Raw genomic sequence first — 443,278 nt, 5'->3', positions numbered from 1 at the left:
AAATTTTAGAAATAATTTTTATTTTATTTATGAATCATTTTTAATTAACTAAAATAATATATTAATTAACCTGGAAAAAAACGTTGGACACTTAATACATACCTTAAATCTTTCAACCATTATTAATATCATATTATATCCATATATACATATATACCGAAGCTTACATTTTAAAATAAATTAATTACTTGATTAAAATTATTTTGATATGTTATAACTATACACGGTATATATTATATTAAATTTTTAATCTTATTAATTTAAATTTTCTAAAAACATAGAAATAAAGCTGTTGTTTTAAGCTTATTTAGTTAAATATATATAGTATGCCATTAAAATATATTACTTTTCGCATTTTGTAAATTAAATAGGCATTTCAATCTTGTAAAATCCAGAAATATAAAACTCTATTTTAGATTTATAAAATGATTCTTAAAATATTAAAGTTCTTCATTAACTATTACTTAATAGAATAAAAATACTTACTTATTGATGATAAATAAAAATCTATCTTAAATCATGAAAGCTTTGAATATTCAATTGATTCAAAACTAGTACCCTGGTGATATATTTAATATTATTCTCTTAGATAATAACAATAGCAGTTGCTTACCTTTTGACCATACTTTTCTGATTTATAAGTTAATGATATTTATATATAAGTATATAATTAAATAAATAAATAATAATAACTATTTTGTAAATTAATGTAATTAAAAAGACATATTTAAAGAAAAAAATTTCTTAAATTTATCAAATTAATTTTTTATTTATTTATTTTTAGCACACATTTAATTATTTTTTATTTGCTATTTTTTGATAATAGTGAATAGTATTTTTAAATTAATCATCCAAATAATTTTTTTTTTAATAAAAAATATCTTCCACAAGTTTATTTTATTTTATCTATTTACCTTTTTTCTCATTAAATTATTTTATATTCCATAACATTGAATTTATTTGAAAACATAAAAAATTCATAGATGATTGATTACAAAATTTATTATTTTAATGATTTAAGGCAATTAAAAAAAATTTATTTAATTAAAAATATTTCAATAATAAAATTACTAGTTTTATAAAATATATTTCTTATTTTTAACATTTATTTAAATATTTTAAAATTTAGAATTTCTTTTATTTAAAAACATTTGTGTAATTAATTAATTTATTGGTTTAATACTACTTAAAAAATGCGTAAATTTGATAAAGATAATATTACATAAACTTAGGATAATTTAATTTTATTTAATGTAGGTTTTATTTAAAAACTATGTAAAATACATATTCTAACAGGACATTTTTGCTTAGAATTACCATAATCCTTCATTCTGATTTAGAAATAGAGCACTTCTTTGATTAAATAATTAAAGATATTCAAAGAAATAAAAATGAATGTTTCAAAAGTAAATTTTTAGACTCTTCTGGGTCTTATTTTGAAAATTATACTCGATAAACATAATAAAAGTTGACTGAGTTAACTCTTTAAAAGAAATCTAGGTTTCTATAGTTATAATTATTTTATAAATTGTGGATTTTATAACAATAAGAGAACTGTCAATTATATATGATATAGTTTAGGTCACTGCCAAAATATGAAAATGCGATTGCTACTAAATTTTATCTAAAATAATTATTTTCCCTATATTCATTATTATTATAGGTATAATGAAAGCCCATCAATAAAAAATTTTAATTTCACTTCTTTTTGGTGAATATTAACTTAAATATATAATTTATAATGAATGAGGGAGGATTAGCAAATATGTAATTAATATCCCTTGCAAATTAAATGTTAAAATATAAAAATAATATTAATACAAAACAGAGACTACTTAAAATTTTATCACAATATTGCTCTATGAGAAATGAATATGGATTTATAATAAATTTTTTACATTTATTTCTAAAAAATGTATTTAACTAATTAATGAAAAACATTTGCAAATGAATTTGTAAAAAAGAAAAGTGAAGTGATTAAGTGAATGAATTAGTAATTGAGTGAGTGCTACTATCTATCTTAATATCTTAAGTAAAATACATAAGAAAAATTTATTCATTCAAATAAATAATTGTTAATTGTTTAGAATTTTAAATTACTTTCTATCATATCTTTTGTTAAATGCTTACTAATTTCAATAAATGACTAATTTTTAGTAAAAGGTTTACTAAATTAAATTATAAAACAAATTAATAACTCATTTTCTCAAATTTTTATAATTTTCTACATTTTTGTTTTACAAATATTTTAAAAGTAATTATTTATAATCTTAAAGTAATTTATTAATTTATCCATTTCATCATCCTACTCTTCTTTTTTCTTTTGTGCTTAATTATACTTTATAAATAATTGATTGTTTTAATTGCAACTAATAAATCATAACTTTATGAGATACTTATTAGAAACAGTATAAAAATATTGTTTTCTTTTGGTTTTGTTTCGAATTGTATTTTTGATCTAATATTTATTTCACATAGATTTTTGAATGGCTTTAGATTAATAAAAATTTAAATTGAATTTATATCAATAATGAATTTGCTTACAAAAGTAGAAAACAGATATTGAAATATTTATTTCTGTGATTTTTTTTTTTCATAATAAAAAAATGAAATTTATTCATAAAACAGTAAAAGGTATTTTTTTCCATAAAAAAATTCATCTTAATAATTTAATATGTTAATATTATTGTTTAGATTAGAAATTATGAAAAGAAATACTAAAACAAACAATTTATTTGTATTTAAATAATAAGAATATATATTAATTTTAGAGGTAATTCATCACAACTACAAGGGGTAAACTAAAGGAAGTTTCTATTTAATTTTATGGTTATAAGATTACTAAATTAAAATTTGGTAAAGATTTATTAAATGGGGAATATTAATTAAGATTTTAGAAAATTTACTTTAAATGCAATTGATATAGAAACCAGGTAACATTTTAAGGTAAAATAAGAGAGAAAAAACTTAATCTAATTTTGAAGTCAAACAAATTTGAATGATGAAAAAAAACTTATCAGATTTCAAATAATTGGTTAATGAATGATTTTTATTTAAATTACAAATTAAGGTCTTAGCTAAAATTAAAGTTTTTTTATAGAATATAATCTAAAATATAGTAAAATTTCTAATCATAGCATTAGTTTTATTTTATTTTTGAGTTTTAACTATCCAAAAATTGATGCAAAAATAACTTATATTTTACTATTTTATTAAATATTTTATTATAATAGTTAATACAATTATAACTTTTAATACTGTGTAAGATGAATAGAAATTAGATGAAATTTTTTATTTATTAATTTTATTATTTGTTATTGCGATTACTTCCAAAATTATTTTGATAATTTAAAAATATCTAAGCTCTATTATGAATTTTTCTCAAAATAAAATTATTTTTAAAAGTTTTAGAAACTAATATTATTATTTTTAAACATTATTTAATGAGTTAGTCTTGTAATTTTAAAGATTTTCATTTTATGATTTATTGTGGAATAATTATTTATCTTACTATTAATTCTTCAATGCTTGAATTATAATTAAAATTTTTTTCACGATTAAAAACGTTTGATGCTCATCTATTTTAATATATAAATAGATGAGCTCTTTTCTTTTAAAAAAACTTCTTAAGTAGGTAATTTATGTTAAAAATTGTGAATTATCTTAATTACTCAGCTGAAATAAAGTAACCTTATTTAGTTTGTTTGTTTTATTAATGAATTTGAATAACATCATATATTTTACAATATCTCTTTTTAGTTACAAAATTTTTAAAAATTATGTCTTTGATTATTTTAAATTCGTTAATTTTTTTGGTAAAAATCAAAAAAAGTAAATTAAAATTTCTGAAATAACTCATAAGGAATTGTATATTTTGTATTTTTATTTATCCACATCAATATATGAACCAATAAAATAAAATAATTCAATATTATTAATTTTGTTTTGAGTTCATATTACCCTATCTTATTTAAATCAATTTAAATGGCATTTCTTTATAAATTTCTATATTTTAAATAGCAAATAATAGAAATTAATATAAAACTTTAGAAGAAATATTGGTAAATAATAAATAAATCCCTATATTTCATTAAAAGCAATAGAAAATATAAAATATTATTTCAAACATTTGGCAATATCCATTAACTTTATTAATAAATATATATTATATTTAAGTTAATTCAGTTTTATTTTAATTATTTTTATTACTCTTTCTAAAGTAAACAAAAAAATTTGAGGTAATTAATTAAATTGTTAACAATCTAAAATATATTCACATAATTTTAGATAATTTAGGTGAAAAAATGATAATTTAGTTTCACCTATTTTATAAAGCAGATTTTTTAAAAATTATCCGTCGTTTCCTCGTTTGAAGTAATCACCTTTAAAATATGCAAGCGCTGACAATCTATAATTATTTTTTTATAATTAAATTACAAACATAAAATTACTAAAAAGCCAAAATTTGAAAAAAGCTAAAAGTGTAAATGGTGTTAAATAAATCATTAGCCTTTGTTTTTGCTATTATTTGCTGTAAAAATTATTTCTATTTTAATATTTTTAGAGTAAATATTATTTTAAATAGCATTTATTTCTCAAGTATTATCATTTGATGAAGGAATTAAATGTGAAGATAAACCAACTATCACAAATTTAAATTTCTAACCAAATACAAGTATGATTTGAATTTTTTTAAATTTAAAGTTGATTTTAATTTTATTAAAAATTAAAAAGGAAACTACACTTGTGTTGCAAACTTTTAGAATATTGTTAATGGAGATGTAGTACCAGGTCTCTCTGTTCCAGATTGTAATTAGTATTTTAACTATGCTGCTTCAGGACCTCTTCCAGTAATATTATAATATCTTGGTGGACCTAATTGTAACACAAAAACTACATTTACGATTAATTATGAGTACTTAATTTATAAATTTAAAATTTTTTTATAACTCTTTCAATCATTTGCTGTTTTATTTTAATACCAATTTAGGAATTAATTTTATTCAATTTAAAATAAGTTAAACTTCTAAAAACTATACTGATTAATACATCTAAAAGATCTATATATGGTATAATATCATTATACCTAATCACTCTACTCCTGTTTAACTATAGAATTCTGTAACCACAAACGGCAATTAAGCAGTCGCTAGTACACAATTTCCTTTATTTTTTGGTGGAAATCTGATGGGATAGTTAAAATTAACTATTAATGATATAAAATCAAAATCATTAAATCTTAAGTATCAAGTATACGATTAAAACTAAGTCATTTATCCTATTGGATATTAAGCATCCTGTGTAGTAATCTAATTTGTAAATTTATTTTTATTATTTAAATGATTAATTCAATTTTTTTCCCATAAAATATTTATTTATAAATACATTATTAAAGTGTCCTCTTTATTGCATCCAATGTGACGATAATAAATGTCTTGTTTGCTAAGATGGTTACTTTTTAGATGCAAGTAACACATGTGTTAAATGTAATCCTTCTTGCTAAGCTTGTGATTAATCAGGCTGTTTAACTTGCTAGTAGCCTTCGTACTATATTTCAGTTATTGCAAACAACTATTGCGTTTCTGATTGTGATACAAGTTTAGGCTTGTATGTAGAAACTTCATCTGTAACTAATTCTAAATACTGTAAAAAATGTAATACATTATGCTAAAGCTGTACTGATTCGACACTTAACTGTGTTTGTAAGCTTTATAGTTCTCAAGATTAATGTGTTAATACATGTTAAGCATCAGAAGTTTAGTTGCCTAATAATTCTGGATAATTAAAATGCTATCCATGTGATCTATCATGCTCAACATGTAATGGAATAGGAAAGACATAATGTACTAAATGCAATACAAACTATTTAAACTAAATATCAACATCTTTATGTGTTAAAACATGTGATTCAAGCGAATATCCAGATTATAATTTAAATTAATGTTTACCTTGTGATAAAACTTGCTTAACTTGCAATGGGCCTTCAAATAAACAATGTTTAAAATGCAAAGATGGTAACTTCTTCTTCAATGGAACATGTGTTTAGATTTGTCCGAATGGATATTAAAAGAATTTTTCTTCATTTAACTGTGATCTCTGTACTGATTACTAAAATCCTAGCTGCTATTCCTGCGATAATACCTGCTTTGATTGCATTTATCTATTTAAGTTTATTCATAGAATTTAACAGATTCTAATTATTATTAAATAGCAAATAAACTTATTTAGCAATACTAAAACATCTAAACAAGCAAACAAATAGCTAATTTATGTATCATTGGTGAAGATGTCAGTAAAAATAGTTAATACGATAACTCCCAAATAATTAGCAATTTAAAAACAAATTTAGTTGCAAATTTATAATAATAATCTCAAACCTTACCATAATCCTCTCTTATATCTACGTATTCAAATAAAGTAATTGCATAATTATAGCAATCAATCATTACTTAATCTGAATAGTAAAAAAATTCTATTTACAATCAAGTTTAGTCTATAATTATCAATACATAAAACAATAATGTAAACCAATTCTAGAAGAACAACGATTTACAAATATAGAATTTAGTCGATTCGTTTAAAATTTTGAATTCAACAGTAACTTAAAATACAAATAATTAATAGAGTGATTTCACGCAATATAATAATTTGACTAATTAGATAGGAAGTATCCAAGCAAATAGTTTACTTCCAAACCAGGGAGAGCTTATTTTGTAAGGAAATTTATCTACTCTTTTATCAGATTAAATTACTCAAAAAAACCTAAAACAATATGCTCTTCCATTCGATAGTGATAATTAATTAGCACCAAGCTCAGCAAACACCTTCGTGATTACAAGAAATACATATTAAGAAAATATTTATTAAAACACTTCTAGTTTTTAGGCTTATGTTTAAAAGCTAAATAACTTAAGTTCTAATTTTAACTACTCAAATAATTAAGTTATTACAACATCTATAAATAGTACTCAAACCAAAAATCCTATTACCAACGCTACCATAATGTACTAATTTAATAACGCTAAAGCAAGTAGTAAATACAATATGACTTGTTTGCAGTCAGCAGATTAAATTTGGACAAAATAAAATTGTAGTATAGTAAAATAAAATAGTAACAATTATGCCTGCTTTTGCTAAACATAAGCACCGACAACTGTAATTGAGGATTTAGATGATTTGTTTGTAAACAATAAAAATCTATAAACAGTTTTTAGTGATTAAGGCATTAAAAATTTGGAAAACTTTTCACAATTTTATTTATACATATCATTTTGGATGCTATCTATTTTCACCATAAACTAGATTATTTTATTTTTTGTTGGAAGATACTTAGATTTGAAGTCTTCAACTAGAATAAACTACAAAAATATAGAGGAAGAGCAAAAAAGTTTAGTAGATAAATATCAATAGCAAATTCAAAATTTAGAATAAAAAATGAAGGGTGAATAAAGCAAAGACTGTGAAAATGAAAACAAAAGTATTTAGTCTACATAAAAAGTATTTATTAACCAAAAGTAGGATTCTGGATAAAATTAAATGCAAACTTCGCCATTTTAAGCTCCTACTAACCCTCTAATTTAAGTTAGCAATAATTAAGAAGATGATTTCAACATGTAGAGATAAGACATGTAAGAATTAGTAGTTTAAGAAAGCGAATCAATAATGAGATCAAATAGAAAAAGTTAACTTTAAATTAAAAATTTTGGACAAAATAATAATTTACTTTAGATTAATTATTTTAAAAATGATTAAAATTAATAAGAGAAGGAACTATCAATAAAATTGGAAGAAGGTTATAAAGAATAAAATACCTAACAAGAAACTGCTTGTCAAATTAATTAAGTTCAAACTTAAGAATCTTGTTTAAAAGAAAAAGATTAAAGAAATTATTTACAAATATCTACAATAAAAAAGATAATAATTTTTCATTAATTTTTAGGAATCTTCTATATATTTGACAATATTATATCTAGATCAACAAGATTCACTCTTTTCTATATAAAGACCATTCACTAGTTAGCTATATCAATAATATTCGGTCAATATAAAGAAATTTCTTAATAAATTGCAGTAGCAATAGTCAATTCAATAATAATTGAATTCTTTTCTTTTTTAATTCAGTTAACGTATAAGAAGGGAAAATTAGGAAAAAGATTGTCAGTAATTTTTTCAGTATTAATAGTTTTATCTTATTACTATGCAATCCTATCAATATCTAGTGGCTAATCTCCAAGTGAATCTAACTAGTTCTTCCTAATGTTTATTTTAACCTTAATCTTGAATATAGTATTTGTTTAACTCTCATTGTCTTTTGTCATGATGTATGTTTCCATAAAATATATTAAAAATTAGCAAACTAAGGTGGTATCTAAGCTATTTAATCTTTTTTCGCTCAAATAAGTAATAGAAAACATTGATTTGTGAATTAATAACATATAAATTAATATAATATTAAATTAATTTGGAAAATAGTATTTAAATGTTTTTATATAATTAGTATTTAATTTTTTATAATTAAAATATATTTTTAATTTTTACTTTTTATTAAAATTTTAATTAATAATAAAATTAAAATAAAAAAAGCAAGCAAAGTATTGGAAATAAATATTTTTTAAACTATATTAATAATTTAAAAAAAGATTAAAGACGAATAAAATGAATATATTAATCAAAATAAATTAAAATATGAAAGATTATTTGAATAAAAATTGTGATTATTAATAAATTAAAAATGTTAATTTTAAAGATTATAAATAAGCAATTTCTGAAGCATAATAATAAGAAATAGAGAAAGAAAATATTGGGAGTAATTTTAAACTGATTATAGTACTATTTAATAATTTGAATAAGTTGATGTTTAAAATAAGGTGATTTTTTAAATAAGTTGATAAAATTTAATAGTAATTATTTTTCATATCACCTTGGTTAAAGATTTGAAATTAGAAATTCTTTGTACTATTTATTTCTATCTAAAGTAAATATAAATTAAATATATTGATTAATAAGGAAATAATTAAAGTTTTTATAGATAATGGAGGAAGAAATTGAACTGAAGATAAAGACTTTTTAGAATTTAAGTAAAATTATGATTCATATTAAAAGTATATCTTAAGGTAAGTACTTATATTAGTTTTACAATTTAAACAATGAAAGTCTTTTTAGAATAAGTAGAAGTAAGATGATGATAGATACGAAATAGAATAAATATAGTTGTTTGCAGCAAATTTCAGATTAAATTAGAAATTTTATTTTATATATGAAGGCAACGAATGAAAATCTCCATATCAATTTTTACAGGAAATGATAAGCCATCTAAGAATTCATATCAACTGTTTACCAAATCATTCTAACTGATATTAATTTTGAAAATAAAAATAAAAAAATTCAATTAAAAATAATAAAAAATAAGCAAATAAACAAGGGTACAAATTTTGTGGGAGTCTAATGTCAAAAAGCCAACCAGAATCGCTAAAATGGCAAAGATATCTTTAACCACAAGCTATAAACTAGTTGGGAAGCTCAAAATTGCTTATCTTTACAGAGAAAATAAGGTTCAGGAGGTCATGATAAGATATCGCTAGAGAAAAAAAAGAAGATTATTTCAAAAGCAAAAGACTCAAAAAAACATTAAACTATTCAATTTGTCTTAAAAATAAGATGTTTCTATGGCTTCTGTTAAGAGAAATCTGAATTAAAATGGGATCAGTAAAAAGCTGTAAAAAGATAAAAACTTAAATAACATATAAAAATAAAATAGGGTTAACTTTTGCTAATAATAATTGATGATTATGATGTTGATCAACTTATTTTTGCAGATTAAACCTCCTTTTGGCTGAATAAGTCCAGACCCTAGTATGGGTGAACTGGGAAAACTATTGATAATGAATATGATCTTAGATTATCTCAATCAAACCTCTATTCTTGTAAACTACACGTATGGTGGCTATATCTTTACATAGTACCATATCAATAGAAAATTGGACAGAAAATATGATAAAAGAAATTTATAAAAATATACTGAAGAAAAGGAGAAAAGAAATGCAGAATTTCTATCCTTATGGCTATGTTCTTATTTTGGATAATGATCTGAAGCACAATGCAAATACAATTCTAGATTATATTTAAGTATATTTTTTCCTACAAATTTTTACTTCATTACTCTCATGATATTAATCCAATAGAATTAATATGGAGTTTGCTGAAATAAAAAGTGAACTTTGAATCTCCAACTACAATAGAAAATCTTAAAAAATTAATTTGAAAATACTGGAGATAAATTCATATTAAGATGTTGAGTTCTTATATAAAATCCATAAAGAATATGTGCTATGAATAATTGAAAATAATGATTTTATATGTTTATGTGTGAGTAAAGAAACCATTTATTCTTTCAAATTAATATATATAATATTTATTTCTCAAATTTGCTGCAAACAGCAATATAATTAATAGAATAGAAAACGAAAGAACTGATTTTAAAAAAGGAAAGATTGATAAGATGAATAAAATTAGGTAACTTAGTAAATTTCAGAAACTGAAAACATGAAAAGTGTTCTCAAGCAAAATGCAGATGTAAAAAAATAATGGCTAAACGAAGATATAGAAAGGAAGAAGTATTATATCTCAAGTGCTGGATGAATTCTTGATAGGATCAACTTAATAAATAATGATTGACTTTAAAAATAAATAATAAGATAAATTAATATCTAGGAATTATGACATTGATCATATAATTAAATTTGTTTAATTAGGTATCACAAGATATTTACAAGGTAAAAATATTATCGATTTTTCAAAAGAAAATCATGCTTGTGTTAAAACCTTTAACAATAAAAAAAAAATCATATTCTTTAGGATTTTGCATCTCATTATCAAGTATAAAGCTGAAATCTACAAATATTTGACCAGCATTAAGAGTTAAAAAATAATTTGATAAAATACCCAAAAATATTAAAATCTTTTTTGGAGGAGAAGGTTCTTATAGTTGATGATTTTGGGAATTTTAGAGATGAATTGTTGGTGGTGTGATTGGTGGGATAGAGATAATTGGGTTGTGTTGCGATTGGATTGGAGATTATTTGGAAATTTTTTGATGACGAGTGATGGGGCTGAAAAGATGGTGAAATATTTATATTGGGATATAGTTCACATATTGTTATATATTACTTTAACTCCATTTCTTTCTAGTGAATAATATAACTGAAATATAAAATATTTTTTGAAAGTGGATAAATAAATATTTAATTCATATGCTTTCAATATTAAATGTTAAAATATAGCAGCAATATTATTCATACAATGAATACTTAAAATTTAATAATAATATTTCAAGAATCTAAGAGAAATTAATATGGATTTTTTATAAATTTTTTTACATTAATTTTTTAAAAATGTATATGACTATTTGATGAAAAACATTTGCATTGCAAATGAATTTTTTAAAAGGAAAAGTGAATTGACTTAGTGAGTGAAAAAGTGCTACTATCCTCTTAATATCATAAGTATTATACAAAAAAATTTTGTTCTTTTAAAAAGTTGTTAATTGTTTAGAATTTTAAATCACTTTTTATCATATGTTTTCCTTTATTATATGATAAATAATTTCAATAAATGACTAATGAATTTTTTTAAAAAAGGTTAACTAGCTAAATTATAAAACAACCTAAAAACCTTTTTTCTTAATTTTTTGTTATTTTCAATCATTTTTGTTTTAAAAATAATTTAACTGTAATTGTTTTTAATCTTAAAGTAAGTTATTAATCCATTTCATCATTCTAATATTCATTTTTCTTGTATACTTAATTATACTTTATAAACAAAAGATTCATTATTTTAGTTGCAACTAAAAAATCAGATACTTAATAGAAATAGAGTCTTTATAAAACAAGTTGTTTTGTTTCAATTTGTATTTTGATCTAATATTTATTCTATATACATTTTGGAATAGCATTTTTAGATTAAAAGAAAATTTAAATTGAATTTTATTCTATCATTACTTTGCTAATATAAATAGAAAGCAGAAATTGAAATATTTTTTTCTGTCATTAATTTTTTCATAATAAAAAAATGAATATTATTTATCAAACAGTAATAGGTATTTTTTTGTTAAAATAGCCATCTTAATATTTTAATATGGTAATATTGTTAATAATATAAAAGCAAACAATTTACTTGTATTTAAATAATAATAATATTAATTTTGAGTAATTGATCACAACTGGAAGAGGTAAACAAAAGGAAGTTTCTATTTAATTATATGATCGTAAGATTGTTTATATAAAATATAACTAAAGATTATTAAACAGCTAACGGATGGATGAATTAAGATTTTAGAAAATTTACTTTTAAAAATAGAAGCAAAGTAACATTTAAGATAAAGAGAGAAAAAAAAAGTTAATTTTGAAATCAAACAAATTTGATAAATTACAAATCAATTATTAGATTTTAAATAATTGATTAATGAAGGATTTTATTTAAATAATAAATTGAGGTCTTACCTAAAACTAGATTTTTTTATAGAATACAATTTAAAAACTAGTGAAATTTCTAGTCATTGTATTAGTTTTATTTTATATTAGAGCTTGAGCTTTACAATAATTGATGGATTGATAAGACATATTTCTAATTTTGTATTAAAATTCCGCTGATTTTTTACATCATTTCAGTAGAATTTCAATAAATTTTAATTAAAAATTGAATGCTAAGTAGTCCTCTGATAACTTCCAAAATTATTTTGATAATGAATGAATTATCTAAACCCAGTTATACATTTTCCTCAAAATAAAATTACATTTAAAAGTTTTAAAAACTAATATTATTATCTTCAAGCATTATTTAATGAGTTAATCTTGTAATTTTAATGATTGTCATATTATCCTTTATTCTAAAATAACTATTTATCTTTCTATCAATTTTTCAATGCTTTTATCGTAACTAAAATTTTTTTTGTGACAAAAAGTGATTGGTGATGATCAATTTTTAAAAATAGATGAAATTTTTAATTTTTAAAAAACTTGTTAAGAATTTAATTTGTGATAAATTTTTTTTTTTTTTTTCGAATAATCTTAATTATCTAAGCTAAAATAAAGTGGCTGCATTTATTTTGTTGCTTTATAATTGAATTTGAATAATATAGTATATTTTTTTAATCACTTTTATTTAAATATAAGAAGAAAGTTAAAAAGTTTTAAAAAATTACTTTTTTTTATCATATATTAGTAAAGTTTTATGGTAAAAATCATAAAGAGTAAATTATAATTTCTTAAATAATTCATAGGGAATAGTGTAATTGTATTTTTATTTTATCCATATCAATTCATGAATCAGAGAAAATAATAATTGAGTGTAATAACATGTTTTGAGTTAATATTAAGCAAACCTATTTAAATCAATTTAAATGGCATTTCTTGATACCTTTCTAAATTTTAAATAACAAATAATAGAAAATTAAAGAGTTAAATAAAAACTGATTGATATAAAACTTTCGCTAAAATATTCATAAACAATAAATAAAGCCCTACATTTCATAAAAAACAATAGAAACTGTAATACACTATTTCAAACAATTAACAATACTGGCTAACTTTATTAATGAATGTGTAGTTAATTCAAATTTATTTTAATTATTTGTATTACTCCTTCTAAAGTAAACAAAAAAATTAGAGGCAATTAAATGATTAATTAATAATTAAAAAAATTATAATCCATAATTTTACATAGTTTTTGAGAAAAAAGATAATTTGATTTCTTGTATTTTATATGGCAAATTTAAAAAAATTATCCTCCATTCGAACTAAATATTCTTTAAAAGATAAGCAAGTGCTGTCAATCAATAGTTATTTTATTATAATTAAATTACAAAAACAAAATAACTAGAAAGCGAAATTTTTAAAAAAAACAAAAATCTTAAATGGTTTTAATAAAATCTTCAACTTTTATTTTTGCTCTCATTTGCAGTAAAATTTCTAAATCTTTAATATATTTAAATTAAAATTATTTTAAATAGCGTTTGTTTCTCGTGTGAAATCATATACTTTAGCAATGGATTGTGGAAATTAATAAATTTTAGCAAGCTTTCATTTCTAACCATATACTAGTAAGATTTAAATGTTTCTAAAATTTTTAAGTTGTCTTTAATGTTTTAAAAATAAAAAAGGATAATACACTTGTGTGGCAAATTTTATGAATATTGCTTAAGGAGATGTTTTACCAGATGTTTCTACTCCAGATTGCTACTAGTATTTTACAAAATAGACTACAGGGATGTTTAAATCAACTTGGCAATATCTTACTGGACCTAATTGCCATTCAGGAACTACATTAACATTTTTTTATAAGTACCTTATTTATAAATATTAAAATACATTCTATAATATTCAATCATTAGTTATTTTATTTTAATACCAATTTATGTTTTAATTTAAAAAAAGTTAAACTACTGCAGGCTATACTAACTTGTACATATAAAAGATTTATATATGGTTAACTATATATTTATTTGATTAATCTAGTACTATTATTTAATAAAATACTATAACTATAAACGGAAATTAAACAGAAGATACTATATAATTTGATACAGGTAAAAGTCTTAACGATCTGAGAGCAATATATACAAAAACTATTTATGACATAAAATCAAAGTAATTAAATCTTTAGTTTAAAATATACGATAAAAACTAAGCCATTTATCCTTTTGGATTTGCAGGATCTAATGTTTTACTCTAATTTGTAAATTTATTTTTATTATTTAAATGATTAATTCAATTTTTTCCCAAAAAATATTTATTTATAAATTTATAAAAAAAGTGTCCTCTTTATTGTCTCCAATGTGACGATAATAGTTGTCTGGTTTGCTCAGATGGTTACATATTAAATGCAAGTAATACATGTGTTAGATGCACTCCTTCATGCTAAACTTGTGATTAATCTGGCTGTTTAACTTGCTAATAGCCTTCATACTATATTTCAGTTCTTGCGAACAACTTATGCGTTTCTGATTGTGATACAAGTTTAGGCTTGTATATAGAAACCTCACCTACAACTAATTCTAAATATTGCAAAAAATGTAATGCGTTATGCTAGAGCTGTACTGACTCTACACTTAACTGTGTTTGTAAACTCTATAGTTCTCAGGATTAATGTGTTAATACATGTTAAGCATCAGAAGTGTAATTACCTAATAACTCTGGACAGTCAAAATGTTACCCATGTGATTCATCATGCTCAACATGTAATGGAACAGACAAGACACAATGTACTGCTTGCAATACAAACTATTTAAAATAAATATCAACTTCTTTATGTGTTAAATAATGCGATCCAAGCGAATATCCTGATTATAATTTAAATTAATGCTTACCTTGCGATAAAACGTGCTTAACCTGCAATGGGCCTTCAAATAAGCAATGCTTAAAATGTAAAGATAGCAGCTTTTTCTTCAATGGAGCATGTGTTTAGATTTGTCCGAATGGATATTAAAAGAATTTTTCTTCTTTAAATTGTGATCTATGTACTGATTACTAAAATCCTAGCTGCTATTCCTGCGACAATTCCTGCTTTGAATGTACTCCTTCTTTAGCTACTTCAAATTAATGTACAAGTTGCTATAGTCAAACTAGAAAGTTTGATTCTAATTTATGTAAATGCTTGAATCAAAAAGATCAAAGAAATATATTTTATCACTGTAGCTACTAAGATATAGCTGTCCTGGATATGTTTCTTAGTGGGAATATTCCTTAGCTAATTATTGACTTTGGGTCTCCAATAAAGAGCTTAGGTACTAATATTAGCTCTCCTCAAGATTTATGCAAGTATGTTTTTGATTAAAATACTATGAAAAAAATTGGGAACAATTCTAGCTGTTCTCTTCAGGGAAACCAAATTTAAGTTGATTTAGGTAAACATTTGTTGAATTTATTTTACTTTCTGTCAAAATTGATTTTTAAAAATATTTTAATGGATAAGATAATATCCATTTATAAAAAATACTTAAATCATTCATCGAAAAAAATACCTACCATGATTATTTAAATTTAGGTATTGAATTTTATATAGAGTGATTATTTTTAAAAATATTATTTTCAAAGTTAAAATGAAATTTAAAATAATATTAAAGAATTTTAAATTGAAAAATTTACATATAATATAAAATATGATTTATAATCTCTTTATTAAAAAATTATATTTAGATTAATCATCAACAATTATGGAGAATGATCAAATTAATTTTTAATAGGGTACATTATAATTTACTGATTATAATATGCCAATTACATAGTTCTTCAGAAATAAAGTTAAATAATATCCTTATGGAAAACCTTAAGTCTTGTTTTTCTATGACTCAACATAAAATACTTGTAATCCTTTCAATATCACCTTGAATAAAATTGTGAGTGATGCTGGAAGAGGGCTTTTAAATTTTAGTTGGAGCTTAGTAGAAGTAACAGGTAATTTAAACAGTAGCTAACTTTAAGCAATCAACTAAGCTATATTACAAAATAACTAACTTAATAATACTTCTTTGGTATTAAGTCCAGGAATATTTCCTTCAAATCAAAATATAACAATAAAATTCAGTTATACATTAAAGGTTAATTATACAAGCTCTCAAGTAATTTAAATCTTCTATAAGAAAGAAAAAATAATTAGAATAAGCTATTTATAGTCAATTTACCCTCCAATATATAGGTAAATGATCATTTAATTTAAATTTTCTCTCTAAATTATTTTTATTGTTATAGGTATATGGCTTTAAGCTTCTATTTTTCATTTGTTACAGAAATCTGTGATTAAGGATAAGTTTTTTAATTTTATGATCCTGTAGATTTGTAAATTACTTCTTCTGATCTTACATCGATATAATAAAGTATTTAGAACTATAGTCAATCAACATTTGACTTAAACATCTCTCCTTACTCTTTACCCTCTAATTAGACTTTTAATTTTATGGTAAATTCTACTTAGAATAATTTCTAAATAATATTATGCATTTTTTAAAAATTTTACTAATATTTTATTTTCAAAAAAATAAATAATAATTTAATTTATAATTTACATTTTGGCTTTTCTTAAGCTTAACTTTTATAAATGTATTGAAAATTAAAAATGAATTATTAATACTTAAGATTTTTATTTAAATTATTAGTTTTAACTAAGCTTAACATCAGATAACAGTATAAAAACAATATAAAATGTATCGGTTGATATTTTGATCACCAAATTATTTGTAATGCTTTAAGGTGGAAGTGATTAAATTGCTAGCTATTAAAGACCTTTTAATTTAAACTCAACATCAAGAGATTATGAAGTCTAAAGTCCAACAGCAGATTAATCTATCACTTTTAATTGGATTTGCTAAAGTCTCGGAAGCTCTGATTAAAATTGCTATGATTATAACAAATAAAAAATAATCCTTTAATAAGGCTAGAGTAGTATTAGTATTCCAGCCAGTACATTTCCTCCATACACAGTTGTCTAACTCTCTGTTTAAGTTTCAAAAGACACCAGAAAATCTAGCGATATTGCATTTTGCTATTTTTCAGAGCTAGATTTACCACCTTTGCTAGTGTTAACTCCAATTTAATAGACAGATCAAAAATTTAATCTGAATGAAGATCTAGAATTCTCACTTATATACAGTTCTTAAGTTTCTTCTGATATTTTATCTTATGCAGGAGCTCTCTTATATAAAAATAATGTTGTTGGAGCTATCAAATTTGATTACTACAAAGTCAGATTTAGAATATGGAATTATTTTAAGTAAATTGACCCTACATAAAGTACTATTTAGGTACGTTTTTCAGTTTACAATCCATCATATGTCATGCCTAGTGTTTCAACTATAACAATTTAAATAAATATTCCTCCTTAAAATTGCATTTTAAAAGTAAATCCTTAACAAGGTATAGCTCTTGAAACTAATTTTTCCATTGAATTTTCGAATTGTTCAGATGAAGATACTCCATTAAAATACTAGTTCTTTTATTATAACACTATTGATGATTTAAACTCAGAAATTGATTAGCCTTGGAATATAGTTAGAAGATAATTGAATGACTAAAGCATGAGTAATATTCTTTAAACAATTTTACCATAAGGTAATTTAATCATAATGAGCTAAGTAATTGATTCTAGACTTGGTGTTACTAATAGCACTTTGTCTATTTAAGTTTATTCATAGAATTTAACAGATTCTAATTATTATTAAATGGCAAATAAACTTATATAACAAAACTAAAATAGCTAAACAAGCAATCAAATAGCTAATTTATGTATCATTGGTGAAGATGTCAGTAAAAATAGTTAATACGATAACTCCCAAATAATTAGCAATTTAAAAACAAATTTAGTTGCAAATTTATAATAATAATCTCAAACCTTACCATAATCTTCTCTTATATCTACGTATTCAAATAAAGTAATTGCATAATTATAACAATCAATCATTACTTAATCTGACTAGTAAAAAAATTCTATTTACAATCAAGTTTAGTCTATAATTAGCAATACATAAAACAATAATGTAAACCAATTCTAGAAGAACAACGATTTACAAATATAGAATTTAGTCGATTCGTTTAAAATTTTGAATTCAACAGTAACTTAAAATACAAATAATTAATAGAGTGATTTCACGCAATATAATAATTTGACTAATTAAATAGGAAGTATTCTATCAAATAGTATCCTCCCAAACCAGGGAGAGCTTATTTTGTAAGGAAATTTATCTACTCTTTTATCAGATTAAATTACTCAAAAAAACCTAAAACAATATGCTCTTCCATTCGATAGTGATAATTAATTAGCACCAAGCTCAGCAAACACCTTCGTGATTACAAGAAATACATATTAAGAAAATATTTATTAAAATACTTCTAGTTTTTAGGCTTATGTTTAAAAATTAAATAACTTAAGTTCTAATTTTAACTACTCAAATAATTAAGTTATTACAACATCTATAAATAGTACTCAAACCAAAAATCCTATTACCAACTCTACTATAATGTACTAATTTAATAACGCCAAAGCAAGCAGTAAATACAATATGACATGTTTACAGTCAGCAGATTAAATTTGGACAAAATAAAATTGTAGTATATTAAAATAAAATAGTAATAATTATGCCTGCTTTTGCTAAAAATAAGCACCGACAACTGTAATTGAGGATTTAGATGATTTATTTGTAAAAAATAAAAATCTATAAACAGTTTTTAGTGATTAAGGCATTAAAAATTTGGAAAACTTTTCACAATTTTATTTATATATATCATTTTGGATGCTATCTATTTTCACCATCAATTAGATTGTATTGTTTTTTGTTGGAAGATACTTAGATTAGAAGACTATTACTAGAATAAATAACAAAAATAACGAAGAAGAGCAAAAAAGTTTGGTAGATAAATATCAATAGTAAATTAAAAATTTAGAGTAAAAAATAAGGGGTGAGTAAAGCAAAGACTGCGAAAGCGAAAACAAAAGTATTTAATCTACATAAAAAGTATTTATTAACCAAAAATCGAATTCTGGATAAAATTAAATTCTAACATCACCATTTTAAGCTCCTACTAACCCTCTAATTTAAGTTAGCAATAATTAAGAAGATGATTTCAACATGTAAAAATAAAACATATAAGAATTAGTGATTTAAGATAGTGAATCAATAATGAGATCAATTAGAAAAAGTTAACTTTAAATTAAAAATTAAGGACAAAATAATAATTTACTTTAGATTAATTATTTAAAAAATGATTAAAATTAATAAGAGAAAGAACTCTCTATAAAATTAGAAGAATGTTAAGAATAAAAAACCTAACAAGAAACTGCTTGTCAAATCAATGAGGTTCAAACTAAAGAATCTTGTTTAAAAGAAAAAGATTAAAGAAATTATTTACAAATATCGACAATAAAAAAGATAATCATTTTCCATTAATTTTTAGGAATCTTCTATATATTTGACAATATTATATCTAGATCAACAAGATTCACTCTTTTCTATATAAAGATCATTCACTAGATAGCTATATCAATCATATTCGGTTAATATAAAGAAATTTCTTAATAAATTGTAGTAGCAATAGTAAATTCAATAATAATTGAATTATTTTCTCTTTTAATCCAGTTAACCTACAAAAAGGGCAAACTAGGAAAAAGATTGTCAGTAATATTTTCAGTATTAATAGTTTTATCATATTACTATGTAATCCTATCAATATCTAGTGGCTAATCTCCAGGCGAGTCTAACTAGTTCTTCTTAATGTTTATTTTGACTTTAATCTTGAATTTAGTATTTGTTTAACTCTTATTGTCTTTTGTTATGATGCAAGTCTCACTAAAATATATTAAAAATTAGAGAACTAAGCTGGTATCTAAGCTATTTAATATTTTTTCGCTCAAATAAGTAATAGAAAATATAGATTAATGAATTAATAACGTCTAATGCATATTATATAAAGAATAACCCAATTATTATACATAGTTGAGAATATATTATAATCTGAATTAATTTATTTTTTTTTTGCTTAAATTAAATTTATTTTTGTATTAAATTTAATCAAAATTTATCAGATGCTTATGATCAAAATTTAAAAAGATTAAAATTAATTTATCAAATAAGTCTGGCAATATATAGTGTTTATATCATTTATTTATGGTGAGACAGTTTTTGCTCATATTAACTTTGAAGTAATTATAAACAAAATAAATTAAAATAACAATAGTCACTTTCATTTTTTATCTGTTTGAATAACTTTTAAAACAAAATAAAAATATCTACTAAAAAAATAAATTATTTATTGAAGACTGAGATGATTTTTTTGAGGGAATATAATAATCTTAAATATTTTATTTTTATTTTATAGAAATTAGGTAATTTGAAAATAATAAAAAAAAGGATACATTTGATAATAAATATAATTAAATAAACTATTATTTCTTTTTACAGTTTAGATTTATTTTATATGACATATTTCATTCAAATATTTTATCTTAATAAAATTTAATACAGATTATTTTATAAATTTTACATGCTAAATCCATTATTAGGTTAATAAACTCTATAATTTTATTTAAAATAATAAATTTTTTATGATCAAGAATTTCTTTACTCTGAATTTATTAATCCGAGATAAACTATTGATGCAAGATAGATTAATTTTTTATTGGTATTGTATCAATTTGGAAATCCTACTTCATAGTTAAGCCCTTCACTTCTGCATTTCATCTTATATAATAAGCTTGTTTTATTATTATCAGAATCTTAAACATTATAAACAACTTAGCTGCAAGATTAGCAGAATGGACTATTAAATTGGATCTAATTAATGTATGAACTATGGACTTTAATTGATTGCATACATCCTTTTTATATTTAGCCAATTACTTGCATATTTTCATTATTCTTGATTTATATTTCGCAAGTTCCAAAAGAGCAACATGAGTAATTTTCATTGAGTACTAAGAAAGGTTCTACTTTTTAATGATTTTCTGTTTTAGCTCTGATTTCAATCTTTAATCTACTATCAGTGCTTTTACAAGCGCATTTTTAATATTTCAAAACTGCTTGAAAGATAGGGGGTGTAAAGTTATCTAACCTTTTTCCTTATGCATCAGCTTCATAGATATCAAAAACAGTATTTACTGTCCAAGAGAAGGATTTGCATGGTAAGAAACTTTCTTGAACATTTATCCCTTTAATATTATCTAACCTAGCCACTATTTTATTAAAATCAGAAAGAGATTCGATTTGTTCACTGTAAGTATGAATCTTCAAATCTTTAGGCTTTTGGTTTTCTGATTTTTGAGAAGAAGACTCTTTTTCGTTTTATTTAATAGATTAGTTTTAGGTATTCATCTTTTATTAAAAAGAGTAATTTATTTTTAAATAATTTATTTAATTAAGTTGAAAAATTAATTTTTGCCTTCACTTTTTAATTTCAAGATAAAAATAGAAAAAAATTAAAGCTTGAAAATGTTATTGATTGTTATTTGAAATTACTATCTATCCTAATTTTTAAACCACTTTTTAAAAAAATACTAAAAACATATTGATTTAAAATTGTGTCCAATATTTCATCATTTATTTGAAATAAAATGAAGCAGCTGAATAAAAATTCTATAGAAATCATAATTAAAAAATTACAAAAAAAACATTATTTAAAAAAAAAATATCATTTTAAATATCAAAATATCAAAAAAAATAATTTTAATTTTTAATTTGATAATTATTTAATATAATTTTAAGAAAAGATATTTTGAAAATGACGAAATAGATGATAAATTTTAGATGATAATAGAAATAAGAAATAAAAAGAATTGAGGTTAAAAGCAGTAGATAGCAATCTATTTCAAGAATATTATAATTTATTAACAGTGTTTTGAATTTATTTAAAATCATCCACACACATATCTTTTATTTATTAACTAAAATATAATTATAAAAAGAAAAATACAATTACTGTCTTTCTATTTTAATTCACTGTTTTTTCTTTGTCAATTAAATCCAATTTTAAACATCAAAATATCAAAAAAATTATTTATTTTTTTATTTGATAATTATTAAATATAATTTTACTATAAAATATTTTGAAAATAATGGAATAAATGATGATTTTTGGATAGACAATAAAAATAAGAAAAAAAAGTTATTGAGGTTAAAAGCAGTAGATAAATAGATAGATAGTAATCTATTTCAAGAATATCATAATTTCTAACTGTATTTTGAATTTTATTAAAATCAACCACACACATATCTTTAATTAAAATATGATTATATAAAAGAAAAATACAATTACTGTCTTTCTATTTTATTTCACTGTTTTTTTTGTTGTTAATTAAGTCAAGTCATTCATTATTAAATTAGAATAGAAAAATTAAAATTACTAAATTTTACAATAAAGTTTATCCAAAAATTTAAATCAATTTTAAAGGGATTTCAATTATCTAAACATTTAGCGTTTGAAAATATTTTATAAAAAAAAATATTGTTTTTTTTAGATTATTGAGAATTTAAATGTTATTTTTATATGTGGAGTTTTATTTAAATTGGTTGAAATTCTTAAATTGTTCAACAAATATATACTTACTGGTAACGTTATATATTAAAGAGAGATATAAATTTAATGAAGTTATTATTTTTTATATAATAGCAATTATTTTCAGAGATAATCTTTTTTGATATTTAAAGATTATTTTTTAGAAGAAATAGAGTCAAAACTCTTCAAATAAAACCTTCCTCGTCATCATAGCAATATTCTTGTTCAAGTTGGTCATTCTCTTTTTCTTGAGCATGAAGTGATGAGTAATCAAGAGAGTATTTGAGATAAGCACCAACTCCTTAAAAGCTTTTAGAAAACTAAACGCCTTACTAAGTCTTATCACTTACAAAAACAATTTCTAAATCTTAACTAAATGAAGAAATATTTTCAACAATCCATTCGTTGATGTTTTATTGTGAGTATACTTGTAATTAGTTTTTCTTATTGTTGGCTTCTTAGTCACTAGTCTTTGAAATAGAGTCTTAGAGTGCTTTCACTTGTGATGGCATTAAGTATTAGATAGTTTCTTCTTGAGTTTTAGAGTTATAAACTGTAACTCTTTGAAGTTCTGAATCCTAGCAGAGAATTAGCTTTTTAACATTTCCTTCTTCTAAAGCTCGAACAGTTAGCTCTCCTCCATAAACAACTTTGCTTGTTTCAAGACTGAAATTAGCGAAAAAGTCACTGAGGAGATTCATCTCTTAAAAGAGTTAGTCTAACTTTAACATCTCGGTACTCATTTAAAGAGCCTACTTTAGTCCTGCTTAACCACTATAACTTACATCATAGCTAGCAACTATTTTGTTCTCTATGCAAGGACATAACTGCTAAAGCTCTTTTTGCACTTTATCTTTGATATCACTCATTCCACAAAGCACTATTCCACTAAGATTAGTTTATGTTCCATTCTCATTAGCATAGCATCTTCTCATAGCGTCAGCTATATTCTTAACTAATCTTTCTCTCGCAGCATCGCAAAGCCTAGAAAATCTTAAAGACGACTAACCACCTTTGTTATGTTTATTAGGAAGATCCTCTTATTTACTTTAGAGGATTTAAATATCAAAGCCGCAGACTGTAGCTATCAGATATCCATGTCCGTCTGCGACAACAAAACCATATGTTGGTTAGTCCTTAAGCATATATTCAAGGTCATCTAGATAAAATATGGTATTGCAAGAATAGCGGAAAGACTGAACTGCCTTTGGAGGATCTAGAATTTCGATCAAAAGACGCTTAGAATCTAGAGAATCAGCACAAAAGAAAATCATACCTTTAGGATACTTTTTGTGAAGGTTGAAATTCTTCAAACGTTCACGGAGCATTGATAAAGCACTCTGCACAGATTTACGATTTTGGGTATTTTTAATAGAGGCTGCACCACTTTCTTCTTACTGTAAATAATTGACAACTTCATATAATTTCTTTCTCTCAGGAATATATAATGAAACACAGCTTGTTTACTCTCCTCGCATGTTTCGGAGCATTTACAATTGTTTTCTTAATTAGTATTAAGAAATTTACAATCGCTTCTACTCCTCAGCTTATTTGCTCATGCAGGAGCCGCTGCTTTAATCCATTTTAGTCCCTCGATCTTACAGTTTCTAAAGCGGATTTTAAAACGGTGGCTTCTACTCCATTTCCTTGCTGAAAATTCTAAGAGAATATTCAAATATTATTTGTTGATCCTTAAGATTTCGACCTTTCGGTATTTTGAATTTTGTATTTTTAGGTAAAAGTTTCCTTCTACTTAGTTTTTATTTAATGATTTATTTATTTATTTAATTTATCATAATTCTTTGACTAGTACTTAATACAGATTATAATAATTCTTCTCACTCAATTAAATTTCTGATATGATTTAAAAAGTGTTTATTCATTTCCATTCTAATTTGATCAAAAAATTTTTAAACATGTAATCTATTTTACTATTAAAAATAAATTAATTCAAAATATTTATTGAAATAGGAGATAATTTTTTTAAAAAAAGCAACAAATATTTTAAATTAAATTTTTCTACATCTATTCCAAGTGTTTATAATCCATCTACTAAGATATTTATCTATTTTAAAATGTATTTAAGTATTTTCATTTTTTAATATAAAGTTAAATTATATAGAATATCAGTTAACATTTCTTTAATTATCTTAGTAATAAAACCATTTTCTTAAAATAAAAAAAAATAAAATGTTAACTTTTTAGTTCATTCATTTATTTAAATAAGGACTGAAAGCAAAAAATATTTAAAATAAAATTATATTCTTGATTAGTAAATCTAAGTTTAATTTTTAAATAAAAATAAAATAAAATTATTTGTTCATAAAAAATTAAAATTTATTTTAAAGTATTTGAAAGTCATCAAAATTTGTATTATTTTTTTTAATTTTTTGTTAATATTAAATAATATTTTTTTATTTTGAGATTAATTTTAATTAATTTTATGTGGTAAATATTGAAACAAAAGCATAATATATAAATTTAAGTAGAAGATAAAAATTTAGAATTAATAATCATAATAACTCTTTTCATTTGCTATTTAATTGGTAAATTTAATTAATTTAAATATTTTTTGTTAAAAATCTCTTTTTATTTTAATAAGAGAGAATAGGAAAATGATGTAAAAATATTACTTAAAAACAAATAATCTTTCCAAATTATGAATAATAATTAGATAGGTAATAAAATAGTTAATTTCAAAATCTAAGGTTTCTAAAAGTAACTCAATTTACATAATTGATATAAAGTTTAATCTTCCTATTAAATATAATAAAAAAGTTTGAGTCATAGTAAAATATTATTTGAATAAAGAATGATTAGTCTCGGTAATTAAAATAAGGAGTTAGAATTAAATAAAGTAGTTAATAAAAATGCATCATTTTTTGATGAGAATCATTTGAAGCAAGATCAGAGAGAAGAAGGTAATTAATAAATTTTTTAATAAATACTTATTCGGCGCAAACTAATAAGATAAATGATAAATAAAATATGAAATGATTAAGACATAATTGCTATTTATATTATTTAGCATTTAATTGAAACACTTAAATGTAAAATTAAAATATTTTTTTTTAGATGAGGTGATGAAAATAGAAGAAAATACTTAGGTTATAAGAAATTTCTAAGACATTAATAATAGAAAAAACAATAGACAGGTTTAAACAGAATTAAAAGATAGGATATATTCTCTTTTCTTAATTAAGATCATGGATCTACATATCTTTGATTAAGTGTTATCTTTCTTGGACATAGATAAGCTTAATTAATTTGCTAATATGAGCAATCAAATTAGAATTAGAGTTAAGAAATATTTTTTGTGCAATACCTTTTAAAAGCAAATAAAATGTTTTGAAAAACAAAAAAAAACTGCACTTTATGAAACCATGCTATTTCATATGAAAAATAAGATGAAATTTTATTATCAAAGTGAAAAATTTTAAGAGAAAGAGCTTTTATAACTAAATGTATAGGATCATTTACTTCAATTAACAATTCTTTTTAATGATCTGATTGATCAAGGAGCTTAAATTAAGGATATAAGTGAAGTAATTCCTTATGTAAAATAAAGAGGAGTTAGAGAAAGCTTTTCGGATGTGTTTAATTTAGAAGAATGTTCATATTCTTCGTAAGTCAACCAGAAAAACACATTAGTAGAGCTTACTTAAAGCAAAAACTTAAGTTAAAAATTAAATTTGTTTCTATCAATTTTGTAGGAACAAAGAGCAATTAGAACTGTCTTCAAATTTGATGAAGATGAAATTGGTGAAAGAGAAATGAAAAGCTAAATTATTAGATATATAAACTGGAAAGGATTTGAAAGAGTAAGACCAATAGTTGTCAAACGAATTTAAGGTGAGAAATTCAGGAAAGAAAATAACATTTATGCGTTTTTAAATAAGAATAATTTAAATCGTATTCTCCCATTTTTATCTGTAAAAGAAATTATTAGATTTGCTTAAACATCTAAAAAAATTAATTGGATTATTTCTTTAAATATCGAAAATTAATTACACCAATTAATATAAAAAAAATAAGAAAAGATTTAAGAGTTAAACATAGATGAATCTTTAATTTAATAAGCAGAGCAGTTTTCTAGCTATCTTATTTTAAACAATAGAATTTAAGAATGCCTTTAGTTTGAAGTTGTCTTAATCTCTAATCTATAAGCAATTGTATAAATATTGAATTATCTTACTGATCAAAATCAAAGCATGATCGATCTTGGTCAAGCATACGCTTGGGAGTACATTTTAGAATAAAGAGAAGCAGTTTATAGTTAATTTATATAATAATTTATCCCTTAAACAAATACAAATGGATAAGTAAATTCTACAAGTTAAACTCAAGATTAAAGCTAAATTTAAGAAGAACCTGTTTCATTCTATTATGAAAGTTAAGAAGAATTTTCTATTATTACATAAACACTAAAGAGTATAAGAAATCAACTAAGAGATAATTTAGAAATAGATCCATCATTTTAAACTTATTTACATGAATATTTTACATTTTTCTATCAAATTAATAAGTAAATAATTCTACTAACAAAATTATATAATAAAAATACAATCATCCCTCCTATCTATGCAAACTCTATTTTCGATAATTTAATTCTATCGTTTTGTTATGAGTATACTTAAAATTAACAAGAGGAGTAAAATGAAGGCGCTAATGACTACCAAAATCAAGTATAAGAAGAAGAACAATAAGAATAAGATGAAGAAGAGTAAGAATAAGATTATGAAGAATAAGAAGATAATTAGTCATAAATAGAAGAAGAAGATGATGATGATTAATCATAGCAAGTAAATCAAGATTAATAGTTAGTAGAGGAAGAAGGAGACTAATAACAAGAAGATGAGGAAGGAAATTAACAATTAGAAGAAGAAAAAAATTAACAATTAGAAGAAGAAATATAATAGGAACTAGACTAGAAGTTAGATGTAGAAAAACAAGATGAAACATTTTAAGGGTAATAAAAAATTTTTTTTATTAAATGAAGAGATATTTATAATAAATCATATAAATAAATTAACAATAAACTTGAGGATCAATAAGAAAACCGATATTAATAAAAAAAAATTCAAATGTTTTACTTTCTTTCAAAAATTTTTTTAAGATTTAAAAATTGATTTTATTTATGATAAAGTTAAAAAATAAACCAAATTATACAGTTAAAATTTAAAAAGATATTTTGTTTATGAAATCTATTTGGTTTATATTTTAGTTAAAAATTATTCTAAAAAGTTGGATAAAAACACAAATTCATAAATAGCTTCTTAAATTGAAATAAAATTAATAAACATACTTTGTAATTTTCTTTGATGATTTTCTACAATTTCATATATACTTTTTAGATTATTCAAAAAATATGTTTTTAAATTATAAAATATAATATAAAAATGCCATTTTAATTTTTAAGATTCTTCAAATAAAATTTTTTTTTGAAAGAAATTTTTAGAAATAATTTTGAATTACTTTTTAATAAATAAAAATGCAAATTAAATCAAAAAACAATAAAATAAAATAAAAATAAAGAATATTAATAATTTAATATAATTTAAAATTAATAAGAAAATAATTTTTTGATAAAAAAATAAGAATTTAATATGAATTATTTATGAAGAATTGATAAATAATGCTTTAATATTTAAATCTTAATACTAATTTATTATAGTAAGTAATTATTGTAAATCAATTATTTTATAAATTTAATCAAGTATTGATACCAATTATAGATATTTTTATTATCAGATAATACTTATTAGATTCAATAAAAACCTTAATAAAAGAAATTTAGATCAAGATATTCCTTTTTTTATAATTTTTTATCAAAGTAATTATTAACTTCAATTAATTTGTTATTTAAAATATACTTTTTAGTTTCATGAGAAATCAGTCTCAATAAAATAGCTAAAGCGCTAATTAATAGCACATCTTAAAACCAGTAGGGAAGTATTGGTTAATATTTGGAATAATTTTAGCAATAGATTTAGTAGCTATAGTGTTACCTTTAGTTTCTCATTTTAAAATAGCTGCTATTAATAGTAAAAATGATCATATAATGAGTTTATATGATAAACCGCAAATTAAGGACATAATTGTCATAAAAGAAAGCGAAAATCAACACGATGATTGCCCCTAAGATTATCATGATATCTTTAATTATGAATTTTAAGGTTATAAGCCATTTTATTTATGTAGACAAAATGTGTTGCCTTATAAATAAGGTGAAACTTATGTCGATGAGAGAGAGCAATGTCAATTCTTTGAAGATTAAAAACCCAAGAAATTAAGTATCCTAAAGTTAGGTAATAATGATCTAAACTTATTCATAACTTTATTAGTTTTTAATATAAAATCAAATAAGGAAATGAAAATATAAGAATTTGTGGAAAGTATATGAATATAAACATATAATAGAAATAATAATGTGATCAAAATGAAGTAGTTTGTTCATTCATATCAGAATTTAACTCATTCATTTGCGCTAATTCAGAGAAAGATTGTCCAATTAATAATATTTAAATGGATGAAATATAATCCGCTAATGGATCATATTAATAATAACTGTCACCTTAAAGGTAAGCTCCAAATTAATTACCTCTTTTAGGCTTCGAGATTGTAGAAGGAGAAACAAAATGTATTAACAAAGATGGTAAATTTATAATTAACCTTTATTTTTATTATTAAATCTTATTGATTTTATGTTAGAAATGTATAAAACAAAAGTATTTTTATAAAAATAAATTAGCGAGCATGTTTTAAGATCGTAAATATCACGAAATTTTCAAAAGGATGAAATATTCTAATTAATGCGATAGAGATTATCTATACAATACTGTATTTGATATGAGTGAACATGATTTTTATGAGGCAAACGATATGAACTTTTTAAATTAAATCAATGATTTCAATCCTACAAATTAATATAAATACACTTCTATGATTATACATTAAGTACCTTGGGATCTTAAACATAGAGATTAATATGAAAGCTACATTTAATGGTGGAATGAAGATATTATTTATCAAGATAATATCTAAGTATTCTTTTTGTTTTTGAATTTAATAACTGCAATTCTTGTAGCTTTGCTAAGTTGGATATCCACTGATAGAATTGAAAATTTCAAACTTGGGTTTAAGCTATTCTAAATAATTGCTTTATGGTTCTTTTTCATCAAGAGTATTTTGAAATACAGGTATCTATTCTAAGACATAACTTCTAATGCTAAAATCAGTAGCCCTTAAATAATTTCTGACGTCCTTAAAACTAAATAAATCTACTATGAATCTATAGATCTTTTAGATACAATCATGATCTCTTTTGTCACTACTTCTATCATGCTTTGTATTATGCAAAAGTGGTATTTCAGAAAACAAACAATACTAAATTCTAAAGTATCTATACAGCAGTTATAAACTTTCTAGCCATTTTTCGATGATGATTAAATATGAATAAAGGAAATTACTTTAGTAATACTTCAAATCTAATAATTATATGCCAAAAGATAAATACAAATTTGAGAATATTAATTATATGTCAATATGGTCAAGTATTATATTTATTTGACTTCAAAGTTTAATTTTTCTTTGGAAAAACTAAGTATTAATTTTTAATATGCGTAATTAATTTCTTTTTTATCAAATAAAACATTTAACATTTTTTTGGATTAAAATATATTTATTTATTTTTTATAAGATTAAAATCTTTTCTAAAATCAAATAAATTTTACTAAATAATCAAGCTTAAAATATCTTTGACATAAAAAATTCTGAATAAAATTTACATTTCTTATCAAAATTGTTATAAAATTCTCATAAAATTTACTTTTCTTATTAAAATCGTTTAAAAATTTTATGTCAAAATAGATTTTAAGTAAAGAATTAACAAATAAATATTGAAATTTATTTATTTTTACAATCTTTTTTAGTTAGTAGAAAATATATTTTGTGTTTGTTAAAATAAAAAAATATGTAAATAAATTTATTGAAAATTATATTTTTAATCTTAATTTTATCAAAATAGTTTAAAAAATTACATCGATTGAAACTAAAAAATATTTGTTTGTTGTGAAGTTTTTAAATACACAAAAATTCTATTTTGAATATGCTTAAAGAAAAAATTTGAGGATTAATTTTGAAAATGCTTGTGATTGTTTGGTTTTATAGCTATATATAATATATTAAATAAAAAGCTTACTGAAAAATAATTTACTAATTTTCTCTATGTTTGGTTGGAATGATCGATAAAATAAATTTTTAGAAACTTAAAAATCTATCTTTAATGAATATTTTTATATATAGAATGTTATTTTTTTTTGATAAATTAACAATAGCTTCTAAATTTAAAAATAAAATTCAATAAATCCCTCTAATTAATAGCAAAAAATAACTTTATAACTAAAGCAATTTTCAATTAAAGATTATTTTTTATAAAAAATATTTTCAAAACAAATTAAAATTCTTAAAAAAAGATCAAAAAATCTATCAAAAATTATAATTTCTGATTAATACACATAGAAAACCAATATGATTTCAAACAAAGATATGAAAGCTGACTTGAAAAAAATCTAGCAATCGCTTGAAGAAATTGAAAGAAAAATGGACTTACTTAAAGATAAGAAAAGAGTACTTCTAAAAACTAAATAAAAAATTGTAGATATTTATCGCTAAGAATTTAAATCTGGCTAAGCTAAATAAGAAAAAGTTATCTAAAAACCATCTCACAAGGATGATCAAGGGTAATCAGCTGATGATAATCCTGATAAATATATTTTTAAATCTGGCAGAAGACTTTACACAGATGCATACAAAAATTATATCGTGAAACTTTGCGAAATTTATAATCTGAAATCTATTGAAAAATATGCTAACGTTCTTTATACTAACATTATTAGATGGAGGATAGAAATGCAAAGAGTAAAAATTTTTCTTTTTCATATTTTAGATAATTAATTTTTACTATTTTTTAGTTTAATTTTAATTAAATTTACTCAATTTGGCTAATTATTAGTTACAATTATAACATCAATTTTTATGAGCAAAAATTCACTAAGATTATTAAAGCAATAAAATTGTATTTAACAAATTTTTTAATTTCCAAGCATTGCCAAAGTTAACAAATTAATAAAATATTTTCAAAATTTTAATGAGTTAATATCAATTTAACTTTATTTATCATTCATAATTTAAATTATTATTGAAATAAAATAACTCTTACTTAAATAAATCAAATTTAGTCAATTTCAAAGTTATATTTAAAATCAAATTAAACATTTCTAATAAATCTATTTTAATAAATAATAAAGGGCCAAATTCCAATTGATGATAGCTATAAACCTAATGAAGCAGAAATTCAATAGCTAAAATAAATGGAAAAGTATGCTGACAAACATGATTATGACTATGAAATGAAAAAATAAATGAAATAATATGAGTAATAGAAGATGGATTAGGAATTAGATGATAACAAAATGTCTTCTACTAACTCAAATGATATGCAAGAAGAATATTAAGTTAAAAACTAGCAGAATATATATAATAAAATGTATAGTGAAGACACTTTTAACTAAAAACTAAGAAATAGTGTAAAATAATATTAAGAAGATACCTTCGCCTCTTCAAACGAGTGCTCACCAGATGGAAACAAGCAAAACAATCAAGAATAACCTTATTTACCTAATGGTTTTAACCTTGATAAAGTACTTGAAGTAAATCCAAATTTCAACTCGCCTTGGTACACTAAGTTTGAATCACAGCTAGTAAAATCTATATTTAATTCTCAAGAGCCTGTTAATCAAAGATCAATAATGGCTGCTGCCAAGCACCTCAGAAAGAGCCTAGATATTCCAGAATAGGATCTGAAATTCACTAAAGAATGGTATTATGATCTGCTTGCTCGTAGAAATATTCAAAGTTCTTAATGAATAAACACATAAATTAAATTAAATAATAAGTATTAAAGTGCATTTTTATATTTTAATATTCTTATTAAATAAATAATATTATACATCTTAAATAAAACAATATTTAATTTAACTAATTTATTAAATAAATAAATAAATAAATAAATAAATATTTACTTAAACAAAAATAAATTCAATCGTTTTTAGATAAATTAGAATTTTATTTTGAAATTATTTTTTAATTAATTGAATCTCCTTGCTTTGATAGAGCTTCTTAAATTATGTTAGTTGTATGCTATGTAACATTGTTATCATTAATTGCGTGATGATGAAAATCTCTGTAATCAGTTATTAAGCTTATTTGATTAATTGAGATTTCTCGGTCATTGAACTTTAAATGTGAATCATTATGATCATATGCATATTTATCATAAGATTAATTAATATCTTTATGATATCTGACAAGATGATTTAGTTAACTTTTATTAAATCTGCTTTCATCCTCAATTATTTAAGGAGAATTTACAAATTGTATAGATTTAGCAGCCATTTTATGACCTATTGGGGAATTCTACGAGTTTGATATGATAAATGAATTTTGGAAGTTACTTTTAGGAACTAAAACAGAATTTATTTAATTAGGAGTCAAATTTTCATTAGGAACTTAACAGGCGGCGTCTGATTAAATGCTGCATCTAGCAAAATTTATTTATTTATTTACTATTATGGTTTCATTTACTTTTTGATTATGATGAGGAGATTCTGCGTCATTATTTTCTGTTGTTAAAAAGATTTTGCTTTAAGACTCATAATTTCTTGAACTAAGCTTAAATCCATAGTCATTGATATCAGAAATAAGGTTTTAGTTTTATTATTTTTAAACTTATTTGGCTTATTCCATTTACATTTACAGAGAATTTATATTCACTAAAAATGAGCATTTATTTTAAGACTTTTTATTACTTGTACGAATCTTTTAACCTTCAGGCCCTAGCTTTTGTACAATTTGCTCTGTAACAAAAAGAGATATTTTTTGCATATTAAACGAATGAAGATCGCTTGATATTTTAAGTGAGTCTGAAACTCTTTGAGTTAAATTGACTTATCCAGAGTCTTTTATAGAAATTTTAATGCAGTCTTAATTTTTTTCAACAGACTTAGAAAAATTAACCAAGATATATTCTTACATTTATTAGTCTTAACTAAACTATTATAATTTACTTTATACTTTTATATTTTCTTAGCTGCCATTCTAATTATCTTAAGTAGATGTTTATTATTTTTTATGGATGCTTCTAATAGAGAAATTTATCAAATTTATCATGCATTGTATTAATCTCCTCTTATCTGAAGTTACAATAAAATTAACATTTTTGTTTATAGAATTATCACATTCTACGTCAAACTATATTTTGGAATCTTATAAAATTTATTTAAATACACTTTAAATATCTGAAATTAGGCTTTAAAGAGAAAATTAAGTCGTTTTTATATCCAAAACACCTTATTGATAATTTAAGTAATCATGTGCATTGTAAAAATAGTTTAACCCAGTAACTGCTCTATGAAGTATCTTTTTGGCCTTAGCCTAAGAATCTGATTGTACTTATTAAATTAAGGAATTTGTGCAGATTATTAAATGTCCCAAGTTTTTCACAATCTTTTTTAAAATTATAATTTATTATAATATGAATTTTACTAAATTAAAATTTATGTCAAAAAAAAAACGGTAAATAAAAACTGGTAAAATTTATTATTTTAAATAATTTATTTTATTTTTAATTTAATTTTTGATTATAATATTTATTCCTTTAAAAATAATTATTTAAATATAAACAGATTTAGATTTATTTAATTTGACTTATATTATCCATAAAATGAAAAATTCATCAAAAAATTATTATTGATAATATTTTTTTTTTTTTTGAGTTATATTTTAATCTTACAATTTATTCCAATATAAATAGTTATTTTAGTTTTAAATTGATTTAATTTAAAGAATTTAACTTCTATAGTTAATAAAGCTATCAAGAATTAATAAAAATATTTCTAAACTATTAAAAATAATAATTTTTTTGTTATATTTTAATTTTGAAAATTATTCAAACAAAAATAATTATTCTAAGTTTGTATAGATTTATTATAAAAGAATTTTATTTCTATTGTTGAATTAAAAATATTAAAATTTTTCATATTAAAAATTTTTTTTTAATAGAAAAAATGTTTTATTTGATAGAAAATTGAAATTGTTTTCTTCATATTTAGGTTAAAAAACTTTGAAAAGTTAGTAATGAATTTTCTTTTTGAAATATTATTGTAGATTAATAATTTTATAAATTAATTTAAATCTATTTTTATGAACTAATTTTAGCTAAATTTAATTTTTTAAGATGATTTTGTATTTATTTTATGCAATAATAAAATATTTGATCAAAAATATTATTAATGATTTTATGACTTTTTAATTATAATGTTAATATAAAAATTAATTTACCTTCTAATATAAAATTTCAGTTGTCTTTTGATAGGCTTTTGTGATATTCACTTTTTCTTATATTTAAGATGAAGGCAAGGTAGAGTTTATTTCTTCAAAGAATAAAATAATATGGATTTGATCACTTTAGTTTACTTTTTGTTTATAAAAGAAATAATTAAAAATTTTGCTTTTTTAATAAATATCAATCACAAATTTTAAAGTATTTTTAATAATTTTTATTGAGTGAATTGGTAATCACAATTTTGTGATTTTTTTAATTCAATAATCCAATTTAGTTTATTCAAAATACTTATTTAATTATTAAATGCTAATTTTTTTATGTATTTTTTACTTCCGATTTTTAATTTATACTTTTTTCTTTCCTTGGATGGAGAATTAGCCATACAATCAGCACTCTATTTAATACCTAAAAACTCCATGATGCTATTCTTAAGGATTTAATCACAGTCGATGACTCCAAATTATGAATTAAGCAAATAAAGAAGCATATTTTTTTTATTTTTGGTACTCTATTCTTTCTCTTATAAAGCTTAGCAGTATTTTTATAAATAAGAATTTAAGGAAATAAATTAGTTTTAAGTATTCCAAGAGTATTAGCTTCCAGATTGATTTTCATCTTTTTGATTTAATTTTTACAACTACCTGATCTAATAACCAAATATGATAAATTGATTAGAATTATAAAAATACCAAAATATAAATTTAGTTACATAAAATGTATTCATGAACTCGGTTAATGAAAGATTGTCTCTAACTTCTTAGAATTAGCTTTTAAAATGTTCGTTCTAAGTAAAAAGCTCAAATACATTTTATTTCTTTTTGAGAGTAATCACAAGCATTGGGTTAGTAACTGTATCTCTAAAAGATTACCCTAATTTCTATTTAAAAATTAAGAAAATAAATTAAATCAAATATAATATACTAAAAATCAAATGAATAACGTATAATTAATAATAAGTATGATAGATGAATGAATACCTTTTCCTTCTCCTTGAAATAAAATAGAAGTCTTTTACTTTTTTCAATTTAATATTTGACTTAGCACAGCATCACAAAGCATAGTAGTAGAATAGCACAATTACTAAAACTGATTTCTATATTTAGTACTAAGAAAAAGCCAAATGTAATCAAAAGCTATCCTAAAATATCTATAAAATAGTTGGTGCCTACCATCATGAGAGTGGCTGAATATGTTTACAAGGCGAATCCATAAATCGATGATTCAAATTACTCTAAATATTGTTCAAAAAAAGGATGAATCTAAATAATCAGAAAAAAAATAGAAGGTTTAAAACAATAATAAATAATTTTCTTTTATTTTAGTAAGAAAAAACGAAGTAGACTTTTACTTAAATCTCCTTAGTGAGAGAATTAAAAAAGGATGCAAAGAGCAATTAAAAGGTTCACAAACTATGAGTAGTCTAGCCATATTTTAATTCTATTTATAATAACTATATTAGCCCAATGGAAAACTATCCACAGGAAGAGAGATATACTTATCAAGTATTACTCTCTAATTAAACTTATAATAATAGTTGGAGTAAATAGAATTGTTATCAATAAAGAGACAGATTAAAGTATCCTAACTCTGCTTTTCACTTCAAATTTAAAATATTTCTTCCTGTAATAAGAATCATTAAAATTAAGAGTGTATGCCTACATTCTCGCTCGTTTTTATTAGCTAGATAATATTAAAGTGTTTATTTCTATTCTTTCTCTTTTCAGATAATAGAGTTTTTATGCTCCTTTTTTAATCAATTGTAACAAAGAATAATTCTTATTTAAAGAATATTAGTTTTAATACAATTTTTTTTAACGCCTTTTTAATTTCTAATTTTTTAAATATTAATTAGATTGATAGATAGATAATATTCTTATGGACAACTATTATCATGCTTTATTCACATAATATATTTCCATATTGATAATAATACCCTTAAAAGAATAGAAGAAAAGTGTTATAAGCAATCAATATCTGTGGTTATCAATAAGTCTAAGATTCTAAATATTTAATAAAAAGATGATTTATTATTAAAAAATAATGAATGTCTTTACAATATTTTTCTTTATTTACATTACTTTAAATTTTAATAAATTAATTCATTCATGCTACTTCCATTTTTATATCAAATATTTTTGATATTCAAATTATTTATATACTTAAAAACATAATTTATTTAAATGCAAATATATATTTTTACAAAGTAGTATAGAAATTTATTAATTTTCAAAGCATATAATTAAAAAATTTTTTTATTTGAAGTAACTAATTAAAAAATAATAATACACATATAAATATTAAATATATTTTATTAAGTAAAATACTAACTAATATCAAAATATTTATCAAAGCTAATTTTTAATAATAATTTAATTAATTCAATAGAAAATTAAAATACAGAAATGAAAATATTTTTTTTTATATTTATTATTTAAAATTTTGTTTAATAAATAATAAATACTTCAATATTTAATTAATTATTGAATATTAAACACTTCTTTAAATATTTGAATTTAAATTTTTTTACATGTTTTTATTGAATTTTTAATTAATATTAGCTTAATAATTAAATAATTTTTTAAATATTTACTGCAATTTTTTTTTAATAAAAAGAATTAGATTTTAATTATAAAAATTTGAATATGAAGATTTTTAAGTTTTATTAATCATTTTTTTAGTTAATAATCACTGTAAAATATCCTGTTATGATTTTATATATATAATGTGAGATGATTTAATTTAAAATTTAAATAAATTATATCTTTAATATTAAAGATTTTTCATTTTATAAAATATATTTTCTATCAAGATTGTTAGATCAATTTAATTCTCTCATATTATATTTATTGAAGGAAAAAAGTTATTTTAAAAAAAATACATCAAAAGTTTGATTCGATTAAATTTATCTTTTTTTAGATTTAATAAATTAAAATGTTTAATTAATAAAAAACTTTTAAATGAATTAAATGAAAATTTTAGGTGTCAAACAGAATATAAATCATATAAAACTTAAGCAGGATTAATATTTATGTAAACTGTCAAGTTTTGAATGAATGCTCTTATCTAAATTGATTATTAAAAAGCAGCTAAGTAAATTTGATCTCTTTCAACACTTATATTTAGTTTTGGGATATCATTAAATTTGAGGAATAAGCATCTTTCAAGCTATATTTTTTAAATATCAAAATTCATGTAGCTTTAAGGTGGTAAAAAAACAACAGGAATCTCTTCTACTTCGCATAGGAGCTACATTAAAACGCTTCTTTAAATAATGCTATGAACTATAAATTATTCACCTTATATCAAAATATTATATTATTAAATTGATATTAATTCTTTATCTTTTTTGCTATATAAGTATTATAATAAATCATATTACTCTTTTTCAGTTAAAGAAGAGTCGTCTTACTCTTCTAATTCTGAAAATATATTTTATTATTTGGTTAAATCTTTACTGTTTTTTTTTTAAATTATCAGGGCTTACTAATTAGGGTAATTTTTCAAGAATGGTAGAATTTCTTATTAAGACTTAAAAGTTTTATTTACTTTTAGCACTCCTTTAAATTAATAAGCTAAAGATATGCTAATTACAGTCAAAGGCAAGTTAAATAATGAGATTAAGATGCAGACAAAGTTTTTTTCAAAAATAAATGAAAGGTAAAGAAAAATTAAACTCTGAATAATAAGTGAAACAGCTAAATAAATAGAAATTATTTTTGTAATGTTCATAGATTGGCATATTTTAGAGACTTCATAATGTTTAAAATTGAAAGTAGGAGTTTCAAATAAAGACCAACAAAATAAATAAGGTAATGATTCATTAATCTCACTTTTAACTAGAATAACAGCAATTATTTTGAAAAAAGAAGAGATTAAAAAATAGATGATAAACTGAATCCAAATTGTACCAAAGTATATGAATTCTGATATTATTATTAAATTTGTTATAATCTTATATATCTTAATGAAAAAGTTTATGTCAAGGTATTTTAATTGCTATCCACATTAACTCATTACTTTTATTACCATTACTAATTGCAGCAATATCAAAATCTTAATTAAGTATTTTTAAAATATATTGTTTTCTAAGTAACCACTCAACAAAATCTCAATAAGATTAATAAATCTGGGGTAATAAATGCCTAGTATTTTATAGTATTCAAAAAGGTATCCTAAATATAAATCATTTTTATATGTCTTCCTGCATTTTAATGCTTTCAAAGAATAAATTAATTCCATCTTCCATGTTGCTTTGAAACCTAATTTAAAAGTTAAAAAAACTTTATCCCATAAAGAAACAATAAGCAATTTAAGTCCATATTAAAGTGGAATAGTAGCATCAAAAAGCAACATTACTGCTAAGATTATGCTTATTACTTCTACAATAAAAAAATTAGCATTTAATATACTTGCATCAATCATTTGTAATTATTTATACTCTTTTTTGATATTAATATTATTAATTTTTTTAATTAAACACCAAATAATTTTGTTTATATATGGAAAGATAAAATCTTACTCATCAGAATTAATAGATTTTGAAAAATCAATCTATTTTATCAAATGATAATGTTAATTATGAATTTAAAATCTTTACTTCTATATTTTTTTTAATTGATAAATTACTATTGTTTTTTAATCAATTTCAGCATATTAATAAATATTCTATATAAAATATTTAAAAATTAAATTAATTTAAATGAAGATTTTTATGTTTCAAAAAAGAAAACAATAAACAAATATCCAGTTAGTTTCCTGTTGAAGCAGAAAACACAATTTTAGTTAATAATTTAAACAATTTTAATTTCAAATATTTAATTAGTTTTTTTACTTACTCATAGAGGAATAAATCAAGTTATTTTATTCATTATCAAAAATGGTATTAAAAAAATGAGTTATTATCCAAAAATGAAGATTGAAATAAGCTAAAGAAATTTTATGTCATTTATTCTTTTTATTTATAAGTAAAACAACAATTTACTTTCGATTTTTCACAAAATTTTTAAAAAACACTAAATATATAAAAAAACAAAGATATACTTTGGAGGTAAAAGGTATTTATTTATTTATTGTTGTAATTTTAAGGTGCTTTGATAATAAATAATTTATATAAAATTTATTAATCATTAAAAAAAAATTCTAAAAAATAATGATTAACAATATTTTTGTTTTACACATTCTTTTAATGTGTGCACTTGTTTCAGTATCTGGAATATTAAAAGTGAACACTGAAACGCATCAAATTATAGATTAAAATGGAAGAGAACGTATTTTCCATGGTGTTAATGCTGTATAGAAATCATTTCCATACATCCCTAATACTGATGTCTTTGATCCCTGCTCATCTTTATCTGAGTAAGACTTCAAAAATATGAAAGAATGGGGTTTAAATGCAATCAGACTAGGAACTATGTGGCCAGGAGTAGAGCCTTAGAAAGGTTTTTATAATGAAACATACTTAAATTAGCTAAAGTACATTGTTGACACTGCTGGTAAGTATGGTATTTACACTTTACTAGATATGCACTAAGACCTTTTTAGTGAAAAATTTTGTGGAGATGGGATTCCTTTGTGGTTAATTCCTGAAGCTGAATATAAATACTTCCCCCTTCCAATTCCTAAGAAAATAGAATTCAACAATTAATCAGGGCTTCCTATGGACTGTAATATCACTACTGGTTGGGGAACATATTATTTTTCTTATGACGTTGCTGAAGGCTTTGAAAAGCTTTATACAAATTACGAGGGTAGACTCAATCTTATGGCCTAATTCTGGGGTAAGATTGCTCAAACTTTCAAAGGAAATCCATTTGTTTTGGGTAATATAATTAATTATTTGGAACTTAATTTTTTAATGGGAGTAAAATAAAAATCATTTAGATGAAGCTGATTTTTAAATTTAAGGATTTTAAAAGAAATTGCTTAAATTTTCTGTAATTTAGTGGTTTTTAATTACATTTTTACAAAAATTTACTTGGCTATAATTTTTTAAAATTTTTTATTAATTTTACAAGATTTAATTAAATACTTAATAAAACTCCCAATTTTCTTTTTAGCTCATTAAATATTTTATTTTAATTCTAAACATTCATTTTCTATATTTTTTATAGGTTATGAGCTCATTAATGAGCCATTTGCAGGAAATATCTTTAAAAATCCTCTATTGTTAATCCCTGGCTTTGCTGATAGACTTCGTCTTTAGGATGCTTATGAAATAATTGCTTAAGAAATTAGAAAATATGATGAAGATCATATCATCTTTTTTGAGCCTGTTACTTGGGATAACATGATTAAAGTTGGCTTTACCTAACCACCTGGCGGTAATAAATATTCTGATAGATCTGTACTTGCCTATCATTACTATAATCCTCCTGATTTTGCCATGGGACTCTTCTTTAATGAAAGAAACAAAGATATTCAAAGACTTAATGTTGGAGGTTTCTTAACTGAATTTTTTGTCTCAGGTGGTTCATTTGCTGAAAATTAAAAAGTTATGGACATGTGTGATAAATATAACTAAGGTTGGCTTGGTTGGATTTATAAACCTTACGCAGATCCTTATAGAGATGAAGGACGTTGTACTTATAATAATGGTACAAATGGTGGTTTCTATTATAATAATGGTACTGCTGTATACGAAATAGTTCACACCATAGTTAGAACATATGCTAGTGCAATAGCTGGTAAAGTTATAAATTTAATAAAATTTATTGTTTATATTTTGATTTAAAAAAAGGAAAATCAATCAATCAATACTTTAACAATACTTCTGGCGAATATTAGCTGGAATATAGACTATGTATAGAATGTGGATAAACAGAAATTAACTATAATGCTGAGCACTATTATCCTTAAGGCTTTAATATTTAGATCTCAGGAAATGCTTCTTACATCTTAACGAGCGATTAAGTATTTGTTATTCCTAACTCTAACTCTAAAAATAATGAAGTTATTTCTGTGAAAATAACAACTGTCATTGAAAAATAAATAATAGAATGAAATTATGAAATTAAGTATATATAAATTAAGTGATATAATATAAGTATATATTAATGTAACAGATTATAAATAAAGAAGTTATTTCAGCTAAAATTAATATATGTCTATGAAAAATAAACAAAAGAATGAAAATGAATAAAAATTTAAATAAAGTAAATAATAAAAATAAATATAAATTATATATTGAGGTAGCAGAAAGTTGTTTCTGGTAAAAAAAACTACCTAAGAAAAATAAATAAGTGAAAATAAAAACTGTCTATTAACAATAAATAAAACAATAACATTATAAGATAAATTCAAGATTAGGTAAACGATAAGAATATAATATGTAACAGATTAAAGAAAATGAAGTTCTTTCTGTAAAAATAAAAGTTTTATTTGGAAAAATAAATAAGAGAATGAAAATGAGTAATATTTTATTTGAAATAATTAATAAAAACATAAATTATTTTATATTTATGAAGTAGAAAATAAATATAGTTGTTTGTTTTTGTGAAAAATAAAAGTTATATTTAGAATAAATAATAAACATAAGAATGAAAATGTCTAAAAGTTTATATTAAATAAACAATAAAAATATAAACTATAGATGTATGTTACAGATTTAAAATTATAAATTTTTCAAAAAATATTTTTATATTAGAAATATTTAAAAACTTAAAGAATTTTTTTTATTTTATAAAGAACACAAATTTATAGCTGAAAACACGATTATAAACTCAATAAAAAGAATTTAAGATACTTTAAAGCTAAAGAGCTCATTAAAATATTTTTTCACTGATAAATAAATGTTAATTGTATCACTTTGGATTCTTAATACATTTTAGTATTTTCAAATTAAAATATTCTTTATATTGTAAAAAGTTCATCTTTTGAATTATTTTAGATTACATTTTATTTAATTTTTTAATGGCTAATAAGCTAAATTCGTAGCATACTTTAATTTGTTGGATTATTTCAAAAATATAGGTTATAATAAAATCAACTGGTTTCCACAAAACAATTTTTTTTTACTATTTTATTGTAAAAGAAATTTTGTGTTTTTATTTAAAGAATAGATATTTTGTATTTACTTATTTATTGATTGAATTGTCTAACTATAATAATTATTAAAATCAAAAAGCAAATATGACGTATAAAATTTAATTTAGTTGGTTTATTTCATCATGTGTGATAATTGATGTAATCTTAAAAAGTAGAGGTTATTTTTCTCATTTTAAATATAAAATTTACTTAAAAATCTTGCGAGCCATTTGTTTATTCAATTTTGATGATTATAAAAGAGCAAAATATTAATTAATTAATTAACTAACTAACAAACAAACTAACCTTTGTTTATTGATTTAGAAAAGAAATATCTAAATAGGAATTAATAGGATAACAAATTAGAGGTGAATAAATACTTAAAAAGGAATATAAGTATAATTAATAATTTAGTAAAAAAGATTAATAATATTGCAAGTATTTTTAAGTAAAATAATGAAGAATATCACTATTTTATCTTCGCTTTTGGTACTTTCAATCGTATCTGCTGCTGGAGTCTTTAGAGTTAACACTACTACTAATCAAATAGTAGATGAGCAAGGAAGAGAACGTATTTTCCACGGTCTTAATGCTGTAGGTAAAGTCAAACCATACATTCCATACATAGAAGCTTTTGAACCATGTATGTCACTTTCTGAAGAAGATTTTAAATTCATGAAGGAGTGGGGTTTAAATGCTATAAGACTTGGAACTATGTGGCCAGGTGTTGAGCCTTCAAAAGGTAACTTCAATGAAACTTACTTGACTCAATTAAAATGGATAGTAGATACTGCTGGTAAATATGGAATTTACTCTTTGTTAGATATGCACTAAGATAATTTCAGCGAAAAGTTTTGTGGGGACGGTATTCCTTTATGGCTTATTCCTGAAAAAGAGTATAATTATTTCCCATTGCCAATTCCTAAAAAGATTGAATTCGACAATGAAACTGGCATACCCATAGACTGCAGTATAGCTACTGGTTGGGGTACTTATTACTTCTCCTGGGACGTCGCAGAAGGATTCGAAAAGCTCTACACAAATTACGAAGGCAGACTTGATTTGTTCGCTAGATTTTGGGGAAAAATAGCTCAAACCTTTAAAGGAAATCCCTACGTTTTAGGTATTCTATTGAACCATAAATTAAAATTGTGAATAAGAAAAAAAAATCTACGATTAATTTATTATAATTAATTAATTACCTTCTTCAATAAAATTTAAAGAGATTTATCAAAGCTCAATTTAAAATTATTTTTACCAATTTTTCTTTCTTATTTAATTTTATTGACGACTTTTAATTTAACTCAATTATCTTCAAATTATGCTCATAACTATTTAAAAATTTATTTCGATACTCTTAAGAAATAAAAAAATATTTAAGTTAGAATTCTATCAAAAACAATAAAAAGAATATTCTAAACATTTAAGTTGTTAAGCTAGTTGAAATTTTAATATTAAATAAAAATTAAATCTGCTTAAAAATATAATCATTTAATACTTTTTATGATGAATAAATAGGTTATGAAATAATTAATGAACCTTTTGCAGGTAATATTTTTAAGAATCCTCTATTACTAGTTCCTGGATATGCTGATAAAAATCGTCTTTAAGCAGCTTATGAGAGAGTAGCTTAAGAAATTCGTAAATACGATGAAGATCATTTGATTTTCTTTGAACCTGTCACTTGGGATAATATGATATCTGTAGGCTTCACTCAATCTCCTGGTGGAGAAAAGTACTCTGAAAAATCAGTTCTTGCATATCACTACTACAATCCTCCCGATTTTGCTATGGATCTCTTCTTTAATTAAAGAATAAAAGATATCTAAAGACTGAACGTTGGAGGTTTCCTTTCTGAATTCTATGCAAATTATGGTCCTTAATCAGATGTTTTAAAAACTATGGATATGTGTGATAAACACAACTAAAGTTGGTTAGGATGGCTTTATAAAGGTTTCTACGGCTTTTGTGGTGGTTCTCCTTCTGACTAAAATGGTGGTTTCTTTTACAATAATGGTACAGCTGTGTACGAGTATGTACATAACGTTGCCAGAACATATGCTACTGCAATAGCTGGTAAATTTTAAATATAATCAAAAATATGTAAATAATTTGTAAATTTATAAAAGGTAAAACAATAAGTTCTTATTTCAACTCTACATCAGGTGATTACACTTTAAAATACAATTTGTGCGTAGAATGCGGTTAAACAGAAATTAACTTCAACTCTGAACACTATTATCCAAATGGTTTTACAGTTTCAATTTCAGGAAATGCTAAGTACGTTTCTAAAGAAGGGCAACTCATTGTTACTCCTAATTCTAACTCTAAAAATAATGAATTAATAACAGTAAAAATGGTAGCTAACCAATAAAACAGTTCACAAAGTGCTCTTTAAATTTGATAATAAAAATATATTTTAAAAAATATTGTTATATTCCTTATATATATGCAATAATAATAATATCAAAAAACTATTAAGTTTTATAAAAAAAAATATCTTTTTTAATTAAATATCATTTTATCACAAATAAAAATATTCATTTATTTATTTATTAAATTTTTAATTTTATCTATTTTAAAATAATTGTTTAAAATAAAATAAATTAATTTCCTTTTTACAAAACATTTTATTTATTGAAGAAAAAAAATGATAATTTTAATGTAAAAATAATTAAATGACTTTGATAGCTTTAAGAAATATTCTAAGCAAATTTTAGACTTTGAATTTGGATTATGCTAATCTAGTGTATTATATGTAAGCTACTAATTTTCAATTAAAAATAATTCATATCCTGTAACTTTAATAAGAAAATGTGTAATTACATCAAAATTCGTTAGACTTGAAAAAGTTAATCACAAATTTATAAAAAGTCTTTTAATAAAAGAATAATGTAGAGCCCTTTCAAAGATATTACTTATTAAATAATTTATCATACTTGCTTTTCAAATAATTCATGGATATTTCATTTCCACAAACATATTTTAACCATTTGGAGTATTTAAAAGGGTTATCAAACCATATTGCTTAGTTTTTAACAGACACATAAATTTTACACTTTTTTATTGGTGTTATTTTTTTAAAAATTTTATTGTAATTAGAGATATGGATATATCTAGTAGCGTCATTTGTCTAGATTGGTTTAGATAAAAAAGATCTATTTATTGTTCATTGAATTTTAAAATTAGGAAGCTAAGATAACATTATTTATAAACGACAAATCTTTAATTTAATAAAATAATAATTCAAATAAATAACAAATAATTAAGAATTACTTAAAATAAAGTAAAACAGTTCATGAGAAAGTTGACTATTCTTTCAGCTCTTTTGGTTGTTTCTTTTGTAGCTGCAGCTGGAGTATTTAAAGTTAACACCACAACTCATTAAATTGTTGATGAGTAAGGAAGAGAGCGCATTTTCCATGGTGTGAACACTGTGGTTAAGGTCAAGCCTTATATTCCTTATATCGATGCATTCGAACCTTGCATGTCTGTTTCTGAGTAGGACTTTAAGAACATGAAGGAGTGGGGATTAAATGCCATAAGATTAGGTACTATGTGGCCTGGTGTCGAACCTACTAAAGGTAACTACAATGAAACTTATTTGACTTAGTTGAAATGGATTGTTGATACTGCTGGTAAATATGGAATTTACACATTGCTTGATATGCACTAAGATTTATTTAGCCAAAAGTTTTGTGGTGATGGAATTCCTATGTGGTTAATCCCTGAAGAGGAATACAAGTATTTCCCCTTACCTATTCCAAAGAAAATCGAATTTGATAATGAAACAGGTTTACCTATAGATTGCAGCTTCATCACTGGTTGGGGTACTTATTACTTCTCTTGGGATGTTGCAGAGGGTTTCGAAAAGCTTTACACAAACTACGAAGGTAGACTTGACTTAATGGCACAATTCTGGGGTAAAATTGCTTAAACCTTCAAAGGAAATCCTTACGTTTTAGGTAATTAAGCATAAAATAAGAAACACAGTTTTTTATTTAAAATTAACATTTTTAAGATATCAAAAAAATATAAATGAGAAGTTTTAAAAGATAACGAAAAGTTTTAAAAGAGATTGTTTAAAATTTCTAACATTTCTTACACTTCTTACAATTTAAATTATGTAAGTAAGCTAAAGTTTTCACTTCAAAGATAGAAACCTTTTAAATAGAAAAATTAGAATTAAGAAAAATGTAAATTAATTGTGAAGGATTAGAACTTAAAGAAGAAATTAATTTCAAGGATTAAAGATTAAGCAAACAAATAAACAAAGTATAATAATAATAATATTAAGAAAACTTTTGATCCTTTAATCGCTTGTTTCAATTATTTACAATTATATCAAAATCAGATTGAAATTCTTTTACTCTTGAAATTCTGATGAAATATAAAGGAGATTATACTTTCTAATTAATAAAAAAAAAAGCAAAAAATTTAAACATTAAAAATTTAATTATTCATAAGGAGTATCCTAATTACTAAGCTTAGTAAGTATTTTCAAATAGGGGCTAATTAAATACATCAATTTTAGCATTAATTGTTAATTTTATTTCCATTCAATATTACCCTATCTCTAAATCCACAATTTTATTAAATCAGATATTTCTTACAATATTAATAAGCATTTTTTAATCAGATTACATTTGGCTTAACTACATATTGAGTTTTCTTTTCTTACTTTTCTTACTCGCTTTTAATTATTTTAATTTTAATAATTATAGGTTATGAATTAATCAATGAACCTTTTGCAGGTAACGTTTTCAAGAACCCTCTTTTACTTGTTCCAGGTGTTGCAGATAAGAAATTCTTGTAAGGTGTTTATGAAAGAGTTGCATCAGAAATTCGTAAATATGATGAAGACCATATTATCTTCTTCGAGCCTGTCCCTTGGATTAATCCTTTCTCTGTTGGCTTTATTCAACCCCCTGGTGGTGAAAAGTACTCTGAAAAATCCGTTCTTGCCTATCACTACTACTCTCCTCCTGATTTTGGAATGGAACCTTTCTTCAAATAAAGAGTGAAAGATATATAAAAACTTAATGTTGGTGGTTTCCTCACTGAATTTTATGTTACAGATGGACCCTTATCAGATATCCCCAAAACCATGGATATGTGCGATAAGTATCACTAAAGCTGGCTTGGTTGGACATATAAGCCATTCTGGAATACCTGCGACACATCTTCTCCTGATTCTAATGGAGGATTCTATTACAACAATGGAACTGTAGTTTATGAAGCAGTTCACAATGTAGCTAGAACATATGCCACAGCAATTGCAGGTAAAACTAACTAATTTAAAATTTAATTTTAAATTTATTTTAAAAAATAAAAGGTCAAACTATCCTCTCCTATTTCAACACAACATCTGGCGATTATACTTTATAATACTCATTGTGCATAGAATGTGGATAAACTGAAATTAATTATAATTCTCAACACTACTACCCCAATGGATTTAAGATTGAAATATCTGGAAATGCTAAATATACATCTTAAGAAGGAAAAGTAGTTGTTTCCCCTAATTCAAACTCCAAAAGCAATGAAATAATTACTGTTAAAATTACAGCAAACTAATAATAATGAAATAAGAAATATTAAATTTGATAAATTGAAATAAAACTAATTTATTAAATTTATCTTAAACATAAAATTAAAAAATAATAAAAAATATATATTCTTATATTTACACTTAATTCTTAAATTTTGTTTTAGAAAATCTTACCAATTTATAAATTAAAAAAATACTTATTAAATTAATTGATATATTAAAAATTGACAAAAAAACTATCTACTTAATACATAAATATAAAATCTTTAATCTTAATAAGATTATTTATTTGTATAGATTATTGAGTTAAAGAAAATAATCAAATTATAAAAATAAAAATTCTATCCCCTCAAAGTAAAAATCAAAATTTTTAATACATATATATATAAAAGACTATTTATAGATAGATAGTTAAATGTAAAGAATATTCTATTTTGTATTATTTTCTTAAATATTATTAAATTATTTCTTTTATTAATAATTTAAAAATAATTTTTAATCTTAATAAATAATTTGATATTTATTTTTACATTTTGCTAATAATTTTATTAATAAGCTAAAAATTTTTTACTTAAATTTGTATTAATTTACATTAAATATTTAATACTATAATTGATAAACAAAATTTAAGATTTTTTATAAGAAATTGCTAATTTATTTTTTTTTAAATATTCGAAATAAATAAATTAAATTATTTTTTGTTTTAATTTAATCATTTTATTTACTTAAATTAGTGAATGTTTTTAAAATAAATAGCTAAATTTTATAAAGTTAAATTAGTTTACCCTATTTTAGTTTTATTTTTCTAGATGACTCTCAAAATATTTCTCTATAATAAATAATTTATAAATATAGAGTAGATACTCTATCTTTGCTTATCACTTTAATTGTTTTTCTACTGAAAATTTACATTTTGATAAAAATTTTATTCATAAATTAATACTTGCTTATAAAATTTATTTACATTAAATAATTATTTCAATTTTTGATCTTCAATATTCTAAATTTTTATTAGAATTTAGATAATTTATTTTTAAAATAATATTCCAAATTAAATACTTTTATTTACTAAGTTTTACTTTAATAACTATTTACTTAAATAAGTGAATACTTTTAGAATCAATAAAATTCATTTTCATTATATTTAATAACATTATTATTTTAATTTTCTTAACTTTATTGGTGATTATTACAATTAAGTACAAATAATAGATACTTTTTTAATAAATAAAAAACCTAAATCTTTTTACTAAAATTTTAAGCTTTGGTTATAATTTTAATAAGATATTTAAACATGTTTACAAAAACTCATGTAGATTTACATTAAAGAAATATTTAATGCTTGATAATTGAAATTCTAAATTTTGATTAGAAATTGACTTATTTTTTTATACGGAATATCATATATTAATTAATTACTTTAATTGATATCTAGTTTTACTTTAAAAATTATTCTATTGATTTAAATTAATCTACTTTTTTAAAATGAATAAAGTTCATTTTTATTCCGATTAACTAACGTTATCCATTTGTTGTTCTTAATTTTTCTAAGTATTTTTACTCTGATCATTAGGTGCAAAAAATAGACTCTTTAATTATTTAAGAGCAGGGTGATTTTGATTAATAACACTCGGAAGATTATTTATAATATCTCTTGTTGTCTTTTGAGTTTAAAATATTTGAGAAAGTGGTTTATGTAAATCGAAATTGTTAACATTCCAGTGATATACTATATGGTAGAATCCATCTTCAGTCAAAACAAAAGTAAAGAAATGCACTATATCTTGCTCAGGATCCATTTCAAATTTCATATTGTTTGGGGAGAAGCATAGAGATGGTCCTTTCATATGAACACTTAAATATTCGCTTCTTATGGAATTGAAAGAAATGCTTCTTTAATCCTTATCCCAGTATCTAACTCCACAAATTTGTTCTTCCTTTTCCTCTTCACCTGCAGGTATCATGCATACTGGGATGTTTGTAAACATTCGTTTTGTTGTCTCAAAAATTATAGTTTGGTAGATAAATGGATGAAATACTATATTCATGAAGTTAGGTCTTGCTTTTGTGAATATTCTTTTATTTTAAAAGCTTACGCTCCACATAAAATTTATTTGTAGGGCAGGAGGAAATTCAAAAGGATGAAACTCTGGAATATTGTTAGATTTTTTCTTTTTTTCTTCATGCTTTTTATCGCTATCTTTATTATCATCGTCATCTGTGATTGGCTTATTATGCTTGATCACTTCGGGTATTGTGAAAATGATGTTTTTAACTTTTTAAGGTAAATTTATTTCTTCTTAAGAGGAGGAAGTAACTATCTTATTTGACAGTGAATCGCAGAAGCATTCATGAGCTATCAAAAGAGGTACCTCATTCATTTCATAACCATTTTTTCCATACTTTCCAATAATTGGTATTGATGGCAAACCTACAAAGTCATTGCAAAAATATGAACCCTCATTTCTGTCTCCAGAGGCAGCTATGAAATCGTAATTACCTAATTTCTAATTAGAGATATCTAAAATAGAATTATTTTAAATTTGCTCCATATCGTCTATAACTTTCTATGTCTATTTTTGTATCTTAAATAGTATTTCTACTGATATAAAAAATAATATTACTAAATAAATTAATAAACTTAATTTGATTTTTGTTGATTATAAAGAAATTAGCTCTATTTTAAATTAATTTCTCTTTTATTTTATCATGATTTGTTAATCTTATTGTTTCTACCAATACAATATTTTGCTCAAAACATAATAATTTGAAGTAGGATATTCTTCCCAAGAAGAGTCATCAGATTTCATAATACTGTTTTAATTACTGTCTATAAGTTATAAGATATGTTTTATTCTAATTATAAAAAACTTAATGAATCAATAATAATAGTTCATTAATTTTTATAGTAAACTTAGTTTAATTCGAATAATTAAAGTGTTTTATTTTAAAAACTTAACTCACAGATCATAATTTTATAATTAATAATTTAAAAAATCTTTAAAATCAAAAATATAAATATTTATTCAATAATATAATCTATCTATAAAAAATGAGAGTTAAAGCACAATATTTTGGCTTAGACATATCTATTGACGAATAAGTCCTTAAACTGATCAAAAATGGAATAATCAACACATGTTCTATTGTTGTTAATAAGTAAAATCTTTAAATTTATCATTCAAAAAAAAATTTTTTTTTTAATTAAACAAAAGCTTAAACCTTGAAAAAAATGTAGCAGACCTAATGAAGAACTGTAAGTAAAAAGGATTGATGATAAACCTAACTCAAGGATGCTCGTTGTAGAGCAATTCAGAGTCTTTGATATCTTCTGAGTAGCTTAAAAAGCAAATTTAAGAAAATAAAGTTAACTTAAATTTGATTAAATCAGAAATAAGAGCTTAAATTTATAAATACATAAAAATATTTGAAGAACTACCTTTACATATTGATGGGTTTGAAGAAATCCATTAAATTCCTGAGATATCAAATATAATTGCATAAATCATGGAATAAGAATTAGGTATTTATGAAATTCACTTTTAGATGAGAAACATATTATTATCTGAGAGAGAAATAAATCAGTAAATTTAGCTTATAAACAAATTAATAAAAGTGTACTGCTCTCATAATATTAAACCAGTAATATACATGGAACAAGAAGACCTTTTCTTGTATAAAGAGTCTTTAAATAAGATAAATAGTAAGATTGAATATGATTATTCCATAAATTTAAGATATGGCATTACCTTAACAAAGCTTGCTATTTCAGATATCAATTCTTAGTAAATTCCTAAAATTATGCCTTAAAAGCGCCTCAGCCAGTCTTCTCAAAAAATCAGCTAAATCATCAAAAAAATTTGTTCTGATTAAAATTAGCTAAATAAAACGAATATTCTTATTTATTCAAAGATCAATCCTGCAACTGGGAACTAAACATTTGCTCTCCGTTTAAAAAAGATTCTTGATAATAAATATATGAATTAAAGAAAGGTTTTCCTTAGAGGAATAGATTAATTCAATTAAAATGATAATCAATCTTTTTAGAATGAAGTAAAAAACCTTTCTTAATTTATTTAAGAAAACAAAATCGGTATGTGCTTAGGTATAAATGTTTATAGAACCAGTATAATTTTATCAAAAGTAAAAAAAAATGTCAACTTTGATTTAATATCGATTATAGCAGGGACTGATGCCTATGAATTTTTAGAAAACGATGTCACAGCTTAATAGATGAAAGAAGCTTGTGAGTAATCTTCATTAGTAATTTCAATAAATGAAGAAATGAAACAAAACTTTATGAGAAAATTTGGCATACCAGACCATTAAATACCTGTGATTAACTAGTCAATCGATCTGTCTTTGGCTAAAAAATTCGATATTCGTTAAGAACTTGGTTTAAGTGGTAAAAATTTTTTAAAATTAAAAATTTTTAAATTAAATTAAATTTAAAAAATACATTTTATTGAAATTTATTTAATAAAATTTAGAAAGAGACAAATTAATTTTGTTTCCAGCAGGTGTGAGAAAAGTAAAAAACTGTAAATTCTTGATAGAGCCAATGAAAAAATTACTCCTAAAATATCCAAATCACTTCATGGTACATGTCGGATCAATTTTAGAGCAAAGTTATCACAATGAATATCTGAACGAAATTGAAAAAATTAAATAAGAATTCCCATCTCTTAGTAATAGGTTTATTTTTTACGGAAGTTTAGATTATCCTTCCTATCTTGGCGCGCTCCAGTAATCTGATTTAGTATTAAATTGTTCATTCAGTGAAGGATAATGTAATGCTATTTTAGAAGCAATGGGAAGTAAAATAATAACCTTAATAAGCAGAATAGAAGGAAATAAAAGTATATGCGAAGACCAAGAAACATCCATCATGTTTGAAGGAGAGGAAGAATTTACTGATATGTATGAAAAAATTTTTAACAGTAAAATTGATACTACTTAATTAATCGAAAACGCTTTTAAAAAATTCTAAGAGTGCTATGATTTCAGTATTGAGGAAAAAGGTTTCTCTGATTTATTTTCCTAAGTTGACTCAAATGCATGCTTACTCTGAATAAGAATAATAAATCATTAAAAATTTACTTATACTAATAACCATACTTTACATTATAAAAAAATTTACTCTAGTATTTTACATCCATTTATATTTTGAAATAAAATAAATTAATATCATAATTAAACAAAATTTTAATAAGCTTTATATTTTTTAATACACGCATACTTTTATAAATTAAATGGTGAATATCAATTTTTTTTCAAAAATATATTTAAAATCTATTTAAAATCAGTGAAATAAGTATTATTTAATTAGTAAAAACTTCATTAAAAAAAAATTAATTAAAATTTTTCATTTTTCTTTATTCAATTAGATAGATAGATACAAATAGGAATTAATCTCCTAAAATTTATAAAAATTTTTTTGTTTCAAATATTTTTTTATTTTTAAAAATTAAATCAAAATTTCAATTCTGAAAACATAAATATATATTTTTAATATGTAAGTGAAGGTGTTTATACATTAATGTAATTTTAAAATTTATCTAATTTATTTAACATAATAAATGATTTGATAATACTATATGCTTAAAAAAATGAAAGAATACAAATTTTTTTAGTGTTTTTAAAAATAACAATAATTAACTTGTTAATTTAGAGATAATACAAAAAATACATATAAATATATTAACAAATAATCAGATCATTTTCTGATAAATAGAATATAAGTAAATTTAATTTTTCATAATCTGTTTGACTGATTATTAAATTTTTAAAATATATCAGAAAATAAGATTTATATACATATATTTAGTAATTCAACTTAGATATATTTTTTTACTTACTTATTATCTTTTTTAATTTTTAAATATTTTTTATTTGAGTTGAATTTAATCTTAATAAACCAAAAATTAGAATAAAATACAACTTTTAAGTGGAGAGAAGGCACCAATCAATATAAAGCAAAATAATTATTTGTTTTAAATTTTTTAATAATAATGTTGAATAAAATATGAGAATTATGTTTAGTTTTGTATAGTCAATTAATTTAAGAAAATTTAGTTAAATTTTTCCTTTTTCTTGGAAAATAGCTTCAGTAAAAGTAGTAGATTTTGGATTTTTTAATATTGTATCATTTTTTTATTGCTAGAATTTTATTATCAACAGCAATTATAATATTCATTTTCAAATATGTTAAAAGTGTTCTAGTATCTTTACTAAGCTTCTCTGAGAGTGGGCACTTGCCAATCTCTATATTTGTTTAAATATTATATTTATTATTTAATTTTAATTATTATTTAATAATTTTTACCTTAACTAATTATCATGAAAAAATATCAATTTAATATTTTAAAAAACTCCTTAATTAAAGGGGTAAAAGCCTTTTGGCATCTTAGCAATATATGATATCTTATTTTTTTTGACATGCTCCCAAGTAGTTTAGTTAGTTAAAATAAGAAATGTATGATAAGCACATAACACACCCTATTCATAATTTAAAAGAATTTAAAAATCTATAATTTAATCTTTGTAATTTTAAAAATAATTAGAAAAATTTTAATTCTAAAATTAGTAATTTTATTTTCATAAATATTTTATTGCTAAAATTAAAATAAATTCAATACTGTGAAAAGGAATAGTATAAAAAGGACAAAGCTTAAAACTGCAAATGCACCATATTCTTGGCTATAAGATTCTTCACCTTGATTATTTACTGAAATATATCTATCCAAAGCATTTAATGACTATTTTTAAATAAATATTTTTATTATATTTTTTATTAAAAATATTTAGTAATCAAATAAACAAATAATTTACATTCATAAAAGTCCAAAAAATAACAATGCTTTGCAAGAGCAAAAAGAACCAAAACTTTCTATGATTAAGCTCACCTACACACCCTCCTATCCAAAAACTATTTCAAATACAATGAGAACATTAATAAAAAATAAATAAAAAATATTTTTAAAGTGATAATTTTAAATATAAAATTTTAATTTTAGAATGCCTTTTCATTATTTTTTGATATTTTAAATTCTTTATTTTGAATTTATCTTCTTTCTTTCTTTCATTCTTTCTTTTTAAGAATTGATATAGACTTTTTTAGGTCATCTAATAATAAATCAGATATTTATTTTATTTAAAAATGTAAACAAACTTTAAGAAAGATATTTGTAAATTATACCAGTGATGATCAAATTTGCAAATACATCTCCCACAGTCATCACAGTGTTTTGATCTGAATGGTTAATGTCTTTTGCATATATGGCAATAGAAGAGTTAAGCAGCTGCATCTAGCTATTCGTTATTTTCACTCTCTTCATTTGTATTGCTTGACATTCTCTAAGAGTTACTTCCACTTGTGTTAAATGAATTAGTTTCCTATTACAACTCGTTACGATATTCCTAAGATAATTCACTAGCAGAATGATTTCTGGGACCGCTAGAATTTTTAGTATTGTGCTAAATTGAATCATCTTCTTAATTAACAATAGGATGATAATTTTAGTTATCACTATTATTGATGTGATTTTTCTAAGAATACTAATTGCTGCTATACACAATATCACTATGTCTCTTTCCTATTTTTGTACACACTCTATTAAAATTTTGATCTTATTTATTTTATTTTTCATCAATTTCATCATAATCATCTTGCTAAAATTATTTTGAGCTCGATTTTCTTCCATCGCTGTTTTATTATTCTATACTAGCTGCTAATGCGAGAGAATTCTGAGGGATTAAATTCTAATTATTTGATGAGCGCTAACTTTTGTTGCTTTACAAATCGTAATTGTCATGCCTGTCTTAACTATTTTAAATTTCCTAATAATTCTAATTATCACTACTGCTTTACTCGCGTAGCTAAGTATTCTACAATTCTATGTCATCAGCTTCGAAAGGAGCATATCCTGGATTCTTTCCGCAAGTCCAAAAATAATAGGCACTTAATAAAACCAAAAAAAGATAAATAAAAGGGTCCAATTCCCCTTCAAGAACTTCATCTCTCAAATCATTTCCGTAAATAAGCTGCATACAAAGTGACAAAACAGTCATTGAAACATAAAACACTCTTGATCCGCATAAGGCATCCTTAACACTCTGTTTCATCTAATGCAAAGATGGTCTGGCCAATATATTATTTGCTTAATTGTTAATACTACTACCAACTTGTTAATTGATTTGAGAGTCTTAGTTGTTTATCGGCTAATTAATGTTTGCCATTATCTAACTATGGTATTAGTGCTAAAGAAGGGCTTGCTATGGAAAGCTCTAGATATCTTCCTCGTCTTCTGATTCTATTATTTACTTTCCTCTTGTAGTGCTCACTTTGGCTTCCTTCAAGACTATTGCTTTTATTCAAAAGAATCAATATTAATATTGATTTTTACTTTATCTCGTTTCTTCTTTAAACACAACAACTCTTCTAATTTTAAATTCTTAAATCATAAATATCATTATTAATAATTTATTATCATTAATCACACCTCCTCATTTCTTCCTAAATTCTTCCTTTTCTATCATTGTTCTTGTATTTAATTTTTACCTATCTGTCTAACCTACTTTTCTAGTTTATTGGTTAATTAATTAATTTATTTATTTTTCGAGTAAAATTTTTTTTCATTTTTAATTGCTCTAATTTTGAATATTGAATTCAGATTATCTCACAAATATCTCAAATAAGCTGATTAATGCCAAATTATCTATTATCATATCAATTAACTACTGTCTTTTTCTATTTTAACTATTTCTTATAAATATGCAAGTTTGCTTTTTTGAAATCAGTTTATTTTAAAAGTACTTGAAATATTTTAAAAATTCCCTCACATTCTATTTTAATTCAAAAAAATCAATATAATATATGATTTTTATTCTATTCATTTTTAATATTGAGATTAAAAATACTTGCTAATCCTTAAACGATTTTAAATGTATTTACAAAAAAATAAAATAATAAATCATAAAAAAATAGATTAAAAATTTAATAATATGCTATTTATTTTTTGTCATAAATTTTTTCTGATAATTATATGCTATAAACTCTTAGTTATTAAAGTTAGGATTTATTAATTACTATTGATTATTTTAAATATCAAAAAATTTTAAAAAAATAAAATTGGTTTTCAACATGTTTAATTTATTATTTACAATTTATGGTTTATAATATTTATTCATATACTTATTATCGTGGTTTTTAAAATAAAGTTTAAATAATATTCAATATTAGTTTTAGATAACTAAATTCTACAAATTTAAATATAAATATTTTAAATTTTGATTTTTTTATTCAATATGATTATATTCGTTTTATGTAGAGTATTTAAACAGAAGAATATTTACTTTAAAAATGTTTAATTATAAATATTTCCTTGCTTGAATTATAATTGATTAAACATAATTTTGATCAGGAACGCTTTAAAAATAAAAAGATTAGGCATATTTAGCATTAGTTAAATAAGTTATATAGATAGATATATTTGATAAATCAGCTATTTTTGTTTTTTGTAAATAATCATAAAAAATAAATTTGTAGAAGATACTTCTATTTGTAAAATAATCTAATAATTAATAAATCAGTATATTTAGTACCAAATATATTAGACATGGTAAACATTAAATAAAGATTTTATGTTTCTTGCTGTCCCATAGGTTGCAAGGCAAAGCACACAGAGGATTAGATAGCATTATTAATTAATGAAAATTTAGAAGACGAAGATGAAAATTTGCAATAATAGTAGCAAAGTGATACAGATACATAAACTAATGATGAAAATAGTTTTGTTGAATACAATATTTCTCTGATTAGTTCAATATGTAAGAATAAACTAAAATTGCTATAAAAAAGAATTAATGGACATTAAGAGTCTATTTTTTTGGTGATTAATGACATTGACTCTAAAAATATTTAGGAGACTTACGAATTTGTTAAAGGGGATAAAATAAAAGCAATTAAAATAAAGTTCATACAACTTTTTCATAGATTTAAATAGGCTGATTTGCATAAATTTTTCAACATGGTTCAAGGCTTGACTAATTTAGAGATTTTGCAAATATCTAATTAAGATGATATATTTCAAAGTAATCCAACACGTATGAAAATCCCATTATTTTAACCAACTAGAAATGGAAGTCTTTCTAAACTTAAACATTTTAGCCTGAATTCTACATTGATGCAACTAAACTACCAAACTTTGTAAAATTTTGAAAAAGCTCTTACAAGCTAGCAAGAGGTATAAGGTTGCTTAGAGAGCTTTAACTTATTCACTGTTGAATGCGAATTAGACAAAAAGTGTTTTCGCTTTATAAACAATATTTTGTACTTTAATAGAAACACTCTTAAAAACATAGATATTAAAGTAGCTGAATGTGATTTTGATTAAGATAATCCTATTAACGAAATAGGCAAATCTATTTAAGAAATGAAAGAACTCCAATCAATCACTCTTTAACTTAACTTAATCTAATCAGAATTCGAATTAGTTAACACTAATCTATTGAAGTTTTTTGAAGGTATATCTAAATGTAAAAGCTAGCATTTAAACTAAATTTCTATTATCCTACTAAATGTTTATATTTTGTCTTGTTCTAAAGTTGGCCAATCAATTTCAAGAATTCCATCTATATCATATTTTGGCCCTATTAGTGTTACACAAGCTGTAGAAATGGGAATAGCTTTAGGAAAATCTCAACAATTGACAAATCTTAAAATTTATTCAAAGAGTGATGAAATGGCTTTAATGCTTTCTTACTTATTGCATTTTTCAAAAACTCTTTAAAAAGTTCATATTGATTATCAGGGAAAAAAATTACTTTCTTTCAAAGAAATATATACAGGATTAAAATCAAATTAGTCTCTCGATGATATCACAATTACAACTAGTGATTCTATCGCCACCAACATTAAAGGTTTATCTTATATTGGAAAGGGTATATCGCTAAATTAGACGTTAAAAAAAATAGGAATTATGTATTACTCTAAAGGTGATTTTGATTATTTTTATAAGTTTTTTGATTATATATCATCTAGTTAAAGCATTGAGTAAATAAGTTTTGATTTTTAGTCTGATAATAAATTGGATAAATTTGATCCAAAAGCACTATCTAGTAGCCTTTCTTAAGTCAAAAATTTATAAGAGTTTCATTTTGGGTTTAATCCTTTCTAATAAAAGAAAGTAAAATATTATTTATCATTAACTAAATTTTATTAACTTTATATTTTTAAATCTAGAAAAAAGACAAATTAGATTATATTAAGCTACTAAAAGGACTACTTGACCATAAGTACACATTTAATATATAATTAAGCGACTCTTATCAAGATATTTAAGAAATTACTGATAGTCTTTATATTGAATGTGAAAATTTAATTCTTACTTAAATTGCATTTAATAAAATAATAAGTCCCTTCCTTCATTACAATCCTATTAGGCACATTGAAGATTTGTACTTCTCATGAAAAATAAAATATTTGTAATGTTTAATAAATATGTATTTTTGTTATCTTACTTCTCATTAATTCAAAATAAATTTTATTTTCACCAAATATTTTTTGAAAAAATTATTTTTTGAAATCATTACAATAAATTAGAATTAAGAAATTACATTTATTTTAAATTTATTTCAGAAAAGAAATTTTAATATTTCAAATAAATATTAAGCAAATCAAAATATTTTCATAAAAAACTAAAATTTTAGATTCGATTAATTCCAATATTTAAATTTCATTAAATATTCTTCCAAATTTCAATTCAAATTTTCTATTTTAAAACATAAAATCTTTAAATATTTTTAAAATAAATTTGCTATGTTTTTGTTTTAACCTTCGCCAAATAAAATTTTATAAATTAAAAATCCCTATTAAAAAATTAATGGGTTTATTTTTAATGAATTTAAATAAATTCCATTATTGAGATTTTTATTAGTAAATATTTGTACAACAATTTTTTCAAGACTTTATACATTTTTCGGCTGATTATTTAATTATTTTTAATAAAATAAACTAAAAAAAAATGTTTTATATTTTTTTTCTTTCATTTTGCATTTCTTAGCCTGATAATTTTTCAAAAATTCAAATTGATAAATTTATTTTAATTAAGTATATATATATAAAATAGATTAATAGTTTTTATTTTACAAGAGTAAGATAAATAATATTTTGATCAAATTCTAAAGCTAAACAAATCGGTTATAAAAAAGTTAATTCTTATTGGGTTAATAATTTAGTCGTTTAAATTTTTAATTATTGATTAAATTTATATTTTTTTGAGAACATTAAATTTATAAATTTATATGACTTTTATAAAATTGTTTAAAATTAAAGTATAAATTTACAAAACATATTTAAACCAAATTAATTAGTTTGTTATCATTTTCTTTTAATTAAAACTAATTTTTAATCCAAAGGAGCATTAGTAACCTTTTAAATAATACTTAGTTTGTAATTGGGAACAGGTTCAATTTCAAAATTCATTAGTATATGGATAAGTATATACTTTGCTTCTAAAATAGCCATGTGCTAACCTATGCAATTTCTAGACCCAGAAGAAAACGGAATCATTTCATAAGGATTATTTATTTTACCATTTAAGAATCTTTCAGGAATAAATAAATCGCTGTCTTTAAAAACTTAAGATTAATCTTCTGAATATTAGGCAATTTTATACATTACTAATAGATCTTTTCTAATAAACAAATTTTCTCTCTTATAATCTTAATTTGTGACTCTTGGGAATATAAAAGGAGCTGCAACATAGAGACGAGTACTTTCTTTTATTACCAAATCAAGGTAATTAAGTTACAACAAGTTATTATGTTGAAATTCGTCATATTGTTTAATATTTTCTTTAATTTCTTTCATTAATTTTTCATATACTTATTTATTGTTGGCCAAGGCATATAGTGTCATTGATATAAGATGAGCAGTTGTTTCAGTTCCAGCAAAATAAAAAGTGAGATATTACTGAACGATCTCCTTTTTTGTTATAATATCAGCTTAAGGAATGCTTTTTAAATTTTTCTACTAAATCAAATACTCTTTAATGTAAATTTCAATAAAATTTCTTGGCTAATATTCAAAGATATCTATTCCTGTACTTATTACTTCTTAAATAGATTAATCAACATCTTACTCTATGATTTTTAAAATTTGGTCCATTCTTTATAAGTATTCTTTTTCAGTTGGGCTGTTCAAAATAAAAGAAGCACCTGTATTGCCTAAAAATGAGGATTTTAATATAAAGTAAGGTGAAGATAATCTGTAATTATAGGCCTCTTATGTAATATCTCCAATTTCTTATGTTAATGATTTTCCGTTGCTTATAAATTTGTTTTTGAACTCTCTATTAAAGAATGTGCGTGTTATTATTTCAGAAGTTATTTTTTGGGTTTCGTCAAACATATCTACTTTCACAAATCCTTGCTCTGGCTTTAAGAAGTTGCAAAAGTTCTTAGCTTCATCTTTAATTATTGGAACTCTTGCCTTCAACGAATCATAATGAAAGCTGCTGTTCAATAGCGCTCTTTATCTCTTCCACATTTTGCTCCATGTAAAGAGAAGAGAATCTCCATACATCTTACTAAAAGCGAATATCCCATCATTTTTGTAAAACCTATCTTAATCTTGAGAGAGAAATTTAATCCATTCATTGTCTATAGCTATAAAATAATTAAAGAGTCCAGATAAGATTATAATTGCCTTCACATGAGGTTTTTCTCTGCATACTTTTTTGATGAAGTGAGCTCCGTCATCATTCTCTTTTAGAGATTTTTACATAAAATAGATCAAGCCAAGTAAAGGGAAGAACATAAACTCAATTTAATTTCCATATTTCTTTTTGTAGATAAGATAAATTCTGAGGGTCTTCCATACTTAAATAGCAATTAGGATACTGAAAACAGTCAAAAATAAGTAAAAAGAAATTTTAATCAAATTTATCATGTTTCTTATTTTTTTTAATAAAATTAACTATTAATTTATTTTTCTGATGAAAAGTAAGTTTTTATAGAAATATCTAGCTAAAAAGTATGAAATTCAAATTATAAAAATGATAAATAAAATTGAAATACTGAGTAAATTAATAATTTTCACCACATAATAAAAGTATTCATTAAAATTTACTTTGGGGGTTCTTCCTAAGTGTATTTTAGAATTTTCTCTCTCAGCTTTATCTAAAAAATATTTATGTAACCTAAAATAAATAAAGATATCACTAATCATGTTTACTAGGAAGTGTTACATTTAACAGATTTAAATAGCTTAATAATTTGTTATTTTTACTTAAATATTTATAATTTATCAATTTTTGATTAAAATATTTTTGTGAAGTATAAATCATTAGTTTATATATACTTAAAATTAATTGTATTTAGTTATATTTCTAATAAATAAATGGAAATATTAAAAATTTGTTTATGAGCAGTATTATATAGAAATTTATAATATTAACATATATTTTTAATTAATTTTAAAGAAAATACAAACTGAAAATAATTTTATTTAGAAGGGATTATCTTTTTTCATCTTATGTTTATAAAAAAATTAATTTAGTCATTTATTGCTTTTAAAAAGATTTAAATATAAATAATTTAATTTTTTAAACTAATTTTTATCTTTATTAATAAATTAAATATTTACAATTTGCAATATATTAAAAATTAAGATTAAAACTAAAGTATAGAAACTATGTATGATTATTATTATTATCAAAAAATATTAGGTAAATTTGCACTACATGATCTCTAAATATCCGTATGCCATAATTTCCGCCTCCACTAAACACTATATATTTGGCTTTAGAATAATGAGTCTTTAATAGGTATGGAAATTCAAAATTATTAAAACCATATTTATGTTTTATATAAATTGGAAATTACCTTAAAACTTCAATTTATATTGCATTATGAACTTAGACTTCTCCTAAAATCGAAATTTTTATGCAGATTAATTTCTAAAATAAATATTTCAAAAGTGCTCCTTAAATTAGAACCAATGTGGTATTTATTTTAATTTATTTTGAATAAATTTCTTTTAAGATTTAACAAACTAACTTTGAGATTATTATATGTACATAAAATAAATAAAGAAATAGATAAATATAATAATCAATCATAAATTTATATTCAAAAACAATTTTAAAAATTTGAATTTCCAATTTTAAAACAAATAAATAACAATTTTATTCACAAAAGAATAGAATTAATTATTTATTTATTCATTCATTTATTATATAATATAAATTTTATTACTAATACCTTTCATAATATTTAAAAATTATTATTTTAAACTTAGATTTTCACTAAATTAATTAAATTTTTTTGCTAAAAATAAATTTTTTATTATTTGAATGATTAAATTGTAAAAAAATAAACATTTAAATTTTACCATAAATAAAATATCTAAATTTACATCTAATTATTTATTTTACCACAAATTTCATTAAAAAGTAAATATTAACATAAATTAAGTAGTGATTAGATCAGATCCTTTTGATTTATATAATTTCTAAATCGACTGGTTAATTGATCATGAATTAGCTCATTCTTAGTTTGTAGTTAGGAACTTCGGCAATTTCAAAATGGGTTAAAATATACAAGATCAAAAATTTAGCTTCCATTATTGCCATATTTTACCCAATGCATATTCTTTCACCAGAAGAAAAAGGAATCATATCATATGGACTAAGCTATTGGACATTCTTTTGATTTAAGAATCTCTCAGGAATGAACTTCTCACTTTCATTAAAAAATTCTTTTTCATCTGCATATTATATAAGTCTATTGGTTGCAAGCAAGTCTTTATCAATGTACAAATCTCCTCTTTAGTAGTTAGTATCAGTTCTTCTTGGAAATAAAAATGCTACAACACTATATAAGCGATTACATTCTCTAATGATAGCATCTAAGTAAGGAAGTTTTTACAAGTCTGAAGATTCAAGCTATTCATAATTCTTTCCACATTGTTTTAGCTCAGAGAATATTTTTTCTTTGATTGATGGATTTTTAGAAATCTCATAAAGACACATAGAAGTAAGCTGAGCAGTAGTATCTGTACCAGCAAAAAAGAATGTCAAGTACTATTAGACCAGCTCAACTTTAGAAATTATGTCTTCTTTTTTGTAGTTTTGAATATTTTTTTATTACAAAAGATATTCTTTTACGTACAACTCGCTGAAGTTTGTAGGTTAATATTATATTAGATCTTTCATTTTACTCATTTCTGATATTTTTTCATCAACTACTCCTTCTACAATAGAATACAAATCTCTAATCCTATTCATAATTTTTTTTTCTGCTTAACTCTGAAGAATGTGAGAAGCTTTGGCACATCCAAAAATAGCAGCTTTAATGATGAAGTATAAAGAAGAAATTCTTAATGTGTAACCATCTGAGCAGATGTCACAGATTTCGAGGGAAATATTTTTACCATTTTTACACTTGACATCCTTAAATGGACGGCCGAAGAAGGTCCTTGTAAAAAATTCTGATGTAATCAATTTGAGTTAATTATAGCAATTGATCTTAACAAATCCATCACTGGGTTTGAGGAATGAGCAAAAATTATTAATTTCATCTTTTAGAATAGGAACTCTCTATTTTAAGGAATCAAAATGGAAGCTACTATTGAGAAATAGTCTTTGCTTTTTCCATCTGTTGTAGTCACAAAAAGGCATTCCCTCTCCATGTAAAGAGTCGTAGCCAAAGAAAGCATCATCTTTGTAGAATTACTTTTGATCTTAAGATAAATATTTGATCCATTCATTATCATTAGCAATAAAGATATCCATAAAACCAGAAAGAATAATGATGGCCTTTACTTTAGGATTTTCTTTAACAATCTATTTCAAAAATTGATACCCATCATCATGCAATTTTAAAGAATTTTGCATAAAGTAGGCTAATCCTAATATAGGATAAAATAAGATTTTAACTTGGTTGCCATATTTGTTCTTATAAATTAAATATAATCTTGCTGTTTTATAGGTTATCCTGAGAAGTATCAATAAGATAATTAAACCAAAGCCTATCAGTAAATTAAATATCATATCTTTTTTAACTTTTTGATTTTATTTTTATTTTATAATAAATATTTATAGTAAGATATAATTTTTGATCGCTAAATTTTAAACCTAATTATTTCATGCAAATTATATTCTTTCTTTTAATGTTTTCCAATAATTATTAATTTTCTCTATTTATCAAATTTTAATTGTAAATACCATTAAATTATATTCGTTTTACTTCTATTTACACTAAACACAATAAATTCTGTTAATGATAGGAAAAATATTAATTGAAAACTTATTTAAAGGATGAGTAAATCAATTAATTATTAGCATGCAAATTTTTATATATTTATTTATTATTTTGCAGATTTAAATGGGTAAAAAATACATTTTTAGATTGTTTTTTATATTTTATATGAATAAAAAAAGCATAAATACACTAATTTTAGTAAATAAGAAATTAATAATAAAAATGATTTTTAAAAGTAATAAATAACACAAAAAGTTCTGTAAACATTTTTCCAAATAATTTTTATTTTTAAAAATCATATTAAGATTTTTTACATGAGCAAAAATAATTTACTGAAAATATAAAATAAAAAATATTTTTAATTCAATTATAACAAATCTCAAAATAATAAAATTTAATAGAACTTATGATAGTGTTTTTAAAAATAATTTTATCAATTTTCTATTTCATCAAAATAAATTAAACAATTAAGGTTTGTATTCTATTTTTTAATAAAATAAATAGCTAAAGAATAGATTCCATCTTAATTGAAATAAATTTATTTTTTGAGTTCATTAATAGATTAACGATTAGGATACTATGTGATATATTTGACTAATTATGAATGTATCAAAAATATTTTTTTGAGAATATTTTGATAAATAATTTTAAAGATTAAATTAATTAAAAATCAAACAGCCAGCAGATATTTTTTATCACTTTTATATTTCTTCAAAATAAATTAAATCAATTCTAGTTTAATAGTAATCCTTACTGAAAAAATAAATAGATAAAAAATAATCTTCATCTTAATTTAAAGAAAATTATTCATTTAGTTCATTAACTGATGAATAATTAGGATAATCTAAAAACTATAGCTATTAGTTTTCTATATCTATTCTCATTTCTAAAATTTAATCTTTCTCTATTGAGTTAAAATAACTTCCTTAGGTCACTCTTCCACAAAAAAGGTTGTTATTTACACAAAAGGCCTTTCCTAAATTAGTTTTATTAAGAGTAGTTTACAAATTATTTTAATTTATGAGGCCAATTATAAAGTAGCTTCCTGCTTGATCGTTAAACTTAAACCTTATTGTATAATATTTATTTTTAGTTAAATTATAGTTAAAATACATTTAACCTTCTTTTTCTAGGAAATCTAGACTTTTATTTATAGATATTTTATTTTCAATAAAATCATTTTTAATTTCTATTATAAGAGATTAGTCTTTTATTTCACAAATTTTAGAATTTCCTAATAGTTAATACAGCTATGCTTACTATGATATTTATAAAGATTTTTCTGATTGAATTAATTACTTTAGCTGTATGGTGAAATCATCTATTTTTTCTTAAATAGAATATCTTAGAGTTTCAAAATCATCTAATCTACAAATATTTTAATTCTTATATTTTTGTAGTTGCTCCTTTAAAATAGCTGTGTTTTATTCTTTTTATTAAAAATATTATGATATAAATTAATTTAAATCGATTATATTATGCTATATTGTTTATTTATTAAAATTAATTAACTATTTAAACTAATCTCTTCCTGAAATCTCATTATAAAATGTAAGTATCTCTTGTTTTCTTTCTCTTAAACTTATTATTTTTGATATCATTTTTTTCTTTTCTTATTCTAAATAAGTATTTAGGTCTCGAATTATTTTATTAAATTAAAATTCTAATTGCTCTATCAATTCAATATCAGGCTTTGTAATTGCCTTAATATCTTAGAGTAATAAATAATCATTTAAAGGTGGCCAATTTGTAAATATATGATCCTCATTACACATTTTAATAGATTCAATAGAAATGTAATCATTCAATTTGCCTTCTTCAAACATACATTCTTGGCACCTCAGTTCTGCTGAATTTTCTTAAGAAAGCTTAATGAAATTCACTTTAAAATTGGGATGACTATCACAAAAGATTGCAGTTGAGTCTTCAAAGTAGTCCATAATTACTATTAATTAAAATAAATATGTTTTTCTCTACTATTTTAATCAAGGGATTAATTAATAAATTAATATACTTAGTTATATTTTCCTGTAGAACTAAATTTTGTATTAAAGGTATTGAACTTTAATATTCTAATATCAAAAAACATATTTTATTTTTACCCAAAAATGCAATATTTAATTCTAATAATTATTAAAAAGAGACTAATTTCATAATAAATGAAAAAAATATCATTTTGAAATTTTGTTAGTGTAGAATTTATTTAATTAATTTTATACTCCATTGTAATATTTTTAAAAAATATAATAATTATAGTAAACAATTTATTATTTTTTTTTATTCTGAAGTTATTCTTGCAATTATTTTTAGAAAGAAACCGTTTTAAAATAAATTTAATCTCAAATTTAATAATTCAAAAATAAATAATTACCTGCTTGATAAACAGAAATAAATAAATAAATAAAAAATAATAATATGATTAATACGTTTTCAATTATTTTAACTATACTCTATATTCTACTTTTCCAAATATCTGTTTAAGTTACCTTCTAATTAAATAAATGATCTGTTTTTTAAATATCTAATTTAGTAAATTTTAGTAAACAATAGTGTAACTATCTAAAAAACTATAATTGTGCTAGGATATGAATTAATTAAACATTATAAACAATGTTTTAACAATAATTGTCATTTTGAAAGAGTATCCTAAATATTTAATTACTGAATTCTCATTGTTTAAGCAGCTTATTCATTCAATAGTTAGGTTAATAACAATAAGAGAACTAATCAATTAAATTATTTAAATAATAACAAAAATAACTAAAGAAATATTGTTAGAAGATAAAAATTCAATAAAGTAAATAAGACCTACAACATCACTGTTGTAGGTAGGATTTAGATATTTAGCATGATTGTTGTTGCTTTCATGAATGATTATATAATCCATTTCTAACTATTTATTACATATATTGCTATAGTTACGATAATAAAAGAAGTTGCATAAATTATATGCTTAATCAATTCTTACAAGTCTTCTGAAACTCCAAATAAATTAGCTATAACTTAAAATCCAAAATTTTTATAACAAAATGGAAAGGAAAAAGCAAAAGTAATAACTATTAAAAAAACATAATTTTCATTACTGTAATATCTTATTATATGTTTTAAAGAAATTCCTGCTCCTTAAAAAGCATGATAAATTTTATAAATCCTAGACTATTCTATTTTACAATAATTATATATAATTATCAGCACTCCACCTAATAATATAACGATTTGTATGATATGAATATAAATTTTCCCAGTTAAGAATCTTACTTCAAAAGATAAAAAAAGCTTTACACGATCAATTAAAGAGCATTTCTATTGCGTCTCATTCTAAGATTTTAGTAAATGTCAAAAATTAATAGTATATAGAGCATAAAATGACCCAATCAATAGAAATTCTTTATATACTATATATAAATATCTTCACTTAGTATTGACTATAATTAGAGTTTATTATCTTTAAAATTATTGATAGCAAATATATTTATTCATTATTTAAATGGGTAAAAAAAATATTTTTAGATAGATTATTATATTCTATATAAATAAATATAAATATACTCATTTCATTAAATAAAAAATAAATTATATAAATGGTTTTTAAAAGTAATAACACAAAAAGTCCTGTAAACATTTTTCCAAATAACTTTTATTTTTAAAATAAAAAATAAATGAGAGAGGGCTAGTATTGTTTATATAGAGTCGCAAACTTTCCATTACATATATTATTTTAAAAAATATTTTTATCAATTTTCTATTCTATCAAAATATATTAAATCAATTCAATTTTATATTTTTTCATCTTATTAAAATAAATAGCTAAATTCTTGATTCCATTTTAATTTAAATATAATTATCTATTGAGTTTATCAATAGATTAAAAATTAAAATATGTATAAGATATACTACAAATTTAGTATGTATCAAAAATAATTTTATTGAGTATATTTTAATAAAAAATTAAAAATAATTTTTATAAGTCTATAAATTAAAACAGTATTAAAAAAATCACTTTTATATTTCTTCAAAATAAATTAAATCAATAATTGTTTGATATTTTTCGTTATTAATAAATTAAATAGCTAAAAAATAATCTGCATCTTATTTTAAATAATATTCTTCATTGAGTTCATTAACTGATAAATAATTAGGATAATCTAAAAACTATAGCTATGAGTTTTCTATATCTAATCTCATTTCTAAAATTTTATCTTTCTATACTGAGTCAAAATAACTTCCTTTTGTTACTCGTCCACAATAAGTAGTGTTATTTTCACAAAAGACCTTTCCTAAATGATTTTTCTAAAGACAAGACAAATCTTTTTAATTTATAACACCGATTATAAAACAGTTCCCTGCTTGATTATTAAACTTAAATCTTATTGTATAATATTTATTTTTAGTTAAATTATATTTAAAATACATTAAATCATCAGTATCAAGACTTTTAATTATCGATATTTTATTTTAATATAAATCATCTCTTTTTATAATAGGAAATTAGTCTCCTCCTTTTTTACAAAAGATTGAGTTTCCGAGTAGTAAATTCAGCTATGCTTACTATGATGTTTACAAATATATTTCTGATTGAATTAATTACTGTAACTTTATGATGAAAACATCTATTTCATCTTCAATAGAATTTCTTATTGTTTCAGTATCATCAAATCTACAAATATTTTAATTCTTATATTTTTGTAATTGTTACTTTAAGATAGTTGTGTTTTATACTTTTTATTAAAATTTTTCTGATATAAATTATTTTATATCAATAATATTTTGCTTTATTATTTATTAATTAAAATTAATTAATTATTTAAACTGATCTCTTCCTGAAATCTCATTATAAAGCGTAAGAATCTCTTGTTTCTTTTCTCTTAAACTTATTATTTTTTATATCATTTTTTTCTTTTCTTATTCCAAATTAGTGATTATGTTTCTAATTATTTTATCAATTTACAATTCTAATTGCTCTATCGAATTAGCATCAGGTTTTGTAATTGCCTTAATATCTTAGAGCAAGGAATAATCAGTTAATGGTGGCCAATTCTTAAATATATAATCATCATTACACATTTTAATAGATTGAATAGAAATGTAATCACCCAATTAGCCTTCTTCAAACATACATTCTTGACACTTCAGTTCTGAATTTTCTTAAGAAAATTTAATATAATTCACTTTAAGATTTGGGTGACTACTACAAAATATTGCAGTTGAGTCCTCAAAACAGTCCATAATACCTATTTTTATTAACTTAAAATATGTTTTGCTCTATTATCTTAATCAAGGGATTAATTAATTAATGAATATATTAATATATATTTTCCTTCAAAAATAAATTTTGAAATAAAGGTATTGAATTTTAATATTCTAATATCAAAAAATATATTTTTACTAAAAAATGGAATATTTTCTACTAAGAATTATTAAACAAACATCTTACATAATAAATTAAAAAAGTATTTTTTGTAATTTTATTTATGAAGAGTTTATTAAATTATTTTCATACTTGATAGGAATATTTTTTTTTAATATAATAATTATACAATTTATTATTATTTTATTTTAAAGTTAATCTTGAAATTATTTAGAAAGAAATAAACAGTTTTAAAATAAATTTAAACTCAAATTTGCTAATTCAAAAAATAAATAGCTATTTGTTTGATAAACAGAAATAAGTAAATATATATAATAATAATAATAATAATATGATGATGAAAATGGTTTTCAATTATTTTAACTATACTCAAGATTCTACTTTTCCAAATATCTGTTTAAGTTATCTTCTAATTAAATAAATGATCTGTTCTTTAAATATCTGATTTAGTATATTTTAGTTAACAAAAGCGTAACTATCTAAAAAACTATAATTGTGCTAGGATATGAATTAATTAAACATTATAAACAATGTGTTAACAAAATAATTGTCATTTTGAAAGAGTATCCTAAGCATTTAATTACTGAATTCTCATTGTTTAAGCAGCTTATGCATTCAATAGTTAGGCTAAAAACAATAAGAGAACTAATCAATTAAATTATTTAAATAGTAACAAAAATAACTAAAGAAAAATTATTAGAAGATAAAAATTGAATAAAGTATTATAAGCCCTACAATATCAATGTTGTTAGGATTTAGATATTTAGCATGATTGTTGTTACTTTCATGAATGATTATATAATCCATTTCTAGTTGTTTATTACATATATTACTATAGTTGCGATAATAATAGATGTAGCATAAATTATATGCTTAATCAATTCTTACAAGTCTTCAGAAACTCCAAATAAATTAGCTATAACTTAAAATCCAAAATTTTTGTAACAGTATGGAAAGGAAAAAGCAAAAGTAATAACTATTAAAAAAACATAATTATCATTACTGTAATATCTTATAATATGATTTAAAGATATTCCTGTTCCTTAATAAGCAAGATAAGTTTTATAAATCCTAGACTATTATCTAATTTTTTCAATTTTACCATAATTATATATAATTACCAGCACTCCACATAATAACATAATGATTTATAAGATATGAATATAAATTTTTCCAATTAGGAATCTTATTAGATGATACTTCAAAAGATAAAAAAAGCTTTACACGACCAATTAAAGTGCATTTCTATTGCATCTTATTCTAAGATTTTAGTAAATGTCAAAAATTAATAATATTGAGCATAAAATTAACCAATCAATAGAAATTCTTTATATAATGTATATAAATATCTTCATTTAGTATTGATTATATTTAGAGTTTACAATCTTCAAAATTATTGATAGCAAATATATTCCATTAGAAAAAAGAAACGAAGCATTAAATGAAAGCAAATCAACCATGTAGGCGAAAATCAATTAAGCAATTATTTACAAAAAGAATACTACCACAACAATCTCATTATGGTTAGACATAGGAGAAAATGATTCATAATCAATAATTTAAGAGAAAACAATAATCACAATACCTAAAAATATCTAATTAGATTTCTCTTTTTTTATCTTCCAAATTTATTACTGGATTTCTTTTTCTAAATTAGGGATTATTAATAAATTGTATGATTATCCATTTTCATTATCAATTTAGTTAGGGATAGCTTCTTTTACATTTATTTTATTAACTAAAATTTAATTCATTTTCTTCTTATTCTTATTTAGTATTTTAGCCTTACTAATATTTTAATCAATTATTTTTTATCTTTACTAAATAAAAATGATTCAAAAATAATCTACAAAATTAATTTCCTTTTAAAGTTAGAAAGATTAATTAATTATTATAGTCTTAAAGTTTTTCAAATTTTTTCAATTAATCAAACTTTTATATGAGTGAATTATAATTTCAAAAATATTTCAATTTGATTGTTAATTAAAATTAGTGGTCATCATTTATTAGTAGGTAAGTTAGTAATAGAGAGTAATATTTTCTAATTTATCCAAAAAAATTTAGTAATTAGTACTCATAATTAATTGACTGCAATAAATTTATTTGTTTCTAGTTAGATTTTTATTTTAATATAAATTAACCCTATTTCATTAAAAATATTAAAAAATATTTAATAATAATTTTAAATATTTAAATAAATAATATTTATTAATATATGTGTATATAGGTAGATAAAATAAAGTTTAAATTAATAAATTATATATATATAAATTATTTCAGAAAATTTTGTACACTTTATAAAAAATTCACCTTAATTTAGAGTGCACCTTGACTTAGAGAATAGACGGTAATATATATATATATATATTATCAATATATTAATATTTGATTTAAAGATATTTTTAAATTTCAATTTGAGTTACAAATTTATTTAATTAAATTTTTGAATGTAATTTAGAATAAGTTTATTACAAACATATATAGGTATAGATACTAGCTAAATTTTGATAGATTTTTTACATTTTCTTTTAAGTTTGTAAAAAAATTTTTCATTACAAATTGATTTTTGTACAGCATTCATTCAATAACTCTTCAAACTATTATTCAATTTGGCCATAACATTATTTAGATTTAATAATTTTTAATCTTTCTTATGATTTATTTTTAATATCTATCAACAAGGACTTGTTTTCTTCAAAAGAGTTTTCAAATTTTATCTTCAATAGATTAAGCTTATAAAGATATATTAATGTATTTTAGTGTATTGCTGATTTTATTCCATAGTATTTTTCTGATATTTTATCACATTCTCTCATTTTTTCTATTGCAATCTAGAATTCATTAATTGATTCATAGTAAATTGCTTAGGTGTTCAGGTTTGTAATTTTATTGTAGTTCCTATTACTTTTACCATTTTAAGTTTCTAAATATTTCTATAAATATTAAAATGAAAGCATTTCATTTTTTAGTTTACTGTAAGTAATTGCTTTCACATAATATTATAGAGAGTCTCTGCATTTTTAGATTTGTGACATCTTTCCCTTTTTGCTAAAAATAAAAGTAAAATAAAATTAAAAATTTATTAAAATAAAGCAAATACGGCTATTAATCTATAAGATTGATGTATTTTAATGAGTTTTATAGGTCTTGTCTTTCTTCATAATGTAATGCTAGTGCAGAAAAATAGAAGATTTTATGTTATTCATACAAGTTTGGGTTTTCTTGAATTAGTTTTAATGAGGATTGCAATGATTCCAAAGCTTTATCATATTAATAAATAGCACTTTGTTATTTAGATTTGAATAATAATGATTTAGCTTTTAATGATTTAATTATTTAACTAGCACCTTTATCATCTGAATATTCTTGTGAAAGACTAGTTAATATTTAATCTGTGCAATCCATATATTTTTAAACTGTTTCCCATTCTCTGGCAACAGTTGCACAGTCTGCCAAGGACTAGTATACTCTAGCAATTGTTAGAAGGCAAGAAAATAATCTCCTTGAAATCAATTCTTATTCATCTTTTAGGTCATCTTCGTCTAGTCCACTTTCATTTTTTTCATTTAAGCTTTCTCCTTCTGATCTTAGCATTTAAAAGGTCCTTTCCAAATCTCCTGCATATTCTTCAAGTAGTTCAATCGAATTTTAAAAATCCCCTTCTTCTTAAGAAATTTAGCTCATAGTATTAATTATCTCAAACCTGTTTTCAGTATATGTTTCTATAAATAAATTATAATTATTTTTTTATCATAATTAGAATAATTTTTATTTTATCTAAAAAAATTTTTAATTTATGATAAAATTAAAAAAAATAATTTTTTAAATGGTAAAATTTATTTTTAAATAAATAAATTTATCGTGTTTAACTAAATAATCTACTTAATAAATAAAAGAAAATAGAAACAAACATTAATACCTAAACTCTCAGCTAAATCTTTCATATTTTTAGCAAATTCTTTTATTTCAGGGAAATCTTGAGCATCCCACCATATTGAAAAAAGGTGCATATAGCACTGGATGCCAGTTTTAATGTTTTTCTTTTTTAAACATATTTCTAATGAATTAATTGCTTGCTAAATGGATTATTAAATAGCATTTTCTTCTGAACTCTCCAAGGTGAATTACGATAATAATAGCAAATCATCTTCATAGCCTTCATAACTCTTTCCAAAGTTTCTTTCTTTTTCTTAAATATACTTTTTAGTCATTTCTATTCCTTTTTCATACTGGCTTTTGTACATGCATTCCATCAGATCTTAAAATTTAACACTAAGTGTTTTTATATTTTAATTGTGAGCACTCTACAAATTAATATTTTTATTAGCTGCTTAATTGCTATTTTACTACTTATTGTTGTTATTTTTGTTCTATGAAAATTTATAAACTAGTGGTTAGCAAAAAAAGCTCATCCTTTTTTGCGTTTTTGTAATTTATAAAATATTTTGCTTTAAAGAATAAATGAATTAGGAGTTTCTCATTTTCATCTTATATGAAAAATTGATAAAAAAGCTGACAAGCAAGAATCTTCTATTAAAAAATTATTTACTGAAAAAGAAAGAGGAAATTAACAAGAGTTTTTGATAAATAATTCAATAATTTTAGTTTTGCAAAATAGGATTTAAACAGAAATTAATAGAAAAGTCAAGTTAATTAACATTTTTATATTCTATTTCTGATATAATTAATGCCAAACAAACAAAAGAGCCTTCGGTATTAATTATACTTCATTTTTAATCAGCAATTTACTGATAATTGAGTAGATTATATCAGAAATCTATGAGACTTTTGTTTATAATTTATCAAAATTTATCAATTTTTAGCAACACAAAAACAAATTTGAATATTAAATTGGTTAATATGTTTAGTTTTGTAAGTAAGTAGAACTTTTAAAATTAAATAATAAACGATAATTAAAAACTAATGAAAGAAGATATTTTTAGATGAATCAACGAATCAATTTTTTATAAATTAAACATAAAAAAAACAATAGAAAACCATTTAACAAGATTTAATGAAGTAAATAAAAAATAATAGGAGGAATGGATAAAAATATAAGAAACTGGATTAAGATATAACATATATAGATAGATAGAAAAATAAATAGACAGATGAACCATAAATAAATACTAAAGCTATTATTGTTCATTCTATATTAGTAATTTAAATTCATATCTGTTTTTTTAGGTATTAATTTTGAACAAAATTAGTAAAACACATTTATTTAAACAATTGATAAATAAAATAGGTAGTATAGCAGAAATTAATTAACAATTATCAACCATTAATAGTTATTTAGTTTGATAGATATTTAGTTGGTTACTTTATTTATATTGTATCTTATTTTATTTGTTGAAAACATATATAGCTAAGTTTTTCAATTTCAATTCTTTTTTTATTGTTGTTGTTATTAATTGAGGAAGTTTTAATTTTAAAAGTATTAAAGCTAATTGAATCCAACTGGATGTGAATTAAAAGAACTGTTACCTTATCCTATAAATCCATTAGAAAAAGCTATATTAGATGTGTTGAAAACTCCAGACTATCCTAAATTAGTAGACACGTTTCCTGCTTAGGCATTAGGATTATTAGCTTCGAAATTTCCACTTGATTGAAGTCCGAAATTTTAGCTATTTAGTGATTGTCCAGGTAAATTTGGAGTTGAGGGTCCTTAACCCATATGCTAAATCTGAATACCTTGTGCTCCTGATTTTGCTTAATTGAAGCTTACATTTTTATTTGCTCCATCGAATTAGGCTTGGCTAGATTAAATTCCTAAGAATGAGGGATAGTTTTACATTCCTAAATTTAGACTATAATTATTGTTAAAGTTATAACTGTTGTTAGATGGATTCATGGCATTCATATTTAAGAAATCAAAGTTTTCGTTAATATTCCCATTGCTATTAAATTAGAGGAAATTGAGATCCTTCTTTTATAATTGAGAAGCATCAGATGATAAAATGCCTGTGGCACTTGGATTAATAAAATCGCTTTGGAATTCGCCTAATTCACGATTCTACTAGTTTTATGATGGCTGAACTGAATTATTGCCTGCAAATTTCTAGCCTTATTGATTTAAAAAGTTATTTTGAGAAAATCCTGTTTAATTATATCCACCTAGACTATCCAATCCACTGCCTGCTATCGGCTTATTTACTATGTTTTTACTAATCTAAGGTTGTATTGGCTAATTAGCTTATCCTTGCTATTGCTATTAAGATTATTGCTAGAGCTATTGCTATGATTACTGCTATTTACGCTACTCTTCTTATTGCTTTTATTCTACTATCTTCTAGAGATAATCCTTTTAAGTTGATTAAAAATTCATAGAGGCTTTTGTAAGATTAGATCCTTAATTTGATTCTTATAGATTCATCGAAGAACCATTATTTTTTCCTGAACCTTTGCTTTGTTTTCCAGATTCTTACGGAGCTTATGCTGCTGAACCTTCTCCTCCTTTCTCATTATTATATGGAGGTGATATTTAAATGATTGCATCAACTAGAGCGTTATAATCTTCATGCAACTTTTTGTTTTACTCATTAGGACGTCTGCTAAGATTACGGTAAACTCTGTTAAGAGACTTAGGGATAATTTTAAGAGCTGTTGTTCCATATATCTTTGACCAATACTAAAAGAGTTATGAGAAGTCTTTAACAATTGTATGCATGTGCTAGTTGAATACACGCATTTCCTACTCATCGTTAAGATAAAACTTCACTGCATATGCCATCAATATCAAATAGAGAAGAACAGATTTATAATCTAAGACATCCTTAACTTCAGTGATGTTGAGGAAGTCATTCATAAAATAGGCCTATTTACGCACTTCGATATCATCTACTTTCCACTTGCTTTCTTCCAGCACATAGCCAAAAAAGATCAACTCCAACTCATTAAATAAAAACTTTTTAATTATAGCACGTATCATTTTATAAAGAGGGAATTTGCAAGCTATTTCTTAAGCATGCTTTTCCGAAGCTATTCTTTTACAGAATCTGTTTATTTAATGGCTATACCTATAATTTAAAAATGAAACATAAATAAAAAGATATTATTATTATCTCTAGTATTTTCTAATACAATCTGAAGTTATTCAACTGTATTTATATTTATTTAAAAATAAACTCAATGCTCTAACTGATAAAATAATATTATATCTTATATATCATAATGCCAATTATATTTTATTTTTTATGTGTGTTGAATTAGGAACCTTTTTAGGTTGATCATTCTGATATTCTGATGAGCGAGTATGTTTTTATAAAATATAGAGAGAGAGTTAAGACTAAATCTAATTTTAAACTTTTTTTTGATAGTTAGAAACTTGTTTGTTTTAATTGCTTAATAAGATTAGTTTTATAGGTATAAAATAAAATAATTTATTTATTTATTTACTCTTCATTTGAATAGCGAAATTGCATGGCATCAAATTCTTTCAGAAGATTCTGTGTATTCTTTTTTTCATTTTCCTTTTAAGTAGTTAAGTTATTGAAATTATTGTCGTTCTTTCTATCCTAAAAGTTTTGGTTTTGCAAACCTCCCATCTAGTTTCCTCCCTATAACCCTAAATTATTATTATTGCTCGGTCCCATATTTCCATCGTTTAACTTTTGTCTTTTATCGGGGCCTCTTTCAAAGCTGCTAATATCATTGTTAGTGCTTTGATTAATTGAGCTTTGAATAAAGCCATTTGTAAGATTTTATGTGATAACTTCGCTGCACTACATACTGTCATTTTAATTATTACTGACATTTATTAGAGGGCGTATCATTTGATTTTATCCAGCTGCTGTGTTTAGAGGATATCCTCCTAGCATCTAGTTTTGATTCATTTTAAAATTATTGCTAGCCATATTATTTTCTTTTTAATCTGTTTTGAAATTATTTTGTAAATGGACAAGTCTTTACGGCGGTCTCCTTTCCTTAGACTTTTTATTGTTGTATTTAAATAAATGGTGAGTTAACATGCAAATTGTGTGAAAGCTAAAACATGAGAATTGAGTATATTTTATGAAGTTTAAATACCTTTTTAACTTGGCGGTTTTTATTAAGTTTGGACCAGGTTTGATTAGGTTCTTTATTAACTTTCCTTTTTTGTTTATCAAGTATTAAATCAATCTCCTTTCTTTCTCTTATGTTTTTTGATTATTATTTCTAGGAATATAATTATATTTCGTCTATATACTTTCTTATGAATGACGATTCTCTATATTCCGCTTCTTTGTTTTACTTAAAATCAAATTCCTTTATTCATCCTGCTTTCATTTCTCACTAAAATTTTTTTATTTTTCCTAAAATGTGCCTAAAATTGCATTAAAAAACTTACCCTGCTAAAATGACTTTCTAGATATTTAAAGATAGATAACTTTTTTAAAATAAAAATAATTTGAATGATAACAAATACACCAGTCTGCTTCTTGATAATTATAATAGCTTCTTCATACCTCTAAATAATTAATTTATTTATTGATGGCTTTTTAAATTATTTTTTCTTTTGTACAGATGAAGCTTTGAAATCCTATTTTTTTAAAATATACTCTCTATGTTTATCACAAAATACTTTCGACATTTTTGATAAAAGAAAATTTGTTAAGTTTCTCTTACCTTTTTTTCATTGTTTATTAAAAATATTTATTAGATTTTAAACAAAAATGAAGAATGAGAAAAAAAAAGAGTTAAATTTGCAGAGTAAGTTTTAATTAATGAAATAAATTGATTCTGATTTTTTAATTTCACTAAAAGAAATCAGATTTGAAGAGATATAAATGGCAAATAGATACGAATAGACAGTATATTAAATTGAAAGAAGATTTCATAATAACTGTATAAAACTGATAAGATTAAAAGAGGTTCTTCTTCAGAATGCGTCAAAATATAAATTCTTGCAAATTTGCTTTATGATTTGATTAATCTAACACAAATGAATATAATCTCTTGAGAATATATTAAAATTAATAGAAAATAAGTAAATATTCTTATTTAATATTGATTGATCAATGATTGTTATAATCAATTAAAATTTGATTGATTTTGCCATCTAATAATTTGAGAAATTGTTAGAAATTTGATTTTGTTATATTAATGATAGATGAGGTAGTCAATAATCAATTTTTTAATATAAAAGTTAATAATAAAATTTATCACATGAATCCACTACCTCTCATGATAATTATAAATTTTTGAGAAAGACCATTTATTAGGAATTAATGCTACTTATTTGCTTATTTATTTTATAATTTTGCGCGAATTAATTAATAAATATTAATACTAAAGTTTTAGATTTTGATTCTTACTTATTGTCAAAAATAATTAAAAAACATAAAACAAATTAAGACTATCTTTAGTCATTTTTTCAAGAAACTATTTTTGTTTAACTAAAAGAAAAGCTAAATTTAAACTAGATTAGTTATTTTTTATCAGTGAAATGTTTGCAGGTACTGATTGCAGTGATTATACTTCTTAGTTAGATCATTTAAGTTATCATAGTGATTAAGGACCTTTGAATAACTCTTCTGTCCAATCTGCAAATGCAACCATTAAAACTAAAAATATTCTGAGCTGTATGCAGCTAATTCAGCAGTAGTTAAAAGAGGAAGATATTGAACACATAAATCAAATGGAAAATGACAATACCATTAATTTTTTTAATTAATACGATACATTCAATAACAACTAAAAATAGAAATATCTCAACGCAGTTTCCTTACAAAATAATTGCGATGAAAGTAACATTATAAGCACTGGTTAATTCAATAAAAACGTGGAAAGCAATAACTAGTCGCTGACTTAAGATAAGATAGATACTGTCAGGTAAATCAAAAATTATCTAAAATCTAATTTGGATTTCAATGAAGCAGATTCAAATGATGAAAACTCCTCGACTGATCTATAAAATTAGTAGAATAATCAGTCTGGTAATTCAGATCAATTAGTTGATGAAGAAGATATCATGAGAAGAATTCATTAAATGGTTGAGCATTACAAATCTATGAGCTAAATGGAAAAAGAGGGGGACGAAGAAGAGCAAGAAGGTGAGATAGAAGATGATAACAACTAAAGCATAAAAGAATAAAACTCAATAGCAGCTGAAGAAGTTTTCTAAAGCTTTTTAGAAAGAAACTAATATTATACGATGCAAAAATAAGTAAATCTTTAAAAGAAGCGTATGATAAAATAGCAAGAAGAAAACAGCTTACAAAAAAAAAATATAATGTCTAAGAAGTCAAAACAAATATGCAAAGATATTTCTGATCAATTTAAAATAAGCATTGGAAATAGATCATAGACGATATTAGAAAAAAAAGAATATGACAAGATTTTACATTAAGCTACAGTTCGCTATTTAGAAACTTAAGATTGTTCATTTAAGCCGCTTTTGAACCCTAATTCTATGAAAATATTAAAATAAAACTAGTAACGTACGTATGACTAATTTTATGAAGATATGTGTTCGTGGCAAAGATAAACTGAGCAAAATAAAGCTCAAATTTTAATTAACATGAATCTTGAAAAGGAGAGGAAAGAGTAAGAGGAAAAAAAGAAACTTTAAGTTGGCCCTTAGATAGACCCAAACTCAATTAAAATCTTTGAAAAAAAAAATTAAAATGGGGATTTCTTAACTAGACTTGAAGTTGATATTGACAAGCGATAGTTAAAGAAAAAATAGTTAGAATTAAACAACCAACCATCATTTTAACCATTAATTTATGAAAATATAAGATCACCAGCAATCATTAATTAAATGAGAAGTGAACAAACAAATTACAGAATGCAGAAAGTTAAGGATGAATAAAATACTTGGAATTAATTTACTTCTCCTGTTTCTATAAAATCAAAAAAAGCAAATACTAGTTTTACAGTTTCTGACAACAAATATGGTATAAATAATTAATATTACTATGATTCCAATGTAAATTTCACAGAAAATGCTGCTGCAACTCCTTTGAAGGAAAAAAATAATAAGACATTTACCCAAGTTGTAACCAGCTCCAATAAATAGCAAAATAAATTTAATGCTAATTTAAATTCTTCTCAAAATATTAGTGCTAAAAAAGTAAGCACTAGTAACTTTAATGCAAACATCTAAGTTTCAAATGATTTCTCTAATCTAAGTGAATCCAAAAAGAATTAATATAATTCAAGTAACAAATATAATTCTAATAGCACTAAGTTTACATCAATAAGATCAAACCAAAAAGAAACACCCTAAAATAATAATAAAAAGCATTCTATTTAATTAAGTTCTAACCAAGATTTTAGCTATAGTCCATTTGAGTCTAATCCATATATAAATGAGGATTCGATGACAATGAGTTAAAAAAACTAAATGGATTAGTAATTATAAAATGATAAAATAGAAAAAGAGTAGTTTGATTCCTTTATAAAATAAAATTTAAACAAACTAAAAAGCACCTTAAACAAACAAAATTTATGAGAATTTGGTTTAAATAAATTTTTAAATAACATTAATATGTAAAAATTATAAATAAATTCAAAAATATTTTGATTTTTTTTAAATATATGTTAATATATTTATTTACTCTTATATAAATATTTATTGTGGTTCTTAATTAAAAATTCAAATCAATAAACTTTAAATTAAAAAAATTGCAAATATTGAATCAGATCAATTAAAAATATATCAATAAGTATAGTTAAGACTATATAAAAAAATATTTTACTAATCATTTTTCTTAAATTATTTACATAAACTGTTAGATAGATATTAAAGAATAAACTAATAAATTGAAATTGATATCTCAATCAAAAATAGTTATTAATTTTTCAAGTATTAATTAATTAATATTTGTTGCTAAACCAAACCAATACATAAAATATTTTTTTAAATATTTTGATAATATATTATAAATTCCTTTAATATAAGGATAATATATTTTAAACTTTTTAGTAATTTTATATAAAAAAATTTCTAATATTTTTTAAATTACAAAGCTTTAAAGTTTAATTTTTAATTACTCTTAAAAAATGAATGAAAAATTTTAAAAAGTTTTAAATCGATTTTAATGTATAGTGAATTAAATTCATTTAATATTAAAATTATTTCAAAAAGTTTGCTATTCCCTTAAGTATTATATAAACTACTCAAAAAATAAATCTTTCAATAATGTTAACCTAATGAGTGAAGTTAGAATGAGAATTGATTTTTGACTTGCTCATTATTCATAAAAATCACCTAACTCACACAGTCATACAATACTGAAATACTTTTTTATCATTAAATTAATTAATTTATGTGTTTGAAAAAATGATGTTATTGGAAATTTATTTTGCATTTGAAATACAAAAATTATTTGGAAAAAACGAATTTTATACATGAAAATAATAATTTTGTTATAATTCTAATAAAATAACATTTATTAAATTCAATTTGAAATAAATTATCTTTATCTATTTTTTTGTTTTATAAATCAAATACCCAGTTTTTAACAACTCTTACATTTCAAATTAATATCTATCTATCTTTATTAATTTTGAATTTGATTACAAAAGTTCATAAAAACCACTCAATAAATAAGGAGAAAAAGGATACTTGTTATTCTTCAACGCCAATCTTAGGTTTTTCTAATATTTAAATAATTTAATATGTAAAATTCTGAGTCAAACAGGTCTCTCTAGCAGAGGGATAACTCAGCCTCATCAGCAGCAAAATCATCGACTAATACTTCCCGCCCAAACATCACTAAAAAGGTAGATTCAGTTAAAAGAAGATCAAAAACAATAACATCAAAAAATTTATAGTAGAATATAAACAATTAAACACTGCCTAAATAAATTTCCAATGAAAACAACAAAAATAAAAATGAATTAGCTAATTCTGAAAAAGAGAATATCCAGCCTAATTTTCAAAAATAGGCATCCTTAAAAGAATTAAATGCTCTTAGCGCTTTGAAAAGATTATCAGATTTTAATGACTATGATGATTTTTCATAAAATATGTTAGGTAATTGAATTGTTTTACAATATAATTCTTTAATATCAATTATAATATTGAACTCTTAATAAATATTCTTTATTAAAAAGATGAGACCTTCAGAGGAATCCATGGATGGAACACTAATGAAGATATTAACTCCAACCCTGCAAGCTAAAGAGTTTTGAAAGAAAAGGCCGTGGTTATAAATAAAAGAGCAAATTTAATCAAAAAAGAGAAAGCATAAATCTAAAATGTTTCACATAACAACAATCCATTTAAAAATGTTCTACAAAACTTGTGCAACAATATTAATAATTATGAAAAAAAAGCAACTTAGCTTTAGAACATGAAAGAATCTCTCATTGAAACAGACAAAGAAAATATCTTTGAAAAAGAAAAGGTATTCTTGTAAAATGGTGCGAATAAAGGATTCTCAAATATTGTTTAAGATTTAAAAAAGCTATAAGAAGATTTATAATCTCCTGAAAAGGCTCGCAACAATTCTGAAAGCTTAAATAATAATGCTACAGGTTATGTAAAACCACTAAATTCAAATTTACTCAAGCAGCAAATTGAAAAGAAAGGGTTAGTATTAAAACAAAAAATTGATAGTCTAAATATTTAGAGTCAAAGTAGATATTTAGGAAACATTAATATTTAAACTCCTAAGGAATAATTCAATCCAGATTATAAAAATGTTTAGCAATTATTAAAAGTTACAAGCAATGAAAAATCATTGAAAATGAAATTTAATGAGGACTACTCTATAAATATTTGTAGTAACAACAACAATACTCATACTGTTGCAGTACCAGAAAAAAGTTAAGAAGAGAGAGTCACAGTTTGCAGTTAATAAACGAATAACACTACATATTTAAATACATCATCATCTACTTAAGAAATTGAATGTGTTCAAAATTAGTTGAATTAACCTTACCTTCGTAGTAGAATTGAAAGTTATTCACAAGTAGTTGATGAAATATCAAAAAAGAAGAAAAATTAGGTAATAAGAGTAGCTGATACAGAAAAATATGATAAGAGTTTTGTATCAAACCCTTAATAGAATAAAAATAGCTGTAATACAAATCCTGATGTAATTAATAACACATCTATTACAGAAGCAGCACCTTCATAAAATGTAAATAAAAATATTTATAATATCATCCCTCTTTTTTTCAAAAAAAAATATTTAATAAAATTTAATTTTTTTTAAAAAAGAGGGAAATATAATTTAAATTTTACTTAAAGCTCATTCCTTATAATAAAATTATTTTAATATTATTTTTATGTACATGATAAAATTTTTACAAAAATAAGTAAAATAGTGTTTTAAATTTTTTTTAAATATTATTTAGTCTAATCATGCAGAAAAGATCTCAAGCCCAGTTATTAATAGCTACTAAATAAAGAAGAAAGTTGATTTTATGCATCCAGAAAGTGAAAATAGAAGATCAAAAAGCATAAATGGTGCTACTAGTTAATAACATCATTTCTTAAGTTACTAAAATACTCTCTCAAGCTAAAACAATATAAATATGTTATTAAATTAAGGAAGTTGTAATAGCACTAATAACTAGACTATGTACAATGGATAATAGCTATCAAGGCATTAGCCTTCACTAAAATAAATATCAAAAAGTATACAAATAAATAAAAATAACAGCACAGTCGAAAAGGATAAAGAAATAATATCCAATTAGTAATCTAAAACAAATGTTAACAATACACCTAATTCAATGTAATTAAATTCCTACAATAAATAAAAGGATTTAGATATAAATTCTAGAGTTTTCCCCCATTTAAGTGATATTTAACATGAAAAAAAGAGTTTTTAATCTAGATTAAGTGGATTAGATAATGACTTGAATCCCTATAACATTCAAGGAAATGGCAATAATATCTTCTATCAACCTAATCACATTCCACTAACTCCAATTTAATTTAGTCAATCTCTATCTAGAAACAATTATAATTAGAAATTTTTGGTTAACTAAAATCTTTCTGATAAAACAAATAAAAATGATTTAAGTTGTACCAAATCTCTGAGCTAGAATTCATAATAATTATTATCTTAAAATTCAAGCTCTCTAGACAAAAGGAATATCCCTGTCTAAACTCAAGGTGGATTATCAACTTTAGTTATCTACACTAACTAAAATAACTTAAATGTGAGTAATATTCCATCAGCAGTTTAGAATTATTCTCAGTAACCTGTCACTTCTCAAAACTATTTTAATGCAATTTAAAAAAGGATTATTTAAGGAAATAGCTAAATTAGCTAAATGAATAACCCTTAATGCCTTTTAATTGGTAATAATCCTTAAATTTGTGTTTAAGGAAGTGGTCCTAGCAGAAATAATAGCTCAAGCAAGTTAGTATTACCTCCAAAACCACAAAGCAGTAATATTAATAGTTCAGCTAATTAGATTTAACAACTCTCAAATAAGAGTAAATTACCAAAGCTATTTAAAAATAGTAATAGAACCTTCATGAAAAAAGTGAACAGTAGAAACGAAGAACTAAAAGGACTGCAAATATAAGCCTAAAAAGCAATTAACAACTCTTTTACATGAAATCTTTAAAACAAACTACCTCTTAATTAATATTTATAATTATAATTAAATAATTTTAATACAAACTAATTTTTAGTTGATATTAAATAAATATAGCTAGCTTATTTGTATATAGATAAATTTATTATTTTGTTTATATAAAATAATTGTAATAAAAATTCTAAATATTTTTATTCAAACAATAAATTTAAATTAAATTCTTTACTAATTATAATTTTTAATTTAATATATGGATAGTTTAGATTTTTATCCATTTAGTCTTAGAAGTTTGATTGCAATTCTTATGTAAAAATTTTCATTTATTTCATTTCAATTTTAAATATTTAATTTTTATTCATTATTAACAAATACTTCAATTTATTGTGAACAGCATTTTCGAATCTATAAAAATAATTTTAGTTTAGTTTTTAAAAAAGAATTCAAATAAAAATAAATTTTCGTTTTAATTAAAGAAGTTCTTGCTTCAAATAATTAAAAGCTAATTATATTCATTTTTGAAAAATTTTACTGTTTTTGAAATAAAATTCAACTAATTTATTATTCTCTTTGAATATTTTTACAACTTTTGTTAATGTTTTAATTTTTTTATTAAATTTCAATTACTTAGAAATGCTCATCACAATTTAAGCAATCTTACAAGTTCATAATTATCTATTCATTATGTTATCCAAAAAAGGAATATTTTTTATACTTTATAATTATTTTTTTAATAAAAGTATTAATTTGATTTAGAATTATTTATCTTTTTTAAAAATAGCTAGCAATATCAGTTTTATAAAGTTTTTATGGTTGCTATTCTTTGAATTTCTTCAGTGAAAAATACATTATAAAATTCAAAGCAATTCTTTTAATTATTTTTTAATCTAAAAAGAATTAATTTGTATTTGAGTATTTAAATTCAGTTGAATATTTTAAATCAAGCAAGTTTTTTAGTTGAAATCAATAATAAAGAGCAAAATTAACCAAAAAAAAAATGTAAAAATTGAGCCCACTAGATCAGTTGGATCCTAACAATGTTGGTGGAAGAGAATAAATGATAAACAGGATGTATAGTCATCAAACAGCACTTTTAAAAATTAAGCCAACATTAGATACAAAAAAGCCACCAAAACCGCATGTTGATGCAAATAAAAAGGATAAACCTCCTTTGAAATATAAAAAATTATTAGAATATGGAAATGTTTATAAAACATTCAGTGCAGTTGTGGGAGCTTCAAAACCGTTAATTGACTCAAAAGAACCAGAAACAACTAAATTCAAATCATTTTGGGGAAAGAAAAATAAAGCATAAAAATTTTAAGAAAAAGAACATGAGCTTAACCTAAGAGCATAATAAAAAAGAATATAAGGAATAGGTTCTATGTAAGAACGCAAAAAGAATCCTAACGACCCACTTGCTCATCCTACATACCTATTAAGCTCTGATCCCTAGCCAAAAACTAATAATTATTTATTAAAGTAAATACTTAAGCCTTAAAAGACAGGTAAATAAATTATGCAAATTAGTTGATAGGATTTTTTATAAAATATTGAAAAACTTATTTAGATTAAATTCAATTTAATTTTTATAACATAGCAAATTAAATCGATCTCAGCAGACTTTACCCGAAAAAGGAAAAAAAAGAAAAGCTATAACCTGAAGGAGGTTAGGATTAGGTTTATTAAGAATTTAGCTTTCGTCCTCAATCAGCAAAGCCTGTTGAAAGATCCAGTAGCTATATGAAAAAAACTGATGGAAAAAAAGAGCCCCCCAAACCTGTAATTGATAAGAGCAAGAGACCTCAAACGGCTAAGACTATTACTAAAGAATAATACGAATAATATAAAAAAGAAATATAAATGAAACAAAGTGGTATTATCGAAGTAGATTTTGTAGATGAGATCCCTAAAGCCAAGGGAGTAAAAGAAAGTGATTATGAATATATAAAACAAGCCCTCATATAGTTATTAATTAAATACAGAATATACTAAGAGAGAGACATGAAAATTCTGTTTGGTCGTACAGTTGTTCATAATTAACACATGAAAATGGATAAATTAGATTAAATATTTGAGGAAATAAAATCAGAACTTGATAAATGAATTAAAATAAAAAACTTCTTAATTAGTTGAAATAATTAATTTAATACTTAAAAAAATATTAGAAAGTTAAATATTTTAATTATTAGATTATTAATAACAAAAAATATATTGTATTTTATTATATTTATTTCATTTAATATTTTAACCCTTCTTAATATAATTATATGCTCAATAAATTTACAGTAAAACACTCATGATTAAATTTATAATAAATAAGTTAAAATTTTGAAAAGATTATAATTTGAAACATAAAAATTCTAGTTAAAGATCTGAGTAAAAAATTGTTTAAATTTAAGAATAATTTAATATTAATCACTTTTTTATTTTTTATTAAAGCAAAATATTATAATATAGAACTGATTTTATTAAACGTAATAAAATTAAAAAAGATTATTTTATTGCAGTTAAATATTCAAATTAATTTTCAATTTAATAGCAAATATATTTTGTGCAACAACAAATTGATTGTCAATCTAGCTTTTTAGACACAGTTTTCTATAAAATAAATAAATTTATTTAGCAATTAATAATTTACTAAATTCATATAAATAATGATTTAAGGAAAAAATATTTTAATTTTTTCAATTTATTAATTTCTTTCGAGTTAAGGTTTTAAAAACAATAAAAAATATTAGTTAGTTATTTACTGTATTTCATAATAAATTAACATTCGTTATCTTGGTAATTTTTTATTAATTAGGACTAATAGGTCTGATTAATTGATTATAATTTTATATAAAAAAATTACAAGAAATTAAATATACCTTGATATTTAAAATTAAATAAATTTCAAATATTTTTAAATTAATTTTTCTACTAATAAAGAATTATTTTAAAAAGACTGCTTTATTCTTTGAAAGTTGAATTTAAAATGTAAAGATTTTAATTGATTAAATACCAATCAAGTAGAGATTAAAAGAGAGGGAATTTCTTAGTTATTCAATTTAGGCGCTAAAATTTCAAAAGATTCTTGTAAATTCCTAAAAGAAATATATAAATTTAAAAAATAAATAATTTGTATCAAATTTTTCAGCGAATAATAAACTAATTAACTAACTAACAAACATAATATTTGCGAAATAAATACAGACAGACTTAATTAATAATAAATAGTATATTGATAACACTTTTATATTGTGCAAAAATTAGCAAGAATCCAATTAAAAATCAAATACAAAGATAAATACTAACTTAAAGATATTCATATTTATAATAATATCAAAGCAAATAAACTTTTTGATATATTTTCAGAAAGAAATAAAGAAACAAACAACTTGCGTTCTTATCAAGTTTTATAAGGCTCTACAAAGTAATACATTTTTCCTTGTCTATTTTAAGATAACATTAGCGAGCCGACTACAGATAGAGCAATAAAATAGCGCTCTCTTTATTGATGTCTATCAAGACAGACTTAAAAATCTCATTTCTTACTTAATTTATATAATAATTAATAAATTTAAAAAAAGGTTAAATTGAAAAAGTAAATCTTTCAGAAAAATGAGCAAAGTTAAAGCTGATATCTTTTATCAACACCATAAGCAGCTATTGAGTGTTTGGAATAAGGTAATTAGATATACTTTGTTAGCATTTTTTTATATTTTTAATTGCTGGTTTCCATTCACTAACTTTTCATTTTATATTCTAGCAACCTCAATACGCCAATATCGATGCTTTTATTATTAAAAATGGTAAAGATCAAGGTGGAAATAAAATCAAAACTTCTGCCATTTCTATGTGGTATTTTGGTTTCGACTTCATTGACACTATCCTTTTGATCACTAAAAAGACTTTTGCCATTATTGGTGGTAACAAGAAAAGTAATTTTGCATTTCTAGAATAATTTCATGCATTAAATTTGTGCTTGATAATGCCAACAATTAGCTAAATTATTTCAATTATAAAAAAGTAAACATGTTAAAATCTGTCTAGGAACACGCAGAAGCAAAAGAATACAATTTAGTTTTCATCGAAAAAGACTAAGCAAACAATTCCAATCAACTTTAATAATTATTTGAAATTCTTGACAAAGATTTGAACAAATCTAGCTTCAATGTAAATTCAAATATTATATTTAAATTGAATTTAGACTCATTTTGTGTCTCAACTGTAATTATGCAGACACAGGCAGGGATGAATCTGAAAGAATTTTAAGCAATTAAAATAAATTTTATCAAATTTTAACAATTTATTAAAGATTGGAACTCTAGCTAAAGAATAGCAAGTTGGCCCTTTTATGACTGAGTATGACTCATTTATTAAAGACAAAAATTAATATAAATTTGCTGATTGCAGTGTATTTGTATAAGATTGTCTCTCTGTAAAAGATCAAAATGAAATAGTAATTTATTTGATATTTAAATTTAGAATACAATTTTTTAAGATAATTATCTGAAAGAGTTTTAGAAGCTTTTCTTTTGACATAATTTGTTTATTTTGATTTCATTATTTTATTAAACTTTCTATCCATAACTAAAACAGTCTTACATTGGAAAAGCTGCTAAAGTTAGTGTCTATTTAGAGTCTAAATTGATAAAAGAAATTGAAACAATCATTGAAGATGAAGGTAAAAAGACTCACAGTCAAATTGCTACTATGATTGAAGGATTGATTGAAAATGAAAAAGAACTTAAAAAGATCTCAGAAGTAAAAAATATTTAACATTATTTAAGTAAAAGCAATATAAAGCAAAGTTCATTCAAAAAAGCATTGATTATCAAAATTTTCATTTAAGTGCATGATAATTTAAATAAAATAAAACGAAGTTTCATTAGGAACTTATAGCAAACAGCAGCAATATAATCATTTGAAATTATGAATAGCATTAAGTTATTAAATTTAAAATTTAAATTTATAGGAAATTGGAGGTGAGAGTGACAATCTTGATTTGGCTTATGTCCCAATTGTCTAATCTGGCGGCAAATATGATTTAAAGTAAATAACTACTTATCCATTTAAAAAATTAAATAAAATACTCATTAAAATATCAATAGACCAAATGCTTAATCTAATGAAGATATTCTTTCTTATGACACAATTATTGTTTCAGTAGGTACTAAATATATGGAATATCATGCTAATATTGTTCGTACCCTTTTCATTGACCCAACAAACGACTAAAAGAAGATTTATTAGAGAGTTTATGAGCTCTAAAACTAGATCGCTGTCTAACTTAAGCCTGGTATTAAGCTCAAAACTGTTTATGAAAATGCAGTTAATTTCATTAATGAGAAAGTACCTCAATTGAAGGATAAGATCCCAGCTAATTTTGGATTTGGTGTAATAATTTATTTACAATTTGAGTGCTTTAGCAAGTAATTTAAATTTTTATATTGTATGATAATAGATTGGTTTAGAATTTAGAGAATCTAACTTGTACATTAATGCTAAAAACGAAAAAGAAGTTGAAGAAGGTATGGTCTTCAATGTTGTTGTTGGTTTTGACAACTTGCAAAGTGAAAAGGAGAAAGCTTATGCCATACAAATTTCTGACACTGTTGCAATTAGAAAGTAAAACACACCCAATGCTGTCATGACATTCAAAGTTTCTAAGAAATATGAAGACATTTCTTACAGCATTTAAGATGAGGGTCAAGATGAAGAATAAGAAGAGGAAGAAGATGATTTAGAAAAGGAAAACATTATTTAAGATGGACGCAGAACAAGAAATGCCTATCACAAAAATACAACTATTGTTTCAGAAAAAGAAAGACAAAAACACTAACTTGAATTGAGAGAAGTCAAATTAAAAGAATTACAAGAAAGATATAATAACAATGGATTCTTATCAAATAAGATCAATTCCAGAGCTCTTGAGTTAGATAAGGTCTAGTGTTATGGTGGACCTCAAGATATTCCCAAAGAATATAAGAAAAATTAAATTCATATTGATGCTGCTCATAATGCAATCTTACTTCCTGTAAATGGTGAACTAGTTCCCTTCCACATTTCCTTAATTAAAAACTACTCTAAAAACGACGAAGGAAAGACTCACACATTACGTCTTAACTTCCACAATGTAAATAAATATATTAATTTTTACTCATTTTCAAATAATTTATTAATATTATTTACTTTTAAAAAATAATTAGCCTGGTAGTGGCAGCAATTTAGCCAATATTACTTTCCCTAAGATTGATGGCTAAATTGTCTTTATTAAAGAACTCACTTTCCGTTCAAAGAACGCTAAAAATATGTTGGAAACAATTAAGAAAATCAAAGACTTGCAAGCTAAAGTTAAACAAACTGATCAAGAAGCTAAAAATAAAGACGAATTAGTAGAGCAAGACAAATTACAATTACGTAACACAAAGAGACCTGCTTTAAGAAATTTAAAAGTACGTCCTGCTATTTCTAAATAAAAAGTAAATGGTATGTTGGAATTGCACTTAAATGGTTTCAGATATATGACAACTAAAAATGAAAAAGTTGATGTCATCTTTAAAAATATAAAACATGCCATCTTCTAACCTTGCGATAACGAAATGATTGTTGCCATACATTTCAATCTCAAGAATCCTATTATGATAGGCAAAAAGAAAGTTTGGGATGTACAATTTTATACAGAAGCTGGTCTTCCCCCAGAGGATTTAAGTAAGAGAATTTAACATTTTTTTAATGTTTATTAATAAAATTTAAATTAAATTAATAAAGATAACAGAAGAAGAGGTCATGACTACGATGAAATAGAAGAAGAATAAATGGAAAAAGCTCGTAGAAAGAAATTAAATAAGGACTTCGAAGCCTTCTACAAAGAAGTTGAAAACTAGCTTGGAGATAAAATTAAGTTTGAAGTTCCATATGCCAATCTCGGTTTCTACGGTTCACCAAGTAGATCTACTTGCCTCCTTTAACCTACATAAAATACCCTTATGAACATCATTGAATTCCCCTTCTTTATCATGTCCTTAGAAGAAGTAGAATTAGCATGCTTCGAAAGAATGATCGTAAATAAATTAAAAAAAATTCTATTTAATCAATCAAAAAATTTATATAAACTGAATATTTATTTATTTACTTACTTACTTACTTACTTACTAACACATTTTTATTTAACTAATTTAGGGAAGACTTAAAAACTTTGATCTTGTCTTTATTTTCAAGGATTATGAAAAACAAGTTACAAGAATTGCCTCTATTCCTATTGATAAGGCAGAAATAGTTAAAAATTGGTTAAACAGCTAAAATATATTGTATTTTGAATCTACAAAGAGTTTCTCTTGGGCTAATATCTTAAAGACCATTCGCTAAGATATTGGTGGCTTCATTGAAGATGGAGGTTGGAATATTATTTTGGGTGAAGATGAAGGAGAAGATGAAGATCCTGATGAGGGTGATGAAGATTTCTCAGTAGAACAAGACGAAGAGGAAGAAGAAAGTGAAGAGATTTCTGAAAGTGATGAGGATTTCGATGATGAAGAAAGTGCGAGTGATTTTGAAGGAGATGAAGATCTCAGTGAAGAAGGCTAAAGCTGGAGCGATCTTGAAGAAAACGCTAGAAGTAATTAATTAATTAATTTTTATCAATAATTGATAAATTTAAGAATAATCTAATTTATTTTTAATAATACAGAGGAAGAAGAGAGAAGAAAGTAACAACAAGTAAAACCAACAAAGCCTGTTCCTTAAAAAAGAAGATGAAAAATAATATATATAATTATTAAACTCTAGATTTACCAACTAACCTCAATTAATTTTATTCACTTAAGTAAATCTATTGTTTAATAAATTAAAACTTTGTAAATAAATAAATAAATTTTAGGATATAAAAAAGTAATTAATATATGTAACTAAATTCTTCGCATTCTCTTCATCTATCTTAAAAATTCAAAGATTAATTTATTTTTCTAAATATTTTTTATGTTTTGCTAAAAATCTATTAATAAATCCTAAGTTGATTTTTTTAAAAAATTTCTAATTATTTTAGATTAAATGTATCTCAAAACTAAATAAAGTGTTTTATGCTTTTAAAGCATAAAAAATTCTAAAATAATATTATAAAAAAATATTTGTTTTTTTAAAGAGTACAATTAAACCTGAAAAACTGGACTTCCTAAAAAAATAAACACTATTTAATATTTGGCATAAGCTTTTATCCTAAATTTAACTTTTTCATAATAAATTTCACAAATAAACTGGACAAGTTTATATTTTTGGCAAAAGATTTAGTCTTCAAGATGCATTGTTGAGACTGATAAAAAAAATATTACTTAAACAGATAGTATATATTGAAGCAAATATGATACCATCGTTTAAAAATTTTATTAAATGATATAGATCATTTAGGAATACTAAATATTTCTTAAGGCTAGATTATTGGCCAAGTAAGTTTAGCCACTTTAAAAGTGTTAATTAATATTAATTCTATACAAACTCTTATTATAATTGATTCAAAGCTCATAATTTTATGATCTTATTCAATATTATATTTCATAGGGATATTTTTTTTTAAGTTACATTCAAGAAATTTCATCATTTTATAAAAAACATATAAGTTTGATATAAAATTAAATCAAATAGCAAATACTTTGATAAGTTTACAATTTTATATTGCCAAAGATTATTTTATGCTTAGATTTTTTATTACTTAGTATTTATATGAAAATGTGATCTCAAACAAAATAAATATTTTTATGTGGCTTTAATCTATTTATTTTTTAAAACTTTAATTTATTTTAAAATTATTGAAAAAAATTAAAATACTTGTTGTCTATATAATTTTTGTTAATGCAAAAATTAAAATTAAAATGATTTTAAATGAAATAATATATTAAGTAAAAAGTTTAATTTTGATTTTTATTTACTATTTTACTGAGGAGAATATTTAATTGAATTTTTTTTTAATCAATATCTGCGAAAAATACTAATTCAATCTCTTAAGTTAAATTCCACCAATTCAAAGTTGGCTTATGAATCAAAAATTGATTAATAAATATTTAGAAAATAAATTTTGTAAGATTATTATATATTTTAAAAATTGTGGTATTTTATCAATTTTTGCAAAAGATTTAAACACAATCAAGCAAATTTAATCACTTTCATTTATTTATAGTAAGCGCTATAAAGTAAAATTATACATTTTAAATAATTTTGAACTATTTGGTAGGTTACATTTGAATTAGCTTAACATGTAATCAACTAATTTTACATAAATTAAATCAAATACAAATAATTATTTAGTTTGAAAACCACACATATAATTATTTATTTATATATTACAAAGCTATTAAATTTCATGGCTATCAAAATTATTATAGAGTCCTTGCAATTTAAAAAATATTTATACTCCAGTATTCGAGGTATTTTGGTTTATAATGATAATTGTTAACAAGAGAGCCTTTTCAAAAATACATAAAAAGTATTGGTGGATAAAAAGTAAATTAATTAAAGCAAATAATACTACTGCAATTTTCAAGATACTAATTAATATAAGTAATAACGCAATATAAAAAACAATAACTAAGGTTATTTATTTTAAATAAGTATACATAGGAGACATCAAAAAAGAAGCAATAAATTGTTTTACATAATAGCTTTGCATTTAAATTTAAGAGCTAAATGTCGTAAGAGCAAACAGTTTTAGAGTCCAATGCAATTTAATCTTTGTAAGAGTTATATTCAGACGATGGCGAAGAAAGTTATGTTGATGATAATTTAAAGGTCAAGAGTCCAGCCTTTTCAGGATGGGACTCTCCCCACAAGAATCATTTATAATTTTATAGTGAGTAAGCTGAAAGGAGTAAAAGCAACAAGAGAGCTTTTGAGTCTCCTGTTAAAGCAAAAAGTACACTTTCTCACTTAAGTGAAAACCTATAAAGATATCATTTTTAGGCCTTTCACTTAAAAAAAGAGAGTGTTACAGATGAAAAATAGGAAGCAAGTTTGAACAAAAACTAAGAATAAATTCTTTCATATCAAAATAGAAAAATATAGTTCTAAAGAAATAAATTTAACAGATACACTGTAACTGAAGGCATGAAATAAGAAGAGGAAGAAAAGTATGAAGAAATAATTTAATAGAACGGTTTAGAACCTTTTGATTACTATACAGACAGTGTTAGTTAAAATACTTTCAAAAAGTAAGCAAAATTTTAGGATAGCTAATATCAAGATTAGCATTTGTCCAAGACAAGCAAATCATTTAGCATATATACCGAATAAAATCTTACATGCGATTCAGTTTAGACAGAATAAAGTTCAAGATATAACTATCGCAGAAATTCAAGATAGAATTTTTGTAGCAGTAAATTGTAGGAGCATAGATAATAAGCAAATTTATCAGTAAATAATATTAATCTCTACTAAATTGAAGAAACAGCACATCCTAACAAAGATTATAAGTCTTCCTTTAGGACCATATGGAAAAGGCAAGAAAAACTAAGTAAATCATAGAGCAGGAAAGGCTCCTTGGAGTAAATTTCTGAAAAGAATCTACCTTGCTCATATTAATCTCGCTTAGAAACAGAATCTTGCCAATAAATTAATCAAAGTATAGAACACATTGACCCATCTCAATTGAAAGAGAATTTGGCAGAAGAAGAGAAAGAATTTCAAATACAAAAGTGCTTATTAAAGCCTGAGACAATAAGATTGAAAAATATTTGCTAAAAATCAAACAGTTCTATTTAAAAGGTATAAAAAAGCAAATTGAAATAAATAAATTTATTTATTTATTTAACATTGATTCAGTAAATCAAGTGTGAGTATATTACTAAACTTTTTACTCTATCAAATACTTTTACAATTTAATTTATAAATTGATTACATTTTAATTAATTAAATTATTATCTTAAAGGAAAAACATTCAGATTTCTAACTTTTTGACAACTCAAAGATATAGACTATTTTCAATAGCAACTCAGAGAGCGAAAACTCAACTCAAGAGTCTACCAGAAAAAGTAGTGCTAAATCAGTTTTATTAAACAGCAATATTGACAAAAATTTCACTTACTCAAAGAAAGATTTACATGCAATTCAATCTAACATTGATTTATGTTAAAAAAACTCTAAGAATGATCAATAAAAGCATATTATAAACCAAAATGAAGAATCAAATATATTAGTTAGTGATTTAATAGTTCCAATTCATAATAGAGTAAAGACAGAGCAATAACCACGCAAAAAATAAAATATAAATAGACCTATAAGCAATCATTGCAGTAATCTTTAGCAACAAAATGGAGCAGCTTATTGCGATAATTAAATGAGACTCTTTCATAAAGTCTCCATAGATGAATCAATTTAATTAGACCAATAATAAACTACTTAGAATTTTTATAAATCATAGGTAAATACTAACCAAGAAATAAACCACAAATCATTTAAACAGTATAACATACCAGTGACTTTAAGATCTCGTTCTCTATAGAAGAGATAGTTCAATTCAAGGAAGACTTCTAATGCTTCTACAAATTCTAGAAATAACAGCACTACAATAAATGATACTTTGTTATTTAATATTTACAAACCTCATCAAGTACCAGAAATATAATAAAAAATAAATGCTTATATACAAAGTTAAGAAGAATAGCTAAAGATATAATATTCCTAGAATTAAAATTATCAAATAAATGATCAATAAAACAAATATATCATCTAATCCCCATTAAAAAGTAAGAACTACCGAAAATATAAGCCCTAATTTAAATTAGAAACATAATCACTTAATTCAAAATCTAATACTTTGAATGATAGCCAGCTAGGTAGTGTGCTAATTCATTCTAATTTCTGAATTAAAATATCATCATATATATATTCATCTTTCCTCTTTTCAATCTTAATTCTCTTCCTATTTAACTAACTAACTAACTTACATAATTTTAGTATAAAGAAAATTTTCAATTTAAATATAGTATTTTATGTTAAAAAATAAAATTAATGAAAAATAAATAAATAAATTTTATTATTCATTGATTAAATTTCTTACTTTTTATGCTTTTTAATTAAAATAATTATATGGTCTATTCTGAAATAATTCATCATTTTTATTATGAATATTATTAAGATAACAAAAATTAATTTAAAATTTTTAAATAGCTTTAAGTGTTAGTTTTGATACATCAAACAGAGCAATTTAATAAATTAAGTCCTATATGACTACCTTAAAATCAAATTTATTTACCACTTTTATTAATGTTTTATGAATATTATAGTTGCTTAAATAATTTAAAAAATAAAAAATTAGATCTTTGCAAAACATCTAATTAATTTTGAAGAAACAGAATATAAAAACCCAAAAAATCCAACCAAATTTTTATCTATTTTTATTTTGAAATAAAAAATATTCTTTATACCTTATATCCTCTTCTAAAAGAATGAATAATTTTTAAATAAATAAATTTTTATTCATAAGTACTAAATTTTCAAAAAAATATAAATTATTTATTAAAATAGATTTTAAAAAAGCATAATTACAAATAATGATATATTCATGATGATTAACTAAATATGCTTAATTTCCAATTATAGAAACATAATAATTTTTATTTTAAAGAGTAAATTGTTAAAACTCTCTAATCTGAATTAACTAATAAATAAATATATTAATTAAAATGCATAATATATCAAATCGAGCAAGCATGTATAAAGTTAAAAATAATTTTTAATGTTAGAATTTACATTTTTTTCTATTATTTATTTTTAAATTTGTTAATATCTGATAAATCCTTAACTATTCTTTGTCGAAATTTATATTTATCTATTCTTTCTTTCTTCAACTTTTTTATTTCTCAATCTTCTGTTTCTGATATATCTTAGTTTAAGAAAAAAATTATATATTTTTTATTAAACATTATCTTTTATCAATTTCCAAAATCTTATTTAAAGCAATCAAAATAAAAACAAAGTAGAAACAAGATAAAGAAAGCTTTTTCAGTTATCGAAGGATTTAACCATATAGAAAAAATGAGTTAAAGAACACCTTTGATTTTAATTTTGCTAAAAATTCCTGTTAGCGTATTTCTATTCATCTCCTAATTTAGTGGTACTTTATTGTACACACCTACATATTTGTATTTTCTTGCAATTAAGGTACTTTATTTTTGTTCTTTGTTTATATTTATAAAATGATAATTCAAAAATAAGTCCTTCGTTTTCAACTAAAAATTTGAGAGCAGTTCCAGCTTTTATGCCATGTTCTTCGTTCCTAGGTATTTAATTAATATTTCTTAAAATAAATCTAAATTTTATATTTTCTTTTAGGGCGTTGTTAGTAGCCTTGGGTTTTATATTTGCTATTGCGTAAATGCTGTTCGTTTACAATTTTATGATGGACATAACTCATTAAGAGGGTAGTTTAATGCAATATGTAACTCTGTTTTCAACAATATTTTGTCTTTCTTTCCTATTTAGGAGAGGATACAAGTAGCTGTTTGAGAAATGGAAGTTTCCTCAATTAAAAAGTGTAATAGAACACCTCGAAATCCTACTTTTATTTTTGAAAGATATGCTCAGCTTGGTTTTAACTTTGGTATTAACTTAGAATTTATTTTAGAGGGATGCGTTTTTTAATAAAAATTGAATTTATATAGGTTGTAATATTGCTCATAGTAAGAATAAGAAATTTAATAAATTACAAGTAAAAGAGCAATTAATAAAATCAATACTTATTATTTGTTTGGAAGATGGCCTACTACAGCTTATTTGAAGATATTGGATTACTAGGATATCTGTTTCTCCACATTTTTAGGTGGAGATTACAGTTGACAAAGGATTAAATGAAATAAACGAAGTATAAAATTTAAGAATTGTATATTGTCTACGAATAAGTATTCCATACTTTAATAGAAATTGTTTTAAGTCCTCTGCTTTTAATTATGATAATATTGAGTAAGTTTTCTAGAAGGTCTGTAATATTAATGATAAAAGTTTTTCCTATTGAAATGTAATTCCTAAATTAGTAATATTTTTAATAGTTATTAAATAATCTTCAAATAAATAGGGTAAAGAGAATAGTTTTTGATCATTTCATAGAGTTCTTATAGGAAACAATTAGATTCTTTCTATTTTGTGTTGGATGCTTAATCCTTCCATATAAAATTAAGCTTATTCCTCACATTTTTAGTTTATACGATGAAATCTTTAAATAAATAAAAGACTAACTCAATGGAAAAGAATATTAAAATCACAGTCTGGAGAATTACCTCAAGCTGTAATAGGAAGCCAAAGATAATCTAAAACAGCCTGCTATTAAAATGCAGAATTATTTTATTTTAACTCACTTATTTGACATAATAGCTATAATTTGCTTATTGTTACAAGCTGTGACAATTTTTTATTTAAAAAGGCTGAATTTAGTACTAAAGAAAGAATAATTATCTTACAACTATTTTCAGAAATTTACAAAAGAATATGATGATCAAATAAATTCAATTAGAAAAGAAAGGAAATTGAGCTACTCAAATTTAAATTTACGTGTCTAAGGAATTATTATAGGTAATTATTAAATTTTTGTTATTTTTTTAATATAAAAATATGATAAATTTATAAAGTTGGGTTCTTGAAAATGCTATTTGACATTCCTTTTTATATCATTGGACTATTATCCATTATTGTTGCACCATGGAGAGCTATTGATTTTAGGTCAAGTGAATATAAAAAAATGAAGTATATGGATAGAAGAGTTTTTGCAGTAAAATCCTTAGTGAATTCTGTTATTGACTGGTTTGTAATCATACTATTTGCTGTTGCATTTATTTTTACTTCATTATTTAGATGGTCTTATATAAAAAAGACAATCTCAGCAATTCTAAAGAATGATAAAGCTAATGCTATAATTCCTGATTCAAATTTTGAGAATTATAATAACGACTTTATATTTAATAACCTTTAGTTATTCATGATTGATTATTTTATCTCAGCTTTATTTGACATTTTTTACTCACCTTTGTTCTTAATTAGTTTTTCTCCTATCTATACAATTAAAATATACACATAGATTTATAGTAGTAATGATATAAAGTAGCATGAACTCACTAAAAGTAGAAGAGTCATTTTTACTGTGCTAAAATATTTATTAATAGACTTATCGTTTATTCTTTTATTCGCTATTATCAATATTACATATTACAAAAGAAGTTATTACTACAGCCAATTATAAAAAGTAGAAGAATCTGCTTTAAACTAATACTTAAAATAATAACGTATTGAAAATTAAAATAATAAAAAGAATAAATCTAATTAGGACTAATAGCTTAAGAATAAAAAAGATAAATAAGATAAGGAAAGCAGTGAATAGCAAGATTCAGATAAAAATGAATCATAATCTTAAATTAAAGACATGAAAGTCAAAAATAAACTTTAACAACAAGTTAAAGAAAAAGATCCAGTCAAATAAAATAATGATGAAGTTCAAGCAATAGGATAATCTTAAATTTCTGAGATTCAAAAAAAATACTTCATAAGAACATTAAAGCTAGGTTTTCTAATTCTAATATTTTACTTTATCATTCTAGATATAATTTCATTAATCTCTCGTAGCTTTATTCTCTTAACTTATGTAAAAGAGAAAAAATATCGCTTAGTTTTATCTCAAAAACTTGAAGAATTGCAAAAGAAAGAAAAATGTGATTTTGTAGATATTATCATCGATTATGAACATTTTAAGTTCAAGCTTAAATTTAAAATTTCGATCAAACTTGCTATTTAAATTATAGTAGCCTTTTTATGCATTTGCTTTTCTGTAGTTTCTACTTGGAGAATACCTTTCTTGATTATGATTATTAGAAGTAAGTTCTTCATAAAATAACTTATTGGGAAAGAAAAACTAAAAACACCTATTCACTTTTCTATCGTTTATGGAATTACTTTTGTTGCTTATATTTTAGATTTGATATATTTTCCATTGATACTGGTATCTTCTTTAATGAATCCACTAGTTGTAGTTAATTACATAAAAAACATTACCTACAGATACAGAGAGAAGATAAATGAAAGTCTTATGAGCTAAGTTTACACTCACAAAAGAATTATATTCCATTATGTCTTTGTATCAGCACTTAGAGACATTACTATGATGTTTAAATTGATATGTGTTTTATTAACTGGTATTCGTGTTCCATTTTTAATCTTAATGTCTAGAAAGAATTTGTTAAACATCAGTTCTATTTATACAGAATTTTATTCAATGGTTAAACCCTAGAGTAATAAAATTTCTTCTCAAGAATCAGAAGCCAAAAAGTCAAAGATAGGACAAGCTATTAATAAACTATCTAACAAAATTAATGAAGAAAAAGATGAAAATAAATAAAATTAATAGTAAGTTGATTCGCTTACTGAGTTCATTAAAGAGAGGTAATATATGTCAAAGAAGCTTACTTTTAGGAAATGCGTGAATGTTTCATTTGTAGAAATGCTATAAGACATTCCTCTAGTTATATTTTCTATTTTGATTGTAATAGTATTTCCATGGAGACTTTTTTCAATTATTCGCCTCTGGAAACAAACATTATTAAAAATACCCTAAATAGAAGACTAATATGGTCGAGTAAAATTATAATCAGTGAGAACTGACTTAATAAGGCTATTTGGTAATGTCTTCTCTTACGACTTGCCATGCATAATTTTGAACTGTATACTTATTTTGAGCATATACAAAATTCCTAAGGTAATCCACTTGTTAACATTCTAATTGAGAAAAACATTTAGAAAGAAGAATACATATGCCTATGATATTTTGGAAAATTTTGATTATAGGAAAGAGCTGAAGAAACAGGTGAAGTAAGTTTGGTAGGATGTTTAAACATGGTCATAATATTTAATAATTCACTTGCTTTTTATTAGAATTAAAAACTTAAGACGTAGATTAAACAGGTTTGATAACAAGAAATAAACATTAGAAAAGCTAAGGCTGTATTCTCTGCTTAATCCTATACCAGTTGAAGACCGTCCTACAAGAGCTTGTATGTAAACTCTCTCTTTTAATGTGTATAGTAGAATAGCCGATTTTTTGGATGTTAAAGATTTAGGTTCTATGCTTTTAACAAATAGAAAATTGCATATTTTTACTAAATAAGAAATAATTTGGCAACATTTATTTGAAAATAAGTTTAGCTAATTCAACATTCACTTTTACTAAGATACATTCAAATTAAAATGCATTGAGGGTTATATTTATGAACAAAAGTAGTAAATAGGTAAGCCTATTTCCGAAGAAATAAGAGATGATATCATAGGTAGAAATCATATTATCTTCGATGAATACTTATTATCACTATTCGAGTTTCCAAGTTTTTTGGCAGAAGGATTTTCACAAAAAGTATCTAAACTTTTATTAGCTCTTCCTTAGAATTAAGCTTCTTACAACCAACTAAAATAAAATTATAATAAATCTTACTATATAAGCTTTCTTAGTAAAAATGTTGATAGCATTGTTACTGAAATGGTTTAATTCGAAGTTAATGAGTAGGGACTTTTGTAAAAGTAATAAATTTATTTATTTAAATTAAATTAAAAATTTTTTTTTAAGTTTTTTTTATTTAACACTTCAATTAATTGAATGCTTATTGAATTAATAAATTAATTTTCATCTTCTAAAAATATTATTTTTTAAAAGTTTATTAACAATTTTTTTTGAAAAATAAAAGAGAAAAAAGTGTTGTTTTTATTCAGAGATTTATTTATACATTTTTGAATTTCTTTGAAAACTATGTTTATTACTTATCGTTATTCCCTTAGAAAATTCTAAAAATTTTAAATGCTGGAGATCCTAAAATCTACCATCTAGATCATATTCCTAGATAAAATTTAATTATGCCATAAGAAGCTTAGCCTTACCCTACTTTTAAGTCATTAGTTTACTGCTTCTTTTAGACTTTTGGCTAGATAGCTATTCTTACTTTCTTCTAGACTTTGTTTTTAGGTTGTTTTGAATACAAATACTTTTACTTAGGAGGTTCATTTTTAGAATCTATATTCTGGCCAAATCCACTATTTTTGCTAATACAACTTGTAGCAAGCATATATTTAATTATCCACTAAAGAGTGTTTTTGCTGAGAGTGTATTTATATTTTAGGCCAATAGCTTTCTATATATACTTGTTTAAGAAGATAGCCAAATTTGTAAAATACGTTCTAACAAAATTAAAAAATATGTTAAAAGCAGCTACAAGTAAATTGTTTAAAGGTGATATTCTTACAAAATTAATATTTTTAAAAAATAGAACCACTCTATGACGCAGTTGTTGAACTAATAAGGATATTTATTAAATTTACTTCTGTTTTTAAATTTTTTACAAAATTAATAAAATTTATCTTTAAAAAGTTGGTACACATTACAAATACAGTAAATTATTTTTTAAAGAATGCTTAAATTTAATTTAGTTTTTTTTATTAGCTGAGACAGATGATAAGATTTAGCAAAAATGGATATTATTAACTCCTAACAAATGTTTTTTACTTCTTTAGCAAATTTAATCTATTAGGAGATCTTATATTTACTATTTTTGTCTTTGTTTGGATGTTTTGGCCACTTGCAATCGCCTACCACTTTAAGCTAACATCGTTATGGATATCTGCAGTATTGATTAGTCTTGTGTTAATGGTGAAAGGGTAATTTGTTTATTTAATTCAATATGAAACTAAAAAAATTTAATTTAATTATTAAAAAGGTATTTATTGATTAAAAAAATTTCAGCTAAGTGAGATATATAATTTTTTTTATATAATTCAATCAACTAAATTCAATGAATATTTATTTAAATAGCTTTAAATCAATATTTTTTAATTATTTAACTTTCTGTTTGACTTTTATCTGAATACGATTTATAAATATAAACAAGCAATTTTTAACAAAATTTATTAATTATTTATATTTTATCTAAAACATTTAAATTATATTAAAAATCATACAAATCTAAGCTTCATTATGCTGAAGTTAATCTCACTTTAATATTTATGTGTTTATTATTAGTTAAATTTTTACTTTAAAATTATATTTATCAATTTCAAAGAGAAATAAAATTCAATAAAGTGAAACTATGATTTTAATGAATCCTATACCTCTATATCGAAATGCAAAAATAGTTACAATATTTATATTTATAAAATTCAATTTTTAAATCATAATTAAATTTTATAAATTAAAAATACTTTCTTTTTAAAATATTCAAAAAATAATAAAAAGTTTAGAAGATATTATTAAAAATTAATGTAATTGAATTTAAAAAATTTATGATTAAAAAAAAATATCAATTTATTTATTTAAATGCTTTAATTTATTTAATTAAATAAATAATTGAATTTGTGATTTTATTAAATTTATAAAATTATTATTTCATGATTTATAAATTTTTTTGTTGTTTAAAAACAAACTAGTATTTGAAAATAATCTCTTAAAATAAAAATATTGCTGTCCATAAAAATAATTAATTAGCTTATATAAAGTGAGAAGAAAAAAAAATAATTAATGAAAAAGAAATGGTAAAATTTAAAGAATCTTTAATATAAGGAGTAATGAATGGCTATTTTGATTATTATATTTTCCAATAAATTTTAACTCCCATAATTTGACTCAAATATTACAAAAAAAAATTGTTAATAAAAAAGCAAATAAGTTGTTAATTAATTATTTATCAAATTTCAACCAAATTTTTTAAGTCTTACTTATTATTCATAGAAATAAAAAATATCTTTGATAATAATTTCGCAATTTCATCAAGTGCAATTAGCCCTGTAGAGTAAAGCGCAAAATGATATTTAATAGCAAGACGCTCATAAACCCTTTTAATTAGCGTCCTGCACCTTAGAGTCATAGATAGAGCTCTGGAAGCCCAAAAAGAAGGTTTTAATTTATAACTTTAGCTTAATAATGGATATTATAAATACTTTTAAATTTTTATAAATAGTAGTAGCAATAAAAGAGACGCAATAAATAAAAGTAATTATAGAGTCTCCAATTCAATGAATTTATAAAGCGGAGAAGATTTTTATGATGATTAGCAATACTACACACCAAAAGTAGAGAAGACATAAAAAAAGAAAATATCTTCCGTATCAGGATCTCCTGCTTCTAAAACCACATCAAAAAAAGGAAAGAAAAAATCTAAAGACAAAAATGATACAGCTAGATATCTCCCTTCAATAGAAAGTTAATAAGTATAGAAGTTAGCAGAAAATTTAATGGATCAGGAATAGCAAACTATTTTTTCTTCTCCTTAAAAAGAAAATTTGTATCTCTAAAGAATTAAGCTTTAAGAAGAGTATAATGTATTGCAAGAAGATAATATAAAAGCAAAAACAAGGGTATAAGCGTTGGAAGTAAAAAATTTAAAGTATAAATAAATAATTTTACTAATAAATTATAATTAAATAGACTAATATGTAGCTTATGGCAAAGAGACTATCTGAGCTTAAAGAATAACAAAAGGCAGAAATGCAATCTTCTACATATTCTAATAAATAAAAGCAATAAAGTATCTCTGGAAGAAGTGATTCTAAAGATAAGCCAAAATAAGAAGAACATGTAATAGTTTTACGACTAGTAAATGAGAAATTAATTTATTTTTAAGATATAATCTATGAAAGAAATGAAGAGTAGCTTAAAAGTTACGTAAGAAGAAGGAATGTATAAAGAAGATTAAATTGAGAATATAAAAAATGTACTAAAGCATACTGAAATTGGTGTTTTAGAGGATCAAAGGATGGCTTTTTTTGAAAGTGTTATCTCTTTAAGATAAAATTTAGATAAAACTTTACTGCATAATAAGCTAGCTTAGTTAATGTATTTATATAGTTAATAAATTATACTTAGCTTAATTTTTAAATAAATTTAGAAAGGACAAAAATTTAGATGGAGTTGAAAAAGTATTTAGTGAGAGAACTCATATTTTATAGTAAGATAAATAAAACCTTGCAGAATAGTATTAAAAGTTGTGGAACTACAACTAGTAATGGATAGTAAAAAATTAATGTAAAATTATTTGTATTAATTGGTATTTTAGTAAAAAATAGAATCTAAGTAGTTAGAAAGACATGAGTTAAAGGTAAAAGTTAAGAAGGTAAATGATGATTTAGACAAAGCTAAAAAAGATTACCAAAAGCTATTATATAATCGTAAGGAAGGAATTTAATCAGCTCCAAAAGCTTTAGCTAAATTAGTTTAGAAACATTAAGAAGATAATAGAATAAAGTAATTTACATATTTATTTTCGTTTTTAATTAAGCTTGTTTTATCATTCAAATAATTTAGAGATTTGTAAGCAGAGCATGAAGCACTCTTACATATTGTTTAGGACAAACAACAGCAATTATCAATGAAAGAAGACGAACAGCTAAGGTATGAAAGAAAGTCAAAAGAAGAACTTGGAGAGGTCAAAGTTGTCAATAGTGATTTAAGAGAGAAAATCTTAGAGCTTAGAAGATAGAATGATGTAAATAATTACATTAAACTAATTAAATTAATTTGGAATTTTGAAAAATTAAATTGAATATTTATTTATCATTTATAATGATTTTATTCTAATAAAAAGGAATTATTTAAGGAAATCAGAGTTAAAACATAAAAAATTATTGAAGCTCCTGAATTCGAAATAACTAAAAAGAGAAGGAGCATGATGATTGGAGTAAACCAAGAAGATACTATTCTTAATTCAACGAGATAAATTAGAAGACTATCAGATTTACTTAAGCATGACGATAACTTAGAGGGATTTGAGTTTTCCTCTATGAACAAAGCTGAATAAATTGCTCGTTTGAATATATACAAGTTAGAAATAAATAAGCAACATGAAAAAATATAAGGTATTATTAGAGGAGACAAAGATGGGCTTAAAGAAAATTCTCTTTCTGAGAATCCTCCTATTGATAAACTAAGTAAAACACCTGCTTAGCCTTTAACGCAAAATGAAATATAAAACAAAACAGTTCTTAATGACAATTTGGAAGACCTTCCACTAAACAACAGAAAAAGAAATTCTCAAAAGGTGCTAGAGAATTTAGCAATAAAAAGTCCCCAAGCTGATAGATTGCATAGTGAATTAATTAAGAAGGAATAAGAAAATTAATATAATAAAAAGCAAGCTGATTTGCTCAATTCGAAAAAAGAAGAAGACCTTCTAAAACTTAAAGAGTTAGAGTTGCTTGAATAATAAAAAAACCTATTATTGCAAAAGTAAATAGAAATAGACAAGTTAGAAGAATTAAAGAAATAACATCATGAAAAGGAGATGAGGGAAAAGCTAGCTTAATAATAAGCAATATTATAAAAATAAAAAACAGACGAAGAAAGAAAATTAGAGAAACTTATTAAAAATGATAAGAATGCTGAGCACAAAAATATGGTAAATTCTGAAATGGCTTAAAATGACAATTAGTAATATAAGCCAATTGATCCTAACTCAAATAAAGAAAATAAAGCTCTTCAAACAAAAAGACTTTCTGTATTAAGCTAAGATTAATGGAAATAAATATAGAAGCATATTGAATAACAAGTAGAAATGGGAGATAAAAATTAGGCAGAGAAAATAATCTCTTAAACTGTTTAATCAATTACTGAACCTAATGTAACAGATGGTGATTAGTTTGAAGTTGAATATGTAAATAATCCTAAGCATTATGTAGATTCCATAATTACTAAATTTGATTATGAAGAAGAGAAGAAAAAGTATCTCCAACTCATTTAAGATAAAAATTACAAAGAATTTCCAAATGCAGCTTTAAAAAATAGACACCTTGATTAAAATGTCACATAGAATTAAATTGATTTTTTAGAAAATGCACTCAATTTTGACTTTGTCTAATTTAGTGGAGATATCAAACAAAAAAGAGCTGAGAAGTCTCTTAATAATTAAAAGTATTTAATGTCAGGCCAGCCATTTTCAGATTAAATAATCCTATAAAGTATTTAACTTTTTCTTCATTTTTTACATTTTTAATTCATTATTTTAGTTCGAAAAATATTTTTATTCATTTTATACCGTAAAAACTCTGCCACCCCAACTAAAAGCCTAAGCTTGAGATGAATAAATTGTAAAAATATTGAAAAAAATGGAAAAAAATAATAAATGGTTTCCTCGGCTAAAATATGTCCAAAGAGTTGCGGTATTCTGGTTAAACCATTTTCAAAAATAAATAATTCTATTTGAAAATAAAATTTTATTTCTTATTAATAAAATATTTCACAGTTTTTATTTAACATAAAATTTATAGGTTAGGAATTTGATTTTAGTCACTTTATGAATAGTGAGGATTTAACAAGAAATTGTGAAGAGCATTACTCAAAAAAGAATATTTTAGGAAATATAAACTTTTTACTTTAAAACGAAGCATTTATTAAATTATTTACCAAGAACTTTTTGGTTATGTAAGTGCTGAATAAAGATTAATTTAAAATAGGAGAAAAAATTTCCTCATATTCTTAAGAATCTAAGGCTTTCAAGGGTTTGATCAACTAGAGTTAACAATAGGTGAGCATTTTAAAAATAGAAGTAAATAAAAAAGAGGACTTGGTGATGTACTCTTAAGATATATCAACCATAACATAAATGAAAAATCCTTTTATATTACATCCTATAGCTTCATTTATAGAAAGTAATAACTCAACAGACTCTGCAACATACTACAGAGTATATCCACCTTTTAAATAATCACTTAAAGACTACTTTACAAAAAGTTTATCTAAATTAAATTATGAAAATAAGCTGATGATTTCTCTATAAATTTGCATGGGAGTCTTTGCTATTCACTGTAAAAATGTAGTGATTGGTGGTTAAATAGATTTGGAAAATATAATCATACAAGAAGGAGAAAAGAATGTTTAATTAATTAAATTCATTTAAATTTTTTCTCCTGTTTAAGTAACAGAAAATGAAAATTAAAATTAAAACTAAAACTAAAACTATTTTAGATCTCCTGAAGCAGTCTATAACAGAATGCTTGAATTTAGGAGTGACGTATATTCATTAGGTCTCCTACTTTATAAAATATTCACAAACACAGATTCTACTGATAAAAATAAAATTTTAAGTGACCCAAAAGTACCTGCTTCAATATCTAAAGTTTTACCTTTATGTTTGTAAGAAAATTACAGAGACAGAATTAGTTCAGCCGGTTTATCTATTTATTTATAATATTTGCTTTTCTAAGAAAATCCTGAAGTAGTAAATAAAGTTATTTTCAATCCTCTAAATAATTTTGATACAAATGATGGACTTTTTGCTGATTCATTTAAAATACTTCCTTATGAAAATTCGAAAGCTGTACCTTTATAAGATAGAGGGTTTGTCTATCTAGAAAATGGTTGCTATTATGGAACCCTTAACAAAAATAAACAATTTAATTGCGAAAAATCTTACATTTTCTAATACGACCCAATAAATAAAGTTGTCTGTGCTTTCATTTCGAACTTCCAAAATAATCTCTATCAGTTTTCATTTTCTTTCAACACAAAGTAATTTTTAAAATTTGATTCAAATTAAACAATTTTAAATATGTATTTTAAAAAATATTTAGATTAGAAACTCTGAACATATATCAAAGAGAAAAAGATAAAATATGGTTCGCTGATTCAAATTCTTAAGAGTTGCTTGAAACGAAAAGTTATAAAGGATTCACACTGATTCCAGATGAGTTATAAATAAATTTCATTGATTTTGTGATTTAAAAAAAATTCAAGCTTCTTGATGATGCAGGAAGCCTTATAATTGGTGAATATGGATAAAATGGATTAAATGGAATAGGATGTAAACTAAATTAAAGATCTAAGCATATTTAAATTGGAATATATGAGCATAATCATTTTAATAGTGATGGTATTCATTATCATTAGAGTAGAATATATAACTACATGCCTTAAAAAGATTATAAGTTAAAAGACAGAGGTATGTGTGAATATTCGAACGCCTTACAAATAGGCCCATTAAAATAACCAAAGTATGCTCCTTCAATTTTCTTGAAATATACAGATAATAAAGAAGTATAAGCTAAAGTAATTAGAAATACAGTTGCTTTTAGGTAAATTTTTGTAAAAATAATCAGATAAATATTATAAATTAAAAAAAAGGATTGAATACATTCTAATGAACGAATTAGTAGTAATATGCATGTAAAACTAAAAAGTAGATGACCCATCTTCAGAAAGAATATTAGTAGTAACAAATAAAGATTTACAATTGCATTCATTCTTGCCTGCTTCTAACACCGCACAAATTTCAGATATGCATTTACAGCTTGGTTATCTAGGAATAGCTGTTAGTATAGATAGAGATGAAGTTTATATTGGGCATTTTGCATAAAATAGTAAAGAAATGGATAAAAACAACCTTTTCATCAACTAAGGATACTTCTTAACTGTAGATGAAATAAAAAAAGTATCATGTGTAGAAATTAAAAAGATAATAAACAATATAACAATAATGTGACATTTTATATTATTTGTATGTACTCTCACTTTAAATTATTAAGCTATTTTGCTAAAAATAAATAATCTCTTTTAAAAATATTTCAAGCTAATTTTAATTTAATAAACTATATCATATACAAAGTGACAATTAAATTTTATTAATTTGTTTGACTCATTAAAGATGAAAAAATATGATTGAAAATTAAAAAATGGCTTAAAAAGGAAAATATATTAAAGATTATTTTCATTTATGCATGTGAGTCAATTGAATATAAGCTTTTTATTTTCTGAAAGCTTCTTATATATAAAATAAATTATCATTCTTTATCATTATTATGTTCTTTATTCACTAAAATAAAAAGTAATAATTATAATAAAGTAATTTATTTTTACTTGAAAAATAATTGCTTCTGTTTCCATAAATTGCTTTGATAGTAAATTCTAACTTCTAAAAAAATAAACAATTTTTGCACACATTAATAAACAACTTTTTGAAGTTGTAAAACTTAAAAGAAATCGAATAAGCTATTTTCTTTTAAAAATAAAATGGCTGTTGAGTCAAAGTATATATTGATGTAAATAATTAATTTAAAAATTAAATAAGTATGGATTAAAATAATAAATAGATAAGTTAGTGAAATGTAAATACAAATTGATTTTTATTGGTAAGAATGTAGTTGGCTTTTGAATTTAAAGATATTTTGTTATTGTTAGTTAAATTGTTTTTATTCAGATTCAAATTCAAAAAATAACATCACAAACAAATAAAGTGAAGTTGTAATAAAATAATAAATTAACAATAATAATCTGTATTATATTTTGCTTAATTAATATTACGAAGGCTAACATTCAATATACTTACAACATTATGTAAAATAACTAGCCAAATTAGTAGTAGTAACCTTAACAAGCTACTGTAAATGCATCGCTTGTTGCCAAAGAGAAGGCTGAAGCAGCTAGAGCTTACATAGAAAGTAAGTTCTTGCCTTAATAATTTATTTTTGTGGATCAAAAATGAAGAATTTTAATCATATGTTTTTAAAGAAAAGTACTCTAAAATGAAAATAGTGGAGTAATAGCGAAAATAAAATTGGGAAGCAATCAAAGGTAAACTAAAGGAAATGAATTTGGATGATAACTAATCACAGCTAATTACTGATGAAATCAGATAGAAAGAAGCTGAATTTTTAAGAAAATAGTAAAAAATTGATTGAAATAACACAACATATAACTCTTTAAAAATTATGTTTAAACTAATAGTTTTATTTTTAAAATTATTTTAGGAGGTAAAAAATAACTACAAATGACTTCGAACCTCTTACCATCATAGGTATTTAACTTGAAAAACTTACTTAATTTACCATAAAGCTGATTCATTATTTAAATTACTAGGTAAAGGAGCGTTTGGTGAGGTGAGAATCTGTAGATGCAAATTAACAGGAGAGATAGTTGCAGTAAAAAAAATGAAAAAAAGCGAAATGGTTTTTAAAAATCAAGTTGGACACGTAAGAGCTGAAAGAGATGTTTTGGCCTCTGCTAACATTCCTTGGATTGTCGAATTAAAATATAGCTTCCAAGTAAATTAATTTTTTAGATTGATTAAATTAAATATATCATTTGAAATATAGGACAAAAAGTATCTTTATTTAGTTATGGAATTTATAGAAGGAGGAGATTTAATGACTCTTTTGATGGAAAAAGACATCCTTTCAGAAACTGAAGCTAAATTTTATATTGCAGAAACAGTAAATTTTACTTATTGCGAAATTTATTTCATAATCCAAACTTAAAATATTTTTTTTTAGATACTTGCAGTTGAAGCAGTGCATAAGATGAACTATATTCATAGAGATTTAAAACCAGATAACATCCTAATGACTGCTGATGGTCATATAAAACTTAGCGATTTTGGCTTATGCAAAGAAGCAGTAATTTAATTTTTTAAAATTTATCCTAGAATATTTTTCTAATTTAAAATGTTAATTATTTATTTTATAAAAACAATTTAATTCACTTTTTTAATTCAAATTTGATAATAAAGGACATATCTCCAAAAATAGATTTTGGTAGAAGAGATTTACGGGAAGAAAATGGAAGCAGCTCAGAGGCTGTTTTAACAAATTTACACTAAATAAATAAAGAAAGATTTAACAGAAATAGATAGAAGCTTTATTCTACAGTAGGAACTCCTGATTACATAGCTCCTGAAGTTTTTACCAATCAAGGATATAATGAAACTGTTGATTGGTGGTCTGTTGGTGTTATACTCTATGAAATGTTAGTTGGATACCCACCTTTTTATTCAGACGATCCTAAAACCACATGCATGAAAATTCTTAAATGGAGAAAATATTTAGACATTCCTAAGGAGGTTAATTTATCTGTGCCTGCTCAAGATTTGATTCGCAGATTGCTAACTGATGCAAATGAAAGACTAGGAGTTAATGGTGTATAGGAAATTAAAATTCATCCATTTTTCTAAGGGATAGATTGGAAGAATATCAGAAACTAAAAGTCTCCTTACATCCCAGAAGTAATTCTTTTAAAAATTTTTTGAGTTTATATTAATTATTTATTTTTTATTTAGATTAAAGGACCCTTAGGCTCTCGTTTTGATAAATACGAAGAAGAGGAACCTTGGAATTATGAATTCAACTCTGGATAGCAATTATAGAAGAATAGACAGGTAAATGATGAATTTAAAAAAAATAAATTAAAATAAAATTTTTAATATTAATAAATAGCAAGATATTAACTTCATTGGATACACTTTTAAGAAAGATGAAGAGAAATCTTTGCTCATATAAGCTTTGTAAAAATTAGATTCTGTACAAACTGAAATAGATGAAATAGTCAAACACAAAAAAATGTAGCAATAATAGCAATAACAGCAGATTTAATAATAAGTATAGTCCTAATAAAATCTATAGATAAATTAATAATAAATAAATTAATAGTAATTACAATCATAATAGCATTTAGCTTATTTGTAATAATAATAATAAAAGCAAATACCACAATAAGAATAGATCTAATAATAGCAAACAATTTAACAATAAATTTCAAAGTATTCTTAAAATTTATCTTCATAATAGAATTCTATTTAGTAAAAATATTACTTACCTTCAAAGCTTCCTTCTGCTAGTTAAAATAACAACAACAACAATACTAATAACACTTCTAGAAATTATAATAATAACAGTAACAATTTAAGCAGTACATAAAATATAAACCAAAAGTCATCTAATAATTTAAATTCCAGTGGTATTTCTCAAAATTAGTAAGATACTAACAATAACAGCTATCAATTGTAAACTTCATCAACAAACACAATTAAACAACCTTTGTCAGCTATTAATAGCAGCAACTATGTGAATATAAAAAATAATATCCAAAGCAACATGTCATCAAATAATTTAAGCTCTAATAATGTAAATGGGAAATTTTCATAGGTTATAAAATCTAAAATACCTACTGAAAGAAATACAAGTGCTAATAGCAGTAATAATTAATCAAATACTATTAAGAAATAAATTATGGGAGAAAAAGATGAAAAAACAGAGAGACAAATAACAACTTAAAGAAATAATTATTTAGGTAATCAAAATCTAGGATTATCCTAAGTAATCAATAACCAAAAGAAGACTTCAAATAATGTATTAAATAATTAAAATATGATGCAAACATCATCTTCAAATAATATAAGCTCTTAGTAAAATAATTACAGCTATAATAATCTCTCTTCCAATAACAAGTTACCTACTTCTTCTGGTACTTCAAACATTCCATCTTATTCATATATCAATTTGAGTTCAAGAAACTATGATATTTCATTAGAAAGGACTTAAAATATGAATTATATCAACTCTGCTCTTAGTTAAAATAGAATTAATACTGAATATGATTATTCTAAAGAAAGAGTATCAAAAGTTGCATAAATTACTCCTAGAGTAACTGGAAATAGTCCTATGCAAAAGTCTAATAATTATTAAGCTAACAATACACCATCATTACTTTAGTAAAATAGCAATAATAATTTAAATGGATATTCAGGTAGTAGTAATTTGGGAATTAACAATTACAATTTTTCCTAAGCAAATACATATCAGCTTAACTTAAATGCAAATTAACAGTTTGGAGGAATATCAGGTGTTCTACCTACTCCTACTCACCTCTAGCAATAATAATATTAAAATTTGCTAGAAAATTAAAAAAATAGTTATAAATTTTGATTTCATTTATATTTTACTTTTGTATAAAAAGGTTATTTCTCGTGTATAAAAAATTAAATTTATTTTATGTTTCAAATTTTTATATTAAAGCTAAATATAATTAATTATTTTATGTTAATAGAGAAAATTATTTTACATGTGAAAGAAGTAAAATTAAAATTTTGAAATATTGAGAGAAAAAAAGATGAATTTAACATTGATTTAATTTAATAACTTGCTTTTAAATTAATTCACTAAACTGAAAGATTTAATTTTAAAATAATTTTTTCATTTAAAAATATAATGAATTTATATTTACCTTATTCTATTCAACCTGTTGAAATATATATAAAAGTTTTATAATCATTAAAACTACAATAATTTGCAATAAAAAGAAATAAGAATAATTTAATTTTTACTTGCATATTATCCTTTTTTAAATATTCTTTTTTAAATATTGAAATGAATGAAAATATTAGTAACTAGATAAAACAAGGTATTTACTTTAATTTAATTATGAGGATTTATTTATAAAACAAGTTTGTAAATTTAATACAAATATTATAAATTTATATAATTATCAATTAAAAAATTAATATATAAACAAGTTATTATCATCAATTCAAATATTGATTTTAGGTTTTTTGAAGAAAATGTTTTAAAATTAATTTAATTTTAGTGAAAATTATTTTTTATTATTTATTGGTACAAAAAAATGAAATTTGATTTTTCTTAGTAACTATTTTGTATATTTTCTTCATCAATATTAAACAATCTATTTGCATTATATTTAGAAATAAATTTTTCATTTATATTTTGAACTTTTATAGAAATTTTAGCCTCAAAAAAAAAAAACAGGTATTTAAGAATTTTATTCTGTCCATCCATCCAAAGAAAATAACAAAAAAACTGATTATAGAATTATTGAATATTTTATATATCTATCTATCTTATTACGTAGGAGTAAATAAAATTTATAATTTATCTCAATTATTAATTAAATATACTTACTATTTTAGAAAGAATACTCTCGATTAATTTAAATGATCTAACATAATGACTATATTGACTAAAATTATTAGATTGCTGAAATGAAAGAAGAAACTAATGAGACAGATATTTCGATGGACAGATCTGTAGGATCTACATTAGTTTCTGGCAAGATCTTGAAGACATTACCATAAAAAGTAATGATTTAATCTTAAAAAGGAGATCAAACATAATAAGTATTTTAAAATAACTTCTTTAGATAACCAACTACTTAATCAATTTACTAACCACTAGTGCTTAAATCTGTATATTCAGGAAACATGTTTAATCCTCCTTCAGACTAATTGATTCCTGATGAAATGTTTTTAAGTAAAACATATATTAAAATTAATAGTCTAAAATCTCCAACCTAAATGCCAATTTAATAAGGTTTAGCTTTTTAAAACAAGCAAATTTTAAAAAAAGATAGCATTTATTCTATCGATACTCCTATATAAATACATAAATAAATATAATAGCAATAACCTTATGCACATAGCTTTTCTTTTGATCATAACAGAATATAATCTTTTTAATAGTAATTAGATGAACTTAAAAGTAGAAATAAAGATCTCGAGGGCTAGATTGCGAACTTAAAAAAAGAAAATACTAGTCTAGAAAATGAAAAATAAAAGAATAAAGTTCTAGAAGAAAAAATAAGAGAGTTATAATGGAAAATAGAAAGACAAAAAAACTAGCCTCTTCCAACTCTGAAGAGAGTAATGGATTCAGATGAAGACTATATACAAGAAATTAATAATATCAACCTAAAGTAAGAAAATAAAATATTAAAAGAGAGAATAAGTTCTCTAGAATATGATTTAAAACTAGCCTACAGTTAATCCAAGCAAGGTATTAAATCAGTTGTTCCAACATCATAACTAGAAATAGAGAATAGAAAACTTGTCAATCTGTTAGACGAGCTGCAGAGATAAAATGTTGATCTCACTGATAAATTGATGTTTTCTTAAACATATAAAGATAAATACAATTAATTATTGACAGAAAATTAAGCTTTAAAATAATAAATCTAAGATAACCGCATATCAAATAAATTCTTCGGGTGTTTTTGCTGATGTATTCTTTGATTAATATATCAATAAATAACAAATTAATTAAGTTTATTCTCTTTGAAGAATTAAAAAATATTATCCTGTTCTTTTTATTACATACAAATATTTAAAAATTTTTTAGATTACTCGTAAAATACTCAAAAACTATTTTTAGTAGCACATTAAAAATAAAATATCCCTCTAAATTTTAAAAGTAAAATGTTAATTCAAGAAGTTTTTATTTATTCTAAAATTTATAAATATTAAGAGATCAAAGTTTTTTTGAGGTTAAATTAGTTTTTATTTTTTACTTTTTTAATATAATTTAAAGATTCTGCCTAAAATCTAAAATAAAAGAAGCAAGTTTAGGGCAGTTAGTTAGCCATAGTAGAACATAAATTTTATTTAAAATCAAAGCCATTTTAGTATTTTAGTGGCTAAAACACCTATTTTTATATAATTATGAGGTTAATGAGAAGATTTCATAGACTTTAATTATTAAGATATTTTAAAGGTAAAAGTAATATTTATTTATAATTTTAACTTCTTAGAATTCAAAAATAATAAAATTCTTTTTAGTCATTTTAAATTTTATTTATTATTTTTGATAAATTTTTTAACTAACTTAGCAATTATTATTAAAATTTAAGTGCATTTGCAAAATCAAAATTCAGGCTATCAGAAACAACAAAACAACTTAATTGAATAATTAATTCAAGTAAATATGATAGATAATTCAAAATCAAAGATGCCTACTACTTTTGATATGAAACTTTAAAAATTAGACATTTCAATAATTTCAATACTAAAATCTCAAACTAATTTAAGTATTTACAATTAATATATTTGCTATGACAAGACAAAAAGAAAATTTAATAATAGTTATAAAAATAATAATCATTTATGTTGTATGATCAATCAAAATATTATATATTATATATGATGGTAATCACTAAAATAATTTAGAATATCATATATCTATTTAAAGTGCAAATTAAAACCTCAATAAATCGAAAATTCTTTGAATTTACAGGTTGCGAGTTAATGAGGTTTTATGGTAATACATGTATTTAAATTTTTTTTTATAAAATATACTTATTGTGATAGCTAAATAAAAATTTAAATAAATTTACAAGAGCTTATATATTTATTAAACAAAAATTACAATATTTTTAATAATAATTGAATAAAATTTAATCTAAGGAGAGTTATTAGAAAAAGTTATTTATTTCCAATTTAAAAATTACCTAATTTTTTAATATCACATAGAAAGTAAGCAAGCAAGCAGATTTGCATAAAAAAGAAAATAAGTAAATGGGTGGAGTAAGTTTTTTTAAAAAAATCGATATATTCTAGTAAAAATTCGCTTTTAATTCAGGCAAGTAAAATTTTTAAAATAGTACATGCTTTGGAGGTTTTTTGTCAATTATTATTATCCTTTTTGGCATATTATATTTAAGCTATATGTTAAGTCTGTATTTTGGAAATAAATTGCTTCCTAAAATAACTTCTTTGTAGTAAACTTCATAGAATAAGTAAGAGATAAGATTATCATTTGAGTAGTCTCCTATTTTATTCTAATTTTAAATGAATGGATTTCTAATTGATGATTTTTAAGCAAGTACTGGAAAAAAATATCTTAATATTGATCTTTACTATGTTTAATATGGTCTAAATTATACAAATCAATACCTATTACCAACAGAAGATTGTGGAAATACCTATCCACAATGGTAAGGGTATATTTGTATAGATTTTAAGAATATAAGTGATGAAATGAAAACAATGGTGTATTCTGATTCATTAGAGTCGACTATTGAAATTCAATTTTCATCATGTGCAGGAGAATAAAATTGCTCATCAGAGTAAGAAACTTTGGATATGCTAATCAAACAGACAACTTTTCTAGAAGTTTATATAGTTACTTAACAATATAACTATACTTCTGGTCAATTTTAATAAAGTTATGTAATGGAAATATATTAATTAGATGATTTATTAGTTGTTTATGGAAGTATTACACTTTAAAAAACTACTTCTACTATTTAAAAAGGATTGATATTCTAAGACAAGTATTAAAAAGATTATTTAGCTAACTATATAAGAAATGATGATTTTTTAAGTAGAAATAATATCTAATAGAAAATAGGTTTTGATGGCTATGGATACATAACCTTTTAGTTGGATTAAACATTCTGCAAATAAGAGTATTAATTCCCTATGATAACTGAAATATTATCATAGTTTGTTTCTTTATTCAACATTCTAATGTTCTTTGGAGTAGTTGCATCTAATTTTTCTAGGAAATTTATGCTTTAAAATCTATGTGAATTATATTTAAAAGAGCAATTTAAATGCACAGCAGTAAACTTAATTGGAAAATAAGAATGCGATTCTCAAAAAAATGATAAAAGTAATTTTTTTGCGGATGAATTAATTGGAGCTCAAGAACAAATTTAAAAAACAAATTTTAACTAAAAATTGAATAAAAAGAGTTGCTTAAACATTTTTTAAAAGTAAGTTTTTTGATGAATTTAAAAATAATTTAATATTTTATAAAATTAATTAGGTTCAAGTAACTTATATTAAAAATTTTTAGGGTTAAAAATAAAGTGGAATAAACTGATTTGTATTAATAAATGATGAACTATGCTCTAGAATAAATGGATATTTTTTAAATTTATAAGTAATTAATATAATTAAACATGGCAATAAAAGTTATTCTAACTAAGGACTAGTATGCTGCATTAAAATTTTGTGGTTGCGACTTTGAAGATCATTTAAATACATTTGAAACTAAGAAAATAATGAATTTAAAACTTTTTGAAGAACAAAAAAGAGGTGATTAAACCAACTAAATTAATTAAAAAATAAATGGTAATATTTATGATAATAAATAAGGCATGTAAAATGAATAAATATCTCATAATCAGTATTAATCTCCATAGAAAAAAGAGGACATTTCTATTATAAATCATAAATAAATATTATCAAATAAAAATATATCATTAAATTTGCCTGGAAATCAAAGTACAGAAGCATGCAAAAACATTTTACAAGAAGATTTTATTTTCAAGAGATTAGAAAATTAAAATAGTAATTATATTGATGAAACAATTAAGTAAGAGACGAAATCATATGATAGTCCTCTACTAAATTTTAATTATAAGTAATAAGACAATGATGAAAGTAAATAATTATTTGAAAGTAAGGGAGATAATAAAATTCAAGAACTCTAATTAGTAGAATAGAACAAAATCAAAATTTAAAAGTAAGCTTAACACTTTAAATTGAATTTTACTGAATCATACATACGAAGCAGAGATTAAGATTTTAAAGGAGATGACGGCTTGTAAATATTTGAAATTGAAGATATAGAAATATAAAATTCATAAAAAAAAGAAAATAAAAATAAACCAAGCAAAAAAGTTAAATTAAAAAACAAATATTATCTTAAAAGTTCGAATTATTTTAAAAAGCATTTTATAAATTAAAAAATTAATTAACCATATTATAATTTTAAAGATATTCAAGAATAAAAATCAAATCAAATATTTAAGCAGATATTTTTAGAAAACTTAAAAAAAGCAGAAAACTAAAGCAAAGTAACAACAAAGTAGGTTGCAAAAAAATTTTAAGCAAATCATGTAAACCATATATAAGAATTAAATAAATTAGACAAGGATGTTTTTCTCTAAAAGTAAGAACTTTAGAATTTCTTAGAAAAGTTTAAATATAGCAATAACTCTATAAATAGCTAGTCATCTATTGACTAAAATATATTAAATTCCTTAGTATTAAGTTATTCTAAGTTTTTCTTTTGATTTCGTTCAGTTTTATTAAAATAAATTAACAAAATTTTTTCATTTTTAATTTAAGAGGAATTTTTGTTTTAAAAAAATTATTATAAATTTCATTAAATATGAAGTGTTTTACTGATAATAAATAATCATATTAATGAGGATTAATTTTCATAATAATTAGAATTTTTAATTTTAAAATTAGTTTGCATTTAAGTTAAATTTTTAGATATTTTTATATGAATTAAAAATGATTATTTAATTTTTAAATTTATATTTATTTTTATTATTTTAAAAATAAAAATAGTAAGTTGTACTTTTATAAGCTTTTACCTAATTAATTTTTAATATTTTTTAATCAATTTATAAATTTTTATAAATAGAACTCTAAACAATATCTTTCTATAATTTATTTACATTTTCTTCCAACAACTAAGACAGATCAATATTAAAATATTTATTTATTTTCAATAGAAAATAAAAAATTATAAAATTCTTTAAAAATATTTTAAAATTTTATTGATATAATTGTTTTTTAAAAAAACTCAAAAATTATGATAAAGATTTTAAGCAATTTTATTTGTTTAGAGACCTTGAAAAATTGTTAGCCCAAATATTTTTTTGGACTTAAAAAGCAAAAAAGAAAACTCTTTTTTAAAAAAATCATGTTTTCAAATTTTACAAAAAAAGATTTAAATTTACAAATAAAATTTAATAAGGTACCAATAATTTGAATTCTTATAAAATTTATACTATGTGTATAGTAATCTTTGAAAATTGCATAAAAACTATTTAAAAATGTACAAATTATCCAAAAAAATTATTTTTCAAAAAATATCAATCATTTTCAATAATATAAAAATAGAACTTTATGCTTTAAAACATAAAACTATGCTAATTTATTCAAAACTAATAAGATTTTGCTTTTTTATAGTCCCTGTTTTTTTAGATGATATTTACTAAATTTATTACAAATTTAAGTATCTAAAAATAAAATAAATTTAAATATTATTGAAAAATTATCACAAATAATTCAATATTATGAAAAAAATTAAAGAAGGTTAATTAAAAATTTGAATCAATTAATTTTTTTATGAATTACAAAATAAAATTTCATTTATTTTAATTTTAACATTTAGATATAAGTTCATTTTTTAGAAATATATACATTTAATATAATTTTTAAATGGTAAATTAGAATAAATGAAATAAATATGCTTTGATCAAATAAAATATGAGTATCTAATAGAGACAATCTTAGACAAAGTTAGTTAGAATTAAATGTTTATTTTGATTTTATAATAATTCTTTTTCATTTCTTTGTTAGAATTTGATATACTTATAGATAGATATCTTTAAAGTAGCTACTAAAGATCAGAAAGAGAAGAATATATAACAAATATTCATTGTTTTATTTCATATTTAATCAGAATAAGTCAATTAAATAAGCTATTTTTCTATCTTTAAAAATTCTATTAAATAAAAAACACCAAAAAATTGTTTGATTTTTTTACATAGGAGTTCAAAAATTTATTTAAAGGAAAGATTTAAATATAAAGCTTACATGAATAAATCAGAACAACTTCTAAGGGAAGGCAAAAAATTTATAATTTACTCAGTTTAGGAGTATCCAAGTTAGAGTGCTTGTATAATTAGCGGGTATGATACAACAAAAAAGCAAAAATGCTTAATAAAGTCATTGTAATTAAGTGTTAATTCTACTGAAGATGTTAGACCTGAAAAGTTAGAAGAAGTAAATAGAATGATTTAGATGTTAAAAAATAGCAACAATTCTAATATCCTACAGTATCTAGATAGCTTTTAAATTGAGAATTACTGCTTTATTTAGTTTGAGAGACCTGAAAAAACGATTTTTGACTGGATTAAAGAAAAGAAAGACGATGCTATTATAGAAAGCAATGATTATTTATTCAAAGTTTGTGCATAAATAGCTAATGCTATGAGCTACTTGCATAAATATAATTGTTTTTTAATGGATATGTCACCTGAATATATTTTCCTTAACGAGCATGGAAATGTTAAAATTTTTTGTAATAAATTTGTTAGCTCAGATGAAAAAGATGGTATTTATAAAAGTTATGTCCGATCTGGTAGAGATGGAAAATACTTTTTATATTCTCCCGAAATGCTTTCCTAAGCCCTAAATATTTGGGATAGTGGTGTAAAGAGAAAAGAAAAATATGATGTCTGGGCATTAGGTATAGTCATGCTTATTTTATTGGGATAAAGCGAAGCAGTAAGCATAAATCTTCATTAATAAAATTGCATCAGTTCTGTAATAGAAAGCTTAAAAATTGATTAATCTCTAAAATGCCTACTTCAAAATGATATTTTTAATCTAAATATATAGAAAAGATTAACTGTACAAGAATTACTATCATTCTTTAATTAAGATCAACAAGTGATTTTAAAAAAATCTGATAGCTTATCAATAGTGAATCAAGAAAGTATTGAAAAAGAAGTCCAATTATAAGATTTAAATAATGAATAGCAGGATTAATCTATTGAAAAAACTAAATCTATCGATAGCGATGTTAAAACTTAGGATGAATAAGAAAAACATAAAGAGCAGCATAGTAGATAAACTGAAAAGAGAAGAAAAAGGAGTAGCAAAAAAGTTGAAGATTCTGATGGAAATGAAGATGAGGAAGAAATAGAAGTAGAAAAAGGAAAGGTAGCAAGAAAAGATTCAAAAAAGAAAAAACTTGAGAAAAATTAATAAAAATTAGTGAAAAAAGATGCAAAAGATTAAAGTAAAGATGATAAAGAAATCGATGAAGAAAAAAAAGATTAAGTTAAAATAAATAAAAATATTTTTATAGATAATAAATACTTAAAAAAGTTGATGAGCAAATCTCTTTCCAAAGCTGAGTTGGTCTAAGAAACTCAAAATTTAAAGGAGCATTTAGAGAAATAACCAAACGACATAGAAGCACTGAAAGTTATTGCAAAGCTGTATTAAAAAAGAGGAATGATTGATTAAGAAATTAGTCATTATAAATAAATTATTGAGCTTTCTCCTGATGATGCTGATGTGTATTTCTAACTAGGTAAATCTTATTTAGGAAAGAGTAAAGAAGATGAAGCTGTTAATTGCTTTAACATTTGCTTTGAAAAAGACAATAAACATATAGATTCAATAATTAAGCTTGGAGACTATTATTTAGTACAAAAACAGATAAAGAAAGCAGAGGATGTTGTTTTGAAGGGGTAAAAAGTTAACTAAACAAACCCATAAATTCTTTATTAGCTCGGTAATATTTATAGGTTATAAAATAGGTTGGAAGAGGCTTTGGAATGTTTTGATCTTAGCTTAAAATTTGATCACTCAAATAAATAATGTACATAAGATCGACTTTAGACTTTTAAAAAAATAAAGGAGGTTGAGATAGTTAACTGTTTGAAGGCTCTAGAAGTAGATAGTAATAATTATAAAATATTATATAAATTAGGTCTAGCATATAAAGACAAAGATATGTATGATAAGGCTATTGAATCACTAGACAAAAGTTTATCTATCAATCCCAAGCAAAACTTAGTGTATTTAGCATTAGGTGACTGTTTTCTCCTAAAAAATAATATCAAATTTGCCAAAGAAAAATATTATTAAAGCTTAGAAATAAATCCTAAGTGCTCTTTAACATGGAATTAATTAGGTTCTTTGTATACTTTGAAGAAAAAATATATAAAAGCAATCAAGGCTTATCTGAATTCTTTTCATTATAGTGAAACTAAATCTCCTGAATAGTAAGTTAAAATATGTGAAATTGCTAAAAAATAAATGGATGATTGTATCAAAAGATTTTTGAAAACAACTGAGACTGCAGACATTCACAAAATAAAAAAAGTTATTTAGACATATTGCTTTACAAAAGAACTTGAGATCAATAATTTAAAGGAATAGCTCTCTTAAGAATATGCTTAATCTCTTAAAGATATGAATTCTTTTTACAAGTTTTTCCACACACTTGGTTTACTCTACATGGCATATAAAATTCCAAAGAAAGGGATTTTACAACTTTAAAAGAGTTTAATTTTAAATCAATTAAATAAGGCATGCTATATTGATCTTTCAGCAGCTTTTGGAACATAAAATTAGAAAAATCAAGTGATCTACTATGCAAATTAGGCTTTGTTCAATTATTAGACCTACAAAAGTAACTTTCTTACCTATAAAGAAAAGAGAGTTTTAAAGAGTATCCAATAAATTAAGAAGATTTAAATTGATGAGATAAATAATGAAATTTCCTAAGATGATCTAAAATCTAAAGCTTACTATAACATAGCTCATGTCTTGGAGAATAAAATTAATTTGAGCATAGGTTATTACAACAGATCCTTAAAACTAGACTAAAAAAATGCAGAGAGCTACTACAGAACAGGTATTTTGCTCTTTAAATAGAATATGTTTGAAAATTCTATTAAGTCACTTAACAATTGCATTAAAATTGATAAATATCATTTAGGAGCACATGAATAATTGATTTAAATTTACGAAGTTTAATAAAATAAAGAGCTTGAAATTTACCACAAAAAAACATTGAAGGAATCAAAAGCCTTTAAAAAATATATTTATTATATGCAAAATAAAGATTACGAAAAATGTATATAATTACTTTAAGAATGGGAGGAAATTAATCCTACTAATGATGAATGCTAATACTATTTAAGTGATTTAATGAGAATTATTGGAAAAAAAGATTCTTAGGTGCATTACCTAAAGTAGTGCTTAACTCTTAATCCTACTCATGAACTTGCACTTTAAAGAAAATATGAATTGTAGAATAGTTGTTAAAACGAATAACTTGCTTAAACAATTTTTTATGAGGAGCTTGACCAGCATAACAACTGGGAATATGTTGAATAAGAAGAAAATGAATTTTAAAATTTGTTAAGCATAAGATCAAATTCTTACATTTCATTCAAATCTGGCCTCTATATGAAATCTAAGCAAGATTTAAGTAAAGCTTTTCTTTATTTTGAGGAATACTCAAATTAGCAACCCAATGACTACTTAGGATTTTACCTACTTGGTCATATTGAAGAAAAGAATTGTAATTTTGAAGTTGCAGCCAACTTCTATTTGAAGAGTTTGTAATTAAAACCAGAGGATAATTTCAATAGTAACAATAGACTGGGAATAGTTTATTTGAATATGAAAAAGGTAGAAGAAGCTCTTAAGTATCTAAATGAAGCAAAAAAAATAATTCATAAAGAGGAAATTAATATATGTGCTATTGCTTAATGCTACAGCTCACTTGGATAATTCAAAGAAGCTATTGAAAATTATCAAATATGTTTACAAATCAACCCAAATAACTAATTATATGAGTTTTTTATTTTTGTTATCAATTCAAGGAAGCTAAATTTAGATGACTTTTTCCCAGAAATGAAGAAGAAAGCTGTTGTTGTTTATGAAGCTTACAAAAATAAGAACATATCATCAGTCATGCTTCACTTTTTAGAATGTATTATAAATGAAAAAGAACACAAAAATAATTGTAGCGGGTTTTGTTTGTACCAACTTTCTAAGCTCTCAACTTAGCATAAAAAAATTGAAGAAGCTGTAGAACATTTAAAATAGAGTGTAAGGATTAGTCCTAATTATCCTCCTTTCAGATTAGCTTTTGCTTAAAATTTGATTTCACTTTTGAAATATGATAAGGCTAGCGAGGAATTAGAAAAAATTTTATAGCAGGATTCAGAAAATTATGATGCAAATCACTTCATGGGTATCTGCCAATATTAGAAAAATCAATTTAAAAGTGCTATTTAATATCTCAGTGTCTGTGAAGCTTAAAAGCCAAATACATATGAAATAATCAAATTAATTGGCTAGTGCCACAAGTAGATGAACTAAACAGAAAAAGCTATACAATTTTTTGAGCTGTGCATAGATCAAAACCCAAAAGATGCAGAAGTTTTAATACTATTAGCAGAATCTTTGTATAAACAAGGAGATGTAAAATAAACTCTTGAAATGTATTAGAAAGCGTTTAAATATAACACAAAAGATTCTCAATACTTTTATTAATATGCCAAGATATTATTTGAAACCAAAGATTTTAACTAAGCAATTATTTTTGCTTAAGAATGTATAAAGATTAACTCTAGTCTTGATAATGCATAAAACCTCTTGGGTTTATGTTACATGAATATTGGAGATATGAACAAAGCAATTGCAGCCTTCAAAAAGTAAGGTCAGATAAACAGATTACACAAAGACTATCTTCTCAATTTAGGAAAAGCTTACATTAAAAAAGGTTAGACAGTAGATGCAATAAGTACCCTCAGTAAATTCATGAATTTGTATCCAGATATAGAAGAAACCTATGAATTGCTTAATTACCTTTTTGATTTATAATAATAACCTAAAAAGCAAATAAAAATTTTATAAAATCTACTGGAAAAATATCCAAAAAAAACAAAACTGAATTTAAATATAGCAGATATTTAATATAAATAAAAGCTTTATCAAGAAGCTATAGAAAGCTATGAGAAATATTTAAAAGAAAACGAAGGAAGCAGAGAAATTTAATATCGTGTTGCTATGTGCTACGTTAGAAAGAATCTACTAAAAGAGGCTAATGAAATTTTAAACAAATCTATAGCTCTATACCCTGATATGATTGAATATCGTTATCATTTAGCAAATGTTAACCTAGCTTTAGGTAATTATGAGGAATCTTAGAAAAATATAGAGTTACTTTTAGAGCACAATCCTGATCATATTTCAGGGTTATTTATCTTAGCTAAATTATAATTCATTTAAAAAGATTACAAAAATGCTCTGGAGAAATTAGAAATATGCCTAAATACTTATGATTAGATTCCTGAATTATATTATTTGCTAGGATGTTGCTACAAAAAACTTGGAATGAAAGATTTATGTTTACCATGCTTTGAAGCAGCTATTGTTAGAAATCCAGAAGACATGAATAGCAAGATTAAATTAGGATATTTTTACATTAAAGCTAAAGAGTATTAGAAAGGATTAACTTTACTTGAGAACTTTGAAAACTTCGAAAATTTATTTGATTTTAATGATCCTAAATACTATTACTATTTGGCTGAAAGTTATTTTAACTTAAATTAATTACCAAAAGCCCATAAATTGTATTAGAAATGCTTTGAGTGCTCTTCAAGCAAATATTCTAAGTTTTGCTTTTAAAAGATTCATACAACTTTGTTGAAGCAAAAAAAATATGATGAAATAAAAAAAAGTTTATCAGGCTATATTAATAAATATAGCGACGATTTTGAAGTATATTTCATTCTTGCATAAGTGTATGCATATGAAGGAATAGAATATCAAAAAGTTTTAGAATACACTCAAAAAGCACTGGAATTAAAGCCTTCATACGATGAATGCAAAGTACTCTTAGGTTTTTGTTATTTGAATATTCAAAAAGACCTAACAAAAACTATTGAATTCTATAACGAATTTGATGTAAAATTTGTTGATTAAAATGTAAATGCTTTGCTAGTGTTATCGCAAGCTTACTTTTAGCAAGAAAATACTGAAAAATGCTAAGAATTTTTAAATAAATTATTGCAGATTGATAACAAACATGAGAATGCTTTATATTTATAGGGGATGTTGTATGTAAAATTAAAATAAATAGATAAGGCTATTTTAGAATTCTAAAAGAATGATCAACATGATAAATCTTTTTACTAATTAGGGGTTTTAAAGAAGAAGTAAAAAAAGTACGATGAAGCTAGATCTAGTTTCAATAAGGCAATATAACTTAACTCGAATGATCCTCTTTATTATGAAGCCTTTGGAAAGTTAGAATATGGCTAAAAAGAATATTTAAAAGCTTGTAATCATTTTGAAAAATATTTATAAAAAGTAGCAAATCCAGAAATAGAGATTATAAATTTGAATGCTTAAAGCTACTATAATATTAAAATGTACAAAGAAGCTATCAATTTATGTGATAAAAGTGTTGAAATATGTTTACAAGATGATAATTAAAAAAAATAAATACTGTCAAAGTCATATCATCTAATAGGACTTTGTTATTACCAGCAAAGCGAATATAAAAAGGCAGAGGAGTTCTTCTTAAAGTCTACTAATGCTGATCCGCAAAACAGCGAAAGCTTCTTTTGGTTGGGAAATATTCTAAAATTATTAAATGAGCAATAAGAAGCTAAAAAGGCTTATCTGACATGCTTATCTCTGAATAAAGAGCATGCCTTATGCCTAAATTATTTAGGTGAAATATATTACAAGGAAAAAGAAGAGGAAAGTGCAAAAAAGTGTTTCATAGAAAGTATACTCTACGATACTTAAAACCCAAACTCTCATGTTAACTTAGGTAAATACTTCTAAAAAGTTAAAAATAACCTCTCACTAGCTGAAGAAAACTATAAAAAAAGTGTATAGATTGAAAAATCAAACAAAAGAGGTGCAAAAAAATTATTAAAAGTATATATTTTGCAGAATAAGTATGAGGAAGCTGATAAAACCATTGCTGAATATTAGCACTTATTTGATAATGATGCCTCTCTCCTATTGTTTTTTGGAAACTTTTATTTTAATAGGCATAAATATGATAATGCTATTTCTCAATATGAAAAGAGCCTAAAGGTGTAAGACCAAAATTAAGAATGCATGATCAAAATTATATCGAGCTATTTCATGAAGAAATCATTTACATAATGCAATGATTCTCTAAAGAAATACTCAAATTAACTTGAAAATAACTTTATGTATCATTTCTTGAAAGCTCAAATTTTAATATACAATGAAACAGACTCTCAGATAGTAAGGTGTATTAAAAAGTGCTTGTAAATAAACAAGGATAATGAAAATATTTAATATTTATAAGCATATTTCTTTTACTGCAAAGGTAGTAAAAAATACTAGGAGTATTATGAAGAAGGCAACAAATTAAACCCTGCTTCTAACAGTGAACTCAAATTAATTCTATAAGGTATTATTCATGCAGAAAAAAAAGAAGAAGAATTAGCTATAAAATCATTTAATACCTGTCTCTCACTTTATCCTAAAAGTGAGCTTTGTCTGCTAAATTAAGGGTATTACTACTTAAACAAAGAAATGTATGAAGAAGCTAAAGAGGCGTTATAAAAATGCTTAAATTATGATTTCGTCAGCCTTCAATCCATTTACTCAAAACCTCTAACTCTAAAAGATATTCATAAACTAAAGATTGGCCTCTCTCTTGCTTACAAAGAGGTGAAGGATATCGACAAATCATTTGCTTTGATTAAATAATGTCTTGATAAAAATCCTAATGACCCTGAAGTGATTAAATTACATGCAAAAGTTCTTTAATAATAAGGAAATCTTTCATCTTCTATTATTTAGTATCAAAAATATCTCTCATCAAATCCAAATTCTTACGAAGTCTAATATCTATTAGGTAAAGCAAGATTGGAGATAGGCTGTCCAGATTAGGCTATTTATTCTCTTAAAAAGTGTTTACAGCTAAATCCAAAGTTCCCTAATATTAATGGTATACTAGGTGAAGCTTATGAATAAGACTAGCAATATTTAGAAGCTCTAATTCATTATCAAAAATAAACTCAAATTAACCCTGAAAATACAGAAATTCTTTTCAAAATGGCTTTAATTTAAATTTCATATGATAATTTCAATTAAGCAAAATAATTAATTGACAAATTAATTGAGCTCAAGCCTTAAGACTATTTAGTATATTCAGCTCAAGCTTATCTTTACAAGCGCCAGGGAAATCTATAGGAAGCAATAAAATCTTTTGATTAAAGTCTCTCAATATAACCTACAAACACTTTTACACTGTTTAATCTTGCACTTTGTCATGGAGAATTAGGAAATATAAAGCAAGAAAAAAAGATGTATAAAGAAATTTAAAAGATCAGTCCAAATGATAGAAAGATGCTTAACAATCTCGGTATTATTTACAGATAAAAAGGGAAGTACGAAAAGGCGATATAATTATTTAGTTAGTGCATAAAATTGGATTAATATTTCTGCGATTATTTCACAAATCTAGGATTGTGTTATTATGCTAAAGGAGACTACGATGGGGCTATCAATTATTTCTAAAAAGGATATACTCTAGATCGTATTAATGTAGAATGTCTATTAAATTTAGCCTCTGCTTTGAAAGCTAAAGGAGAACCTTAGCAGGCAATTAAATACCTCTAAAAAATAATCAAAATAAATCCAAATTACACAGCAGCATACTACAATTTGGGAATAATTTAAAAATAAAATGGTAACATATCAGATGCTCAAACCAGTTTTAAATTAAGTATAGAAAAAGATCCATATCATATTAATTCAGTTATTTAATTAGCAATAATATACAGAGAATAAAATGATTATGATAATTCAAAAAAGCTTCTTAAGTAAGCATTAGAGATTGATTCTAATAATGAATTAGCCAATTTCAATATTGCATTACTTTACAGATAAAAATGCAAACATGCCAAAGAACTCAATGCCTTGCTAAAGGCTTTATCTTATTCTCCAAAAAATGCGAAATACTTACATAATATAGGAATATGCTAAAGACTATAAGAAAATTATCAGGAAGCATTGATTTATTTCAAATAATCTGTATAAATAGACTCAGAAAATGCTAAATATTATTATAATTTGGCAGATATCTACAATTGTTTAAAAATGCCTATTGAAGAAATAAACTGTTATATGAAATGCATACAGCTGAATCCAAACTTTGAAAGAGCTCACTATAATCTTGGTATAGCTTATGAAAACATAAAGAATTACAAAGAAGCAATAAGTTGCTTTGAAAAATGTATTGAAATTGCACCTTCAAATGATTAATATTTCTTTAGTCTAGGAAATATATACTCACTGCAAAGAAACTTCGAAAAATCAAATGAGTATTATTAATTTTGTATAAGCCTTAATCAGGATAACATTGAATGCTTAAATAACATGGCAGTAAACTATATAAAACTTAAGCAACATTCTGAAGCAATAAAAATATATTAAAACTGCTTGAAAATTTCTCCTTTCTAAGAAGAATTCAAAAAAAAAATAAATTTGATCTAAAACTACCTTCATCATCAAAGCTGACATCAGTTCATTATTATTTATAGCCTTACAAGAATTAATCATAAATTAATTATTAATTTTAAGTTTTTAATTTATTTTTTATTTTAAGTATTCATCAAAAAAAATTTTTAATCCTTGTAAAATCAGTTTCTTTCAATCAAGATTTAAAAATAATAATAATTATCGTTATTATTTTCTATTTTTAATAAAGAGAATTATATTTAATTCATAAAATTCTATTCTTCTTGATTTAAAAATTAGTTATCTGAAAAATATAAAATTAATAGGGTGATTACACTTAAAATATTTTTATTTATAAAACTCTAATATATGATCTAATGTAAATAATATTTTTCATTTATTATACATAAATTTAATTGGCAGGTGGTAATAAATAAGGACAAAAAATTTTCATGAATAATATAATAATCATTTGAAATATCACAAATCCTAATATCATATGGTAGGTGATATTTCAAAAGGATCAGCTTTATTATCTAAAATTTGTTGAAAGCAATAAAAATATAGAGTGAGCAATATTATATTAGCTTAAAATGAAAAAATTAAATAGAATATCTCCACACAGTTAGCGATATTTTAATTTCAAGATTAATAATAGTGGAAATTATTTAATTTTTACAAATCAATTAATTTTATTGTTTGAAAAGTGTTTATATGATTATAAAATAGATATATTATATGGATATATAAAACAATTTAAAATTTATGTTAAATCACTAAAATACTTTTTATTTATAATAATTATAAATTATTCTAAAATAATAGAATGTAAAAATAAAAGAAATAAAAATACAATTATAATAATTAATTTTTTATTTTCTCATTTAATCATAATAAAAGAATTATTGTGTAATATAGTCTAATTTTTGAAAAACTAATTAAAAAGACAACCATTTAAAAAGTTGATAAAAATATTAAAATAAATTATATTAAATTTTATTCGTATTATATATTTTATTTATCACTTGTTTTTATCCTAATAAACATGTAAAAGTACATACATATTAAAAAATTGTATTCTTCTTTTACAAAAATATTTTTTTATAATAATATTTAAGTATATAACAAATAAATTAAAAGGAAATCTTGCCTATAGCATAATGTTTTGATTCTAACAAATTATAAATTATATTCTCAATCTTAATATGACTGTAAAAGAATATCAATTAATCACTATTAACAAAAAAATAAAATAAAATTTTATAATTATTTAGTAAAAATAATTAATTAGAGCTAAAAAATAAAAAAATGAACATTCAAAAATTAATTGCTATCCTTATATTAGGAGTTATAATGGTTTCTTCCTCCATTTATTTTGTTCAAAAATCTAATAATGTAGAAATGAGTTAATTTAATTATTAGTAGGTCTCATCTTCTGATGATTGTTATGGCCCTGGAGCTCCATGCTCATCTAATGATTAATGCTGTTCTGGATCTTGTAATTAAAGACCTCGCTCATGGCTTGCTTAATGCTCTTGATTCTACTAAAATAAATGAATTGTAACCACTAATAAAAAAGCCATTTTTTAAATAAATATTTTGAATACTTACTTTGTATATGTTTTATAAGCATTTAAATCAAAATATTAATTCCATTAAATTAATTTAAAAATTAAATTTTATTTTTTATAAAAGAGTTTTTCATTAAAAAATAAATATTTTTATTCATATTTAAAAGTAAAAATTCTAAGATCTATTCCAAATTATCCTAATCTTAATTATATGAATTAATAAATAATTATAATTATATCAAAATTGTATTTTAAATAAAAAATATGTTTTTTTTATTTATTTGAATAAATTAAATATTTAACTAAATTGAATATAAAGAGTGAGGATAAATAGTATTATTAAATGCCTTATTTAGGCAATAAATATTATTTAAAAAAAATAAAAATTTCTCTTAAATATTTAAAAATAAGATTGTGCTATATATTAAAATTAAGACCTCTATTTATTACTAAAGTGCATTATTGGCTTTCTTTTGATAAAGTTCTGCGAAGTAATTAATATATTTACAAAATAAAATATTATTTATAGATCAACTAAGCAAATCTAATAATCAAAAAATATTCTTCGAATATCTTCAGATGAATTTTTCAAAAATAAACTGACACTTTCAAATCTTTAAAAGACATTATTAAAACTATAATATAAGCAATGGTTTCAATATTATCAGATTATAATAATATTATAAATTTTAAATAAAATTCAATACTGATATGATAATTTAAAAATTTAGTGTTTTTATTAATATTACAAATTATTTAATTAGAATTTAATATAAACAATTTATTTTTGGATTTCGCATTAATTAAATAGTTTTGTTACATTTATTTATAAATTATTGTGTTATTAAATTTCTTGATTTATGATTATTTATCTTTAAAAATTAAGAAAACATGATTTAAAATTTTTTTTTAAAAATGGACATGTTCCAACAAAAATTTACTTTTTAATTTGGAAAATCAAATATTTAAAATAGTACTTGCTTTGGTGGGTTTCTGTCAGTGATTATTACTATTTTTGGTGTGATATACTTAGGCTATATGCTAAATCTTTATTTTGGAAATAAAATACTCCCTAAAATAACTTTGTTTTCTCAAACATGTTAGGATTAGTAAGAAATATAGCTATAGTTTGAATAGTCACCAATACTATTCAAATTGGAGTTGAATGGATTTTCAGTTAGTGATTTTTATGCAATAACGGGTAAAAATTATCTTAATATTGACGTTTATTTTGTAGAAGATGGCTTAAATTATACGAATTAATATATTATACCTACATAAGATTGTGCAAATGTCTACCCTGGCTGGAAAGGTTTTACTTGTTTAGACTTTAATAATGCTAATGATAAAATAAAACAGCTGGTTTATTCTAATAACATTTAAACAAGTTATTAAATTCACTTTTCATCATGTGAAGGTCAGAAAAACTGCTCTTCTAAAGAAGAAACTATGAATATATTAACCAATCAAGATACGACTTTTACTTTTTATTTAAATACATAATAATTTAATTACACTTCTAGCGAATTTCAATAAAATCTTTTAATGGAAAGTTACCAGTTTGATGACTTATTGGTTTTTTAAGGTGAAATTTACTTCCAAAAGATGACTTCGTACATATAAAAAGGAATGATGTTTTAAAATAAATATCAAAAAGACCATGTAGCTAATTATGATAGGTAAGATTACTTTCTAAGTAGAAATAATATTTATTAAAAGATTGGTTTTGATGCTTATGGCTAGCTCACATTTTAAGTTGATTAAAATTTCTCACAATAAGAATTTTAATTTCCTATGATAACTGAAGTCTTATCTTAGTTTTTTTCAATGATAAGTATATTTATGGCTATTGGAGTTATTGCATCTAAGTTTTCAAAAAACTTGATGCTTTAACACTTATGCATACTCCATTTAAAAGAATAATTTAAATGCACGGCAGCTTAGATTATTTAAAGAAATCAAATAAATCAACCAAATAAGAATAACAATAACAATAATTCTTTTATAGATGAAGTTATAAATTTGTAAGAAAAGATAAATAAAACAGATTTTTTAGATAGAAACAAACACATATCGATTTATTTAAAGTAAATTTCTCTAAAAAAATATTTTATTAAAACACTTTTTAATATAAAAAAGATTAAAAAAAATATTTTTAAAGGTCTTTAGAGTTAATTGCAGTAATTAAAATTAAGAATATAAATTAAATCAAAAAATAATGGACTATACTCTTGAATAATTGGATATTTTATAAATGTATAAATAATTGATAAAATTAAATATGGCTGTTAAGTTAATTTTAACTAAAGATTAATATGCAGCACTATAATTTTGTGGTTGCAATTTAGATAATGATATAGATGGTTTAAAAATCAAAAGTTGTTTAGAAAATAAATAGAAAAATCAGATTGAGTAAAAATAAGATAAATATAATTAAGTAAATACTAAATAAAATATTAATGATTATCACTTTAAGAATTAATAGGAAAATCAGGAAATACTTAATGATGTTTGCAAATCACCATAAAACTAAGAAAAAACTGTATTAAAAGATATTCAACAAACATCATCAAATCAAATTAACTAATTTGATTTAAGTAAATCATACATTTTAGATAAGCATCATAAGTAGAAAGATAATATGAACAAAAATCAATAAAGCAAAAATATTGAATTACTATCTAATTAATTTGATAAATCTGTTGAATAGGAATTGTAATTATTTGAGAGTAATTAATTTAAATTTTAGGATGAAAATTATTCTAAAAGTTAAGTGTAAATAGATAAAGACTAAATTAATTAAACTTTAAGTATTAATAATTAAATAAAAAGTGAAAATGCTAGTCGAATGCCTGCAACAATTTTGAAATTAAATTTCTTATAATCATATATTCGTAGTAGAGATTAAGAGTTCAAAGGAGATGAAAGCTTACAAACATATGATAAAGAAGATAAAGTAATAGAAGGAGTGAATACTGAATAGATGGATTTTAAAAATATAATAAAAAACATTAAAAATAATTAAAAAATATGTTAGAATTAAATTGACCAGGAAGGGAAGTGTAATGATGTTGAAAAAAGAATAGATCTATCTAATTTTAAAGAATAGGAACATTAAATAACAAATAAAAGAGTTAAGCAAGTTTCTAAAAAACACTAAAATGAAAAAATAAACTTTCCTATTATTTCAAGTCAAGTTGATAAAGCTAACTTAGAGACACAATTAAATCATATTGAAGAATTAAACAAATTGGATAAAGATGAATTATTATTAAAATAAGAATTTTTTAAATTTATAACTAAATTTGAATGCAATAATACTATAATTTCAACAATAGACAAAAATATACAAAATTCTTTACTAACTAATTGGATTCATCACAAATATTGACAATATAAATCCAACTTAAAATTAATTAGCTCATTTAAATATTAATAATAATAAAAAATAATTGCATTTATTTATAATTTAATATTAATAATCTATTTATTTTAAAAAAAATGTATCATAATTATAAAAATATTTTTATTCAAAAAAATCGAGTGATATAATAAATTTGTTTACTATAATTAGTTTCCTTTATTTTAAAATAATTAAAATAATTTATTTTAGATTAACTTATTCTAAGGTCCCTATTTATAAAGGATTAATTTTGAAAATTTTAAGACAAATGTAATTAATTAAATCAAATATATATGATATTTTTTAAGTTTATTTTGAGAAAACAATAGGCTATATAAATAAACCTTATATATTTGCTTTGAATCATAAATATCATTTAAAAATAAAATTTAATCTGCTTTTGTACATTATTTTAAACGATTAGAGAATTATTATTTGGGTCCTATAAAGGTTCAGAAGCTCTATATTTTGAAAAAAGGTTTATCTACATAATAATTATTATTTTTATATTTAATAAAATTTAAAAATTAATTTATTCAAAGTCAATAAAATTAATTGAACAACATATTTTATATATTTGCTATAAAAGGAGTCTTTCTAGTAGAATAAACTTAGGATAAATAAATTAAAATTATTTAAAATAATGGAGAAAAGATTATCTATTTTATATATTTATGTATAAATTTAATTAATTTCTGAATACCAAAAATATCTGATGATTAATGATTGTAAAAGTAATTAATTTAAATTAGTTATACTTTAATAATTTTTTTCTGATCAAGCAAATATATTTATTGAAACACATAACCTAATTATTAATTTAGTAATTTTCTGATATATTAGAATTCAAATAAAAAGATTTGAATTAAACCACAAAAAGAATTAAATAAATCAACCATTTAAGCTATATGTAATTAAAAATTTTAATTTAACATTAGTCATTTTTTTTCTGATCAATGATGGAATTTACTTAAATTATTTGATTAATTTTGACTTCTTCTGATAAATTAAAATTTTAGAAAATCATATCCTATTAAAAATCAAACAATCAATCATTATAATTTATATCAATAAAATAAAAAACAAAAAATTAAATTATTTGTTTATCAAATACAAAATGAAATTTGTTACTTTGTCAATTATAGTATTAGTTACTATCAGATTTGCTAAAGCTGATATCACTAAAATGTCTCAATACTAATATTGTGTTTCATCAGGGGCTTCTAGTAATATGTGGAGTTGTGATACAGCTGCTGACTAAGATAGATGCAACTAAAGTTTGTAATCTTTAAAAGATTGCTATTTAGAAGATTTTAGTTGCTTCCCTATGTATGCATTAAGCTATGAAAGTTATGTAAAATGTTTTACAGATTGTTCAAACAAAATTTTAGATCCTGATCTCAGATAATCAGTATAAAAACTCGGACTTTGCCTTTAAGGAAAGGCCTTTAGCTCTTGAAAAAGAAAAGTAGTATTCGTAAAGCTACTTAAATAATATTAAAATAATATGTATTATAAAATATTTAATCAGGATCCATAAAACATTATATAAAATTCTTTTTATAAACTATAAATTTTTAAATTATTCTTTAATTCCTTTTTGCTTTCATTTCATAAAAGTATTTCCTTTATTAATATTTTAATTTTTAGTAATTTAGAATTTTAATAAACTTTTTATTTAAAGTAAAATTTATTTTATTTAGAAAAAGTATTCATTTTAAAAAATCATTTTTTGTTAAATAATATTTCAGCTAGTAAATCAAAAAAATATATTATTTTTATTAGAAATAAATTCTAAATTTTAGACTAGATTTAATTTATTTAAAGATATATTTTACGCAAATAAATTTCTATAATAAATTGTAAATGAAACAAGCATCTTTTTTATGATAAATATTAAATAGTGTCTTTTATACTTAGAATTAAATTGGATTAAGATTTCTCTGATATTTAACAAGCTGTCTATAAAAATATTTATTTTTTTTAAATAACAAAATATTAATTCAATAATTTATTTATTGATATTATAAAAACAACTATTTTTGATCAAAATTAAAATATTTAAAAATTATTACGAGTTATTAAAAAAAATAAAGTTATTAAAATGGAAGAAGAGATTATTTATAATAGTAATTTATAAAATTAGATTGAATAAATAAAGTAGGAGTCAATTTCAGAAGAAGAAAAAGCTCTTTTGATAGATTTAGTTAAATAAATTCACTTTATATCATCTGAAAATCCTCTCGCTAGAGAAAAGGGGCAGAACCAATTCGAATAAACATTTAATTTTGTATTTGAAAATCCAATTCTACAAGATTGCTTAAAATAGATATTTGGAGCTGCTTAAAGATAGCTTGAATAAAGTTTATGGCAAGAATAAATGAGTGGTTTATATGCCATCAGAGTAATTACATTACCTCGAAAGAGATATTTTAACTTTTTAAAAAATATATTTAGATTGAAGTATAGAGATATGATTGCACGCATGAGAGATACTAAGAAATTTATAATTTTACTACTAAATACCTTGATAATTAAGAAAATAGAATTAGAGAAATAGCTTCGGATATTTTAGCTTGCATAGGAGCCAAAGATAAAGAATGTTTCTAGCTTCTCAGAAGCCATATTTGCAATTACTTAAATTAGACTTTTGAAGCTGTTGTTCTTCCTTAAATATCCCATGGAATCAATGAAGTGTAGGAAGAAGAATCAAAAGATAGTCATAACAACTAGCATCATTCTCATTAAGTTTAAGTGTATAAGGATACAGAAATATGTCAATGGTAAACTAAAAATTGCTACTTCTTAGAGAGCTATATTCAATGCTTAAAAAAGTCATTTCTCTTGATGCAGCAAAAGAATGAGGGTAATGACTTAATTGACAAAGAAATTATGGAAGTTACACTTAAAGCTAGTTTACATGTCCACAAGCATATCCGTGAAGCCTCAGTCGGACTGGCTCAAGTATTCTCATAGATCATGAAAGAAGAAGATTTTAAAGTAAATGCTTAAGATTTAAGTACAGTTATAGGAAGAGGTATAATGATTTTTCTTTATATTTTTAACAATTTTAAAAATATTATTTGAAATGTTTATTGCAAGAAAATTTTTAAAATGTGATTATAAATTTCTTTTAAAAAATAGGCTTAGGAGATTCCTTTACTTAAGTTAGACACTAGGCTGTTAAGGCTGTTAAAGATTTCTTTAAAAAATGTGAAGAGTTCAAAATAAAAGATACTTTTATTCCTTAGCTAATTTACAAATTTTGCTTTAACATTCATCACCCAGCAGAAGGTCTAAAAGCATTTACCAGATTGAGCTGGATGGAAATCTTCCCAGTGGGAGGAAGGGATTTAGTAGCTCAAAATGCATTAGCAACAACTCAATATTATATTTTGTAATCATACTCAAGAAATCACGAAATTAGATAGGCTGCCTGTATATGTCTTTAAGAAATGATTTCAAAGGTACATTACAAGAAATTTAAATTCATAAAAATGTTTAAAATAAATTCTTACTCAATAGTTTAAAATTAAATAAATAAAGCGATTAAAAAATTTAATGGCTATGAACAATCATAAAAGTAAAAAAAGAGAAATTTAGAATAGAATTTTCTAAATTAAATTTTTAGATTATTGAAAAAATATATTTAAAATAATATAAATTTTATTTTTATAAAGGTTATGGATACTAATGAATAGAGCAAATAGGTAGTAAAGGGTCTGCATAAAGATATTTTAGAAGCTCTTCTTAATTGTTCTCATTTTGAACCAAATTCTTGTGTAAGAGAGGAGAGTCTGAAATGCATTTCAAAACTACTTGATTAAATGGGAGAGTTATTGTCAGACGAAGAAAGAAACTAAATAGCTGAGGTTTCTTAGTTCCATTTGGCAGACTAATCTAATTAGGTAAAGCAAAATGCAGCTATGGTCCTTGGATCTTTGTTCAAATAAAAGTAGAACGAAGAAGAGAAAAAAGCTTATATTGAAGAAATCAAGGATAGAATTAAAAATGTTAGTAAGATTGATGTTTAACCCTCTGCTCCTTCTAACTCAGGATAAGAAACTTATGCTCATCCCTCATAATAATAAATTTCAGTTGCAAAAAATAGATTTGTTTCTGAGTATTTTGAAGGATTGGTGGCATTAGTAAAGGAATTAGCTTATGCAATAGGTAAAGAAAAGAGCCAAATAACATAGAGCTTTTGTGAACTCATTATATATAACATGAGAAATCTTAATTTTGAAAAAAATGAAAATATCAAAGAAAACATATGGGTTATGTACTCTGAGATTTTAACGAAAACTTTAAATAAAAAGAATACCAAAGACTTAATAGAAGACTTGCTTGACCCAGTATTTAAAGATTTTAAGCATGAGAAAGTAAATGTAAGAAATGCAGCACAAAACTTAATAAGAGAGTTAGCAAAATTCATAGGACCAAATATCTTAAAAGGAAGAATAGAAATGAAAGGAGATTTAGCATACATGTCAGAATATGATAAATTAAATTTAGTTTGACTTTTATCATTACTAAATAAAAGTATTCATATTTAATCTAATCATTTATTTATAAGTTTAAAAATCAAAATATATGCTGGTTTTTATAAATATAATTTCAAATATCACAATATATTTTTGATTAAATTTTATAATTTATGTAAATAAACTGTAACTTTAACTAAAAAACAAAATAAATAAACTTACATGTTAACATTTCCTATTAAAATTTAATTAATTAGTTTATTTATAAATTTTTAGGAAATATTGTGAGAATAAATGAAGATTTACAGAAACTAATTAATTTTTCAATAATTATTGACTTTAAATATTTAAATCTACTAAATTTATAAATTAATAGTACAATTTATGAAATTTTAAAAAATAGTAGATTAATTATATTAAAATTTTATTTTTTTTCTACTAATTCAAAAGCTAAGAAAAAAAGTGATAAAGTGTATCTTGTAGATAAAAGTTATTATTTAAGTTGGAAAAATGTAATATCTTGCAATATTTTAGATGTAAATAAACTAATTTTGGCTGAATATTAAGTGATGACAATAATTGTGTTGAAACTTAGTTAGATCATTTATTATATTATTTAATTTAAAAATGTTAAGCAATTATGTAATACGAGTAATTTTTTATGGAGAATAAAATTTTAGATTATTATTCTATTAAAAAGAGTACTTCTATTTCTTTATTAAGATCTGCATGCATTTATTTTTATTAATTTATACACAAAATTAGTGCAAATTATATTTTAGTTAAAAAATGAATTTTAAAAATTTTTAAACAACTGTAAACTTGAAAAAGTTGTATTATTTTAACATCAAGATATATAATTAGCCTTTAAAATAATCGTTTGAAGAAAGCGATGAAGAGAACCAAGAATAAATAAGGTCTTATTTAGATTTTTAGTAAACAGAATGCTAAGAAGTCAACGTTGGATACTATGAAATATTAAAAGCCAAATAGCCTATTTTTAAACAAAATAAAGGTGAAAATTACAACGATAGCTTCGATTTTGAGGACAAGTATAAATAAGAATACTTGAGAATGCATGACTAATAAATTGAAAATCCACATTATCTTTAAGGTGTCATTTAATTTAAAGTAGAAGATGAAAATAATTATAATAAAGAATGTAATAAAAATTATGATAAATTATTTTATTTTTCATTCTGCCAATTTTAATAAAAAAAGTCAAATCCATAATTTTAGAAGACGACTAGCTTTTCTATTGTTAAAATGATAACTTAACAAATCTGATATAATCAATACAAAAAAGCTACTGTAGAATTGTAGACGAAGGAGATGATAAAATAAGATAAATTACATTAAACAGAGACATATAAAAGCTTGATAGAATGAAATAATTTAATAAAGGATCATACTCTTACTTCGTAATAGAGAAACTTAAATTTAGAGAATATAAAAAGAACGTCGGATAAGCAGAATATAGATACTAAATAAAATCATGTGAGAGTATGGATGTTAAATATAAGTAATTTATTATAGTTGCAAGTTCTGATCAACAATTTAAATAGCATTTGCACCTCTTGCACAAACAGGATAAGCTTTCTGCTTATTCCATATAAAAGACTATAGAGTAGAGAATGGACACTATTATTTACCGTTCATTTAAAGATATTATTCGCTTGTGTTTCTACAGCAAGTTAGAAGATTAAAAAAGGTATGGTGATTTTTATCAAATTCTTACTTCTAAGGAATAAAAAATAAATCAGAGCTATTTTAAAATGTAAGATGGAAGTAAAATTAGTTTAAAAGAGATAAAAAGTATTGTCTACAAGAATGCTTGTATTGAAGGTATTTTTCCTTTCAACATTTACCTAAACACATTTGAAGAAAAGTACGTAATGACTAAATTAAAATTATTAGTTGGTAAAATTTTATCAGATAATTCTTATAAGCTCACCCACCACTTAAGTACTTAAGTAGGGAATATCTTTTATTCCTATAACACTTCAAATATATTTTAAATTTACAAAATGCAATAAAAGGAGCGTAGTGTCTCTAAAACCAATGAATTCACTAAAATTAGGGTACTTGATTTCTTTCCATTAAATTAGCAAATTGATGAAATCTCTCATTACATCTTCAATCGTTTAGATTACTTCGACAGTCAGTTGATTGATTTCTTTTCTTGTTTTACAGATTAGGAAATCATAAATAAATGTGAAGATATATTAAGTAGAGTTTATAAAATTAAAGAGTTTTTTGGTTTTGATGGATAAAGTATAAACACAGAACAAAAATATGAAATTATTATTTACCTTCTTAATGATATTGAAGATATATTAAAATATATCAAAAATGAAGAAAAAGTGTAGGTAAATTAAGTGAACTAATCTGAATTTAAGAGGTAAATTGATGTTATAGAAGAAATATTAAATTAATTTAGTCAATGTCTGTAAGATGATACAAGTATTTAAAATCTCCCTTAAGAAAATCAAGAGATGCTTCTAGAAATAGCCTATCAAAACGAAGACCTATATGAAAATTTTGAAGTTAATGTTTTAGAATAAATAAATACTCTTTACAAAACATTCTTGAAATACATACTTACTAACTCTCAAGTTAAAGCATTTTACTTCTCAGATCAGTTTTCTAAAATTCACGATTCAGATGATGAAGTAAATAAAAAAAAATCATTTATTTAGCTTTCCTTATATATAATTCACATAATAATTTTAGATATTAGTTTAGCCAATAAATTAAAAAATTTTAATTAAATAAATAAATAAATAAAAAAAACAAACAAACAAACAAATAGATAAATGAATGAATGAATGAATAGAAAATATTCTAACGAAAAAATTTGAGTTGAATAAAAAATAAATTTTTAAATTGAATGTTTAAAGAAATTATTGTTTTAATATTTCTGTCCGTTCTAAATGTTACCTATTACTTTTATTAATTTGAAAAGGATGAATTAGAAGAAAAAAAGGAAGATTTTGAAGAGTAAAAAGATTATTCAAGCTCATCTAATTTATATTAATAAGGCAAGTATTAATATAATAGCAATTAGTAGGGTGATGGCAGTGTTTACACTTTACTATTAAGAAGATTAGGATATTATTTCCTCTCACATTATTTTGGATAGTTTAAATATTTTCATAGCTGGCCTATTATTATTACGGATGTGGAATTTAAAAAATATTAGTTGCTATAGAATAATTGCCAAACTTCAGGAATTTCGTTTGCTTATCAAATTAAGGAGCTGTTAAAAGAATTTATTGAGCCCCTATTCATCCCTGAATAGAACTAATTTTTTGAATACTATGACTAGTATTTTAAGGGTTTGAATGAAAATAACCATTTGAGCTATTACTTCAAACCTATTGAATAAGATAAAAAAATTCATAATTAAAAAAAAGCTAAGATCGAAAGCAATAATAATAATAATAATAACAACAATAACAACAACACATTCAACAAAAATAACAATAATACTTTAGACAGTAAAGATAGTGTGATAAAATATTCTTAAAAAAGTATGGTAGAATAAAGCCCTTAAGAGAGAAGTGATAGAATCGATTCAATTGATATGAGTATACAACATACAAAATCAAATAAAAAGCATCAGTAGTTGTAATATTAGTAGTAGCTTGTATTAGATAAAAAGTATAAAGAGTTCTACTTTAAATCTTTAATTAAAACCTTTTAAAAGTATAGTTCTAAAATTAATACAATTTTGAATCAATCCATCAAGCCCTTGATTCTCGAAAAACCTCTACCTTATCACTAATTTTATGGAGAAAAAATGGTTTATGAGTACATGAACGCAATCATTTCAAAAGATGATCTCATTCTTTAGGTTTATAAAATCATCGTTAAAGATTTCCCTGAAACTCTATAAGATAAAGAAAAAATAAAATAAGTTTGCTTCAGCGTTCTTGGAGAAGAAATTGTTGATAAAAATCATGCATTTTAAGTTATTGTAAACTAAGCTTTAAGTTAAATTTATAAAAAACCAGATGATAATATGAATCAATAATAATACTCTAACAAATCAATTTCTTAAGATTTTTTATCTACTTTATTTATTATCTATGATGCCCTTTACTTCATGCGTAATAAATCATACAAAGATAATAGAAGCACTGGCTCAAATAATGGAAAAAGTGCTGCTTAAAATAATAACTTATTAGGAGATAGAGGAGACAATAACTCAAGTTTTACCAACAAAAAACCTACTTCCGAGTAAAAGATTATTGACTCTTAAAAACAGAAATACTTTAAATCATATATAAGACACGAATATAAAGATTTTTTCAAAGAGCTAGCCTTCTATTACTTCAACTCCATTCGTATGAAACATTCAACTTTTACATCAAGAGATTCTCTCTCATATTTAGGCTTTCTTCTAATAAAAGATCCAGAAAAAAAATATTATATCTGATAAAATTTAAAATTAAAGTTAATAAATTAAATATTTTTTATCCTTCTTAGATAATTAAATGTTTTTATTTTATTTTTTATTAATGAAATAATTAATTATCATTTAATTTTAAAAAAACTCTCAATAATTTGTTAAATTTAAGGAATCAAATTTTTTTTTAATTAGATTTAAAAGAAAGAAAATATTTTAAAAATATTGCTTATTAAATACCCGTTTTTATTTTTGATATATTAAATGTTAATATTTTACTTTAGGTGATAAATTTTTGTTTAATAACTTTATAAAATCTCACTTTTTAAGATCAAAAATGAAATAATAAAATTAATTTGAAAAAAAATAAATTAAGAAAATATTTTTAAAATATAACTTAACAATTTTTAATTAAATTTTAAATTTTAGCTCTAAATAAAAGATGAATTATTAAATATTTTAAAATTAATAATAAATGTTTAAGAACTTAAAAAAATCTTAATTATTAAGGTAAAAATAAAACAGTAAAATTAAAATTTATAAATTTTAATAAAGAAAGAAAATACTTTTAAAATATAATTAATATATTTTTAATTTTTTGAACTAAATATAAAATAGTTCGTTTTCTTTAAAATATTAATATAAACTCTAAACAAACATCTTTTTAAAAGCTAACATTATAAGGTAAATATGTAATAGTAAAATTAATATTTGTAAAATAATCAAGAATAAAATATTCTTAAAATATCAAGAATACATTTTTAATTAAATTTTGAAATTTTTAACTCTTAATTAATATAAACAGATGGATTTTATTTATTTAAAAGATTAATTATTCAATATTTTAAATTTGTATTAAATATTTTAAAATTTTATAAAATCTTTAAAAAAGTGAAATTCTTTTTTTGTAATTTTACTTGTTATGATAATGTTTGTAATTGATTAAGAAAAATTGAGGAAATTAAAGAAATTATTTTATAAATTTCAAGGTTGTTTATTGATAGATTTGAAATTTTAATTATAGATCGATAAATGTAGATAGAATATAAATTTTTTTAATTTCAAAATGGCCTTCCTTACTTATTTTGAGAAATTAATTGAATTTATACCTAAATAATAAATACAAACAAAAACTATATTCATTTTCAGTTAATATAATATTCAAATAAATTTGAAAATAACTAGTTGATTTGAGTGTATTCGTTTGAATCTTTGAATTAACAAGGAATTAAGAATTAATTATTATTAACAATTACTTTATCATAAAACTCAAATTTAAGAAAATAATCTTTAGCTAACAAAACACTCCAATAAATTAGTTTGAAGTTAATTTTCATAAAAAAGCTCATAAAAATTAGATTTAAGCTACTAGACATCTCAATATATATATAAAATTCTATTATTTTTAGCAACAAATACATTATTATTTAACATAAACTAAAATGAGAAACAGTTAGATGTCCAATTTTTCATTTATAAATCACATTAATAACATACAAATAGGAGATGATAAATAAAATAACTAATTTAATAATAATTTGGTCTTAAAAACTAACTCAAGCAACTCTACTCCGACTGACGATATGAATTAAGCTATTACTCCTTAAAATGAGAATTAAAATAGTTTTAACAATAATCTTGAAAATGTTAATGTTACAAATTTTTTAAAAGACAACAAAAAACTTTTTTGCTTTAATAACAGTCGCTGTGAATTTCCTAGTAATAATGAAATGGAATATTAATATCCAGCAAACTCTATGCAGAATAAAAAAATGTTAAATAATATCTTGAAGATTAATAGTCAGGCAGATGCAAATAATTCTTTTAACAATAAATTGTAAAGAGATGAAGCTATTTCTAATTATAATAGTGATATTTCTACATGTAAATAAGTAGATATTGATTAAAATAAGCTCTGTCCTAGACATCCATCGAAGGTAGTAAGATATCATTTAATTAGCAACTCGTTAGTTTAATTCTGCTCTAAGTGTGCTTTGGAATACGCAGTTAATGGAGTAAAAATTGAAAAAAACGAAAATCTTAGAGAAAAAAAGCTTGACTATGACAAAATTTCTATAAAAATTAGTTAGAATTCAAAAGATTCTTCCCTTTTCACAATTACTAAGAATACTTAACCAGATACTTAACAAACACTTCACACTGAAACAGCAAATATAGAACAATGTAAATATTCCAAAAAATGTTTATTATTTAAAAAATATTCGATTGAAATTATAATTTTCTCATTTAACTTAGAACAATTGTTCTGTCTTTTAAGCATATTTATTGTTTTATCAATGAAGATTTAATTAGCAAAAAAATTAAAATTTATATGTTTAAAATAAAGGGAATGAATCTTATAAGAATGAGAAATTAAGAGTTTTCATGGAGAGAGTTGGCTATACTAGCTAGTTTTTGAAGCAAACAGAAGAAAGTATTATAAAAAAACTTGAAGAAAGTTAGAGATACTTTTAATTAGAAGAAAAGAAAATAGTAGACACTTTCGAAGAGATCATGAAGAGCATATTAAACGAAAAGAATGAGATTATGCTTTTGTCTAAACATTCAAATCAAGAAAGTAATAATTTGCTCTTAACTTAGCTAGAGAGTATCAGAAAGCAGTAAAATGAGATTAATCAATTCAGCGAAGATATCTCTATAAACATAGATAATATTATCTTTTCAATGGAAAAGCAACCTTTTGATGATATAATTAACAGATATAATTAAAGAATTTCTTAGATAAATACTTTCACTATTTAATTGTCATCCCAATAAGTTTCTCTCCTAGAAATCAACTAAAACTTTGAGAATATAAAAATAATCAAAGCCAAAATTCTCCCTAACTTGCTTACAATTAAATAGAATAGCATTACTTTCAGAGAGTTTTTAAACAGCTGCATGGTCTCTCCTGAAAAATAGATAACCCCAATCCATAATAACTTTAATCAAGTTGATTTAGTTGCTTAATTACCTTAGATAGATTTAGAAAATTAAAATAACTACGATACTAACTGCGCTTAAGAAAACAAACCAAGGATCTCTTCTACTAAAAATATAAAGTAAAAAATTATGTCTCCCTGCTAAAACACTAGTAAAAGCAATTCTAAAATTAACTATTTTAAAATACCATAAAATACTCTTGTGAATAGATCCTATGATGGAGGATTTAGAAACGATGCTTCACTTTAATTAAACACTTCTCTAAATTTAAATAGTAGCTTCAATAAATTTAACAATAATTTATTAAATAATTCATTTTCACATACTTCTGCACTACCGATAACAAATAACAACAAGAATTATAGGGCTAAGAGCACCAATTGCTAAAAACCTAACATTCAGGCATTCTAGGAATCTAATCTATTCTCTTACACTCATAAACATGGTAAAAAGCAAGCAGTTTGCCAAGCTCAACCTTATTTCTAGAAAATTCATAATGAATCACTTGATTGCTAAAGAGAAAAAAACAATTTGAAACTGAAATAAGTATAAAACGAAAGTATAGTAAAACACATATAGAGACAAAATAAAGATAAAAAGCAAAGCAATCAGAGCTCGTTAAACCCTTCTAGAAGAGCATCCAAGCACTAATATTTAGTTAGCCAATAAGAGAGCTTGCATGAAAATTATGGAAAAAGCACTAATGAATTTTTGCATGAAGAAGACGCTTATAAATCATATATTAATAACACTTCGTTTGATAACAGTTTTTCAACAAATATAGGACCTGAGAAGATATCTGTAAATAATCCTTCATCTGGTATCATTGGATAAAGAAACAGCTAATATAATAAAAGTACAAGTAGCCATATTAACCCAGTATTCAACCATTCTCTAAATAATCTTAGTAATTAGCAAAATAGTAACAGTGTATTTAATAAAAGCCAAAACAATTTCATCAATACAAATAAGAACACAGTTTATACATAAGTGTTAAAAACAATGAAAGGGAGATATAATTCAAACAATAACAGCAACCATTAAGCATCTAAATAGAATAATAACCACTTAAATTCCTAAAATAATTCATTTAATAATTCTCACTTTAACAGTATGAATACCGATATCAATGATATTAACCCTAATAACATATCTGTATCAAACAAAGAAAATCTAACTCTCTAAATAAATACTATGTTTTGAATGAAGTATTTGGTTATCATTATAGACTTTGGTGAAATTGAATTCTACGAAAACGCGTAAAAGTAGATAGATTAATAAATAAATAAAAATATAATATTATTTATTAAATTGATAGTTGAAGGAAGACACGTGGTTAAATAGCGGACAAAAAAAAATTAATTATTTGCATATTTAATTGGTTTAGTGGACAATCAATTTTATTATTTATATTTATTATATATTTTATTAAAAATTTCAAAAATTTTAAATAAATTCTTTTATTTGATTTATTTATTTTTAATTTATTTGATCTATTATTTATTCTAAATTTTATTTCTTAAAAAACTTATTTTATTAAATTCAAGAATCTTAAAAATCTATTTTGTTTGCTTAAACAAACAATTTTATTCTAATAAAATATTTTTAAATATCTATCAACCATAATCTTTTATATGAAATGCATAAACTAATTTGTCTTAGTTTTTCTGATCAGGATAAATTTTTAATAAAAAGAAATTTTTGATATTTTTCTTTATTCGAAAGAAATCTAAATATTATCTAGAATATATGATTAGAATTTGCTTGTTTCCCCAGAAATACAATAATAAAACACAAGGAACTAAAAGCAATTAGAATTAATTCTATCAAAAGTGTCTAGTCTTCTAGAAATCAGTTTTTACTTAATTAATAAATATAAATAGTTCCTCTTTTAAATTAGTAATCTACTTTAATCTTTTGTAGGGTTAATAGCGATTGATTTGTTAAAATCGATTTGATTCAACCACCTTATCCAAAATTAATTAAATTAATTATCAAAAAATAGATAAATTTTCAATGAAGAAATAATTGAGAATAACTTCTGCGCCTATTGGAGTGGAAGCAAAACCAACTGAGCAAGAGAAGAAAGTTACTCTTGAGTCTTCTTTCTTCTAAAAACTAAAAGAAGAATTAAAGAAGTACGAATACGTTACCAGTAACGAGTACTTCTAAAAAAATTTTGATGTAGAAAAAATGAAAACACTCAGTAAGGCTTGGGACATGTATAGAAAATTGAAAGCTAAAGCTCACGAAGTAGTCTAAGAAGGATTTGAATTATATAAGAATTGTGAAAAGAAAGAAAAAGATGATAAATTAGAAACAGTCATTGATACTTACAATAAGATTAAAGAAAAAGAAAAGCTACAAGAAAAAGACTAAAAAACCTCTACTTCATCAAAGATAGAGCCTCAAATAGTATGGAGAAACGAGAAGAAAGATGACAAATACGATCACAAGCAGATCGGTGAAATCTATGTTATTTTGTTCTTTGGTTTACAGTTAAGATCTCTATGTGACTTTTTATATACGAACCTTAACCCACAAAAAACAGAAACATCAAAAGAAGAAGATGTCTTATCAAAATAAAGACATGAATACTTCAACCAAACAATTCCTAATTTCATCTAAAAAACGAAACAGAAAATTTACTATCAAGACTTACCAAATAAAGATAGAAAATTAGTAGATAGAATTTCACTTGGATATTAAGCCAAATCCGATTGAATCTAATTATTTGATCTCAAAAGTAATTAAATATTTTGTTTATTAATTAAAATTCCCAATAAATTTAGAAATGTAGTCCACTTTTATATTAAATTTTCTATTTCATCTGATGATTTGTTGTTTGTTTTAAGTAAAATTTAATATTTCTTTATCCTATTCTACATGCTACAAATTTAATTATCATACTTTTTTTTATTTATTTTAAAATAAAACCTTCCATGCATGATTATTGGTTTTTTACCTTTTTCATATAATCAAAAGTTTTAATTTTAAAAATAAAATCTTTTTTTTAATAGAATCAATTATTTTATGTATTTATTGATTGGTTTTATTTTCGTTTTCATCAAATTATTTATTTTATTTAATTAAAACACTATATTTTAAAATACATTTTTTTACACAATAATTTATTGATATTTTTTTAAATAGTGTTTTATTCTTTGAAAATTTAATAAAAGATTATCTCTTTATTCAAATTTACTTACTCTCTTTATTGATTTGTTTTTATATATTAACTTATTTATAAATCTATTTTTCTATCTACTAATTAGTTTAATTTATTTATTTATCTGCAAAGAATTACTTTTTCAATACTTTTATTTTATAAAAGATTCTCTGTCAAAATATTTATTGATTTGTTTTATTAATGTATTTATTTTTTGATTTATGTTTCTAACAATAAAGTAATTAATTTTATTTACTTATTTGTAAAGAATATTAAAGTAATCGATTTGTTTTTAAAAATTTAATAATTACTGTTTAAAATCTCTGTATCAATCAATCAATTTATTTATTTTTTATTAAAGCATAAATTTATCGAATTTATTTAAATAAAATATTATTTAATATGTTTATTTTATTATTTGATATATTTTAAATTGAGTTTTATTATTCACATTTTGTTAAGTGTTTTAAGTATAAGATCTGTTGTTTTTTGTGATTACTTTATATTTACCCTCATTTTAAAAAAAGTGTTTTTTATTCCTTGATATGAAATAATTTTTGCAAGTAATTATTATTAATTAATTTTATCAAAAAAATTTTTTAATATTTCTTTTTAAAAATAAAATTTACCTTAATAATTCTTAATTAGTCTAATTTTTTTTATTTGCTACAAATAAAATTTTTTTGAAATTTTTAATTTTAATAATTTATTTGTAAAATTATATTTAAAATTATTCAGATTTATTTATGTTAGAAGGTATTAACTTAAAAAACACTTGATGTATTTGTTTGAAAATTTTAGATTAGTATATAAACACAAATAATTTTGAAATTAAGAGCTATTTGATCAATTGTTAATAGAGAATTTTCAATAAATGATATGATGATACAGGGATATATAAAAGAGTGTTAGACTTTTAATAATATTTATATAGGTGATTAATAAAGATTTAACATTTAATATCCTAATCTACTTTCCTTTCTTTTATAAAGAAAAGGCAAGGAGATTAGTAATGAAAAAGTGTAAGGAATAAATTATTCATATTTTGCTTTTCAATTTAATTAATTATTTCATATGGGTTCATCATCTTCAACGACTTAGTGTTCTTATTATTCTTCGTGTCCTTCTTTGGCTTCTTATTCACCTTCAACACCATCAAGTAAATTTTCTTCAGCTGTATTTGTTTATTCTTATTTTTCTTCAGCTTTTTCTTCATGTTATTATTATTCATTAGTAACTGTGGTAGTAGCAACTTCTTCCTTTACTTCATGAGTTTCAGCTGCTTGTTTTTCTGCTTCTTCATGCTTTTCATCCTTTTTTTCTTCTACTTTAGTTTCATCTTCCTTCTTTTCTGCTGGTTTAGCTGCATCTTTTTTATTATCTTTTGCAGCAGCTTCTTTACCTCCCTTTGCAGCAGTTGTGGTAGCAGGCTTGTGAGTAGTACTAGTTGTAGACTTATGAGTAGTAGCAGGAGTTTTCTTATCATCAGCTTTATGGGTTACAGCAGGTTTCTTTTCATCCTTTTTTTCATCCTATTTTATTAAAATATGATTTAAAATAAGTAAACACAATGCTTTTGAAAATTTTTCTTTTATATTTTTAAATATTTCTTCTATTAAAGATTAAATTTAAATAGAATAAATCATTTTTATTCATATTTATATCGCCTTTTATTATATTAATAATATTTCTAATTTATTTGTAAATATTTGCTATTTATGTATGCACTTATATATCTTAATAATTTTTGAGGTAATTTTTTTAAATATGCAGAAATGTATTTATTTTTGGAATATTTACCTTGGCTGCAGTATGAGGAGTTTCTTTCTTAGGTTCATTATCCTTTTTGACAGGCTTAGGAGTGGTAGTAGCGGGTTTAGTAATAGGTTTCTTTTCTTCTTTCTTTTCATCTTTCTTTTCGTCTTTTTTATCGTCTTTCTTGACAGCAGTTGTAGGTCTTTATACTGGCTTCTTTTCTTCTTTCTTTTCAGATCCTTCAGACTTCTTTTCATCCTTATTTTCTTCAGGTTTAGGTTTAGCAGTAGTAGGTCTGGTAGTAGTAACTTTATGCTCAGTAGCGGGCTTAGTTTCAGTAGCAGGCTTATGTTCGTTAGCAGGTTTAGGATCAGTAGGCTTTGCAGTTGATGGTCTATTAACAACAGGCTTCTTATCTTCTTTTTTATCATCTGTATGAGCAGCAGTAGTAGTGGGCTTTCTTGCTCCGTTAACTATAGGTATAAAAAATAATTAAATCCAATATGAAAGCATTTATAACCTTGTATATTATACTGACTAAAATATTTAGTTTTAAAAACCATAGTTTAAAAATTTAAATCTGTTTATTTAAAAAACCATCTTATTAAAAGAATGCTATGCTGAAATTATTTAAAAAGCTTTTGCTTTGCTTTATTAAGCTATATATAATTCAAGAAAAATTTTGACTTTTTGAATTTTTAAAATATTTTAGGTATTTAAGAGTTTCTATTTGAAATTTCTACATATTCTTAAAAATTAACTCTTTTAACTTTTGAATATTGTTCAGATTTTGTGCTAATGTAATTGTTTAAACTATAAATTAAATGCTAAATCACCATTTTGAAGCACTTTAAGCTTGCTTTTAATGAAAAACAAAGATTTATTCTATACTAACGAAAAATGGGCTTTAAAATAAGTATTTTATTTAGGCTTTGATAAACTCTTGTTTAAGAAAGAACTGCTAAAGTTTAAAATTAAATCTTGAATTCAGTGCTTTTTAAATTTAGTAAAAGTAAATAAAACACGTACCTCCAGTAGTATGAGATCCATTCTGTCCGACCTTTGTTACTTTAGCATCTTTAGCAGCTGCCAAGTTAGAAGTCAATTGCTATAAGGATAATTCAAGAGAATGGATTAAGGAGTCCTTCTTTTTCTCATTTTCTTCAAGCTTTTCGATGCGCTATAAGTAAGGCTTGAGTTATTCTTTTAACCAAGCTTCTACTTCAGAGATAGCAATAGTTTGGGCTTAAGCAGGTGTCTCTTCCATTTTATTCTTATTTATTTATTCGTAATAAAATATTGATGATTCTTTAAATATTTGATATTATAATAATAATTATTCCTTATTTTTTTTATTTTTATTTTTTTAGTTTGTTTTTGAATATCTTTTCGATTCTTTTCACTTACGCACGCTTATAAGTATGCATTTATTTATTCTATACAAATTTTCAATTATTTACTAGATAAATAAACAAACAATCTCTATCTATTTGAAACAAGATAGGTATTTATGTCAAAATACAAGCTGTTATCAAAAAAACAACAAAGGGTTTAATATTATTGTGCGTGTTTTCATATAAATATAGTGTATTTTATAAGATAAGGCAACACTGATTTATTTATTAATTTACTTACCTTTCTATTTTATTGTTAATTAATTATTTTTCAAATTATTTTCTTCAAAATAATTTAAATTTTTCACTTTTCTATTATTCTTACTGCATTAAAATTGACATCACTGCTAAATCTTTTGATGCAATAAAACAGTAAATCTAATCAAAATAGAATGATTCATTAGGAACATTACATTCTATAATAAATATTAAGATATTTTTCCTTTTATAATCATAGCAGCTAACTACATCAACTTCTGCAATATTTTTATCAATTTTTCAGACCACCTTTTTGTTTGTACATTTTTATGAAATTCTTGTCTATTTTAAAATAAAAATCATGAATTAATTTCATTTTTTCCATAAACAAAATTGTCAAAAAAAAATAGTTAATAGCTGAAATTATTTATAAAATATTCTTTTTTTATTTCTACTTTGATATAAATTTAGTGATTTGTAATTCAATTTTATTATATAATATGAAAATTTTCTTAACAACTATTTTTTTCAATCAAGAGAGTGTTTTTTATCATGTTTTAATTAATTCAAATATTTTCTTTATATTAATCTACTTTTGCATTTCATATTAAATTCCTTCAAATTAAATTTATCCTATTTAAATCTCCTCATGTTTAAAATAAGTTAAAACTTTTTCATACATTCTGACATATGTATTAAGATAAATTCAAAAATTTAACTAATTAATTAATTTTTTAATTTTAAATAAAATTGCTCTAAAAGATCAAATAAACATAATTAAATAGATTTATAAACTAGCTCTAAAATTTAATTTAATTTTTACAAAAATGTTTTTATTTTTTTATTAAAACTAAATAAAAATCAACCAATCACAATTTAGCTTAAATTAAAAAAAATAAAGATTTGAATAAAGTAATAAATTTTAAGGAAGAATCTTATTCTCTTTAGTAAAACATAATTGCTTTTCAATCATAAAACTCAACTAATTTTGTTTTCTTTGTCTCATTTTTAAAAGTAAAATAAGCAAATTAATCCGTGTCTTAAAAATTTTTTAATTTTTTTTTGATAAAAGCTAAATTGCTAGATTTAAAATTAATATGATTCATCAAATTAAACCTTTTTATAATTAATTATAAAAACGCTTTAAACACTCAAATAAGTTTAGTATGATTTGTGTCATTTTTAAATTTAATTTTAATTATAAATTCAAAATAATTTATATGCTTAAATTTCTATTTTAGAATTAATATGTGCCTTTATAAGATTTTTAAAGCTTTTTATGATAAAGATTGCCTAAAAAATAGTTGAATTTAAATGTTAATATGATTTATCAATCAAATTAAATTTTATTTATAATTAAAAAAGGCGGATAAAACATTCAAATAAGTTTGTTTAGTAAGATTTATGCTTTTTTTAAATTTAATTTAACTTATAAATTTATACAAGTTTATTAACTAAAAATTAAAATAATTTTTAATGAGCATAGATAACTGTATGGTTAAATTAGGAGCTCATTTTTATATAATAATAAAAGAAGAAGAAATATTGAAAAGACATATAGAGAGATTTTTGAACACACCAACTCGAATTATAATAAAATTTCATACGCTGACATAAACACATTAATTAACATGTGAAATTGTTTACTATTCCTAATAAATTAATTAATTTATGTTTATTTAGAGATCTGCAAAACGAATATTTTGACCTATTGCTGCATAAAACTTCAAGATTAAAGAGAAGAATTGAAGCAAAGGCAAAATATTTAGCTTTAAGTTTGTTTTCTCAATTGGAGGAAGAAGAGAACTTGGTGACGGCCTTGGTACCTTCGGAGATAGCGTGTCTAGCGAGTTCACCAGGTAATAAGAGCTTGACGGCAGTTTAGACTTCCCTGGATGAGAGGGTTCTTCTCTTATTGAATCTGACTAACTTGGAAGATTCGAGGGCGATTCTTTCGAAGGAGTCGTTAATGAAAGAGTTCATAATGTTCATAGCCTTCTTGGAAATACCGACATCAGGGTGGACTTGCTTTAAGACCTTGAAGATATAAATAGCGAAGGTTTCTGATCTCTTCTTCTTGTTCTTCTTTTCGGTGGTGGGGGCCTTCTTGACCTTCTTTTCAGTAGTAGCAGCGGGAGCTTTCTTGGGAGCCATTTTAATGCTTTTTTATTAATTTATTTTTATTGTTAGTTTATTAATTATTTTTGGTAATTATTCCTTTCACACGCATTTAAAATTACTTTCTAATATCTTAAAATTCTGTATCTACCTATTTCTGTGATTTGATTGGATAAATCTTCCAAGATACGGATTTCTCCACAGATCCAAATCTACTTCATTCAATTTGCCATATTTCCATAAATTTAATACAAAACCTGTTGCTTCCATGCTATTTAATTGTAAGTTAATTTGAATAACATGGCTCTCACAAATATATAAGTTAACCATATATGACTTTTTGATATTTTTAAAAATATTAATCTCAATCATATCGAATAAGGCTATTTTAGGAAAAAATTACATATACAATAAGCGCAATTTCATTAATTTATTACATCAGAAAAATAATCTAATAATTTATCTTATTTTACTAACCTCTTTGTTAATTTTGAAATATTTTAAAACCAAACATGAAATACATTTAAAATGATCTAGAAATATCAAAACTATAAGTAAAATAATTTTAATAAGAATTTCAAATAAATTTAATGAAAATAAAATATTAATATAAATGAAAAAATAAATTCTAATTAATCTTAATATTTTTTAATATTTTGATAATAATAAAACAATTTACATATATTGATATAAATTAAATATTTATGATTTTTCATATTTTTTAAGTAAATTTTACTTGTATAAATATTGATTATTTGTTTAAAAGGTTTTTTTAATATAAATTTAAAAAAATATTTATTTTGCTTGTATTGGATTTTGTGGTTTGTTGTAAATTTGATTATAATGTTTGAAGTAAACTTTATATATTACTCAAAGTCTTAGAATTTTTAAATAGTTAATTTATAATATTGAAAACTAAATACCCAGAATTGAAATTATTCTTTTTTTTTCAATATACTGTAATTTCTAAGTTTGTCTTCATAAAAAGAATAAAATGTTGTTTTACTTTAAAATTATTAATGAATTCCATTTTTTTTTGTAAAATATAATCTGATTTTTGGTTATTAATGAAATTCTACGGTTTTTATTGCTAAGCAATTTATTAATTTAAAATAGTTTTTTTTAATTTTACTTTTACAAAATTTTAATCAAGTTTATTTTTTGAATTGAAATTAGATTTAAAAGATTGTAATAATCGATCCATTTATTTTCATTAAATTTAGTGGAATTCTTCAGAGAAATCAAAACTTAATCTTTCTATTTCTAATAAATTAAATAAAGATTGATTATTTTATAAATGATGAATTTAAATAAATTACATTGGAAACGAATGTATTCTATAATTGAATCATCTTCTTGTTATTTTTGTATTATTATATTTATGCTGCTTATCTCTTATTCTATTTATTCGATGTTTTGGCTTTAGTTTAATCTCTTGTAAATTTCTTGTATATTTTTTAGTGTACTTATAATTTCGGGGTGAGCTTTTCCATAAATAGACTTCTTCATTTATAATGATTGCTAGTAATACATTTAGGCTTTATCTAATTAATTTGTATTAAAATATGCTACTCCTACGTTATTTAATTAAGCAGCTATACTTGGATGAGAACTATTTGGATAAAGCTGTTGAAACATCTCTAAAGACTGTAATTTATATTCTAGTTCTTTACTATAATTTTTTACTCCACTATGAATGTAGCCTAATGTATTAAGTGTGTAAGCAATATCTTTATGTGGTTTTTCTCCATGTATTTGTATGTAAATATTCAAAGCTTTTTAAGCACTTTCAAGTCCTAAATATCTTTTATTTATTTACTGATAGGACCATGCAAGCTACCTGTAACATTCTGCAATAAATTAGTTTTTTTCTTATTTTAATAAATATCTGAACATGTCTATTGACTTTAGTCCATATTATACTGACTTGTAGTAGTCCTTAAGTTAATAATAATTCCAACAAAGTTATTATAATTATTTAGCTATGTCCATACAACTATACGAATACACTTTCTAATAATTCTTAATAGCATTTCCTCTAAGTAAGATAGCCTTATTGAATTTTCCCAACTACTCACATATTAAGGAGCAATTTGATAAAGCGTCTCCAATAAAATGATATTTTGTTGGAGGCTTCTTTTTAGCATTCGAATTACCCATTTCATTATTTATATTTCCATGATATATATTTTAAGACCCAGATTTATCAATAGATATATTAGTCGTTAAATTTAAATCTTCTTATTAAAGTAAATTATTAGAAATATCATCTTCATCCTAATCTTTAGATGGATAAGAAAGCTATGAAATAAAGGATTTCGAAAGCTTATTGAAAATAAACACTTCTAATAAAGAATAATAAAGCTTTAAATTTAAAACGAATGAAATATGTCTACTATTATCAAAAGTATCTTGCTTTTTTATACTTCTCGCAATGGTAAGCAGTTAATTTAAATTTTTTTCGCTAAATTAAAGTTCTCCTACAAGAGAATAAATTAATTCGTAAGAAGAAATTCTATTACTTGGATCGATCTTAAATAATTTTTAGCGCAATATTTTGAATATTCCTGAATTCTACAAATAATCAATACTCTTCAACTCTTTATAATTATTTTCTCTAATTTTTTTAGCAGTACTTTCATTTAACGGAAATTTAAGTAACTCTAAGAAAACAAGGCCAACAGAAAAGATATCAGTTTTACAACTTAGTAACTAGTCTTAGTTTTCATAGTGCTTATACTATTCAGGAGAACTATATTTAAAAGTCAAACCGCTGATATCATTTGTATTCGAACTATCTGAATTAAGTCTCTTGGATATACCGAAATCGCACAATTTATACTTCCCATCTTTCGTTTTCAGGATGTTTTAAGGCTTAATATCTGCATGAATAATTTTATAGCAGTGAATTTAAGATAATGCATAAGAAATTTAAATAATTATTGAAGTAATTTCATCTTAAGAATACCATTTATTCAATTATTTATAAAGCTCCATCTCTTCGTACAAACTCATCTCACAATATTCCATCACCAGCACAGAAATTAGGTATTTTTCAAAATAAATAAAATCATATATTTTAACTATACTTGAAGCTTCTTTAATCCCTTTTATTATATCATATTCCCTCTTAAGATGTTCTAATGAACCTTTTATGTAATTTGAAACTTTCAAAGCAACATTTTATTTCAACTTTTTAGAGTACGCTTTAAGTATGACAGTTTGTCTACTTTCCTATAAAAACTCTAAATTGATGAGCTACTGCTTTTTTAGCAGCCCTTCTAACTTCTCACATAAATCTGTTGAAAATCCTTTTATTCTATTATACCAATTATCTTATTTCTCATACTAAAATACCTATTTCAAAATAGTTAAGATTTTACTCATCTAATACTTACTTAATATTTACTTCAAATTTAATTATTTTTTAAGATTTTCTTTTGATATATTTAATTGATTGTGTGTGATATCTCTGTTACTTTCTGATTTATTCCTTTTGACCATACTTCTCAATTCATTTTACATAAATACTTAAAGATTAGCCATACAAATTTTATAGTTTGCTCATTCAATAATAACACTTAAAATATAAAACTAATCTTATACTAAATATTACTACAAAAGAATTAAATTATTGTTTTCGTTTTCTTTTTTCATGCATGAAAATATCTAAATTCAATAAATCAAAATATTCTTTTACAAAAATAAATCTTTTTCTCAATTTATTATGATTAGCGTCTCCTAATTAATATAAAAATTACTCATTTAACAGTAATTAAAAACTCTTAATATTTAATATTTATTCAATTTTAAAATTTACACAAACTATTTTCTAAATTTATGTTAAGTTGAATAATTAAAATATTTATTTAAATAACTTTAAAACGAACATATTATGTAATAAATTTAATTCAATCCACAATATGTATTATAAGTTAATGATATTAATCAAGAATTAGTAAACTATGAATTAATTAACTAAAAATGTTGTTTGTTTTATTCATGAATTTAAACAGAATAGATAAAAATAAATATTTGATTTTACTAATTCTTTGCTTAACTATTACTATGAACAATCATTTCATATGAAAATTAAATAAATTTAACTAAGTATCAATAAAAACACTTTAAATAGTAAATTTTAAGAGATTATTTTAGTATATATTTAAATCTGTATTAAATCTTAGAAATATATTTTTTAATTAATAATTTAAGAGCGAAATGCTAATTATTTGTATTTTAATTTTAAGCAACTATTTCAGCTTTGATCATTTATAACATTGATTTTATTGTTTAAATTATCAAAATTATTTTAGAATGTTAGAAAGGAGAAGTTTTAATTAAATTTTTTGAGAATATACCAAATAAATAGCACTTTTTTTTAGAAAATTATGTAATTATTTTAAATTTATGTAAGATAAAATAAATAAAATTTTATTTTCTAATTTGTTCAATAATTCTCATTATTAATTATTTAATTATACTTTTATTCAAAATTTCAAAAAATTTATTTATTTTTAATCAAGAAAATATGTGTTCATTTTTTATTTTTTAGAAGGTTTTTTAATTCAATAAAAATTTTACTTAAACAAATAAATAATGTATCGTATATTTTAATTATATAGTTTATTATTAATAAATAATTCATCTTTCTAAAAATATTATTTTAAAACTATAATGCTATAAATTAATCAATTAATGTTTCATTAATTATTATTTTCTTCACATAAAGTTTTTAATTTTCTAAGCTTTTAAGCACTTCTAGCAGCTTCAAATATGCATTTTGAGTTTTATTTACCTGTATGTATTACCATATTCTTAAAGATACTATTATCTTGCTAAATAAGAGAATAAGGTTCTCCTTATTCCACTACACTTCCCATATCTAATACTAAAACCTTATCATAATCTGCAATAGTATTAAGCCTATGAGCAACTGTTAAAACAGTGGCATTTTTAAATTTTTCTTTAATTTTGCTTTAAATAAATTCATCAGTTTGCAAATCTAAATTAGCAGTAGCTTCATCTAACACTAATATTTTACTCTACTTCAAAAGAGCTCTTCCCAAACAAATTAATTGTTTTTGTCCTGCACTAAAAGTTTCACTACTACTTGTTATAAATGTATTTACGCCATCAGGAAGATTTTATATTGTTTCTATTATTTAATTAATTAATTATATTTAGAGTTTAATAATTTTTGAAGATTTTTAATAAAAATATTTTTACTTTTTAACCCTATTTCTTCTATGCAGTTATCTATTTATTCGTCTGAATATTATTTTAAAGGATCCAAATTCTATTTGATACTTCCACTAAAAATAAATGGAGTTTAAGGAATGATACTCATCCCTCCACGAAGTGTGTGCAACCCAATATTTTTTATTGAGTGGTTGTCAATTTTTATGTCTGTTTTATCTCCTTTATTTTCAGCATCTTATATTTCTGTCATTCTAAATAAAGCTTAAATTATGGATGATTTCCCAGCACCTGTTCTTCCTATACATCCTACTTTCATTCCAGGCTCAATATTAAATGATAATTTATTTAAGACTGGTTTTAGTCCTTCTCTATACTTCATAGTTACATTAGTAAACTCTAATTTTCCATTAGAAGGGAAATTTAATTTTTTTAAAGGATCTTCTAAATCTTTAGTTGATTATTTTTTTTCATACAAATTATTTCTGTCATATTGAGTTATAAGTTCTGGCTCTTATTCGAGTTTACACATGTTTAATATTCTTTAAGTACTTGACATAGTGACATCAGTTTATATAATTTATCTGTTAAATTAGTAGATTTAATTTTAGTTACAATTTTAATTATATATTTACCTTAATCCCCATTGAATACAATCACTCATTGCTAAGAAATAAACTATTGATTCTCCTATATCTGAACCTCTTTTATTTATAGCAATCAGCATAAAAATTCCTATTTAACCAGCCAATGTAGATAAAATGTGTACATAAGATCCAAACGCTCTTGAGTTTAACCAATAAATATAAGAAGAACGCAATGAATTGTCAGATAAAAAGTCAAATTTCTCTTAAAAAATTTTTGTTTAATTATAAACTCTAATAGGTAAAATTCCTTAGACAGTTTAAGTAAAGTAATTGAATACAGGAGAGCGATTTCTCAAATCAGTTTATTTAGATTATATCAAACAAGGTTGAGAAATTTTAGCAAAATAATATAAAAATATAAACTGTATGATTGCAACTATAAGAAAATAAGGGTTAATGATTATAATCATAACTAAAAGAGATATATGATTTATTATAACCTCAAGAGCATCTATAGATGTTAAAGGTAAACTTTAATCTACTATTACTATTTTTATAAATATAAATGTTAAACATTTTGCATTTACCTTAAAAGCTAAACAAATTCTAAAAATAAATTTATCATGATTTTGTTATTAAAAATAAAATTAATTTAAATTTGGATAATTCATATTATTATTTTTTAAACTTGTTTACTTCCATAATAAAATATGGTACTTATTAATGAAAAATGTGTTTTAATTTAATTACCTAAATCTGTAGAAAATCTGTTGATAATTCTTCCACTTTAAGTTGTGTCAAAGTACTCTACTTTAGATCTTACCAAAGATTCAATCATTTTATCATGTAAGGTTTTACTGCAATTATTTTAGATTTTCATGAATGAAAAATATTTTATAAAAATATTGAATGCATAAGCCAAAGTAATATATCCTAATAAATTTATTAATTTAGTGTTATCGAATTTATCTTGACCATACAGTCCTATAATATTTGTATAAAGGATACTCAATCCTTCGGAGGTGAAAAAGAATAGGATAACTAATGGAATATAGACTAAAGATTTAGATTATTTAATGTATTCCAAATAAGTATGGAATGAAACTTTGATATTTTCACTAGACTCTTTGGTGTAAAGTGCTATATTTTTTTTCTAATGTAAACTGCTGGTTTAATTTTTGTCTAAATTTTACTCAGTTTAATTTTAGCTTTTTAGCTAAGTTAGTTCTACTTAAGTAAAATTTTACAAATTTTAACTAAAAATTTTTTATTATGTGCATTCAATATTGTTATTATTAATTTTTTCATCTGATTTATCTTTTGAAGATGGTGACGAATTTCTCTCTAATTTTAAATCTATACTGTTATCAAAATCTAAACATTTATCTCGTTAACTATTATTTGAATCTGTTGAATTAGTACTAGACTCATCAAATAATTAGGTTTTACTTGATAGCTCTTACAAGCTTGCTTCTAAATATTTATAAGTGCCATGATCTACAATCTATCCTTCTTATAAAATGTAAATTCTGTCTGTATGCTTTGTAAAATGAATTTAATGTGTAACAAGGATAACAGTTTATCTCGATAAAAATTTCTTGATAGCTTCATTGAAAATATAATTAGAGACCTATTTAATATTTAAAAATATTCATAAGCAGTAAAATTTTAAAGTGTTATACTTTTGCATCGACAGCAGAAAGAGGGTCATCCAAAAGGTAAATGTCAGATTATGAATATAATGCTCTTGCTAAAGAAATACGGGCTCTTTATCCTCCACTTAAATTTGCTCCTTTTTCACCTATTTCAGTTTAGTCTCCATTTGGAAAATTTTGAAAATCATCTACCAAGCTACATACAGTAATAACTTCATTATAAAAAGATTCATCAAATTATTTGCCAAAAAGAATATTATCTCTAATTGTACTACTAAAAATATATGGCTCCTGCTCAACATAAGCTACCTTTCCCTTAATAGCATACGAACCAGAATATTTTGGAATTTCTCTAAGAATGCAGTTAAGTAGAGTTGATTTTCCAGATCCTATTTTACCAACTATAGAAATACATTCTCCTTGATTGATTTCTAAGTTAATATTTTGCAGGACAGGTTTTTCATCAGACCAAAAAGCACAAAAATTTTTCATTTTTATTTCTCCTTATTAAAGATTTTGTAAATCCTCATTACTATCTTATCCTATTTTTTTAATATATTTTATTATTATTTAATTTTAAAAAGTTGTTTTTATTCAAATAAAATACTTGCTTAAAATTTAACTATATACAAGCAAATTTTTGGAATGAATTTTAATAATTGAAGGATTTGAAATAAATAAATAATTTATGTTTGTTTGTTTATTTGAAGTATTTTAATTATTACCTTTTATGCATACCATTTATGAAGATTAAATTTTAAAGATACTTGCCATTCTTTATAAAATAACTTTTAACTCAAATATTCCAGAGAGTCCATAGCCAGCATAAGTAATAATCGAGATTCGAGTATACTAAAGGAGATCAAGTGTTGCGAACATATTGCCAATCGATAACATGCTCTATTCTCCATACATTTGTGTTAGGATAAATATAAAGTAGCATCCTAAAATGCCAGTTGATAATGAAAGGGAGTGCTCAATAAAAAAAAGTGTAAATTTAAAGAGAATTTTTTTAAGTTCGAGCTGCCTTACTGATTTAATTGATTTAATAAATGCACACTCCCAACCATACATTTTAATAAAGCGAATGCCTTCTATAACTTCAGAAGTTTAATTGACTCTTTGATCGACTAGACTCGATTTCTATGCAAAAAGTTTTGATGAGATATTCGCAACAAGAATTTATAAAGGTATAAAGCAAATCATGAGTATTAATCCCAAAATTCCGTACCAATGAAATCTAATTAATTAATAAATATTAGGCTTAAATTATTAATAATATTAAAGTATTTTTTATTACAATTTTTAATTAATTAAGTACTTAATAATATTCTCCTTTTAGTAGTAACATAAATAAATTAAATGAATTTGTTAATTTTATTTAAAAAATTAAAATATAAGCTAATTTTATGATTGATTACCTTTAGTATAAAATAAGTGCTACAAAAATCAGACAAAAGGGTATTATAGTGAAACACATAATCACGTAGCTCATATATTCTATACTAGATAGATCCCCAGAAATTAAATTAATTAGTTTACCAATATTAGCATCTTTAATGGTATTGGCTGAAAGGCTTGAAACTTTTATGTAAAGAGACTTAACAAACATTGCCCTGATTTTAGAAAATAAGCAATAGTTTATTTTATTTGCATGATGCATCAATAAGACATATGCTATGTTACTGGCAGCAATAATTCCTGCCCAGAGCAATATATCTTATTGCTAAATATTATCAGAAATATTGTCAATCAGATTTTTTATTGCTATCGAAGAAAAAAGCTTAAGTGCATTCATAAATATTAGCAAAAGATACTCTTAAATTAATTGACCTTTAAAAGTCTTTAGGATTGTTATCAACATACTCCAAGCACCCAACTCTTTTCCGTGTGTTTTTGCTTATTCATATTCTTTTTAAAGATTTTTTTCAAATTTTTAATTTAAATTGCAAGTTTGTTCTTAAGGATCTAGGTTAGGCAAATCCTCGACTCTTATCTACTTCCATCTTTGAATAACTTTTCTTGAATAAAGTAATAATTTAAGTAAATCTACCAAGAATAAACGAGAAAACCATGAAGTATTCATTTTAAAGTTAAATTTTTTTTATTGATCATTTGAATTAGCATTTTTTGTATTGGTTGATTCAAATGACAATATATCTTTTTGTTAATTAAATTCGTTATTATATTTTAAAAAAACATTTTGAATAAAACAATTTTTTTCTAATGTATTCATTTGTATAGCTAGGTTTTATATTTCTTCATTTTCTTCATCAAATTCCATCTTCTCTAAATCACCTATTGAAGGTAGAATTATTTGTGACTTTTACCTCTACTATAATTTCATGAATTAAATGGGTATTTTATGCTAAAATTTTATTTTATCTTTAGTTAATATTAATAAATTATAAATCAAAATGAAGTTAAATTCAAGTATTTATACACATCAGAATAAGGACAAAAAATTCTACCCTAAGTAAAATAAAAAAAGATAAAATTGGTTATATAAACATTTAATAAAAATTAAATTTATAAGGTGTAAATTATATTAATGCTTATCTAAATTTAGATGAATGTTTAAAATTAAAATTTATTTTTTAAGTCATCAAAATTACAGATGAATTTTTGGACAAGGATAAAAAAAGCTAATTATTGCTTTCTCATTTCGCTTTTCTTATTTCTATCAAACTGTGATAAATAAAATTACAATTTTGAGTAAATGTAATTGGTTTTTCTAATATTACATATTAATAGTAAATTCTCATAATTTGATGATTAGTTAATTTTCTATATAATGACAATTAGCCCTAAATGAAAATATCAAAAAAAAAATTGTCAAATTAAAAATGTAAATCAAAATAAATATACCACATAATAAAATTTATATATTTTTATTTTAATTTGTTTCTGTTCTAATTAAGATAAGAGGCTCTTAATAGATCTTTAAAAAATAGGTAAATTTATAAATTTTTTGTAATGTGCTCAAATTAAGTAAATACTAAGCCACAATTCAAAAAATAAAATTGATAGATAGATAGATAGATAGATAAAATTTTTTATTTTCAAAAAAATTAACTAGTCTTTTTTTTCATTAAATTTTATCAATAATTCGTTCATTAAAAAAACAATTTAACACTCTTAAATAGCTCTCTTGAAAGGCAGTTGATTACCAATAAGATAAATGCTCTATTAAATGTTAAAAAATATGAAATTACTACTATTTATGTTTTCAACATCTGTATTAAATACTAACAACCTTAAATTTATATTTAAAAATTTTTTCTTATTAGTTATTTTCTCTAGAAATTCTTAAATTATATGAGTATAATAATAAAATGTAGTGATAATTATTATATATTTAAAATTTATCATAGATTCTCATCAAAAATAAAAAATTATTTTTTGGCAACTTACTATCTTCAAAGTCTTACAACTCAAAAAAAAAGTGTTTTCAAAAATACATAATTTATTGATTATAACCCACCAAAATTTGGACACTGATAATATGCTGCCAATTGTCCTCTTAAAAAATAAAAAAAGAATAATTGAGAACTTTTTTCAGAATATAACTTAATTAGTTGGTCTAAAATTACTGAATACTATCTTTTGAATATTCACAATATTTATTTAGTTTTTAAAATTTTAAACACAAATATTTTCATTTTGTTCAGATTTTGTAAAATTTTAGTAAATATTTATGTTTTCAGTGGTGTGTGATATTTTTATTAAATTAAATAAATATTTTAACAAATTTGCTTAACTTAAATTCAAATATATGACTTTTATTAAATTAATATAAAATGGTGGTTACCAATTAAAAAATTAATAAATATAGTAAATTAAATTCAAATTATTATAAATAATTATGAAAATAAATCTTCTATTTCAATAAAAATCTCTTTTTATGATTTCTATTTTTAAATAGATTTACTTGTTTTTAGTTAAGAAATCTAAAATTAGTAATAAAAAAATAGAGCTATGCTTTTAAAAAAACCTTTATTATAATTTTAAATTAATGATTAATGCACACTTTAGTGTGGATTTTAATGCTTAAAATAAAATTTATAAATTTATTAAAGAAAAGCTATAACCAAATTTAGCAAGATTAATTCAATTTAAATATTAAATAAATAGATTATATAATTAAATAATAAAATCAAAATATTTATTTTTTCATAATCAATTATTGATTACCTTTATTCTTCACAAAAAGATCTAATTATTATTAGATATTATGCAATAAATTATTTTTACTTAAATCATATAATTATTTTAAGTATGGTTTTATATCTACTGAATTAAATTTTTAATTAGATTTCTAAATTAAATTAGATGCTAGAACAATAAAATAATTCATCATAAAAACTTTAAAAAATTTAAATTAAAATTACATTTATTAATTAAATAATTGAAAAGTTAGTATAGAAGTAAAATTGCTTAAAATAGATTTTTTGTTTAATTTCTATTTATAGAAATAATATTTTTTTATAAAATTTTACAAATGATTTACAATTTAATGATTAAGTCCTATTAATTATTAGAGAAACTATTAATTAATTTTATTCTTTCTTAATTGACAAAAAATAAGGGTTGTGGTTTAAATGTTTTAAACATTTTAATATCAAAAAATTACCTTAATATTTAATTTTATATTTTACATCAAAATATTTTTTATTTATTTACCCTTCCAATTAGAAATATTTATTTCTTTTTAATTTTAAGTGTTAGAAAAAGAAAGATGAATGAATATTTGATTGAAGTAGAAAAAAAAATATTTAATATATACAAACTTCTAATTATAGTGATTATAAATTAATTTATTTTAAGTTATTTATTTTCAAAGTTTTTTAATGAAAAAGCAAAAATTTTTATTTTGAATTTTGTTTTTGTTCTTAAATGAATGGCATTACTCTCAAAATTATATTAGGTTTAGAAATACTGAAAATATTTGTTTTTATTTAAATGAATATGAGATATTTTTATATATTTCTATCTTTCATGGATTTCATCAGTTTGAAAATTTGAAGCTTAAAAAACTCAGTTATTATTTTGTACAATAATTGAATTTTTTTCTTTTTAATGTAATTTTGTAATAAGATTCTTCAAGCTTTTATTGGAGATAAATGCCTTCTCTTAACTAATTTTTATAATGATTAAATTGCAAATATTTGATTAAATTGCTTGAACAAAAATTTTTCAAAAAATTTTTATGAAGATTGATAATAAAATGAATAATTTAGGAGTGGAAGTATCTAAATAATTGTAAAATGATAGCTAAGAGTTATTCAAAAATTAATTTGAAGTTATTTAAACTATCATAAAAGATTTATAAAACTATGGATATACAGTCATAGGATTGTTAAATAATGATTATGAAAATCCAAAACTTGAGGCTTAAAAGTGTGGTATGGTTGTCATAATAAAATGTAAATTAGTTTAGAGTTTAGAAAAAATGAATGAATATATTGACTTAATTAAAAAATTGAAAAGTGTTCCTCATATAAATCATTTTATAGAAGGTATTTTTTCAACTGATGTGAAATTTTTCTATTACATTACCTAAAAATTAAATTGTAATTTAGAGCAAATAATGCTGAATTCTTAGTAAAAACAAAAAGTCTTACCTTTTAATTAGATTGTCGGACTTGCTATTTAAGTAACTAAGGCCATTATTGGTATGCAATCATAATCAACTTTTCATCTAACCATAAACCCTTAAAAAATTCTTTACAGTGTAGAAAAAAATAGCTTTTATTTAAGTGATTACGGATATATAAATATGCGTAATAACCACATAAATTAATCAAATTTGAAGCTGGAATAGAAAAAGTATTTGGCCCCAGAGATTTTATTCAACTCTTAGAAGCCAAGCAATAGGTCAGATATCTATAGTCTTGGATTAATTTTGCTGGAATTAACTACAGGATTTTTTGTGGAAAATAGTAAGGCATTTTAATTAAAAAAATCATTTAAATTAAAAGATAATATCTACAGTGAGGCTAAACAACATTAAGAACTGAATGAGATAATACAATAAATGTTGTTAATAGACAAAAAGAAGAGAATAAATGCTCAAAATCTTCTTAAAAAATTGGATTATTTAAGGTAATTGGAATAACTCTATTACAAGGAGTAGCTAGAGGAAAAAGTAAGTTCTAAAGTTTTATAACAAACGGTAGAAATATTTAACAAATCTTTCGATTAAATAGACATAGAATTTATTTCAACAAATGTTATAAAATAATACCAACAAGAAGAGGCTCTTTATAAAAGAATTAAAAATATTAAATAATTAAATGGTCTTCCTAAATCAAAATTTTTATAAGAGCATAACGCCTAAAAGATTAAAAATTAAAGTGATATAGCAAATCTAGAATCTACTTCTTCGATGAGCTAGATGGCTTCTTCTCAGACGTTTACAAATCTCCAAAATTAATCTTTAAGTTAAAATTTAAGCAAGACCAAAATTTCTTTTTAACAAAATTTCAAAAGAATAAGGACACTCCCATCAAAAATATAAACAAATAATTTAATATAATTAAAAAAGAATTATCATAAATCTTATTCCGATTTTGAAAGAGTGATTGATTGGTCGATAGACTGGAATAAATTACAACAAAAATATCTTATTCATAAAGACAAGCTTAAGAAAATTTTTACTGAAGTTGAAAGCCAGAAGGATAACTATCTCACAAAATAGGAAATAAAAATTGAATGTGAGAATTATAATTTATAAAACAGCGGTTTGTTGTTCATCTCAAATGCACTTAGTTAATGTTTACTTTTAACAACTTTGAATTTAAATTTTTAATTTAATTAAATTTCTGATCAAAGCCTATACAAAGTATCAAAGTATCTAAAATAATGCTTATATCTAAGGAATTTAACCTTGTTTTTAGATCGTAACTAAATCAGTGATAGCGGATTGTAAGATTTATCCTTAAATCTATTAAATAATTGGAATGGAACTAATTTAGCCTTGAGTTTTAGTCGTAATTAAATCAAAGACTAAGGCATATGCAATCTAGCTAACTCTATAAATACTATGAAAAACCTAACTTCTTTAGGATTATACTTCGATCATAATTTCATATCTGATGCAAGCATATACTAACTTTCAAATTCTATTATCAGTTGTAGTTCTCTTTGCAGTATTAGATTCCAATTTGATTACAATTAAATATGCAACAGCAGGACTATAATATAATTAGGATAAAATCTATCCACTCTCTCATAAATTTACTACTTAAAACTTTCCTTTTATGGGAATAATTTTAAATTAAAAGAAAACATCTAAACAGCGTTTGATTAATACTTTGGAAATTTAAAACATAATTACACAATATATATGTGATTTTTCTATTTCTATTGATAATTAATTCTTTAAATTTTTAATTTAAATATTTTCTAATACAAAACAGAAAGTAAATAAATATTTACTTTTAATAATTTAAATTAATATAAATAAATAAATATATCTATCAATATAAATAATGATTAACTTTAATTTCAAAGAATAATTTAAAATATTATCAAGTAATGACAAAATATTTCTAATTTGAAAGATAATATCAGAATATATTTAAAACAAACTCTGAATATTCTAAATTTTTCATTTATTTTTGAATAGAATACTATGCATTCTCAATAAAAAAACTAATTAATAGAATATCTTTTTTATCAAAATTAGACTTTATACTATAAAGTCGATTAGCTTCATCTCTGGTCTTAATATAAATTGAAATTCATTAAATTTAAGGTATATTTAAAAATAATGACCTGAGATTAATGATTTTATCATTAGAAAAATAAAAAGTCTATCTAGTTAGAAAAAATATTATTTAAAAATTAAAAGTTTTTATAATAAATAATTTATCTATTTAATTTAAATTCCAAAAGATAGATTTAAAATGAAATATAAAATTTAACAATTAATTTAAACTATTAAATGAGAATTAAATTAAAAAAAAATAAATGATGCTTCTACTTGGTCACAAAAATCGGAAATAACCAATAAATATATAATAGAATTAAATAAATAGAGAAACTTGTGTATGAAAACAAATTAAATATCTATGTTTTTAAAAATTTGAATGTCTGTAAAGCAATTCAAGCAACACCTGTTTATTCTTGATTTAAACTTATTTAAATTATAAAATTCAATCTTCTATTTTTGTCAACCAAGCACGTCTACCTTCCTGTGTCAGTAAAAGAATAGAATAATAGCTTATGGACATTAGAATACCAATCCAAAATATAATAGTCCATAAAACTGAAAAAAAGGTTGATTGAGTAGCTTCTATCATTTCAGAAGGGTCCTTCTTTCCTACATACTCACAAAGTTAATATACTTTCTTTATAAATTAATCTTCTGTTTAGTTTTCTTGCTTTACAAAATTTTCAAGCATAAAATTAAAACAATGTGAAACTCTCTTTTCTGATTAAATGAAAGTTTGAGTATTATGCTAATTTTTTTCTCTTGTGCAGTCTATGAATTTACAAAGCTTGTCCATAAAGTAGTATTCTTCGCTGTTACCTTCGGCTGCTAACTAAAAAGTACTAAACTAAATGTGGTCTCTTTATAGATGATAATGTACAGATGGATTTGTTATAAAATTTTTACCACATTTAGAGCATTTTCTCTAGTTTGAGTCATCATAAAAATCAATTGGAGAAAGCAAGTCAGAATTCTTGAAGAAATTAGGATTTTTAGGAACCAACTCATATTTCTAAACAAAATCTTTAAAAAAAGATCTCGCTTGTAGAGCAAAAGAGTTGCAATAAACAATATCGTAGAATGTATGGTTATGATTAATCATCATAGAGCTACCAAAATTATCAAGTTAAATGCTAGGATCAACATCAGTTTAATTTAAAAAATATGATTGAACTATTACTTCTGCTCTTAGAAGAGTTTAAAAAATAGCCCAAATCGCAATTGAAAAAATGAACATCAAAAATAAAAAGTAAAAATAATAGCAAAATATTGATTTTGTTATTTTTCTAGATTACTTCTTCTTTTGAAATGTATTAGTAAGTGATCTGATATTAGATGCAGTAAATGATAAATCAAATATACCAAAAAATGAAATTAATTTAAAAATTGTATAAGAAATTCATCATCATCATCCATAAATCATTTTTATAAATTTTTTGAATATATTATGAAATTCTATGTATATTTTTTATGTGTTTGTATTGGAAATTGATTTAATTTGAGTTAAAGTCTTTCATTAATTATTTCTGATGAAAAGAAAACTCTTTAGTAATTTATTTATTCATTCCATTTCTATTTTAAATTTAATATCGCTTTTATAAGAAACTTGGCTTACTTTATTAATATTTGCTTGAAAATATGTATGTATTTTATTCTGTTGAAATTCACAAATTAATTCCTAAAATGGTTCATCAAATTTTATTGACATATTCTATTGATGTTTATTTATTATTATTAAATAAAAGTGTTTTGAGTTCTATTAAAAGTGTATAAATAAATAAATAATTTACGCCAAAAACTTTTACATAATCTTATTAGCGTAGTAATAAAATATATATATTTAGGTAATACTTGCTTGAGGCATAGCTGATAAATACAATACATTCTAATCAGTAATATTAAATAAATAAAAGCTTTAACCATGAGCTTCGCTAACGATCTTTGGGTAATTTGTTTAACTTTTGCATTTCTTAACATTGATAAAGTCATATATATGTAATAAATTGATAATCTTATTCATATTATTATGTTAAGGATAAATTTGAACAAGTATCAAGACTTTCACAAGAAAATAGAAAAGTGTTTGAAGATTTTATAGATCTCTTCTAAGAAAGAGCATAGGCAGAAGAGTCTTATTCAAAAACTATGGAAAAATTAACTATTAGATTGCAGAACTTATAGATAGGAAAAACTTAGTAATATTACTTAAAAACTTATTATTTATAATGACTAAATGTGCAAAAAATACATAGAAAAGAAAGAAATTTTAATGAAGAATAAAATATTGCAAATTAATTTTCCTCATTAAAATGAATTTAAATTTTTTTAATAAAAATTAATATTTACAGCATAAAAATTTTTTTTAAATAGAGGAGTTTAGAACATTATTAGTAGCCTTAAAACAAACTTTATGAATAGATCAGAGCAGGCTAAGGCTTTAAGTGAGCAGATATAAGTTGAAATATTAGAAAAGTCAAGGCAAATTATTAATGAATAAAACAACACTTCTAAAAAATTAATTTCAGATGGCAGAAAATTCGAAAAAGATCTGAAAACTGCTTAGGAAAATTTAGATAAGGTAGCTATCTTCTATAGATATTATAAATTATCACTTTACTATTTAAAGTAGTTAATTTAGATTTGGAATATCAATTTTTGTATAAAAAAGGCAAAACTAAAGTTTTTAAGAGCTGAAAGAGAAGCATAGAGCTGCTAAATACAAGATGAAATTCTCAAGCTTTCTCAGGACATATCATCTGAAAAAAGACAGAAGCAAGCACAAAAGTGATAAAAATAAAATTAATAGTGCTATTTATCTAATTAAAAAATAAAAAATATTAGGACAAAGCAATGTCTATCTGAAGTAAAGGAGTTAGATTAGTAATATAAATACTACTTGCTTGAGTTTAACAATACTCTTGACTTATTTTATGAGCAAATGGTATGTTTAAAAAAAAAGTTTAAAAAGAAGTAATTTATTTCTCATTTAAGAATAGAATACAAAATAGCTTGCAAGATTATGAATGCCAAAGAATAAACCAAATGAAAGACTCTGTTATGAAAAATTTAGTATTTGAAACATCATACATAAAGAACATAGAATATGATATTGATAACATCAGTGAAGTAGAAATAAATATATTTTTTTACTATTAAATTCAATTTATAATTTACAAAAAAGAAATTAGGATAAGTAGAAGCACAAAAAGACGTCTAAGAAATTATTAGCAGAAACTAGAGTAAAAGGCCAAAATAAGAACAAATAAAATATGAACCTTACATATCTTTCATTGGCAAGACAATTCAGTCGTTAGAATTAAAATATAAAAAGCTAAACACAGAAGATGTTATTGAAGAATATTTATCATATAAAACCAATCCCTAGCCTCAATCTGAATTTGCTAGTGATTAATTAAATTAAGAATTAAAGTCTTAGTGTGATGCTATTTACAGATAATATTAAGAAATACTCTAAGATTCTGACAAGGAAAAAGCTTTTTTTGATGATGTAATGTTTTATTTTTTTACAATAAAATAAATAAATTTCTGCTTTAACATAAAATAAAGGCTAATATACTTACTTGGTATTTATAAATAAAATATCTTTTTAAACATTAATAATTTAATGCATTCATTTTTCATAATTTAAGCAAAGATTTTTGTTTTTAATGCAAAAATTTTTAATAATTCCAAGATACTTTACATGAATTTGGTGATATTTTATTAATAGATAATTATTCTAATCTTTGGTATTAACTATTTTAATAGATATATAGATAGATTGCTGCATTCACTTCAATACAAATTCATAGAATAAAAATTTTAAAGAAACAATTATTGCCTTTATTTAATTTTAATTAGTTTAAATAGTTAATTTTATAGATTTATTTTTGAATGATATAATTAATTATAAAAGATTTTAGTTTATTTCAATAAAGTTTGAACAGTTTGTTTGTTAAAATTTTTTATTTTTCTAATATAAAACAAAAATTAACTAGATTGAAGAATCTTTAGATTCAAATTAATTAGGAAGAATAGTTTGGAGCTACTGCTTTAATTTTTATAGAATGAAGGGTACAAGTGAATTAACAAGCATCTAATTCAAAAATATTACATAGATATTTAATAGCCTGCTTGATAATGTAAATAGATATATTTAAGTAGAAGCATTAATTAATTAAATACATATTTTACAAAGTGCTTCAAAAACAAAGATTCAATAACAGCAAAAAGATTGATTTTACTAAGCTTTTCATTTTACACAACTCAAGAGAGTTTAGATTTTAAGAAGCTTAGGAAGCATTCAGATGAGTAGATATAAGAACTTATGGATGAGTTGCAAAAGAGTAAAGTAGATTTAGAAAACAAATCATAGTCTATGCCAGCAAACTAGAACTAAAACAAGGAGGAGGAAGAGTAAGAAGAAGAAGAGTAGAAAATAAATGTAAATGAAGTTAACAAAAATGATAAAAATATGCAAATTAGAAAAAAATCAAATAATGATGAATAAATAGAAGAGGAAAAAGTAGATTAAAACTAGATATTAAATGCAAATAAATAAGATTCAGTGGCTTCATAACTAGAATTTGAAATGGAAAAACGAAATTCGAAAAATATTGTAGTACCTGATGGAGTTCCAGAAAATAGTGAAGATTTATCATCACTAAGTCTTTTGGAAGCATAAAATTAAAAAGAGATTCTGAGAATATTCAGTAAGATAAACATAAATCAAACAAATTAATTTTATTTCCTGAATTAAATATTTTTATTAAAAATAGAACCTGAAGTTCCTATTAAGAAAGAAAAAATATATATTTAATACCAGCTTATGAATCACATAATTATAAAAAGCAAAGATTTCTGGGAAAGTTGTGCATTTGAAAGCGTGGTCTCAGAGCTACAAATAAAAAGTAGGAGAAAGATAGAAAAAAAAGAGAATTTTGATTATACCAAAGATAAGTATATCATTTTTGGCTAACTAGCTTCTGTATCACATCATATGCTTATATTCAATTTTGAAAAGCGTGAAATAAAAGACATAATCTAAAGGTATTCACGCTATTTCTCTCTTCCTGAAGATTAGCTCAACGATTTAATGGTAAAAAATGACATAAAAATAATTAAAGTTAACATTTTTTTTAATAATTAAAACAAAAGTTTACAGTGGAAAACCATGTCTAAAAGGTACCTCTTAATAACATTAATTATGATAATTAAGCTATAGAATAATCTAGTGGAAACTTTCTAAAAGATTTAGGATCATTTTTAAAAATATGATCCTGAAAAATTCTTATTTTATTTCTTTCTAAAAATCTTTAGAAAACAGCATAAAGTCTTTAATATTTAGCAAAAATAATTCTATTTTATCAATGACTTAAAATAATAACTGTATAATACTAAATAATATATAAATAAGTAACTTTATAATACATTTTTATATGTTAAATCTGTCTTAATATGTAAGTTTTGTATATTCTTTTATTAAAGTAAATTTTATTTTAATTTTTTAATAAGTTAAATTATTTTAGTTCATTTTATTAGACTCAACCAATAATCCAAAATTTAAAAACAATCAATAAAAATAAATTAAATGAATGATATGAACGTAAATTTGACGAGCACACAACATATGATGTGCGCAAACTTGCATTGGTATTTTGTGCACAAAAAAACTTTACCGATTTGTTTTAATTTTTTTTTAGCAAAAATGAATGGGGGGGCATTACACTTTTGCGCACATAAAATCCTATTCAAAGTTTGTGCAAAAAAAATTGATGCAATTTTATGCACTTGCTTTTATGCTCATGCTATGTAAATAATAGATGTAATATATTAGCAAATTCAAGGTAAATAAAAATGCTTAACTAATAACTACATTAAAAAATAAATAAAAATCAAAACTAATCTTTGTCACAATAAGAATTTCAAAAATAATTTATGTGTAAATTTCTTTGATAAAATTAATGCTAAATACTAATATTTATTTTACATGATATTAATTTTTTGAATTTATAGAATTTGTTCCCTCTTCTGTGATTTGGGTTATTAAACTTTATGAATCGACCTTATTGAGATTAGATAATTTTAGATATGTTTGGTTGGACATTTTCAATTTATCTTATAAATAAAAAGGGTAATTTAAAATAAATATTTTTATTATAAATTATTTGTGATAACTTATCAAAGATAGAGATTGATTCCGGGTTTATTAATTAATTAATTTATTAAATTAATACATTGATAAATTTCATTTTGTCTGAATGATTAATTTGGGCCAGTTGTAAAGTAAAGACTTTTATGGGTTAAAAAATAGAGAAAAAGATGACATAATAGAATAATTAATAGAGAGAGTTGAGTACTTATAAAACCAAAAAGATGCATATAAAAACTTATCAGATAATTTGTAGTTCAATTATTAGAGAATGAAGGACTTGTATAATTTTGAACAGGATAAATGCCATTAATTAAAAGAAGATAATAAGAATTTAAGAAATGAAATATACCATTTAAAATATAAATTAGACTCATTAGCTGATGAAGATGTAGAAATTCCAGTACAATAAGTTATAGATACACCTTTAAGCAAAGCGAATTAGGCAAATAATCAATTTAATCTAACATTCACACGCAATGCAATGAGCAATACTAATAATAATTAATTGAATTAAATATCTACTCTTAATGACTTAAACAATTAACAAAAAAACAAGCTAATTAGATAACAATCACATCTCAGCTAGAATTCTAATAGTGCAGCTATGAACTAAAGTATCGAATAAAAAAAAATAATTGACACTAATTAATAAGAAGAGTCAGAGGCTATTTAATTCCCATAGAGTTTTTAGGTATTTCATTATTCTTTTTTAATTTATAAAACTGAATTAATTAATATAGACATACCAAACAAAATTAATCAAATTAATTATTGATGAATAATTTTTAAATTTTTGATTTACTAATTAATTAATCAATCATTATTTATCATACAAATATTATTTCAAAATTTAATTCTTAATATATTTTCTAAAATGGTAAAAAGAAAATTAACTTTCAAGATGAAGAGAGCAGGTAATAAGCAGATATAAATAAGAGATATAATGTTAAAATAGGTGATCTTCTCTTTTAGGATTTCTTATTGATTGGCCCTTCTTTAGATGAATTAAATGGAAAGTGTCCTATCGGTGAAGGAGGGATTAATAAATTACTGATGCTCAACAATTCTGAGAGCCAAAGAAACAGCTAAGGTTTGGTCGGATAAAATGCTAAGAGTTTAAATGATGGCGAAGATGCTTATTTTTCATAAGAAATACTATTTGATTTACTTAAAAATAAGCTAGATGAATCATAATAAGAAGTAATATCAAAGCATCCATTTCCTTTTAAAGTGAAATGTAGAAAAATTAAATTGAAAAAACAAGAAAACTTCCCCTAAGAAATATAAAAAATATTCACTGAAAACAAAGTGCAAGACATAAAACAGTTTGTGTTTACTATGGAAGGTAAATTTTCAAAGAATTTTACAATTTTCATTTAAAATTTAATCTGTTTAAAAGTTATTTAATAAAAAATGGAAAAATTTATTTTATCAAATGAGAACTTTTCTATTTTCTGAGAAATAAACGAGCATATTTATTCTCTTTCATTTTTCAAATTATGACATATAATTTTTACAAATATTATCAATCAAAGAAAATGAATCTAATTTTTACCTTATTAGAACTATTTATGGAAAAAACAAAAATTTTATAAAATAATAAAAATAAGAAGAAAAAAATCAGATAACTTTTTTTTAACTCTAAAACAAATAAAAATGGTTTTTTATTAAAAATATATGAATTTTTTATTTTGATTATCTTGAAAAGCTTTATTTTTATCCTAAAATTTTAAATAAAAATAGGAGAACATAGAATGGCGAAGGATGCTTATAAAGAATAATTCAATAAGCTTGTTGAATTGTGTAATCCTTGTAAAAAATAATATTGTATTTATTTCGAATGGGAAGATTTTATTTTCACTGAAAAAGATAAAAACACTTTATTTAAATGCTAATTTGCATTTTGTTTTGTTACATATTATCCCTTTTTTAGCTTTTTCAGGGAAGTTGTGTGCCATATTATTTCCAAAATATAGAAAAAGAGAATTCCTTTAATAAGAGTTTTTTTGGATAACAAATAAGATATTAATTAAATAATTGAGTAATTGTCTAAAACTTATAGTAAAAACTTATTAGATCTATAATTGGTTATGCCATAAATGCTACAGACTATTTAGTTTAGTGCCTAAGAAGAAGAGGATGAAATAGAATCTAACTCAACTTTATAGGCACAAGAAGATTTAGTCGATTAAAGAAATTCCTTCAGCTAGTTTAAACCGAATGTTCAATCAGAGAATTCCTCAAGGGTATCTTATATGGTCCCAAATTATTAATAACTTAGATTGCTCGAGACAAGCTAGAATAGTGGGAGTAATTGGATATTTTAAATGTTTACTTTTGATGATTTTTGGATGATATTAACTCTCGTAATGCTGGAATAAAATATTGCCTTTTTTAGTTCTAGCATTCAATTAGTAGCAGGTGCTTTACAAACTTTTGCTTCTATATATAAGCCATTTACTTAATGCAATTTGCCAATTCTACACATATTTGAAAATAATCTTACTTACCTTGAATCTCCATTTCCCTTCTTAAGTGGAATCAACCAAAACTAAAATTACATAAAGTAAAATAAAATTATTTGTGAAGATTCTAGGTCAGTCACATTCATAGATTTAGACAATCGTAAAATTCATTTAAGTGAAGATGCAATAAAGTTATTTGAAGAATAAAATTGTTACATGAACTACACTAAATATATTTATGAACTTAGAAAAGCTTATGGTATCTTACAGATACAGCCCTACAGATAAATGGTAGCATCAAATTTCACAGAATTCTTCAGCCATTCATTCAAATTATATAATCACATGGTATTTTAAAGTCCTCCGATACCTCAAAACTTAATTCAAAAATACAAGAGCTAGCAGCAATTGTCATCGATGATTTAAAAAAATCCTGCTATGCTATCAGAAGGAAAGAATTTAAATTTATAGACAAAATCATATAACAATATACCATTTGGTAATACGAATTCTAAGACTGAACTTTATAATAATACAGATATGTTCAATGAAAAAGGAATAATAAATTATGCAATAGATAAAAGAAACTTGAGTCGTTATCAAAATGATTAATCAGAGGAAGCTAAAAGTATTTACATTCAATAGAAAAATAGTTACTATGCTATGCTCAAGGACTTAAAAACTAAAGCTCTGGAAGAATTTTACGAATATCTTGAAAAAACATTTCAATATTACATTTTAGACAACTTGCCAAAAGATTAAAATTTAAACACTAACTTCAAAGATATAAACATCTAGGAGTTCCATGATAGAATACTTAAAAAATGTGAAGAAAAAAATTTCACAAAGCTCTTTCTAAAAACCTAAACATTTTCATATTATTCATAATAATATTACGAAAATGAGAATCAAAAACCAACAACATCAAGTACTAAGGCTACATACAGTCAGCCATCTACAGCAAATCCATTAAACAAATTTTGAAATTATTTAATTTATCATTCATTCTTGTTCTATATAGTAAAAAGATTCTTTATCTTTAATTGTTCATAATTTCCTTAATATATTTTAAGTTTTTATAAGAACTTTTTTAAATAATTTTTATTAATTAAAAAAAATCTGAAAAAACATACACTACCAACTTAAAGTTATTTAAAATATCAGTTTTGTAGATACTTAGGCGTTACCTATATATTTATTTTAAAGATTTGAATTTAGAAATATTAATATCATTTAGATAAATAACAAAAATGCTAAAATGCATTTTTAAAAATTATATCTCTATAAAATGTAAATTAAAACAGAATTTAATTAATAAGCTAATTAGTTAAACAAAAATACAAATTTTTTGCAAAATATTAAAAAAAGAAAAATTAATATTTTAAGCTTTATCACCTAATTTCTTTTAATTCAAATAGAAAAAATAAAATTAAATAAATTAATAAAAGAAATATTTTATCACTTTCATTTGATTTACCTCCATATTTATAAAAGATTTCTGATCATTTATTTAATTTGAATTTTATCTTATTTTAGCAGAGTCAATAAAAATTTAATTGATTAATTTTTATTCAGGTTTTCTTTAAATTTATTTTAGATTTCTCTATTTAAAGATAAATTGTTTTTTATCTATTTTTCCGTTTTTTGAAATGTTTGAAATAACAGATAAATAAGTTTTTATTTTTCTCATATACCAATCAGGCTATAAGTGATGAATTTAAGATTTAAAAAATGATAATTTTATTGATTAATTTAAAATACAATTGGATGATTACATAAATGACATACCATTAACAAGATTTCGTCTTATGAATTTCGCAAAACAATCTGATGCGTATTAATTAATTAATAATTATTAATCTTTGTTTGAAATCAATTTTTTTTACTTTAGTTAATAATTATATTGGCTAACTTACTTCATCAAACAGCAAATAATTTAGTTTTTTTGATTTTATATAAAGTTACAATTTTTGTATTTTTTCTCAAAATTAAAAAAAAGATGTTAAATTATGAATAATTCTTTTACAATTTGCTACATTTTTAAAAGTCTTCTATTTCTTTTCATTTTTAATTTAGCTAGTTTGAGAATTTAGAGGCCGAATAAAGGCTTATCTTTAATGACTATTTTTGTATATTATTTTGTAGATTGTAAATAGTTGATCACTTTGAATTTAAATTTTAAGAGGGAAAAAAAATATGTTAAGCGTAATTTGATTTACATTAATAGAAAATAGTTTTTAAATGTAAGAAAAATAATAAGAAATTATACAGAAAACACGTTTTTGTTTTTATTTATTTTTTGAATTTAATATATTTTTAATAAAAAAAGAAAATTTAATCTAACAACAAACAATTTACAGATGTAATGACGTAAATGAATAGATGATTATTAGATATTTTAATTCTAACAAAAAGTAACAAAATTAAATTTTTTTCATGTAAGAACTTAAATTTTAAATATTATATTCTATGGTATTAAACAATAAAAATAGTAATGGATTATCTTCAATGATTTATTGACAACTGGACTTAAATTATTTGATTATAGTGATTCTATTATTTATTAATATTAGGGAATTTTATATTCAAATTATTAGAATATATAGCAAGCTTATTAGTTTTTAAGATGATTATAATACTTAAAAAAGTGATTGATTTATATTCTGATAGAAATTACTCTTGCGAAACTCTTCAGACGTTTTCTTGTCTAGTAAATTGCATTTCTTTCTTTAAGAAATACTAATAATGGTGTATTTAACCAGCTTAGTAAATCTAATCTGTTACAAACATTTATTCAAAATAAGGTAAAAGCACGAAGTAGTTATATGGCAGAATGAACGAATAAATTTAGAAGGGTTTTTATTTGATTATAAATTCTTTATCACATAATATAATCAGATTTCTAAAGTATAGTTAGTGTTTTCAAAAATATATAATATAATAGACAAAATATGAGAAAAAAATTGATTATTATATAATTTACTTAACCTTGTTAAGCTCAATCAAAAATTTAGGTTTTAGTTATTATTGATCATTAAGATAGGTGTTTATGGACAAAATTTACGTCAAACTGTCTGATAATTAAGTTTTTTGTGATTGACTAAAGATAATTTATTTCTCTAGTTAAAATTTTTTAATTTTTGATAAAAATGAGTCAAATGAGTTGGAGAGCTTTTGTATTCCTTAACATTTGTTCATTGCATGCAAAAATATATAAGCCTAATTATTTTTGATAAATTTGTTGAATAATTATTTGTAGATTCCTTTAAATAATCTAAAATTTTTTCCAGAAGATTGATAGAGGATCACTTTTACCAAAATCAATCTACTTTAGTCGTAAACAAATACTTGTATTATCACAAAAATGTTACTAATTTTCTCTATTCTTTTAGTATTTTAGTCTTTAAAATATTGAACATCTGTAATAAATTTGTGAAAATAAATGAATGGCATTTCTACTAAAATCCTCTTAAAAATGTCAGATAAAATAAGTTAAAGTTGTGCTTTATTATTAAAGTCTAATCAACTAAATGTTATTAATCTTATATTTAACAATCAAATATTTTCATAAAAACATTTAAGTAAATTAAATTTCAAATATCATCCAATGATTTTTATAGTGTTTGATGTTTTTTTTAACTATATGCAGGATGAGATCTTTATTAAAAATTTATCAGTCTTTAATCTTTATCAATTAAGACAAAATAAAAATGTAAAAAACGATCTTAATAAAGCCAGTATAATAGACAGTCATAAATATTTGAACGGTAGAGAAGGAGAAAAGCAGGAATAAGAAATTCATTGATAATATCAATTACTATTACTAATTTTACAATTAAAATAGATGATAGCATGTTTTTACAATAATTGACTAGTAGAAAATGCCTTTTTAATTCAAATATATGAGTGCATCATGTATATATTTATAAATTACGATATATACTTTTATGTTATATGCTTGTTAGCGATCATAATTTTAACAAGGTTGTTAGCTGAATTCTTTTATTTATTACTATTTTTATCAAAAATCTAGAAACCTTTGTGCTTTGTAGTGGGGAGCGAATGAGCGAGTGGGTGATTAAGTACAAGTATATTTTTTAAATAAAAGAAGTTTCACCTCAAACTAGCTCTTTTTGTTTAATGAAATACTAATTTGATGATAAAGTCTTTGTTATTTTATATAAATCGCACTTTTTGGTCTCACTTACCAAAAGTCTGTAAAGTTATGAGCATGTATATACTTGCAATGAAATCTATTTGTATTTAATGATTATTTTTAGCATTTACTTTATAATGTATATATGTATGTATGCTTGTATGGCTTATTTAAGGCAAGTAATTAATGGGGTTGTCTTATGTTTTGTTTGAAATGAAAGAATTAATTAAGGAATTGGCTTATAATGATTATTGTTGCTAAAAAATAAAAGAAAATAAAAAATAAAAGAAAGTTAGACACTCACTCACTCCTGCCAAGAAAGAAAAATCGCATTACGCTTTTTTCTTGATAATAAGTCACAATCGCTGCTTTTGCGCGTCTGTTTATCCCTAATTCAGTCACACTAATAAATTAATAAATTAATTAAAAAAATAAATTAAATTAAATAAGATAAAATCCTATCTTATAACCTCTTTCTATCTTAATTGAATAAATCAATAAATAAATCATCAAGAGAAAAAAAGATTAACAAAAGACCATTCATATTTTCAACTTGAAAATAAGAAAAAGAAAAGAAAAATCATAATTAATTAAATAATTAAATACTGAACTATCTATCAGACTCTATAAATCATATTTGCGAAACAAAATCAAAAAATCAAAAACAAATAAATAAATAAACAAACATTCATAATCAAACAAATATTAATTAATTAATTAATTATTACAACTCTTTTTATAGCAAATTTAAAAAAGAAAGGCATATATTCATTCATTCATACATTCATACAGACCACTTAATTATTAACTATAAAAATATTGCATACCCACTTATAAGCTCAATCGATTCCACATAGCGTTACTCAATATTTTAAGGAAAGTTAGCATAAAAACAATTTAAAGGACCAGATTTGTCAGCAATGAACCAAGAAGAAGGTTTAATGATAGAATATTTATCGAAGGTTGCAGAATTAATACTCTAAATGCGTTATGATCCATAAATTCTCGCATCAGCATCAGCTACTTTATCCTCTCAAGCAAGTAATAGCAATTCAAACCCAGGCGGTCGAAGTAGTAACCAGAAATTTGGTTTTGTTTTACCCAAATAGCAATATAAGATGTGCAATATCATCACAGAAAAGTGGAATAGCTCTTGCACTGCAATGACAGTAGAGTTTTTCTTACAAAAAAAATCTGATGGCACTAATTATTGCATTGAACAATGGTAGTTTTGCTACGAAAAAGAATTTGCTCTCCCTTCAAACGCTCTAAACGGAAGCAGTAATAGCAATAACACAAATGGTAAAAGCAATTCAGCTCCATCTGCAGCTAACAAAAAGAATAAAAAGCAAAGCACAGATATGAAATTATCAATCTTATCTAGAAGCATTGTAAGCCTATTGATAAATACCCCACTTTGGTAATTTTACATTCAATCAGAAAATCGAACTATTAAGAACGCCTATATCTTAGATTACAAGATTTCATTTGCTAAAAACAAACCTCTTAGCAATGCTGCATCGATCTAGTTTTCTGAATTGCAATTAACTTCTGGCTCACTTATGTTCAACTGCTTCTACTTTAAAGATTTAGAAAAAATACTACTTAGCTCAGTAAATAACTCTGGAACTTAAAATTTATAAAATTGCTATGCACAATGTTCTAATAACTGTTCTAATAATTGTATATCTGGAAATTGTCGTGGCGGCAATACAAACAATAACAATTCTGGAATTAGTAATAATCTGAATTCTGTCAGCACAGCCCACTCAAGTCCCAATACAATTAACAATATAAATACTAACTAGTATGTTCCAAATTTCAAAAAGAAGCACGAGCGTGAGCGCTTTTTAAGTGATAACCTTGATTTAAAAGATCTCCTTCCATAAAGCAATTAAAATACTTGCAATATTTCAGCCAGTACTAGAATCAATACTTAGCTCAACAAAGAAAACATACCTAGAAGCAAGCATGGTATTATTTAAAATTAAAATAATATGACTTTCCGTTTCTCATTCAGTGACAACGAACCCCTTTCTGATGAAGAGAAAAAAATAATTAATCATCATTTAAGACAAAGCTCTGTAGTTTCAGTATATTCCCGCAAAGACGACATCACAATTGTAAGCACTCCTGAAGAGATAGCCCTTAAAATGAGTGATGGATAAGCTAACGACTTGGGTGGACTTGAAATAGAAATGGTTCTTGAAGAAGATAAAGTTAACAACTGCAGACCATTTCCTACCTCTGCTTAAAATATTTGCTATGATGAACCAAGCGCCAAAAAATAGCAGGAATAGTCTAATTAATAACAAATTTAGACTAAATCAAAAGAAAAAAACCATAAAGATAAAAAATATGGTGATATGGATGATAAATATAATGTAAATTAGATAATTTCTTCAAAGGCAATGTAAGAAACTCCTGCCGCTTAAATCATTATAGATGACGATTTTGATTTCTAATTTATAGAAGAAGAAAGTGACAAACAACTAGATTTAGCTATCAAAAAGCTATCAGATCTCATCAATCAACATAAAGTTTCAATCCGTGAGTAAACAGCTTCTTAGTCTGCCTTTGAGCTATACCAATCTCTGACTAAATATGTAGAAAATTATTGAGAATATTCTACAACATTTAAAATAATACTTAATAAAAATTGGAGGTAATACTATTAATATATAATGATCAGAGCTTGTATGAAAAGAGATAGCTAAAAACTTAACAAAATTATAAATTAGTTGCAATTAAATAACATCAGAATAGAAAATTTTTACTCATTCCATTAGATTCTTAGCAATTCGAATCCAAAAACTTTAATTTCAATTAATAATTTAAATTTAAAAAGAATCATTTCAAAGCTTCCAAGGTGTAACCTAGGCATTTAATAAATCTGATTAAACATAAAATTAATATATTTGATAATCATGTTTTTAATTAGACTTGCTTCTGCTTGCTGATTTAAATAGAAATATATTATGATGATCTTTTGGTAAAGAAAATATTAAATCAAAAAACACAAACTTTTATTTATAAAACCTAAAATTCTATGTTTATAATAGCACACAGTTCATTTAATACTTTAAAGAATCAAAGTGAAAACTCCACCAACAAATCTTTTAATAATAATAATAATAATTATCATCTCACTAATCTTAACATGTAAATGATTGTACAAATGTAAACAATGTTTCAATATTTATCCCAAATCTTCCTCCCTCCATAATTTTAATAATAAAAAATCAAAGAAAAAATATTCTATTCTGTTTTAATGTGCCTCAGCTTTCATTTTCTTTAGCCTCTAATTTAACCAAACAACCCATCAAGCTACCTTCACTAAAATACCTTAAATTATCTTGATTCACTCTATATATAAATACTACTACAAAAGTCATTGATAATTTATAAAGCTAAAACTAATCAAAAATACTTCTTTCTTTGTTTATTATAATAAGATATTTTGAAAAAATAAAAATTAATGCTTTTTAATATCAGAAGTAAATTAATTAATCAATCATTTTTTATAATTATGATTGCCATTTTTATATTAAAATAAACATATAGATTTTATTTTTTACTCTATATTAAAATACTTTTGTTTCATAAAATATAATTTTTTTGTTATTCAATTTATTTGTAAATTACTACTTATTGGTGTACTTATTTTATATTTTTTTCAATGCCTAAGCTTTTTAGTACATAAATCTTTATTTAAAATAATTAATTAATTCCTTTTTAACTTTTAATTTTAAATATTGCAAGATTACATTCTTAGAAATTTCTATCAACTTTAATTATTTTCTTTCATGTAAAGCTTTTCTATTTTATAATTTTTGTTTATAATATTGAAAAAAAGAATAATAAAAATAAATTAATAACATTTAAGAATATTCTTACATAACGTTTAACAAGTAATGTATTTTTTTTAATATTTTCAATATTTATTTAATGTTTATATAGAAAATCATAATTAATGGATATTTAATTTAATGGATTCTTATTATTTTATTTTTTACTTTTCTTTTCTTTTTCATTTTCCTTTGTCTATTAATTTATTAAAATCAATTAAATTTTTGAATATTTTAACAATTTTAAAAATTTAATTCAAAGAATTAAAAAAGTCATCTTTTATAAGTAAAAATATGTTAATTCGATATAACTTCTAAACTAAAAGTAGCTATTATGATATAATTTAATAAAAATATATAATTTGTAAACGAATTTATAAATATTTTAATTAATACAATTTTAATTTTTAACGTTTAATTTTTTTATTAAAGAGAGAAGAAAAAAAAAGTAAATGATTTAATTATATCTGATTTGAATTAGAATTAATATTTAATTAAAATTTTTCTCATTTGTTAGCAAATTTTCTAAAAAATTTAGATTTAAAATGAATTTTAAATAAGAGAAATGAAAGGAACTTACAATAAATTTGGAAAATGTAGAAGTTTTGTTAAAAAAAGTGTAAATTGTGAAATTCTGATAAATTATAACATGAAGGTATCTATAATATTTAAGATTAAGTAATGGTGATTAATAATCTATCTAAATAAGTGTGTTTTTTGCTGATTAGGATATTATCTTATGATAAAAGAAGAATGGAGACCGGTTTATAAAGAGACTAAGACTGGAATTATATAAAAAGTTAAAGGTATTTAAAAGGTAATTAAAATAGTAAGCATTTTTAATTCTTAATCTAATAGTTTGCAAAAAATTTTGTAATTTTTTTATCAGAAAAAAAATATTAATAAAGCTATTTGTGTTAGTATTTGATAGAACTTTAAATTTTTGTAAAACTCAATAGCAGAAGGTTAACAATTAAACAAGCAAAAAATAATAATTAGCTAAACTTTAAGCGAAGTTCGTTTTTCATTTTGAATAGAAGCAAAAATTAAATTCTCATGAATCAAGACGAAGTTTAAGAAACAATTGAACAAGCTCTTAGTATTGATGCTTCAAGTATACAGATTGTTGTTTAAGAACCAGAGAGAAAAATACTCTCATCTGTCGTAATTAATTAATTAATTAATTAACTAATTTCATAAATATTATGCTTATCAATAATAAATTTTACAAAACACTATTCTAATATGGTAATTTAATCAAATTTTTTTGCATAAATCAATTTAGACCTACTATCCGATAGATATTTAACTAGGAGAAGTAGAAAAAATAACAGTTTATAAAAGATATAGTGAATTCGAAGCTCTGTATTAAGTGGTAATTGATTATTTTTTTTAAATTAGGAATGATCTAAAATATCAAAAAAAGCAGCAGATAGTTAAATTTTAGCGAAAAATGAAGAATTCATTAGCATTATCACTTCTAAAATATTTTATAAGCAATAAATTTGAATTTTATTTTATTTTTTATAGTTGGAGATGAAATATCATAACTTTAAGTTTCCTGAGCTGCCATCTAAACTTTAAGTTTTCAATAAAAGTTAAACAAGAAAAAAATCTTTTTAAGAAGTGTTTGACACAATCTTAAAATATGCAGTAATGTATCCTGAAAAGAGACTAGATTTCATACAATCATTATTTGTTTTTCTTCTTGAGGATAGTAATATTTCTTTATGTGCTCACAAAAGTTATAAAATTTAATTAAACTTTTAAGTAAAGAATAAAGGAAAGAAAAGAAGGATTAAAAAGTCTTTTACTCTAGATAATTCAGAAGCAGGCTTAGTAAGTCCATCTCTAATTTCTTAAACTGAAGAGGCTATTTCTGAAGATAGCGCATCATTTAATGATATGAAAGGTATTTCAGGAAGTATGAGTGGAGGTTTTACCCAATCACCAATTTAACAAAACAACAACAATTCAATCTAAAACGAAATCGTTTCTAAACTTGGCAGTACAGGCGAATTAGGAACAACTAAAGAAACTACTATTTAGAATGAAACTTAAAATTTAACACCAAATGATATAAATACTTAAGAAAATTATTAAGTAGAACCAGAGTACACATTTCAAAGGAGAGATGCAATCTATAAGATGTCTATTTGTTCTAATGATGATATGATTGTTGAAACTCCAGTAAGAAAAAGATTAGATAGTGAAGACTTAGGAAGCAAATTATTCAATTCAAAATGTAAAGAAAAAGAATAAGAATAAATAACTAAAATAGATGAAGTTGAATCTGAAGAAGAAAAAATATCCAATTTCAATTTCAAAATGCAATTTAAATTTTATTACAAAGATAAATTCGATACTTATTTTGTCAAATTTAAAGGCCATGATATGCTCCTCTACTCTAAAATTTATGTATTAAATTTCATTAAATTTTCTTTCATTTAGTCAATCAATATTTTTAATCTTTGACTAAAATTAATGAACCTTTTACAAGTTAATTATTTATTTATTTATTAATTTTTTTAGCAACAATTTTTTAATTTCAAACAAATTTTATTTTGTCTTGAAAAAAGTTAAAATTTCAATAAATAAATTAATAAATTATGCTTATTTGATATCCAAACATTTATTGAAAATATTTAGGACAGCAATTTCAGCAAATTAATTTGCATACATGAAATGATAATAAAGAAGAGTGAAACAGAAGAAAATTTTATAGAAATGTATCATCAACATGATTATAAACCAATTTAAATCTAAACAACCAGTCAGAGAAAAATGAATAATTTGATAAATCAGATAGAAGAATATGGTAAATCTACAAAGTTTGATTCATCAAACTCGTTTACTCCAATTGGAAAAGTTGTGATGCTAGGTGAATATTTAATTTATAAAAAAATTTTATTTAAATTTAATTTAAATTTAGTAAATAGATGCTTAAATATTGGAATTCCTAACGGTGAACCTGTCCTTATTAAATTGAAAACACATCACTTTACATTTGAGTCTTCAATTCATATTCATACTTAGAATGGTATTTTCATAAAATAAGAGTTTTCATTGTAAGTTATTTAAATGTCATTTCTTAAATTTAATTCTAACAAACTTTTTATCAATATAGCCCTATCAGCAATCCTTATGAGACTATTTACATAGAATTTTATCATTTGGTAAATGATTCTTGGCTTAGAAAAAAGCTTAAAGAAAATTTGATTGGTAGAGCTAAATTTAATTACATTGACATGATTAGCTTGAATGCAGGATATGTCATAGAAGTAATATGCTTTAATATTTTCAAAAAATATATATTTATTAGCTTACTCATAAGAAAATAAAAAGACTTTTTATTTATCCTAAAATTTTTACTTACAATTTTTTAAAATTACAAACACGAATTAATTATAAAAAAATTAATCCATTAATCAATCAATCATTCAGTCCTTAAAGAAATTTTTAATAATTTTTAAATATGGATAATAAAAATATTAATAAATATAAGTTTTTATGATTGAGACAGAATTTAAAACATTAAATTTTGATATTCAATCATTTTTTTAAACATTTTTGAATGAATAATTGAGTATTCTTGTATTTGGCAATTTATGTTACAATTTAAATTAATTTTGAAAGTAACTTTAATTAATCGTGTCAGTAAATTAATTTTAAATTATATGAGCTTAATTTTTTTATAGGCCTTATTGATATTTTATCTTTAGTAAAAGAAATAGTGAATATTTATATATTTATAAATTAGGGAATGATTCTAGATATTGAGCTTGTGGATGATAATTAGAACAACCAAAAGAAGAAAGTACCATTAAAAATAAGTGTAAGAAATGATACGAATAGGTTTAGCATTTTCGCTAAGAATCCTCAAGGTTATGAAGAGGGAGAAAAAAAAATGTCAAGCATAGATTTATTTATTGTCAGTTTTTACAGATTTAGGAGAATTATTGGATATATTTCAAAGTTCTTTTAAATTATGGAAGACCTTTTTTACTTTAAATACCCTAAATTAAGTAACCTATTTTTTGCTATTATCCTTCTATATGTGATTTGCTGTGACCCTAGTAGAATTTTCACACATATATTCATGCTTATTGCTCTACTTTGTTTATCATTTTAAAAGGACATCAGATAAAAGTTGGATGTCTTCTTCAAAGACTAACTTCTTGATTAAAAAAATTTGTTTTTTGCAGAGCCATCATTTCTCACAGATGATGAAGAATTGTATGAGCAAATGAGAAATAGCTTTGATAAAATCAATATTTAAAAGATAGTAGTTGAAGATAATGACGATGAGTCTACTTCAATATTCTAAAAATACTAAAATTTGAAAAAAAAGTTCACTTAAATTCACAGGTACCTTACCACTATATGCAACTTCTGCGAGAAAATAAAAAATATATTTACTTGGAAAGACCCAGTAGTGACAACATATTTAATTATTTTCTTGTTTTTGCTTTGTATTATCATTCATGCTCTTCCAATCAGACTCTTCCTGATAGTTGTAGGTAAAACATCAAATTATAATTAAATATTTTTATAATCTTTATTCAATTCATGATATGGATTGCAAATCTAGTATTAATTTCTGGTTTTTTATACAAATCAAGAATTTGCTAAAATTAAATATGATAATTTTTTTACTGTTAGAACACTGCATTCATTTTGATTTACAATTTAATTACTGATTCAAAATTCAATAATTTATTGTTACTAATCAGATTTAAAATTTTAAAAAATAAACATTGTTATAAAGGATGATTTCTTAAAAGACTATATACGCATTAAACCCAATCCATAACTTAAAAAGGCGTTATAAATAATAGGGCAAATTAATTTTTATTAATAGTAATTTACTGGCTCTATAGTTTGATTATTAAAATTCTTGCAGCTAGATTTTAAATAACTTCACTTATTTTACTAAGTATTTTGATATGTATTAAGGGCTTTTAGAATAATTTCTCTATTCTGTTTTTATTTTGTAAATTTAATAAAGTCATACACAAAAATCTAATTTATTAAATCATAAATTGGGAATATTTCAAATTAATTTTTTTATGTGATAAAGAAAATTAATTTACAATTTTATTTTTAAATTAGTTCTAGCTATTTATTAGGATGGTAAATAAGCGCTTAAAGTAAGGAGAAATTTTAACAAACAAATTTCGCTAAGTGTTTGTGAATACAGTCTAAGAAAAAATTTAGGTTTGAGTAAGGATTAAGTAGATTTTACTAAACAGTGGACTAAAAATGAGAAATTGCAAAAATAAATTACTGAAGATTTTTATTAGCATTTGTAAGTTGTCTTATGGGAAGGTTCTTTGAAAATTTTTGACTGCCCAATAACTCTAAGTGAAGAAATATCTAAGTGCACTACTCTTTTAACACTATATGCAGGTGATAAGATTTAAGCGAGTGACCAACTTTTTGAAGAGATTCGTAAATAGGTGTATCCAAAAAGGTCTATAGTGGAAAACATCTACTATTATTTATTTAATTTCATATATAACATTCCAAGCGATTATTATCGCTTATTGAATCCTAATAAAATACAACAGCATTTTGAAGAGTAGAATTAAAGAAAGAATAAATAAATCTAAGATTAGAAAACCTAGAAATTAGTTAATTAAACCATTAAATAAGAAAGTAGCTTATCCCCTAAACTTGAAAAAAAGTCAAATGCAGATGAAAGAAATCTTTCTAAAGATGAAAAAGGCTTTAACTTGGAAGATAAAAAGCTAAGTTAAGAGGACAAGAAATAAAAAAAAGAAGAATGAAAAAGAAAATAATTCAATCAATAAATCACAATTCTAATAAAAATTTAAACTTTATGGCCAATAGACTGCTTCAAAAAATACAGTTTAATTTAATGCTAGCTTACAAAAAAACTAAAACCAGTAAAGAAGCAGGATTATTGAATCGAGAGTTACAGCAATTGTTAATAATATGTAAACACACACAACCTCTAAAAATTTTTCAATTTTGTAATTATAAAATAAAAATAATGTAATAAAAATATTTAAAATGTAAAGTAAAATGGAATTAAATGTAAATTAAATTAAATTTTTGTATTTTATTTATATTTAAAAATTGTTTTCTTTGTAATATTCGTAAAATAGTTCGCTTTTTTGATAATTTTTTTAATTAGACTCTGTAAATTATAAAATGCATATAATAGCTACTCACTTGCTTATAGATTTCGAGATTTAATTTCAAATTAAATAAATTTTCAAGAATAAAGGATAACAAAGTAACAAACACTCTTACTGAATCAAATAATATCATTTAAAATCTAAAATTTGATTAAAGCGATATTGCATTAAATTATTAGATTAGATAGAATCCATCCATATTTTATTTAGTTAACAAATGCAAAGTATAATTTCAAATTATAAGCAGCTTGTACTTCCAAATTATGTCTTTTTTTTGCTTTCCTATCCTATAAAAAGAATGCTACTGGTTATTTATTTTTATATTATTTAAGTTTCTTGATTGATAGAAAAGCTTTCAATCAAATCGTATTTTAAAACTTTATTGCTTATATAAATTAACATAAAACTTCTTTTAATTTCTATTCTATTATCAATAATTACGCAATATCGAAATTGTGATAGTACTTATATATTTTATAATAATTATAAGCTTTTATCAATTAAAATAAATGTTAAGTTATTTTTTTCAACTTCATTCACAAAGTCAATGTTAATCTTACAAAGTAGAATATAAGAGGGAATAATTAAGATTCTTCTTTTTACTAGCTTTTATTTAGTGTTTTTGCTTTTATTTCAATCGCTTTGATAAATATATCTTTTTTCTTAAATGATACTTGCTTAAATACAAAAATCTTTTTAAGCGCTTTACATAAATGAGAGGTAGTTCAAAAACTATTTACTTTTGATTGAGTAAAATCCTTAAAAATATAAAGAAGAATTTGACTTCTCATTAAATGAGGTGAATAAGTGATATTTTATCTTTCATGCTTGTATTGAGTTTGATAAGAGTTAATTAATTTAAATCTTTATCAGCCTCAATTTATTGATAGGATCTTTAATCGCTTATTTGCTTTGTCTAATATACTAACTAGCTGGCTCTAAATTGTAAAGTATAAATTTTATATATGAAATATATATATTAACAACACTATCATTATTTTTTATTATGAAAATGCATAATATTAAAATCTAGAATTGCTTATTTAAGAACTAAAGGCTAAATTTAAAACATTCTTGTTGGAGTTGTTTGACTCTTGCAAAGATAAGTAACATAGAATAATTAAAATTTTTAATTTAAAAAACTCAAGCTTACCACTTGAATAAAAGAAAATATATCACTAAAAATATTTAGATTTATCCAGATTTTTGATTAACTTTGAAAAGTAAAGCTATAAATCTATATTCAAAATTAATTAAAAGCTTGAAAATAATAGTTGATTGAAATTATAATTCATTAAATTAAAAAAAAATCAAAACATAAACAAACAAATAAATAAATCAAAATCTAAATCAAAAACACTCTTAATAAACAAATAAATATATTAAATCTATGTCTTCTAATTCTAACTCTCCTTAATCAAAACCCTCTCTTGTTGAAATCTAAAGCAAAGTCTTTCTTGAGAGTATGATGTCATTAAGAGACTCAAAAATGGATGATAATACTTTTTGCGATGATGATTTAGTATTTGGAGATGAAGATGACCATTAAATTAGTACTTTAAATATTCTTTCTAACAGTGGCTCTGCTTCTGGAAGAATGAGCAGGCTCGAATGCATACAAGCAGAAGTAGAATAAGAAAAATATTAATGTATGAACTAAATGGAATAATAAAACCAATACAATAACCTATCTAGCTAAGAACAAAAAAAATGCTTATAATAATAGAAGTAAAAAAGTTATGAGAGACTAGCTCAATCTAGTAAGCTTGACAAGGTTATGGATCAAATTAAATTTGAAGAGAAAATACAGGCTATTATTGAAAAACAATACTACAAGTAGCTCTCTCAATAATGTAGTGAGAATATATATGAGCTTTTTGAAATTCCAGAGAGAAACGAATCTCAATATTATGGTGTAAGTCCAAGAATGTATTCAAGCTTGTAATTTGCTTTTAATTGATCTTCTTAAATAAAAAACCAGATAAATAATTAAAAAACTGAAAATATCTTTTTTTGGAAGCAAGTAAATAAATAAATAAGTAAAATATGTGCTGGAAATTTACTTGTTTTAATAACCACTAACTTAATTTTCTGTTATGTTAATAGATTCTCACAGGAAATTAATTATGTTAATTAAAAAAATATAAATCTAAGCACTTAATTTAAATTACCATTCACTTCCTTACTTGCTTACTTATTTTTGCTTGCTTGCCTGCTTCCTCTTCTCCTTAATAAATTTTCTTAATCTTAACAAATAACAAGAATGCAAAACTCTTAAAAAAACTTCCTTTCTTTATGTCTCAAAACAAATATTTATTTCTACTTATCTTCTCTACCATACCATAAATTAGTTTAAATGGCTAAAGGTTACCAAAAATTCATAGGACCTAATAATTACTAAAATAAATGAAAAATACACTTATAACTTATTCATATTTGTAAATTTTAATAAATTTATGTTTTTGAAGAATTCTTTCAACTTTTGTGCAATATTTCTAATTAATTATGTACTTACTACCGTTTAATTATCTAAATTACTTTAAAGAAATTAATTATCTAAACATTATAATATAAATTTCTTCTATAATTTACACTTTTTGTATTAAAAATTAACTAGCTTAGGAGAATTCAAAATCAAACTTTCTATAATTTTTTTCTCAGAAAATGATGAAAAATTCCGAAATTTTTATATTTATCTAGGCTGATTTATTTAATTTTAAAGTAAAAAGCTAAATTAACTAAAAATACTTTTGAAATTTAACTACTTGCTAAAAAAAGCTTTTAAATATTTACTTTTGCACATTCAAAAAATGATATAATAAAAATCCTACAAACTTTTCAATAAATATAATAATTTTTTATTTATATTTTCTTAATACTTTCCAAATTGTTTATGTCGTCTAATTCATTTGTTTTAAAGTAGAAAAAAAGTCAATCAATCATATCAGATCAGAAAATTTCAAAATCAAGATTTGTCATTACAACTTAAAATTTACTGATAGATTATGATGAAATATTGAAAAACTATTACTATAATTACACAAACTATCTATATTCCTGCTATCTTTAAAATAGAAAAAATTAGTGTCCTATCCATGAATTTACATTATCTTGAAACTAATTTAGAAAATACAATAAATAAATAGAATTATAAAATCATTATTAAATATTTAAACCTTAAATAGGACTGAATATTTTATTTAAATACTTACTTTGATTAAATTACATATTATGAGAATATATCAAATATAATGGAGGAATTGCTTGTCAGAGAAAGAAAGTAACTAATTTTTCTTCTATCTTTTTTAATTTAATTTAAATATTCAAAAAAATACATTTCAAAATCGCATATTTCTTTTAAGGATTCAAATTAGTAAAAGCTTTAAATAATTAAAAACAATATTTTCATTATATTTTTGAGTAATTAAATATTGTATCTTTTATTTTGTGTTACATTTTTTCCTAAAATTTCATGCATATGTGTTTCTGTTCTTTTATGTTTGCAGGTTTGTTTGATGGGGTAAAAACTAATCAGAAGCCTTCAGAATATATGAGATGTGATGTGATCAGCTCAATGATAAAATAAAATATGAATATATAATTAAGAATTTTAATCAATAAATTTAATGATTTAAAATAATTCTTAGAATAAATTTTTGTGACTACCCCACTAAATATTTAATAAAAACTAATTTTTAGTTTTTACTCAATCATCAAAAGCATTTTAAAATAGATTTTATTAATTTGTAGAAATAATAAATAAGTATCATGAAAAGAATTTAATTTTCTTTAATTTTTAATATTTTCAATTTATTTGCATATAAAAATAAATTTAAAAAAAATCCGAACTCCCGGGTTCGAACCGGGGACCACCGGATGACTACAAACTTTACAGTCCGATGCTCTTCCAACTGAGCTAAGTTCGGTTCGTTATCAAACTAGTAATATTTAGACTACTTTTATCGAAATTTAATTATTAAAATTAAAAATAATTTTTTTACATAAATAAAATGAAGAATTAATTTTTAAATTTGAAATAAAAATGATTTGCAATAAAGTAAAGATTAGGATTAAGCAATTTCTAATTTTTTTTTTTTATCAATGATATTATTTATAATTTATTTTGTGAGTACTTAGATAAAATTTAAGATACGTTATGTTTTAGAGTTTTAGGGAGAGAAAAAAAAAAGATTATCTTTCAATAGTTTATTCTTTTAATAATTGGATTTTTTAGTTTTGATTTATTTTTGTGTTTAATATTTGATCAATAAATGATAGATATTAAATAAATAAGTAATAAATTTTAATTAGTAAAATTATTCAATCTAAGTATTTGCTAGTGATATAAATTGGAAATATATTTTAGATATCAAATTATTAATTGTGATATAGTTAACGAATCTAATATAATAATATAATGGATTTTATAAATTTAATATAAACAGTATTAATATATATTTTCAGCAGAAACAACCTCTGAAGCAGTTTGTATTTTCTTAAAGCAATAAGAAAGCACCATATATAAGTATTTTGTCAGCATCGCTCTTTATGAAAGTTTAGAAGTCTAAGTCTAATTTATCGTACAAGTGGAAGTTGCAGATAAAATAGTTAAAAAGAGCTCTGAAACAGCTTCTTGAGTAAGTACCATTCAAGGTTTATCCATTCTTTTCAACGTACATTTCTTTAGCTTTAATGAAACAACCAAAAAATCTTTCAATAAATCCTGTGCAGATACTGTCGTTTGGTCTTAAAGTGATTTATTCATTAGTAACAGCCTTTGTAATTACAACTTTAGGTTAAGAACAAATAAGCAAAGCACAGCATTAGCCAGGTTCCTAAAGTTCATAAGTACCTATACAAATACCTTTTGCAAAAACTGAACCGTGGTATTTGTTAGCAAATTTGATTTATACTCCTTCTTAGAATATAATATCATTAGAGATAAATGGGGGAATATTGAATGTGCAGCAGCATATTTTGCATGGCCAGCAAAAGCATGCGTTAAAATAGTTAGGCTAGAAACGTCTTACTTTATGTTCACCTAATTATTGAGATCTATATTTAATATCTCTGAAATCCCAATAGCATTAGAAGCATTGCTCATCTCTTTCGACACTCAAATTCTAAGATCCTCTCATTAAAAGTGATGCTGAGTTTTCAACTTCTCTTTCCTGGGAGTTAGCTTAAGAAGTAGGAATCTATGGGTACATCTATTAGTTCATAGGAACCATCTAGAAGTTAACATTTTGAGGGTAAACAGGTATCATTTATTTCTAAATACTTTATTGGTAAAATTTTTTTAATTAATAAATGAATTTATTTATATTAAATATTAATATCAATATTAACTGCACATTTTTTTATTTGAAATACTATCTACATATTTATATACACCATTCGAATTCTGGTATTTAACAAAAATATATAACTTTCGTATCTAATTAAAGAATGATAGATAATACTAACCTAAAGTTATTAATCTAATTTTCAGTATCAAAGTTTTAATTTTTATTAAATATTGTTTTATGACTTTACCGAATTCCCCACTTTAGAGTTGACAAAAGCACATTTGAAAAATTGATAGATAAAATGTATGGATTTGATTTTGTTAAAATAATAAAAATATTCGAAATTAAAACAAGTGAATCAAATAAATTATAAATTTATATTTTATAAGTTACAAGACAATATTAACATCTTTTTCTGAATTTAGACTTTTGCGCAAAGTAAGAATATTTCCCGTTTCACACCACAGATTCATCAAAAAACTAAATAATTATAATTAAATTAAATTTTAGCATAACTAAAATATCCCAAAAAATACAAAATTTTTAATTTAATCTAAATTAATTATATTTCTTTAGTATTTAATAATGTAAAATCCATAAAAAACAAAAACATCAAAGAGAAGACATCATAATTTTAGATAAAACCCTTTCTTACTCAATCAATGATTATTAATTGAAGAATGTTAAATTTATTTATGTATTATAGTTTCTAATAAATTAACACCAATTTTTTAACACCTCATTAACATAAATAAATATGTTAATAAAAAAATAAACTAAATTTTTAGAAAAAAAAATAGCTTTTAAGATTTGTTTTTTAAAGTATATTAAAAAATAATCTATCTAGATATATGAGAGTTTGGAACCATAATTTAGAATTACTTTAAAAATTTTTAAAAATTATTCATTGTGAGGTTTGTAAGTTGAAAAATAGCAGCGCGCTTGCCTTAACTTTAATTATTAAAGTGTAAATTTGCTAAAATAAATTATTTAAACTAAGGATATATCTCTTTTGAATTAGGTTCGAAATTAAGGAAACAAAAAATGAATTAGAACAAAGAGCTTAAAAATGAATTACACAAGAATTAAGATTAAATTTAAATGAGATGTTACACACACATTTCTAAATCTATTAATCACTTATTAAAATTAATAAAAAATGAATTTATAAAAAGAAAAAGGAAGAAGAGTGAAGAAGAGAAGAACTAATTTTTGAGCAAATAGTAATGAATAGTATAATTAATCGTATTAAATAAATTGTGTAGAATATTGCTCAAAAATAATAGTTCGTATTTAGATTTTGTGGGATAAAAATAATTTGATTCTGATTTTTAATATCCAAAGCAGTTGTAAACAAATTTGAAAGATATGAATAAAAATGTATTTAAAAGATGAAAATAGTTTGATTTTACTCTCAATTATTATATGCTTAATTATTCGCAAAATAAAAGAAGCATTTTTGAAAAGAAATCATCTTCAAATTAATTTTATGAATAACTTTAGTTAAATTTATTAATTAAATAAAATATAGATAATACAGATCTATAAGATAGTATTTTTTTTAGCTTTTCAAATAAGGAATATACCCTTTATAATTAAAAATGTAGTCATTTAAATCTTTAAAGAAGAAATATAGCTTAATTCAAGCTAATAATTTTTAAATAAAGCTCATTTTTTTAAAGCTGAAATTAATTTGCCACTGACTCAAATAGATATACTTTAAATTTAAAAATTCTTTTATTGTTTTAGTCTTGTATAATAAAAATATTTTATATACATGAAAAAAATTCATAAGGCAAGAAAAACAAATACAAATTACTTTGTAAATAAGATTGTAAGTTTTTTAGTGTATTGATTTATTTATTTTTATCAAATATTTTATAAATATTTTATAGAGAAAAAGATTAATAGAGAGAGAGAGATAGATAGATAGATATTTTTTATAATATTTTCAGTAATAATTATGAAAATCTATTTTTATATATTTAATTAAAGATTTAAAGTCAATTTATTATATTTCAAATAAAGAAGAATATTAGTAAGTAAGTAAGAAGCTTGAATAATTTTGTGCTAATAAATATTTATTTCTTTTCTTTTTTCATTCATTGATTCATTCATTTATTTATTCATTCAATCATTAATTATTTTATCTCTTTGTATATAGTTCTTTCAAGTGGTCTAAATTGAGATTTAATTGCATTAACTTATTTTTTCTAGAAGCTGCCGCTTCTTCTGCATTTTTAAAAGATTTAACATAGGGGCTTTAGTGAACATCATACTCAACAATGTTCTTGCGCTGCTAGAAGGTTGGCATATTTCTTTACGATTGTACTTTATTAATTCCTCCCTTATTTTTAATGCTAGGAGTATTATTTGAGCTTTTTCGCTAAGAGTTATCAAGCGATTCTAAATTTTGTATACTGTAAATATGATTTGTGTATTTATTTACAAGATAATTTTGATAATTATAACTTGAATATGGATTCTTAGAATTAGGAGATAAATTTGTATCAGAATAAGAAATATTTGCTGTAGATTACTCTTCCATCATAGAAGATTACATATTTTTCTTTTACTTTTAGTATTAAGGAGTATGAGAATGAAGAGGGTCACCTTACATTTTCTAAACTCTTTATTTTTTTGCATTTAAGTAAGGGTAAAGTGGCCTTTTATGACTTGAGTTGCTACCAGATGGACTATTAGTAAAATTAGTAGGATTTTTAGCTGATAAATTAACTTAGGATTAAACTCTTGCAGAAGGTATGAATCTCTTTTTCCCTTTACTTTTTGGTTTGACCAAATTTTATATATCTTAAATACTTAAAATGTTCTTTGCAACTGGTCTACCAACTCTATCAGCTGATTATCTTGGATTAGAATACCTATTGTTATTATTAATTTTTGTCATAGAAGGTATGCTATCTTAGTCTATAGAATGCATAGATATGTTTAGATTATTATAATTATTGCCGTAGCCACCTCCATTGTGATTAATATTAATTGAATGATTTTAGGTATAAGCTGGAGATATAGATGAAATGATTATGTTTGTATCTTTTATATTTGCAAACTTGGAATAATGTGGAGCTATTTCATTTTACTCTAAAACATTCTTTTATTGGATGAGGATTCGATCTCTCAACTGAAGTTGGTCCGACAGCTCTGCTATCTCGATTTCTTTTTCTCTAATTTTATCTTCATTTTGCTTATAAGTAAGCTCTTTTTCTAGATTACTAATAGCAGCTTCGTTAACCTTTAATTTATTAATTAATGAGTAAAGATTTAATTAAAAGCATTTGGTATGTGGTTAAAATTTATTTATTTTTTTATTAGTGGCATTATTTTATTAATTAAATAAAGAGATAATGATAAATTAAAGTAAACTTACAGCCACCAGATTTTGTAAATATGTTATCATTTTTGGAGGTAGTTGCGCTCCCTTAACTTTTTGTATAATCATCTTTCTTCCTTCTTAGAGTGATCGAAATCTTTAATTCATTTCCTAAATAGTCTGTTATATATTTTACATGCCTTAATTATTAATTTAAAGCTGTTCCCTAAAATGCTATGCTTACTGATTGTTAGCAGAACCTTTCTGAAGTTCTTACTAAAGTTTAAGATTCATTTTATATATCTTTTCTTACTTCATTTAGCTTTCTTATATAGTCCTAAAGCATCCTTACTCTTCATCAAAGTGGACTTTTACAAGCTATTCTAACTATTCTAATTACTGAGATAACTATGGATCTAATTGGTTATTCATGTGCATTGGAGAGTTTCCATTAATTGGAGGAAATCTTCCATTTTCACTATTAAGAATGTTTCTTAAGTTTTCATTTTCTCTATTAAGCTTTTCGATAATAGCTGCATAGTTTGAAACATGATTGCTTGACTGTATAACATTTTTATGAACATGTACTTAAATATTTTTAGCTCTACTTGCATACTAAAGCGTATTATATGTATCTTCGAAACTTAAAATGCTACCAGAAATATTAGCAATCATCACAGTTCTGCAATTTCCACCTAATGAATCCTATAAATTAATAAGTTAAGGTGTAAAGATAATTAATCAATTAAATGTAAATCTTTATCAGATTGAATGTAATTAAATTAATTTCGAGTAAATTGGGGTAAAACATACTAAAAATTCAAATTTGTTTGATGTTACTAATTTATTAAATGCAAATTCCTTAAATATTTCGATAATGTGATTATTTCAATTTCGATCAAATATTAATTTGCACATCTCCCATTCTTACTAAATTTGAAAATTATGTAGATTATTATTGGTTCATTTACAATTTTCTCAACTTGTTAAAGTAATTATTTGTAAATTCTTTTTCTAGTGATCCAAAGTCTCAAAAGCTAAAGAAAGTGCTAATTAGAAAATTATGCCCAATAACTAATTTGAAAATTTATTTTTTGAAGTTTTTTTATTATTTTTCTTTTTTTGATTCTATGTAAAATTTATTACTATTGTTCTAATCTCATTGTAGAAAAAAAAGATTTTAAAAGTATGATACAGTTCTAATAATTGAAACTTAAACAACCTTTTAAGTTTTTTATTTTTGATTATAAAGAAAAGTATTTTTTATTTGAAATAAAATGAAATTCTGATTGCTAATTTTGATGAAATTAATTCATAAATAAATAAATAATTAATTAATTTATAAAAATTAATTAAATTTAATTGTTATTAAACAAAAATTATAGAAGTTAATTTTGATATTTTTTAATTAATATTTTATTTTATTTATTTTTTTAATTTAATTAATCTTTAAAAATAAATTCAACCAATAATTAACTATCTATGAATTTGTTTCTCTAATTTCGTAACTTTTAATATACATTTAGGTATTTAGTTTTTTCCGATTTCTATTTTTATTTTCCATTTTATTTTTATTTTAGAGTTTGTTTTATGAAGATAAAAGTGATTAATTTAATTACTATAAAATTAATTTAAAATATCAATTAATTAATTACTTTTAATAGTCTTGTTAACTTTGACCCACGGTAAGGAATAAAATTATTTTTTGAAGGACCTTTTTCACTTTACTCACTAAGAGCCTAAATGCAGTTGCCTAAAGTTAATAAAGATTGATTTATTTTTGCTCCTTCGAGCTTTGAAACTTTGCTTTTATTAGACCAAGCTCTTTCTGATCCTGCTAAATCAACTAAAGATAATTTCGAGACTATGATTTCTTTTTCTAGACCCTCTGCCCTGTCTGCTGATTCTATAGAGATTTATAATATTGCATGAGATCTACTTGATGCTTCATTAGATATTGTAGAATCTTTTGATCTATTCTTAGCTCCTATTTTCAGAATATTAGCAATAGATTAGGGATCAGTAACCTCTACCTCCGTTAAGCCCTTTTAAAATTAAAATTAATAATTTAAAATACTTGTTTTTTATTTAAGAAGAAATAATATGAACTAAGAAATATTGAATTTGGCTTAACATATATGATCTATCTATCTATTAATCAATCAATATTTTTTTGATTTTTATTTTGAATGGAGGAGAAAATTAGGATTGGAAAACACTGGTTTTGAAAGATAATTCACTGAAAGTGTTAATTAATAAGCAATATTTGTGAATTTATTTATTAGTTAATTAATTTATTTATGATTATCTATTTATCCTGATTTAATAATAAAATAATGTACCCTCATAAAGTAAATTAACAATTGATAATTAAGCAATCAAAAAATCTTCTTTTAAACACATACATGTATTAAGGTGACGTCTGACTTTGGGTCTTCTCTCAAATCAAGATTCTTTTAGTCTGATGAAATTAAATCTTTAAGATTTTCATTATAAATTTCCATATATGCTATCCTTACAGTAACATCATGGGTTACCTCTTTTTATTTTACTTTTTAAAACAATCCATCAAGCATGATATTCATCAAACCAGGCATATCTTTTGATCCTACCATTCTATTTATTTATATATAAAACAAATCAATTTTTTGAATACAAGCTAGCTAACAAGCTTTCATTAAAATATTTTAAAATCAATGCAAAATCTAGTTTTTATTTTCCTATTCAAAATGCATCGTCATATATATCATTGTTTTAATTTCATGAGTAATATTTTTGTTTTAAAATATTAATAAAAAATCACGTGTATGTTTTTCCTGCTCCAGTAGCACCATATGCAAAAATGGTTGTATTAAACCCTTCTAATATATCATTTAAATACTGCTCTCCTACTTCTTAGTAAATTTGGAAATTGTTTGAATTTTCATCAAACACACTGTCAAATGTAAAGTGTGTCTCTTTAAACCTATTCTTGTTGACATTATAGTGAAGATTATATCTATGATTTATTTCGTCAGGATCAAGCAAATTAATTTATTATCTATTTACTACTTCTACTACTTCTGCTCCATTACCTTTTTCTATTTCTTTTTATAAAAGAGGCCGTTTTCTTAAAACGACTTAAATTTTGCTATTTCCTTAGTTCATACTATTATTATTATAATAATTGTTATTATTATTGTTATTCATGTTCTTATATAGTAATCGATATATATATCTCTCTTTAATTATCTTATTAATCAAACTATTTCTAATTTATAGTCAAATCAATCAATCAATCACAGTTTATCTAGAATTTATGTTTTCTTTACTAATGATAAATATTAAATTGTTAAAATTTTTTTGCTTGACTGAGTAAATTTAATAGAATAGAACCTATTTTAAGCTCCACACAAACATAATTTTCTAAATTTTTTCTTAACAATTAATCAATCAATCATCCATTTCTTGCTTTTGAATTTATTTTAATATTTACATTTACATAAATTAATTTTCAAGTAATTTTTTACCTTCATATGAAATTTTCTAAATCCAATCGTTTTTTAAATATTTAGTTTAGCTAAAAAAATTGTGTTAATTTAAAATTTTACCACTTTAAAAATTTGTCATTTTAAAATTTTACCATTTTGAAATTTTGTAATTTTCAATAATAGCTGGGATTTGTTTAATTATAATAATAAACTAAATATAATAATTAATTATCTACTTCAAAACCTTTTAATTTACCAAAATGATATTATTTTTGTGAAATATTATTTTAAGCTCATTACATTATTTTCTAAAAGATTTATGTAAACTATGTAACTAATAATTTTATAACTTACATATCCATAAATTAATTAATTAGTTTTTAAGTTACTTTTTACCTTCTTTTGCACACCTATTTTTAAAATTTTAGTATAACTAAAAAGTTACTTTTCTAAAAAATATGGTTCTAATTTGTTAATTAACTCTAAGAAATAATATGAAAAAACTTTATTTAACTCCTTCAAAAATAATTACTTGATAAAAATTCTAGTAACTATTTGAAATATTGCTTCAGCATAATTTTAATTACTAAAAATAGTAAATATTAAAATCAAAATTTAATAAAAAATTAATCATATTTAACTATTCTTATTTCATTTGTAAATTTAAAATAAAATCAGTAAAAACAATAAAATATTAAATTTTAATCTCTCTTTTATAAATTTTGTTAATTAAATAAAAATAGAAAAAAATCCAATTATTTAGCAAAATCAAATATATTTTTTGAGAAAATGAACTTCAGTAACTAATTAAACATACTTTCTGTTGAAGTAAAAAAATAAATCCAACTAAATTTATTACCTAAATCAAGAAGAGAGGAGAAAGTATTTTTTAATGCTAATTGTTAAATCAATTTAATAAATAATTAATGAATTTTAAATTGTTAAAAAATAAATTTAGTAAAAAATCAGATATTTTTTCTTTGCTTTTATAATAATAAAATTTATATAATATTAACTGATAATTTTGCAAGTACTAGTTAGCTTTTGTTTTAATTATGATCAATTAAAAATATTGTTTGTATCTGTACTTAAAATTATTCATCATTTGAATTACTTCTATATTTACTTTTTGCTCTAATATTAAAAATAGATAAAATGTTTAAATAATACTTGTTCCAAACTTAAATTGAGGTAGTTTTAAATATTTATTTTTTTAAGCTTAAATTTGTATAATTTTAGTTGATATAATATTGCTCGCCTTATTCTTTAAATAGATATTTAAATCTTCCTCATAAATTAAAATTTAAGGATCAAAAAGGTTAAAAACTACTTTAGATAGTAACTTACAATCAAAGTTAATTTATTTAGGGAAATTTTATTCATCAATTTAGTATTTAAATAAACTTTTTTTATTAATTTATATTAAACTATTCAAATAAATTAATTATTTTATTATTTAAAATAAATCTAATTAAATAAGGCAATTGTTGATTCAATTATGATTGACTAATTAACTGACTGACTCACTTCTAATTATATTATCATACTTAATGAAGATTCTGCATTTTAAGGTTGTATTGTATATATTAATTTTGATGTTTTGGAAAGTTAAAACCATAAATAGAAATATTGTAAGCAGAACATTTTATAACAGTTTTATAAAAAATTAATATATTTCTTACAAAAATATATAAAAGGTTTAAAATTTTAAATAATGAAAATTTTTTTAAAAAAAAACATAAAACTTCAAAATATTAATAATTAATTATAAAATACATAATAATTCATTTAAAATTTTATTATTTTTGCTTAAATATTGTCAAAAGTTATTTAATTAATTAAAATTTGTGAAATTTCTAAAATTTTCAAATATAATTCTACCTAATTTTTAATATTATAAACCTTTAAATTTGTTTTAGCTTTTTTGCGGTTTTTATACAGTTAATAGATTAATAGAGTGAGGCTTAAAATTTAGTATCTAAAGTATTTAATAAAAATAATTTATTAATATATCTGCTAAATTGTAGAATTGTTTTTTTTAATATCATTAAAATCAAATCTTTTAAAAAAAGAATAATATATATATAAATGTAGTTAAGTATTTAATTTGTGATTTTTTAAAATGATGTTAGTTGAAATTATATATTATTATTTGATTTCAAATAACTCAGTAAGTTTAAAAATATTTTTTAAATTGAATTAAGCAATATTTATTGTTTATATTCTAATAAATTTAATATCAATATAATCAATTTATAATGCTACAATAATTTTTTAAATTATGGATATTAAATCATTTAAAATGTTTATCTAAAGCAAATCAATCTTAATTTATTTAAATATTTGATTGAATAAGGTATTAAAGAGTTATAAAATATGTCAAATATTACTCAGTTACTCCAATAAATTTACATTATTTTTAACTAAATGTTTTTACTTTAAATTTTAGATTGTATAGGTAAATCGTCAAATGTAAAAGTAAGAATGATTGTATTTTCAGATACAAAAGTAAAATAAAAGAATATTTTAGACTCAAAAGTTTTTGGATAAAGTAAAATTTAAAGGTAGAAGAAATTAAATTAAACTTAAATCGCAAATTCCAATTCTTAAGAGAAAAACAATATTAATCTATGGTAGCTAAATTAGCCTCAGCTTTTATAGAAAGATGTTCTAGTTATTCCGATTTGATGGAGAAGACTCTCGGAAATGATCCAGCTGCTTACACTTACGGAGTGTTATCAGAGCTATTTTTTTTTGTTGCCAACTTGGGAGTTATTCTTATTCCAGGTATGGATTCTGGAACTGCATTGATGATAAGAGGCATTTCAAGCATGATAATAGCTTTAATTATGTCTAAAGCTCAAGGTATTCCTCTCCACTTAAATTCTCACTTGTTTAAGGTAATACATGATTTTGTTAATTATTTATTTACTTTGGAAATTAAAAAAATCCTTTTGTTGAGCTTGGCTTATTTCATTTTTATCTCTTTTTTAAGAAGATATGATGAATTTTGTAGAAGTTTCTACTGATTTATTATTTCAAAATCTTTAAATAAAAAATGAAAAATATTTTTTATTATCTATCTAAAAAAGAATTTTAATACATTTTAAATTAAATTATATTCAAATTTTTTTTAAAAAATGAATAGGTTGTAACGATTAGGAATTTTTTTGTAGGCTTGCACATTTTGATGATATTTTACTGCATTGGTAAACTCCCTGTTTCCTTGATTTATATTATTGAGCAAACTGCCCCACTATGGATATTCATCATTAATTACTTTTAATATGGACTCTAAATTCGTATTAAAGATATTTTTATTTTTATTGCTTCAATGCTTGGTGTTTGCATGATTACTTTTCCTCAGACATTTTCTTAAATACTTTCCTCAGTATTCTCTGCTTAACAGTAACCAGAATAAAATAGTAATATCTAATAAAATGGTGAAACAACTTCAAGCGATAAATACTACTAAGGCACTGCGCGTTTAATTTTAGTTATTATCTATTCCATGAGCATGATTTCATTTAGCTTCGGACTGCTCTATATCAAGAAGGCTAAGGAACACCTTTCTGTGATATAAATTATCTTCAACCAAGGGTAAAAAGCACTTATTTTAATCTTAAATTTTTCTCTACAAATTAAATGAGTATCAATAAAATCTTAATTTGTGATAGTCTTAGTACATCATTAATTTGCATCATTTTGATTATTAAGCGACTTCGAGATTAATATTTTTGATTTTAGTACCCACTTTTGGTTACTATCTTCAATATAGTAGTTATTATTAATATTAAAGTGTCGATCGTACAATTTCGTCATCTCTAATTTCTTTAATAAAAATTTAATTAACATCACATACATTTATTTAATTTACACATTATAATTCCTAGGTTTTAATATTTAATTTTCGGCTCTGTCCTTTCTCTTAATTAAAAAGAAGTAGGATTATCTTTTTAATTAACAGCTGAAACAATAATTAATGGGATGATATTGATTGGTACTTTCTCTTATATTTATTAAATTATGTACTTGAGAGGATCAATAATTACAACTAATCACGGGAAATATGCTATGACAGGCTACAGTGCTGTTTTATTTTCTTACATTTATGAAATTTTAATTTTAGGAGAATTACCAAATTTTCTATAAATAATTGGCTTAGTAATAGTCGTTGTAGCCTTATTAAATAATTGAAAATATTAATCAAATTATTAAGCTATTTAAATAATTATAATAAAAAAATAAACTTCTCTAAAAACTCTACTATAATTAATAAAAATATATTATTTCAAAATTCTTGTAAAATAATTCATAATTTATATTGTTAAATTCTACCTAGCTTAATTCTTCATCAACAAGCAAACAAAATAAATTAACTCAATTTTTTATTTAATAAAAACAAATTCAAATAACTAAACAAAAAGAAAGATATATATTTAATATTTTCTATGAAATTAAAGAGTTATCTATTTATCATTTATCTATTATTTATTTATTTTTATTAGAAACAGAAATCTGTTTAAATTTAATAGCCGATAGACGAAAAATTCCTAAAATTTTAAAATATTAATTTAATTTATAAAAATTTTCAATAATTTGATTTTGATTTTAACAATTAAAATGTAAAAGCTTTATTAAATAATTTATTAATCAATGAAATAATTAATTTATGTAAATTTTATTAAAAAAAAGAAACATAATTTGAAATTAAATAATTAATTTTTGAAATCAAATTTCTATTTCTAATATTAAATTATTTCATTATATTTTAATACATATGTTTATTAAAACAAATCATGTTCTAAAAAACAAAGAAACTAGCATAGAAACGATACCATAAATAAATATTGTTGAATAAATGCTTTTGGTAATCAAAAGAATAATTAGAGGTATAAAAACTCCAAATATCCCTATTGAATTGACCCATTTCCATGTTTGTTCCTTCATTTAGCTTGTGTTTTCTATCAACTTAAAATTTCTTATTAAAAATGATAGGCCAAAGATTGTTGAAAATCTTATTAAACCAATGAATAAGAGTTGCACTATTTTTTCTGGGCAAACTGCAATATGGCTTGCTTCACAATATTTTGATTATTTCATCATGATAAATGAAGTTGAAAGTATTCCGCTTACGAACAGACAATGTTTTACAGTATTACGAGGGTCAGGGAATTCAATAAATTTATCTGCAAACAGAATTCCTATAAACTCACTAAATCCTAGTATGAAGATATTGTAAGATAAATTAATTCCTATTTTATCTATCTCCATCATAAATAGGAAATACATTCCAAAAAAAACACTACTAGCAAATATATAAACTATCAATCTTTTTAAATATTCTTGAAATTATTACTTTTCATTATATGGTTGCTAATTCTCTGACTCTTCACATACATTATTTTCTATATTTTGGTTTTATCTGTAGGCTATTGTATTATTACTTATTGCTTCGCTTTAACTTTTTTATTCTTCACCCATATTGATGTGAGTAAATGCTTGGTATGTATAGTTGTTGGTAGTTAATTATATTGGATTATTATTCATATTTGTGATCAAGATATTATTTGTGTTATTATTGTTATTCATATATATGTTATCATTTTAGTTTAGATTCATTTAACTTCTAGTAAAATATTCAGTTTACAGATTGTTAATGTTCATTTAAGCTTGCTAATTTTCTTATTAAGATTGTGCAAATTAATTAGTTGCTGTTTACAAATTGAATTAGTTTTTTTGTTGAACAAATGAATTTTGAAGGTTGATTTGGTTGTTGGAGCTTTAAAAATTTATTTGAGTGTTAGAATTTTAAGGGTTATTAGAATTTAAAGATTAAATATCCTCATTCATTTTCTAATTATTTAACTTTGTAGAGTTCTAATTATTTATTTAATTGTTTGAGGGTATTTTGAGGAAAATATTTGACATAATCTCTGGTGTAGGGTTATGGAGACTGATCAAAGATATTTTATCAATTGATTTGTCTTCTGCTAGATTAGCTAAATTGTTGCGATTGTATGATTATAAATCTAACTTATTTTAAAGCATAAGGTTGTTGCTATTATTTTATATACTCTTTCTTGAAAATATATCCTCCATTTTATTATTTTCAATATTTATCTGAGATTGATAATAATTTTATAAATTAGGTTATTGTATTTATTAAATTTATTATTGTTATTAGAGGAATGGCTAGCTAAAATTATCTAAAGCTTATTGCTATTAGCATTAAAGATTATTCTTATTCGATTACTACGCATAAAATGGAGAGCCCACTGTATTTGCTCTTTAGTAATCCTAAGTATTAACTCTATTAATGTCTATGGTATTAAATCTAATTTATTCCTAAGTATTTGCCCTTAAATTGTCAACTGTATTATTTCTATTATTCATTAAATCATTTGTGTTTATTCTGTTAGGTTAGTTATTATTGTTGTTAATATTATTATTCATTTCACTTAGCAAGTTTATGTTGTGGTTATTAGAATTTCTGTTTAATTGTGACGGAGAGAGATTAGATCCAGAAGAAGGAGATGATAGAGGATTTTGTCTACGATTTTATTACCCTTCTAATTAATTCCCATTTTAATTCTATGGAGGATAGAGCTTTAGGGTTACCAACATTTTGACATAAACAATATCAAATTGTCGTGGAGAAAAAAATTTTCTAGCATCATTAAATAAAAAAATATCATAAAAAGCTTTATATACTCGATTGCTGTTTGAGCGACCAATTAAAAATCTTGGATTTTCTATCATAAAATATAGACATGCAATAAAAAGAATTCCTAGTGGTACAGACACAGCATAAATTAAAGATTTTCTCCACTCTGAGATAAATGTGAATAGAAGAGTCACACTCATTTATGAGATAGTATTGAGAAAGAAGATAGCACACCTGTAATCAATAAAGAATTCTTTTGAGCAAATATCTCTCAAGTAAGTCTATGAAATACTCCATAGAGCAAAACCAAAGAATCCTGCAAAGAAAATATGAGAGCATATAAAAATAAAATCTATTGCAAAGAAGCACATGCAGAATATATTTATTGATTACAAAAGTAAATAAATCTTTATTTAAAGAGCTTAGCCTAGCCTGTTTGATATAAAAACTTGGCTAAACATCACTCCTAACGAAGCTCCAGCAAAAAAAAATGAGAGTATAAGAATCTTGTTGTGAAAATGAGAGCAAAACATAGAAAATTAAGTTATCAGTGAGCTATTCATTTAATTTAATCTGTCATTCATAATAACAATTTATTTTCTGCATGCAAGCTCATTTTCCCAGCATTCATAACCCTCCAATTCTTCTATTTTTATTTAATTAGCATTTTATTAATATTAATGAAATTATTAGTTCTATTGCTAGCTTTATATGAGATTGTGCTGATGCTAAATTTCTTCTTTATTTTTGAAAGGTAAATTATCAAATATTTAATTGGAAGTAGAAGCGTTAAAGAACAATGGTGTTTAACTAGCCTGAATAGGGTCATGAGAACTAAATCCTTCGTAGCACATAAATTTAGGATTTTAAAAAATATAAGGTATAGAATAAAGTCCTAAACCAGAAAAAAACCATATTAATCCTACGAGAAGCGACATAATTAATTAGTAGAAATCATCACTTCCTACAATATTTAAAACTTCATAATATTCCACTTTCTCTTATTGAAAAATAAGTCTGTTTATATATTCCGAATTGTAAATATCTTAATAATTATTTTTCTCCTCCTCCTCCTCTTCTTCTTAAAACTTTTTACATAAATAACTTTACCATGTTAATACTAGAAAGAAAATTTGCATAATTCAAACTTTTCCAAAAAATGAAATAAAAAAGTAGCCAAATTACATTTTCCCAATAAACAGGTATGATTTAATCTCCCAGCATATCTGCTAACTAAGGTTTATCTTAAATAATATGGAAAATATATTATTTTCAGCTTTCTTAGGCCTATAAAAAATAAATTTTTTTGTTTAAATAAAAATAAGTAAGTACTTTTGATTTACTAAATTTGATAATCATTAAATGATAATAACTAATAAATCTTCTGTATCAAACAAACTCACTATTTTTAATAGTCTTAACAAAAATTAGATAAGTAAGCACACATACATATCTTTAAATTTATTTAAATCTTAATAAGCAATATTTATCAAAATAATTGACTTACAAATATAAATTGAAATATTGATATTATTTGTTAAAATTATTTTTATCATTTATAAATTTCTTGAATAAGCTTATATGCGTTTGTAGTATTAAAAATTTATTTAACAAAAATTTAGATAATAAGTTAAAAAATTAGAATGATTTCTTTTGAAAGCTCATTAAATAATTTAAAATTAAATTAACAAATTACTTTACTTACTTATTATTAGCTTTATTAAATTATAATTTAAAAAAAATTAATTAAAAGTGTTTTTAAAATTATCTTTATAGATTAACTTATTCAAATTAAAGTTTATTAATCAAGCTAAGTAAATAAATTAAAACAATTTTGTAAAATATTTTACTTTCTCATTATTGAGCTTGATTAAATTATATTGCTTAAAATATTAATTTAGGGTTTTTTTAAAATAATCTCTAATGATTGATTTATTCTACATAAAATCTTAAAACTAATTAAAATTTCTAATTCTAAATTTAAATGAAAAAGCATTGAAAGACATTTTAATTTTTTATTTTTATTTTTTTTAATACAAATTTAATTTTTAAAGTTGAGTAAAAATTTAGGACACTATGAGTAAAAAATAACACAATTCAATACAATCAATCAATGAAATTAATGAATATAAAAATTTTTAAATGGTAAATATTTTGTTATAAAAAATAAATTTTTTATTCTTTTATTATTGCTTGATTGGTATCAGATATTAATTATTTAAAAAATATCTTTTAACAAAATTAGAAATCAATTTTTGTCAGAAGATATATTCTTACACATCTAAAAAAAATTAATGAGAGATAAAGAATTAAGAATATTCGAGCTTATTTTGATATCAAATTAAGTGATACACTTCTTAACTATTTTAATGCCTTAGCTTGCAAAAGATCTATCATGGATAGAGGGTTTCAATCATTAATTTTTATTATTGTTTGCTTTTTTGGTTTGTTTTATAGGATATTGTAAAATAGAAGGACTAAGAGTGAATATAATTACCATTTTGCTTGCAGAGGTTTGCATAATCTTGGAGAAGTTGAGTATAATTTCTACTAATTTTAGATTTTATAATATAATAATAGGTTTATTACTTAGTTTGTTGTCATTTATTGTATATTTTGTTTTTCCTGTTTTGAAGTAAGTTCCTACGAATGGATAATACAGAATAGGCTTCATTTCAACTGATATTTCTGGTACAGAGGTTTCAATATTTTATCCTACTGAAGAGAAATATACAAAATAGTCTGATGTTAGCTATTTACCGTCTTCAAATTATTTTGATACTCTTCACTTCATTATTTAAAGGTCTTTAGGCTTCAAAGTAGCTCTACCAAAATGGCTTATTAAAATTTCTGGCTAACCTATGGCACTCAGATCGATGGGAGTCATAAGAAATGCAAATTTAAGTATTCTTAATTCTAAGATGTAACTAGTCATTTACTCACATGGTTTAAGTTCAAATAGAAATTACTAAGCTACTTTTTGCAAAGAACTAGCTTCTAAAGGCTGTATTGTAATTTCGCTGTAGCATAAAGATGAAGAATATCTTGAAAAAGTATCTGTACCTCCTTAAGAAGCTGATTTTGTAAATACTATGTACCAAGCTACAATTCGTAGGAAAGAGTAAGTATAACAAATTTTGGATTTTGCCTTCGACACTTAAAAATTTGCACAAATTTTTAATAATAAAGTATAAAATACATAGTTATAATTAAATGGTAAAGTATTAATGTGTGGCCATTCTTATGGAGGTTAAACAGCTATGTTAAGTGGATTATAAGATGATAGAATTTATGCAGCAATCTGTCTTGATCCTGTGATGAATATTTTTGATTTATCAGCATTTAAACCTTTGATCGAAAAACAAGTTAAAAAACCGTTTATGATATTGTGCAGCGATAATTTTAACAAACTTTATCCTTGCAATCAATAAAACGAAGGACTATCTGTTTGGCTATCAAATAACAAAAATTCTAAAAATCTACTTCTTCCTATGAGAATGAAGAATACTGAACATGTAGATATGATTGATGCTGCACTATTTCAACCAAGAGAGCTACAAATAATCAGAAAAGACGTTTACTCTCCAAACACAGTCACAACAAATCTCAAAATTATAAATAAACTTACAGAATTATTTATTTTTGAGGTCTTTTAAAATAGTTACCAGAATATAGATTGCTAAAGAGTATTAGAAAACTTTAAATAAATTTGCAAAGATAAAATTAAAATTCCTTGTCCATTTGAAGTCATAAAAGGATGATTTTTTTTTTTCAAAGTTCTTATAGCTTTAATTGAAATATCTTTTTTCTATTTAAAAACTTTTATTTCTATAAAATTGTACTAAAATTAACTACAAAATTTTTTAATATTCTAAAAAATTAATTTATTTTTTCTTGATTTAAAAATTATTTTAATATTAAAATTCAAAAAGTTTCTTTAAAATTTAAATTGAAACATAATTCATTTCAGAGATATTAATAAATAAATTTAATTATTGTTGTTTCTGTTGATGTTGATGATGATGATTATTATATTTTTTTATTTATTTAGATCAGAAATAAATTTAATTTTGTAATAATAAATAAAACAAACTAGAAAGATTCTATTTTTTATAAAAACTCCAATTTATTATTTTTAGGATATTTCATAATATTTAAAAAGTTAGTAAGGATGGAAAAAAAGTAAATAAGACCTTTTGAAACAGGGCTAGGTATTAGGAATATAGGATTTTTGTTATCTTTATCTTCACTAAGTAGCAGATTAGAGAGTAAATGGATTCTAAATTAAATTTTAGAATACTCCATTTAGAGCGAAATAGTATTAGTACTGTTTGTGATAATGATAATTAAAAAGGAAGGTATAAGACTGCCAACAATATATGCTATTTTATTGGAATTTGTATTGCAATTTTATAGATACGATTAATAATATAGTTGGAAAATTATTGCTAATACAAACATCGACCACATTTTTATGGTTTTTCTCACTGGATTAGTTATTGTCCATTTCATTTTAATGTACATCAGTCCAGTCTATTTTCAAATACCCGTAACAGGATCTCTTAAAGTTGGATACACTGTTAAGAATATCGATGACATTCAATTCGCTATATTTTATCCTACTAATGACGAATATTAACCTAAAAAAAATTTACCCTATTTTTCTAATGTGGATAAATACTTAGACACTTTAGCTTATTTTACATACAGATATCCCAGAGAATTCAAAGTTGATCATGTTCCAGCACCTCTCCTTAAAATAAGTTTAGGGCCTTTGCTTAGAACCCAAATGATGGACGTTATAGCTAATGCTAATTTGGCAGTATTGAAAAATAAATATCCAGTGATGATGTATTCTCATGGATTCAACTCTCATATGAATCTTCAAGCTACATTTTGCAAAGATTTAGCTTCTAAAGGTGTTATTGTAATTGCTCCTATGCATCGTGATGAAGATTTTATTGCAAAAATTAAAGAATATCCCGTACCTCTAAATAGATTTAAAGAAGTAATGAACGAATCAGTTATTAAGAGAAAAAATGATATTCAAAAAATTATTACATTTGTTCTTGACCCTTCTAAGAAGTTTTTGAGCTATTTCCCAAACGGAAACGAATTGAGAGATTCATTTTAACCAAGAGAATAGATTATTATGTGTGGTCATTCATATGGTGGATTAACTTCTTTGGCTACTTCTCTTGATGATCCAAGAATCTATACTACCATAGTTTTAGATCCTGCTATGAGTTTATTTGATGAAGATGAAAAATATATTAAGCTATTGAAAACACCTCAAAAGAAGCCTTTCCTTATATTATGTAGTGAGAATTTCCATAAAAGATTCCCATTATTTAGTCAAAGAGAACACATTCAAACTTTCCTAAAGTCATAAAAAAATTACAAAAACGCAATACTAGCTGCAGAGCTAAAAGAATTTGGTCATGGCAACTTTGTAGATATGGCTTTCTTCATCCCCTTTGAACTTTAATAACTTCGTGAAGATATACTTAAAGTTAAAGAAGTTAGTAACTTCTATCTAATGCTTAATAAATTAGTAGAATATTTCATCTACGAGAGCTAAAGTACATTCATAAACTTTGAATAAATTCATATGTAAAATGTAGTAAGCTAATTTGAAGAACTTACTAAAAATATCTTAGAATATAAGAAAAAGAATTTCCTCTATTAATTTGAGATTTGAAATGTCAAATAAAGCATTCTCCATATATTTTTTTATATGTATAGTTTTATATGTTTGTTTATTTTAAATGATAAAGCATTGTTCAATTTATTTGATAGTGTTTCAGCATTAATAACATATTTTTTATGAAATTTATTTTCTTGAATAACTGTAGCAATAAGTAAGTTATATAAAAGAACTTTATCATAATTATGAATAAATGATCAAGTAAATATTTTTTTATTAAGAAAAATAAATTTATTTGAAAATTAAAAATTGAATTAATAATAATAAAAATGGCTAATCCTTTTTCCAAAGATTTTAAATTGTTAGGGTATTAAAAAAAAATTTTTAAACCATCAGGAAAATATAAAATTTGGAAAAAATAATTCAAGATAAAAATGAAATATTATGCGTAGATTTTCAAATCTACAATAAATTTTATTCAAAATTGTAATTAAGAGATATAAAATTTCAATAATTTGAACAAGAAAAATTTATTTTTTTTCTTTTTTCAAATTTTTAATTTATTTTTTGAATTAAAATTTGAATAGATAAATAAAAAAATATTATCTGAGTTTTTTTTAATCATGCGAATGAGAACAAATAAATAAATAAATGATATATATCATAAATTTTAACAAGCGAATAATTGATCATCTATCTTTTTCTTATAATCAAAAATTATTATGTTGTAAATAGATTGATATAGAGATAGTATTATTGATATTGACATTTAAGAATTATTTATGAAAAAAATGTTAAATTTTAGTAATAAACAACTCAATTATTTTTGGTGAAACTTTATATTTATATTCAAAGGTTTTTTTATTTGTTTCCTAATAATTATTAACTAAATTGAATTTAATAAAATATAAGAAAACATTATTTTCTGATTAAATCTATAAAATAGATATAGACGCAGATATATTAAAGGGATTTTTCACTATAAAATATTAATAGTATAAATGTTTAGCTGGTAAGCTAGAAAATATAAATCATCGCTGAAAATGTTTCTAGGATCAACTTTTTCAGCATCAGGAAGACCTTGGCTTTCTAGTTCATTTTATGGTAAGACATATATACAAGGAGTACCTTAGCAGTAGGCTGTACAAGAACCAGAACAAGTAGAGTAACAATATACAGGGTGATTTTTGGTGAACCAGTAAACTTTCCAGCGCTACCAATTCTGAATTTCATTAACGTTTTTGAATACTCTAGTCGAGCCCATAGCTTACATAATATAGTTGGCCTTAGTTAAAGGTGATAGCGGGAACATAGTATCTTGTTAAAACTTATTTTAATTCATGTTTTAAATATAAATATCTCTTTACAAATTCTACTTGCAAAGGTATGCGATTGTTTCACAGTTTTAAACATAATCATTAGAATAATTAGATTATACTTTTTATTAGTCCATTTATTTTTCAAGCTTTTATTGATTTAATTTCTCTAAAGTTTTTAAAAATTATTTATAAAATAAGATATTATCATATGTGAGAGCTGATATTGCATACTTTCTATCATCATAAAAATGATATGGATACTTTTCAACCGAGTAGTCATTTGGCTTTTTCTCGTTAGATTTAAAGAAGATATATTAATTTTAATCTGAAGAAAAGCTAAAACCATTCTCTAATTACTCATAGTATGCTTTTCCATTTTAACTTTTAGAGTTAACATACTTTTAAAAGTCATCCCATTATAGTTGAATTTCTAAAAGGTTAAAGTAAAAAAGATTTATCTCTTTCAAAAATGTGGACTCTTCTCTTGAGATGACACCCAGCATCGACATTTAAGCTTAATTATATGGTTTAGCACCATAATTTTGATTAATAATTTATTGAATGATGTCTTTTTTTGAATTCTGATTCAAGATAATTTAGTTGGCAAACATTTGAGAAAGCTTTAGATATTTTAATATTAAGATTGTTAAAACTTTTTGATTTAATGTTATTTATTATGAGAATCCTAAATAAAAAATATTGCTTTTAGTATTTTAATATGATCTTAATAGAATAATTTGCTTCTATAGATAAATTATTATTTTGTTGAATAAAAAAATGATAATTTTTAATGAAATTAATTGTTTTTTATTATTAAAGACTTGTAATAAAATTATAAATACTTAATCAGATAATTAATAGATTTTACTTGTAAATATATAAAATATATTATTTGTTATCTTTGGAAAAATATAATTAAATGATATTTTGTAAAATTATATTTTTTTTAATCTTTCTTTTAAAATAAATAATCTAAATAATAACTTATTAAATTGAAAATATTAATAAATTAATTTATTTAGTCAATTTCAAAAAATTTAATATTAAGTTAATAAAATATCTAAGTAATAAAGAAAAAATAAAAATTTTTAAAAAATTAAATTCATTTTAAATAATAAAATTAGTAAAAAAATAAAGCTAAATAAATGAAAGTGATTAATTTAAATTTATCTAATGACAATTAAATAAATTTATTAATTAGTCTTAAAAATATATTTTAGAAATAAATTAGTTCGGTTTATTAGAAAAAAGTATAAATTAAATAAAAAGAGACATTAAATTATTTTAAATTAAATAGGAATTTTAATTCATTTTTTTATTTAATTAAACCCAAAAGTTAATATTGTTAAAGATTGGCTAATCATTTTAATTCATGAATATTTATAATTTAAAATCAGATAATTAAAGAAATACGAAAATAAATTACTGTTGACTTTTTCGACAAATAAAATAAAAAGTTTTGAGTGATAATAAATTAGAAAAAGAATTTACTATTTATTTATCTTATTATAATAATTGTAAAAGTTAATTTATTTATTTATTAAATCATATTTTTACCTTTTTTTTAAGTTTCAATATATTAATTTCTTTTAATTAATGCTTTTTTTTAATGTTTATATTTAAAAAAAGCTTAAAATTCTACTAAATGCATATTTTTTTATCAAATATAGAGTGAATGACCAATTTGTATTTTTTAAATTTTATGCTAGCTGAATTTAGAAAATATTTGGTAAAAAATTCAATTTATTCTAGCCTTAAAACTAATTTCAGAAAAATGATTGATAAATAAATAAAAATTTTATTTAAAAAACCATAAATTCTAATTAGAAATAAATTTATAAAACAGATAAAAATAACAGATAATTTTACAAATTAGAAATAAATACACTTTTAGGTTTATCTAAATTATTATTAATTAAATAATTAAAATTAATTAGAGAAATTTTCAATCAGCATTAAAATGTAAATTATTCAATTTGTTAAAAAATATTTTAATTTTTTATACAAAAACAATTATTATATAAAAATAAGATTAAAAAGAATTTTATGGATATTTCATCTATCTATTCTTTGAATATATATTTTGAATATATAAAGGAATATTTATTTTTTAATGTAAATTTTGATATAAATAATTAGGCAATCCTAAATTTTATTTAATAAATTATATATTTTTTTGATAAGAAAAAATATTGTCATATAAAATATTTTTAATTAAAAATAAAAAACTAAAAAATAAATATTGTGTTTTTGAGTTAGTAAATTAATTAAGATAAATTTATATATATTTTTTTTTAGTTACTTTGTTAATTTAATTAAAATTTAGTAAAGACCCTTATTTTAGTAACCTTACTAGAAGTTCATTTTCTTTTATTAATTAAAAATAGACAATTTCTGATAAATTATAACAAAAAAAAATCACATTGAAGAAATTAGGATTTATATTGCTAAAATAAAGTAAAAACTAACAAGTTAATAAAGTATATATCAACTTTAAGGTTTGGAAATTTGACAAATGTATTTGATTTTTAAAAGTAGATTGTAAAAATTATGACTTTAAGAGTTTACAATTCCATAAAAACATATTTTTACTAACTTAATGAAATATTTTATAAATTTTTATTATTTTGTTATCAATCTTTCCAAGGAAGTCCAGCACAAGCTCTTTCTACTTCCTCAATAGTTCTTGGAACTTCTGTAAAGTTAATGTAACCATCCTTAGTAATAACGATGTTATCTTCTAGACGAACTCCTGAAACTTCTAAATACTCGTTTATTTTTTCTTTTACAAGATATTTAGATACAACTGGATGGTTAAAGGCTAAATGTAATAAGGATTTATTGAAATAGCATCCAGGTTCAACAGAGATACACATGCCTTCTTGTAAAACTCTTCTAGTTCTAAGACTTCTTAGTCCTGCTACGTCTTTGAGTTTAGGAGGATGACCTGGATTGTAGCCACCAACATCGTGAACTCTTAAACCCATAAAATGACCTAATCCGTGAGGGAAGAACATAGCTGATACTCTTTTTTCAATTAATTCTTGGATTGGGGTATCAACAACTAAGCCTAATTTAATCAAATGCTATAATATGATTCTTTCTGCTAAGAAATGCATCTCTTCCCAAGAGACTCCTGCCTTTACCTTACTAAGAACTGCAGTATAAGCTTCATAAACTGCATTATATATCTCCTTTTGTTTTTGTGAGAATTTACCATTAGAGGGGAATGTAATTGTGATATCAGAAGTGTATCCATTATATTTAGAACCCATATCATTTAAAATAAGAGCATTATCAGGAATTTATTTTTCATTGTCGATGTAATGAAGAAGGGCAGGTGCATCTCCAGAAGCGCAAATACAGTTGTAGGATTTTTCCTTAGAACCAATTAATTCGTGAACGTGGAACTTATATAAAGCTTCCATTTAATATTCCATCATTCCAGCCTTGATATTATTCATAACTCTGAGATGAGCATCAGAAGAGATTCTACCAACGAATTTCATTTATTCAATTTCTTCAGGATGCTTGATAACTCTAAGTTCATTAAGTATATCATAAAGCTTATCTTTAACAACAGTGTAATTCTTTAGGCATTCAAAGCTAGGTTCAGGAAGACTCAAGCCACTATCTGAATCGATACCATGGTAGATATGAATTTCTTCTGGGTTTTTTTACTTTAAATAGTTTTCCATTTCAGTATCAAACCAAGCATCATCAACTTAATATTGCTACTTAAAGAAAGGAGGTTCCTTAACAGTAATCCATATCTTCCATTCATCAGGGATTTTGCGGCAGAACAAGAATGCCTTGCCAGTATCTAATTCTAAGACACCATGGCAGTCAAACTCTCTAACACCAAACAAATAAAAGATGTTAGCTTCTTATTAGAACTCTTCGACTATATCTTGGTCATGCATGAATTTAATTGTGTCACCCTTAAGTAAAACAATTGATCTTTCTTTAATATTTCCGTTCTTCTTCATAGCATCAATCAAGGTCTGTCTAACCTTTTTATGGAAGGAAACAGGGAGTTCAAGTTTAAGTGTTTATTCACTGAGAATCTTGTCAAATTTTCTTCTACACTCCATTTTTTTTATTTTATTTGTTTATCTTTATTGAATTTTTAATTGATTTTGAATTTTTTATTTTTAATATTGTTTATTTTATTAATTTTTTTTTCCATATTTAAAAAAAAAACATAATTTGAGGTTACAATTATAAGGCCATGCAACATGAATGTAATCAACCAAATAAACACAGTTAAATCTGGTAATTTATTTGATAATCATATAAAATAGTAAATTAAATTAGAACAGTGCGTAAATTTATCACTAGTTTAATTTATATTGATTAAAACTATCAAATTTTAAATCACTAACTAAATTAATAAATTTTTTCATTTTATTTTAGTAACTAATTTATAACATTCAGAAAAATCATTCATTTTTAATTCTTAGATTCCAAATTACTAAAATAAGCACGCTGGTATATCTTTTTATATTTTCATTTAAAAAATTAATGTTTCTATTAACTAAAGAGAAGTAAATTTCTTGTAGCTAAAATTTAGAATTATTTATTTTATTAATTCAAATAAAATATTAAATTATCTATTTTGACTCAATATAAAATAGCATATAAATTATTTTATTTTATAAAAATAATAAATTAATTTATAACACCAGTTAGATAGAATTTTTATAGATTAAAAAGTTTCCAAAAAATATTTAATTGAAATCTTATGATTTTTTATCTTTTCTAATCTTATTTCTTATTATTCATCAAATAAATTAGTCTTTATAATAAAAATAAATACTCAAAATATAAAATAAAATTATTCCTATTTTTATTTTTTTTTATTTATTTAAATTTTAATCAAAGAATTAATCAAATAAAAATAAAATTATATTTTATTTATAATAATTCATTATTAACTCCAAATCCATCCTTCATATTAAATTAAAAATTAACTAAATATTTATTATCCATCAAATCAATCAATCATTAAAGAATAAATAAATACTCAAATTACAAACTAAAATATTAAATATTTTATTTAAATTTTTAATTGCATAAAAGAATTAGTTAAATTAAAAATAAAATAATATTTTATTTGTAATAGTTCAAAGTTAAATTCCAAATCTCATTTTCAAATATAAATTTTAAAATATTTTCTTTTTTTTAAAATTTTATTTTTAATTTTAAAAATAATTTTTATTTATCAAAAATTACAAATTTTATTTAAAATAGAATTGTTTTATTCATATTTAAAAATATTTTTATTAAATAATTATTTGGTTTTAAGACTTATTTTAATTTTAATTTAGGGCTCATATTTAAAGATAAGATTTAAATTTTTACAAATCTTAAAACTTTCAATAACGAAAACAAATAAAAAGATATACTACTGCTTGCTTATGGCTTTTTTTATTTGTTTGTATGTATGTATGCTTGTATGAATGAATGTCTGAAAATATTATAAGATCACATAATGATTTGTATGAATGAAATCAAAGATATGAATGTAAAAACATATTGAATTTTTACATACTAATTTGAATGAATATTTAATCTTTTCTTTGATTTTTAATTGAGAGATTAATTAATTAAAAGGGTATTGAACAACATAAGATTGAATCGCCAAGAAATATTAAATATATATCAAGGATAGAAGTAAGTAGAAAAAGAAGAAGCATTATTTATTTATAGAGAAATGATTATTGCTAATAAGTTGTTCAGTAATTTAGCCAAAACATAAGTTAAGCAATTCGCTTTCCACAATTATATAACAGCTGCATTTGGTAGAGCTAAGCCCAAAGGTAATAGCTGATGATAGTTACGCATTTAATATATATTGCCAATTTAGTTTTGTTATTGTTGTTAATTATATCATACAACAATTATTGTTTAGGCAGATATAAATATACAGATTTTGAATCATTTTAAGTACTTATTTTTGAATAATTATGGCTATAAAACTTATTGCTTAAAATTTCGACCTTTTTTTTGGATAATTAAGCAAGTAAATTAGCTGAATTCTTTTAAATCAAACAATTTTAGCATAAAATGTTAGCCATAATTTTTCGAAAATATTCTAAAATGATCGATTGATTAAAAGTATAAATTCTAAAAAATTTGAATAAAATTGAAAATTGTTTATCTTAAAGATTAATTTTACTGGTTTAGTTTAGCATGCATTTTAAAATTATTATAATTTAATAAATATAGTAAATCACCATACTCCTTTCGAAGAGAAAGATTATTCTGAATTGAAAATCTATGATGATGAAAGATTAATGGACAAGTAGTACAAGAGAATTCGTGATGAATATTAAAAGGCCGCAGTTAAAAAAGAGCATAGAAGAGAAAGAATTGAATAAATTAAAGCTGAAAGAGTATTTTTTTATTTTCGTTAAATGCTTATTTAATAAATTAGCAATACAAATTTAATTATGCCTATTTATTTTGTTTTTTTACATACTTAAAGCCTGAAATCCCTCCTGAAGATTAAAAATTAGTTATTCATGATCCTTAAATTGGTATTTAATATCCTGCAATAGAAAACTAAATATTTGCTGTAGTAGAAATTCTTGGATTCCAATATAAAGTAGCTTAAGATGATATTTTGACTATCGATTGGTTATCAGAATATGATATTAATGATCAAGTAGTTTTTGATAATGTTCTTTTAGTTGGAACTACTGATTACACTTCTATTGGTCGTCCTTATATTAGCACAGCTAAAGTAAATAATTAATTAATTATTACATTTGAGTTAAAGCCTTTAATTTTCTTTAAAAAAACTCAAATATTTATTAATTTATCTTTAAATTATCAGGTTTACGCTACAGTTGAAGAACAAACTTAAGGTGAAAAAGTTTTAGGTCTTCATATGAGAAGAAGAAAAACTTCAAGAAAATCTTGGGGTACATTATTATTAAATTTTACACTTGTTTTAAAAATCAAAAATACAAAGATTTCTGATTGCATCCATAAATTGATTCACTTAAATAACAAATAAAAACTTCAAATAAATGATTATCAGCAAATAAATAAAAAAAGATAAAATTTATGATAAAATTATTAATCATCATCAATATTTATTGAGACAATCATCAAAAATGATTTTTATAAAATAGTTTAAGTAATTAAAAAGGTAACAATTTTATTTAAAAATAGGCCACAGATAAAAAATGACTGTTCTTAGAATCGATAGAATCGAACACAATTTAGGAGAAAAAGAATTAACTAAAGCTGTATCTCTTTGAAAATAAATGGTTATCTAACATTGGAGAAGTTCTTGAAAAATTGGATAGAATTTATGAAAAATAAATATAATTTTTTGGCAATAGAATTTAGAGTTAAAAAAGAAATAAATTAATTGCATCATCAAGAAAGAAGATAGATAGATATATTGCTTTTAATTATAAATATGTAATTATCCTTTTCTATTAAACATATTTAAATATTTATATATTTGTATTTTTATCATTAGTATTGCTCCCTATCCTTTCATTTTTAAGCATTTCACCTTTTAAATATATTTTTGAAAATTAGCCAATTAATTTACTTACTATTTCTAAAACCAAATATTTCTTCATTTTAAGATTATATCAAATAAATTATATACTTTATTTAGAAATGATATTTTTTAAATTGTAAATTGAAAACATGTTTAATTATCTTAAACTTTTAAAATAATATTATTTTGAATCAATTTATTTAACATTTTGATTCAATTTTTAATTCTATTTCAGAAGGTTTTTATGCCAAAAATAAAAAATATTTTTTAATTACTGTATATGATAATTTATTTAAATAATATCATTTTAATGTCAGTTTTTAGAAAATTAAAAATTTAAAAATCTTTATTTTCTGAAAAAATATAAATTAAAAGCAAGTATAAATGGAACAAATAAATTATATTAAAGATTGCAGTTTTTTTCTAATTCTTTGAAAAATTATTTAAAATACTGTTAAGTTAATTTTAATTAAAATGTGGACTACTATTTATTAATATTGCTATTGTAATTCAGTTAATTCAGTTAATTATTTTCAAAATTTAAAAAAATTTAAACTTTTGCTAATAAGATTATTATTTATCATTACTTTATATTGTAAAACTATTTTAAATTTCAATTTTGACAAAATGAAACCTATTTTATTAACGAAGAAATTTTTTTAATTAATATTCATAAATAATAAATTTTTTAAAATAGTAAATATCTATAAAAAATTTCGCTTACTCTCTACTTTTAAACAATTTGGAATTTCTCAAATTTTCTAATTTTAATAAAACTCCAAAAATAATATTGATTTTTTAAATGAAAAAAATTTATTTAAAATATCGAATGTAGCTTAATTCCATTTAAAATATGATTTTTACAATTGTATTAGCCAGTCAGTCTCAAATATTATTCTTACAATTTCATTAGTCTCAAATATTATAAAATATTTCATTATGTATATACATCTAATTAAAAGGATAAAATTAGAAAAATCCTATTTTATATTAAGATTTATATTTGTAATAATTTGATCACACATATTTTTAAAGTTTATTTTTAATTAATTATATAAATTCATCAATTTATTTTTGGATCACAAAACATATATTTTATATAGATATATTATACTTTTTTAATATAATTTTTATATTTATTATTATCATTAATTAGAAGATTTGACCTCTAATGCAGCCATAATCTTTGATAATTCTATTGCAAACTAAACTGACAAATCTTAGTCATCTTTATTTTGCATGAAATTCTAGGAGTATTCTAAAATTTTATTTTTCAACTACTCAGGATCAAGTGATAGATAATCTGAAGAATCGTTATCTTAAGATGATTCATTTTCGCAATCATTATATTACATTGGGAAACCAACTCCTCTGCCATAAACTGGTTTTGTGCAAGAAACTCCGATATCGGTTGTTCCTGATGGACAACTAGGAGAGCATACACAACAACCAACACTATGAAAACCTTAAGCGCATTTAGGGTAGATAATTAAGCCGTTTTATTCACAGCCTTAAGGATTATCTCTTTGGCATCTGTTATAAGCATCGTTCAAGTTTAAGTCATCACCGAATTCCCAAGGGTAACCAGCACCTCTTCCATAAGAATCAGGTTTAGCACAAAATAATCCATCATCTCTGAATCCAGGAGGACATTATGATTCACACAAACAGCAACCTACATTGAAGAAACCATCATTACATTTAGGATACATAATAGCACCATATTATTCGCAAGAATTTCCTGTTGATTCTTCACATCTTTTTTGAGCATCAACTAAGCAAATTGGATTAGAACATTCCTACACCAATGGCTTTATTTAACCAGAAACATTTCCAATAGATTCAAGTATGACAGATATATCCTCATTTTCTTGGATAGAGGCGACTAGAGTAGTGATATCTTCTATTGCATCACCTATTTATGCAAAGCAATTTAAGATATTTCCTAAATTACGATTAGGCCTTGAGTGACTGAAAGAAATGAGCAAAAAAATTGCAGTAATAAACAACAGTGTTTTTTACATCTGAATGATTTTTCTTTTATTGTGATTTTTTATTTTATTTTTTTGAATTATATTTTTCTTTTGTTAGCAAAAATCCAAGCTTTTAAATAAGGTCAACAAAATTATAAATGTTGTATAATATTAATAAAAAATGGAATAGATTAATCAAAATATAATTTGATAAAAATTGCTTTCATTAATACATAAATTTATGAGTAAACAAAAAAATTTAAATCCTTGAAAAAATCTTTTTGAATTAAAGTAGAAAACTAAAAATAGATTTAAAGTTATAAGGTAGATGAGTTTGAATATAATAAATTAATTAAACTAGTAATTGTCATTTTGTCTATTCTTATTCTCAAAAAATTTTATGCTAGATTTTTAAAAAAATAGTTAAAAATATGAAACCTACAAAATCACCTTTGATAACTCCATTAAAAAATAAGTATTTAATTATGAGAAAATTATTTTAGTTTTCAAAAATTTTAAATTAAATGGTTTTATTTGTAATTTTTATATTAGGATTAATTGCTTTATTAGCCTTTGAATAAGCTAAAAATTTTATTTTATTTGATCATTCATCTATTTTTTCAAAGTTTACATTTTTTCAAATAGTTTTATGCTTTGAATATTAATCATATCTAGTAGTAAATTATAAACTATTATTAGTTTTTATTATTTAAATTTAATAAACATATTCTAAATTGATTTATTTCTTTCATGAATATAAAATTTACATAATATATTATATATTCCATAACTATTTTACATACTATCTAGGAGTATAGAGCACCATTTTTTTTGTATTTATATCAAAAACTCTCCAGAATTATAAAAACTCCTCAAGGAGGAAATTTTAGATGGCTGAGTGGAAATCGCTTATGCAAATGCAATGAATACAATGGTCGAATACCTACAATTTTTTAAAAAAATTATATTAAAAAAAATAAAATTAGAACCATCATAATAAACCATCTGTAAAGTAATCATCACATACACTAAACATACATAGAAAACCAACAATGAAAAAACTATCTCTAGTTTATTAAAAATTGATTTTAGGACTATTCTGATATAAATCAAAATGGAATAAGAGATCATAAAAATTTATTAAAAACGTTTTACTTCAGTAAAATATAAAAAACTAAATAAAAAATAATTACACCCTTAAAAAAATTGAAAATATTTAAAAAATTGACCATCCTTGCTTTAAAAAAAGATTAGTTTAAGTATGTTATGGTGGTCATAAATTTTAATATACTCTTAAAATGATAAAAATTACTTATAAAAGTTAAAGTATTAATCAGGATAGCTTAATTAGCTGAACAAAATTTATAAATTTATTAATATTCTTAATTGATTAGCTTATAAAAAAACAATAGAATTGGAACTTATTTTTTTGCTTATTTTGAATTTTTTCAAAACATTTTTTATTTTATTTAACTATTTAAGAGACATAAAATGAATGGCTTAAAAAATAAAAGCAAGAACTTTTTAGGCTTATATTACCTAAAATAAATATTTCATTTTCATTGAGGATTCGATTTTACGTCATAAAAATTAAAAAACTAAACAAATATGTAGAGTAATTTTCATTTAGGTGTTTATATTTAAGGAAATAGTTTGCTGATTAAAATTTTCGATTGGTATTTTCTAATTGTTAAATATATAAATTAAGAAAAATTCAAGTAAAGTTGCAAAATATTTTTATTATTTCCAAATAATACGAAATATATAATATGTAAGAATAAAATATATATTAGTATCACTTTCCAATAATAAAAGACTAATTCTGTTTTCAGAAAATAGTAATTAAAGCAAGGAGGATTAAGCTAAATTGAATAACAATAGAAGAAGAATTATCATCACATTTGCTAACACCATCGCTAGGACCTGAAGTATTTGCTGGGCAAGCACAGGCAGTAACAGAGGTAGAACCAGCAGGGGAGACACGGCTATTTGTACAAGCAGTGCATGTTGCTGAACCAGTAGAAGAATAAGTATTTACATCACATTTTTTGCATCCAGTACAGTGCATGTCTGAATCATATCCATTATTTTTGCTGAAAAAGCCTGCAGGACATTGTCTAACATCAATAGTGCAAGTCGTTGATCCAGCATTTGACCATTTTAAATTAGGGCAAGCAGGACAAGAAGCAGCTGATGTTACATTAGAGGCTGTTCCAGCAGGGCAAGGCAAACAAGCTTTAGCGCCAGCACTTGAATATTAACCAGCATTGCATGGATTACAGGTATCAAAAGTATATCCAGAAGTACTGTAAGTACCGGCAGCACATTATGTTACAGCTTTAGGGCAACTAGAACTTCCTGAATTATCATTCCAAAAATTAGTGGGGCAAGGGGTACAAGTGGTAGCTTAAGCAGCAGAGTAAGTACCTTATGAGCACTTTGTACAGAAACTACCGGATCCATCATCGAATCCAGTTGCACTATAAGTACCAGCTACGCAAGGTGTCAAATTTACAGGACAGTTAGTTGATCCAGAAGCAGCATTAGTAGTACCTTTAGCACAAGGAGTACAAGTGATAGCTTAAGCAGCAGCAGAGTATTAACCTTTTGGGCATTATGTACAGTAACTACCTGTTCCATTATCGAATCCAGTTGAACTATAAGTACCAGCTGCGCAAGGTGTCAAAGTTACAGGACAGTTAGTTGATCCAGAAGCAGAATTAGTAGTACCATTAGGACAATAATTACAAGAGGTAGCTTAAGCAGCAGAGTATTAACCTTATGGGCATTTTGTACAGTAACTACCTGTTCCATTATCGAATCCAGTTAAACTATAAGTACCAGCTGCGCAAGGTGTCAAAGTTACAGGACAGTTAGTTGATCCAGAAGCAGAATTAGTAGTACCATTAGGACAATAATTACAAGAGGTAGCTTAAGCAGCAGAGTATTAACCTTATGGGCATTTTGTACAGTAACTACCTGTTCCATTATCGAATCCAGTTGAACTATAAGTACCAGCTGCGCAAGGTGTCAAAGTTACAGGACAGTTAGTTGATCCAGAAGCAGTATTAGTAGTACCGTTAGGACAAGCAGTACAAGTGGTAGCTTAAGCAGCAGAGTAATAACCTTATAAGCATTTTATACAGACAGTACCGGTTCCATCATCGAATCCTGTTGCACTAGAAGTACCAGCTGCGCAAGCGGTGTAAGCCTTAGGACAACTAGTTTAACCGGTAGCAGTGTTATATGTACCAGCAGGGCAAGCAATGCAAGGACTTCCTGGAGTTGCTGAGTAATAATTAATTGAGCAAGGAGTGCAAGTAGTTGAGCCAGCAGTAGATGAAGAACCAGCGTCGCACTTAGTGCATCCACCACCGAGACCGTCGGTATCGTATCCATCAGCACTCTTTGTATTGGCGGGGCAATAAGTAGTACAAACAGAGCTAGTAGCAGCCAAAGAGATTGAAATTATGTTAAAAGCTATAAGCAAAGCTATAATAGTCTTATTCATTTCTTTTACTTTTTTTATTTATTATTTAATTGAATTATTTAATTTAATAAATAATAATATCAATTACCAGTTACCTAAATTTAAAGCAAAAATTTTAACATTAAGGATTTATTTCTAAGGCTTGATAGGCTAATGAAATAATAATCTTAAAATAATATACTCAAGAATATTTAACTTTTCTACATAAGATGAATTATCGATTGTTTATATTTGATAATTTCACAATCCAATTTAGCTTTTTAGATGTTTGAAATGGTAGTAAACAAAAAATGGTTTCATTACAGACAAACAGAACATGAAAAATAAATCACTGCTAAGATTAATTAGACTATTTTTAAGATACAAATCAACTCACAAATACAATAAGATATTTTCCTTCAAATCTTTGTATTCAATCTCATTATTATTGCCTAATTTATGGAATGAAATTAAATTTTCTTTAGCTTTTGAGAGATCAAATAATAGTAGAAGCATATTTTGTTAGTAATAAATGTCAAGGAGATCATATTATTTTTTAAAAGAAATTTATTAGTAATTTGAGCAGAGTAATTTAAAGATCAAATATATGATGGAAACTCATAAATGAATGAATACCCCCAAGCAGAAATAATAAAAAAAATGTTTGATACTGTTTTTAAAAATATCTTTTTTGGTTTAAATTCTATAAATAAAGCATTTTCCTGTGAGTATTTATGACGTAATCGAATAGTTATTACCATCTAAAAAGCAAGTTTATGCTGCTTAGATTTATTAAAATAGAAGAATAAACAAATCGCTACCCAAATTCGATAAAAAATTAGTTAGAAGTCTAATATTTAGACTTACTTTCTAAATTGTTTTCATTTTCATATAACAATTCAAATATTTCTTCATTTTTGTTAAAATAAGTAATCGAAAGTTTAAAATTTAGTAAAATAATAATAAAATCACTAAAATTTGTAGCTAATCTCAAAAATATTTTTTAAAATAATAAATTTTATTTGTATGTATTAATTAGAATATTCAATGCAATTTAATTAAATTAATTAAGAAAAATAATGACTTAATATAAAACTTACATACTATTTTTTATAGTTAAAAATAAAATTACATCCTTTAAAAAATAATTTGTTCTTCTTCTTCATAAGAACAAATAACTAATTAGATTAATAATTTTGTTTTTTCTATCATGCATTTGGTCTTCAATTAGAAGTTCGCATATCTTTTTTAATTTATTTCACTTTCTTTAGGTGATATTTACAACCTGTACCTTCAAAAAATTATTAAATGTGTACACTACATTTTTAAAAATAATAAAATCAAAAACAATGCTCTTGATTGCTATTAATAAAATGTTATTTATAAATCAATCAGAAAAAATAAAATTAAATATAATTTGTTGATAATTTATTTAATTTCTAATCATTTGAGAGGAAAAATAGTAAATAATAAGTCCTTCTATAATACATTTTTCTAAAGTGTAACAATCTTAATTTTGTATATAGACAAAGGTCAAAAAATTTTAATATCATATATATTTTAGAAATAGAAGAAATCTTTACTTGCACCTTATGTATTTTTATAAAAATAATAAAATCTGATGTTCCAACATAATTTCAAGAAATCTCCCACCAGTTTGATTAAATATTAAAAATTATTAGTAATCATAACAATTAATAGCAGTTACGAAAAGCGAATTTTAAATTTTATTTATATATTAAGTATTATAGTAGAATTTTTAGTAGCTATTTGGATCAAATTTGCTATCTTTTAGAGTCTCATATAACATTTTTGATAAATCACAAAGAGGCACATTAATTAATTTAGTATTAATTTTGCAAGATCATATAACAAAAAGCTTGATATAAATTTAAGGATAACAGCGTCTATTACTAATTTAATAAAGAAAAAAAATCATAAAGGCATTGATAAAAATTTAGTTTTTTGTCAAACTAGTTTTCTTCAAGTTTACAGAGTATGCATGTGTTTAATCTAAGAGTTATAAACTAATTGGATATAAAATTTTTATTTTTTTAGAATTATATACCAATCCCTAATCATGAAAATTGAGAATAAAATTAAAAAAACTTTTATCATAGCCATTTATTCAAAAGATAGAATATCTTTCTTTTTTAAAAAAAGTAAATTAATTTCTTATATTTTATGCTATATAAAAAATAGATAGATGTTATTTATTTTTTTAGCAATGAAGAAAAACTAAAGTTTTGAATATTAAGAGAAAGTATTAAATTACTTCAAGACAATTTTCATTAAATCAAGTTAAAATTATTATTTAAAATTTTATGAAAACTATTCTGATAACTAAAACTATTAAAAGATATTTTCATAGATGCTTATATAGCATTATAAAAATTCATTTTTTACTAATATAAATGGCTTTAAAAAATAAATTTCAAATAAAAATAACATATTTTTAGTATTCTAATTGGATTGAAAGAAATTATAATTTTTGATCAATGAAATAAAAATAATTTTAGTATTGATAAAAAAAGAAATCCTCTAAGTTATCATATTAACTCTAAGTGTGTTTGCATTACTCTTGTATCTTACATTATTCGTTTATATACAAATTTCTAGTAGTCTTTAAAAAATTCATGCAAATAAAATAAAAAATAAAAAATTAAAAGATATTAGTTAATAAATTAGTATGTTCATTATTCCTAAATAGCAATTAATTAATACTAAAGAAGAGCTTTTCAAATTATTTTCTTGTAATAGCATCTGTCATAAATAAAGTTTTAAATAAATACAAAATAATTTCTAAATTATAGTTATAGAAGGATTCATACTCCTAATTAATTCATACATTAAATGTAATTAGTTTTAAAAGTCATAAAATTTTATAATTTTAAATATTTCTTTAATAGAATAGCGAATTATATTTTATTTTAGTTTGATCCAGAAATAAATTTATTTATCTTATAAATTTCATATCGCCTTAAATAAATAAATAATATTTTATACTTTTAAAAATTGCTTAATAAGGAGGATTTTTTTATGTTATATATTAAAAAAACTTCCTTACTTTAGAACTTTTATGGTATTAAAATTGAAACTTTGATAATAAAAAATATATAACTAACAAGCAAAAATAGTTATCTAAATTAATTAATTTTAATAAATTACTAATAGATGATTTATATCAATATTAATTTTAAAGCAGGATGCTAGCTGCTTAAAGAATATTACAATTAAAAATATTTGAATTAATTTAACTTTCTTTTTCATAATTACTGCTTTTACGCTTTTAAAGATTGATTGATTGTATACTTTTAAAATAAAAAGGCTATCCTAAAAAAATAATGTTGTTTCAAATAAAAATCTTAATTTTTCTTTTTTAAAATCAATAGATTTCATTAAGCGTTAATAGCAGATTAGGTGCATTATATTTTTACATTCTATTAAGTTGTTAACATAAAATATTCTTTAAAAATATTTGAAATTTTCATATCGTCATATTTTACAATGTGCTCGAAATACGAAGTTCAAATTATTTTAAATTATTTACTTCAAGTAATGTACAATATTAATTTTTACATTCTATTAAATTGTCAACATAAAATATTGTTTAAAAATATTTGCAATTTTCATACCATCGTATATTACAATGCGCTCGAAATACGAAATTCGAATTATTTTAAATGATATACTTTATGTAATGTATAATATTTATAAAACATCTGTAGTTAAAATTAAAATGAGAAAATAATTTTTAAATGTCAGATTCAATATTAATTAATATGCCTTTATTCAAAAAAAATATTAAAACAGCTTTTAGTAGTCCTAAAAATTTTATTTTTTACATTCTATTAAGTTTTTTTTATAAAATATTCTTTAATACAAATTGTAATTGATATCATCATCTATTACTATAAATATATGCTCGAAATACTAATTATTATATATTACACACTTTAAGTAATGTACAATATTAAAAAACATCAGTAGTTAAAATTAAAATGACTAAGTAATTTTAAATGTCAGATTCAATAGTAATTTGCCTTTATCCGAAAAAATATTTCAAATAAAGAGCTTTTAGTTTTGTATTTTTTTACATTCTATTTAGTTGTTTTATAATATTTGTAATTTTCATATCATCATCTATTACAATATGCTCAAAATAAGAATTATTATAAATTATATATTTAAAGTAGTATATTATATTAAAAAACATTTGTAATTAAAATTAAAATGACTCATTAAATTTAAGAATCAAATTCACATTTAAAGTAATGATTTGCGTTGTCCTAAAAAAATATTTTAAAATTTCAAATAGCTAGCTTTTACTAGTTCTAAAAATTGATAATTTCTAATAAAAAATAATGGACATTATAAATCTTTAAAAAAATAAAAGTTACATTAAAATAAGATGTAATAGACATTAATAAAGTGAATCCACCTATTTTTTTTCCCGATTTTCCCCTCTTCACATTTAAAATTCATCTGAATGAAAGTTTCTAAAAAATCTTGTCCATATGGCTCTGTAATTCATTTTATATTATATAATATTAGAATTATATATATTATTTTATAAATAAAAAAACAAATTATTTTACAATTTAAATTATTTAAAAAAGCATTTAATTATGCTTTGTAAACTTAAAAGAAAATATTTTTTATTAATACAATATTTTTCTTAACTTAAAGATTCTATTGATTATTTTTTTGCAATTATTTTATCAATATTTTTTACATTTTTTACTATTTTGAAAGATAATCCAGGAATTAAAATATATCATAATATCCAGTTTATCATATTTTAATTCTTGGATTAGCAATATTAATGGAAAGCTAAGATAGAGAGAGTAGAAAGTTATCAAAATAAATTTTATGCAATTTTTATGTTAAAATCAGTTATCAATTTCTTTCCTTTTAATTTAATTTCTATTAAAAAATTTGTTAGCTTTATAAAGATTATTATTATGCCAATGATAATTTAAAGACAGAAAAATCATCAAAATAAATTTTACAAAATTTTTAGTCAAAATGAATGAGCAAAAATCTTAATTTTTAATTTAAATTCTATTAGAATATGATTTCTAAGATTATTATAATGGAAATTCAATTTTAAAGAGTGGAGAATCATCAAAATAAATTTTTTAAAATTTTAAGTTAAAATCAGTTCACAATTTCTTGATTTTCAATTCAAATTGTATTAATAATATGTAATTTGATAACTTTTAAAAAATTAATTAAAAAAAAACGCACTCATCAAGTACTGATTTGTTTTTCTAATATTATTAGAATATAAATGTATGTTTTAAATTTGCTTTAATTTTTTATTCAGCTAACATATTTTTTGTAATATTTGATAATTGATTTATCTACTAACTTCTTAACTTATGATTGCAATGTAAAATCAACAAATTAATATTTCTTTAGTGTTTCTTTTTTTTTGATTTCAAAAAATTTAATTAATATTATAAAAATATTCATTTATTATTTTCAAAGAAAAGTTTGTTAAACTAGCACAAAAAATAGATAAAAAAAATCAAATAATTGCTGTAAAGATAAATAGAAGAAAACTTGTAAAATGAAAGAATATTTCATCAATTCAACCATTTTGAAATTGATTTTAGATTTTATATGGATATAAGTATCATTTTAGGATAATATTAATTAGATATACTCCCCAAAGCAGCTTAATTAAGTCAATTTGACTGAATCCTGGATACCTCTTTGTATTGTAGCTACTAGCTAAAGTAATTTAGTTTTTGTATCAAGCGGTTTCGATGGCATACAAGTAGTTGACAGATTTGGTAGTAAAATCTATCTATCTTTTAATATTAGCGATAGCTACATATCAACTTTCCAAGTTAATTAAAATGGTGAGACATTATTTTTGGCTGTTAATTAAACTTTGCAGGTTTATTCTCTTAGTTATTCGTAAATAAATTAGGAGTTAGTTAAAATTGAGAAGTTGAATATGTTACAGTAGCTGAATTTCTCTCAAATAATTCTGTCAACCAAATATGTAGAGGATTTAGAGCTACTCTTCGTTTCTGGAAACTAGGGTTTGATTATTGCGTATGACACTTCTAATAAATCTAATATTACTCAAGTAGGCTCGTATAATATCTAAAATACAAGAGTCCTGGACTTTTTTATTACAAGAGATTCTTAATTCCTCTTTGTTAGTGCTTATTAAAAAGGACTTTATATATTGAAATTAGAAATAACAAATTCTAATTAAGTAAATAAAGTGCGTCAACTTAATTTTGTATTATCAGGCCAAGGAAATCCAGGCTATTAGGCTTCAAGATGTCTGGCTACCTAAGATTTCATTGTATATTGCTATGATATTTGGACTGGTTTATATTTTGCTAATTACCAATCTCTTAAATAGTTAGGAAGAAGTACAACTCCAATAACTGCTAATTTTACTCTCTACTAACCTCAGAAATAATTAGTACTTACTTTTTCTGAGCTGATAATGAATAAAGAAGAGACTCTTCTTTTTGCAGGAGTAAGATCTTATGGGATATTTGTGCTTGACATCAAAACGCGTAATTAAATAAAATTATTTTAATAAATTGGTCCCTACACTGAGATATAGTCCATCAAGCTCTCCTCAGACCAAAACTTTCTTTATGTTACAAGCGTTTCAAGTCTTTTTACATTTTAGTAAATTTAAATTAACTCGAATGACAATTATCCTAATCTTTTTAACATGCATCAATCAAACTTTTATTAGCTTGACAACTTCCTTTACAGGACATGCTATATTGATCCTTAGGATGAATATCTTTTTGGAGCGTTTGATTTCGAAGGAATGCATGTTTTCCCTTTTTACAGGAATCCTTACAGGTTAAATGTTAATAATTCTAAATTTTATGATGTATACACTGATTAGATCAAATTCGATACATCAGGCAGGTACGCTATTGTACCTTAATATTATAAAGGGAGCATACTCAGTATTTACTAAATACGCCCTCTTGATAATACTCCATAGTAGCAACAAATATCTCCAATGAATATGAAATTAATTAAAAGCTATCCTTATGATAATTCTTACTTTTCTTAAACATTTTCTTTTAACTTAGATAGAACTATGGCAGTTTAGCCAATCTAATATGGAGTTACTCTATACAACTCAACAGATATTTTTAACTTGTAAATTCATTCTGTTTGGAAAATGCCTGATTTTATTTTAGGGGATTTAAATGGTGCTTGTTTAACCTATGATAGCAAATGGGTGGTTGCTTTATTATATTAGATAGGGTTTTTGGTAGTAAATATTGAAGATAGGGCAGCTCCAAAACTAGCTAACTATTATCTAAACAATGGCGCAGAAGATATTCTACCTTCAGTTTATTATAACTATGTATACTTGATAGATGGGACTAAAGGTTTCGCAATAATCGATTCTAGTGTTTTCCCAAAAATCAATATTATCTCTAGAATAAAATTATAGGGTAGTGCAATTTATGGGTTAATACTGTAGAAGGAAGACTATATTATAATAGCTTAAAATGATTTAGGAATGGCAACTTTAATAAATATGAAGGATAAATACTTTCCGTAGATTGTCAGCTCAGCCAACTACCTGAATGAACATGCAGAAGGAGTATGCGTGTGTCATACAATGAATTAAATTTTTCTTACAACTGCGAATGGTATATTAACTTTACCATTTAAAAGCGAAATTAAAATACATACTGCAGTGTATTAAATAAGACAATACTCATCCTCCTAGCTTAGAAAATAAGCATACCCTCAAGCAAGCTAGAAAGGCACCAAAACCAGTCCAAACTTAATTAACGAATATATTTTTTTAGTTGGGCAGACAATCGAATTAGACTTTGAAATAATTTATCCAACAAACTTGTATATGAAAATAACCAAAGTTTACTTTTATACTAATGAAATTTAATCAGATATTCCTTCTTTCTTCTCATATAATTTTTAGTAGTAGAGCCTATAAATGTACATCGACTAATCTTTAGGTAGCAATGATGGTACTCCTAAACAAAATATGGTTTTAATAAAAACACAGATACCTCTAGATGTTACTTCATTTATTTACAGTGCAGAGGATTCATATGATTTAGCAGTCACTAATTCAGACCAATCTGCTGCCATCTATAATAGTATGATATCATAAAACATACTCAACTCTGATGGATCAGTAAATGATAAATTCGATTTCTATAAAAATCTAATTTTAAATAATGAATTAAAAATCGAGCTAATCAATCTATCTCAAAAAAATGAAGCAAGCCTAAATGAAACAGCAATTGAACAATTAGCTCAAAAAATTAGCTTAACCCTTAAGAAATCATATTTTTTGAATCCTTTCAAATTTTATGTTGTTTCATCTTTATAATTTAACAATAAAAGCACTTTTCAGTTCATCAAAACAAATTCTTTAAAATAAGTGGAAGTTACTTTGTAGATTAACAGCAACGATGGAAAGCTTCTGCAAAAGAATTAAGACAGTGTTATTTTTTAGATTTCACAATCGAAAGATTAACTAAAAATTACAGGAACCTTGGAAAGCGTAAATAAAGTTTTATAGCAAAAGATTATTTTTGCTAATAGCACTGCTTTCTCTGAGAAGGACTCCCCATAAATAACTATTACTATTGATGATAATACAAACTTTCCTCTAACGCTGAAATAAAGTATTTATGAAAGTAATTTTATCATTCTTAAGAATTCAATAAAATTAAATGATAAGCTAAACCTACAATATTAACTGAATAACTAATATCAAGGTGGTATTGTGTATATTGAATCAGATGTAGCGATTTCATTTTCTTCAAACACATTCTATGTCAAAGATTCGAAATAAATTACTTATTAAACTTTTTATCTCAATCCAAATGGAAATTTTTCATTGATACCTCCAAACTTATGGCTTCAATAGATGAGTAGTGACAAAATGAATTTTAAAGGTACGACTACCTCAGCAATTTATGGCAAACAGTATTAATTTAAAGTAATAGCAACAGATGGATACACTATTGCTGAAGATTTTTTCACTGTTGAAGTAACCGGGATACCTTTTACATATGCATTGAATTTAATTTTGAAAATATTAGGTCCAGTACTAGCTGTTTTTGGAATTTATAAGGAAAGATTTACTTTTTATAATATGATTTTTAGAATATCAGTAACATTTTCAGATGAAGAAATAGTGTGTGGCAATCCATTTAAAAAAAGAATTATTATTATAAGCGATGAATAAGAAGATGCTATGGTTATTTTCAATAATTTAATTAAAAATATAATACAAAAAAGGCCGAAAGGATAGTAAGAAAGCGACTCAGAAAGACCCTCAACTAGCTTAAAGAAAAAGATATATGATATATAAAAATAGATAAAAACATGGAATGACAAGTAATCTGAATTTTAAGAAATCTTAAAATTAGAAAAAAAAAAAAAATCAAACTTTGAATCGAAATTGTAACACTAATACATTTTAAAAATTTAAAAAGAACTCTCCATAGCTGGATATTAAAATAATGTATCTGAACTACAAAAAAGATATCTTGATAAGCAAGGAAGCTTAATGCTATCTTAAGTTATCTAAGATGTAGTAGATTTTTAAATAAAACCTATCTCATATCAGTCAAAATCTTAAGATTAATATTTAGAAGAAATATCTGATCCTAACTCTTTGCTGCAACGAATATTGAGGGCTTTGATGTCTAGGCATTTACTGAAATAGGACAAAAGATCATAAATTATTTATGAATATATCAAAAACTATTGTTCTTAAATCATCCAACAAAATAAAAATGATTGGTTTAAAGCAATTGTTAAAATTACATATAATACAGATTAAGAACTTAAAAACACAGAAAAAATTACTTTGTTTCCTCAATTAAAACTGAATTACAGTGTTTTAAATGAAATAATCAAAAGTCTAAACTTGACGGATTAATAAAATTTATAGCTAATTCCTTAGAATTTAGAGTAGTTAAAGAAGTTGATAGACTAGCATAACCTCAGATTCAATATGCATTTAATTCGAGAAGTTATATTTGCAGATGCACTTGGTTTTCCTGAAGAAAAACCAAATAGATTCAAACCTTCTATGGGTTAATGTATACATATAAATTTTTATGAAATAAGTTAAATAATTGCTTACAAACAAAGAAAAATATTTGAATTCTTAAGACCAATCTATAGATTTTTTAATATGGAATACACTAAGTATGGTTTCTCTAAAAATATGAGGTTGCCTTCTTGGCTCTACTTTGATTAAAAGAGCAATATAATTTTGCTTCACGGTACTCCTTAAAAGTGTGATATAGAAGAAGTGCTTCTAAAGATATATGATAAAAGTGGTTATGTTATATATTAATTTATATTGAAAGTAGTTTATCAAAATTAAAAATAAGAGTTAAAACTTTTTAAAAGAAAAATTGATTAAATATACAATGAGACAGAGGAATTCTAATAATAAGAAGAATCAGTGCATTCAAAAATAAATGAGCAAAATAAATTATTGTCTATTCGTTCACCTAAAATATCTTTAATAAAAAATACCTACAATTAAAGTGAGACACTTGAAGACTCAACTTAAAGTATATTCAAAGTTAGAACATAAGGAAATAGCCCTATGCTAAAAGCTTCACCTGAAAATTAATGTGTCTTATTGGAAACGAATATTTAAGACACTAAAATTGAGCAAATCTGTTATACTAACTTTGATGATTTCTAAAAGTAAAAACATTTAAAAAACTTAATGAACCTAAAAGCCAAAAGTAGTAGCATTACTCAAACAGATAGCTTACAAAAATAAATTGGAATAAAAGAATAAATTTGTTTGAAGTAATTAGACTAAATAAATGAGAATATTTGATAATCTATTTATTTATTATTTTAGCATTTTTATCTATTTCATTAAATTGTTGCAAAATAAAAATTATTTTTTAGAAATTTAGTTTGCAATTTTTATTTTTTTTAATAAAGCAATTAAACTTAAAATTATTATTTTTTAATTTCATTAAACTTAACAGTATAAAAAATCATTAGTGTTTAAAATAAACTTTAAACCTTATTAAATAATCTAATAATATATTAATTTTTACTTAAATTAATTAATATATATAATTATATTAGAATATTAGTATGTATACCTTTTTGAAATAATACTCAATAATAATGTTTAGATAATTATATAATTTATTTTTTAAAATTATGTGATCATTTAAGTTACCTAATGAGTTAAATATTTTAAAAAATTTTAAGGAATGATTTTAAATTTTTAGTTATTAGTGCATTTATTAATGAGTTAAATAAAGAAGAATTAAATTCAGTAATGATGCATATTTGATAATGAAATGTAGTATTAAAATTTGCTTTTTAAGACAGTAATTCTTCCTAAAAAATAATATAAAATTCTTTTTGAAAGACCTTTAAAATACTCGTAAAAATCTCCAATTTAAAAATTAATTAATTTTATTAAAATTTTATTGCATTAAAAAGAATTATCAAATAAGATTACAAATTTTTTTGTTTTATTTTTTAATATTAGCTGATTAGTGTTTATTAATAATAAATTTTATTTATTTATAAATACTTTGTTTTCATAAGAATTACTATAAAAAGCTCATAAAAATTCGGACTTTAAAGATAAAAATTAATTCAATTTCCTATTTTAAGTAAAAAATAATCTTTAAATGTTATTGCTTGCAAATTATTTTCAGAAATTAATTTTTAGCTTACATTAATATTTGAAAATAAAAATGAATTTTGAGAAAGACTAATAAATAAATTATCGTTAATTTAGATATGGGATTGAGTGAATATCCTATTTATAATTCAATTAATTAGCGGAATATACTTTAGACTTTAAAATTATGATTAAAAAATATCAAAATACTTTAAAAATAAATACTAAATTTTAAGTATTTTTGATACTGCATCACTAGAAGATAATATTGGCCGCTTAAGAAATGCAAACGAAATATTTTTTTGCTTTGATAAAAATGAATGAATGATAAATTTTCATCAATTTTATAATTTTTGAAGATCGTTTAAAATTTGATTAACAAACAAATATTATAAACAAATTTAATTGAAAAACTTGAATTTAATTGATATTGTTAAAGTTTTCAAAAGAAAATTACTTAAAAAATAATATAGTAAACTAGATTAAAAGTTTTTATTGAGATAACTAATCATTTGAAACATTTTATCCTCTAGCAAGTAGCAAATAAAATAAATTAAATTGCATAATGAGTTAGTAAGTACAAGTAAGAAAATTAAATATATATTGAATTGATCAAATGATAAAAATTATTTTTTTATTTTAACAGATTTATTTTGTTTAGTTATATCATCTTATTTATTCATTAATTAACATATTATAAATAGAGCGGATAAAATTTGTAGAGCTAGGATATTCCAACAAATCCTTTTAAAAAGAATAAAAGATTTGGAGGTGTTTAGAAGAGTCCCTCACCTATTAATTAGCCACGCATTTAACCTAAAGCATAGCCTATAATTTAGAATTAATTATAACAAGGTTAGTAGGAGCAGCGCAATATTAATGAAAATAACTAGGGTTAATAAGATGTTTAGCAAAGATAAAATGTATAGGTGAATTAGCCTACAAGATGCAATTCTTCTTTAGTTATTATGAATTTCAATTAAGATAACTCTTTCTTTAATTACGGAAACTCAGAAAATAGCATAGCCATAGGAGGCACTCCAGTAGCTACTCCTCGTTAATAGAGTCTGCATATTTAGGGAAATTCTTAAGCAATGCAAAAACCACTTAAACTGACTCCAACAGAATAAAATTATTTGAAGCAATAGCTTGGTTAAATGAGTAATGAGCAATAGAATCCTATTTAAACAGGTTCTTTTTACAATAATATGAACTCTTTGAATACTTAAATTAAACAGAGTTATGATAATCTTAATTTCAAAGACCTACAAATTAATAATACATACAAATAGAAAATTCAAAATCTCATTCAGAATGAAGAAGAATCTAATTAAGAAAACAACTCAAGTTAAGCCTTAGAAAATATTATGGTAAATCTTGATACCTTTCCTGATGATTTATGTAACCATTAAGATCACCAAGAAGAGAGAATAGTTTAGCCTAGACATTTGGATTTTAGCAAAAAACCTGAGGAAATCCCTCAGCAATCATAAAAAATAACTAATGCAATATCTCCTCTCCCATTATGTCTAATTTAGGAAAAACTCAAATAAAATTCAAATAAAATAGAAGAATATTCATATACAGCTAAAAAGAGTGCAAGAAGTGGCAGCTCTGACTTCCAGAACAATGCTTCCTAACAATCCAATTTTTCTTATTAGACTTTTTACTCTCCAAGGATGAACAAAAATACAAGTAGACAAGGAGATTAAGTGTAACAAGGAAGTGTCACTTCTTAATAAATATCTTAAAAACTAAATTTATCTATAAATAACAAACAATAATTATTAAATGCTAACAATAATAACGCGTAAATTCTAAACTATAGCAGCGGGGATCATTTAGTATAAGCTTAGACAACTATCAGTAATAGCAATTAAATATAGAGTTAGAATTTCCAAACTCTTGTAAGTAGAAATCAGTCACCTCACAGCTAATAAGTGACTCCTAATCCATTCATGAAAATATAAATTGCTAATGGAATTAATACTTTAGAAAGACAGCAGAGACTAAATCAGTCTCCATTATACAAAAACATAAGCTTAAGTCAATTAAACTAATAAATAAATAGCAATTCAGGTTTAAATAGCTCTACCAATTAAGTTGCTAGAAGTAATAATTAAATTACAACCAGTAATAATGAAGCTATTAATGGCATCAATAACTTCGGGTAAATAAAAAGCGAATAAACTATTAGTAATAATAAGGCAGTTAATAACAATATTATAATAAATTCTGACAGAATTATTAATTAATAGAATAATTTTGTCAGTTTAAAATAAACTTAATCTTCATTTGTTTAAAATTAGCTTAACAACATTTAAATGTATTCAAGCCTTAATTTTAATGTACCAAATTAATCATAATCATAATAGCTGCAACAATAACAACAAGAAAATATTAAATAAAATATTCCACCATTTTAAATTGCACCCTGCATTACTCTCTCTAGATAAGTCTCAGCAAATTCGATTCATACAATTAATATGGCGAGCCCAAATAGCGGAGTAAACTCTTTACAGTTAATTCAAACATAAAATAATAATTAAGCCCATCAGAATTAAGCATTGTAAAGCTCTAGCCTATTTAATGTAAATTAAATGGCAAATAAATCTGTTAAAATGATGGATTCCTCTAGCAATTTTAATAGCCAGTACGTTAGTGTTCCATAAACAAGCGTAAGCCTCAAATAATAGCTTTAAAGTAATGTAAATAATCAAATAAAAGAACCGAAGACTGATAAAAATATATACAAGTCAAGTAATGTGTAAAACGATTTCTAAGAAGCAGTAGAGAGTGTCAAAAGAGCAGCAGTAGAAAGAGGTAAATCGGCAAGTAGAGTGGAGGAAAATAAAGCAGACTAAAAATAAAAGTAATTTGTGCCTCTCCAAGGAGTAGAATTTCCAGTAATTAACTTGGATAACAATAATAAAGTAGATGATTCTTATCTTAAGCAAATAATATCGCCAGAGACATTAAAAATATTATAAGAGTAAAAGGAAATTAAAAAAGAAATAGTTAAATATAGAAATATTAACAGTCCATAAGCATAAAACAAGACCTCTTAGAGTAACAATGACAACAGTAGTAACAGCAACTGTTCTTCATTTTAATAAATAAGCTCATAGAATAATTTAATATCAAACACTTTGACTTCTCTACAAGCAAAAGTTGCCAATTAACCACTAGGAAACATTATAAATGTTTTCGGGTAGATGAGCAATAGCATCGCTCAATCACCTCCTAAATAGCAACAACAATAATAATACAATCATTAAAATATCTAAGATGTCTATTAGAATGTCTAATAAAATTATTAAAACCTCCCTATACTATTAAATTAATCTACTTTAGTCAAATAGATTCCAATAATGTAAGAACCTGTTTTAAGCTAAGTTTTTCCCAAGTCCAAATAATCTCCTAACTATCAAATGCCAATATTTTAAATGCAGCCAATTTAAATTTAGCCTCCTGCACCTGCTGTAGGATTAACTCTTTTATCTGTGTAAAAAAATATTCCTTAGTAAGAAGTACCAATTCAAGGAATTTCCCTACTAAATTTACCTCAAGAAAATAAAATAATCTAAAAGGAAACACCTTCTAATAATTTATCACCTTCAAAGGATTAAGATAAGCTTTTGATGGCTAAGTCCCGCTCCTAAAGCAAGTTGTAATTATAAGATTCGAAACAATTGAATACCCAAGGCTCAAAGTAAGGTGAAGAGTAGCAATCAGCTGATTTTGCTAAAATAGATTAAAACAATTAACTTGAATAAAAGCAAGAAAAAGGCTTTTTGCTAACTTCCAGCAAAGAAATAGCACAATAAATAATGGATAAAGGTTAATAACTATCAACAACTACAATAGTCGCACCTAATTAACTTAAACTAACAGAAAAAACAAATTTTAATGCAGAAAAAGAGGAATAAAAGCCTAAAATAACTTAAATTGTTCAAAGTCCAAGGATATCATAGGTTTCTTCTCCCAAAAGCAGTCTACAAAAATAAGAGAGACCTTAGTTACTAGAAATAAAATCCTTCCCTATATCTATTAATTAATCTTAATAGTTGAAGTTTTAAAATTAGAGAGAAACATTTGAGTGTATTACAAACCCAGAGATAAAAAATATTTAAAGTATTAATAATTAAGATTTAAAATAAAATTTTTATAATAGTTCTAGCAACGAAATAGAGGCTCATATGAATTACTAAAATAATTTATTTGTGAAATAAAATAAAATAGAATAAGAAGAAGTTGTTTTTACTCCTTAAAAGGAAAAAAAGCAGCCAGATACATCTCAGGCAGAAAGTAGGGTGAATGATGATATGAATGAATTCGAATCTACTAAAAAGGCTTTTCCAAATAAAATTAGCCCTTCTTATGGATATTCCCCATGCTTTAATATAGATAAATAAGAATCTTAGTAATCACCAAATCCTATTACTAAAGCAAATACAAATAACCTATAAAATGTTTTACAAAGCTTTGGTTTCAATCCATATAACATATAATAGATACAAATTAATGATAGAGCTGAAAATAATATCATGAACTCAAAAGAAAATGTAAATTAAATTTTATAAACTTCTAACGAAAACAAACTTCTATCATCTGGTGCTACTGAAAATGATCATGTGCCTTTTACTTAAAATTTCAACTTAAATTTTAATAATTAGCAATATTTTATCAATAATAACTTTGTGAATAACTTTTAAAATCCTGCAATTGTTAACAATATGGTTAAAGCCTCGTTTGAATATTCAGATATGACTAATATTTCAGACACTAAGCATATAATCGTTCCTGGAACTGAGCCTATCAAAAAAGGTAATTTTAGCAAGAGTTCAAGCACCAATAATATAAATCATCATCCTTAAGAAAATCCTAACCAAATCCCGCTATATTAAACAAATAATCAAGTAATATTTTTATTAACAATTTCCAGTATTAAATAAAATATTTAATAAAGCTTAAGAGTAGCAATCAATTTGATATCTAGTAGAATCTAACCACAGAATCAATTGAAGTAGACCTTTCGGAAAAAAACACACATTTAGTTTATGATTCAAAGCATGATCTCACTCCAACTTTAAAGTATCATTTTAGTTTGACTTATTCAAATTAAATTTACATATTAAAATTATTTATTTATCTTGATATTCAAATTTAAACAAACATTTTCAACTTAATTATTTAGGAGAAATAATTAGAACGGAATTCCTATACAAGCTACGCCAAACCTAAATAAATAATCTTAGTAAAATAATATAAATAAGGTTTCTACTCCTTCAACTTCTGCTACAACTGACAAAAGCAATAAACAGAACACTACTAGTAAGTTAAATTCAGCCTAATTAAGTAAACAAAAATACAACCTTTCAGTCCATAGAAGCTCAAAACCTGAAGATGTACTTCATGAATAAATTATGGAGCTTTAAAAGCAAACTAAGAAGATGATTGAGAAGAGCTAACAAAAAATTAAGGTATGATTTTTCCATATTTTAGATTTATATTTAAGATAAAAATTTAAAAATAGTCTTATAGCCAAGAAAGAAGCTCTAGTTAGGCTAAGTAGATTAAAGCTGAAGCGAAAAGTCCCATGAATTTTGAAAAGTAAGTTAATAGATTAACTGAACATTCCTAAGTTGGATCTACATTCAGTGCAGCTCTAAGTAAAGGATCTTCATCTTGTAAGAATTAAAATTAAGGATACAAAGACCACTAAAATATAGTTCCTAAAGCAGAAATCTCTGTAAGGAAAGATTAAGACTATTACAGCAGCAATAACCTTAATTTAAAAAGAAACAGCAGCCAGGAAATATAGCCAGTTCGCTCTGCTAGCACCTAAGTGAAGGTACCATAGTAAGAAAGCAACAATTCATTGTAAAGCTCATTTAATGTGTTTTTAGCTCAAAATATGAATAGCTCTAACACCTTTTAAGATAAAAGTCCTAGTTATATTTCAAGTTAAAGCTAAGTTGAAAATAAGTTAAATTCTATTAAACCTAAACTTGCTTCTAATACTTCAATCTAAAGCAGCATAAATAACTCAGCCTAATCTAAATCATAGCTTAAATACTATTAGAATGAAACAATTAATAATCTTAGTAGTATTAATAGTAGTAGAGCGAACTAAAATACAAGCAAATAGAATAACTCATCTATTTCTAATTACTTAAGCAACTAACAAAGTCTAAATTAAATAAATATTCCATTAAAATTAGGCTTGGTTACAACTGTTGAAAGTGATAGAATTAGCAAACATGATTTTGGTTCCCAGCAGCAGTATATTGACTTTTAGAACTATAGTTCAACTCCTATGAATGCCAATTCAAACATATAAAGCAATTCAAATAGAAATAATGATTTTATCAATTAAAATAAAGTTAACAATGTTTAAAAGAGCTAATCAAATATCGCAAATAATTCAACAAACGATAAAAACAAAGTTGCTTGCTAATGGTAAACTAGAAGTCAGATAAAAAATTTGTTAAAAATGAAACAAGACACATTCTTTTCTCACCAAAGTTAAGCAAAGAGCAACATCTTACCTAATGAAAAAAAGATGAATTTTAAGTCATGATTTATTTAAAGAGAATTCTACGAATGTGTTAATTTCATGAACAAATAATTAAAATTTAAATAAATAAATGAACTTTATCAAAAAATTATAAAATGATACTGATAATTTAATTTCTTATTTTCCTACTCTAACATTAATAAAATCCATCAATTTTAATTATTTGAATATTTTCTAAGCTTTAATCATTAAAATTTAGGTTGGATATTAATTAATATAAATTTGTTTATTACTATTTTTGACATAGAAGTATGTATATAAAAATCTAATATATTATAAAAGTATCAATTACTTTATTATTTTCTTAATTAATTAGTCATAATGTTTACTTCAAACTCTATATTTTTAGTTTATATTTTAGTTATTCTTATTATGTATTTTTTTTTTCTTAAAATTTTATAAAAAATGTTTCTATTTAGTAGATCTTTATCATTTCTTTAAATAATCTATTTACTTATGCCTGACTTGTAAATGAACTATTTGTATTACAATAAAGTGAAATCAATATTTATAATATTAAATAAATTTAACTTCTTATTAAGAAAAATGTTATTTTATTTACTTAAATCTTAGTAAATTTGCAAAATAAATTAGCATTTTATGATAAATAATTTTATTTTTAAATCTATTTTGTGTTTTTAATTCTTTTTAAAACTCTTCAACAAAAAAATTATGTTGTTTATTACTATTTTGACATAGAAATGTATGTGTGTATATATAAAATCTAATATATTATAAAATAATCTATTAAATTATTCTTTTATTAATTATTTAGTTAATTAGTCATACATAATATTTACTTCAAACTCTATGTTTTTAGTTAATATTTTATTTATTCTTAAAATATTATTATTTTTTTTTTCTTAAAATTCAATAAAAAGATGTTTCTCTATAGTAAATTTTAATTAATTTTTTGTAAATAATATATTTAATTGTGCTTGATTTGTAATGAACTATTTGTGTTTGAATAAACTGAAAAAATATTAAAATACTAATTTAATTTTAGTTTCTTTATTTAGAAATTAATATTTTATGATATTAATTTTACTTTTGATTTTTCGCTGTAATTTAAAACTCTTCAAAAAAAAATTAAGTTTAGTTAAAAAATCCGCTATAAGAACATTAAGATTTTAACCTTATTGTTATAAACCGGTTCTATAGTATAGCGGTTAGTACTGGGGACTCTAAATCCCTTGACCTGGGTTCGAATCCCAGTAGGACCTTTTTTTAATTAATAATAAAAACAAAAAGTATAGCACTTTTTCTAAAATTGTAGTTTTTAATGAGCAAGTAATATTAATGTCTGCTTTTTTATAATTTTTTTAATAATTTTAAGGCAATATTGTTTATTTGTTGAAATTCCAAAATATTCTTTTTACTTTTATAATAATATAGTAAAATAAGACTGATTTGTATTTCGTTCTAATTTATAAGTGAATTAATTTAGACTTAATTTGTGTGAGTTGGTTCTATAGTATAGCGGTTAGTACTGGGGACTCTAAATCCCTTGACCTGGGTTCGAATCCCAGTAGGACCTTTTTTTAATAAAAAAAATTTTTAGAAATAAAAATAAATAAATCAATCAATATTGCCAAAATAAATAAATATTTTAATTTTATTTAGTAGAAAGAAAAAATATCATGTTTTTTAGAAACAAATGCATAAAATTGAAATTAAATGATAAATGAAACTTTTATTGCTAATTTCTAAAAAAAATATTAATAGTTTATTAAAATAATCAATTTTTAACAATTTCGAAGCTATTTTTAAATGATAAGAAAAATTTGATATTATTTTTACATTTCAGTATGATTAATTTCTCATTAATTTTTTAATCTAATTTTATTTGAGTAATTTTAAATTCTATTTAATTTAATTTTGCATATCATTTCTTTAATCTTCACTTTTTATTTAGAATTTTTGAATAAATTGAATAATAAATATATTTTTTATAATGACGATATAAATAAATAATTGGTTATTAAATACTTTTAATACATATATAAATTATTCTATTTATCAAATTTCATGTTTTTCGTTTTTTTACTCTAAAAGCTGAGTTCTCAAACTATTTTAATCTAATTCTTTATAAGCCTTTTTTGCTATTTTATCTAAAGTGAGATCTTCATCTGGCTTATTGTTTAAGAATAAATCTTCACCAAATTTATCAACTAAGTAGGCCTTCATATCTGCCTAACTAAGTTAAAGTCTCTTTCTCATATACAAATATATCTTTCTCTTTAATTCGTCATTTACATATGTTTCAAATATCTATCCTGGAAGCATCTAATGAATAAAATAATTAAATTAAAATAAAAAGAAATTTCTTTTGAAAATGCTTACAGATCCTATTTTGTATGGGCCATAGCTTAATCTTTTTAGTCTGCTTACTCTCAAATCAAACTTCTGCATAACTTTTCTAATTTCTCTATTTTTTCCTGTATATAAACCTACTGTTAACCAAGTGTTAGAAGACTACCTTTTATCTATTTCTACCTAATTTTTTATTAATAAAAATAAATGAAATAAAAATAAAAAAACTCTTTCATTTTATAAAATTTGTGCAAAGAAAATTCAATTAAAATACACAAAAATAATTTTTTTTAAGGATAAAAAATTAAAAATCATTAAATAAAATTACATTAAAAGGTCCATATTGTACTCCATTAATCACTGTTCCTTATCTTAATTTAAGTAATTTTCTTTCATCAAGCTCTCCTTAAACTCTAACTCTGTACTATCTGTAAATATTTGATTCTGGCTATTCTAAGCACTGTGCGATATCACCATCATTTGTTAATAATATCAGCCCCTCTGAGTTATAATCTAAACGACCCTTTACATTTTTATAAATAAAAAATCAAGTTTCTAGAATTTGTGAAAAATATTACGACTGCTATAATATGAGGTTCTTTAATCTTAGTGTTATTGTAAATATAATTAAAAACGGAAGGTCTTTTCAGAGGATCTTGTTTTAATAAAATATTAAGTTAAATTTATTCTTGTTTGCAATTTTTTCTTACCATCATGTGAGCAAATCATTCCTCTTGGCTTATAAAAGATCCAAATTTTAGCATTTTGCTTAACTGGTGCGAATTTTTCTCCCCTTTAAGTAAATATCTCTATATTGTTTTTAGGAGTGACAGGTAAATTGCTTGTTGCTACCTTACCATCTACTTTAATGAGTCCATCTTTTATCATTTTCTCTGCTTATCTTCTAGAGCAGACTCCTGATCTGCTTAAATATTTTGACAACCTTTCTTCATCTGTTAATTTGTTATTGTTAAGATTGAAAACAAAAATTTAATTTGCTTTTATATTTACTCATCACTTATTTTCTCAATCTCTCATATTGGATTTACTATTATACTTTTTGGTCTTTCAAGAGTTAAATTCTTCTAACTTCGCTATCATCTATATCATCGTCATTTCTTGCTAATTCGCTTTTTTAAGTTGTTTTTTTATCTAACTCAGGAGATTTAATCTTCTACTTCTTTTAAACAATTTGAATGTCTTCCTCATTTTATTCAATATTTTCATTTAATTTGCTACGACTTGATTTTTAAGGCTTTTCTACTTTTTTGACTTATTCTTCTTTCTGTTGTGATGCTTCCATAGCTTCTTTAATTAATTCAGCTTATTTTAATTTATATTCATTCTCTTCTTCAATCTATTTAGCTCTATTAAATACTTCTTAATTTGCCTCTAAAATCTATTTATTTTTTGCTGTCCTCCTTGCAAAGTACTAAACTTAATTAAATAATGTCTATTTGACTACTGGCTAAGGCCTAAACAGGCAATTAAGTAATAAACCTCTTATCATTTATTATAAATTTACAAATTTGAAATTTATTATAAAAATTTAATTCTTCAAACTAAATCAATAAATATTATCCCATCCGCTAATTGATTGATTCTAAGAATTTCTCAGAAGATATTATTAGATTTATATCTTTAATATATACTATTCTACCTCTACTATCTAGCAAATTATATTAAAAAAAGTACTGCTAAAAAATAAAATATTCAAAAAAAATTACTTATTTTAATATTTTATTATTTTAAAAATCAATAAAATGATAATAAAATTTTAATTAAATGCCTAATTTTTTCTAATATATAAATAACTGGACAATATATCATAAATTAAATAACATAACATTTTGAAATAATTTAATTTTTCTGTGATAAATTTTTATGAAATTATTTATTTTTACTAAATATTAGTTGAATAAAATTTTTTATACAATTAAAAGACCTTTTCTTAATTTAATCATTATTTTATATCAGTTTTATAATTAAATTGTTAATATAAATTAATAATTTTTTTTACTTAATTCAATATTTGTAAAAATATTATCATTATTTCAAACAAAAAAAAATGATATATAAGAAAAAAAATAAAATAGAATTTATTGGTCTAGAATAAAAATAGACAAAAATAAATTATAAAAAAATAATTAATCTTAAAAAAATTAAACTTTTAAACATTTATTTTTAATAAATATAAATTGAATAAAATGTTTGTTTGTATAATAAAAATACCACTTCTTAATTTAATTTATTATTTTTGATTAATTTTATATTGAAATTATTAATGTAAATTTAACATGGCAATTCTTTTACTTAACTGAATATTTATAATGTAATCATTACTTTTATACAGAGTGATATAAAGAAAATAATTTAGAATTTAACTATCTATAATAAAAATAGCTTATTATTAATTTCTTTTAGCATATATTTTTTCATGATTTTAAATTTAATTAAATTAATGATTAATTTAAAAAAAATAATTTATTTTAAATATTTCTACTAAATTACTACCAAATATTAAAAAAAAATAATATCCCAAATTATAAAATCAGAATAAATGATGAGATCAATATGTTAGTTTTCTAAATCAATTTGGTTTACGCACAAATAAGATTTATCAGTTAAAAAGGAGAAAATTTGTTTGTAATTCTGTTCATTATATTTTTAAGAAATTATGGAAATATAAATAAATGAATTTAATAAGCCATTCATTCATTGATTAATTGATTAATTTATTTATTCATTGCTTATTTGATTGATTTTATTAGATAGTTATCTTTAAAAAGATAATTAAATTAACATCAAAAAAGAAAAAATCTTATAAAAATAGCTGTTGATCATTTGTGTTTAATTAATTTTAAGAGCAAAACATAACGAAATTATCGTATCTAGTTAGTTAATAAGATTTTTAAACAAAGATATCAATTAAAAATGGATTAAATAAAAGATAGCTAAATCCTTCCATCTTAATTTAATCAGTCTGCATAATTTAAAGGTAAATAAAAATGCTATTTAGCTTTGATAGCTATCTATAAACACTTTTACCAATAAAATTGCTTTTATTTTTAATATTGAAATTTATATAATTAAGAGTTTGAAGCAAGGTGCACAGAGAGGGTTTTATAATATCTCACCTAGCCAAGCTAATTTTAAGGTAAAAAGAAAAATGAAACATAAATAAATATTCTAGATACTAATGTTATTCTCTCCTTAATATTAGATGAACAGCAGTAAAAGTAAGAAAATTTGATTGAATAGTTTCAACTGAATATAGAAGAAGTACTTAAATATTAAACTGCAGAGCCATAATAAAAGGAATATGAACAAAAAATCAATAACTTAGATGATTAAATGAATAATGGTCTTAGGCCTAGTGAATACAATAATGAAAAAATTCAATCAAACGATTAAAATTCAAAACCTTCTCAAAAATTAGAAAAAATACCTACATTTTCATAAAAAGATGATGAAATGTTTCAAGATGAAAATGCAGGAGTTGATAAGAAATATTCTTAATTCTTCCACAATAGTCTTCAAGTTAGTGAAGACTCATGCTATTAAATTTTACAAGACAATTAAGAGCGTTTCTAAGTATTTTATTTTTATTATTAATTATCACATTTTCAAAATTATTTCATTTGTTTGCTTTATTTTGGTTTGGAGTGTCAATTTAACAGAAAAATTAATACAAACTGATAGAATATTTTCAAATATGATTTTTTTAGATTAAAATAGAAAATTAAATAAGTTTTTCATAAATTAGATTTCACTAATATACTATTTTGATACTAAAATATCACTATAAACTAAAAAGAAACTCAAAAATGATTTTTTTATTTATGTGATTTCATAGAGAATTTAATATTAATAGTTTTTAACAAATAATATATGATTCCTAAAGTATTTAAAAATCACATTACAAAATAAATTATTAATATATTTTCACAATCAAAATATCAATTTATTTTTATATATTCCGCCAAGAAACTAGTTTATGAGAATAACTTTTTTTTGTAAAAACTATAAATTTACAAAATAGCAAAGAAAAATAATACCTATCCCAATAATATTTATCATTTTTACTATGTATTGTTATTTATTTTTATTTGTTTTTTTTATTTTTTCATTTCTAAAATATTTTTTTAACAAAAAGGATGAAGAAAAAGAAGGCTAAGGCAATCTTCTAGCTATAGGCAATTTAAATGATTAAATGAAAAATTATGAGCTATCTAGTATTCAACAAAACACTTAGAATTCTTTGACTAATTTCAATCCAAATGACGATGTGTTACTAACTTCGAATAGAGATATTGGAAATTAGTAAGGATTTAGTAGCGAACTAAATAATTTAATGCAACTAAACTTAAATTTATTATTTCCTAATTCACAAGTAGATTCTGAATCTTAAAAATCTAGTGTTAGGAAATAGTTTGATAATTAACAGTTTTTTTAGTCTTCAGGTAATATAGCTTCATATCATGAAGGAGATGCTAAAAAGGAAACTCTAACTGCAAAAGAACTTTATTTGAAAGCTAAAGAGCAAAATAGAATATTTTTAGAAAACCTCTAAAAGCAAAGCATGAGAATACATTTTGACGAACTTCTATTAGGTGAAAACCCATTTAAGGATAGCAAATTGTTAGAAAATGAGCTTAAAGAAATGAATTAAATGACAAATTAAGAGTAATAGGAGGAAATTTATAGTTAGTTTAACTAAGTTCGTGTAAAAACTCCAGAGTTGGCAAATAATGATTTAAATAATGGTGAAAAAACATGCATTAACACATTAATAACTGAATGTGGAGAATAAGGGGATCTCTTTTTTGATTTAAATGAGCTTGATAACTCCATAGATAATGGAAATTTCTACGAAATGATTTAATAGAATATCAATAAAGTTAAAGAATAAACAAACTTTCCTAATTTTAATGCTACATTTTATCCCTTAGACACAATAAACCTCGATCAAGAAAAATCAAAAGGAGAGTAAATGGATGATATTATTGTTTAACTAGACCAAAATCAAATTAATTCGTCCAATTAAATTTAATAAATTAATAATTCATCTCGCTGGAACACTAAAAACGCATCTTATTCAAGTGGAAATTAAAACCAAAATAATCAATAATGTAAGGAGCAAAAAAGTTAACCAGAATAAAAGAAGTAGGATTTGAATAAGAAAAAAACTATAAAATAATAGTAAAACGTAGCTCCTTAACAAGCTCCTTCTAATAATGCTGCAAGTTTGATAAATAAATATTATAACAAAAAAAATAGGTCGAACTCTTAATAGGTTTAATAAAACTCAAATTACAATTTAAACTTTAATCTTCATCCTTAATAAAATCGTAATAGCTCCTCAGCCTTTTGTGATAAGGAAAATTAAATTTGCAAAGAAACACTTAAATAGCATTGCTCTAAAGAGAATGAATAGGATCTAATAATCTTGAATCAAGATCCTAGAATCGAAATATTGCAAGTAAAAGCTGAATAAATGCCTTTAAAAAGCATATCATCTAATATTTAGAATAATATAACAAAAGAAAGTTCTAAGGAGAACTCAATTAAACAGTAAATAAATTAATTTAAGAATATTCTTTGCTCCAAAAGTGGAGTTTAAAATTAAAATTTAAGCAGCTTTAACAGTAGAAAAAACAGTAATGTGTCTTCAGTAACCTCTAGGTAAGGAGCTTCTTAAATGTCTTCTTAAAATGGAGTTTCTTTAATTAACTCTTAAAATGGAAGATAGGAAAAAAATAAAACAAATGGAGTTTCTGTAAGCAAATGTAATAATAGTAACACTAACCAGAGCCACTAACAAGTTAACTTAAATATCTTAACTAAATCTATAACTCATTTAAAACAAGCAAACAAATAACAAAAGTAAAACTTTGAAAATCAAGAAAATTAATATAAAAATTAGTAAAAAAAAATAACAAAAAATGCTGCTTATGAAGCGCTTTAGAAAATTAAAAATGCTCGCTCTTAACAACCATAATAAGGAGCAAACAAAGAAGATATATAACACTTTTCATAGAAAAGAAAAAGAGCATAAAGTATTACTGGGGATTACTCAAAAAATCATACTACTCATTCTTCAATAGATTAAAAAATAGAATCAAAATTAAATACCGAAGCTACTAGCTCTTCATCTTATTGTCATACTGATCAAGGATCAGAATTTAAAAGAATTAACAAAAGGTAATCAGTTCAAGCATCTTAAATTTGCTAATCTTTAGAAGATCTTCCAAGCGCCAAAGCTAAAGAAATTTCTTCTGACTAATATTTGAGAAGCTCATTAAATTAAGTAAGAAACTCCTTTAACGATTGCCTCAATTCAAGTGTGGCTAAAATACTAAACAATCCTAGAAAAATATCAATCTATGAGGATTAGCACCTTATGGATGCTAAAAAGCAAGAAATAGAAGCATTGCAAAACTTAATTAACAGCTACGAATAAGAAGAGTAAAAATTCAACTCAAAGTTAAATGAAATGAATGCCAATAATATCGTAATTGGAGATAAAAAATTCATATAATAAATAAGAAAATCCAGAGAAGAGAGAAAGCATTCAACTAGTAATGTTTTAGGTATTCCAACTAATGTCTCATTTACTTCCAGAAATAATTCAATGAGTATCAATCAATAATTAGAAGCAACATTCTCAAACCAACAGTAAAGATAAAGTCATTCAACTCAGCATGTAATAATAATTTTTCATTTAAAAACTTTATCAAAAAATAATATTTTAATTTACTTTATTTACTTTTAAAAATTTTATTAATTGTTTTCTTTTACAGCTTGATTTCAAATTAATTTAGAATATATTTTTTAATAAAAAGAACGATTTCAACTAAGTTCATCGCCTATCAGGAAGCTTTACAACAAAGAACTCCAGAAATCATGAAAAATCTTCTTAGTAAAATAGCTTTTCAATAGACTCCAGAATTACTAGCAATAACTAGAGCTAGAATTAATCAATGAATTCTTAAGTATAGTAATAACCTTGGTTTATGAAAAAAGCACCTTTTTATGTAAAGCAACAACAGAATTAGTAGATCAATAATCATTAGATCAGTTAAGATGCTATCTAAAATGTAGCTCCTTCCAACACAGCTCGTTCATATATTAACAAATCTTAAAATGAAATAGAAAATAAATCTCATTTAACAAGTTAATGCGAAGTTGTGTCTAACTCTCCAAACCCTAAGGAGTAAATTAATGGAATCATCAAGGTATGTTTATTTAACTTTAAAATTAAAAGTGAATAATTAATTCATTTATTTTAAATATCAGGATCTTATATCTGACAAGGTGTATTTACAAGCTGTAGCTTTGTTTACTTCTTGCTATTATTACTCTAAGTAGGGCACATAACCATAAAATAATTAATCTAGCATCGGAGCTTCTTTTGAATAGAAAGATACTCCTACTATTTGAGAGATTTTCTTGAAAAAAATCAAAAAAACAAACAACACCTTTAATTAATTTGGAAAGCTTAATAAATATATTATATTATTAATACTTTGTAAATACATATATATATAAAAAATTAAAATTCTTTAAAAAATATTTTTAATTAAATCATACTATATAAAATTTAATTTAAGGAATTTTTAATTAAAATTTTTTCTACCAACCCTTTTATAGTTTTTTTAGTTTAAGAAAGACTCTCTAATAATTTGCTTTATTTATGTTTTTTAGAGCAGAAAATATTTTCAAATGAAAAATTATAATTAAAATTTAAAAAATTTTATTAAAAAATGTAGAATCAAATAATTAAGTACTTAGTTAACTTAGAAAAGGACTAGTTTATAAAGCGCCTTTAAGAAAGTATAAAATTCATATAACAGGCAATATATTACAATAGTAAGTACCTAGACAATGAGCTTGAACTTTCTATTTGCTACTCTATGTTTTTTAGGGGATTAATTTACTAGCTGAACTAGAGTCATAATTTTTTAAATACAAATGAATCAAGTATTTCTACAGAAAACATATGCCTAATACCTAAGGAGAATTTGGATTTTAATGCCCAAGGAGTTAGCTTTCTAATTGTAATTAAAGCTATACAAAGTAATGAGATGAGTTTAGATGAAGCATCAGAGTAATTATAGTTAAAAGCTCAGTAAGGAATATAAGAAATATATTAAAATAAATTTGACTGTATACTTGAAAAATATAGCCCAAATTCTAATAAAGTATTTATATCTCTAGCTTTTTACAAAGACTTTGTTGATGTAATAATTAAATCAAAGCTAAATTAAGATTATGATAAATAAAATGAATGGAATAATATTCTTAATCAAATCAATAAAAAATATAATTTAGAAACTGATTAACAAAAGGAAATTGCTAAATAAAAAATTGTTAAAATATAATTTCTATAAAATAAAGTAGTACTTCCATAAAGTAAAGAAGATAATAATAAAGATGATATAGAAAAAATGAATAATTAATATGAAATTCTAAGTTTAAATTTATAGCAATTATAACAAAACAATTAAAGCACTTCAGATTCCTCTTAATAAGATGATAAAATTGAAAGATTAAATTGTGAGAAAGAAAATGAGAATTTTGTTGAAGAACAAATATAAAAGAAAGTAATTATTTTAAAAAAATCTTTGATTTTTAAGGAGGAAGAAAAATAAGACAATATTCAAAAAGAAAAACGTCTAAATCTAAATTAAGATAATAATTCTATCTTAAAGTATGTTATAAAAAAAGTATAGAGCAAAAAAATAGATTTAATTAAGAAATAAGTTAGATTTCTAGAGCAAAAAAATTAAAAACCAAAAGAGTATAAGCAAGATTAGGTAAGCAGCAAGAGAAAACGTAAAAATAAAAAAGAATATAAATAAAAGTATACCAAAAAAATAAAAAAATGAATGAAAATAAATAAACAATTTTATAATTTATAAAATTTTTAATTTTTTGTTAAATATTTACTTGTTTTTCATATTGTTAATTTAAATAAATCAAATGTTTGTTTCAACTACAATTCAATAAAATTTTTTCTTTAAAGCTAAGCTTTAACTTACTTTCTTTGAAAAATGATAAAGATTTTTTAAAAAAAATATTATGATGTTAAGATTGTTGATAGTTAGCCATTAAAAATAAACAATTTATCATAAAAAAAGAAAAATATTAATAAAATTTTATATACTTTTTTTAAGCTTTAAGCCATAAAAGTTTTCAAATTAAACTATTACAATTTTTTAACCATATTAATTATTAAATAAATAAATAAAAATATTTAGTTAAATGTTTATTATTATTTTTAATATGATAGCTTATATTTTATGATTAAAACTTTCAAAATTTTTTTTGATAAAATAATTAATTTTTTAACTGCCAATTTATTTTTTTAATTTTTATGTTTGTTTTATTTATAAATTTGTAATTTGATTTTAATAATTTTTTCTCAATTATGTCTTAATAGTTTTATTTAATTCTTTCTAACTCAACTCGTTTAAAAATATTGATCTATAATTTTACTTCCAAACATATTCTTTGATTCTATTAGAAGTGATTGATGTAAGAATTAAATTTTTTTTTAAATAATTGAAAAATGAAATTGAGCATAAAATAAATTAATTTTATTATATAAGAGAATATTAAATTTGATATAAAAAAAGTAAAAGATTAAAAATATAAAATAATTTGATGATAATTTAGTGAGAATATAAGACATAGATTATATATTAATACAATCAAAATAAAATTTACATGTGTTCATAGTATTATAAAGAAATTAATTTTTAAATTAAAAATTATAGAATTTAGAGGAGAGATATAAAGAAATTCAAGAGTTTTTTTTGAATTGATTTATTTTATTAGATTAGATAATTTTGAATTTGTACTTTTTATTCAGTTACTCAGCTTTTTATATTTAGTTTATATAAATTGTCATTATTATTTATAAGCACAAGAAGAGAAAATCATTATTTATTTATTTGTATCAAATATAGTTTTTTCAAAGAAAAATTAAAATATTTTATTGTTAATTAAAAGGAATAAATTTAATTCGATTGGTTGGTTGATTGATTGATTGATTGATAGATTATTGTAGGTTTGAATTCACATATTTGCAAGAAATGCAAATTTTTAGTTAAAAATTAGCTAGAAAAATTAATTAATAGAAAATGAACTCATTTTTCTGTCAAAATTCTGAATCCTTTCCAATCTTTAGGAGCTATGAAAGTAGATTCTTTTATATGTTCATAAAGAGTTTGGCTTGGACCGTCTTATCTAAATTAGAACCAAACCTATTATATTAATTTAAATAAATCATTGAAAGTCTTAAAAATTGTTATAGAATTTATTACTAAAGTTTTTTTAAGGAGTGAAGCAGCCTCAACCCATTTTCCGTCATGATAACATTTATATGCTTCTTCCCATGCTTGATAAAATTCCTTTTTTTTATTATATTATTGATAGATATATAACTTATTAATTAAGATATTTATTTTTTACTTAGGTATACTCCTTTCTCATTTCTATAATATCATGATCTTTGTCAAATAAGTCTGAAGGTTTTTGGGTTCCCTTTAAAATCTATGATTTTAATGCGTTTCTTTTCATTTTGTCTATGACTTTTTTCTTTCTTAGCATGGATGGAGTAAAATAGGAGAAGTCAAAAGGATCCTTCCCTTTTCTCTTTTCATAGAGTCTATCAAGATTAACATCACATGTATATAATTCTAATTTTTGATAAAAATTTGATAAAGCTATTTCAAGTAAAAGTATTTATTTAATTATTTATTACCTAATGGAACGATAGAACCCTTAACTGTGACACAATCTATCTTTCTTAGTTACTTTTAGAGTTTTTCAGATAAAATGTCTCTTAAATTACCACTAATTAATAGTCCTGTACCAAATTATTTAGTAGCAGCTTCTAATCTAGAAGCAATATTAACATTTGGACTTAAATAAGAAGCATCAATTTTATAATCTGATCCTATTGCACCCTAAAATATATGATAATTTATAAATATTTATCAAAGTCTAAAATAAAATCAACATTATCAAAAATTAAAAAAAAAGTAAGAATATGCCTAAAATCATCTTATTAAAATGAAATTAATCATTAGAGAAATAAAAAAATTAAATTTATCTTCATTCATTCATTTTATTTTAGTTTTTTTATCACTTGACAATTAAAAAAAATTTTTTATTAATATAATTTACTTCAATTGCCCAACCAAAGTGAAGTCCGAATCCCATCTTTACTTTGTATCCTTTCAATCTTTTTTAGAGACCTGGATGGTGCTTGTATTTTCTTAATTTTTTTGATAAAGTAATGGCTGCCATGATTTTAACGAAAGCTATTACAGAGGAATCAGCATAATTAGATGTAATATCATTTTTTAAGAATTCCATAGTACCATCTGCGTTTTTTAAATAATCTTATTCTCTAAATTTCCACACTAGTAGGAAAGCGTCACCTATATTTTTATTTGCCGAGCCTAGATTTTGATCAACAGTTTAATGCACTATTTAAGCTATCTCGTTAACAAAAAGCATGACTCCTTATTATAATACTTCTGTTGCATCTGTAAAATTTCTGATATCACAAAAACCGAAAACGGCCATAATTTTAAGTCCAGGCAACATAGGATCAACTGTTCCGTCTATTTATTTTTTTATTTATAAAGTAAATTAAAGTTATAATTAATATTCCACCATTAAAAAGGTAAAGCAAGCAAAACACATATTCAGATTATATTTTTTATTTAGATAATATGATAATAATTTTTAAAAATTTTTACTGTTATTCATATTTTTTGCTATGATTTCAGATCCAGCTTCTCCGAAACCAACAGCTAAGAGTGCTCCGATTCTTATGATCAATTTTTCTAAAACTGTTGTTTCATAACCTTCAGTCTCTTTGATTCTTTTAAGCTCTTCTACATTACCATCTTATTCAAGTTATTCAATAGCAAATTACTCCTTTTCTTCCATCTGAGCTGCTTCAAGTGGATTTTAAGAAATTCTTTTAACTTTTTAAAGCATATTTTCTATTGGATCAAGAATAAACTTTTCGACATCTCCTGTAAATTTAATTGAAGCAATTGTTAAGACAACTGCTACAAATACTGTTCTACATATAGAAAGACCAGCATCGATCTGATTTGATTTCTAAGAACTAACTATTGAAGTCGCAACTATATTACCATTCTAGATAAAAAAATAATTAATCAAATTGTACAAACAATCAATTTTATTTACTGCATCTGAATATGTATAATACGTTAGGTCTGCATCTCTAAGAGTTGTAAAATCAGGGACGTCTGTATCATTAATTCCTGGGAAGATTTTAATTCCATCGATATCAAGCCTAATCATAGGTGTGAACTAATTCTATTTTATGATTTTTATTTTTTAGATTGTTAATTGAATGTAATATTTTAAGAATATTTAATACATAATTAAAGCTTGTATAGAGACTAATACTGTTTTGATAAACAATTGGACTTGGTTTGTTTCTGTTTTAATAAATATAAGGTCAATTTTCTATTAAAATTAATCAATATTTATTACTAATAAATTAAAGACAGACCACCTTAATATGAAGTTGCAGGATCTGTATAAGTATCGTAGGTAAAAATAGGAATGCTAAACATAATACATAGAACTATAACTATAACCCTTTTTATTGTCACATCAGATAAAGCTTTTCCGACTTTTGTTTCTTAATTTGCAAGTTTTGATGCTTTCTTTTTTTTTAATAATAAAACACTTTAATACCATTCCTTCATAAATTTAAATTAAATTTATTTCTCCCATTAAATTTAATTATTTTATGATTTATAAATTCATAAAAAATAATATTTTTGGAAGAAAAAATTAATAAAACTGTTTGTTAATATAATAAGAATCATACAGATTTATTATTACTAACCTGCTTTTTTGCTTTTAGAAAGAGAGATAAATATTGAATAAAATGTAACTGTCAATTAATTAATTTGTTTAATTATCTTTAATTTTATCTATTTATTTGCGATTTTTATTTATTAACATTAAAAGTTTAAATAGTTAAAATATCATACTAAATAAATATCTCAAAGCTTGGATAGATTTCCTTATTATCAAAATTTAATAAAATATTAAAAAAATAAATATCATTTTTTGTTAAAATAAATCAAGACAAGTTAGTTAATTAAGAAGATCGACTTTAATTAAAATATCTTATTTGAATAAACTAATTTTTCTTAATTAAGAGGATAAATATTTGTATTTGAACTGCTAAGAGGAACTTTTACTTCAATATTAATATTAAAGGGATAATTAACTTGGCAATTGTATATAAACGAAATTTTATTTAGCATAAAAAAATATTAGAAGGAAGGAATAGATAAATAAATAAATTTAAATATATTTATTTTTTTATTTTACAGTTGCTGAACTCTAGCTAACATTATTATTGCTACTCTAATTGAGTGATTGGGATTTAGAATAGCTTGAATTTCTATCTCTATTTGAAGAAAGGTGCCTCTTTTGGTTTCTTTCTTGTGGTTAATCTTCTAACATATCTGATTTCACCAAATTATTTTCAGAGTGATTGCTTTTTGCTTTAGAATTAACATCATATGGAGTGACTCTGTTTTTATTTAGAGGAATTATTTCATTTGTCTGGTCATCTAATCCTTATCTCTCTATAATTAGTGAATTTTTAAAAATAAATTAATCCACTCTTAAATGTTAAATTAAATTAAAGCTAGAATCGATAAACTAACTAACTAACTATATTCAACCAAAGAATTATGCAATTTCAATTCTTAGATTTTATAATTTTATTATCTTTCTACAATTAAATAATTTATTTATTTATTTACATAAAAAAGTCTGCATTTTCCCTTTTTCTCCTTTATTTTGAGAAGTGCGCATTTAATCATTTTGCTAGTCCTAACCATTTTCTTATGTTCCATTTAATGCAGGGTTCATTGCAGCTGTAAATCCGTTTTATTGGAGCATTGTAATTTAAGGTGTTTTGCTTCTTATGCTATTACCTTTTTTGAAATTTCCTGTCCCATTTCTTTAGTATTAGGGATCATTTATGCTATCAAACGACTCTGATTTTTAATCTTGTTGCATTCTTTTTTATTCTTCCATTAATTATCTTTATTCTTCCTCGAATTTTTTAGCTTGCTTTTATAAAGCTTGCTATGCATGCTTATATAGCCTAACCAGTCGAATAAGACGTACAACTCTAACTATTCTACCTGCTCTTGTTCCTAATATTTTTAATTATTTCGTATAAGTAAGTATCTATCTCAATTAGATGAGAGTATAATTTATAAAATATAATCTCAGTATATCAATTTTACATATACTTGTTTTATTTTTAATAGTTGCTATTTTATTTCACTAATAAGTTTTTAAATAAATCCATAAAATATTTTCCTAAAACATCTATCGAAGATTAATTAATAAATAAATAAATTATTACCTACACGAGATGCTCTACTTGCTTTTGCAAGAGATGCAACACTTCCTCCTTTACCTTTTCCTGTCTGGAATATCAGATTTGAGATCCATCCAATGTCCAAAATTAATGACACTGTAGATAAGAAATCTAGCCAAAAGAAGAAACCCAAAAAATATCCAGGCTATTTTAATATTTTTTTAAAAAAATATGAAAAGCGATATATGTATGTTAGATTTAATAATTCATGTATTTATTTATTTATTTTTAAAAAATAAAAATCCCTCCTTTTCATTTATACTTATTTTTATTTAAAAACGAATTGAAAATTGTAAAGCATCAAATAACTCTTTAGATTAATTTTAAACTGAAATTTGTTTTCTTTTTAAATAATTGTCAATTAAATTTGGGTTTTTAAGAAACTAATAACAACTTATTCAAAATATTTTTTATATTACTATTAATCAATTAATTAATTTTAAGTAGATTTTTGTAAATAGCATGAAGTAAGCAATGTAATCTTTGGCTATCGGTAGAGATTTATTACTTGATGATTTTTTTGCTGGTATTTTGTGAAATATATTTGCCAAATTAAGTAAGTTAGTAAAGGAAATTATTAATTGTTTACAGTAGAAATAGATTGAAGGATAATTTCTAGTGAGAAAGCTGCTAAACAAAAAGCACTTGCTCCCCAAAAATAAGGATCAGCATCTTTTGTTGTTGCAGCTACTCTAATATCATCAGCGAATAATGCATACAAAGTAATGATTGCCATAACAATAGAGAATGGAGTGGAAGTGACAAAGCTTTATATTTTATCCTAAATAAATGTTAAAAAAACTTAAAGATAGAGTAAATCTTGATTAAATATTTAATTGTTTTTATATTTTGTAATCAACAAATAAATAGATTCATTCTATTCTTGCTTGTATGTTTGATAGCTATTACATCACTTATTAATAAATAATATAAAGGCTATAAAAAATATGATTAGAACTATAATAGATATCAATAATAATAAAAATATCTAAATAGTAATTCATCTCTTACTTTGCAAGATTCTGGTTAGTAATGATCTATAGCTTCATTTTTTAATGATTGTGAGCTTCTCATATTACCTAGCTTTTATTCCCTAAGCATAGCTTTATAAAATGACAATTAATCACTCAAATTTAAATAAATTATGTAAATTATTGTGGTGTTGCTAACTTAAAAACACCAAATTTACCTTTATATGTACTCTTTTTTGATGATTTTCTTGAATTATTCCTTGAAGAATTTCTTTTCTCTATTTTTGGCTGATATAAAATAAATTTTATTTGCAATTCAGATATTGAGTAAATTGATGATTAATGTAAGCCATAAATGTTAAAAATATAAAAATGATACATTGAATTCCTTTTCTTCATTGTTATTCTAAACTGTATTATTTTCATTATCAATGTTATGATTTATATTGATCTCCTTTATAGGCGATTCTGACTCCATTTTATAACTTTTTATTCAGAAATTGGAGCTATTAGTTGATTCTTTCTTTCTCTATATATCTAAATATATCAAATTCTTTAAATTAACTTTACTTCCTATTACTTTTTTTACTAATAATTATCAATTATTTTAAAGTAAATACAATTCAAATGATATGCATGAATCGAATATTTGCATATTTAATTTAATAAATATATTTGTTTGGTTGATAAAAACAGATCAAACCTGAAAAATTGATCGATTTTTGCAAATCTAAATCAAAAAACACTCATTGTTAGTTAGTTAGTTATTTATTTATTTAATTATTTTTGTTTGTTTATTTATTTTTTTTTACTTGGTCTATTGATTGGTAAATGTTATGCTGTACTGTATATGAAAAATAGGTTACGTTATTTACTTCTATATTATTTAGCTATTATTTTTTTAATAATAATGTATTCAAAATAACTTAAAAACTTTATTTAGACAGCCTTTCATTTATAAAATTGAATAGGCATAATATTAATTATACAAGTTTACTCATCTTAAATTATTCACTCTATAACACTTTTATATTTATTTTTTAATATTTAAATATCTCACAAAACTCTTCTTCAAAATCCGCTTCTTCCTTGCTTACCTGCATTTTATTTAAACTTCAAATTCTTTAATTAATTAATTCCACTCAAATCCAAAATACTTTACATCAAACGCAGCTTAGAACAAATTAATTGACTCCCAAAGATATTGATATAATCTATAAATTAAATTCACTTAAAGCAAACAAATATTTAAGGACACATCAAAAAATTCCAAAAACTTAGAGTAAAGATTCAATTTACCTTTTAAACTCAATCAAAAAGTATCAAAAAATAATTATTACATTTTTCTACAAAAGTAAATTCGCAAAATACCAATTAAATTTTTAAGATTTTGATTAATCTAAAAAAAAAATCTAAAAATTACTATATGAAGTTTGGAATTATTAGTCATAAAATAATTTGAAATTTTAAATATTTTGAGAAAATTAGTAAATATATATATATATAATTTTTGTTAACTCTTCTAGATGAAAAAATAAGTAAATAAAATAAATTAATAAATTATTAATAAATTTGATGAAATCTATTAATCTAAAATAATTCAGTATTAATGCCTATAAATACTTAATATTGTTACTGGAGAATCCGCTTCATAATCTTCACTAATTTTAAATAAATAAAAAGCTTTAAAAAGACAAATTAAGTAAAATACATACACATCCATCTCTTAATTATGATAGTCTAAGTTATATGTATATTTTATGTGATTTATTAAATAAAAATTATGATTACTATGAAAAATAAAAATTTAGGCAGCTCTAACTTAGTTTACATAATATATTTGTAATCTCAAAATAAATTATTGATAAATTTAACTTAAATCGAAATTAATTTTTAAGAATATATCAATAATTTATTAACTTTCAATTTAATAAAATTATCTACATTTTATAATGCTTAAAAATTCAGATATTTTTCAACTATTCTCCCAGTAAATATCATATTTGATGTAAAAAAATAAATAATTTAACATATTTATTCATAAAATATAATTTAAAATAGATATTTTGAAGCAAATTAAATTAATTCTAATAATAACTTTAATTTTTAAACTTTAAATAAATTTGAAGAAATTGGTTTTTAAGTAAAATAGATAAATTTAAAAAATAATTTTAATTTAAATAAATTTTTGTTTGAAAATATTTTTATTTATTCTTTCATTCATTGATTTATTCAGCAAAATGTTAATTGAATCAAAATCTTTAAGTAAAATAAATTAATTCAGTTATAAATTTAATCTAAAAAAAATATGATTGAAAGAATTATTTTAAAGTCAACTTTTGAAATAAGTAATCTTGATAAGAATATATAATCTATATTTCTATTTAAAATCACAATCAATTATTAAAAAAAAAACAACAAAAGTTTAAAATAAGAAATTATTTTTAGTATTGGCAAATAATTAATAAAATATTTCGTTTTTTAAATTTGGTTTACAAAAATTTTATTTATTTATTTAGCATTTTAAATGTTTGTATTTTTAAATTGGTTTTTGATGATATTAAAATGAAATGTTTAACTGAGAATAGCATGCAAAATATTTATAAAAGAGCAAACCTACTTGAAATTTTATTGATAGAAACATAAACTATAAAATAAATATCTTTTGAATTTGGATATATATCTCTTTATAATTTCTAATAAACAAAATTTATTGTTCTTTGCAAATAGTTTTTATTAATTAGGTCTACAAGATAGATAGATATATAAATAACAAATGACTGAATTCTTAGATTAGAAATAAGCTAAATAGGAAGGCAAAAAAAACTTAATTTATTCTTATCTTAACATAACAAATAACTTTGTAGTTAAGGGGAGCGCTTTTGTTGAGTTGCATTTAAACAGCGGATTTGAGGAGGATAAATTCCCTAAAATTCCAAACAATCAATATCATCAGTTTAAGATAACTCAAAAAGAATCTGAAAAATATTTTAGCCTACTTACTTACTTGATTTTATGGTCTGATGATGCTATTTAAATCTATTAAATATTTGGTTCTTCCTAATCTGAAGGCAAATTAATTGACACTTCGCTTTAGTTATATCAATAAATCAATGGAAGAATTAATAGCATAAAGCCTTTTAGACGCGAAAACAATGTTTATTTAGTGGTTTTTTTAGAAAAAAAGAAAATGATAACTCTTTTATATGATAGATAGCTTAATTGTTTGCAAACAATCACCTAACACTGCTTCAGAAGTTAGCTTGTTAATGAAATGAATGCCACTTGTCTTGAAAAAGAACTAGATGATGATAGTGTTAAACATCACAATTTTTATGGAAAAACAGATATGAATATGCACGAACAAAATGTAAATGAACTAGTTTGTGTTTTAATTTCAAGAAGAATTTTAGCTCTTTGCTTTAATAACAATTCATATGACTTGTACTTTAAATCTATTACTTCCCAGTTATAATAGAATAACTTTATTTAAGCTTAGTAAATATACTAAAGTATTCCTCAGCCACATTAACCATCTGTGCACCCAGAAATGAAACAAAATAAGATTATTTTTGCTCCTTAGATTTTTTATTTAGATTTATAAAAAAAATATGATTTGAACCATATCATAGATTATGCAGTTGTAACGCTTAAGCAAATAAAAAACAACCCTGATTAGACATTGCAATTTTAGCAATAACAAATGATGTCAAACCAGTATATGTCAAACTAAAACTTTGGTATTTAGCATAAGCCGATTTAGACCAGCATTTATTAAAAAATACCCTACATATTTATCATCAACAAGAAAATCCACTATAGTAAGGAGGAATAATCTAATTTACTATCTAATATGGCTAATAGTAATCTTGAAGCTCCTATCTATGAATGCATAAAAATAATCTAAACTGAACTCATAGTTATTTAAGCAGATTTATAGAAGTATGCTTAATCTCAATTACAATAAGCTTAACAGAGTACATAAAGTAAAGCTGAGCACCCAAACGAAATGTTTAACTTATAAGATAATTAATTACCTCCATAAAATACTATGCAACCAGCTTTTAATGATAAATTTGATCACTTCAAGGTATTTTACAATTCAAAAAACAACTAAAAATAATTATTTTAAGTTTATATTTGTGCTTAAAAATTATTATTTTATTTTTAAATATAAATATTTTATTAATTAATTATAACTTAGCATCCCTAGTTTGAAAGATTGCCTTCGAATACTTATCATATTTAAGCTCTCTAAAATAACTTAATATTAATTATGTCAAACTATTATTTGTATTTGGGAACACCGACTACATATTAATATGAATTTACATGTCTTGCCTTCCATCACTAAAAATATTAAATTGATCAACAAGTAAATTCTTAGTTTCAATATTCAATTTATTTTAATATTAACTCTAACCATAATTAACCAAATAATAAAAAATTTTTCACTTTAGATAAGGTTTTTTTAGAAATCTTATTGATTGTCCTTTAATTAATAAATAAGCAATACACATCTATATTTATCAATCTAATATATTCTAAGCTGAATAGATTTTGCCCATTTTTTCAAATTAGATCTCAAAAGTTTTAAAAAATGAAACCCTTAAAACGCTTGTTAAAATTTTATTGATAATCTTTAAACAAAAATTGTTGAGGTAATTAATTCCTTGCGTTATCAATAGCTAAAAGAGACAAGTGTAAAAAATAAAATAGTATTAAAATGAGTAAATAAAACTAAATTAATTAAGCAAGATTATTGGTATAATTAAACAAGAAACAAATAATATTATAAAAATAGATAAATTCATAAATCATTAAGCAATATAGGAGTTGTATTATTAATTTAGATAGAAAATATTAATACATTTTCTAATTATTATTTACAAATATTTGTAAAATTTAAAAATAAGATTATGAATAAATTCGATAAAGGAATATTGTAAAAATGAAAATTAATTTACTTATTTTCAAATAAAGGTTTTAATATGAAAATATTTAATAATTTATTCTAAAAATTAATTAATAAAATATTAACAAAAATAAAAAAATATATATATAGATAAATTTAAAAGACTTTTAAGGAGCCACTATAAAAAATGAGTTGAATATAGATTAAGATGAAGGCTTAGAAAATGTTACATTTTAATAACTTGACGAAAACAGAGTTTTAATGAGAGCTTTAAAAAAAATATTTATGCTCGAAATATAGCTCAATTAGTTTGGACAAGTTGCAAATCTATAAATATCTTTTGTTAGAAATTTCTCTATGCATGGATAATGCTTTTCAGCAAAAACTTGCTTGGATAGTGGCAGAAATGATTATGACTTGATGTTTATAAACTCAAGATTTTCATACAATCCTACTAACTCATGTTTATTTTTACTATCAACAACTGACGATTAAGTTGAAAAGAAACTCAAATAAGATGATCAAGCAAGGAATATGTCTATTCAACCTCAACCTAATCTCCAAAAATACAAATTAATAGTAATTCTTTTATTATATGAATGAAAAAAGCAATTTTTATTCAATTATTTTTGTGCAATTTGTTAATTTAAATTTAAAAAATAAAAACATGCTAAGCCATACAAAATTAAATAAATTGCTTAAATAATTAATTAAAATTTAAAAAAACTGAAAAAAAAAAGAAGCATTTTTCAAATAATATTTAGCAATACAACCTTAATAAACAAAAATTTCTAAAAATTTTTTGCGTATTCTTGCAATCTATTGAAAAGATAAATCTATTGATATAATTAATAATCATAGTTATTAATTTATTTCAATTATTTTATTTTTTAAATTGAATTTATTATTTTATTAATAAATCTATATTTATTTTGTTAATACAATTTTAATTGTGAATTTGATATAAATTTAAAATTAGATATGTGAAAATTTTGACAATTGGTCTACGATCAAAGATGTTTCTTTTTGTGATAAAGAAAGACCATAATTTAGTAACTACTATTTTATGACTGGAGATATGAATGGAAGAAATACTATTTATAAATGTGAGAGAATGATTCGTCCTAAGAGAATGGATAATATAGATGCTTAATTTAAGACTGAAGACTATACTGAAAGAATATTTGAAATAGATAATACATATTATATAATGTCATGCAAAAGTGGTAAAACTATTATCTATGAAAAGCAAGGTACTCAAATCATGGTTTCATCCTTAGGAAGTCTTTTTATGACAAATATTTCTACAATTGGTATTACAAAGGGCTAACTAATAGAAGAAGATTAGTAACGTCCTATATTTATATAAATGGGATCTAGTTAAATAAGAGTCATAGATATACATAATCAATCATATTAAGACATTTAAGATGACGTATTGTCCTTATCTTCATAGCTTGGCATTGGCTCATATGGATACGATCTGAACTAAAACTCATCACAAAGGTAAACGATTAATTCTTTTTTAAACCTTTTAAAGAAATACCTAATAAATTACTTACTATTTTGGTTAAAAAATTTAATTCAAATTTAAGCATTAAAAATTAAATTAATTTATTATTATTTTATTTAATAAAGACATCTAAATAAATAAACAAATATTTTTTCTTTTGGATACTTATTTTTTAACAAACAAAGTTTTGATAAATATTTTAATAATTAGCCAACAAAAAAGCAATAGAACTTTAGTTAAGCTAGTCTATCTGTGCAATACAATTTTTATCATGGATAGCGAATAAAATCTACATACTTTTTCATACTTGTAGGGATAATGGGAAAAAGTAGACTATCTAGGAAGTCTGGTAAAAGATAGATATATTATTAATATTCAAAAGATAACTCCTTACTTTACTAACAACTCTTAATCCTGTCCAGATTTCTTATTTGTAGGATTTCCAAATGAGTTTATTATTTTCTCAGCTCAGTATAATAGAGATAATGGATTAGTGAGATTTCATAAGAGATACGAAGCACATTACGTCAAAGAAGGTCTTGTTTTTATTTAAAATGGTTTAGTTCATATGAAAAAAGAAGTACTGAAAGACCATCTTGTGAGAAGTATAACTGACCCAAGTATTAAGTTAAGTTATGATCTTCGTGAGACTTAAAATACTTATGTTTCTGAATACTCTATAGAACAGCTTCAAAAAACTCTTATTCTTGTTATAAAATTGAATACAGGTGATATTTATATTTATAAAGGCATTCTTAAAACAAATATGGAATAGATTTTCCCATACGATTTTTAAAGAATACCTCTCAGGTCTATGCAATACATAAACAGAAAGTAAGCTTTCAATTTCCCTGCTAACTTCGAAGATATGAAGAGTAACTCTTCGATTACTGAAAAATAGCTTTATTCTTTCCATAAAAACCAGAAGACAATATTTAAAAATAGCTCAATAGATTGTGTTGTTATTTCTGATATAGGAAGGCCAGGAGCTTGCATCACTATTTTCCAAAATAATACTCAAGAAGTCTTCTTCCATTTGATGCTTCTTTAGAGTACACCCTCTGTATTTAGCTCTTTAGCAGCTTTTACTTTAACTGATAACGAAAACTAACCTGTAAGATTAAATTATTAATTTATTTGTTTGTTTTTAAAATGAAAGATATTCAATTTACATTTAATTTTTAAACAGCTAGCAAATGGGTTTTTGATTCCAATTGACGGAAAGATTATATTTTTCTATTTTTTTAAGAATTTGAGATATAATTCTTAATTTATCTATGAAACTCCTCAGGCTTTGTAGTAATATAACCCCTAGTTTATGGACATAGTTAGAGCTAAATCAGAAAATATGAAATAGGATGACATGTCTCCTGAAAGTTTTAAAAAGTTTTTAATAATCGTTAATTAAAATGGCAACAGACAAGAGATTAGATTAATAGATGAAGAAACCCATAATTCAACAATTATTAAAACACTTCCCGAAAATGAAAAGATTTACAAATTCAAAACTTTCGAAGGAACAAACAAAAAAAACAATGTGAGATATAAAATTCAAATTGTAGGATACCTCACACTAAATATTCCAAAAGAAAATGAAGAAATCATAGAAACTAGATTCTATTGCCATTACTTCTAGTATGACTAAATGCTTGAAATGGCAAATCCTTGCAAATATCATGATTTTATTTTTGATTTTTGTTTCCTTAACTTCCCAAGCACCGTCGATCTGAGTAAAAAATTATTATATTTTGTTTCTTTTATTTAAATTTATTAGCCATCTGTCAGTCTGCTCTTATTTATCTAAATAAATTCTTTTAAATAATTATTAATTCCATTAATAAAACAAACAAATTTTATTAAACATTTTTGATTGAATTCCTTATTATTTTATAAAATCTTAAAATTTTTCCAAATGAATAACATCAATCATCCATCTATCCATCCATCATAAATATCATTTAAAATAGTGATGAAATTTTCTAAAATAATTGTCTTAAATTCCAAAAAAATGTAAACATAATTCATAATCAGACTGAAGATTCTTATGGCTTTGATGATTCTATCTATTATCCTAATTATTAAATTTAATTAATAAATTATTATAAATTTTTAAAAATCTGATTAACTCTTCTTATTTTTATTTACTTGACTTAATATTTATGATTTTAATAATATATTTCTTTGAAAAATATTAAAATAATTATGAAAATTATTTTGTTATTCTTAATTGGAAATTTTTGAAAAAAGAAAACTTAATTTTATAAATTTTAAACTAAAATAGATAGTTCAGAGCACTTCAAAGTAGTTTTAATGGAAAGAGATAAAGTAATGACTTTAACTTTTGTGAAAAACTAAATCACTTAAGGGAAAGACGATGGACCTTATCACTAAAGATTAATGATAAGCTCTATATGGAATAATAAATAATATTTTTTAGTTGGTGATATCTAAAAAGGAGTGCAATTTTATGAAATGGATGAAATTTAATCAAAGCCTAGATTAATAGCAGAAGAAAATATTAACATAAATGTTAGATAATGTGTTTTATTTTCTATTCAGAATAAAAATGCCCTAAGAGCCCTAATTACAGATGAGTCAAGAAATGTCTATGCCTATTCATTTATTTAATAACAATAAGAATTACCTACTGATAAACGTAAAATCAGTATGGAGCTAGTTGCAAGTTTCCATGTTGGATCTAAAATAAATAAAATAACAACTGATTATAAAGTTAATGACACCTCAATGTAAGAATCGGTAAGCCATCTTTTGCTATTAAAATAAGATGGTAATCTTTCAGATATTTAACTCATCTATGAGCCAGGAGATAATACAAATCTCTTTGATATGTAAAATACTATTTTCGAAGAACTGCCATATATAGGTGGATTGGACCCTAGAGAATTTAGGGAAACAAAATAATTAAATCATTCATACAAATTAAAGCATGCTCATAGCTTCTTTGAAACTTCTGTAGTAGATATTTACTTTAACCTAACTAGGCCTTTATAAGAAAAGATAGCATCTAAATTAAACAGATCAAGAGAAGACTTCATTAAAATGATTATTGAAACAATTTTATCTTGAAAAATAAATAAATAGATTCTTTAAACTATTTTAAATAATATAACCTTCTTTTAGCTTAGATTTAATATTTTAAAAATATAATTTATGTAAAAAAGTAATTTTATTTTACATAAATATTTTTCAATTTTTGAAAATTTTTTATATATCAAAGCTTCTTTGTATTGTAAATGTGAATGATTCTTTTCATAAATAAAACTAAGTTTATTTTTTAAATTAAATTAAAAAATTAATTTGATAGAAGGAGTATATTCTGAGCTTACCACTATATTCAGATATTTTTTATTATAGTTAAGGAGGATACATTCTTAAGCAATTAAAATACTGAAAATTTATTTTTTAATATATAATGTCTTTAATTGATTTAATATTAATAAGATTTTAATCAAAACCTATAAAAAATTTTATTGTTTAAAAATATTATTGAAAATTAAAGCCTTTCCAAAAATATTTATTTATACCCTATTACTAGATAGCATTTAACTATATTTTGTGACTTTAAATAAATGTTATTTATATTTTTTATATAAAAACCCATTAAAATTATCTAGATTAATTTTGAAATATGAAGAAAAAATAATTTTTTGGTTTATTAAAAATTTCTTTTTAGTATCCTCCTTCCTCCATTCAAATTCTAAAAAAAAGAAAAAGATATTTTTGTTTAATTTTTTAATAAGAATGTGGTATCATAATAGTTATTTAATACTCAATAGAAAAAGATACCACAAATTATAATTCTAAAAAAATAAAAAGAGAATCTTTTTCATTACACAAATAAATAAATAGATATATCAATTAATATTTTTATTAATGAATTTAAATACTTACTTTTTTTTTAGATTTTTTATTGTTATCTCTTTTATTTTTGACATTATTTAAAATTTCTTTTAAAATTTAAAACAATATTTTGAAATGAAATTAATGAAAATTTTTGAAAGTCTTAAATGTAAAAATACTTTCTCTAGATGGAAGCAGTAACGTTATTTTTTAAATTTATTTTATGAATTTATTAAACTTTATGCTTTTATATTGATATTCTTAGTCAGTTTATTTTCATCTACTAAAATAATTTACAAACATAAAATTTTAAATTGATCTTAAGAAAAATAGCAATTACTTTTTATGAAGAAAATAAAAACTTTTTTAATAAAGAAATAAAGCAAACAAAAAGAAGCATATATATATAATATGAGATAATTTGTTATTTAAAGAAAATACAACAAACATCATGAACTTAGCTTTAAAAGAAAATTTAAAGCTATGAAAGTACAAAAATAGCTTATTTAGTAATAGTTAATTATAAAGTGAAAATTTGATTTAAAATAAATTTGTTTTTTTTATATACATTTTTGGTATTTTTTAAATAATATTCAAAAGAAAGTCAGAATTTGATTATTTATTTATTAACAATTATATTCTTCCTTAAAAACAGTCAAAAGTACTGATTGTTTTATTCGTCTCTACTTGAAAATTTTAACTAGGTTCTATTCTTTCTTACAAAAAACTATTAATTTAATTAGATTAGATCTAAATTAAAATTATGTATGTTATTTTTATTATTTATTTGGGAAAATAATTTTTTGGGTTCTAATTATAAAATTTTAGCTAATCTTATTTCATTTTTCAGTTAATGCTCTAAATCCTCTCCAATCTCTAGGACACATATAATTATATTGTTTTATAAATTCTAATAAGGTTTAGCTAGGTCCATCCTACCTACCTCTGAACCAATTCTTTTTTTAAAAATAATTATTTAGAAAACATTTGAATTAATTCAATCTATATTACCAATGTCTATTTCAGATACACACTACACTCAAACCACCTTCCTGAGATATAGCTTTACATGGCTTGATCCCAAGTATCATAGAATTCCTTTTAATTTTTTTAGATTTTTATTTAAAATTATAAATTTATCTTAATTTACTTTTTGGAATTCCTTTCTCATTTCGTAGAGATCTTAATCTTTTTCAAATGCATCTGCTACTCTTGTAGTTCCCTTTAAAACTTCGATTCTGAATGCATTTCTTTTCATTCTATCTATAATTTTCTTTTTCTTGAGTTGATCTACTGTGAAATTACTAAAATCGAAATTATCTTTTCCTTTTCTCTTTGCATAGAGTCTCTCTAAGCTAACATCACATGTATAGAGATCTAAGTTAATATAATGTATCAAAATAAAAAGTTGTTTATAAATATTAATTAATACCTAATGGTACAACTGATCCCTTAACTGTAACACAGTCAATATGTCTAAGCTCCTTTTGACACTTTTCAGAAAGAACGTTCCTCAAAGGACCGCTGATGAGAAGTTAAGTACCGAACTATTTTGTAGCTGCTTCTAAACGAGAAGCCATATTAACATTAGGACTTAAATAAGACGCATCAATTTTGAAAGAAGAACCTATAGCTCCCTATTTTAGGAATAGAATTAATGAATTACTTTTATTAAAAGGTAATTTACTTCAATGGCCCATCCAAAATGCAATCCAAAGCCCATTCTGACTCTGTAACCTTTCAACCTTTGCTTGATACCTTGATTATATTAGTATTTTTTAAGGTTATTAGAAAGAGTAATTCCAGCCATGATTTTTAGGAAAGAAATAACTGATAAGTCAGCAAAGTTTGAAGTAATGTCGTTAGGTAAAAATTCTACAGTACCATCAATATGCTTTAAATAATCTTTATCTCTAAACTTCCAAACCAAAAGGAAGGCATCACCAATATTTTTATTAGCTTGTCCGCAGTATTGATCAACAACACCATGAGTAATTTAAGCTATTTCATTAACAAATATCATAACACCTGTCTATAATACTTCAGTAACATCAGTAAAATTTCTAATATCACAGAATCCAAATACTGCCATTATCTTTTTACCAGGAATCATTGGATCTACTTAGCCAGCTAGTTATTAAACAAAGTGTTAAAAAAATAAACACAAAAAATTAATGTGATCAAAAAATATTTTAAAAAAGACGCATGAAATCCTGATTAAAAATGGTTAAAAGCAAAAAAGTTTACACTAAAGAAATCTAAAATTAAATCTAAAATAATAAAATTTAAATAAGCAATAAGAAGAGAGATAGTAAAATAGATTGATTGAGTCTAATTATTTTAAAAAGAATTGAATAATTTATTATTAAAAATCGTAAATGTGAACTGGGCTGTTTATGATTTATGCGTGATAAGATAAGACAAGACTAAGAGGTATGATTTAAATTTTTTTGAAAGCTTGAATGTAAAATTAGAAGAGTAATGTAAAAAATCTAAAAAATAAATTAATTATAGTGCTTTTAATTAAAAAGAATAAGATTACTCAATTTCATATTTTGAGCTATGATTTCTGAACCAGCCTCACCGAATCCTACAGCAAGAAGAGCTCCTATTCTTATAATTAGCTTTTCCAGAACGACTGTCTCATATTTGGATTTTTACTCTATTTCCTCAAGTTCTTTAGTTTTTCCTTCTAACTTAAGCTATTCAATAGCAAATTCTTCTTTTTCTTCCATTTGAGCTGCTTCTAGAGGATTTTCAGCAATTCTAGTAACCTTTTTGAGCATAGCTTCTATAGGTTCTAACAAATACAACTCTACATCATTATTAAACTGTACAGCTGCGACTGTTAAAATGATGGCAATTGTAACTGTCCTAACAATAGATAAGATGGAGTTAATAATATTTGATTATCTTTGGCTAGATATTGATGTGATCAATACATTACCACTCTGTTATATAAAGATGTTTGTTTATTTATTAATAATTATAGTTAGAAATTTTACATCATCAGAATAGGTGTAATAAGTATAATCATCTTCTCTCATATTATTGTAATCTACTGCATTTGGATCTTTAGGGAAATACTCTACATTACCAATCATTAATAATATTAACGGATTTCTGTAAGCCTTTTAATATTAATTTAGTTTTTTAAATAAATGATTTGAAAAACTTTTGTAAGCTGATTTATTAATTAGTTTTTTTGTCTGAAATAATGGTTATAAATTAAAGGAAAATCTAAATTATATCTTAATCTTTAATGATTACTGTATGGAAATCTATGTAGTTTTGAACTGTGAGATCAAATATTCCTGGACTCATGAACTGTGAACTATTCATAAAGGTTATATTGTTTACAACTTTAATTCAAGTTTTAATTTATTTACTTATAAATAAGTGATAAAGAAGGTCCAAAAGAATCAATAGGATCCTGATAAGTACTAAGTGTAAATAGAGGGACACTAATTAAAATAGCTAAGACAATAATAATAACTTTTTGTGTTGTTTTATCAGATAGTGTTTTTCCTACTTTAGTTTCTGCTTTTTGTAGCTTTTTAATAAAAAAATGACATTAATAAAAATGAATAAACTAGAATAAAAAATATGAATAAAATATTAAGAATCGAAAAATAACTTGTAACTAACCAATAAATTATCTGTTTGTTTTGTTCTTTATTTCTTTAAATTAACAAAATAAATAATTCTTTCGTTCGTTCATTCATTCATTCATTTAAAAATATTTATTTCTAATATTTTAAGAAAACTTAATTTAGAATCTATTCTATCTTTCTATCCATGCGTTTATTCTATAAAATTTACTACCAAAATTAATTTTTATCGATATTGTTTATTAAATTTAAATCTGTTAAGTGAAATTAACGAATTAGGGGTAAGGAAACTTTAAAATAAGAATCTTTTTTGATGTGATTGGAGAGAAATAATTAATTATGTATTTGTTTATCTATCTATTTATATATGTGTTTATATATTGATCTATCAGATTTTTTTTATTATCATTACCTTAGATAAATTAAAAGATGAACCTTTTGAAGTGTTACTCCCTGAACTTTTTCCACTTAAAGAACTTATATTCCTAGATCTATTAGCAGGCAAACTGCTCATTGATTTTTCTCTTTCTCTATTATCAGGCTCACTCTCAATATTTCGACGTTCAGCATTAAGAACAGGGATGTGGTTATCATTTAGGACTCCTTACTAAATAATATCTTAAGCTTAACTAAAAGGTAAAACTTGATTTTCTCTAATGCTTTTTTCCCTCTGTAATTAATTCAGGAAAGTTGATTTCTTTTAAGATTGTTAGCGAACTATTTGTTAAGTAAAAAGTTTTTATTGATTGAGCTTAAGTATATTAATAAGTCATATTTTTTAAATAAGTCTTAAAATGAAGAGTGTAAGTAAAAAAAATATCGTTGATAATAAAATATTTTATGAGAGTTAATTTACCAAGCTCTGTCATAACAGTTTGCTTTTTCTCTTTATTACGATTTGTGTGACTATTTCCTCTCATATCCATATTTATAGGGGGTAAGGTTGGAGGACGAAGATGAATAATATTTGATGGAGTAAGAGCTTTGTTTTACTATATTTCAGGGATATTTAAATGATTAGAATTCCCTATAAATCCATGAGGAGTTTAATATTAATTGAAAGATGAGCTGACTTTAGAATCTCCTCTATCTCTCATTTCATCCTGCTACTAAGCTCTTAGTCTTAATTACTCTTTTTCAAATTCTTTTGCTTACTTTTTTAGAGCATGCTATGCGTGCTTGTAAAGTCTTACTAATCTTACTAATCTCACTATTCTTACGATTCTTCCAGCTCTCGTTCCTGTAATTTAAAATATATAATAAAACTAGCTAAAATTTTATACCAAGCAAAAAATCTTTGATTACCAACACGAGAAGCTCTACTTGCTTTTGCTAAGGATGCTGCTGATGACGCTTTTCCTTTACCACCTGAATTAACGTCGAAAATTTCATTTGCTATCCAACCTATATCAAGAATCAAAGAGACAGTGGAGAGTAAATCTAACCAAAAGAAGAAACCAAGAAAATATCCATCCTAAGTATTTAATTTATAGAACAATAATTAGATAAATGTAATACTAGTTTTAATTTAAATGGATAGTTTTGCTTCAAAACCAAAGTAAATAAATCAAATTTATTTAATAATCTTTAGATTGCATGAATTGATGAATACTGACTCAAAAAATTAATTATGCTTCAAAACTTTCAATAACTTGAAGGAAGATATTAATTAAAATATCTAAAAAACTACGTTACAGCCAATCGATCTAAATAAGAGTAAATAATTGTGATTTCAATCAAGCACCTTGCATCATTTTTAAAATATTTAAAAAGTTATTTTATCCAAAAACGAAACTATAATTTTAGTTTTTCATTTAAAAATCTCGTTTTTTATTTATACTTTCTACTTGTTTATCTGACAGTTTTTGATTGCTAAACCTTGCTAGAAAATTCAATTAATCAAATATTTAAAGTTTTGATTGCTTTTATTAATTTATGATTAATTTCTGAATAAATATTTCTTGAAGTCAGTGCACATTTCAATCAAACAAAATAATTAAAAGTAAATAATTCTATCTATTTTTTGTTTATTTGTTTTTCTTTATCCTTACAGCTTTTTGATTAATTTTATAATTTACCTTAGCAATGCTAGAAAGTATAATTTCAATTGTAAAGGCAGCCAAAGCGAAACAACTTGCACCCCAAAAATAAGGATCTTCATCTTTTTCAGTGGTAATGACTCTAATATCATCTGCAAAGAGTGCATACAGAGTAACTAACGTCATAAATGCAGTATAATAATTATTATCCAATAACTTATTTATATAATACTAAAAAAAAATTAATATACAAACAAATATAAATAATTTCATATTTTGGTTGATTCAAGGCAAAACCAAAAAATAAATTGCTCTTCTTCATGTTATAATGAATTTCAGGTAGTTTTTAGTATTTATGCTTTTACTATTCATGTTTTTTTATGGATTACAAATATTGAATTATAAAAAATATTTGAGCCCCTTTTATACTTAGTGGAAGCTGTAGGAATCTGTTTTTATGCAACAAAACATAATTAATTCCAGTAAAGCAAAAACTCAGACACTATGTGCTGACAAATTATCAAACTAACGCTCTTATACCATAAAACAAAAATTAAAATATTACTTTAATTTTTTACACTGTGGTTAGCTTCTATACTTACTCATGGATCTCCTAACTTTCTTAATGAAGTTTTAATTCTTATAGTTTCCCTTTATTATATTTCAATAAATATATTATTAAATGCTACTTAGAAGTGGCGATATCTTTATTGATATCATTCCAAATTTTATTTCTAAATACTTTTAAAATCTTTTGATCTTGATGATTTTTTGCTTCTTGGTGTCTTTCCGCCTTTAGAAGATTGCTATGAATATAAAAAATGAATGAATTATTTATTTATTTGCTTGTTTGCTTGCTTGCTTTTGTATTAAACTATTGATTCTTTTGTTTTTTTATCTATAAATAGTAGATAAATTATAAGTTTTGATATATTTTTAGCAAAAAGAATATAATGCAATGTGTCACTTTACCTAATCCGCAGCACTCTGCGATAACGCTATATGATTAGAAGCCATTTATTACACAGTGTTTAGATTGTCATCCCCTTCAAGAGGGATGCTTTGAACTTAAGGTATCATAAGGCTTAATGATTATTCTCTTTCTTTCTTTATTTTATTATTTGGTTTCAAATGACTTGTAAAATTATTGAATGAATTCATATTATATAAAAGTTATTTGTTTTGCTTTTGTCTTACTATTTGACAAATAACTTAGTAAAGTAAAATATTAATAATTTTTATAAAATTTTAATTGACTTTTTTCTTGATTTGAATGAAAGAATCAGTATCCTTAAATAAAAATTAGGAACATATATAAACTAGTTAATTTTTAGTTATTCACTCAAAATATTAAGAATTAATCACAAAATAAATATACTGATTCATTTACCTTTTCTTTGACAATTAAATTAATTAATCAATAGGGTAAAAACCCGATCAAATTCACAAAATTTTGGTATCGATTAACTTATTTTTATAATTTCTACCATAAATTAATATCAAAAAATCAGCAAAGAATTTTTATCTTTTTTAAATCTTTAATCCTAATACTGTAAGTTTATAAACAATTTTCTGTGGCTATTATTTTTTAAATATTTTTACTTTCAACGCTTTTTCGTTGAAACAATCTACAAATATTTATAAAGTTATGATTCGCATTATTCATTCTTCGTAAATTTTTCCACAAAAATTAAGTAATTAAAAATAATAATAATAATAAATTATTTGTGTGCAATTATGCAAAAGTAATAAGTGTACATATTACAGCTTGCTTAAAAAGGATCGATTTATAATTATTTGGAATTGTTATTTAAATTTATATAGATAAAAACTACAAATTTTTTTACCTTGAATTTACAATTCTAAATATTCCAATATAAATAAATGACTAACAAAATTATAACTTAATGAGTTTTTAGACTAGAACTAATTTTGTTAAAATCTATATAATTTTTTTAATTTATTATTAGGTAAATAATTGATAAGCATCAATCAAAAAATTGTATTAACCAGTATTTGATAATGATGCAGTAAATTAGCATAGCAACTAGTACTTCTAAATTTAACTAGAGCGAAATAACTCTTCTTCAGTTCACTTTAATTAATATATTTTTTAACTTAAAATACAATTTCCATAAATTTTCTATCAAATTTTAAAGGGTGACGAACTTCTATTTGATGTTATTTGATACGAATTCATTCTTATTTATTTCTGACTAAACAATTACTTTTATATGTTAATTCTAATCTCAAAATCTAAAAGGAAACTAAATTATTATCAATCAAAAATGTCTATTTTATAATCCTAAACTCACTCTTCTAATAATATATGCATATTTGTTAATTCAGCCTAAATATACTTAATCTTAATATAGAATCAAGTTGCTTGTTTACTTTTTAAAATTGAATAATATTTCCTAAAAATGCATACTTATTTCATTATTAGAGTTTTTTTTAATGAAAATTTATTTTTCCAATCAAATTCTAGTATGATATTTTTTATTTAACAAATTTATAACAAAATCATTCAATCAATCAATCGGTTGATTAAAATTTAATTCAAATTTATCCAAACGCAAAGTATAAAATATAAATTACTTAAATTAATAAATTTGTTTAATTATTGATTTTCAAGCTGTTTTTTCTTCAGTTTCCTCCATCATTTTTTCATCCTATTTTTTTTATGCAGGAACAAGAGCATAAGTTTTGACCTTAAATAACTCTTTTGGGAAATTAGATTGCATTTAAGTCTCCACAACCTTCAAGTCTGCTTATTTGAAAACATCTAAAAAGAGCTTATCTGATCTAAATAAAAATAAGAAAATAATTTAATAAATATGATAGAAACTATTAATAAAATGATGAAAATAAAAGATTTAATAGAATTAATAATTTTATATTTTGATAAAAATTATTTTGTTTAAAATAATAAATAAATAAATAATTTTTATCTTTTTATTTAAATTAATATTTTTGAATAAATGTTATTTCTCTAAAAATTATAAATTATTTTTTTTTCCGTCTTTATATGAATAGATTTTATTCTTTACTAAATCAAAAAACTTTTAAACTTTGAATAAATTGAGATGAAAAATAAATAGTTACCTTGTGACACTGCTATCCTCTTTATCAACAATAAATCCTTTTTATGCAATATTTTCTTTGACTATAATAAATCCCTATTCATTTTAAAAGATTTTTTATTTAAATAATCATTTTTGTCTTTAAATACATTTTAAACAAGAGCTTCAGAGCATCTCTTCAAGAATTTAACAAAATCTTCATCGGTCAAATAATTGCAAACCTATTTAATATAATTATTATTCTTTAAACAAATATTTACTAATTTTTTAATTTTACCCACTAAATCCAAATGCAATCGTATTTTTCAGGAAACTCAAGCTCCTAAAGACCTTTAGCTATGAAATGAACAACTCTTTTATCATCCTTAAAGTTTTATTTGCATGCTTCGATGTACTTAGGATTTTGGTCAACAACGTCTGCCTAATGGTTAAAATTAGTATATTAATTTATTTATCTCAATAATTAATAATAATTAATTTCAATAAAAAATTTCTTTTTTTATAAAAATTAAAATTACATTTTTAAAAAAGTGGAGAAGAAACTCTTTAGTAATTCTCCCCATGCCAGCTCCGCAGTCAATAACTCTTCCATAGTTTAAATCATATTTGTCATGCAATAATTCTAATAATTTTCTTGAGTCAGTGATATCAGGCTTATGAAGTTTTCCAAAACCACCAAGAACACCTTCAACTGTAGCTTCTGTTTTCTATTTTTTCATAAAAATTAAATATTATGTTAAGATAATAATGTTATGAGCTCTAAAAACTCCTTATTAGCCTTAATATATATGACTAGAATGAGGATTTAATATTTTTTTAAAAATATCTTTAGAATTGCTACTTCTTTTTTTAAATTAAAATAATTACTTCCCAATATTGTGCTTGTTTTGAATACCAATTGTCTTTTGAACCAATTTTGTTAATAACACTACCAGTATCTTTATTGCTTAATTCAGTATCCCACATTTCTTGAATGTTTTTATAACTAATTAATAATAATTTTACTTAGCTTAAAACTTCTTTTAAAAAATATATCTATTTATATTCATTATTTTGATAATTATCAAATTTAAAAATGCTAATTATTACACAGAACCTTAGCAATCGCTTCCTACTTCTTCACTATTTAAGTTGCTATTTTTAAAATGAATAAATTTAATATATTGTTGATTTAATGCAATTAAAATACATTTTGCTTGCCATTTTTAATAATTTAAATATCTATCTAACTATTATTGTTCAGATTCTACTTATTTATTCAATTAATTTTGTTTTGTAATTGCTTATTTAAGTTTTGAAAATTGTTAAATTTCTTAAGGATATTTTCAACCAAATCTATTAATTTAATCAAAAAACAAAAAAAAATAAAAGATTGCACATTTTTTTTTAAGAACTAATTAAAAAAAGTAGTAAAAAATTGTTTTTATCTATTTACTATTGGTCATTAATATTATTAATATAAATTTTAGTATATTTACTTTAATTTAATGCGCTTAGCATTAATTTTCAAAATTAATTCCTAAAAATATGCAAATATTTGCGAACAGATCAAGCAAAAGAGAGCTTTTAAATTATCTTTTTTTATAAAAAAAAAAAACGACAACTGCAGGATTCGAACCTGCGCGGGTAAACCCAAAAGATTTCTAGTCTTCCTCCTTAACCACTCGGACAAATTGTCTTATTGATATATAATCTATGATAGCGAGAGCTATTCTTATTTTTTTGTATAAGAGCTGATTGTAATTAATCAAAGATAAGAATTCTTTATTAATTTCTCCTGCTCATACATATTTTTACAATTCATTATAAAAATTGTTTCTAAAAAATATACATAATTAATTACTTCTACTTTTTAACTTAGTCTTTAATTTGAAATTTTTTAAGAACTACAATTTAAGAAGAATAATAGTTATAAAACTACTTACCTAAATAAAAAAATATTAAAAAGTAAAATGTAATAAGAAAAAGATTTACCTTAAAAAGACACTAGAGAATTCGATTATTCATAAAATAACTCTTGTAACTTCTTTAAATTATCAAAATAAAAGAAATATAATGCATATTAAATTAAATATATTAATGAAGTTAATTGCAGTTAATTTGACGAAGCTATTGATTTCAATTAATAAAAGAGCATTAGAGATGGTGATAATAATAGAAAGAGATGGGTATCACTTTAAAATGATAATATAGTCAAAAGGATATCAGAAGAATCTGTTAAATAAATTGATATTTAAGAAATGTCTGACACATAATCCAACATATTAAGAAACTCAAATGCTAAAAAAAACTTTGAATTTAAACAAATCAGCTAAGAGTTAAGCTAGTCAAAAGATAGTAGTGCTTTGGCTAAATTTTTTAAAAACTCAAACGATTAAGATTCTATTCTTAGATCAAGAAAACAAAGGATGAGTATCGCTTCATAAGATGGAGTTAACAGTGCTCTTATGTCTCTTTATGAAGATAAAAAGATTAAAAATACTCAAATGAGCAAAGCTTTTAAAGCATTCAAGCAAAGCGAAATTTACAAATTTGATAATTAGTCTAAATTGTAATAATATCAAGGGAGCCAATTCCAAAAAGCGCGTTAAATTTGGGTTAAAAACTTTTTTAAAATTCTCATTTTAGTAAATAGACTAATTTTTAAGACTAGATAAAGGTTAATATTTTTTAGACCAAATAATCTTCAATAAAGGTAGATTGATGCAATCAACGATTAAGGTATATTTTTAAACTTGTTAATATTATATTAATTAAAATATTTCAATTTTATTTGAGAATATTTTTTATTCATTAGATTTTCTATAATTTTTAATATTAATTTGTAAGCAGAAAGCATTTTTCTACATTTTTCTAACTGTTAGTTGATTATTTAACTTATATGAAAAGTTTTTACTTTCAATTTATTTTTATTAATCTATTAAATTAAAAAATATTTCAATAAAAAAATAAGGATTAGATTTAAAATTATTTTATAAACACTCAGCTTTACTTTTGATTTTTTTAGAGATTTATATATTTAATATAAAAATAATCAGCATAATTAAATACTTTGCTGAAATTGTTAAGATTTTTATAAACTCATTAATTGAAGGCAAAGGTTGCTTCTATAATTTATTTCTTATCAAAAAGCAACTTAAATATTTTATTGAAAATTTTAACACTAATAAAAACTCATTAATTACAGATAATATTGATTTATTTTTAAACTTATCTGAAAAGCTTTTATTTAACATACATTTATATCAATGCATACTTATTTTTGCTGTAAAACTAAAATAATGTTTAAACCAAAATATTAGCATTAAATTTTATTAATTAATAACTTTTGTTATTTAAAATATTTTTTGAGTTATTTATTCTCTCTCTATCGTTTAATATTTCTTAAATAATAAGCAGCTTAAATATTTTTATGAAATTGCTAACAATTTATAAAAATTATGTATTTAAAATAATAATTACTTATTGAATTTTATAAAATATAATCTCTAATTTTAACATCTTTTTATTGTCATATGAATAAAATCACAAATATTCTTTATTAATTTTATATAAAATAAAATAAATTTACAATAAAATGCTTCTTTAAAGCTATAAAAGACATTCTATATTATTTTTAAAAAATATAAATTATGCTGAATTTTTATTATTTATTTTAAAATTATAGCAAGTTATATTTATTCTGTTCATGAATAGCTAGAAATTAAAAGTATAACTAGAAGTAGATACAAATACGTTAGAAAGTTTCGTATTTTCCTTTTGCTGGCTAGAAAATAGTTTAAAAATTAAATTTAAATTATAAAGACAATCAGTCAATAAATTAGCAACTTTTTTTTGAAATTAAAAAACCCTATTCCTGTAATATTACCTTATTATAAATCTTTGCTAATTTGGGAATTAATCCTTGTTATATTTATTTTTATTAATGTTCTAAAAATACCTTATGAAATATGCTTTTTGTAAGGAAACTTTTTTGATTATAATTTATCTTTTGTTAGCAGAGTAGTGTTTGGCTTAAATACCTTAATTATTATGAATACGGCTTATTATGAAAATGGAATTATTTAATAAAATAGGAGTAGCATAATGCTTCATTTTATCAAATATCATCTAGCTTTTGAGTTCATAACCAACTCTTGTCTTTGGTTTAATCCATTAGGTTTAAAAATGTTAAGAGTTCTTTTTATGATTAAAGTGCTTACATTCTATGATATTATAGAGAAATTTACTGAATCAGTTCAATTCTCCCCTAAATATAATTTATGCATTAAATTAGCAACTCTTTTAGTAGAAGTTATCATATTGTGTCACCTATTCGCTTGTATTTGGTATTCGCTTGGGTATTATTAAGAAAGTTATGGAATTTATTAAAATTGGCTTCGTTCTTAAAATTTATAAGATCAGTTGGTTAGGACAAAGTATATCTCGTCATTATACTTCTCAGTAATCACTATAGGCACTATTGGTTATGGAGATATTCTTCCCTAAAATGAAATTGAAAGAGGCGTCTTAGCATGTATGGCAATTATGGCTTGCGGAATATTCGCATATATTTTGAGTAATATCTAAAACGTATATCGAAAATACAATTAAAAGCAAAAAGCTTATATCAAAAGCTTAACTGATTTGAATAACTTTATGACAAACAGATCCGTAAATCCTATTTTGTAGTAAATGGCTCGTAAATATCTGAAATACATTCACGATCAAAACTTTAGGAAGGGAGAAGTTCCATGTGAATCCTTGAATGTATTGAGCAAACATTTGAGAGAAGAAATTACATCTGAAATATTTAATAAAACTATAAACTAAATAAAATTCTTTAAACAATTTAGTTAACAGTTCAAATAATAGCTTGCTCAAAGAATGACTGAATATACTTATGGTAATTAATTATTCGAATTTTCTATTTAAAATAATCAAATATTTCTAGCTTTTTTTGCTCTTTAATTAAAGATTATATTTTATGATAATTTCAAAATAATCAATTTAGCAATTTTTATTAAAAGAATGATAAATATGAAAATTTTTTATTTTTTTTTAAGTTGTATTTTTCTCATTAATTAAATAAGATAAATAAATACCACAAAAAATTCTTTAATTAATTATGGGTTTTAATAAAAATTATTATTTAAAATTTTTATAACTTGAGCTTTCGATAGTGACTTGGTCTTAATATGTGAGAAATTACATTCCTACTATCGTTTTATGTTTAAAAGAATACTGCTTCATTTTTTAAGAATTTCAATTAGAGGAAGTGAAAATACTAATAATTATTTTTAAAAATAATTTAGGTCCAGATGAAATAATTTTTAAAATGAATTCATAGCAAGAACCTCAAATAATATTTATACTTAAAGGGAGTATTGAAATATCAATAGATTAAGGAAAGTATTTTAAATATAATAAGGAAAAGCAGAAAGAGCCTTTCCATGTCTGCAAACCTAATTAGACTTTAGGCGAATATGAATTTGTCTCTCAATCATAAGTATCTTCTTTTAACGCTAGAAGTATAGGGATAACTACTACTCATTAGTTAAAATTATCAGAATTTTTGGAAATATTGAAATAGTATTCTAATGATAGAGAGACATATTAACAGTTAAAAGATTCTATAAATTTATATGAAAGATACTCAATTTGTAACATTAATTGCTACTCTTGTAAAAGTAGTAAACATCTTACAAATGAATGTCCTATCTTTTTCTATAAACCTAACAAATAGAGAATAATTAATTTGGAAAGTAGAGATCAAGAAGATTACATCAAAAATTTTCATAGGTCAAAGAATAGATTGAAATTTTCTTCTTTGCTTTATTAAAATGGAATTGCCATAACAAGTTTAGCTTTTTAATAAGAAAATTAAGATGAAATGTGTTTTTTTACTTCCATGAAATCTTTAGAAGATTATTAAGATGATAAAAAAAACTTTCTGTAATAAACTAAATCTTAAAAGCTTATTTCAAATTGTGATGAAGGAGCACTTGAAAACATCTCAAGTCAGGAAATTCTGGCACCAAAAAGGGATTAAGATTTTAAAATCTAAACAGAAAGTAATTTTAAAAGTTATTAACTAATTAATTAATTATCAATAATTTTAACTTATTTTAAATAGCTTCTACTAGCTAACTAAACCTCAAAGATAATCTAAGCGAAATCAAAATAAGTTTTTTAGAATTGCAACAAGTTGATAAATCATAAAATAAAAGCTAATTTATGTCCATACATAAGAAATTCAAAGATATTGATGAAAATATTAAGTTATATAGTTCAAATAAATTAGATGAAGAAAAAAGTGATATAACCTTAAAACTTTTTGATGCTAGGAAAAAAGTTCATAAAAAAAAAACAAATTTTACTTCCCAATAATACCATTTTCAAACTAAGCATTTTAAAAATTAGTCAGATTAAAAGGAGGAATTATAAGAAGATGATTTAATTACTGAAACTATGAGATCTTATACAAGATATATGATTCATAACAATATAGAAGTTATATTGAGAAAGATTAGAATATAAGGATTTAAAGCAAAAGAAAAAACTAAAAAGATTAATTTTACAAAATGTTGAATAAAATTTAAATAAATATCATTTGTTTTTGTATATTCTTTGTCTAAAAATCAGTAAATTTAATTTCTAAAAATCATCTTTCATAAATTTAATATACTACCCAATTAATTTATGATTTATTGTCATAAAATGAAGGAGGGAGGATTGTAATTTAGAAAAAATTTCTTTTGATATTTTTTGAAGTTGATTGATGTATTAAGCACAAAAATTTATTTAGATTTTTCAAAAGGAACCCAGCTGTTTTAAAAAAAGGATAATTGATTTTTATTTCTTAATATTAATAGAATGGAAAATTTTGTTTTTAATTTTTTTTATTAATGTGAAAAAAATTTTAACAATAATTGATTTATTTTATACAAAATTAAAATACAATATCTAAAGAAAGCTAGTTAAAAAATCCTTAATTATTTCTTACTTTTTTATAATATTTAGAAATAAATTTACATAGAAATTAATGTTTTAAACTATTAATAATGAGTTTTAAATTGATATCCATAGTTTATTACATAAAAATATTTAAGCTGAAATTTGAAAATTTTGTAATCAATTACTTTTTTCCTAAATATTAATTTAATATTTTCTCAATAGTTTCTTGTATTTTTAAAACAAAAATTTTATAAGAAATCACTATTATTTTATGGACTTTTTTTATTTTTCTAGAAAAAATGAATCAATAAAAAATTTACATAGTTTTTCTAAAAGCAATCAATTTAATTAAGTAATATAAGAATTCACTAAAGTAAAATTATTGGATAAATATAATTTTAAAACGCATTTATTTATTCTTAGAGATCATTTTTATACAAATATATTCAAACAAATAATGAGTTAAAAAAATAATGAATAAAATAAATTTAAAATTACAGTTTAGAGTATTCAACACTTTTCCTATATTATATTCTTCAGCTCATACAAAAAAAATAGTCATTAATTAGAAATTTTACCAAGATAATCATTGAATTATTGATTTAATTTTATAAAAAATAGCTATCTAGATATTTTAGCTGACTTTTTTATTTTAACTTTTTAAGTTAAATAGATACTTCATAATTAATACAAAACTGTTTGTCAACAAATAAAAAAATATTTTAAAATTAAAAGGTGAAACAGAGAAACACTATTTTATAGACAAATAAAAAAATCAACACAAGAGCAACTGTTATAACTAAAATGACAAATAAAAGTATACTAAGTATAATTTAATTATTAATCAGTAAATTTTATTGCTATTATTATTATTATCATAATTATACTCTACAACAGCAAATAGCAGGAATAGTGAAATAAATTTTGGTTTGATAAATAAATTTTTTAAGTTTTTTGTTGAATAAACTGATTAGTTATTGGTTATTATTGTTGTTTTTTCCTACCCACCAATCTTAAATTATATTAATAGAAAAACTTTATAAATAAAGGCATAACAATATTTAATAACTATTTAAATCAATATAGCATACAAATAATAAATATATTTTTAATTTAAAATAAAAAAAACAAATAAAAGGAAAACAAATTAAATAATTTCCACTTTCTTCTTCTTCTTGTCACAAAAATGGAAAAATTAAAAATTCTATTTCGACCATTAAAGTATTTAGACATATATGGAGTTCCTATAAGAGTCAATTTCAAAAATGAAGAAATTCATAAAACCAGTTTTGGAGCATTAATGTCATTCGCTGTTTTCATAATCACTGGATTAGCTGTTTATTTTTATGGGTAAGAGTTATTTAATAGGAATAATCCGATTGTGATCACAAGCGAATAGTATGTGAAAAACCCTCAAAGAATGGATATTGACAAAACTCAACAAATAATAGTTATGGGTTTTAATAATTCTACAGGCCAAACAGTTTACGAACCATCTGTAATTTAAGTTTCTGCTTCTATATCTAAATTAAAAAAGATTTACAATGAAACCACTTAAGGATATCAAAATTCTCTTTAATCTACTAGCCTAATAATTAGACCTTGTAATAGGTAAGATATCAGAGTAGGTGAAATTAATAGCTATTTCGATTCACTTCCATTAAGTAACTATTTTTGTTTTGATGACAATTAAGAAGTTTACATTGAAGGAGATTATTCTGGAGATGTCTACTCTAAAGTAGATGTATTCTTTTCTCAATGCAAAAATTCTACTTAACCAGGTTCCGTTGTTTGTAAGCCTTAAGAATAAATTGATAAAGTTACTTCAAATCTTTTTTTCCTAGCGTATATGTTGGATAAAATTGTTGATCCCACTAATTTAGACAATCCTTTCAGTTACCAAGGAATAAATTTAGAGACGTAAACATCTGCCTAACAAAGCTAGTAATATACAGCCTTTTTTGAAAATTATTATATTTAGTCAGACACCGGACTTATTACATAATAAGTAAATGAAAAAAGGGATTTCTTGTATGTGTAGTCACGTTCGGATAATTTATATGGAAAACCAGGTTTATTAATTCAATTTACTCTGAGGCCATATAAAAATAAATAGCTCTTTATGTAGAGGAGGTATATGAAATTTTCTGATCTTATAGCGCAGTTAGGAGGAATCATAAAGCTACTTACTTTAATAGGTTTTGCTGTAACATATCCTTTTGCAAGACTTCACTTAAACAAAGAAATCATAAATAGTATTTTTGACTTTAACTTTACGCTATCTGAAAAAAAATTACAGATTGAAGATGATAATTAGACTGAAAAAGATTAAGCAGCAGAAATTGAATTTAATAAATAAAAAAAATTACAAACAGAATTTAATAGATAATTTAAATTGATGTAAAATTAATAAGACTTGGACTCTAAACTAAATGAAGAAGATTAAAATCAGTGTAATAATTCTGAGGTTAATTAGAGAAGTAAAAAATAATAGGCTAGTAAAAAATTATTTGATTAAGAAAAACCAACAGAATAATAATAACTTGCTATTTTAAGCCCTAATAACAAAGACTCTTAATTATTAAAAAAAGAAAATTTAAAAATTCTATAAATAAATAATTCCGTTGAAACAGATTTATCTAATAATAAGATCATAAAAAGAAGTTATGAATCAAATTTCAAAAAGAGAGAACCCTTCAAAAATTTAAGAGAAAGTGATTATACTTAGGAAGATAGAAATGAAAGCCAACATATAAGAAGGGAAACCTAATAAATTCAAGAAAATTCTCAGATTGTCAAGTCTCTAATGGATAGTATTAAAATCATCTTAAACCCATTAAAAGCCATAATCAAACTGACTATAATAGAATACATAAAATATTTCTCTTCATCTAATTCTAAATAGTTAAAGTAAAAAAAAGAATTTATTTAGAACGGGTTCAAAAAAGTATCAAACCATCTGGATATTGAAAACATCCTAAACAAATTATAGGAACTAGAGAAACTTAAGCAAGTAGTACTAAATGAAGACTAATTGAAACTTTTTGAACTTTTGCCTCGACCTGTTTTACGGAGCGATAGTTCAGAAAGTCAGTCTAATTAAGGTAATTCATTTTATGACAAAATTAATAAAACTTATGAGGAAAAGGTAGATGACGCTTTCTAGAGCTTGGCAAATATATTGAATAAACCTAAAAAATCATAAAGAGATATTCAGTTAATTTAGCTTTTGGATAAAAAGATCTATTCAAATATATTAGATGCTGGTCTTTTAGCTTAGAATGCAGATAAATATTCTTAAAATAACCAAACCAATAACTTAGAAAATAGCGTAAACAATTAGAATTATGTTTAGGAAAACATACCAATTTAAAGATCTCCTTCATGCTTTGTTGGGAAAAAGTTTTTCAGAAAAGACTCCTAATTCAAAGAAGAACTTGAGAAAAATCAAATAACATAATACGATGTTACAGAAGGCAGTTAAACTAAAATTGATGATGTTTACTTTAACTTTAAAAATAAAATTATTAAAAATTCTATGAATTTATGAGAAATGTATGTTTATTCATATTTTATCTAAAATTGTTATTATTAATTTTATTATAGATTTACCTCATTTAAAAATATTAAAATAAAAAAGATTTGTTTGTTTGCTAATTGTTTATTTTATTTTTAATAAAAATATATTTAAATTGATTATCTAAATCTTTTTTACTTACCTAACAACTTTTACATCAATAAGATTATATATTAAAGTACAAAACAATTAATTTATATTTTTCAAACATTTTTACTTAAGCTAACTATTTTATTCAATAACCCCTTTGAAAATAATATTTATTTAAATAATATTCATTTTAATTAATAATTTTTCTTTCAGAGGAGCCATTTTTGTAATTAATTATTACTATTTTCCTAAATTATTAATTTAATATTTTCTAAATGTTGTTTTATATTTAAAAAAAATTATTTTCAAAATCTGCATTATTTATTGACCTTTTTTAATTTTTCTAGAAAAAAAGAACATAATAAAAAAAAAATTTGCTTAGTTTTTCGAAAGAAAAATAAAGAATTAAATAAAGTAATTTAAGAATTCACTAACGTAAAATTATTGAAAATAAGTAATAAAATAACAAAAAATAATGGCCACTTTGTTAATGTACCAAGATAACCATTAAGATGTTTATTAAATTTAGCTAGATATTTTAGCTGCCTTTTATTTTAACTATTTAAGCGATAGACAAATAATAAAATAAAAACAAGGGTAATTGTTATAATTAAAATGTTAAATAAAAGTATTCTAAGTTTTATTTAATTATTAATCAATAAATTTTATTTTTATCACTATTATTATTACTATTGTTATTTTTATTACACTCTACAACATAAATACTGAAATAAATTTTTGCTCCAGAAATAAAATTTTAAGTTTTTTATTAAATAAACTGATTAATTATAAGTTATTATTGTTGTTTTTTCCTACCTATCAATCTTAAATAATTCACCACTAAGTTATATGAATACAAAAACATTAATAATAGATGCAAATACAATTTTTAATTATTATGAAATTAAAATCAATATAGCATCATAAATAAAAAAAAACTAAAAAAACAAATTAATTGATTTCCACTTTCTTCTTATTCTTCTTAAAAAATGAAAAAATTAAAAGTTTTATTTCGACCTTTAAAGTAGTTAGACAATTCCTATAAGATTCAATTTTAAAAATGAAGAAATTCATAAAACCAGTTTTGGAGCATTAATGTCTTTGATTGTTTTGATAATTATTGGATTAGCTGATTATTTTTATGGGTAAGAGCTATTTAATAGGAATAATCCGATTGTGATCACCAGCGAATAGTATGTGAAAAACCCTCAAAGAATGGATATTGATAAAATTCAACAAATAATAGTTATGGGTTTTAATAATTCTACAGGTCAAACCGTTTACGAACCATCTGTAATTTAAGTTTCTGCTTCTATATCTAAATTATAAAAGATTTACAATGAAACCACTTAAGGATATCAAAATTCTCTTAAATCTACTAACCTAATAATTAGACCATGTAATAGGTAAGATATCAGAGTAGGTGAAATTAATAGCTATTTCGATTCACTTCCATTAAGTAACTATTTTTGTTTTGATGACAATTAAGAAGTTTACATTGAAGGAGATTATTCTGGAGATTTCTACTCTAAAGTAGATGTATTCTTTTCTCAATGTAAAAATTCTACTTAACCAGGTTCTGTTGTTTGTAAGTCTTAAGAGTAAATAGATTAAATTACTTCAAATCTTTTTTTCCTAGCGTATATGTTGGATAAAATTGTTGATCCCACTAATTTAGACAATCCTTTCAGTTACCAAGGAATAAATTTAGAGACGTAAACATCTGCCTAACAAAGCTAGTAATATACAGCCTTTTTTGAAAATTATTATATTTAGTCAGACACCGGACTTATTACATAATAAGTAAATGAAAAAAGGGATTTCTTGTATGTGTAGTCACGTTCGGATAATTTATATGGAAAACCAGGTTTATTAATTCAATTTACTCTGAGGCCATATAAAAATAAATAGCTGTTTATGTAGAGGAGGTATATGAAATTTTCTGATCTTATAGCGCAGTTAGGAGGAATCATAAAGCTACTTACTTTAATAGGTTTTGCTTTCACATACCCTATTACAAGACTTCACTTAAACAAAGAAATCATAAATAGTATTTTTGACTTAAACTTTACGCTATCAGAAAAAAAATTACAGAATAATGACAATAATTTGACTGAAAAATACCTAGCAGAAATAGAATTAAATAATAAAAAAAAACTACAATAATAATTTAAATTTATGTAAAATTAATAAGACTTGGGCTCTAAACTAAATGAAGAAGATTAAAGTTAATATAATAATAATGAGGTTAATTAGAGAAGTAATAAATTAAAGGCTAGTCAACAATCCTTTGATTAAGAAAAATCAATAGAATAATAATAACTTGCTTATTTAAACCTTAAAAAGAAATAATCCTAATTAAAAGAAGACAATTTTAAATTTCAATAAATAAATAATTCAGTTGAAACAGATTAATTTAATAATAAGAGTGTGAAAAGAAGTTAAGAATAAAATTTCAGAAGAAGAGAAATCTTGAAAAATGTAAAAGAAAGTGATTATTCTTTTTCAAATATTTATGAAAACCAATTTATTAGAATGGAAACCTCATAAATTCAAGAAAATTCTCAGATTGTCAAGTCTCTAATTGATAGTATTAAAAACATCTTAAATCCATTAAAATCCATAATTAAAATGACTTTTATAGAATAAATTCTTTATTTTTCTTCTTTTAATTCTAAAAAGTTAAAGTAAAAAAAAGTGTTTATTTAGAAAGGGCTCAAAAAAGTATCAAATTAACTGGATATTGAAAACATCCTAAAAAAATTATAGGAATTAGAAAAGCTTAAGCAAGTGGTGCTAAATGAAGACTAATTGAAACTTTTTGAACTTTTGCCTCGACCTGTTTTACAGAGCAATAGTTCAGAAAGCCAGTCTAATTAAGGTAATTCATTTTATGACAAAATTAATAAAACTTATGAGGAAAAGGTGGATGAAGCTTACTAAAGTTTAGCAAATATATTGAATAAACCTAAAAAATCATAAAGAGATATTCAGTTAATTTAGCTTTTGGATAAAAAGATCTATTAAAATATATTAGACGCTGGTCTTATAACTGAGAATGCAGATAAATACTCTTAAAATTACCAAACCAATTATTTCGATAATAGTCTAAAAAATTAGGATTATATTAAAGAAAACCTACTATGTTAAAGATTTCCTTCAAGATTTGTTGAGAAAAATTTTTTGATAAAAGACTCATCCTTCAAAGAAGAATTTGAGAAAAATCAAACATAATATGATGTTACGGATGATAGTTAAACTAAAATTGATGATGTTTATTTTAATTTTAATAATAAAATTATTAAAAATTCTATGAATTTATGAGAAATCTATATGCATATTTTATCTAAAATTGTTACTATTAATATTATTTTTGATTTTTGTTGTTTAAAATGGTTAAAATAAATAAAATAGATTTGTTTGCTATTTTGCTAATTATTTATTTTATTTTTATTTCAAAATATATTTAAATTGATAAACATGTAAATCTCTTTTACTTTTTCTAATAACTTTCACATTTATTAGATTATCTATCAAAGCAAAAAACAATTAATTTGTAATATTCTAATTTATTTATTTATTTAAGCTAATTATTTTACTCAAAAACCTTATTGAAAATAACATTTATTTTTATTACTTTTTAAATTGGTTTTTTTAATCTTTTACTGCTATTTCTTAAGTATTATTTTTAAATTTATAAAATATATTAAATGTTATCTCTAATAGAAATATAATTAATTATATGAGTGATAAATAAAATTTTTTTATATAAATGGTTTGGAATATGGTTATTTAAAATCTTGCTAGAAAACAAAATGTGTTTTGACTTAAAATTGAATTTTTTTAATTTACTTATACAACAAGAAATATTAATTATACAATTAGGAAATGAAATGGTATATCTAGCTAGTTTTTACCTTATTACATAATTTATTTTATATTGAAAATAATATTGATTAAGAAATTATTAATAAATTTAAATAAATAGAATAATAAATGATAAAGAAAATAGCCGCTAATATTCATTCATACTCAGTATAAACATTTTTAATAATGAAAATTTATTTCTTTTAAAATTAAGAAGTTTACAAAACAGGTTTTGGAGCTCTAATATCTGTGATCATATTTGCAGTTTTTTGTCTTGCTTGTTATTATTAAAGTAGTGAATTATTTTAAAGGTATAATCCTATTGTGCTTACAAGTGAGTAGTTTGTGAAGAATCCTGAAAGAATGACTTTTGATAAAGAGCAATAAATAACGATCATGGGGTTAACTGACAACTTTGGTCGTAATATTTATGATCCTTAAGTGATTTAGGTCTCAAGTTACATGACTAGCTTAAAAAAAATTGATTAAGGGTCGCATTAAATTTCACTAAATAAAACTAAATTGGCAGTAAGACCATGCAACATCTAGGATATAAAATCAGTCAAACTAAATGATCTGTTTAATAATCTTCACCTAGATTATTTCTTTTGTTTTGAAGATGGTTAAAAAGTATACATAGAAGGGGATTATTCAGGTGATTTTTATTCTAAAATAGATGTCTTTTTTAAATAGTGTAAAAATTCTACTTAACCAGGCTCTGTTGTATGTAAGCCTTAAGAACACATAGATTAAGTGACAAAAGATCTTCATTTTCTTACTTACATTGCTGATAAGATAATTGATCCCTCCAATTTAGAAAATCCTTTTGGATATCAAAGCAGTTATATAGAAACTCAGACATCAGCTCTTTAAAGCTAGCAATTTACTGCTTTTTTTGAAAACTACTATATTTAATCTGATACTGGCTATTTTTCTAAATAGATTAATTAAATTTAAGATTTTTTATTTGTATAGTCTTAATCAAATTATGTATTTAGTGACCCAGGTCTAATAATTTAATTTACTTTGACACCTCATAGGAATAAGTAAACTTTAATGCAAAGAAGGTACATGAAATTTTCTGAGCTAATTGCTCAATTAGGAGGACTGTTTAAGCTGCTTACATTAATCGGATTTGTAATAACATACCCATTTGCTAAAATCTACTTGAACAAAGAAATAGTAAACAGTTTATTTGAGTTCAATTTGAATAGCGAGGGATAAAAAATTGAAAAGACTAACTAAAATAATTGCCTGTTTGAAACAAATTTTATTGAAGCTGGAGATAAATAGAATCAAAAGTAAGTTAAAATTTGTGAATAAATTTAATAAATAAATTAAAACCTTTAGAAGTAAACAAATAGTGTAAATTAAAATATCGAAAATATATCTTAATTTGACCATGTTTTAGATAAAAGCAACAATAAAAATATACAAAATTCATTATTTCAAAATTAAGAAAGTGCAATTGAGTAGCTAACAACGAGTAGTCCTAATAATAAAGAAGTTAATAAAGAAAATTTCAGGCTTCTATAACTTACTTAATTTTCTGAAATAGAATCATAAAATGTTCCTAAAAAAGTAACTACTCCAAACCAAGCTTTTAGGAGAAACGGATCATAAAAAGCTTTCAAAATGACAAAAAGCAATTTTAATCATCAAGAAGAAAATAAAATAACAAAATAAAACCAATAAAAAAAAGAAAATTAGATTTAATTATCCTATTTTGAAAGAATAAAATGTATTTTGAATCCTTTAAAGAAAAAGATTAGCTTAAGTTATGCAGAATATTTTCAGTATCTAACATTTAAATGCTCTAAGTTATTTGAGTTAAAAAAATTCTTTATTTTAGAAGGAATAGGTAAGGTATAGAATAGTTTAGACATTTAAAATATTGTTAAAAAATTATAGGAAATAGATAGACTTAAATAAATAATATTAAATGAAGATTAGTTAAAACTTTTTGAAATCATGCCTTAACCTATTTTAAATAGTTAAACTGAGTAAAGTAAAACAAAGAATTAAGATTAACATAAAACTAATTTCTAATAAGAAGAAAGGACAAGTAGCGCTTATAATAGCTTGATTAAAATGGTCAATTAGCCATTTCTATCAAAAAAAGATTTTTAAATAATTAACCTGCTAGATGAATAAATATATAAAGCTCTTAGAAACTCTTAACAGGATATCAATTCGTTAAAAAGTTAAAATAAAAATGTTTTCATCAACGATTATGTAAATGAAAATAAAAGCATTAACTTAATAAATTTAGGAGTCAGTAATGCCTATACTGACAAATTTAAGAATCAAATATTTGATAATTTTCTTAAAAACGAAGATGTCCCAGAAGAATGCTTATAAAAATTAAATGATTCATACTTTCATAAACAAAAAAAAAAAAATTAAAATTAATTGAATTTGTTTTGAGATGTTTTTTATTATTTTAAATCTTTATTATAATTTTTTTAATGGATAATTATTTAGCTCATATCACTTTTAAACTCTTTAATATTTGAAATACAAATGGATTATTTTCTATACAAAAAAATAATTTATTATTAATTTAATAATTTTTTAATTCAGTGAGTAGTATTTTCAGAATTATTATATTAAAGAAAATCAAATTCAAAAACCTCAAAGATATACTTCATTTTTTGGGTAAACAGATTATTCATTGACAACAAACAACTTTAATGAAGAAATTGATAATCTCAAATAGCTTATGCTACAAATGATGGTGAAATTTAAATTGAAGATATTTACTACAGTTTAAAAATAAAATTATTAAAAATTCAATGAATTTGTGTGTTTATATATATCCATATTATTTTCTAAATTGTTTAGATCTTTAAGATAATATAAATAATAGAAGTGCAAAAAATTATTTACTCCAAAATTAATTGACAAATAAAACTCTTAACATAGAGTTCTGTCATAAGAAATAAATTCATTAAAAAGTTAAAATAAAAATACTTTCAGAATGCTTTTTAAAATTGACTGATTCATAGAAAACAACTAAAAAAATTGATTGACCTTATTTTGAGGAATTTTTATAACAAATTTCTCTATATTATTTATTTGTTTATTTTTAAATAATTCAAGCCCTTTGTATTAATATTTCTAACATTTTTAGTTTAGAAATACAAAAGAACTTTTAATCTAAACATTTAAATTCTTAATTTTATTAATTCAAATCAACAGTCAGTTTTTATCATTTTACTTTAAATTTTAACAACAGAAAAAAAATTTGGATTATAAATTTTAATTATTTTAGATTATTAATTATAATTTTTTACTTTCATATCATATCAAAAAATAATAATTAAATTAATTTTTGACTTCAATAAGAAATAAATTTTTTATTACATATGAGTATGAATGCCCAGAATTTGTTCATTTATTGCAAAATAAAATATTTTTGCAGGAAAATTTGTTCAAATTACAATCTGAGAGCTTATACTCGCCTTATATGAAATTATAAGTCTATTTACTAGGGTCGCTAAATAAAGGCTACTCAAAATTCTCAATTAAGATATAAATTTTTAATTGATTGTTGTAGAAAATTTTTTAACTTAGATTTATTTGATTAAAAAAACTTTTTAATAAAGCTAAATAGTAGAAGTAAAACTAATTCTAAGCCTACGATTTTTAGCACAAATTAAACAAAAGGAAATATACAATTTCTTAAAATATTTAGCAGTGATCTTCAAATTTTTTAAATAACTACATGAAATAATCAAGTTAAATGCTTCTTTAGAGTAAAAAAAGCTTAGGTAACATTGGAGTTTAGCAGATAAGCTCTCTAGATCAATTACCTATTCAAAATTAAATAAGCTAAATTGAATAATTATAAATGGGGGATTTAAGAATTGGGTAAATTTCTAGAGGCTAATGGACCCGAGAGCAGACAAATAATAAATGTGTAGAATCAAGTATACAGCCATCTACTGAAAACTTTAGCGAGTAAGACTGTAAATAAGTCTAAAAAAACGATTAAGCTTAAGTAGAATAAATTAATTATTTTGAAGAATGTTATGATAAAAATAACTAGTCTATGGCAGTTGAGAAATTTTTTAAGGATAATTAAATTTAACTTAATGCAGATTCTAAATAAGAATCATTGAATACGTCTAATTAGTCGCCAAACCTAAATTTTTCAAAGATTAATGAGAGCAACGATTAAATTAATAGATCTAAAGTTACTAACTAAAGATAGCATAGGCCATCTTACAGATTCAAACCTGATGAACTAAATAATTAGCTTGAATCAGGTTTTAAGAAAAGAAAAAATTAAAAAACGCAGCAGACTTTTGGCGGAACAAAATTTAATTCATCTGAGAGTATTAACAATGAAGAAACTTTAAAATAGAAATCGACAAAAAAATTACAAAGTAGAACAACTCAATAAGTTTGGAAAAACAATTTTTTTAACATATTATTTTTCTTCAACAGATTTATTCACAGGAACAAATAAAGGTTGATATATTTTAAGCCTCAAGAACTTCTAAGAAACTAGTGGGATGCAATTAATGACTTAGGTAATATTCACTATTAATATTTTATGCTATATAATATTTCTTCGTTGGATTAAATAATTTTTTAAAATATTTATTTAAAGCCTCGCATCATATTAATTAAAAGGAAAGCTTTTCATATATAAAAGAAAACATACATAGAAGCAGATTTAAAATTATCAGAAAAATTAGGATTTGTTGGCTGTTAGTTAAAAAAAGATTAAAGGTATTCTTCATGCCCATTTAAAGCTTTCATGAAAAATTTGTTGGCATTATTATAAAAATATAAGATCCAATACCTGTTATTTTACCTTACAATAAGGTCTCTATTTTTTGGGATTTCATCACTATTTCATTTATTTTCTTAAACTCCTTTTTACTTCCTTTTGAAATAGCTTTTAATAATGGCGAAAATGTTAATCCTCTTATTGCATAAATCACTCAATTAGTATTTTTGCTTAACTTTTTAGTATAAATGAACACTGCTTATTATGAAAATGGTGTATTATAAAAAAACAGATCAAAGATATTTATTAATTTTTTACAAAATCATCTCCTATTTGATTGTGTAGCATACTTGTCCTTGTGGTCAGATTAGATAGGCTTTATAAAATTAAAGATTTTATTTTTAATAAAATACTTTTCATTCTATGAAATAATTGAAAAATTAGCAGAATCATTTAAATTTTCTTACAATTACAACTTTCTTGTTGATTTGCTCACTTTATTTGTAGAAATAACTTTACTTTGCCACTTATTCGCATGTGCGTGGTTTATGATAGGAGACTATCAATAGAACAACGAAATGCTTAATAATTGGGTTAATGTTAATAATCTTGTAGGTAGTTCAATATCATCCTAATATGTTTCATCAATTTATTTTTCTGTAGTTACTATTGGCACTATCGGCTATGGAGATATAGTTGCTAAGAGTGATATCGAAAAAGTGTTTATCTGCTTTATGGCTATTTTTACATCTGTCATATTTGGTTATATTCTTACAAATATATAAAATGTTTACAAAGATTATCACTCAAAAAGAAAAGTTTACATCAGACATTTAGCTGAGCTGAATAACTATCTTTATAGCAGAGATGTGAATCCCCACTTGCAGTAAATGGCTAGAAAGTATTTGAAATACATTCATACTCAAAATTTCTCTAAAAGAGTGCTGCCAAATGAGACTCTGAATGTGTTAAGTAAATTTTTAAAAGAAGAAATTATAGAAGAAATATTCTATAGATCAATAAAGAATATCCCTTTTCTTCAATAATTTAGTCATTAATTCTTGAATGCCTTAGCCCTTAAAATGAAAGAAGTGAACTATGGTAAAAATATAATTTAAATTGCACTAAATCCCACTATTTAATTTCTGTAAAAACTAAATAAAATATAAAAGAAATTTGATTATTGGAATTAGTTTTTATTTAAATAAAAATCTTCTTACAAATTTTATGTTTGATTCAAAAATTTTTAAATGGATAAATAAATAGGACCTGATGAAATAATAATGAAAACGGGAAGTTATCAAGTACCTTAGTTATATTATATAGTACAGGGAAGAGTAGAGATTTAATTAGATTAATCCAGCAAATAAAACTAAAAATAAAGTCCATTCTCTGAATACAAAACTTTTTTTGAACACAAGGAAACTTAATCTTTTGGTTAATATGAGTTTTTTTCTCAAACTCATTAATCGTAAATAAATGTGAAGAGTTTGGAGTAAACTACTTTGCATTAAATCCTTTTGACTGATTTTATTGATGTGCTTAATTAGTTTTAGGTAGATAAAGAAAAATATCAAGAATTAAAAGATAAACTGAATCTGAATGAGAATTACTCATGTGTAAACGTTTTTTGTTAATCATGTAAAAGCAATTAGCATTTACTCAGGGACTGTCCTTTATTTTTTTACAAACCACAAAAATTTAAAATCGTAAGACTTTACAATTGGTAGATAGATTTTGAAAGAACTCTAATAACAAGATCTACAGATAGACTAATTCTTAATTCACTAGCGTTTTAGCAAGAAATTGAAGATGATTGTATATTCTTTAGAGAGGAAAATTAAGAAGAGTTGGGAAGTATGATATAGCTAGAAGGTGATGAAGAATATTAAAACAAATAAAAACTCAAAAACCAAAAAAGAATGTCATGTGACATCCAAAGTCTTAACTTACTTTCAAAAGATAAGCATACAAGTTCAAAAATTTCAATATCAATTCCAAGATTAAGTGTCTAGTAAAGCAATAATTCTGCATTGTCAACTATTTAAGTTGAGAATAAAGTATCTGAAATATAAACGGATGAGTTAAAATTTGATTTTTAAAATGAAACATAACAGCAATCAATGAATAGCATCAAAAAAGAGACAAGCAAAAATAAATTAGAAAATTAAACTAATCAATCTATTAAATCTATTATATCCTCTCACTCATCTGAATCTGATTCTGATTCTTCTTAATCATCATCATCGTCATCATCTTCTTTAAGAGACAAAAAAATTAAAAAATAGCTAAAATAAAATAATGCCTCAAGAAAATCAATAAATGAGATCTGTGGTCCAAATTAAAAAAGTAGAATGTCGTTATCAAGAATTAATACTAAGCAAGAGTTTTAAAAAAAGGCAACTCTTCTTTCAGCTAGGACAAAAAAGAATTGGTCTTTGCTTGAAAAGAGTAAAAGTCTAAATGATGTGTAATTATTGGTAAGACCATCCTTGACATAATAAATTAATTTAAATGACCCAAAACTTGCAACATAAGTGAAATAAAATTATAAAAGATTAATTACAATAGGTTAAATGCAGCATGTCTTAGAACTGATGCAAATGTAAAATGCACAGAAAGCTGCAAAATAGATGATTGAAAATAATGAAGACATCACAACAGAAACTGTAAGAACGTTTAAAATATATTTACCTCATAACAATATAGGAAATATTATCAAAGAACATTAAAAATTAAAATTGAAGTAAAAATTAAAGAAGAAAATTATATAAACTGTAGACATAGACAATTCGTTCAACTTGAATAATAAATAGATACTGCCTAAATAGTGATTAAAATACTTTAAAAAAGAGTTCTGTTGAAAAGAAATTTCAAGCAATTATTTTATAAATTTTTAATATATTTTACTAAATTCAAAGAAATATGAAAAGTAAGTATTTATATAATACAAGATAAAATCAATTTATTAAAGTTAATAAAATTTTTATTAAATAAAAAACTGTTAATTTTTTTATCATATTAAAAATAAAATAAGAAATATTATTACCACAAGACAAATAAATAAATAGGAAGGAAAATTTACCTAAAATAACTTTAAAAAAATAATATTTGATTATAGAAAATTATTAATAAATTTAAAGTAATTTTTAATTTAAGGGTAATTCAATTTAGTATATAAAATATTTATTTTTAAAAAGAATACCCATTTTCATTAGTAAATTAACAAAAATTTGAGAATCTAATTATTTAAATAAAGTATTTTAATCTATTTTAAATTACTATTTAAAATAACTCATATTATAAAAATAAATATTATGGATGAAAGCATGTTTTCAGCATTTAGACTAAAATACTAAATTAATCCTTATTTATTTTCTTAAATCTCTAACTTTTTTATAAAAAAATTGTATCAATTTTATTTTTATTATAATTTAATAAACATAAATTTTACTTTAAAATTAAATGAAATTTAATTGAGTGAAAGGATTTATTTTTCTTTGTTTTTAAAATATTCCATTTAATTTTTTTGTTTGATTATTTTTTACTTACTTCTTTTTGTTTTCATACTTTATGCACTTTATTTTTAAGGGATATAACCATCTTGTTAAAAATAATTTTTCGATAAAGTTAAATATTTATTTTATCATTTAAAAATGCTATTAAACTAAAATTAAATTGTAAAATTTAAAAATATTCTTGTTGAGCTAATTTACTCATCAGACTTTTAAATTATTTCATTTATAAATTAAAAAGTAATTTTAGGATATTTCATTTACTATGAAAAAAAAAAAAATTTTTAAGTTAACATCTAAAAACATAAAGAGAGAAAAATAAATCAACAATATTTTTAATTTTAATAAGAATAATTATTAGTCTAACTTATTATTTGGAGCAGAAATAAATTTTTATAAGGATTAATTACTTTATTTAATCTATAAGTAGAATTAAAAAGTATACATTCAAATTTAAAGAAGCTATAATCTATTTAATGAAAAAGACCTCTGTTACTTGGCTTGACGAATAGTGTGTTTAAGTTTAAATACCTTAGAAATCAAAAGGAATATGTGAGAATAGTATTTGTGAATCATCAATTTAGGTTATAAATGATCAACAGAAAGTAGAAGATTCTAATTTTTAAATGAATTAAAATAATTTAATTTATGATTAAGTAATAACAACAACTTTTAACAATGAGAGCTATTAAGACTTAAGAATTGGAGAATAACATAGACAAAAATGGGCTGAAGTTTAGATTGGTTAAAAAATTCTCAAATCTAGTCCAAACCTTACTTAAATTGAATTAAATAATTAAGATAATAAATCTATAAAAGTGGATGGAGAGCAAAAGTAAGATGAAAAGCTTTAAGAAGAAGATTTATAAGAATTATAATGCTAAACAATAGATTAAACTTTTTAAGAAAGAGGTTAAGTTAATGAGACTTAGGATGTTAATAATAGCAATTAAATTGTAGATAGATTTTTTAAAGGACATTAAATTTAATGTAGAAGCAATTCTAGAAAAGGTACTAGAAGAATATAATCTGGCGAATTCCAAAGTCTTGATTAATCTAAAATGTTTGAAACATCTGATTTAAATAATAGATCTTTTTCTAACTCATCAAGATAGCATAGAGGTTCGTACAGATTCAAACCAGATGATCCTATCTTTGCAGAATCTGGATTTAAAAAGAAAAAAAACTGGAAAACAATTGGTGGCACAAAAATAGATTCTTAAGATAGTGACAACAACGAAGATGCAATAAATTATAGGTCCTAAAAGAAAATACATCGCACTTCACAAGAAGTTTGGAAGAAAAGCTTTTTTCATATTTTAATATTCTTTAACAGGTTTATTTATAGGAATAAGCAAAAGCTAATTTATTTCAAACCTTAAGAGCTAATGAAAAATCAATGGAATGCAATTAACGATTTAGGTAATGAATTTTTACATAATTAATTAATTATTCTTTTTATTAGTAGAAGTTAACAAATTAAATATTATTGAAAAGCCTCACATCAATAAATAGAAGGAAAAAACAAATATTAAATGAATGAAAATTACTTTAGAAGTCGATTTAAATTTGTGAGAAAAGTTAGAATATCTTGGCTGCTGCTCAAAAAAAGAATGAAGATATTTTTAACCCCTTTCTTTAATTTTAAAAATAAAGTTTAAGAATTCTCACAGAAATTACTTGGTCCTATTCCTATTATTTTACCTTATAACAAAATATCAATTTTTTGGGATTTGGTATTAATATTTTTTATTTTTTTAAATTCATTCACTATCCCTTTCGAAATTTGCTACGCTGATGCCCAAGAGATAAGCTAGTTCTTTTCTTAGTTGACAAGACTTGTTTTTATGTTTGAGTTTGTAGTATAGGTAAATACAGCTTATTATGAAAACGGAGTTCTTTAAAAAAATAGACTTAAAATTCTCTTTAATTACATTAACAGTCATCTATTGATAGATACAATAGCCTACTCGTCTCTTTGGCTTAATCACTTAGGCTATCCATCGCTAAAGATTATATTTTTAATTAAATATTTTTCATTTTATGAAATTATTGAAAAAATAGCAGAATCCTTTCAATTTTCCAGTAAATATCATTTAATAATAAATATTTTAACTCTTCTTTTGGAGATATTTATGCTCTGTCATTTATTTGCTTGCGCATGGTTTAAATTAGGTGATTATCAGCAAAGTATTGGATTATAAAATAACTGGATAGCAGCTAATAATCTTGTTAATACTTCTATGATCTCTTAATATATTTCATCAATTTACTTCTCAATAGTAACAGTTGGAACAATAGGATATGGAGATATAGTTCCAAAAAGTGATGGAGAAAAGGTGTTTATTTCTTCAATGGCTATATTCACTTCAATAATATTTGGCTACATTTTAATGAATATTCAAAATGTGTACAAAGAGTATTACTGTGTCAAAAAAGTATACATCAAGCATCTAGCATAGCTTAATAACTATTTATTTAGTAGGGACGTAAATCCTCACTTGCAGTAAATGGCCAGAAAATATTTAAAGTATGTCCATACACAGAATTTTTAAAAGGGAGTTCATCCTAACTAGACACTCAATATATTGAGTAAATTCCTTCGAGAGGAAATCACTGAAGAAATATTTAAGAGATCTATAAAAAACATACCTTTTTTATAGCAGTTTAGTTAACAATTCTTGAATGCTCTTTCACTTAAAATGAAAGAAGTCAGTTATGGTAATATTACTTATTTATTTCTTGTATTTATAAATTAAAATAAATTAATTTTTGCTTTTTCTTTTAAATAAATGGAATGAATTTCTTTTTGTTATTTAGCATCAAAAATAATATCTTTTTGTTATTTTCCATTAAAAATATTTTTTTTTTAATTATTTAGCATCAAAAATAATAAATTTTTGTTATTTAACATCAAATAGAATTTATTTTTATACTTTTAAACAATTAGGTCCTGATGAGATGATAATGAAATCGGGAAGCTATCATGTTCCATAATTGTACTACATATTAAAAGGCAAGGTTGAGGTTTACTTAGATTAATCTAATAAATAAAATTTAAAATAAAATTTTTTTTCAGAGTATCAAACTTTTTATGAATATAAAGAAAATTAATCGTTTGGTTAGTATGAATTCATTTCGTAAGTGCATTAATCTTCAATAAATGCTAAAAGCTTAGAAATAACAACGGTTCATTAAATAGCTCTGACAGATTTTATTGAGGTGATAAATTAATTTTCAATTGATAAAGAAAAATACCTAGAACTTAAAGATAAATTGAATCTAAATGAAAATTTTTAATGTGCAAAAGTTTACTGTTAATCATGCAAAAGCAGTTAACACATTCTGAAAGATTGTCCACTATTCTTTTACAAACCTGCAAAGCATAAAATAATTAGATTTTACAATTTATAATAAGAGGATGAAAGAAAAAGTATCAAAAGATCCTTAGATAGATTGGTATTAAACTCTCTTGCATTTCAATAAGAAATAGAAGATGATTGCTTGTTCTTCAGAGAAGAGAACGAAGAAGAATTAGGAAGTATGATTTAGATAGAACCTGATTTATAAAGCTAATCAAAAAAGTAAGTACAAAAAGAAAAAAAATCTTAAGACATGTTCAGTTTAAACATACCTCAGGTTGAAAAATTAGGAAACGGCTCAAGGATATCCATTAATATTCCTAGATCAAGCTTCTAACTAAATAATTAAGGAAATAGTCAATAGCTCATTTAAACAGAAAATAAAATAGTTGAGTAGGAAAACGAGGATTCTAAAACTGACTTTCCAAAAGAATCTGCTTAAGAAGCGGTATAAATGACTTTAAATAGTATAAAAAAAGATTCGAGTAAAAGCAAATTAGATAACGACTCTTAATAATCATCCTTTAAATCATCTACTGAATCTTAAGATTCATCTGATGATTAATATTAATCAAAACAAAGTAATAAAAATTTAAACTCCAGAAAATCTCTAAATGACTGTGGATTTTAAAATTAGAAAAGTAGGGTGCCAAGTATGAGAGTTAACAACAGACAAGAATTCTAAAAAAAAGCTACTTTGCTTTCTGCTCGTACAAAAAAAAATTGGAACACTCTTGAAAAAAATTAAACTTTGATCGATGTTAATTTGTAAGATTATAGAAGACCTTCATAACTTTTACTTAATGATCCTAAACTAGCTACACAAGTCAAGCAAAATTATAAACGATTAATTACAATAGGTTAAATGCAATAAGTTTTAGAAATAATGCATATGCAAAATGCACAAAAAGTTGTTAAGCAAATTATTGAGCATAAAGAAGATATTCCCACAGAAACAGTGAGAACCTTCAAGATCTACATGACTCATAATAATATTGGAAGCATTATAAAATAATACCAAAAGTTTAAGATGAAAGAGAGATTAAAAAAAAAAATAGTAAAATCAGCTGATATTGATAACCCTTTTATAATCAAATAATTTGCAAATCATCCCCCTAATTCCCCAAACTGACATTAACCTAAAAAACAATTTCATTAAAAAAAATAAATACAAATTTATAATTAATTCATTTATTTATTTATTTAATTAGATTTTATTATCTTTTCTTGATAGTTTTATCTAAATTAACTAAATAAAATCAATCTAACCTCTTTTTAAACAATTTATTTACAAATTTAATTTTTATAATTTAATAAATAATTAATCTAATTACTTGATTGATGAATTGATATAAGTATTTTACATTAAATATACGTTTCGAGCTTTTACTAAATAAATAAAGGATTATAATAATTTTTGTGGAATTTACTCATACGAACGAAATCTTGGATTATCAATTTTTTAATTTTATTTTGCATTAATATTGTGTATTATCAAATTATCTATCTATTTAGTTATTTATATTAATTATTAAATTGTTACTTTAATTTATTTTTTAAAAAACTAAAATAAAAAAAACTCAATAAATAATTGAATTTATTTAATTGATTTAAAATTAATTAATAATATTATCATTATAAATTTTCATAATATTTCTATTTAAAATTTTACTCAAATATTTTAAAAAAATTTATTTTTATAAAAAATCTTACAGAATATAATTAAGGAATCTCTTTTAATTAAAATTAATCAGTGAAAGCTAAAGTATTTATTTCAATTTTAAATAAATAATACCCACAAATTATTAAATTCTATATAAAAATAGGTTATACTTCAATAGTTATAATAATTTATTTTGCATACATTTAATAAAAATTAATTAATAATTAATTAGTAGTATCTTTAGATATCAAATTATTAGATTATTTTTAAGATTTAAAGTAAAATAATTTAAGACAAAACCACATTTTATTTCATCTGTCCTTTTAAAGGATATTATTCATTGAATGAGTGAATTCTATTCAAGCTATAAGCATTTATTTTAGGATGATACTGTATTTATTTTATCATTTATAGAATTATTTGATAATAATTAGACTTAAAATAAATTTAGGATCAATTATACAACCAGCAACTTAGACATTTAGATTCAATAGTCTAGTAAAGCAAAAAAGATAGAGCTAACTCTGAAAAAAAGAGACAGATTTAACTTTAAAAAGATTTGCAAATTATAAGCTAAATCAATATGTCACCGAATGTAAACACAAAACTTAAAATGCAATATTGTTATTTAGATTGTTATTTTTAATTCATAAGATATTTCAGTAAGGTAAAGAGTTTAAAGACTACAATATAAATATAAATGGTTAAGGCGGAATATTTAATAAAAATACAAATAATAGCAACTCAATATTGAAATTTCAATTCAAGGATGACAATCCAGTAAATATTTATTTTGTTTTATAAAACTGCGATAAAAGTTCTAATATTTTTTATAGTTTCAAAATAATGTAAAAATGAATAGGAAAGATTAAATATCACAGCTATTGTAATTTTAAGATAATCACTAAAGTAAATTTATTATTTTTAATATATAAAACTATTAATTTTCCATTTATATTTGGATTCATAGGCAATAAAGACTTGTTCGTAAATGAAGGAATCTTTAGAAACAAGCAGTAGTATAGGGGCAGCAATGATTATTAAGTAATACCTATGTAAAGCAAAAACAGGAGTAGTTCTATTGAAGAGTTAATTAAAATTGATTACCCAAATAGTAATTAATTAATACAATAGTTTTTTTATTTTAAATCTATAAATTAATTTTCATTCAAAATAAATTAGTGATTTCGAATTACACTTAGCAACCTTAAAGAAAAAATATCTTTTTATCAAGGAATCAGAGTTAATAAAATTAAATACTATCTAGACTGCAAAACGAAAAAAATAATAATTATCCTAATATTTTCAAGGATCCTATAGAGGTTCCAAGACTTCGAGAGATTATGTTAGGAGATGGAATGACTTTTAACGAATATGAAGATTAAAATCCATAAGACTAGCAATAAAGAAAAAATTAAAAGTTGATAAATCATTAGAGCAGATAAGAATAATTGAATTATTCTCCTCAAAATTATGGCTACAGTAAAAAGAAAAAATATTTAGAATTTCTTGGACACAATATTTTGAATCCTATGCCCTAACCTAGCATAGAAGAAATATCAAAAGATTAAAGATTTAATAGCTATGATTCACCTGAAAAGAATAGAAAAAATAAGATGATCGATTAAAATGATAAACAAATTAAAAAATTTTTATAAAGCAGCTTTGAATAATACGAAAATGAGAAAAATGCAAATAGAAGCTTTGTAAAAACTCCTATTTTAGAAGTTGATTATAACCCAAATCCTTTAATATATGAAAGAATAAAATCTGAATTAAACTATAATAAAGCAGGCGCAGTATCCAATATAAAGAGTTAAAATAAGAATAATAACTCTAAAGATAACCAACCTCACTAAATAGAATCAATCCATAAGGGATTTGATAAATATTAGAATTTCAAAAGAAAGTAAAAAGATTTTTCCCTAACACCAGAAGTTTATAATGAAAATCTTAAAAATTCTCCAATTGTCAGAAGATTAGCAGCAAGCCGTTAAATAGATGTAAATTTCTTTATCAAAATTTTTAAATTCAAAAATAAGGAAGGCAATAAATTTATTTGGAAGAATAATTTTCTCAAAATCAATCAATATATTTCACTATCTTTTTAATAAATTAAAGTAAGATATAATTTTTTAATATTAATAGAGGAAAGATAGGGTTGCAGATTTATTAAAGTAAGATATATTAGATTGAGTTATATAAGTATTGTTTGTTAAATAATAAATATTTTGTTGAATATTTTTTCTTTGCAAAAAAAAAATAACAACTTTTCGCTACTTTAAATTCTGTTTTGGAAGATATATTTAGTAATTAAATTTTTTCTATTTTATTTACAGTAGAAAATAATATATCAAACTGTAACTAACTAACTAAAAAATTAAATAACTTACTAAGTTTTTTTTCATTATCAACTATGAAACATAATTTAGAATTTCTTTAGATTAAAATTAACAACATAATTCTATATTAATTGGATTTTAAAGATATTTTAATTTAAATATCTTTAAAATCCAGCTCATTGAGCTATTAAAAAGTATGTAAATTTTAATGAATTAATATTGTATTATACTTAGCTCAAAAAAACTATGTATTTTCTATCATTCATTAAATTAATTTTTATTCTACTAATTTTGAAAGGCTATTTGAAAAAATTATGTTTGTTTGTTATTTTACTTTTGAAATGTTTTTACATAAATTAAATTCAAAAAATTATAGTTAAAACTTAAAAAATAAATTAACAATTTTTAATTCAATTGAAATTAATTAGTTATTACTTAAGCTTTCATTTAGTATTTGCAAACAAATATGGGATAAAACGAAGTGAAACCACTCAATCAGAGATCAATATATTTTGGTTAGACAGAATGTCCTAATAAGAATAAGTGTATTACTAGTATTATGAGAAAGGCCTAGCAAGAATATGAGAAATTTGATCCTTAAAACACTAATTGTTCATAAAATAAATAGCAAAAAGAAAACAATAATACCAGCACTGGAATGCCTTACCAAGGATAAGCAACAAAAATAACGAAAATAAAAAGTGCTGTTAGTCCGAATTAAAGTTTTGTTTTAGGAGATCGCACTAATATGTTAAATAATCTAAATTCACATAGAAACCAATAAAATAATGGCAGTTTTAGTAGTCAAAATAACAGTATTTTTATTCTAAAAGATAAAGCAGGATTTCCTAATAAACACAATTAGTCGTTAAATGAGAGTTAACTGTCTAACAACAAGGAACCTCATAATATATCTGCTCGTATGGGAAGCAGAATGAGTAGTACCCATTAGTAATCGTAGCTTGGCTCAAACTTAAATAATGAGCAAACTCTTAAAAAAATGGCTTAGAATACATTTTAATAGCTTAACAACAACTAGAGATACAAAAGAATTTTAGAAGAAGAGGAAGATAAGAGCGATTTTGGCATGGAAACAAAATAAAAAAATGATAGCTTTGAAGAAAATAATTAAATATCTAACTTTCACAAATAGGTAACTGACACAATTTAAAAAGACCAAATGAATAATTCAATGCAAACTCTTTATAGAGAATCTGTAAGAGGGAGAAATAACCTTAACAACACAAGCATGGTTGAGCGCTTTTCAATAAGCTCAGTTTAACGCAGAATAAGTACCAGATATGATAATAAGGATAATGATATGTTTTCAGAAGGAATGATGCTACGCAAGCAGGCCTCTAAATAAAACACCATAAACTAATCCAAGAAGATTAAAGTAAACTGCAACTTTATGGAATAGTTCATTAAACTACCTGAGATAGCTTAAAAAAAGATTTTCTACTTTTTATTCGACGAACAAAATAATTTACGTTTAATAAACTCTCTCTTTTATTATAAAATAAATGAAATTTTGGAATAAGAAATGGTTGCCTTAGATAATTCCTTTATTAAGAGCACCATGGCCATTCTTTCATTCAAAGATAGCTATTTGACTTAAGAAAGAGTGTAATTCAAAGATATAAAAGGGGTTCGTATGGATAGACATATTATTGCTGAAGTTCTTCCATGTCTAAAAGGTAATAAAAAATTAAATTTCAAACGATCATTGCAATTAAAACTAAAACTTTTTAATTAATTCTTAAATAATATCAGAAGATAATAAAATATACATTTTATATAAAGAATTAAAATCAATATTATTATTTTCATAAATGCCCATCATTTAACACAATTATTATTCTTAATATTTATAATTTTTTAAAGCAGTAATAAAAATAAATTTAATTTTCAAAAGATTATTCCAATTAAAATAAACATTTTTTATTTCATTCTTCAATAGATTTCAGAATATAAAGTAACTATACTTTTTACATGAAGAATTAAGTATTTATCTTTTATATTCTTCAAATTCTAAATACCATAATTAGAACTATTAGATTAATTAACATTTTTATTTCATTCTTCAATAAACTTCTGAAGTGAAAATATACTTTTTATATGAGAATTAAGAATTTTTTTATTTATTTATTGTTTGATTATTACATTTTTTAAAATTACCATCATTAATACTATTATTATTTTTACTGTTTAATGTAGTGTATTGATGAACAAATTAAAATCTCCTTACTATAATTAAAATTATAAAAATTTATTATCAATTATTTTCAAATTTGAAGAGCTGATTTTTAGATTGTTAATTAAAATATATCAACAATAGGCTATAGCACCAAGATATCGTTCAGTTACAAGTATGCAAGTACATTTTCAAATAAAAAAAGAAATTAACGTTATTTCTGTGAATATTAATTTGACTCAGTTGAGGATAGAAAAGTTGTGTGGGCTTTTAAAGAAGAGTGTAGAGTAATTTAATTGCTTGCTTATTTGCTTTGGATTTATTTTTTTATTTTATTTTCAATATAAATATTTAGCATAACTTTGATTCAAACACACCAACTTTTGTTCAGCCTATAACTGTGTCAAGAGTTGGAGACAATATTAAAATTTAAATTAATTTTTATGGCCTTGCAGGAATGATAGATTTAAAAACAATTGTCTGGAATGAACCATAATTTACTCCTATTCCTAAAATCCCTATAATGCTTGATCCTAATGAAATTTAAGATTATGACCCAAACAGAATTTGTGAAATAGAATACTTGTACACTACATGGTTTTTGTATAGCTATTTTTAAAATGAGTAAAAAATAAAACTTGATTTCTTTGAGCCATATTTATATCTTAAAGAAACTCGTTGTGCCGGAGTAGATGTAATTACTTCAAAGTTAATCTTTTAAGCTAAATAACCAGGTATATAAATGAATTAAATTTATTCATTTTTTATATATTTATTTTTATTTAAAAAAAGGGTTCGTTCCAAAAAGCTTTGAAAATTTTGGTGTTAGAATTAAAGTTGTACCAAAGGGAGAAGAAGCTGTCTGCCAAGTCAAAAAACTTGGTATTTTCTCTGATTAAGAAAATCAAATAGAATTAAGAGTTGGAGACATTTTTGTCTTTTATATCTCTAAAGGAGATTGATTGCTTTTGATTAATTCAATCTAATTTATTAACAACTTATATTAATTAACTTTAATTTTGTATTTATATTTATATTGCATTACTTCATTATTGATTCGATAAATTTTATTAATTGCCATGTCATTTTATTTGTTAATAATACCATTTAATATTTTATAAACTGAGAAATTATTAGATTCTTTTTAAGACTTTTATTTATAAAAAACTGTAAGCAATATTATAAATATAACAAACATTTAGAATAATTTTTAGCTAATTAAACAAATCAATATATTTTAATATCAGACTTCAATAGGACTTTATTTTTATTAATCATTTTAGCTTTTCCTCGAGTAACAATTAGATAAAATAGATGATTAATACTGCATTTAATGTAAGCATGTAATATGGAATTTTCTACAAATTTAGACATCTAATACATTTATGATAAAGAATATTAGCTATAAAATTTTAATTAAATAAAAAATTTGTGGATAAAATATTGCTATAATTATTATAATTAATATTAATTAATATTTTCTAAGTGTATTTATAAACTTAAAATGGGTGCTTGCTTTTTTAAGAGTAAATTTGAAAACGTAAAAAAGTTAGAAAATACTTTCTTCGATTTAGAAGCTGTTGACATAGATGGAAATCTTGTTAAAATGAGCTAATATAGCAATAAAAAGGCTATAATTATTGTAAATGTTGCATGTAAATGAGGTTTGACAGGAGACTAATACAGAGGGCTTGTCGATCTATATAAGAAATATAAGTAACAAAATTTAAAACAAATGGAATTAACTCAAAAAATAATTTTTTTTTAAATAGAGACAGCGGCCTAGAGATTTTAGGCTTCCCCTGCAATTAGTTTATGTCCCAAGAACCTTGGGCTGAGCCAAAGATTAAAGATTTTATAACTGAAAAGTTTGGTGCATCATTCCCATTATTTTAAAAGATTGAAGTCAATGGCGATAATCCTCATCCTATTTACAAATTTTTGAGAACTAACTCAGAGCTCTACGATCCCTAAACTAACAAGGCTAAGCAGATTCCATGGAATTTCTCTAAATTTGTTGTAGATAGAGAAGGCAAAGTTTGTGGATTTTACAAACCTACAGTGAAATCATAAGATTTGGATGGAGTTATCCAAAAGCTTTTAGCTAACTGATGAAAATTTGTATGAAATTTAGTAAAAAAAATATTTGAATATAGATAAAAGAGATATCATTCAATGATAGCTTTATAATTAAATCTTTAATAGAAGTTATAAGGTTTGAAGCTAATGAGCTCTATTATCAAATTTGAATATAATTACTAAATTTCTATAAATTTTATAAATTAATATTTGAAATTAAAATTAAATTAACTAATTTCTATTAAAATATTTTTTTTTTTACAATTTGAATTTTTATTTATGTATTAAAAGTCTCTTAATGATAAATGGAAATAGTAATTAATTTAATAATATTATAATGCTGATTTTATACAACTTAATTATTTATTTTTTTTCTTGCTTAATAATTTTTTAAACAAAATTATTTTTTGAAATGTTAATTTTATTTTATAATACATTAAATTAAATATTTAAAAATATCAAAAACATAATTCAATAAATTTTTAAATCTATTTGATTGTGCTTTTAGTGATTGGATCAATACTAAATAAATACTTAAATCATTAATTTTTGTGTAATTAATTTTACTTTTCGAACAAAAAAAGTTGAATTTCTATTTTCATGCTTTGTTTGGAAAAATAATTTCAAAAAATAATGTAAAAAATGTTGATATGAGATAATTAATTTTTATATTAAAAAAATAATTAGATTTTAATTAACACTGCTATTTAAATAATAAATAATTAAAGTTGTTTGTTTATTAATTTAAATAGAGAATAAAATTTTTAACAAAATTAGGCACTCCTTTTTTAGATATGTCTAAATCAATGAATTAATGCCAGCAAAATTTAAATTAAAATCTCCATTTCGATGCATTGAGTAAGGAAGCTAAAATTCATGAAACACTTCAAAGCAATTAAGGAAATTTCAGAGGCTAGTAGTTGGGTGAACTAAAATTTACTATTCCTAAAAGAAACCGAAACTAAGATTAATAAATGACTGTGAATAAATTAGAAAAGAATATTAATGATTCATTTAAATTTATAAAATTATCTATTGAAAGTGATGTTATTACCACAAACCACTTTAAAAATTTTAAAGCCTAAAGTAGAAAAACCTAGTAAAGTGCCCTACAAAATTAGAAATCTAAAATGGTAGATTCAAAAGCTTCAACAGCATAATTTAGTCCTAGTAGAAATAATTCAGCTTAAAGAAGTTAGAAGTAATTTACAGGTTAACCTTATCTGTATTAATCAGAGAATTCTAACTAGTAAGAAAATTTGATTAAGAGTATATGTGATAGATTTTTTTATACACAGAGAAGCAATCCTTTGCAGCAAAGCAAATTTTAAGGCAATTATGCTCCATATTTGAAGTAAGCATATAGCTTAGAGAGAGTAAAAGAGCAATCTTAAGAGAGTTAATAAAAAATGGTGAACTAAAAGTATGAAGACAATTAAAGGATAAAGAGATAAAAGATAAGCTTAGATAGCTTGGATGACACTCATAATAAAAGCATTAAGCAATTATTATTATTAGGAGATTAGATGAAAAAAAATCCCTAACTTTATTACTTGAAGTAGTCTGCGAAATAGAGAGAGTAAGATATCAAATCTTAAGTGAGTATTTCTTTATCGAAATTACATGCGTCTAATGAGGATTTTTAACTTCCTTAATAAGGAAATAACATCGCCAGCTGCCAAAAATTATACAAAGCACAGGCCAAACCTCAAGAGAAGCATTTAAAAAGCAACTCAAGTTTTATAATTGGGAAACACTAACTTGAGACGTTGATACAAAAGAAATTTGAAAATAAAGCTTTAAAGTAAAGCAATAATCCAAAAAGTTTATTATAAAACATATCATTTTTGTAGACAAAAGGCTAAAACGAAAGTAGCGATCATAAGCAGTAGCTTGAGAAACCGAATAATTCAAACAAAAACGAAATATTTTAAATTTAGTAAAATAAAAGCTACTTATATAAAAATAAATACTCAATCAATTTGTCTTAGCTCGAAAGTATTAATTTTAAATAGCATGAAATCCTCTCAGAAAGCCAAAACAAATATTATTAATAAATTTAAAATAATATTTTAAGAAGAAACTAAAGCTAAGATCTAAACTCCTCTAAAATTAGTTAAGGTACTTAAACAATGAATATAGATATCGATATAAAATCTTAATTATCTTCATCTCCATCAGAAAGAAGCAGCTATATTGCTTCTAAAAACATTAACAGTTTATAAATAAATCCTAGTGATTAACAAATCAATAAAGATCTCCAGTTAAAATTACCTAATAATGAATCTTAATTTTAGCTATAAAATTCATAAATATGCAAAATTATAAATAAGAGAAGAGGTAATTCAGTAATTATATAGCATGATTAAAATATCTCTCTGTAAAATAATTAAAGAAGATAGTCTTTATCTCAAATAAATAACTCTATTAATGCAGCATAAAATAGAAAGAAGACTAAAGAAAAAGAATAACTGAACTTCTCAAAGTAAACATACTAATTTCTAAAACCAATTTCTTTTTAAGATTAAAGCAAAATATAAGAATAAGTAAAGAAATAGAATTCCATGGATTAACTTAATCATCTTATATCTCCAACTATGAACTACAAGCCATATAAATATTTCCAAAAATAAATTGAGTAAAGAAGCGAAAAATTGTTTCATACACCAAGCATAAGCAGTTTAAATAATTTTTAAAAATATTAACAGAAAGTTTAAAGTAACAAATCTTTTTAAAAAATAAGCTTTCTATAAAGTCCTATCTAAAATATAGAGGGGTATAAATTGCTGCTAAACAAATCTTCAAAGCTACTATTAAATTAATAAAAGAGTTAAATATTGCAATAGATGGGATTAAAAGTAATCAAGAGCAAGTAGAATATTACTTAATAAGAAAGTATAATAATATGAACAGTATTTTATATAAAACTTAAAAATATTTGCATTAAAAAAATACTCAATTTAATATATTTATTATTTTTATAAAAGGTTAACTTTTTAAAAATATTTCACTTTTCAAAAAATAAATTGTTAGAAAATAAATATTTTAATTGATAATAAATTTAATATTTTAAATCAACATTTTAGCAATTTTTAATTGTTTATAGGACTAGTAAAACTGAATAAATTTTAAATAAAAATAAAAAATTAGTATTTTTTTTTTGATACATCCATTTATATTATACTGAAGGCATAATTATTAAATTAATTTTGATAATCAAAATTAAACTATTTAGCTCTTAGTTTGTTTATCTATATTAATTTAATCAATATCTCTTTATTGAGGTACTTTCATTTATTATATATTAGGGATACACTTAAAGGATAGCAATCAGTATTTTCTTTAACTTTTTTTTATGAATTTTCTTATGGTTTAATATATAAAAATGTATTTTTAATTTATAGCACTCTAATATATTTAAAACTTTATTTATCTAATAAAAGTTTAATAATTAATTATTTACTTTAAATTTAATCATATTCAAAACATTGATAAAGCAAGCTAAAAAATAAATCTAAATATATTAAACTAAAACTTAAACATTTACATTTAAATATTTATCAACTATTTTTGCCAAACATTAGGTATCACTACAATAATTTAAATAAACATATTATTATACAATAGTTTAGTTTGAGAAATTTCAAAATTAATCAAAATATCAAATGTTTTTTTATATGAAATAAAAAATGATCTCTCCTGCTTTTAAAAAAAAATATATAATTTTTATTAAATAAATAAAATTCTTATTGTTTATTAATTATTAATATATTATTATTTTTTTATAGGTATTTTAAAATTAAAAAAATATATTATCAAAAAAGACACTAGAGCCTTATTTGATTTAATCCAATAGAGTTAATATATCATTAAAACCATGAATTGAATTATCTATGTATGTATGTATTTGTTATAGATATGAATTATAATTATTAATTAATTAGTTTGCAATTAATTATAATATGAATATCTATTAATCCTGAAAATAAATTTTGGATTAATTTAATTTGTTTGCTCTTCTTTATTTATTTCTTTCTTTCTCTCTTTTTTAATTTGTTTTTGAATTCATAATTTTTTTAAATTTTGAAGTAGGAGGGAATTTTTTGTAATTATAAAAAAGTGATTGTAATTAATAAGGTGATATTTTTTTTTGTTTTGCTTAATTAATTTTTGAGATAAGATTATTTATTTATTATATACTAAAAAGGAATATTTACAAATTTTTAATAATAAAATTTTTTATCATTCATTTGAAGAAACAAATTTATTAAACTATTGGCCATAATAGATAGATAGATAGCGTTGTCACAAAATTCTGATTTTTCAAAAATAAATAACTCTAGCTAGGTTCAAGCAATAATTCTACTACCTACTATAATTTTAAAAGAGTCTTCAATGTAAAATATAAAAGTTAAGCTTTTTATTTGTTAAATTTTCATTTTTTAGAATTAATAAAGATTAAGATAAGCAAGCAATTATGGATTCTACATTAACTTAAGATGTTTAGTCTTCTAATCCATAGGCGATGAACAAGTTTGAAAATACAAAGAGAAAGAAACCTTGGGAAGTATTTAAGAAGCAAACAATAGAAGAAGAAAAACCAGAGAGTGTTTAGTAGTTTGATTCATTCCGTGATAAGTGTGCTCACAACATGTAAAGTGGAGCTGGCTTTACAGCATTCTTAAATAATGCAATGTAGCAAGATAATAACTTCTAGATTAAGCTGAATAAGAACTAATATTATTAAAATTTAAATAAGAACAAAAAGCTATTTGGCTTAAATAACTATTAAAGTACCAAGTCTAATAAATAAGGAGGTGGCAACCAAAGCAGAATATAAGAAGATAATAATTAGCCTAGATTTAATGCAGTAGTCAAGAATAATTTTGAAAAATAAAGCAATTACCACACAAAAAAGAACGATGAAACAAAGGAAAACACAAACAACTAAAATTTTAACAAATAAAACACCTTTCATTTTAATCCATTCAATAAACATGAATAACAGCATGCAAATTAAGAATTAAGCAAGGACGTTTAGCATTTGAATAAAGATGAAATTTCTAAGGCCAAATACCTAGAACGTAAATAGAAGAAGGTAAGTGATTTAATAGAATAATAAGCATCTCGTGCATTAAGAAGAGAAGAAGGAGAAAACATACCTTCAGATGAAGATCCTTTAATGAATTATTTATCTGATTCTTCATCAAATGAGTCAGATGGTGAAGGAAATAAGAAAAAAACAAATCTTTCCTCTTCATAAAAAAAGAAAAGATCAGGTTTAACAAGAAGGAGATAAAAAATTTGCGGCTCATGGGTAAGAGTTTGTGATACTTAAAAGCTAGATAAACCTCCAAGCTATAAAGATTATTTAGGAGCTTTAACTAATGCTAAAGGAAAAAGACCTTTAGAAGAACTGAATAATAAAGACGATGATCTATATGAAGTCAACAAAGAATTAGCATAAGATGCAGAGGATGGTGAGTTAAAAGCAGTTGCTGACCTTGAGGATGGAGAAATAAAAATGTAGGAAGAAGATTTCTTTTTAAAGAATAATGCAGATATAAAATTTTAGCAAGAATTAGAGTTTCCTTTCCCAACAAGAAAAATTCAGCAAAAGCCTCATAAAAGCAAAAATTTTATGAATATTAGTCCCACTAAAATTTTGAACACACTTAGAAAGACAAGCCTTTTAGATGAAGAAGATGAAGCAACTTATAAAAAAAAGCAAAAAATTCCTACAAAAGAGGAACTTCTAGAATAGGAAAATAAGTTATTAGAAAATCAAAGCCAACAAATTTAAGATTCTACAAATCCACTTTAACTTCTTAAGAAAATGGATTAACTTGGAAACGAAGCATTCAAAAACAGAACAGGCAACAACTTTTAAATGCAATAAACTCTTGCTGCATAGCAAGATCTTTTCCTTCATTCATATTTCAATAAATCCAAACATAAAGGGGAAAATTTAAATCAAGAAGGCAACGCTGCAGCAGCCAAAAAAGAGAAAAGATTTGACCCTAAAAATTATTACATAGATATTGAAAAAAATATGATTGATAATAATGTGTAGATGACTGAAGGACTGCTTGCTCTTGCTAAGATTTAGAAAGAATAATATGTCTCTGGGGTTAAAAAGAAAACTAAATAGAATAAAGATATTCTTTCTGGTTCAAATTTTAGCAGTGGAAGTGGAAGCAAAATAAATAAAATATTGTAGCAAGATAGCACAGAGAAGGAATTAAGAGATGCTTCCTAGAGATTAACAAAGTAAGCTGGAATGAAAGACTTGTAGTCCAAGTTAAATTTTGATTAAAATAACTCACACCCTCTTTTACTTTAAAAAGAGAAGCAGAATGAATAATTTAACAAAGCACTAAATAAATACGAAGAAGAAGTAAACAAAAAAGAAGAGCTTATTAAATAGATTTAGTAGTAAAAAAAGAAGGAGGAGAAGATGAATCAAAATACAGATTAAGCAACCGAAGAAGCTAAGCAATAAGGGAAATAAAGTGATGATGCTACAGAAGCAAATGCAGAAGCAAAAGAAGGAGAAGAAATGGATATTGATGATGAAGATTTGAATGAATTTGAAAAGTTTAATGAAGAATACTTGAAACAGTAAGAAAAAATGTTAGAGGAGATATAGAAAAAAAATAAAGAAAAGGTGAATGAAATTAAAAATTCCAAGTCTTTAGATCTTGGATTAGGCCTAGAATTTGGATTAGATTACTCGTAAAAAGAAGAGCAATTAAATCCTCTTGAAAAAATGATCCAAGAAGAATTAGAAAGAAACCGTTAAGACAAACAACAATAAAATTTCCGCCTTATGGAATTATAAAAGCTCCAAGGAAATCAACATATTCAGCACGCACATTTATTAGCAAAATCTACTGTAAACGAAACCAATAATTCCTACAAGAATTTAAATGATAATCCTTATGCTAAAATAACATAATAAAATTTATATGCTATGTCCAATAACCCAACTGATAATTAAAACAACAAAAGAAGAAATAAATTTTCAGAAATCCCCACTCTTCCTGCTTAATTTGCTAATGTTGAAACATTTGCCTAAATGGAAAGACTTAAGCAATTAACCCAAGCACAAAAATCATAAAACTAAACCTAAATCTAACCACCTCAATAAACCAAAAAAGAAGCATATCCAAATGAAATGACCTCTCTTTCTCAATTACAACAATAGCTATTCACAAAGAACCAGTAATTAATTAAGTAAGAATTTCCAGACAGATCAAAAAGCAAAATGGAACTAGAGCATTAAGACAGCAAGTCTTCTAAATTCTCATCATAAATTCCTACTTTTAATTTGCCATAAATTAATAATAAGGTAAAAATCAACAATTGACTTAAATTTATTAAAAACTTATTTTTAAATTTCAAAATTTTCCATAAAAAAATTATTATGAAAAAAAATATTTGCAATTTAAATCATTGATAATTTTCAAATTAAGAAGTTTAAATGAAAAGAAAAATGTAAAGACTTTTTTAAGGTTAAAATATTTTATTATTAAAAAAGAATGAAGATAATCGCATTTAATAGGAAGAACAAAAACCAATTAGAAAGATCAGCTTTGATAAAAGTGTTAACATTCCAGAAAATATCAAATCCATGGAAATGCAATTAAAACCTGAAAAATATGAAAAAATGGTTCTTGAATACATAAACATGTACAAAAAGTAGAAAGAGGAAATTCAAATTGATAAAATAAAGGATCCCAGACTGCGTGCCCGTGCCACCAATAACTTTGAAGAAAAAATATAATAATTTGCCTCATAATTAGTCAAAGACTATACTGAAAAAATAAATAATTACATTCCTATGGCGAATGAAGATAATAGCTTACCGCTTCCTAGTATACAAGATGATTCTGGAAACAAGAGAAAGACAAGTTTATTAAGCTTTTCAGTAGAGACAAGCACCATGCCAGCATAAGGTAAACAAGAAGTATCTGATGATAAGGTGGTATACAATTATAAAGTACTAAAGAGTGAAAGAAATTTTATTACACAAGAGAAAAATTTAATTGAAAAGCATAGTGCTTTATCTTTCCTTTAAGGATCTTCTTAAGGTCCTGATTAATTCCAATTACTTCGCATGCCTTAGAAAGAAGAATCAACTGAAAATTAGAATGATGAATTTAAGGATCTATTTAAGAATGAAAAAGAATTAAGATACTTTAAAGAAAATAAAGCAATAACTTGCTTTAAGTGCCATAGAAACGGTCATACAGCATAATTATGTACAAATCAGTCTGAAGAAAGAAGTAAATGTGTCTTCTGTCTTGGCGATCACTCAAAAGATTACTGTACCAACTATGTTTGCTTCAAGTGCTATCTAGTTGGTCACCGTATTAAAGATTGTGCTTTTGAGCAATCTATGGATTAATCTCGCTGCAGAATCTGCAGAAAGAAAGGACACACTTTAAAACAATGTGGATCTCTTAATTTAGACATAGTTTAGAAAAGCTATGATTTCTACTCCATGAACGAAACAATTTGCTTAAATTGCAGAGAGCCTGGGCATATTAACTGTTTTAATCCTTAATTATACATTAATTATGATGGACTATATAAGCTAGATCAAGAAACCCTAGATAAATTATTTTGAATTTGAATAGTTCAATAAATTAATTGCCACAAACCTTCATTGAGAAAATCTAAAGCAGTAATTAGATTTTATAAAATCATTTGCACTACGAAATCTGCCTCGAGTTTTGAGTGAATAAATAAATATTATATCATAAAAATAATTTCAATTTATAAAGAAAACTAACACACAAACAATAAATAAATACAAAAAAGAAAAATTTAATCCATATTACTTTAATTAAGCAATAAATAAATAAATAAATATATTTTTAACTAAATCATTAAATAAATAAATAAAAAATGAATTTCTATTTTAAATTTCAAAATAAATTATGTTTGTACTAATTATTATAGTATATTTATAAGCTTTTATATCTAATTAGTATTAAATTTAGTATGAGTTAGAGTATTAATTTTAATTTTATCTTGTTATATTTTGAGAAAAAATAAACAAATCAATAACATACAAATAAATTTTAGAATTTCCTTTTTTATAAATAATTGATTGAAATCCTACCTACTTTTGATAAGAACATTTAATTAATTTTTGAAGATTTTATTTCAGATTTTTAACTATTTGGTATTTTATAAGCATTTATCTCAAATTTAGTATCAAATTTTATCTTGTCTGATTATTTTCTTATTAAAATGATAGTTTTATAAATCAATATTTAATTTAATTAGTGTTATTGATGAATTTTCAATAGAGAAATATTTATTATAAAAGTAAAATTAAAAAAAATTAAATATCTATATATTTTTATTTATTTTTTTAAGGAAGAAAACCATCAATCTATTCAATTTATTTATAAGGATTAAATATACTAAATTAAAATGAATAAAAAATCTAAACATTTTATTTAATAATGTACGAAATGTTAAATTATTAGTATTTGTTTACTTGATCAGAAATAGTTATTTTTGTGAAATTAATTAAGATATTTGTGTTTTAAAACAAATTGATTATAAAATACTTTTGAAATTTAGCAAGAGACAATTATAATTTAACATATTATATTACAAAACAAAAAAATGGACAACAACTATTAGCAACCTCAATATAGATATGAGGCAGGTGGTTACAGTCAATAGGATTAACAATCTTATTAGTAAAATTAGCAGTAAAATCAATAATATTAATATGGTAATGTACCATCTAATGAAAATATGTATTATGATCCTTAGTTAAATTAGCACGCAAACTAAAATTAAGCATATCCAGTTGGATCTTAAAGTTCGCCTGATTCTATTTACTTCTAAGCATCAATAAATTAAAGCAGAGATGAATTATATCTATCAAATGGACTTAAGGTTGTTTTAATAATAATTGCAATTGTATGTCTTCTACTATTTGCTATTCTATTTTCTTTTGGAAAATGAGAGGAATAACCTCTTATTAATAAAAAAGACATAAAAATATAATTTTATTGTTTGTTTTCTGTCTCTCCATGAAAAACTATTTTAAAATACCCTAAAATTTAACAAATTTGTATTCATTACTAACAAAATAATATAAAATATAAAAACAACTCTTTATGTTATCTATCTAATTAATTTAAAAAGAAAAGTGTTGAAAATAGAAAAATGTTCTAAATAAAAAGAAAATTGTCTAATTATTGTCGAATTAAACTACCTAAAAATTTAAAAAGGAAAAAAAATGAAATATTTGTTAAATTTAAATAATAATTAAAAATTTATATAGAAATTTAAATAAATGTTTTATTGTGAAGTTAAGGAGGAGTTTTATGCAAAATTTAATAAAAAAACATAAATTATATATAATTCATTTGATAGATTTTGCTTTTCTATTATTTTATTTTGAAATATTTTAGACTACCAAACAAAAACATAAAAAAATTGCTAAATTAAATAAATGGCTTTAAAGTTTTTAAATTCTATCAATAATAAAAAGTATTTTTTTTTTTTATTTTAAAAAGAGAATGCTTAAAAATGAATAATAAATTTTAAGAATTCAGGATAAAGATGTTAAATTATAATTTTGCAATTTAAATTTTAAATTATCATCTTGTGCTTTTATTTAATTAAAATAAGATAAATATTGTGAGCAATTCAAAAGACAGACCTAAGATTAATTATTTATTTATTTACTTGTTAGGATTGTAAATAAATTAATCAATCAGAGCATTTACTATTATTCAAAACAGGGTAAAAATTAATTGCAATATTTTTTATAAAAGAAGCAAAAATCTAATATCATTTAAAGTATGATTTATAAATTTTATAGATAACCTTATTAATTAGCTATTATTTTTAAGAATGTGTTGTATTTAAATCTTTAACTTTATCCTAACTTTTGTTCTTTTACATTTCCTTTAAATAAAAGGTAAAACTTTTAACATCAAATAATATCAAAAAGCAGATTACAAATTATGGAAGTGAGATAAAAATAGTAAAACAAATTTTGTAATTTTTGGGTGTAAATGAACTGATAGAATGGATGGCTAACAATAAAATAAATGATCAAACAAAACTAAGCAAATGACTGTTGCGGTATATATTAACTTGAATGAAAATAGATAAGCTTGAAAGAAGTAATAAGACATAATATAAATATAACTGATAAAAAAAGGATAATACAAGGTTGATAAATTTATAATTTCGTTAAACGTTTAAGAGAAGGTAAATGTATGATAAATAAAGAGCTTGAAAGAGAATGAATTAAATTTATTATAAGATTAATATATTTTGACATTTTTTGTCAATTGATTTTGTTTTTATTTATTTGTTTGTTTGTTAGTAAAGTTAAGAAGTTATTATTATACTTTTTAGGTTTAATTTAAAAATATAAATAGACTATCAAAGAGAAAGAGGATAGATAGATAGTCTTTTTTATTAATTTAAGAAAAAGAGGTATCTTTAACTACTGTTTAAAAAAGAAAAGAAGATTTTTGTTTGTTTGTTTGTTTTTTTATTTTGATCGTTAAAAAGAAATTTTATATATATATATCATATGGTAAAAGAGTTTAATTACTGTACTCTAAGTAATGTTCATTCAATAGAACTAAGAGTCCTTGAATTGTTTATCATCCAAGAGCTCTTTGTTAGTAACAAGGTTTTTTTTGCGTTTGAGAATCTTCATAAAGCTTTCTAACTATTCTTGATTGTCCCAGTTTTCCACAATAAAAGTAACAAATTGTGAATGCTAAATTTTATCTTTTATGGATGATGATTCTATCCATTTTTATGCTGGAACTTTTAAAAAGTACAAAAATATAGATTTGAATCTATGATGATCTATGAGTCTTTACAAATTTTAATGGTTAGGTGTTTTTTGTTTAATATAGCGATTCAATTTTTTTTTGACTTGATTGGGAGTTAGTCCTTCTTAAATGTCTAAAGGACAGTATTATATTACAATTTAATCAGAAATATCTTGTTTGCACCAATTTTAGAAGGCTTTAATGACATTTTTAACACAATTTCCTTTTTTCATGTAGTCCTCTTGCAATGAAGGGTTACTCTCCAAGATCTCATCCTCTTACAATTATATGTGATTATTCGATTAAATTTACTGTTATTTTGAAATAGATGATGAGGTTTGCGATTATTTATCTTGTTCACTGCTTTATAAGTCTTCCTAACTTTTTTTTCTGATGCTGCTACTTTTTATTTCTTTGCTTCTTGCTCTTTTTAATTCTTATGGTTATTCGCATTGAGAACTTTAAATATCTTAATTGCATCTATTTAGTTATGAATTCTTATTGTTAGCTTTTGATTTTTGGGTTACTTTTTTTTAAGGAGATGAGATATGATAATCCTCTAAAATATTCTATACTTAAGCAGAAGGGGTTTTTATAGGTTTTGAAGATTTTCTTCTTGTTTTTTAATTAAAATGGTCATTATTTTACTCCTTATTACTCTCAATCTCGTCAAAATCGATAGAAACTTCAATCTCTGATTGCCCATTTTACTCTTATATTATATTATTGGGGTTTTCGTTAATTTCAGAATTAGAGCTTGTAAAATTGCTATAAGAAATTTTTTCGCTTAGGCTCTCTCGATTTTTTGAATGTAAATGCTATTTTTAAATAGAAGAAACTTAATTAATTTTAGTATTGACTTCTTATTTGTAAGCGCTTGTGAATTTTTAAACTCTTGAACCACTTTTATTAATTTTTTGATTTAGAAATGATGCATCTTACTATAATAATATTGAGTTATTTTATGTTTCATTCATATTTTACTGATTACTAATATTTATCTCGCTTGATTGCATTTGATTTAATGAGTTAATCTCCTTTTCTCTGAGAATTTCTTGGTTTTATTTTTGATTTACACCATTTAAATATCTTACTTCTAACTTTTACTAATCGCTATTCAAATTTGTCAATTGTTCAACTGCAACTACTGGATATTTTTGCTGTGCAAATACATCCTAATCTTTAATTTCACTGATTTTCTAGACATGCTTTTTATATTTCTCTAGCTATTTTTCCTATTTTTTGCTAGCCCTTTTGCTGACAGAGTTATTATCGCTTTCAGAAATATTTATTGTATTATTAATAGAAGAAACTTGTAAGTGAGAATTAGACGAACAATAATGATCTTAGTCTGATTTGTTAATTAAATCATTGTCAACAAAGGTATTTTAATTTAAAAGGGAACTGCTAAACTGATCACTATGTTTCATAAGGCAAGTTTTTGCAAATTTTTTTTCATTTATACTTTTCTATTGTTTACTGTTCTTATTTTAATCGTGTTTTTAAAGGCTTTGATTATTTAAATCATTAACTCTGCTGATTTTCTGCTTTAGTTATTTCACATCTGAAGCACTTTTAGAGTGTCTTTCATAGCTCAGATCGTAAGACTGAGGCGAATTAGCAGATTTTATTTGTATTTATTTCTGTCTTTGTAATTTATCTGATGGAATAACTTACTATAAATACTCTGTTTGAATTTATTTATTCCTTGACTGCTCAATGCCGTCTTCATATTTTACTTAAAGGCATTACTTATTTGAATCGATAGTAAAATTTTATGATTTTTTATTATTTTTATCATCATGTAAGTTATTCTGCCTGAGTTCGGTTTGATTGATACTTAGGCTTGATTCTTTTGAAAACTCATAAAAATTATTTAGTTCTTTAGATTCCTTCTATTAATACCTTTCGTTTAAATTATTTAAAATGCTGAGCTGGCTAGAAGTTGCCAACTCAGTGCTTTAACTACCTTCTATTTTAGTGTAATTAAAATTGCTAGCAGTTTATTCAATTTTGACATTTTCTGGATTTTATGTACTTTTTTATTCCTATTATTGTTAATTTTTTGCTTGTTATTATAATTAACTATTGGCGCATCCTAATTAAGATGGTTGCATTAAGAAAAATTGAAATGGGGCAGGATTAGTTCCAACTGCAGGGCTTGCTGCTGGGATAACAGTAGGATATCCCACAGGGTAGCCTGGAGTGTATGGGTAATAAGGCATAATAGGATAGACAGGGACTACTTGACTTCCGCACACAGGAATAGTTTAAGGAAAAGTAGAGTTATTACTATTATTCATTATATTCACCGGTTAATACATAATGTTTGGGTAATAGGACTGGTTTTAAATATTAGGTTAATAAATTTAGTATGAAGTGAGTTGATCTTAGGAGGATTATATGTTCTCTCCTACTCTTTAATTAGAAGCGCTGCTACAACAATCACTTACAGCATTGTTGGTTTAATTTGGATTCATTTCCTCTTATTTGGAATACCGTGCGTGCTAAATATTAGGGTAAGTTTTTTAAATATAATTGTTAATAAATTACAAACAATATTTTAATTCTAATTAATTTTTAGTCTTATTCAAGAAATTTTAATTGTTTAAAGATATTTGTTTGGGCTTGAATACTTTTTTTTATTTCTTCCAAGTATTTAATCAATTTATTAATTTAACTAGCAATGTTGAAATATTTTTTTTTATAGATTTTTAATTAATTCTTAGTAATTAATTGTCTAATTTATTGTAAGTATTGAGTGAAGAACAGAGAGAGATCGCGCTATGCTATGATTTAAAATACTATTTTAATACTTTTAGTAAATTAAATACTGTAAATGAATAAGCAAATCCTAGATGATTAATAAGTAGAATCAATAAAATTATTATTGCCTCACAAAATAATTAATTTTGTTGATTATTGGTAAATTGTTTTTCTAATAAGTTTTAAGCTTATTCAAATTTTACTTAATTTAATTATTATAAGCTCGAATTGAGGAGCGCTTTGAGATTTTAGCCTTCGTTAAAATACTGTACATTTTTATTTTACTGCATAATTTTAAAATGATAACTTTCATTACCTAATGAAATATGATAACTAGCACACTTCTACATTGTATGCGTTATGTGTCACAATTTGACTTTTTGCCTATACTGGTCTCTTTTAGTTAAATTTAAATATGGATTTCATTAAATAATTAAAAAATTTCTTATTTTTGACAAAAATGTTTTGTTCTTAATTAAATAAGCGATCAGCTTTATTTGCTTTACTATCCTAATTTCATTTATAATTAATACTGTGCAGAATTAATCATTGCTTAATTAATTTTGTTACCGCACATTCTTTTAAATCATTTAAATAAATTTATATCTCATTAGTTGAATAAAAGTTTGTTTTAAATTTTAGCTTTTAATGCACTCAAATTTATAAAATTGTAATTAAAAACTAAATTAGTATGCTTAATTTACGCCTGTGTTCATTATTTTTAACCCACTAAATTTACTTTTTGAATATTTCTAGGGTAAAAATAATTATTTTCTAAAAATTTGATCTTAAAAGAAAAAAAATACTTTATTAAAAAAGAAAGAATTTTTTGCTAATTTTTGAATCTTTGAGTTATTTAATGAATTTAAGAATCCGAATTTAATAAATTTAACCTCATACACAAAATTCATTAGCATAATTTACCAGAAAAATTGCTATAAAGAATAATTTTTACTTTTAGTGTTGAGTATACAAAAATGTATTGATTTCTTACTAAAAAAATTAAGGTTAAAAAGGTTATCTGATTACAAAGTTATAATCATTTATAATTTTTGACGGATCAGCGTAAATAATTATATAATTATCGAGCAAATCAGTAAGTAAATACGTACTTTTATAAAAATTTAGTTTAAATAGAAATAGAAACATTTATTTTTCTTAATTATATATTTAATTACTATTACATTTTTGATAGAGAGAAATAGAAAAAAAATACATTTTAGAAATTTAAATCTTCTTGAATCCTTTTATACTTTTAGTTAAAATCTTATCTAACTTTATTAAAAATAGATTATTGATTTGCAGTAAAGATTCATAATGATAATATAATGCCTCTTAATAATATAATGCCTCTTAATAATATAATGCTTATAGCTTAATAGGAAAAGCAATCTAATAAGTACAAATAAAAGCTAAAAGTAAAACAATTTTTATGTTATTTATTTAATTATTTTTGTTTTTGATTTAGTTTTTTTTAAATTATAATTACGAATGAATGAATAATTAAATCATTTTTTAACTCACTTTTGAGTAAACTAATAATTTAAATAATTGATTAGAAAACAAATTTCTAAAAAGCAATCTTTATTGCCTCTTTGTTTTTCTCATTTTTTGAAATAAACTTACTTTTGTATTTTTTTATTGATTTCTCTTAGAGTAAATTTTAATTTGTATAAGGAAATTAATGTAATATCAAATGAAATTTAATATAGTAAATAAAACAACAAATCAAACTATTTAAATTAGGACAATTTAGCTGGTTATTTATTCTTTCTTGCAAATAATATAATTATCATCAGCGGATGACTTTTCAATATATTCAAACTATCTGATTCCTTCATACTATGGAAGTCGCAATCAGGATTTTGCAACTTGGTGCTTCGTGAGTTAATCAAATTATTCATCATTTTATTGGACACATGGTATTGATGTCGATGATTAAACTAATCCAACTAAGAAAACATTTTATGTAATTGATGCCAGCGAGTAGACCATAAAATCAATCACAGATTAATTTGTTGTTTCGATATTGGCATCAACATCTGGAGGTTTTAGAGATGGAGATATAAGAAATTCTTTGTTTAATAACTCTAAGGCACTGGCTTTTTTTCGCTAAAACAAATATAAAGCAGCTATAGCTCAATACAAATAAGTAGCAATTCTTACATAAAATACAGCTGAATGTATGGCAGATCCGACACCTGGTTAATGCATAAATAACTCTTTTTAACTAAATTCTACTGTTACACCACTTTACTTAGGCTAGACATATAAATTACCTGATGGCTTCGATACAACTCAGCTTCCTGACAAGAATTAATATTTAAATGAAGTGTTAATCATTGCTGATACTCAAAATCATTGCATTAGAAAAATAGATCTAGTTACAAAAACAACACAAACAATAGCTGGATAGTGCACTGTTGCTGGCTTTTTAGATGGTCCTCTAGGGACAAACTTAATGAATTCTCCTTCATCTCTTGGTGTCGATGATTAAGGTTTATTTTATTTTAAATATCAATTCTTTATCCATCATAATTTCTCCTTTGTTAGTTTTTTATAACTAAAATATTGATCAGCTTAAAAGAAAGATTAAAGAAAATACACGAGCAAATTAATTTTTATGAAATATGTAAATATATAATGCTTCTTCTCTCTCTTTATCTATAAAAAAAATATTTTGAAACAAAATAATTTCTTATAAATCAGTGAAAATAATTGAAATTATTAGAAAATATTTAATAAAAACCTTATATTTTTAAGTGATGGTCTATATTTTTATAAAATAAATTATTAAAAATAATAGAGAAGAAGATAGATTGATTGCTCTTCTTTTTAAATTTTAAAAACAGAACTAATCATAATTTTTTTAAAAATAAATAAGATTGCTTCTTTTTTAAATTGTTAAAATTTATTTAATTACTGATTTATTTTCTAAGAAAGGCTCTCTACTAACTATATCACTTTTTTTAAAAATTTAATTTAAAATTTAAAGGAATAATTTTCTTCTATGATGAGTTCTATGATCAGATTAGAATGATTGATCCAGTAACAACTTTTGTGAGCACTCTTCTTAAAGGAGCATGTAGAGAAGACATTACATATTAACCGAAATAAATATTTTAAAACTTCTCAAAAAAGAGAGTAGTCTGCTATAAAAATTGGGTAAATGTAAATGCACCAGAGCCGTCAGGTCATAAATATTCAGAAAATTTATCATCAATATGTTAGCTCTAACAAAGTTTATGTCCAACAAATAGCTCTACAGAAGGTGGTTGATTAAGAATGTGCTTTACTAAAAATTGAAAAGTAGCTAGCTTATTTTAAGTTTAAATAACTTTACATTTTTTGCTATATATACGTAGTATCTAAAATTTGTCTTAATCACCATACAAATTAATTTGCTTAGATTTATTTCTATCTGTCAATTATTACCCAGAATTAAAAATTTAATTTATTTAAATAATTAGACATTTATTTCTTTTAATTTCTATTTTATGGGTAAACAAACTAATTACATAATATTAGAGTAAATAGAAGGAGGATATAATATTTTTTAATAAAAAAATGATGTATTGATTGTTTATTTATTAATAAAATGAATTTTTTTTATTAAAAAATGTTTTTTTAAGATATTTAAGTAAGTGAAAATTCATTATTTGAGAAATTAACTTTTATAATTTGTATTTATAGGTATTTTTGATTAAAAGAGTTAAGGTAGATAGTTAATAATAATTCAAGATTTAAGTTATTTTTAAAAATGAAGCAATAGTAAAGTGTAACTTAAGTATTTTAAATTGATAAGTAAAGTGATCCTTCTTTTATCAATAAAAATTTGAAATGGAAGAGTTGATGAAATAAAAAATATCAATTTTTCACATAATTGTTCATCTTAGGCATATATTTAAATATAAAAATGTAAAATTAAACATAAAAACAAAAAAATTTGAGTACAAAAACAAATCAGCGACTATAAACTCATCATTTTTGTAAATATTTACATATTTTATGCTAAAAATATGAAGGAAAGTTTATAAATTGCAAAAAATGTTATAATCTTGGCAAATAATTCTTTATAACGCAAATTTTGCTAGTTATTAATTTATTTGTTTTTAATTTCAAATTACATTTATTTATATTCGATTAATTAATAAGTGCACACAAATTTTAAAAAAAGTTTATTTTTAATCTTTTGATTAAATATTAATTTGATAAAAAATTTTTATCCAATCATACAAATAATTAATTATTTTTCAGTCAAAATCTATTTAATATTAGTCAAATTATAAACCAAACCATACCAAAAAATTTTGATATGTTTCTTTTATTAATTAATACGAATAAACATAACTCATCATATTTTTTCAAAATAGTTGAAAATTTTTTATTTAATTTATTGATCTTAAATTATTTTAATTAAAAGCATGTTAAAAAAATCAGTTTCATTCAATTTGGTTAATAAATATAATTTGTCTAACCATTATTAACACCTTATTTTCTTTTTCACCTCATTTTATCCCTTTGCTTCCCAATTAAATACTTTAAATTTTTTAATTTTTATAAATATGATCATCAAACAAATAATAATTATAATATTATAAAATAAAATATAGAGTCCTATTTTTTCCTTTAAAATATATCTCCGTTTACTTTTCTTCACAAATATAACACTTTTGAATCAAGGAATAGCTACAAAAAAATTATGACTATAAAAATGATTAAGCAAGTAAAATTGAAATTTCACAGCTTATAGTATATTAGAAGCTAATATGGAACTGAAGTTTGTTTCATTAAAAAGGTAAAAGAGTTTAATAGAAAATAATTGAAGAGTAAAGTAATGTAAATTGTAAAGTAGTTGAATATTCCTAAAATCAATATTAAAAATAATAATATTTTTAAATAAATAAAATTAGTTTCCTAAGTTGAATTATTTATTTATATATCTATATCTATTTATTTATTTAATTGTTAATTTGATAAAAATAGATTTTACTTATTAAAAAATATTTATTTTTATAATAAAATTTATCTATCTCACGAATTTAGAATTTATTTTTAAGTATTAGCAAAAAAATGATATTTATTGTTAAAATTAAAAATATTATTTATAAATTAAATAAAATGATTGCTATAAGTCTTTAAAAAATAAAATATTTATCTCTCAAACAAAGCTTTTATTAAATTGAAATTTTAGGATTTATAATTTACTTGTATTTTCAATTATTATTTATTATCTTAAACAAATTAAAGAATATAGGAGTTAGATTAATTTTCAAAAGCATGAAGAAGTCTTAAAACTTTGATAAAAATCAAGATTACAATCAAAGCTCTAAATATTATGTAATTAGAAATACAGGAAAAGAAGAAGAGCAATACAATGAAGATGATAATCAGATTCCTTAGACTGTCACTTCAGTTTAATCATAAAAAAAGATATAGCAAAGATCTTAGAAATCTTTTAATTAAATTAGTAAGAAGCCCTCTTCCTCAAATAATAAAGAATAGCAAGGCGGATTAGATAGTCCAACTAGCTAAGAATCTAGAAGATTACTATAGCGTGAAAGTTCTTCTCAATTGTAATCAAGAAATACATAAAGAGAAGCTCTAAGTAACTCTCATTTCGATCTTTAAAGAGAATCTAATCCTTAACTTTTAGGAGAGGGAAGAATTGGAGAATACGGAGAAGAAGAAGAAAATATAACTTGCGCTAGGTAATTAATTAAACAAACTATAGCATAAACAATTAGATTAACTAATTTGATCATTTAAAATAATCGAACTTGATATTTAATTATTATTAAATGTCTTTATAATTTTATTACTTTAATATAAAAATATAGATTCCCTCATTTGAGCTTCTGTGCATGTGAAATTTAATGTCAAACTGCAATAAAAGAAATATAGTTGTTAGAGGTTAGCTTTTAATTGACTTTATTAATAAATAAAATTATTTTTTTACTAAATTAGGTCTATCCTGGGATTTATTTAGGAAATTTCACTCATGGACTTGGTATTAAAAAGGTAAATAAAAATATTAAATCAAGTGTTATCGATTGGCTAATTAAATAATGATAGCTAGATAGCAATCTATTTATCTAAAAACAGTTGTAAAAATAGTAAATAAATCATTTAATTTTTTTATTATAAAATTAGTTGCTACTTAAAGGAGTGACTCATATTTTAAATGTAACTGCACAAGAATATAAAAAGAGAACTAAATATTTCAAATACCTGAATATTGATGTATACAATAAGAGTGACGAAGATATTAAAAAACACTTCAGAATTACTAATAGATTTATTAAAGATGTAAATATTCTTATTTATTTTTTTCCATCATTTCCAATTAGTGAAACTAATTTATAATTTATTTATCTATCTATCTAAAAGTGTATTATATCAGGGGGAAAAGTATTTATTCATGACTTAAATGGAATTAATATAGGACCATGCTTTTGTCTTGCATATTTGATAAATAATGAAAAAATACCTTTGAAAACGGGTTTTGACCTCATGAAAGAAAGATAATAACTCTAAATCACCCCTAATTTTTTTAAACAGTTGGAAAGATACGATTTAGAAAAACTTGCTTTAGTCACTGTTAAAAAGAAAAATGATTGAACGAATGAATCTAACTATCCAATATTATTTCTATCGAGTTATTTCAACAGTAAATAAAATACTTGTTTCTATATATATTAATTAATTAACTAATCAATATTTTTTTCAATTGTTTTATTCAGTATAATTTATAGCTTAATAAATTTCTATTTTTATTAAAAACTTAAGAAAACCATTTTTATTTTCACTCTAAACGAAATTATGTCTATGTTAAATATTAAAAATAAAGCAATCATGGATTATATACCTAGAAATTAAAAGGAAATTTACTTTTATTTTATTAAATTTATATAATAATTTTCAGAATTTAAATCATTCATGTTGTGAAAAAGTAAAAATGATTTAAAATTTTAGCTAAAAAATAATAAATAATACAAATAATTAATTAATTAACAGTCAGTCAAACAAAAAAACATTCTATTTAAAAATAATTTATTACCTAAAAAAATTAAAAAGCTTTAAATAATAAAACAGCTCATTCATTTATTAATGAAAATAAAAATTTATTATGGCATAGCAAATAAAAAATTGATTCATATTTGCTAGATAGATGCCTTATTATTATTATATGAGATAAAAAGGTAAAATTTTCATTTTTAAAATTAAAGAGAGATAATTTTTACCATTAGGGAAACTTTATGTTTAAAAATTGTTGCTAAAATCTAAGACATAGTCTGGATTACTCTTAACACACTTGCTTGATAAAATTACGATTTATTTATTATTGCTTAAAGTAAATAATCTTAATAATTTTATATTCTAATAATGAATAAATTTTTTTTTGGTGTTATAATAACAACTTCTATATCATTAAATTTTACATTGAATTGAACCAAAAAAAAATTATTGTAAAATCGAAATAAAATTACAATCTTACTTAAAAAATTAAAAGCTATTTATTACAAATACTATTAACTATATTTATGTAATAAATATATCTGCAAACTCATTCTTAATTAAAATTTTTCTTTTCATGTTATTTTTAATTATATTTTTTTCAATACTATATGCCATCCATCCCATATTATGAAGTAGAAAATTACAAAGTTGTAAAAATTATTTGATAAATTATAGATAAAAAGTTAATTTATTTGTATTAAACCTTATTAAATTCTGTAAGATAATAATAGTAAAAATTGAGAATCATATAATAACTAATAAATAATTCAAAGTTTATTAAAAAACTAAGATATATTTTCCTTGAACTCTTTTCATAAAAATTTCCCTAATCTCTCATATGCATCTGAAAGAATATTTTTATAAGATAGTTGCATATTTAAATACTGAATTCCCAATTTGGACTTTGATTTTAATATTTCATATTGAAAATAATTGAGAAAAAAATATTTTAATTTATTAAAAATAAAGAGATTGATATTTACTTTTATTAAATAAAAGTGTATTTATTATTAATCTTTTTTAAAATGATGTTTAATATGTTCTATAGCTAGGGAATTAAAATTAAAAAAAAAAATTTTAAAATAAGTTTTAGACTAAATTTTGAGAAAATTATTTATTTTTTATTTATTTCCTATTTTAAATTTAACATAAAAACTTATTGTTTAAATATGCTTATTTTAAAATTTATTTAATTATTAACTATGTCATTAGTGTATTTTTTTTGGTCAAAGTGAGATTTTGCTAATTAGAAATTAAAATAAGTTCTAGTTAAATTCAATAATTTTATTTAAAATCTTTTAGTTAAACGAATATGAAATTAATTAAAGTATTTAATATTTATTTATGTTTTTCGCTGTGAAGAGATTACATATTTTTAGGATTTACTTTATTAATATGTGGGGATTTTAAAAATAAAAATTAATATTATAATAAAAGGTTAAATGTGAGAATGTTTCTTAATTGAATCTTCTACTAATTTTTAATAATATTAATTTATCAACAGAAAAAATATTTGAGAAGAAAAATGAATAGGATTACTAGATCATACACGCCTAAACATAAGATTGAAGAGGTTGTTAATGTTTTGGATAAATTAGTTAAGCAAATGACTCCTAAATAGTAGATAGTACAAAACTATTCCGCAGATTAAAATATCAGCCCTATTAGATAAAATTAGATTCATTTAAAATAAATTGAATTATAAAGATAGAGTATTGACATATTGTAATAACAAATTAGAGATAAAAGTTTAGAAAATGAATAGCTTAAGTAATAAAAACAAATAATTAGATAGCTTTCAGCAACAGGTAATAAATTCATTTAAAATTCTCGCCTAGATTAAAGTAATTTATAGGATTCTCCGATATCGCGTCATTCACATTAAACTAGCTAAACGCTACCTAATTTTGCAAACAAAGAATAAGATTTATCACTCACAGCTTTACCTTCCTAATTTGACCTTAGTGTTGAATAAAAAAATATACAAAACTTAATATTGTAGAATCAGATGTTAGAAGAAAAAAATTCTAAATTCAAACAACTCATTTAAATGATGGAAAATAAATTTAATGCTAAATTATAAGCTTATTAATAGAAAGAAAAAAAGTTAGAAGATAAATGCAGATTTCTTTTTTCAACATTGGAAGGTAAAGACAACGAAATCAAAGAAATAATTCAGATATAACAAAATATGCTATAGAAAACGATCAAAGAAATAGAAGATAAGTATAGACAGGACATGTTATAATTAAAATAGGAAATAATAAAATTAAGAGAAGAGCTATAATAAAAAGATTTGTTAATACAAGAAAAAAGCTATGAAATTTTGGCAAAAGAAGAAACAATAACATAGCTAAAAGTGAAGTATTTAGAGAATGTAAAGCAAAGTTTAGCAAAAAATAAAACTAGTTGTCTTAACTTGACAGTAGTATAAAACACAGAAGAAAGCTACGAGATTGAAAAATAAGATTCATAATTCAACTAGACTGACCAAATACCTCAATTTAATCAAAATAGTTTTAAAAAAATTGACATAGATTAAACAAGAAAAAGTGAATCATACAAATAATCTGGAGATTTATAAAATAATTAATAAGAAAATGAATAGCCAAGCCAATATAAAGCTGATTAAATTAATGAAAATAATTTAGATTATAGCTCAGATTTAACTTTTAAGCAAAGCCATCCTTGCTAATAACTTAATGAAAATTAATTTAATACCTAAAGCGAAGAATAAGTAGAAAGATATAGTAATACTTCTTAATCTTAGTTAAATAAAGACATATCTCAGTGTAATGATTAGTGTTAAAGTAATAATTAACAATAAGAATAAAATAATTTCATTAAAATAAATCAAGATAACACTGCATAACTGAATCAACAAAATGATTGGCACTAGCATAAACATCTATTTGAAAAAGTATAAAAGTCAAAAAGCTAGCTGTAAAATATTTAAAATTTTTTATAGCTAAGCAAAGCAGAGAAATCAAATGTAAAATATTTATATATTATTAACTTCTTTAATAATTAAATGGACTATAAAAAAAGGTTGAAAACTAGGTCAAAATCTCTTTAGACTTAAAATAAAGTTCTCAAAAAGAATAAATGAACTTCATTTAAAACTACCCAAATGTAAATGGACCCCTTTCAAACAGATCTCAGATGTAAAATTAAATAAATGAGCTTAAAGTTAAATACTCAAAAAATACTTCATTTAATGATAATATGAATAAATCTCTTCCTATTATAAATACTCAAAATTAACTTTCTTTAAAGAAAATTGATTCATTTCAAGATGTTGAGAACGTAGAATAATAAAGATCGAATTATTCAGATAACTTTTAAAATTTATAGCACTTAAAGCTAAGTAACTCTTATTTTGTAGAGCCAAACAATAAATTATTTTTTAACTAAAACAACAATCGATCTGATATTTTGGCTTTTTAAAATTAACATTAAAATTAAAATTACAATCAAAATTAAATAAAAGAAATTCCATTAAAAGATTTAAATAACTAAAGTGAAGTCTAAAACAATAGCATTAGCGAACTTAATTAAAGCAAAGATTTAACTAAAACTAAATCTAAATTATATTCTCTCAAGCTTGAGCAAGCTGAAGCTTGGAGGAATACCTATTCCCATATGTACGGGAAGAGCCCAATTTATAATGATAAAAACATTAAATAAAATAAATTACAAAACAATTTTTGAATGAATTTAAATTGTTTTTATATTTATTTATTTATATGTGTATGAATTAATTTATTAGTTAGTTAGTGTTAGTAAAAACAAAAAATTAAAAGTTTGATTTTAAATAAAGTTTTTTGGGAAAAAATAATTCCCCCACCGGGACTTGAACCCGGGTCTGAAGGGTGAAAACCTTCTATCCTAACCTGCTAGACTATAGGGGATTACATAATTAGATAATAAAATTTCACTTTTATTTGATTTTTTTTCAAAAAAGTAATATTTTACAATTAATTGTAAAGCTTTAAAAATTGCTAAAAATAGACTAAATAAAAACTTATTTGTAAAATGATGCATTTTCTTTTTATTTATAAAATAATTTTGAATTTAATTTTAAATTAATTAAAGAAGGATAGCTAATTAACTAACTCTTTTTAGATTTAGTAACCAACACTACCAATCTCATACTTAAAATAGACTAATAAAATTGTAATATAAATGAATAAAGTTAAATTTAAGTGAAAGACAAACCAGTTTTACTATTTTAAGGTGTAATTTATCTAAAATAGATAAAAAAACTAATTCTATTTCCTCTCAGTTTAAATTTATAAGCAAAAAGTGACAAATGAAGCAATCGTTTTTAGTTCTTGCGTTTGATATTAGATTTCCTTATAATCTTTAAAGTATAGGAAGTTAGGCATATACGGTATTTAATTTAAATTAAATATGAAGTGATTTTAATCAGAAATTTTAAAATCAGCTTATCACAAAATCAATTAGGCTTTAATTTAAAGAAGAATAGAAGTTTGTTTGTTTGATATAGGAAAAAAATAAATAATCAATAATACATGAACTTATTGCTTGATTGAAGGCATAAGATTTTTGTAATTGATTTAAGAATAAAGCTATTAAAGGAATACGTTGCTTGAATTGCAAAGTTGCAAACATATGTTTGCTTGTAGGAAATTCGAAAAATTAAATAAAGAGAAATGTCAATTGAATAATAAATATATAAATTATCTCATTAAAATAAAAACACGCAAGTAATAGAAAGAATGAGTAAAAGTTTAATATTTTATCATTCATCTATCTATGTATGTATGTATGCAGATAAAATAAGATAAAAAATAAGAAGAAAAGAAATTAAAGAAATAATTATTTCCAAATAAAATATCAATCAAAATCAGATTAAAAAAGCAAATTAATCAGCTCCTTTTCAGCGAAGAAAATTCAACCTATAAAAAAGGAAAAAAACTAGTTATTTTAGAAAGACTATAGAGACTTTTACAGAAAACTCTGAAAGGCGAAGAACAAAATATTTATTAGCATATAAAGCTTATTATAACAAATTTTATTGTAAAAAACCATTAAAAAAATGTAAAATAAACAAGATTACGATACTTTACTTAAGTTTTTGCTTATTGGTGATTCAGGTGTTGGAAAAACCTGTTTCCTAGTCAACTATTGCGAAGGTACTTTTACTAGCGCTCACTTATCAACAATTGGCATTGATTACAAACTTAAATATGAAGATATTGATGGAAAGCGCGTTAAGCTCTAAATTTGGGATACTGCAGGCCAAGAAAGATTCAGAACAATTACTTAAAATTATTACAAAGGTGCTATGGGTATTATTCTAGCTTATAGTGTAACAGACCCCAATTCTTTCAAGAATATTGCAGATTGGATGAAGTAAATTAATGAACGTGCAGATCCAAATGTTAAAAAGATTATTATAGCCACAAAAATTGATATGAAGGATTAAAGAAAAGTCTCTACTCGTGAAGGAGAAGAACTTGCTGATAGATATGGTGTAAAATTCTTTGAAACTTCAGCTAAGGAAGGCGTTAATATTTCCGAAGCTTTCAAGTGTATTGCCCGTTAAACATTAGAATCAATGGACACATCTACTAAAGATTAGTTTAAAATTAATTACAAACCTAATAATCCTCAACCTAATAAAAAAGATGGAAAAGATGGAAAATGTTGTTGAAATATATTTATTTTTGATTGCTATAATTATTCATTGATTTTTTCTTTCTTTCTTTAACTTATAAAATAAATTAGCCCAACTTTTAATAATAACAATAATATTAATAATATTCATAACTAAATCAATACAAAAAAAAACAAACATACATACATAAATACATTCAAACGTACAAATAAATTTACTCATACGTATGCTTGCTCATTAACTCAATCCTAAATCAATTTATGCAAATAATGTATTGAGATTTATGGAAAATACTTCCTCTAGAACTATTTCAAAAAAGTTAAAAGTATATTCAGTATTTGATGACGATGTTGATTGATACATTTAAATGAAAAATATCTTTCTTTAAAATTATAAATTTAATTATGAGATTATCTTATTGCCTTTATGATTTAGAATAACCTTCTCAATTTTCTTTTACTAAAAAAAGCTTCAACTTTGCTACTGATTACATACGGTTGCATGCATGTATGAGCAGCTTTAGATAGAAAATAATAAGTATTCTCCTTATAATATTAACAAAATGTCTAACCTTTATATATAATATATTTGAATTAACATACATCTATCCATCCATACATACATATTGATATTCTTAAACCATATCTCTAATCTTTATTCATCTAAGCAAAACTTTCTTTAATTGAAATTCATTCTTCTATTTTTATTATTCTAATTTTAACCTATTAAATCTATTTTTCTAAATAAATATAGCTCATTAATGTCAAAATATTTTTATTTGATTTAGAAATATTTTCAAGGTAATATTTAACATTTGCAGAAATATTATTTCTGCATAAAAAATAAATTGATTTTGAATTTCTGTAGAATAAATTAGAATAAAATAATTACTAATTTAATAAACCAAAAAAAGAATTCCCCCACCGGGACTTGAACCCGGGTCTGAAGGGTGAAAACCTTCTATCCTAACCTGCTAGACTATAGGGGATTACAGTAAAACTGCTAATAATATAAATAATTTTTCTTAGTTTACAAAATTTAAATTTTTATTAAATAGCTAATAAAATTACTTTAGAAAATATTCAAATTTATTTTTGATTAAACAAGTAATTTATATATTTCATACACTGCAAAAAAATTTTACTTAATTTTTGTCTAAAATTTTTAAGCAAATTCAATTTTAGAAATTTATCTAAATTTATGAATGGTGAGTTGTAAATTTGATTATTTTTATTTTATTAAAAACAGCAAATAAACCATTTATATACTGAGGTATTAAAAAAAAGCAATTTAAATTATGTATTAAATAATGTATTATACTCTTCAAAATTATAAAAGTTTTACTTTTAAAATTTACTGAAATTTAGTTTTATACTAATTTTATATATTATGGTATGTATTTAATAAGAATTTTTAGATTATTTAAAAGTATAGAACTTAGTTTTTTAATTTTATTAGTTATTTAAGTAAAATAATGTTTAAAGTTTAAAATAATTAATCTTTTTATTATTTTAAATAACAAAAAAAAAGAATTCCCCCACCGGGACTTGAACCCGGGTCTGAAGGGTGAAAACCTTCTATCCTAACCTGCTAGACTATAGGGGATATCTGTAAGTTATCATAATTTCTATAGTTTCTTTTTTAGTTTTTTATAAATTAAGAGCTTTTATTTTATTTTAAAAAGTATTTACATACAAACTAATTTTGTTATTATTGTTACTCAAAAGTTAAAAAATTAAAAACTTATAGAAATCACTAAATTAATTATATAATTTCTGTTAATTTAATGTAAAAAGAACATCTTTTATTGTATTTAGTTTATTTCAAAATAATTTATAATTTAAATATTATTTTAGTATTTTTAAGAAATAAAATATTGGATTAAAGAATTATTTAATTTTTTATTTAAGTTGTAAATTAAAAATTATTTTAAATATTGATCAAGTTTAATTCCATAACTTTTTTTTAAACAAAAATATTTAATTTTTATTATTCACAAAAAATACTGATAAAACTTTACAAATAATTCTTTTTATATTTTTTTTTAAAATAGAAGAATTATTATTATTTTTTTTAGAGTTTTTGGATTTTAATTAAATAATATTGATAAATAAATAGATTTGTAATAAAAATAAGAATACAATTTGTTATAGGTTCAAGGTAGAAGATTTGACAATTTTAGTTTCAGTAGAAATAAGTAAATGCTCTAGGGATTTAAAAAATAAATTAATACTGTAAAATAGTTAACTATTACATCCAGTCTTTCATAAACTGAATTATAAAAATATTTGTTTGATTAAAGAAATATTTTACACTTAAAAATTAAATTAGCTTTGCATTATAAAGAAAAATTAAATGCTTCTACTTATGCGAAAACTATGGGAAAATGTCTAAAGAGTTTGTCAAATTTGTTAAGTCTTTCACTTATTATTGGAAGAGCTAATTAAATAGATGATGTTGGATATTAAAGATTAGGAGATGCCTTAAAATCATTCCAAAAAATAACATCTTTTACTTTTTCTGTGTAAAATGATAACCTCCTTAATTCTGAATCTTTAAAGTTTATTTGTGAAGGTGTAGAAACTATGACAAATTTAACTAGTCTTAGCATTAATATTGAAGCAAATATAATATACACTGAAGGGGCATAGCACATAGGAAATTGCTTAAAAAAATTAAAAAATCTTAATAATTTAACTATTCAAATTCTTCATGGAAATTGTATTAGTAGTTCTGGAGCAGAAGCATTAGCAGAAGGTATTCAAACCTTGGTCAATTTAGAAAATCTGTAAATTTGTTTGCAAACAAATTATATAGGAGTAGTTGGTGCCTAAAATTTGGGATAAGCAATTAAAAACTTAAAGAAACTAAAATATTTTTTTTTAAAGCTTAATGGAGAAAATTAAATTGAAGAAGATGGTGCTATTGGCTTATCATAAGGATTGAAGAAATTAGAGGAGTTAAGAAATTTATCACTAAATATAGGATTAAATAATTAAATTAAAACAGAAGGATTTTTAAAAATTTGTAAAAGTTTTGAGTCTATGGAGAAGCTACAATCACTTAATTTGTTCATAGCTAAAAAAAATATAATTGGCTAAGAGGGTGCGATTTAATTAGGAAAATCTCTTAAATAATTGTATACTTCTTTGTCATCCTTATAATTAACTTTAAAAGATGTCGAAATTGGATTTGAAGGAATGGAAGGATTGATGGATGGTTTAAAGTCTTTAAAACAGTTAAGTAAGTTTAGTTTTACTGCTCATGAATGCAAAATCACCAATAACGGGTTTTAGAAATTCTTTTCTGAAGTTATTCATTTAAATTAGCTTACTTCATTTTCTATTGAATTTGAAGAAGATGAAATAAATGATGAAGCTATTTTAATTTTATGTGAACAAATAAAAAATCTTATAAAATTAAAATCCCTTACTATTAAATTTCCAATAAACAATGATGTATCACTAGAAAGTAAATACAAATTGGTAAAATCAATCAAAAATCTTTAATTCATAAGATAATTAGACTTATAGTTAAACAGCTAATCTTTTGATGATGACGATGAGCTAAATCTTTTATTTTGTTAGCTAATAAGAAGAGACATTCGTCGCTCAAAAAGATTGGTCATTTATTAGCTTAAATTGTTTAATTGATAATTTATTTTTATAAAAAAATTAAGAGTTTTTAAAAATAAAATAAATAGAAATAAATATTCTAAAATTAATTAGAGTTATTAAAGATTTTAATGGATTAAATACCAAAATAAATTTATATGGACAATATTATTTAAAATTTTAAGTTACTTAAGAAAGTCTTTCATAACATTTTATTAAAAAACTTATATATAATTTCATTTCTTGTTATAAGAACTCAAGAAATAATAAAATTAAATTTTTTTTCTGAAATATTGAAAAGACTATTAGTATTTTTTATATAAAATAAACTTTTTTTATTAATAATTATTTTTACTAAAACATTAAATAAGATAAATTTAAAATTTTAACAATTTTAATTTTACTTTCAAGATTCTTTTAATTTTGAATAAATTAATAATTTTCTTATATTAATTAATTATGATATTTTAATTTTTAGTCAAAGATTGATTCTAATAATTAATTACCTTAAATTAATTTATTAATTGCTAATAAAATCCAAAATCTATAAAAACTGTCAAATAAATACTTTAAGACTCAGTTATCCAAGCTTATTAATAATTAAAAAATTTTTCTCAAAAAAAAATTTTATCAAAATTCAATCATTTTAAAAAATATTTTTTATTTTACCTTTTTTATTATTTAATTAAGGTTTATATTTATTAATGAACCACCATTTTTTAACTCAATTACTGTTTGTAATTTATTTAAGTTCAATATAGAAAAAATTTATCTTCAAACAAATAACGTTTATTTATCTATTTTAATTTAAGTCAACAAAAAAATTTGATATTTTTTTAAACTATAAAAATAATTAATCAAGAAAACAAAAAATAATTAGAAGTATATTGTATTTATGATTTCTAAAAATTAACAAACTTTCAACTATGACACAGATTGTAATAACTAATATGGATCTCCATATTTACAATCTGAATAATACAATTTAAAGTAAGTTTCAAATTAAGTTCATGCAGAATTTCCATCGAATAAAGGACTAAGTATTTTTTTATTTACTTTAAAATTATAATTCCTTAATTAAATATGTTTTTTTTTTTTAATATAGATTTTGGTTTCATACCTAATGCAGTAGAAATATTTAGCAATCTAAGGATCAATGCTGCAAAAAATATTTAAATCCCTCCTGCACCTTAGAATTATTTTGAAGGGTGTGATGACAGTAGTGCTAGAGCTATAAAAGAAAGTGAATATGAAATTGATTTAGTTAAAGCTTCTTTGAAGTAGATTTAATAAGAATAACATCTAAATTTTGATGGTTTAATTTATGAATAGCATACAAATTTGTTGGATTCTAATTTTGTTTCTAATATGTAAGATTAAATTTGCAAAAAAAATACTTAATTCTCAAGTAGATAGATAGCAGCAGGATAAGTTATATAGTCTGCCAAACAATTACAAGAAAATCTTATAGATATTTATAAAAGCAATTTAATTTACTTCTACTTAGATTTGATTCCTTTTTTTGCTTGCTTTTTGGCAGTAACAATTATGCTTGCAAGCGATTCTTAGACAGCCTTTATTCCTATTCTTGTTATTTTAATTGTGATCACTTGTATCAAGATTAATATATTCTTAAAATTAGTTTTTTCCCTTAAAAAATCTAATCCCTCTGGATTGCCTGGTGGCTCTCAATGCTGTGGTGTATTTTTATAAATCTTAACCATTCCTTTTAGTTTATTAACTATTACTCTAATGAATCAAAATGTCAATAATATATTTACTTGTTTACCTTTAGCTGCAATAGGTAGTATTTTTAGTTTACTTATTTCATTATTTCATTTAAATAAGATATTTACAATAAAATCAATCATGAATAGAATTGGTTGCCTATTTTAAAAATACCCAGATAGCTTTATTTAATGATAAAGTTAAAAAAAAATATATGTATTTATATATTATTATTTTGTATTTGCAATCCTTATTAAAAGAAGAATAAAAAAAATTTATATTTCACATTTTTATCTCTTTTAAATAAAAAACGATAATCATAATTTATTTCCATATAGATATAATAAAAAAATAATTACTTAATTATCTTTATATTTAATAATTTCTTTACCAAAGCTTATGTTTTGATTTAAAATTACTATTTTTGTTGAAAATTATCAATACATACTTACATTAAATACATTAGAAATACTCAATTATTTGACAAAATTTTTTAAAGTTTCAATTAAATTAATCCAATTTTTTATTAAATAATAAAACCGTTTTTTTAAAGCTTTTTTCTTTTCCTTTTTTATTTTTAAATTAAGGTATTTATTTTTTTAATTAAACAAACGTCAATTATTTAGGTAATAACTATAAATTTAAAGTTCATAATAGAAAAATCTATCTCACAAATGATGTTTTTTTTTAAATTTAAATTGTTCTAACAAAAAATTACTTCTTTAATAATATAGATAATTAATATCAAAAATATAATCAAAAATAAATTCTTCTTATGATTTATTAAAACAAATAAACATAAAATTATGAAACATAATATAATAATTTCAATGGATCACCAAATTTATTAGCTTAATAATATGATTTCAGGTAATTTTCGAATTAAGTTCATGCAGAAATTCCATAGAATAAAGGATTGAGTAATTAATTAATTACTTTTTAATAATAAAAATTCAATTAAAATATTCTTTTTTTTAAACATAGATTTTGGTTTCATACCTAATGCAGTAGAGATATATAGCAATCTAAGGATCAATAATAAAAAAAATATTAAAATCCCTCCTGCACCTTAAGATTATTTCAATGGGTGTGATGATAGTAGTGCGAGAGCAATCAAACAAAGCGAATATGAATTAGATTTTGTGAAAGCTAGTTTAAAGTAGATTTAGTAAGAATAAAATCTAAATTTTGATGGCTTAGTTTATGAATAGCATGCAAATATACTAGATCCTAATTTTGTTTTAGATATTTAAGAGTAAATTTGCAAAAAAAACACTTAATTCTCAAGTAGATAGATAGCAGCAACATAATTTATTTAGTGCACCAAATAATTGCAAGAAAATCTGAAAGAAATCTATAAAAATAGCTTAATTTACTTCTACTTAGATATTATTCTATTTTTCTCGTGCTATTTGGCAGTAGCAATCATACTTGCCATAGATTCTTAGGCTGCATTTATTCCGATCCTTGTTATTCTAATTGTAATCACTTGTATTAAGATTAATATATTCTTAAAATTTATATTTTCCCTTAAAAAATCTAATCTCTCTGGAATGCCTGGTACGTCTCAATGTTGTGGTGTATTTTTTTAAATCTTATCTATACCTTCTAGTGCTTTAGTTTTATCTCTACTTGATGAAAATACCAATAATCTATCTTTTTGTATGCCATTAACTACTTTTGGTGGGTTTTTTAGCTTAATTATTTAATTTGGATATATAAACAAGATAGCCATTATTAAATTTATAATGAAAAGAATTGGTTGTCTGTATTAAAAATATCCAGATAGGTTTATTTAATGAAATAACTAAAAAATTATTAAGCCTATATAAAGATTTTTTTTGTAATACTTACTAAAAAAAAAAATTACAATTTTACATTATTTTCTAACCTAAAATAATAAAATGATTTGCATATTTTTAACTTGTTATTGTTAAGTTTTGAGTAATAAATAACTTAGTTATCTTTATTTATTTATTGTAAAAGCTTTGAATTTTGATTTAAATTATGATTTCTAAATATTTTAATCACTTAGAATTAAATATCAAAGTTTTGGTTAAATTAGAATTTTAACAGTGAAGTATAATAGGATATATTATAGTTAATTTTCTTTCTAAATCTAGTGAAGCAAGCGACATACTATTTCTTAGAAAGGCCATTCTTTTTCATAATTTTTTTCTAGTATGAAAATATTAATAATAGATTTAGATTTATTTATACATTATTAATTTTAAATTAATTGAATAAACAACCCACAATTTTGAAATTTTCACTTGAAAAATTCAGAAAACTAAATAAATTTAATTATAAAAGGTAATTTATCTTCAATAATTAAAATAAATAATTGTATAAATCTATTTTACATTTTTTTATAATTTATATTATTTTTTTAAATATTCCAATTTAGTTTATAGTGGAATTTAAACCACTAAATTTTTGATTGGCATATTGCCATACTCTAATTAATAAAACTATCATAAAATTCATATTATTTATTTCTTTATGTTTATTTATCTACTTAAAATTTTGATAATAATTTTAAAAAATTGATTTATTGAAAGTTTTTTTAAAAACTTAATAATTAAGAGTAATAATGATTTATAATTAATGATTAATTTAATGAGTTAAAATGACTCAATATTAATCATAAATTACTTAAAATTAATCTTAATTAGCCATAATGAACTATAATTTGATAACTTGTTTCCTTCTTTAAAGTAAATAGGATTAAAAGATATTTTTATAAATTTGATATTAATAAATAATATTAATTTTTAATAAAGAACTTATGTTATTCTATTAAATATTTATATCAAATTGTTTATTTAAAATTGTTTTTTTTTTATTTAATCTTAATTTTCCACAAAAAATGTATTGATTTTTTTTTCATTAATTAATTAATAACATTATGATCAAGATTTGTAAAAGAATTTAATAAATCATAAAAGAAAAAATTAATGATACTTATGATGTAAAATATATATATCTATTTGTCTATTTATTTCGAATCTTATTAAATAGATTAATTAATTAATTAATAAAACTTGTAAACTAAATATCTATTCAATTAATAGCCATGAATAAAAGTATAGATTATCTTTTTATTGCTTCATAAAATTATTAATTAGTTGAAATAAAATGGTTTTATCAGCAATTGATATGTTTTACCTATTTTACATTGCGCTTACTATCAAATATTTGTTTGAAAAATTAAGATATTAAAATGTAGAAGATTTTCGTAAACTCATGAATAATCAAATTAAGAATTAATCAACAGATCTGAAAAAAGCATCTTGCTTTGAAAAATATATATTCCCTGACAAAATTCAGAATAATTACCATTCAATCATTAGCAAATCAATAAGCAAAATATTAAAGGTGGGTTTATTTTAATATACTGTGAAAATTCTTTGTTACTCTTCGTTTTTTTCTCTCTAATTTTTTTGTTTTTAATTAAATCAAGCAAAAAATTTTTTTAAATTAATAGATAATCAATAATCACCAAATAAATATATTTGAAACGAAATATGACTAAGATAAACTTTGTTATAGTGGCCACTTTGCTAGCTTCTTTAGCGCTTTGCAACTAGTATCCTATCAAGAATGTAGTAGTTTTAATGATGGAAAATCGTTCTTATGACCACATGCTTGGATGGATGAAGCAAGGAGGAGAATATGGTAATCCAGAAGTAAATGGATTGACTGGAAACGAATGTAATTACAAAGATCCTTTCCTTCCATTTTTAGGAAAAGTTTGTATCAGCCCTGATGCTCCTGATAATTCCCTCTATGATCCTAGTCATAGTCACGAATCTACTACTGAACGTATATTTGGATGCAAATACTCCCTTAATATTAAGGATAAGAACATAAAAAATCCATGCGTAAACCATGCTTCTTCTGAAGGCGATGCTAACATGGGTGGATTCGTTATGGCTGCTAGATAGAATAAAGAAAATGGGCTTTAAGAAATGAGCGCATAATTATCTTCAAACGTTCCAATTATTACTACTTTAGCTAATGAGTATGCTTAATTTGATCATTATTTTTGCAGCTATCCAGGACCTACTAATCCAAATAGACTTTTTGTACACTGCGGTACTTGCGACGGTTGTTTAGGAAACGAATAGAAAGCTGGTTAAATTAAAAACAAGACTCTTCAAGAAGTACTTGCTAATAATAACTTAACTTGGAGATATTATTATGAAAATGATGCTGATGATTGGTTCCTCTACATTAATTATTTCAACTAAAATTTCAATGAAACTCTCTTCCCTCCTATGGAATAATTCTATACAGATGCAGCTAATGGAAACTTGCCTAATTATACTTTTATTAATCCATCAGAATCTATTAATCCTAATTACAATAACACTAAATCATTTGGTTTAATGAATGATCAACATCCTAATCACAGTGTTCGTGAAGGAGAAAGACTTATGAAAAATGTCTACGAAGCCTTAAGAAATGGTCCTCTATGGAATTAAACTCTTTTTATTATAACTTATGACGAACATGGTGGTTTCTATGACCATGTTTCTCCACCTCAAAACGGAGTACCAAACCCTGATGGTAAGAAAAATAGAAATGGCTTTGATTTCACTCGTCTAGGTATCCGTGTTCCTATGCTCTTGATATCTCCTTGGATAGAAAAAGGAACATTAGTCAAGGAACCTGCTCCTCACTAGAAGCCTTTTGAAACATCTTAATTTGAGCATAGTTCAATTATTTCATCTGTGCTCAAAATTTTCGGAATTGATGAGTATTTCTCAAAGAGAACTGAGTGGGCTGCCACCTTTGATGATCTCCTTTTAAAGAGAACTGAACCAAGAACAGATTGCCCAACTGAACTTGCCTATATTCCTCCTCCCACATAATAAGATATTGAAAGACTTTACAATCTTCCTCTAAAAGATCGTTTAGTTTAAAAAGTTTAAAAAATATGTCGTTAACTTAGAAGAAACGATGAAAATTGTGGAAAAAATGTTAAAACATACTAAGATTTAAACCATTTCCTCACTCATGAAATTTAATAGTATGATTATTGAAAATAAAATCAAACTTTAACTATATAAATATTATGAATATTTTATAAATCAAAAATGTTAGCATACATATTTTATCAATTAAATTTTTTAAATTAAATCTGATTTTACATTCATTTTCTTAATATATAAATATGATTTAATTTATTTATTTCTATTATAGATTTATTTTATATTAAATTAATTTCTTGACTCTTAATATTAAAAAATAAATTATAAATGAAAAATAAAAAGATTATTGTAAATTTATTAAAAAATGTAAAATATTAAAATTAATATTTTTTTTTAAATTTAAATATTTACAAATAAATTTTGGGAAGTTTTATCAATATTATTATTTTTAGTTTTATAATATTTTATCAATAGATTTTAAATAATCTTTTTAAATACAAATATTATAAAATGTATTAATTTATAAATGCTGAAAGAAATTAATTGTAATTTTTTTTAGAAATAACAATTTAAACTTCTTTATATTTGAATTGTTTCCTGTTCTAAAAAATATTTGTTTTTTATTTATTTAAATGCTGAAAAATTAATGTATAGTTTAATAAATATAAAAAGATAAAATAAAATTCACATAATATAAAATATACCTTCACATTATTTGAGGTTAGATCTGTCTGAAATGTGAAAGATATTAACATATTAAGCAATAGATTATAACAAAAAAATTAAATAGTTTTTTAAATTTACTAATATTTAGTTATAGAATTCAATATTTAATAAAAGTTTATTGAAATTCGATTTGAAATTGGATAAAATAGGAGACAATTATTTATGAAAAAAAATAAAATGTGCTGAATCAGCTTTTTTTACTTAAATTGAATTTTTTAAGCAATGTTTATTAATATGTTTAATAGAAATATCTGATAGAGATAAATATAAAGTATGTATTGTAAATATTAGAACATTTTTTATTTTAAAGTTTAAGATTTAAAGAGTTAAATTAGTAGGTTTAAATTAATTATTTTAGTATTGTACTTTATAATTATAGCAATTAATTAATTAGTTTGTTTGCTTATTTATTTATTTATTTATTTATTTATTTATTTATTTATTTATTTGCTCATTCATCATCGTGTTCTGAGTATCTTTTAGCATTAGCAAATTTGTTTTAGTTCTTTTTATTTTTGAGGATGTTTTCATAAATATTTGATATATAGCTACCAAAATATTTTGATTTGAGGTGAATATTTTCAAAGTTACCATATTTTTTTTCAGCAGTTTCAAATTTTTCTGATTATTTGGATAATAAATAAGTTCCTCTTTCTAAGAAACTTTTTAGATTATTATTATAATCTTCTTTAAATGCATAAGTTATAGAAGTTGTTTGTGATTGATTAGGGTTGCATAAAAGATTATAACTCATTTTTTATTCAAGCTGGCTAATAGTATTTTGTTGGTCAATTATTTACTTTTCTAGATTTTTAAGTTGAGTTTGCTGAATTTTCATGTTGAATTCCTCCATGAATGATGTGTAAATTTAAAAGTCTTTCTGCAAATATTTTTCTAAGGCTTAATCGTAAGTGATTTTTGTTTCTTTTTTATCTAAATCGTAAACAACTTTTAGTCTTTCAAATTTAAGTGTTTCCAAAACCTATTTGGGAGTTACAGATATTGGGGTTTTAATTATTAACTTTTCTTTATCAAGAAATATATTTTTAAGTTCTGGAAAGCGAGACCATAAATCAAATATAAAATTGTATGATTTATTATGGTAAATTTTAGGAAGCTAAGTGATTTATTTTAGCTATTCAATCATTTTTTATATGCATTTCTAAATATTTTAAGTTGCTTTTGAAATATCTTTTAACTAAATTAGTCTGTGAGCAAAATTCAAAGCCTTTACTTAGCCCGCAATTGAGTTCCTTTAAATTGAACCACGAGAAGTATCAATCATGGATTTGATTCTTAATGGGGATCTCTCTGTTTTTTCAGAAATCAAGCTTTTTCTAATAAAATTATAAATTTGACTTTCTGTTTATTTAATTAATTAATTAATTAATAATAATATTTACTCTTTTTTTAGTGTTACTGGTGAATTATTTAGATGAATATCAGGAGAAGATGCGTAAGTATTATTTCTCTTGTGGTTTCTTTTAAAATTTGGTACAAATAATTTTGTCGTTTCTTATGTGCTGTCATCATTTATATCAATGTTTTAGATGCTTGTAACAAAGTGGACAGTCTTAGTTGTTGGGCTATCTTCCTTTTAATGAAATTTATGAACAGATTCATCTACCTAGTTATTTTTTACTGGCTCCATGATTTTTTTGATTGAAATTGGCTTTAAGCTCATCATGTTAGTTTTTTTTGACTCAATAATAGAAATAGAAGGTATATTTGTACTTTTAATATTAAAATGTAAGTTAAAATTTATAAATAAAAAATTCTTTATTAATTTACAGAGTTTTTATTTTTTAGGTTGATTGCTATTGATTTTGCAACTGAGAAAAGGTTTGTTAAACTGTGTCTGAAGAAGGAATTTTATCTTTTTTAGAATGAAATAATTCTGCATCATCTTTTTCTACTTTATGAAGTCTTATGCTCAATCTTTTTTTATTTGATATCAGTGCGCTTAAGTTATTGCTTGATTCTAGCCTGTTATCAAAAATATATGGAACAGGACTTATATTTGTTAATGATAAATCTTTTTAGGATGAAATTGATTTTTGAGATCTATTAAGCTGAATTAATTTTTAAGAGTTATTTAAGTGTGTTTCATAATCACTAATGTCATTCACTGGTCTTCTTTGGCGAGCATTTGATTAAGATTGCTTAATGAATTTTTTATTTTTTTACTTTACACTTAAATTTGGCTAAGAAGATAAATAACAAAGATAATCTTAAAAATTTCCTACATTCATAGTTCTAGCTTATTCATTAAATATTAATTTCATATAACTCTGCTTTGAAGTGTTTGTGCTCATATTGCTGTTCGTTTAATTATATATACTACCCTTGTTAGATAGTTAAATACACTGATTGCTATCCTAAATAATAGGTATTTCAGTATTCATACTGCTGCTGAAATTATAAGCGTTATCACTAGTTTTTATTAGTCTAGAAGACATTTTCATTCTTAAACTACTACTAGATTAGAATTCTCTCTTCTCTTCAACACTATTCATACTTAAATGCTAATCACTTTGGTAAGAGTTAAAATTTTACTCCCTCTACTTAATCTTTAATCTATTTTAACTAGATGTAACACCTGATGATTAGTCTAATTTAAATGATTTTACTTATCTTTTGTTTATAGTTTTAGGTGATAAACACAAAGCCTTATCTGTTGCTTAATTATCCATATTCTGTATTTCTTCTAATAGACTTAGTTTATTAAAATCCGTTTAAGGAATATTTTAGCAACTAGGAGTTCTAGCAGAATCTTTTTGCTAAGAAAATAATGATCCATTTTTATTTCTAATCCTTTGTGTTTCATCTGAATCATACTTAAACTGAGAGATATTGCTTATCCTCTTATTTATAGGAGTATTGTTAGTTAAAGTTGAACAAGTTGCTTCATCAGAAGACTACTGGTATTAAAAAAATGATGTTTTCCTTTCATTCGAGTTAATTGTAAATCTATGAGTGTAAAGAGGATTATCTTTGAAAATGATAGGCGGCTTAAATGTCATTGAATTAGCAATATAGTTATTTTATGAGCCATTACATTAAGAATCCTCAAGGATATCATGCGTTTGATAGCTATTTGACTTCAATCGCTTTTCAATTACTTTTATCATTTCTCTTATTAGCTTTATTATTAATCAAGTATTTATTATAGGTTTGAACTATATCTTTAGTTTACAATTAATTGATAATAAGATTTTCTTACAATTAATTATTTTCTTTGTTTAGCAAAACAAAGGTTTATTCTAACTAAGTACACAAATTTCAATAATCTTAAATAAATATATAATGTATTTGGTTATTTATAACTAAGAATTAGGTTAAACCAAACCCAATTATTTTTTTAATCAAATTTTGCTTTTATGATAATAAAAAGAAGACAGGACGTAAACAAAAATTCGTTATGCTTTTACTCATTTAAAAGTAAATTAAATTTGATTGTTATTTTGTAAAAATAATTTATTTATTAGCTATCTACTTTGTTTTATTGTCAAATTTTACTCCTTACTAATTTTACTATTTATTTTATCAAATAAATTCATTTGTAATATATAATTCATAAAAGGCTTCAATCTTCTTATAGTTACTAAAAAGCAGTCAATTTACCTTACACCGCAAATTAAAAATAGTACATACTTAAAACTTTTTTATATAATCTTACGGAATTATATTCAATAAGAATTCTTTATTTAAACTAGCATTTAACTTAATCATTTATAGCAAATATTTTAATTGATCTTAATATTTTTTATTGATGATTTCTTAATTTTACTATCATTTTTATACAAAATTTGGCATTTCTTTAATAATATTAATTAAAAAATTGAATTCTAAAGCAAAAGTAAATAAAATTAATTCTCCGTCCTTAAATTATTTCTAACAAATGAATACTATTGGGATAGACTCTTGTAAGAAAAATGAATTAAAAATTATTTTTTAGATTATGACTTAAAATTCCAAAAAAAAAAAGTTAAATATATTAATAATTTCTAAACTCCATAAAAAACACCTTTTATTACTGCAAAAGCTGTAATATTTTTTATGTTTCAAAATAGTTTTTACTTTTAATTTGATTTTTACATTATAAATTTAAACTGTGATAAATAAAGAATACTAACTAAAAATAGGAAATGTTATCTGATTTTAAAATTTATCTTTCAAAGAAATGTAAAACTAAACATATTTAAATTATTTTTTGCTTTAATATAATTTATAATTTTTATTGAAAATAATTTAAAATTAAAATATAAATTTCTTCTAATAAATACATCTAAATTAATTTAACAATGAAATTATTAAATTATTCATTATTTAGGAATGAAAGAGCTTATTAATTGATTTAATAAAAAATTTAATGATTAATCGGAAATATCAAACAGCTTAAATATATTTATAATTGTATTTTTTAAATTTAAATTAATTTTTGAAATTAAAAAATAAATAATTATCCTATACCATCTAACCTGTAAGTTAAGTTAAAAATAAAATAATTTTTTTGGGAATTATTTTAATATTTTCGAGCAAATCTCTAAAATGTTAGGAGTCCATTCAATTAGAAAAATTACAGTATCATACTCCAAAAGCTCATAATTTAAAAAGTTTGGTAAAGACTTTGATTGCTGCTATGAGTATTTTGAGGAATTAAATAAAGTTCTAATAATTTTAAATAAATGCAATAACAAAATCTTTCAATAATTTAATTATTATTTTTTTGCAAATATTGATTGAAGAAAAAAAATAACAATTTTTAAAAGAAAATATTTATTTTTCAAAAAAATTTTGTTTACTGAACATCTCAAAAAATAATTAATTCCGCTTGTATTATTATTTCTTTCAAGACCAATATTTTTTTTGTATTCTTTAATAGTATTTAAATTTTTAGCTAATTTTATATCTGTAAATATTTGTTTGATGAAATGAATATTTAAAGTTGACTATTAAAAATAAAATTTTTAAGAAATTAAATAAAAATTAAGATATTAGGATTGGTTAGCATATAAAAAAGAAATATTAGAGTCTTTATAATAATTAAATTAGGTTTTATCTTTATGAAAAAGAATTCTATTATCAAAATTAATTATAATTTATTTCACTAGAAGGTCTTCATATATTATAAATTAAATTAATGGTAATCAATCTGTTATAAGCATTCATCAATTAAATATTTATTTTGATAAATGATTGGCTAAATATTTCATTTTTTATTGTACTATAATTGATAGAACTAAATGGTAACATACAGGCAAAGATATTACAATAATAATAAATATTTAAAATCTTTAAATTAAGGACAAATAAATAAATTACTTTAAGGAAAAAATAGGCATTTGAGTAATTGAGATATTTAAATGAAATTCAAAATAACACCTTCAAATACAAAATTGTTAATTAAATTTGATACCAAATTTTGAGTAAAAAGAAGAAATATGAATATTAGCAAAGAAAGATACCATCAAATTTATAGAAATATATTTTATGATTACACTAATTGCAAAACAACTAAAACGAGTGATAATATTAATGATGAATAAATAAATAGCTTAAAAATATTATGACTTTTTTTAGTCTGCAAAATATTAAAGAGAAATGAATGTATACCAAATACATAATTTAAATTAAAATCAGTTTTGATTAATATTTATAAATATTAAAAGCTTTGTAATTTGATTCTTCAATAACAATATCAATAAAAAATAAAGCTATTAAAAGACTTACTTTTTAAAATAAATAGAACACTAATAAGGCATCTCGAATAGCTACAAGAAACAATCATTTTTCAAATTGTTTAACCAAGATATTAAATTGATATATATGAACGAAAAAGTTATAAAAAGCATTTAGGAATGCCAGAGTTATAGTGCAGGTGAGACTTTGCCTGAATAGCCTTTTAGAGAAGTTTTTAATTACTTAGAGTAATTAGATCACTTTAAAAAAATTAAGAAATTACCTAACTATTTCGAGCTGATGAGACTGTCCATTAGGTCTCTTAACTTGTAAATATTTAAAAGAGGGGAAATATTAGTAAGATAAAGAGATAGAGGAGATAAATTTTTTATTATTTTAAGCGGTGATGTTAATGTCTACGTTTAGCATTCAACATAAACTTTAAAGAAAATGAATGCAATTACTAAAAAAGTTAACCTACTCTAGCAGCAGGAGAATGTTGTGAATCAAGAGGCAATCAAAGAATTAGATTATCAGTTTAGACTCCTATAAGATGTTTAATAAGAAGATAAAGAATTACTTTAGTTGACTAACGATCCTATGTTCGTAAAATACTCTTCTTCGCAACTACAGCTTTTGTAAATTCAACAAAAGCAAGTGTAAAATAATTAAAAGAATGAATATAGCATATCCCAAGAAGCTTAAAAGTTTTTTTGCAAAAGAGTTAATCAACTCAAAACTAATTGCACTTTTGGTGAATTTTCTCTTGCTAAATTAGGATAAAGGACAGCTTCAATCATTGCTAAAAGTCAAGAAGTAGTGACTGCCTGGATTCCTTATGAATTATACAACATTATTTTTGATGTTGAAATAAAATTCAGAGAAAACTTTGCTAAATTTATTTAGCAATTTTTTCCTAAAATAGGAGATACCTTCGGAGTTTAAATTGCTTACTTTTTTTAAGAGAAACCTTTGCTGAGAAATTAGGTAAAATATTGATAGATCAAAGGATTTATTTAATTTATTTATTATTGTATGAATTTCTTCAAGTATTTCTTATATTTTTTGATCCATAAATTACTCTATTTGTATGTAACGCAAGCCAAAAATTGACTGGATATTTCCCAACCCAAATTTAATAAAGTATTCAGAATAAATCTAAACCAGTAAAATATCTTATAAATGCGTTATTATTATTTTCATTCCTATACTTATTTAAATATGTATTCCCCAAACAAATATAAAAATGATGGATTTAACTATCTTCTCAGGTTAAATTAAAATAAATTTTAATGGATGTTTGATAAATAATAATAAATCACTTCTCACTTAAAGATTTTCTTGAAGTAATTAAGATTAATTGCACAAAAAATAATAAAATATAATTTATGGTGTAAAGATTTATTATTTAATTAAAAATTTTAGAATGTGGTTCTAAAAATTATAATATTACCATTGAAACACCAAATATTATCAATTAATATCAGAATTCATAATTTCTTTTATTGTTCTACTAACCACAAAAATTGAATAAATTTATTTATTTCCACTACAAAAGTAAAGATTATTCGATAACAAAGATTTACTTTAAAAATCAAACATATTTTAAGATAAAAATAATTCATTCAAAAGAATCCATTCTCCTATGTATGTTTGTTTGAGAAAATATTCACCAAAAAATATTTTTTAATCAAATTAATTTAATTTTCATGAATAGGTTGTTTACAGAGAAGGAGATCAAGTAAACGAACTCTTTTATATCCTTGAAGGAAACATAACTTTAACTAAGAGATTACTATCTTAGGAGAGCTAAGAAAGCTAGTCTTAAGATTTAACTTAAACAGTTAGAGAGCACTAAATCTCTCAGTTCAAAAAAAAATTTGAAGAAAAAACTATTGTTATTTTACAATAAAATCAATTCTTTGGGTATGAATAAGAGAATGCGCAACATTTTTTTACTGCAGTTTGTTCTGCCACAAACACAAAGATCTATAAGCTAAATAAGTATTTATTAAACTAGATATCTGATTATAATTTTCATGATATCTTGCACAAGAAGTCTTCTGAGAGTATTAAAAGGTATAATGAGCGTATTAACTTTATTTCTCAAACATAGCTAAATATTAATTAAGTTCTTTCTAGTTCCACTAATAAATAAAGCTTACCTCCGCAAAATAATCCTTTTGTGGAATATCAATTAGATGAAAAAAACTCTCCCTTAAATTAAATTAGCTTACTTCGAAACTCTATCAATCAAATTGCTTTAAAAAAGTATCATTTAAAATCTAAAAGCATAGTTAGCTTAAATAATTCTCCTCATTAATCAACAACCTCTTTATTTTAATCCCCTTAATCAAATGATAATAAGTCACTTACTGAAAGGGCTAGTGCTGAATTTTAAAGAAAGTCTCCCTTACATTTGTAAAATTAAAACATAATCAACCTTAAACCTATTGAAAATAATTCTTACACAAATCATAACTCTTCAAGTGTCGCAAATATTTCTACAACAAATCTAAATAATCATTCAAATTGCAATCTAAAAACTGAAGTTGCAGATGAGTATGCTCCCAAGTCAGAAATCTTTGAATATGCAGAAACATTCTCTTAAGTAAAAAAAAGATTGAAATTAAACAAGACAAAAATGTTGAAGAAAGAATAGCTACCTTAATTTGGAAATATATCTCATTTAAATAAACTGAAATAGAAACTTTCCATCTCAAGGCTTTTCTCATAAAAAGAAGAAATCCAACAAACACAAAAGTTATGCTTCCAATAATCACTTCCTGAGTTAAGTGATGAAAATATGCTTTTTGGATAAAATGAGAATTTCTCCATTAGAAACATTCCATCCTTGAGATTTATTACGGAATCTCATGTTTTCTCTATGAATCACACAAGTCCATCTTCTCCAACAACTTTAAATTCATAAAACCTTTTGAGATCCTCAGTTCATGAAGCTTAAGTTGAATAAACTCCATAATAAAATGCTTATCAGATCATGTCTAGTAATACCCAATATCCTCCTATTTATCAATAATTAAACTATCAAGAGCAATAAGAAGAGTAAATATCTCCAAAGTTAAATACCAAATCAAACAACTAGCAACAGTCATCATTGCTTAGTACTTAAAAGATTCCCTTCGAAAATTCAATAAATGTAAGCAGTGTTCCTCGCTATTCTTTAGAAACATAAGATAGCTCAAATAATACAAGTGAGATTAATATTTTCAAGAGTGAAAAGCTATAGCGGGGTTAATCTCATTCTAATTTAGTCTCTTCCCTTAGTATTTCAACCCCTTTGCAATTAAGCAACAAATAAAGCCCTATGAAAGGTATTTCATAAACTTAATACTAATAGCTGCAAAAAAGTAATACCATTACAAATGATGGTAAATTCTCTTTATACCCTGTGCTTACTAATAATAAATTTATTTAGTAAGTTTAATAGTAATAGCAATAAAATATAATATAATCTCAAAAGTTTTTTAAGTAAAATACTTCTAATCAAAATACTAACTCAAACGAAGGATTTTCAATAAGAAAAAAAGTGATTTAAACTTACACTACGAATTAAGCTAAGCAAAATATAAAAGCTTCCTAAAATACTTAAAATACTGAGGAAATTTCAAGTATATCTTAACAAACTAATGAAGAAGAATTGAGTATAGCACAAAAAAATATGATAAAGTCAATTACAAAATTGGGTGAGGAATTGCTGTTTGATGATAATACAACTACAAGTGGAATGAGAATCAGCTCACCTATGAAATCAATAGAAGAAGAAAAGATGAAAGAGGATTTAAGCTTTTTTAGTGAAGAAAATATAAAATTAAATACTGAACCTAATTATGTTCATTAAAGAAATGCTACTCAGCACGAAGAGCCAATCTATAAAGATAAAAGCTACTCTCCTAACTTTCTAAGCAGAAGAAATAAAAAATTTTATAGCCTTAAAATCATCAAATCGTAAGTAAACTAAAAAATCAATGAAACTGACATTCCTAACAATGTTTAGCCTTAATAATCACTTTATTTCTTTTCTTCTCAATGTCATCCTACAAATTTTAAAAACTTGCCACAGCAAAAAAATGAAAATAGCAATAGTAGTAAATCAATTGACAAAAAGAAGATGCATTTTGAATCTCCAACAAGATATGAAAAATTATCTACAGATTTAAAGCCTTCTATTGTTATCTCACCAGCAATTAAAGGTCTAAAAAGTGATACTAAACTATCTAAACTTCCTTAATCTCCAATTTCTTAAAGAAGTAGTAAAAGCATAGAGAAACTAATAAGCTTAAACCAAGTAGAAGCTTCATCAAATTCAAATTATTCTTCTGATTAGAAGCTTGAATAACCACACTTACATTCACAAGAGACTCTCAAATATTAAGTTAGTCAACCTGTTAAACATTAACAAGAAATAATAGACTACTAATCTACTGACAAGGAATTAAATGAATACAGAAACAGTGTAACAAGCACTGAATTTAGCTATCCTAAATAAATATATATAGTAAACAGACCTACAAAACTTTGCCCAAACGACTAAAGTTTATCTCAAAAAAATGAACTTTCACCCTTATCTCCTAAAAATAAAATAAACTTAAAGAGCTATGAATACTAAACTTCTGATGAAGCTTACTTTACAAACATTTGTAAAGAAGATTTAGCTTAAAATGATTAATTCAAAATAATGTTGCAACCAAGCTCTGATTTTCTTTTGAAGAAGCAAAAAGGTTACAAAGAAACCTTGAGAAATTATTATAATTTACATAAGCAGCTGAAAAAAAGTGGTAAATCATCTACCTCTTTAAAATTTGAATAAAAACTATTACCACTCTAACTTAATTAATGTATTACACCTAAATAAGAGTATTTAGAATAAACCTGTAGAAATACATAAAAAAACAGAATTCAAATCGCTCTATCTAGTACCTCCAGAAATAATGCTAAATCTAGTTCGCTTGATTCATTAAATAACTTAACTTCCTTTTAATTAGCAAATTTTTCTACCAACCTAAAAAAACTAAAAAAATAAAATGAGAATTAAAAAAATATACATTTAGTACAAAAAGAGTAATACACAGATTCAAATTACCCATTAAGAATAAGTAAAATAAACATTTTTAAGGAGGAGCCAAATACCTATCAAAAGCAATCTATTTCTTGAATATTTTCTAAAAAATTTTATTATTACTAACAAAAATAAAACTAAAAAATATATTTATAAAAAATTTTATCATTATGAAATTAAAAAAACCTACTAACCCTTAAATAAATAAATAAATTGTGTTTATTAGTATATGTATAATTCTTCAGAACATTTTTAATTGTTATTTTTGAATTTTTGTAATAGAAAACAGTCAATTCAATAAATAAAATGATTTAAATAAATAAAAAACAAGCAAATAAATTTTTTCTAAATAATTATTTATATATAATATAAAATTTTAATTTTTCAATATGAGTATTTTTAAATATTTTATTATGTGACTAATGTTAAATAAATAAATTTATAAAAGAATAACTAATTCTTTTTTATATTATTGTGAAACCTTTCTAAATTGGCCACTCACTGGACCAAAAATTTTACTTTAAATTTCGAACAATTAAATAAAATAATCTTCAAATAAATTAATTTTTTCATAGAATTTAAGTTAAAAACAACAAATTAAAAGTAAGTATGTAAAATGTAATCAATATGTACCGTAGTTTATTTAGGAATTAAGTAAATTAATTTGAAGTTTTATAAAAATTACTTATAATATTATAATCAAAATTAAATAAATTTTCTTCACTTTTACCCATTTTGTAAGCCACATAATTTAATATAAGTGTTTTAATATAAATATTTTAATTACACGTATTAAAGTAATTTGTATTAAATCTGTAATTTATATAATCTAATTCAGTATTTTATGCAACATTTATTCTAATTGAATCAAATGAGCTCATCTTTAAATAAGGCTAAACATAATTTTTCAAGCCAAGTATAATTTTTAATTTAATCGCTTTGATTTATATTTTTTAATCAATAAAATGAAGGTTTTTAAATTCTATTAAGATAGAGTTTTAAAATATCTTTTCAATTTAACAATTGTGAATATTAAATAAAAAATTGGATTTTTTAAATATATTTTTTTAAAATGAATTTAATATTTTAAATTTTTACTGATCTTTATGTTCTTTTTTTTATTTTCATTTAATTTAAATAAAATAAAATAAACATCTAACTTTAATAAAATATTAAAACTAAATTTATGATGAAAAATGATAAAATCTTAATATTTTATGAAAAATCACTTATACATGCTTAATTTCAATAAAAATATAAGAAAAATTATTTAATTTATACATAAAGATGAAGGAAGATTTTAAAATGATAGACTTAAACTTAAATAAATATAATTTTATTTTAAGTTTAATATAATTCAGATAAAATAGCATTTAATTTCCTATTTTCTTTTTATTTTTTATTTAATTTCTTTGATTATTTTTTTTTTAACTTTGAAAATTTTACGTTTTGTGTTTTATGTGAAAAATAAATTAATTAAATGTTTTATTTTTTTAAAATGAAAATAGAATAGCAGAAATTAGAAAAATTGAATTAACACTATATATATTTTACTGTATGTGCGTGAATAGTTTTTGTTTAGAAGAGTCTCTCTGATGTTATTGCAATTGACTGACGAAAATATTAATTTTAATTAAATTTTGATTGATTGTCAAATGAGATGCATTAAGAGAATGATTCTGCATTAAAAAAATAAATGAATTTTTATCAGTTTAAGAAGAGTTGCTTGTATTAGATTAGTTGTTTGTTTATTTGTTTGTTTTGCTATTTTAAAAGATTGTTATTTTAAAATATAGAGCTAAGTAAAATCAGACAGACAATCAATATTTTAAAAGGAAAAAGAATAGAAAGGATCTCTATATTAACTATTAAAATAAAAATTGTATCTTAATAAGAAACAATAGAAAGGAATTAGAGCAGCAATAAGTAAACAAAAGCAAAGCATTTTATATTAAAGTAGAATCAACTAAATAAATAAATGGCTCCTAGCGCAAACGACAAAGATAATTAACAAGGTGAAGAAAAAAAGCACATCCCTTTGGATGAAGGTGATATTTCTTTATTGAAAGTTTATGGCATGGGTCCATATGCAGAATCCATTAAATCAACTGAAGAAGAAAATAAGAATTTAGTAGTAAAAATTAACAAACTATGCGGTATAAAAGAGAGTGATACAGGTCTTTCTTTACCTTCTTAATGGGATTTGAAGGGTGATGAAATTAGATTGTCTTAATAACATTCTTTACAAGTCGCTCGTTGCAATAAAATCATTCCTGGTGACTAACCCACTGAAAATAAATACATGATTAGCATCAAGCAAATGGCCAAATTCGTTGTAGGTTTAGGTGATAAGCTAGCTCCTACCGATATTGATGAAGGTATGAGAGTTGGTGTTGAGAAATAAAAATATTCTATTCAACTTCCTCTTCCTCCTAAAATTGATCCTTCAGTCACCATGATGACTGTAGAAGAAAAACCTGATGTTACTTATTCAGATATTGGTGGTGCTAATGAATAATTAGATCGTCTTAAGGTAATTAATTCATTTTAAAAAATAATATAAATCAAAGGAGATGCATGCATAAATTTGATATTTCAAAGCAGTAACGAAGTTAGAATGAATAGCGGTATTTTCCTATCTAAAATAATAAAGAAATTAAGAAAAAGCATAATCATTTCAGAAAAATATGCATTTATTTTGAAGATTTTAATAAAAACACTTAGTTTAAATATTTAAACTAAAAAATATGGTTTTTGCTTTGAAGCATTTATTTATTAACAATAAATAAAAAAGCAAATTAAAATAAGATTTTTATTTATTGCATTTTTTATTAATTGAATTGATATTTAACCAATTTATTCCCTTGAATAATAAATAGGAAGTTGTAGAAATGCCTTTACTCTAGCCTGAAAAGTTTATTGAATTGGGTATTGATCCTCCTAAAGGTGTTTTACTCTATGGTCCTCCTGGTACTGGTAAAACCTTAACTGCAAGAGCCGTTGCCAACAGAACAGATGCCTGCTTCATCCGTGTCATCGGTTCAGAACTTGTTTAAAGATATGTTGGTGAAGGTGCAAGAATGGTTAGAGAAATCTTCTAGTTAGCAAGAACCAAGAAAGCTTGTATCATTTTCTTCGATGAAATCGATGCTATGTAATTAAATTAAATATAAACACTTTCTAAGCATTCAAGCCAAATTTTCAAAATTTATAAATAAACTTTTGATTAACTCATTATAATATTTTTTTAAATAATTAATTAATTAATTAATTTAGTGGTGGTGCTAGACATGATGACGGTGCTGGTAGTGATAATGAAGTCTAACGTACTATGCTTGAAATCGTAAATTAATTGGATGGCTTTGAAAGCAGAGGTAACATTAAAGTTTTGATGGCTACAAATAGACCTGATACTTTAGATCCCGCTTTGTTAAGACCTGGTAGATTAGATAGAAAGGTTGAATTCGGTCTTCCAGACTTAGAAGGCAGAACTCACATTTTTAAAATTCATGCCAGACACATGAGTATGGAAAAAAATATTCGTTATGAATTATTAGCAAGATTATGCCCTAACACCACTGGTGCTGATCTTAGATCTGTCTGCACTGAAGCTGGTATGTTCGCCATTAGAGCAAGAAGAAAAGCCATCTCTGAAAAGGACCTTCTAGAAGCTATTGAAAAGGTTATAAAAGGATATTCTAAATTCTCTGCAACTGGCAAATATTTAGTTTATAATTGAACAAATCATATAAATTAATAATAAACTCTATATAAACTTCCTTTGCAAATCATTTATAAGTTATATTTTACTGATTTAATATCATAATAAATACACAGTAATTAAATCACTAAATATCTCCCACTCACTCATTCAATCTACTTAATTCTCTGTTATTTCCTCCATTTTTAAATTCATCAGTATTATCATAGTAATTAAATATAAATGCATAATTTTCATGTTTGTGTTTTTTACTTATTTACTAATAATATTGCTTTCTATATTTTAAATTAAATTGAATATAGTAAAAAACAGATAACAAGCTATAAATTAATTAATTATTTTGAAATATTTTACAAAATCTAAAATAAATAGCAACTTAATACTTAATTTTGATTAATTAAATATTAAATTTACTTCTTTTGTTGATTTATTCATTTTATTTTTAATTTATTTATTAAAATTAGTAAATATTATTTAAAAATAAAGATTTTTAAGATTTTAATTTCATATTTATATGAGATATTTCATACAATTTATTTAACCTGTAACAAATAATGTTTGTTTGGTTGTTTTTAAACAGAATATAAGAAAATTATAAAGATAAAGAACACCTGTTTACAAAAATTAGATTTAAATGTTATATGGATCTAAATGATACAGAAGAATAAGATGAACTATCAGAGTCTGATGATGATCAATAACTTTATGAAAATAAATAATAAATATAAAATATTAATTTATGATTTTATTAAATATTAATTCATTTCAAACAAATAAATTTATATACTGTATGTATTTTTATTAAGATTTAACAAATTATTATAATTATTTTTTCTTTTAAAGCCTAAAAATTGTTACTTACTTTTTTGGCCAAATGCAAAATTTATCCATATAAGACTAGAATTCCAAAACCGCTTTAAATGATCATCTTTAAGTAGAAATTCAGTAAATTAGAGTAATTATTGTATAATTAATTATAATTAATCAACAACTTTAATAATTTATAAAGTAAAAAGATTAAGAAATAATAAAAGATTTAAAATTAAAAGAATTATAAAATATAATAAAGATATTGAATAAAATAGATAATAAAAAACTATAAAAATTAAAGATAAATAAATTATAATACTTATACAAAAAAATAATAACTATAAAATGGGGAAACTGGTGGAAGAATACTCATCATCAGACTCAGAATTAGAATGGGAAGAAGATAAATGGAGCGATATCTCAGAAGAAAAAAGGGATATAGAAACTGAGAAAATATCACAAGATCTGTATAACCTTCTAACTCAGGACATGACAGGCAAAAGAATCTAATTGGAGGAAGACTATAAGATAACCAGGAAAGCCTAGGAAGAAAAACAAGAAGGTATGGTCACACAGCTATAAGAATCTCTATTAAGATTGGAAATAACTCTAAAGCCAGTGTATGAATTGAGCAATGAAGAAACTAAGATGAAACTGGATAGCTTCATTCTGTCTGCAAAAAGAATTTATGAAAAAGAAAAAGAAAATGAAATGTAAAAAAATTCAGAGAAAGAAAGAGAAAAATAAATTTTAAATTAAATGAAATAAGCAAAATAATAATAAAAGAAAACTCTAAAAAAAGAAGCAAATTAAATAAATATAATTTTATTTAAAATTATTGCATAAAATTATTTAGGAATCAGTAAATCAGTAGGAGTGAGATACTTTGGAAAAGCTGCACTTTAAAATCAAAAAGCTGAAGAACAAGAAGGTACAAAGAAACAATAAAATTGAAATAAATGATAATTATATATTTTAAAAAAATAAATAAAAATTTTGATGCAAAAATATATATTGCATATTTGTGGAAATAAATAAATACAATTAATTTTTTTGCTTTTTTTGAATTTTTTGCTTAGTCGCTATTAACCTGAATTACTCTAACTTTGGCAAGTTAGGGTTTTTCTTGTTTATCGGGATCAGACGGTATTCATAAGAATGAGGGAAAAGTAGCCTCACATTTTGCTAAGTCCACCAGTTGTTGATCAGAGTTTTTTTTATTTTGCACATTCTAAAGAACTAATCAGAAAAGCTGTCCCATGTAAGTTACTGTTTTGTACTTTTAAATGTGCTCTTGCTTCCACTCAACTTCATCCTCAGATATTGCTGGTAGATTTGAAATTTTGGGAAATAGTGGAGGTTTCTAACAGTCTTCATCAGATTTTAGGATTGTTTGGAGTAATTTGAGAGCAGATTATGGTCAATTTCGGTGGTGAAAGACTTAAGTATTCTGAGTTATCTTGCTCTTTGACTTAAGGCTAACCAGATTTTGTGGAATAAAGGAAATTTTTTATTTACTTTTTTATTTGCTCTTACAACCTATTCTCTAGATTGTAGCCATATAACATAACACGAGGCTCAAGTCTTTTCTAGGTATTTGATAGTTTGTAAGAGATATCTAATTGATTAGTAATTTGTATGTTAGCTAGAAGTATAGAATTTTCAGATTCATTTTAGCAGGGAATTGTTTCGATGGTGAAGTTGAACCTGAAAGATGTAAAGATGTAGTCTAAAATAAATGGAGGCTATGTATTTCTCTAGAAGGTTGAAGCATATTAGAGGTTTAAGTAGTAAAGATGAGGGAATGGGTTAGAATAATTATTCAATTAACCACAAATAATGAAATTTTCAATATGGAGAGAGGCCATCAGGTGAATATTCCATATACTAAATTATTTTTTTAAATATTTGTTTCTTTAGATTTTACAAGGAATATCAACATTAAATATTGTAAATTTAAATATTTAATAAAAAATTTCTACTAGTTGTAGTTCACACTGCTATTCTAGGATTTATTCTGGTATTAGCTAATCAACAACTCTGTAGTTGAGTTTCGAATCAATCCGAATGCAGATTCTTCCACCTTAATTCTCATCAGATCTGTTTTTTAAAACAAAGTTGAAAGTAGGTGAATTTCTGAACTGTTATTGTCTTATTTCCTACAGACATACTACATTTGGCTGCAGCTTTCTAATCTCCATCAATTTTTTTTCTTTTTTGATTGAGATAACATTCCAGATTATTATCCTTACAGATTGATGCTATTGTTTTTCGATATTAAGGTGTTCTGGGTGTGCTTAAAGGTAGGAAAAATTTAGAAATAAATTCTTAATCACTACAGAAATTAATTTCCCAAATCAGTATTTTGGCTATTCCACTTCACAAAAATTAACTAAATTTAAAAATTTAGGTGTAAAAAAATTATTTATTTTTATTATATTATTTATTTTTTAAATTAAATAAATAAAATTATTAATTAAAATATTATAATAAAATATAAAAATCAGATTTTTTTTTAATAAAAAACTAAAAAATCTATTTCATAAAAAGTGGCATGCATACCAACCACTATATTTTTATATTTTTCTATGGCATCTTGATATCAATTTAATTCCTTTATTCGTTTAGAAATATATTTATGAATTTATCAAAATACGAATTTATAAATATAAAAATAATACAAAATCATCTATCTATCTATATTTTAGGTTAATTTTCTAATTTCAACATATTGTAAAATAAAACATATTTTATTAAAATATTCAAATAATATTTATTCTTCGTATTTCACAAATTTGCTATTAAGGTTACTAACCTTTTTGATTTATGGCACTTTGCTCTAAATTATTATCTTTAATTGAATATTTAGTTTAACCTTTTAATATAAATAAGTGTAAATTACTAAAAAATAAATAGAATAAAATTTGAAATAAAATATTACATTTTAAATCAAAAAATAAAAAAAAAGTTAGCACAATAAAAATAAAAAGAAAGATAAAAATTAAAAGAGTTAGTTATATTGTTTTAAATTAATTTTTATATTCAAAAATAGTGCAATCAAAATAAAATGTTTTTACCTAATATCAACTGTCAATTTTTAGAGATTAGTGCACTTTCCTAAACCAATACTTAAGCCTGATGCTCCTTCATTACCAATATAATTATCACTTTTTATATATTTATGAAAAAATATATAGCAAATTAGTTAGCTAGAAGGAAATAATGAAGAAATAATATGAAATAATAAGAAATTTATTAATTAAAAGTAATAGTTGAAAAAGAAAAAATGAGTTAGATTAACAATCAAATAAATTAATAAATAAATAAAGAATATATAAGCGGAATAAAAAAAAGTAATATATCCAATAAAAAGCTCATAGATAAATTAAAAGACTTTGTTAATTATATTATTTTTAATTTATTCAAATAAATCGCAATCAAAAATAAATAAACTGTTTTTACATTATATTAAGTGTCAAATTTGAGAGATTAGTGCACTTTCCTAAACCTGAACCTAAGTCTGATGCACCAATTGCACCAATATTATTTCCCCTTTTTAAATATTGAAGAAAATTTATTTAGTTAATTAGTTATTTGGTAGGAATAAATGAAGAAAAAATATAAGATGATATAAAATGAATAATTCACTATGAATAAATGTAAAAGTTGAAATTAAAATAAGAATTAAATTTGCAAATAAAAATATATAAGAAGAATAAAATAAAATATCCAATAAAAATTTAATAAATAAATTAAAAGAGTAAGATAATTAATTTTTATATTCAAAAATATCAAAACAAAAAGAAAATAACCTGTTTTTACCTTATATTCAGTGTCAAATTTGACATATTAGTGCACTTTCCTAAACCAGAACCTAAGCCTGATGTACCTTCATCACCAATTTAATTATACCTTTTTAAATATTGAAGAAAAATATATAGTTAATGATTTAATTAGTAGGAAAAAATGAAGAACAAATATTACATAATAAAAAGTAATTATTTAATTAATCAACTATTAATAAAAGCAAAAGTTTAAAATGAAAAAATGAGTTAAATTAACAAAGAAATAAATAAATAAAAAACACAAGCAGAATATTAAAAAAGTAAAAATAAATAAAATAAAAGCTAATAAATATATTAAATGAATTATTAATAATATTGTTTTAAATTCATTTTATATTCAAAATTATCACAACCTAAAGCAAATAAACTCTTTTTACCTAAGTATAAGTGTCAGATTTGAGAGGTTAATGCAGTTTCTTAAACCAGAACCTAAGCCTGATGCACTAATTGCACCAATTTTATTATAACTTTTTAAATATTGAAGAAGAAATATATAATTAATTAGTTAGTTAGTTTGAAGGAAAAAATTAAGAAAAAATAGGAGAAAATAAAAAATTAATTAATAAATAAATAATAAATGCAAAAGCTCAAAATAAAAAAAATGAATGAATTAAATTAAGAAACAAAGAGATAAATATATAGCACAAGCAGAATATAAAAAAAAGACAAATAAATTGAATAAAAAGAAATTAAATATATAAATATAAATTAAAATATTTTATTTTATTTTTTTTAAATTCATTTTAAAATTTAATACATAATCCAAAACAAATAAGCTGTTTTTACCTTAAATCAAGTGTCAAATTTAGGAGATTATTGCACTTTCCTAAACCAGAACCTAAACCTGAAGCTCCTTTATCAAAAATATTATTTTCACTTTTTAAATATTGATGAAAATTAATAGTTAATTAGTTAGTTTATAGGATAAAATAAATTAAGAAAAAATATGAATAAATTAAAATCAAAAGTTGAAAATGAAAGAATTAGTTAAATAAATGAATAAATATGAGCAATAAAAAAATATAAATTAATTTCCAATCTAAATCTAATAAATTAATTAATTAAAATAGTTAGTTTTATTCTTTTAAATTAATTTTTATATTCTAAAATATCATAATCAATAACAAATAAACTGTTTTTACCTTATATCAAGTATAAAATTTGAGAGATTAGTGCACTTTTCTAAACCAGATACTAAACCTGATACATCTTCATCACCAATTTAATTTTTACTTTTTGAAATATTGAAGAAAAAAATATATTATTAATTAGTTAGTTAGTTAGTTATATTATTAAAAATATATGAATTAATTAATAATAAAAGTAAAAGTTAAAAATTTAAAAATATGTTAAATTAACAAACAAATAAATAAATAAAAAAAAGAGCACAAAATTTTAAAAAATAAAAATAAATCAAATAAAAAGCAAAAATAAATAAATAAATTAATTAATTAATTAATTAAAAGAGTTAGAAAAATTCTTTTAAAATAATTTTTATATTAAAATATTTCACAATCTATAACAAATAAACATTTTTTACCATAGAGAGAGCTACAAATTTGAGAGATTAGTGCAGTTTCCTAAACAAGAACCTAATCCTGATGCCCCAATTGCACCAATTTTATTAGAGCTTTTTAATTATTGAAAAAAAATATATGATTAGTAAGAGGGAAAAAATGAAGAAAAAATATTAAATAATTAGAAATTAATTTATTAATTTTTATGAAACATAAAAGTTAAAAATGAAAAAATTATTTAAATTAATAAGCAAATAAAAAAAAAAACATAAGGAAAATAAAATAAAAAATCAATTAAAAAGTAATTAAATTAATTAAATGAATTAGTTATATTGTTTTAAATTCATTTTTATATTCAAAAATATCATAATAGAAAACAAATAAAGATTTTTACCTTACAGCAAGTGTCAAATTTGAGAGATTAGTGCACTTTCCTAAACCAGAACCTAATCCTGATGCCCCTATTGCACCAATTTTATTAGAGCTTTTTAAATATTGAAAAAAAATAGAAAGTTACTTAGTTAGTAAGAAAGAAAAATGAAGATTAAATATTAGAAATTGATTAATTAATTAAATACTAATAAAAGCAAAAGTTTAAAATTAAAAAATGAGTTAAATTTACAAACAAACAAATAAATAAATAACACAAACAAAATAAAAAATAAAGAAATCAAATAAAAGCTAATGAATAAATTAAAAGAATCAGTTATATAGTTTTAAATTGATATTTTTTTAAAATATCACAGTCTAGAATAAAATAATTCTATTTACCCAATTTCAAGTGTCAGATTTTTGAGATTAGAGCACTTTCCTAAACCAAAACCTAAGCCTGATGCTCCTTCGTCACCAATTTAATTACCACTTTTTAAATATTGAAGAATAGTTATATAGTGAATTAGTTAACCAGAAGGAAAAAATATGAAATAATAAGAAATAAATAAATTAATTATAAAAGTAAAAGTTGAAAATTAAAAAATGAGTTAAATTAAAAAATAGATTAAAAAAATAAGCAGAATAAAAAACGAATAAATAAATTAAATGAGTTAGTTAATTATTTTGTTTTATATTCATTTTTATATTCAAAATTATAATAATATAAAACAAATAAACTATTTTTACGTTATATCAAGTGTCAGATTTGAGAGATTAGTGCAATTTCCTAAAGCAGAACCTAAGCCTGATGCACCAATTGCACCAATTTTATTCAACCTTTTTAAATATTGAAAAAAAATAATTAATTAAATAATTAGTTAGTTAGTTAGAAGGAAAAAATGAAGAAAACTATTAAATAATAAGAAATAAAACTTATTAATTATTAATAAAAGCAAAAATTCAAAATAAAAAATGAGTTAAATTAACAAACAAATAAACCAAAAAACAAAACAAAAAAATAAATTAAAAACCCTAGCAGAATTATAAAAAAAAAGAAAAATAAATAAAAAAAAACTAATAAATAAATTAAAAGAGTTTTTTATCTTAATTTAAATTCAATTTTAAATTCAAAAATATTATCATCCTAACACTGTTTTTACCTTATATTAAGAGTCAAATTTGAGAGATTAGTGCACTTTTCTAAACCAGAACCTAAGCCTGATGCACCAATTGCACTAATTTAGTTAGAGCTTTTAAAATATTTAAGAATAAAATATAAAGAGATTTAATTGGTTTTTTAGTAGGAAAAAATGAAGAAAACAAATTAAATAATAAGAAACTAATTGATAAATAATAAAATTAAAATTTGAAAATAAAAATGAAAAATGAGTAAAATTAACAAACAAACAAAAAACAAATAAATAAATATTTAAAATAAAAATAATCAAAATAAAAAAAAAGAAATAAACTAAATAAAGATTGTTAAAGGATATATTAAAAGAGTTAGTTATATTGCTTTCAATTTAAAAATATAACAATCCTAAACAAATAAACTTTTTTACCAAAGAGAAACGGTTAAAATTGAGAGATTAGTGCACTTTCCTAAACCAGAACCTAAGCCTGAGGCTCCTACATCAGTAATTTAATTTTTACTTTTTAAATATCAAAGAAAAAATAATATACTTAATTAGTTAGAAGGAAAAAATGAAGAAATAATATGAAATGAATTTAATTTATCATAAAAATAAAAGTTAAAATAAAAAAATGAGTTAAAAAAATAAAAATCTAATAAATAAATTAAAAGAGTTAGCTAATTATATTGTATAAATTCATTTTTATATTCAAAAAGATATTAGAATCCAAGACAAATAAACTGTTATTACATGAGGTCAAGTGTCAAATTTGAAAGGCTAGAGCACTTTTCTAAGGAACCTAAGCCTGAGGCTCCTTCATTGCCAATTTAATTATTTCTTTTTAAATTTTTAAGAAGAAATATATAATTAATAATTGGCTAGAAGGAAAAAATATAAGATAATAAGAAGTTAATTAATTACTAATAAAAGCAAAAGTTGAATTGAAAAAACAAGTTTAATTAACAAGCAATTAAACGAAAAAATAAATAAAAAAAATGAAAGTAGTTAGAATAAAAAAATCAAATAAGGAGCTAATAAATTTATTAAAACAGTTAATTTGTTTGTTTTAAATTCCTTTTTATTTTCAAAAATATTATAAAATAAATAAACTGTTTGTTTTTACTTTATATCAAGTGTTAAATTTTAGAGATTAGTGCAATTTTATAAACCTGAACTTAAGCCCAATGCACCAATTGCACCAATTTTATTAGACCTTATTAAATATTGAAGATAAAATATAAAGTTAATTAGTTAGAAGGAAATAATGAAGAAAATATATGAAATAATAAGAAATTAATTAATTAATAATAATAGTAAAAATTCAAAATAATAAAATAAGCTAAATAAAGAAAGAAAGAAACAAATTAATAAATAAATAAAAAACTTAAGCAGAAATAAATCAAATAAAAATCTAATAAATAAAATTAAAAGAGTTAGTTATATTGTTTTAATTTCATTTTTATATTCAAAAATATCAGAATCCAACATAAATAAACTGTTTTTACCTAAGGTGAAGTGCCAAATTTGAGAGATTAGTGCACTTTTCTAAACCAGAACCTAAGCTTGATGAACCTTAATCACCGATTTAATTTTTACTAAAATATAGTTAATTAGTTAGAAGGATAGAATGAAGAAAAAATATAAAATAAAAAAAAATAATTAATTATCATAGTATAAATTGAATAAGAAGTATTAAAAAATATTTATTTTAATAAAAATGAATGAATATAGATCTGATAAAAACTAAATATTAAAAAAACTAATAAAAATATTAAAAAATCAATATACCAATCAGTCAGATTAATATCGAGAACCTAAAACGATTAAAGTGAAGAATTTAAAAACTTATTTTATTAATAAAAATAATTTAAATAATATTAATACAAAAAAAAGTATTTACTTGTTTTAGATTCTTATAATATGTTTTCTCTTATATCATTTTTTTTTTTCAAAAATATTATTTAGCAATTTATGGAAATTAATTAATGTACTTTTATATCAAAATTAATTAGATAAAAAGATGAAATAAGTTTTAATACTTCTCAAATATAAATTAAATATAAATTTGTTTTTAGGAAGAGAAATTACAAAAAATTAAATGTAATAATAATTAATTATCAAATATTAATAGATTTTTAAAAAAATTACTATTATTAAATTACCAAGAATCCAAGATAATTAATTAGTCAATTAATTGCTTATAATTAATTAATTAACTTAAATTTTTATAAAATAATTTTAACTTATTATATTTTTCTAAAATAGTCCATCGAGTAAGGAGGGAATATTCATAGAGTTAAATACCTTTTTAATTTTGTTTGGATAGGATTTTCTCACTAATAAAAACTACTATAGAGACCACTTTATCTTTAAATCCCTTGTTCCATTTTAATTTAATTTTTATTTTAATAAAACATTTTTTAAATAGAGAGTCAAATCAGTGTGCTCTTAAAAAGTTTATGATTATCAGTAAATAATTAAAATATAGAATTCCTGCTTTTAAAGCAAGATTAGCTTATTTGAATGAAATTTCACTGATTTACTAATAAATTAATTATTAATGTTTCATAAAAATTAAATAAAAACCAGTTTAATTACTAGTTTATTGATTGGTATTAATAAAAATATTGCTAAATAAATTTCTTATATTTAGTTTTGTTTAAATTAAATCAAGTATTATCATATTTTTATTTTTAAAGAATCATAGTTTTTAGACTTCATCTTAGACAAGGCATAAAGAATTATTTCATAATTTTTCCATAAATTTGCTTAAAAATTAACTTTTAACTGATGATAAAATCCGACTCTACAAACATTTTGCGCTCTAAAGTCATTGATTTTTTAAATTCTCCTAACTATCAATAAAAGAAAAGTACTTTCAACATCAATGAGAAATTGACTGATTAATAAAAAATGAAAATACTTAAAAAAATTACTAGTGAAAGTGATAGATTTCAATTTGAGTTAACTTATAGCTTAAAAAATTATCAAAAGGCCACCTTTTAGCCACCTGTTAACTCTGAGTACTACGAATCTGTTAGAAAAGTAGAAGAAAAAAGTAAATATTCAAAGGAATAATAAAAAGAGTCGACTCCTATAGAGTTTAGCTCCTCTCAACATAAAAATGAAGGTAATGAGCAGCAACAAAAGCAAATATTTTTGCAAGACAAATTTAATTTCGTCAACTCTAAAAAAAATATGAGTCCTCGTCATCAATGCCTTCCAACTACGTTTAATGAAAGTGACTTTTAAATATAAAATTAAGTAAACCCATTAGACAAGTATTCTATAAGTTATTAGTAAAATCAAAATGATAAAAAATAAACTGAAGAGAGTGATTAAATTTTTGATGTAATCAAGGAGGTAGAAGAAAGTGGAAGTCAAAAAGAAAATTCATAGAAAAGTTTAAAATCAAAATTAAATACTTCATAAAAAATAGAAAATAATTTCTTTCCACTTTCGCTGACTAAAGAATATAAAAATCTTTATAAGTAGAATTCTGTAAAATAAGAAAGCCCTTTGAATGCAGATTAAAACTGCTTAAATTCGACTAAGAATCAAAAACTATAAAAAAGTTAGGCACTCTTTAATACCATAAAATATCAGTAAATAATTAGTGACCCTTTGATAGATCCATTGACAGATGATATTGATGAATTGTCTGCTCTTCGTAAGAGGAGTAACCACAACATACTTACCACTAAGATTTCTCTTGCTACTCCTCCTTCTTAAATACATACTTTAGTCAAAAAGAATAATACTTACTTTTTCGATAAGTCAAATAAATACAAAAAAGAGTTCTTTGTTCCTCCTGTAAAAAATTAGTATCTTAGAGATATTCAATTTAAAGAGGCTGAAAGCGAATCTCTTCATTTAAAAAACCAATTTTATGACTAAAATTAGGCAATTATAGAGGAGTAAAAGGAAAACGAAAATCAAAGTAAAGTGGCTGAAAAAGACGAGTTTTGCAATAAATATTTCAGCAAGTCGAGTTACCATTAATAGAGCTATACTTTATCCACACAAAGTAATAGGACGCTTGACTAGAGTTCGTTGGATAAATTTGGTAATTACACAATACAATCTGCTTTAAAAAGCCAATAAAAAATCAATAAGAGTAAACAAAGCGAGAAAAGCGTGAACTAAAATTCTCTCAATTAATCTTTATTTCAAAACTCATAGGCACTAAATATTTAATAAGATTTTAATGGGCTCAACAAAACATAAGAAGCCTCAATACAATCTGAAGAGTTAGAGAGTAGCTAAATTAATACAAAAAGCTAAACTTCTCTTAATCCTATTTAAAATAGTAAAATAATTCCCAACTTCCTTCCTCAGAATCCATAAATAGAAACGAGAGTTAACTCATAAATTAACAATAATAAACTTAATTTTGGAGAAAAATAAAAGCAAAATATACGCATCAATATAAAAGATACAGACAAATCTAAAACAAAGTTATTCAGTGAAAACAGTGATGAAATTGTTAATTCAAAGGAAAGCATTACACTGAAAGATCTTGGTGACTTTTAGCAGTCTGCTTCAAAAAGCAATAAATTGGCTTATGATAGATTTATATTTAACATTGGAGAGTATGAAAAGAACATTCAGAGCCTGTTGCTTGTGTCGCTTAACGAAAGTCCTTAATTTAGCAGAAAAAAAACTTCACTTCCAAAAATAAAGATTGTAAGCAAAAGTGGTCGAAATGCTTATGAAAACCCTGCTCCTGGCTACTACAATTTAGCAGATATCAACCACAAGAATAAAAGGGGACATACTTTTTCCAAAGCAAAGAAGGTTTCTTCAATCCAATTATTGTCTTAGTATTATGAAAAGTACACTCCTCTGAATAACCTAAAGCAGTAACCTCCTCATGAAGAAACAGCCGAATAGTATTTTAGTAAATTGATGAATGAAGTTAAGAGATAAGTAGATCGAGAAAGGCGTCAAATAGGATAAGTTTTACTAAAAGCTGACTCAATTTAAGAGCTTAACTCTATAGAATAAAATGTCATAGATCGCTATTAGACAGAACTCATTCAAAAGATGATTTAGTGCAAGAGATATATCAACAGCATAAAATAACATTTAAGAAAGGATGATCCACCATTTTTAAAAAAATTCTGAATTTATTAGATTCGTTTAATTTTATTAGTCATTTTGGTTAAAAAAATACCTTGCAAATATTCAAACAAAAAATATTGCATGTATATATAAAGAATAGATAAAATGTTTAAATTAAATAATTGCTGATCATGATTCCTGATAAAGTCATCAAAATCATCTATCTGATTATGAATTTTTAACAGATTATTTTTGGAATTTGAGACTTTGATAATAAAAACTCTTTTCCCTTTTAAATTTTGACAAAGACCATAATTAATTTTCAAAATCCAATAAAATAAATAATCACTATTGATTATTGATTATAATAAATAAATGTTAAACTAGATTTCCTATATAAAATAAATAAATAAATAAATATTTATTCTCTTTTACTTTTTATTTTTACAAATTGAATTTATTAAAAAATTATTTTTAAATAAAACTTCATTAAAGTTAACTTTCATTTGTTAATAATTTAATTAATTCATTTTAAGTTGCAAATAAAAATTTATTTTTGAATTTGTTAATTGGTAAAAAAATATTTCTATGATCAACTGCATAAAATAACATTACATTGAAGAAAATATGATCCATCATTTTTTAAAAATTCATGATTCACATAATTTAATAATTTATTATATTTATGTTTTGGGTTAAAAAATATAGCTATTCATTCTCTGATAATTAATTCTTGAGTTATAAATCTACATTTATTTAGTAGAATAATAAATATTATTTAATAAAATATAAAAAAAGATTTTGAAGCAGATTTCTAACCTGATAGTAGAAAAAATAAGTAAAAAATGTTTAATCAAAGAATAAATTAATTTTTTGATGAAGAAATTTAAATAAATTTTTTTATCAAACATTTAATCTTGAATTAATTTTTTTTTTTACATAAAAAATGCTTATCTCTAAAAATTAAATGCTTGATTAAAAATTTAGATTTATTTATTCATTAAAAAACAAATTAAATTTTTGATTATAAATTTTTTGTTTGTTTGTTCAGGTTTGAAATCTATTTCGATAGATAGATAGATAGATAGATAGATAGATAGATAGATAGATAGATAGATAGATAGATATATACCTTTTTTTATTATTTTAAATTTTTTAAATATTATTTATTATTCTACTTAATATTTATCTCCTACCAAAGAAATAATTATCAGAGAATAGCAAGCAACACCTTGCAACTTATCAAATAAAAAATATTACATATATTATATGTACAAAATAAAAAATTTTATTTAAATGATTGATGATCAGGGTTCCTGATATAATCATCATATCCATCTAATTAAGAGTTTTTAACGACATTCTTATTGGTTTTTAATATTTTGAATATAGAAATCATCCAAATTTAATTTACTTAATTTGTTTTCCCTTTCAAAAGAGCAATTTTAAAAATCCGATAATAAATAAATAACCGATGTTAATGATTGATTGTATTAATTAAATGTTGTTTTAGAACTATTTTTGAAAATAAATAAATATTTATTTTTATAGCTTCTTTTTATAAATTAAATTAATTATAGGTATATTTTTGAATTAAAACTAATCTAAGTTAAAAAATAAACAATTTATTTTTATCAATAACAGATCATAGTTATTGGTGTCATAAATATTTTTATGAATTAAGGGAGTAAAAAAATTACTTTTTTTGTTAAAAAAGATATACTAATTCAAGCATTTGCTAAATTTTGAATAATATATAAAAAATATTAGGTTAATTTTAAATTGTATTTATTATGTTTGGTTTTTGTAATTAAAATAAAAAAATACAGATAGGAATTACAAATTTCATTCAACATGTTATTTATATTTTACTTAAATAGCTAACGCTATTAATGGTGGCAATTAAATATATAACAAAAATAAAATATGAGATAAATTTGCAAATTATTTATTAATTATAGGAAAGGAATAACCAGAAATAAGAAACACAGATCTAAACAGTAAGGCAAAAATTACATACGATCTTTAGTATTTAATATTTGCTAGAAACACAGAACTTCCAGCCACAGTCACCAATTCCATAAATCTATCAAAAGGTAAAGGTTAGATTAAAGGGTAGAGGAAGGGTATGATGTAAAGCACATAAAGATATCGTATATTAAATCTATTATAGTTTAGATTTTATAGAAGATCTTCTAAAGTAAAGTACAGCTTAAAGCTGGTTATTTCGAAGTAAATATGATATTAAAACAGATGTTATTTATTCCTATCTTTCAGCTTAGAATAAAAGTAGATCATATTAGCTATCATAAATGCAATGTAAATTTAATTAGCTAGGTTATTGTTTTTATCTTTTATAACTTTTTTGGAAATTATAAAAACAAAAAGGGTCAGTCCTTAAATAAATGGAAAGAGAAGGTCCTATTCCCTAGATCTCTCTGAAAATTCCATCAATAATATAGCAAGCATTTCAGTGATGCACTTTAGACTCAAATAATTTTTTATGAATAAAGGAATATTTTTGCCAATTCTAAATCTAAAATCCTCATCAATTTACAGTAACATTTATTTTTTTATGTATGTATGTATCTATACTATTTTTGTGGATTTTATGATTTAAATTTTTTTAGCATTAATTTATTCAAAAAAAAAAATGACTTTAAGATCACAAATCATTTTTTTGATAAGAAAAATAGTAAAAAGAAAAGATTACATAATAAATAAATAAATTTTAGCTATTTTAAAATTTTGCATTTAAATATTATTTAAAAATTAAAATAAAACAAGCTTGAGCAGTTACAGGGCTTGTGGTTTTTGGTGTATTCATTAAATTTAATTAAAGCAAGTGTAATATTAATAAAAAAAATAATTTACCTTACTATCATTAATATAGACAATTTAAATTGAAGAAGTATTTAAAATTTAAAAATGAAAATATCTTTTAGTAGTATTTAAACTTATTTATTAAAATAAATTGTAAAAAACCTCTAAAAAGTAATTTCAATAAATATATCACTTACTTATTAATTATATTTTTTAGAATTCTCTATTTAATTATTTTTTTAAATTATTGTTTAAATAGATTTAAAACCTATCTTTTGTTTTGAAAAAGAATTTTAAATTATATATAGAATATGAAAAGTAAATGAGATAATCAGTTATAAATTAAGAATAATAAATTAAATATTTTGATGATTTTAGAATATAAATAAATTAAATAAGATAAGATTCTAATCGTAAATAGGTTTAAAAAAATAATAAATTAGCATTAAATTTACTAATAATTTTACTTAATTCTATTAAAATATTTGAAAATAAACAAATAGAACAAAAACAAAATAAGCAAAATCATATATTTTAATAATAAATAATATATCACTCAAATAAAATTAAAAATTTTGAAAAATTATGCAGGAAAAAATAATAAATAAATGTAAGTAATACATATCTATTTGTATTTTCAGAGTATCTAATAAACTAAATATGATAAAAAATATTTTAATAGCTTATTTATTATTTTTCATTTCAAAAATAAATAAAATGTTTTGTTTGTTTTATTTACACAATTTATGCCTTTTTTTTGTTTTTTTACATTTTTTATTTATTCACTTTTTAAATTTTCTTTCTTTTGATTTCATTAATAAGAAATAAAGGAAAGTTTCTTATTATGAATGGAAGAAACTGTAATAATTATCTATTTACTTAACATTTAGTTAATACTGCTTTTTTGATATTCAAATATTTATTAATGTGTAAGATATTATTTTTGATTTAATTCAAAAATTTATTGAATATTTATTTAAATATAAAATCAGATATGAAATTTAAGAAAAACTTACTTATTTTTGATATAAAATTTAATTATTTTAGTTTCTAAATAAATAAATATCTTTATTTTTTATTTTGATTTTTATCATTTTATTTAAATTCTAATTAATCATTAATTAGTCTTACTTCTTATTTAAGAATATATCTAAGCTAATTTTTTAATCAAGGATAAATATAAAATTATTTAGTTAATACACTCTTGTTTTGATAATTAATATCTAAATACAAAATTTTTTGTAATAAAAATTTTTTAATTAAAAGTAACCTTTTCAGGTATCAAATATTGTATAAAAAATAAGAATACTTACGAGATTTTATATGCGCAGTCATTATCTTTAGTATTTTCTCATATTATTACTCAATTTGCTTTTACTCCAAAATTGTCTATTATCCCTCCCTCTCTATCTTACTTTTAATGCAATAGTGGAAATTTTAGCTTTCAGAAAATCCAAACAAAAAATTGTTATAAATTTTATGAAAATCTAAACAAAATTTACTTTAAACTTAGTTACAATATAATTTTTTATTTAATTAGCTTACATTTAAAAATCATTGAAATAAAAATAAGGTGGATATGGTTGGATACAAATTTTTTTGCGATAAATTAAAAAATATTCCTTTTATTAAAAATAACTCAGTGCTAGTCCTAAAGTAGGGGGATCACCAAAAACAAACTTTAGATTATTTGATAGTATGAAGTGTTTGTTTAATTCAATATGATCTTAATATATCCATAAACTGCTCTTATGCAAATAAACAAACAAAAATATATCCTCCACACACAAATTAATATGAAGGGAGATATACAATTAAATTAGATAGGTATAGGTAGGTAGTTCTATTAAATTTATCAATCTAATAATCTTTTTTTTGAAGCATTATAATAAAGAAAGTTAATTAATTACAAAAGTAAGTAGGTCAAATAGAGTTAGAAAACATTGCAAATAATTTAAAAATTATATAAAAAGAGAGATTTAGAAAGATGGATACCTTTGAAGGAACTACCTTTAGATAAAAGCTAATTTATTTATCAATAATGTTGATTTTTGCATGTTAGAATCCCATAGCTAATGAAGTTCCTTTTCTCTTTTACAGATCAGATTTGGAGTGTTAGATAGATGGAGAGTGGAGGGCTTGCAAAGAATAAGAGATTTGCGAAAATGGATACGAGCATAAATTTGTTAACACGAATGGTATCACCAGTATTTCTATGACTTAGGACTTTGTCTGCACAAGAAAACTAATTGAAGCTACAATCATTTTCTTGGGTCCTATTGCATAAATGTTTGCCAACTTTTTAACTATTCTTTACGAAATACCAAAGAGCAAAAAGTTTGGCATCATTTATAAGGTGTTGCTTTTAGAAGGTATTTCATTGATGTGTATAGGAATTTTCTAGCAGAGCTTGATAATGGTTGTCTTAATATGGATTATTTGGAATTTTGTTTGGTCGTATTACTTTGCTCAAGTAATGTATTATATTGAAGATATTTTACCCAAAAAAATCTACTTAAAAACGCCTGAATTTATGAATATAGTCTGGCCCATAGGAGGTCTTATTTTCGTTTCTATAGCCTTCTTTAATGGCAGTTACGTGTTTCATTGCGTGTATATGATTGGTATGCCCATAGTTATCACAACAATAGCATTTTATTTCTTGACTGTCACAAGTAACAATCAGCCAAATCCAGATTTGAAAATTAGTTCTCAGCCAATAAAGTAATAACTCATATAAAAAAATATATCTGCACACGAATAGCTTTAGCTTAAGGATGGGCAGATTTCAAAAGCTCAGCAGGCATAAGAGCAATTGCAAGCTGAAATAAAGTAAAAGAGCTTCATTCATGATTTAGTGGAAAAATTCAAAGAATTATTACATAACAAAGTACTGCTTAAAAACCTCTTCATTTATATGGGATGTTGGGTTATCTAAATGATGGGTAACAGTGCAACTTTTATTGCCTTCAATTCAGTAGGTGGGGTAATGAAGGTGAATGTGTTTATCTCTGTTCTTTTCGAGCTCTCAGGCACTTTTTTACAAATCTTCTTAATGAAAAAATACGATGCTTTCAAGATTTTATACTATAATTTCTTAATAACTGGTTTGATTTAGACTTCCACTATATTCAATAATTCAGGATTTGTTTAAATGCTTGTTATTGGTTGCTCCAAAATCTCAAATAAAGTTACCTTTGCTGGCATTCTTATGGCATTAAATTATCTTCTTCCTTAGAAATTTATTCAGCTTGCATTTTCATTAACAAATATCGTGTCAATTTTAGCCAACAGCAGTCTCCCCTTCTATAAATACTACATGGATTTAATTGAAATAAATTTCTTTTTCGGATTAGGAATTTTGAGTCTTATCTCTGTCTTGTTAATTAAGTCTTCCTAAATTGTTGTGAGTGATCCTAAAGCAGAATAAAATCCTTAAGACCATGAAATAAATAAAAAATTATCTGAAAGTCCCTCGAGGAAGATAAGTGCAGTAAGTGCATCAAGTAATATCTTATTAGTAGATAAGAATGTGATATAGTGAATTTTTAATCAATTTATTAATTAATCAATAAGTTTAAATAGCCATAAAATCTTAAACTCTATAAATATTGCTTAATGTTTTATTTTTATTTTAAGCTTCTTGTAAAAATGTATTTGAATCAATTAATACTTTAAGATTACCCAGTAAAATTATTTTTTTTTTGCTAATTTGTTTTATTTCTAAAAAACAGAAAATATTTTGTCTATTTTTTTGATTAAATCATGCTGTTAACCATTATATGTTGTCCAAAAAAGTTAAAAAATCATATATTGTATAAAATATGCTATGATGTTAATTTTAATTTTTGTTGAGTTTTAAATACATGTTAATAAAATAAAAATTATAATTTTAATATAAAATGAAGCTTTTTTTGTAAAAGGTAATGAAATTGTGATTAAAGGAATGAAAAATTTTGTTATGGTAAATAAAATTAGTTAAAAAAATCTATTGATATAGAATAAGAAGAATTAAAAGAATTATATTAATAAGATAATTTTATCTATTAATTGTAAGAATTAGACCCAAAAAGAAGATTAAAAGTAATAAAATTTAAAAAATTGATAATTTTTCTAGAATATTTAGAGAACATTTTTTTATATAAAATAAGATAAGATTTTAAAATTTATAATACCACATTAAAAAAAAATTATATAAATTCTTGATATGAAATAAGCTTTTAAAAACCAAATTCAGCATTAACGACTTTTAAATTGATTAATTTACTCTAAATATTATTGAATAAAAAAATCAAATTTGTATTATCTGAATGAATAAATGATAATTTAAAAAACAATTATTTTATAATAAGATAAATTAAAAATTTGAGAAAAAAAAAACAAAAATAAACATTATAAACAAAAAAGCTAAAATAAAAAGTTATACTTGATTTCTCCCTGAGGTTTTATTTAAATCATGGCATTTAATTATTCAAGATAAATAAAAAAAGGATAAAAATATGAATGATGCATAATATTTAAGATTAAAATATAACTGGCATATAAAGTTTGGTATTTATATAATTTAATAAGATGTAATATAACACTTAAAGTTTCAAATTGTTTGATCGTTTTTGGAGAAACGAGAGTTAGCTTAAGAGCATTTCATTTTTTATTTTTATAAATAATTTATTTACTTACAAAAATATGAATGATATTTATAAATATAAAATCAATAATAAAATCTATTTATATTTATATTTTAGGTTTAAATTTTTTTCAAAATATTATATAATAAAATATATAATATTATTCAAACATTTTATATTTATTCATCCTTTCTTCAACAGTTGTTTATCATTAGAAATAAATTTTAAAGACAACTAATTTTTTTGATTTACGACACTTGCTTATTTCTTTGAATATTTATGATTTATTCATTGAGTTTTAACTTTTATAATAAATTTGTGTAAATTATTAATAAATATCAAAATAGAATAAACTTTTAAATTAAAAATTATTCTTTAAATTAATAAATAAAATAATATTAGTTGAATAAAAAAGATAAAAAAATAAAATAAATAAAAGCTATCAAATAAATTCAAAGAGCTTTTTTTTTTTATTTTCATTTTTTTTGTTTAAAATATCACAATCCAAAACAAATAAACTGTTTTTACTAAAGGTAAAGTGTCAAATTTGAGAGATTAATGCAATTTGCTAAAGCAGAACCTAAGCCTGATGCACCTTCTTCACTAATTTAATTTCTACTTTTTAAATATTGAAGAAAAAATATATCATTAAATAGTTAATTAGAAGGAAAAAATGAAGAAATAATAAAATTAATTAATTAATAATAATGGCAAAATTTGAAAATAAAATGATGAGCTAAATTAACAAAGAAAGAAAAAAATTACAAAAAAAGCAAGCACAATAAAAAGAAAAAGAAAAAAGAGCTTTGTTGTTTTATATTAGTTTTTATAATTAAAAATATCACAATCCTAAACAAATAAACTGTTTTTACCGAAGGTCAAGTGTCAAATTTGAGAGATTAATGCAATTTGCTAAAGCAAAACCTAAGCCTGATGCACCAATTGCACCAATTTAATTGTCACTTTTTAAATATTGAAGAAAAAATATATCATTAAATAGTTAATTAGAATCAAAAAATGAAGAAATAATATGAAATAATAAGATTAATTAATTAATAATAAAAGTAAAATTTGAAAATAACAAATGAAATCCATATCTAATGTGGTCTGGAACAAAAAGAAGGCAAATTAAATAAATATTATATTTTATTATGTGAATAAAGCAGGATTTATAGTTTAAATTCATTTTAAACTATACTTGCTCACTATAAATAATCTAAAATTCAATAATTTGTATACTTAATAAGCATAAAAATAAATAAAAATATAAATAAATATTATAAAATAGTTAATTTAAGAGTTATTCTGAGTGCATATTTATGTGCGAGTATTTCTATTCTATTCTATTCTATTCTATCACCAATTTAATTTCTACTTTTTAAATATTGAAGAAAAAATATATCATTAAATAGTTAATTAGAATCAAAAAATGAAGAAATAATATGAAATAATAAGATTAATTAATTAATAATAAAAGTAAAATTTGAAAATAAAACGATGAACTAAATTAACAAAGAAAGAAAGAACAAAAAAAGCAAGCACAATAAAAAGAAAAAGAAAAAAGAGCTTTGTTGTTTTAAATTAGTTTTTATAATTAAAAATATCACAATCCAAAGCAAATAAACTGTTTTTACTAAAGGTAAAGTGTCAAATTTGAGAGATTAATGCAATTTGCTAAAGCAGAACCTAAGCCTGTTGCACCTTCATCACCAATTTAATTTCTACTTTTTAAATATTGAAGAAAAAATATATCATTAAATAGTTAATTTAGAAGGAAAAAATGAAGAAATAATATGAAACAATAAGATTAATTAATTAATAATAAAAACAAAATTTGAAAATAAAATGATGAGCTAAATTAACAAAGAAAGAAAGAAAGAAAGAAAGAAAGAAAGAAAGAAAGAAAGAAAGAAAAAAGCAAGCACAATAAAAAGAAAAAGAAAAAAGAGTTTTGTTGTTTTAAATTAGTTTTTATAATTAAAAATATCACAATCCAAAACAAATAAACTGTTTTTACCCAAAGTAAAGTGTCAAATTTGAGAGATTAATGCAATTTGCTAAAGCAGAACCTAAGCCTGATGCACCCATTGCACCAATTTAATTGTCACTTTTTAAATATTGAAGAAAAAATATATCATTAAATAGTTAATTAGAATCAAAAAATGAAGAAATAATATGAAATAATAAGAATAATTAATTAATTAATTAATAATAAAAGCAAAATTTGAAAATAAAATGATGAGCTAAATTAACAAAGAAAGAAAGAAAGAAAGAAAGAAAGAAAGAAAGAAAGAAAGAAAGAAAGAAAGAAAGAAAGAAAGAAAGAAAGAAAGAAAGAAAGAAAGAAAGAAAAAAAAAAGCAAGCACAATAAAAAGAAAAAGAAAAAAGAGCTTTGTTGTTTTAAATTAGTTTTTATAATTAAAAATATCACAATCCAAAACAAATAAACTGTTTTTACTAAAGGTAAAGTGCCAAATTAGAGAGATTAATGCAATTTGCTAAAGCAGAACCTAAGCCTGTTGCACCTTCATCACCAATTTAATTGTCACTTTTTAAATATTGAATAAAAAATATATCATTAAATAGTTAATTAGAAGGAAAAAATGAAGAAAAAATATGAAATAATAAGAATAATTAATTAATAATAAAAGCAAAATTTGAAATTAAAATGATGAGCTAAATTAACAAATAAAGAAAGAAAGAACAAAAAAAGCAAGCACAATAAAAAGAAAAAGAAAAAAGAGCTTTGTTGTTTTAAATTAGTTTTTATAATTAAAAATATCACAATCCAAAACAAATAAACTGTTTTTACTAAAGGTAAAGTGTCAAATTTGAGAGATTAATGCAATTTGCTAAAGCAGAACCTAAGCCTGATGCACCCATTGCACCAATTTAATTTTAACTTTTTAAATATTGAAGAAAAAATATATCATTAAATAGTTAATTAGAATCAAAAAATGAAGAAAAAATATGAAATAATAAGATTAATTAATTAATTAATAATAAAAGCAAAATTTGAAAATAAAATGATGAGCTAAATTGACAAAGAAAGAAAGAAAGAACAAAAAAGCAAGCACAATAAAAAGAAAAATAAAAAAGAGCTTTGTTGTTTTAAATTAGTTTTTATAATTAAAAATATCACAATCCAAAACAAATAAACTGTTTTTACCCAAGGTCAAGTGTCAAATTTGAGAGATTAATGCAATTTGCTAAAGCAGAACCCAAGCCTGATGCACCTTCAATATAAGAGGAAAAGTGAGGTCTGGCGATCAATTTTTTTAGACTAGCTTTTTAAAACAAATTTATAACATTTATAAAATAGAATATTAATGAAGAATAATGTTTATATTTTTATTATTGAATGATTGATTTTTTTTATTGATTTTATTTTTATTTTAAATTATTTTAATTTAATTTAAAAAATTGAAAAATTATCAATGTGAAAAAATACAATAATTATATGAAAATAAAGTAAATAAGTAGTAAGAAAGAACAGAGAATTAAGAAGAAAAAGAAGGAAAAATAAGTCGGAAATATAATAATTAACATGGATTAGAATAATCCTCAATCTTAAACTCTTTCAGAATAGATTTATCATGGAGATTTTAAATAAAGAAGGAGACCAAAATATGTCAAATGGTTTCTTAACATTAGAACAACTTTAACAATATTCCATATAAGAAATTGGAGAAAATGTCATAGGTGAATTTGAAAATGTGAAAGAATAATTCGGAAAATTTTTTAAAGAGTCGTAAGATATGAAAAATAATAAATATGATTTACTTAGATAAGAATCAATATTATTATAGTTTCATAAAAAATAAAAAAATGATAAAAAAATTTACAATCATGAAGAAATTGTAGATTTCTTGAGTGGCTTTAAGATTTCAATTCCATAGAATACTATAGCTAAAGAAAAGAAATAAATATAATCTCATTTTGATATAGAAAATTTAACAGAATAAAAAATTTTTGGGAGAATAATTTAAAATTTAGACTATAAAAACAAAAGCATTTACAACGTGAGTACGGATGAAAGAGAAGAATTTTAAGAATTAAAGAATATTTTTATGAATCATTTAGGAATAAAAAATAATAAAAGAAGTAAAAGAAAATAATTGAAAGAATTTGAAAAAATTTCAGAAAAATACAATAAAAAATTTTTAGAAGAGATGAAATTAGACTATGAGGTTGTAGATATTGGACAAAAAATATTAGATTCATTACAAGATATCAGAAATGAGTAAAAGAGAGTAAAACTAGAAGATCTAGTTCTTCTTCAGTATATGTTTTATAATTCATATTCTATTTTATTGTATTAATCTAGATTTGCGAAAAAATATTCAGATAAGACGTTTTGCAATAACAAGTGGATGTATTATATAACATTCTTATTAGGTTATGCTTTCTAATTTTCGCAAAAGCGCTAACAAATTGAAGATCTAATGAATGCTGAAATTGGATCTGGATCATTATAATAAGAATAATCTCAATAAGAATAAGATTTGAAACATAGCTATTTTAAATATATGAGCAAATTCGTCAATGAAAATTAAAATAATCTCACCGGAGTGTAGAATATTCTCTAATATGAAATGATGGCGAACGAATAACTATTTCAACATATAAACTAAATGCGATAAGATGATCAATAAAATAACGTAAATTTTGAGATAAAAAAGCAAATAGACTACTACTTGCTAGGATTAAATTTGATTTAATAATAGTATGACGGATTGAATTAGATGAGAACAGAAGAGAACAAAGATTTCTAGTTGAAACCTATATTATAGGAATTAATTTACTTACAATACTATTTAGCAAACGCAATCCATTATCTAAATACGAAATATTTAGAGTAAGACGGTTTTATGAATAGATTTTAAACAGATGCTTAGAATTTAAAATGTAAAAAAACTTCTAATTTTTCAAAATTTTTTAAAAACTAATAAATGAAAATGGGAGTTTTTGTTGAGATAATCAAATAAAGAAATGGAAAAAAAAAATTATTACCCGTCGTGGTTCCTTATTTAAGAATAGGCGAATAAGGTGAAGATTTTGATTATACACCAAATCATTAAAATTAAAGCCAAAATATAGATTAAGATCAAAAATCAGATAATTTGGAAAAATATCAAAAATTCAACATGATTAGGATATAAAAAATTTACATAGAAGAGTCAGTTCTTTAAAACAAACAATTAAATATGAGGAATAACATTTTTGGTGTCTAGTATAAATTTAAAGACATTATGGACAATATAGAAAAGGGAAAATAATTAGTATTGCCTACTAATTTAAATTTTACCTATGGAGGACACTTTTTTAATATATTTTGGAAAAATATATTAACTACTATACATGGATATATGTTAGAACCGTAAATTTATTTGGTTTAAAATTTCTGCAAAGCAATTAAAAATAAATAATAACAACAATAACTTAATATGGGCGGTGATTCAAATGAAGAATAATATAATTAACTTAGAAAATTATAAAATATTATGCTTTATGAAAAAGCAAAGTTTTTTATCTACTAATGTAAAGTAAGCAAATGTGGAGATGTACAGATATTTTCTCTTATTATAAAATGTCTACTCAAAAGATATGAAATAATTAATAGAAACCAAGCTCAATTCAAGAATCAACCTTACGTATAACACTGTTAACACTTATTTAGGCACATTCAAAATATTTAGAAGAGAATGAATTCAGTTTTTCAAAATGATATATAAATATAAATAAATATTTAAAATTAATAATATGAAATTAAGTTCGCATAAAGTATGTTATTTATATAGAATTATGTGATCAAGAAATATCAAACAAGAGATTTAAATTAATTAAACTGTTAACTCTTTTAATTTATAGAATTTTACGGTCCATAATAATATTTGGGATTAGAATTAGAGAAGAAATAAAGAGAGGAATATATTAAAAAAAATTAATAAGAAGAAGAATTAAATCCTAAAAATGATTAAGAAAACCAAGATGATGATGATGAAATACCTGGAGATTAAAATTCTAATTCTATTCCCATAAACAAAAAAATTAAGAAAGCTAAAAAAACATACAAGAGACCAAATACGAAAAATAAAAATTCTGTTAACAATAGTTAGATCAATGTTATGAATTAAAATAATAATGTCGAATAATAGGAAATCTAAATTTAATCTAACGCAAATGTTATCCCTTAGCCACAATAATAATAACAGAATTAATAATAATAACCATAAAATTTATTAAATACAAATTTTGGATATATGACCTTAGATATTGCCCCTAATAGAGAATAACAAAGATGGGTTTATGAGATATATTTCTCTTAAAATATCGAATTTTAGTAGTAGTAATAGGAAAAGTTTAGTAGATCTGCGCTCTAAGATTAAGAAATGGACTACCAACATGAGGAACCATAACAAATATAATTCCAGTAAATTTAATAATCCGAATAGAACAATAATTAGGCTCTTCAAATGGAAGAAGAATAATATGAAGAAGAAGAAAAACATGAATTCTAATATTATAACTTCAACTCCGATTTAAATACATAATTTATTTATGGTACTCCCAATAATTTTGAAAATAATTATCAAAACCAAGCATTGACCTTGTATCAAGACAGGACTACAAATTATAATAATGATTTATAATATTAATAATAATAATAAAATAATCTATGTATATCTTAATTCGAATTCGATCCACTCAATTTTTTCGATGACGATAATAAATACAACAATTGATGGATTCTGAAATGCTTTCTTACAACCAAACAATCGAAATATATAATCTGAAAAATAAAAAAAAAACAAATAAAAAAAAACAAACATTAAAAAAAAAATAAAAACTAAAACAAAACAAAAAATAAAAATTATATTTTTATTTTTGAAAAATGGTTAATATAAAAATTGAAAAAATATTATTGTGAAAAAATATAGTAATTATAATCATATAGATTAAAGCAATAGTGATAGGTCTGGATAGGAACAGTAAAAATAGATTTAAGAAAACTATTAGAAATGGAATAAGAAAATCTGTAAAACTATACTCTCTATGATCAAGATAAAAAAATCATGGAGATTCTAAACTAATAGAGAGACTAATTAGAAGATGATTTCTTAACATCGTAATAACTCGAAGATCATCATTTCGAACAAATAGGAGATAACGGCACTGATGAACTTTATTCTTAGAAAAATTAAATAAATTAATTTTTCTAATCTCTGTAAAAAATTAAAAAATAAGAATCATATTTAGTATAATTTCATAAAGAGTAAAAAAGGTAAGATAAGAATTTTAGTCATGAAGAAATCATAAAATTCTTGGCTGACAATTCATGCATGTCTAAAGTTTATTATAATTGTGCAGATAATTTTTAGAATCATTTTAAATCCTTCTTCCAAAGAGATATTTTAGCAAAAGAAGAAGTTTTCGGGAAAATAATTTAGAATTTCGATTACGCAAATTAAAGATAACCCACTAATGAATTTAAAAAAATTAAAAATTTTTTCATAGATTATTTGAAAATAGCTGATAAATAATAACAGAAGAAGGAATTTAAAGAAATTTCTAAAATTCTTAATGACAAATTTTTAAATCAGATGAGTCTAGACAGAGAAATCGTTGACATTGGTTAAAAAATTATAGATTCTTTGGAAAATATTGGAGATAAATCCAAAAGAATAAAATTAGAAGATCTGTCTGTCCTATAATACATGTTCTATCATGTATATTCCATTTTTGTTGATAATGGTGATTAAACTTAACATGGTGGCAAATTTAAAAAAAAAATGTATCCCATAGCATTTCTGATAGGATATGCATTCAATTTTTCGTAAAAATTATAACAAATATAAGAATTAATAAATTCAGGAAGAAGATCTCAAAAATCTTAACAAGAAACTGAATAAGAAGAAAAATTGAAGAAGAGATAATTTAAAAATATGCATAATTACATTCATAATTAAAATACTTAAAAGAAAGTAGAATTTATTCTTCAGTACGAAATGTTAGCTAATGAATAGCTATTCCAATATTTAAACAATTTATAATAAAGTAAGAATGATTTATAAATAAATATGGAAACTCAAATTGATTATTTCTTATTAGGAATGAATATAATATTTTAACACACATATTCATATGAACAAATATCTCTTAACAAAAAAGAATAATTTAAATACATAATACAAGAGATAATTTATTTCCAATATCATTTAGGAAACGCGATTCATCATTTAAATATAAAGTACTTAGAATAAGATGGTTTTTTGAATAAATTCTAAGAAAAAATAAGTAATTCGGGACCGGAACTTTAATTTAGTTTTTTAGAAGTTTTTAAAAGACTATAAAAAAATTTGGGAATCTTCATCGAAACAAATCATGATGAAAAAACTCAAATACTTCCTGTAATCATCCCATACATAAGAATTGGTGAGGAAGATGAAGATAGCGTTTAACCAGAAAACATAAGCCAAAATCAAAAAAAAAGACTTATAAAAAATTATAAATATAACATGATTTTAATGTAAAAATTTTACTTATACGAGCAAAGGTAAAATCTTAAAAATGAAAAAAAAGGAAATTCTAGAAAAGTCTCCCGATTATACATGAGAGATGACATTTTTGGAATTTAATTTAAGCAAAAAGAAATAATCGAAAATATCAAAAAGGGTCAATAGTTAGTTTTGCCTTCTAACTTGAATTTTACTTATGGCGGGCTTTTTTATAATTTATTTTGGAATAACGTTCTTACAACTATACACGGAAACATTTTGGAACCTCAATTACATTTACTTTAAAATTTTTGTAAATACATCTAAATTAAAACTTAATTCTATGGGATGGGAAGCTAAGAAAATTAATAATTAGAAATATTCAATTAATGCAGAAAAATTTAAGATTTAATGCTTTACGAACAAGCAAAATGTTTTATTTAATAATGCAAATAATACAAACGTGGAAATCTTTAATTATTTTCTCTCATCAATAAAAGTCTGCTCGAAAAAATTGTTATGATGGATGGGAATAAAATTTCTATTTCTAAGTATCCTTAACTAAATAAAAATAATAAACAAAAATGTGAATTGCTGAAAAGTATTTAATAAATTTAGAAAAAAATGAAATATACAATTTAAAATAGCATAAATATAGATTTTATAAATGAATAAAATATATATAAAATTAGCATAAAACAAGACATTATAAATATATGGATTTCTAGAATAAAAAATTTCGGAGATTTAGAGAATATAAATAAAACTTTTATTTAAAGAATGAAATTTTACGGCCCAAAAGAATATTTGGGAATCGAATTTGAAGATTAATAAAGAAAAAATTAAAGTATATAAAATTAATAATAATAACTTAGCGAAGGTTCTAGGAATTAGTAAGCTCCTCCAAAAATAAAAGCCATTAAGAAAGACAGAAAAAGAAAAACAAAAAAAATGAATTCTTAAATGCCTGTAATTGATAACGATCTAAATGTAAGCGATCAAATTTAATCATAATAAGGATAATTATTAGAAAATTTACCTATGTAGTAGGTATAAATAGAGAATGCTCAGGATAATCAGCCAAACATTAATTAAGTTGAATAACCGAACAACTAATAACAATAGTAGAATATAAATGCGGTTTGCGGATTCAATGAAATAAACATGGTTCCTGGAAATTAATAACAAGCATGGATTTACTAGATGTATTTCCCTTAAAATTACTAATAAGCGTACGATAATAACTTTAGGGCTGTGCCTTTACCAAATATGGTTCCTGATGCCCAACAATAACATTGGATCTATGAACTATAATTCCCCGACGAATAAGGAATCGATGAACAACACGAGGAACAATAGTAAATCTAAGAAAATGGGTAGAACAATTAGGTTCCATAATAAATGGAGGAAGAAGAGGAAGAAGAATAAAAATAAGAAGTTTATTATAACCCCGACAATGATTTCCCCCATATGTAATATATTTACAGCACTCCTTATAACTATAACAACAATGAAATTTATTAGAATCAAGTGAATTCGTACTGGGATAGAACTACGAATCAAAATTATAACAATGGACAATTATAATAATAATAAAATGATTTATATATTTCTTAATTTGATACATTAAATTTTTTCGATAATGATGTTAATAATAATAATAATAATAATAATGATAAATACAATAATTGATAAATCTTGAAATACCTTTTTTTTATAACCAAATATTGAACTATATAATCTAAAAAATAAAAAAAAAAATCAAAAAAAAAAAAACAAAAAAAAAAAATAAAAACTAAAACAAAACAAAAAATAAAAATTATATTTTTATTTTTGAAAAATGGTTAAAAAAAATGAAAAATTATTATTGTGAAATAATACAATATTTATACAGAATAATATTAAAAGCAAGTAAGAGATAATAAGAAAAAGATAATAAAGAAAAATAGAAAAATAGAAGGAAAAGCTATCTTTTGGAGAAGATGAAACAGTTTGATTTTGTATAAAATCAACCTAAAAATGAAATTATAGATTAGAATCTATTAAAGAAGCATGTAGGTTTCTTGTTAAAGACAGATATTAATATGAATGAGGAATAGGAATAAGAAATATAAAATGATAGTTCTCATCTTGAATTAGAATAATAAAAAATAAAAAATGTTTTTAAATATCTTGATTATTGTAGCAGATAAAATTCCATTTTATTTTAGTATTAGTAGTGGTATGAGGAAAAATCTTAAAATCCACCCAATAAACAAGAAATTATAGAATTTATAAATAAAGGATTAGAAAATTTCTTCACTATTAATATTGATAGTACAAAAAAAATTTCCAAACATCTTGATTTCAGAAATTAAGAAATTTTTGATATTGCAGCAAAATTTAAAGATTAATTGTTTGGAGATGTCATTCAAAAACTTATGAAAAAAGATAATTTTACTTTGAAGTACGATGATAAACTCAAAAAGTTAATGTAAATCTATGTAACATATTTAGAGAATGGTAATTTATTTAATGAGTAAAAAGATCGTGTTGAAAAAATTAATAATCTTCTCTAGGATTTTAAGTTAGATGATAAATTTGTAGATATTGCAGATAGAATAATTGAAACTCTGGAAAATCCCGAAGACAATAGCAAGAGACTGAAGATAGAAGATTTTGCTATCATACAAATTTTCTTTAAATAAGCTTATAGAGCACTTTATTCTAATTCTAAGAGTGATGGAATAATTAATGGTACTTTAATATAAAAAGATAAATTTTTTTACGTATGTTTCATGTTAGGATATGCATTCTTATTCTCTTAGAAATAATAAAGAATAGAAGATTTGATGGCAGGTAAAAAAGAAAAACCTTAAGATGTCAATATTTCATAAGAAGAAAAGAATGATTATTTTATAAAACTAAATCATTTTATTAACAGTGAAAACTTTAAAAAATTAGATAAATATTAGAAATTATAAGTATTATTATAATACAATATGTTTAAAAAAGAATACTTATTCAGCGAAATAGAATATACTGATAATATGAAAATAACTACTTATGTTGAAGTTTATTTGTTAGGTTTAAACATTATTCAACAAAATATTGACAAATTCGAAGACTTAAACCATGTTGATGTTCTATAGAAAATGGTATTTTAAGATATTGTCAATTTCCAAGTTCAGCTAGGAAACATCGTTTCTCAAATAAATTATAATTATTTGGAAAAAGATGGAATTATAGATAATATTATAAAATCAATTCCTGAAATTGTCCAACAAAATAAGTACCATATTAAGACATATAACGTTCCTTAAATGATTAAAAATTTCTAAAGAAAAGCAGGAATTTTCTTTGATATCAGTAAGTAGAATGAATAAACTTATATTTATCCTGTAATTATACCATATCTACGTTTTGGCAGTTATGAATTTGATTTTACCAAAAAAACAAAAATTAGTTATAATATTGTTTAATTTTTGTCTTTAAATCCTTGTTGTTGTACTTATTGGAAAAATGTTTAATATAATCTTATACTTAATGATGATATTTTACTTTAAAATAAATTCGAAAGAAAACATTTAATCTTGCCTTATAAACTGAAATTTTGCTCTGAAGGTTTGTTTTATAACTCTTTTTGGAAAAACGTTTTAACAGACAGACCCATAGGGTAATTCATCAAATTTGTAATTACAGTTAGCATATTATTTCTGTAGAACTATTAATTATAGAAATGTATAGTAATAAAATCAAATCTAGAATTCTGAGCAAAAAAGAATACTCCAGAATTATTTGTTCGAATAATAAGCAAAATTTTATATATACCAATGTAAATATATAAAATAAGAGTTTCTGATTTCTACTTCTTTTATCATAGAAAAGTTCTTTTTAGATAAAATTGAAAGTTAAGATGCTAAATTAGTAAAACAAATAGGTTTCCAATTCAAAAAATCATCATTATTTGAATGTATCGATAAGGTTCAAAGAAATACTAATATACTCAAAACTAATATTTTTACATTTTAAGATTAAAATAGTTAGTTAGAAATTAAAACATAATAATTAAATTTGGAAAGTAAAAGAAAAAATGAATATCCAAAATATCATCTCGAAAGATTTAATTTACTTTTAATTACACAAAGTGATCTATAGAACTAATTTTAAAATGAGGAATTAGAATGTTTAGAGGAAGATAAATTTTAATACTACACATTTTATGATAAAATTTTCAGAAAAGAAACAAAAATTTAAGATAAATACAAAGAAATTTTAAAGGCATCCTAAATAAAAAAAAAACAGATGTATTAGGTTTACGAATAAAAATAAAAAACAATTTAAAATTTAGATTAATAGATTTAAGGTTTAGATTAGTAGATTTAAGAAGAATAAAAAATCTTTAATTAATAAGGACTGGCATTTATTAATAAATTATTATATAGGGACTATTAATAAATATAAGATGAAAATTTTAAAGTAGATTATGAACCTGAAGTTGAAAATTCTATTGACGACTTGAGCAACAAAAAATAGAAAAAGACTAAGAAATTAAATAGAAAAAGAAAGAATTAGGTTCCTGAAAAGAAAAATCTAAATGAAAAACCTGTTAAGAAACAGAGAAAAGAACAAGAATAAGAGTAATAAGTTTCTTAAAATAATTCCATACCTTAGAATGATAATGCGATTTAAAATGAGCCTCAAATTAAAATTAAGCCTCAAATTAAGCCTCAAAATGAGTATCAAAATGAGAATCAAATAGAACCTTAAATTTCACATAATGATATTGGATCTTTTGTTTTCTCCTATGATAGAATACCTAGTCAACATAATCTTGTTTAGAATAGCTTTATGTCTATACCATTTAGCTAACATATTCATTCTGAAATTTCCCATTAGCAATTTACATATTAAATTCTCTATGAAAAAACTCTTCTTTAATAGTAACTTATTTATGGATAAGCTTAATAGTATGCATCCTAAATTTTCCCAATGATGTAAGCTCCTTAATAATATGTCCCTTATATGTTGCCTCAATAATAATTTAACTATAATTAAGCTCCGATCTAACAAATTCCTCAATAGAATGTTTTCTATAGTTAAGTTCCAACATATCAAATTCCTCAGTAATATAATCCCTACAATTAAGCTCCAATGTAATAAGCTTATCAATAAAATATCCAAGGGTAGAATCCGTAGATGATCAATATGAGCAATAATATCTTATGTTCACCTTAATTTATAAATTTACCACTCTACAATAATCAAAATAGAAATTGATTTCTATTACTTTCTTTATTTTAAAACATTATTTACACTAAAAGTTGATCTTTTTCTGAGCTAGGAAATATGAACTTTTTAATTAACAATTTATAACTTTTTATCATTAATTTAAAAAAATAAAAAAAAACAAAAAAAAAAGAAAAAAACAAAAAAAAAAATAAAAACTAAATTTTTTCTATCCTAGATTTTTAAAATTTATTTTTTTTCAAAAAAAATGAAAAGTTATGCTTTATAAAAATTAGCTTTATTTATAATGTTATTTAGATATAAATTAAATAGGTACTTCACTATAGTTAATTAGGAGGAAAAAATGGAGAAAAAATATATAAAAATAAAAGATTAATTAATAATTAATAAAATTAACAAAGAATTAAAAAATATGAAATTATAATAAAAAGAAAAAGGAAAACAAATCAAATAAATTAAAAGAACTTTAATGTTTTAAATTAACTTTTATAATTAAAAATATTATTATGTAAACAAAAATAATAGCTTTTATTAAGTGTAAGTTTTAATAGCAAAAATGAAGAAAAAATATCAAATAATAAAAAATGAATAATAAATAAATAATTAAAAATTGAAATGAAAATTAAGTTAAAATTGCTAAAAAATTTAAGTTTTAATAAAAATCAAAAAATAATGATGATAATTTCTTTTAAAAAAATTATTTATTCAAATAAATTTAAAATAAAATAAACAAAAAATATTAATAATAATAAAAATAATATTTTTTAATTAAATATACCTCAGATCAATATGGAGAACCTAATGAGATAAAAGTGAAGAGCTTTTAAACTTTTTTTATTAATTTATATAAATATAAAGGATATTAATAAAAAAATTAATAATTACTTTTGCTAAATTTTTATATCTTTTAATCTATTATAACATTTATTTTTTTTTTTCAAAAATGTTGAATAGCAGTTTATGAAATTTAATTAATTAATTATCAATGGATAAAAAGAACAAATAAATATAATAATTAATTAATTATCAAATATTAATTTATATATTTGGTTTTATGAAGAGATATCATATTCACTATTTAAACTTAATATTTTTATTTAAAACAAAAACTTAAATATATAGTAGGAATTAAAGAGGGCCAGTTATTTATTTAGTAATATTTGAAAAAAACCTGGTATTTAATTAATTTTAAGCTAATTTTTTTGTTTAAAATGATCTTTATTAAAAACCCTCTAATTAAACAGTGCCTTGGTAATATGATTTATTTTTATAATCAAGAATTTTATTTGAAAATGAACATCCTATCTATCTTAAATAAATATCTGCTTCAAAAAATATATTTTTATTTGATTTCATAATTTTTATTTTGAGCTTAAGAAGATTATTTTAAATTAAATTAATATTTAAGTAACAATTACAATCAAATATTATTTGTACTTACAAAAATTAAGACTAAAATTTAAATTAGGAAATATTTATTCTTTGGATTTTCCATAATTTTTTAAACAATTAATTCTGACTAGAAAATGAGTAATTTATAGTTTTAAACTCTATTTTATAATCACCATTAATAATATTTATATTAGATCTGATAAAATTAGCAATAGCAAAATTAAAATATTGAATTTAAATGGCATCATATAATTTTATTTTTTTTGCAGTTATTAGCTGAAAAACAAAAATAGAAATGTTAAAATTTTTTAAAAATTCTGTTATAAAAAATAGAATGTATTAATAAAATAATATGTTTTTTCTTATGTTAAGATTATTATTTATTTTAAATTTACAAAGAAAAAGTTTTATTCCATACAAATAATAAGACTAATATTGAAATCATATCTTAATTATATTTTAGATTTTCTACAGTCTTTTATAAGATTTAATTCTGATTATTGAAAGAGTAATTAATGACTTTACGTATCATTTAATACTTATCATTGATTTAGTGATTAGATTTGATTTAAAGTAACAAAAACAAAATTAATCATTGTAAGTAAATGACATATTCTTAATTAATTTTGTTTGGTATTAAAGTTAATCAAATATCCGAATTAAAAACAATTAATTAAAAGTAAAAAAGTATTTTCAAAAAGCTGCTAACAATTGTTTAAAATGGAAGCGTTTAAATCCTTATCGCTGAGAGAAAAAAGCCTTTTCGTTTCTCTCTTTGTAATGTTTGCATTCTAAAGCCCTATTACTAATGAGCTCCCCTATCTTTTTTATAAATCTGATATGGAATGCCTAATAGAAGGTGAATGGAGAATGTGCTAAGAAAAGACTATATGCGATAATAAATAGGAATATAGATTTATTAACACTAATGGTGTTCAGAGTGTTTCAATGAATTTTGGACTCATTTGTGAGAGGAAGTTGTTGGAAGCGATTCTGATATTTTTAAGTCCAGCAGGTTCCTTAGTAGCTTACTGTGTTAGCATTTTTTATGAGATTCCTAAAGACAAGAAATTTGAATATATTTTCAAAATTCTGCTTTTAGAAGGCTATTCTTTAATTTCTTTATACATATTTAACAGTAGCTTATTAATGTTTGCACTTATCTTTTTCTTATGGAATTTCAATTATGCTTTTATTTTCTCTCAATTTGTGTATTATATTGCTGATAACTTTCCAAAATAATTAGCTGTAAATTCAGCAGTTTTGATAAATTTTGTTTGGCCTGCAGGAGGTTTGATATTTCTTTTTATTGCTACGATAGATGGTAATTGGGTTCATCACTGTGTATTCATGACAGGTTTGCCAATACTCGCTATCGCTTATGTAATATATTACTTGAATCCTCGAAAGAGATCTGATCAAGACGAAAGTGATCTTTCAAATTTATTACTAATTTAATCAGTCAAATTAAGTAGCCTAAGTCATGAAAACTTTAATATAACAAATGAATCATAAATAAAGAGAAATCTTGATTAAAATTAAGACAATTTGAAGAAATCAAATATTTTCTCAGAATTAATTAAAAAATTTAATGAAGCTAAAAAAGATCATGTCTGCTACCAAAATATGTGTATTTATGTGGTTGTATTTGTTGTGTAAATGGTTGGTTTGAATGCTTCATTTATTGCCTACAATACTGTTGGAGGAAATGTGAAAAACAATCTGATTAATTCAACTATATTAGAGCTTATAGGGAGTATATTTACCATATATTTAATGCAAAAATATAATTGCATCAAATTGCTTTATTATAATGTGATTATTGTTTCGTCATTTTAAGCATTTGTTATGTTGGATAATTCGCAGTTAGTCTAATTAATAGCCATAAATATTATTAGATTTGGTATCAAAGTTACCTTCGCTTCTATTATGGTGGCTTAAAATTATATTTTGCCTAAGTAATTTGCATAATTAACCTTTGCACTATCTAACATCTGTACCATTTTAGTTAGGCTCATGCTTCCATTTTATAAATACTATATGGATATGTTGGGAATTAATTTTTTTTCAGGTATAGGTTTCTGCGGCTTGATAAGTATTTTTTTAATAAAAAAAATAATCATCATATCCAATCCATTTGAGGAAGAAAATTCACAAGAAAAAAATTCCTCTCAAGATACAGAGCTTTAGGAAATACCAATTGAAAAATAAAAAAGAGTTAGCAGCTGATTATTCATTAATTTAAAAAATTATTTGCAATTAGATTTATTAAATTGAAGATATAAAAATATTACATTAATTAATTATAATAATAAAATTTATGAAGTAAAGTACACTTGTATTTAATATTTTACAAATATATAATTTTTATTTTTACCCAAAAAATATTTGTGTGATTGTTCAAATGCAAATATAACTAAAATATCAATTAATTATTATCTTAAATTTGAAGTTATTATCAAATAATTAAAATTATAATTAAAAATAAATCTCCCAGGCTATGAAATAGGGAAGCCCAGATAAAGTAGAAAAATATTTAAATTATAATTTGGCTTTTTTAAAAAGAATTATGATAAAAATAAAAATAGGTAATTTAAGCAGTTTAAAAAATGGGAAAATGTTTTAAAATTAATTTATAGCTTGTATTTTTGTATTCTTTACTATTATAAATGAAGGATTACCTAAGATTGTTGGTAGAACTATTTTACTTTTTAAATTCAACTCATTTAGGAAAGATTAATTATTTATCTCAAAGGATAATGAAAAAAAACATGATTAAATTGAAAAATTGTTAATCTGAAAAGAAATCAGACTTTATCTAGCCCTTGCTAATTAATTTATAGAAAATATTACAAAAGTATAATTGCACTACATGCTACCTTAGAAAATAAATTGATTCCAATTTTAGTTTGATAGTAGAAATTAGAATTATGTTAAGCTTATTAAAATTTTCAAAAAAAAGAAATGCCTACTTAATTTAAAAATTGTTAATTTTTACTCCTGGAAATTTCTAGTAAAAAACTGATTGACTATCATTTATTAACAAATTTATTTATAGTACTCAAATTAATAAATTAATAATTTAACTATGACTACTCAAAAGTTTAAAAATAGATTTAAAGGGAGATAGATAGGCAAGAAGGTAAGCAAGTACATTTATTTTACAGTAATTAAAATAACAAACGTTTTTCTTCAAAAATAAATTCTAAACCAAAATTTCAAAAAAAAAAAAAAATTTATTTTTCTTAAGAAAATATAAAAACAGCAATTCAAAGATAGAAATTAAACACATCAGAAATGTTCGCAGGTACTCCAGTTAAAATGCAGCTATAGTTTTTAGTATTGTGCTTAATATATGCGTTTTAATGCACAGTCTTTAATGCTATTCCATTTTTATATTATCGTTCAGATCTTGAGTGTAAAATAGATGGCAAATGGTAGATTTGCCAAGAACAAGATATTTGCAATAATGGCTATGAGTATTAGTTCACAAATACAAACGGTATGAAAAGCATATCTATGGATTATGGATTGATTTGCAATCAAAGACTAACCGAATCTACATTGATTTCTATAGGTTTCATAGGATAATTTAGTGCCTTTTTCATAGCAATTTTCACTGAAGTTCCCAAGAATCAGAAAACAAAGGTATTATTTTTGAGCATCCTTGTTGAAGGAATCATTTTATATTCTACAGCTTTGATAAAAGGATTTATATACTGGATTATGATAGTTATTTTTGTGTGGAATTTCGTTTACTCTTATCTCTACTCATAAATATTTGCATATATTAATGATATGTATACAGACTCAATTAAAGACAATTCAATTAACATTTTAAATATATTTTGGACTTCATGCGCTCTACTCTACATTATTTATGCTCAGTTTGATGGAAACTGGATAAACTACGTAGCATACTTTAGTGGAGTAACTGTTTTTACTTTGAGCATACTTTTTTTTGCTCTTTAGTCGCCCCCTGCTGAGGTAGATCCAATAATTGAACCATTAAGGAAGTTTTCTGTGAATGAACTAGCAAGTGATAAATAAATAGCTAAAGAATAATAAAGAAACTTCATAGAAGATTTGATACAAAAATTTAGATCACTCAAAAATAATAAAAAATATTTGGTAAACTGCTTAATATTCATTTGTGCATGGACAACATTTTAGCTGAGCTACAGCACACCTTTCATAGCATTTAACAACTTAGGAGGTATTATTTCTATTCTTGAATCTGCTTTAACATTAAAACTTCTTTTATTTCTTTGCTTTTCTAAATGTGTTCAGATTATACCAAACTCATTCAGTAAAGTTTAAGAAAAACTTTGTCATACAAAATTATTTTTCAATAAAACTCAAAATAAAATAAATTTATTTTGGAATCATTATGTTAAATCGAATTTTGAATTGTAATTTTATAAAAATCTTAAAATAAATACTATTAAATCGTAAAAGCTATCAATAAAAATATGTCAAGTAAAAATGAAAAGGAAATTAAATCTTATTATAAAAAAATGTTAAATAAATCCAATCAAATTAATTAAAATTTTTGGTAATTCAAATAAATTGTACTATTAAATTAAATACAGAAAAATTAATTAAATCAGGTGATAATTTTAATTTTTAAAAATTTAGGTGATATTCAAAGGAATGTTTTAGTTTCTGTGATAGTAGATGTAGCAAGTAGTTTTGCATCATTTTTTATTTTATATTTCATTGATGGCTTTAAGGCTCTTAACTACAACATAATCATAATTGCAATTCTTTAAACTGTATCATATTTTTTTGCTTACAATAATTTTGCTGTGTAATTGATAGTTATTCTCGCAACCAAACTATCTACAAGGTTGGGATTAACTACATGTCTTGCAGTTCTTCCTTTTGTTTTACCATATATTTTTAATTAACTTACCTTTAATATTGCTAACGTGATAGCAATTTTGCTCAGTGCACTTCTTCCTTATTATAGCTACTATATGCAACTTTACTAATTGAGTATTTTCTGTGGGATAGGAGTTCTTCACTTTTTGCTTCTCTTATTGGTGCAAGGATTTAAGAAACTCGCAGATGAAAATTCTGAAATCAAGGCTTCTAGAATTTCTAAGAGCGTAATTAAAAGGTCTAGCTTTGGACCTGTAAGAAAAAACTCAGATATGCTTATTGAGACTATTTTGCGTAAATCTTCCATGATTGTTCCATAAGCAGGTCTGATGCTACTTGATAAATAATCAGCAACAATAGACAAAATATACAATTTATAGGCCAAGTAAAGCGAGTTAGAAACTATTAACGAAATTTGAATGAAAACAACAATTTAAAAAATAATTTTTAATAAAACTAAATTTACAAATTAAAATATTGTTTGCTTTATTAACTAAATTTCAAGCTAAAAATATTAATTTTATTTATAATTGTTTTAGATAATTCTAAATTGTATTTATATTTTTTCATTTTGAATTTTTTGTAATCAGGTAAAATTAATTTGTTCTAATATTACTAAATATGTTTTAAAATTTTTTATTCTGAAAATAAAAAATCTATCAATTTTTCTAATAAATTAATTTTTGTAAAAATAAGAAATAGTGCATCACAAAAGAAATGAATATAAAATGAGCCTTTTAATTAAATAAAAAATATTATTTAATTATTAAACTAAATTTATAGATTTAAATTAATTTTGTCATAATATTTTTAACTGTAGAACTTGTCATATAAAAATTGATTGCTTTTTTTAAATAAAATAGACCAAAGTAGAACTAAAGGATGCCATACCGATTACATTAAATGAATTCTTTTAATTTGATAAAATTTATGAAGCAAGAATCAAAAAGACTTAAAATATTGATCACTATAATATTTACTAAAACAATAAATCAAGAAAATGTAATCATAAATCAATACAGATTTATTTAATACGAAAATATAAAAGTAAATTTGCTTAACATCATTGATTTCAACTTAACTAGTTTCCTTTTAAAATTAACATAAGCTTTGGCTTAATTTTTAAATTTCTAAAGAAATGCATCACGAGACAAGCTACATTGATAAATCAGATATAATTTAGAAATTTCCATTTTAATTTATTTTATTTTTATAAAATTCGTTTCATGCAAAATACCATTTTATTGTATCTGCTTCAATTTTTAAGCATTTTATGTGTTACTCTTTTACACACACATACTCAATTAAAACAAAATAAATTTGAAATTATCAATTAAGCTAAGTCTTACTATGTTTTGAAAGAAAGACTTTAGTTATAAGAAATACCTTAAAATTATAAAAATATAGCTAGTTTTAAATAAAGATGTAAATTATATTAAAATATAAATTAAAAAAATCGTTTAGAAATAGAAAAATTAAGTATTTTCTATCAACAAATTCTAAATTAACAAATATTAAAAAAATTTTTATTTTGATTTGAATTTTTTTTATATTTCTCCAGTCTTAGATTTATTTTAGATTTAGACCAGTAGTTATTTAGTTTTATGTATGAAAATGGAAAATTTTGAAAGCAGGAGAATTTTAAAGATAGCTTAGCAAAACTCCAGCTTTTACACCTAACATTAAGAAGCAAGGAAATTATGGTTACTTTATTAAAAATATCGCAGTTAAGGGAACTTAAGTGCGAGGGATGTATAATGAAAATTAGATTAATTCATCATTTTTAATTTGGTGGTTTCGCAATTAGAAAAGGATGAGCAAATATCAAATTAATAAGGTTGGACGCATAGTTCAAGAATATACTATTAAAAAATATGAAATTATATTGACTAATAAAAACTGGCTTTAGTTGAATATTATTAAAATATTGAAGATGTTTGGTAAAAATTTAATATTCAATTAGTTTATTTTTGATTCAATGAATGAAATGTAATATGTGCATATAAATGATAGAAGATTCGACTCGACCGAATGACTATCAATATAATTTTATTTGATAACAAAAATTTTGTCATATCTGAAAAGCAAATAGCAAAAAGTAAATAGATAGATAGAGTATCATTCATACTTACTTATACATAAAAAAGGTTTTTATAAGATAGATAGAAGCAAAAAATAAAAATTTTTACTTTGAAATCAAAAATAAACAATTAGGTAGAAAAAATAAATCAAATTAGTATTGATCGATACAAAAAATGATATTTAGTGACACACCTTTTAAAATGGAGCTGCAGTTCATCTGCCTATGCTTGATCTATTCATTTTAAGCTCCTGTATTTAATGCTATCCCTTTCTTGTATTACAGAACCAACTTGTCTTGTAATATTGATGGGGTATGGTAGAGCTGTACTGAATAATAGATTTGTGACAATAATTATGAATTCTAGTTTGTCGATAAATAAGGCATGGAGAGTATTAGTATGGATTACGGTCTTGTCTGTGAAAAGAGATTAGTTGAAGCTTCAATTATGTCTCTTGGTTTCGTTGGAGAAGTCGCTGCCTTTCTCATAGCTGTGTTGACTGAAATTCCTAAAAGCAAGAAAACTAATATTCTCTTTATTTTAATGTTTATTGAAGGTTTCCTTCTTTTCTCTGTATCTTTTATCAAGGGCAGTCTTACTTATATTATGTTCGTCATCTTCATATGGAATTTTGTTTATTCATACATCTACTCTCAAATTTTTGCCTACGCAAATGATATGTACACCACTGCCATTAAAGACAAATCTGTTAATATGATTAATATTGCATGGACAGGAGGTGCATTGATGTTTATTGTATTTGCTTAAATGGATGGCAATTGGATTGACCATGTTGCTTACTTTAGTGGTGCCACTGTCTTAACTCTTAGCATATGCTTTTACCTTTTGAGATCTCCTCCTGCTGAAATTGATCCTATTCAAGCTCCTTTCAATAAAAAAAGTTCAGTTCCCAAGGATGAAAATGTAGAAGCAAAAGAATAATAGAAGAATTTTATTGATGATTTAATTCAAAAGTTCAAGGTTATGAAAAGCAATAAAAAATACATGAAAAATGCAATCATCTATATTCTTACTTGGTCAACATTCTAATTAAGTTATTCAACTCCTTTCATTGCATTCAACACTCTTGGTGGTAATATTTAAAATAATGTTATGCTCTCAATCTTGTTCGATTTTGGTGGTAGTTTTATTACCTTCTATCTCCTCACTCATTTTGATCCTTTACGTCTTTTGTTGAATAATATATTGATAATTGGTGTTCTACAAACTCTAGCTTTCTTTGTCCCTGTAACTAGCTTTGCTTTCTAACTTATTCCTATTTTAGCTACTAAGCTTTCCACAAGATGTGCATTCCCTACCCTCTTAACTTTACTTCCATTTATCCTTCCTTACCAATTTAATTAGCTTGTTTTCAACTTAGCAAATGTGGTTTCAATCGTTTTAAGTACTCTCCTTCCCTTCTACAGATATTACATGGAAAGTAATGGAATTAACATATTTTGTGGTATTGGTGTAATTACCCTTTTACTATTATTTGTTGCAACACAATTCAAAACTTTGGAAGACGAAAACGCTGATATCAAGGCTGCTAGATTATCTAGAGACTTCAAGAAGAGATCAAGCTTTGCTCCTATGAAGAGAAACTCAGATGTTATTATCGAAACAATGTTACGTAAATCTTCATTCCTTACCCAACAAGCTGCAAAAATGGTCTTAGATAAGTAATCAGTTGCAGAAGAAAGAAAGTACATGATCTAATAAAAATAGACTGAGCTTGAAACTATCCAAGAAATTTGAAAGCATAAATATTATATTTAATCATATAATATTATTTTATTTTCTTTAGAAAAATAATATTTATCATTATTATTTATTTTTATAGTACTTTAATTCAATACCACTCTAAAATTTATAAATATATATGGGACTATAAATGTACATATTCATACATACAGAAAGAACTCTTGTGTTTGTTAAAAACAAAATGTTTTTTTAAATGTTCAACCTTTTTATCTTTTTTCTCAATTATTGTTGCAATTTCAAATTTTAAGTAAATTAAACTAAGATTTCATTACCATTCTCTAAAAATTTCAGATTTAATATGAAGTTAAATAAATCAGACGTTAAATTTAAACTCAGAGTATAAAATAATCTTCTAATGTTTAATAAAAATATTTTTTGACATTTATTTTTAGAAGAAATGCTCATTTATTGTTTAAAAAATAAAAAAAATATTTTGAAGAGTAAGTATTTTTTAAGTTATCAATGCTCAATAATTAACTATTTTAAATATAGAATAAATTAATCATACATTTTTAAAATAAAATCCATTTTTAATGGTATTATAATGAATTTATTTACCTTATTTTTATTTTTATTTTTAAATTTCAAATTTTATTTTATAAAAATAATTTTCAAAATTATTTAGAAAGGAAATATAAATTTTAGTATTAAAATATCTTGAGATTGAATTATTCAGTAAAAAACATAAGTTTTTTTTAAATTAAATTTGAAAATAAATATTTATTTGTAATTTATTGCAAAATTTTGGACTATCAATATCATTTACTATTTAATAAATTATTAGGTTTATTGAATAAAATAATTTCATTTATTTTGTGTTTCCATAATTTACAAAAAAGGTTGTCGACACTGGGACTTCCCAAGCGGTCCCCCACCTTAGTACTAACCCAGCCTTAAGGCGCTTAACTTCGGAGTTCGAATGGGATCCGGTGTTTTCACCTTAGTATGGCCGACAACAAAACTAATATCAATTAATAATTATTTATATCTAAATAAATCTTTATCAATTTAATTTAAAGATATAATATGAATAAAAAAATAAAAAATACAAATTCTATTTTTAAATTAAACTTTATAAAAAAAGGTTGTCGACACTGGGACTTCCCAAGCGGTCCCCCACCTTAGTACTAACCCAGCCTTAAGGCGCTTAACTTCGGAGTTCGAATGGGATCCGGTGTTTTCACCTTAGTATGGCCGACAACAAAATTAATATCAGTTAATATCTATTTATACTTAAACATTTTTTTAATAAAAAAATTTATTTATTTTAAAGATATTATATAATCAATCATATAAAAATACAATTTTTAAAAACTAAGCTATATAATAAAAAGGTTGTCGACACTGGGACTTCCCAAGCGGTCCCCCACCTTAGTACTAACCCAGCCTTAAGGCGCTTAACTTCGGAGTTCGAATGGGATCCGGTGTTTTCACCTTAGTATGGCCGACAACAAAACTAATATCAATTAATAATTATTTATATCTTAGTAAATCTTTATCAATTTAATTTAAAGATATAATATGAATAAAAAAATAAAAAATACAAATTCTATTTTTAAATTAAACTTTATAAAAAAAGGTTGTCGACACTGGGACTTCCCAAGCGGTCCCCCACCTTAGTACTAACCCAGCCTTAAGGCGCTTAACTTCGGAGTTCGAATGGGATCCGGTGTTTTCACCTTAGTATGGCCGACAACAAAATTAATGTATAAATTTTGATTTTATAACTAAATTAAAATTACTTACAATAAATATAATAAATATTTTGGATTAATTCTTGAATTATTTTATTGAATTAAAAATTAAGATACAATTTGATAAATTTCTATTAATTTTATCACAAAATTTTTTACAACTTAATATTATCTAAATAAATTAAAATTTTTTTATTTGATATGCTTAAAGGATTTGTATCTGAAATGTTCAAAAAATAATATTTAAAAAGTTTATTTTTAGAGAAAACATTTAAATTTTAATGATTTTAAAACCACATTTTGAAAGATGTTGGTAATTTATTAAATAAACTAAAGAGTTAATAAATATATTTAAAAATAATAATTCTATTTAAAATTTATATTTTCTAAAATCTTAAAATGAAAAATGTTTTAAATTTATTCAATTTAATGAAAAAAATGAGTGCAATAAATTGAAATGATTTGTTTGAATTAAACAATGCTTGAAATATTTATGGTTTTTTATTAATCTACAAAATATTCAATATATAAATTATTAATAATTGTAAATAAAAAATATGAAAAATAATTAATCAATTTATTTTTTAAACTCAAAAATTTGTATTAAAAATTAAAAAAGATATTTAATTTATTAGGTAAAAAAGGGATTAATGTATCCGTTTATTTTTGAGATATTATTTTGTACTTCAAAATATTATTAAAAATATATGGAATCTCTTCAATCTTTTCGTACGACTGTATAAATTTTTAAAATGTTAGGCGCTAAATATCAGTAATAATTTTGCATAATACCGCGGTAAAAAAATATCTTTTGGTTGGATTATTTGTAATTATTAATTTGATATATATAAGCTGAGTCATTTATAATTATTAAAATTAATGTTTGAATATTGAGTATCTTTATAAAAAACTTTTTAATTAAATTAAACAAAAAGAAAAAAAATAAGACACTTTTTTTGAAAAATCTTAATAAAATAAAAAGATAGCAAAGCACCTAAAATATTTTAACAATACAATAATAAAAATAGCAAATAAATAATTAATAAGGACAAAGGTAACAACTAATAATCATGAATCAATCTGTTTCTGGCGAGTAAGGAAAGCAAACTCCTAACACTTCTTTTCAACGTAGACATTTGTCTCAAAGCATCGGAGGAAACTAATCTTAAAGAATCCTCACCTAACCCTCATCTTTCATGCAATCTCCTATGTAGGATGGAACTGCAACTCTTTCTGGTGAAACTGGATACATAAACTGGGGAACAAATATTAATACATAAGAATGTAGTAACAAATTCGAAAAGTTCTTGTTAGAATTCAAGGCTATTCCTTCTGATGATCATGACATGTTAGATGAAAACGCTAGTGAAGTTAACATTTATGTTGAAAAATTCAATTAAATGGCTGCTCTTGAATAATACATATTGACATTTGATGGCTAACATCTATTGCAGTTTGATAAGATTCTCTACTACCAACTTATTTTCTTCCCTGCTGAAGTTATTCAAATATTCGATAAAGTAGCACAATCCATTTTTAGAGAACGTTTTGCTTAGAATGAAACTCAAGTTGAAAAGTCAAACTCAGTCTTAGTTGCTGTAGTCAATATTAATAAAAGTACCTAACTTAGAGATTTGCGTCATAAGGATATCAACCGTTTAGTTTCCATCAAGTGTATTGTAATTAGGTAAAAAAATTAATTTATATTTTCATTTTCTTTTTTTTTTTCAAAGTGCTCTTTAAAACAAATTTTATAACACTAAAATGTTATTTTGTTATAGGATGTTAAATAAGCTAAAAAACATTATGAATTTAAAGAAAAGCATTTAAAGTGATATAATGAATAAATGATTGAAATCTATCAACATTTTATTTTTACCTTTTTGAAATGGCAAAAAGATATTTTTTTATTTAAAGAAATAAAAAGGATATTTTTTTAAGTTGATAGGAGCGAAAATTTTTTAAAAATTGCAAAAATAAATATGGCAAAAATATTTGTTAACATTGAACTAAAATATAAAATAGAGTATCAGATATCTATCCTGAAATGAAGATGGCTGTTTTCAAGTGCAGTAGATGCAGCCATTCAGTTATTGTACCTCTTGAAAGAGCTCATGTTGATGAACCTAATGATTGCGAAAGTTGTCACACTAAAAACTCTTTCATGATTCAACATAATTTATCTCACTTTACTGATAAGTAGTATATAAAGATCTAAGAATTACCAGAAAAAGTGAGGGAAGGTGAAACTCCTCAAGTAAAAACATCATTTTAATTATTTAGTTTTAATCTAAGTTATTTTAATATTAAACAATTAGACTGCTACTTTGATGGCTTATGACAATAATTTAGTTGATCAAGTTAAACCTGGTGACAGAGTCGAAGTCGTTGGTGTGTTTAGAGCAGCAGGAGTAAGAAAGAATAAAAATATAAGAACCTTGAGATCCGTCTATAACACTTATATCGATGTCGTCTCATACTCTCTTTTAAGCAAGCAAAAGTTATAAGAAGAAAAAATCAATTTTTCCGAAGAAACCAAAAGAAAGCTTTAAGAAATTGCTGACAGTGAAAATGTTTATGATAAACTCATTAAATCAGTAGCACCATCTATTTGGGAAAATACTGATGTTAAGAGAGGTCTTCTTTGTCAACTTTTCGGTGGTAGTGTTAAGACTATTCACGATGCTAAAGACAGCAGAACTAGAGCAGAAATCAATTGCTTATTGGTTGGTGATCCTTCTGTTGCTAAATCCCAAATGCTTAAATACGTTCACAACTTAGTACCCAGAGGTATTTACACATCTGGTAAAGGTTCTTCTGCAGTAGGTTTGACTGCATACGTAACCAGAGATCCTGATACTAAAGAAATAGTTCTTGAAAGTGGTGCACTAGTACTTAGTGATCTAGGTATTTGTTGTATTGATGAGTTTGACAAGATGGATGAAAATACAAGGTATTGCATTATTTCTTTAAATAATAAAAGGACCAAATGACAATTAAATCTTTTAAAGCAAATATTATTTAAAATAAGATATAGCATTTAGCAATTAAAAAAGCAATAATTAGAAGATTTTTTTCAAGTTTTTATAACACATATTTTTTAATTTAAATAGAACTATTTTACACGAAGCTATGGAATAATAATCTATTTCTATTGCAAAGGCAGGTATTGTTGCTACTTTGAACACAAGAACTGCAATTTTGGCTGGTGCTAATCCAATAGATTCCCGTTATGACCCCAAGAAATCAGTCATCGATAATATAAATCTCCCTCCTTCTTTACTTTCTAGATTTGATTTGATCTATATTTTATTAGATAATCATGATGAAAGAAAAGATATTTAATTAGCTTCTCATATCTTAAAGCTTTTCTCTAATTCAAGCTAGCATAGACTTACTCAAGGATAAAATAGTGGATACTCTGATATTGATATTATTGATAAAGATACACTTATCAAGTATATTGCATATGCTCGTTAAGAAATTCATCCCAAACTTACTTAGGAAGCTGCTGACAGACTAGTTTAAGGATATGTTGACATGAGAAAGGTTGGTTTAAGCAATAAAGTTATTACTTCAACTACCCGTCAACTTGAATCATTAATTCGTATTTCAGAATCTTTGGCAAAAATGAAACTAAGTGATTAGGTTACAGTTGAAAATGTAGAAGAAGCTATCAGATTAATGAAGGTTGCCACACAAAGTGCTGCTACTGACCCTACAACTGGTCTAATTGATATGGATATGCTTGCAACTGGTATATCAGCTTAAAAGAAATAGAGAATTTTAGACTTATCAGATTAAATCCGTGGTTTGGCTAAATCCAATTAAGGTGTATTCAAAAAGGGTATTTCAGTCCATGAATTGCGTTAATTGTTAGCAAACAAAGAAAATATATAAATAATCAAGATCGATGAATAAGAAGTTATATCAGCAGTAAATATGTTAGTAGAAGAAAATTTACTCCTTAAGATGGGTAATAATAAGAATCCAATTATAAAATTATAAAGTATCGAAGAGTGAGTGTGTTTAATCTGACAGATTTTTCACTAAAAATATATTTTAAAAAATAAATTCGTTAAAAAGAAGAAAAAATAATGAAATAATTAAATCTATTTTTTCGATAAACAATAAAATAAGCAAATGGATCCAAAAAACAATGATTTGGAGATAAATAGATATGCATAAATTAATCATATGAAAGAAATAATTTATTTTTTTAGTTCTTTTAAAACGAATGATAATATAAAAACAATTTTAACAATAATATAAAAATACTTACAGCTAAACTGAATTAAACAAACAAAACAATAAATATAAACTAAATAAATAAATAAATAAATTAATATTATATGTAGATACTTATTTATATATTAAAAATTCAACTATGTTTTTGACATTATTTCATTAATTAATATAGATTAACTTTAGTTTATTTTTCTTTGCTTTTAATATAATTAAGCAAACATATTAAGAATTTTTTTGGTGCATAAATACAATGAAGAAATGTGTAATTTTATATTGAGATAAACGCTTTAATTCTATAAAAAACAAAATATAAAGGAAAAAATATCTTTTTATTGATTTTTAATCACTAAATATAAACAAAATGAATATTTATTTTCTTAAATTAAGAGATTTTATCCTAAATATCTTTATAAATTTAATTATCAGAATAGAATACAAGTATTTTTAAGCTTATCATTTATGCTTTAGTTATATTGTAATTACAAAAAGTAATAAAATTTTCAATAAAGAATTTAGATTTTTAAAATTTAATAAAGATTTTTTTTTTTTGATTTTAAAAATAATTTTTAAAAGTATATTTGATAAAATATATATCTTTTACAAATAATAATTATTTTTATAAATTATAATTCTAAAGCTATTTATTTACAATTAGCTATTAAAAAAACCAAAGTTTTTTTATCTATTTTTATTTAATTATTTTATGTTCTCACAAATTTAAAAAGTTTACTCTTGTTAACAATTAAATCCAAATAAAATTATAATAGTGACTAATTATTTTATGTTAATTTTATACAATTTTAACTAAAAATTAAAAAGTTTAATTGCTTTTTTACTGCTTTCAAGTAGAAAATAATTTTTTAACTAAAAATAATTCGATTTATGAAAAGAATAATAATTTTATTTAAGCTTGAGTGATATATAAATTAACTCTTATTTCTTATCATGATTTATAAGATTTTTGATTTAGAATTAATCAGATAAATTAAAGGTGATAATACTTTGCGTCTATAGCTATAATTAATAATAGCAGCAATAACGTAAATTATATGTTTGTCTCCTTTAATTTTTGAAATAAAAATAAATTGAAATCCTACTATAAATAAATGTAATTTTTAAATTAAATATAACAATCAATTATTAATGATGATTTCATTGAAAAAAAAGATTTTCGCTGCTGATGAAGCAACAGCAGCTTCCTCAAGTTTATCAACAGTGACTACCTAAAATTGTGATTTAGATGACTTTGATCTTTCTGATAGCGATAGAGAAGACTACCACAACAATGTAGACATTCTCTTTGTCTTGGATACCACTGGATCAATGGGGCCTTACATTCCTTAGGCAATGCTAACTATATAAAAAATTGTTGAGAAGTTTTCTAAAATGGAATTCAATATAAAATTCTCTCTTTGTACATATAGAGTAATTAATTAATTAAATATTTTTTCAACCTATTTGTATTTTTATTGAAAAATTTAAATAAATTTAATCAATTTTAAATCAAAATATTTATAGTTTTTTTATATCAAAAAAATTAATTAGGATCATCCACCTTAAGATACCACTTATGTAACCGAATTTTTTGATTTGACATCTGCCAAGTAGCTTATTACCACATTAAAATCTGTGTAAGCTGCAGGTGGGGGAGATGGACCTGAAGCTGTGATGGACGGTTTACGTGAAGGTCTCTCCAAAACTTCTTGGAGGTTGAGTGAAGATAATGTCACTATTTCCAAAAGGTATAGAAAATATTTTATAGCCATTTATTTAATGATAAATTATTTAATTTATAAAAGATTTATGTTTCACATATGTGATGCTCCTCCTCACGGGCAAGAATATGGAGGTTCAAGTAGTGATCCTGCTTGGTAGAAGAATGGTTGTCCGTGTGGAACAAACAAAGATGATATCAATTCCTTATTGAAAAAACATAAAGTAGACTATCACTTAATAAAAGCAGTTAGTGCTGTAGATAAAATGGAAAATATTTTTAAAAATTGCTTTTAAGAAAATTATGCTGAAACTATCGTTTTGACTAAAACAGCTGTTAATAATTCAAAATCAAAAAAATCTCTTTGTAAGAAAGACATAAAGCGTAAAGTAGCAGTTAAAGAATGTGATGATGATGACGATGATGATACTAAAGAAAAAGAAAAATGCATAGATGATAAAAAAGGAGAGAAAAAAGCTGAAGAAACTGAAGAAGGTACAATGTGGACAGGAGTTCTTGGAGCTTTAAAGAAAAAACTAATGTGAAATTAGAAAAAGTTTTAATTAATTTAATAATAAAATACTTAATAATTAAAAATGTAAAATAAATATATCTATATAATATAATAAATTAAATTGATTGATTGATGATTAATGATATTTTAAATGTTAAATAACTAAATTTTATTAATTATTTCAAATTAAATAAATTTATATTTTAGAATTTAAAATTAATTGATAATTTTTAGTTTTAAAGTTTGGTGATTGAATGAAGAAAATAAGTATTTATTTATTTGTTTATAATTTCATAATTAATTCAATTGATTGTTTGATTTATTTATATTTTAATAATTAAAAATAGTTTTTAATTTGAACATTTAAGGATTTAATAAAGATGAATAAGAATTATTTATTATTCTCTTGATATTTTAAAGGATAAATTAGACATTAAATGTTTGAGATTCAATCATATTAATAATTTTTTAAGAGTTATATTTTGTGGACATTTATTTAATGAAAACAACAAGTATTTATTTATATATTTTTTAATTTATTAACATGGTTTTATCAATTAAATTAATTTATATTTTAATTATAATTTTTATACATTTAATTTATTTTTTGAAAAGCAAAAATTTCAAGAAACAAACTATTATTTACTTTTGAGTTAGTTTTAAATAGCTTCTTCTTTATTTATATTACAGTTTAGTTATTTTTAATTATTTTAAATCATTTGAAAACAATAATATGTTTGTCTGTTTGATTGTTTATTTTCCATTCTAACCTTAAGTTGTTATTTAATAATCTATACAATCAGCTTTCAATTTTTTCAATTTCTGCCAGGATTTTAGAAAGGGCAACACTCTTGTCAATTCTAATAATGCTTCCTTATTTATTTGGGATGAGAGTTATCCAGAAGGGGCAGTTTTATATGAGATAATCAATCATTTCTATTGCAGAACTTTTAGATATGATGATGTTGCTTGATTAAGTGAGATAATCAACAATAGAGGCATAAAACATGTTTGATACTTTACGTTAGATGTAATAAACCATTATAATTTCAACAACTTTTTTGATTTCAGGAATTCTTCTCTGCATTTCAGTTCCTTTAGATAAAGATTATCTAAGTTTTTCCTCATTAATTTTTTCTTCTTTAGCCTTGATAAGCTGGTAAAGACGATCACTCAAGCCTGTCTTATTTTCTTTTGTGGAAATATAAAGACTCTTTTCAATAAGCTCTTTTCTTTGTTTTTCTTTTTCTTCTTATTCTTCAGCCTTTGATTTCATTAAGCGAGCCAATATATCGTTTTTTACTTAATTCTTTTCCAAAGTTTCTTTTAGAGGTTCAACTTTAATTTCGAAAGGTTTCAATGGTAGAGCCTATTCTTCTAAATTGGGGACATCTTATAACTTGAAATCATCATGCCATCTAAAGTTATCTAACAACTCTTGCTCTAAATGCTCTCTAGCTTGAGATTTGAGGTACAAGTTATGGAAATATTTAACCTTTTCAACAAGTAAATTTCTAAGTTTTTATAAACGATCTGCTTTAGTTAAAACAACTCTGTTATCGTTTTCATCACAGGCAGAATTAACTAATAAATCCAATTATTCATGAGCTTATTTATTTTAGACCCACTTTAACTAGTAAGCTTAGGGGTACAAGTGAATAATTTACTAAATCTGTTTAAGGGAGATAGTGGCACGCATAGTTTGTTCCAGATTAAATTTAAGATCTTTGAATAAAGTTGGTTTGTTTCTATCTTTAAAGAATTATATACACTCATCAAACTTTGAAAAAGTTTCTAAAAGCACCTTGTATTTGTAGGGTAAGGCAAATTCTTGTTGATCACCTTTCAATAAATCCTCATATCTTTGCTTTATTGATGGTCCAGCAAGAATTTTCTGAGCTTTTTCATTATTTTAAACTGTCTATAAAATTTATTCAAATTTACTTTCAGCTTTATCTTCTTATTTAGTAATTTCAATTTCTGAATCAACTTAATTCAACTTTTATGTTTGAAGTTCAAATATTTCTTCTTTTTCATCAATCATTTTATTGGATTGCTCAACTTTTTGATTTAATTTTTAAATTTAATCAGCAGCATCCATTATTTTGCTTGAATCCTTTTCAACAGAAGAATTCATTTTAAGTGTTGAAAGAAGCTTTTCTTCAATCAAATCAATCTTTTTGGCAGAAGAAAGATTATTGAAATTTTAAATATTATCGGGTTTGTCTTATTAAGTTTTATTTTTGTTTAAAATTTTTGATATTAAATCTGTAGTGCTATTAGACAATGCAGATTTCTTTTTTAAATTCTCAAAATTTTAGAGTAGTTTAGCATTTTTTTACTGCTGTTGTTATTTTTATTACTCCAATTCTTCTTCTTTTTTGAGTTTTTGCTTTTGTTACTCATCTAAAAATTGTTTAAAGTCGATAGCAGGTTTTTAATTTGCTTAAATATCTATTTGCAAAGGCTTATCTTCGACTTACATAATATTAGAATTTCCTCCAATAGTTATAGTGTTTCCAGAAGGAATTTAACTAAAATCAGAAGCTAATTTGATACTCTTTAAATGATTAATTCTTTCATAATCTATTGTTGTATTTGTTGAGGCAGTTGATATGCTTGATTGGTTATGATCTTTTTCATTATCAATATCATGCGAGATAAAGGTTTTGTCATTTCCATGGATATCATAATAATCATCAATTTTAGAGTTTTTACCATTTAATTTTTTTTTTCTTGTTTCCTTTCCTTTGACAAATTCAGTAATTGGAGTAGCAAGCTCTATTTCTTTTTTAGCTCCTCCTCTTGTTCTAGTTTGTGGAGCTTTTCTTACTTCATTAGTAGCTGGAACCAAGGATTGAGTTAATGTTTATTGTCTTAAACTCATCTTTTGTCTTACTATTATTAGTTTTGTATTGATTATTTTCTTCTGAATCTAATAAATAAGAGGTTTGCTTCTTTCTTTCTTTTTGAATAATTAATTATGTGGCTTTATTTCAATGGATTTTTATTTTGTTATAAGAATGTTTGCGCCAAATTATTCGAAGTTGTGCCTTATTATTTATAATTTTTCTTTGTAAATTTTGTATAATTTAATAAACTAATAAAGAAGTGTTTTATTAATCTTTGTTTTTTCCTAAAAAAAGATTTGCTTTTTTGCCACCAAAATCAATTAAAAACTCTTTAGAGCGCGCTTATCTGCACAAATTTTCAAAATTTAAATAGAAGCATAATTCTTGAAATATCTTTTATATTTTTCATCATTAAAACATTAACGTTAAAATTTTAAAAATAACAAAAATGTCAATTTATTTTATTAATAAAGTAGCAATCAATAAATTGTATTAATTAAATCAAATTTACAAAATCTTTTTTTTAAATTCAAAACTATTTTTATTTGAATTTTTTTAATTGAAATCAATCAAAAAATATTATTTTTAAATAATGAGTTATAAGAAAGATAATATTTAAAATATTCACTAAAAACGTTCTAATTGAACATAAATAAATGTTAGATTTTATATTTTTATAATTTCAAAACAATAAAATAAAAATATTTAAATTTGAAAGGTAAATATGATATTTTATAATAGATTGTGATTTATTTTATAATAGAAAATCAGATATTTTTTATCAAAAAATTATTTTTCTATTTCTCAAAATTTGTACTTGAAAAAAATAGAAAAAAATTAAAAAAAATGTTTACAGAATTTAGTAGAAATTAAATAATGGCTAATAAAAGCAAACAAACAATTTTTAGTTAAATTTTTCACAAATGTTCAAATAATAGTTTTGGTGAACAAAATTTTATATTTTTTGGCACAGTTTAAATTAAATAATAAATAAATAAATACAATCGATTAATCAATAATTATAATTAAAATAGCACATAAAAAAATACTACTTTTAAGATCAAAAAATTAAAAAAAAAATGAGTGAGTCACTGATTAAAGCTTCTAAAGTAAAATTAGATATAGAGAAATAAATATCAGATCTTGATTCTTCTAAAGCATACATCGTATACCATTCAGATAAGGAATTTTTGAACCTCTTCGAATAATCAAAAAAGAGATTAGAAAATGATACACAGATGATAATTAAGTAAATTGATGAACTTCAAGCTAGCATTTCATAGATACAAATATAAATATAAAATGATTACAATATGTCAACAGAGTCCAAATAAATTTAAAAAAAGTAATTATATTCTTTCTTTCTATATAAAAATTATTAGATCATTACAAGCAAGTTAGTTAATTTATTTTCAAGCTAAGTGACAAAAAGTTAATAAAACATTTGTTTAAAAATTTTTAGGAAAGCTCAAAATATTGAAGGATAAGTCAGAGAACTATAAAACTATTTAAGGAGAATTAGCGTCAAAAAAATGGATGCATTAAAATCAGAAAAAGACAAATACTATCTCTATGGAAATAGCAAACTAAGCTAAATTGAAAACAATACAATTAATCTGCAATTATAAAATAAGGAATAAATCACATAAAATTCAAGGTTGACAAACAAAATGATTGATGAAGGAGTTTTGCTTCTCTAATCATTTAAAAACCAGTCATAGTCTTTAAAAGTAAAAACTTAACTATTATATTATATTTTTGGATATTAATTAATTGATGATTTTTTTAACAAAATTATAGTCAATACACAAGAAAGTAATTAATATAGTAAATGAGTTAGGAATAAGTAACTAAGTAGTAAGAATGATAGGGCAGAGATCTAGTACAGATAATATTATCATTTGTGTCTTATTTGTTGTCTTAATGATTTTCATTGCTATTTGCTATTATATCATTCGTCCTATGGTAAAAGGATATAGCGAGTGACAAATTATTAATAATAACAACAACAACTATTATTGATTGATTTTTAAATAACTTTTATGAATGAAAATTTAAACAAACAAACAAACAACTATCTTATCAAAATTATATAAAAACACATTCTTAATTTTAAATACTTATAACCTATCCTTTATTCTTTGTCTTACATTTTTAATATATTTATCAAATTTATAGCTTGTTGCTTACACAAATTAATTTAACAACACAATTTTTAACTTAAATTAAAGTTTAATTTTATTTATAATTCATTTTACGTTGTATTAAGCTTAGAGTTTGAGAATTTAATGATAAAAAATTTAATCTTTATAATTTATTATTTGGAGTTAATATTTTTTATTAATAGTAAAGTACTTATTTTTTTCTACAAATATCAGAAATAAATAGGATAGTAACAGAAAATATCTTTTTAAAATTAGCTAAAAATAAATTAATTCTTTGCTAAAAAATGATATTTATTTACTAATAATTGATAAAGTTGTGTTCTCAATAAAAAAGTATTTTAAAATATAACTAGTTTTATTTAATTTTAATATTATTAATCAAAATACATTTTTTAAATTTAATTAATTGACTCAAAATTGAGCAATAAAAAATTTAAATTTAAACAACAAAATTAAATATTGTAAAAGTAATTTTTATTTAAATAAATAAGAATTGTTAAAATTAAAATGTTTTCATTTTATTTCTTGATAATTATTGAGTTTTAGATTTTGTTGAAAAATGTTTTGACATATTTTCAATATAATTGTAATTTTTTTGTTGTTGCTAAATTAAGAGAAACTATTTGCTAAAAATTAAATTATTCTGATGATGGCAAAAAATTTTGTTAAATAAAATGAATTACTTTAAATGTTAAAATAGTATTGATTGAAATATAAATTCTTTTTTTTTCATTTTAATGCGCTTATAGATTGTAAAGATTAATAATTTTTATGATAGTTTTAGTCTAAAAAAGTTAAAACTCTAATTTACCTGATGAGGCGTTGAAAAAATACTTGGTGGTGCACGTGCAATTTAATTTTTAGATGTAAGAAACTGACTTAGTTTAAAATACAAATAAAAGAAATTGATTGATTTACGAGCTAATTTAGAAATTTAAGTAAAATTCAATCAAGAAAATAAGGTGATTTAATTTGGCAATATAAGTGAAGCATATAAGCAAGAAAAAGAAAAAGAGAAGAAATTAGATTTTATTTGTTTGCATCTATTATTCGAAATAAATTAAATTATAAAAAAATTGAGGATATTAAAAAGATACAAACAGGTTAATAAGAAAAAGAAAGCATCAAAAGAAAATTAATTTCAATAAACAAATAAAAAGCTTATTAAAAGTAATAAATAATTAATTTAGGAATTAAGATAACAATAATATTAGAAAACAAATAAATAAATAAACAAACAAACAAGTTAATATATAAAAGACAGACAAATAGATATATACATATAAACGAACAAATAAAATCAAATAAATAAAGATTCAATTAATTATTAGCAAATACATTAGGAATATACATTAAAAAGTAATTAAAACAACAAAAAAGTTATTTAAAGTCAAAGATGTCAACAGCTGAAACTCTTATACCTTACCACCCAGCTGTAAATCCTGTTGAGTATGAAAACCTGGCCATTATACTTCTTGTAATTGGGTTTTGTATGATGAGTTACTTCTTCATGTAAATAGTTTTTTATTAATTTACTTCAAATAATTTGATAGCAGCAAATAATTTTTGATAGAAACCAGCCAGACATACTCACTCTAACCGTTATTTTTTTAATTTGAAAAAACTAGATATCAAATAACATACAATAAGAGAAACAGATCCTTGTCAAAAGAGGTTATAATTGGCGTTTTCTCAAGTATATTCTTAGCTTTAGGCACATTTTTCCTTTTCCTCGCTTTAGGATTTTATCTTTGAAAAACTCACTAAATAAATATCTAAAATGAGCTTCTTTCAAAAAAACACGTATTGAATTAAATAGCGTAAAACAAAGAAAGAAAGAATTCATTCACTCATATAATAAAATAATTTAAAAAGCTTATATAATATCTTCTCATAATATAATAATTATATAATCTAATAATACAAACATTTATGTGCATTAAAGAAAGTGCAGACAGAAAGACAGAAAACCAGTCATTTAAATACCTTATAAATTAAAAAGATAATCTATGAATGAATACCCTTACAGTCAATCAGTCAGTTAACCAGTAGTCAATCAGTGAGCCAATGACTAATTTTAATAATTTCTTTCAATATATAATCTTCTAAAAATATCTCTTGAATTTAATAAATAAGTAAAAATGTAATGTCAGGAGGTTAATAACAACAAATAAGTAAGTAACTAGCTAACTAACTAACTTAATAAGTATATAAATAAATAAATAGATAGATAGATAATGGGTGTATTTATATTTATTTTATTTTATTAAATCTTAATTATTTTATTTTTATCATCTAATAATAAATATTATTAATTTAACGAATGTTTGTAAAATATTTGAACTAATAAGATATTCTTTACTTCAACAAACTTGTAAGTTTTAAAATTAAGTTAAATTAATTGATAGATATTTATTTATTTATTAATTAATTGGTCAACTTTTAATATATATATATCATAAAATATTTATAGGTTTTCTATATGAACTGTAACATAAATTTAAATCAAATTTAAAAAACTTAAAACTACTCAGTAATAAATAATATTAAAAATAGTATTTTGGAATAGATAAAACTCAAATTTGATGTTCTATTCTTTCTCTTCTTGTATTAATATTGTTTCTTTACATATATCTACTGATCGGCGAATAGGTATGTAGGGGGGCTTCCGTGCTAGAAAAAGTTTGCTTTAATTTAATCTATAACATTAATTATTTAAAAATTCAGATTGATGAAAACCTCAGATTTTTTTGCACATTTGCTAGAATTTCATGATTCATTTAAATAGAATTAAATACTAGAAAATTTATTAATTTATTTATTCTCTTGATCATTTAAAACACATCACTCTTAGTTCTAAAAAGAGAATTGCTACCATAAATTTTTTTTTTCTTGTTTATTACTCTTGTTGCATTTTGGAAGCTTAAGTAGTTTATGTGTTCCATAAAATCTATTGGCATATTTGATAAAGAATTAATTAATTATTTAATAAATAAATAGCTGGAAGGCAAAAAATAATAAATTAATCAACAGAGTTATTCAGAAAACAATATCAAAATAGAAATCTTTTATTTTTTATAAGATAATTTTAATAAATTTAAAAGGTTTAAGTAAAGTCATAGCTTGAGCATTTTCAATATGAATTAGTCCTAGAATTAAAACAACTTGTAAAATTATCCAGGATTGGATGTGTCAGATAGGGAAAAAGTTGAAATTTTTATTTCCTGTAGATCTCTCACTGACAAAGATGTGCTTTCAAAGAGTGATCCATTTGTCATAATGTAAATCTAAAACCCATAGACAAAGTAATGGGGAGAGCTTTTTCGCACAGAAGTGATCATGGATAACTTAAATCCAAATTTCTCAAAGTCTTGCATAGTTGACTATATATTTGAAATACAACAAAACGTTAGATTTTAAGTTTTTGATTACGATGGCCCTAATTCCAGTGACTTTATTGGAGAAGTGAATTCAACTATTGCTTAGATAGTGGGTTCAAAGAATTAAACTCTCATTCTTGATCTTAAAGACCATCACGGTAAATATGGTGGAAAAATAATTCTAAGAGCTGAAAAGGTTAATTTAGTTAATGATGAAATCGTATTAAGAATTAAGGGTAAAAGTATTAAAGATTTGCGTTTCTGGGGAAAGTCTTGTCCTTTCCTTATATTTTACCGCTCTAGTGAAAACAAACAACCTATAAAAGTTTTCTAAACAGAGGTTGTAGAAAGAAATTTGGATCCCCAATTTGCAATCATTAATATTAAAGCATAAAAGTTGTGCAATGGAGACTATAATATGCCAATAATTGTAGAGTGCTGGGATCATCATTCAAATGGTCAGCATGAATACATTGGGTAGACATAATTTTCAGTTGCCGAACTTACTTCCCAACAAAATAAGGAGTTTAAATTAATAAACAAAAAGAAGAACTCAAATGCAGGCTTTTTAGTAGTTTAGGAAGTTAGATTAATTGAAAAACCTTAATTTTTAGATTATATTAGAGGAGGTACTCATCTCAATTTAGTTTGTGCAATAGATTTCACTGGCTCTAATGGAGTACCCACTCGTCCTGAGAGTCTTCATGCTATTAACTAATATGGATAATTAAACCAATATTAACAAGCTATACAATATGTAGGCGAAATTCTTTTGAATTACGATGAAGATAAGATGGTCCCTCTATATGGTTTTGGTATTTATTTATTTATCTATCTATGAATCATTTAATTAATTTCCTTTCAAATTTTAATTAATTTTAAATGAGAAAAATTTAAATTAAGCAATTCCTTAAAATAACATCAGAAAAATTATAATTATTTATTTTGATCTAAACTATTTTTTCAATTAATTATTTTGTGAGATCAAGAAAATAAATAAACAATTTATTTTCTTGTATCTTAGGGTTTTGTCTTTTTTGCAATTCTTAGTATCTTTGTAAAATATAAAAATAGGAGCTAAGCCTAAACTTCCTCACTTTAATTACACATAAACTCTTCACTGCTTCCCTATTAATGGAAATCCTATGAGTCCTTAAGTTTATGGCCTAAAAGGAATGATGGATACCTATGCAAATTTCTTAAATTTCGTAGAGTTATCAGGACCCACCTTATTTAATCCTCTTATATAAGAAACAATGAAATTAGCTTAACTAAGCAAATAACAAAATGACAACAATTATTACATTTTATTAATATTGACTGATGGTGAAATCCATGATATGGATTAAACTACCACTTCAATAGTTTAATCAGCACTTTTACCTCTAAGTATCATCATAGTTGGTATAGGCAATGCTGATTTCAATAATATGGATATACTTGATGGTGATAACGGGCTAATTGACTCAAATGGTAATAAATTCAATTTATTTCTTTTTATCGTTTTAAAAATTTACTTTTTAACAAAACTAAAGGTCGTAAGGCCCAAAGAGATCTTGTTTAGTTTGTACCATTCAACAGATACAAAAATAACCCATAAGCCCTAGCTCAAAACGTCCTTGAAGAACTACCAGATTAAGTAGTCGAATATTACAGACTTGTAGGATAAAAGCCCGTTCAACCTGTGTATCAAAGAATGCAATCTATTCAAGTTTAAAACGTTCCATAAGCTAATTAACAATTTGGATAAAACCTAATAAAAGCTGGATTTATGGATAACATAATTAACAATGCTATGATGGATTCATAAAGATAAAACCCATAAAATTATCCTCCCCCTCCTGGAAATTAAAATCTCTAAAACTATCCTCCACCTCCTTCTTAACAATATTATTAAAACTATCCTGGCTAAAATATGAATTTTTCATATAATTAAGGTCAAGTTGCTCCAAACTAGCCATACATTCCAATGAACAACTCTGTAAATTAAAACCAACCATAAAATAATTATATGAATTATCCTCAAAACCCATAGAATTTACCAAATTATAGCCAAATCGTTGCCCCTCCTCCACCTCCACCAATGTGATTAAAATTTAAACAAACATATTTTTATGTTTTTTCTTTAACTTTATAAAAGTGTAAATTAATTACAATATTAAGTTAATCTAGTGTTTAAAGTAATTTTATAATAACCTGATTATTAATTAGTTCTTAAACGTATAAATAAAAATGTATCATACAATCGAATAATAAAAAAGTATTTATTTACTTACAAAAAAATAAAATTAAGTTTTAATTTCTGATGTAAACAAAGTATTTGTAACTATAAATAAATATATTATATTATTTTCAAGTTTTAAATCCTCTAAACCAGACCGAAAATCTTTATTTAGCATATCATTATGAATGAATGATTGGTTACTTTTATCAAATCAAATTATTTTTATAAAATTTAAATTAATTTTTAAACCCTAACTTAATAAAGAAATTGTAACTATTTATATATATAATTTTAAATTAAATGCCCTTTTAAACTTTTAAACCATGTCATCTTTATGGAAATATTTATTCTTTTAAAATGATTAAATTTATTAATAAATAAAATATTTATTTTACAAAAAAAAAAATAAATTACTTTAAAAAATAAATAAAATTAATTTTTAAATTCTAATTTAAGAGAAGATTTTGTAACTATTTTATATATTGTATTTTTGTTAAGTTATATATTCTTTTAAATGAGTCCATCTATCTTTATGAAAATATATTTGTTTTTAAACATATCTTTATGAATGATATTTTATTTATATTTTTTTTCAGAAACCTTGAATATTTAAAATGCCCTTTTGGATCAAAACTTATATTTTTTTAGCTAAATCTTTATCTTTTTGCATAACAGAATGAAAATCTACTTTTTTTTGTGTTTACAAGAAGTGAATAAATTATTGAACTTTAGGATCTTGTAGAGCTTCTTATACCTAAGCATCATTTTAAATTAAATCATTTATTCTTTTTTAATCTGGATCCAATTTTTCTACTTTTTAGAGTAAAGGCTTTTCTTATTCTTTCTTACTAGCTTCTTCTTTATCTTTAGATGATAAATCCTGGAAGTGATTGCCCATCACTTTGCAGAATTCTTAGAAAATCATCATAAATTCAGGGTTTTTACCATATCTTTCCATAGCCTCTTTTGGCTTTGTTTACATTAAAGAAATTGCTTACATATATTCTGGGTTTGTAAATAACTTAGCTATTAAGGGATTAGTTGCAATCTGGTTAAGGAGTTAAGGATTCATCCATTAATCTTTTGTGTTATTTAAAGTATCGTTGAGCTTCATTGCTTCCTGCACTTCTTTAATTTCAAGTTTATTTTTTTTTTATTCTTCCTTATTTACTTTTACTTCTATTATTTCTTCCTACTTTTTAGCAGCCTTGGGAGCAGGATTAGATAAAAATCCTTTTGCAAAACCTCCACCAAACAATCCATCTTTTTTTGAATCTTTTGGTTTCTTAGCTTCTTCTTCTTTTTTTCTTTTTTCTTCTTCTGCTTTTAGTTTCATTTTTTATTCCATTTCCTTAGCTAGCTAATCTGATACTTCCTTTTATATTTCTTCTCTAGTCTTAGTGTAATCACCTACGTTTAATGTGCTACTCTTTTCTTCTTTTGGTCTTGCTTTCTATATGACTTCTGTTAAGTCATCAAGTTCAGGAGGCATTTCATCATCACTCATTTCCTAATAATTTCAACTTTTTACAGATTTCCTTTATATAAATTTATTAAATTAATTTATTTGAATTTAAAAAAAATATAAATATTTTTCGCATACAAATTTTATTAAAAATCTTTAGAACTTTTTTAATAATTCATTTATTATAATTCAGAATTTATTTTTTTAATTTATAAAAATAAATGTTATAAAAATCAATCAGCATTCATTTAAATAAATTCATTAAATCTTTAATTTTTAATTTAAAATAATATTTTTTTTTAGATTAAATATTTATAATTTTCAATTTTTTTTGTTATGTTTAATAACTTTTAAAAAGAAATAAAAATAGATCATCAGAATCTAGTAAAGTAGAAGTAATTATGAAGCAATAATTTTGTAAGCATAAATTAAGTTTCTTAAATTCTAAGAAAAAAGTAATTGACAACGATTAAATCTAAAATTTGATAATGCGAATTATTAATATCCTATATTTTAATTAAACATAAACCAGACACCTCATCTATAAGAATATCCCTTCTTCTATGCAATTCTAAATATATCTTTAAGAAAGTAAGAAAGTAGGATAACAGTTAATTAAATCATCTAAAATTATTCATACTACTAAATTTTACTTTTCAAACTTAGTAAAATAGGTAGTCATCATTTTTGACTGAATAGACAGAGATCATCAAGAAAGGATTTCTTTTATATAGACTAATTAAGTTTTCTAAATTTAATTTATTTATTTATTTATTTTTGAAGTAATACATACTTATTTTTACTAAATGCTATGCAAAGATAAATAATAATTAGTTGCCTATTAAGCAAAAAGCTTTACTACATTAGGCTATTTAAAGAGAATGGTGTTTGCTATATAAGAATAAATATGTGATTTTATGAATTTATATATCTAAATTAAATCATAAGTTGAAATGTGATAAACAAATATTGACGAAGATGATAAATTAATTCGTTGATTCTACTTTTTAAAACAAATTTAGATTAAAGATATTATAAATGTAAGAATTCATAATTCTTATGAATACTTAGCATGTAA

At 22.7% G+C, this 443,278-nt stretch overlaps 126 protein-coding genes across 126 annotated transcripts; 87 read left to right on the top strand and 39 right to left on the bottom strand. All coding sequences in view use genetic code 6, as the record gives it.

Annotated features, from left to right (window-relative positions):
• Nucleotides 1-4,487: 4,487 nt before the first annotated feature.
• TTHERM_00283610 (transmembrane protein, putative) lies at nt 4,488-9,783 on the top strand (the record flags this gene model as incomplete). The annotated part of the gene is made up of 8 exons (XM_001018217.2): nt 4,488-4,533; nt 4,586-4,675; nt 4,735-4,915; nt 5,019-5,304; nt 5,396-6,098; nt 6,212-7,628; nt 9,410-9,705; nt 9,758-9,783. 8 exons carry the CDS (start codon nt 4,488-4,490, stop codon nt 9,781-9,783), a joined length of 3,045 nt encoding a protein of 1,014 aa, XP_001018217.2.
• Nucleotides 9,784-10,792: 1,009 nt separating this feature from the next.
• On the bottom strand, nt 10,793-12,045 carry TTHERM_00283590 (hypothetical protein; the record flags this gene model as incomplete). The annotated part of the gene is made up of 2 exons (XM_001018215.1): nt 10,793-11,199; nt 11,997-12,045. 2 exons carry the CDS (start codon nt 12,043-12,045, stop codon nt 10,793-10,795), a joined length of 456 nt encoding a protein of 151 aa, XP_001018215.1.
• Nucleotides 12,046-13,909: 1,864 nt separating this feature from the next.
• Nucleotides 13,910-19,839, top strand: TTHERM_00283580 (REJ domain protein; the record flags this gene model as incomplete). Its single annotated transcript, XM_001018214.2, has 9 exons — nt 13,910-13,955; nt 14,006-14,095; nt 14,156-14,336; nt 14,430-14,730; nt 14,809-15,898; nt 16,191-16,689; nt 16,743-16,950; nt 17,147-19,614; nt 19,764-19,839. The coding sequence occupies 9 exons, from the start codon at nt 13,910-13,912 to the stop codon at nt 19,837-19,839; spliced, it is 4,959 nt and encodes a 1,652-aa protein (XP_001018214.2).
• Nucleotides 19,840-20,007: 168 nt separating this feature from the next.
• TTHERM_00283570 (hypothetical protein) lies at nt 20,008-20,442 on the bottom strand (the record flags this gene model as incomplete). Its single annotated transcript, XM_001018213.1, has 1 exon — nt 20,008-20,442. The coding sequence occupies one exon, from the start codon at nt 20,440-20,442 to the stop codon at nt 20,008-20,010; it is 435 nt and encodes a 144-aa protein (XP_001018213.1).
• A 1,158-nt stretch (nt 20,443-21,600) lies between these two features.
• On the top strand, nt 21,601-22,254 carry TTHERM_000283569 (hypothetical protein; the record flags this gene model as incomplete). Its single annotated transcript, XM_012798167.1, has 2 exons — nt 21,601-21,865; nt 22,241-22,254. 2 exons carry the CDS (start codon nt 21,601-21,603, stop codon nt 22,252-22,254), a joined length of 279 nt encoding a protein of 92 aa, XP_012653621.1.
• Nucleotides 22,255-23,215: 961 nt separating this feature from the next.
• On the bottom strand, nt 23,216-24,823 carry TTHERM_00283550 (eukaryotic peptide chain release factor subunit 1; the record flags this gene model as incomplete). Its single annotated transcript, XM_001018211.4, has 1 exon — nt 23,216-24,823. The coding sequence occupies exon 1, from the start codon at nt 24,671-24,673 to the stop codon at nt 23,216-23,218; it is 1,458 nt and encodes a 485-aa protein (XP_001018211.4). The 5' UTR covers nt 24,674-24,823.
• Nucleotides 24,824-25,552: 729 nt separating this feature from the next.
• Nucleotides 25,553-30,728, top strand: TTHERM_00283540 (transmembrane protein, putative). The gene is made up of 7 exons (XM_001018210.2): nt 25,553-25,576; nt 25,633-25,748; nt 25,809-25,951; nt 26,106-27,999; nt 28,911-29,338; nt 29,398-29,685; nt 29,782-30,728. The coding sequence occupies exons 2-7, from the start codon at nt 25,690-25,692 to the stop codon at nt 30,483-30,485; spliced, it is 3,516 nt and encodes a 1,171-aa protein (XP_001018210.2). The 5' UTR covers nt 25,553-25,576; nt 25,633-25,689; the 3' UTR covers nt 30,486-30,728.
• A 735-nt stretch (nt 30,729-31,463) lies between these two features.
• Nucleotides 31,464-32,956, top strand: TTHERM_00283530 (programmed DNA degradation 2 protein; the record flags this gene model as incomplete). Its single annotated transcript, XM_001018209.4, has 2 exons — nt 31,464-31,949; nt 32,339-32,956. Exons 1-2 carry the CDS (start codon nt 31,560-31,562, stop codon nt 32,954-32,956), a joined length of 1,008 nt encoding a protein of 335 aa, XP_001018209.3. The 5' UTR covers nt 31,464-31,559.
• A 172-nt stretch (nt 32,957-33,128) lies between these two features.
• Nucleotides 33,129-34,124, bottom strand: TTHERM_00283520 (hypothetical protein; the record flags this gene model as incomplete). Its single annotated transcript, XM_001018208.2, has 1 exon — nt 33,129-34,124. The coding sequence occupies one exon, from the start codon at nt 34,122-34,124 to the stop codon at nt 33,129-33,131; it is 996 nt and encodes a 331-aa protein (XP_001018208.2).
• A 4,291-nt stretch (nt 34,125-38,415) lies between these two features.
• TTHERM_00283500 (transmembrane protein, putative) lies at nt 38,416-39,672 on the bottom strand (the record flags this gene model as incomplete). Its single annotated transcript, XM_001018206.2, has 1 exon — nt 38,416-39,672. The coding sequence occupies one exon, from the start codon at nt 39,670-39,672 to the stop codon at nt 38,416-38,418; it is 1,257 nt and encodes a 418-aa protein (XP_001018206.2).
• Nucleotides 39,673-40,413: 741 nt separating this feature from the next.
• On the top strand, nt 40,414-42,830 carry TTHERM_00283490 (glycosyl hydrolase family cellulase). Its single transcript, XM_001018205.2, has 3 exons — nt 40,414-41,252; nt 41,544-42,116; nt 42,170-42,830. The coding sequence occupies exons 1-3, from the start codon at nt 40,583-40,585 to the stop codon at nt 42,430-42,432; spliced, it is 1,506 nt and encodes a 501-aa protein (XP_001018205.1). The 5' UTR covers nt 40,414-40,582; the 3' UTR covers nt 42,433-42,830.
• Nucleotides 42,831-43,911: 1,081 nt separating this feature from the next.
• On the top strand, nt 43,912-45,859 carry TTHERM_00283480 (glycosyl hydrolase family cellulase; the record flags this gene model as incomplete). Its single annotated transcript, XM_001018204.3, has 3 exons — nt 43,912-44,578; nt 44,974-45,531; nt 45,585-45,859. 3 exons carry the CDS (start codon nt 43,912-43,914, stop codon nt 45,857-45,859), a joined length of 1,500 nt encoding a protein of 499 aa, XP_001018204.1.
• Nucleotides 45,860-47,099: 1,240 nt separating this feature from the next.
• On the top strand, nt 47,100-48,479 carry TTHERM_000283479 (transmembrane protein, putative; the record flags this gene model as incomplete). Its single annotated transcript, XM_012798166.1, has 2 exons — nt 47,100-47,420; nt 48,180-48,479. The coding sequence occupies 2 exons, from the start codon at nt 47,100-47,102 to the stop codon at nt 48,477-48,479; spliced, it is 621 nt and encodes a 206-aa protein (XP_012653620.1).
• An 18-nt stretch (nt 48,480-48,497) lies between these two features.
• On the top strand, nt 48,498-49,219 carry TTHERM_000283478 (hypothetical protein; the record flags this gene model as incomplete). The annotated part of the gene is made up of 2 exons (XM_012798165.1): nt 48,498-48,737; nt 48,791-49,219. 2 exons carry the CDS (start codon nt 48,498-48,500, stop codon nt 49,217-49,219), a joined length of 669 nt encoding a protein of 222 aa, XP_012653619.1.
• A 1,481-nt stretch (nt 49,220-50,700) lies between these two features.
• Nucleotides 50,701-51,336, top strand: TTHERM_000283477 (transmembrane protein, putative; the record flags this gene model as incomplete). Its single annotated transcript, XM_012798164.1, has 1 exon — nt 50,701-51,336. One exon carries the CDS (start codon nt 50,701-50,703, stop codon nt 51,334-51,336), a length of 636 nt encoding a protein of 211 aa, XP_012653618.1.
• Nucleotides 51,337-52,058: 722 nt separating this feature from the next.
• TTHERM_00283450 (group 1 family glycosyltransferase) lies at nt 52,059-54,077 on the top strand (the record flags this gene model as incomplete). Its single annotated transcript, XM_001018201.2, has 3 exons — nt 52,059-52,165; nt 52,222-53,411; nt 53,497-54,077. The coding sequence occupies 3 exons, from the start codon at nt 52,059-52,061 to the stop codon at nt 54,075-54,077; spliced, it is 1,878 nt and encodes a 625-aa protein (XP_001018201.2).
• A 1,127-nt stretch (nt 54,078-55,204) lies between these two features.
• Nucleotides 55,205-57,244, bottom strand: TTHERM_00283440 (DHHC zinc finger protein; the record flags this gene model as incomplete). Its single annotated transcript, XM_001018200.3, has 4 exons — nt 55,205-55,504; nt 55,645-55,764; nt 55,838-55,934; nt 56,205-57,244. 4 exons carry the CDS (start codon nt 57,242-57,244, stop codon nt 55,205-55,207), a joined length of 1,557 nt encoding a protein of 518 aa, XP_001018200.2.
• A 1,379-nt stretch (nt 57,245-58,623) lies between these two features.
• Nucleotides 58,624-60,476, top strand: TTHERM_00283430 (hypothetical protein; the record flags this gene model as incomplete). The annotated part of the gene is made up of 2 exons (XM_001018199.2): nt 58,624-60,192; nt 60,249-60,476. 2 exons carry the CDS (start codon nt 58,624-58,626, stop codon nt 60,474-60,476), a joined length of 1,797 nt encoding a protein of 598 aa, XP_001018199.2.
• Nucleotides 60,477-61,385: 909 nt separating this feature from the next.
• TTHERM_00283420 (cytochrome P450 family monooxygenase) lies at nt 61,386-63,257 on the bottom strand (the record flags this gene model as incomplete). The annotated part of the gene is made up of 3 exons (XM_001018198.3): nt 61,386-62,961; nt 63,138-63,181; nt 63,243-63,257. The coding sequence occupies 3 exons, from the start codon at nt 63,255-63,257 to the stop codon at nt 61,386-61,388; spliced, it is 1,635 nt and encodes a 544-aa protein (XP_001018198.2).
• A 1,228-nt stretch (nt 63,258-64,485) lies between these two features.
• Nucleotides 64,486-66,094, bottom strand: TTHERM_00283410 (cytochrome P450 family monooxygenase). The gene has a single exon (XM_001018197.2). It carries the CDS (start codon nt 66,058-66,060, stop codon nt 64,495-64,497), a length of 1,566 nt encoding a protein of 521 aa, XP_001018197.2. The 5' UTR covers nt 66,061-66,094; the 3' UTR covers nt 64,486-64,494.
• A 1,536-nt stretch (nt 66,095-67,630) lies between these two features.
• On the bottom strand, nt 67,631-68,211 carry TTHERM_000283409 (cytochrome P450 family protein; the record flags this gene model as incomplete). The annotated part of the gene is made up of 2 exons (XM_012798163.1): nt 67,631-67,700; nt 67,784-68,211. The coding sequence occupies 2 exons, from the start codon at nt 68,209-68,211 to the stop codon at nt 67,631-67,633; spliced, it is 498 nt and encodes a 165-aa protein (XP_012653617.1).
• Nucleotides 68,212-68,960: 749 nt separating this feature from the next.
• Nucleotides 68,961-69,158, bottom strand: TTHERM_00283400 (transmembrane protein, putative; the record flags this gene model as incomplete). The annotated part of the gene is made up of 1 exon (XM_001018196.1): nt 68,961-69,158. One exon carries the CDS (start codon nt 69,156-69,158, stop codon nt 68,961-68,963), a length of 198 nt encoding a protein of 65 aa, XP_001018196.1.
• Nucleotides 69,159-70,267: 1,109 nt separating this feature from the next.
• Nucleotides 70,268-71,497, bottom strand: TTHERM_00283390 (cytochrome P450 family protein, putative; the record flags this gene model as incomplete). The annotated part of the gene is made up of 1 exon (XM_001018195.1): nt 70,268-71,497. One exon carries the CDS (start codon nt 71,495-71,497, stop codon nt 70,268-70,270), a length of 1,230 nt encoding a protein of 409 aa, XP_001018195.1.
• Nucleotides 71,498-74,083: 2,586 nt separating this feature from the next.
• Nucleotides 74,084-76,163, bottom strand: TTHERM_00283380 (hypothetical protein). Its single transcript, XM_001018194.2, has 3 exons — nt 75,559-76,163; nt 74,740-75,361; nt 74,084-74,687 (listed from the first exon to the last, which is right to left on the bottom strand). Exons 1-3 carry the CDS (start codon nt 76,124-76,126, stop codon nt 74,189-74,191), a joined length of 1,689 nt encoding a protein of 562 aa, XP_001018194.2. The 5' UTR covers nt 76,127-76,163; the 3' UTR covers nt 74,084-74,188.
• An 859-nt stretch (nt 76,164-77,022) lies between these two features.
• On the bottom strand, nt 77,023-79,865 carry TTHERM_00283370 (hypothetical protein; the record flags this gene model as incomplete). Its single annotated transcript, XM_001018193.2, has 3 exons — nt 79,671-79,865; nt 79,041-79,573; nt 77,023-78,661 (listed from the first exon to the last, which is right to left on the bottom strand). The coding sequence occupies exons 2-3, from the start codon at nt 79,496-79,498 to the stop codon at nt 77,023-77,025; spliced, it is 2,097 nt and encodes a 698-aa protein (XP_001018193.2). The 5' UTR covers nt 79,499-79,573; nt 79,671-79,865.
• A 1,204-nt stretch (nt 79,866-81,069) lies between these two features.
• Nucleotides 81,070-83,079, top strand: TTHERM_00283360 (hypothetical protein; the record flags this gene model as incomplete). Its single annotated transcript, XM_001018192.3, has 1 exon — nt 81,070-83,079. One exon carries the CDS (start codon nt 81,070-81,072, stop codon nt 83,077-83,079), a length of 2,010 nt encoding a protein of 669 aa, XP_001018192.1.
• Nucleotides 83,080-84,248: 1,169 nt separating this feature from the next.
• Nucleotides 84,249-87,152, top strand: TTHERM_00283350 (hypothetical protein; the record flags this gene model as incomplete). Its single annotated transcript, XM_001018191.1, has 3 exons — nt 84,249-84,606; nt 84,687-85,717; nt 85,935-87,152. 3 exons carry the CDS (start codon nt 84,249-84,251, stop codon nt 87,150-87,152), a joined length of 2,607 nt encoding a protein of 868 aa, XP_001018191.1.
• A 973-nt stretch (nt 87,153-88,125) lies between these two features.
• On the top strand, nt 88,126-89,234 carry TTHERM_00283340 (hypothetical protein; the record flags this gene model as incomplete). Its single annotated transcript, XM_001018190.1, has 2 exons — nt 88,126-88,636; nt 88,729-89,234. 2 exons carry the CDS (start codon nt 88,126-88,128, stop codon nt 89,232-89,234), a joined length of 1,017 nt encoding a protein of 338 aa, XP_001018190.1.
• Nucleotides 89,235-90,731: 1,497 nt separating this feature from the next.
• On the top strand, nt 90,732-94,871 carry TTHERM_00283330 (metallopeptidase family M24 containing protein; the record flags this gene model as incomplete). The annotated part of the gene is made up of 12 exons (XM_001018189.3): nt 90,732-90,797; nt 90,880-91,051; nt 91,141-91,286; nt 91,429-91,572; nt 91,713-91,877; nt 92,089-92,165; nt 92,225-92,510; nt 92,578-93,249; nt 93,323-93,824; nt 93,885-94,177; nt 94,296-94,731; nt 94,804-94,871. The coding sequence occupies 12 exons, from the start codon at nt 90,732-90,734 to the stop codon at nt 94,869-94,871; spliced, it is 3,027 nt and encodes a 1,008-aa protein (XP_001018189.2).
• Nucleotides 94,872-96,593: 1,722 nt separating this feature from the next.
• On the top strand, nt 96,594-98,961 carry TTHERM_00283320 (hypothetical protein; the record flags this gene model as incomplete). Its single annotated transcript, XM_001018188.2, has 2 exons — nt 96,594-97,862; nt 98,026-98,961. Exons 1-2 carry the CDS (start codon nt 96,789-96,791, stop codon nt 98,959-98,961), a joined length of 2,010 nt encoding a protein of 669 aa, XP_001018188.2. The 5' UTR covers nt 96,594-96,788.
• A 1,172-nt stretch (nt 98,962-100,133) lies between these two features.
• On the top strand, nt 100,134-105,982 carry TTHERM_000283319 (F-box protein; the record flags this gene model as incomplete). The annotated part of the gene is made up of 9 exons (XM_012798162.1): nt 100,134-100,259; nt 100,314-100,378; nt 100,431-100,698; nt 100,760-101,112; nt 101,170-101,663; nt 101,720-104,648; nt 104,813-105,336; nt 105,490-105,776; nt 105,836-105,982. The coding sequence occupies 9 exons, from the start codon at nt 100,134-100,136 to the stop codon at nt 105,980-105,982; spliced, it is 5,193 nt and encodes a 1,730-aa protein (XP_012653616.1).
• Nucleotides 105,983-106,915: 933 nt separating this feature from the next.
• TTHERM_00283300 (F-box protein) lies at nt 106,916-112,582 on the top strand (the record flags this gene model as incomplete). The annotated part of the gene is made up of 11 exons (XM_001018186.2): nt 106,916-107,007; nt 107,072-107,483; nt 107,539-107,688; nt 107,735-107,946; nt 107,999-108,122; nt 108,167-108,354; nt 108,415-108,595; nt 108,695-110,063; nt 110,373-111,612; nt 111,675-112,175; nt 112,225-112,582. The coding sequence occupies 11 exons, from the start codon at nt 106,916-106,918 to the stop codon at nt 112,580-112,582; spliced, it is 4,827 nt and encodes a 1,608-aa protein (XP_001018186.2).
• Nucleotides 112,583-113,317: 735 nt separating this feature from the next.
• TTHERM_00283290 (Serine/Threonine kinase domain protein) lies at nt 113,318-116,795 on the top strand (the record flags this gene model as incomplete). Its single annotated transcript, XM_001018185.2, has 9 exons — nt 113,318-113,537; nt 113,608-113,761; nt 113,847-113,893; nt 113,956-114,140; nt 114,192-114,308; nt 114,369-114,491; nt 114,605-115,096; nt 115,151-115,249; nt 115,308-116,795. Exons 1-9 carry the CDS (start codon nt 113,432-113,434, stop codon nt 116,793-116,795), a joined length of 2,811 nt encoding a protein of 936 aa, XP_001018185.1. The 5' UTR covers nt 113,318-113,431.
• A 1,323-nt stretch (nt 116,796-118,118) lies between these two features.
• TTHERM_000283289 (hypothetical protein) lies at nt 118,119-118,879 on the top strand (the record flags this gene model as incomplete). Its single annotated transcript, XM_012798161.1, has 2 exons — nt 118,119-118,133; nt 118,343-118,879. 2 exons carry the CDS (start codon nt 118,119-118,121, stop codon nt 118,877-118,879), a joined length of 552 nt encoding a protein of 183 aa, XP_012653615.1.
• Nucleotides 118,880-120,442: 1,563 nt separating this feature from the next.
• On the top strand, nt 120,443-121,628 carry TTHERM_00283280 (transmembrane protein, putative; the record flags this gene model as incomplete). Its single annotated transcript, XM_001018184.2, has 4 exons — nt 120,443-120,869; nt 121,005-121,268; nt 121,425-121,430; nt 121,543-121,628. 4 exons carry the CDS (start codon nt 120,443-120,445, stop codon nt 121,626-121,628), a joined length of 783 nt encoding a protein of 260 aa, XP_001018184.2.
• Nucleotides 121,629-121,729: 101 nt separating this feature from the next.
• Nucleotides 121,730-122,149, top strand: TTHERM_000283279 (hypothetical protein; the record flags this gene model as incomplete). Its single annotated transcript, XM_012798160.1, has 1 exon — nt 121,730-122,149. One exon carries the CDS (start codon nt 121,730-121,732, stop codon nt 122,147-122,149), a length of 420 nt encoding a protein of 139 aa, XP_012653614.1.
• Nucleotides 122,150-124,219: 2,070 nt separating this feature from the next.
• On the top strand, nt 124,220-133,735 carry TTHERM_00283270 (tetratricopeptide repeat protein; the record flags this gene model as incomplete). The annotated part of the gene is made up of 1 exon (XM_001018183.2): nt 124,220-133,735. The coding sequence occupies one exon, from the start codon at nt 124,220-124,222 to the stop codon at nt 133,733-133,735; it is 9,516 nt and encodes a 3,171-aa protein (XP_001018183.2).
• Nucleotides 133,736-134,983: 1,248 nt separating this feature from the next.
• TTHERM_000283269 (transmembrane protein, putative) lies at nt 134,984-135,214 on the top strand (the record flags this gene model as incomplete). The annotated part of the gene is made up of 1 exon (XM_012798159.1): nt 134,984-135,214. One exon carries the CDS (start codon nt 134,984-134,986, stop codon nt 135,212-135,214), a length of 231 nt encoding a protein of 76 aa, XP_012653613.1.
• Nucleotides 135,215-136,114: 900 nt separating this feature from the next.
• Nucleotides 136,115-138,806, top strand: TTHERM_00283250 (transmembrane protein, putative). The gene is made up of 2 exons (XM_001018181.2): nt 136,115-137,333; nt 137,386-138,806. The coding sequence occupies exons 1-2, from the start codon at nt 136,138-136,140 to the stop codon at nt 138,635-138,637; spliced, it is 2,448 nt and encodes an 815-aa protein (XP_001018181.2). The 5' UTR covers nt 136,115-136,137; the 3' UTR covers nt 138,638-138,806.
• Nucleotides 138,807-139,766: 960 nt separating this feature from the next.
• On the top strand, nt 139,767-140,108 carry TTHERM_00283240 (hypothetical protein; the record flags this gene model as incomplete). Its single annotated transcript, XM_001018180.1, has 1 exon — nt 139,767-140,108. The coding sequence occupies one exon, from the start codon at nt 139,767-139,769 to the stop codon at nt 140,106-140,108; it is 342 nt and encodes a 113-aa protein (XP_001018180.1).
• A 645-nt stretch (nt 140,109-140,753) lies between these two features.
• Nucleotides 140,754-143,169, top strand: TTHERM_00283230 (hypothetical protein; the record flags this gene model as incomplete). The annotated part of the gene is made up of 4 exons (XM_001018179.1): nt 140,754-141,053; nt 141,107-141,686; nt 141,794-142,116; nt 142,330-143,169. 4 exons carry the CDS (start codon nt 140,754-140,756, stop codon nt 143,167-143,169), a joined length of 2,043 nt encoding a protein of 680 aa, XP_001018179.1.
• Nucleotides 143,170-143,868: 699 nt separating this feature from the next.
• On the top strand, nt 143,869-147,574 carry TTHERM_00283220 (hypothetical protein; the record flags this gene model as incomplete). Its single annotated transcript, XM_001018178.2, has 3 exons — nt 143,869-144,295; nt 144,355-145,805; nt 146,099-147,574. The coding sequence occupies exons 1-3, from the start codon at nt 143,923-143,925 to the stop codon at nt 147,572-147,574; spliced, it is 3,300 nt and encodes a 1,099-aa protein (XP_001018178.2). The 5' UTR covers nt 143,869-143,922.
• A 1,412-nt stretch (nt 147,575-148,986) lies between these two features.
• TTHERM_00283210 (hypothetical protein) lies at nt 148,987-151,690 on the top strand (the record flags this gene model as incomplete). Its single annotated transcript, XM_001018177.1, has 2 exons — nt 148,987-149,728; nt 149,892-151,690. 2 exons carry the CDS (start codon nt 148,987-148,989, stop codon nt 151,688-151,690), a joined length of 2,541 nt encoding a protein of 846 aa, XP_001018177.1.
• Nucleotides 151,691-152,503: 813 nt separating this feature from the next.
• On the top strand, nt 152,504-153,211 carry TTHERM_00283200 (hypothetical protein; the record flags this gene model as incomplete). The annotated part of the gene is made up of 1 exon (XM_001018176.1): nt 152,504-153,211. One exon carries the CDS (start codon nt 152,504-152,506, stop codon nt 153,209-153,211), a length of 708 nt encoding a protein of 235 aa, XP_001018176.1.
• A 1,300-nt stretch (nt 153,212-154,511) lies between these two features.
• On the bottom strand, nt 154,512-157,022 carry TTHERM_00283190 (hypothetical protein). Its single transcript, XM_001018175.2, has 2 exons — nt 156,441-157,022; nt 154,512-155,884 (listed from the first exon to the last, which is right to left on the bottom strand). Exons 1-2 carry the CDS (start codon nt 156,676-156,678, stop codon nt 155,184-155,186), a joined length of 939 nt encoding a protein of 312 aa, XP_001018175.2. The 5' UTR covers nt 156,679-157,022; the 3' UTR covers nt 154,512-155,183.
• A 1,766-nt stretch (nt 157,023-158,788) lies between these two features.
• Nucleotides 158,789-159,157, bottom strand: TTHERM_00283180 (histone H2B.1; the record flags this gene model as incomplete). Its single annotated transcript, XM_001018174.2, has 1 exon — nt 158,789-159,157. One exon carries the CDS (start codon nt 159,155-159,157, stop codon nt 158,789-158,791), a length of 369 nt encoding a protein of 122 aa, XP_001018174.2.
• Nucleotides 159,158-160,331: 1,174 nt separating this feature from the next.
• Nucleotides 160,332-162,508, bottom strand: TTHERM_00283170 (protein kinase; the record flags this gene model as incomplete). The annotated part of the gene is made up of 2 exons (XM_001018173.2): nt 160,332-160,384; nt 160,441-162,508. 2 exons carry the CDS (start codon nt 162,506-162,508, stop codon nt 160,332-160,334), a joined length of 2,121 nt encoding a protein of 706 aa, XP_001018173.2.
• A 1,316-nt stretch (nt 162,509-163,824) lies between these two features.
• Nucleotides 163,825-168,909, bottom strand: TTHERM_00283160 (ABC transporter C family protein; the record flags this gene model as incomplete). Its single annotated transcript, XM_001018172.3, has 7 exons — nt 163,825-164,279; nt 164,351-164,904; nt 164,956-165,454; nt 165,658-166,537; nt 166,590-167,104; nt 167,288-167,802; nt 167,984-168,909. 7 exons carry the CDS (start codon nt 168,907-168,909, stop codon nt 163,825-163,827), a joined length of 4,344 nt encoding a protein of 1,447 aa, XP_001018172.3.
• A 2,880-nt stretch (nt 168,910-171,789) lies between these two features.
• Nucleotides 171,790-173,916, top strand: TTHERM_00283150 (kinase domain protein; the record flags this gene model as incomplete). Its single annotated transcript, XM_001018171.2, has 1 exon — nt 171,790-173,916. The coding sequence occupies one exon, from the start codon at nt 171,790-171,792 to the stop codon at nt 173,914-173,916; it is 2,127 nt and encodes a 708-aa protein (XP_001018171.2).
• Nucleotides 173,917-174,721: 805 nt separating this feature from the next.
• TTHERM_00283140 (transmembrane protein, putative) lies at nt 174,722-175,516 on the bottom strand (the record flags this gene model as incomplete). Its single annotated transcript, XM_001018170.1, has 1 exon — nt 174,722-175,516. The coding sequence occupies one exon, from the start codon at nt 175,514-175,516 to the stop codon at nt 174,722-174,724; it is 795 nt and encodes a 264-aa protein (XP_001018170.1).
• A 684-nt stretch (nt 175,517-176,200) lies between these two features.
• On the top strand, nt 176,201-179,556 carry TTHERM_00283130 (Fes/CIP4-like domain protein; the record flags this gene model as incomplete). Its single annotated transcript, XM_001018169.2, has 11 exons — nt 176,201-176,224; nt 176,314-176,474; nt 176,650-176,857; nt 176,948-177,063; nt 177,121-177,220; nt 177,271-177,405; nt 177,461-177,787; nt 178,278-178,421; nt 178,478-178,991; nt 179,058-179,377; nt 179,437-179,556. The coding sequence occupies 11 exons, from the start codon at nt 176,201-176,203 to the stop codon at nt 179,554-179,556; spliced, it is 2,169 nt and encodes a 722-aa protein (XP_001018169.2).
• A 983-nt stretch (nt 179,557-180,539) lies between these two features.
• Nucleotides 180,540-183,882, top strand: TTHERM_00283120 (DENN (AEX-3) domain protein; the record flags this gene model as incomplete). Its single annotated transcript, XM_001018168.2, has 3 exons — nt 180,540-181,124; nt 181,319-181,778; nt 182,177-183,882. The coding sequence occupies 3 exons, from the start codon at nt 180,540-180,542 to the stop codon at nt 183,880-183,882; spliced, it is 2,751 nt and encodes a 916-aa protein (XP_001018168.2).
• A 1,642-nt stretch (nt 183,883-185,524) lies between these two features.
• On the top strand, nt 185,525-185,929 carry TTHERM_000283119 (hypothetical protein; the record flags this gene model as incomplete). Its single annotated transcript, XM_012798158.1, has 1 exon — nt 185,525-185,929. The coding sequence occupies one exon, from the start codon at nt 185,525-185,527 to the stop codon at nt 185,927-185,929; it is 405 nt and encodes a 134-aa protein (XP_012653612.1).
• A 411-nt stretch (nt 185,930-186,340) lies between these two features.
• Nucleotides 186,341-186,703, top strand: TTHERM_00283110 (hypothetical protein; the record flags this gene model as incomplete). The annotated part of the gene is made up of 1 exon (XM_001018167.2): nt 186,341-186,703. One exon carries the CDS (start codon nt 186,341-186,343, stop codon nt 186,701-186,703), a length of 363 nt encoding a protein of 120 aa, XP_001018167.2.
• A 1,334-nt stretch (nt 186,704-188,037) lies between these two features.
• On the top strand, nt 188,038-189,675 carry TTHERM_00283100 (hypothetical protein; the record flags this gene model as incomplete). Its single annotated transcript, XM_001018166.3, has 1 exon — nt 188,038-189,675. One exon carries the CDS (start codon nt 188,038-188,040, stop codon nt 189,673-189,675), a length of 1,638 nt encoding a protein of 545 aa, XP_001018166.2.
• Nucleotides 189,676-191,958: 2,283 nt separating this feature from the next.
• On the top strand, nt 191,959-196,691 carry TTHERM_00283080 (PX domain protein; the record flags this gene model as incomplete). Its single annotated transcript, XM_001018164.2, has 9 exons — nt 191,959-192,066; nt 192,188-192,277; nt 192,433-192,619; nt 192,674-193,320; nt 193,552-193,783; nt 193,835-193,970; nt 194,030-194,183; nt 194,663-195,422; nt 196,015-196,691. The coding sequence occupies 9 exons, from the start codon at nt 191,959-191,961 to the stop codon at nt 196,689-196,691; spliced, it is 2,991 nt and encodes a 996-aa protein (XP_001018164.2).
• Nucleotides 196,692-198,456: 1,765 nt separating this feature from the next.
• Nucleotides 198,457-199,026, top strand: TTHERM_00283070 (hypothetical protein; the record flags this gene model as incomplete). The annotated part of the gene is made up of 1 exon (XM_001018163.2): nt 198,457-199,026. One exon carries the CDS (start codon nt 198,457-198,459, stop codon nt 199,024-199,026), a length of 570 nt encoding a protein of 189 aa, XP_001018163.2.
• A 2,500-nt stretch (nt 199,027-201,526) lies between these two features.
• Nucleotides 201,527-202,333, bottom strand: TTHERM_00283050 (hypothetical protein; the record flags this gene model as incomplete). Its single annotated transcript, XM_001018162.1, has 1 exon — nt 201,527-202,333. The coding sequence occupies one exon, from the start codon at nt 202,331-202,333 to the stop codon at nt 201,527-201,529; it is 807 nt and encodes a 268-aa protein (XP_001018162.1).
• Nucleotides 202,334-203,398: 1,065 nt separating this feature from the next.
• Nucleotides 203,399-203,584, top strand: TTHERM_00283040 (hypothetical protein; the record flags this gene model as incomplete). Its single annotated transcript, XM_001018161.1, has 1 exon — nt 203,399-203,584. One exon carries the CDS (start codon nt 203,399-203,401, stop codon nt 203,582-203,584), a length of 186 nt encoding a protein of 61 aa, XP_001018161.1.
• Nucleotides 203,585-204,488: 904 nt separating this feature from the next.
• On the bottom strand, nt 204,489-208,874 carry TTHERM_00283030 (kinesin motor catalytic domain protein; the record flags this gene model as incomplete). The annotated part of the gene is made up of 5 exons (XM_001018160.2): nt 204,489-205,607; nt 205,743-206,390; nt 207,341-207,730; nt 208,091-208,301; nt 208,489-208,874. The coding sequence occupies 5 exons, from the start codon at nt 208,872-208,874 to the stop codon at nt 204,489-204,491; spliced, it is 2,754 nt and encodes a 917-aa protein (XP_001018160.2).
• A 2,911-nt stretch (nt 208,875-211,785) lies between these two features.
• Nucleotides 211,786-213,352, top strand: TTHERM_00283020 (EamA-like transporter family protein; the record flags this gene model as incomplete). The annotated part of the gene is made up of 4 exons (XM_001018159.2): nt 211,786-212,055; nt 212,304-212,755; nt 212,903-212,932; nt 213,049-213,352. 4 exons carry the CDS (start codon nt 211,786-211,788, stop codon nt 213,350-213,352), a joined length of 1,056 nt encoding a protein of 351 aa, XP_001018159.2.
• Nucleotides 213,353-213,952: 600 nt separating this feature from the next.
• TTHERM_00283010 (transmembrane protein, putative) lies at nt 213,953-217,046 on the bottom strand (the record flags this gene model as incomplete). Its single annotated transcript, XM_001018158.2, has 2 exons — nt 213,953-216,910; nt 217,008-217,046. 2 exons carry the CDS (start codon nt 217,044-217,046, stop codon nt 213,953-213,955), a joined length of 2,997 nt encoding a protein of 998 aa, XP_001018158.2.
• Nucleotides 217,047-218,753: 1,707 nt separating this feature from the next.
• On the bottom strand, nt 218,754-219,164 carry TTHERM_000281031 (transmembrane protein, putative; the record flags this gene model as incomplete). The annotated part of the gene is made up of 1 exon (XM_012798157.1): nt 218,754-219,164. The coding sequence occupies one exon, from the start codon at nt 219,162-219,164 to the stop codon at nt 218,754-218,756; it is 411 nt and encodes a 136-aa protein (XP_012653611.1).
• An 829-nt stretch (nt 219,165-219,993) lies between these two features.
• Nucleotides 219,994-221,523, top strand: TTHERM_00281021 (platelet-activating factor acetylhydrolase plasma/intracellular protein; the record flags this gene model as incomplete). The annotated part of the gene is made up of 1 exon (XM_001470798.2): nt 219,994-221,523. One exon carries the CDS (start codon nt 219,994-219,996, stop codon nt 221,521-221,523), a length of 1,530 nt encoding a protein of 509 aa, XP_001470848.2.
• A 922-nt stretch (nt 221,524-222,445) lies between these two features.
• On the bottom strand, nt 222,446-223,297 carry TTHERM_00281010 (hypothetical protein; the record flags this gene model as incomplete). The annotated part of the gene is made up of 1 exon (XM_001018156.3): nt 222,446-223,297. The coding sequence occupies one exon, from the start codon at nt 223,295-223,297 to the stop codon at nt 222,446-222,448; it is 852 nt and encodes a 283-aa protein (XP_001018156.2).
• Nucleotides 223,298-225,421: 2,124 nt separating this feature from the next.
• Nucleotides 225,422-226,882, bottom strand: TTHERM_00281000 (metallopeptidase family M24 protein; the record flags this gene model as incomplete). The annotated part of the gene is made up of 1 exon (XM_001018155.1): nt 225,422-226,882. One exon carries the CDS (start codon nt 226,880-226,882, stop codon nt 225,422-225,424), a length of 1,461 nt encoding a protein of 486 aa, XP_001018155.1.
• A 1,622-nt stretch (nt 226,883-228,504) lies between these two features.
• TTHERM_00280990 (50S ribosomal protein L21) lies at nt 228,505-230,059 on the top strand (the record flags this gene model as incomplete). Its single annotated transcript, XM_001018154.2, has 5 exons — nt 228,505-228,610; nt 229,020-229,186; nt 229,279-229,536; nt 229,630-229,717; nt 229,971-230,059. 5 exons carry the CDS (start codon nt 228,505-228,507, stop codon nt 230,057-230,059), a joined length of 708 nt encoding a protein of 235 aa, XP_001018154.2.
• Nucleotides 230,060-231,458: 1,399 nt separating this feature from the next.
• Nucleotides 231,459-232,394, bottom strand: TTHERM_00280980 (hypothetical protein; the record flags this gene model as incomplete). The annotated part of the gene is made up of 1 exon (XM_001018153.3): nt 231,459-232,394. Exon 1 carries the CDS (start codon nt 232,335-232,337, stop codon nt 231,459-231,461), a length of 879 nt encoding a protein of 292 aa, XP_001018153.1. The 5' UTR covers nt 232,338-232,394.
• Nucleotides 232,395-234,114: 1,720 nt separating this feature from the next.
• TTHERM_00280970 (GCC2 and GCC3 family protein) lies at nt 234,115-235,797 on the bottom strand (the record flags this gene model as incomplete). Its single annotated transcript, XM_001018152.1, has 1 exon — nt 234,115-235,797. The coding sequence occupies one exon, from the start codon at nt 235,795-235,797 to the stop codon at nt 234,115-234,117; it is 1,683 nt and encodes a 560-aa protein (XP_001018152.1).
• A 5,533-nt stretch (nt 235,798-241,330) lies between these two features.
• Nucleotides 241,331-246,898, top strand: TTHERM_00279971 (kinase domain protein; the record flags this gene model as incomplete). Its single annotated transcript, XM_001470797.2, has 2 exons — nt 241,331-246,474; nt 246,874-246,898. The coding sequence occupies 2 exons, from the start codon at nt 241,331-241,333 to the stop codon at nt 246,896-246,898; spliced, it is 5,169 nt and encodes a 1,722-aa protein (XP_001470847.2).
• A 1,093-nt stretch (nt 246,899-247,991) lies between these two features.
• Nucleotides 247,992-254,009, top strand: TTHERM_000279970 (hypothetical protein; the record flags this gene model as incomplete). The annotated part of the gene is made up of 5 exons (XM_012798156.1): nt 247,992-248,009; nt 248,131-252,345; nt 252,396-252,520; nt 252,624-252,909; nt 252,963-254,009. The coding sequence occupies 5 exons, from the start codon at nt 247,992-247,994 to the stop codon at nt 254,007-254,009; spliced, it is 5,691 nt and encodes a 1,896-aa protein (XP_012653610.1).
• A 2,016-nt stretch (nt 254,010-256,025) lies between these two features.
• Nucleotides 256,026-257,829, bottom strand: TTHERM_00279940 (tRNA rRNA pseudouridine synthase, putative; the record flags this gene model as incomplete). The annotated part of the gene is made up of 6 exons (XM_001018150.3): nt 256,026-256,292; nt 256,350-256,502; nt 256,648-256,842; nt 256,898-256,974; nt 257,030-257,272; nt 257,331-257,829. 6 exons carry the CDS (start codon nt 257,827-257,829, stop codon nt 256,026-256,028), a joined length of 1,434 nt encoding a protein of 477 aa, XP_001018150.2.
• Nucleotides 257,830-259,118: 1,289 nt separating this feature from the next.
• TTHERM_00279930 (hypothetical protein) lies at nt 259,119-263,762 on the top strand (the record flags this gene model as incomplete). Its single annotated transcript, XM_001018149.2, has 6 exons — nt 259,119-259,317; nt 259,414-259,476; nt 259,543-259,913; nt 260,476-263,025; nt 263,165-263,557; nt 263,619-263,762. Exons 1-6 carry the CDS (start codon nt 259,254-259,256, stop codon nt 263,760-263,762), a joined length of 3,585 nt encoding a protein of 1,194 aa, XP_001018149.2. The 5' UTR covers nt 259,119-259,253.
• A 222-nt stretch (nt 263,763-263,984) lies between these two features.
• On the top strand, nt 263,985-265,326 carry TTHERM_000279929 (hypothetical protein). The gene has a single exon (XM_012798155.1). The coding sequence runs from the start codon at nt 264,086-264,088 to the stop codon at nt 265,208-265,210; it is 1,125 nt and encodes a 374-aa protein (XP_012653609.1). The 5' UTR covers nt 263,985-264,085; the 3' UTR covers nt 265,211-265,326.
• Nucleotides 265,327-266,473: 1,147 nt separating this feature from the next.
• Nucleotides 266,474-272,241, bottom strand: TTHERM_00279920 (cation channel family protein; the record flags this gene model as incomplete). The annotated part of the gene is made up of 16 exons (XM_001018148.2): nt 266,474-266,590; nt 266,651-266,737; nt 266,799-267,025; nt 267,091-267,295; nt 267,516-267,958; nt 268,097-268,505; nt 268,557-268,688; nt 268,753-268,813; nt 268,869-269,044; nt 269,724-269,983; nt 270,164-270,562; nt 270,778-270,937; nt 271,382-271,573; nt 271,804-271,895; nt 271,982-272,051; nt 272,143-272,241. The coding sequence occupies 16 exons, from the start codon at nt 272,239-272,241 to the stop codon at nt 266,474-266,476; spliced, it is 3,129 nt and encodes a 1,042-aa protein (XP_001018148.2).
• A 2,298-nt stretch (nt 272,242-274,539) lies between these two features.
• Nucleotides 274,540-281,278, top strand: TTHERM_00279910 (hypothetical protein; the record flags this gene model as incomplete). The annotated part of the gene is made up of 7 exons (XM_001018147.1): nt 274,540-275,853; nt 275,968-276,138; nt 276,829-277,257; nt 277,658-278,184; nt 278,402-279,305; nt 279,381-279,921; nt 280,473-281,278. 7 exons carry the CDS (start codon nt 274,540-274,542, stop codon nt 281,276-281,278), a joined length of 4,692 nt encoding a protein of 1,563 aa, XP_001018147.1.
• Nucleotides 281,279-282,819: 1,541 nt separating this feature from the next.
• On the top strand, nt 282,820-283,341 carry TTHERM_000279909 (transmembrane protein, putative; the record flags this gene model as incomplete). The annotated part of the gene is made up of 1 exon (XM_012798154.1): nt 282,820-283,341. One exon carries the CDS (start codon nt 282,820-282,822, stop codon nt 283,339-283,341), a length of 522 nt encoding a protein of 173 aa, XP_012653608.1.
• A 72-nt stretch (nt 283,342-283,413) lies between these two features.
• On the bottom strand, nt 283,414-288,863 carry TTHERM_00279900 (cation channel family protein; the record flags this gene model as incomplete). Its single annotated transcript, XM_001018146.3, has 13 exons — nt 283,414-283,689; nt 283,740-284,182; nt 284,595-285,003; nt 285,058-285,183; nt 285,323-285,386; nt 285,442-285,605; nt 286,076-286,380; nt 286,520-286,903; nt 286,969-287,137; nt 287,742-287,933; nt 288,268-288,353; nt 288,445-288,508; nt 288,675-288,863. 13 exons carry the CDS (start codon nt 288,861-288,863, stop codon nt 283,414-283,416), a joined length of 2,871 nt encoding a protein of 956 aa, XP_001018146.3.
• A 1,469-nt stretch (nt 288,864-290,332) lies between these two features.
• TTHERM_00279880 (AdoMet-dependent proline di-methyltransferase) lies at nt 290,333-291,988 on the bottom strand (the record flags this gene model as incomplete). The annotated part of the gene is made up of 8 exons (XM_001018144.2): nt 290,333-290,507; nt 290,808-290,881; nt 290,935-291,006; nt 291,063-291,206; nt 291,304-291,492; nt 291,653-291,770; nt 291,875-291,919; nt 291,975-291,988. The coding sequence occupies 8 exons, from the start codon at nt 291,986-291,988 to the stop codon at nt 290,333-290,335; spliced, it is 831 nt and encodes a 276-aa protein (XP_001018144.2).
• A 749-nt stretch (nt 291,989-292,737) lies between these two features.
• On the top strand, nt 292,738-293,489 carry TTHERM_000279879 (zinc knuckle protein; the record flags this gene model as incomplete). Its single annotated transcript, XM_012798153.1, has 2 exons — nt 292,738-293,382; nt 293,445-293,489. The coding sequence occupies 2 exons, from the start codon at nt 292,738-292,740 to the stop codon at nt 293,487-293,489; spliced, it is 690 nt and encodes a 229-aa protein (XP_012653607.1).
• A 1,463-nt stretch (nt 293,490-294,952) lies between these two features.
• Nucleotides 294,953-297,355, top strand: TTHERM_000279878 (cation channel family protein, putative; the record flags this gene model as incomplete). Its single annotated transcript, XM_012798152.1, has 3 exons — nt 294,953-295,670; nt 296,080-296,838; nt 296,901-297,355. 3 exons carry the CDS (start codon nt 294,953-294,955, stop codon nt 297,353-297,355), a joined length of 1,932 nt encoding a protein of 643 aa, XP_012653606.1.
• Nucleotides 297,356-298,907: 1,552 nt separating this feature from the next.
• On the top strand, nt 298,908-301,271 carry TTHERM_00279860 (zinc knuckle protein; the record flags this gene model as incomplete). The annotated part of the gene is made up of 1 exon (XM_001018143.2): nt 298,908-301,271. One exon carries the CDS (start codon nt 298,908-298,910, stop codon nt 301,269-301,271), a length of 2,364 nt encoding a protein of 787 aa, XP_001018143.2.
• Nucleotides 301,272-302,483: 1,212 nt separating this feature from the next.
• Nucleotides 302,484-304,712, top strand: TTHERM_000279859 (zinc knuckle protein; the record flags this gene model as incomplete). The annotated part of the gene is made up of 1 exon (XM_012798151.1): nt 302,484-304,712. One exon carries the CDS (start codon nt 302,484-302,486, stop codon nt 304,710-304,712), a length of 2,229 nt encoding a protein of 742 aa, XP_012653605.1.
• A 906-nt stretch (nt 304,713-305,618) lies between these two features.
• TTHERM_000279858 (cation channel family protein) lies at nt 305,619-307,682 on the top strand (the record flags this gene model as incomplete). The annotated part of the gene is made up of 1 exon (XM_012798150.1): nt 305,619-307,682. One exon carries the CDS (start codon nt 305,619-305,621, stop codon nt 307,680-307,682), a length of 2,064 nt encoding a protein of 687 aa, XP_012653604.1.
• A 1,426-nt stretch (nt 307,683-309,108) lies between these two features.
• On the top strand, nt 309,109-312,830 carry TTHERM_000279857 (cation channel family protein; the record flags this gene model as incomplete). Its single annotated transcript, XM_012798149.1, has 3 exons — nt 309,109-309,793; nt 310,060-311,097; nt 311,263-312,830. 3 exons carry the CDS (start codon nt 309,109-309,111, stop codon nt 312,828-312,830), a joined length of 3,291 nt encoding a protein of 1,096 aa, XP_012653603.1.
• A 1,157-nt stretch (nt 312,831-313,987) lies between these two features.
• TTHERM_00279850 (cation channel family protein) lies at nt 313,988-318,005 on the top strand (the record flags this gene model as incomplete). Its single annotated transcript, XM_001018142.2, has 3 exons — nt 313,988-314,933; nt 315,168-316,232; nt 316,462-318,005. The coding sequence occupies 3 exons, from the start codon at nt 313,988-313,990 to the stop codon at nt 318,003-318,005; spliced, it is 3,555 nt and encodes a 1,184-aa protein (XP_001018142.2).
• An 875-nt stretch (nt 318,006-318,880) lies between these two features.
• Nucleotides 318,881-320,732, top strand: TTHERM_00279840 (hypothetical protein; the record flags this gene model as incomplete). Its single annotated transcript, XM_001018141.2, has 7 exons — nt 318,881-318,928; nt 318,988-319,131; nt 319,191-319,316; nt 319,373-319,445; nt 319,507-319,650; nt 319,719-320,539; nt 320,685-320,732. 7 exons carry the CDS (start codon nt 318,881-318,883, stop codon nt 320,730-320,732), a joined length of 1,404 nt encoding a protein of 467 aa, XP_001018141.2.
• Nucleotides 320,733-321,344: 612 nt separating this feature from the next.
• On the top strand, nt 321,345-324,034 carry TTHERM_00279830 (hypothetical protein; the record flags this gene model as incomplete). Its single annotated transcript, XM_001018140.1, has 4 exons — nt 321,345-322,575; nt 323,217-323,359; nt 323,428-323,806; nt 323,865-324,034. The coding sequence occupies 4 exons, from the start codon at nt 321,345-321,347 to the stop codon at nt 324,032-324,034; spliced, it is 1,923 nt and encodes a 640-aa protein (XP_001018140.1).
• Nucleotides 324,035-324,576: 542 nt separating this feature from the next.
• On the top strand, nt 324,577-325,184 carry TTHERM_000279829 (hypothetical protein; the record flags this gene model as incomplete). The annotated part of the gene is made up of 2 exons (XM_012798148.1): nt 324,577-324,788; nt 324,845-325,184. 2 exons carry the CDS (start codon nt 324,577-324,579, stop codon nt 325,182-325,184), a joined length of 552 nt encoding a protein of 183 aa, XP_012653602.1.
• Nucleotides 325,185-325,957: 773 nt separating this feature from the next.
• TTHERM_000279828 (glutathione peroxidase) lies at nt 325,958-327,752 on the top strand (the record flags this gene model as incomplete). Its single annotated transcript, XM_012798147.1, has 2 exons — nt 325,958-327,636; nt 327,710-327,752. 2 exons carry the CDS (start codon nt 325,958-325,960, stop codon nt 327,750-327,752), a joined length of 1,722 nt encoding a protein of 573 aa, XP_012653601.1.
• A 1,175-nt stretch (nt 327,753-328,927) lies between these two features.
• TTHERM_00279820 (glutathione peroxidase) lies at nt 328,928-334,181 on the top strand. The gene is made up of 3 exons (XM_001018139.2): nt 328,928-329,548; nt 329,598-332,502; nt 332,692-334,181. Exons 2-3 carry the CDS (start codon nt 329,629-329,631, stop codon nt 333,781-333,783), a joined length of 3,966 nt encoding a protein of 1,321 aa, XP_001018139.2. The 5' UTR covers nt 328,928-329,548; nt 329,598-329,628; the 3' UTR covers nt 333,784-334,181.
• A 615-nt stretch (nt 334,182-334,796) lies between these two features.
• TTHERM_00279810 (transmembrane protein, putative) lies at nt 334,797-335,144 on the top strand (the record flags this gene model as incomplete). Its single annotated transcript, XM_001018138.1, has 1 exon — nt 334,797-335,144. One exon carries the CDS (start codon nt 334,797-334,799, stop codon nt 335,142-335,144), a length of 348 nt encoding a protein of 115 aa, XP_001018138.1.
• A 560-nt stretch (nt 335,145-335,704) lies between these two features.
• Nucleotides 335,705-336,164, top strand: TTHERM_000279809 (hypothetical protein; the record flags this gene model as incomplete). The annotated part of the gene is made up of 2 exons (XM_012798146.1): nt 335,705-335,987; nt 336,109-336,164. 2 exons carry the CDS (start codon nt 335,705-335,707, stop codon nt 336,162-336,164), a joined length of 339 nt encoding a protein of 112 aa, XP_012653600.1.
• A 1,260-nt stretch (nt 336,165-337,424) lies between these two features.
• Nucleotides 337,425-337,844, top strand: TTHERM_000279808 (transmembrane protein, putative; the record flags this gene model as incomplete). Its single annotated transcript, XM_012798145.1, has 1 exon — nt 337,425-337,844. One exon carries the CDS (start codon nt 337,425-337,427, stop codon nt 337,842-337,844), a length of 420 nt encoding a protein of 139 aa, XP_012653599.1.
• A 3,591-nt stretch (nt 337,845-341,435) lies between these two features.
• On the top strand, nt 341,436-343,030 carry TTHERM_00279790 (hypothetical protein; the record flags this gene model as incomplete). Its single annotated transcript, XM_001018136.2, has 2 exons — nt 341,436-342,249; nt 342,747-343,030. The coding sequence occupies 2 exons, from the start codon at nt 341,436-341,438 to the stop codon at nt 343,028-343,030; spliced, it is 1,098 nt and encodes a 365-aa protein (XP_001018136.2).
• Nucleotides 343,031-345,031: 2,001 nt separating this feature from the next.
• Nucleotides 345,032-346,372, top strand: TTHERM_00279780 (dual specificity phosphatase domain protein; the record flags this gene model as incomplete). Its single annotated transcript, XM_001018135.3, has 5 exons — nt 345,032-345,462; nt 345,592-345,664; nt 345,719-345,772; nt 345,905-346,060; nt 346,142-346,372. The coding sequence occupies 5 exons, from the start codon at nt 345,032-345,034 to the stop codon at nt 346,370-346,372; spliced, it is 945 nt and encodes a 314-aa protein (XP_001018135.2).
• Nucleotides 346,373-348,296: 1,924 nt separating this feature from the next.
• On the top strand, nt 348,297-350,482 carry TTHERM_00279770 (hypothetical protein; the record flags this gene model as incomplete). Its single annotated transcript, XM_001018134.2, has 2 exons — nt 348,297-349,763; nt 349,820-350,482. The coding sequence occupies 2 exons, from the start codon at nt 348,297-348,299 to the stop codon at nt 350,480-350,482; spliced, it is 2,130 nt and encodes a 709-aa protein (XP_001018134.2).
• Nucleotides 350,483-351,833: 1,351 nt separating this feature from the next.
• Nucleotides 351,834-352,451, top strand: TTHERM_00279750 (ADP-ribosylation factor(Arf)/Arf-like (Arl) small GTPase family protein; the record flags this gene model as incomplete). Its single annotated transcript, XM_001018133.3, has 1 exon — nt 351,834-352,451. One exon carries the CDS (start codon nt 351,834-351,836, stop codon nt 352,449-352,451), a length of 618 nt encoding a protein of 205 aa, XP_001018133.1.
• Nucleotides 352,452-354,793: 2,342 nt separating this feature from the next.
• On the top strand, nt 354,794-355,764 carry TTHERM_00279720 (kinase domain protein; the record flags this gene model as incomplete). The annotated part of the gene is made up of 2 exons (XM_001018132.2): nt 354,794-355,658; nt 355,745-355,764. The coding sequence occupies 2 exons, from the start codon at nt 354,794-354,796 to the stop codon at nt 355,762-355,764; spliced, it is 885 nt and encodes a 294-aa protein (XP_001018132.2).
• Nucleotides 355,765-356,924: 1,160 nt separating this feature from the next.
• Nucleotides 356,925-357,952, top strand: TTHERM_000279719 (transmembrane protein, putative; the record flags this gene model as incomplete). The annotated part of the gene is made up of 2 exons (XM_012798144.1): nt 356,925-357,069; nt 357,135-357,952. The coding sequence occupies 2 exons, from the start codon at nt 356,925-356,927 to the stop codon at nt 357,950-357,952; spliced, it is 963 nt and encodes a 320-aa protein (XP_012653598.1).
• A 3,332-nt stretch (nt 357,953-361,284) lies between these two features.
• TTHERM_00279710 (phosphoesterase family protein) lies at nt 361,285-362,805 on the top strand (the record flags this gene model as incomplete). The annotated part of the gene is made up of 1 exon (XM_001018131.3): nt 361,285-362,805. The coding sequence occupies one exon, from the start codon at nt 361,285-361,287 to the stop codon at nt 362,803-362,805; it is 1,521 nt and encodes a 506-aa protein (XP_001018131.1).
• A 1,066-nt stretch (nt 362,806-363,871) lies between these two features.
• TTHERM_00279700 (hypothetical protein) lies at nt 363,872-366,551 on the bottom strand (the record flags this gene model as incomplete). Its single annotated transcript, XM_001018130.3, has 3 exons — nt 363,872-364,757; nt 364,824-365,153; nt 365,212-366,551. 3 exons carry the CDS (start codon nt 366,549-366,551, stop codon nt 363,872-363,874), a joined length of 2,556 nt encoding a protein of 851 aa, XP_001018130.1.
• A 2,698-nt stretch (nt 366,552-369,249) lies between these two features.
• Nucleotides 369,250-374,278, top strand: TTHERM_00279680 (cyclic nucleotide-binding domain protein; the record flags this gene model as incomplete). The annotated part of the gene is made up of 2 exons (XM_001018128.2): nt 369,250-370,089; nt 370,820-374,278. 2 exons carry the CDS (start codon nt 369,250-369,252, stop codon nt 374,276-374,278), a joined length of 4,299 nt encoding a protein of 1,432 aa, XP_001018128.2.
• A 1,882-nt stretch (nt 374,279-376,160) lies between these two features.
• Nucleotides 376,161-377,921, top strand: TTHERM_00279670 (26S proteasome regulatory subunit; the record flags this gene model as incomplete). The annotated part of the gene is made up of 3 exons (XM_001018127.3): nt 376,161-376,715; nt 377,062-377,336; nt 377,459-377,921. 3 exons carry the CDS (start codon nt 376,161-376,163, stop codon nt 377,919-377,921), a joined length of 1,293 nt encoding a protein of 430 aa, XP_001018127.2.
• Nucleotides 377,922-378,851: 930 nt separating this feature from the next.
• Nucleotides 378,852-379,667, top strand: TTHERM_00279660 (hypothetical protein; the record flags this gene model as incomplete). The annotated part of the gene is made up of 1 exon (XM_001018126.2): nt 378,852-379,667. Exon 1 carries the CDS (start codon nt 379,059-379,061, stop codon nt 379,665-379,667), a length of 609 nt encoding a protein of 202 aa, XP_001018126.1. The 5' UTR covers nt 378,852-379,058.
• Nucleotides 379,668-380,089: 422 nt separating this feature from the next.
• Nucleotides 380,090-380,808, bottom strand: TTHERM_00279650 (hypothetical protein; the record flags this gene model as incomplete). Its single annotated transcript, XM_001018125.2, has 2 exons — nt 380,090-380,600; nt 380,696-380,808. 2 exons carry the CDS (start codon nt 380,806-380,808, stop codon nt 380,090-380,092), a joined length of 624 nt encoding a protein of 207 aa, XP_001018125.2.
• A 692-nt stretch (nt 380,809-381,500) lies between these two features.
• On the bottom strand, nt 381,501-387,519 carry TTHERM_00278640 (hypothetical protein; the record flags this gene model as incomplete). The annotated part of the gene is made up of 18 exons (XM_001018123.3): nt 381,501-381,588; nt 381,791-381,880; nt 382,176-382,265; nt 382,536-382,625; nt 382,936-383,025; nt 383,345-383,434; nt 383,701-383,790; nt 384,099-384,188; nt 384,470-384,559; nt 384,847-384,936; nt 385,195-385,284; nt 385,608-385,697; nt 386,010-386,099; nt 386,331-386,417; nt 386,704-386,793; nt 387,086-387,175; nt 387,369-387,424; nt 387,481-387,519. 18 exons carry the CDS (start codon nt 387,517-387,519, stop codon nt 381,501-381,503), a joined length of 1,530 nt encoding a protein of 509 aa, XP_001018123.3.
• An 851-nt stretch (nt 387,520-388,370) lies between these two features.
• Nucleotides 388,371-390,707, top strand: TTHERM_00278630 (hypothetical protein; the record flags this gene model as incomplete). Its single annotated transcript, XM_001018122.1, has 1 exon — nt 388,371-390,707. The coding sequence occupies one exon, from the start codon at nt 388,371-388,373 to the stop codon at nt 390,705-390,707; it is 2,337 nt and encodes a 778-aa protein (XP_001018122.1).
• A 4,747-nt stretch (nt 390,708-395,454) lies between these two features.
• Nucleotides 395,455-397,011, top strand: TTHERM_00278610 (transmembrane protein, putative; the record flags this gene model as incomplete). Its single annotated transcript, XM_001018120.1, has 1 exon — nt 395,455-397,011. One exon carries the CDS (start codon nt 395,455-395,457, stop codon nt 397,009-397,011), a length of 1,557 nt encoding a protein of 518 aa, XP_001018120.1.
• A 2,687-nt stretch (nt 397,012-399,698) lies between these two features.
• Nucleotides 399,699-400,979, bottom strand: TTHERM_000277621 (hypothetical protein; the record flags this gene model as incomplete). The annotated part of the gene is made up of 4 exons (XM_012798143.1): nt 399,699-399,819; nt 400,113-400,202; nt 400,555-400,644; nt 400,909-400,979. 4 exons carry the CDS (start codon nt 400,977-400,979, stop codon nt 399,699-399,701), a joined length of 372 nt encoding a protein of 123 aa, XP_012653597.1.
• Nucleotides 400,980-401,692: 713 nt separating this feature from the next.
• TTHERM_000277610 (hypothetical protein) lies at nt 401,693-402,534 on the top strand (the record flags this gene model as incomplete). The annotated part of the gene is made up of 2 exons (XM_012798142.1): nt 401,693-402,349; nt 402,424-402,534. The coding sequence occupies 2 exons, from the start codon at nt 401,693-401,695 to the stop codon at nt 402,532-402,534; spliced, it is 768 nt and encodes a 255-aa protein (XP_012653596.1).
• Nucleotides 402,535-405,118: 2,584 nt separating this feature from the next.
• On the top strand, nt 405,119-408,286 carry TTHERM_00277600 (hypothetical protein; the record flags this gene model as incomplete). The annotated part of the gene is made up of 1 exon (XM_001018118.2): nt 405,119-408,286. The coding sequence occupies one exon, from the start codon at nt 405,119-405,121 to the stop codon at nt 408,284-408,286; it is 3,168 nt and encodes a 1,055-aa protein (XP_001018118.2).
• A 161-nt stretch (nt 408,287-408,447) lies between these two features.
• TTHERM_00277590 (hypothetical protein) lies at nt 408,448-410,481 on the top strand (the record flags this gene model as incomplete). Its single annotated transcript, XM_001018117.2, has 2 exons — nt 408,448-410,249; nt 410,427-410,481. The coding sequence occupies 2 exons, from the start codon at nt 408,448-408,450 to the stop codon at nt 410,479-410,481; spliced, it is 1,857 nt and encodes a 618-aa protein (XP_001018117.2).
• A 326-nt stretch (nt 410,482-410,807) lies between these two features.
• On the bottom strand, nt 410,808-411,686 carry TTHERM_000277589 (transmembrane protein, putative; the record flags this gene model as incomplete). Its single annotated transcript, XM_012798141.1, has 1 exon — nt 410,808-411,686. The coding sequence occupies one exon, from the start codon at nt 411,684-411,686 to the stop codon at nt 410,808-410,810; it is 879 nt and encodes a 292-aa protein (XP_012653595.1).
• A 116-nt stretch (nt 411,687-411,802) lies between these two features.
• On the bottom strand, nt 411,803-412,747 carry TTHERM_000277588 (hypothetical protein; the record flags this gene model as incomplete). Its single annotated transcript, XM_012798140.1, has 4 exons — nt 411,803-411,828; nt 411,890-411,927; nt 412,602-412,651; nt 412,709-412,747. The coding sequence occupies 4 exons, from the start codon at nt 412,745-412,747 to the stop codon at nt 411,803-411,805; spliced, it is 153 nt and encodes a 50-aa protein (XP_012653594.1).
• Nucleotides 412,748-414,677: 1,930 nt separating this feature from the next.
• On the bottom strand, nt 414,678-415,341 carry TTHERM_000277587 (hypothetical protein; the record flags this gene model as incomplete). The annotated part of the gene is made up of 2 exons (XM_012798139.1): nt 414,678-414,705; nt 414,836-415,341. The coding sequence occupies 2 exons, from the start codon at nt 415,339-415,341 to the stop codon at nt 414,678-414,680; spliced, it is 534 nt and encodes a 177-aa protein (XP_012653593.1).
• A 1,171-nt stretch (nt 415,342-416,512) lies between these two features.
• On the top strand, nt 416,513-418,518 carry TTHERM_00277580 (transmembrane protein, putative; the record flags this gene model as incomplete). Its single annotated transcript, XM_001018116.2, has 2 exons — nt 416,513-417,431; nt 417,854-418,518. The coding sequence occupies 2 exons, from the start codon at nt 416,513-416,515 to the stop codon at nt 418,516-418,518; spliced, it is 1,584 nt and encodes a 527-aa protein (XP_001018116.2).
• Nucleotides 418,519-420,354: 1,836 nt separating this feature from the next.
• TTHERM_00277570 (MFS transporter) lies at nt 420,355-421,938 on the top strand (the record flags this gene model as incomplete). The annotated part of the gene is made up of 1 exon (XM_001018115.1): nt 420,355-421,938. The coding sequence occupies one exon, from the start codon at nt 420,355-420,357 to the stop codon at nt 421,936-421,938; it is 1,584 nt and encodes a 527-aa protein (XP_001018115.1).
• Nucleotides 421,939-422,970: 1,032 nt separating this feature from the next.
• Nucleotides 422,971-423,663, top strand: TTHERM_00277560 (MFS transporter; the record flags this gene model as incomplete). The annotated part of the gene is made up of 3 exons (XM_001018114.3): nt 422,971-423,159; nt 423,218-423,431; nt 423,524-423,663. 3 exons carry the CDS (start codon nt 422,971-422,973, stop codon nt 423,661-423,663), a joined length of 543 nt encoding a protein of 180 aa, XP_001018114.3.
• Nucleotides 423,664-424,708: 1,045 nt separating this feature from the next.
• Nucleotides 424,709-427,661, top strand: TTHERM_00277550 (DNA replication licensing factor MCM4, putative; the record flags this gene model as incomplete). The annotated part of the gene is made up of 4 exons (XM_001018113.3): nt 424,709-425,325; nt 425,664-425,895; nt 425,957-426,591; nt 426,752-427,661. 4 exons carry the CDS (start codon nt 424,709-424,711, stop codon nt 427,659-427,661), a joined length of 2,394 nt encoding a protein of 797 aa, XP_001018113.1.
• Nucleotides 427,662-429,013: 1,352 nt separating this feature from the next.
• Nucleotides 429,014-430,376, top strand: TTHERM_00277540 (mediator complex subunit 25 von willebrand factor type A protein). The gene is made up of 3 exons (XM_001018112.2): nt 429,014-429,311; nt 429,432-429,628; nt 429,686-430,376. The coding sequence occupies exons 1-3, from the start codon at nt 429,030-429,032 to the stop codon at nt 430,143-430,145; spliced, it is 939 nt and encodes a 312-aa protein (XP_001018112.2). The 5' UTR covers nt 429,014-429,029; the 3' UTR covers nt 430,146-430,376.
• A 537-nt stretch (nt 430,377-430,913) lies between these two features.
• Nucleotides 430,914-433,001, bottom strand: TTHERM_00277530 (DNA replication factor Cdt1; the record flags this gene model as incomplete). The annotated part of the gene is made up of 1 exon (XM_001018111.1): nt 430,914-433,001. The coding sequence occupies one exon, from the start codon at nt 432,999-433,001 to the stop codon at nt 430,914-430,916; it is 2,088 nt and encodes a 695-aa protein (XP_001018111.1).
• A 1,044-nt stretch (nt 433,002-434,045) lies between these two features.
• On the top strand, nt 434,046-434,952 carry TTHERM_00277510 (vesicle transport V-SNARE protein; the record flags this gene model as incomplete). Its single annotated transcript, XM_001018109.3, has 3 exons — nt 434,046-434,311; nt 434,429-434,696; nt 434,767-434,952. 3 exons carry the CDS (start codon nt 434,046-434,048, stop codon nt 434,950-434,952), a joined length of 720 nt encoding a protein of 239 aa, XP_001018109.1.
• A 1,575-nt stretch (nt 434,953-436,527) lies between these two features.
• On the top strand, nt 436,528-436,886 carry TTHERM_00277500 (transmembrane protein, putative; the record flags this gene model as incomplete). Its single annotated transcript, XM_001018108.3, has 2 exons — nt 436,528-436,643; nt 436,760-436,886. 2 exons carry the CDS (start codon nt 436,528-436,530, stop codon nt 436,884-436,886), a joined length of 243 nt encoding a protein of 80 aa, XP_001018108.1.
• Nucleotides 436,887-438,269: 1,383 nt separating this feature from the next.
• Nucleotides 438,270-440,600, top strand: TTHERM_00277490 (copine protein; the record flags this gene model as incomplete). The annotated part of the gene is made up of 3 exons (XM_001018107.1): nt 438,270-439,326; nt 439,586-439,984; nt 440,047-440,600. The coding sequence occupies 3 exons, from the start codon at nt 438,270-438,272 to the stop codon at nt 440,598-440,600; spliced, it is 2,010 nt and encodes a 669-aa protein (XP_001018107.1).
• Nucleotides 440,601-441,327: 727 nt separating this feature from the next.
• Nucleotides 441,328-442,242, bottom strand: TTHERM_00277480 (hypothetical protein; the record flags this gene model as incomplete). Its single annotated transcript, XM_001018106.1, has 1 exon — nt 441,328-442,242. One exon carries the CDS (start codon nt 442,240-442,242, stop codon nt 441,328-441,330), a length of 915 nt encoding a protein of 304 aa, XP_001018106.1.
• Between the last annotated feature and the right edge of the window lie 1,036 nt (nt 442,243-443,278).

This window comes from Tetrahymena thermophila (assembly GCF_000189635.1).
Source record: "Tetrahymena thermophila SB210 genomic scaffold scf_8254600, whole genome shotgun sequence".
Taxonomy (NCBI): Eukaryota; Ciliophora; class Oligohymenophorea; order Hymenostomatida; family Tetrahymenidae; genus Tetrahymena; species Tetrahymena thermophila.
The sequence above is the reverse complement of the archived record's forward strand: the minus strand, read 5'-3'. Positions and strand labels throughout refer to the sequence as shown.